We start from the raw sequence: 576,716 nt of genomic DNA on the forward strand, positions 1-576,716 counted from the left end.
TGCTCATTGTTCCACGGCTGGGCTCCATAGCCATCTGTGGGAACATACATGTATATTTGTCCCCACAACGTCCATGTGAAAGGGACCAAGAGCTGTGTTTATGTGGACAATAAGGGGCATGACTGACACTATTGCATGTTCTCTAATAGGTTTGCAAATTAACAAACAGATCTTTAGTTGTATGATGTTTGCAAAAAAAATTTCTGATATTTAAATATATTAATATATTTATAATTTATACATTTCCATAAATACGCAAGTAAAACCCGGTCAAAATATAACCCGAGTCATCTAATTTTACCACAAAACAAGGTTAACTTATTGGGGGTTATTTAAGATTGTTTTTTTCTTGTTTTTTGTGTAAAAAGTCTCAGAAAAAGGTGCATTAAAACTAACACTAGTGCAATATCCTGCTTGACTTGCAACTTTTTTGAAAAAATTACACAACAGCAAGAAAAGCAGAAGAACATTTATTAAAGGACCAAAGCCACTTTAATGAATCAGACCAGAATTTTACTATTTGAATGGTGAAAATATGTTTCTTTTATTCCAGAACTCAAACACAGCAAATGCAACAGGCCAAGGTAACAGTTCAGTCTGTCCATATCCAACTTAGATGGTTGCATTTGTCTGTGGCAAAGTACCGGTATGCTCACAGCTGGTTTCTGTAGCTTTAGGCTGTACGTTCATGGACATAAGTTTTGAGAATGACACAAATATTATATTTTCACATGATCTGTTGCCCTCTGGTTTGTCAGATATATTTATCACATACAGAAATACAGGTGCAATCATATTATGAGTAACAAAAGCTTTTATTGACAGAATGAGTTAATGCAGCAAGTCAATATTAGCAGTTTTGACCCTTCTTCTTCAGGACCTCTGCAATTCTCCCTGGCATCCTCACAATCAACTTCTGGACCTGACGGATAGCAGTCCATTCTTGCACAATCAATTCTTGCATTTTGTCACAATTTGTTGGTTTTTGTTTGTCCACCCGTCTCTTGATGATTGACCACGAGTTCTCATTGGGATTAAGATCTGGGGAGTTTCCAGGCCATGGACCCAAAATCTCTATGTTTTGTTCCCTGAGCCATTTGGAAAGGTGCTCCATCATACTGGAAAAGGGATTGTTGATCATCAAACTGCTTTTGGACGATTGGGAGAAGTTGCTCTTGGAGGACATTCTGGTACCATCTTTATTCATGGATGTGTTTTTAGGCAAGACTGTGAGAGAGCCGATTCCCTTGGCTGAGAAGCAACCCCACACAAGAATGGTTGCAGGATGCTTTACTGGTGGCATGAAACAAGACTGGTGGCATTGCTCACCTTGTCTTCTCTGAACAAGCTGTTTTCCAGATGTTCCAAGCAATCGGAAAGAGGATTCATCAGAGAAAATGACTTTACCCCAGTCCTCAGCAGTCCACTCCCTGTACCTTTTGCAGAATATCAGTCTGTCCCTGATGTTTTTTTCTGGAGAGAAGTGGCTTCTTTGCTGCTCTCCTTGACACCAGGCCTTGCTCCAAGAGTCTCCGCCTCACAGCGCGTGCAGATGCACTCACACCTGCCTGCTCCCATTCCTGAGCAAGCTCTGCACTGCTGGTAGCCCGATCCCCAAGCTGAAACACTTTTAAGAGGCAGCCCTGGCACTTTTTTGCAACAATGGAACCTATCTCCTTGAATTGCTTGATGATGTGATAGATTGTTGACTGAGGTGCAATCTTTCTAGCTGCGATACTGTTCCCTGTTAGGCCAGTTTTGTGCAGTACAATGATGACCGCACATGTTTCTTTAGAGATAACCATGGTTAACAGAAGAGAAACAATGATGCCAAGCACCAGCCTCCTTTTAAAGTGCCCAGTGGTTTAATTGTTCCTTAATCATGACAGATTGATCTCCAGCCCTGTCCTCATCAACACCCACACCTGTGTTACTGGAGCAATCACTGAAACGATGTTAGCTGCTCCTTTTAAGGAAGGCCTGCAATGAAGTTGAAATGTGTTTTGGGGTAAATAGTTCATTTTCTAGGCAAATATTCACTTTGCAATTAAGCTGATCACTTTTTATAACATTCAGGAGTATATTTTATTTATAATTGCCATTATAAAACCTGATGCAGTAGACTTTGTAAAAATTAACATTGGCCGACGCTTCCACTCTAAAAAACCACAGAATAAACCTGCTATTGATCCCCAGGCTTGTGATTCTCAATCTACAGACCTGAGTGAATCTGACTACTCTCAGGAGGACTCGGGGTTCAACCAACGCAACATCAAAAAGCGCGGACCAAGACACCGAGACTGGTCTCCCAACTATAAACGAGACAAATCAACGAGAAACAAGAAACCCACAAATGAAGGTAATATTGATGATCTTCAAATTATTAACCTGTCTACATACCAGCTTAATGAAATTGAGTTGTCTGTACTTAAGAGGGGTCTTTCCTTCTCCCCTATGAACCACTTGGATAAATTTGTTTTGACAAAAGATTTATACTTATTTTGCAGGCAGTTAGCTTTTAAACTATTGTATCACCAGCCGTCACTCTTGGACTCCTTCCCAGTTGAAGATAGACAGGTCCTTAGGGATCTCCTGGACCTGCTCGACGAGACTCCCGGTGAACAAGGTAGGAGGAAATTCACCCTTCGTGCACCATCGCACAACACACCTAGCTTTAGGCTATTTCCTACTCTACAAATTTTTTATGAAACTACCTTACGGGACATTAGGGCATTGAGGCCGGACAATAACAAGATGGAGAATTTGTCCAAACTTGAACGCAAGGCCCTCAACAACCTTAAACAACAAAAATCCTTCCTGATAAAGGAGGCAGATAAAGGGGGCAATATTGTTATCTGGCCCCTAGAACTTTATCTTGAGGAGGCAAGAAGACAACTTAATAATCCTCGATTTTATGTAACTTTACCTGCAGATCCTACTCATATTTTCAAAGCAAAAATTGACCGACTACTAACAGCAGCCCTTCAAGCCGGTATCATCAACAAAAGTGAAATGCATTTCCTGACTAAGATAAACCTGTAATACCGACCTTCTACATGTTACCCAAGGTACACAAGTCTCTCATGAAGCCCCCAGGGCGTCCAATTGTCTCGGGGATCGGGGGCCTGAATGAAAAATTATGCACTTATCTCGATTTCTTCCTTCAGCCCCTGGTTGCCGTTTTGCCATCCTACATCCGGGATACCACACACCTCATACAGAGAATTGAAGCCTTTGAGACGACAACTTCCGTTTTACTGGTCACGCTTGATGTGGAAGCCCTGTACACAATCATCGATCACCAGGTAGGCATCAATGCTGTCACCTTTTTTCTTGACAAACAGTGGTCAACGGATAGGAGGCATGACTCCTTTCTTTTGGACCTTCTGTATCTGGTGCTACACCAGAATTATTTTCTTTTTGATCGGGTGTTCCACAAACAAGTCTCGGGCACTGCTATGGGGGCAAAATGCGCCCCATCCTATGCGAACTTATTGTATGGGGTGGTGGGAGGAGAATGTGGTCTACCATCTCGATGCCTATAAGATCTGGGTAGCGGGGTGGTATCGTTATATTGACGACATTCTCTTTCTATGGACAGGCAACCTTGAAGACTGTAACAATTTCATCAGCCAACTCAACACAAATCCATGGAATATTAGACTGACTGCACACATCTCGGATGCAGTAGTGGATTTTCTGGACCTCAAAATCAGATATGAGCACCCTAAACTCACTACCTCTCTTTACCGCAAATCAACAGCTTCCAACAGCCTGTTACATTTCTCCAGTTTTCACCCGAACCATTTAAAAAATGGGATACCTACGGGCCAATTTTTCCGTGTGAAACGGAACTGTAGCCACGAGGTGGATTTCAAGCAACATGCACATGAATTGACTTCCCGCTTTCAGAGTAGAGGCTATCCCCGCAAAGTCATTTCCAAAGGGTTTCTTCGGGCCAAGAACAGTGATCGCCGACATTTACTGCAGCCCAAGACACGAGTCACGGATTCCAAACCTAGGATGATTACGACGTACAACAATCAGTGGACCGAAATGTACAAGATCTTTGAAAAAAACTGGGACGTCCTGAAGAGTGACAACAGACTTTTGCCTTTTCTCACTGATAAGCCACAAATTATAGCTAGACGCTCAAGAAATCTAAAGGATGCCCTGTCCAACAGTCATTTCCAACGCCCGTCGGCCTCTCTCGGACGGGGAATACGCCTTCATGGCTCATATCCATGTGGGGACTGCTCCATCTGCCCCTTTATTTCACGCACCACTTTCTTTGAGGATCCTACTTGCAACAAAAGATACAGGATCCGGGACTACATTAATTGTAAAACACGGGGAGTCATCTACATACTCATGTGTCCATGTCACAAACTATATGTTGGTCAGACCACACAAGAGCTTCGAAAAAGATGCCAGCAGCATTTGTCCAACATCCGCACAGCCTACTCTGACCGACAAAAAGGTAAGAAATTAACCTCGGTTGCCCTACACTTTTTACAACATCATGGGGGCCACCCGAGAGGCCTTCGGGTCTTTGGATTGAAAAAAGGTCATACTTAACAACAGGGGTGGGGACATTGTTCCCCTACTACTACGTAACGAATCTAGGTGGATTTACACACTGGATACAGTCGCACCTAAAGGACTTAACGAGGAGCTGCTTTTTACAGGCCACTATAAATCTTAGGCCCACCGACACTACCAACTCACACCTAACTTAATCCAACTTCTGGTCTCTCCTGAATTCATCATTCTGCATGCACATCACCTTCTTTTTACAACTTCATACAACTGACATGCACTTATCCCTCAATTATTAAATATAACTTCATTGTATTTGTTTCACCTTACATGTGTATTATTGTGCATACTCTTTTTTGGCTTTTTCACGTACACATTCTGGACCCCTTATTGTATATATATTTTTTACAGGGCCCCTTAACCAATTGCACTAATGTAGTTTTGTTTAGTTTGATATCTCACCTTTGCTTGTCTTTTCTCAAGTCTTAGATTCCTTTCTTGTTTGGTGGAAGAAGCCTTCGATCCCATTCCTGCTACATCCACTTGGACTCGAAAAAACTGGCCTAGACACAACATCTCGTTACGATTTGTCTACAAACAGTTCCGACCCCCTCTTTTTGAACCTACCTCCATGAAGTCATGCTGTTTGCCTGGGTGATTTTCAGCCCCCCGACCGCTACCTCTGTCGCTTATTTGAATATAGTTTATGTATCTGCCATCCTGGTATTGACCTTTTTGATATTTGATCTTTGACTTGCCGATCTCATAATTTATTAATATATAATTTTTTTTTTTTTTTTTTTTTTCCATGGTTTTTGTCCGACCCCCTTTGGTTTTTGGATTCTATTTATGTCAATATGATGTGATCCTCCATTTATTATCGACTAATACATTGTTTCTATTCATTATTTAAATTGTTTATTTGAATATCTTTGATAACGGACCTTTCAGAGTGCTCTGGCCGCCCTGTTGTGGTTCAGCCCTCCTGCCGCTTTTTTTGCTGACTACCATGCCTATAAACTTAGAGGCCCTATATTATGGTTATTATCCACATGGACAGCACACCTTGTGTCTGCTCGTTCGTGTAAAATAGACAAAACACCGGGCTATGTACTCTAGGGTTAATGTATGCACTATTGAGCATCACGCTCTTTAGACATACCTTTTTTTAATATTTCTAACATTATCTACCATCTTGATTATGTCACATTATTCGACAAATAAACTTCCTTTAAGGACATACCTTATGCGCCGATATTTTGACACTCTATTCTTGTTTGTGTAACACCCACTAGTCTGATTGCTTTTATTGGGTAAACTACCTCGTGTATATGACAATCTTGGTTCTATATGTATTTTCGTCATAACGATACTTACTATTTCGACGTACTTGCAGTATTTTCTCACTTTCTTAGGAATCTGTGTACTGTAGACCATACTTTTGTGTTGCCACTAAATGCTGCTATTTTCAAAAAAATATATGGAGTACCCTCGTTTGAGAAAAATATACAACACCTTTGGTGTATGCATTTTAGAGTTATCATGTATACTATTCAGCACTATGCACTTTAGGTATATCTTGATCTTTAACACTTCTAATACACTGCACTACTTTGATTATGTCACGTTATTCTATAAACAAACCTTTTTTAAGGACATATCCTATGCGCCAATATTTTGATAATCTATTTCTTGTCTTCTCAAACCCATCAGTTTGATTGACTTGGTTGGGTAGACCAACTTTTGTATACTATTACCTTGGTTCTATATATATCTTCGTCACAACTATACTTCGTTTGTTTGGTTCCAGTATGTGTTGGTTTAAGTATCTTGTTGTCAAGGCGCCAATCTTACCAAAAAATATGTGTTTTTCAGATCAAACTCCTGTGTTATCGCCACTAATTCTGTCATCTCTAACAGATATACAGATTTTAAATCTATATATTCCACTTCACCACTCGTCACTGCTTATTGATATACTGATATACTTTGTCGACAAAGTAATACTATGGATATATAAGGATACAATTTATAGTTTGGATTTAGGCACCGCCGTTACCTTTATTAAATACGCATCCTGGACTTTATATATCACTTATACTCGACATACTAACATCATCTTGATTTTATATCCATTCATACTATGTTACCGACATTGATAAATGTAATAGTATTCATTCTTTCTGTCTGATGCCCCTTTATTTAACAGATCTTGTTGTCAAAACCTTTTTTTGGCATCCTTATCTTCTTTTGTGTTATTAGTTATTGGACACCACAAAGTGGGATATTGCGCCGCTACAGGAATATTGTGACAATTGTCCTTCCCTATTTTGCACTTGAGTATTTTAGTCACTATCTATACATGGTTCTAATTAAATTATTTCTTTATGGGGTTTATTTTTCAGGTTTGGCGATGAGTTTTTGTCTATACATACCACATACCTCTTTTAATAGATATAATCATGATCTAGAATCTATTTTTCTATTTTCCAGCCGGTGGAACGCATATTACTTTACCTTGTGCGACACTTCCGGCCATTTGGAACGCACGGCCGCTTTGTCGGTCTGCGTTGCGCATGACCGGATGTCACTCTTTCTCAGAGCGGAAGTAGGTGGGCTGGGCCACGGCGGGACGGCCGGGGTATTTAAACATATCACGCATCATATGCCGATATCCCCTGACGAAGCGCGCAAGTCGGGCGATACGCGTGGGGCATTCATTCCTCCCTGGGCTGCACTTCTATACACGGTAATGTAGACTTCAACTTTACTCATTTGCACTTTATCTGGACCTACAACTTTTACTAGAGTACCTGCTAATTTTGTTATTGGGTTGTGCTATCTGGTCCAAAAAATACTCGTGTTATTTTATTTTTTATTGTTTGATTCCTACTTACCTTATATATTGACTTTGGTGATTTTTTTCTATTATACATTGATTTTGGTTATTCTATTCTATTATCCATTGTATCTTCTTCCAGGGAGTTTTTTGTGATATGTATTCCCATTTGGGTTTTTAAGTGTGTTTTAAAAATGTACCATTAATAAAGTTTTTCATTAGTGAATTATGCACATCTCTTTGCTTATTTACTATAGATTGGTTTCCCTTTAGATGTGCGACATATTATTATTTTTCTATCCTTACCTGCCCCTTTCCTCAAAGTAGAAAAAATTAACATTTGTATCAATCTCAAAACTTTTGGCCATGACTGTAGAGGTTATGGCTGCTTTGGCATCAGGGTTTAGGCAGGCCCTGTTAGGAATCAGGGCTGCTTCAGGCCTCATCTGCAAGCTATTTGTCTGGATAGCACTCACAGACACATCTGCCCATCACTCCAACTGTAAATTGTCTGGAACTTTTAAGCCACCAGGGAGTTTTATGAACTTCCTCTGGGAAGCTCAGTCGGAGAGCTTAGCCATCTAACCAGTGACCTTGTTACAGATGGAATTAACAATTACCAAACAACATATAAATTGTCAGTATGTAAACATCTGCTTCCCAGGCAGATATGGAACAGCTGCAATACTGATTATAGCCAGTAGGTGCTAAGTGATGAATAGTTATCATTAAAGGTAAAAGACCTGTTCCTTAAGGCCACATCCTATAGAAACTACACAGATTGTAGGATTAGTTGGGCAAAATTTACCTACATCTGGAGGACATGGCTGGGCAAAATTTACCTACATCTGGAGGACATTGAAAGCACACCATGTTCTTAATGTAACCTGTCTGGTGGGCCGTTAAGTATACCATAAGTATATGTTGAATACACAACTGATCTGTAACAGTCTACCCCACCAGACTTCCTGAGCAACCAATTAGGGGCTGGGTGACACTCATTAAGCTATGCTCCTTACAAGCCATAGCCTTTCCAAATAAACTAGGGTCCATTGATCGACTTACTAGTCTAATTAAAAGACCCCCACTCTGATTGCTGAACTGGACCAGTTCGGGAAATGGTCAAATTTTAAGGTCAACATGACCAAATTAGAAGCGCTCAATATCTCACTCCCCCCCTGCCGACCTTCCTCCGCTAATGTCGAGAGTCCCTTTCGTTTGGCCACCAGGTGGCATTAAATTCTTAGGGATCAGTATTAGAAAGGATCTTTCTAAATTATTCACAGACAACTTTGTTCCTCTACTTTTTAAATTTGAACAAGATTTTTTCTCTGAATTCGAACAGGCATGCTTGAACTCTAACCCTACACCTCATCTCTCCCCCCCTTCTGTGCTGCCTGGGAGACCAAACTGGGAAAACATTTCTACTAACCACAATGGTCAAAATGCTTCTGCCTCACTCAGAGGTCCGCGATTGCCACCAAACACCAGGAGACCAGCTACAAGATTTTATCTAGATGGTACAGGGTGCCCGCTCAATTGCACCTATGGTATCCCGAGATTCCTGATGTCTGCTGGCGATGCGAAACTAGTGATGGCACCATGACCCACATATGGTGGTCTTGTCCCAAGCTCAATAATTCTGGCCCACGATTCTCTCCTGTATCAAAAACATTACTGGCAACACGATCCCAAGCACTCCTGAAGCGACTCTTTTATTTATGTTTGATATGCCGCCACACAAATACAAGAAATCTCTCACACACCACCTACTTCAAGCGGACAGTTATTTTCCGAGAAAATGGCATTCTGAACACCATCCCACCATCTCTGACTGGTTAGTGGAAGTTTCTTCAACGCACAGAATGGAGGAACTCATGGCACAATATCCCTCAGATCGCGCCCGATTTTCCAACACCTGGTTACACTGGCAAACGTTCCTGTCCTCCCCAGATTACAGAACACTTCAGGACTGAAAACTTGACACTCGGCTCATACCCTTACCCCACTCTCTGGCTGCCTCCGTTCCCCCTGATGCACCCCTACCCCCCTCGCCCTCACCTTCACCCCCATATCCCAATCAACCTCCCTCTCTCTTCCTTTTTCTTTCCCCAGATACCCTGAGTTATGCATATGACTGTGAAACTTATTGTCATGTTCTATTTTGTTCTTGTTACATGACTCTCTCAATTTGATTGTTTGGCTTTATATCCTCAATGCCCTACAAGGCGCTAAGCTGTAATCATTTTTCTGTCATGCCAATATTGTTGTACCTCTACCTGAGACTTAATAAAGTTTTTCTTGAATGGAAAAAACTAGGGTTGACAATACCAAAAAATTCTCTAAAAGCCAAGCTTTCTTGGCATGACTTAATCCAGGGTCCGCTGCATTCATCTAAATCTTATCAATTTTAATAATACAGCAACATTTTTTTAAAGCAAAAACCTGAAAGTTTATGTTATCCATTTATCTTGCTCTCTGTATGATAAAGAAAAGCTGGAAACGTTTATTCCCAGCAGTGATTGAGGTCAGACAGGACCCTTTGGCAATTTTAATGTTTCCCCTCCCTCCAGTAGCCTACTCCTTAACTGAAATATTGACTCACTGAATTTATAAACAAGTCTTTAAAGGTACCAACACCCTTTTAGAAAATACTGACAAGATTTCCAATAACTGAAACTATCTATGCTAAGAGATGTCATGTGCACAAGCATTAGTGGCATCTAGCACCTTACAGGGGACAATCTGCTCCATCAGCAAGAGGATTTCATCAAAAGTAAATTAAACCCTTAACTATAAACCCCTTCTGAACATCATTCTCGACATCGTTAAAAATTGGAAGATCCCCTTCATCTCATGGATGGGCAGAGTCATTCTCTACAATATGATGTTGGTTCCCAAAATGACTTCTCCCCATGGTTCTCCCCATAACAATACCCAACCACTTCTTTGATTCACTGAGGAAAGCTGCCCTCTCACTGCCCTCTATGGGACAAAAAAGGGTATAGATTGGCCTACTCAATCATTACACAACCACGCCTGAAAGGAGGACTTGGCCTTACCAATCTTAAACAATTCTACAAAGCTGTCCAACTAACCAGGCTCATGGACCAAAATAAACATTATAACTCCAAAACTTACGTACATATAGAAGAGGAAATTCTAGGCAGATCCCTGACTTAAAGTATAATCAGCAGAGACCATCCAGCGACCCCCTCACACAAGCAGTGATCCTCACTTGGACGACATCCTCAAAATTCCCCTAGATAGGAGAAACACCATATCCTACAACAAAAGTTGGAGATCTTCTATGCCTGGAAGATGCTCTCCCCACACAGGGCCGCCTTCTCAGGCAATATTCGGTGATTAAACAGTGTGTGACATCTTAATGGAAGGATCCTTCCTTCTCTTTAATGATTTCCAACAATGATTCCCAAGGTCTAACTTTATCTGGCACTCCCAAATCAAAGCTAACTTTACAAAATTGCGAAAATTAGGCCCCTTAGACAAGAAATTAACATGGCTCAAAAAACTTCTGAACACAATCTCACCAATACCCAAACTCACATCCAACATATACAAAAAACTACTAGATCTGGATAGTACCTCTACGCTTCCGTACATAGCGGCGTGGGAAAAGGAATTACAGATACAACTTTAACCTGAGGAAATCCAAATATCCTAAAGACTAGTTGTGGCCGCTCAAAGGGCATCACCATGCAAGAAAAAAACTTCAAACTTACGTTGAGATGGTACAAAACCCCCTATAAAAATTTGATGACATTCTAGACACTTGCTGGAGATGCGACTCTGATATTGGCTCCTACACGCATATTTGGTGGGAATGCATTAAAATCAAACCATTCTTGTCAAAAGTGGACTCCATAATCCGTAAAATCTGTCTGAAAGCCCCACACATTACTCCCAAACTCTTCTTCCTGAATATCAACCCGGACTCAACCACCAAACACCAACCAGGCAAGCTTTTCCACTTCCGTTTACTAATGGCCAAATCTCTTATCCCACTTCTTAGAAAACAATCTAAACCCCCATCTATAAGACACTGGATTGACAAAATTGCTCAGCCTGCTAGATTAGAAGAATTTAACGCTTACGATCGCAGAAAACGAGAAACTCTGGAAGCCCTGGTTCTTATTCTTCGAAACCAGTCTATGCAAAACACTTCGACAAGAGGAAGAGGGAAATGACTCTCCGAACTCCCCTGTTCCCTAAGCACAATTGATATCCTCCATATCCTCCTCTCATGTAGTATGTTCCCCTGTGGTAAGGTAACACAAACAGCAAGGAATTTCTAAGGGAGTCCTGTCCCCCCCCACCAGCCACACCACCCTATACTTCATCCACTCCTCCTCATTCCCCCATTTCCACACCCTATATGATATAACCAATGAGTCTGGCCATTTAGGCCTTCCTTGGGCCCATACCCTCCCATCCCCATTAATAGGTAGTCTAGTTCCACAAACAATGTTACTGTTCATGTTAACAATATAAGTACCAAAGTTTTTTCACTATGTATGTTTTATTGGAAGCATATTTGCCAAGCTAATGGTAAATTGCTTCGTATATTGAACACTATCACTGTTACCCACAAATATTTGATGTATTTTATGATGATACTGTTTACTGCTATATAAAATTAAAAAAAAAAACATAAATAGATTTTAAAAACAAAACAGAAAGAGGACTTCTTCATGACTTCATTCAGACTTCACTGCTACCGTAAATGTCTTCAGCTCCCTGAAACATCTCCACACAAAAACCCTAAATATTGCACAGTCACTTTCTGTATTTATATGCAGCCCCTTATACACTCACCAGCCACTTTATTACAGCTCAACAGCCACTGTCCAACTGCTCATTAACACTTAATTTCTAATCAGCCAATCACATGGCGGCAACTCAGTGCATTTAGGCATGTAGACATGGTCAAGACAATCTCCTGCAGTTCAAACCGAGCATCAGTATGGGGAAGAAAGGTGATTTGAGTGCCTTTGAACGTGGCATGGTTGTTGGGGGCAGAAGGGCTGGTCTGAGTATTTCAGAAACTGCTGATCTACTGGGATTTTCACGCACAACCATCTCTAGGGTTTACAGAGAATGGTCCGAAAAAGAAAAAACAACAGGAAACTGAGGCTACAATTTGCTCAAGCTCATCGAAATTCGACAGTAGAAGATGGAAAAACGTTACTAGCATGGTGTACCTAATAAAGTGGCCGGTGAGTGTAGTTTATTCAGTAACAGTGAAAGAGATATAACATTTCAGCCCTTTCATGGAGCCATTTCCAGTCCCCCTAGTAAATTAAATTAAAGGTTGTGGCTAGTAATTCCTCCCTGTGCTCCTACACTGCTGCCCTCTCCTCTATTTATGGCTCTTCTTCTGAGTCTTAGCAGAAGGGAGAAAGGGGTAGATGCAGGCGGCACTGTTGTGATGTCATCACGTTGGCCAGAGTGGCAGACTGGTACAGACTGCTTCGCAACTCTGCCTCACAATTGCATCTGTGTCTTAAAGATGCATAAATGAAATAGTTTTTTTTATGATACAACAGACTTGCCAATGTTTTGCAAATCCATACTTTTAGTAATCTGCCACATCCCTCAGATCTATGCCATCTAACATCTGAGCCAAGATGCTCATCTTGCCTCTTAAAAGATGCCCTCCTAAATATTTGAGGGGCCATAAAGAATCAGTGAGGGTTCTCAAAGAATAACCTCTTATGAAATTAACCTGCATATTAAATCTACTCCAGAAAAGATATTTTGACTGTGTACAGAATCTATTTCTTCTCAAAACAAATCAATTGTTTACTTGGGGTCTGGCTACAGAAACATATGGTACGAGAATTTATGGACAATTTACATAATAGGAAGGAAAGCAGGGCAGGCAGGTGAATCTGTCTCCTTAGCAAATGTAATAAAGCAAAAAGAAAATGATTGCAGATCCTGTATTGGGAAAAGAACATTGTCCATTTCCCCTGATTATATACTGCAAGCACTGCTCTCACTGACACTTTAGATATATTAAATTATGCTAATTGTAAAATGGCCTTTGCGCTTACAGTGGATCTTAAAATGGCTGTCACAGAAGTTAATTCGGAAGCTCGGGCTTATCGCTCCTGTCAAGGCTTTTAAACAAAATATACAGTTCATCTAGTAAACAGATGGACAGTGATGACTTAGAATGAGCACGGCTCATACATTAACATAATTCTTGCAGCTTTTTGTTTTCAAAGGACATAGCAGAGGTCACTACGTGCCTGATACACCAGCCAATATGGGCAAAAAATAAAAATATATATGTATGTGGCTTCAAGATGGAAGCCTGTTTACCACTCATGCAAGCGTCTGAAAATCCTGCTATCAGACGTATGTAAATTAGCGGCACAATGTGTTATCATATTGATCACTTCCCATGAATAAACACAAGCTGCACACGTTATGTAAAGCTTTACATTCTCCACCTTATAGAGGAATATTCCGTCTCCACCATGAAATCTCCACATAACCTTTCTGGAGAACAGAAAACAGGAACAGATGAAGCTTTATCCTCCTATTTTTTGTAAATAAACTTCAGTATGTCAGTTCTTGGATTGAGCTATGTAAAGTGTGTGCAGACAGCGCCTGACGGCTGTAAAAACAACACGTTTTTAGAAAGAGGAGATAAAGCAGTCTATCCAGGAGAACTGCAAAAGGGTCTGGTTTTTGTAATCTGTGCCATCTGCTTCTCAAACTTTCCTGGGACTAATTGTAACCCTGGCAGGCCCCACATGCTGACCTTGCACAGTCTATTCATGTTACGAGCCAGAGCCAGAAAAGGATTTTGTTTTATTTCCCAGGCTTGCAGTACTCTGGAAGGACATTGCCGTCTCCTTATAAACAAAACAGAACAGGTGCATCTTGGCTTTTTTTTTATCTTCCAATATGTTAATCCCTTGTGGTTCATAATAATATAAAGGTTTCATTTCTCTTAAGGAGAAGAAACTGAAATAAAAGCCTGCAGGCATCCTGTTGTATTGCTGAAGTTAACACTAAGCTGTGTCTTTTCTTCTTTTAGGAAAAGTGATTTTCAAAGTTGTACTTATTCGCATACAAGGTTTCTGAAGTGTGAAAGGCTATGGCAGCATACTGCATCACCAGGAAATTTCTGGCAGTGTTGCTTTTATGAGTTCCAGCTACATTTTAGCAAACATTTTCTTGGAGGCTACTGTAACGAACAGTGGGTTATAGACTGGTGTAGCTAGGAACAAGTCCCAAAGGGCATAATACAAGTGACCGTGCTGGAATTTACCCTTTAGCTTCCTATGGGGATCTGAAATTTGCTGTGACAGGATCACAGGGTCATCCTTGATGTTAAAGGGACTGCCTTACAAGGTAGCAAAAAAGGTGTGGTTTTCCTTATTGCATCCGTGTAATTACATATTTTTCAGAATCACCTATTGGAGCGCCAATGGTGGTAAGACTCCACACACCTGCCAGGCAGCCTTAATTGGCAAAGTCTCCATAAGGACCCAAGACTGCTATCACAAATTCTAGTCCAGGTACTGATGCCAACTGGTCCATAGGGATTAGGAATTGCCAGTGCAATTGTAAGACAAGGAATGGTTGGGGTTGAAACAGGCAAGATCAAGTAAAGCCTAGTTACAGGTCAAAGGTGAGGGATGTAGCTACTACACCAATAATCAGAATAATTAAATTTGAGGGCGTAAACATAGTTGAACAGGGGAGCTGAGGAATATGGAAATCAGGCAACAGAACAGCAAACCTTCAGGAAAATAGTGGACTAAAAGATACAATGCTCAGGGACCCTCCTGTACAAGGCCAATGGGTGCCCTATAAAATTGATAATGATATGTTTGTGCTGCAAAATAGGTAAGATATACAGTGGGTATGAAAAGTATTCAGACCCCGGAAGAAGCTGTGTAGGCGAAACCCAAAATAAAATTTTAAACTATAAAGAATATACTACACTATCCATACGCATATTTCTTCTAGTGAAATTGTCTTAAAGAGAGATGGTAATGAAGGAGGATTAGAAAACACAATGGAGTTGTTCTGAATGGTGACCTATTCTTGTCAGAAATCTGTGGAGACGTGCAATACTCATTGAAAAGGATCGATGCTTCAAGCAATATACTTTGTTGGATTCATAAAGAATTTAGATTGTTGAAGCTCCAGTCAGAGTAATTTCTCTCTTTCTTTTGTTTACATACAAATGCAACTTAAGAACAATCCTATGGACTCTATCTTGTAGTTAACCGGGGACTGCCGGTATCTATCTTGCCCTGCCTCTCACTCACTCTCCCTGTCTGTTTGTCACTCACTCTCCCTGCCTATCTCTCTGTTACTCACTCACTCTCTGTCTCTCACTCTCTCTGCCTGTCTCTCTCACTCTCCCTGCCTGTCCTTCTGTATCTCACTCTCCCTGCCTGTCTCTCACTCACTCACTCACTCACTCACTCACTCTCCCTGCCTGTCCTTCTGTCACTCACTCTCCCTGCCTGTCTTTCTGTCACTCACTCTCCCTGCCTGTCCTTTTGTCACTCACTCTCCCTGCCTGTCCTTATGTCACTCACTCTCCCTGCCTGTCTCTCTTACTCAATCTCACTGCCTGTCTATCACTCACAGTCAATGATGGTCTCTCTGTCCCTCACTTTCCCTATCTCTCACTCACTCTCCCTATATACATCACTCCCCCTGTCTGTTTCCCTGTCACTCACTCTCCCTGCCTATGTCTCTGTCACTTACTCTCCCTGCCTGTCTCTCTGTAACTCACTCACCCTGCCTGTTTCTCTGTTACTCTCTCTGCCTGTCTCACTTACTCTCTCTGCCTGTCTCTGTCACTCACACTCCCTGTCTGTCTCTCTGTCACTCACTCACTCTCCCTGCCTGTTTGTCTGTTAATCTCTCTGCCTGTCTCACTTACTCTCTATGCTGGTCTCTCTCTCTTACTCACACTACCTGCATGTCTCTCTGTAACTCACTCTCCCTGCCTGTTTCTCTGTTACTCTCTCTGCCTGTCTCACTTACTCTCTCTGCCTGTCTCTATCACTCACACTACCTGGCTGTCTTTCTGTCACTCACTCTACCTGCCTGTCTCACTTACTTTCTCTGCCTGTCTCTCTCACTCACACTACCTGCCTGTCTCTCTGTCAATTGTTCTCCCTGCCTGTTTCTCACTTACTCTTCCTGACTGTCTCTCTGTCATTCATACTTCCTACCTGTCTTTCTGTCACTTAATCTTCCTGACAGTCTCTGTGTCCCTCACTTTCTCTGAATGTCTCTAACTCTCCCTGACTGCCTCTCTGTCCCCCACTCTCCCTGACTGTCTCTGATCTGTCACTTTCTCTGCCTATCACTCACTCTCCCTGACTGTATATCTGTCTCTCACTCACTCTCCCTGACTGTCCCTCTGTCACTCACTCTCCCTGACTTTCTCTCTGTCTCTCATCACTCTCCCTGACTGTCTCTCTGTATTTCACTCACTCTCCCTGAATGTCTCTCTGTCAATCACTTTTCCTGCCAGTCTGTCACTCACACTTCCTGACTATTTCTCTGTCATTCACTCTCCCTGACTGTCTCTCTGTCACTCACTCTCCTTGCCTGTCCCACTGTCACTCACCCTCTCTGACTGTCTCTCACTCAATTTTACTGACTGTCTCTCTGTCACTTACTTTACCTGGCTGTCTGTCACTCACACTCACTATTTCTCTGTCTTTCACTCACTCTCCCTGGCTGTCTCTCTCCCTGACTGTATCTTTAGTCTATGATGTTCCCTAAGTCACAGAGAGTGTCTGTGCAAAATTTGGTGATTTTAAATGCGACCTTACCCTTATGCTTGCATTGTCCTGCCTACTTGTTCCTGGGGGAGATGGGAAGAGTAGAAGTACATGGAAGCATGCTGTGGTCATGCCATGATACTGCCACGCCACGTGATCATATAAATGCATGAGGTAGAAGTTGCAAATGTAATTGGGTAAAAGACCTTGGATGACATCACCCTGGTCACATGACATGCTGAGAAGAGATGCCATGATACTGTCACGCCACGTGATCATATAAATGCATGAGGTAGAAGTTGCAAATGTAATTTGGTAAAAGACCTTGGATGACATCACCCTGGTCACATGACATGCTAAGAAGAGACGTGGGGAGTTGAAGATAGGAGGGACACTGACCCCCTGCACCATCACATTGGATATAGCCTTTACCGATTCCAAAAGCATGTTATAGAAAATTTCTATGCCATGAAATGGACATAAACATTTTCCTTTTTAAAACTGTGTTTATTTTCTGATTTTATTTTTTATATTTTCTGTGTGGCTATGCGGACAGCCTTATTGCCAGAGCTGCCAATGTACCATAGACAAAATCATCTAGATATGTTCAAGAGGACTTTTCTAGGCATGCTCTGTGACATGCAGATTGCAGAGGGCAATATGGAGGGAGGGGAAGTAGACATATAACTTGCCTTCTCATGCAAAATAAGTTACCCTGGACTGAACTATCAGGTGCTATTTAAAGTTTGTATACTAGGTTGTAGCTTTGTCTCCCAATTCTTTCACACATTGATATTTTATTAAATTGTAGACTTGATTTTCTTGTAGAAAAGACTACAATGGAACTACCACTTTAAAATAATAATGATAATAGCAGAATTATATGTTCGATTTCATACGCTTGCTAGCACAAGAAGAATAGCTTTGCAATTTTATAACCTTTCTAAGACTTGTATAGTGTTTAACAAGTAGTAACTTTGTAAAAGTTGTGCATTATGTAATTTGATAAGTGCCCTTACCTTTCAACTCTCCATGAGATTTTTAGGAGATATAGGCGGTTGGGAACATCTGAAGGTGAAAAAATAGAAATTCTAGCTGCTAATAAGGCTTTTATTTTTGTCAATGCGGCAGAAAAGTTAGCGCAATGCAAGTAAACAAGACTACAAGACATACACTATGTAATTAAGTTGTTCTTTGTACAGACAAATATAATACAAAGGTGTAAATTGCTAGATCAAAGTAAGAAGGTGCTAGGTTTGGCGAATTCCACAAAGCAGAAAGAACCATTCATGTTATTATTATTATTATTGCCATCATTATTTATGCAAGCCTTGAACTCTTTCATGGGAATTTACTTTCTTTAAGCTGTAAAATTCTGACAGTTGCCATGTTTTCTTACCCACATTAAACAACATTGTAAATTTCATACATATAATTGGATATAATGCGGGCAAGGTACAGCCAGTAGAAACATTGTCTCACTATCAGGCTAGTCTGAGGATTCTGAAATGACCAAAATATGATTTTTAATCTATAGATGACATTTTATTGAATATAAATCACATAATATATAAAAACATGATATTTTACTTGTTTGATGAAGTAAGATTATATATATATATATATATATATATATATATATATATATAGTGCAGTGCAATGGATTTCTATAGTAATTAATGTCTTTCATTTGCTCGTCTCTAATGGTATCATTTTGAAATAACTTTCCTAGTCCAACAACTTTCCTAGTCCTCCTCTAAAATTGTATTCAAGCCAATCATAGACTCTTAGTTTAATCCCAACCCTCATTACATTGATTAACCTCATTGTAAACATTCTTAAAGCACAATGACATTTTCTACAGAATTGGATAAATAAATAGTCCAGGCAATGGGAAGCTTTGTAATTTTTTTGTAATATACTTTAATCAAAAATTCTGTTCATGTGTCTATCTAGTATTCCTCCCTGTCTTATTGCTTTTAGCAGTATATATTAACCATTTCATTACCAGACAATTTAGCAGTTTTTCATTTCCGTTTTTTACTTCCCTTTTCCACAAGCCATATTTTTTTGTATTTTCCATGTACAGAGACATTAGAGGACATGTTATCTGCGGGAAAAATTTTATAGTGACATCGTTTTTTAATTTGTTCATTGTACGGGGAAGCTGGAAAAAAATTCCAAATGTGGTAGAAACACAAGTGCACCATATTTCTATGGCCTTTTTTTTTTTTTTTTTACATATTTTCCTATGCAGGCCAAGTGACACCTCGCCTTTATTTGTTGGGTTGGCATGATCACAGTGATACCAAATTTATATAGGTTTTATTATGTTAAAAAAAAATTAAAATCTTCTGTGAAAATTAAATTCTTAGTTGTGCCAGATTTCAATATTGCACGAAGAAGGAATATTGCCCAAATATTCCACAATGTGTTTCATAAGGCCAGAATAGTATAAATGGTAAATCTTTACTCAAACAAAAGAAAGTTATATCTCCAGCAAAGAGATGGTAGACACATTAAAAACAATTAAAAAATGTACAAAGTACATAGGACAAAAAAATTGTTGGCTCAGGCAGGTTAGGGTTAACCAACAATAGACCTACTCTAGCAGTGAATAATTCCTGAACCACCCCTAATAATAAATAAATGAAAATAAATCAAATACAGAGTACCAACCAATATCAAATAAATATGTGAGCTACATCAATCTGTACAAAAGTAATGCTCAGCCAAACTGTTGGACATATAAGATGCCAGTCCACGCGCTTTCATACATTACAGGTCAGTAGGATAATGGAAGGTGCACAGGTCAGCGTCAGGGTAGTAGATCAGTGTGGTGGCTAGTGTTTATAGAGGAGGTGGAGGGCTCCCCATATGTTCCTTCTCCTGCTGGAGACTTCCTCAGGGGTAAAAGTCATTTGACCTGTGTACCTTCCATTATCCAACTGACCTGTAATCTCTTTGTTGGAGATGTTGGAATAAAGACTTACCATATATTTACTATTCTTGCCTTATGACACACTCCTTCCTTCTTTGTGCAATATTGATTCATGGCTTGTGTGTCGGAATATGTAGATTGGGATTTCTTGGCTGTGCAAGGTCCGATATTGAGTTGTCATAGTTTTGCCATATTCTGACAGCAATAACTTTTTAATGTTATGTTGTATGGGGCAAGGTGTCATTTTTTGTGGAACAAGCTGACATTTTCATCCATGCCATTTTGGTGAGGGTACAACCTTTTGATCACTTTTTATAAAAAATTTTATGTATTACAAAATGGCAAAAGTGTGGTGATTTAGGCATTTGGGCATCATTTTTTGTTAAGAGGTTCACCATCGGGAATAATAGTTTGTGATAGTTGGACATTTAAGTAAAGGAAAGGACTAAAGGATACTAGGGTCTGTTGTACTAAATTTGGGCCCCACCCTAGTGAAAAGATTGCTGCCAGTAAAACGAAATAGCAATCCCAGCATGCACACAAAAGCACAACCGAGGGAAGGAGGGCAACAGAAAGGGCAGGAATAACAGGTAGTAACCAGAGCAGGTCCACAAGGCATGTACAATTACATAAACACAGACAAATGGGAACAGAAGTGTTGAGTGCATCAAGACAACAGACAAACTACAGAATCTCTAACCACAGACAAAGTAGCAAGCCAATAGAGAGTATAGATATTCCTACAGAACAGAATCAGGGATAAGCTGCAGATAGAACAATACCTAACAAAGCCTGAAAGAGAAAGCCAGCCTTAAATGGAGCCCGACCACTCCTGACAGCATAACACAAATTAACAAGGCTGGGACCTAATAACTCCAGCAGGTAATGCAGAAACACCTTAACAAAATGACAGGTTAAAAGTGGTTAATCATCTTTCTCTCATATTCACATAGTTGACAGGTAAGGAACCTGATAATGTTTGTAACGTCTTAACTCTTTGCAAATATTCCTGGATAGTCTTATCCCATTATAGAGCTGAATCCTCAAATAAAATATTCCTTATATAAGAATGGATAAAAGCTAATATCCTCCTGTCTCTTTTCTCTGTAGTAGGACTTCACATACACTGCTCACTACAGGAGAAAGAAGAAGCAGAAAAAGTCACAATAAGTCTGTTTTCCATATTATAAAGTCCTCTATTATAATCTGCACTATTCATTCATGAAAACAAAATTGCTTCATGGGTTTAGTTACACTTTAAAGAGAGTAAAGGCAGTCCCTGATTAAAGGACACCAGACTTACCGACGACCGCTAGTTACAGACTCCACCTACTTTGACCTCTGGTGAAGCTCTCTGGGTGCTTTACTTTAGTCCTGAGCTGCAATGATGAGCTGTTTCTGTAATTAAGTTTTATTGATAATCTTTGTTCCCATGACAGAAAAAAATTTTGTCTGGTGTTACAATAATAAAATATACAGGTTCGACTTGCATAAAAATTCAACTTAAAGGGATGTTCCCATTTCAACAAGTAATTGGTTTTGTTTTATTAATGAAAAGTTATACAAATTTACAATATACTTTCTGTATCAATTCTTTACCATTTTCTAGATCTCTGCTTGCTTCTATAGAAACCTTCATTGTTTACTTCCAGTGGACAGAAATCTGACCATGGTCACACATGGCTTGTTATAATCCACAGCTCTGGTTCCTCTCAGTAATAGAATAGAGCTGCATACCTGTGTGACCATGTTCAGATTTCTGTCCACTAGAAGTAAACTTTCTATGGAAGTACAGCAAGCGGAGATCTTGAAAACTGTGAGGAATTGAGATAGAAAATATATATCAGAAAATTGAATAATTTTTCATCATACAATCAATAACATTAATTTGCCGAAGTGGGAATAACCCTTTAAGAGCAAACCTAAAGAACCTATCTTTGTATACCACCTTCACCAAGAATCGTATTCCACTGGCAGCATGGAGTAGAGAAATGCATGGCGATTTACAACATACCTTTATTATTTCTGTCCATTTTCATGACTTTCCCATATACATAGTTATATATATTCTATATATATATATATATATATATATATATATATATCCTAAAAAGGCAGTTGGTGTATTAATTTGGTGTCCTCTCATAAGACAAAAAGCTTATTTGATAGAGATGATAGGTGTACAATCGGGAATAACAGTTCTCTTGGTGCTGAGGATATGACCTTATTCCACCAACGACCTTAATGGAATACAGATTAAAATAGAAAATAGCTAGCAATAATAAAGATATTTTTTAAATCACAGCACTTTACTCTACAACATGCTGCCAACAGATTATAATGCTTGACAGAGGTGAATGACTCCCTTTAAAAGAAAATCTACCGCCAGGATGAAGGATTTTAAACCAAGTACACTGACATACTGGTGTATGCCTCCTCTGGCGGGATCAGCTCTTCTTTAAGTTTCCTATGCTCTTGTTTTTAAGAAAAGAAGGCTTTACAATTATGCAAATGAGCCTGAATGGCTCCAGGCTCCATTAACATCTATGAAGCCCAGAGTCCTTTAGTCTTATTTGCATAATTTTAAAAGCCCTTTTTTGTAAAGAACAGGGTATAAGGAGCTAAAAGAAGAGGAGATCCAGCCATGGAGGTGCACACCAGTATGTAAATGTTCTTGGTTTTCACTCCTTGATCCTGGTGTAGATGTCCTTTTAAGAACATCTACCATCAAAATCAAGCATGATAAACCAGGGACACTTGCTCATTGATCCAGCAGCTGTGACTGTAGTAATTTACTTATATTTGTTATCCGTGGCCTCCTTCCTTTTAAAATCTCAATTTTAAAATTACTGTATATACTTGAGTATAACCCGAGTTTTTCAGCACAAAAAATGTGCTGAAAAACACTAACTCGGCTTATACTCGAGTCAAAAAGCTAAAAAAAAAGACTAAAAAAAAAAAATCTAAACTCACCTTTCCAGCGGCCGCGCAAGTCTTCTCGCGATCCCTCTGGCTGCGGCACCAGGTCAGTGCAATGTCAGAGTCACTGACTTCAGCCGCCTCCACGATAGTATTGTGTGTGCCGGCAGCCGGCACACACTGTGATGTCAGCGCCGCGGCTGACGTCAGAGCTGCGCACCGCACGGACCTGTTGCCGCAGCCAGAGGGATCGCATAGAAGACTTGCACGGCCGCCGAAAAGGTGAGTTTAGATTTTTTATTTTTTTAAATTAACTGTACGGCTCCATAACGGGCCGGGGATCCGGCTCCATAACGGGCCGGGGATCCGGCTCCATAACGGGCCGGGGATCCGGCTCTTTAAGAGGGCACAGGGGCTGGTGGCTAAATACTTGGGCAGGGGCTAACAGGCTACATATTGTGGCAGGGGCTGACAGGCTACATATTGGGGGCAGGGGCTGACAGGCTACATATTGGGGGCAGGGGCTGACAGGCTATATTTTGGGGCAGGGGCTGGCAGACTATACTGGGGCAGCGGCTGGCAGGCTATGTACTACTGGGAGCTGGCTGGCAGCTATATACTACAGGGGGCTGCTGTCTATATACTACTGGGGGCTTGGTGGCTATATACTGGGGGGGGGGGCTGTGACCAATGCATTTCCCACCCTCGGCTTATACTCGAGTCAATAGGTTTTCCCAGTTTTTTGTGGTAAAATTAGGGGCCTCTGCTTATACTCGGGTCGGCTTATACTCGAGTATATATGGTATGTTAATGGAGGGGTATTACTAGAGCCCTTCCATGCGGCAGCTTCACAGGCTGTTGTTACACTGTGCTCTATGCTACACTATCCAACACAAACACAGCCTGGTTCAACCCAATTGACAGTAGCGAGCCAATATTATTGACATTGATTGCTTGGGAATTTTAACTTCTGCAGAAACAGTGGAGCATCTTCTTTTAAATGCGCAAAAGAGTTGGGGTTGATGGAGGTGGTGAGCAGTCTTCAGCTCGGATAAGAACATATTTGTGAATGTCTTTGAATTTGAAATGGTTTGATAAGAAACATAATGCCTACACAGCAGGCTAGAAGAGCCAGGGGGACTATTGTCTGTATATATAACTGTGTATAGAGATATGTATTAGAGATATTTTGCATGATCTGTGAGATATTCTAAAGAACGTGTTGTTATAGACACTGCTCAAGGATAATGCAGTAAATGGACTCAGAGTCTGAATGGATCTATGGAAACTAGAAGGTATTCATATGTTAACATTCCATAGGTAGATTCATATTAAAATCAGGTTGTTTAGATGTTCGTATGGATTGTGCGTCATAATTTCATATGTCAATGACCCGTCTTGTTTATTCAAACAAAGTATAAATCAGATTGAAAGAATCTATAGTAAGGTAGAGCAGCAGCAGCCTGCTTGTCTGTGGTTTCCAGGTAGCCTCATGCGTTGTATTTAGCACTTATGAGTATATATACCCTATATACAATTTTTATATTGTTTGGAGGAGTTGCCTTTGTTTCTTTACATTGTTGACATTAGAAATGTGGCTCCCACTTTGGATGTACACTCCTCCCATCTGTCCAAGGCTGGTTATGCTAAGCTGTAGCCTGCTTGTCTTTGGTTTGCAGGTAGCCTCATGCATTGTATTAAGCAGTTATGAGTATATATACTGTATATATAATTTTTATTTTGTTTGAAGGAGTCGCCTTTGTTTCTTTCATTGTTCACATTGGAAATGTGGATGCACACTCCTCCCACCTGTCCAAGGCTGGTTATACTAAGCTGGAGCCCACTACCCTGGAAGTAGGCGTAAGCCAAAGAGTCAGTATACAGTGCACAGAGGAATACCAGCAGAGAAAATAAATGGCAAGAAGAAGCTGATTCACTTTTGGGGGACAAATCTTTTGGAATAGGTGGATAAAAATAACAACCAAAACATGTTTTTAAAATTATTACAGTATTTTACACTATACTTGGTGACTGGTCTTCTTTATAGCTGCTTCATGTCAATTTATTTCACCCATTATTTCATCCATATTATAAAATCTTTTCAAGGGCGGCCATTTATTTCAACCTGTCTCTCAGAGACTTGACTGATGTGATTATCCTCATTACATTCCTTGTTATAAATATTAGGTATTACAGATGACAAGGTTAGATAGATACACCTTTAAAACAAAACATTTCTCCTCCGGTTATTGCTCCTGTTTTCGGAGTGTCCTTTATATAACAATGATTTTTGTCACTGGTTTACTTTATGGCTTCATTGTGTGTCTGGATTGCGAATGTTATGAGCTGAAATAATCAAGTCCAAATTAATGATCCATGAGAGGTAAGCAGCCCTGCGAGGAGGCTACTAATTATACACCAGCTCTGACCCAGACTTCCGTCTATCATGCAATGCAGAGTCATAGGAGAGTTCATATAATTAGGCAAATAACAAAAAAATGGAAATGAAATGCCAGAATATAAAACACAGGGCTGTGTCTGGAATGGTGGCTGCTTTATATGAAATATATAAAGGAAATACTGCAGCATTAACTTCTAAGAGGAGGAAACGTGACTTTGCTCAGCACACAAGGTGTTACTAATAAGATGCCTGTTCTATTGTTCCCAATTTCAGGCTTGGTTGTTCATTATAAGAAGTGTTCTAAAATTCAGAACAGCTATTTGCAATGTGTCTCTAGTCTGCAGGACCGTCTGTATAGCTGCTCATGTTATAGCAAGCTCCAGCCACATCCAATCTAATCAGTTCTGGATGGCACAATAACTTTTCACTATACTCATGAGAGGGTATTTGGCACCTTTGACTACTTGTGTTCTCTCGTATTCTGGCGCAAAATTATCTGTCTAACGGTAAATTCACACGAACATGTGCCATGTCTGGCACACATGTCAGCACACTGGAGAGGAAGAGGGATGTGAGCTGCTCACCCCTTCCCTCTCCACAGAGCAGCAAAGGGCCGGCACTGCAACACGTCCAAATATAATACATGTGCTATATTTTACTGTGGACGGTCACGGTGTGATAAGACGCGGCAAGACAACGTGTGCTCACCTCACAGTGACCAGGCGCCAGTCCAATGTGGACTGATATGCAGCGCAAAAGGTGCGGCCGTTCGTGTGATTGTACTGTAACATCTGTTATCTATCTAGTTTCAAGGAAGAGGCAGAACTGAAAATGTAATCGAACAAGGGTGGATCTTTTATTCCATAACAACGTTGTCTATGTGTACTGTACTTTCACTGAATGTGCTACTCTGTCCAATAAGTATATTATGCAATGGGTTTGCTTCTTTACTTAAAATGGACTTAAATTTGGAGAGCATGTGTGAGCACAAAACTGATTCCCAGTCATCGATCTTGGATCCAGCAATTGAGCACGTCTTCCTAATCAATTTCTTAAATTTGCTAGAGTCTGCCAAACTCACATTGTTTCCCCAGTCTCCCAGATGCCTTCTTATACCATTTCTCCGAATTTATGTGCCACGCCAGCTTATCGTCCAAATATACACCCAGATACTTGTAACTTAAAACCTGCTCCACCTGCGCACCCCTGATCTGTGTCAACTCTTGATCAGTATTCTGTTCCCTTCAGAAACTAATTACCATTTCCTTTATTTTAGATACCGTAAGTTTAATTCCAGTCTGTTCACATCACACCACTCCATAAAGGAGTTGATGGTTGACCTATACTCTGCTAAATCACCCTGCTTCATACACCCTATTATTGCAGTATCATCCGAGTATTTCTGCATAAAACATTGACTTAAATTTTTTTGAAAGTCGGCAACGTAAAAAGTGAATAAAAATGGAGCTAGAATGGTCTCCTGCAGGGCCCTGATATTACTCACAACCCCATCAGACACAATGGGGCAGATTTACTTACCCGGTCCATTCGTGATTCAGCGGCGCGTTCTCTGCGGTGTATTCGGGTCCAGCCGGGATTTATTAAGGTAGTTCCTCTGACATCCACCAGGTGGCGCTGCTGCGCTGCAGAGCATCGGAGCGCTCTGGAATACACCGAGCCGGGCTGAGTGAAGGTAAGTGCAATTTTTGAGACACATTTTTTAAAAAAAATGCGGCGGTTTTTCCAAAGCCGTCGGGTTTTCTTCGGCCACACCCCCGATTTCCGTCGTGTGCATGCCGGCGCCGATGCGCCATAATCCGATCGCGTGTGCCAAAATCCCAGGCCAATTCAGGGAAAATCGGCGCAAATCGGAAATATTCGGGTAACACGTCGGGAAAACGCGAATCGGGCCCTTAGTAAATGACCCCCATAATTCCCAATCTGCACCTTCTGTGGTCTTAATATCAAGTACTTAAAAATCCACTGAATCAGGGTGGTGCCAACCCCCATTTAACTTAGTTTTTGGCGTAGACGCACCGAGATTATTATATTGAACGCACTTCCAAAATCAGAAAAAAAAGTGTCCTAATCTCAGACCCCAGATCATCCAAATGCAAATATACCCTGTGAAGCAGGTGAAGAAGCGCGTCTTTCACACCCAGACGAAGTTGATATGCAAATTGTAGAGGGTGAAGATACGATTTTACTACTCCAGCCAAGTGTCTCAACATAAAGCATTCGAACACCTTCATAATGATCGGAGTTAGAGCTATCGGGCGATAGTCATTAGGTTCTCTCGGAGCCTTCACCTTCTGCACTGGTACAATACTTGACGTCTTCTAGAGGTTCGGAACCACACGTGATGAGGTGCTGCTTATATTATTATTATGATTATTGCCTGGTCTACAGGAGACTTAGCACCCACCAAAACAGTTGCATTTCCAACCATAGTGGGCACAACTGGATGGAAGGGTGACTGTCTCAGCAGACCTGGCTTAAAAAAAAACAATAAAGCAAAAGTAAAAAATATGAAGCTCTCCAAAATGAAAGTGAACTATTTATTCTTCTATGTAAAGAGAAAAAAACAGCATACAACCTCCAAAATAATGTGAATATCTCTTGATTTTAGTCCATGTGATGTTTCGGCTCTAACTGAGCCTTTCTCAATCACAATGTCAGTGAGTGAAGAAGGATATATATATGTAAGGAGGGGGTCACAACAACCTCTTGTGAATAGCCCCCTCATACATTTGCATATAAATGAAAATTAATACAAAGTACATAAAAATGTGCACACAATGGGGTTCATTTACTAAGGGTCTGAACGCTGCACTTTTGTAGCATATAGCATATAGAATAAACACTGTCACTTTTTTGCTACCTTTTTGCCTTTGAGAGCTGCTTATCATCTCTTGATATCTATCTATCTGTCTATTTTTCCCATTATCTCATTCCTATTATCTATCTATCTATACATCTATCCAGTTATCTATCTCATTATCTCATTCCTAGCAATAATTTTACAATCTATCTATCTATCTAAAAAGTAGAGGATGCAGAGCAGCACAGCTAGCGGTGGGTGCAGAAGCCGGTGATCCCTTGGCCAGGGTCTCCAATATAGGTTCAGTGAAGAGGCAGCACTCCTTGTAGTAGTGAAAGGGGTGAAGCTTTATTCCATAAAAAGCTTTTTATGGAATAAAGCTTCACCCCTTTCACTACTACAAGGAGTGCTGCCTCTTCACTGAACCTATCTATCTATCTATCTATCTAAAAAAGAAAAAAAAAAAGCAGCACAGTCCTTGAGAAAAAAAGTTGATGGGTGCTATCCTCACTCTCACCAGTAAGAGTGTAGTAGATATCCAAAGAAATGAAAACAGGCAGCACTCCAAAATAGTGAAAAAACAAGGGTGTTTATTCCACATCTATCTATCTATCTATCATCTATCTCATTATCTCATTCCTAAACATCTATCTAGATGTTAGGAAAGTCCAAGGCAACAAAGAATGGGTTAAGGCAGCACCTCTAGTAGCTACGTAGTAGAAAAGCAGGCAGCACTCCTGAATAAATCCAATCAAGTTAAGGGTTATTCAAGTGGCGACGTTTCAGTGCGTGCTATACCTAGTAACTAATAACTAGTGTTGTATACTACCCATTATTAATTTATTTAGTTCTCTAATTCTTTATTATCCCTTTCTCTGAGAATGGTTGGTCTCATAGTTTTACTGTTGTACTTTTCTTTTTGTTAGCATATTAGATAGATCAATCCATCATACTACACCTACAATTTTGCAATGAATAAATGAAGTACTGTAGCTTAAGAATAAAATGCTGGTACATTCTGAAAGCCCTTTCCTTAATGGCTTCTGTCTGTAGCAGCGTAAGCACCAGACTGGAGAGAGCCATGACAGAATACAAACTAGGAACTTGCCAAGGCAGGCTGATGCCAGGAAGCTTTCTGCGTAGGATAGAAGAAAGACCCAGAAAGCTTAGCTGAACAGGGCCCTTTGTAAGCCTTGTGAGAGAAGAGCAGAGTGCTCGCCTCCAATATAAATGATGTGAGCTGGGAAGGATAAAGAGAACATCCTTTAAATATCCTTTTAGAGGTATATCAGATGTGTACTTTCCTGTCATTCATTGTAGCAATTCCTTTTTTTCTCTCGCTTAGAAATAAGAGAAAATAATGTTATCACCAATGCCTTATTTTCTACAACATAAACTGTTCATTTATAATCATTCATAATCAAGTTATATTTTTTATGTATAATGACTGCATTCACATTAGTGCTGTTGTTGCTACAGGTTTACTTAAAGAATATATAAAAAAGTGCATACCGTATATACTCGAGTATAAGCCGACCCGAGTATAAGCCTAGACCTCTAATTTTACCACCAAAAACTGACTCGAGTATAAGTCACGGGTGGGAAATGCATTGATCACAGACCCCCCAGTATATAGCCAGCAAACCCATAGTAGTATATAGCCAGCAAGCCCCCAGTAGTATATAGCCAGCAAGTCCCCAGTAGTATATAGCCAGCCTGCCCCCAGTAGTATACAGCCAACCAGCCCCTGTATTATACAGCAAGCCCAGCCTGCCCCCAGTAGTATACAGCCAGCCCAGCCTGCCCCATGTAGTATACAGCCAGCCTATCCTTTCCCCACTACTATACAGCCAGCCCAGCCCGCCCCCAGTAGTATACAGCCAGCCCAGGATGCCTCCAGTAGTATACAGCCAGCCCAGCCTGCCCTGTGTAGTATACAGCCAGCCTGCCCCAGTAGTATATAGCCAGCCTGCCCCCAGTAGTATACAGCCAGCCCAGCCTGCCCCCATTAGTATACAGCCAGCCAAGCCTGCCCCCGTGTAGTATACAGCCAGCCCAGCCTGCCCCCAGTAGTATACAGCCAGCCCAGCCTGCCCCCAGTAGTATGCAGCCAGCCCAGCCTGCGCCCAGTAGTATACAGCCAGCCCAGCTTGCCCCCAGTAGTATACAGCCAGCCCAGCCTGCTCCCAGTAGTATACAGCACTGCCCAGCCTGCCCCCACTAGTATACAGCCAGCCCAGCCTGCCCCCTGTAGTATACAGCCAGCCCAGCCTGCCCCCAATAGTATGCAGCCAGCCCAGCCTGCCCCCAGTAGTATACAGCCAGCCCAGCCTGACCCCAGTAGTATACAGCCAGTCCAGCCTGCCCCGTGTAGTATACAGCCAGCCCAGCCTGTCCCCAGTAGTATACAGCCAGCCGAGGACTAAAAAAAGCAGGATGTTACCGAAGACAGAAGAAGACAGAAGAAGACATAAGATATAAGGTTTTTTTTAAAGTATTTTTTTGCTGTATATACATGAGTATATACGGTATATAGGACGCTCTGACAATTTGAGCCAGATTTATCCATAGTGAAGCATACTGGGGCACATTTACTTACCCAGTCCAGTCGCGATCCCGCGGCGCATTGTCCGACGCTGATTCGGGTCTGCCGGGATTCACTAAGGTCGGTGCGCCCGATATCCAGCAAGTGTCGCTGCTGCGCCGAGGTCCGCCCGAATTCACCTTCTTCGTCACAGTGCATGTAAGGGCTTTTTTTAATTCTTCGTTTTTTCCAAATCTGTGGGGTTGTCCGACGGCCACGCCCCGATTTGCAATCGTGTGCGCCAAAATCATGGGGCAATTCAGGGCAAATCGCAAATATTTGGGAAACCTGACTAAAGTGCGGCATTCGGATCCTTAGTAAATGAGCCCCTCTGTACTGCAGTTTGCCTCACTAATGCACAGAGTGAGGCTGATTATTGAATACTGGTGCAGGATCTTCAATAATCTGCCGCACCCTGCAAGTTTTTCTTTGGTGAACTCAGTTTCTAAGGCACCCAGGCCTTCACCCCAATTTACAGTTTGCCGGATAGGACTCAAGGCTTTCCCCAGCATGTGCCAAGCTCAGTGCTATTTTATCCTTGGCTGCCAGGACTACAGGAGGAGCAAGAAGGTGTGGATAGAGATTGATTGTCATTGGAGCTCCTGCTCTGTTACCTGATTCTTCCTCTTCAGGGGAGCTACTATCTAAATTTCTCCATCATCTTTCAATTGTATTGGTGAACTCAGGACAGCAATACAATTAAAACCTGTGATACAGCAGGGTCCTATAAGTTACTGCCTAAATTGTCATGTTGGCACTTTGCAACATATAAGGGGGTTTTGGTTGTAGCTTGGGCACTCTGTCTCCAAAAGGTTCGCCATCACTGTCCTAGAGCATGCAGAGTGGATTACCTTTTCATTGATAGAGCCTGTACTTCATTGATCTCCTAAGGTTGAGCTATGCAGACATTTAGTAAACTAGCTGGAAACATTTCACAGGTTTGCAGAAATGACCACCAAAAGTTCTTTACTGCATCGTAACCTTTTTCTTAAGTATAATTATGTTAGTACAACACATTCCCAACTAAATGTAAAAGTTAGTTTTGGCTACTTTTTATGCATGAATTATAATAAAAGCCTCCTCTCTATTAATATGTGTAGCCCTACAAACAAAATGAATTCTAATAGCTATGCAAGGACAAACCGGCCAAGGTTAGTCTGGTTATTTAACCGGCATTTTTATGATTTATTTCCATTAAAATTTCCATTTCTCTGTGTACATCATCATTTATATTTACTGTAGTTTGCACAGTAAAACCATACAGTGCATTATAAAAATAAGGTAATTATACTAAAAACCAAGATGTGAATGCTGAGTTAATGTACAAGTTGCTCAAGGTCTATTATATACTTCACTATATTAGGAATATAGTTACGTTGGGAATAAACACATCATGCAATTTCATGGTCATCATTCTTGTCAAACCTGCATATTACAGATTCTGTATATTTCCATGTAAAAGGTTAACTATCTCACAATCTATTGATGCTTCTCTAAACATTACTCTTTTATTAGCATATCAAGGTAAAATCTATATGATGGCTCTACTTAAAAACTGTATGATTGTTTAATGATGTGCTACTCTGTGAATGATGGAGACCACAACAGTGGCATGTTATTATTGTTTTATACAGTAGACCTGTCTTTAACCTCTGTGGGTATGCCGCCTTCTTTAAAGGGGTGATGTTTACACAATAAAGCAAATTGTTAACCTTTGCTTTACTCAGTTTTATTGCTGTTTTAGCTGCTATCTTTCAATGATGGTCAGCGTAAAATCCTAGGGTGTGCACAGGGACTCTCCCAGCAGAAACTTCATGATCTCTCTGTGCTGTGAGATACAATGTGCTTAGATTATCAAGGTCCATGGTTTATCTACACTTTCATTTAGCTTCTATACATGCTACTAGTATCTGACACATAGAAAAAAAGAGGCGAGACAGCTCAGTGTGGATATGTGAGAGACCTATGAGATGGAGATAACACACAATGACAAACTTCAGCCCTACTACATCTCAGCTATAACACACAATGTCAGCTCTGCTACATCTCAGCTAAAACACACACAGAGTGCCTCCCTCCTCTGGATAAATACCTTCTTATCTGTTTGTAGCTTGTACAGTATGTCTCTGCACACTGCTGCTTATTGGCAGGAAGTGTCTGTATGGGAGCTCTGCTTGTAATGCGGGGGGAGGGTCTGGATGCAGAGAGCACTGCAGTGTGCCGAGAGGTAAAGCATCTCATGAAAAAAATTTGCCCTGCCAGACCATAGTCAGAAGATTTACTGTCGGATCCTGGGGCAACCAAAATTGTATACACCAGGGCTGATAGAGACAGGTTGAAATTATATCTGTAAAATGCTTTATTTTTGTTAATAATTTTAAGTTACAGAATGCGTTATTTTGTTGTCCTGATTATATTATGATCTTTATTAAGAATTTGTGTGAATTCTCCTTTAACACACTATTTGACCACCTATAGTTCTAAGTGTGAAATATACCCACCGCACTGTTTTATTTACACGCTGCATTATGTTTCTTCAGCCTCATTTCGCTCAAAAAGGCTCAAAATGTAAATGGTAGGTATGAATGTGAGTTGCAGTGGTCCCTTTTGACACACAAGGAAACACATGAAAAGACAGGAAAGACATGGGTCTAGAGGACGCATTAATTCATATGCTTCACAGGGTTTATGCTAACTTGGAGGAGACCAATTATTTGGTACAGATTATGTTCTTCGACCTAAGTAACACATTCAACACCATTTCTCCAAGCACATTAGGTCACAAGTTAGCATCAATGAACATGGATGCTAGAATTGACAGATGGATCATGGACTATTTAACCATGAGGACGCAAAAAGTAAGAATGGGGGAATTACATTGGATGAGCTAATTAATTCCCCCTAAGCACGGGTGTCCCACAAGGCATGGTGTAACCCCCGTTTCTTTTTAGCCTGTACATGGATGACATTTTACATAATAGCCCTTCATGTTTTATACAAAAGTTTTCGTACTACACGGTTGTGGTTGGAGGTGTCTGCAAGAATGAGTAGTGTGAATACCTGGAAACTATAGATCGTTATGTTAAATGGTGTGAGGTAACCAGGCTAGTGTTAAACACAGGTAAAACTAAAGAGTTGGTGGTGGATTTTAGGCCGGGCTAGTAGCAGAGTCCACGAACCTGTGAGAATAAATGGCATAGAAATTGAAATGGTATCTGAATACAGGTATTTGGGGATCCATGTGGATAAGAAATTAAATTGGCATTATCATGTAGACGAGCAGTTGAAAAAGGGTTAAAGAAGATTAAATTTTTTAATGGAATAAATGTCTTTTAATGTCTTCAGTAGACAAATTCAGTAGATAAATTCATTAGAAATGCAGGTTCGACTTTGGGATGTGATCTGGGTAACTGGGACGTCACGTTGGCAGACAATTGGTTCGGCAGGTTGGCAGGTAATTGTTCGATTCAGGAAAATAGTAGGAAATGTTGACCACTCTTTGCATAGTTTGGTGAAAAGAGTCAGTTCTTTCAGTGGCAGATTTATTCAACTGAAATACAAAAAAACAATAGGTTCCGAGGAATCTTTATTCCAATGGCTATAAAATCTGAAAATATGTTGTCACAGTCGTAGGGTGGGTGTTATTGTATTGTGTATGGTGATGTATTAATGTATTGATGTAATTTAATGTAAAGTCTTTTCATGTTTTGATATTGTTTGTTTTTGAGCTGATCAAGACATTTAAATGTCCCTTTTGGAACAAATAAAGTCTTCTTATTATTATTACAATGCACCCCTTTCCCACCACTGTTATCCTATCCCTGCTGTTTTACACATTGCAACCACAGCATCTGAGGTCACTGCCTCTAAAGTGAGTAAATAGCATCTTCCTCCCCATAGTAATATTGTTTGGTTTTTATGACAATAAGAGGCCTTGTGATGGTAGCCTTTCACCTTTTTAACATTTGCAAACGGTAATAATTATTTCTCAAATCCAAAATATCTTTCAGAATCTGCTATCTCTAAAGATCCTTATAAATCAGAAATATATTTCATACATGTGTACTCATATTTGCTGTTTTTGTCTTCTGAGAATCAACCTGAATGTGTTTTGAATTTAAAGAGTGCTAGTCATCATTTATGATGTTGTATCCTTGGACAAGAGGGACAAGAATTTTAAGAAAAGTTTGTTTATACCCCGGGTACATGGGCTACGTGACTGGGGGTGGGCTACAGGTGTGGGTGGTATCTAGGGGTGGGCAAAAGTGATAAAGCAGGCTGCAAGCCTGAGCTCACCCTCTTTCCTGCGGATCTTCGAACCCTCCCTTCACTATTTGTAATTACATCCAATGTTACAGCTGGCGGTTGTTATATCGGGTATGTGACCTACATGCACTCTAAAAGGCGGGCTCACAGGTGCCCGGGTTTATTTGTTATATTTTACAATGCTACTCTACGAGTAGGAGTTACTTGTTATAAGTTAAATAAAGCTGTGGCCGACTCTCTAGTCGTCATACCACAAAGTTTAAGGTTAAAACGTGTCTGTGGTCTTTTTTGGCTGAGTAAAAGGGGATATTTGGGTGGGCCTATCTGGGTTTTGGGGAAAGGATATGCAGGCAGTCTTCTTTTGTGGATTTGCACAAACGGCTGGTGTATTGTGTTGTGAATACTTTCAACCATTTTATAATAAAAAGTAAACAAAGGAAGCCATCAGTGGTATTGTTGCATTTAAAGAGGCATTCCCACGGCTGTCTGTTCGTCCGGACTGGATCCCGGCTGACCATAGGGTCGGGAGGAGGAGTTGGGAGGGGCGTGCGCTCATCACTCCATCTCCTTCCATAGGCAAAGGAATGACTGTGTGCTCAGTGCGTTGTGACCTGGAGCCAAAGAAATCTATGGGGGCCATGATCTGATCACAAATCATGAAACCAGATCACGGACCCCATTGCGGCTGTGTAAATGCACCCTAAAAATGTCAAAGAAACACCATTACTCCCAAATCTGAACAGCCACTTCTGTGACATATGACATCAGTAGAAAAAGAAAAAGAATTTGAGCATGATGGCTGAGAGCATCTCACTTTTTGAGCTGTCCATTGTGATACTTTCCAGTTAATGTTTGTTTTTTAGGTGAAATTGTGTCCTTGACTAGAATCCGTATTCAGGCATCCATATACAATACAGCCTGGTTGCTGTAAACATATGCAAACTACTGCTGCTCGCTAGGCTTTACAGAAACTATTCCAGCTGCGGTTTAAATTTCAGGCACACCACTTCAATGAGCAGGGATCGGGTCATGACTAATGTGATTTGGACATGCTGCACAGTACCCTTAGGAAAAAGATGAAAGACCCATGGCTCCTTCAATATAGTTTTGCATTGGTTGAAAGACACTTTAGTCATTGTTAGCATTCTATTCCAATTCAGCTCTTCTTACACAGAGGCTACTTGTAGCTATCTATTTTGGATGCGTCTGGGAGGAATGGTGAGAGGTGAGGTGATAGCAATGGCAGAATTAGTGTTATAGGCCTTGGGCTGTTCACAGCTTAAGCCCCCACATAAAACAGATGTTTTGGATTGAACACTAAAACCTGTGTGCCACTCTGAATGTGTTGATCTCTCTCTATATATAATGCATGTACGTGAAAGTAAATATATTCCCGGTATCCCAGTAAAAATTGTCAGATTTTTTGGATTGGGGAACACTTAAGTTGGTGCCTTAAAAGTTGGAACTGTTTTTAAGTATTTTTGGGGCACTGGTACTGGAAAAGACTGGTAAAGAAATTTTGAAAATGAATCTTATGTTTCTTGTGTGGGTGTAGATTATAGAGAGTTTTCATCATGTCACTGAGACATTGTTTCTGTGATTTCCTGTGAGAAAATGTGCTTAGACAATTGCTCTGAATGGTCCAACAGTAATCAACCATCAGATGTGTATCCGAGGACTCACGGTACTTTTTTCCATTGTACTAGACATCTTATAAACTACAGCTGCTATAGAGAAATGGAAGGTATTTTCGGAATCAGCAGCTCAAAAATACTCCGGTCCACGTGAAAAACTTGAGGCACCACATTTTTTTAATTTGCTACCCAGTGTTACTGAACTATAGAGTATTTATCCAGGTTAGGAGGCAGTACTTCATTTGGCTGTGATTGACTTATCTTAGTTTGGTCATGCTTCTGAAACTGCGCTGTGGCATATAGGCATAAAGAATAAATAACATATCATGTGAAAGGCATATTTGGTGGTATAGGCATCATGGTGGTAGACAGAGAAGGCACAGGACGTGCCCTTCTGGGTCATTGAACACAAGTTGTCTCTCCAATGTCATTAGAAAGTTTTGGATAATTTCACTAGAAAATAAAGTTGTATCCATGGAACATAAACGGTTATGGACAAACTGAAGGAAAAGTGCACACTGAATAATACTGCTGTTATATCTAGTATATAAACTATGGTGATAGACATTAATCAAACATAATAAAAAATGCAATCTAAAGAAATACAAATCCACAAAATCCACAAAACAGAAATAGTATCTAAAAACAATGATAAAACAATGATAATTAACAATTCACATGAGAAAACATTCCCCACAGTTTCCCCAATGATAGTATAAATTTACACATTCATAAGCAGTATAAATTATTCAGTATCTACCAATATGTGATGATGTGAGTGTACCCCTCACACTTTTCATGAGACAAAAATGAAGAAATGAATTTATCTCCTAGTGTGACCCCAACCTTCCTGTCACTCTTGTGTTGGTTTTTGTGCACTAGTGTGAACACTGACCTATATCTGTATTCCGGTTACCTGTCCGCTCCACCATCCAGCAGCTGCCAGAGAAAGTAAGCCTTCCCTGTCATCTTGTAGGGTCACTCAGGGACCGTCATTTAGGTTTCTGATATTGGGTTCACCCTTGCCAGGGCAGTTAATCTGCTTTAGACAGGGCAGATGTCACAGGGATGTCACAGGGTGAATTCGCCACCGCTTACCTAGTTTTGTAGTTTACTAGAGCTTCACAGGTCAACAATGGCATTATTCTCCACTCCTTCATGATACCATCACATCACAGAGATACCTTGCTTCTCCATTTTTCACTTGAGGATGACCCACAGATGCTCAATAGGGTTTAGGTCCAGAGACATGTTTGGTCAGTCCAGCATCTTTACCCTCAATTTCTTTAACACGGCAGTGGTTATCTTGCAGGCATGTTTCAGATCATTATTAAGTTGGAATACTGTCCTGTGGTCCAGTTTCTGAAGGGAGGAGATCACGCTCTGCCTCAGTATGCTACTATATGTATTTATGGTTCCTTCAATGAACTATGGATCCACAACCGGCATCACTCATGCAGCCCTCAACCATGACAGTCCCAACACCATGTCTGACACTTGCCTGACCTGTGTCGGATCTTTTTCCCCGTGCCCTGAATGTCCTGGGTCAGCAGGACACTCCTCCCGCTGCCCAGGCAGATTTCCCCACTTAGTACTCTGTGATTACCATTGTCTCTGTTCCCCACTACAAAGAGCAGGAGACGCAATAACACAGCGTCTTCTGCTTCAAGCAGCTCCCTACAGCTGCCGGGAGCAGGAGACGCCAGGTGATGACGTCATCACCCCTAAGTGCTGCAGAGAACAGTGAGAAGCCGGAGGATACGTGAGTATCAGTGTTTTTTTTTTAAATTTTTGCAGTGGAGGAGGGGAGAGAGGAACTATGAGGGGACTTGGCCCTGGGGGGACATTGCTGATGGCTCTGGGGGACAATACAGGGGGCTCTGGGGACAATACAGGGGGCTATGGGGACAATACAGGGGGCTGTGGGGACAATACAGGGGGCTGTGGGGACATTACAGGGGGTTCTGGCGGACATTACAGAGGGTTTTGGGGGACATTACAGAGGGTTATGTGGGACATTACAGGGGCCTGTGAAAAAATAAGAGGGGATGTGAGGGGACATTACTGTGAACTCTGGGGGGTCTTCTTAGTGGAGACTGTGTGGGACATTAAAGGGGGTTCTGTGGACACTACAGGGGGGGGCTGTGTGGGCCATTAGAGGGGGCTGTGTACATTACAGGGGGGCTTTGAGGGACTTTACAGGGAGCTATGGGGACATACCTGGGGCCGGCCTGTGAGGAAATTAGAGGAAGTGGGGGGACATTGCTGGGCACTGTGGGGGGGGGGCTCTTCTTAGGGGAGGCTTTGATGGACATTACAGGGGAGCAGTGAGGGACCTTACAGGGGGGCTCTGGGGACACTACAAGGGGCTGTGTGGGACATTAGAGGGGGTCCTGTGAACATTAGAGGGGGCTGTGGGGAAAATTACAGGGGGCTCTTTAGACATTACAAGGGGAGCTGTGGGGGACATTAGAGGAGATTTTTAGACATTACATGGGGGCTGAGGGGGACATTGGAGGGGGCTCTGTGGATATTACAGGGTGGTTGTAGAAGACATAACGGAGGGCTCTTTAGACATTGCAGGTGGGGCTGTGGGGAACATAGCAGTGGGCTCTTTAGACATTGGATGTGGGGCTGTGGGGAACATAACAGTGGGCTCTTCACAAGGGGTCTGTGGGGGGCATTAGAGGGGGTTCGTGAGAACTTCTTAATATATATATATATATATATATATATATATATATATATGTTTTATGGCTTTTACAATATGTTATATTAGGAAGCATTTATTATTTCTGTATTAACGGTATTTTCTGGAGGACTTGCTGTGTTTCTGTAGGCCCCTTTCACATGATCTTCTATGGTGGCCATATGCTAGCTATATGAACAGCAGCTAATATACGGCCACCATAGGAGAGCTTTGTTCACGGCACGCTGAGCACACTTGTGTGTCACCAGAAAAAAAGATCTTCCATAACAATAAGATGAACGCTCAACCTTCCCCAGCCAAGCAGTCCTGGCCTGGGCTTAGCAAACATGTATGTGAAAGGGGCCTTTCAATAAAGGAGGTAGAGTGTTAGGGGTAGCAGCAGAATAACACTGTTGGGGGGCCAAGATGTAGGGACAATGAAGAACATAAGATGTCTGTGTGGTGAACTCCACAGGGAGGACATGTAGCTGAGGAGGAGACATGGTGATGCCGGGACCTAATGGCGATGGAGAACATATCACCTGCAGTAACTGGATGGAACAGGTAGGGATTCCTCCTGTGGTTTCTGTAGATGTATATGTTAGGACAGTAGTTATAGGCCCGACCATACTTGAATGGAGTTGGGTACAGGAGTGGGCATTACCGAAAGAAAATACATGTGCATTGGGGCCCGTGCCTCGGATCTTTTACCACCCTTGCAATGCCTCTGGTCTGAGCACTGAAAAAATGATATATCTGGCCAAGGCTGTAGAAACAAAATAAAAAGGTATGCTTACCTTCTCCGTCGCTCCCATTGTCCTGCACTGGACATCCTGTTTAACCTCTGCAGCAATAGTAGCAGCAGTCATACATCTATTTTCATAAGATAACCTTTGGATATAACCCTGGGTAGCAGCACTCAACTTTGGTTGATCATTGTAAGGCCTGTTAAGGTAGCTGTAACCCAAGATACAGGGGTAACTAGCACATGCACTCTCAGGATCAGTAAAAGCTCTTAGCAGCTGCAGGACCTGCTGTGATGTCATAAGTATGTGATTGATCACATGAGGGGGAGTATTAAGACTGGCGTTCAAAACCCCAATCTTAGTAATTTTGTCCATTGTGGCCATGCAGTAGTAGAGATCCATGGCATTTCACAATTAATTGATTTTCCAGGGAATAGTAAAGCATTTCTTAAAGAAGACCTGTCACCTGAATTTTACTACTCTGACTAACAATGCCTGCTGATAAAGGGTTACAAGTCCTCCCCATAACACCTAAAATAAGGTCACAGGGAGGCACTGTACCTACAGCTGTTTTTCTTACATGCAAATTATCTTTCATGACTCATGACTGCTGGCATTGACTCTTCTCCTCTCCCATGCTATCAGTAAACCATGCCCCCTTGCTTTGACTGACAGCTCTGTATCACTTTAAATCACTGCTCTGCCTCCTTATACTGTCTGTCAATATTCAACTACAGGTATATGAAGCTCTATTTGCTTATAGGAAATATTGTGTCAATTTTTTTTTACAGAGTGTCTTGTGTTACATTCATGTCATGTAACTAAAGTGAAGTTATCTAAGGTCCTTTAGCCTTTTAACATTATCAAACTGTACCCCATGTATGTATTTGATCACATAAAATCACAGCATGCCTTCATGGAGGATGGAGAAGAGTGGAAGACCATGGAGACATGGTGTGATTACATATGATCAGATACATGCATGGGGTACATTTTGCACCCTGGTCCCATGACATGAACTGGTGAATAGTAAGGTTAGCATAAGGCATGGGGAGGAGTTGATGGAAGGGGCCAGCTGAACAGGTAAAATAAGATAAAGTTGATTTATGTGGATATAATGGAAACTATTTTTAGCTAAAAGAAGGGAAGCAGTAAGTTATTAGGGTTCTACGGGAACCTGTTACTAGCTATATTTGTAAACATGTGGTGACAGGTTAAAGAACAGGCTAAAGAAACTTTCAGGGTTATTTTTTCTAGGCTATGATACAACACCTTGGATAGAGACAGTATTGCTGCGTTTATGGAGTAAGAAATGCGGTATACTTTTGAATCAAATTGAAGGATTCTGAAAGCAGAAATTGGGTCTGGAAACGGAAGACCACTATAACTCACAATGATGTGCATGAGGCCAAAAGGTTAATCCTTTTTTCAACTTTATTTCCAAACTTTGTCAGAGAAACTTCAAAGTAAACTGTGATTTGTTCCCCTGATGTGCTGTAGGTGGCAGCAGAGTATCACGTACACAGCAAAATGAACACACCCAATGCAAAGACCCAAACAAGAGGAAAGATTAATGGTGCTGTACACTGCTGATTATGACTCTCTAACTAAATGCACCTACCATGTCTATTTCCAAATGACAGTGCAGGTAAGAAGAGGGATGTTTTATTTTTCTGCTGCATTTATAATGAAATTAGAAAACTGCATGAATAAAAACCGCTATCTTTTTTCATTGTGTGCCTTTCGTGGTGTATAATGTCCTCTTAGTTACATCAGTGACAGTATTTTTAACAAGATAGATGAAAAGCAATCGCTGTGACGACTCTCATGAGAGAGAAAGAAAAGATACACTCTGTATATGCGTGCTGCTTTCATTTGATTCATTTCAGGTTCTTCCTGTATCCCTGCAATAAACTGCATTTCATTCCCAAGTTGTCATGTGTTCGGAATCAGTAATGACATGATTACCAGACAAGCTTCAGGATAACAAATGGCAAAAGCCTGTGCTATAATATCCTTTCTAGGGACACACTTTATTCGGAGGGTCCATTCGCTGGTGATGATGCAGCAGCACACATGCATTAGCCTCTCAATAACATCTAGCATGTTCCCATCGTGAATGTGTCCCTATGGCATTATCATAATACAAAGACAAAATGTCCCAGGATTAAATTATTTTTAGTTGTTGTTTTCAGCAAGTAAAATGCTGTTCTGGAAATCAAAGAGCTGCAAGCGTTACCAATTCTGATAATAGCCGGACTTGCAGCTGGAAGGAGTTCTGGCCTATTTGAGACTCACAATAAACTAGGACATTCCACCAAAATAGCACTTAGGGTCAGTAATGGCAAATTGGTACAGGGAATTTGACTATTAAGGGAATACAGTTTCACTAAACCAAGTGCAATAATGGCTGTTTGCATAAATAGCATGTTTCCTGCTATCCATAATTTTGTTATAATTCGACTTTGGGGTTTATGATTATTGCTATTTACTAAAGTTCTAAAAATGTAATTTATTTCACTGTGGCTTCCATTGGTAGGTTATATAGCTACATATATTACCACTGTACTAATTTTAAGACAAACACAACATATTTCACAGTGTCACACATATTGAAGGGGTTTTCTGCCTGATAGATGTTTACTGACCATCTACTGGATGGAACATTAATATTAGATCATGGAGCACTGAATTCAACTGGATGGAAAATATCTCCATTCTCTGTGCAGTGGCTGGGTTATTGTGACTCAGTGAATGTAGTAGCACAGCTAATACACAGAGAATGGAGCTGTTCTTGCAGATTTGTTCTCTATGTTCATTCTGGTATCAGGGACAGCAGGAATCAGAAAATTTGTAGGGGTCAAGTTTAAGAACAACACCTTATGACCGTGCTCAGTCTTTGAAAAACTCACTGTGCAATAGACTGACTACATTGTAGGGACAGGTCTCCTTGCATCTTATTGATATGTGATGCAAGGAGTCCTTGCTTGCTGAGGGAATATCTGCACCGAACTAGTTGCTCCGTGAAAACTGGCAAGCACACTGTCTGTTGACTAAACATACAATTTGGATAGTTTATCAATAACAATAAGCAAGAAACCTCTTTTAAGGGAACCTGTCATTAGAAATTGTCCCAATAAACCAAACCCGGTATGTTGCCAAGCAGCCATACACCTTCTAGATGATGTTTCTTTCATGACCAAGTGTGGTAGTATCATCCTGAAAATCAACTTTTAAGTGAGATGTAAATGGTTGTGTAAAGTCAGGGAGGCGAAGAGTTTAACACTATAGTCAAGCTCTCCCTGCCTCTGAACGCCTCCTCCCATGTAATTGACATCATGCGCTAGACTTCAGGAGATCTGATCAGTAATGTCACTGGACAAAGGGCAGTAATTACAGTGAAAGGGGCATTCTTAGGCAGGGAAAGCTTGACTTCAGTGCTAAATTCTCCGCATCCTTGACTTCATAAAGCCAAACTACATCTAACTTCAAAGTTGATTTTCTGGATGATGCCACCACACAAAGCCATGTGGAAACTGACCCATATGTTGGACTGTTTCTAGGGGAGTCTTTGCATCACACAGAAGTTTGATGCTAGGACTCCCTGTCTGCTGACCAAACTACAGTGCTGCTAATGTGAGCCCTATGTTGAAACTAAAATTGAAAATCTGGAGAAGTAGGAATTGGCTTGTCTTATATTTGGGACTATTCCCTAACAGCTTAAAGGCATTCTTATTATCATGGTTGACATCTGATTATCATTTTTTATCAAATGCTCCTTTGACGGATTTCTCTGTAGAAAGACAATCCTGCAGGGACTTTAAGAAAAAGCATGTAGAGGAAGAGCAGCATGTTAATGCATCATTTTTACTCCATAGATGCAAAACAACAATAATAAATAACAATAAAAGCTTCTCCAACTTCTCCTTATCTAATGTCTGTATGTGTAAACATTGGCATAACTACCACTGTAACTAGTGACGAAGCAACCCAGGCCACACAATAGCTATGAGTGAAGAATACGCAAAACTAATGCCCATTTTACTGGAGGAACTTTTACGACACAGTTTTGTGCATCCAACCTTAGACTGCAGACATGCAATGATGTTCCATTTCAGCATGTGATGTTCATACTTTAGTGGAGGGACTTTTGTTATGAGGCTATATTCAGACAACTAACCTACTTCCTGGCTGTAAAAAACAGACCTCCCTTTTTATGAACTAAATTGCCAACATAGTAACAATTCTCCCACAGTAGTCAACATAGGATTAGATCCCCTAGAGTAGCCAATATTGTAACAATACTCCCACAGTAGTCAATATAGAAACAGTGCTCCCAAAGTAGTCAATAAAGTAACAGTTCCCCCACAGTAGTCCATATAGTAACAGTGCTCCCACAGTAGTCCATAAAGTAACAGTGGTTCCACAGTAGTCAATTTAGTAACAATTCCCCCCACAGTAGTCTATATAGCAACAGTGCTCCCACAGTAGTCCATATAGTAACAGTGCTCCCACGGTAGTCAATATAGTAATAATCTGCACTGGAACGTCCCTTTAGGTGCAAAGTTTTGTGTCACGGCGGACACAGTGCAGCCGTGACACAAAACTGGTTCAAACACTACAGAAATAAAAGGTTACACATGTATTTATGTGCAAATGTACTCCACAAAACTGGCACTGCCAGTTTGATAGATCTGGGCCAAAGAGTTTGAGTTCATGATGGCAGTTACCTTTCCTCTTTCTAGGAAAACTTAAACTACAAAAAATGTAAATGGATGACTAAAAAAATTATCATGAAAACCATGCTCTTCCAAAAACTAAGGCAGGTCAACGACCTAAGTAAGAGCATTCTGAACAGTAGAGGTTAATGATTGTATGCGTCCTAATCCTCATAAGGAATCAAATATTCTATGAGGGAAGTGTCTATATTATTTCATGGGCTACATACAGTATAAGTCACTGTAAGAGATTTCTTCAGAAGGATCTTCACAGATAAAAGGTGCACACAGAGTAACTATTTCCAGGAACAATATTCCCTTTCCTTGCTGCTGAGGTGCATGTACTGTATGAAATGAATATCAACATGAAATGTAACTGCACCTTTTGTACCTGATTACAATTCTGTAATGTATGAGGAACATCTTGCGGCCATTTCCTGTGGTTTCAAAGTGATCCTCTCTAACTACAAAGCAGACAACTGACAACCTGTGCAGTCATTTGTCAAAGCAATCGGAAAGTCTGAAGTGAGGCGGCCATTACTCACTACTATCCATTAGAACCTATTATGTCCAATTCAATATAACAGATAATTAGTTTCAAGATCTCCTCATCTTAAATATCAGCCTGAGCTCCATTGTTAGAGCATATTTAAGAACTAGTGAACCAAAATGGACCATGTGATATGTAAGCCTGTCTGAATAGCAGCTATTATCATGTAAGTGACAATGTAAAGTGTGCATACTGTGCAAGCTGCTATGTCCCACATATGCCATAAATTCACATCTTAGGAACATACAGTAATTCATTGTTAACACTATTTCTGTTGAATACTTAAAAGACTTAATAAAGAAGTTGTATGAGGTTAGGAAAATGTGGCTGAAGTAGTGCCATTGCTGTCTATAGACTAAATGCAGGATTGCAGCTCAGCTCCATTTACTTACATAAAACTTTGGCCCCAATGCACATGGATGGAGCATTTCTCAGCAATGAAAATGTTGGTTTTATAATTTTTATTCCCAAGTTGCTTCCATGTGGCATCAGATTTTAATTGATCCTTAAGAACTAGAGTCCAGTGGTAAAATTAGGGGGCACATGCCCCTTTGAGTTGATGTACAACTCCTGGGGCTTCAGCACTGCTTATGGGCAGATTTATAATTTTGCAGAGGGCTTTTCTTGTGTGCAAGGAAGGTCCTGTAAGCCTGAATTTAAAGAGGACCAGTCACCAGAATTTTACCATCCAAACTAATAATGCCTGCTGGTAAATGGTTATATGTCCTCCATGTATCACCTAAAAGTAGCTTCCGGTGAGGTGCTGTACCTTAATTACAGGGATTTTCTGATATGCAAATTAGCATACTTTAATCTTGGATATGACGTCTAATCTCTCCCAGAATTCCAGTGAACCATGCTCTGTGTCTCGTCAAATTTCAGGCATTTCCCTGCCTCCTTATTCCTGATTGACAGGTGCTAGGTTTTTGCCTCTATATGGAACTAGTACTAAGAGACCTTCTGCAAATATTCAACTGTTTACTTCACTCTAAAATTTGCCATATCGACAACACGTCTCTGTTCACATGAATCACAGCATGCCTCCATGGACTTCTAGTTCACCCCATCCACCATGGAGCCCTGCTGGGATTTCACATGATCGGATATGTGAGGGATATGAGGGGAAACATTATTAGCTAGAAGGGTGTCAGATAGTTAATAGGGCTCTATGGGAAATATTACTAGCTGTATTTGTACAAATACGGTTTAAGAACTACAGCTTTTTAAAAAGCTGAACAAAAAGTCATGAGTTATGACTCATCCACCCCTCTCACCACTCCACTCTCCACTCCTCTCCAGACAGGTACTGAGTGACACAATGCCTTCTCTTTTAGTCCCAGACAGCCCAGGATGTGCAATGTTTAGCACTATATATTCTTCTTTTATTGCAATTTTTTGGTATTAAATGTACAAAAGAACATTGATAACAGTTCAATGAGGCACAATTGTTTGTAATGGGGGAATATTAAAAAAACACAATGACCATCAAAAAAAAGAAAAGGAAATAATAAAGATCAAAAATAAAACAATTACAATTAAGTCCTCACCAATCCTACCTGAGCTAGTTGGGGGATCTGTGGTGAAGGTATCATTGAAAACTCTGCTAAAATGATGAGGTATCAGTTGTTTTTTCTAAACTAAAACTTTATTTTTCAAGATAAATTACCTTGGTGATAAATAAGTTTATTTTGGGTTAAGACTTGGGCATTCTGGGGGTTATTTATCACACGCTGACGCTCCTGATACATCAAGAGGCTCTGAATCAAATGGCTGGTGTATAAATAAATGCAGCCGGCGAATTTTCACATGTGAAATTTCGCCGTCTGCAGCGAGTGTGCAGGTAGGGGGACAGTAATGCCCTGTGCTGGCTCACTCCCGGCTGTGCCCTCCGCTGTCTGGCCGTGCCCCCCCTTCATGCCCCACTGTTATGAAGTTGGTGGATGGGGGGAAATAATCTCAAGTGTTAGCATTTTCAATCGTTTCAGGCTTCTATGCCACTGACGTAGCATAGAAGCACGTAGCATATTTATCAGGGCGCAGAGACCCTGATAAGTATCCCCCTCTGTATCTAAAAGGTGCTCCTTCAATACTACAGTCTATGTGTGCACAATGATAAAGGGACCAGACAAGGACTTGCTCTACCCCTTAACAATCTTTAAAAATAAGGGTTGTGTGAGAGAATCAATTAAAAACTATTGCATTTAGTGTGATTACGAACAGCATATTCCCATTTCTCACTGTTGTGTGAATAAGCCATAAGCTTGTTTCACATGACTGTGTTCAAACAATACAGTAACTCAGGGACAGGTCTCTCAGTTATGTATAGTTATGTATGAGGATAGGAGTCCATACATACTTATGGGATAACAGCACTGTAAGGTGATCATGTTTTCTGGCACTCCTTACATCATACACGTAGCTCCAAAGGGTTCAGTTGTAGCTCCAGTTACACAAAACCTTAGGTTTATTCCTGGGAGAAATGAGCCCTTTATCTTTACTAGCTTATCTTTACTTATCTTTATGGTGGAGCACATATTTTTTTCTGGTTGCTACACATTTTTGCCATCAAAGTAAATTTTTATGCATTTTTTATAAAATGTTGCACCTTGAAACAAAATTGCATCAAGGTACCTACTTCAAAAGACTTCTAAATGGGTGTCTTCTTTCTTTTTAGAAAAAGGGATTTTGTTTGATAATTTTGTTTTTCTTTTGTACATGTCAAATTTGTAAAATTTGTTTCTGCACCTCGCCCCACACACCTTGGCCCAAGCAGCTACTACAGTTGTAGTTAAGCCTTTGGCTTTTAACCTTTATTTACAGTATATTAATGCAGTATTACACATGAACACAATCACCCTGCTACATAGAAAAACCTAGCCAAGATACTTCTGTATGCAGAATTCATAGGATAAAAAAGGCATGGAAATGCACTGTGTCTGTAACAATCCATTATGTTGCTATAATAAAAAAAAGCTGTTGCAAATAGGAGGAAAACATCATCATCAGACTGACTCGTGTAGAAACTAAGAAAGAAATTCATAAATGGCAATGGGAATTGCTTATCATTAAGGAACATTATAAAGAGCATACATAATACATGTAGCCAATAAAGGTTAATAGAAACCTGTCTGCTTCTTGATAAAAACTGTGATTCATAGTGGCATCCTAAGAATGTTCGCATCTCTTCTAAATATATGAATGCCATAAATGTTCTTGTATGTTTCTCAGAACAAAAGTGTATTAAGTGATTATTCTTCTGCTGCAAGTTTACATCTAGCGTGTTATATAGAGCTAACAACACCAGAATATTTACTATACATGTAAAGCTGTAACATGTATAGAGCAGGAGGATCTGATATATTGATATATTGCCTGTCTTCGCCCCCCCCCCCTCCCCATGCACTGGTGTGGGGGCTGCTTTTCAAGGTAGCAAAAGGAGGAATTGTTTTCCATTTAACACCTTGGAAAACGTATTTGCATACTTCACAGAATGCCCTAGTGGAGCATCTATGGCTTTAAGTCTCCACATGCCTTTAAGGTGGCCTTAATTGGCAATCTCTCCATAAGGAGAACACCTACTGTCTGACCCCACTGCTGGCTTAAACTGAGACTTCAACTCCATCTGCATCCTTTGGATACAGATAGAGTTGAATAAGGTGATGGCTTCTTCATTTTTCTCTTGTGGACTTTGTTTTTCTTGTTTTACCTGACCATGGACTTTACTTAGGGAGTTATGGGACTTTGCCTCTTTCTACATAGATGGAGGCATCCAGGAAGAAGAAGACTTACCATCCTCTCCTTCCCCCCAACCTCCCTCATGTGTCTGTTATTTTTTAATAAAGCTTCGGGCCTGTGACAACTTACCCCCTTCCCCTCTTCCCTCACCCCTCCCAACCCCCTGTTGCAGGTTAGTTATTTTTTTGAGAAATGTGTGTTTTTTTGTTTGCCGGAGCTAGTATGCTAGAGTAGCACTTATTCTGCCATAGTGTTAGGATAGTGCTAGGAGTGTATCTTAATTTATTGTGTGCTTTGTACAAAGCCCGTGCTGCGTCATGGCACACACTGTCTGTAAGTTTTACTGTGTATCTGTGAATAAAGGCTCTTTCAATCAAAAAAAGGTGATGACTTCTCGGCCTTTTGGCTAAGATCAAGTGCAGTCTCTGAACTACCTTGGATCCGACTACGAACTCTGGAAGACTGAAGATCTGAAGATGGAACCCTGGATTTTTGAAAAGATTTGGAAGAGTTGCTGCTTTTTCTTGCTGCTTCTTGGAAAAACCTTGGATTATCTCTGGGATTACTTTTCTTCTTCAAGACTTCTTCTTTGTTTCTTCTGGAAGAAATTTCTGCCGGTGGAACCTTGCTCCTAGCGATCGGCTAGGAACCTCCGGCGGACCAAGCAGGAAAATCTTCATTGCTTTCTCCCCCTGGGGAAAACTCTGCTGAGGACTCTGCTCAAGGATTTCTGCACCTTTACTTCTTTAACCCCCCAAGCAAGCCGAAGCCATGGCTCCAGCAAGCAAGGAGGAAGAAGAAGCAGAAGACCCCCAAGGAAGCCCCAAGACTGGAGGAGGAAACCCCAAGACCTCAGGCTGAAACCCCAAGACTGGAGGCCAAAGACCCAGGACCCGAGGTACAGACCCCAGGACCTGCAGTTGTCCCCAACCCCGAAGCCCCCACCACTTCTCGGGTTCAGAAGCCGCCCAGGAAGACCCTACATGAGGGATACAGTGGCCCTGAAACTGAAGGAGGTGGACGGAAGGGTGCCGGACATGTCCAAGGACGTCTTCTGTAAGAAGATGCTGCTGGACCAGGGGATCCTGAGCCACGAGACCTTTGGGATCCATGTTAGAAGCATTAGAGATAAGTTTCGTTGTTCGACTGTACTAACCTTTCTTGCCTCCCAACCAGGTGATGTTTTTATGTTGCAGGAATGTGCTCTCCCCTCCTCTAGGTCCTACCAACATCTGGCCAGGCAGTGGAGTCACGGCCCGTCCTACTGGTCCGGGGGGGGGGCGTTGGGCGACTGTAAGTCTGCAGGCTCCGCCATCCTTCTCAGGGGAAGCGCTTTTACGCTTGATTCCATCCAGGACCTAGTCTGCAGCCGACTTCTGGTCGTAGATGGGTCCTGGACGGGTGAGCCCGTGCGGCTAATCAGCGTGTACGCATCCCCTGACAATGGTGAGCATCTAGAACTTTTCCAGAACCTCAGACGGCAGCTCACCACCACCGGGGCCGTAGTGATGGCCGGAGACTTCAACTGCCCCATAGCGGAAGATGGGCGCAGCTTTGGCACCTCGAGCAAGCTTGATGTCACGTCCAAACTGGTCATAGAGATGGTAACTGAAGCATCCTTAAAGGACACAGTGGGTTCCATGGGGTGCGACTCCATGAATTACACGTGGAGCCGCCCTGATGGCTCACTGCGTTCCCGGATAGACTTCGTGTTCACCTCTAGAGCAATCAAGCCGTGTGGGTTCTCTATGGTCCTCTGCTTCTTCTCTGACCACAGGGCATTCTGGGTTCGGGGTGCCCTGGGCCATGGTTTTCCAACTGGCCCAGGGTCCTGGAAACTGAACTGTGCCTTGCTGGAACAGGAGGGAGTGCAGGAGGAGCTTACAGAGGCCTACATGGTTTTGAGGAATGACAAATGGTTGTTTTCTACTGTCAGTGAATGGTGGGAGTATGTTAAAGTGGAATTGCGTAGTTTTTTTCAGGACAAAGGCAAGCGGCCAAATTGAAAAGGGACTTCAGAGAGCTCCAGCGTCAGCTGAGATCACTGCAAGACCTCCATCACTGCGGCTGGGATGTCAGAGCGGAGCTGGAGGACACCAAGAAGCGTCTGAAAAGTCACTTTGAGAAGGAATCCAAGCGATCCAAGGAATCCATCTTTCGTGCCAAAATGGACAACCTGGAGAAGGGTGAGAAGTGCAACTCTTTATTTTTCAGAAAAGTCCACGCCGGCCACACACCCCTGACTGAGCAGATGGGAAAAAGGCAGTGATAGGAGTCATCGCCAACTTCTACAGCAGCCTCTACGCCCCGACACAAAAGCCGCCGAGAGGTTCCTAGCAGGCATCACTAACCCCCTTGATCCTGCAGGTGCCATAGCAATGGATGCCCCTTTGATGGTGGACGAGCTGCTCTCTGCCGCTAAATCCTTTTGACCCGGCAGGACTCCGGGCAGTGACGGTCTCCCAGCAGAGCTCTATGTAGTGCTGGGGGACCTCATCTGCCCGTACTTGCTGGAGCTCTTTGAGGAGATGGTGGTGGAGGGCAGTAGGCAAGGAATGATCACGATCCTGTACAAGCGGAAGGGAGAGAGGTGTGACCTGAAGAATTGGCGTCCCATCTCGCTCCTCAAGATCCTTGCAAAGGTCCTAGCAAACAGACTGAAGGGCGTCATAGGGAAGATCATCCACCCGGACCAGACCTGCGGCATCCCAGGCCGCAGAATTGCAGACAGTCTAGCCCTCATGAGAGACACGGTGCATTACATCAGAAGCCGCCGCATCCGCGCAGTCCTGGTCAGCCTTGATCAGGAGAAGGCCTTCGACCGAGTCTCGCATGAATTCATGGGTAAAGTACTGCGCAAGCTTGGTCTGGGGAAAATGTTTTGTACCTATGTTAACCTGATGTATTCTGATATTTGCAGCACGGTGTTGGTGAACGGCTGGAAGACTAACCCCTTTCCTATCCTTTCAGGGGTTAGACAAAGCTGTTCTCTTTCACCTCTTCTCTTTGTTTGTGTTATAGAGCTGTTCGCAGAATCTATCCGGCAGAGAGGAGAGATTAGAGGGATCACCGCACCGGGACCAGGACACGCCGAGGTCAAGTGCTCATTCTACATGGACGACGTGACCGTCTTCTGTGCAGACCAGCGTTCGGTGATGGAACTCGCCCAGACATGTGAGCTGTTCGGACAAGCTTCGGGGGCAAAGGTCAACTGCAAGAAGTCGGAGGTCATGCTCTTATGGGACTGGCATCCTGCTTCTTCTGCACCTCTTCCCTTCACCATCCAGCAAGACTTTATCAAGGTTTTGGGGGTTTGGTTTGGGAAAGACGGAGCAGCCACGAAGTCTTGGCAAGAATGCTTGCAGGGCCATTACCAGGACCGTGTTTACGTTTGTTTGGGGTTCAAAGATGGACAGAGTCAAAAGGTCTGTCATGTACAAGGAGCCTCGCAAGGGGGGTAAGGGCATGGACCATGTGTGTGACATGGTCCGAAGAACTCTGCGAACACCAAGGGACTCTACCAGAAAGTCCATGTCCCGCTTTTTCCTTCTTCCTCTGTGGCGGGGGCTTGGTTGAGACAAGTGGAACAGCTCCTTCCCTTACAACTGGGATCCTCCCTGGTATTATGCCAGGGCGGTGAAATTTGTGAGGGATCAACATCTGGAGGGACTCAAGCTGGATTTGTGGAAGCCTAAAACTAACCACAAACTCATCAGAGCCAAGGATGTTGTGGAGTGTGTTCCGGGGCCGACCACCAGACATCTTATGTACTTTATTGTCTAAATCTCGGTCCTCTAACAGTGTCATCCTGCTGCACATAGCTGCTACATTGTGCCTATTGTGGCCCCCACAGTTATTGCCCCTCCAATACATTGGCTCCATGCTTTACTTTTCCAACCCCCTCATTGTGCCACCCAGCTAATAATTCTCTAAATGTGGCCTAACATATAATAATACTCCAAATATCTGTGGCCTCAGCTAATTCCCCTTCAATGGATTATGCCTATGGACAATGCCTACGCCCCTACACAAGGTCTTTTGAAAATGTAGTATGCTCCCTTTGGTTTCCGTAAGGGAATTAAAAATCTTATAAAATAAGCACGTTAAAAAATAATATAAACACACAATAAAAACACTGGTAAAAATATTGGTTTTTATTGCCTTGGTTTTTACAAGGCAATAAAAAGACTATAATTAAGTATGTGTGAAGGAAAGCTTATTTTTGGTCTTTATGAGTGCTTTTTGTCTTCAGATTTAAGAGTTTACTTCATGGACTGTTGGACTGAGCTTTGCCTCTAGAATGTAACAGAGAAACTTGTCATTTTATTATACACAGTTTTTCAGTTGATGTATAAAATGGCCACATTTTATTTCATCATATTTTTTAATGAACTATGTGCTCAGTAACAACTTTGCTTGAGATATGGAACATTTTACATGTTTTTGTGTAAAGTCAAAGTACTATTTATATGTGTTATTTGGCTTTCCACAGCCAATAACTTCAATGTGATGTATGGTAATAATGACTGGCGGTCAATACGATTCTTTTACTGAGATGTGCTGAATGAGATTGACCAAATTTATTCTGCATGTCAATTAGTGAGGCTGATTTACCAAAAGTAACGGTGACATGGTAGACTAGACAGCCTGGTGCTGCACCAGATTTATCGCTGTGTCTGATGCTGGATGATAATTCTGATGTAGTAAATCCATTAGTCGGCTTAGTTTAGTTTCAAAAAAGTTTTATTCAATGAGAAAACAAGATTGAATATGGTAAGGACAATAAATTGAATGAGGCAATGTGCCTTATTCTTAGCCTTCCCAGGCTTGTCTCCCAAAAGGAGTACCGCTGATGTTACGGGTTTGTGTTACCCAGTATGGAGCGGGTGAGGGATTTGACCTCAGGGCGACCACAGGGCAATACCAGCAGATATGGGCCATGTCTCCTAGGGCATTAAAGCAGCTATTGGGGAGATGGGGGTACATATTGACGAGACGGGAGGAGACATAATAAGTCCTGTGCAGTAGCCTAAGTGAGGTCAGTGAGACCTGTTGGCTTCCTTTTGCTAGGGTGGTGCAACAGTGGGCCTGATGTAGCACTCGTTTTTTCTGTGGTTTTTGCACCTTTTCTTATTGCCGTACTGTTTTTGCGCCAGTTTTGCGACTAAACACCAAACTAGCCATGCAGCAAAAATAACCTGGTTTTCCTCATATATCCTTCCAATTCAGATGTTTTACTGCGCCTAATAATATTCATCATTTGCGACTTTTTGTTTAGGTGAAAAAATGGGTGCAATAACACTACAGCCCGAAGGTGGCATAAACTGAAAAGCAAGCACTGAGCTCTTGTGAAGAGCAGCTTATCCCCAACAGCAGAGCTCAGCAGACACTACAGACACTATATGTAGCCTCTGTTTACAGTTCATGACCTTCTATTTACAAAACAATCTGCAAAAGCCTCAGCTCAGAGCAGGAGAGAATAGAAGTTTGTAGGATTTTGAAAATACTACAGAAAAATGTGCTTTGTAACAGGATGACCACATTGGTGTCTGAGGAGGATACTGGCCAGATTTACAGGGGCAGTGGAAGATCAGCACTGGGGAATCCCCTCCAGGAGAAGCCACTGCTGAGCAGATCCCTGGGTGCAGGGTGTCACACACCTGGGTGCTGCGGTAAGGGTTATTCTCATGTTAGGGGATGGGAGAGAAGCAGGGAGGAGTTTGTAGGAGGATCACATGTAAGAGCCCAAATCTAACATTGCGCCTATACTGCGCCTAAACTGCGCCTAATTGCACCTAAAGTAGTGATTAATAAGAGGCAGGAAATCAATTCATCACAGATGGTTGTAACTTGTGATAATTCAGGCGCAACAATGCACCAGAATATAGTTGCAGCAAATACACTTAAGTGCAGAAAAGTGATACATCTGGCCCAGTGTCTCCACCTCTGCAAGGAGATTCGGCAGCCTAAATCTGTCTCCCATTGCTCCATGAAGCGTGATTTGATGTACGGTGTTAGAGCATTGAAGATAGAATGTAAAATGTCTTGTGCGTTTAATTTAAGCCAGAAAACGGTGCGAAAATTCTTTTGCATTAGCATAATTTTGTGGCACACAGACTTTTTCAAGCAGAGCCATGCCACACCCTTTTTCATACTAGTTGTAAAATGCTTGTAAAATGTATCAAATAGGTTTTTTTGTTGCAAGAAAATTATACAATTCAAAGAGGGGAATTTATGGGATTTCATGGGATTCATGGGATTTGTATCTTGTGCTCGCTGTTATTGGTCATATGTCAATTTTGAAAGTGTCAAATACACAATGTTATCCAGTGTGGTGTGACACTTTAGTTTGTCTGCTGGCTTTAATTCAGAATTATTTGTCTTTGTCACATGTGCGCCTGCTTCCTCCTCTGTATGGGCTGGCAGGTTTAGGAGACGTCGAGTTTTGTCTCATCTGGCAGTTTGAACTGGGCTCTAGTGGCTGATTGACCTGATGTCTACCACACCCATCACTCTGCACTCTGCTTCTAATAAGTTTGTGGACCTGTAACTGCTTGATCCTTCCACTTGTGGCAGGGCCTAGTTTTCCTCTCTCACATTGGCATTGTTTTTCACTTCAGTGGTTCAGTGATTTCTATGGATGCCTCACAAAGCTATTGATTTCTGTGGGTGTTTTGACATTGGCTTGTATTTTTACTGATCTGTTGTCCCTGTAAAATAATATGAAACATCTCCTATTTTTTTCATTGATGAAGCTGAAAAACCAGGTGTGATGTTTTCAAAGCAATGTTAAACCTTCAATTTATTTTGCTGACACAGAGACAAAACCAAAGAAAACACAACGGAGACAACATGTAATGAACGTGCAACTGAAGCTGAACTTCAACGTCAATGTGAAAGAGCCCTAAGTGTCCATCTAGTCTTCACGACTTGCTGGTCAAACTGCTATTTAGCCGTGTTCACATTAGCTTTTCTCTTGTTTTGTCTATCTATTGGTTTCTGATCTGCTTGCGTATTTGTCTTCTCTATTTGGATTGTGATTTGGTTGTTGTTTATTCCCACTGTTGCCAACTCGTCTAGTCTGCCTTATTATGTTATGTCTGTCTTGTTACGTGTTCACACTTAACCCAAGGAGGGACCGCCGACCAGTTATTGGCCTCCGTATAGGTGGGACCCACTAAGCAGGCAGATTGGTTGGCTCAGTGCAGTCTTGCTATCTCTACGCCATCAGGGCAATGGATTCGTTTTGAGAGTAATTGTGTGGCTAAATAGAAAGTTGTAAATCATAAATCTCGCATAAAGCAGTAGATAAATTGGAAAGGCACTAGTAAATTTGTTGCGGTCTATGTGCAAATGACATTAAAGAAGTCTATGTCAATTGGGCACATAAGAAAAATGCATCAAAATAATACCATTCCTTTTAATAAAATCAATGCATCTTTCTTGGTGTGAGACTGTCATAAACTTCAGACATTCTTTACAAAATTACAATGCATTTGTCAAAGTGTAAAACATTAGTTTCACTCTACCCATGCCTCTTCCACTCTTTTGTGGAACAGGTAGAGGGAAACTTGCAACTGTTGGTACAAATACACATATGCACCAAAAAAACTTTTTCCATCCTAAAATATGCTAGAATATTGGCATATAATGAATGATTCTGCCTCCCCTTGTGGTCATCATGGAGGGATGTGCCCTGCTTTGCACCTTTTGTGTGTAGTAGAATTGAGATCCATTATTTATTTTCAAATCTCTATTTTTTAATATACATTAAGAAAAAAACAAATAGCAAAGATCAGAAAGACACACAATTTTGCCACTTAAATTTTGTGGATCCAGGGTGTGTTAAACAGTGAAAAGCAGAGAAAGCATCAGAAATACAATCATATATGACTCGGTTGTAGAGTTACATCTCTGAATGGAACAAAAAATATAGATAATAATCTAGAGATAGAGTAAGAGTTAAGAAATAGAGGAAAATCCTATATTAGAGTCAAATAGTGAGGCACAGGATGTGTGAACAGTGTCCCACCACAGCTCTCCGTGTGGGGTAAACAGGCCAGAGACTTCATCTCGCTTGAACTTGCAATAATCTGACATTAAAACTGAAGGAAACATTTCCCAGTGGCTGTGGCAGCAGAAAGGTACAACACTATGGAAGATTTGCAGATTACGGTTTTAGCAGGATATTTCAAAACACAAAGGGAAAGAAAAGAATGAGAGCATACACTCACCAGCCACTTTATTAGGTACACCATGCTAGTAACGGGTTGGACCTCCTTTTGCCTTCAGAACTGCCTCAATTCTTCGTGGCATAGATTCAACAAGGTGCTGGACGCATTCCTCAGAGATTTTGGTCCATATTGACATGATGGCATCACACAGTTGCCGCAGATTTGTCGGCTGCACATCCATGATGCGAATCTCCCGTTCCACCACATCTCAAAGATGCTCTATTGGATTGAGATCTGGTGATTGTGGAGGCCATTTGAGTACAGTGAACTCATTGTCATGTTCAAGAAACCAGTCTGAGATGATTCCAGCTTTATGACATGGCGCATTATCCTGCTGAAAGTAGCCATCAGATGTTGGGTACATTGTGGTCATAAAGGGATGGACATGGTCAGCAACAATACTCAGGTAGGCTGTGGCGTTGCAACGATGCTCAATTGGTACCAAGGGGCCCAAAGAGTGCCAAGAAAATATTCCCCACACCATGACACCACCACCAACAGCCTGAACCGTTGATACAAGGCAGGATGGATCCATGCTTTCATGTTGTTGACGCCAAATTCTGACCCTACCATCCGAATGTCGCAGCATAAATCGAGACTCATCAGACCAGCCAACGTTTTTCCAATCTTCTACTGTCCAATTTCGATGAGCTTGTGCAAATTGTAGCCTCAGTTTCCTGTTCTTAGCTGAAAGGAGTGGCACCCGGTGTGGTCTTCTGCTGCTGTAGCCCATCTGCCTCAAAGTTTGATGTACTGTGCGTTCAGAGATGCTCTTCTGCCTACCTTGGTTGTAACGGCTGGCGATTTGAGTCACTGTTGCCTTTCTATCAGCTCGAACCAGTCTGCCCATTCTCCTCTGACCTCTGGCATCAACAAGGCATTTCCGCCCACAGAACTGGATGTTTTTTTTTTTCGGACCATTCTCTGTAAACCCTAGAGATGGTTGTGCATGAAAATCCCAGTAGATCAGCAGTTTCTGAAATACAACCATGCCACGTTCAGACCAGCCCTTCTGGCACCAACAACCATGCCACGTTCAAAGGCACTCAAATCACCTTTCTTCCCCATACTGATGCTCGGTTTGAACTGCAGGAGATTGTCTTGACCATGTCTACATGCCTAAATGCACTGAGTTGCCGCCATGTGATTGGCTTATTAGAAATTAAGTGTTAACGACTAGTTGGACAGGTGTACCTAATAAAGTGGCCGGTGATAGTACATTAATGCAGGGATTCAACATCTTGCCAAGTGGTCTTCATATCCATGCATCTTCATGACCCCCTATCTCTGATCTGGAGGCCACAAGGAGATAGACCCAGAGCTCTCTTGTCGCGCCTCACAGGTTTTTAGTCTGTTTATTGCCATCCTGTTGTAAATAATGGGGCACGTTTACTAGTCGGGCTGTTCACGTTCTTCACTGCTAAAACAGCAGTGCACACCCTATGTTAAAGATGCACCACAAATAAGATGGTGAACTCTGTTGGACCAGTGTGGGGAAGCGACACATTCTTAGTGGATAGCCACAACCTGCATTATAGATGGACAATGCACTTTCAGTGAACTCCAGTGACCTGGTAAGTAAGTGTGCAAAACAAATTGTGCCAGAAGGTGTTGTTGTACTACAAAGTGTCGGTGAATAAAAACTGCAAGCAAATGGAGAAACTAATTTATTAAAAGTCCCGAGCTTAAAAAATAGGAGCAAACTTCATAATAGATGTGCCCCAGTGTGTAGAGACAGACTAAACAAGCAAGTGAAATGGTAACACCCTGTTGACAATCTATTGATGCATTTCCAGGATGGATATCAAAGATTTTTTAGGAAAATATACTTTCATTTTTTTTGGCCTCTGAATCCACATTTGTTTATCCATAATTAGCATAAACCAATAATTTTCTTTACTGGGCTACAAGCATATAGAATTAAATTATCAGGTTTATTGTCTTCGTCTGTGCTCATTCATGAAATCATAAGTTCTGAGGGAAAAGCAATCCCACAATGATGTATAAAAAGAGAAAACAAATTACTGTTAAAGTAGATGAATAAAAGACAAGTTGCTATCTGTGTTAACATGCCTGACAAAGAGAGAATATACTTGATTACCGCTCATCAAGCACAGAAAATGACTTGAAATATTACATGCAAGGTGCCAGCCTTCTGTATGCGATAATGACTTCTAAAAAAACAGGGGGGTGTTTGCAGTCTTCAACTTTGCCTACAGTTACATGCAGATTTTTGTAAATGAAAATCTGATATGTGTAGGCTTGATTCTTGCTTGCCTCTGCCTTCTGTCTGAAGTAATTGCATTCTGATCCGTTGCCCACACAGTAAGAAACCATTCTCGCCCATTCTTTTACTGGCGCACTGATAAGAACGGGATTGGATGAGTTTAAATAAAACACTTGATTGGCAAACACTTCACTATTTAGAGTTTTCTAAGAAATGAAACCTGAAATCAATTGCCAAGTTAACGCGAGCAGCCAAGCTTCTCAGGTTAGCACTTTTAGATCTTAATAAGGCAGGCAGATTTACTGTTACATTTCTTCCACGGATATGTGTTTTCTGTTGCTCTGTTAAAGAATATCTCTTACTGATTCAACATATTGTTTGGATCTTTTATGTGACAATTTGCTTTTATGGTTGTACCACTACAATTTATCATTCAATAATTTCATTTACTTAAAGGGGTTATCCCAAGTATTTAACCCCTTCGGGACTCTAGGACGCCTATTTTAGCCTCTAGTACGCGGCCCCATTTTTCGAATCTGCCCTGTGTCACTATAAGTGCCTTTAGCTTTGCAACGCTATAAGATATCCAGGAGATTTTGAGAAATTTTTTTTTCATGTGACTCATTGTGGGGGATTTACTAATTCTGGCGCAAGCACGACTGTCGGCATCGGAGATCAGTCTCTAGAAAGCACTGGCAATGTTTTAAAGTGGCGCATGGCTGTAAGTAAATAATGGGTAGACGGTAACAATCAGTTGTGCGCCATAAAAATGCCAACATCAATTAGATTTGTGCCAAAATCTTACATGGACTGCGCCTTAATTTTGCTCTCTGACCATTTTTTTCCTGGTCTATTGTGCGCCAAAAATTTGCACCCAAAAATGGCAACAAAATACACATAAATGTGACAGATAATGTGGAAACATTAGGCCACGCCCACTTGAGCCAAAAAAAGACGGAGGAGTCGGGATAGTCGGAAACATGTGTTCTTTCTGGCGCAAACTAATTATAAATGATTTGCAACAATCCTGCGCCCAAAAAAAGAAAGATCCCGACATTAGGCGCAGATACGATAGTACATGTCCCCCATTGTGCTTCAAATTAGTTTACAAATTTGGATGAAATCTTTATTTTCAAAGTTCTGAATTCTCTACTTTTGATGCAGATAATCATAGCACCCAAATAAATTCATAAGTTACGTTTACTAAATGTCTGCTTTATGTTGGCATATTTTTTTTAAATTTCCACATATTTTACTAGAATGTTATGAGGCTCAGAATATAGGTCCCATTTTAAAAATTTTTGGAATATCACCAAAACACGTATTTAGAGGGACCTGCTCAACTTTTAATTTACTGTGAGAGGCCTAAATAATAGCTAGACTTGTAAATTACCCCGTTCTGGAAACTACACCCCTCAAAAAAGCACTTTTAAGAAGTTTGTTAACCCTTTAGGTGTTAGGTATTTTTTGACAATACTTTCATTTTGGGTGCAAAATCAAACATTTGCAGTGGATTAAATTAAAAAGGCTCCATAAAGTTTGATACCCAATTTCTCCCGAGTACACTGATACCCCATCTGTGGTGGTATCCTGCAGTATGGGCGCACGGCCAAGCATAGAATAGAAGGAGGCGCCATCCAGAGCAGATTAGCATTGTCAAATTGTACAGGCTATAGTCTTTGAGCTGTTTATCATACCATAAAAATGGTAAAATATTTTAATTCTATCGGTTGCCACGATTACAAAAAAAACTCATTTATATAGATTTTTTATTTTTACCCCATTTTTATTGAATAAAAACTAATTTGGAGAAAATCTTGTACATTTTAGCATCACCATCTTTTCATATGCATAATTTTTTTATTTTTCAGCTGAGAAAAAGTTTTTTGTGTTTTCTTTTTGCCACAGCAATTACAGTGAAGTTCCAGTAACAATTCTGGTTTATTATACAGTTTACTTTTATTTATTTACCTATTGTAATGTTTAACCTTTAGTGTTTTAAACTTTTTTTTCTACAAACTTCTACAATGCTCTGATTGCTGGTTCAAGTCTAATACACTGCTCTACAATACTAATTCATTGTACAGCAGTGTAAACTGTCTGAGCATGCAGATGCATGCGCAGACAGTTTACAGTCAGACCCGCATGGACAATATAACGCCCTGGTGCTTAAGTTACCCCCTATCCACAGGACACAGGATAGCAAGTTGATCAGTGAGGGTCTGACTGCTGGAACCCCCACCAGTCTCATTAATGGGACACCCCTCTGAAGTAAAAATACCAGTACACATCACTCCACACAGCCTGTTGCTGCTGTCTCCATCTTATGGCAATATCCCTCCATCAGGCCTGCAGGACTCTAATTATACAGAGCCTGCCCTAACCTTGCTGCATAACCGGTCACTTCTATCTTCTCCAGCCCCAAGTTGCAAATCTGAGCTGTGAGCATCCTTTATCCGACTGTATCCAACCAGCTATCTCAGATATTGGCAAATAGGACCTCTGTCTCTGCCTTTAACTTTTGCTGTGTTGTAGTGTTGTAATAAACATCTACATCTTGTCTCCATGAGGGATCCCTGACTGCAGCTATACTTACACTGGGAGTCCCCCAGGGGGAATCCTCCATCATACTACTGCCTCCCCCTCTTCATGCATCCCCTCGCTGGACTTGCCCAGCTTGGACTAGGACCAAGCGGCCGTGACAAGTCTAGCGCTAGGCCGCACCAAAACCAGCCACTCAGATACCAGGGGAATGTAGCTGCCCCCAAGCCTTTATGCTAGGTCCTGGCAGGAGAACGTTGCAGCTGTGCCCTTTAGTGTGCACGTATCTACTGTAGGTGCAGCAGGTTTATTCTGCACCAAATTGTTTTTGATGGATGGTAAATGTGGCATAGTGCAAGACGGCGGAGTTGTACTTTAGAACAATTATTATTTTATCTAGGTTACTCTTAAAACTGCACCAGAATGTTGACACCGTTGCATACTTTTTGGGACACTGACTTGCTGTGAGGCCACTCAACCTTTTCCCCTATGTACCTTTTTAGTTGGAAATACCCTTAAACATGCGGGGCAATGCATTTCAGACACAAATTACCAATGTGTTCGAAAGAATGGTCAAAATTTTACTCCTAGACAGTAGCTAAATTCTGCTATGTTTGCTTTGAATAGTGAAACATTCATTTTCTCGGCAAGTGACTAAAAATATCTATATTCAGTGAGTTATTCAGTCTCTATTGACTCAAGCTCCTCATAAGGCAGTTTGAAGCTTTTTCTCGGGTAATTTCATCTGCTGCATGTGGAGGAAAAATATTCTGTACCATGCGTAAAAACGAATGCCTACTTTTCTCTGTCCTCCCACCCATGTAATATGAATTTGTGAAAAACAAAAATTGGAATGGTGAGTTGTGTCTTTAAATTCTTATGATATTTGTTATTAAATTGAGTGTCTGAATCTTGGAACGTAGATTGATTGTCCCCAGGTTTTTGTATTGAAAGTGGCACGCAACTCTCTGTCAAAGAGTATCTCCCTGTGTAAGGGGCTATTCACACAACAGTAAAATTGGCCATGTCTCGTCAGTATTTTTATTGCACAGCGCAAGGCTATGCTAAATCCTCTTTAATGCATCATCTCACATCCATTGTTATCATGGATTGTGTGTATATTCTGTTAACCCTTTAGTTACCAAGTTCTTTTTTGCTCTTCTTCAAATGACAATGGGGCTCATTTACTTACCCGGTCCGCGGAGTTCACTGAACGTGCATTTTCCTATGAAATTGCACTATGCTGCAATTCACTATGATTGTCCGCCTGATATCATGCATGTGTCGCTTCCCCGCTCAGGTCTGCCGGAGTTCAGCATCCTTTTCGTGGTGCATCTAAGTGCATTACCTTGCGACACAATTTGAAAGTTAAATCCTGCACTCAGTCTGAATCCGTCGGATCATCCGATGGCACGCCCCCCAATTACTGACGCATGAAAGCCAGCACAGCTGCGCCAAAATCCGATTGTGTGCAAAACAATCTCAGCACAGACACCTGTTAAATACAAGTCCAAGCTGTGCAATGCTCAAAAACGGCGAACAGTCCGATGAATGTGCGATCTGAGACCCTTAGTTAATGAGCCCCAATATATTTGGAACAGCTTTACATATAATAACACGATGCTTAAGACTTTAAGTGGATAGGGTAGTTTTATTAATTAAAGGTCATCTACAACCAGGATGAAGGACTGTATGCAAATGAGCCTAAGGGGCGCCATTATCTATAGACATTAATGGAACCTGAAGCCCCTCAGATTAATTTGCATACAGTCTTTCATCCTGGTGGTAGATATCCTTTAAATGTTTTTCTTAATGGATTAATTGAATTGCTTTTTTGTCATTAAAGTAATAAAATTGAACTTTTATCAAAATATGTTAAAAACATGTTCATCATCAATCCATCGCTCTTCCCCAGGTTTAGCTACAGATAAATAGTGTGCATGAACTTCTGAAACTGTAAGCTTTGTCTCCCTGCTCCTGCTTCTACATTCTGTCTTCAGCTAACAGATTGGAGGGGGGGCAGACGTCAAAGGGTTGTGTATTTTGGGCCCCTAGAAACACAGGAGAATTTCCTCTATAATAATACATTAGAAGTGGAGAATTTCCACTGTTAAAGTTAAGGTCAGGAATGAAGAGCTAATAGATATAATAAAAAACAAATTTTTACTGCAAACTTAACAGTATCTGTGACATCTAGAAACTAGAGATGGGCGAATTGATTCTAACTTCGGTAAGAATTTCAGGAAAAATTCGATTCGCCACGAAGCCGAAGTTTATGCTGATTCGCGGGAACAAAGTTGTTTTTTTTCCCCTCAGGTTTCTGCTAAATGGGTGCCAGAACAACGTGTTACATGGAGCAGAGAACTCTGGGAAGTAGAAAGGAACACCCCCGATGACATCTGCAGACCTGTAAGCCAATCAGCGACCGGCAGGCTTATGTGATGTCACACAGCCCTGTAAAATCCAGCCATTTTCTATCTCAGCACTTCACACTTCATGTTGTAGCGTCCAGCTGCTGCTATTGTGCTGTGCGATTCTTGCTGCAATCCCTCGCTGTTCTATAAGGGGGATCTGTATACCCCAAATAGCAGTTCTATTTAGTGACAAAATCGAATAGGAAGAAATCTGTTTGACTTTCATGCATCTGCAGTAGCGATTGGTGGACTAATCCCTGGCTGTTCTCTAAGGGGGATCTGTATACCCCAAATAGCAGTTCTATTTAGTGGCAAAATCGAATAGGAAGAAATCTGTTAGACTTTCATGCATCTGCAGTAGCGATTGGTGGACTAATCCCTGGCTGTTCTCTAAGGGGGATCTGTATACCCCAAATAGCAGTTCTATTTAGTGACAAAATCGAATAGGAAGAAATCTGTTTGACATTCATGCATCTGCAGTAGTGAGCTGTCAGTTGTGGGGTATCTGTATAACGCACATTGCAATACCTTTTGGGGCTCTAGTTTACAGCCAGATTTACGTGTGAAATCCACATAGTTTATACAGTGATTTTCGCTGAAATTACACTGTCAGTTGTGGGGTATCTGTATAACGCACATTGCAATACCTTTTGTGGGCTCTAGTTTACAGCCAGATTTAAGTGTGAAATCCACATAGTTTATACCAGTGATGGCGAACCTTTTAGCGGCCGAGTGCCCAAACTGCAACCCAAAACCCCCCTTATTTATCGTGAGGTGCCATCCAAAAGTTAAAGCAGTAACTTGTTGCTCCCTGTTCAACAACTTTCAATCATATTGGCCTCCTGAGGACAGCAATTGTGGGACCAGCAGAAGGTCCTCCATAGATAATTCGGCCCTGTCTACACATTCTCCCTCTTCCTATAGTCCAAGTTGCGAAGCAAGTATCAAAATAAGACTGAAAGCCGCATCTTTTAGGTTGCTTGGAACTGCAGGAAGAATCTTTGAGTCTTGTCTGGTGTGCTGGGGCAATGGCTCGGGTGCCAACAGAAAGGGCTCCGAGTGCCACCTCTGGCACCCGTGCCATAGGTTCGCCACCACTGGTTTATACAGTGATTTTCGCTGAAATTACACTGTCAGTTGTGGGGTATCTGTATATCACACATTGCAATACCTTTTGGGGGCTCTAGTTTACAGCCAGATTTACATGTCAAATCCACGTGTTGGCACCACGGCCCTGCGCCAACACATGCAGCGTCACCATCCAATGGCCTGGGAGAGACGGGTGTCACATGCGGTCCATCCTGCTGGCGCAGCAACAGCAGCAGCACCTAGTGGCACACATGCTGTTTCAGCAAGTCAAGGCTCCAGCACCTCTGCCGAATGGAGCTGTTGCTGTTTGTCTTTGACATCATCTCCCGGTCCAGATGCTCCTGCTCCTTGCTACGCATGGTGCCAGCAGTCGTTGAGCGAGGCGATTACAAAAAGACAACTCTATGCGTCCAGCCATCCTAAGGTGCAGAAGCTGACCATGCTCTTGTCGAAGTTGTGGGTACTACAGTCTCTCCCTTTCCAAGTCGTGGACTCTGCACCCTTCAGAGAACTAATGGCTTGTGCCGAACCGAGGTGGAGAGTTCCAAGCCGCAATTTTTTTTCCAAAAAGGCTGTGCCAGCCCTTCACCAATATGTACAACAGAAGGTGGGCCAGTCCTTGAGCTTATCAGTATCTTCCAAGGTGCACGGCAGCGCAGACGTGTGGAGCTGTAATTATGGTCAGGGCCAGTATGTGTCCTTTACGGCCCACTGGGTGAATGTGCTTCCCGCCCAGCCACACCAACAACTTCAACAAGAGATGACGCTTTCTCCTCCACGTTGTCAAACTCCTGCTCCTGCGCCAGTGTCCGCCTCCTCCTTCTCCACCACCTCAGCCTCCACAAGTGCTGCTCCATCATACCACATGTGCAGCACAGCGGTGTCACGCAGTTCTACACATGGTTTGCCTGGGCGAACAAAGTCACACAGGGTAGGAACTGCTCTGCGTCATGCAAGAAGAAATCAATGTGTGGCTTTCTCCGCAACAACTAAAAATCGGAACCATGGTGACAGACAATGGGAGGAACATGGGATCCGCGCTGCACAGAGGAGGGATGGTCCATGCGCCCTGCATGGCGCACGTGTTCAATCTGGTAGTCAACAAGTTCCTGAAGTCTTACACCCATCTGCAAGACATTCTAAAATGGCCAGGACACTGTGCACGCACTTCAGCCATTCTTACAAAGCCAAGCACACCCTCCTCGAGTTGCAGCGCCAGAACGGCCTACTCCAACATAGTCTGATATGCAATGTTTCCACCCGTTGGAATTCCATCCTCCATATGTTAGACCGCCTGTATGAACAGAGAAAAGCCATTAATGATTTTTTGATGATGCAAGCGGACCGCAGTACTCCTCTGTGAAACTTTGATGTCAGCCACTGGCAGCTCATGCGTGACACCTGCCGTTTGCTAAGGCCTTTTGAAGAGGCCACATTATTTGTCAGTCGCCAGGACTGCGGGATGAATAACGTCATTCCACTGCTTCATGTCCTGGAACTCATGCTGCAAAATCTGTCTGGTCAGGGCAATGGAAAAGTGGAGACTACATCTCATGGCCACATGAGTCCGCTGGGGGCTGAACTGGAGGAGGAGGAGGACATTGGAGAACAAGCAGAGTCTGGTGCAATTTGTGGTTTTTCTACTCAGGTGACAGGAGAGGAGGAGCAGGAGCATCCGGAGGAGGTAGAAGACAAGGCAGATGACCCAGAAGCACCGTGGCAGTATACTGTGGATATGGAGACCGGGAGTCCCTCAGAGTCACTTGCGCAGATGGCCCGCAGCATGCTGCTTTGGCTAACTAGTGACAGTCGAATAGTCAACATCCAGCATAGGGATGACTTTTGGCTCTCCACCCTCTTGGACCCTCGCTACCGGTCCAAAATGGGTGACTTTTTTCCTGCTGCTGAGAGGAAGTAACAACTGGCATACTATAGAGAAATACTGAGCACACAGTTGGCTGCTGCCTATGTGTGCCATTGTCCATCCTCTGTCAGGTCTGATCGGGGGATTCCTGGCTGTCATTGCTCACGTACTACTACCACGGCTGCTGTGGGGAGCTGGGGGGATAGGAGCAGTAGCAGTTCCATCAACAGTCGCTTAAGTCTGGATTCCTTAATGAGCAATTTCCTTCACCCGCCTAGTGAGGAGGGTAGCCGCCACCAGCAGCAGTAGCAGGACATGAAGCAGACCCTGCACCAGCAGGTGGTGGCCTACTTGGACAGCACTTTACCACCTGAGGTAGAGGATGCCATGGACTACTGGGCAGCCAAACTTGATGCGTGCCCGCAACTTGCGGAGTTTGCAGTAGAGAAGCTGTCCTGCCCGGCCAGTAGTGTGGCATCAGAGCAGGTGTTCAGTGCAGCGGGGGTCATCATTACCCCCAGGAGAAACCGCTTGTCCACCCGTAATGTGGAGAGACTGACCTTTGTCAAGATGAATCAGGCTTGGATCGGCCAGGATTTCAACTCACCAATACCTAATGCATCAGATTAGATCAGCCTCCTCCAAACGTTGAGAAATGAGTCGGGGTTCTAACTACCTGCCTCAGGTACTATTCTGATGCTGCCACCCGCCTGATGCCACACATCTGCTGCTAGTTGCACCATCTGCCTCCTACCATCTTTACCAGGGACTGGAATTGTCCACCACCTCCAGACTATATCATGATGCCACACTGCAGGCTCCTGCTGCTGCTGCTGCTACTGATGCCACCAACGCACTATATCATTGTGCCACTCTGCAGGCTCCTGCTGCTTCTGATGCCACCTTCACACTATATCATTGTGCCACACTGCAGGCTCCTGCTGCTACTGATGCCACCTTCACACTATATCATTGTGCCACTCTGCGGGCTCCTGCTGCTGCTTCTGATGCCGCCTTCACACTATATCATTGTGCCACTCTGCGGGCTCCTGCTGCTTCTAATGCCACCAACACACTATATCATTGTGCCACTCTGTGGGCCCCTCCTGCTGCTGCTGCTACTGATGCCACCATCACACTATATCATTGTGCCACTCTGCGGGCTCCTGCTGCTACTGATGCCACCTTCACACTATATCATTGTGCCACTCTGCGGGCTCCTGCTGTTTCTGATGCCACCTTCACACTATATCATTGTGCCACTCTGCAGGCTCCTGCTGCTACTGATGACGCCTTCACACTATATCATTGTGCCACTCTGTAGGCTCCTGCTGCTGCTGCTGCTATTGATACCACCAACGCACTATATCAGTGTGCCACTCTGCAGGTTCCTGCTGCTTCTGATGCCACCTGCACACTATATCATTGTGCCACTCTGCGGGCTCCTGCTGCTGCTTTTGATTCCACCAACACACTATATCATTGTGCCACTCTGCTGCTCTTGCTGCTTCTGATGCCACCTTCACACTATATCATTGTGCCACTCTGCGGGCTCCTGCTGCTACTGATGCCACATTCACACTATATCATTGTACCACTCTGCGGGCTCCTGCTGCTGCTGCTACTGATGCCACCAACGCACTATATCATTGTGCCACTCTGCAGGCTCCTGCTGCTTCTGATGCCACCTTCACACTATATCATTGTGCCACTCTGCGGGCTCCTGCTGCTACTGATGCCACCTTCACACTATATCATTGTGCCACTCTGCGGGCTCCTGATGCTACTGATGCCACCTTCACACTATATCATTATGCCACTCTGCGGGCTCCTGCTGCTACTTTTGATGCCACCAACACACTATATCATTGTGCCACTCTGCTGCTCTTGCTGCTTCTGATGCCACCTTCACACTATATCATTGTGCCACTCAGTGTAAAAAGAGTGCACTCTTTGATGTTATAGAGGGATCTTGGCCCTTAGCTCAGTCCTTTCGAGCTGGCACAGACGTTACCTTGTCAGGCTGCGTTCCCGCTTCGCTTATTTGGGGAAGTTGGCCTATGTAAGTGCACATGGAAGTGAAGAGTGAAGCGATTCTAAGAGCCGCGGCTGTCATGTGCGTGTCATACTAAAACACAGCATTGTTTGAAGACCAAACCACGCTCCCTATACATAAATGCCTGTTTTTTTAACGTGATTCGTTTTGATTCGATTCGGGTCGAATCAAATTTTTTGAAAAATTCGGGAATCGGGACGAAACGAATTTTAACAAATTCGCCCATCTCTACTAGAAACACAATCTAATGTGCTGTGACTTGAGAGGGGTTTTTGATCCCTTTTTCATGGAACACTCGTGCACTAAAATCTATAAAGGATTGTTGCGGTTCTTCTTTCAGAACTCACTGACCATAAATTGGTGCTATTTCCTAGCCATATGCATGCACTTTTGTTTTGTTAACAAGGTATTCCTATTATGTTCCTTCACACTATATCATTGTGCCACTCTGCAGGCTCCTGCTGCTACTGATGACGCCTTCACACTATATCATTGTGCCACTCTGTGGGCTCCTGCTGCTGCTGCTGCTATTGATAGCACTATATCAGTGTGCCACTCTGCAGGTTCCTGCTGCTTCTGATGCCACCTGCACACTATATCATTGTGCCACTCTGCGGGCTCCTGCTGCTGCTTTTGATTCCACCAACACACTATATCATTGTGCCACTCTGCTGCTCTTGCTGCTTCTGATGCCACCTTCACACTATATCATTGTGCCACTCTGCGGGCTCCTGCTGCTACTGATGCCACATTCACACTATATCATTGTGCCACTCTGCGGGCTCCTGCTGCTGCTGCTGCTACTGATGCCACCAACGCACTATATCATTGTGCCACTCTGCAGGCTCCTGCTGCTTCTGATGCCACCTTCACACTATATCATTGTGCCACTCTGCGGGCTCCTGCTGCTACTGATGCCACCTTCACACTATATCATTGTGCCACTCTGCGGGCTCCTGCTGCTACTGATGCCACCTTCACACTATATCATTATGCCACTCTGCGGGCTCCTGCTGCTACTTTTGATGCCACCAACACACTATATCATTGTGCCACTCTGCTGCTCTTGCTGCTTCTGATGCCACCTTCACACTATATCATTGTGCCACTCAGTGTAAAAAGAGTGCACTCTTTGATGTTATAGAGGGATCTTGGCCCTTAGCTCAGTCCTTTCGAGCTGGCACAGACGTTACCTTGTCAGGCTGCGTTCCCGCTTCGCTTATTTGGGGAAGTTGGCCTATGTAAGTGCACATGGAAGTGAAGAGTGAAGCGATTCTAAGAGCCGCGGCTGTCATGTGCGTGTCATACTAAAACACAGCATTGTTTGAAGACCAAACCACGCTCCCTATACATAAATGCCTGTTTTTTAACGTGATTCGTTTTGATTCGATTCGGGTCGAATCAAATTTTTTGAAAAATTCGGGAATCGGGACGAAACGAATTTTAACAAATTCGCCCATCTCTACTAGAAACACAATCTAATGTGCTGTGACTTGAGAGGGGTTTCTGATCCCTTTTTCATGGAACACTCGTGCACTAAAATCTATAAAGGATTGTTGCGGTTCTTCTTTCAGAACTCACTGACCATAAATTGGTGCTATTTCCTAGCCATATGCATGCACTTTTGTTTTGTAAACAAGGTATTCCTATTATGTTAGACGTGTTAGTACATGCCCCTAAATGTAGTATCTCTGCTTTAATTTAGTTCTATTTAATTAATTAATTTATGGTTTGTAAAATAAGCATGCTTTCTTTCAAAACTAGCACCACTCCATTCTAGATTCTGTTCAGTACTGCAATTCAATCTTGATCTCTTGAATAAAGCCTAGTTTCAAATCCAGACATAGTCCATGAAGTGTGGTTCTGTTACTTACGGCAGTGGTCCCCAACCATGTTTTGCCCAGTGATGGTCTGTGAGCATAAATTTTCTCAGGCAGGGGGATGGGGTCTGTTGTCTAGCCAAAAATGTATATTTGCATGTCCCACCGTAACTCAAAGTGCACTTAGTTTATATTCCCTAAAGAAAAGCCCCCCCCCACTTATATTGTTCCCTTACCTGTTCTAGGCCTCCCCTGCTTCCATTGTCCCCTTTCCTGCCCCCTCCGATATCCCCTTTCCTATAGTATGCTACCATCCTTCATTGCCCCTTTTTCTGTAGAATGCCCCCCTCTCATGTCCTCTTTCCTGTAGCATGCCCCTTCTCATGTCCTCTTTCCTGTAGCATGCCCCTTATGTCCCCTTTCTTGCAGTTGCCCCCTTCCATGTCCCCTTTCCTGTAGCATGCCCCCTCCTCCCATGTTCCCTTTCCTATAGCATGCCTCCACCCCTTGCTTCTAAAGTCCTGTTTCCGGGCCAAAATCTGTCAAAAAAAAAAAAAAAGAAAAATCCAATACTCACCCTATCCGTTCCCCCACAGCTGTTTTCTCTTCCTTCACTTCTCTTCCATCTTAATGCATGGCTCTTTTGTTTACAGATGCGATGGGATCATCACATGCTCCAGCAATAGAGCGGTGCATTAATACGGAAGATAAGTGAATAAAGAGAAGAGAGCTGCGGGGGGAAGGAAAAGGTGAGTATTTGAAAAATTTTTTTTTCAGAGTTCGACCGCCACATGGACCAGGTGCTTCCACTGCCTGGTGGATGACGTAAGGAGAACATCTGTGTTTTTATGTTTTCAAAATTATTTAAATCCCTTTAATTTTTACTGCTTTGGTCAGTTAAATTGTAAAAGAATGGCGTGGTGAGATTTGGAAGAGCTTCTATTACTAATAGAAAGCTTTCATGAGGAAGCAGCTTGGTGACACTTTGTTGAACCTTAATGTATATTTGGACTGTGCGGTTTTATTCTTGTTTTCATTATTTTGTAGTCTTGTCTGATTGGGCAGAATTATCATCCTTGTGCACCTGTTTTATTGTTTCTGTGTGTAAATGACTTGGCTATATTTTCAGAGTAAAACCAGCGAGGAGGCTATGGGACTCTCCACTGAAGCTTTACAATTGCTCTGTTTCTCAGTAAACAGCTGAAATAAAACCTTCCTGTTACAAGCTATTGTTCCATTTGTATGTGTTATGCCTCCTTGTATATTTTGAGTACATTTAATATAGTTTGATAACATTCTGTCTGTGTACTGTATGTCTTTTGTGGATAAAAACAATTTCAGGAATGATAGATGCAGATACCCTGCTTTGCATAGAAACATTTGGACGGTAGGCAAGTTAAATACCGACATTTGGACAATTGCCCGGAGTGCTAAGTAAGTTTTGGAAAATAGCTTTTATTCAGCATTCAGCTGAAACAATTCATGTGGAACTAACCGACATTTCTGTATAGTTACATAGTGCATTTGCTAAAATGTGACTTGTAATTGCTCATTTTCACATCACTCCTCAATTAAACATCAATAAAGCATGATCGCATATGGCAGGCTATGATGTCATCACACGGTAGCGCGTTCCAAGGATATCTGGGTCAATAAAATAATAAAGAGCCATAAAACGGATGACTAACTGATAGTTTAAAACTGTCATCATCGAGAAATTGTCACCTGTCAAAATGTTTCTCAGCCGCGGAACTGCTTTGCTGACAGTTCTATGAGACAAAACTACATTACGGAGAAAAGTGAATGTACAGCAGAGGACAATGACCTGACTAGAAAACGCATTAGCTGCATATTTCCTGTCCTGTGATGCTGACCAGGCCAGTTATTTTTTTGTAACCTTACTAATTACATATAGAATTTTTTTTATATAAATGAGAGCATTTTTTAGTTTGATAGACCTCATGGGTTTATTCTATCTTTCAGTTAAAAAAGAAAAACTGGTTTCTCAAGTTGTGTAATGGTTTTACTTTTTCTTTACTTATTGGGGCACATTTATTTACTTGTCCCGTCGTGATCCCCAAGGTGCGTTGTCCGACGAGGATACGGAGCTGCTGTGATTTGCTAAGATCGGGCGTCCAATTTCCTGCATGTGTCGCTTCCCCGCTCAGGTCTGACGGAGTTCACCATCTTCTTCCCGGTGCATGTAAGTGCTTGGCTTGCAACAGAGTTTTGAATGTTAAATCCCGCGCGTTGTCCGAATCCGTGGATCGTCTGTCGGCCCGCCCCCCAATTTCTGTTGCATGAAAGGCACACATCGGAAATTGACATCTGGCTCCTTACTGAGTAGGCACTTGTATCATTTGGTATTAACTGTGTTTTAAATTGTTTTTATTGTCTTTATTTTCTAGCATCTTGTTTGTTATGCCACTTGGTGGCTTACATTATGCGATATCCTTTTCTTTTGGAGGTGTGCCAAATGCAGCAGTAACAGGAAAGAATTGGAACATAATGAATAGGTGGAGGAATACACAATTTTTTTGGCAGTTTTCAAATGTGAATTTGCAAAAGTATAATTTGTACTGATGTCAAAAATAATTCTGCAGCTTTATCTAATTGTAGACTCCATATCTACTGAACAATAAATCGACACAACACGTCCATCTTTGGGTTTTATTATATCAGTTCTATCAGCAGTAAATGATTGTTCTCCTCAGTTTCATCAGCATGATGGCCAAATTTCCAATTCTTATCTGGTAGTTGATGAAGATAATAACTAGAAGCTTAGAGTATGTTTAAATCACTGTTATTTTTACATTATTTACACACACTTAATTGCTGTTAATATTAGAGAAATCTTATTTTATGTGATTGTCAGGTACAATAGAGGCAAAAACATTGAGGTCCTATTCACATGGAGAACTTTGCACTAGATTTTGCACATTTTTTCTCTCATTAAAAGTGACATGTCCTATGTTCCATGCTGAAAACCGTTGGACGATTGGGAAGTTCAGTGGAAAATAGAAGTGGTCTGACAAGGACGCTCATTGGCTGAAGCAGGTCCTGAATAATAGAGGTACTGGAGGAACTGGGAGCCAAAGTATGGTAAGTATACTTTGTTTTTTCCTTATCCTAGCACCTTGGGAATTTTCCACTTTCCTGGAAAACCCCTTTAAGTAGTTTTCCACAAAGCAACATGATATTATAATCCAAAGGAGTATGTTAAAGAGATTGGCCACTATACCTCGTGCTTTTGTAATGTGAATGTAAGTGGTTGTGGGGGGACAGGATATTAGGTAATTTACCAATATATATCTATTAATAGTTTTGCTCCGCTTTATAAATATGTAAAGTGAAACCTCCTGTCTTTTACCTCATGGGCCAAATGGCTGCAGATGGAGGGTCATGTGATCTCTAACTGTCCATCAGCCATTGCTAGTTAGAGATCACATGACCCTCCATCAGTGGCAATTTTATGTACAGGAATGTCTGGCTGATGAGGTAAACGACAGAAGGCTTCCCTTAACATATCAAAAAAGTGGAGCAGAACTATTAATAGATGCATATTGGTTAATTACCTAATATCCTGCCCCCCACACTTACACTTTACAAATACATGAGATAAAGTGGCCAACACCTTTAAAGAAAACCTACCATTTGATTTGATGCATTATGAAGCAAACATACCATGAGAATGCTAAAGCTACACTGATGCAGAATCTTATCTTGTTTAATCCCTGAGCTGACTGGTTTTGCTGAAAAAACAATTATAGAATTTGGGATAATGAGTCTCTGTCGCTCCTGTGTCTGGCTTCTCTTCTTAGACTGATCAGGAGAATGATGTAATCCACGAAAGGCAGAAGTAATCAATCTCTGCACCATACCTAAGACTGGAAAGGTCAGGAAGCTCAGTGTAATGTGATTATGTATAGCAAGGAATATGCAATCCAGTGTTCCCAAGGTCCTGAATGTCATAATAGTTTTTTTCAGCAAAACCATTCACCTCAGGGATTAAACAAGATATGATCCTCCATCAGTGTAGCTACCGCATTCTCAAGGTATGTTTGCTTCATAATGTGTGAAATCAAATGGTAGATTTCCTTTAAGTATCCTATTTTTGCCTGTGCATAACCTTCTTATAGTGGTGACAGAAAAGGTGTGCATTACGGTCTTTCCAGGCTGTTGATAGAGTGTTGTGTGAATCTCACATCACACATTCTGTGCTGGCTGGAACGTCTGGCCCAAAGACTTATACACTGGAACAGAACTCAGCATGTCAGTTCAGTTTCAGTTTATGGGCCGGAGGTTCCAGGCAGCACACAGTGCAAGTGGTACCCATCAAACTCACTCATGGGCAATAGGTCTATGTTTAATGAACAATTGCAGTAGAGAATGTGTAAATGTAGACATATTTTTGAAGTTTAAGGGATACTATCACCAGATTTTAACCCATTAAAATTCTAGTATCATCAGGTAAGGTATGAAATGTCCTCTCTAGAATTTCTATGATAAATATCATTCATTTACCCATATAAAATCTCTAGCAAAAACTGCCAGTAGGTTCCACTATATGGGAGACAAGCTGCTTACTAGATGACACCATGTTCTGTTAAACCCCTACCTCATGCCCCTAAATCAGTGATGTTGAACCTTTTAGAGACCGAGTGCCCAAACTACAACCAAGACCCACTTTATTTATCGCAAAGTGCCAACACAGAAATGTAATTAGTGATTTACACTCCCTGCTCTGTCACAGATTTCATTTATTTCAGCACCCTGAGGACATCAATAAAGCAGAAAATAAAAGAAATTTGGATGATCATTGTAGCTTCCCTCTAGGGCAGTGATGGCTAACCTATGGCACTGGTGCCAGAGGTGGCACTCGGAGCCCTTTCTGTGGGCACTCAGGCCATCACCAGAGATGACTCCAGGTATCTTCCTGCAGTGCCAGACAGCCCAAGACTTGCTGTGCAAAGAGGTATTTTAAAGTGACAGCTCTACCAGGGACTATTTTCTGCTATATTGGTGCCTCAGGGGCTGTTATCAATGAAAACTGTGACATAGAAGGGAGTATAAATCACAAATTAAATTTCTGTGTTGGCACTTTGCGATAAATACGCGGGTCTTTGTTGAGGTTTGGGCACTCGGTCTCTAAAAGGTTCGCCATCACTGCTCTAGGGTCCCATAAACAGGAAGAATTGTCAGGGCTGGAGCAGGAGCTACAATGGTAATCCAGATCTGTCAACACCTTCCTACTCCTCCAGTAGTCCCACGTAGATCTGTCACTTTAAAATACAGTAGCTCTGTGCACAGCAAGTCCTGGGCTGTCTGGGACTGTAGGAAGACATCTCTGGTCATCTCTGGTAATGGCCGAGTGCCCACAGAAAGGGCTCTGAGTGCCACCTCTGGCACCCGTGCCATAGCTTAGCCACCACTGCCCTAAATCAATCCTGCAGCACCTTGTGAGTGCTCTAAGGCATGCGTTCCAGCTGACCAAATCCATGGTAACAGCAAAGATTGGACTTTATTATGGGTTCTGTCGCAGGGCATCCTGGAGTACGTACAACTCTCTCCAAGCAATCCCTTAAGTGCTCCTGCCCTATGCATGGTATGTCTGTTAAATAAAGAATGGAAAAAAATTCTCCACTAAAGTGATGTGAAATTGAGGAGTCAGATTTTGCCTGAAATGTATTTAGGTTTAGTGGCTTTATCACTTCAGATGCACCTATCTGTGATTCTGTAACCTAGAAACATAGTTTAAAAATATCATCTTTCAGGTCAAGCCTTTGGATTTGTGAGCTATAGAACTGGAGATGAAGTCAGCTAAAGCCATAGTTGGAAATGCCAGATACAGATAAAGATCCAGTTAAAAGATGCAATAGCAGAACAATTATATTGGGTACAGATCAGAGGAGTTGGAAGTATTTTCCTTAAAAGGTTTCTCCAGTAACAACAAGTTAGCCTTTATCTCCTTCAGTGCCATAGAGATGAATAGAGCAGCATGCATGACCGTCTGCTCTCTTCATCTTGGGGTATGATAGGGGTACTGAGGAAGTTATTAAGGTAAAGAGTGGGCAAAGGTGTTTTTTTAGGGATTTGGTTGTGGCATCAAAAAACTGGTTTGTATGTAAATTGTTTTCTTTTTCACTGCAGTAATTGTGTACAGTTTGGTAAACTTGGGAAGTAAATACTTGTATTTTGGGATCAGTTCATGTTGAGTACAAATAATTGCTTACACGTAATAGTTAAAGAAAACCTGTCACCACCCACAGACCACATAAGTACCTTTTAGATGGTAAATATATGCTTCCATAATGTCTCTATTTTTAGGATTAGAGCCAGCATTCTTCTCAAAAATACTTTTATTGACTTGTACCAGTCATGGAGGTGGAAGCTGCAGCATACAGTCACTGCCTCACTGAGGCTGACTATGCTAACACAGATGGAGAGAATTCCTGAGGATGAGGAGGTGAGAGAGACAGTGGCTTTGGCTCTGCTCACAATTAACCACACCCTCAGGAAGGAGGAGGTTGAGAGTGATGTTGGTTATGTAAAGAGAAATTACTTTTGTTCCACATCCCACCCTCAGAAAGTCTCTTTAGCGGGTTAGCAGAGTCATCCTCTGTGAGGAGGCGGACTTGCTTGACTGTATACTGCAGCTCCCTGTCTCCATGAATAAAAGTCTTTTTTAGAAGAATGGTGGCTCTAATCCCATGGATAGAAAGTATAAGTATATAGAGAGTTTGAAATATATAAACTGCTTGTCTCTACTGTGGAAAGCATATACTATATCTGTGATAATATTGCACATTTTATTTTACACATTGTACATTTTTGTTTTCTTTTGTTTCCTTTTTCTTTATTGACTAGGGGCCCAGATGCCCATTGATTTCCCCACTAAATTAGATTCAGGCATGAGACTGTTCTTATCTTTTTAGGAGCCATTTCTCCACAGGTGGTAATCAGGGGAAAAGACAGACTTTTAAAGAGCATGGACAGCCAATATGGCACCAAAGCTCACACCTTAAAGTGTTACCATCATTCTGAGCAAAAAAAACTAAAATACTTAATTCTGCTCCCGGTGTCCCTGGGAATCATTCCTCAAAGTATTTTGCCTCTTGGTTCTCATTTAGTATCTCTTTTGGCCCATAGCAACCATCCAGCTCTTAAAAAACTACAATCAGCAAGATGGAGGGACGGGACCTGCCTCCTGTCACCTCATTACAAGCACACGCTGCTGACCAATGAGACCATATCTATATATTTATCTAAAGTCAAGTCCGCACAGCTTTATGAAGCCCCTAAGGAGGTGGGTGCAAAGCCCGCAAAGGTCCTTGCTTGGTCATTATGCAGATACAAATTGGAAGAAACGAGCAGCACTCCAGAGATAGAATTCAAAAGTTGGTGACCTTTATTGCGGCAAGTGGCAACGTTTCAGTGTTAGATACCTTTTTCAAGCATAAAAAAGGTGTCCAACACCGAAAAGTTGCCACTTGCCTCAATAAAGATCACCAACTTGTGAATTCTACCTCTGGAGTGCTGCCTGTTTTTTACAATTTATCTATCTATCTATCTATCTATCTTCTATCTATCTTTATTATATCTATCTATCTATCTATCTATCTATCTATCTATCTATCTATCTATCTACCTATCCAAGTAAAACTTCAGCACAGCACAGATTATTTGTTTATATACAAGTGTCGGGAAACCTATGGGAGAGATAAGAGCCTAGGTGTTTTGTTACTACATTAGCCAGTCCTCCTGGCAGCACATGACTGAGTGATGAAACACTGAACCATGAGGTAATCAGCTGTGAACAGGGAAAGGGGGGTGTCTCTACCTCCGTAGTCAGCTGCTCAGTGAAGACGGAATGTGCCTAGCAACAGCTATCTGAGAAGTCACTAACAACAGGAGGAAGTCTGCAGAATACAAGAGGAAGGAGCAAGATTCGGGTAACTAATCCAATTGCAAAAGGACTTAAAATTACCTGCCCTACAACATATCAAAAGTTTTTTGAAATGACGGTTACACTTTAAGGCCCACACATCCTTTCGCAACAACAAAGGAGGCTTCATTATTTTACCTGCAGTGTGTGTGGCGGATGAATTTCTTGCCTAAACAGACAAAGGGAGATCATATTTGTCCCATAACTTGGACATAGATTATGATCATGAGTCCTCAGTTACAGGAAAGCGTTAAAGGGTTGGCATGTTCACATATCCCGAGTTTCAATAGCCTAGTCGGGTGGGAACCAATTGTGAAAACCCCCTGATTTTAAGCCTATCCAATCCAATTTTGGCACGGGGTGAGGTAGCGAGGTACCCTGATGATTGGAAGCTGTCTTCCAAGGTGCTATCTTCCAAAAGTAACTGGATAATGATACTGGTTGACATTCGACATGCAGTGACTGCACATGAGATGGTATGAGATTAGGCAAACAGTGATGGCAGTTTGAGACCATATGAGACATGCATTGACAGCAGTACAAGATTGTTTGAAATTAGACAGGAAGTGCAATAGCAAGGTTTTAAATTAGATATTTTCCCTTGAGAATGGACATACAGTCACTGGCACTATAGTTCAGTATAGTTAGCTCAGTATAGTTCACTATAGAATCAGTATACAGATGCAGTTTTTCACACTGCCCTGAAAAGGGCAACCTAGCTGCCCTGAAGAGGTAATTATTAAATCTTTCTAAGTTCCTTTCCATCCCTATCTCCAGCAGCAGCCTTTCCCTCTCCGTCATGGTGTGAGGACATGTATAGAGAAGGGTCACATGCCCTGCTTGGTCAATCACAGCAATGTCCAGTATGAAAATGCCTGTATTTGCTATGGGGCTAAAAGTTGTCTGTTCAGAAAAAAACACCTTTACCACGCTACTCTGAAGTTTCTGTTCATATCAGGGAACCCGAACCTGCCAGGTTCAGTACATCACTAACCCCTGTAGTAAATGAAAGGGAGTGTGTAAACATAACAAAGGCAACACCTAAGTCATGCACATAATAAGCTAAATTGTTCATTCACATACATAATCCATGAGGTCTCAGCATGTATTCACAACCTGTGTGCAGTGAAAGAATTCCTGAAAAAATTCAGAATATGAAGGGTGGGGAAGAAACAACCAGACACCAAAGAGGAATCAAGCCTGACGCACATGTAGAAACTATTGATATTCATTGTTGCTTATTATCGATGGATTTTATTGATTTCATCCTGTGCCAAATAAAGAGATGAAAACTCTGTTGTCAAATAGCAGGAAGTTTGCTTATTCAGTAAACATATGTTTTTGCTTCAGTAGAACTCGGCTAATCTGCACAATCCATATGTTAATCTCCATATTATCCATTCCAGCCAATTTTTGGATTATTGCGCTCAGCAAATCACACCATATACTTATTGCATTTTTAATTTTTAATTCATCTTGCCTTCTAGTTATCTGGGTTCTCTATGTGAGACGTCAGATCTACTTCATTCTGGCTAAAAGGTGTGAAGACATTCAGTGTCTGTTTGGACCTTTAAATCTTTTCATAGAGCTACAAGGTCATTTCTGTGCGAGAAGAATGGCACTTACAGTGGATGTGTTTATGCTCATACTTGAAAATTAATGTTTAAATATGCCTGTCGTGTCTGCATGTTGTAAAAATACAAACCATCATTTTTCTTCTTTATGAATCTATTTTATTCCGTTGCATGGAGAAAAAATGAGAAAACAATATAACCAGATGGATAATGGATTTATTCATGAGAGCTGCTTTCATAGATGCTTGTGCAATCACACTATGATGTTAAACAAAAGCAGAGGATCAAGGCGAGTGTTTCTTCTCTTTTATTTTACTAGCAGCTTCACTATATTTTATCAATGATTTTCTACTTAAGAGCATTCTCTGCCAATTCACTCTGAGGAGGACCTTGACAATTATTTTGCTGATGAAAGTAGCTAATAATTATTAGTAAATTTATGAAACAAGGTTGGCGATCATCTCTACATATTTTGTTTTTTTGTATCACTTAATTTTAAAAACTAGAGCTTTATTACCCCTTGTGCAATGTTGTTTTTATCTAATTTTCTGACTAATAGCTATATAATTTTCTTGTTATTTTGAAGACTGAGTTGAAGTTCAGACCAGGGGTTAAAGCCATTGGCACACTATTATGCTATTATATGGCCACATTAAGCAGCTATTTGCATCCTTTTAATCTATTTATCTTAGTGTTTCTACATGAAACATTTCTTCCTTCTGTAACATTTTTTTTTATAAATGCTTCTACATATAGAGGATGAGGTAAGCATCAGAAATTAAGCGGATTATTTATCAGGGCTTCTACGCTAGAAAACTGGGCAGTAGTTGCAATTATTTCCCTTTTACGACATCTCCCAGTCAAGGGGGCTTGAAGGTGGTGGGGGGAAGGCAAGCCCGGGAGCTGAATGGTCCAACATACCGGTAGGACATGGTGTAGAAATAAATGCTGAGCAGCCAGCCACCCGATACATCAAGAATCTGCACAAGTGATGTGTATGATAAATAACCACCTAACAACCCAATCATGTCTTTTGCGTGACTAACCCTGAGATGCAATGTGTAGAGGCACTCTACTTTATGGTCCAAATATATTACAGTAAAAGACTGCCAGTAATGTTGGGAAGGTTGGAAACTGATTTAATTAAAAATAATAATAATAATTCCTTTATTTATATAGCGCACACAGATTACGCAGTGCTGCACAGAGTTTGCCAAATCAGTCCCTATCCCCAATGGGGCTCATAATCTAATCAACCTACCCGTATGGTTTGGAGTGTGGGAAGAAACTACATCTACATTCTCCGATCATAGGGAAAGGTTTAAGTCCATATCCTTCAACCTTAGGGCATAATTGCAATGCGCAGGGACAGATCTGGGACCGCCCTTGTAAGGGCTGGGAGCTACTACATGGGGCTAGGAAAAAGCTACAATAGGGAAATATAGGTGGTCTCTGACCTGGATCCCGTTATTCCTGGAACTCCCGTTTGAAGACTGGTGATTTAAAGGGGTATTCTCGTCTCGGCATTCACATTCAGTTTCATTGATTTGCCATATATAAACATTTCTTCAATTGGATGTTATTATAAAAAATGATCCTGTGTGAAGATAATTTCTCATAAATGTAGTCATGTTGTCCCTTAGAAACCAGATAGCTTCTTCGGATACGACCACGTCACACTCTGGCAGCGGTGGCCAGACTTGCGCTAGGATTCAGCATTCATTACCACAGGGTGCCTGTGCGACATTTAGTAACTCCTGGACATTTTATATACAATAACCTTTTGTTTCTTTGTGCACTCACTCCAGCAGAGGTGGCCGTATCCGAGGAAGCTGATCTCGTTTCTAAGGGACCACATGACTACATTTATGGCAAATTATCTTCACACAGGAACATTTTTTTAATAACATCTAATTGAAGAAATGTTTATTAATGGCAGATTAATGAAACTGAATGTTAATGCCCAGACGAGAATACCCCTTTAAGGTTAATATATGACTCAGTGTTTAAATGTGATCAAATGATCAAACACTCACGGTGTGCACCACCTAATAGCATAATCTAGCTTGTTAGGTTATGAATATTGAATAAGAGTATAGACTCTAGATTTTAATATAACAATAAAAGTTAATTTTTATTACACTCACAACTTTTTCTTTCTCCTTCTGTATAAATGCCATCTAACGAATTCAAAGATGCCATGGTACTATTCTGGATTGGCATTTATGCTCAAATATGTACATGGACAGACCAATCACTCACTAAGGTTCTTTCAGAAGTGCCATTCTAAATGTGGAGTTATTGGAAGGCAAACTAAAGGAAGCTATTATAAAAAAAAGAGGAATGAGGGGTTTATTTCACATCTTGGTGCTGTCGTAGAATTCCCTAAAGAGATCAATATATTCAGATCATACTGTAGGAAGCTTTGTACATGGATGCATAATCCTATGAAATGGAGGAGATCAATTAAGGGTGGGAGGGAGTTATCAATAACGAAGAAAGGAGTCCGGGCTTTAGCAACTAAAATTTGTGTTTTGCAGCCTTAATTTCCTTCATGACAAAGCTTATATTGTTTTTGACTCCTTGCCTTCCAAAAGCTGTAAGATTTTATTATTTTTCCAATGCACAATTTTTTTTAACCCCTTACCGACATGTGACGTAATAGTACGTCACATGTCGGGTCCCGGTACATGGAGAGGGCTCGCGGGCCGAGCCCTCTCCATAGCAGGTAAGTCTTTGCTGCATATTGCAGCAAAGGCTTACAAGTAACACCCGAGATCGGTGCCGGCACCGATCGCGGGTGCTTTACCGCTGATCGCCTCCGGCAAAGGTGCCGCCGGCTTCAAAAAGACGGCGGCGCGGGCGGCGCCATCTTTACGTTGTTCGTCGCTCCCCGTGACGTCATCGGGGAGCAGTGATCCGTCGCCATGGTAGCTTCGGGTTAACCCATTCATTACAATGTGTTGTCAGCACATTGTAATGTATGAGTAGTAAAATCCCCATATACTGCCATACTGTAGTATGGCAGTATATGATAGGATCGTACAGACACCCTAGGGTTAAAGTACCCTAGGGAGTCTGAAAAATAGTAAAAATAAAAAAAAAGTGCACAGTGAAATCCGTAAAATCCAAGCCCACAAGAATACGGCACAAATGCGTTTTTTGTTGCCAATTTCACTGTATTTGGAATTTTTTTCCCGCTTCCCAGTACACGGCATGGAATATTAAATACCACCATTTTGAAGTGTAATTTGTTATGCAGAAAATAAGCGATCACACAGCTCTGTACATGGAAAAATAAAAAAAGTTACAGATTTTTGAATGTGGGGAGTAAAAAATGAAAACGCAAAATCGAAAAAGAGCCGCGGTTAAAGTACTGTAACAAAAGTAGAAGAATTGGAAAAAAACAAAGTACGAGGGTACTGTAATGTCATTTATTAGGTGGTACAAATAACACAATAGATTATTCCTAATATTTACATATTTTTTGTCATGTTTTAATGTATTTAAAAACTGTAAAAAAAATCATTCTTTGCATATCTCTGTTAACAAAGCTTTGCAAGTTTGATGAGTTCTATTGATATCATTTTGGGAAACGTACAAGCTTTTGATTATTTTTTGTTCAAATTTTTATGGGTGGCAAATCGTAGGCAATTCTGATAGTAATCTATGGTTATGGGTATCATAAGAATCTTGGATGTCAATAGATAGTGGGGCATATTTATCAGGACCTCTGCTCCACATCACCTATTGCTAGCACTTGCGACTATTAAGCTCTCTCCGCACCTTCACGTCAGTGGGGTGTGAAGGGGCGTGATGTAGGGGCGCGGCAGGCCGAGTGAATTTTAAGTTGCTGGCTGAGTTAATTTCTATGCCAAGCCCTGCCTGGCATAGAATAAACGCGGTGCAGCATTCTGCCCTGACACATCAAGAGGCTTCCGCACGAGCGCCAGTGTATGATGAATGTCCCCCAGTGTGTGCCTCATGCAGGATTTATTCCTAATAGGCAATCAGAATAGCATGGGGACTTTAGAAGGTTCCAATCTGTTTAGACCAAGTAACGGTTCCTATGATCTCTGTATGGGTGAGCCGTTCCTTTACTTACACTTTCAAATAACGTGAAAGTAAGCCTTCAGATGAATTGATCTAACTTGATTAGAATAGGGTTGTCTTTGACCATGGACCATGCTGCTGGGTCTCTGGTAGTTTATTTAAACTCCCAACAGCCACCATAAATATATGGGGCTAATTGTTACATAGTTATCTTACAGACTGTTAGATCTGGCTTTAATGTCTCATGAAACCAATTCAATATAATCCTGAAATATGCTAACAGAAGCCTTTAAACACTTTTATTCACAACACAACAAATGGGTAAATCACACATATGCACATTGGGGCAGATTTATCAAGCTGCCCTAGAGTTAGAGCGTGCTTAGTTGCCCATGGCAACCAATTACAACTCAGCTTTCATTTTACCAGTGCTCATGAATATTTTAAAGGGGACATGTAATTGGTTGCCATGGGCAACTAAGCCCATTCTTACTCTTAGGCAGCTTGATAAATCTGCCCCATATGCATTTATGGTAATTTTGTGATAAAATATCATGAACTAGAATTGGCTTGAAAACCTAGCGCATGACACACATAGTTGGACATATTCAGCCAAGTGGATGAGTAAGAAAGGAAATATCTCTATGTAGTAAAATACATAATTAATTCCCCAAACATTTTTTCCTACGGCTTACAGCAATTATTACTATATATAGAGATAACAAGCATAATGTACTGTACACAGTCACTTACTGGTAAGTGGTATGTGTTATATTACTTGGCCTCGCCTAAAATACGTATTTATGTCATCCATATTATAAAAATAACTGTATTTATAATACTTCTCCCTGTTTAATATGTCAACAAATATGTGTTCCCAGAGCGGAACATAGTAGGAGCTCGCTGACATAAAACACTGTTCCCAGGCAACTACAGTCAGTCTGGTAATCAGTTGACGAAAGAACTTTGTAAAGGACTAAGGTTAAAATCATACAGTGTTTTACTGCTGACTCCTCTGCTGCTGTGCATAATCTGCCAGAGAAAATAAACCTTATTATAACGCTGAACCCCCCCACACACACACACACGTGCCTGTCTCCATAAACTGACAACAGTCAGTCTGCTATTGAATCCACAAAAGAACTTTGCAAAGGACTAAGGTTAAAATCACACAGTGTTTTACTGCTGACTCCCCTGCTGCAGTGCATAATCTGCCAGAGAAAATAAACCTTATTATGATTCAGGGAAAAATTCTCACAAGTCTATCTCTATATACTGCAGCGGCTTTTAAACATTTCCTCGGGCTCTACTAGCAGCTCATGTTTTAACAATGCTCCTGCTGAAGCACAGGTGGAGGCGTTTGTTGTCTCTCTCCTTTTCACGCGCTCTCAAGGTGCTCAGTCAGCAAATGAGGCCTGTTAGTGGGTCCTCAGGATAGGTTTTAGCACTACAGCTAGACATTGTTGAAAGAAATCACAATGGTACATTAGGTCCATGGGTAGAGAGAAGAAGGAGTCACACAGAGTTCATAAAATTCGATAATGGGGATAACTGTGCAGTATTTGGATTCACAGATGCTAACCGGCAAACTAAGCGGCGTTCTACACTACAGATATTATAAAATTGCGATTGTATTGAAGACCAGGCCAACATACCTATATACACTGTTATACACTGTATTACTGTTTTGAATTCTCATGTCAAATTAAAAATTAAAAAAAAATTAACTGTGTTGTAGGTAGCTCATATGTTATGAGTAATAAAATATCTAGTAAGTGTTACAAAGTCTTGAACTATTTCAGCACGTTATTATGTTGAACTAATTTATAGGATTTTTTTATATATTTTTTTTAAAATTGTAATTGGTTCTTTTCATTATTAACCATTCTATTGGCATCTATATTTAGTCCCTTGACAGCACAGCCCATCACTTATTGCATTAACATTTTTTACAAGTTGTATTCCGAAAGCTAGAACTTAATTTTCAATTACGGAGACATACGAAGGCTTTTTTTTATTCTGAGGGACAATATAGTACTTACCAGTAGCACGATTTAGTATTTCATGCAATGTCTTGGAAAGCAAGCAGAAAATGCTGATGACATAGACTGTAATGAAGAATTAAAATGCTACTGGCCCTTTAATCAGTCCGTTAATTTCTTCCGCACGGTCCATCGCAGAACAGAAGATGGCCGCTGGTCACATGTCCTGCAGCTGGCTCTGCAGGTCATGTGATCACCATTAAGTTTGGCCGTAGTCAGTTGGTTGCAGTGCATCCAGTATGGCCAGTTTTTTGGTGATGGCAGTTACACATTATTACTATGGTAACAGAGCAAGAAAACCTGTTAGATCATCACTGAGAGCAGAGCATAAGAGGGAGGAGGAGGAGTTACTGAGAACTAAAGGATCATGGGACTTGTATTTTCCAGTGGTGGCCATCTTGGTGATAACTCCACCTACTTTAGAGAGGCCATAAATTTGGTAAATCATAAAATCAAACTATTTAAGCTCCGTTTTTTGACTAATGACACTGAGTATTGTTGTATTCATTTATTTATATCATCATGGGTTTTTGTGTCAGACATTCATATTCCCGGAATACACCTTTAACTGTGTAATCCAAATGACACATAGAGGGACATTTACCAGGGCTTGTATGGCAGTTTTCTGGTGTGCAAGTCCTGAAATACTGCCAGGAATTGGTATTATTTTCCCCCTTAATACTGCCACTTTGACATGGAGGGGCACTATGCACCATTTAGGTTAAACTCATTTATCAGGCGTACCAATGGGGCATGCGTGGAGCTGGGGGGAAGGGGTTATTTCATATTTCATACACTAACAAATCATTATCCTTTGCTAAATGGTGCTGTGTAGAAGGGACAATTTGGAAAGATGTTACCTTTTGTTTACTTTTTCTTTTTCAAATTTGTAGGGGTGGGGAGAGGGGCAGCAATTCAAACATTTGGAGTTTTTTTTTACAGTGACACTGTTTGTGATAGGTATTTTATTTTTCAATATATTAGGCATTTAAGGTTGTGGAGATACCTAATGTTTTTATGAATTGTTTGTTTATTTTCATACACATTTTTGGAAAGAAAGATTATTTAAACCTTCATGTTTTTTTTTTATTTTTCTTTATAAAAAACCTCTGTTTACTGCAGCATCATAACAATCTTAAACATACAGTCAATTTTTATGGGACCAATTTTCATTGCAAAGTAAAAGGGGATGTAAGAGTAATGATATGGTCTCCACCAAACCTATTGAACTCAACATTTTCCGAGTCTGTCAGAGATAACATAAAGAAGGAAATGAAAACAATGAATGTAATAAAACAAAGCTTTATAAAGTCTATGGTTCGTAAATTTGACTTTATATTGAATTGTTCTCAACCCACAATGTCATGTGAAGAATTCAAAGATATCGATTATAAGGATATTGTTAGAAATGACCACAGTGAACTTACGCTATATGTAAATTGTATACTTACCATGTGTAAGAATTTATCGTCTTTATTTTTATAGGCATAACATTTTGTCCCTGTTTGACTTTTTTGAGTTGCTGTTGGTATAGCTTCACTGCTGTATTTTTTAACTTTACCTGTAACCTTAATAGACACCTCTAGATTTAGAAATCATTGTCCCTGCACATCCCAGATTGAACCCAGTCTATATAGAACTTGTACAAGTTCCTTATTTATCTTCACCTGTCCTTACAGATCCAGTGTCTTAATATATTTCATAAACCTAAAACATCCAAATGCAATACATTTTTTACTTCTGGGACATTTGGAGGTTTTTTACTACCATAATTCTTATAATACAAAAAAAGCCTTCAAACTCCTTCAGGGTAACTGCGGGCAGACAATGCCAAATGTTGTATGTTTTATTCTCTCTCTATTGTTCTGTGTCATTTACCCCCAAGTTAAATCTGCTATGACCTCAAACTTTTCCATAAAAGTTCTATTAGTTCCTTTGCCCCTGCTTTTTTTTAACTATTTCCAGATTTGACAGTTTTGCTTCTATGGCCTCCTGTTCCATGTAAACTCTGTATGAATCTAATCTTATTTATCTATATATCATAATTCCCAGCAAACTTCCTAAAAATACTAAGATAAATTACATTTAACTTAGGTATTTTATTACTTTTTTTTCGGTCCTTTTTTAAAGTTAGTATATTATTTAAAGATCATATAACAGTAAAGGTTGTTGGAGACAATGAAGCAAAAGGTGTTATTCCAAGAAATATATATTTTTGATATGAATTGATATAGAATTCATATATCAAATAACACAGTTGCAAAGCATGAGCTCAGATTGAATCATTTATGTTCTATTTTGTTACCTTTATGTTGCTTATATGGCACCGACATTTGTAGCATTGTACAGAGATTGTCAACATTTACATCAGTCTTTTACATGTCATTCCATTATCTCTAACATACACACTAGTGCCATTTTCCAACAGATGACACTTAATCATCATGTTTTTGAGTATGTTAGGTATCCACACAGTACATAGTATATTAAAATAAAATTAACCAAACTTGGCATAAAAACTTTGTCTTTCATTAGATTTTAACTCCAGTGCTGCAGAGTTATTACTACTAAACTCCTGTTGTGATCCACTCATTGCTTCATGCTCATTTGGAATAATAATAATAATATAATATATATATAATTTATGCAAACCTTCCTCTAGTAGGTGCTTATCCAGTGTATATATTATAAACTGTATATCCCAGTGAGGAATATCCTTGACATCTTCTTTTATATGTAATTCTCATTTAGGATTTTTAATTTGATAATTAGGTCTCCTTTATATTAGTAATTCTTGTAAGCCCTTTTTAGTATTTAACAACTTAATACTATGTTAAAATGTATAAGTAACCATTCATCCTTCCCTAATGTATGTTTTCTGGTTTTTAACTTATTAAAATATATTCTAATTTTAGTGTGGCCGGTTCTTCTTTTAGGTCCTAGGGCAGTGGTGGTGAACCTATGGCATGGGTGGCACTAGGAGGCACCCAAGCCTCCTCCTGCAGTCCTGTGTAGCCCAGAATGTGCTGTGTTCAGCATTATTTTAAAGTAACTCTTCAGGGACTTCCTTAGACTGCAGGAGGAGCAAAAAGGTGTGGACAGAGCTGTGTTATCATTGGAGCTGCTGCCACATGATTCTTCTTGTTCAAAGGGACCCTGTAGGGAAATTATAATAACAATCCAGGTTTTCCATTCTTTTTTCAATGTCCTCAGGATGCCAATATAATCGAAAGCTGTTGCAGAGCAGGAAGCAATAAATTGTTGAGTCAGAACTTTGTGATAAAAAAGTAGTTTTTTTGCTGTAGTTCAGGCACTTGGCCTTAAAAAGATTCACCATCTCTATATTATTCCACTTGTTTGTACACATGGAGGTTTCCTTTAAGATTTAGCCTGCCAGTATGGGTACTTGGGGACTAATGAGTCTTTGTCCATGCTGGTGCTGTGTTTCAGTGACTCTGTCCGGCGCGTCTCTGCGCAAACTAAACCTCTCGTCCGCCACCAGTGGTCTCTGGTGCGCGCTCTGGTGCGCGCTCTGGGCAGCGGCTGATAAGACCTTGCGCTGTTTAGGGGTTGTGTTCTGGACAGCTGGGACTTGTGGCACCTCTGCATGGTGCCTGCGATTGTGCTTGGTTGTTCTGCACTATGAGGGGTTAATCCCCAGAAGTTGTCCAGCTCCAATTAGGTTCTGAAGGTGGGGTTTGACATCCCTTTCATCAAGTTCATTGTCTGATGTGTAGGTATTCTGTCCAAATCTTTCTCTCCACTAATGTTGGTATATTTTGAATTTTGTGCCCTCATTTATTTAATTTCTTCTTGGTACCAGCACTTTGCCCCAATAGGCAAAACTGTTTTTAATTTGTTAGAGACTGCATAAAGTGGCCGCCTACTTCCTCGCAGTCAGTTACCAAGACGACCTGGAACGGTGAACATTCAGGACCATTTGACACAGTGCAGTATAGCATGGTGCCCACTGTTTCTGTGGTGCGGTGCTGGTGGGGACCTAGGGCCAAGAGCTATGGGGGGTTAGCCTGCTCCATACTGCCGGGGGGAGGGGGGTGCTTTGTCTTTGTTGCTGCAAAGCTGAAAACCATGTCACTGTGAAATGGTTTGTGGGCTTATGCATTTTGATAAAATATAACCAAGAACCTTCAGTTTAATTTGTTAATGTAGCCTAGCGGCAAAAGATCATTTTGTAATTAGTAACTCTTTGTCTTTCTCTCTCCAAACTATTTTAAAGACAGAGTATCAGCCGTGTCACTTGAAAAATAAAAAATGATGGTTTTGGGTCTGTGATAGTAAGATTCTTCATCCTTATGTAGCAAACTAGGCCTTAGGGGGTTAAAATTCATTAAAAAGAATATGAGTGGAATAAAGCCCCTGTGAAATTGAGACCCTATTGTGAAATGATAGGTAGTTATTGATGTAACCTTTCTTCAAAGAAAGCATGAATAGGAATGACTGCTTTATATAATACCCATCACGTACCGCAAAGATACAAGACAGCCGATATCGAGCAGGTGAAAGGTTATAATTGTCCTGTTTTCCTACAACAATAATAACACACTTTCCATGCAGCTCTCTGAACCCATTATCCTCTAAACTCCTGAGTCTACATTACCAGAAGAGTGTGTTCCCATCTTTACAAGAAGTGTCCTAGACATTGCTTGCAGTCATTGTGAATAAATTCTAAATGCAGCCAGGGCTGCCACATATTTTCATTTCAGTGACACATTAAAGCACTTCCATTTATTTCAGCGCAGTTACAGTGCAGCCTTTAAAGTATTTTTATGTGTTCTTAAAATTAACCCATTGTCTTCACCTACGACCTCATTAGAAAAGTTACAGTAAAATATCTGCTAATATAAAAGTTAGCTGACATTCTGCTTAGTGCAGGGGTGAGAATCAAGTTAACTTTTTTGCTTTTTTATACTTACTAGAATAATAATTAGCTTTTTAATGGATTTTCTATACAAGGTTTCTTCTATTAGTTTGGATAAAGGGATTGTAAATAGCTGACACATTGGCTATAGGACCTGAAGGGCTTTGTGCCACATAGTTTTTATGCACTGTAGCCAGCCATGACCATTTACTGGTTAATGGTAAAGTCTTTAATGTGGTAATTATTCTTGTTACAAGCTCTTTCATTTGTCCTGTGCAGTGACATCAATTATTTTGGATATACTGACATTATCATGGGCAGAAACGTCACAGATCCCAGCCTTATGCCTTGACTTAGGATCAATGCTCAAAGAATAACAGACTTCTGGCTTAACAACTTGTCTGACAACAGTGGCAAGGCTTAAAGGGGTATTCCAGAAATAAGCATAATTCATATTCAAGTGGGTCATTAAAATATAAGCTAATATGTAATTGGTTGTTATTTAAAATTTTGTTTCCCTTAGCAGAAAAATGTTGTGAATGTACAATACATCATAATAAAGAATTAAAATTCTACTGTCCTTTAACCCCTTAATGACCAGACACTATTTTGTTTTTGTGTTCCCATTTTTCACAACTCACTTTAAAAATCTAGAACTTTTTTATTTTCCATGTAAAGTGATGTGTGTAGGCATTTCAAAGGGACAGTATTTAAGTGGGAAAAAAATTCCAAATCCTGTGAAATTAATGAAAAAACGCATTTGAACCATTTTCTTGTGGGCTTGATTTTCACCGCTTTCACAGTATGCCCCAAATGACACTCCTATATATGTCTGTACGATCACAAGGATATGGGTTTTATTGTGTTTTAATACATTTAAAAAATGTATACCTTCTGTACAAAAAAATGTATGTTTTGCCACCTTCTGGCGCTAATAATCCTTTCATATTTCGGTGTACCAAGCTGTGTGAGGTGTCGTTTTTTGCGGGATATGCTGACATCTTCTTTGCTTTGGGAACTGTACAACCTTTTAATAATTTTTTATAAAATTTTTGATATGTAGTAAAATGGCAAAAAAGTAGTGTTTCGGACATTTGGGCGCTACATTCCATTACGGGTTCAACATGGAATAACTGTTATAATTTCATAAATATCTAACATGTTGATTTTTTTATTTTTATATGAGTTTGCTTTTAATTTTGCTTATTGGTGGATTAAAAGGGGTTGTCTCAGATTTGAAAAACATGTCTGCTTCCTTCCATAAACAGGTAACATATGATATTGCATTAAGTTTTCTACAGCACAAACTGTAGTCAGGTTTGGTGCTATTTGTAGAAGAAAGCTGCCATGCGAAATAAATACCAGGCATGGAGGAGAGTGTGTTTTACACGGGACTGTATGTTTGGGGGAGGTTAAATTGATAGGATGATAATACACATTATTATCAGCAGTCATCCCCGGACACCCTGCACATCTACCCATCAATACGGTAAGGACTGGTACCTATATGCCCTACTTGGCGAGACTTTACTAGGCATGAGCTTTGCTATGCCACCACTAATGTGCATGTGTCCATGCCATTAATAGACCTGCATCCTTTGCATACCAGCCCATTTAAATTGTTCAACCTTTTGTGCAACGTGCTGTGTCCGGGTATGACTGCCTTTTTTTTTTTTTTTTCTCTGCTGTATGGTCACCCTGTAACCTTGTCATACAATTCTTTTTAATAAATGTCTAATTATGGTTTTGTGTTTTTACCATATATACAATAAAATTTTATTACTTTTACCAATTTCTGAATTTTTTCTTGCCTCATATCTTTTCCCCTCCCTCTGAGGGGTACCATAGGTTATGTAGATTTCATTAGTATATGGGGCACCTACTTTTTGGTGCAACTACCTGTACAGCTTCTATAATCAAGTGTATAGTCATCCCTGTACAATCTCTGTTTTCAACTTTTTGTTATGATAATACACATGGCAGATCATACTGATATAGGAGGGATGTAATACTTGCTGGTGCATGGGACACCAGTACCTTAATGAGATGCATCTTCTACAGCCAGTGTTGTGGTGAGGCAATGTTCTGTGATGGCAATTACACAGGCAGACAGGACAGACTGTTAGATCACAACTGGAAGCAGAGCATGAGAGGGAGGAACAGTTACTGAGGGCTCATAGGAGTTGTAGTATCCTATGGTGGCCATCGTTGAGGTAACCTTGCCTATTTAAGAAAGCCCATAAAATTTTGTGAATCATAAGAAAAAAAAAATCCCTGCTTTGGGCTAATTGGCATCAGCCTTTCTGGGTTTTTTGCCTTCTACTGGATCAAAGTGGTATAATATTTAGGTTGGACTGATATCTTTTTATAAATGACAGGTATCTTTTTTGTGTTGTCCTTATCTTTGGATTAGTTGCAATGTAACAGAATCATGTGACGCTCCAAAGGTTTGGGACAAGCTACTGACATTATGTGCCTTCCGTTTTTTTGTAAATCCGCAGAATTAGATGATATATGGGTGAAGCGTGGGTTGTTTTTGTGGGCATACGGCGCAGAAATTTAAAAAATGCAGAAAACACACTGATCGTAAAGATGGACTAGAGATCCGTAGTTTGTGTCCAGAGGTAAAAATGTTTGTGTGTAAGAAGCATAAGTTTTAGCTTAAATAAATCTTCCTTATTATGTTCTTTACTTTCATTTTCTGACACTTTCCTATCATCAAACTGTAATTTTAATTACTCTGATGGTTCACATCACTGCGTTTTTCCATCCTGCCTTTTTTGGCAGATCCGACATATAGTGGTCAGATGGAGGCAAAATCCATCAATCCCTAATTAGAAGTTCTCTATGGTTTAGAATTGTTATGACATACTGAATAAAAATAAAACTACAATGACTATTTTGTCAAAAAGACAACACTGACCACAAAAATAGTTATTCAAGGACTATTGCAGCAAATTCTTTTGTGAATGATGTGCTCATAATTTAAGGAATACAACTAACACAGGTGCTGACGAGTCCAATGTTTTATACATTTTATATAAATGTATAAAACCAACTTAGTTGATTGTAAAGCTGAGTGACACTACTAAAACAGATCAGAGCCAGAGTGTTAAGAGGTGCCAGTGATGTAGAGAAATATTTTCTCTACTTTTAAAGCCAAAGTCTGTGTGGTATAGAATAGGTGCCTCTGGATTAATATGGCTGAATTAATGTAAAAATGTTGTCATACTAATGCAACACCCCTGCCAATGCTTAGGCAGGAGGGTAGTTGCAAATAGCCCCCTCTCCATGTCAGGATCCATCTGGTGAGCCTGATCAACTCAACCAGAAGATAATGCTAGGAGAACTTAGTGTAATTGCATCTGTAGATACTGCCTGGAAAAGCAACATTTAACTAGTGTGTGTAATTAGCCAATAATCTGTGTGCTATGTTAGCTAAAGTGTGATTGGAGAGGTGCTACCACCTAACCAAGGGGAGTAAGCACATGGTTCAGTCTCAGATCTCAGGTCTGTCTCAGGACTCAGAGCAGAGAGTCAGGTCTGTTCTTCAGTGAGAATGAGGAGCACAGCTTCAGTGCTGCCTCAGCCTTCAATCCCAGGATCTTCTTGTGCCTCAGGCCTACTGCCAGACACTTAGGGCGAGTCTGGAGACTCTAGCCCAAAGCGGCAGCTTCCACAACTTGGACACAGCTCCACCTCAACTATCCCACCCTGGATGTACTATCTGGCTGTGGGCACCATTCCTCCATGACCACTCCAGTAATCGAAACCTGCTGTTAACCGCTTTTGGGCTATTGCAAGCTGTTCAATAAAGAAATGTGAGTTTATTTGCACAATGCGGCCTCAGTATGATCCCTGGATATGTCTGCTTATCACCACAGGTTTCCCCATCCATTACCCAGGGACTCATCCTACAGACACTCAAAGGTTGCCCCAAGGAGAAACCAGTACATCAGCCTCTCCCTGCTTATTTCTTGAACAAGAAATAGGCTGTATGTCAGCCCTCCGGTCCCCATACCAAGCACCATGCTCAAGGCCGCACTAGCCAGCCACTCCAGTATTCTGGCCCCCGGCTGCCTCCAGGCCCACAAAAAAAGGATAGGCCCCGGTGGGATATGTTGCTCTTATGAAGACTGGAATGTTGTGAAACACTTTGGGAGGGAAGTTATCATGTAAACCCCACACCAGATATATAGATGCTCTGGCCTTCTTATATATGTGGCCAAGCAATTTGACGCCAGGCTATAGCTAAAGCACAGGGCATGAATGATGGGGAAGCCACCATTCATGGCTCTCAAAACCCACTTGCTGGCCATGCACCAGGAATTCCAACAATTTTAAGGCTTGTCTAAAAACTCATCCCCAATGTAGACACTTTGGGTCAGATTTACCGAACTGTGTACAACAAAATTCTGTTGTAATTTGTACCAAATTTATCAAGGGCTTTACATAGCTCTTAGGGGAACAGTGGGTCTGGCTTCACTGGAAAATTGTATGCCCAAAAATATGCAAATATTCCAAAATGTTGTCCTAGTTTTCTGGTGTTTTAACTTCAAAAACATTGATCAGTTTGGTGCAGCATAATCCTGAATAGTCAGAGTGTCTAACTTTGTGAGCCTGATAAATCTGGTCCATTGGGTCATGACAATTTGTACTGGTTACTTTAATTTTAATTAGCTTTTGCTGTAACCATGGTTTCTATTATATTTGAAAACAGTAGAAAGTGTGAAAACTAGTTGTAGCCTAATTCAATTGCCTTGTGCTGAGAGATTCATAATTCTGTAAATTATGCAGTGTAAAAACTGGCTGGTAGTACAAGAAAATCACTGGTCCTTGTTATCTGTGCAGATGGCAGCACATGGTTTCAATTGGTCCATTTCCCTGCCAGAGGAAATGTAACAAAAAGAACGGAGAAAGTTAAAGGGTCACAAAGAATGGTGATGTATGGCAAGCAGATGAGGTGTATCATTAAACCTGCCAGATAAGCCGAGTCTTAGTTTGCCAAGCTTTTCTTGGAATCGGTGGAAATGCAAATCAACCACTTCTCTCCATATCTATAAGATTACTGCTGCTGCCTCCTCAGTATTTCATTCCAAACAAGACTTTTCAAATAGTCTTTTTTTAATCTTGTAACATATTTGTGTTCATAAAATTAAGCCCCAACACATATCCCATACATCAATTATGACATCTAAGGAATGTAAGAGCATAAAAATACCATTCTAACATATGGCACAGCGCAATAATTAGGTGAGCGTAATCGCTTTTTGAGGCATTGAACAATACTTGCATTTCCAAGATGGAAGCATTCTTCTGTCTACGCTCAACATCTGCAAAGTGTCTTGTTTGTTAATCCTGTCAGAGTAAAACATTTACGGTGTAACATTTTGTGTGGATTGGAATTTTTATATCCAGAATAATGTGCTTAGCAAAACTCTTTTTCTTTGGTTCAGACACCAGCGATATAGAAGAGAATTCTGTGCTCAGGTTATTGCACAGAAAAAAAATGTACAACGCGATGAAAGCAATCTAAAACAAAGGGATAAGATGAGGACAAAGAAGGAAATGTGCGATACAAATCAATGTCATAGGAAAAGATTACACTCTGATTTTTAATGTTCTGACTTCTGTGCACTTGACATTAAGAAAAAAATGGTTGCAGGTAATTTTCACTGTGTTGTTTCTGCCAAGTTATTGCATTTTGTGTCTTTTATCGGAGGCGTCCATTTTCATCTCTTTCACTGTGACTGCGGCGAGTAAGCAGAAGTTCTGGCTCATTGCTGAGCAAAGATCTCAGCATTTCTGAAAAGCTGACATATTGTTCATAATCAAAGTGATTGGAATATTACATCTGCTGCCATACTAATTCTCCATACTGGAGAAGAGGTGGGAACAGTATTTGATGATGGGGAAAATGTATTTTAAAGAAATAAATACACACTGCATTCGGAACTATGTTTGGGGAATTTGTGTACCCAGAATTCTATTGGCCAGCCATACAGATATCCTGGGGGGATATTTATCAGAAAACTGGCATATGAGCCCTGAAAGAATTGCAATACCTTGTGAACTGACCGGCTTTGCAATTATTATTCCCTTTAAGCCAACTCTGTGCCAAGGGGGCATAGAGGAGGAAGGAAGGGTTGCAGCCAGCAGCTGGTGGCAGAGTGGGGAATGTTTGCATGTTTTTTTGTGCAAAACTATACCAACAAGCAGTTGGCATAGCTTTGACCACCAATGCAGCCATCTGCCAGGCCTCCTGATGTGTCTGGTGGTGCTGAAGGGGCAGGGTTTCCATCAAACTCCATATTAGTTATCTCTAATATGGTTAAACCAATACAATTTCTCACAAAGAAATTTCAACACAATATGACAACATGAGAACAATATTTGTGAACGGCTTCAATTTATAGGATAGGGAGCGTCCAATGTGGATATACATAGACTCAAATAGGATAATTAGGATAGTGACTTCATATGGAGTCAACACAAGATGAAACGCAGGATAACTTGTGATACTTACATACTCACATAATAGAAAGGAGACTTTGCCAGCATATTCAAGAATTATACATTGATCTATGCCCCCTAGCAATCTATAAAAATTGACACATGGTTTTTTGCAGCCAATGTATAGTAGGTTCTTACTCCAATGGGAATGGCAGCACACTGTGGCCATCACCACTTGCAGCACAATCTCCACAGAGGGAGCAACCCAGCAGCCCAGCACTTCAGCCATTTGGTTCAGGGGGTGTATTTTGATTGATTAGCAGAAGACTATTGGGGGAATTTAGCATTATGCAAGCTTTTTGCTCCTGTTTAGATTATCCTAAGACCTTGTGTATGTCAGTTTTATTATAGTTGCTTAGACTGCTTAATAAATGTGGCATATGAGATGTTAATGTTTGCATTTGATGAGCAAATTTTTGACAAAAACTCCCTAGAAAAGGTGCAAATTTTTGTTTTACCAATTCATAAACATTGCCTATGCCTACGGGAGTGGTTTTGCACAAAAATTTGCAACTTTTTGAAAAGTAATACATCAAAATGTCTATTCCATCTATCTATCTATCCATCCTATACTTCAGAACAGCACACGGGCCACTGTTTAGTGCACCTTTTACATGGCTTCAGTGACACATTTCTGTCTGACTATGCATGTTAGATCTGGTGCACGGTCTGCAGAAATTTGTGTCAAGTGAAGAATAGTACAGCCGGTCCACAAAACGGTCACATGTGACATAATGTGGCGCAGGCACTTCTTAAAAACCTGTGCAAGCAGTTTGCACCTAAAAGAATGTGCAGATAACTGGCATGAGCATCTTAGTAAATGTGCCCCCGTTATCTATTATAACCATTCATTACATAATTACAATTCCTTTAGGAAAAGCACATAACTTAAGACCTATCCATAATATTTTTTATACTTTTTTTATTTGAAAGATAAAAATAGGTTTTGCAAGTTCTATTTACCCAGCTCTGAGAAAATCTATGAGACATTTACTTTCAATATTAGTTCAGCTCCAATTTCATTCCCTTCACCTTAAAGAAGCATTGATCAAAAACTCTGATGCTTGTCAAAGAATAGGATTCTTTGAATAACTTACACATTTTCACTGCACCAGTGGAGCGTCATAGAAAGTGTACTTTCCATTCAATGCCCTTAAGCCATTTATTTAATTGACCATATACCCATTTCATTTTCCATTCAATAACAATATCGTGTCTGAGAGACTTGAGTTAATTGAGAAGAATTCTAAGGAATAACCATTCTGATCCAAGTAATGGAATGAAGAGGATATTAAGAGTATAGGAAAGCTATTGTTCATTTTCAGCTGAGTTCTCCAGGCCATGCTCTGAGCTGCTGATCTATTGACCATATTATATATACTTTCATAGTACATGTCTATGTGCGATCCATGCAGTGAACCATGTAAATGGAACAGCACTATAAATAGGTGAAAAGTGTTGTGACTTATTATGGCATTACAGAAAGTGCTCCTATAAACCTACAACATCTATAAATTATCATCTGTAAAGCTTAGCTGCATCAGGCTTCATAAAAGCTCAATGTATTCAATGCAATAAAATCTGAGGTATGGAGAATAAAGAAATGAGTCATGGGGAATGATCCACCATGAATGCATTGGGCCAGATGTATCACTTGTTTTTTCTGTTGTTTTTTAGCACATTTTCATATTGTTGCACTGTTTTTGTGTTAGTTTTGTGACTAAACACTAAACTTGCCTAAAAATCATTCATCATTAGTGACTTGTTCATTTAGGCGCAAATTAGGTACAAAATACTCCAGCCTTAAGGTGGCGTAGACTGAGAAGCAACACTGATCTTTTGTGCAGAGCAGCTTATTCCTAGCAAAAGAGCTGAGCAGACACTACAGACACTACATGCAGCCTCTGTTTATGGTTCATGACCTTTTATTTACAAACAATCTGCAAAAGCAGCAGCAGGATAGAAGAGAAGTTTGTAGGATTTTGCAGACAGTACAGAGAAGTGTACCGTGTAGCAGGATGACCACACTGTTGTCTGAGGAAGAATACTGGCCAAAATTACAGGGGGACATCAGAAGATTAGCACTGGAGGATTGCCTTCAGGAGGAGGTACTGCAAAGGAGATCACTGGGTGCAGCTTGTCACACACCTGGGCTTTGCTGTGAGGGTTATTCTCAAGCTGGGGTGTGGGAGAGAAGCAGAAGGAAGCTTGTATTAGGATCACATGTAAGAGCCCGAATCTAACATTGCACCTAAAGTAAAGGGATTAATATGAGGCAGGAACTCAACTCATTATAGATAGATGTAGCTTGTGTTAATAGATGTGCAACAATGTGCCAGAATTAAGGCGCAGCTACTATACTCTTGCGCAGAACAGTGATACATCTGGACCGTTGTCTCTTCAGTTGTGTTCTTTCACAAAGTAAGTATTTACCCAATAGTCATCCTGTTTTAAAAGAACTTGTCCTGGTTCAAAAATTCTTAATTGTTGTCAGGATAAGTGGTAGTGTATCTTCTGTACCACAAGCCGACACCTTGGTCTAAGTCTAAGTGGTACCCAGTTTTCACCAGAGCCCACCGCAAAGCAGTTTTGACATTTTTATTAACTTTTACAGGTTAGCTTGAACAAGTGATCCACTGATCACTTGTTCAAGCTCTTCTTCACATTACACAGTGTAATACAGATGTATTACACTGTGTAATGTAACACACTGAGCATGCTGCGCATGCTCAGTGTGTTACAGCCGGGTCCTGTCAGAAGGCAGGACCCGGCTCCCGGCAGGAGGATCGCGCAGCCCCGGGCACCGGCAGTCCCGGGGCTGCGATCGGAGCAGCGGACCCCCCCCGTAAGCGCCGCGGGGGGGTCCGATTCTTCTGAAATGCCGATCGCGGGTGTTAGAGGCAGGTGTCGGCTATAATATATAGCTGACACCTGCAGCTTCTGGCGCCGGCTCCGTTCAGGAGCCGGTGCCAGAAGCATGACGTAATAGTACTGCATTTTGCGGGAACGCACCTCCCGCGATGCAGTACTATTACGTCAAATGTCGGGAAGGGGTTAAATAATAATAATAATCTTTATTTATATAAACTTCTCAAATGATTAAGAATACTGACAAAGGCATTTTTAAAATCAGCACATACCAGTACATTCCAGTGGTATTGCTGTGCATAGTTTTGAACAAATAATGAAAAAAAGAAAAGATACAGTACACAACACCTTTCATTTTGCTAAATGGATGTGTGTTTTTATTCCCCTGAAAGAGTTCATTAAATTTAGTCAATTAACTGAAAATGGTCTCACTTAAAAAGCATCTCATCAAGAAAAAAAATTAAGCTCTTAAATGTTCATATTAATGGAAATCAAACAAAAAAATCCACAACATTCATACATTTTGTAGCCAAAAGATATCCAAGGCATAGAGGGGAATATATGAAGAATGTATATGCTGTACAGACCTATTCAGGGTGCTCCAAATTGGATGCCTATAGGGGTAGATTTACTTACCTGGTCCAGTCGCTATACAGCGGCATGTTCTCTGACGCTGATTTGGGTCTGCCGGAATTCACTAAGGTTGTGCACCCGATGTCCACTATGTGTCCACTATGTGTCCACTGCTGCGCTGAAGTCTGCCGGAATTCACCTCCTCCGTCTCGGTGTATGGGAGTGCTATTTTTGCAACACAAATTTTTTTTCAGTGCAAATCGGAAAAATTCGGGAAACCCAGCGGAAAAACGATTCGGACCCTTACTAAATGTGCCCCATAATGTTCTGATAATGCACTCAGTATACTCTATATCTTGTCCTACAATATTTGAGCTGTAATATGGCTATATTTGCCATACAATAAAAGCTTTATGGCCATTAGAAAGTAGCAACAACAACAAAAAAAATCTGATTTTAAAAAGCGATAGAACTAAAAAAATACCCATATGGTATCACCATAATCATACGGCCATGTAGAATTAACCCAAAATGTTATTTAGACTGCATGAAATTGCTGGAATTGTGTTTTTCCCAATGCACAGAAATAATAATTAAAGGGAATCTATTAGCATAAAGTCACCTAATAAACCACTACCAGTATGTCTTCAAGCAGCTAAACACCTTCTAAATCATGTCTAGAGGTGTGAAGAAGGTGGAGATTTTAACACTGAAGTCAAACTTTCCTCCCTTCAGAATGCCTTCTTCACTCTAATTAATGGTCCTACATCCAGACACATCACAAACCAAATCTCCATCATTCTGAGGTCAGGAGAGCTTGAGTTCAATGTTGATCTCTCTGCCTCTATGACTTTATACAACCAATATACAACTCCACTTCAAAGTTGATTTTCTGAATGATGCCATCACACTAAGCCATGAAATCTGATCTGGAAGGTGTTAAGTTTCATGTACCCCATGTATGATGTTGTTAAAAAACTTAGAAGCTACCATCAAAATCTATTATGATAAATCAGACACTTACTCATAAATCCAAGCACTGTGATTGTGGTAATCTTCTAATATTTGTTATCTATGGCCTCCTTCCTTCTAAAATCAACATTTAAGATTATGCTAATGCACCTAAGGGGCTATCCTAGTTCCTCTGTATTCTGGCTTAACAGACTGTTACACTGTCTCACCCTCTACCCTGCTCCCTCAGCACAGAGAATAAAGAAGGAAGTGCTTACTGCACAATCGTTGAGAAAGAGGGGTAAGCAATGGCCACTGTAATAATAGCTGAATAGCTGAACCAAATTTCTCCAAAGAATTAGCAGCACAGGTAGAGAGCTGTGGCTCGGCAGGGTTCTATTTTGCTGGACCAATTTTCCATTGGTCTACTCTCTGCCCCTTTCCAGCACCCAAAAAATTGAAAAAGACACATATTAATAGTGTTAAAGTTTCCACACTTGACTATACCCCTTTTCGAAACAGGGATGGAAGAGACGGAAAATTGCTTTTTTTTCTGGCAATGACTACTGATAAATGGGTTGGAAAGGAGAACAGGCAAAGGGATCGCCAAAAAAAAGGCAGAAACCCCATAGTAAATGGACCCTGAATGTGTATTTGAAAAATATCTAACTTTTTATAATAAAATAACATTTATTTATAACATATAATCCCTACTTGTATAAATGTTATATTTCCCTAGACTGTCTCCTTTGCATAGATGCACCTGCCTCTAGTTTCCAAAAACGACATTTAGCATTTCTAACAAATGCTTGATCATTTCAAGATTTTCCACTCATTCCTTTTTATGATTAATTCTGTCTTCTTTTATCTCTGCCTTCATTTTTTTTTACGTACACATGACTGCCTCTGTTTTTCATTAAATCTAATTAGAAAGACAGGACTAACATGCTTCATAGTATATGGGATCCTTGTGCCAGCGCCTGACTGTGTGAGTCACCGGTTGCTTCTTTCAGTAATTTACAAGGCTTCCTGTATGATAAAGCACAGGTGCTTTGCCTGTCATCAGCAGAAGTGATTTATTAGCTCTGGTGGCACTACAGACCTCATCTACAAAACACTACATCAAAAGGATGTATACTGAAATAATATGTTTTTTGCTGATGACCTCCGGAGACTCTTTAGCTGTTCTTGCCCTTTTAATGCTGCTGTTGGTTTAGCCATTCCTTCTCATTATTTCAAAGCCCACAGGATTCACTTCCTGTCTTAATCTCTCAGCAACCAAGGCTACCGTTGAGTTCGTTTTATTACTATGAATTTCTATTTGATCTGTCACACACTGCAAAAGGCTTCTAACTATATAAAAGATGCTGTATGACCACGGGGAAATATGATCACACAAGAATCCCTACTTCGGCAGTAAATCTCTCTCTTTCTTTTTGTACTCCATAAATAAGAAACATTCCTTTAAATAAAATTGATATGTTGTAAATTACGCTTTGTACACCACAGAAACTCTTTATCTCCAGGATTTCTTTTTCCAGGGAAAATGTGTTGCAACATTTTGTCTTCCAGTTTTCTTGACAGTGACTATCAATCAAAGTGACTGTCTTTTGATTATCTGAGTAGCCTTTGAAAAGATTAGAGAAATCTTTAATTACTATTAAATGCCTGCCAAGCATGGACATAGTTGAGAAAATCAGTCAGTCAATCAAAGTTCAGGCCTGTGGGAGCTGAATCATAATGAGCCCGATGATTAGAAAAGTAACTAGAAGAAAGGAATCAGGCTGGCTCAGGAAAATTAGTTTAAACACAAGACATGCAAGTGAAATGGGATAGGGGATAAAAGTATACTGTAATTAAGGTGAAATAGGCGGTATGAGAAATCTACTTTATGAACCTACGTGCAGAAAATATCATACAGTCCACTAAGACCAATCAGTAATTGAACAAACCTACAAGATGCCATTTAAAGGATCTCTGGCTTCTGTGCTTTAGGAGTGCATACACATTATAGCAAGATGGTTACTCAATATCAGGGACATAACAACAATGGGTAGCAGCCAGAGCAGCTGCTATGTGGCCCAAAGTTCCCAACGGGGCCTAGCCTTTTTCATGGCTTGGGGAGATTCCTGAGCCCTGGGTACTTGAGTGTGGCCTAGCGATCGTCTTCGATCATGGTTCTGGGTTCTAGGGAGCAGAGGCCTTGTACATAGCCTGACAGGTCTCTGGCAGCATACACTACACTGTGAGTGTATACTTTATGGTTTGTATTTGTGTGTATGATGTCTATTTACAGTTTGTGCCATTTGTATGGTGTTTTGATACTGTACGTATGCACATGTGTATATGGTGTATTTATACTGCATGTCTAAGTATATAATGTATATTAGGTGTGTGTATATAATGAGGGACGTTTACTAAGAACAATGCAAACTGCACTATTTGTGGTGTGCAAAGTGAGCCAGATTTAGGATTTCTCTCACTCCCTGCACTGCCCCGACAGAGTTCATCATTTTTTTTGGTGCACTATTAATATAGGGTTTGCGACACATTTCTGTCAGACTTTTCATGATAAATCTCGCACATGGTCCTACTGAGTACCACAACACCCCCTTCAGTGCAGAAATTTGTTTCACAAAAAGAATAGTGCAGCCGCACCACAAAATGATCATGTGCGACACAAATGTGGCAGTTCTTAAAGGGGTTATCCGGGTTTAAAAAATTTTTATGGCCGGGCTGGGGAGGGCTATTTAAACATAATAAACATGTACTTACCTCCTCCGGTGCTGCCGATGTCCCGCGCCGCGGCCCGTCTTCTCCATGCGCCGGTTTCAGTACAAGGGCGCACAGGGAGCTTCCGGCCGGCCGGATGCTCCCATGCGCACCATCTCCCAGCGCTTACAACGCTGAGAGATAGGGACGGATTGGAGGAGCCGTCCACAACGCGGTCCGGAAGCTCCCTGTGCGCGGCATCCGTGCCCCTGTTTGTTTACAGGGGCACGGATCGAAGTGACCGCGGCGCGGGACATCGGCGGCGCCGGAGGAGGTAAGTACATGTTTATTATGTTTAACTATCCCTCCCCAGCCCGGCCATAAAAAGATTTTTAAACCCGGATAACCCCTTTAAATACCTGTGCAAGCAGTTTGCACCTAAACGAGTGTGCAAAGTCGGACAAAAAACGGCCCCATGGCTCTAATTAAATGTGCCTAAATGTATATATACTATACAGTATGTATGGAATTTAATGTATATACAGTACAGACCAAAAGTTTGGACACAAAGAGTTTTCTATATTATAAAATTTGTAGATTCACATTGATGGGCATCAAAACTATGAATTAACACATGTGGAATTATATACTTAACAAAAAAGTGTGAAACAACAGAATATAAGTCTTATATTCTAGGTTCTTCTTTGATTACTGCTTTGCACTCTCTTGATGAGCTTCAAGAGGTAGTCACCTGAAATGGTCTTCCAACAGTGTTGAAGGAGTTTCCAGAGACGCTTAGCACTTGTTGGCACTTTTGCCTTCACTCTGCGGTCCAGCTCACCCCAAACCTTCTCGATTATGTTCAGGTCTGGTGACTGTGGAGACCAAGTCATCTGGCGTAGCAACCCATCACTCTCCTTCAACAGGTCATTGTCCTGTTGAAAAAGAAATCATGGTCCAACTAAACACAAACCAGATAGAATAGCATGCCGCTGCAAGATGCTCTGGTAACCATGCTGGTTCAGTATACTTTAAAGTTTGAATAAATCCCCAACAGTTTGTAGTGCTTGATGGTTTTTGCAACTACACTTGGGGACACTGTCAAAGTTTTCCCACTTTTTTGGACTAACTGACATTCATTTCTAAAAGTAATGATGGGCACTCATTTTTTCTCTACTTAGCTGTTTTTTGCTGGTTATAATACAAATTCTAACCGTCTATTCAGAAGGATATCCACCTGACTTCTGCACAACACCACTGATGGTCCCAACCCCATTTATAAGGCATGAAACCCCACTTATTAAACCTGACAGGGCACCTGTGATGTAAAAACCTTTTCTGGTGACTACCTCTTGAAGCTCATCAAGAGAATGCCAAGAGTTTGCAAAGCAGTAATTAAAACAAAAGGAACCTAGAGTATAAGACATATTTTCAGTTGTTCACACTTTTTTGTTAAGTATATAATTCCATATGTGTTTTTATTCATAGTTTTGATGCCTTCAAAGTGAATCTACTTTTGCAATCAGGCACCATGCATACAGACATACACATTGGTATGTGTTTTAAATGTTTTTAATTGTTTGTGAAGGAGTCTTCAGTCTAATTAAATGTGCCTAAATGTATATATACTATACAGTATGTATGGAATTTAATGTATATACAGTACAGACCAAAAGTTTGGACACAAAGAGTTTTCTATATTATAAAATTTGTAGATTCACATTGATGGGCATCAAAACTATGAATTAACACATGTGGAATTATATACTTAACAAAAAAGTGTGAAACAACAGAATATAAGTCTTATATTCTAGGTTCTTCTTTGATTACTGCTTTGCACTCTCTTGATGAGCTTCAAGAGGTAGTCACCTGAAATGGTCTTCCAACAGTGTTGAAGGAGTTTCCAGAGACGCTTAGCACTTGTTGGCACTTTTGCCTTCACTCTGCGGTCCAGCTCACCACAAACCTTCTCGATTATGTTCAGGTCTGGTGACTGTGGAGACCAAGTCATCTGGCGTAGCAACCCATCACTCTCCTTCAACAGGTCATTGTCCTGTTGAAAAAGAAATCATGGTCCAACTAAACACAAACCAGATAGAATAGCATGCCGCTGCAAGATGCTCTGGTAACCATGCTGGTTCAGTATACTTTAAAGTTTGAATAAATCCCCAACAGTTTGTAGTGCTTGATGGTTTTTGCAACTACACTTGGGGACACTGTCAAAGTTTTCCCACTTTTTTGGACTAACTGACATTCATTTCTAAAAGTAATGATGGGCACTCATTTTTTCTCTACTTAGCTGTTTTTTGCTGGTTATAATACAAATTCTAACCGTCTATTCAGAAGGATATCCACCTGACTTCTGCACAACACCACTGATGGTCCCAACCCCATTTATAAGGCAAGAAACCCCACTTAAACCTGACAGGGCACCTGTGATGTAAAAACCTTTTCTGGTGACTACCTCTTGAAGCTCATCAAGAGAATGCCAAGAGTTTGCATAGCAGTAATTAAAACAAAAGGAACCTAGAGTATAAGACATATTTTCAGTTGTTCACACTTTTTTGTTAAGTATATAATTCCATATGTGTTTTTATTCATAGTTTTGATGCCTTCAAAGTGAATCTACTTTTGCAATCAGGCACCATGCATACAGACATACACATTGGTATGTGTTTTAAATGTTTTTAATTGTTTGTGAAGGAGTCTTCAGTATGTAATGTATAATTTTCAGTGTCATTCATGATAACCTATCCACACACCTCTGTCCTTTTTACATATCTATATCCAGAAAAAGACCCACTACATTTTTGTGGTGATAGTTAGGATTCTGGAAAATGTGCAAAACAGCAAAAATTGCTGTGTTGCAATTCCCTATGTCCCCTGGAGGAATTTTTTAAAGTTTGGATACCATGGCCCTCATGTAAACATCCTCAGGTGTGTCTTCACGCCACTGATGAAGTTGATATAGGATTTCCACCAATATTTTCAACCAATATTTGCAGTATTTTCAACAAAAAAGATGGCTGCTACTGTTTTCCTCCCCTTCCTTGCAGAGGTGTAGGCAGTGGTGGCAGTGGTGTTGCTGATGACGAGTGTTGATATCTGGCCCTAGATTTTCTGAAGCACCCTGTTCTGCTGGATGCTCCTCCGGAGAACACACAGGTTCTTCTGTCGGTGGATCATCAAGGTTATCAGCTGTTCTGTAGGAAGCAGAATTAAAATTTAAAATCTTTGTACATATGCAAGGCATTCCCATCCACCAGGCAGAATGCATGTTCTCTGCAGAGGTATATCATTCTGCATGTTGGAACTGCAGATATCTAGTATAAATGTAAGTTTTTTTTAGTCAGAAGACTGCTGCCACTTATTCCTCTCTGTGTCTTCTCACGTTTATAATGGTCTTGGGCTGAGATCCATATTTTGCCCCATTTGCACTATTTAAATTTAAAAAAGGGGGTCACATCTATAATGCACGTTTCTGCAGGGGTCACATCTATAATGGACATGGCTGGAGGGGAAACCTCCACATGGCTGGAGGGGACACATACACACAGCTGGAAGGAACACATGCTCATGGCTGGAAGGGAAACATGCACATGGATGAAGGGAACATTTGCACATGGCTGGAGGTGATACATGCACATGGCTGGAGGGGACATATGCACATGGTTTGAAGGGACACATTCACATGGCTTGAGGGGATATACGCATATGGCTGGAGAGGACACATGCACATGGCTGGAGGGGACACATGAACATGGCTGGAGGGAAACATGCACATGGCTAGAGGGGGCACATGCACATGGCTAGAGGGGACACATGCACATGGCTAGAGGGGACACATGCATATGGCTAGAGGGGACACATGCACATGACTGGAGTGGATACATGAACATGGCTGGAGGTGATACATGCACATGGCTGGAGGGGACATATGCACATGGCTGGAGTGGATACATGAACATGGCTGGAGGTGATACATGCACATGGCTGGAGGGGACATATGCACATGGCTAGAAGGGACACATGAACATGGCTGGAGGGGATACATGCACATGGCTGGAGTGGATACATGAACATGGCTGGAGGTGATACATGCACATGGCTGGAGGGGACATATGCACATGGCTAGAAGGGACACATGCACATGGCTGGAGGGGACATATGCACATGGCTGGAGTGGATACATGAACATGGCTGGGGGTGCTACATGCACATGGTTGGAGTGGATACATGGACATGGCTGGAGGTGATACATGCACATGGCTGGAGGGGACATATGCACATGGCTGGAGGGGACACATGCACATGGCTAGAGGGGACACATGCACATGTCTAGAGGGGACATATGCACATGACTGGAGGGGATACATGCACATGGCTGGAGTGGATACATGAACATGGCTGGAGGTGATACATGCACATGGCTGGAGGGGACATATGCACATGTCTGGAGGGGACATATGCACATGGCTGGAGGGGACACATGTACATGGCTGGAAGGCAAACATGCACGTGGTTAGAGGGGACACATGCACATGGCTTGAGGGGATACATGCACATGGATGGAGAGGACACATGCACATGGCTGGAGGGGACACATGAACATGGCTGGAGGGAAACATGCACATGGCTAGAGGGGGCACATGCACATGGCTAGAGGGGACACATGCACATGGCTAGAGGGGACACATGCATATGGCTAGAGGGGACACATGCAAATGACTGGAGTGGATACATGAACATGGCTGGAGGTGATACATGCACATGGCTGGAGGGGACATATGCACATGGCTGGAGGGGACATATGCACATGTCTAGAAGGGACACATGCACATGGCTGGAGGGGATACATGCACATGGCTGGAGTGGATACATGAACATGGCTGGGGGTGCTACATGCACATGGTTGGAGTGGATACATGGACATGGCTCGAGGTGATACATGCACATGGCTAGAGGGGACACATGCACATGTCTAGAGGGGACATATGCACATGACTGGAGGGGATACATGCACATGGCTGGAGTGGATACATGAACATGGCTGGAGGTGATACGTGCACATGGCTGGAGGGGACATATGCATTTATACATCCCTATAGTCTTTTATAGAGCGTACAGAACCGAATTACAGGACATGCTCTCTTTTTTTAAATGTATAGAGTACGGACAGTGTAAACAATGGCAATGTAAATGGTTGGACTTATTGTCCATTGAAAAGAATGTGGGCATATGTAAACCGTAAAAAATAAACACAGGTGTGTACAGAGTAGGACAGGACAGAGTACAGAGTTTTTTTTTTCCATAGACTTCAGTATAAGTTGAGTTAGGCTACATTCACATGAACATATGGGGGACGTACATATGGCCCACTTATATATGGCGTATATACTTCCCCCATACACGTGGTATGATGCAGCACATGTGCGACACCGTACCTTTTCGTAGCCCATAGAAAGATAGGACATGTCCTATCTTTCTACAGAATACAGCGCTGTGCGCTGTGTATTCCTATGGAGAGGGGCGGGGGTCAGCAGCGCTCTCCCTCTCCTCCTCTCCCCGGTGCCGATTTATGCCTGCCCTACTACTGTATGGCAGGCATACATCGTGTGCATGTAGCCTTAGGGTTTTTCAGCACTATTTTTGTGCAGGAAAACTCAGCTTACAGTATACTCAAGTATGGTAACAGCTGTATTCTATCATGATTCACTTTAATATTACTCAAAAATATTCCTGTCTAGCGATTATTTTAATGATGTATAATATTTCTATGTTTACTTAAATAATAATTTAATTTCTGTAAATAATTAATATGCTATTTTTCACCATAAATCCATATACAGTAGGTCAAAGTTCATATTTCAGATATATTTGACCTGCCAATTATTAGGATATTACAAGATAAGTCTTAAGTTTGCTTCATAAATTGGTCTATCATTTTATGGAGTATAATAGTGCTGCTATTACTAAGTGGGAGAAAAGGGCACTTTAAGCAAACGGCACATAATTAGTTTAAAACTTTACTTCCATTTGTCATATGCAATTTGCTAATAGTATCACTGTCATTTTTCAAACGACACACTCTTTTGTAGCAATGTGCTAGAACCTGATTTAATCTGTTCATTTGTAGACATCACTTGTAGTTTATGCAAATCTGAAATTCTTCCATCCATGCAAGTAATTGGATAAAGTGGTATGAAGCTCATCTTGGCCTAATTTTGTGGATAGAAATTGTAAAGGTTTTCCAATCACATAGAGAACCAGACCGAAATATACTAAGAAGCATGCATCAAAATTAAAATTTTACTTATACTACACGGGGCAAACATTGCCTTTTCAGGCAGCAAAAGCACAAGCTGTATAATGTGAACTCCTTTCATCTGACACTAATATCCTGAATAAAAAGCCTAATTTAATCATTCAATTTCAAAAATTAGAACAGGTTTAGCACAAATTATCATATACCGTATAGACTTCATAATTTAGTGAAGAGCTGATGTGTGAAAATTTGCTTGTTACTACAACCACTGTTACATTTTCTATTATGGAGCCATATTCCTAGAAATAAACCAACAGCAGTTAAATAATCTACTACAAATATCAATAGGAATAATGGGGCATATTTATCAGGACCTCTGCGCACCGCCAGTGGCGTGTAGGCCCTGAAATAATCGCAAATGCTAGCTTATTGCTAGCTTTTGCGATTATTTTCCCCAATCCGCCACCTTGATGCCAGTGGGGCGTGAAGGGCGTGAAGGGGGGGGGGGGCACGGCCGGACGGGAGTGGGTCGGCGCGGGGCGTTACTGTCCCCGCGCCTGCGCACTCGCTGCTGCCGGCGACTTTTCATACGCGAAAAGTCGCCGGCTGCGGCTTTTTCTACGCCCAGGCGTAGATTAAGTGCTGCGCTGCTGGCAGCCCGATACATCAAGAGGCAGAAGCCTCTTGATGTATCGGGCTGCGAATTTGCAGCGCCGGGGCGATCATGCGCTGGCACACGAGTGCCAGCGTATGATAAATAACCCCCAATGGCTCCATAACTGGTATTTTTAACAGATTCACTAATATCCAGTATATAAAACCAAATCATAGAAAGGTAGTAGAAGTTGATTTCAGAAGTAAGCAGGCCATGGGTATCACAGTCACCATGCCTGGATCTATGAATAAGTGTCCTTACTTTATTGTGCAAGACTTTGATGGTATATTTCCTTCAAAGCATAACTGTGAAGTCAGAATGATTTTCACAAAATATTATATGTGATTCCTCCTTTCAAAACAAGAACAATGCCTACTTTTTGCTGCTCACCCTTTTCTTTCCAAAGTTTTGGCATGTTCTGTACTGAAAGTGTTCGACAAAAATCTTTCTCACCAGAGGTGAAGTGAGCAGAGACTGATGCCTTGTGTTCTCTCTCAAAGTAATTTTGCATTGAATACATTAAGTTTCACAAAAGTAAATCAACTGAACACTGTACAGTATACATACAGGATGTATATGGTGACTAGCCTGGCACACATGGAGGAGCAAGGGACATGTAAAAAGTAGAAGATATCATGAGACGTCTGTATCCACAGTACTGAACACATCCAGCTCTGCTTCATACACAGAGAGAGCTCTGTCACGTGATCTCCTCCTCTGTGAGCAGGGAGCAGCAGCCCCTCCCCTCCTATGAAACCGGCAGATATAATGTAACTATAATATATATCAGCAAAAGGAATGCTTCTTTATCCACTTATTTTCCTCATCTTATATTCATTCCTGTCCTGATAAAAGGATGTTACTTTCAAATGTCTTGTAAATTCCTTCTTCTTAGCAAGATGGGGAGTAATGCACAGAAGCCAAAATACATCACTAGAAATTACACACAGAGCTTAAAGAGTACAAAAATGGGCATATTTCATAATAAGTCATATAATGGCCACAAACGTTTTACTCCTTATATACAAATGCCGCATTTGATATTTATTAATTTCTTCAAAGGTTAGTTATGCTTTAACAGTTTTTGTTTAGAGAACAGCATGGTGGTTATTATTTTTTACTAATTGCCCATATTCAATAGAAAGGACTCTACTGGCCTTTGCTATTATAGAATGCTGTTTTCAGTTTATTACATCCATAGAATTTTTTTTTTGTTACCAAAATCAAACATGACTTTTCTTCTGTTTTCACAAGAAGAATTATTCAAATGAGAAGCCCCACAGTGTATTTTCCAAGCCAAGGTTTTATTCTCATATATTTGACTGTTAATTCCTTAGAGAATGCAAACTGCTAAATACATCTTACTGCATATTATTGAGGCTGTAAAATGCTAAATTTGACATAAAACATGTAAAATGAATGTTGACAATGCAACACAGTGCAAACCTTTCCAAATGTGGCTACACAGGCACATTTCCAAATGTTTCTGCTATACATACTTCATGCCTGCTTTTTAATGACACATTTCTGGCAGCTACAGTAGTTATCATTTGGTGAACATTACTGAAAGATATAGTATATTCTGCTTTATATTGTCTTAGTTACACAGAGAAAAGAGGAAAAAGCAACCTGTACCATATGTGCCTGCATCATTCTCTGTAAATTATGGCTTAAGGAGGTGTCCTTTTGCTCCATTCTGTCCTTGCAAGACTTAACACAGGTTTACTTCTATCAGCGTTGATCAATTTCCATCACACCCATCGGTCTCCTGTGAACTCTGCTTTGTTTTACTAACAATTAATTTGCTGTGATTAAAACTGAAATATCACATGTTTATAAGTATGGTCATCAGACCATTTGCTTAGTATTGAGTAGAAGACCCTTTGAGCTAATACAGCTATGAGTCTTCTTGGGATTTGGAGATCTCCTGCCATTTTTCCTTGTAGATCCTCTCCAGTTCCCTCAGACTGGATGCTGATTCTCTCCAGAGATGCTCAATTAGGTTCAGGTCAGGGCACTGGCTGGGCGAGTCAAGAATGGTAACAGAGTTGTTCTGAAGCCTCTGCTTTGTTATTTAAGCCTTGTGCTTCGGGTCATTGTCTTGTTGGAAGGTGAACCTTTGGCCCTGTCTGAGGTCCAGAGCATTCTGCAAAAGGTCCTTCATTGTAAAATAAACTTTTAAAGGAAACCTACCATCTTGCATCTACCAAAATAGGGATATCCGGTGGTAAGTTCAGCTAATAAATGCCTTTGTACCATTTTTGGGCTACGGAACCGAGTATGTGCAGCCGCTGGCTCTGCATAGGGAGTCTACACTCACCGGCCACTTTATTAGGTACACCTGTCCAACTGCTCGTTAACACTTAATTTTTAATCAGCCAATCACATGGCGGCAACTCAGTGCATGTAGGCATGTAGACATGGTCAAGACAATCTCCTGCAGTTCATACCGAGCATCTGTATGGGGAAGAAAGGTGATTTGAGTGCCTTTGAACGTGGCATGGTTGTTGGTGCCAGAAGGGCTGGTCTGAGTATTTCAGAAACTGCTGATCTACTGGGATTTTCACGCACAACCATCTCTAGGGTCTGAAAAAGAAAAAACATCCAGTGAGCGCCAGTTCTGTGGGCGGAAATGCCTTGTTGATGCCAGAGGTCAGAGGAGAATGAGCAGACTGGTTCGAGCTGATAGAAAGGCAACAGTGACTCAAATCGCCACCCGTTACAACCAAGCTAGGCAGAAGAGCATCTCTGAATGCACAGTACGTCGAACTTTGAGGCAGATGGGCTACAGCAGCATAAGACCACACCGGGTGCCACTCCTTTCAGCTAAGAACAGGAAACTTAGGCTACAATTTGCACAAGCTCATCGAAATTGGACAGTAGAAGATTGGAAAAACGTTGCCTGGTCTGATGAGTCTCGATTTCTGCTGCGACATTTGGATTGTAGGGTCAGAATTTGGGGCCAACAACATAAAAGCATGGATCCATCCTGCCTTGTATCAACGGTTCAGGCTGGTGGTGGTGTCATGGTGTTGGGAATATTTTCTTGGCACTCTTTGGGCCCCTTGGTACCAATTGAGCATCGTTGCAATGCCACAGCCTACCTGAGTATTGTTGCTGACCATGTCCCTCCCTTTATGACCACAATGTACCCAACATCTGATGGCTACTTTCAGCATGATATTGTGCCATGTCATAAAGTTGGAATCATCTCAGACTGGTTTCTTGAACATGACAATGAGTTCACTGTACTCAAATGGCCTCCACAGTCACCAGTCACCATTAAGTGAATAAGATCTGCATTGGCCACATCACATCTGGGACACCCATCATCTCTGCTACACCCCATCTTGAGCAGCCTTGTCGGAGTGAAATATACCCTATGGAATAGGTAATGGTTAGAAAGGCAGTGTGCCTCACTGACCGAGACCTTAGAGAGAGAATGTGACATATAATGCCACTGATCATCTCTTACCTCCCCAACATCTCTTAGCCTTTTAGCACGGACCCCCAATGGATATTTAATAAGATATCTCTCTCAAAGGTGGGAGTAGTGTCATGAGATGATCCCCCAGTGTCTCCAACTGTGCTTACCATGTGTAACACTTTGTTATTATCAGCCTGTTTAACTGGGATTGTATTTTCCTGCTGTGTAATCGCATAATGAAGTTGGAGAAATTGATAAAAACAAGACTGGCAAATGTAATTCTCCCTCTAGTTCTTCAATACTGTCCCATCAAATAGATTGCCCATGTATTTGACTCCTCTACTAATCCATTGTGGAAATGGTTCAAAGTTATGGATACAGTGGGGCTCATTTACTAAGAGTCCGCGGACCGCACTATAATTGGATATTCTGTAGATTTCCGATTTGCGCCGCATTTAGCAGGGGATTTTGGTGCATGTGATCAGATTTTGGGACGTCAGTCGATCTGACTAATTCAGACTAATGCCGGGATTTAACATTTAAATTGTTTCACAAGACATGCACTTACATACACCGGGAAGAAGATGGTGAACTCCGGCAGACCTGAGCGGGGAAGCGACACATTGAGGATATCGGGAGTACAATGTAAGTGAAACGCGGCAGCTGTGAATTCTCGTCGGACAACGCACCTCGGGGAACGCACAGGGACAGGTAAACAAATGTGCCCCAGTATGTTTGGCCAAATAGGGGTACAAAAATATATCCTTCCATACCTATTAGCTCCATTACCCTCAACCACAACTTATCAGTGCACACTGTAACTAACTCTTTTTTCATGAGCCTGCTTCCAACCCACTTAGAAGATCCACAAATCCCGCCAACCTTCTCATCAATGTCCTGAAGGATCTCCGCATCCACACAGGTGTTGCAGTTGGAATGGCAAAAAGTACAGCCAAGGATTTGGCAAAGCTAAGCCCGTGTCCTCCTTAGCTCTCTGTAATGTCTTCAACCTAATGCATTCTTTAACCAAACTAAGTCTCTGAAGATGCCGATAAACTTGTGAAATAGCTCAATAGGTATCCAGATTGGGTAATTGTGAAGTAGATAAACTAGTTGGGGCATCATGATCATTTTAAATTAACTCTTCCAACACCAAAAGAGGGGAATTTGCACCAATCCCTCGCCTTCTGCTGAAAAAGGCTTAGCAGGGAGTTGATGTTTAATACTAAATAATCCACAATTGCAGCTTAGACCTGAATCCCCAATTATTTTAATAAAAAGACTATAGGTAACTCTCTATCATATACCTCTCGGGAACTTCCCTGTGGGGACAAAGTGAGTATTACCGACTTTGACCAGTTCATGGTCAGCTCTGATAAAAGCCCAAACCAACCTAAAGGGGGATATTTATCAGGACCTCTGCGCAACGGCAGTGGCACAGAGGCCCTGAAATAATCACAAATGCTAGCTTATTGCGTGAAGGGGCATAAAAGGGGGCATGGCCAGCCGAGAGGAGGGGGCGGCCAGACGGGAGTGGGCCGGCGCGGGGCGTTACTGTCCCCGCGCCTGCCCACTTGATGCTGCCGGCGACTTTTCATACGTAAAAAGTCGCCGGCTGCGTTCTTTTCTACACCAGGCCCTGCCTGACGTAGGGTAAACTCTGCGCTGCAATCAGCCCCAATACATCAAGAGGCAGAAGCCTCTTGATGTATCGGGCTGCGAATTTGCAGCGGTGGGGCTATCATACACTGGCGCACGAGCACCAGCATATAATAAATATCCCCCATAATCTCTATGGCTGCTGCTAGGGAGGATGGCCATTCATCTAATAGATCAGCAGGTCGTCCGCATATAGCATAACCTTTCAATGGAGGTTGTCATTCTGGGAGCCTTTCACTGATGATGAAGCTTTGAGAGAAGCCGCCAGGGGCTCCACTGACAATGCAAACAGTAGCAGCCACAGCAGGCAGCCCTGACGTGCCCCCAAATATAGACACAATTGCAGCATTACACAGGCGATTCTGTGATGCCTGTATATTCAAGAAGAGACAGAGTATATTGACTGCTGTGGATATGTTGGGCATAAACCCACCTGATCAAGGTATATGACAGTGGAAATACAGGTTACAAGTCTATTTGCTAACATTTTAGCAAGTAGCTTTGCATCTACCACGAGCATAGATATCGGATGATAAGAGTCTGGCAATAGCGGATTCTTACCCGGCTTCAGGAGAACAATGATAACAGCTTCTCTCATCGTGGGAGACAGCTTCCCAGCATGCAGAGCGGAGTTATACACCAGCAGACAGGGAAGTATAATATTAAAGGACTTATAGACTTCCACCGGAAGACCATCTATCTATCTATCTATCTATCTATCTATCTATCTATCTATCTATCTATCTATCTATCTATCTATCTATCTATCTATCTATCTATCTATTTGACATCTGGCTGCATCCAGTTCTTCCAGTGTCAGAGGGGCAGCTAATGCTGCCCTGTCTACCTCATTCAACTTTGGCAAACTAAGAGAAGCTAGAAAAAGGTCTAATTGCTCCCGAGTGGAAAAACACTCTAGATTTGTATAAAAGGAAGTATAAAACTCCTTAAAGTATCCAGGACATCTTGTGATTGTGTAACTAGAGCACCACTCTCCGACTGCAAAGCTTACACATGAGCAACCCCTCTCTGAGATGAAGCCATAATAGCTAAGATATGACTTGCCTTCTCCCCTTCTTCAAAATCTGGTTTATCACGCTTAATTTTGAAACATTTTTGATAATTTTTAATACATGCATTTTATCCTGATTATAATATTAAATTGAGTCACGATTGAGCATTACGTATAGCCGTGATTCCTTGGGCTGCGCCAGAAGAAGTCCCTATTTTTTATCTGGTATCCATTGAGGAAATTACACTCCACATCTTTTGGATCCACCTATTCATTTTCTACAACCCGAGGAGAGCAAATCACCCACGGGCAAGGACGGGGCAGCACCCAAAAACGTGATCTGATAGTGTTGTGCCTGATTGCACAACCACTAAAGGTGAGTGGAATACACGTATGAATTCATATACACTCAAAAGAAATCAGTTTTATTTGCACTAGGCAGCACCTGTTGTTTTTTCTTTCTCCTAATTTTGATAGTAAATTTCCTTTTGCTCCTTCTTTTTCCTGTACTAAGTAATATTTCTGAAAACATTCTCCAGGCCCATTTCACAGTAGATAGATTAGCTGTGAAGACTAAAGTTGAAGTACTTGTGTCACGGGCACCCCCGCGATCCATACCACGGATCACGGGTGCACCCGTGCCCCTGTCACGGGCACCCCCGCGATCCATATCGCGGATCGCGGGTGCACCCGTGCCTCTCTCCACTGCCCCGGTCCTGCTCCTGTGCACTTACCCCTCCTGGCTCCCGCTCCCGTCCGGACTAGGTCTTGCGCGCGGCCCCGCTCCCTAGGGCGCGCACGCGGCACTCTTTCAAGATTTAAAGGGCCAGCGCGTAGGTGATTGGCGCTAGTCATTTCCTGTCTTGTATTTAACCTTTTGTCTCCCATCATTCCCTGCCGGATCTTTGTGCCTCATAGCCTTAGAGAAAGCTTCCTAGCGAGTATTCCTGTGTTCCTGCGTATTCCTGTATTCCTGTGTTCCTGTGTATTCCTGTGTGTTCCCGTTCCTGAGTCCTGTGTTGCCGTGTTACCTGAGTTCCTCCATGTTGCTGTGTGCCTGTGTTCCCGTTCCCACCTGCCTGGACCCCCTGTTGCTGACCCCGGACTTGGACCTGACGTTGCATCTCTGCCGCCTGCCCTGACCCTGTGCCTGGACCTGTCTACGAGATTGTCATCCGCTAAGGTACCTCGGCTGCCACCATGGGCTGGTCACACCTGGGAACGTCCTAGTGGTATCCTGCCGCAGCAAGTCCAACCCGCTTTGCGGCAGGCTCTGGTGAATACCAGGTGCCGCTAGGCTCCGGTTCCGGGTGTTGGCTAGTTCCATCTCCCGTGGTGGTCCAGAGGATCCACTAATCCTAACAGTAAGATCCGGCCATGGATCCCGCCGAGGTTCCGCTTCCTACTCGTCCCAACTTTGCCGCCATTGTGGTCCAGCAATCCCGGGAGATTGCCGCTCAGCGTGAACAGCTGGATCAAGCAACAGCTGCTAGCCGCTCAGCAACAGCAACAGGCTCCTGTGTCCGCTCCCGCGACCCCACCCGGTCCAGTCTGCCCTCCTGCTGCTGAACCCCGACTACGGCTCTCTATGCCCCGCAAGTTTGACGGAGACCCCAAGGACTGCCGGGGATTTATAACTCAATGCTCTTTGCAAATTGAGCTGATGCCTTCACAATTTGTCTTGGAGCGGTCTAAGGTGGCATTCTTCGTCAGTCTCCTCTCCGGGAAAGCCCTGGCCTGGGCTACCCCTCTTTGGGATAGAGGCGACCCAGTCACGTCTACTCTCACGGCTTTTTTGGCAGAGTTCCGGGCTGTATTTGAGGAACCTGCACGGGCCTCTTCTGCCGAGACTGCTTTACTGAACCTGCGCCAAGGTAACTCGTCTGTGGGAGAGTATGCGGTTCAGTTCCGCACCCTGGCCTCTGAACTTGCCTGGAATGATGCAGCCCTCATCGCTACCTTTAAAAAGGGACTCTCTGCGCAGGTTAAGGACGCTCTGGCTGCTCGGGATCTGCCGTCAACTCTGAGTGGTCTTATCACACTGGCCACTCGGATTGATGTTCGGTTCAAGGAACGCGCCGAGGAATTCCGCACCGAGCACCCTCAAGCCCGGGTAAGATGTTTTCCTCGCCTGGCTCCTGCCTTTCAAAGACCTCTCCAGCCTTCGCCTGAATTGTCTGCTGAGGAACCCATACAGGTGGACAGAATCCAGCTCTCCCTGCAGGAGCGTTCAAGACGCCGACAGGAGAACCTCTGTCTGTACTGTGCCAGCCCAGAGCACTTCATCGGTTCCTGTCCTGTCCGTCCTCAACGTCCGGGAAACGCCAGCACCTAGGCTTCTTGGGAGAAGCATCCCTAGGTGTAAGTACAGCTTCTCCACGTCTGACTCTTCCCGTGCTCCTCAGCGTTGGCACCGGTACCCAGATCCAGGTTTCTGCCTTCCTGGACTCCGGCTCTACAGCAAACTTCCTGGATGCAGCCTTGGTCTCTCAGCATCACTTCCCGGTGGTTCGTCTCGAGAAGCCATTGTCTATTGCCTCGGTCAATGGTCAGATTCTCTCCGTGCCCATCTGGTTTCGCACGGAACCCCTGCTTCTGCAAGTTGGTGCCCTACATCAAGAGAGACTTTCTTTTTTTGTGCTGCCCCAAAGCACATCCGCTCTACTGCTGGGTCTCCCCTGGTTGCAGCTTCATGCCCCTGTACTGGACTGGTCCTCCGGGCAAATCTTCCGTTGGGGACCGAACTGTGCTTCACGTTGTATGCAGGTTCCCCGTCCGCTACCCGTGAGGCCTTCGACTCTGGCTCCCAAGTCTCTGGAGGGGCTGCCAGCTTGTTATCTGGACTTTTCGGATGTTTTCTCCAAGAAGCAGGCGGAGATTCTACCACCACATCGTCCCTATGATTGCCCTGTGGATCTTCTTCCTGGCGCCACTCCTCCCAGAGGTCGTGTCTATCCTCTTTCTGTACCTGAGTCTATAGCCATGTCCGACTACATCAAGGAGAATCTGCAGAGGGGTTTCATACGCAAGTCCTCCTCTCCGGCTGGCGCAGGTTTCTTCTTCGTTACCAAGAAGGACGGCTCCCTATGTCCCTGTATAGACTATCGTGGGCTGAATAAGATCACGGTAAAAAAACGTTACCCCCTGCCGTTGATTACAGAACTCTTTGATCATCTACGTGGTTCCAAAGTGTTCTCCAAGCTGGACCTCCGTGGTGCTTACAATCTCATCCGGATCCGCAAAGGTGACGAGTGGAAGACGGCGTTTAACACCCGTGACGGGCACTTTGAGTATCTAGTAATGCCCTTTGGACTGTGTAATGCCCCTGCTGTTTTTCAGGAGTTTGTGAACGACATTTTTTGGGACCTTCTTTATACTTGTGTCGTGGTCTACCTCGATGACATCTTGGTGTACTCTCCAGACCTTGAGTCCCACCAGGCACACGTACGACAAGTTCTAGGTGGACTTCGTGCCAATCACCTCTATGCCAAGTTAGAAAAATGCCTGTTTCACCAGCACTGCCTTCCTTTCCTCGGTTACATAATTTCCGACAGAGGCCTCCAGATGGACCCCGCGAAGCTGTCTGCAGTTCTTCAGTGGCCACGTCCAGATGGCCTCCGAGCCATACAGAGATTCCTGGGGTTTGCGAACTATTACCGGCAGTTTATTCCCCATTTCTCCACTCTGGTGTCTCCTATCGTGGCGCTCGCCAAGAAGGGTGCCTATCCACGTGCCTGGTCTCCAGCGGCTGAAATGGCCTTCTCCAAGTTAAAGTCTGCTTTTTCCTCGGCTCCCGTGCTCTCTAGGCCCGATATGGACAAACCCTTTCTTCTGAAGGTGGACGCATCCTCCATAGGAGCTGGAGCGGTGCTCACTCAGAAAGGGCCCAAGGGCCGAACTTTGACTTGCGGTTTCTTTTCCAAGACTTTTTCCCCAGCTGAGAGAAATTATTCCATTGGAGACAGAGAACTATTGGCCATCAAACTTGCTCTTGAAGAATGGCGGTATCTTCTGGAGGGAGCCCCTTCATCCCGTGAGTGTGTACACTGACCACAAGAATCTTCTGTACCTCCAGACAGCCCAGCGCCTGAATCCCAGGCAAGCCCGGTGGTCTTTGTTCTTCTCCCGCTTTGACCTGCTGATTAATTTTCGTCCGGCAGACAAGAATGTCAAGGCTGATGCTTTGTCCCGTTCTTCAGATGTTGTTGGAGATGAACCAGTTCCTCGGCACATAATTTCTCCTGATCAGCTTGTTGTTGCAGCTCCGGTGGACCTTCGGGAGCTACCTCCTGGCAAGACGTATGTTAGACCTGCTCTCAGGAAGAGGATTCTGTCTTGGGGACATTCTTCTCGTCTGGCTGGGCACCCTGGGGTGCAATGCTCCGTGGCCCTCATTTCCTGCTATTACTGGTGGCCAGACCTGGTCAAAGATGTTCGGGAGTTTGTGGGATCCTGCTCCTCCTGTCCCCGCAATAAAGCCTCTCGTCTCAAACCGGCTGGACTGTTACTCCCGTTGCCGATACCCAGTCGCCCGTGGTCTCACGTGGCTATGGACTTTGTTACCGATCTGCCTGTCTCCTCGGGCAATACTGTCATCTGGGTGGTGACGGACCGGTTTTCCAAAATGTCCCATTATGTTCCCCTTCCAGGTCTTCCGTCTTCACCACAGCTTGCCAGTTTGTTCTTCAAACATATCTTCCGGCTGCATGGCCTTCCGCTTCACATTGTGTCCGATCGAGGAGTCCAGTTTGTGTCAAGATTCTGGCGTTCTTTATGCAACCAGCTGCAGGTCATCCTTAACTTTTCTTCTGCTTACCACCCTCAGTCGAATGGTCAAGTAGAGAGGGTGATCCAGACTTGGGCTGCTACTTGCGCCACTTCGTCTCAGCCCATCAAGACAATTGGACTGACCTTCTACCTTGGGCTGAGTTCTCTTAAAATTCACTGGACTTGGGATCTACTGGTTCGGCTCCGTTCTTTGTGGTCTATGGACGTATTCCTCGCCCACCTCTCCCGCTGTCTACTCAGCGTTTGGGACCAGACCCGCCAGTCCCTTCTACGAGCTACAGACCGTACCAAGACCCAGGCTGATAAAAGACGTTGAGCTCCTCCTGTCTTCTCTCCTGGTGACAAAGTATGGCTATCCTCCAGATACGTCCGGCTTAAGATAACCAGCTATAAACTTGGGCCCCGGTTCATTGGCCCCTTTGAGGTAATCAAGCGCATTAATCAAGTGGCATACAAGCTCCGCCTCCCTCCATCTATGCGCATCCCGAACTCCTTCCATGTATCCCTCCTGAAGCCAGTCGTCTTGAACCACTTCACCCAGCAATCCCCTCCTCCGGCTCCTGAGGCTGATTCTCCAGATGTATATGAAGTCAAGGAGGTTCTGGACATGAAGTTCGTAAGGGGTAAGCGGTTCTTCCTTGTAGATTGGAAGGGGTTCGGGCCTGAGGAGAGATCCTGGGAGCCTGAAGAGAATATTCTTGATCGGACTCTCCTCCAGAGGTTTCTTGGGACCAAGAAGAAGAGGGGGAGACCAAAGGGGGGGGTACTGTCACGGGCACCCCCGCGATCCATACCACGGATCGCGGGTGCACCCGTGCCTCTCTCAGCTGCCCCGGTCCCGCTCCTGTGCACTTACCCCTCCTGGCTCCCGCTCCCGTCCGGACTAGGTCTCGCGCGCAGCCCCGCTCCCTAGGGCACGCGCGCGGCACTGTTTCAAGATTTAAAGGGCCAGTGCGTAGGTGATTGGCGCTGGTCATTTCCTGTCTTGTATTTAACCTTTTGTCTCCCATCATTCCCTGCCGGATCTTTGTGCCTCATAGCCTTAGAGAAAGCTTCCTAGCGAGTATTCCTGTGTTCCTGTGTATTCCTGTATTCCTGTGTTCCTGTGTATTCCTGTGTGTTCCCGTTCCTGAGTCCTGTGTTGCCGTGTTACCTGAGTTCCACCGTGTTGCTGTGTGCCTGTGGTCCCGTTCCCACCTGCCTGGACCCCCTGTTGCTGACCCCGGACTTGGACCTGACGTTGCATCTCTGCCGCCTGCCCTGACCCTGTGCCTGGACCTGTCTACGAGATTGTCATCCGCTAAGGTACCTCGGCTGCCACCATGGGCTGGTCACACCTGGGAACGTCCTAGTGGTATCCTGCCTAGTGGCTCCGGTTCCGGGTGTTGGCTAGTTCCATCTCTCGTGGTGGTCCAGAGGATCCACTTATTCTAACAACTTGCACAAAAAAAAAAAAAATTCACTTGATGTTGATTTGAAGAGAAAAAAAAAACAATGGCAACTGATATAGCTGAATCGGTCATAGTAATTCTGAAAAACAGCAGTTTTCTAAGTAATCAAACCATTTTCACTGAGGCAGTTGTTAAAGGGTCACCTTTTTTGTTTCACCATGATTATAGCAAGGCTGCCACATGATAACCTATTCTAAAGATAATTGTTTTAAAAGAGAGCCTGTGAATAGATATCATCGGGGAGATTTCTCAATCTGAACAGAAATGGTCTACATAATATTCATCAAATGTTTAATACAGGTGGCCTCATTGGGAAAAGTCTGTGTGCCAAAAATTATGCTAAAACACCATAATTTTGGTGCAGCTTTTTGGCATAGACTAAACAAACTAATAGGAGATGCAAGGTACAACTAGACAGAAAGCCCAAATACAAAGAGAAAGTCACATAGACATGTTAATATGATAAAGCATATACATATTTGTTCATCCAAATGACACAATGATAAAAACATTTTAAAGATAAACACACACTATGATGTTGCAGTACACATCGGGTTAGTATTTACCAACATAAGAACAAAAATGTGGAATAAAGATTGTAGATAAATACTAAATGGGCTGGCAGCCACCTACACATTTCGCCCCTCAAGGCTTCATCAGGGGAGTCTACAGAGATGCCCAATGAAGTATATTAATTAAGTGCTCTTGAGCACTTTCCCTAGTTCTTATCAAAAAAGTGTGAAACTTGGGTTTACACTTTAACAACAAAAGTTCCAGCTGCAGACATAGTGGAATGGCTGTGGAATATACCCCTGTGGAATTGTAACCAATTCCTCACAGATTTCTAGATCTCTGCTTGCTGTCATTCTATGGAAAGCTTCTATGTTTACTACTAATGGACATAAATCTGACCATGGTCACACAGATGCACAGTTTGTTATATCAAAGACAGTAATTAGTGCTGGCTTCTGAATATGGCACCTCTTTTCACTTAAGGAGAACCTGTCGCCAGGAGATCCATTTTTAGCACTCCCTCAGAGCAAAGTACATACACTGCCAAAGAGATTTTGTATAAAAAATAGGTTTTACAGAAAAAAAGATATGTTGTATCGTACCTTTCAATGCCATGTGCTCTGTCACTAGGCACTTGTCCCCTGGAAGTGTCTATATAGGAGCAGCACCCCCCCCACCCTTAGGAAACTGCTCCTCCATGTATTCTTTTCAAATATATGAATAACTCCCATAACTCAGGAGTAGCTATAGAGGAGCAGGAGGCGTTGCTAGGCCGAGTGAAGGACGTTTTCATATATTTTAAAAGGACACACAGAGGGACTGTTTCTCAAGGGTGGGGAGGGAGAACTGCCCCTCTATAGCCACTCCCAGGGGATAAGTGCCTAGTCACAGGGCACATGGCTTTGAAAGGTAATATAAAACAAATCTTTTTTTCTTTAAAAACTATTTTTTATACAAAAACTATGTACTATGCTCTTTGGGGACTGGGTGAGTGTTAAAAATGGGTCTCCTGGTGACAGGTTCTCTTTAAAAATATACATATTACACTCATATATACACACACACTTATATACATACACATACAGTTCTTAACTCAACAAGCACATTTATACACTCTTAAACACATTTATACACTTACACAAACACATATAGAGCATATTCACATCACATATACACACATACAGGGCCATATACAGATGTACAGCACATATACACACATACTGTATATACACACCATACAGCATGTACACATCACAGATACACACACATGCATAACATAGAAATTATATGCATATTATGCAGAACAATGTGCAGCCTCCATTCTTTAGTGTCAGGCAGGATGATGGGGCCCCCAGACACTGCGTGCCCCATAGCAGCTACTATGGCTGCTACCACTGTAGTTACGCCCATGTCCCAAGGCAAATTGAAAATACAGTGCTTTATTGAGGTAGTTCCTAGGGGGCATTAGAAAGACAATTTTCTTCCACATGGAGGGGAACTATTTTGCATTCATTTCTGAGGAAGCATTGCCTCTTATATTCACTTTAGCAGATGGATCTCAGCAAGGAGAATCAGTACTTTCCGAAAACTGTATTTAAACAGAAAGAATTGCTCAAATGTTATGAAATGTTAATCTGCTACAGATTTATTATGACTCAACAATGATGCGCGGCTACATTAGGAAAATAAATTAGAAAATCTGAATATTTCTGCTTGTTCTGTGTTTTCTTTTTCTTACTTGTAGTTTTCCAGCAGTATTAAGTCAATGAAACAGACAGATCAATTATCATTATTATTACCTAAGAAAACAGGAAACAAAAAAGTCCAAGGTTTTTAGACATGACTTGAAAATTACTGGGAACAAAGATCAGAAAATAACCCTTGTCAAGAGTTAAAGCGGCGCAGATATGTAATAATTCTGTAATTTACTGTATATTTGCTTCTGTGTTTTCCTTAGAAGAGAAGATTGTCCTTGATGACACACTGACATTATCCATCTACACGGTAAATGTAAAATCCCATAATGCTTTGTATAATGCCGCCTAACAATAGATTTAAATACCGTACGTATCCAGTTGATTAAATCATCAGTAAAGAAAAGTCACTTGAAATGTTTTTGTGAAATGACTGTATCATCTTGTATTGTACATGAAGTGATCCTGTAATACACTGCTTTCAGGAACAAGGCAATCACAGATTGTTAAAAAGATGATCTCCACAATAAGCAGGGGACTTGAAGAGCACAAGTGGGACAGTTTTGCCAAATTACTATGTAAATACTTTGTCCTTTAAAAGTAGACAGACTCTTGATAAAACCAAAGAAATCAGAAGTTTTTAATACTTATTTATACAGGCGGTCCCCTACTTAAGGACACCCGACTTACAGACAACCCATATTTACAGACAGACCCCTCTGACTTCTGGGGAAGCTTTCTGAATTCTTTAGTATAGTCCCAGACTGCAATGATCAGCTGTAAGGTGTCTGTAATGAAGCTTTATTGATAATCCTTGGTCCCATTGGAGCAAAAAATGTTTAAACTCCAATTGTCACTGGGCCCAAAAACTTTTTAGTCTGGATCTACAATTATAAAGTATACAGTTTCGGCTTACATACAAATTCAACTTAAGAACAAACCTCCAGACCCTATCTTGTATGTAACCCAGGGACTGCCTGTAATAAATCCTCTTAAATGTAATTTCTTATCCCCTCAAAAGCACCTAGCTGCTATTCTGTCATTTACTTGATTTTTTATCCGTTGGAAGCATTTGTGACCTTTTTCTCTTGTTTCTTACAATGTATCATTTGTTTTTTACTGTAAAACTCATAATGCATTAAATAAAGTAAACATTTGAACTTTGGAAAGATAATTTTTCCATGGTTTTCATGCATGCATTATTACAGGGATTTCTGGTGCATTTGGTTCTATCTATCTATCTATCTATCTATCTAACTATCTACAATAAATAGGCAGCACTATAAACTAAAAAGGCGCTGTGACAGTGAAACGTTGCATCATGGAATAAAGATTGTTCTCACCTCAAGTTTAGAATGCTGCCTATTTCTTGGAGTAAATACTGAAGACCTTATTGCTTTAACAGATTTGCACCTTCCATTTGCTGTGGTGCAGTGCACCTTCCATTTGCAGTGAGACAGCTTCATTATCATAATTTTATAATTGTTGCATCAGCAAAGCCACTCAGCACAGGAATTAAACAAGATATGTTTCTGCATCAGTGTAGCTACAGCATTCTCAAGGTATGTTTGCTTCATAATGCATCAAATCAAATGGCAGGTTTCCTTTAAAGTAATTGCATGTCAAGATATTTACACTGTGCTGAGTAGTGGGGAATATGCAAATAAGTTTTCATAGAAGGGAAAAGGAAAACACGTCTCTTTGGTTACCTTGTAAGTCAGACCCCCTTACCATCAAGCATGACTTTCAGGAAGCCTAATAATATGATGTGAGATTTAAGCAAAAAACGGTTTATCTGCTCCAGAAGGAACAGATTCCCAACTGTAGACAGCACTGTTTTAACCTGGTTGGGTCTCTTCAGTACAGTGTAGAAATGAGATAAGTACAGATTATCTAAGACGGAGGCTTTTGAATAGGGTCAGAGAGTTCTCCATTAGAGACGTTGCCGATTAAGGCCGCCGAAACAGTGCTGTCTACAGTTGGGAATCTGTTCCTTCTGGAATAGATATACTGCTTTGGCTTGACTCCAGTAGGAGCTGGAGGTAAGGGGGTATGAAGGCAGTGATAAATGCCAGACATTGCCTCGTAAGCAGGTTCAAGTGAGCATTAGTACATATTGTTTATCCTTGAAGTGGACACTTGTCTACAAAGGTTTAGAAATCTAAGCAGCAGTTTGAATTGACAAGTATGATATAGTCTTTTACTTATTTGAACTACCATTAGTGCTGAGCATTTCTTATCTACTGATCTTAACTTGTGTACTGAATCTATTCACCCACAACTGGTCGTAGCCCTGTCGACATCTTGAAATAAAGGAACAGATAGAATAGTTATAGAGCTATCCCTTCTATTATTTTATTATTTCTTTTCTGGCATATTTTAATTATGTGTGCTCAGTTCAATAACTCAATCTGGGCACAATTTCAAAGCTGATGTGCATAAAATTGTTTATTGCAATATAAATGTCAAAATAACACAATTTAAAACCATTAAAATATTTTTTTTTATATATTAAGTATGAAATGTTGACCTTTCTAAAGACTGGATAACAGTTCTTATAAGAGTCAACATTTCTGCATCTGTCTTTGAATAAATATTTGCACAGTGTTACGCTTCGGAGTGCTTCCAGGCATTCCATATACAGGCGGTCCCCTACTTAAGGACACCCGACTTACAGACAACCCATAGTTACAGACGGACCCCTCTGCCCACTGTGACCTCTAGTGAAGCTCTCTGGATGCTTTACTATAGTCCCAGACTGCAATGATCAGCTGTAAGATGTCTGTAATGAAGCTTTATTGATAATTCTTGGTCCAATTACACCAAAAATTTTGAAACTCCAATTGTCACTGGGGCAAAAGAAAAAAAATTGTCTAGAACTTCCATTATAAAATATACAGTTTCGACTTGCATACAAATTCAACTTAAGAACAAACCTCCAGACCCTATCTTGTATGTAACCCGGGGACTGCCTGTATTTGATAACCCGAATGACAAGATAAATATGGCTTGTATTAGTCATGACATTTCATGGCGACTTTCCTTATTTTTTTTATTTCTGAAAGAAAAAAGGAAAAATAAATACAAAAATGAAATGCAAATGAAAAGAAAGCCTTGATTGATATACTCTATACAGCACATCTGCATGTAGGCTATATAATATATAACAATATTGCTTAATTTCTGATGACATTCCATTTTCCTTGAAGTAGGTGAGATGATCACTTTAAGTAAAGTTACTGTGACCTTTGGATTTTTTTTCACCTAATATCAAAGATGTCTATTTTTCACATATGCCTTTTCAGCCTACAGAATCTTGCCCACTGTGAATGGCTTAGTAAAGAATCAGAGCTGCTATTTAAACACATCATTTACCAAAGGGCATTTCCTTTTTCAACAATAACCTATATTATGGATGTACCAAAGCCGCAGCCTCTCTACATTTACAGCCTGCAAAGTATTATTTGATGGGTTATCTTCAGGTGAGATGCGGGGTATTTGAATGCCTTGGGTGTGTAAGTACTCAGACGTGTGCCCTTTGAAAATGCATCTTTTAACAAAAGCAGAAATAAACATGTACGGCAGAAATCTTTAATGGTGAAAGCAGTTTTTTCATCATTTTAGAAATCTAAATAACATTTTTTGATTATTTTAAATACTTTAACATAACACAGACTTTTAATTAAACTTTCTTGTGGGGAAAGCAAATTAAATTTAGGCTTTTTTATTACCATATATACTCGAGTATAAGCCGACCCGAGTATAAGCCGAGACCCCTAATTTTACCACCGAAAACTGGGAAAACCTATTGACTCGAGTATAAGCCGAGGGTGTAGTATACAGCCAGCCCCCATGTAGTATACAGCCAACCAGCCCCCATGTAGTATACAGCCAGCCCCCAGTAGTATACAGCTTGCCCCCAGTAGTATACAGCCTGCCCCCAAGTAGTATACAGCCTGCCCCCAGTAGTATACAGCTTGTCCCCTTGCAGTATACAGCTTGCCCCCAGTAGTATACAGCTTGCCCCAAGTAGTATACAGCCTGCCCCCAGTAGTATACAGCTTGCCCCCAGTAGTATACAGCTTGCCCCCAGTAGTATACAGCCTGCACCCAGTAGTATACAGCCTGCCCCCAGTAGTATACAGCTTGCCCCCAGTAGTATACAGCTTGCCCCCGGTAGTATACAGCCTGCCCCCAGTAGTATACAGCCTGCCCCCAGTAGTATACAGCCTGCCCCCAGTAGTATACAGCTTGTCCCCAGTAGTATACAGCCTGCCCCCATCAGTATACAGTCTGCCCTCAGTAGTATACAGCAGCCCCTATACAGATAAAGAAATAAACTTAATACTCACCCTCCGTTGTCCCGATGTTCGTCGCGGCTCCCGGCGGCTTCCGATCCCCATCGCGGCTCCCGGCGGCTTCTTCACTCTTCTCTGGCCGGGAGATCGCGCTGACCGTCGCACACTGTGATGCCGCGCTGTCGCTGCTGATGACGTCATCCGCGGCGACAGCGTCGCATCACAGTGTGCGACGGCCAGCGCGATCTCCTGGCCAGTGAAGAGTGAAGAAGCCGCCGGAGCCACGATAGGGATCGGGAGCTGCCGGGAGCCGCGAGGAACATCGGGGACACCGGAGGGTGAGTATTAATGTATTTATTTTTATCATTGACTCGTGTATAAGCCGAGGCGAGGTTTTTCAGCACATTTTTTGTGCTGAAAATCTCGGCTTATACACGAGTATATACGGTATATCATATCAGCTCCTGCTGCCTAAAAAAATAATTATCCTAAAGAGATGAAAGCTTCTTGAAGGGAACTTGTCAGTATCTTCAACCCCTAATCTCTATACCTATACAAATAAAAACCATTTCGCATAATACATTAAATCCACAATTGTCCCTATAGCTGTATTTATTTTTTTTTTATTTTTGGGAGCAACATACTTTTTAATAGCACAATTTGGGGTTCCATATATCCTACTCATGAACTAACCAAGATGATAATAACCCTTTCTGGGTAATGACATTATATTAACATTATGTTATATATTTTGAAGAATATAAGGGACATTTTTATGTACAATTTTATATGTTTCATGTTGTATGTTTTGTATAGTTTTGTTGCTTTTTGTATAATATATGTGAAAATAAGTAAGAAAAGTTATTTTAAAAAATTAACCCTTTCTGGGCCGTACATTTAAAAAAGATCTCCAAACCGGAAGTAGTTTTTTCCAATAAAATTTTTCTGCATTTACTGTGTAACCTAAATAACATAAAAACATTTTTCTATCTGTTAATATGCATAAAGAAATATAGATTTTTTTTAAAAAATTTTTTTTAGTTTTTTTCTTTCACATTGTATAACATAAGCATTATGATACAGAGTTATACATTAATCTCTGCCAATTACAGTCACGTTGGAATTTCACGAGTATTTTTCACTTTTCCATTTCTTGTTGGTTACAGTTACATTGTGCATTACTTACACTCAATGAACACCTACGTTCCTTGCGTACAGAGATCATGCAGTTCCATACCCATATTTATCAGTAACACTTATGGTACTTAAGAACTTGTACCTAGTAGCTTAATATAACAACAATATAAAACAGTATGAAACAGACAGGCATGTCATTCTGTATTTTCAATCATTGATCTACTATCCTGGAGTTTATTGACCTTAACTAATCATGACAGTTAGTGACTGTTCTAAATCAAGGTGTTTAGATAAGTACTTGACCTGTCTTCCTGACCCATATCTCCTTTCCCTTTTTAATCACATGCTCAGACCTCTAACTAGTGGAGACAGATTTATGGATTTTTTTAAGACTCTTACCACCTTGTGATGTATCTGCTACTGGTGTATAGAGAGGGCTCATGGGCTGAGCCTGCTCTATACAAGGTGGGTGTTTGTTGCATGTTGCAGCAAACACCCACCAGTAACAACCACAATTGTTGCTGGTAAATATCATAGGAGTTAACGTCATATGACGTCATCGGGGAGCGACAATCTGTCTACATCCGCCTTACAATGTGCTAGTAAAATCCCCATATGCTGCCATACTGTAGTATGGCAATATATGTTAGCATCAATCATACAATCTACGATTAAAGTATCCTAGTAAAAGTCATCAACATGTTGAGTATCTCCGCATCTCAAAATGTCTGATCTATCAAAATATAATAACAGTTATTCCCAGCGTTGAACCCCGTAATGTAAAATAGAGCCCACATGTCTGAAACACCACTTTTTCCCCATTTTGCAACATGTATGAAATGTAATAAGTGATCAAAAGGTGGTACAATCCTCAAAATGGTAACAATGAAAACATCATCTCATCTTGCAAAAATGACAACACCCACAGCTCCATACACTGAAGTATAAAAAGTTATTAGCACCAGAAGATGGCAAAATAAATATTTTTTTTGCACAGCAGTTAAGAATTTTTTAAAATGTATTAAAATACATTTAGTACATAAATTTAGTATTCCTGTGATTGTACCGACCCAAAAACAAAAGAAGACATGTCATTTGGGCTGCACTGTGAAAGCTGTAAAAACCAAGTTCACAAGAAAATGGTGCAAATGTATTTTTCTTCACCAATTTCACTGCATTTGGAATGTTTTTCCTGCTTCCCAGTACACAAAATAAAATATTAAATACTGTCACTAGGAAGTGCAATTTGTTATGCATAACACATGACCTCATTCACCTCTTTACATGGTAAAATAAAAAAGTTATACATTTTTGAATGTGGGGAGTGAAAAATGAAAAACAAAAAAGGACCTCTTGGGAAGGGGTTAAAGAAATGAATTTGCATTATGAAATCCTTTTGGGAAAAAAGCTTTAGCATTATCACTTTCCAAGTGTCATAACATTTGATTTTTTGTCAACATGGCTGTGTGAGGGCTTATTTTTTGCAGGACCTGAGAAAAATGGAAAAACTTATTTTTGAATTTCATTATTACTTTGACCCACAGGTAATACTGATCAGACATGTAGTGATGGTACGTACTATTAAATAATATCACTGCCATGGCCTAATAGAAAGATACTGCAGATAGCCCATGGGTTTGTGAGAGGACCTTTGGCTGCTTGTGACATCATCAGCACCCGGCTATTGCTGTGGGGAGCAAAGGATGTCAGAGGGAGCCTTGTGTGCAGACTCTCTGTGAACTCTGTAGGATGTTTGTCTACATGTCTATACACTGATACATAGGAGGGACCTGCAGCAGGAGATAATGACTTCTCCTGCTGCCCTCCTCCCCTCCTCATGTGTTTGTCAGTGAGATGGACTGAAAGAAAAAAGATACACTGGAGGCTGCCATTACAGACAGACTGAAGGGGTGGGAAGCAGGAAGTTGGTTAGAAATACAGAGGGCAGCATGGGGAGAACAGGGAAAGGCTGAAGCTCTTAGAGGAGGCAAAGGTTCAGGTACATATTCATGCAGAAAAATGTCTAATGCAATGTAGATTTATTGAAAAGTGGCCAACTCCTTTAATATTTATCATTGCAAAGCTTGTTCCACAAATCATACAGAGAGGACTTGGAAAATAATAATAATAATTCTTTATTTATATAGTGACTACAGATTACGCATCGCTGCACAAAGCATGTCAAATAGGTCCCTGTCCCCATGGGGCTCACAATCTAAACAACCTAACAGTATGTTTTGATGTGTGGGAGGAAACCGGAGTACCCGGAGAGAACATACAAACTCTTTGCATATGTTGACCTGGGTGGGATTCAAACCCAGGACTCCAGTGCTGCAAGGCAGAAGTGCTACTCACTCAGCCACCGTAAAGAATGGTACATTAAATATTTGGTTTATGTTAATGATGTTCATAGGACCTATTCTCTGTAACTTTGCGGCGTCTGGTCCTTCTCCATCCCTCCCTACACCGATGGTGCCTAATTATTATTATATTGTATTATTGGGGGAATATTGGACATTTCTGGAGAGGCAGTATCATGGAAAATAGCATATATAGGTGTATCTAGCATAGAACACCACATAACACCATGTCTAGCTTTTGAAACTACATTGGTAAAGAATAGAACTTGTTGTACTTTGTAAGTATTTAAAGAACATTTGTCACAGAGTTCTCATAATTGTAAAGATAATTATCAGATATACTACTCACAAAACATTAAGGATATTTTATCATGAAAGTTGGAAATCACGTAATAGGCAACAAGAAAAGACCTCAGCGGGTCACTACCTCAAAAAGACTTCAATATAATGCCAGCAACGATGAGTTGCTGTTTAAAACATAGTATTAATAATTAATAGTAAATTATTAATTATAGAGACATGGCAATAGACAGTCCCCAATTACATCAAAAATGTTCTCTTCCGAGAAATATACACCTATGAGGTTACCAGTAAAATCTCTGGTGTCCTCCACTCTTATTTGGAGATGATTTGTAGGTGATCTACAAATGATTGTGGAGGATGCCAAAGATTATACTGGTAACCCCACAGGTGTATATTTCTCGGATGAGCACACCTTTTATGTAAATTGGGGGCTGTCTATTCTCATGCTTCTATCCGCAGTGTGTATCTTAGATAATATATTAGATAATATTTTAGATAATAAATAATAAATAGTATGTTTTAAACTGCACTTATTGTTGCTGACATTATGGGGCACATTTCCTAAGGGCTTTGCGGCGCTTGCAACACGCAATTTTTTTGGACTGTGCTCGTTCTTCAATGGTAAAATGGCTTGCACAGGTATTTAAGTAGTGGGGAGCTGCGATTTTGTTGCACACAACCCTTTTTGTGGCGCAGGTGCACTGGCTTCCATGCAACACAATTTAGTGGACGTGCTAACGGACAGTCCGACTGATTCAGACTGAGCGCAGGATTTAACTTTCAAATTTCTGTTGCAAGCCCTACCACTTACATGCACTACTAAAAAAATTATGAACTCTGTCGGAGCTGAGCCGGGAAGCGTCACATTCATGATTTCTGGTGCACAATCTTAGGGAATCGCCACACGGTGCATTATAGTCAGAAAATATACTTTCTGTGAACTTCAATGACTGGTTAAATGTGCCCCTATATAGAAGCATACAATGGTGATTTCCTCATCTCAAACAATTTAAAAGCCAACAACAGTGGTGGGTATACCCCCACAAAAAGTTAATGTTTCCATAACTCATAATGTGGACTTGAGCATCAAATACAGCTTTAAAACCATATCTGTTCTGTTTTTAAGACTAATTACTATTTTGAAGTGCTCAAATGTGGTACAGAGTTACAAACCTCTACTGGCACTGAGCTGATTACGTTTTCAATGGGATTCAGGTCTGGAAATAACGCAGGCTACTCAATCTGAGGTAGCCCTGTCTCCAGCAGTTGTTACGTAATGATGTAAACTTGTGCTGGTGGACTGTCATCCATGAAGATGAAATTAAGTTTGTGTCATTCATGCTGAGGCATAATGACTGAATTAATGAGCTTATTCAAGTAATATGGACTTGTCAATGCACCAGTCACAAAGTTTAGGGCAGTTCTGTATAGATTAGACACATCTGTCCACACCATCACCACCAAAGTCTTGATGATAAAAGTAGCTGAGCAGCACTCTCCTTAATACCTCCTGCTTTCATCAGCAGTATTGAGGCCCACTAGTTACTTGTCCAGTGTAGATGCTCCAAGGCCCATTAAATATGATAATGTTTGTGCCTGATGGCGTCATCAGGGTACCGTTGTAGGTTATGCATTGTAGGAATGCAGTTCTGATGTAAATTGTTTCAAATGTTTTGATCATCTCCATTAAATGTGCCTGGATGATAGTATCATAGTATATAAGGCTGGAAAAAGACACATGCCCATCAAATCCAACCTTTAACAATTAAACGTTGGGATTCATCATTTAGCTCTTCAGTGTATTGTTCATAATGAAGAGGTTATCAGTGTAAGATACAACCAAATAACATGCACTTCTATGCCTTCTTGCCTCTCTTCTAGTCTCTCTATATCTCTGTTGTAGCCTGCTTATGATTATCTGTGACATACTATGCTCAATTCTGTCTAAGAACATCGTTCGTAAAGCCTTGGAATGGTGAGGTACTGTTGATCAGTTGTTTTGAGGATTTGTCTTGGTCTCATAATGTCAAAATGTGAACAGCATGATGAGGAGGCCTGTTTGAATTCCAATTCTAATTGAATCTATTGAAATCTATTGGACAATTCAATGATCAAACACCTATTGTGAATTTGGCCTAAAAGCTCCATGTGAGAGAATAGCAAGTCATGTGAAAAGGAAAGGAAAAATTGACCTGTTGGACATGTGCTTTCAAAAGTTTAAAGTGCATTTTACATTTATCTGAACTTTCACCCACAAGCCACATATCCTTTACTACTTGTGTAGTTGGCAAGGAGAAGAATTCTTTGTTGCCTAAAAGGTAATGGCATTATTGTGTTCTTGACCTTATTGAACAGATATTAAAAGACTTTCCTGCAGTATTAGAAAACAATGAAGGCATAGAAAAATAGCCTCTATGTTGCAGCTTTGGTAGCTCATACTTGTACGGGTAAACTTTGAAGAGCAGAATTAAAAATGAATCAATAAATGGCTCAGTTGCTATAGTGAGTATACAATCTGGCTGCCCACATGGCAACTATATAAAGAAAACTGAATTTGGACTGTTTTCTCTTTGACTCTTTTCTTTTGATTAATCACTGTCTTTATGACACAGAGTTTGTCTATTTAGATATTATGTTGACAAAATTCCTATCGCATGTAATTAAATAATATGTTAGGACTTTTATACTTCTGTGATGATGTCAATGGGACTATTGCTGTATCTATTGCACAAGTTAGATTATTAAGTTGTTTTGCAAACCAGCTATTCCTGGTCACAACCAATTTATGGTCATAGATATACAGAATTAAAATATAGCAAATTTATTAAATGACATTCTCTATTTATAACTGTCCAGAAAGTGCTAGTATACAATTCAGATCCTAAAATTATCTCTGTATCTCTGCAAAGTCCAAATAAATCTTTGAATCCATTTTTATAATTCAGAAATTAATACTGTAGGTAAGAATAGTACATTTTACAATATGATTTAAGGAAAAAGCTTCTCTGTCCTATTTGTTTAGCTTTCTTTAAGGAGGTAAGTAAAATGAAGGAATGCTAGATATGATGTATTATATCCTACCTGATAATGTTGTGGGTTGTATAAAAGTGACACTTACTTGCAGGGCCGAATTATAGGGAGGGCTCCAGGGGAGCTTACCCCGGGGGCGCTCACACTTTACTCATAAGAGGGCCCCCTCCAGCAATGTCCAACAGTCAGTTCAGAGCTGTGAGTTGAGTATCTATGGAAGTATGATGCCACTGTGCCTCACGTGCACCCACCTCCCTGCCTCCAAACTGTGACAGTGACTCACTGGCTCTATCAGTGAAAGATTTTAGAAATGACCAGTTCTCTGAAAATTTTGAAATTATTGATAAATTCCTCCTCCATTTTATTTAATTAACTAACAAGGTTCCCTACTTATGAAGGATGTAGAGGTGCAAAGATAAGAACACCTAAGGGGAACATCTAAGTAATGTTTTTGGTTTATGGCAAAATGTGAATCCTAAATGTATCCCTATGTATCTTTGTTTTAGATTAGTTATGGGCAAACCTTAACTTATTAAAGGAAATATTTGGAGGCTTTACTTCCTCTTCCTATGAGCTGCCTTAAAGCAGTGTTTTAGCAAGAGAAGGTCATATTTGTTTACCAAGCCTGTTTAGAACACAAGTCCAGTGTGTCACATAGATGATTTTTTAGTTATTTATACTGCGTTTTGCTCAACATTTGCCCTTAAATAAAAGTCCAAACTGTAAACCATGCAACCTGAGAGGTCAGACAGAAACAACGTGCGGCTAATAGAACTATAGACAAAACATGAACAAGTTCAGGTTCTGGCTCTAGCAAATTGTTAAAATATAAAGAAGCAAATTATGAATAGTTCTCCTTTTAGATGGGATTAATGTGTGGTATCTAACCTGTATCTAGCATTGGTGAACATAACATATACACCAATGGAGTAGCTTTACTGTAGTCTAGTAGGTACTATAAGGATACTCACTCGCACCTAAAATTAGCCTCCTACCATACAAAGGCTAAACATATTTTATAGCTCACAGCTATGTTTATATTGCTAAACACAATGGTTTTTTTATGAGATCAAGTGCTTCCTTTGTTTTTTTTTAATTCATAAAAATTCTCAATTTTCAAAATTCTAAGCCTTCTGCTTTTCAGGTATACCACAAAAATATCTGATAACCAACATTTACAGAATGTCTATTTGATGTCAGCATTATTTTTTATGCATCCTCTCATTCTTGTACGATTTAAGGAGGCTTTACATTGGGCTTTACTTTAGGTGCAAAATTTCGCAATTTCATGTGGGCTTGAAAGTCCTAAATAATAGTAAAATCCCATTAAATGATATATTATAGAAATTACAAACGACTGTAAAACAACTTTTAGGATGTTTAAGTGTTTCACTTAGGTGAAAACAAAATAGAGGTGTCATCTTTTTGGGTAAATAGCTGTATTTTTCAAAAAAATTTATACATCCACAATGGATAAATGCCAAAATCCAATGCTGAGTATGCCCATAACTCATATGTTGTTAACTGCTGTATGGGCACACAGCAGGGCATTGAAGGAAAGGAGCACCTGCACACTTTTGCAGTTAATACATTTCTCCATGGGAAGAGTATTTTGGTAAAGTATTTACCAAAATACTTTATCCCTCTATTACAATAGTATAGACTAGACCGGCAAGATGGCCAATTCCTGTTGATTACACTTTTTAGTGACTAGATAGAATTTTAATGGTGCATTTGTTAGTAGCGTGGAATATGATTAAAATTGGTGCTCCATATGAGCCATACTTATCAGGCAATTTAAAGAATTTGCTTTTGTGAAATTTACAACAGATGTTAAGGTGAGCTATTTTGTCTAATATAGTAGTAAATGTGTGTACAGTGGTAGGTTTTTACCATAGATTTGAATGTAAGTGTTTTTACACATTCAATGTTCTACTTTTGAAAATGATTCCATTCTCCTCTCTCCTCAGTATTTTAACTGAACTTGCAATGACGAGACTATGTTAAAATAAGACAATACTCAACAAGTTTGTTGTACGCCGATAATGGATTTTAGAGCAGTATCTTTTTGTAACATCACTTTGAATGTAATAATCGTCTCCATTATTAGATTTATGTTCCATGCATATGATAGTGACACCAAGCAGGGTATGTTTCCATCTGTGAACACTGTTGTTCTGCTTTTGATAAAAGATCTCATCATCTAGCTAATGACTTTTGTGCATCTGTTACAGAATTGCAAACCAGTTTCTGTTACCGAAAGTGTCTGACATGCAAAATGTAGACTGAATTCTTTATGCACTGCCTTCCTTAAAGAATCAAGCTGACGTCCTTGTGCCACATCATGTACTAAATCTGCCAATCTCTGCCTACTTCTAAGGTAGCAATGGGAATAAGTAAGCGTGAAAGGGAAGGCTCTGGTCCTCATCTGCGAAGCCCATTTCAGACGTATCAATGTAAACCAACGTAACTTCTGCTGTAGTATTGCCAGAGGCAAAAAGAGATATCAGTCATATGGCTTACATGTGATCTAGATAACTAGTCATAGGAGATTACATTATCTCGGCTATGGCTGATTTTATTGATACTAATAAGTAGAAAATAAATGAGGGTCCTAGACAATATAATATGCATGCTTTTAGCATTTCAGTGAAAGGAAAGCATGGCACAGATATATCACATCACATTAGACATTGTGCACTCAGAGAGATATTCAGTATAGGGAACAGCCTGCTCTTGTGTATATGGTAACATGTAATCATTGACAATATTTATTCGCCTTGACATTTCTCATTAACAGCCTTTAGACAGTTTTTTATCACATAGATGCTATTTATTGAGAAACATTTGCTATAGTTGTGGCTTTTAGCATAGAAATAGGTAGTAATATTTTTTACGGAACAAAATTAAAATGTTACATCAGGACATTAAAACATTTCAGCCGTAATGAACAGGAGATGTTGATGGATCAGGGTCTTTGGTGAATACATTTTTATAAAAATGATACATTTCTACATATTTACACGTGGTATATTCACTGCAGATTTCAGTTTGTCTAGATCTAGTAATTGAAATAAACTGTGCCACATTATTTACTATACTAGTAGTGCTGTGCTATGCCCAGATATACAGGTTAAGTGCTGTACACACACATATATATATATATATATATATATATATATATATATATATATACAAGACAATAATAATATTACTGTGTTATGCCTATATCTACAGGATAGGAGTAGTAGGTCCGTCCAGTGGCCATATTTACTGGTTAAGTATAGTTGTACTGTGCGGTGCTTATATCCTGTACAGGATAAGAGTAGTAAGTCTGTGCAGTGCCAATTTATACAGGATAAAAGTAGTATTTCCGTGCCCATATATATATATATATATATATATATACATATATATATATATATATATATATATATATATATATATATGATTGGAAATTACTGTGCTCTGTAGGATACAAGGGTTGTGATGTTAAGTACCAATATATACAGCATACGGATTATGGTGCTATTATAGAGTAGTGCTGTGGGGTAGAATTACCATATTTACAGGATAAGAGTAATGGGCATTTCGACATATACAGCATAAGAGTAGTAGTTCTGTGTCTTGCCCATATGTACAAGATAGGATTATTAGTACTCTGCTGTGTTCATATATCAGGATGTGAATAGTGGTACTGTGCTGTCCCCATTTAGACTGGATGAGAATTGTAGTATTCTGCAGTGTCACATATGCAGGTTGATAGTAGCAATACTTTTCAGTGCCCATATATGCCAGATAAAAGCAATAGTACTTTGCATGGCCCATGTATTTAGAATAAGAGTTGTAGTACGGTAATGAGCTTATATATGCAGGATAAGAAGTACATTGTGTGCTCATATGCAAAGTGAGAGTATCAATACTGAGTAGTGTAGGCCTGGAAACTCTTCTCCTTAGTATCTACATGGGGTATTTACCTGACCAGGGTTGTTCTTCCTACATTTACTCTACCCATGAAGTCTTTACATTGGTAGAGTAGTAACCGACGAAGTTACATCACATCATAACTCCATAGAACGGCTAGGACAGCTCCTCACAAGATCCATAGCTACTCTGGTACAATCAGAGGGTAAGGACCAGGTAGAAGTATTGTCCTTTAAATAGACTTTAAAGGGAACCTTTCACCATTGTTCAAAAAAAATGGGCTAAGGACAGCTTCCAATAGAGTCCTCAAGTCCCACACTCACCCCTAGTTCAACTAGCAAGATCGATCCTCACAAAAGCAGAAAAACACTTTTTATCCGGTACCTGGTAACTATGGATGGAATCAAGGTAGTCCAGCGGGGCGTATCTTATCCGCCCGAGTCCAAATTCCTCCCTCCTCCACGTCCGTTTGTGCACGCCTCTCTAGTCACTCGGCTACTCGGCCGAGTTCTTGCGCATGCGCACTTCCGTCATGCGCAGCGAACATCGTAGTACCCGCCAAAGCCGCCGGCCTACTGCGCACGCGCGGCGATGCGCCCTTTGTTGCTAAGCACTGAGGTATACGCAACTCCCTGCGGAGTTTGCGTATCTCTCGTCCGGCGCCTCTCAGTCTAGACACTGTACTCGCAATGAGTGTAAAACTTTGTTTGACACTCATTGCGGACTTGTCTTGCCGAGAGGTAAGATGTCTCATAAATGGGCAGTGTATAATGTATTTTCTGAAGCCTCTGCCGAGTTTATTTTACAATCGTGGGGGGGGGGGGCAGAATTGTATATTGGCTGATATAATAATGTTTTGCTGTGGTGGGGGGGGGCGCAAATTTGCTGGGATTACAGGGGGGGGGGGCATTGGTGCTCATATGGGCTGGCATAGTAATGTGATGTTATGTTTGGGGGCATATTAGCTGGGATTACAGGGAGTGTGGACTTTGGGGGCATATGGGCTGGCATACATAGTAATGTGATGGTAAGTTTGGGGGCTTATTAGCTGGGATTACAGGGAGTGTGGACTTTGGGGGCATATGGGCTGGCATACATAGTAATGTGATGGTAAGTTTGGGGGCTTATTAGCTGGGATTACAGGGAGTGTGGACTTTGGGGGCATATGGGCTGGCATACATAGTAATGTGATGGTAAGTTTGGGGGCTTATTAGCTGGGATTACAGGGAGTGTGGACTTTGGGGGCATATGGGCTGGCATACTTAGTAATGTGATGGTAAGTTTGGGGGCTTATTAGCTGGGATTACAGGGAGTGTGGACTTTGGGGGCATATGGGCTGGCATACATAGTAATGTGATGGTAAGTTTGGGGGCTTATTAGCTGGGATTACAGGGAGTGTGGACTTTGGGGGCATATGGGCTGGCATACATAGTAATGTGATGGTAAATTTGGGGGCTTATTAGCTGGGATTACAGGGAGTGTGGACTTTGGGGGCATATGGGCTGGCATACATAGTAATGTGATGGTAAATTTGGGGGCTTATTAGCTGGGATTACAGGGAGTGTGGACTTTGGGGGCATATGGGCTGGCATACATAGTAATGTTACGGTAAATTTGGGGGTTTATTAGCTGGGATTACAGGGTGGGGGGTCTTTGGGGGCATATGGGCTGGCATACATAGTAATGTGATGGTAAGTTTGGGGGCTTATTAGCTGGGATTACAGGGAGTGTGGACTTTGGGGGCATATGGGCTGGCATACATAGTAATGTGATGGTAAGTTTGGGGGCTTATTAGCTGGGATTTCAGGGAGTGTGGACTTTGGGGGCATATGGGCTGGCATTCATAGTAATGTGATGGTAAATTTGGGGGCTTATTAGCTGGGATTACAGGGAGTGTGGACTTTGGGGGCATATGGGCTGGCATACATAGTAATGTGATGGCATGTTTGGGGGCATATTAGCAACGAATGTTGTGGGAACTTTGGGGGTTCATAGTGGCTGATATCGCAATTAGTGTGGTTGGAAATTTATCAGGATTGACATTGTTTGTGTGGTAGTGGTAAATGTTGCTGGTCTATAATGACCAACTTGTCTCTCATATGTGTTTTTAAATTTATTTTTCATAAAAGATTAATAAAGTATCAGAAACAAACATTCATATCAATAAAATGGAGAATGAACAAGACAGCAACCTTTTTGCAGATCAAGATTATGTAAGTCTCATAATTATGTTTTGTTTAATTGTATTATTTAACACTAATTTTTGGATTAATATTCTACATTGCTACATCCCATATAGATACCAATGGTGGTAGATAATCTTGTCGAAGAATCCTTGGTGATAAATCTTACCTGTATGCCTGATTCTAGCATTATGGTGGAATCCAATTACAACATTCTGTCTTGTATAGTTGAATCGGATGATGGAGAATCTTACAACATTCAAGTAAGTAACTTTATGCATGACAAAAATTCTGTTACTACACGTCTTCTCTAATTGTTGTAGATGGATACCCACAACCTAAATATATGTATTCCCCCAGGGTACAGTAATGTAACAATACAACCCCACAGCAAATACCTTCCCAAATTTGAGACTTTGAGCCCGTATTATAAAAAAAATGTAATTAATCGTATTTTTTTGATAAAGGCACTATTTGAAAACGAGGACAACAATGAGGAGGCCATCTCTTTAGCTGCTACTGGCAACATTCAGATACCAGGGTGTAGCCACTCTCAAATAAACACTGTGGATAATACAACAAGCACTGAAGATGAAGAGGATGTAAGCACATTGGGGGAGATTTGTTCTGCTGGTCTTCTGTAGCAGTCTGTCACAAGGGGCTGTTAGACTAAAGAAATGCATTGTGTCTCTCTACTCAAGTGTGGTCATCCAATTGCTGTCATGCACTACACATTAGTTGATGACTAAACAACCATACCACATAAAGGATACAGTCCCCTTACAACAATTACCAATTTTCAAGGGACTGTAATAATGCCCTATTAATTAAAAATTACATAATATTAAACTGATTAAAAATTAAACTGAAAAATGTGATTGTTGTTAACATTAACCCCATTTTTTTAACAACTTTTTTCTTTTTTTAAGATTTCCGATTTGCTGGTCGAATTAAGATCCAAGTTTGGAGGGAACCAAACAAATGAGCCATGCTTTCCTTCAAATCCTCTGCGAGTCGATTTTTCCCAATATATTGATTTGGAAATAGAAGAAAACAATGAGAGAATCGGAAATGTTAATAGGTGTAATTGCAATAATTGTGTTCCCATGTCAACAAGCATTGAGTCAATTTGCTGCCTTGAAGTTGAGAATGCAATCCCTTACGTCACTAATCATACATGTATTATAGATCATGAATACTTTAGAATATTTTGTCAGAGAGCTGACACAGTTAATATTATATTAAGAGTTATCGGACAAGTAATGAATCCCCCACTGGAGAAAGCGAAAAATAGGTGAGCTTTTCATCATATAACTTGGAGAATATACCGTGATTCATATATAAAAGAGCTGCTAATGAACTTTTTAGAACAGTAATTTTGCCCTCAAAGTGATTCATTGAAATCTGTAAATAAAGTTAGGTTACTATTGTTATAAATAATAGTCAAACAAGCCTATCTGAAAGTTTCTATCTCTAGTTTTGGCTTTTCCCATTGTGCTGGTTTTAATCATATGTGAGCTTGTAAAGCACAGACTGTAAGTGGAATGATTGAGATGCCTTGAGACATATGTGTAGTTACATAATTTATACATAACTAGTTTATGAAACCTGTGTGAGCCAGCCATCTTGTCTATTACTTCTTGCAAAATGTTCAGTATAATGTAATCTTCATAATTTTTTCATAATAGAAATGTACAGCAACGGTCATTATATTTTGGAGTTTAGTATTAAACTAATTTAATATATAAAAACATGTTGTTTAGTAAACTAAAATGTATAAAAAAAATTAGATAAATATTATGAATATAATATTTTATAATGTCTTTCTTTCAGGTTACATCGAAAAACAGCCTACCGTGCATTTACTGCATGGGTACACGGGTACCTAGGAATGGGAAACAGACGACCCATTCCTTCATGTGTAGTACATTTGGTACGTTCCGCATTTCCAGACCCAAACAATGAATACATGGGTTACAAAGCAAGCAACGACGGGGTGGCCGAGTTCATGGCTTTTGAATGAAGCACTGCTATTGATATGTTTGTCTCAGCCAGTACTGTCCTCTGTGTTATAGTTTATCCAAAAAAAAAAGCTTGATAACTTACATCAAACCATCTGTTTACAAGATACAACACTAATGTATGGGAGTAGCTAATGATAATGTTGAAATTGAGTGTTGCTCAACAAAAAGATGATAATTAACCCAATTAGTGACTGTACTGGCTGAAACAAAAATTTTAGTAATAGACATAGATTTGTTACAATTATTTGTTTACTTGAAGGTTTTTCAAAAATCCAACGTCACTTTAATATTTAATAATTTATACTGTAAAATTATTCTACATGTTTATTTTTTCTTATTGCATTTATTTAAAAAGTTCATATTAAATTTATTGAATGAAACAAGCATACCACTGGATGAAACATTTATTTTTTTTAAAATTCAACACATTTTAATCAATCATCACAAATCCAATGAACCATTTTGGCTTTACATTACTTGTTCAGATAATTTTTTATAAAACACTTTGATAGGAAAAAAACTTTGATAGGAATGACTATAAACACAACAGTGAATAACAAAACCTGCAATCCCACAATAATAAGATAACACCATAACTTCCTCTTAGGTACAGCTGTGAATACAACAGTTTCTATTCAAAAAGATTAGTGTCAGTCAAATCTACCTCGAAATCAAAACTATTGACAAGTTTGTTTTTCCGAAAACGGGCGATTCGCATTTCTTTTATAAGCTCTTTATTTGGTCTCTCCAAATTAGCCAAATTTGATGGAAGTGAAGGAGCCCTGGATTGCCAGTTGTGTGAAATTTCCCCCTTGCACAACCTTAGAACATCAGTCATGATTGCTTCTAGATAGTCTACGGACAATTTCTCATACACATTACGAACTATCCATTTTTTTTTACCCTTTGGGATAATCAACTTTGTTCTTTCGGTGCCAATAAGTTCAGTGTTTTTCCGCTGGACTTTGACTGTTGCTTGCTCTCGTCCAGTATTAAAATTGTGTGTAAGTACTGCCAGCTTAGTTCTTGCTTCCATGGCGTCGACTCCAAAGTGGATTCTTTTAGTACGGTACTTCAATGCCATACTATGAAAGCATTCAAGGGCACCAGTGTGGCAATTGTGTACCAAGTTTGGCAAATCATCTAAAAGTTGTTGATTTGTCACAACTTTAGCAATATTTTTGTATGGCGGGGTATCAGGATTTAACCACAACACCTTTTTATCATCTGCATCAGGAGTTTCCAAGGGACCATGCGCACATGCAGTGTAGAGATTTCCTTCCCAAGAATGGACATTTGAAATATGGTATAACAAAGACAGCCATTTTTCTCTGAGAAGCTCAACATTGTCGTCACATGTTTGTAGACACCACCAAAAATGCAAGTTAATTTTTTCGATCCAAGGGAAAATTTGCTTGTTAAATTTTCCTTTACTGGCCTGGGTCAGCTTTTTTCGAATAGACTTTGCATAGTGCCAGACATCAAACTGATGTATAATTTTTGGGTAATTTTGCTTCATTAATTTGCGAATGCTGACATGACGGTCGGACGCAAAAAGTTTTATCCTATATCCCTGATCAATAATCCGTTCCATGCAAACACCAAATCCATACTTCTCCATAGCTACTGATGATGAACACTGGGTGCGTTGAACCACTTCAAAGTCCACTATGTTTTCTGTAACACAGTCCATCAATGTATAAATGCAGTATTTTGCACTGTGACCAGGGCTGTCACACTGGCCGTCTCCTGAAATACATACATTTTTTCCTTGAAGGTTGTTGAATAATTGACTTTGCTCCTTTTTCCATGAAATATCGATCGCTGGGAACAGGAAAAGTGATTGGTATCTGTAATAGGTAGTCTCCGATATGTTGACAACACCGAGTAAAGTCAGGAACTCTTTTATTTTCTGAAAATTCAATCCGCTGAACAGAATGGCTGAGGCTAATAACAGATTACCTGAAGCATATTGTCCAATTTTGGGTTGTGTTTCCATAATGTTGAAAGCATGCCCCTTCGAACACTTTGCCCTAATTAAACAGTAGCTCCCATCAAATTTTTTGGTCACATGTTCAACAAGGCTTGCACAATTGATATATTTTTGACATTTGACTTTATATAACAATTGGTCCAGACATGATTCAAAAATTAAAAGTTTCCGTTCTGTAACTTGTTCTGCTTCAATCAGATTAGATCCAAATTGTGATGTTGGCATTTGTTGGTTGTCTCCAATGATGGAATCCATTAGATTCAATTCTGACTCATTTAATGTCTGTTCCAGAGGGCAAAAATATTTGTCCTTCATATCATCTTGAATTTTGCTTTGTGCAAAAAATGATGAGCTTGTATCATTTACAGACATTTCACAAGTATAGTCGCAATTTGCAAAGTCAATATCTGTATCCTTCTCTTGAATAGGAGAGAGTGGTTCTATGCCTTCCAAAAAAAAGGTATTCAAAGTTTGTGAATCTTCTATATCGCCACTACTTCGGTTTGCCTTTTTTTTTTGGGGTGAATCTGTAGTTTTTGGATCTGGAGTAGATAACAACAGAATTCTATCTAAACTACCTCTTTGAGAATGATGGATAAGAGGAGCAATGGCGGACATGGCTTCTGGTGTAGGTACCTGACAAGAAGTCTCCACAATTCTCTTTCTTTTGACAGCTTTTTTCAATGACTCCTCAATAAGACATTCCCCCTCTTCCACAGTTGTAAAAATTGTTGGTACAGCTTCCGGGCGGAGGGTTCTTTGTGAAGCATTAAAAATATATGCATCAAGAGCAAAGTGTTTAGAGCACAAACGAAATTTATTGGTCTTGTTTTCGTCTTTAATCCGTTGTGCTAGCTTATCAATATCAGAAAACTGTTGTCCAGTGCTGACAAGCCATCTTCTGATTCGTGATAAATCATGCGGAAAAGAATGTAAAATTACGCCTGGTTGCTGTCCCTTTGTACCAGTCTTACTATTGCATTGGTTTATAAGACAACTAGGCATGATGAATAGGCTAACAAAAAAAAAAAGATATATAGTGGTTACTTTAAAATAAAACATATTTCTTTTATTACAATTTATAAATGAACATGAAAACTGCTTGTCCCACTCCCCCAAAGAGCAAAGTTTCAACCCCCCACACACATACAATGGACGTGTATTAACTTATCACCATGTTCAACAAATTTACACACAATATGCAATGATGGCCAATATGCCCCCAAACATAACATCCCATGCCAGCCCATTAGCCCCCAAAGACCCCCCACCCTGTAATCCCAGCTAATAAGCCCCCAAATTTACCATCACATTACTATGTATGCCAGCCCATTAGCCCCCAAAGACCCCCCACCCTGTAATCCCAGCTAATAAGCCCCCAAATTTAACATCACATTACTATGTATGCCAGCCCATATGCCCCCAAAGACCCCCCACCCTGTAATCCCAGCTAATAAGCCCCCAAATTTACCATCACATTACTATGTATGCCAGCCCATATGCCCCCAAAGTCCACACTCCCTGTAATCCCAGCTAATAAGCCCCCAAATTTACCATCACATTACTATGTATGCCAGCCCATATGCCCCCAAAGTCCACACTCCCTGTAATCCCAGCTAATAAGCCCCCAAATTTACCATCACATTACTATGTATGCCAGCCCATATGCCCCCAAAGTCCACACTCCCTGTAATCCCAGCTAATAAGCCCCCAAACTTACCATCACATTACTATGTATGCCAGCCCATATGCCCCCAAAGTCCACACTCCCTGTAATCCCAGCTAATAAGCCCCCAAACTTACCATCACATTACTATGTATGCCAGCCCATATGCCCCCAAAGTCCACACTCCCTGTAATCCCAGCTAATAAGCCCCCAAACTTACCATCACATTACTATGTATGCCAGCCCATATGCCCCCAAAGTCCACACTCCCTGTAATCCCAGCTAATAAGCCCCCAAACTTACCATCACATTACTATGTATGCCAGCCCATATGCCCCCAAAGTCCACACTCCCTGTAATCCCAGCTAATAAGCCCCCAAACTTACCATCACATTACTATGTATGCCAGCCCATATGCCCCCAAAGTCCACACTCCCTGTAATCCCAGCTAATATGCCCCCAAACATAACATCACATTACTATGCCAGCCCATATGAGCACCAATGCCCCCCCCCTGTAATCCCAGCTAATTTGCGCCCCCCCCCCACCACAGCAAAACATTATTATATCAGCCAATATACAATTCTGCCCCCCCCCCCACGATTGTAAAATAAACTCGGCAGAGGCTTCAGAAAATACATTATACACTGCCCATTTATGAGACATCTTACCTCTCGGCAAGACAAGTCCGCAATGAGTGTCAAACAAAGTTTTACACTCATTGCGAGTACAGTGTCTAGACTGAGAGGCGCCGGACGAGAGATACGCAAACTCCGCAGGGAGTTGCGTATACCTCAGTGCTTAGCAACAAAGGGCGCATCGCCGCGCGTGCGCAGTAGGCCGGCGGCTTTGGCGGGTACTACGATGTTCGCTGCGCATGACGGAAGTGCGCATGCGCAAGAACTCGGCCGAGTAGCCGAGTGACTAGAGAGGCGTGCACAAACGGACGTGGAGGAGGGAGGAATTTGGACTCGGGCGGATAAGATACGCCCCGCTGGACTACCTTGATTCCATCCATAGTTACCAGGTACCGGATAAAAAGTGTTTTTCTGCTTTTGTGAGGATCGATCTTGCTAGTTGAACTAGGGGTGAGTGTGGGACTTGAGGACTCTATTGGAAGCTGTCCTTAGCCCATTTTTTTTGAACAACGGTGAAAGGTTCCCTTTAACCTGGACAGGCTCCATAGACACATTGTAAAGGCGAGGATTGTCATTCCAATCAATGCTTACTTGTTCACATAAACATTTTGGCCATTTTAAAATTCATGTCTTGCTATTTTTTAAATATGAAACCATGCAGAAAGTTTTCTGCCCATTTCTTCTTTGGTATTTTATTGAAATTAATCATCTTGGAACAGATATAACCTTTAAGACAAACCTTGATGGGTCTATGTGGTTTCTTACTCTCTCGGGTAGATTAATCTATGTGCTTGTTGTGATATCACAAGGTCAGAGGTTGTTTAGAGCAAGGATGCTGACATTTTCTGTAAAGCATCAGATTATGTTAAGTGAGTTATAGCTTTAGAGTGTATTGTAATAGAAAATATCTGAATTCAGGGAAAAAATAGTAATTTCAATAACTAATTTTAAAAAGACAATCTTTTTCTTAAAGCAAATTTTACTTTCAACTGTAGGAGACAGATATGAAAAGATACTTTGAATATTCACGTATTGATGAGTCATATCACTTCCTTCTATTATTATAATCCTACTACTAGTTCCCTGACTTCTGTGAGTAGAAATAAAGATAATTTCTCACTAACATATCAGAAGCAAGGTGCAGTTCTCATACAACAAGTTATATTTTTTGCTTATATTCATTACTTCTAACAATTTGTGTGGAGTAAAATGGGGACCAACAGGCACACAAATTTGCCCTTTGCCAACACAGTTTTTTGGCTCTGCAAGACAATACTTTATGGGTGCATTCACATGCCCCTTATAAGGGCAGTGATCTGGTCGCATGATTTGTGACCAGATCATGTCCCCCATAGATTTCTATGGCTTCCAGTTGCGGTTCGGTGAGCACACAGTGAGCTGTGCCCTAAAGTATAGTACATTTGGTTTGGCCACCATCTGCCTATGAAGGAAGAAGGGATGAAGCACTCTCATCCCTCCTCTCTTCTGGACCCGGCCCTTTGCTCATCCGGGATCCAGTCTAAATGAGCCCTAAAGCTGACAGATCATCCATTCTTGAGGGCATAGGATAGAAGGAGGATTGCTTTTAGAAAAAAGTACATGTACAGCATTCTGACCTCATGTATTGAGAAGGATGTCTATAATGGGATGGTGACTGCTGTATTAAACACTGGCGATTGATGCTGGCACTGAGCACAGTTTAGAACCTTTTAAATGCAGCAATTAATGGTGCCATGTGGTGTGGTTTCATTTAGTATGACAATCAGTTTCTATGACTGCCTGGTGTCTTTAAGTGGCAGCAAGCATGCACTGATTTATATGGTTTCAGAGGTTCAGAGATTCAGGACAGTGGAATGTTGGGAGAAAAAACAGGAAAAAATTACCACCAGCACAGGCCAAAAATAGAACATGCACATAAAAAACACAAAGGCGTTTCAGCCTGTCCTGGTGGTACTTTTCTTTTCCCTGAATGACAAACACTGTGGGATCGCACTACGTATTTGGATCCACTGAGCTTGAACTAAAACCTGGTAATCAAGTATGAGCCGAGGGTGGGAAATGCAGTAGTCTCCCCTCATAAATAAAATGTCCAATAGTCTCCCCTCTTTAATAAAATGTCCAGCAGAGTGCCCCCATTAATAAAATGTCCAGCAGAGTGCCCCCATTAATAAAATGTCCAGTAGAGTGCCCCCATTAATTAAATGCCCATAACAGAGCCCCTATTAATATAAAGTCCAGCGCAGAGCCCCCCCCCCATTACTAAAATGTCCATGATAGAGCCCCCTTTACAAAATAAATGTAGCACTCTCCCTCCGGTGCTCAACACCAGGCTTCCTCTTCTCCCCGCAGCACCTCTTCAGGTTCCCAGCCCTGCCAGCAGATAATAGATGATCTAAGTGATCTGCTGGCAGACAAACTATGACATTAGCAGGTGGCGATAATGTTGTGTCATAGTTTGTTTGCTGGCAGATCACATAAACATGCATCTGCGGGCGTGGTTGGGAACCGACAAGGGGCTGTGGGGAGAAGTAGAAACCAGGACTGAGCGATGGAAGGTGAGTACTATGCTTATTTTTTTATATACTTCAGAAAAATTGTGCTGAAAAACTCCGCTTATGCTTGAGTATATATATACAGTAAGTCATCCTGCATTTAGTAAATGGAATAATAAATTAGTGGTTTGAGTATGTTATAGTGTCAGTCACCTCCCTCACTTAACCCCAAAGCAGCAATGTCATGGCATTAATGTAGAAACTCTATATCACTGACTTAAAGAACTTTTGCATGTAAAATAATATTTTAGAACATATTGCTTTGTGTGGAAACGTGGAACAGAATGATGAGACAGTTGGATGTAGGCTAGATGACACAGAAATGTCAAGAACGGGAGAGACCGGTCTTTCTGTACGTATTCTAAATAATTAGAAAGAATACATTTTGTTCCAAGGAAATTGGTTATAATTATATATAAAGACATCATCATGACAAGGCAAAAGGAATCAAGTTATCTTCCTCCGTTAAAACATATTTTAATGTAAAGTATAATTAGATCTGAACTCTCTGCTTTGTACAATAGGTCAGCCCCCACAGCGCTATCTTGCAACTATTAACAAACAACTTTATTCATTCCATCCCCAAGCCAATCTGACATTAAAAGCAAAAATGTATTAGTTTTTTTCTAAGTTGGAAAAGATTATAGAGAAAGTCCGACATTCACAGTGCAAATATATCCTTAACTGTCTTCCCAATTATCAGCAAAAAGATCTACTGCTCACCAAAAGGAAGATAAACAGGATTATTATGCCTAAATCCCATACTAATACTTTTCCAGACAGAGTTATTACACGATTCTTCCATTTCAATCAAACGAGAAGCCATTTCATAGTTGTTCTTGTCAGCGTTTACTGATGCTAGTGGCCTAACTCACTAAAATTAAACATCATAAAGGCTTCGAGCACTGCACCATGGGTATAATAATAAGCAGGTACTAAAGTCAGGTCACATAGGGATGCACAAAAAGAGGAAAAAGGATTATAAAAAATGATCGAACCACCTATAAATATGTGTTGTCTGAAAGAAAGTAAAAGCATGCTCAACAGCCAGCATGTTTCAATTTAAGCAATTCCTTACAGGTCTTTCATTTCGTTTCATTTCCCTAAAGCTTTTTCCCTGTAAAAAGCATTAAAGTGGCTGAATGATGTATTTTGAGCTTTTATCATGGAATAACATTAAGCAGCAATTCGTTTACTATATCAAATGTAAAAATCTACTTATGTTACATACATGTCAAGCTGAATGTCACTTACACTGATTCCTTGTACATATAATTCTAGGCACATTTTGCTTTGTAATATAATCAATTAAAAAAACAAACAAAAAAAAACAGTTAAAACTGTAGTAGACAGTTCAGAAAGAACTGCACCATGGCCACAACGGGGAATGCAAAGTGAAGACTTCTGTTCAACCTCTACCACCATCGGAAGGGGCTCATAGTACCAGGATGCAGAATCTGACTCACATGGTAGTGGATTATCTGTCCAAACATCTCCTGGTACTATATATATATATATATATATATATATATATATATATATATATTTACACTCACCGGCCACTTTATTAGGTACACCTGTCCAACTGCTCGTTAACACTTAATTTCTGGTCAGCCAATCACATGGCGGCAACTCAGTGCATTTAGGCATGTAGACATGGTCAAGACAATCTCCTGCAGTTCAAACCGAGCATCAGTATGGGGAAGAAAGGTGATTTGAGTGCCTTTGAACGTGGCATGGTTGTTGGTGCCTGAAGGGCTGGTCTGAGTATTTCAGAAACTGCTGATCTACTGGGATTTTCACGCACAACCATCTCTAGGGTTTACAGAGAATGGTCCGAAAAAGAAAAAACAGCCCGTGAGCGGCAGTTCTCTGGGCGGAAATGCCTTGTTGATGCCAGAGGCCAGAGGAGAATGGGCAGACTGGTTCGAGCTGATAGAAAGGCAACAGTGACTCAAATTGCCACCCGTTACAACCAAGGTAGGCAGAAGAGCATCTCTAAATGCACAGTACGTCGAACTTTGAGGCAGATGGGCTACAGCAGCAGAAGACCACACCGGGTGCCACTCCTTTCAGCTAAGAACAGGAAACTGAGGCTACAATTTGCACAAGCTCATCGAAATTGGACAGTAGAAGATTGGAAAAACCTTGCCTGGTCTGATGAGTCTCGATTTCTGCTGCGACATTCGGATGGTAGGGTCAGTATTTGGCGTCAACAACATGAAAGCATGGATCCATCCTGCCTTGTATCAACGATTCAGGCTGGTGGTGGTGGTGTCATGGTGTGGGGAATTTTTTCTTGGCACTCTTTGGGCCCCTTGGTACCAATTGAGCATCGTTGCAATGCCACAGCCTACCTGAGTATTGTTGCTGACCATGTCCATCCCTTTATGACCACAATGTACCCAACATCTGATGGCTACTTTCAGCAGGATAATCGCCATATCATAAAGCTGGAATCATCTCAGACTGGTTTCTTGAACATGACAATGAGTTCACTGTACTCAAATGGCCTCCACAGTCACCAGATCTCAATCCAATAGAGTATCTTTGGGATATGGTGGAACAGGAGATTCGCATCATGGCTGTGCAGCTGACAAATCTGCGGCAACTGTGTGATGCCATCATGTCAATATGGACCAAAATCTCTGAGGAACTTCCAGCACCTTGTTGAATCTATGCCACGAAGAATTGAGGCAGTTCTGAAGGCAAAAGGGGGTCCAACCCGTTACTAGCATGGTGTACCTAATAAAGTGGCCGGTGTGTGTACATAGGTGGGAAAATTAGAGACTTGGCCAGTTCTTGCCCTCAATGCCTTGTCGGTGATGATCTACCCTTCAGCTCGTGTGCTGTCAGGGCATGTACAACCGTTGATGACATCACAAGAGGACAGCCTACTACGGCAATGTGGACATCCTAACAATAATTAATATAAAAAAGCATAAATTCCAGAATAAGTTCTGTAAAACCGAAACTCCAATTTCAAACCTTTCAATTATGCATTGCCAGAATTTGAAATTTTATTCTCAGTATCAAGGATTGTACACCACGCACGCTTTTGCTAATGAGCCTGAGGGGCTTTAGGCTCAATTAACAACTATGGAGCCCAGAGCCCCTCAGACAAATTTTAAAGCCTTTTTATGAAGAAACAAGGACATGCAAAACTTAAAGAAGAAGGGATCCTGCCAGAGGGGGCACACACCTGCATGTAACTTTGCTTGGTTTACAATCCTTGATTCTGGTGGTAGATTTTCTTAACATCATTAATCCATGATAATAAGTAATACTCACCACATATTATTACCCCATGATACATTAGAGGTTCTTTCTTGTAACTTTACTGAATCAGGTTAAACTTTATATCAATCACATGAAAGAAATGTGCTTTCAAGCCTCCTTCCTTACTGCTAAAAAGAAGATATTTTAGAGATATCAGAATACAGTAAGCTTATTAGTTTCAAAGGATATAAATACTGAGGAAAATGTGCCATTTGGGAATTATCACTGACTTCATAAACTGATATTTTAGAGTTTGCAGGAGTTGTTCCTTCTCTAAATGTAACAACCTTATTAACCTAGCACAGCAACGCCAGCAAATTTCTAACACTTCTATGAGGAAAGTAAAATTAGATGCCTCTACAGCAATGGGGTTGAGCCAACTGGGGCACTGCAGAAAATAAAACTGTCTCTATCCCAGCGCTCTCCCTCAAATTGGTAAAGAATTAGACCCGAATCAGTCAGCAAAAAAAATAAAGAATCTAAATCCTGGCAGTCTACATCGAAGCACAGATGGCTAATTCTGGCAATGTTAAATCGTTTTCGAAATGTTTATCTGCAAAAATAGAAACACCTCGACAATATTGTGAGGTTGGGGCGATTGATTAATCTGTAGATGATACTCTCTAAGCTAGTTACTTTAGAGCCCTGGGCAAGTGTCTAATTTGTTCCCAGTAGAGTTAAACTGTAGCACCATAACTACTACATTTATGAAGCAAAATTAAACTCGGTCATCTCATCATCACCAATACAATACTAAATTGCTGGTTTTAAGAATACTTGTAACACAAGCTTACTTTTATAAAAATTTAGAAGGGCAAAACATAGAAGCCACTCTAGCTCCACGACGTAACTGAGATGTCTCACAATGTCTCAGTAGCCCATATAGCATAAGTTATAAGTAACAGCTGACATTTCACAGCAATGGACATCATCTAAGATACCACTGTTCCCATCAGTTTATTGCTGAAATACTGTGGTAGATAGTGTCTGTGGTGCTAAAAGTCATTTACCATTAGCTAATAATTGTACTTAAAGGGAGTTTTAGGGATGCTGTAGCATAATAAAACAGTACTTACGGCCTTCCAATATCCCACCTCTCCAGTGGTACTGTTCTGGGTGCTACCTCACCTGCATTTCCTGGGTATCTCCCTACACCACAGAAGGAGTAAAAGCACTTGGCTAATCCCTGGAAGGAACAATGATTTATTTGCCAGTAAATGGCTGAGTGCCTCTCCTTTTGTTTTCTATGGTGTCGAGAGACACCCAGGAAGTGCATATTAGTGGGGACTGGAAGTGGCAGTACTGGACCTGCAGGAATCCTGGTTTGCTTAAGAGACCTTTTAAATATGAATTATACTTACAGTGGTTACAAATCACTCTTTTTGGTATAGGCATGACTTAACAAAGGCACAGGGCCATTGAGAATATATATTTTTTTGTACATATTTCTCCAAAACTTTGTGATATTTAGCACAACATTTTTAATTGTTGCAAAATTAATTTTGCAAGCTGCTGACGTCACAATCTGTGCAATGCCAGCGCTCACAGAGCTGTCACCACCGGCCGGACTGGATCAGGGGAGCTTCGTTGGAGCATCGGAAAGGTGAGTTCATTGTTTATTTATTTTATGTGCTGGGCAGGAGACTGGCTGTATACAGGGAGGAGGGGGGGCAGGCTGTCTGTATACAGGGGGAGGGGGAGGCAGGCTGTTTGTACACAGTGGGGCAGGCTGGCTATATACTTTTGGAGATGGGGGCCGCCTGGCTATATACTGGGGGCCGCCTGGCTATATACTGTGGGCGGCTGGCTGTATGCTGTGGTGGTGGGGGTCGTCTGGCTATAAACTGTGACCTTATACTGACCATATACTGGGGGGAGGCAGGCTGTCTGTCTGTATACTGGGGGCAGGCTGGCTGTATACTGGGGGCAGGCTGGCTGTATATTGTGGGTCAGGCTAGCTGTATAAAGTGGGGGGAGATGGCTGGCTATATACTGGGGGGGTGGATGGCTATATACTGGGGGGGCAGGCTGACTATATACTGGGGGGCAGGCTGCTATGTACTGTGGGGGCAGGCTGGCTATATACTGTGGGGGGGGCTGGTTGTATACTTTAGTGAGCTGGCTGGCGGAATACCGTGGGGACTGGCTGGCTATATACAGCACTGGGGTAGGCTTCAATATACTGTCGGGGGCTGGCTGGCTATATACTGGGGGTCAAACTGACTATATACTGGGGGGCAGGCTGCTATGTACTGTGGGTGGGCTGGTTATATACTCTGACGGGGGGGGGGGCTGGCTGGTGGAATACCAAGGTGGCTGGCTGGCTATATATTGGAGGCTGGCTGGCTATATACTCACGGGGGGGCGGACTGGCTGGCGTGTTATATGGCATAGTAGCATTAGTAATAGTAGTTATATTCTTGTACATAGGGGGCAGTATTATAGTAGTTATATTCTTGTACATAGGGGGCAGTATTATAGTAGTTATATTCTTGTACATAGGGGAAGTATTTTAGTAGCTATATTCTTGTACATAGGGGCAGTATTATAGTAGTTATATTCTTGTACATAGGGGGCAGTATTATAGTAGTTATATTCTTGTACATAGGGGGCAGTATTATAGTAGTTATATTCTTGTACATAGGGGCAGTATTTTAGTAGCTATCTTCCTGTACATAGGGGGCAGTATTATAGTAACTATATCCCTGTACCTAAGGGGCAGTATTATAGTAGCTATATTCTTATTTAGAGGAGAAGGTATTGTAGTACTTGTTTTGACCCCACCCACAAAATGGGGCCACTTTTACAGTTTTTTCGAGGGCCACTTTAAATTCCCAGTCCACCCCTGACTGTATGTATGTATAAATGTATGAATGTGTACATATTGTATGCATGAGTGTATAGGTGTATATATGAGTGCATAAATGTTTGCATATGAGTGTATACATGTACTGAATGCATGTGTGTAAAAGTGTATAAATGTGTGATTGTATAAACATGTGTGTATGTATATATATATATATATATATATATATAATTTTATTTTTTTCTCTAAGGGAAAGGGAGAAGAAGTCTCGTTGCGCCTGGCAAAACCATAGCCTGCAGGGACATCACAGGGACTAGTTCGCCACTGCTTAACCAGTTTGGCTGTGTTTGCGCTGTTGCTAAATAGGTTTAAGTAGTATATATTGGTGTCAAAATATGGAAGAACACAGACATTATTAATATAAAACAAGTATTTAAACATAAAAATTACATCACCGTGACTCTATCGACTCAAAGAATAAAGATAATGGGGGTATTTATCAGGGTTACATTTATTTCTATGATAGGTAGGGCCTGCACAGGCCCCCCGCTTAATACATCAAGAGCCACTCAATGTGTGCTAAGCTTGGCTATCATAAATAAATAATGGGGAAGATTTAGTTACCTTTCCAACAGAGTTCAACAAAAGTGCATTGTCTGACGATAATGCACTGTGCCGCGATATCCTGAATGTGTCGCTTCTCTGCTCAAGTCCAACAGAGTTCACCTTCTCTTAAGTGGTACATGTAAGTGCATTGGATGGAGACACAATTTGTAAGTTAAATCCCACGCTAAGCCCGAATCAGTCAGATTGTCCGACAGCACGGCACCAATTTGTGCAGTATGGAAGCCAGCACAGCTGCGCAAAAAAAAAATGGTTGTCTGTGAAACAATGCCAGCGCAGATATCTGTTAAATACCTGTCAAAGCCAAGCAATCCTTGAAAACGGCGCACAGCACGATAAAAGTGCGATCCACGACCCTTAGTAAATGAGCCCCAATGTGTTGTATGGAGTGCACAGCAAAAGCCAAAAAACTAATTGATAAAGCCCCCTGTCTTGTACTGGCAAAAGGCATTCTTATCTGTAAGCTTTTTTTAAATGCGTTGATCATTTTTAGTATTTAGTTTAATGCCAGATAACTCTATATCAGTAGGGCGTATGACAATATTGGACTTCTGTATAAGTTGCGGAAGAGAAATTGTCTACAGTAATGTCTAGACAAATTATGTGGTTCTACGCTAGATGGATTGCTTTCAATACAGACTCTTGAGATAAGGTTTCATTGCAGACTGAATGCATTCACATTTAATTTAATTCATCTGCCATATTATAAATATCTGCAATTCAATGGTTTTAAAAATAATGTACCTTTCTGAAGATAATTTCCCATAAATGTAGCCATGTTGTTCTGTAGAAACAAGATAGCTGTCCTTGAATATGACCACCACAGCACCCTGGCAGCGCTGACCAGACATGCGCTATTGACCACATTGACACAGTGTTCCTTACCATAGGATGGATCTGGGACATGCAGTAACTCCCAGCCATATCATATGGAAAAACTATTTCTTTCTTTGCACAATCACTCCAGAAGAGGTGGGTGCATCTGAGGACAGCTGCCCTCCATTTCAAAGGAACCATTTGACTACAATTCTGGGAAATTATCTTCACACAGATACATTTACTATTTAATAACATCCATTTGAAGAAATGTATGTACAGGCAGTCCCCGGGTTACATACAAGATAGGGTCTGTAGGTTTGTTCTTAAGTTGAATTTGTATGTAAGTCGGAACTGTATGTTTTATCAATGTAATCCCAGACAGAACTTTTTTGGTCTCTGTGACAATTGGATTTTAAAAATGTTGGATTGTCATAAGAATCAGGATTAACACTAAAGCTTCATTACAGACACATGTGATAACTGTTACAGCTGTTTATTGTAGCCTAGGACTAAAGTACAATAAATTACCAATATCCAGTGGTCCGTTTGTAACTAGGGGTCGTATGTAAGTCGAGTGTTCTTAAGTAGGGGACCGCCTGTATATGGCAGATTGATGAAATCAAGTGTGACTGTCCATTTGTTAATACCCCTTTACGCTTCTGGGTCATTTCAGTAGTAACTGACCATCAGCATTTCACCTTGTGAGGTGTGTATATTGTATTTTAACTGGTTCCTGAAAACAGGTTAAAGATTAAGATCACAATTAGAGATGAGCGAGCACTAAAATGCTCGGGTACTCGTTATTCAAGACGAACTTTTCCCGATGCTCGAGTGCTCGTCTCGAATAACGAGCCCCATTGAAGTCAATGGGAGACTCGAGCATTTTTCAAGGGGACCAAGGCTCTGCACAGGGAAGCTTGGCCAAACACCTGGAAACCTCAGAAAATGATGGAAACACCACGGAAATGGACAGGAAACAGCAGGGGCAGCATGCATGGATGCCTCTGAGGCTGCTTAATCGCACCATTATGCCAAAATTATGGGCAACAGCATGGCCATGACAGAGTGACAGAATGAAGCTAGATAGCATCTAAAACATCCAATAATTGACCCTGACACTATAGGGGACGGCATGCAGAGGCAGCGGCAGCAGCGGCAGGCTAGAGAGTGGCATGGCGACATACCCTAAATGGACTCAGGCTTCAAACCAATGGGTGGCAGAGAGGAACCAAAGGAGGTGAGCAAGAAGCGCTCAAATAATATCGGTAAATTATAAAAGTTTGCCAGTATATTTTGTGGATTACACAGCAGGGTGGCGACAAAGTTAACAAGTTTGATGTGGAAGCCATGAAAACAACCCAAAATTCTGCCTGACACAGCTCGTTTGATAAGGGGACCATGTATGGAGGCAGTGAACTAGTAGTAGATTAAAGGTGCTGCAGTTAAAACTATGTTAGTTAGATCTTGGGATGGAGCTGGCGCTCCGCTGCCAGGCGAGCTTTCGCCAATCCAAGCCCCTGTCTCTAGGCTACTCCCCAAACAGCACTTCTAAGAACCTTTTGTATAAGATCAAGTGTAGTAGCGTTCTTATAAGTTTAGGATATGGCGGGTGAGGGGAATGTAAACAGATGCGCAAGAAGCGCTGAAATAATATCGGTAAATGATAAAAGTTTGCCAGTATATTTTGTGGATTACACAGCAGGGTGGCGACAAAGTTAACAAGTTTGTTGTGGAAGCCATGAAAACAACCCAAAATTCTGCCTGACACAGCTCGTTTGATAAGGGGACCATGTATGCCTACAGTTCATGCCAGTCGCTGCACTGGCTGCCAGTCTCCTTTCGAATACAGTTTAAAATAATAACCCTCATCCATAAAGCTCTGTATAATGCTGCACCCCCCTACCTCTCCTCTCTTATCTCAGTCTATCGCCCATGCCGTGCTCTTAGATCTGCCAGTGATCTTAGATTAACCTCTGCCCTAGTGCGGACCTCCCACTCGCGTCTCCAAGACTTCTCTAGAGCTGCACCAATTCTATGGAATGCTCTGCCCCGGACTATCAGACTAATACCTAACCTCCAAAGTTTCAAACGTGCTCTTAAAACCCATTTCTTTAGGCAAGCCTATAACACTCATTAACTGCATGAAGTTTTAACTCTTCTACTAACCCATCCTGTGTCGTCCTCCCATCTGTTATCCAGCAACCAACAGGCACCAGACTTCTCTGCAGTCCCATTCACCCTGGACCTGGTATATAAGATGACGGCTGAGTGGTTCAAGCGACAGCAATTCCATTTATTATATTTTGTTGTATTCCCTAAGAAGAATGGCTTGACCATTAAATATTCTTTTACCTCGTGTTACCCCATCATCTTCATAAACCGTAAGCTCTGGCGAGCAGGGACCTCACTCCTGTTGTTCCATACAAATGTTGTGCTCTGTTATATTACATTTGTATTTGTTTCCTATGATTTGTAAAGCGCTACGGAATATGATGGCGCTATATAAATAAAGATTATTATTATTTTTATTATTATGGAGGCAGTGAACTAGTAGTAGATTAAAGGTGCTGCAGTTAAAACTATGTTAGTTGGATCTTGGGATGGAGCTGGCGCTCCGCTTCCAGGCGAGCTTTCGCCAATCCAAGCCCCTGTCTCTAGGCTACTCCCCAAACAGCACTTCTAAGAACCTTTTGTATAAGATCAAGTGTAGTGGCGTCCTTATAAGTTTGGGATATGGCGGGTGAGTGGAATGTAAACAGATGCGCAAGAAGCGCTGAAATAATATCGGTAAATGATAAAAGTTTGCCAGTATATTTTGTGGATTACACAGCAGGGTGGCGACAAAGTTAACAAGTTTGATGTGGAATGCCCTGTAATAGCTCTTGGGCGGTGTGCCTTTTATCGCCTAGGCTCAGCAGTTTGAGCACCGCCTGCTGTCGCTTAGCGACGGCACTGCTGCTGTGCCTAGAGCTACCGACTGATGGCGCCATGCCCACGGATGGTAATTCGGAGGAGGAGGAGGTGGAGGAGGGGTGGGAGGAGGAGGAGGTATAGTAGGCCTTTGAGACCTGGACCGAGGTAGGCCCCGCAATCCTCGGCGTCGGCAGTATATGACCAGCCCCATGGTCAGACTCGGTCCCAGCCTCCACCAAGTTAAGTGTAGTAGCATTCTTATAAGTTTGGGATATGGCGGGTGAGGGGAATGTAAACAGATGCGCTAGAAGCGCTGAAATAATATCCGTAAATGGTAAAAGTTTGCCAGTATATTTTGTGGATTACACAGCAGGGTGGCTACAAAGTTAACAACTTTGATGTGGAATCCATGAAAACAACCCAAATTTCTGCCTGACACACCTCGTTTGATAAGGGGACGATGTGTGGAGGCAGCTATATGGACGACTTTTGGAGGTAGCAATGGAGACAACGTGTGGAGGCTGCTATAGAGACAATTTAATTTGGATAGTGCCTGTATGTGGCAGTCCAAAAAAGTTTTCAAACCAGAGGAGCAGGTAGGTGGCCCTCCCGAAAAATGAAATAGATTGAGTGTCTGTATGTGGCAGTCCAAAAAAGTTTTCAAACCAGAGGAGCAGGTAGGTGGCCCTCCAGAAAAATGAAATAGATTGAGTGCCTGTATGTGGCAGTCCAAAAAAGTTTTCAAACCAGAGGAACAGGTAGGTGGCCCTCCAGAAAAATGAAATAGATTGAGTGCCTGTATGTGGCAGTCCAAAAAAGTTTTCAAACCAGAGGAGCAGGTAGGTGGCCCTCCAGAAAAATGAAATAGATTGAGTGCCTGTATGTGGCAGTCCATAAAAGTTTTCAAACCAGAGGAGCAGGTAGGTGGCCCTCCAGAAAAATTGAATAGATTGAGTGCCTGTATGTGGCACTCCCAAAAATTGTTTAAAACAGAGGACCGGGTGGTGGCCCTCCAGAAAAATTAAATGCATAAAGTACTATAGCTAGAGCCAGTGGGCCCTGTCAAAAAATAGCCAGTTTCCTCTGCTTTAGTGTACAAAGAGGAGGAGAAGGAGGAAAATGAGGAGGAGGAGTGCATACATTATTCAGGTTGAGCTTCCTTCACCTGGTGGAGATTGGAAATTATGAGAAATCCAGGCTTTATTCATCTTAATAAGCGTCAGCCTGTCAGCGCTGTCAGTTGACAGGCGTGTACGCTTATCGGTGATGATGCCACCAGCTGCACTGAAAACCCGCTCGGACAACACGCTAGCGGCAGGGCAGGCAAGAACCTCCAAGGCGTACAGCGCCAGTTCGTGCCACTTGTCCAGCTTTGAAACCCAGTAGTTGTAGGGAGCTGTGTGATCATTTAGGACGATGGTATGGTCAGCTACGTACTCCCTCACCATCTTTCTGTAAAGATCAGCCCTACTCTGCCGAGACTGGGGACAGGTGACAGTGTCTTGCTGGGGTGACATAAAGCTGGCAAAAGCCTTGTAAAGCGTACCCTTGCCAGTGCTGGACAAGCTGCCTGCTCGCCTACTCTCCCTCGCTACTTGTCCCGCAGAACTACGTACTCTGCCGCTAGCGCTGTCAGAAGGGAAATACTGTTTCAGCTTGTGCACCAGGGCCTGCTGGTATTCATGCATTCTCACACTACTTTCCTCTCCAGGGATGAGAGTGGAAAGATTTTGCTTGTACCGTGGGTCCAGGAGAGTGAATACCCAGTAATCGGTGCTGGAATAAATTCTTTGAACCCGAGGGTCACGGGATAGGCAGCCTAGCATGAAATCTGCCATATGCGCCAGAGTACCAACGCGCAAGAATTCACTCCCCTCACTGGCCTGACTGTCCATTTCCTCCTCCTCCAACTCCTCCAACTCCTCTTCTTCTGCCCATACACGCTGAACAGTGAAGGACTGAACAATGGTCCCCTCTTGTGTCTCGCCAACATTCTCCTCCTCTTCCTCCTCATCCTCCTCCACCTCCACCTCCTCCGATATGCGCTGAGAAACAGACCTAAGGGTGCTTTGGCTATCAACAAGGGAATCTTCTTCCCCCATCTCTTGTGACGAGCGCAAAGCTTCCGACTTCATGCTGATCAGAGAGTTTTTCAACAGGCCAAGCAGCGGGATGGTGAGGCTGATGATGGCGGCATCGCCACTGACCATCTGTGTTGGCTCCTCAAAGTTACTCAGCACCTGACAGATATCAGACATCCACGTCCACTCCTCATTGTAGACTTGAGGAAGCTGACTGACCTGACTACCAGTTCTGGTGGAAGTTGACATCTGGCAGTCTACAATCGCTCTGCGCTGCTGGTAAACTCTGGATAACATGGTTAATGTTGAATTCCACCTCGTGGGCACGTCGCACAACAGTCGGTGAGCGGGCAGTTGGAGGCGGCGCTGCGCTGCCCTGAGAGTGGCAGCATCTGTGCTGGACTTCCTGAAATGCGCACAGATGGGGCGCACCTTCGTGAGCAAATCAGACAGATTGGGGTATGTCTTGAGGAAACGCTGAACTATCAGATTTAACACATGGGCCAGGCATGGCACATGTGTCAGTCTGCCGAGTTGCAGAGCCGCCACCAGGTTACGGCCGTTGTCACACACAACCATGCCTGGCTTCAGGTTCAGCGGTGCCAGCCACAGATCAGTCTGCGCCGTGATGCCCTGTAATAGTTCTTGGGCGGTGTGCCTTTTATCGCCTAGGCTCAGCAGTTTGAGCACCGCCTGCTGTCGCTTAGCGACGGCACTGTTGCTGTGCCTAGAGCTAGCGACTGATGGCGCCATGCCCACGGATGGTAGTTCGGAGGAGGAGGTGGAGGAGGGGTGGGAGGAGGAGGAGGCATAGTAGGCCTGAAAGACCTGGACCGAGGTAGGCCCCGCAATCCTCGGCGTCGGCAGTATATGACCAGCCGCAGGGTCAGACTCGGTCCCAGCCTCCACCAAGTTAACCCAATGTGCCGTCAGCGATATATAGTGGCCCTGCCAGGCAGCACTCGTCCACGTGTCCGTGGTCAGGTGGACCTTGTCAGAAACGGCGTTGGTCAGGGCACGGATGATGTTGTCTGACACGTGCTGGTGCAGGGCTGGGACGGCACATTGGGAAAAGTAGTGGCGGCTGGGGACCGAATACCGAGGGGCGGCCGCCGCCATAAGGTTGCGAAAGGCCTCGGTCTCTACTAGCCTATAGGGCAGCATCTCCAGGCTAAGCAATCTGGAGATGTGGACATTAAGGGCTTGGGCGTGCGGGTGGGTTGCACTATATTTCCGTTTCCGCTCCAGCGTCTGGGGTATGGAGAGCTGAACGCTGGTGGATGCTGTGGAGGATCGTGGAGGCGACGATGGGGTTTTTGTGCCAGGGTCCTGGGCAGGGGGCTGACTATCAGCTGACACAGGGGAAGGAGCAGTGGTGTGCACGGCCGGAGGTGAACGGGCTTGGTGCCACTGAGTGGGGTGTTTAGCATTCATATGCCTGCGCATACTGGTGGTAGTTAAGCTAGTAGTGGTGGAACCCCTGCTGATCCTGGTTTGGCAAAGGTTGCACACCACAGTCCGTCAGTCATCCGGTGTTTCCTTAAAGAACCTCCAGACTTCTGAAAATCTAGCCCTCGCCGCGGGAGCCCTCGCCACGGGAGCTTCACTACGTGACACATTTGGCGCTGATGCACCTGCTCTGGCCCTGCCTCTCCGTCTGGCCCCACCACTGCCTCTTCCAACCTGTTCTGGTCGAGGACTCTCCTCCGTCTCAGACGCACTGTGTTCACCCGGCCTCTCAACCCAGCTTGGGTCTGTCACCTCATCATCCTCCGATCCCTCAGTCTGCTCCCCCCTCGGACTTCCTGCCCTGACAACAACTTCACCACTGTCTGACAACCGTGTCTCCTCATCGTCGGACACCTCTTTACACACTTCTTCCACTACGTCAAGAAGGTCATCATCACCCACAGACTGCGACTGGTAGAAAACCTGGGCATCGGAAAATTGCTCAGCAGCAACCGGACAAGTGGTTTGTGACTGTGGGAAGGGTCCAGAAAACAGTTCCTCAGAGTATGCCGGTTCAAATACCAAATTTTCCTGGGAGGGGGCAGACTGGGGGGGAGGAGGCTGAGGTGCAGGAGCTGGAGGAGTGCCGATTTCGGTGACATGGGTGGACTGCGTGGAAGACTGACTGGTGGACAAATTGCTCGAAGCATTGTCGGCAATCCACGACATCACCTGTTTGCACTGTTCTGGCCTTAACAGTGCTCTACCACGAGTCCCAGTAACTTCAGACATGAACCTAGGGAGTGTAGCTCTGCGGCGTTCCCCTGCTCCCTCATCAGCAGGTGGTGTCTCACCCCGCCCAGGACCACGGCCTCTGACCCCTGTAGTAGTTGGACGCCCACGTCCCCGCCCTCGTCCTCTACCCCTAGCCCTCGGGTTAAACATTTTGAAAATGAAAGTTATAACTTTAATTTTTTTTTAACTTTTTTTTGTGTTTTTTTGTGTTTTTTTTTTCTTTGTGTTTTTTAGTTTTTAAAACCAAACAATGCTATCCTATTGCTATGGCTATTTTCTAGCCAAGTATGAAAGCACACTGCTATGCCAGATGAGATGATGCTGAGTTACGAAAAAATAAACGTAAAATAAAAAGTAAATGGCAGACTGTGCCTAATTGAAATCAAACCCCTAATAAATTTTCCCACTTCGGTCTTTGCGATGGATATGTGCGTCACTAAGCGCTAAACACAACGGTAGCAAGTCCCCCTGCAAATTCCTCACAATATGGTACTAGCTGCAAATAAAAAAAAAAAAAATGTATAACGTTATTGTAGCCCTAAGAAGGGCTGTTGGGTTCTTGTAGAATCACTCCTGCCTAACACTATTCTAATAGAACAGCCTAACGCTTTCCCTGACCAGCAGCAGCTCTCTCCCCAGCGGCATCCAGACACAGAATGATCCGAGCAGCGCAGGCAGGGGCTAGTCTATTCCAGGGTCACCTGATCTGGCCAGCCAACCACTGCTATCAACGTGTAAGGGTACCACGTCATGCTGGGTGGAGTGCAGAGTCTCCTGGCTTGTGATTGGCTCTGTTTCTGGCCGCCAAAAAGCAAAACGGCGGGAGATGCCATTTTCTCGAGCGGGCGAAGTATTCGTCCGAGCAACGAGCAGTTTCGAGTACGCTAATGCTCGAACGAGCATCAAGCTCGGACGAGTATGTTCGCTCATCTCTAATCACAATATATGTATTGGGTGAAATTTGTTTTATGTACTTGTGCAGAGTGAGTAACCTGAGTGACATAAGTCACTGGGGCAGATTTACTTACCCGGTCCATTTGGGATCCAGCGGCAAGTTCTCTGCGGTGGATTCGGGTCCGGCCGGGATTCATTAAGGCAGTTCCTCCGACGTTGAAGAGCATCGGAACGCACTCATCTTCACCGGCCTATTCCTAGTGAAGGTAAGTGCAAGCTCCGCGACACATTTTTTAAAAAAAATACGGCGTTTTTTTCCGAATCCGTCGGGTTTTCGTTCGGCCACGGCCCCCGATTTCCGTCTTGTGCATGCCAGCGCCGATGCGCCACCATCCGATCGCGTGCGCCAAAATCCCGGGGAAATCGGCGCAAATCGGAAATATTCGGGTAACACGTTGGGAAAACGCGAATCGGGCCCTTAGTAAATGATCCCCATTGTGTGCAGAGTACACAGTGCTTGTCAAAAATGTGCTTTCCTTGTATTTTGTATGTGTGTCGGGTATCACATAGAAATAATTATGAAAGACATATGACATAAAGAAAAGTAAACATACATATATCAAGCAGATCTCCAAATCACCCAAAAACATACACAGAGGTTACGAATAACACATCTGAGCCCCACACCTATTGCTGTTACAACAAGTCATTAGGGAAATAAACTGAAGGGCTATGTATTTGGTTTTATATAAACTACAGGTGGTCCCCTATCTATCTATCTATCTATCTATCTATCTATCTATCTATCTAGAAAAATGCAAAGTCCAAAGCAGCACAAGCCAGTAAAAGATAATTGGTGCAATAGCCGTTGATCCCTTGGCACGGGTCCTAAATATACGTAGTGAAGAGGCAGCACTCAGTAAGTTGTGGAAAGATGGTGAACTTTTATTCCATCACACGGCGACGTTTCGGTGCTAAAGCTGCACCTTTTTCAAGCATGATAACAGTGAAACAGCTCCAACTATTTAAGGACCAACAGCCATGCTGATTGGTCAGTAATTGTGTGAAACAATAGTTGATATAACATACAAAATTGATACAATAGTGCAATATCACAATGTACATTTGATTATTAAAGTGCGATAGTGTTTGTACAACGTAATAAATAATATAAGTGGTACAAAAGTGACATAGTGCATGATTAAAACCTGTGGTTCCGCCCATCGGCATTCAGACCTGCCCCACGTCTCCTGAGTTTTCATTCATAAAATGTGTTTTGTTTATGAAACTGCCAGCGACCATGTGACTTGGGTCCACGTGATACCGGAAGTGGGTGTGTGGAAGCACCGGAAGTTGTGTGCATCACCGCGCGGGCAGGCGTGTGAGACATATGCCAATAGCGGTGGCCATCTTGGAATCTGGCAGCCCATTTACACCCATAATACATATGATGGAAGGAGGTAAGTATAAAGAATACTATAATTGAGGCGCACGCTAACAAGGTGGACAAAATCTGGGGGTCCTAGACTGTATAAGACCCTCAGTATGTCTAGTATCGCCCAATCGTCACCGGTCCATCATTCGACAGACCTATGTACGTATGGGACCAGGTACTATACACCTAAGACGTGTTATTGCCCCGAGGGATAATAATCCCACCTCCAAATGACATCTAATGTGTATATTAGGGTGACAATAGTAGAACATAGGACTCGTGTAGGAGACGTGAATAAAGTTGGTCCGTCCGATGGGGGTTATTAGTATACAGTAGTCTTGATATCTAAAAAGATAGAAATATATGAATTAGTTGGATACATAGAGAAGGGGGATTCTCCCCATATATACTATACATCATATGAAGAAACAGAAGGAATATCAGGACAAGCAAAACGACTAGCAGTGCCCAGCGCTCCACCATAACATGAAGAAAGATATGATCTAAATGATACTTGTGAGATTATATTCAATATTAAGACCATATGGTTGTAATGTATTTAAACGATGTATCCATTGGAGTTCACGTTTCCTAAGTAATAATGTCCTGTCTCCCCCTCGTCTCAAGGGGGGGATGTGATCAATGAGGACAAACCTCAGTTGGGATTCCGTGTGGCCCTTTTCAAAGAAATGTCGACTGACAGGTAAATCCTGTCTTTTCTTTCTGATGGTATATTTGTGATGTGTGATTCTCGTTTTGAAATCATTCGTTGTTTCGCCAATGTATTTAAGATCACATGGACATGATAACATGTAGATTACATAATCACTGTTGCATGTAAGATAGTGACGTATCCTGTATGTAGTGCCATTATGTGAGAACGTTTCACCCTTGTGCATTAATGCACAGTTGATACAGGCTCTGCATGGGAAACTACCCGTACGGGTATTGCCCAACATTCCTCTTTGTCGGGACATTTTTAAAGGACCTACATCGGATTTGACCACTCTGTCCCCAATGTTCTTAGCCCGTCTGTACGAAAAAAGAGGAGGGTTTTTAAATTCTGGGACTCCCGTGGTTTCCTTGGTTAGCACTTTCCAATGTTTTTTTATTATGTTGGATATTGCATTGCTTTTGTCAGAGAAGGAAGACACAAAGGGGATTCTGTCTATTTTACGTGCTTTGTTTTTAGGTTGGAGTAAAACACTTCTGTCGTGTGTATCTGTCACATTGATGTTCCTCTCAATGATTTTTTTGGGGTAACCTCGATCCAAAAATTTTTGTGTCATTATGGTCTTATTGGTTTCATAGGCCTGTTCATTACTGGAAATTCTTTTCACTCTGAGAAACTGGCTCAGTGGGAGTGATTCAAGCATATGTCTTGGATGTGCGCTGTCGTACCTCAATAAGGTGTTTCTGTCTGTAGGTTTTGTGAATAAATCCGTGTGTATTGCGTGATTTTCAAGTTGCACAGTAACATCGAGAAACTGTAGAGAATGAGAAGAATGCACAACAGTAAACTTTATATCCTCGTCAATGGTATTAAGGAATATATGGAACAGTTCAAGTTCCTGGATAGTACCCGACCATAGTAGGAAGACATCGTCTATGTATCGCCACCACTCCCTGGCATGTTGGAAGTGGTGGGACACATAGACGAAATCCTCCTCAAGCATTGCCATCATAATGTTAGCATAATTGGGGGCCATATTTGCCCCCATTGCTACACCCTTTAGTTGAGTATAAAACTCGTTGCCAAACAAAAAATAATTGTTGAATAACACCACCTTTAACAAATCAATGATCAATGAAATGGTTTGTGGAGAATACTCCGTGAATTGTAAACATCTCTCCACAGCTTTTATACCCCGAGAGTGATCTATCGAGGTGTATAGAGATACGACGTCGAATGACACCAGTAACAATTGATCCTCTTGTGTGATTTTAATATTTTGTAATTTGCTCAAAAAGTCCGATGTGTCACGGACATAAAAGATCCCGGCGGGGCGGACAACATTGGCACAGAAGGAGGAAAAGTAAGAACCATGAAAAACCGCAATCAACCGCAAAGGACTGTCAACAAGAGCCAAAGACAATAGTGGTAAATATTTCTTCTCGTACCCTTACTGTACATGAAATGTCTGTTTTACAAAAAGGTCTATCATTTTCACCATGTGCACAAACCGATTGGTTCGAGGTCGAACAGGATTTATGTAGGTTTTTCCGTAACATCAGACTTAAGTATTGGTTTCATAATAACCCTATACTTAAACCCAGTACTGAGAGAGCACTAGATCCCAAACAATTTGGGTTGTACAACAAAAGTCAGTTTACCCCAAACATTGATGCACCTGCCATCACCACCTTTTGTGAAGCAGTACAACATGATGTCAAATCCTTAACCACTGACACCAGGTTAACATATGCCAACATGACATCCGCCGAAATAGATGCTTTAAAAACATTGGTCCATGATGGCGACATCACTATTAAGCAAGCCGACAAAGGCGGAGCTGTCGTCATCATGGACACCTCAGCATATCTCACAGAGATCCGCAGACAACTTAGCGACACATCAGTGTACAGATACATATCAGGCGATCCTAAATTTACTATTGCTCGTAAAATCAAAAACATTTTGGATACTGCATTATCGGCAGGACTTATTACCGAAAACATGCACAAATACTTGATTGTTCCACATCCCATCACACCCGTGATATATATCCTCCCAAAAATACATAAAAGCTTACAAAATCCACCTGGTAGACCTATAGTCTCTGGACGCAATTCCATATTTTCACATATAGCCATTCTTTTGGATGCTATCTTGGGGGAGTCAGTACAGATAATCAAGTCTTATGTCCGTGACACATCGGACTTTTTGAGCAAATTACAAAATATTAAAATCACACAAGAGGATCAATTGTTACTGGTGTCATTCGACGTCGTATCTCTATACACCTCGATAGATCACTCTCGGGGTATAAAAGCTGTGGAGAGATGTTTACAATTCACGGAGTATTCTCCACAAACCATTTCATTGATCATTGATTTGTTAAAGGTGGTGTTATTCAACAATTATTTTTTGTTTGGCAACGAGTTTTATACTCAACTAAAGGGTGTAGCAATGGGGGCAAATATGGCCCCCAATTATGCTAACATTATGATGGCAATGCTTGAGGAGGATTTCGTCTATGTGTCCCACCACTTCCAACATGCCAGGGAGTGGTGGCGATATATAGACGATGTCTTCCTACTATGGTCGGGTACTATCCAGGAACTTGAACTGTTCCATATATTCCTTAATACCATTGACGAGGATATAAAGTTTACTGTTGTGCATTCTTCTCATTCTCTACAGTTTCTCGATGTTACTGTGCAACTTGAAAATCACGCAATACACACGGATTTATTCACAAAACCTACAGACAGAAACACCTTATTGAGGTACGACAGCGCACATCCAAGACATATGCTTGAATCACTCCCACTGAGCCAGTTTCTCAGAGTGAAAAGAATTTCCAGTAATGAACAGGCCTATGAAACCAATAAGACCATAATGACACAAAAATTTTTGGATCGAGGTTACCCCAAAAAAATCATTGAGAGGAACATCAATGTGACAGATACACACGACAGAAGTGTTTTACTCCAACCTAAAAACAAAGCACGTAAAATAGACAGAATCCCCTTTGTGTCTTCCTTCTCTGACAAAAGCAATGCAATATCCAACATAATAAAAAAACATTGGAAAGTGCTAACCAAGGAAACCACGGGAGTCCCAGAATTTAAAAACCCTCCTCTTTTTTCGTACAGACGGGCTAAGAACATTGGGGACAGAGTGGTCAAATCCGATGTAGGTCCTTTAAAAATGTCCCGACAAAGAGGAATGTTGGGCAATACCCGTACGGGTAGTTTCCCATGCAGAGCCTGTATCAACTGTGCATTAATGCACAAGGGTGAAACGTTCTCACATAATGGCACTACATACAGGATATGTCACTATCTTACATGCAACAGTGATTATGTAATCTACATGTTATCATGTCCATGTGATCTTAAATACATTGGCGAAACAACGAATGATTTCAAAACGAGAATCACACATCACAAATATACCATCAGAAAGAAAAGACAGGATTTACCTGTCAGTCGACATTTCTTTGAAAAGGGCCACACGGAATCCCAACTGAGGTTTGTCCTCATTGATCACATCCCCCCCTTGAGACGAGGGGGAGACAGGACATTATTACTTAGGAAACGTGAACTCCAATGGATACATCGTTTAAATACATTACAACCATATGGTCTTAATATTGAATATAATCTCACAAGTATCATTTAGATCATATCTTTCTTCATGTTATGGTGGAGCGCTGGGCACTGCTAGTCGTTTTGCTTGTCCTGATATTCCTTCTGTTTCTTCATATGATGTATAGTATATATGGGGAGAATCCCCCTTCTCTATGTATCCAACTAATTCATATATTTCTATCTTTTTAGATATCAAGACTACTGTATACTAATAACCCCCATCGGACGGACCAACTTTATTCACGTCTCCTACACGAGTCCTATGTTCTACTATTGTCACCCTAATATACACATTAGATGTAATTTGGAGGTGGGATTATTATCCCTCGGGGCAATAACACGTCTTAGGTGTATAGTACCTGGTCCCATACGTACATAGGTCTGTCGAATGATGGACCGGTGACGATTGGGCGATACTAGACATACTGAGGGTCTTATACAGTCTAGGACCCCCAGATTTTGTCCACCTTGTTAGCGTGCGCCTCAATTATAGTATTCTTTATACTTACCTCCTTCCATCATATGTATTATGGGTGTAAATGGGCTGCCAGATTCCAAGATGGCCACCGCTATTGGCATATGTCTCATACGCCTGCGCGCGCGGTGATGCACACAACTTCCGGTGCTTCCACACACCCACTTCCGGTATCACGTGGACCCAAGTCACATGGTCGCTGGCAGTTTCATAAACAAAACACATTTTATGAATGAAAACTCAGGAGACGTGGGGCAGGTCTGAATGCCGATGGGCGGAACCACAGGTTTTAATCATGCACTATGTCACTTTTGTACCACTTATATTATTTATTACGTTGTACAAACACTATCGCACTTTAATAATCAAATGTACATTGTGATATTGCACTATTGTATCAATTTTGTATGTTATATCAACTATTGTTTCACACAATTACTGACCAATCAGCATGGCTGTTGGTCCTTAAATAGTTGGAGCTGTTTCACTGTTATCATGCTTGAAAAAGGTGCAGCTTTAGCACCGAAACGTCGCCGTGTGATGGAATAAAAGTTCACCATCTTTCCACAACTTACTGAGTGCTGCCTCTTCACTACGTATATCTATCTATCTATCTATCTATCTATCTATCTATCTATCTATCTGTACCTCTGCCTATTTTCAATCTATTATCTTTCTACCTCGGCTAGTTTTAGACAAGTAAATTTTACTATATTCCATGACAGATGGATGCGCAGAGGCCTCTTTTTAACCAGCAAAATATTAATATAAAGAAGCAGGGCAAATAAATACTTTATCTTTCTCTCTCTCTCAATCACTCAGTTAAATGCCAACCAGGAATATAAGATTGGCGATTCTTTAAATCATTTAAATAATGCCATTAAAATTTCAGAACTGGCTATATTTAGACAAAAAAGGAAAACACTTTTGTATTTTGGATATTGATAGCAAATTAACAAATGATATTCAATGTAACAGAATCTAAACATATAACTAGCACTGATTTCCTAAATTCACAATTAGACATTCTACCTGCACAAATTAGTAAAGCGCAGATCTGCTTTAAATTTGATGTTTGCTCAGATTTCAGCTATCACTAGTCCTCATAGACTATGAATAAAAAATACAACACATATATGAAATGAAGTTTGACAGCCATCCAAGTAACTTAAATTATTTATCTAGAAAAGATGCTTACTCAAACCAGCCAAGCAGCGGTAACCAAACAAGCTCATTGAAGACAAAGTCAGTGTCAAGAAAATGGATGTCATGAGAGCATGGCAGCATCGGAGAACAGACACTTTATTAGGAGCCTGACATGTTACCCAGTGAATGTTTAAATCTTTAGTATGGGCATGTATATTCACATGCACACACTCCAAATAAATAACAGGAATATTTCCTTCTCTGTCTGCTGAAGTTCTCAACATTTTTGCATGTAAAAATGAGATTGAAATATAACAGATGGTGTTAAACCACAGATATTTAAGAAACATTGTAAAACACTTTACAGGAATTATCTAAATAAAATAGTTCCCTAACTGTGTTCCACATGGCAGCTGAAATCCTGGATTCTGGTTACAGAGGAAAAGATTTTTCTTTTAACAATATGGTACAAAAATAAGGGTGCAATTGAGTCCTAGATTCTCAGGAGCCTGAAAAGATCGGTATTAAAAGTTTCCTTGAATTTTGGACAGAGGTAGAAAAAAATGTAAACAAGTTAACCAATGGGCGCATACAGGGGCGGACTGGGAATATAAAATGGCCCTGGAAAAAACTATAAAAGTGGCCCCATGTTATGGGCGGAGTCAAAACAAGTGGGTGTGGTCAGATAATGTGGATGGGGTTATAACAGACAAATTGTTGGTAGATGGCATTACTGGAAAAGATGTTCTTGTTTTGCATTAAGTGAATTTAATGTGGCAATAATGTGACCTGTCGATCAGTAAATGATGCAAACACAAGACCCGATAAGCCTTAAATACCTTTCCCCTGTGCCATACATGTACAATTCAGAGAAAGAATATTTTGATACTGCCTCCTATGTACAGTAATAATGTTACAATAACACATTTCGAATAACACATTCAATCCTGCCTTCTATATACAAAATAAAACTACTACCATACCTTCTCCCATATACATGCCAACTACTATAATACTGCCCCTATGTACAAGAATATAACTACTATAATACTGCCCCTATGTACAAGAATATAACTACTATAATACTGCCCCTATGTACAAGAATATAACTACTGTAACACTGCCCCCTATGTACAAGAATATAACTACTATAATACTGCCTCCTATGTACAAGAATATAACTACTGTAACACTGCCCCCTATGTACAAGAATATAACTACTATAATACTGCCCCTATGTACAAGAATATAACTACTATAATACTGCCCCTATGTACAAGAATATAACTACTATAATACTGCCCCCTATGTACAAGAATATAACTACTATAATACTGCCTCCTATGTACAAGAATATAACTACTGTAACACTGCCCCCTATGTACAAGAATATAACTACTATAATACTGCCCCCTATGTACAAGAATATAACTACTATAATACTGCCCCCTATGTACAAGAATATAACTACTATAATACTGCCTCCTATGTACAAGAATAAAACTACTGTAACACTGCCCCCTATGTACAAGAATATAACTACTATAATACTGCCCCCTATGTACAAGAATATAACTACTGTAACACTGCCCCCTATGTACAAGAATATAACTACTATAATACTGCCCCTATGTACAAGAATATAACTACTATAATACTGCCCCTATGTACAAGAATATAACTACTATAATACTGCCCCTATGTACAAGAATATAACTACTGTAACACTGCCCCCTATGTACAAGAATATAACTACTATAATACTGCCTCCTATGTACAAGAATATAACTACTGTAACACTGCCCCCTATGTACAAGAATATAACTACTATAATACTGCCCCCTATGTACAAGAATATAACTACTATAATACTGCCCCCTATGTACAAGAATATAACTCCTATAATACCGCCCCCTATGTACAAAAATATAACTACTATAATACTGCCCCCTATGTACAACAATATAACTACTATAATACTGCCCCCTATGTACAAGAATATAACTACCATAATACTACCCCCTATGCACAAGAATATAACTACTATAATACTGCCCCCTATGTACAAGAATATAACTACTATAATACTGCCCCCTATGTACAGGAATATAACTACTATAATACTGCCCCCTATGTACAAGAATATAACTACTATAATACTGCCCCCTATGTACAAGAATATAACTACTATAATACTGCCCCCTATGTACAAGAATATAACTACTATAATACTGCTCCCTATGTACAAGAATATAACTACTATAATACTGCCCCCTATGTACAAGAATATAACTACTATAATACTGCCCCCTATGTACAGGAATATAACTACTATAATACTGCCCACTATGTACAGGAATATAACTACTATAATACTGCCCCTATGTACAAGAATATAACTACTATAATACTGCCCCCTATGTACAAGAATATAACTACTATAATACTGCCCCCTATGTACAAGACTATACCTACTATAATACTGCCCCCTATGTACAAGAATATAACTACTATAATACTGCCCCCTATGTACAAGAATATAACTCCTATAATACCGCCCCCTATGTACAAAAATATAACTACTATAATACTGCCCCCTATGTACAACAATATAACTACTATAATACTGCCCCCTATGTACAAGAATATAACTACCATAATACTACCCCCTATGCACAAGAATATAACTACTATAATACTGCCCCCTATGTACAAGAATATAACTACTATAATACTGCCCCCTATGTACAGGAATATAACTACTATAATACTGCCCCCTATGTACAAGAATATAACTACTATAATATTGCCCCCTATGTACAAGAATATAACTACTATAATACTGCCCCCTATGTACAAGAATATAACTACTATAATACTGCTCCCTATGTACAAGAATATAACTACTATAATACTGCCCCCTATGTACAAGAATATAACTACTATAATACTGCCCCCTATGTACAGGAATATAACTACTATAATACTGCCCACTATGTACAGGAATATAACTACTATAATACTGCCCCTATGTACAAGAATATAACTACTATAATACTGCCCCCTATGTACAAGAATATAACTACTATAATACTGCCCCCTATGTACAAGACTATACCTACTATAATACTGCCCCCTATGTACAAGAATATAACTACTATAATACTGCCCCCTATGTACAAGAATATAACTCCTATAATACCGCCCCCTATGTACAAAAATATAACTACTATAATACTGCCCCCTATGTACAACAATATAACTACTATAATACTACCCCCTATGCACAAGAATATAACTACTATAATACTGCCCCCTATGTACAAGAATATAACTACTATAATACTGCCCCCTATGTACAGGAATATAACTACTATAATACTGCCCCCTATGTACAAGAATATAACTACTATAATATTGCCCCCTATGTACAAGAATATAACTACTATAATACTGCCCCCTATGTACAAGAATATAACTACTATAATACTGCTCCCTATGTACAAGAATATAACTACTATAATACTGCCCCCTATGTACAAGAATATAACTACTATAATACTGCCCCCTATGTACAGGAATATAACTACTATAATACTGCCCACTATGTACAGGAATATAACTACTATAATACTGCCCCTATGTACAAGAATATAACTACTATAATACTGCCCCCTATGTACAAGAATATAACTACTATAATACTGCCCCCTATGTACAAGACTATACCTACTATAATACTGCCCCCTATGTACAAGTATATAACTACTATAATACTGCCCCCTATGTACAAGAATAGAACTACTATAATACTGCCCCCTATGTACAGGAATATAACTACTATAATACTGCCCCCTATGTACAGGAATATAACTACTATAATACTGCCCCTATGTACAAGAATATAACTACTATAATACTGCCCCCTATGTACAGGAATATAACTACTATAATACTGCCCCCTATGTACAGGAATATTACTACTATAATACTGCCCCCTATGTACAAGAATATAACTACTATAATACTACATATATAAACAGAAGCGAACATGAAAAAAAATCAGTATGTATCATATACAGCTACAAAAAACACATGAGATCCTCACCTATTGCATCCAGTGACATCAGGTGACGTATCCCCGGATTGTTCTCGTTCCTCATCTTTTCCAATAGTTCCACCATCACCTTGTCTCTTCCTCCAGGTACACAGCTTTCCTGCAGAGTTTACCACACAGACGTCTTATGTTCTGCACTTTCTCATTGTCCCTTCTTCTGCTACCACTAATAATGTTCCCCAAATACTGTAATAGAGCCCCCTACAATATTAGTACCACACAAATAGTGCCCCATAATGTAACATACTGTAATAGTGTAGGATATTTTATTTCTTCTTTCTCTCCTTTAACCCCCTTAACCTCCCCCCACCCCCACCCCAGTATTGATAGAGCTCCGACTATGACCCAGGCGTAATAATAATGGCCCCAGCCTTCCCCAGTCATAAAATGAATGCCCCCAGCCTACCCCAGTCATACAATTAATGGCCCCAGCCTACCCCAGACATAGAATATATGCCCCCAACCTACCCCAGACATAGAATATATGCCTCCAACCTACCCCAGACATAGAATTAATGGCCCCAGCCTTCCCCAGACATAGAATATATGCCCCCAACCTACCCCAGACATAGAATATATGCCCCCAACCTACCCCAGACATAGAATTAATGGCCCCAGCCTACCCCAGACATAGAATTAATGGCCCCAGCCTACCCCAGACATAGAATATATGCCCCCAACCTACCCCAGACATAGAATATATGCCCCCAACCTACCCCAGACATAGAATTAATGGCCCCAGCCTACCCCAGACATAGAATTAATGGCCCCAGCCTACCCCAGAAATAGAATTAATGGCCCCAGAAAAAGAATTAATGGACCCAGCCTACCCCAGACATAGAATTAATGGCCCCAGCCTACCCCAGAAATAGAATTAATGGCCCCAGTCGGCCCCAGAAAAAGAATTAATGGACCCAGCCTGCTCCAGACATAGAATTAATGCCTCCTGACAGCCCCAGATATTGAATAATGCCACCCCCCGCACGCCCCGACATATAATTAATGTCCCCTGCCAGCACCAAATATAGAATAATGCCCCCCGCCAGACATATAATCAATGCCCCTTGCTAGCCCCAGATATATAATCAATGCCCCCTGCCAGCCCCAGAAATAGAATAACGTCCCCCCCCCCGCCCCAGACATATAATTTATGCCCCCGCCAGCCCCAGATAAAGAATAATGCCCCCCCCCCCCCCCCGGATAAAGATTTAATGTCCCAATTCTATCATTTAAACAAAAAAACACCATAATACTCACCTCTATGGCGCAGGTTCGTCTCGTCCCCGGTCTTCAGCAGCTTGGTGTAGAGGCGCGGGATAGTGACGTCACTGCTCCGCGCCTCTCACATCAAGCCACGGAGCTACATGGAGGCAGGCTGACATCTGGTAGGTGTCAGCGCTCCTCCACTGAGTGTACACACAGACGCAGAAGCAGCAGTGCTGCGCTGCGTCTGTGTACTAATCTATAGTACCTGCATCGTAGGATGCAGGTACTATAGATTAGATGAAAAGTTGAAGGGAGGGAGTGCGGACCGGCCCCGGACGAGCTCCGCACCGGCCCAGGACCGACCGGCCCACCGGGAAAATTCCCGGTGGGTACTATGGCCAGTCCGCCCCTGGGCGCATATCATTAACTCCTTACTGACATGGCCTAAAAAGGCTCTAGTGGCACACCGGCTTGGGCAAACGGGCCGACTATGGCGATGCTTTTTGTAGTGTAGTGGGGGATTTTTTTATTATATGGGGAAATGTCATTGTAATTTTATGAATATTTATGAATATTTTTTTATGTTTGTGTTTTTACTTTAAATGTCCCCCATGAGGTCATAAAAGACCCCTGGGGAACATTTTAACTTTTTTTTAAAATTTTACTTAATTATTTTTCTTTTACAAGATTTCCCCTGTAACTGAGGCATGTATAAGAGCCTCAGTTACAAGGGCAAACGAACACCTGTGACTGGGGATTGTGATCAGAACTGTACTGGGTCTAACTAGACCCAGAAGCTCTGATTAACCCCTTTAGATCCGGTGATCACTGTGAGGAGCGGAGAAGGGAGATGCAGTTCATTACCGCTTCTCCCTTCTCCGCTCCTCACAGTGATCACCGGATCCCTAGTGTCTAGAGACCGGGTCCTGCTCTTGCGGCTAGTGCAGGAGCAGTAGAAAACTTCAGCGATGTCTAAAGATGCAGATTCTGGACCTGCTCCCAGTGACTTAAGACGGTCCATGTTAACTCCAGAATCAGTATTAGTTTGGATGCCTAATGCATCCTGGCAACCATGAAAACACCATTTTCCTCCCCTGCTTATTTACACCGCGTAACTGACTATCCTTCCTAGATTACTTCAATCGGACCCTACAAGAGTGGATTTTCTATGGTGACATGGTGGAATTGGTGCATTAGGAGTCAAGAACCCACCACAAGTTTTCCAGAATTCCCGAAAGAGAAAAATTAAGCAGTTTGTCACACACATACACAGCGCTGTAGGATACTTATGAAAATTATAGTACTGCCTACCATTTTTAGACCTCCGATCATTGAGGTTAACTTAGTAATACTTCACACAACACAGAGGCTAGTGATTTCATGAAACATGCAGCGTAGTCTCCCAATGGCGAAGATTTTTGTTATCTTTTGTTATCTTATGTGTTATATTAGTTTACCTAATGCTCTGGTAATATACCTGTATAACTCCTATCCTTTGCCTCCAACAGCCCCCTCATTTTACCCAGAGACCCTCCCTACTTCCCACTTTTCCTGACCTTACCTTATCATCCTCCTTTTTAAGTAGCTTCTAGAGCTCAATGTGTGTATTCTCCTTGTATTTAAACATTACTTCATGTATGCGCATCACACTACTATGTGTGTGAATTGTAACATTGTTACATTTAAAAATAAATTGAATTTGTACTGAAATGTTTATAAAACAATTCAATACAATATTACCACAAAGTTGCAAAACCTCTGGCAAGTTGTAGCTCACAATGCAACCACAGAGTGGTTTCTCATTGACACAGATGGGATAGTGTGTCTGTGATAGATTCTCACAAAAGCAGATTGTCTTGAAAAGATAGATATAGGTGGAGATTAATCACACGTGCCTGCCCACTCAGCCACTGGGCGCACCCCCATTCACACCCCTCCCCTCTACATCCCTTGGCATACCGTACAAACCTCCTCTGTCTGCAGAATGTGTCTTAGAATGCATTGATTTTCTCATTTTGGTTTTACTTGCCATTTCTATTGAGATGCGCTTAATGTTGCTGCCTGTGTTTGAGACTGCTAGCACCACACCCAGTTCCTCTGCTGCTATACTCTGTTCCAGGAATAGTTAAGCTTCTGTTATGGATAGCCCTTCGCTCCAGTCATCTGGACCTTAGGCTCTCTGACTATCTATATATATCCAGCTCATAGTTAATACATTTATTGTAATATTTCCTGGTTAACACCATATTGTCTACTTTTGGTTTTTTTAGGGTCTCTGATTATCCAATCTTGGCTTACATATTTTGACCACCCCTTTGTATTTTGATTTTGTGCCATATTTGTGTATTTTGACTATGCTTTTGTATTGTGATTTTGTGCCATCTCTGCTCAATTTTTGTTTTGTGTCTTTAGTTTTCTGTAAGAAGGGAATGTAGTCCAGTTACTGGCTACAGGTAAGAGTGGACCCAGTAAATAGGGAGTAAAAGTTTGAGGGGCTATTTTTAGGGCTCATTCTTTTTGTCTTATTTGTCCTCTTTGAATCCAGTCCCTTTGTTACAAAATGTTTCTGCCATCAGGGAAAGAGTTGTAAGGCCACCATAAAGATGGTTATGGTAATTGATGGGTTAGGACTATACACATTAATGACACTGTTAATAGCCAGATCTTTGACCTCATACCATTTGCCTCTGTGATTTACATCTTCCATTTTTTCATGGAGAAATCAGTTACACTACTCAAAGGCTCAAAAGCTTCTGTTTGACTTGAAATGGCATTGTTCCTTGTTGACTACTTTAGATGTATTAAAAATGTTGCCAGAATATCCTAAAGGGGCACATCCCCATGCTCCAGCCAGTGCATTCCTTTTTCAACATCTTGGTCACCGGCCAGTCATGATAAAAGGAAGTTCACAAACAGATGCATTTACCCTTCAGGAGCATAAGGAGGGGAATCGGACTGTGGTACAAAAAGAGGGGGGTAGAGCAGCATGAATCCATGTGGAGATAGCTAGAAGTAGAACAAAGTGATAAGAGCAAAGACAGTTAGATTATAAAGGAAAATAAACAATTTATGAAAGGAGAAGAAAGGAGATATGGAAGATCTGGAGGAGCAGTAGAAGACATAAATGACCTCATACAGCCAGATAAAGAACATAGACAGCAACTGCTGCTGATATAGTGGATACTTGACAGTTAAAAACCTTTCTCAAGCTTATTACATGTAGTGAACATACGCCTTAAATCTCAATCGAACTGGTGGTGCTCTATTCACAGAGTTCAGTTTTTTATTGGAGTACTATAACTTCAGAATAGAGAGACAAAGAATAGCACTCACCCTTCCTGGTGATTCAATCTTTGTTCCAGCGTGTTAAACCAACAGGGCTTAGGGATAGGGATTGATACAGAGGTATTGTATAGACAAGCAACGGATGTTTAACGTGTACCACGCTTCTTACAGCTTGGTTTTTTTAATTTTTTTAATTTATTATTTTTTTTTTTTTATAACTTGCAAAGCATGACAAGAAAAAACAAAAACAAAGCAGCAGTACCATGTCAAAATACAACATATATAAATTTAAAACAATTCTATATCCTATTTCCGAACATACATGTACGTCAATAATACAGTCTCCATGGTAGCATTTCACTATCAATGTCTACCTCTATAAGCCAAAAAAGGAATATTCCCTCAAAGGGATAGGTAAGAAGAAAAAAAAAATAAAGGAAGAAAAGAAAAAAAAGAGAAAGCTTACAGCTTGTTGACCTCACACAGCAATGGTTATCAACCTTTAAAATGCTGCAACCCTTTAATAGTTCCTCATGTTGTGGTCACCCCCAAGCATAAGATAATTTTGCTTGCTAATTTATAACTGTAATTTTGCTACTATTATGAATTGTAATCGTAATCAAAGTGACCCCCCCCCCAGTAGTCACAGAGGCTGCCCCCAGTAGCCAGTATTCATAGTTATGACCCTAGAAGTCACAGCGGCTTCCCCAGAAGCCAGTATTCACAGTGATGCCCATGGTAGTCACAGGGATACCCCCAGCACATAGTAGTCACAGCGATGCCCCTAGCATCTAGTAGTTATAGAAATGCCCCCAGTAGCCAGTACAATAGGAAGGAAAGATGTAACACTGACTAGAGCTGTGAACTTGAAGCCACACAAACAGACAAAGCAGGTCTTGTAAATAGAGGAACCAAGGAACAGATACATAAATAAATAAATAAAATAGAATATTTTTACAATTGCAAACCTACATGTACCAGAAGTCTTAAAGAGTAACACCAGAGTTATAATGATTTAACCAAATTGTCAATTGTGATCTCTCCTTTAAAACAAACAGAATGATGCCCGTATTGCACTTGCCTTTTTCTTTCCAAAGTTATGGCATTTTTTTTAAGTGTTTGACAAAAATCTTTAATACCATTGGTGAAGTGGCCAGAGACTCAGCTTTTGCATAGTGTACATACAGGGTTTATATAGTGACTATATACATCTTCCATCACACAAGAGAGCATGGTGCATGTAATAAGCAGTAGGAATCAGAAGTGCGTGGTCTGTGTGAGCACTAAGGGTTGATAGCTTCTCTGCACTGATAAAAAATTGGCAAGTACAACATAGAGGAGGGGCTGCAGAACTAGGTGAAGATAGAGACAGAGAAAGTTCTGGAATGGTGGGACTGATAGGGAACAGGTGAGATCTTGTTCCTAACTATTTTGTGTAGAAAACATCTTTATCCACAGCACTGAACACATTCAGCTCTGCTACCTGTATACACACTAAGAGTATTGCACCATGACCTCCCACTCCTTCCAGGAATAGTCAGAAGTGGACCAAGTACAGGCGGTCCCCTACTTAAGAATACTCGACTTACATACGACCCCTAGTTACAAACGGACCTCTGGATATTGGTAATTTATTGTACTTTAGTCCCAGGCTACAATAAACAGCTGTAACAGTTATCAAATGTGTCTGTAATGAAGATTTATTGTTACTCTTGGTTCTTATAACAACCCAACATTTTTAAAATCCAATTGTCATTGAGACCAAAAAAGTTCTGGCTGGGATTACAATGATAAAATATACAGTTCCGACTTACATACAAATTCAACTTAAGAACAAACCTACAGACTCTATCTTGCATGTAACCTGGGGACTGCTTGTAATTAAATTCTTGTCTTTACAACCTTTGGTTCATCTTTTCAAAAGGAGACAAACCAATGGTTGGTTAAATTGTAGTTTTCTACCAAGGCATTTCAGCATCTCTTGAAATTCATTTTACTGGATATGAGCATAGGAGCGGTTCAGAGAAGTTGGATGAACAATTATTCTGTAAATGGGCCTTAATTTAATCTTAGCTTGAATGTGTAACACTATCCTAAGCTGTGCTGCACAGGTAAGTGATTAAGTAAGATGACCTCTAAAAGTAAGCAGACATTTCCTCCCTCCACCTCTCATTATTGGTCTCTCAGCTTATTTCCAGTGCATTTTCATTCTTTAGCGGAATCTCTCGACAATAATAAATAATTTTCTAAGTGAAATTTTATATCATAAAATGAGCATGGATAAGTTTACTTTTTATGTTCACAGCATCTATTGTACAGAAGGAGATTTATGGGAAAAATGAACCATTTCACCTTTATAACTAAATGATCTGCAAAACAAAATAAATTCATTTTCTCTCAGCTGGAAGTTTTCATTCTAACCCTGCATTTTGTTGTATGGCAACAAATGGAGATATAAGCAATACTTGCATTTTATTCATACAAATGTAATTGAATGGGTGATAAAAGGTGAATAAATCCAAATAATGAAGTCTGTTTTTTTATTGTTTTATCCGTGTTCAGCCTCTGCAGCCATACATGAGCAGGTATGCATCCAACATCACCTTTAGAATAATGGTGAAGGCATTTTTCTAAAAGTTGGCGTAGGAGGCTATTCAATAAAGGTAATAAAGAGAACGAGCAATGATTTTTATGACAGGTGTGTTATGAGAGAAAAAAATCTTTTGGTGTCTTGTATTTTGAAGGGGGATCTGTCACAAGTTCTGATGTTGTTGGTAGCAACAGGACTGTGAAATCTGGATTTATGTTCCAGGATTGTAGCTAGAGTTTATACACTGTGGGGGTGTTTCTTTCTGTACTGTGTTTTTAGATCTCTTCATTCAAATATCTCCACAGCCCCTCCCCTTTGCTATATTTAAGAGCTGTAAATCTGGTTGTATACTACTGTAGTCACTCAAAGCAAAAGACTAAATTTCATTTAATTTCTTTTTTTTTAGGGAGAGGGGAATAATCAAAATTTGAGGAAAAGTTTTAGATGGGGAAAATACTTTTAGATTTAATATTACTAATTTCATAAAACCCTTTAAGTCATAACATTAAAGATATATATATATATATATATATATATATATATATATATATATATATATATATACTGGATTTAAAGGGATATTCCCGTCTGGGCATTCACATTCAGTTTCATTAATCTGTCACATATAAACATTTCTTCAATTAGATGCTATACAAAGAAAAATTACCTGTGTGAACACAATTTCTCATAAATGTAGTCATATGGTCCCTTAGGAACAAGACTGTGTCCTTGGATATGACCACCTCTGCTGGAGTGATTGCACAAAGAAACAAAAGTTTTTGTATATGAAATGTCTGGGAGTTACTGTATGTCCCACATCCGTCCTGTGGTAATGATTGCTGAATCCAGGTGGTCAGACAGGACTCAATAGTGCATGTCTGGCCTCGTATCTGAGGAAGCTATTTAGTTTTTAAAGGACAACATGACTACAATTATGAGAAATTATCTTCACACAGGAACATTTTTTTAAAATAACATCTAGTTGACGAAATGTTTATATGTGGCAAATGAATTAAATGAATTGTGAATGTCCAGATGGGAATACTCCTTTAAGTTAGAAACAAAACATGTTTAGGTAGTTTTTACTGGATTTGCTAATGAACTGCAGTAAATGGATGGTATAAGGATGATGAGGCAATGTCATTGGGGCATTTACTTAGGCTTTGCGCCAGCTTTGCAACACCCTTTTTTTGGACTGTGCCATATTTTTAATGGGAAAATGGCTTGCAACGGTATTTCAGTAGCGGGTGTGCTGCGCTGGCTTCCGAGAAACGCAATTTAGGGGACGTGCCGTCCGACCATCCCACTGATTCGGACTGAGCACAGGATTCAAATTTCAAATTGTGATGCAATCCCTAGCCATAACATGCACCACTAAAAAGATGGTGAAGCGACACATTCATGATATTGGGTGCACAATCTTAGTGAATCGTGGCACAGTGCATTCTAGTTAGGCAATGCACTTTCTGTGAACACCAGTGGCCAGGTAAGTAAATGTGCCCCACTGTGTCTGGTTTTCAGCATGCAGTGAAACACCTTACGGCAGCCAAATGACCATGGGCAACAAATTATTAGCCTTCTTATTGAGGTCTATGGAGAGTTTATTAGGCAAGCTCTATGCTGGACCAGAACCGCAAAGTTCATTAGAAGTTCGGGGTCATGTTTGACCCAACTTTGTCCCTGCAGTTGATTTCTGTGATCAGGACTGGTAATGATTGTGGGTGCTAACACAATTGCATTTAAATGGCTGTGGTAGTCGCATTTAAACAGTATACACCCGTGATCGGTGCAGCACTGATTGCGGATGTTACTTGTTGGGTACCATACAGTATTTTAAAATTCTATTAGTCCACTCATCACTAGTTAAGACATCATAACTCGATCATCACTAGCTATGACATCATCCACTGTGAGTAGATAAGAGGTGTCATCTGTAATGCAAATGAGATAAGTGCTGTAAAAAAAAACCCTACAGAATAGATAAGTGTCTGCTTATTATTAATTTTGAAGGCACACCACAAAGATGGTCACCAGGGTATTACCAGGCAGTGATGTTACAGAAGACCAGCTACTAGTTATTGTTGTTCCATTCAATCTATTAGATACTGCAATATATACAGCAACAGCAAATAACGAGATTATCAGTAAAACTGAAAGAAGATACTAATAGCTTTTTGGAAAAATTAAATTCTATGATTCTTTGACAATGGTAATACAAGGCAAATGACAATTTGAGGTAGCCCAAAAAAGTGGCCCAAAAGAGCCTATTAGTGCCCCACGTTGGGAACTAACCTCCAATTATGTATGTTGTAATATAATATGTAATGGGCATGAAACAATTTCAACAAGTGAATAAGGGGTGGGTAACGTTCCTGGTATCGGCAGACTATGGTTGGGATTTGACAATAAAAAACAGATCATATATTTTTATTATTATGTTTATAAAGGCATATGTAACAAAAATATTAACAAGCAAATATATATATATAATGCATATACATACATACATACCAGCTAGTATGTATATATAGCTAGTGCGTTTACTACATTACATATGCACACATATGTACACAGTTGCTCACAAGTGGCTATGGGTTTGGTGAACCCATGCAACAGTTAACTCTTTATATTCATATGGTGATAGCAGTATTCAAGTCTGTAGTTTGCACTGACTTGCTATAGGTATAGTCCAATGAAGTTGAAGTATTGGATTGCATGGTGTGATTTTAATACCCCTTTGCTGGGGACTGCTTTTAGGAGTAAGGGATGCGTTCCTGCCACAGTACACAACATGTTCTACATATTGGTATTGCTATGAGACATTTAAAATGTGTATAAGCAAAATGTGTCAGAAAAGGTTAAAGACCCCACCCCATAATCCACCCTACACTAACTGTTGCACCAACAAACTCTGTCTTGGACAAGGGGAGGGGGAATATGGGGTGTTACAAGGGTCATAAAAGATATGAGGCATGGGCCCTAATGCATGTATCGGCCCCAGCCACATAGCTTCTCTATGTAGTTTAAAACACATCCTGTTACTACCTTAACAATGTTCACCCAAATACTGCTATACAAAGTACCCCAGAAAACTCATGTTTACCAGGGGAGGATTAGACTGCCATGTAAAACTGGAATGAATGAATATTGTAGCCCCTATAAGTCTTCAATTCACTTTCTACATATGGTACTAGAGTCAAGCTTCTTGGGGAATGGAGGATGTGTCCCCTTTGCCTGTTTTCAATCTGTGGTTTCAGGACCTTTACTGGACTTTTAAATGTCCTGAGATGGCTTTTGTGTACATGTGTACTGAGAGCATAAAGAGATGTCTGAGGATTCCATGAGTGAAGGTCCTTCTGAGTATAAAATTTGGTTGGTGGGTTGGATGGCCAAGGGCCCCCATAATTCTTGGTCCCTGGGCTACCGCCCAAACCACCTATATTATAGTCCAGTAGTGGTTGCTACCCCCACTCATTTTAGGCCCTACACTTTAAAATGTGTTGTAGCCTGCCCTAATAAGTGCCAGCACTTTATAATGCCTGTCCCTACACAATATACTGTTCTGCTTTTGCTCTTTAACTTTGTGATGACCCCCCAATTATAGTCCACACAGCATAGCCTCTACATAATAGTTTACGAAAAGTACTATGTCCCAATTGTGGTTCCTCCATTTTATAATGGACACGCAAATTACTGTCCGAACACAGTCAATGGCTCCGAGCTTTACATTAAGCCCCTTTCTTGGACCCTCCCTCACACCTAATAATGCCCCCTCAGTGTAGCCTTACATTTAATACTGTCACTCACACTTAATGCCTGAAGCCCCCAATATGACACCCAGTAATTCTCCATCGCTGTGGCCACCACTCTGAAAATTGCCCAATTTCACCTACATATAAAGGGGTTGTCCACTTTCAGCCAATAATTGATATTTGTGTAATAAAAAGTTATACAATTTTCCAATAAACTTTCTGTATCACTTCCTTGCAGTTTTCTAGATCTCCGCTTGCTGTCCTTCTGTTTGCTTCCAGTAGATGGTCATGTGATGGACATGCAGTTGCATTAGCAGAGATCAAGAAAAACCCCTGACACTACAAAAGGAAATGAAAAAGGATAACATAATGTGTAAAATGTGGGGTAAAAACCATCCTGTGTACATATACCTAGCTGATGGCTCTGTACCTCTATGCAGTTTCAGAGTATTAACCTCTGACCCATAAAGTTCATCTGCAAGTAACAAGGATCCACTGCACTGATGCCCAGCAGCTGACTCTGTCCTTCTGTCAGCTGCACAGTAACAGCCTCTGACCAGCGAAGTTCTGCAGTTTACCTGAAGCATTTATTTATCGTACCCACTTTGGTTATGACCCGGCCACACCACTACACCCACCATACACCAGAGCGAGTACCTTGGAAAATCTTTCCTCAACACCGACCATCTAGGTGCATTTCCCCTCCACTGTCTGTGTTGAACCTGGCGGAGAGTGCTCAGAGATGCGTGCATGTATGCACTTTCAGAAGTCTCTTCACCTACAAGCTGAAGCACCCACTACAAGGAGTCCTGATTGTGCTTTGTTTCTGAATATGTTTTTATAATATCATTAGATAAAGTTTCAGAAAGTTTCCAGCTTTGGAAAAATATTTCCTTCTTTATAAAACCTTGAAACCTCCTATGCTTGCGTTTTACATTATTTTTATGATAGCTATAGGGCATTGATGTTAGTATATAAAAACGCTGTCCTGTAGACTATCATTTAAAATTCAACTTTATAATGTTTCAACTCCTCAAAATACATATGGATTATTTTTCTCATCTTTTCTACTTTATTTGTTTGACATGTATTTCTAAAAGGCTATTTTCTGCTAGAAAATGGAAATTTTAGAAGTCAATCTGAAAACATGTCTGTAGCCTCTTTTTGACAGATATAATACAGTTCTGGTTTTGACGTTGACTGGAATTGTTGGACAATATCTCTAAAATGGAAAGTATTGACTACTAGAAAATATAAAATACTCCTAGCAAGTGTTTAATGCCACCTGAAAGTAAAAACAAAAAACAAGATTATTTTAAAGTAGTTCACATTTTATGAGGGTTATATTTCTTTTTTTTACCCAAGTGGCCAGGACTTTTAGCATTTACAATTCTGCATTTTTTGTATTTGCTAAGACTTCTGTAGGGAAATGTTTTCCTGGAATTAGTTTGATTCCATGTTTGGATTCAGGAAGGAATTTTTCCCCTATTACAGGGTATTTGGGGTCTGTTTATTGAGGGTTTTGCCTTCCTCTGGATTTTTTTGTATTTGCTAAGATAGGTGCTTGCACCGATCACGGGTGTTAAGAGCCGGCGGCGCGAGGGCGCTGGCATTTTGGCTCCGAATGTCGCTCCCTGTGACGTCATCGGGGAGCAGCGATCTGTTGCCATGATAGCCTCGGGTCACACAAAGATCCAAGGCTATCATGATCTATCTATTACATTGTGCGATTCCTTAATAGATGGTGTGCAAAATCCCCATATACTGCCAAACTGTAGTATGGCACTATATGATAGGATCAATCAGACAACCTAGGGTTAAAGTACCATAGGGAGTCTGGAAAATAGTAAAAACAATAAATAAAAAAAAGTTAAAAAAAAATTATATTAAAAAAGCCTAAAAATTCAAATGACCCCCATTTCCCTAGAAGTCATATAAATATAAATAAACAGTAAAAATCATAAACACATTAGGTATCACCGCGTCTGAAAATGCCAGATCTATCAAAATATAATAACGGTTTTTCACTTCGTATCGGAAAATAACGCCTAAAGTCGCAAATGGCATTTTTTGCCATTTTGAAAAATATAAAAAATTCTATAAAAAGTGATCCAGAGATCGTACCGTCCTAAAAATAGAAGCATTGAAAATGTAATTAAAAGTTGCAAAAAATTACACCACCCACAGCTCTGTAAAACTTATTAGAAGATGGCAAAATGAAGAATTTTTTTTTTGTACAGGAGGTTTTAATTTTTGTAAATCTATGAAAACATTATAAAACCTATACAAATTTGGTATCCCACGTGATCGTATTGACCCAATGAATGAAGTAGACATGTCATTTGGGGTGCACAGTGAAAGCTGTAAAATCCAAGCCAAGAAATGGTGCAAATGTGTTTTCTCATCATTTCCACTGCATTTAGAATTTTTTTTACCGCTTCCTAGTATATGGTATAGAATATTGTATAGTACCACTATGAAGTGCAAACAAGCCCATACAGAGCTCTTTACATGGAAATATTTAAAGTTATAGATTTTTGAAGGTGGGGAGTGAAAAATAAAGATGAAAAAACGAAAAAGGGATTGGTCCTTAAGGGATTAAAAAAGATTTGTAACACCGGTATGTCAATTGATCACATAAATTCAGATCAAAAGAAAATGCTATGACACTAATCCATATTCTGTTAACTTCAATAATAATATCTAATATTTATTTATGTAGCAAAAACATTTTCAACATTTTTGAAAGTTACATGCAGAGAATTGGTGCAGTCCTGAAGACGCTGGCAATGATGGCGGCTAGGTCACAGGTAACATGGAATACTCCTTCATATTGAGTCCAGCAGGGCTGTAGATTGGCTGGCTGTGGCAATAATGAATGCTGTTGGCTTGCCGAAATGTCAGTGGTCAGTATCCCTGGAAGTATCTCCTATGGAGCCAGATTAGTTCTGCTGCATTAGTGAGACAAATTGCAATATCAAAAGAGAGACAAATCCAGAAGGGCAGTGTCCAGACTTATTTCCAGAATTTATAGGTTTGGTCTGTCTAGACACCCTGCCAGCCAATGACAGCCAACAAAATCCTCAGGAAGAGACATAATGTAACAATATTGTAAATACAATATTAACCCTTGTAGTTTATGTACATATCAGTCCCACTTTGAGGTAATACTATCAACAGTTGATGAACCAACTACAGGATATTACAGAGACTTGATCAGAGTTAACTGCACAGGACGTGTCATAGGAGGGTTTTCTTAATAATGGAGTATGTTCAAAAATGGAGGGATAGACACTAGAGGAAAGAGAGAGGTTGAAAACTTTAGAGAGGTGAGTTGCTGGGAGTAGACTGTATGAGAGGGTCAGTGGATGCTGGTAGTAGGGAAAGCTGAGGAAAGTAGCCCAAACATTTCTTCCCCTGCTCTGTGAGTAGTGGGGGGGGGGGAGCTTGCAGAAGTTTGTGGATTGTACAATATTTTTCTCTGTAATATGGTCAATTTAATATTTAAAGTAAGTAGCCACCTACTATGGAAGTTAGTAAGAAGGGAAGAGTATCAAAGAGTCTTTTAGGATTAATATACAGAGCGTACAGTTTGATGAATTATAACTATTTAACATGAAAAACAGTTGTATGTCTACACATAAATCTGCAATTTATCTGCAAGGATATGCCAACCTGTAAAAAAGGAAGGTTTTGAAACAATTAATAACAGTATTTTATAATAAAAATAAATAATTAAATGATGTGAAAGTCTAAACACTACCATTTCCATACATATGTAATAAAGTACAAAAAACTAAAAATCATAAAAAACTCCACATACCTAATCTTAGCACAAAAAAATTGTAAAACCTATTGATTCAAGTATAAGACTAGTGTGGGGAATGCATTGGTCACAGCCTCCAGCCAGTATAAAGCTGACCAGCCCTTATCCCCCAGTATATAGCCTGCCAGCACCTGCCCACCAGTATATAGCCTGCCAGCCCCTCCAGTATATAGCCAGCCATCCCCCAGTACATAGCCTTCAAGCCCCTGCCCCCCAGTATATAGCCTGCCAGCCACTGCAGTATATAGCCAGCCAGCCCCCCAGTATGTAGCCAGCTCCTGCTCCCCCAGCATATAGCCTGCCAGCACCCCTAGTATTTAATCTGCCAGCCCCCCAGTATATAGCCAGTCCATACCCCCAGTATTTAACCAGCCAGCCCCCTGCCCGAGTATGCCAAGCCTTTAATTAAAAAAAATTATCACTTTACTCACCTTTCTGATGCCCCTGCAGGTCCTCTTCTTGCTTCCAATGCGCTGGTGTCCCTTTGCATCCTCTTCTGGTTGTTTGGCTCCTCTTCCCCTCATTCGGTTCTACTTTGGGGCATTCCCTGCGCATGGCTGGTACACACAATGACATCAGTTGCTTGATGACATCATTGTTTGTGAGCTTTCAGCATTATGGAGAACCCGAAGAGGGGTCGAATAACCTGAATATGAGGCGTACGACCGGAAGAGGAACCAAAGGACCCGAAGAGGCACCGAAGCACTGGAAGCAAGAAGAGGACCTGTGGTGGGTTCCTCCAATAAATGTCATTGGAGCCCTTTTTAGGGCTAATCCTTTAGTGCCCGATAAGTTTGTAAATCTTTTATTGTCCTAGTATGCAAATTAGTGAAAAAGGCTACTGTGGTGTGGAGTAGCCTGAGCTGAAGCTACACGGTGCGGCCTCTTTCGATCCCCCAATCTTCAGCATGCAGCTCTTGGCTGCACAGAGTATGTATGCAGAGCTGGCAGCTCAAGCGCAGCAGAACCCAGCACAAGCAGCTACCAGCTCAAGCGCGGACGAGTGCACACAGCTACCAGGAACTGCGTGCAGAAGGTATACTGTAGTAGGAGGATCGAAAGAGGCTACTGGGCTTGGAGTAGCCATGCTGTGTACTGTAGCTTCAGCTCTGGCTACTCCACCCCCAGTAGCCTCTTTCACTAATTTGCATATTAGGGCAATAAAAGATTTACAAACTTATCTGGCACTGAAAGATTAGCCCTAAAAAGGGCTCCAATGGAATTTATTAGAGGAACCTGCCACCGGATCTACCTTAATAGGTAGATCCGAGATAGTAGGTTTCCTTTAAACCCTTACTGCAAACTGCCGTAATAGTATGTCTGTGGGCGTAAAAGAGCCATTAACAAAAGTTTTTCACAAAGCTACGGCTGTTTGATGATTAAAGAAATGTGGTGGAATTCCTCACTTTTTCCATTATTTATCATTACAATCTCTTCACATTTTAAATTAAAGCAGTAAACTAGGAATTTTCTAAAAATGCAATGCACTCCTACAGTTACATTTTCTCCATTCTAGGCAATTACTTTATAACAGGAAGATGCCCTTGTTCAGAGCTATAAAGTATATACAGAATTTTCCCACCATCTCTGAGTATATATTCTTATGACATTATGTTTACCAATTAATAGTTGATAATATGGTGTCTTAATTCTTTTTTATGAAAACAGAAAATTCTTCAGATTGACATCTTACTAAGCAGTCCCATAAAGGGCAACTCAGGCTGTAAGGATAATCAATCACATCTAGATGCTCATCTTTTGCAACATCTGCTATACTTTGCTCATAACTCACATTAACCTTCCGACACTGAGCCATAGCTTGCAGTGAATTCTATCAAATCAGCATGGGTTTTCAGACTAAGATACTTGTTTTAAACGGCTCAAGCAGTGTTTTTGCTTTCTAGAGGTTGTCATTATGTGAGCCTATGGTCAAGATGAGTTCATGCTGAAGTGAGAATACAATCCCAGTCCCTAATGGTGAAACTGTCTTGACAAGGTATGATGAATGTTCTTTGAATACTACAACTAAAAATCACTTGCCGATCACTTTCCATTAATTCCGTGGAAAAAGTGTTTGCGATATCTGAAAACGAATGTGGAGGTTTACAGTAATAATGAGCATTGGAGGTATATGTAAGATAGGTTGTGTGCCATGAAATGTTCATGTATTATGTTTATCTCCTATAGTGTAAATGTTGCTTTGATTCTGAGAAACAAAAATTTTCTGGGCATTCATTATCAACTTTACGCCAGTTTCTTGGTGGTGTTGGGTCCTACGCCATATTTATGAACTGTAGGCGACACAAAAAAAAAGCTTTTTTTCCAGACACTCACCCTTTTTTGTTTTTGGTCACACATGTTGGTTACAGCGTGGAAACCTGACACTTTCCAGACACATTTTTTGGTGAAATTTTTCATGCTCCATTCACGCTCCAAAGTTCTATTTTACTTTCATGAATGTGGAATTAGTTCAGACCATTTTTGGTTTTGCGCCAATTAATCCTTTGCACCACAATCTAACATCCCAGTGTAAATTACTACAAGATTTGTGAACAAAAAACATGGACATGGGGGCGGAGCCTGACTGAGCTGCATGGTGGACGCTCGCTGCTGAGCTCCCGAGACACAAGTCCTGCTACAAAGAAATTTCGCAGCTAAACTCACCCACGATGGGTAAAAACAGTAAGGAGAAACCCACTGAGAACTGGGGCACACCGAGATCGAGGAGAGGGCAAGGAGATATAGATAAATATCTGAGGAAAAGGCTGCAATCTCCGCAAGACCGAAGCTCCAAGATGGCGCCGAGCATACAGCCGGAGTCAGACGTGCCCGATGACTCTGATCTGGAGAGTTTAGCGGAGCAAGAAGAGCTAACGGAATCATCAGACCCAGCCCCTCTATCAAGATCCTTCATGAAGAAGGTACTTTCACAGGCATTAGCCCCTATAATGAAGGAACTTACCGCGATCCATGCAGAGGTTCGCGCCACGAGGCAGAGAGTGGAGGCGCTTGAATCTTCACAAGCCGCCATTATAGAGCACAGTTCAGCGATGTCCCACTATATGACTACACAAGCCGATGGTCTGAATAACGCGCTCCTACAAATTGAAGACCAAGAAAATAGGAGCCGGAGGAAGAACGTAAGAATAAAAGGTCTCGACGAATCGGTCACACATGACAAGCTGGAGGAGAAGGTCAGATCATTATTTGCCAAATTACTCTCAGAGGAAAAAGCGCAAACAATTATCATTGAACGAGTACATAGAGCACTGCGACCGCTGCCATCACAAGAAGATCCACCAAGAGATGTCATATGTGGTTTGCTAAGTTACAGAGACACAGCAGACATACTTAAAGCTGCAAGGGAAAAAAGAGAAATAGAGGAGGATGACCGCAGAATTTCCTTTTTTCAAGATCTGGCACCTTCCACACTATATAAGAGAAAGCTCCTGCGGCCATTAACAGCCACCCTGAGAGAGCAGGGGATCCTTTTTAGATGGCTGTTCCCATTTGGTCTATCCTTTACAAAGAATGGAAGAAGATGCACTATCAAATCACCAGGAGACCTCAAAAAGGCTTGGGATATCCTTGAAATCGCTCCAATCGATATATCTTCATGGATGCCGGTAACGGAGCAACATCTGGAACTACCAGCCTTACCAGCAATCGAAAAGTGGGAGATGCCACGTAAATTCAAATCTCCAAAGATGAAGAAGAAAGCTTAAAGAAAATATAAGAAGCTCCTTACATAGCTTTCAGTATTGAAGAAAATGCTTTGGCATAAGTATTTTGTTTTTTCCACTTATGTACACCTTAGAACTCAACCAAAGTCATTTACACCACAATACCCATCAAGAGAGTTTACTAACTTCTAGAATGCAGGACACACCACGTGTAGCAAACTTGTGTCACTCCAGTCAGGAACACAACTCTTCCTACACCCCCCCATAGATCTCCACAAGTGGAGACGCAATGGTTAATAATAACCAAACAGTTACACCACTGAACAACCTTCCACAATCACAAGAGCAACCAGAACCCTGGTTTATGGTCTGGAAGCTTAGCTGCAGGAAAGAGAGGATGATAATTTTTGAATGTTATTTGTTGAATTGTTCATTTTTATCTATTCTTTTCAGATCCAACCAATCCATGAGTCTGAGGGTCGACACAGCAACACAACCATACCTACACCTATACCCTAATGGCTGATATCAAGGTAACCACATACAACGTGAGAGGCCTAAACTCACAAAAAAAGAGGTCACAACTTTTACAATTACTGTATAAAGAAAAATCCGACATTTGTTTTCTTCAGGAGACTCATTTGAGAAACAACTGCACACCACCATTCGCACGAAGCAGATATACACACAGATACTATAACAGTTTCCATAAAACAAAAAGAGGAGTGGGAATTTTAATTTCACGCTCAGTCCCTTTTAAACACAGCTTCACATGGACAGATTCAGAAGGAAGAATAATCCTAGTTAAAGGGAAAATAGGACACACAACAGTGACTCTGGTATGTATGTACGCCCCGAACACAGGCCAAGCTGCCTGGCTTAGGAAAGCATTAAGAGAAATTGACACTTTGACAGAAGGGTATAAAATATACGGGGGAGATATTAACATTGCCCTAAACCCTCTCATAGACTGCTCAGCAGGTTGCTCCTCACAATCACAAAAATCGCTGAGAATTATACAAAAAACCATATATGAAGCAGGGCTACTTGATTCATGGAGGTTAATTCACCCAACAGGGAAAGACTTCTCTCATTACTCAGCAGTGCATAAAACTTTCCAGCGCTTAGACTACATATTTACACCATTTAGCCACCCTGACATTATTAAAACTGCTGAAATTGGCCCAAGCACAATTTCGGATCACTCACCGGTCTCAATAACAATTTCGCTAATAGATCTAGCAAACAAGCCCCCACTGTGGCGCCTCAATGAGACGCTTCTAGACGACCCCAAACAAGTTACAAGAATAGAGGAAAAACTTAATTTCTATTTTGCAAAGAATAAGCCGGACGGCACTTCTCAAACCATAAGGTGGGAATCCCATAAAGTAGCAATAAGGGGGGAGTTGATGGCATTAGGAGCATGGCATAAGAAGAAAAGAGAATCAAAGATGCAAAACTTACTATCACGCATCTTAGCTATAGAGTCAGCAGCCAAACGCTCTAGAGTTAGCAGAAACATGGAAGATTTAGTAAAACTTAGAAAGGAACTATTAGACCTCCTTAATCAACGAACAGCAAGAAGATATCAGTATGCCAAATTCACTCAGTACGCACACGGGGACAAAGGGAACAAACTAATGTCATTCTTAATTAAAAAAGAAAGAGAACAGGCCTTTGTAGACTCATTAACGTTGCAAAACGGTAAAAAGTGTACCCAAACTACTGAAATTGCAGAAGCGTTTCGGGAGTTCTACCAAGAACTATACAATCTAGACAAGGAAAATGACACAAATACACCTAACAGACAAAAACTAACAGATAGTTTCCTGGGGAAGATAAAGCTACCAACACTAAGCGATGAAGGGCAATCAAACCTTACAAAGCCCATAACAGTACAAGAAGTAAAAGAAATCATAGCCTCCCTACCCCTAAAAAAAAGTCCAGGCCCGGATGGATTCCCTCCGGGATATTATAAAAAATTTGCATCAATATTAGCACCCTACTTAACTGATTGGTGTAATGCAATGATGGAAGGAGTACCGCTACCGAAACACGCTCTTTCAGCAACCATCACGGTTCTCCCTAAGCCAGGCAAGAGTCCGGAAAATTGCGGTAGCTACCGCCCTATATCTCTATTAAATTCGGACATTAAGATATGGGCGAAGCTTCTTTCAAACAGACTGAGTCCTTATCTTCCTGAGTTGATAAATAGAGAACAAACCGGATTCGTCCCTGGTAGAGAGGGAAACCACAATTCTACGAGAGTCATACATGCTATCCATTATGCCTCAGCTAAGAAGCTTCCTCTAGTCCTTCTCGGCACTGATGCCGAGAAGGCATTTGATAGGGTTTCATGGCAATATATGATAGCAACATGCAAAAAATTTGGTATCCCACAGAAATTGATCCAGGCCGTGATGTCGCTGTACTCCAATCCTTCGGCATGCATTAAAGTAAATGGGACCCTGTCAAGATCCTTCAACATTAGAAATGGGACCAGGCAAGGCTGCCCATTATCTCCAACACTATTCATAATGGTGATGGAAACATTACTACAAACACTGAGAGAACAACCGCATATCCATGGGTTAAAAGTAGGGAAAACAACTCACCTAAATGCAGCATTTGCTGACGATTTATTACTGATGCTCACCAATCCGACCCAATCAATACCAAATGTAATGGAAACTTTCCAGGAATTTGGCAATATATCAAACTTTAAAATAAACTTTGGAAAGTCAGAGGCACTGAACATTTCCGCACCCGAAGCAATAGTTAAAAACTACAGGAAACTACCCCGTTCCACTGGCAAACATCAAAGATTACTTACTTGGGGATACAAATAACTAAAAACATAAACTCACTTTATAAAGAAAACTACACACCATTACTAAACCAGATACAATCCACCATAGATACATACGCCCTCCCATTCGTGTCCTGGATGGGCAGGAAGAATCTGCTTAAAGCCTTCACAATGCCTAAAGTATTATACCTGCTGCAAATGATACCAATAGCAACACCAAGCGTATTCTTCTCAAAAATACGAACAATCTTCTCCAAATTCCTATGGAGGGGCTCAAAGGCGAGAGTGGCATATGATAGATTAACACTTAAAAAACAAGATGGAGGCTTTGGTCTACCTGACGCTAAAGTGTACCAAAAAGCGGTCCACCTTAAAAGATGGACGCAACTACATAATCCTAACTTTTCTAATTTAAGCACAGATATTGAATTAGCCTCAATAGAACCAAAGCACAGGGCAAAATTATGGAACATTAACTCAAAATCACAATGCACAAACCCCATCACCTTAGGCACGATCAAAACGGTGAACTCTCTAGGAAAACAAAAGAATCTTATTAACTCCCCATCCCCACTAATGCCCAGCAATCTGATTCCATATTGGATCAATCCTAAAAAGGAAGACACCTCAAGCATGTGGGACACGTGGGCTGAGACCTCCCTCAAACAATTCCACACAACACCATACGAAAGATTAAAAGAAAAAGTGGTAGAGCAGAGAATAGGCATCACTTTTTTACACCTAGCTGAACTCAAATCTACACATGAAAACCTGACAAAAAAGAACCCCCTTCTAAAAGACCCCACATGGCTTGAATCATGGTTGAAGAAAGATAAATTACCTAAAAGCACTATCTCAATATTCTATGAATATATTCTAAACAAAACTTCGAATCCCAAACCAGCACACATTCTAGCCTGGGAAAACGACCTCAAAACAACCTTTACAGACACACAAATCAAGAACATACATAGACACTCACATGGATTCTCTAAATGTGTGAGGGTACAGGAGAACTCCTATAAGACTGTTACTAGATGGTACAATACGCCAGACAAACTGAAACAAAAAGGACTAACTGATTCAGAAAACTGCTGGAGATGCAAGAAGGAGAAAGGGACATTAGGTCACATACTTTGGAGCTGCCCTCTAATTAGATCTTATTGGTCAGACATAGAAAGGCAAATCATACAAATAATGGGGAAAAAAGTAATCCTAACACCTGAGTCAGTCCTACTATGGCTACCACATAAAACATGGACGCCAAACAAAAAGAATCTTACCACACACCTAATCCAGGCCGCAAAACTAGTAATACCATCAAAATGGTTACAAACAGACCCACCTACCATCACGGAATGGAAGGAGAAGGTTGATAGCATTTTTAGAATGGAGGAATTAGTTAGCTGGGAAATTAGATCACATCACAGTTTCTCACTCTTATGGGAACCCTGGAAAAAATTCAGACACAAAGTAAATACAATCACAACAACCGCTTCAGTATCACCTATATAACAAATAACAAACAACACCGTTGCCTCAAAGAATATGAAGCCTATACATAGGCCACACTTGACACTGAATATAAGACTGAACTTGCCTTGAACATCAACTTATAGATAAGACAAAAACATTGCAAATCAAACCACGGAATGACCGAAGACTCATGGATGGATCTCAAGTTACTCATTGTAAACAAACCGTTATAAGTTACTTCACAACTGTAAAAGTTAAATTGGTTATAAATCTAATATTACTGGTACAGTAAGAATTCTTAAGATGTATCACCCCTAACCACATTTCTCCACCCTGCCCCACATCGCTCACCCAAACCCTACCCGACCCTTAATAGATATCTGTTACATATTAAGAGGACATTCAGGAGATATAAAAGAACTCTAGTATCTTCAAAAGAAGAGTCAGCACAACCGCGAGCAGAACTAATCCCCACCTCATTCCTCACCCCTCCCCCTTCCCTACCACCCCCCCCAACCCACCCCAACTGATAAGGTTTTCTCTGTATATTATGCAGATTGTTATTATCGCTCCTGCGAGAGCAAATGCAAATGTAAAATGTCTTCTACTATCAGAGAACTAATAGCAAAATGTTATTTCTGTTGTTCCTATATACAAAAAACAATAAAAAGATTAAAACAAAAAAAAAAAAAAACATGGACATGTGACATTATTAATGAATGTAATGTAGTAATGTAATGTACAATAAATATAAGATGCCCAATGGATCCACATAGATCTTTGCGGTATAGTGGGGTCTTTAAGATGACTCCCACTAGAAATCTACAGTTCCTGAAATTCCTTTCCCTGGTGGACAATTTATTGCTTGTGTTTCAACCCCCTACATTCCATCAAGAATAATTCATAACAGTTTTGACACCCCAAATTGACATCCCTGTGTCCCCAATTAGTATATCTCCCTGACAATCCTTTAACAACTCATCAACACCACAACCATTACTTCCTTGATTAGCATATTTCCCTGCATCTCCTCCCAATTACCCTACCCTTTGCCCCCATTAGTTCATAAACATGACACTATCACCATGATAAACACATACTCACCATAAACCCTCAGGACCCTATTAGAACATCTACACCTCCAAACATCTGTTTCATCAATAAATTGCCTAAATTGCCAAGGTCTTACTTTAATGCTTTGTGAATAAACCTAAAGTGAATCTTCCTTCTGATCTCATTTATGACTAGTTGCTTACTTTGGGTAGGCCTTCTCTGATTTTATTTAGGGCGTCCGCTTTTCCCAGCAAAATCTCCCAGTTTTAGATTCTTTTTACTTTACTTCTCTTCTGTTAACTGTTATAATCCCCTATATAGTTCTGATATAGGGTATTTAAGAGGAGGTTTACTACTTCATGTGCATACCCCAAAATCCATATTAAGACATGCAGTAGTTGATTTGTCATATGGGGTAGGAAAGCTTTGAGAATATTTATTTTTATAAAGGTAGACATGGCACAATATAATGAGAGGCAGGTTTTCCTATTACTTTAGTTCTGGCTTATATCTTGTTAAATTGAGGAGGATAATTTAACACAAAAAAACAAACCTTGTTTTTCTGGCAATCCGGCACTGCAGCCCTTACAAGCCTCTGGTCCCTGTAGTCTTGTATATAAAGTAAAAATTTTAATTAGATAAAATGTATAAATCTCAGTTGTAAGCAAAAATATTTTGGATAATAACAGGTTAGATGGACACAAAAAGATATATGTTAAATAATGTCAAAACGCCTCCAAAATGAAAAAAGAAAAAAACAAAAGAAGCCAGAAATAACATTAGGATTACATTGAACGTTCATCAGCCTCATCTACAGGGAATTTCCTGGAATGCACCACTCAGATCCTGGATTTTAGCTGATATTCTCTTGCCACACGCCTGTGTTGTTTTGAATCCTTTAGAGAACTCCATATGTTGTCCTTATTAAGCAACAGCATTTTGTGTGTTTACAGAAGGTCTTCAAAATTGTGTTACAAATAAAAGAAGTCATGAACCGATGCTGATTTTAAAAGTCAGAACATCTATCTCTTGAGCTTTATCTTCATGGCAAAATGAAAGGTGTCCCTGGGGCCCTTTGTAGTTACAAAAACAAATACAGAATGGGAGTGTGATATACTGGTTTTAGGACTTCATTTACATAGTTACAGTAGAGAACCATTCGTGTTGGGTTCTTTGTAATGATTTACTGACTAGTTCTTTCAAGACATTAAACAGTGGATGAAATGTTAAATGGGTAATATATTGTAGATGCAATATGTCACTGATAAATGTGAAAGTTGTTTTAAAAAATAGAGATTGCAAAGTTTTACACTCATAGAAAGGTTAAAGGGGATATAATTACAATACAGAAAACATTGGGGCACATTTACTAAGAGCAGTACAAACTGCACTATGTACAGTTTGCTGGTGCAATGTGCAGAGGTTTCTGGTGGCTGTTCTTCATGATTCTGGTGCTCCCTGCACTGCCCCGATAGAGTGCAGCAGTTTGTGTCACAACACAATAGGGTTGCATGCGAAAGCAATGTGGTGCAAGCACTTATTAAATACCAGTGTAAGCAGTTTGCACTAGAAAAAACGTGCAAAGTCTGACAGAAAACTGGTGCACGGAGCTTAGTAAATGTGCCCCATTATTTCTAAAATAATATACATAGCTAGTAATTAAAGAGAAATAACTCTTTATGTCAAAGAGACCTTATAGTTTTAAGAAGCCACATACTAAACTATGTTGTATTTTACATAAACAGCCTGTCACAGGTATTTGTAGGGAGTGACATACATTGAAAGCACAAATTGAGTACATTGAAGAACAAATCCACAAAGAATCTGAAACATGAAGAGTTGGACGCTGTCGATCCCATGGAGTTATGGAACTATCCACATACCTTTTAGAAATAAAAAAAAATTTGTAAATATTAGTCAATATTTTAGTCTAAATGATCTGCAATATGTCAAAGTCCAGGCACAGTATAAGCTCTTATTAGGGTTCTTTTAAGTAGCTGATCATTTCTAAGCCTCCTCAATAATATAGACTATAAGCCATGTATCAGTGAAAAGTGGTCTTTTCACTAAATTTCACTAAAATTCTCTACTTCTTTGGAAAATATAACTGCAGAAAACTTTCCTCAAATGGAAATCTTACTTTTTGTAAGTAACTGACTTCTAAAGCGTAGCATCCAGCTATAGAAATTATGTGAAAGTTATGAGTGATGTACCTTTACTGTAGCCCAAGCAGCTTATGTTGGGAGATACAATTTAATATTTCCTCCACAATACTATTGTGAGCAAAATCATTTGCAACCTCTTCATCACAGTGGGAATCACCTTTAGGCTAGATGCACACAACAGTGAAAAATGGCCACGCACCATCTGTTGGAGTGGACGGCACAAAATGTAAATGGTTCAATGCACAAGTCCATTTTTTTTATAGACCACAAGCCCATTCCGTTTCAGAGTAGAGCATGTCTAGGTCATGATTAACTCATACAGTATTAAGGGTCCTTGAAATAAAAAAACATCTGTTTTTCACAGCACAGTGCCAACTTGTTTGTGTGCATCTAGTCTTACACAGACTAAATGCACTAGTCTGAACACAGACTAAATTACACGTACAACTAAGGTTCAAATACTTGACCGTGTTAAAACATTTTTAAAATGTTCTGGTGCTCTACAAAGGTTTGTTGGGAATCATTTGCCAGCCGTAGTAGAAAGGACTTAGAATAACAATGTTAACTAGTGTGCTAACTTTTTTGTAGCTCACCAAGACCAGAATCTCCTGATGAGCTGTATTGATATAGCGAAACATGGCCTGTTGGGAGGTCTCTATTTCATTCTGACTATTGCTGCTTTTTAAGGTGAGGGTTTAGTATCTATTCATAAGAGGATCTGTTACGGACATTTGGAGTCACTCTATAGTCAACCCTAGTGTCTATACCCCATTTTTTTTATGTCCTCTCATGAAGTGGTAGCACGGACCTGATTAATGAAGATAATATCTGGAGTCCACTTGAAAGAATATTTCACTAGACCATTAAAGGTAAAGGTAAATGTGTTACCAGATTTTACCCAAGTAAAGTTCTAGCCCCCCCCCCCCCTTGTAAAATGTCCTTTCTAGAAATCTTTATTTTATGTAAAATCTCATGCGTTTAACTTTAGAAAAAAATTCCCCCAAAGTCAGACAGAGGGGCACTAAGGGATTTGCACCGCACTTTTGTTGGACTGTGCATGTTCTTCTAGGCTAAAACAGCTTGCAAAGGTATTTAACCCCTTAGCGCTCCGCGCCGTAGCTGTACTGCGCAGCTTCCCACTATTGGCGCTCAGCGCAGTACAGCTACTGCGCGAGCGCATACTATTTTAGAATTGTCACCACGTCGCGAGACGTGGTGACATCGGGCTGAAATTTGGGTGACAGAGGCAGGAGGAGTTCCTGTCTCTGTCACCCGACCAATCAAATTGGTCCCGCCCGCCGATCGCCGTGATTGGCCAGTCAAACCTGACTGGCCAATTACAGCGATTTTAGGCTAAAAAACGTGCTTTTAGCACTTTCCTCTTCCTCCAGCGGCACCATTTTGGTTTGGTATCGCTGGAGAGAGGAAAGAGCGTTACTGTGTGCACCAAAATACACTTTTACACTATAAATAGTGTTCTGATCCTTATCTGATCCCTATTGTTCCCTACAAATTCCCATCCCTATCTGTTTTTTCCTGTGTCCTGTGTGTTACCTGTGTGATCGCCTTGTGTGATCCCACGTGTCTTCCGTTTTTCCCTGTCTGTCCCTTCTGAACCCAAACGCACTTTTCAGTGCGCTGTGTTAGCGTTGTTCTGCACTGGACGCACTTTTCAGTGCGCCGTGTGAATAGCGCTGCACAGAATCTTTAGCAATCTTAGCGGTAGTTAGTTAGGTGCATAGGTGCATTTGTAGCGCCTTTTTGCGCGGTGCACATAGGTTTTTTTTCGGTGCCTGGTAATATTTTTTTCCAGAACGCCGTAGGTGTACCCGTACATAACTACTTTTTGTGTGTGCCATCTGTGCGGCTGGTCCGTGTGGCTTGGTGTGCATTATCTTTTTTTTTTGTGTGCTATCTGTGCGGCTTGTCCGTGTAGTTTAGTGCGCATTATTTTTTTTGTGTGCTATCTGTGCGGCTTGTCCGTGTAGTTTAGTGCGCATTATTTTTTGTGTGTGCCATCTGTGCGGCTTGTCCGTGTAGTTTGGTGTGCATTACCTTTTTTTTTGTGTGCTATCTGTGCGGCTTGTCCGTGTAGTTTAGTGCGCATTATTTTTTTTGTGTGCTATCTGTGCGGCTTGTCCGTGTAGTTTAGTGCGCATTATTTTTTGTGTGCCATCTGTGCGGCTGGTCCGTGTGGCTTGGTGTGCATTATCTTTTTTTTTTGTGTGCTATCTGTGCGGCTTGTCCGTGTAGTTTAGTGCACATTATTTTTTGTGTGTGCCATCTGTGCGGCTTGTCCGTGTAGTTTGGTGCGCATTATCTTTTTTTTTTTGTGTGCTATCTGTGCGGCTTGTCCGTGTAGTTTAGTGCACATTATTTTTTGTGTGTGCCATCTGTGCGGCTTGTCCGTGTAGTTTGGTGCGCATTATCTTTTTTTTTTTGTGTGCTATCTGTGCGGCTTGTCCGTGTAGTTTAGTGCACATTATTTTTTGTGTGTGCCATCTGTGCGGCTTGTCCGTGTAGTTTGGTGTGCATTATATTTTTTTTTTTGTGTGCCTGCTAGACGGTTTATCCGTGTAGTTTGGTGCACATTATCTAATTTTTCTTGTTCTCTATTTTTTTTTGTGTGCAATGTCTCAGAAGACGTACACCGTGTTGGAGGCATATAACATGCTTGCCTCTGACACCGAGTCAGCTAGTGGGGATGATGGTCCCTTTTACCTATCATCATCCTCCTGCTCATCTTCCAGTGACCTGGAAGGACCCCCAAGAAGGCGCCGTAGGGTTCCAGGGACTTCTGCAATTGAAGTGCCTGGGACTTCTGCAGGAGAAGTGCCTGGGACTTCTGCAGGAGAAGTGCCTGGGACTTCTGCAGGAGAAGTGCCTGGGACTTCTGCAGGAGAAGTTTCTGGGACTTCTGCAGGAGAAGCGTCTGGGGCTTCCACTGACCCCACATGGGTAGCCCCAGATAATTATACCCCTCAGGTCCCTGACTTTTTGGGCCATCCTGGCATTAACTTTGACACGACAGGGCTCAGAGCTGTAGACTTTTTTAAGTTTTTTTTTGATGAGGAGCTGCTAAATATTATTATATTTCAGACAAATCTCTACGCTGCACAACATATTGCCCAAAACCCCACGTCCTTTTATGCACAACCCTACAGGTGGACCCCTGTCACTGCAGCAGAGATGTACAAGTATTGGGGCATAATACTCCTTATGGGTATAGTAAAGAAGCCTTCAATCAGGGACTACTGGAGCACAGATATACTGTACCACACCCCCATGTTCCGCATGGCAATGAGCAGGATGCGCTTTGAAGCCATCCATAAGTTTTTGCACTACACTGACAACACACAGTGCCCACCCAGAGGTGACCCCAGTTATGATCGGTTATTTAAGGTCAGGCCCATATTAGATCATTTTAGTGCCAAGTTTGCCCAGGCATATACTCCCGCCAAACATGTGAGCATAGACGAGTCCCTGGTACAATTCAAAGGGAGACTTCAATTCCGCCAGTACCTGCCCAATAAGAGGGCAAGATATGGTGTGAAAATGTATAAGCTGTGCGAAAGTTCATCAGGGTACACATACAAGTTCAGGGTATATGAAGGGAAGGACTCCTCTATAGTGCCCCCAGAATGCCCCCCCTTCCTGGGTGTTACAGGGAAGATAGTGTGGGATTTAGTGCACCCACTGCTGGACCAGGGCTACCACCTCTACCTGGACAATTTCTACACCAGCACCACCCTGTTCAAGTGCCTCACTTCCAGAAATACTGCGGCATGCGGCACTGTACGCAGAAATCAGAGAGGTCTCCCTAAGTCGCTGCTTGGGCAAAAACTTAAAAGGCACGAAAGCAGGGCACTATGCAGCGACTCTGTATTGTGTGTTAAGTACAAGGACAAGAGAGAGGTCCTTGTATTAACCACAATACATGAGCACACCACCACCCCTGTCCCAGTACGAGGTGCCAGTACAGAAACCCCCAAGCCAGACTGTATTTTAGATTATAACAAATACATGGGAGGGGTGGACTTGTCTGACCAGGTGCTTCAGCCGTACAATGCCATGCGGAAGTCGAGGGTGTGGTACAAGAAGCTGGCCGTGCACATCATGCAGATGGCATTGTATAATGCTTATGTGCTGCATCGATATGCCGGCCAGAGGGGAACTTTCCTGGAATTTCAAGAGATGGTAATAAAGTACTTTCTTTTTGGAGACCAGGAAGGGGGGAGTGCTAGCACATCTGGAAGTGAGGCCACATCACGTATTGTACCAGGGCAGCACTTTCCAGGAGTAGTTCCCCAAACAGCCAGCAAGGGAAGGTCACAAAAGAGGTGCAGGGTGTGCTCCAAAAATGGCATTCGGAAGGACACCATTCATCACTGTGAGACATGCCCAGAAAAACCAGGGTTATGTATGAAAGATTGCTTCCGAATTTATCATACATCCCTGGATTTTTAGAGTACCCTGTTGTTACCCTGACGCACAGCTTATACATCATGCCGCACCTTCCCTTCTAAGCCCTGCCATGTGCCCAGCCTGTAGATTACTGTCCCGTATGCTTTACCCGGGAAAACATGCATCATGATTTTTAGGGTGTTTGTCTCCCATGGCAGCAGCTGGGCACAAAATGACATAATAGATATTTTTTACTATGCACTATCCATTTTGCACTTTTTCAGGGGTCCACCTGTGGGGTTAAAATGCTAACTATACCCCTATATTAATTCATGGAGGGGTGTAGTTTCCAAAATAGGGTCAGTTCTTAGGGGTTTCTACTGTACTGGCCCCTATTGGCATCTACAAATCTTTCATGATGCCAAAAAGAAAAAAAAAAGTACAATGTCTGTGCTCCAACAAGTTATTCCCTTTTGAGCCCTGCCGTGTCACCATCCTACAGATTATTGCCTCCTATGGGGTATTGCCCTAACCGGGGTAACCCGCAGAATGATTTTTGATGTGTTTTTCCCCAGTGGCATGAGTTGGGCAAAATACTTTTGTCACTTCAATGGCATATTTGATAAATTGCAATACAACTGTTTCTCTGCACTACTCACTTTGTATTACATTTGAGCCAGCACCTTAGGGGTTAAAATACTCATACAAGCCTACATACATTCTTTGAGGGGTGCCCTTTCCAAAATGGGTTCACTACTTGGGCTTTCTATTGTACTGGTACCTCGGGGGTACCCCCCATTACCAATCTAGTGAAAACGAAGCTTGAAAACCTAAATTGTGCTTCTTTCTTCCTGACCCCTGCCGTGTGCCCAGCCTGTAAATTATTGGCACATGTGTGGTATTGCCGTACTCAGGACAACCCCCAGAATGATTTTTGGGGTGTTTGTCTAAAGTGGCATGGGTTGGGCACAGTATATGAGGCACAAAAATGACTTTTTTGAGATAAAAACACAATTTTTACTCTGCACCATTTACTTTGCATTCAATTTTGACCAGCGTGTTGGGGGTTAAAATGATCATACAAGCCTACATACATTCTTTGAGGGGTGCCCTTTCCAAAATGGGTTCACTACTTGGGAGTTTCTATTGTACTGGTACCTCGGGGGTACCCCCCATTACCAATCTAGTGAAAACGAAGCTTGAAAACCTAAATTGTGCTTCTTTCTTCCTGACCCCTGCCGTGTGCCCAGCCTGTAAATTATTGGCACATGTGTGGTATTGCCGTACTCAGGACAACCCCCAGAATGATTTTTGGGGTGTTTGTCTAAAGTGGCATGGGTTGGGCACAGTATATGAGGCACTAAAATGACTTTTTTGAGATAAAAACACAATTTTTACTCTGCACCATTTACTTTGCATTCAATTTTGACCAGCGTGTCGGGGGTTAAAATGCTCACCACAACAACCTATAAATTCTTTGAGGGGTCTAGTTTCCGTAATGGTATCATTTATTGGGGGTTTCTATTGCACTGGCACCTCACGGGCCCTGCCAACATGACATGGCACTCCAAATCCAAACGTGTGAAAACGGAGCTGGAAAATCAAAATTTCACTCCTTCCGTTCTCATCCCTTCTGTGTGCCCAGCCTGTAAATTATTGGCACATGTGTGGTATTGCCGTACTCGGGACAACCCGCAGAATGATTTTTGGGGTGTTTGTCTGAAGTGGCATGGGTTGGGCACAGTATATGAGGCACTAAAATGACATTTTTGAGATAAAAACGCAATTTTCACTCTGCACCATTTACTTTGCATTCAATTTTGACCAGCGTGTCGGGGGTTAAAATGCTCACCACAACCACCGATAAATTCTTTGAGGGGTCTAGTTTCCGTAATGGTATCATTTATTGGGGGTTTCTATTGCACTGGCACCTCAAGGGCCCTGCCAACATGACATGGCACTCCAAATCCAAACGTGTGAAAACGGAGCTGGAAAATCAAAATTTCACTCCTTCCGTTCTCATCCCTTCTGTGTGCCCAGCCTGTAAATTATTGGCACATGTGTGGTATTGCCGTACTCGGGACAACCCGCAGAATGATTTTTGGGGTGTTTGTCTGAAGTGGCATGGGTTGGGCACAGTATATGAGGCACTAAAATGACATTTTTGAGATAAAAACTCAATTTTTACTCTGCACCATTTACATTGCATTCAATTTTGACCAGCGTGTCGGGGGTTAAAATGCTCACCACAACCACCGATAAATTCTTTGAGGGGTCTAGTTTCCGTAATGGTATCATTTATTGGGGGTTTCTATTGCACTGGCACCTCACGGGCCCTGCCAACATGACATGGCACTCCAAATCCAAACGTGTGAAAACGGAGCTGGAAAATCAAAATTTCACTCCTTCCGTTCTCATCCCTTCTGTGTGCCCAGCCTGTAAATTATTGGCACATGTGTGGTATTGCCGTACTCAAGACAACCCGCAGAATGATTTTTGGGGTGTTTGTCTGAAGTGGCATGGGTTGGGCACAGTATATGAGGCACTAAAATGACATTTTTGAGATAAAAACTCAATTTTTACTCTGCACCATTTACATTGCATTCAATTTTGACCAGCGTGTCGGGGGTTAAAATGCTCACCACAACCACCGATAAATTCTTTGAGGGGTCTAGTTTCCGTAATGGTATCATTTATTGGGGGTTTCTATTGCACTGGCACCTCACGGGCCCTGCCAACATGACATGGCACTCCAAATCCAAACGTGTGAAAACGGAGCTGGAAAATCAAAATTTCACTCCTTCCATTCTCATCCCTTCTGTGTGCCCAGCCTGTAAATTATTGGCACATGTGTGGTATTGCCGTACTCGGGACAACCCGCAGAATGATTTTTGGGGTGTTTGTCTGAAGTGGCATGGGTTGGGCACAGTATATGAGGCACTAAAATGACATTTTTGAGATAAAAACTCAATTTTTACTCTGCACCATTTACTTTGCATTCAATTTTGACCAGCGTGTCGGGGGTTAAAATGCTCACCACAACCACCGATAAATTCTTTGAGGGGTCTAGTTTCCGTAATGGTATCATTTATTGGGGGTTTCTATTGCACTGGCACCTCACGGGCCCTGCCAACATGACATGGCACTCCAAAACCAAACGTGTGAAAACGGAGATGGAAAATCAAAATTTCACTCCTTCTGTTCTCATCCCTTCTGTGTGCCCAGTCTGTAAATTATTGGCACATGTGTGGTATTGCTGTACTCGGGACAACCCGCAGAATGATTTTTGGGGTGTTTGTCTAAAGTGGCATGGGTTGGGCACAGTATATGAGGCACTAAAATGACATTTTTGAGATAAAAACACAATTTTTACTCTGCACCATTTACTTTGCATAAAATTTTGACCAGCGTGTCGTGGGTTAAAATGCTCACCACAACCACCGATAAATTCTTTGAGGGGTCTAGTTTCCGAAATGGTGACATTTTGGGGGGTTTTCTATTGTACTTTTACTTCAGGGGCTCTTCAATTACACTGTGGCACCACAAAATATTTGCAGCCAAATTGGCCTTCCAAATTTCCAGTATCGCTAATTCTGTTCTGGACATCGCTGTGCGGGGAAACAGCAGCTGACATCCACATGTCTGGTATCGCCGTACTCGGAAGAAGCAGGGCAAGAAATTAGGAATATATATTTACCTCAAATTCCTTCTGAATGTATCCATTTTAGGGCTAAATTGGAAAGATTGAAATCCAAAATTGAAATTTCAAAATTTCCACTCCATTTTCATATGCTTCCAGAAAAATAATTAAAGGGTTAACAGACTTCTTAAATGCTGATTTGAATAGGTTGAGATGTTAGGTTCATAAAATGGTGTTACTTGTGGGGGTATATAGTGCATAAGCCTTTATAGGGCACTTCCAAACTGAATTGATCACCAAAAAGTTCGCATTTTTCAAATTTCAAGAAAATCTGAGAAGTTGCTACTAAAACTTCAAACCTTCTCACATCCATAAAAAAAATGGAAACTTAAAACAAATAATGGATATAAAAAGAAGACCAATGGCAAAAGGTTTCTATCAAAAAAAATTTGTGGTATCACTTTTTGTCTAAAAAGTCTAACATTTGAAACTTTGAAAATAGTCATTTTTTTCAAATTTTTCCTAAATTTTTGAATTTTTACCCCCCAAAAAAGGAACGGATCACCGAAATGACACTACTAACATAAACTACAATGTCTCACGAGAAAACAATCTCAAAATCACAGAGATATCTTAAAGCGTTGAAAAGTTATTACCACAAGAAGAGACACTGGTCAAATTTCAAAAAAAAGTTGCGAGCCTTAACCTGCAAACAGGCTGCGTCCTTAAGGGGTTAAGAGCTATCTGCGCTGCTATTGTGTCTTTGATACTATTTGGTGTATATATCTTTAGCATTTGTGCAAATACTGCTTAAAAGATTGGAAACCTGAAGCTTGAACAGCATGTTTATTAGATCCATAAAACAGAGGATAATGTGTGAATGCCTAGGGACCAAGTGCTAAGACCCCCATGGACCACATACAAAGAGGCCTTCAAAGGCAAGGATTTCCAGTATGATAATGGTGCAGATTGGACATGTGCACCAGTGATCAATTAACATCGAACTTTCATGGCACCTGTTCCCGCCAATTACATAAGTATCATAAGTGCCACAACCTTTATTACCTCTTAGTAAATATTTTGGGTGCAATGTTTCTGAAGCAACTTCACATTCCAAATATTTTTTTTTATATTTCCAAACACCTACATAACAGTTGATGACAAATTTCTTCACCAAATTCACATCCAACAAGTAAATAAGAGATCCAGATAATGTATTGTTTATGAGTAGAAATTCTTTACATTCACAGCCTAAATTTACATTTCTTGGCAAAATTATTGTCCTTCAAACTTATATTTTCAGTTTGAAGCAAGGAGTGAAATATTTTTCTTTTTTAACTTAGGGAAGAGATTGTAGTCTATTTTACTTTTGTGCTTATTTTGTTCCATGTAATTAAAATCATTCCCTTTTGATATTGGGTTAGATTTTCATAGGGAGTCTCAGAATTTACAAATTAGATTAATCACTAGGAACACCTGTCCTCAAATGGGATTGAACAAATATGGACTGCAGATAGGTTAACCTATGGATTGCAATGATTTATTAAGATACTTTAAATGTCATAAATGTCCAGAGAATGAATCCTCACTTTTCCACAAAAATCACTTTTTTTGTCACTCTATATATCTGACAATTTAGTCACATTGAACATAAATACTACCCCATCTTCAACAGAATAAAGCTTTAGGTTATGTCTGAAGTAGCTAGAAAGGTCACAAACTTAGGTAGGACTTTTTATTAAGCTTGTACTTGGAAAAAAAATAAAGCGTACTGTACAATAAGACCTTCAGGTCTTTTATGTGCAGTCACAGTGAATGTAAAGCTTATCATTTTGTTTGCTCCAATGTCACCAAACATTTGTACTTAAATTAATTGTAATTCAAGTTTATTATATTTATCCTCCTGTGTCATTGGGTACACACTGTGCTACCACCAGTACAGGACAATTGAAGTTCTGAATCAGTAGGCATCTATCTAACTGATCTCCAGGACTGTGAATGTATCCGTGCTGTCATGTTATTTCAGAGACCTGGAGTATACATGTATGTCTTTGAGAGGAGGGGACACAGCATCTATTGGATGTTTACTTCAGGATCAAGGCATCACAATATACCTTTATTGTTGAAGCTAAACAGATTCCTCAATTAGAAAGAAAAGCTAAGCCTGACTACTGGAGGACGGACTTGTAATACATATAGGGATCAAACAAGTCCCTTAAATTTTCCCATACAAAAGGAGCGCTAGAGCGAATAGTCAACCAGTGCTCCATTTACTTTTGGTATAGCTATGTCCTGTGGTGAATAGGGTAAATGTGACTTCATTGGGAAAAATCCTTTAAATAAGTGATAAGCGTACCTGTTAGGGATTTTAAAAACCTGTTCGGGTCCTCTGAACATTAACTGTTTAAATGCCGCTAAGAAATTTTTCATACTTCGGCGTACGTTGCTGTGCATGGTGTCTTTTTTTGCTTTTGATGATATTTTCAATGCTACCATTTTAAGAACCATACAGACTTTTAATCACTTTTAAACCCAGAGAAAAACCGTTATTATATTTTGATAGATCGATCATTTTGAGATGTGGTGATATTAACATGTTTATGATTTACTGTTTATTTATATTTATATTAGTTCTAGGGAAAGGGGCTGTGATTTTAATTTTTAGGTTTTTTAATTACATTTTTTACTTTTTAAACATTTTTTTTAATTTTTTTACCCCCTGTGGTACTTTAACCCTAAGTTGTCTAATTGATCCTGTCACATAGTGCCATACTACAGTATGACAGTATATGGGGATTTTACACATCCTCATACAATGTGCAAATCGGTTACCTTGGTTAAAATCAGACAGCCTTGGATCTTTCTTTGACCTGAAGCTGTCAAAGAAACTGATGGCCACCACCGATGACTCAACAGGGGGTGGCGGTGAAACACAATATGGCGGATTTAAATGCCTCCACCAGCTTTGCTGGGGGTATTTACAGGGTTAACACCCATGATCGGTGACAGCACCAACTGCAGATGTTACCTGTGGGTGTTTGCTGCAGTATGTTTATCAAAATAAACAAATAAAATCATGTTAGGTATCCTCACATTCCAAAATGCCGATCTACCAAAATAAAAAAAATCATCCCATGAATGGTGTGACAGAAAATAGCATCCAAATGTTGAAATTGCCACTTATTCGCAATTTATTTATTTTTATTAATAAAATTGGATCAAAAAGGTACTGTAGCTAAAAAAGAAGGATCCAGCACTCAAGGGGTTCAACAATGCACTCTTTATTAATAAAAGACTCATCATTATGCTAAATAAGGTCACACTATACATGACTGATGTATGATGTAAAGTATTTTATTAATAAAGAGTGGATTGTTGTAATGGTTAAATATGCCACTAGGAAGTACCATTTGTCCCACAGATTACAGAGCTTATAGACATGGCTTTTAGCATGCGGGAATGAAAAATGGAAAAACTAAAAGGTTCTGGCCCTTGAAGGGTTACCCTACTATTTAACTTAATTTCAAAAACTACTACTGAAAACTAGTGTACACGTAATCTACACTGCAAATGAAAATATATTTTTAGCAGTTCTTAAAAAAAAATCTAATAATAATATAATAACACTGGCAAATATCTAGTGAAATGTATCTTGGGACATTACCAGAGAGTATACAATATACAGCATATTGCTCTGTATCTCATAGTAAATCCTGTATTATGAAGGAATATAGTAATATACCCAGAACCTTTCAAGCATCAAAGCACATGTAACGTGTATAAGCAAACTATTATTTTCTTCCACACCATTTCTTTTTTTCCTATTCTCACACCTTTGCAATAAAATTTAATGAAAAATAAATTGTAAATAGACTGTTTTATTGACAGAGAAACTAGATTTTTTTTTATCTACCATAACTTTGAACATTATGTTTATGAGTTTGAAGTTTTCCTCGTCTTGTCTTCTTTGAAGGTGAAGTTATTTTTTAGCAACTTTCCATGAAAGACTTCTGAGATTACTGAAGACCAATGGCTTATAGAACTAATATTAAATTCATTATTTATCATCTGGACAGCAGCTGTTCATCCCCTTTTCTAAAACACACACAAAATATGTAGGCAGTTGCCCTGGCCACAGTGGGCTAGAGAAAATACATAAAATAATAATATAATATAAAAAAAATAGACAAAATAATAAAAATATTTATAAAATAATAAAAACAGTAATAATGACAAAAATAATAAAAATACTGGAATGTCACTACACGGTATAGATGGGATCGTAGATAAGTGGATCTGCACCGTTTGTGGGAGAGAAGGCAGCTAGAATTACAGTGAGAGGCAGCTAGAAATATTAAATAATTGGGCTTTTCATGGTAGTTTTAAGTACTGCGTTTGTATTCCCAGAAAGGAGAGTCCAGACAGAGTTATGGTATTGCTCAAACACAATACATAATTATTTAAGTTCCACCAGATTGTCTTCAACCTGCTCTACCTCTCTGGTGAAAAAGCCCTCCACCTCACCCTTATTCAAAACAGCAAGGTTGTCTCCACTTCTCATGGAGCAGGCACTAAGGGGTTATTTATCATACGCTAGTGCTCGTTCACCGTATATGATAGCTCCGCCACTGCTCCGGCGCAGCCTGATACTTCCAGAGGCTCACCTCTTGACGTAATTCAGAGGGGGCTTGCCCAGTGTTTATTACCTGGTGTTGAAATAAATGAAGCCAGACTAATTTTTATGCATAAAAATTCACCGGCTTCAGCAAATGGAAAGGCGAGGAACAGAAGCAACCTGCACCACCCCACCCCCTGTAGCCCTTCCTTCTCCACCCACTGGCATTGCCCAGATGACCTGATAAATATCCACCTAAGGCTCTATGAAAACTCCAAGCTGAGACTTTGTGGGCCATCCACCTGTCCCTGTCCCAGTTGGAAACATAGACTTCCAACTTCTGTTGGAAGATGAGGATGTCGATAGGGGACCATTGCAAGACATCTACCGTGATAATGATGATGATGAAACCAAAGTGCTGGGTTTCTGCAATATGGAGACTGACAAGGAGGGCAGAAGTGAGAGTTTGGCAAATAAGAGATGAGGGTTCATAGACCCAACATTGCTCTAAGGCGATGATAGTTATGAAGATGAAGCTGTGATCACAAAGCAAGAAGTAACCAGCAGAATATGCAGAAAAGTGCATTGAAAGCCCATATCCATGATGTGACCTGCAACCACCCACCATGCCTCTTAATGAGCACACAAAGGCCGGCGAAGTCGATCTCCCTCGTGTGTCATTTTTTTGCAAGCGATGTTCAGAAGACTAAACATGTGTTTTTTTCACACTGTGCCATCAGTACCTGAAGTGAGCAATGATCTCAGCACCACATGTATGACCAGACCATGGGAAACAAAATATGCCCTACAGTGGATGACACTCTAAGAAAAAATTATAGAACTCTTTCTGTGGCTCTCTCTGCTACTACAGTCGTTCAAGCCCCTACCTCTGCCTTCCGAGTGACAAGAACACGTCTCCTCACAAGGAGAGGATGTGACACCACCCCCACCACTAATACTATCCACACCATTTAGGGAAGGGTTCAGCTCTCTATCCCCAAAACAAGGGAGAGAAAGCAAAAGCCTTGGTCCTGACTGAGACAGTTAAAAAATTATTGGCATTTGAAAAAGCTACCATTCTAGACAGCTTTAAAAATGTTATGTCATTGGCTGTCCCACAAAACATCATTCCCAGACGTCACTACTTTTCTGGGAAGGCGTGGAGGCTATGCAATGCAAGGTGTGCACTGTGCAATGCCATTGGTCACAAGTTGCATGTAACAACAGACATATAGAGAAGTAAGCATGGAAAGGGATGAAGCATCTCTTTAACCCCTGAACGCTGAAGCCACTTTTCACCTTCCTGACACGGCCCATTTTTTCAAATCTGCCCTGTGTCACTATAAGTGGTTATAACTTTGGAACGCTTTAACATATCCAAGTGATTTTAAAATAGTTTTCTCGTGACACTTTGTATTTCATGATAGTTGAAAAAATTTTGGTGGTATGTTTTGCATTTATTTATGAGAAAATCAGATATTTGGTGAAAATTTGGAAAAATTCTTGATTTTCGAAATTCAAAATGTTCTACTTTTTCCATACATAGTCATAACTGCAAAAATACTTAATAACTAACATTCACCGAATGTCTTCTTTATGTGGACATGGTTTTTTGTGCATACTCTTATTTTTGTAGGATGTTATGGGGCTTTGAACGTTAGGTGTGATTTTTCACATTTTCATAAAAAAACGCAAAATCCTGCTATTGAGGGACCTGCTCTGGTTTCAAATCCCTTTGAGAGGCCTAAATAAAAGTAAAACCCCATAAATTACCCTATTATAGAAACTACACCCCTCAACGTACGTAAAACAACTTTTATGAAGTTTGTTAACCCTTTAATTGTTTTACAGGGGTTAAAACAAAATCGGATGCAATTTTGAAAGTGAAATTTTTTGGGCTAAATGAATGTGTTTTTCAAAAAATGTACAAACTTTCAGTGGATAAAATATCAAAACACTCCACAAAATTTGATACCCAATCCCTCCCGTGTATAACAATACCCCATATGTGGTGGTAACCTGCTCTATGTGCACACGCCAGGGCATCAAAGAGAAGCTGCACCATTCAGAGCAGATTATGCATTGTCACTTTTTATTGGCTATACAATCTTTATTTTTTGGGAAATTTGGACATATAAGGGCTTATTTTTTGCGACATGAGATGCACTTTACAAATACTTCATTTTAGTGGGTCATTAGCTTATTGATGAGATTTTATTAACTCTTGAATGTATGGGTGAAAAGAAAATTGTCGATTTTGGTTTACTGTCCTTTTGTAATTTTTGGGGGTCGTACACCGTACACTAAAAATACTATATTACCTTTATTCTACAGATCACTACGATTACGGTGATACCTCATTTATATAGTTTTTCATTTATTTTTACAATTTTACTGGATAAAAACTAATATAGAGGAAATCACCTTTGTTTTTGCATCGCCATCTTTTCGGAGACTTAACTTTAATATTTATTGGTTGACAGAGCTAGTTTATGGCTTATTTATTACATGTTGAGTTGTTATTTTCAGTGGTACCATTTTGGCACACACAACTTTTTTTGATCACTTTTTTAAACATTTTTGTGCAGAGATTTTATGAAAAATGTACATTTTTGGCGTGTTTTTCGGGTTTTGTTCTTACGGCGTCCACCGAGCAGGTCCAATAATGTTTTGGAGTTATTGTACGGATTATTACGGATGCGACGATACCAAATATGTGGGGGGTTTTGGCGATTTTGATCGCTTGTTCAAGCTCTTCTTCACATTACACAGTGTAATACAGATGTATTACACTGTGTAATGTAACACACTGAGCACACTTTGCATGCTCAGTGTGTTACAGCCGGGTCCTGCCAGATGGCACGGATCCGGCACCCGGAAGGAGGATTGCGCAGCCCTGGGCACTGGCAGTCCCGGGGCTGCTATCGGAACAGCGGACCCCCCCGGTTAGCACCGCAGGGGGTCCGATTCACTTTACATGCCCCTAACACGCCTCGGTCACTTTAACTTTAAATGTCACTTTTAATGCCCGTGGAGCCGGGGCCAGAAGTTTGACGTAATAGTACTGCATTTTGCGGGAATGCACCCCCTGCGATGCAGTACTATTACGTCAAATGTCGGGAAGGAGTTAATGGCCCATTGAATTAATGTAGTTGTGGCTGGGCCTGATGGAGCAATCACTGTGGAGCATATACTTCCACCACCGAGGATTGCAGTACACCACACCTTGTCTCTGCCTCCATCAACTCTGTTTCCTCTTTCCTTCCCCCACCTCATCCAGTCAGCGTCGAATAGCACCACCAGTTTCAGCAAAGCCTTAGGGGAAACGCAGCAGGCCGTGCTGAGACTTACAGTATCTCTCTGGGCAAAAGACCACATACCACCCAAAGTAGGGAAAGATTCCCTCCCTATCCTCAGAGTAACTCCATGGATCAACTGAAACCGTTTGAAAAAATTTGTGGAAAAATAAACTTTTTGGAATAAGTCTGCATACCCATTGTATGTTTTATGGCAGTGAGAGAGAGGGCCAGGTTTTTCATATTACATCTTTTATGGTAGTGAAAGGAAGAGACAGGTTTTTCCCATTGTGTCTTTTATAGTAGTGAGAGGAAGGGCCAGGTTTTTCCAATGTGGGTGACACATGATTTTTTTCTGATTTTTCTTTAGCTGAAAATATACAGAAACAGGACCTTCAAGATCTTTTTGGATGATGCAGTAAATGCTAATGGTTCTGTCTAGTCTTTCCAAGTACTGCTGTATAATCCTCAATAAGCAGTATATCCCTACATTATAGCAGCCTATGAGTAGCCTAACGCAGTTCTTCATAAAAAGTGCAATTATTTTAGATTTCTGCCTTTCTATATTAACAGCAGCCTTTTCAATACACCTAAGTGCCCTAAAAAAGGCAATTGCTGTTTTTTGAGAAGTGTCTTGCTATCTGCATAACCTTATGATAATCAGCAAACTCTCCCTAGCCCCCCCTAGTTTCCTATGTGTAATGGCATCTGGACATGTGACACTGCTCTCTGATGTCACATATCCGGCCAATCAAAGACATGCTTCTAGAGGAAATGCCTGTGTTTTTTCTAAGTAACTTCAAGCAGCTTGGCACTTTTTCTCGAACTTTGACAAGCTGCTATAAGTAAAAATGACTTAATGTGCCTGTTGCTTACATTACCTAAGCAGTGATTTATGTTACGAGATGCTTAAAGCAAAATGATTTCAGAATTTTCTCAGTGCTAGAATAGGATAACTGCTTCTTAGAAACTCCATGATGGAGCTCTACTACAGAGCTTATGTACAGCTGCTTTCTTGTCCCAGGAGATTGACTGCTAAGGTATTATGTATTATATATGCCACCGTTGCATTCAATTTTCGGTATATATGGAGATTGGAGAAGAGAATGCTAAGCCATGATGTAGTGATAAACATGATACCATGGTAATAGTAAACTTAATTATTTATTGACAACTTTTACCTTCTTCAGTCCACGTGGGAAAGCATTTTATTAATTCATTAATGTAGAATTGCAAAATTTATGAATCCATTTCCACATTTTATTTCTTGATATCCTTTCTTTTTAAAGGTATACAATCAAATTCCTGAACAATTAAGAAATCTAGTACATTTATGTTACATAGAAGTGTTAATATTATTTACATGTGTTGTATGGGGCTTAAATGCTATTACAAAGAATATTATTTATTTAATGCACTTCGTTAAACTGTGATTATTGCAAATTACTAAATCCAAAGTAACAGGGATTCAACAAGTCAGTCTGAACTGACAGGCTTATGTATTTAACTAGTTAGAACTGTCAAAAAAAACACTGAAACTGTGTTGATGTTCTGTATCCTAAACAATATGTTACAATAGAAACAGATTGCTATGTTCTAAAATTGTCTAAAAGAACAGATAATCGCCCACGTACTTCCATTATCACAATTTTCATCTGGTATTCTCATTTACTTCAATGCATTTATTACACAAAGGAGACTATGATCATCACAATATGCATACATATGCCATTTGATTATTTGGATTTACTGAATACAGCCTTTCCTTACTTTTGGTATGTGTGAAGTATTTATTTAAAGATATATTGCACATATAATAGTAGACTATAACACTTTATTTTGCAGAGCATCATGTCCCTGCAAAAGCTGTCTTCCTTGGCTGTGCTTTGTACAAGAAACTAGACAGCTTGTAACTGCTACATGGTAGAGGCTGCTACTACCTGCTCTGGCGGGAGGGGGAGGTCATGTGATGCTCTCTGTGTGTAGTTAGAAGAAGCAGTGTGCAGAAGCCTACTGTATAGAATGGTAAGGTATATGATCTCCGCTGTTCCCTATCAGTATCTTCAACCCACTTTCTTATTTAACAGAACTTTATCTGTCTTTCTCTGCACCTTAAGATGTGTCATAAAATCCTCTTCAGTTGTGACCCCCTGAATGCTCACATAGCACAGACTTTAGACTTCATATGACTATTTCAATGCTGGTTTTCCACTACTCCATGCTTTTGCATTTGATAAAAAAATGGCAGGTTAGTCGCTATATAGAACTGTACACTATTGCAGGGTTGATCTGTATTTGCCTTATACACTCACCGACCACTTTATTAGGTACACCATGCTAGTAACGGGTTGGACCCCCTTTTGTCTTCAGAACTTCCTCAATTCCTCGTGGCATAGATTCAACAAGGTGCAGGAAGCATTCCTCAGAGATTTTGGTCCATATTGACATGATGGCATCACACAGTTGCCGCATATTTGTCGGTTGCACATCCATGATGCGAATCTCCGTTCCACCAAATCCCAAAGATGCTCTATTGGATTGAGATCTGGTGACTGTGGAGGCCATTTGAGTACCGTGAACTCATTGTCATGTTCAAGAAACCAGTCTGAGATGATTCCAGCTTTATGACATGGCGCATTATCCTGCTGAAAGTAGCCATCAGATGTTGGGTACATTGTGGTCATAAAGTGATGGACATGGTTAGCAACAATACTCAGATAGGCTGTGGCGTTGCAACTATGCTCAATTGGTACCAAGGGGCCCAAAGAGTGCCAAGAAAATATTCCCCACACCATGACACCACCACCACCAGCCTGAACCGTTGATACAAGGCAGGATGGATCCATGCTTTCATGTTGTTGACGCCAAATTCTACCATCCGAATGTCGCAGCAGAAATCGAGACTCATCAGACCAGACAACGTTTTTCCAATGTTCTACTGTCTAATTTCGATGAGCTTGTGCAAATTGTAGCCTCAGTTTCCTGTTCTTAGCTGAAAGGAGTAGCACCTGGTGTGGTCTTCTGCTGCTGTAGCCCATCTGCCTCAAAGTTCAACGTACTGTGCATTCAGAGATGCTCTTCTGCCTACCTTGGTTGTAACGGGTGGTGATTTGAGTCACTGTTGCCTTTCTATCAGCTCGAACCAGTCTGCCCATTCTCCTCTGACCTCTGGCATCAACAAGGCATTTCCGCCCACAGAACTGCCGCTCACTGGATGTTTTTTCTTTTTCGGACCATTCTCTGTAAACCCTAGAGATGGTTGTGCGTGAAAATCCCAGTAGATCAGCAGTTTCTGAAACACTCAGACCAGCCCTTCTGGCACCAACAACCATGCCACGTTCAAAGGCACTCAAATTACCTTTCTTCCCCATACTGATGCTCGGTTTGAACTGCAGGAGATTGTCTTGACCACGTCTACATGCCTAAATGCACTGAGTTGCCGCCATGTGATTGGCTGATTAGAAATTAAGTGTTAACGAGTAGTTGGACAGGTGTACCTAATAAAGTGGCCGGTGAGTGTAGATGTGATATGCATGAATAACAATTTGCTAATTCTAATGCTGTACTTAGTGGATTTACTTGTTGGTATCAAATGGATTCATAACTGACTCAGGTCAGGGCAAAAACTGGAAGAGGCTAGTCTCCATCCAAATCTCTGCTGCCAAGGAAGATTTTTGACAAATAGCTATAGGAAAGAAAAGTGTCATCACTCTGGAAGGCAACACCACATGGGCATTGTTCTGTTTGTTTTCAGGGGGAAGTCACATGTGACATTTTAGTAAAAATCATTATGAAATTGAAGTAACACTTTAAAATTTGCTTGCTTTCCTATTTAGAAAAATCACCTCCAAGGATGTATGTAAATCATCTGAAAACAGTCACTCTTCTCTTTTCCTTAGGTGAGTCATGTTTTTGGTCTTGTTTTAAAGTTGAGAGACTGTTTTTTACCAAGCACGTCATGGATGTATGTGGTATAGAACCATAAATATAGGCAGTTAAAACCTAGTTGGGAGCAAGCTGCAGATAAAACTTCACTTCTTTACTATGTCTTAAACTACCTGGTGCAGTAACACATAGAACCACAAGCCTGATGTAAATTGAAACATGAGATCAGAGGTCATCTCATCAAGTGAAACGAGAAGCATTAATGATTTTATAACCTTCCTGTGGTTGTGTAAAAGACAGGGACTGGTATCATTTAAAGTACACTGGGAGAAGGGAGTTCGACATCCTGTTCCTCCTCAATTCCCCCAAACAAGTTTTTTTTCAACATCTCACTACATCCCACTGCAGTGTAAAGCCTCCCTGATCTTTTGGGCAATCAGTAATTACATTGGTTGTGTTATGGATAACACCACCCCTAAACAAGGTGACTCTGTTGTTCCTCTATAGCCCTGGGGTATTGGTTTTAATCTCAACCAAGAGCAGAATCTGCACCCAAAAGCATACTTAAGGTTTTTAGCGCCCAATTAAAAATAGAGAATACATTTGAAAATAAACCAATAATGCAAGTGATCATACAAGACACTATTAACATATGATTAAAAAATAAAGGGCTCCCTTCTGTTGGACAGAAGCTCACTGTGGGAATAAAATAAACTTTGTACTCACCTTTCCAAGATACAGGGGGCTGGCTATATACTGGAGGCTGGCTGGCTATGTACTGGGGTCTGGTGATACACAGGTGCTGACTGGCAATATACTAAAGGCTGGCTATATACTGGAGGCTGACTGGCTACATACTATGGGGCAAACAGGCTATATACTCGTACTGGCTATATACTATGGTTTTTCAGGCTATATACTATGGGGCTGGTAGGCTATGTATTGGGGCTGACTGTCTATATTCTGGAGGCTGGCTAGATATATACTAGGGCAGGGGCTGGCTATGTAGGGGGCTGGCTGACTATATACTGGGGCAGGGGCTGGCTATATACTGGAGGCTAGCAGGTTATATAATGGAACGGGCTGGCTATATATATAGTGTATTCATAAATTTAAATTTCAGCAGATTTTTGCTGCACAGTGCAATCTGGAAGGTACATTCACTTTCACTCATGGCAGGAAAAGTCTTTAATTTTATAACTATGGTTCTAATCAATATCAGAAAACCCCAGCAGTGTCTGTCCTTTCATCACTGAACTAGGCAGATTCACATAATCATTACTTGATCTCCAGAAGCTTCTTCAATTGATGTAGCATTTGCTCCACATACAGTGGTTTTCTTAACAGCTTTCCACTGCTACATACATTTCATGGATTTTCTATTTTTAGACAGCTCAGAAATATAATTGTGATATTAGCCACCTGCTGCTTACCAAACCTTACTGTTAAGCATCTCTATTAGAACATAACTATATAATCAGAAATGTATCCAAAAATATTAGTCTTTTCTTCACATTTGGTATATCATATGCAACGCTGTCACATACTGAACACACAACTTACCTGAAAATGGTGTGTAATAACTATCACAGATAATGTTCAAAAATGGCTTAATTATGTAATGCCTGTGGTACCCCTGTGCACTAAAAGCATAGAAAAAGTCAATTATTTGTACACTGTGTGAGTTGTATACAGTAGTTATATTGATGGGTAGATGTACACTCTTGTTTCTCAATGACCTTGTAATAAGAGATGAGCGTGATTCCTTTTTAAGTTTGGGTGTGTCCCACAGTGGCTACTCCTGGCCAATCACAGCTATGCCTAGTTGCATCAATTAGCCGGATTGGCTGCACGGCCACCAATCTGGTAATATCTCCAGATGTACTCAAACTTAAAATTCGGGTCCACTCATCTCTACTTGTAATGTCTCCCAGCAAATATGGCAAAAGTCAGTGGTGTATGTATAATACACCACTGACTTTTGCCATATTTGCTGGGAGACATTACAAGTAGAGATGAGTGGATCACTTTTATACAATCACCTCCCATCTTACTTTTATTACAAAAAACCTCTGTGTTTTTTAGTAAACAAACGGTAGGGAGCTACTATACTGCTTAGATACAAGTTTCAGCAATCCAAGTCATTACAATTATATAGTATTTAGTCATAATATCTGGTAATTTTCTGAAATGCAACACATATGTTATCCTGAGCGACTTTAAGATCATAAAGACTGACACAGGAGGCAAGCTTCTTAAATTTATTTGTAAAATAAATGTAGGATTGCGTAGACATTCTCATTATGTTTTTAATCATGTTATAAATGGTGTGATTTTACTATTCTTTCTATGGATTTGGCCAAGGACTGTTTTTTTTCTTTTACACTTTAGGGGTCATTTATCTTAGTTATTCTTTTTCTCTTTCATTGCTCATTGTATTGTGTTTTGTGCCTAATCAATAGATTATTTAAAATTAGAGATTTTTTTTGCTGCCTCGGGTTTAGCTAAGCAGAGCAGATGTGCTTGTTTAATTTGCCTGAAAGGCTCTGTGAGGTTTTACCTGTGCTCTGACTGCACAGGCTGTTACACTGCGTGACCCTCCACCCTGCTCTCTTGGGTCTTCCCTCTCCCTCTTGGGTCTTTCCTCTCCCTCTGCTCACTGCAGCAGAGGAAGTTTTAGCACACTGTCAACCGGGGGGTACTTCACAAAGTAACAGCCTGTGAAGCAAAAGAACTGCAGGGACAACACCCCAGAGCCCTTATGGCTCATTAGTATAATTTTAAACATAGATTTTTAGAAGGAAATGGTCCATAGATAACAAATATTTGGGTCCTAAACTGGGATAGGGAAAAGGGATGCTATAGTCGTGATTAAAAACGCCAAATCAAAACCAGGAGAATCTGTATCTCAAGAAGAAGTGATTAGACAACAACTCGTTCCTCTCACTTTTTGGACTCCTGTGGTCATACCTCTTCCTGTGTAACATGCATGTTTTTAAACAATGTGAAATAAAGAAAAGATGTTTTAAGAAATCGATGGTGAGTGTCAACACTTTTTTCTACTCTACATGTTCACTTGTGAATCTGTAACTCTGCATTTAGGGTTCAAACACAATAATAGTGCAGTAAGGGGTAAGAATTCATGGAATAGACAGAGTTCAGAGCAGAAATCAGGATACCAGATAAGAATTTTACACACAAAAGTAGGAACTAAGAATAACAGGCAGTTAGTCACAGATAAGAGGTAGTATTAAGGCTAACTAAATGAGCTCACTGAACTAAGCTGAACAAAACCACTCTGAGCTTTAAAGTGCAATAATATTTTTTTCATAAACAAATAGCTCTTGTAATGTATATAACTTGCAGTGCAGTAGATTTATTTTCTATCCTCCTCAGTGTAGCCTATCCCTGCAGTAGTGTCTCCTCTGTTTGTACTGCTTATCTCTGTGAGACTGTAGAATATTTACACAAGAAGCTGGATGGATTCTAACTGCTGGAGAGGAGAGGCTAATGTTCCCTCCTCAACCTGGTGGAAGGGGGAGATAATGTGATGATCTCTGTCATCAGCTATGAACGCCTTGTATCTTCAGCTGTGTGAGTGCCAAAGTCTCCTGCAAGGAATAGCAAGGTAGAAGGTCTCCCTTGTTCCTCAATCCCAATGATTCTGCAGAATTTCTCTGTCTCTGTACTTCAAGCTTTTTCCTAAACTATTCACTCCTTTCCCTAGACTTCGCCTAGGCTCACAAGACACTATTTACACAGCAGGGTAGCTGCTAATACTTAGTGCTGACACAGCATAGACTGGAACTATTTCAGTGCTGCTTTCTACTACTTATTCCATGCATCTCCATGTGATGTATGCTGTCAGTCTAGTCACTGTATATATCCTGCATTTAAACACTATGCTGAGCTCATGAGATTTCTGACAAGTAGCTTCATTACAAAAAAATACCATAAATTTAGGAAGAAAAGGGCAAGCAACACAATGGGGAAGATTTATCAAGTGTCTGAAAGTCAGAATATTTCCTGTTGCTCATGGCAACCAATCACAACTCCCCTTTAAAATATTCATGAGCACTGGTAAAATGAAAGCTGAGCTGTGATTGGTTGCCATGGGCAACTGGAAATATTCTGACTTTCAGACACTTGATAAATCTGCCCCACTATGCTCAGGTCTGCTTAGGCAAAGCAAGTTGAACTGAAAATGAACTGAATTTGGTCTTTTCTGCCACAGTATGCAGGTGGAGATTGAAAAATTGTAAAAATTTTAATCTTTAAATAAGATTGGGCTCCCTATAAAGGATATTTAAGAGTATTCCCATTTTGGCTTTTGGTTTCAAAACAGGTTATTTTTAAATGTAATTTTGTGCTAAGCTACGACACTCCCCTCTGTTTGTATTCTTACCTTCCTCAATCAATTGTGGCAGTTAATGGGTTGAGCAGCCCAGCATGGAGAGATCTTCATGTAGAGCAAGCAACGCAGAGACCAGGCCATGTAAAATTGATGGTCTGCTGATCACACTGGCATACTGCCAGTGCCAGAGCAAGAGCAAAGCAGGACAAGTAATGGAAGTATCTCTTACGATGAGCATACTCATCCTGAAGCAGTTAAAGTGTTCAGATATACCATTCACCCACAACATTATTTTTGAACATTATTATTTGGCTACCCTCCAATATTGATCCCTTTAGGACCACCCGAAAAGACATTGCATTGTAATTGCAAAAAGTAATTTTCTTATTTAATGCTCAAATCTAATTCTACAGTATATGGAGATACAAAATCAAAATGATGGAAGCCACACATTAATAAACAAATCAAATGGAAAAGTAGGTTAGACTCCTTCAAGAAACATCATCTTCTTCAGAATCTTAATCTTATTGAGCCCATAATCCCATTACTGCTATTCTTAGTGGATATTCCTGCATAGTTAAACTATCAGCAATATCTATCCTCTAATAAGAAAGAGGATTTACATGGCAGTAAGATTTCATAATAAAACTGTAGTAAATTGTTCCAAATGTCCTGTGGCACTAGCTGTCATTGAAGAGACCCACAGAAAGACTTTCTCAGGCAATTCTCCTGAAACAGACTCCCTTCATATGCTAGAAGATCCATAACAGAAGCCAGTTCAGTATATTCAGGCTCAACCACTGTGGGTGTACTTGAATATATCTTAACTTAGATATGGGCACTACACAGCACTATGTTGTCTAGACTGGTTTCATACTGAACTTTAGATCTAATGTTCTTATCTGTCAGAATAATATATCATGCAAAGGAAATCCATTCACTATGGACTGAGCTGCTGGAATTTTATATTCATATTGTGTGTGATGTAACATATTGGTGGTTATTTATCACAGGTTTTGTCAGGCTTTTGGTACTTTTCACTGCTAAAAAAATTCCACCTCTTCATTAATCTGGTGTAAACATAGAACCACTGCTAGTGCAACACCGTCCAACACAGAGCAAATCCAGACACATGACCCAAGTCATTCACAAACATTCACAAACAGTCACATATAAAGTCCCATAGTCTCCAGTCCCCTGCTGGTGTTTGTGCTGGGACATTTTATGCATTTTGAGACTTTTTTGGGACGTTTTGAAAAAAAACTATTCCACACAGCAACAGAGCAAAAGAACATTTATTAAAGGGCAAAAGCCACTTAAATGAATCTGATGGGCAGCAAAGCTCCAAAAACAGATGTAGAACTGTCCCAAGAAGCCACCTAATGATAAATACACCCCTCTTCTGTCAGTTTAACATTATGTAATGTTTGAATTTATAAGTGCCTTTACCATAACTTAGTCTTGACTCTTAGAGCCCTGCTCCCCTTGCAAAATAAGAGGGGACACCAGAACTTGTAGCAACTGCCATGGCACACGAAAATAATTTGCATATAAATAAAATAAATATTTCTCTGAATTCAGACTACAGGTATTCTCAAGACTGATTATGATTATGATACAGAAGATGAAATAAAGAACTGAACATTATGCCAGATCTAAGGGAACATATGACATATATGTATGTATGATCTGCCACATTGTAATCTGGTTCTGTAACCAAATATAATTTGCAATAAATTGAAAAATACATAAAATCACAATTTATCAACATAACATACTGTTACATCTTATATGCCAGGGTCTAATTCTCAGAACGTACTGCTACTAATACTAATCTGCACGCACATTGAGATATGTATTAACACACAAAAAAGAAAGTAGTCACATGAGAAACATAAACATGAGCAACGCCTATTATACATGAGAGCGGGTTGGCCTCAGAAGTGGTGTCGGATAAACGGAATTGGACTATTGGATTGACAACCAGAGAATTGATGAAATTTCCTTTAAGGTGAAATTCTTTTTTCCCAATTGGATAAGAGTACAGGGACTGGTCGCTTCAAAAAAGGAGCCCTAGACCAGTAGGAGGGATCACTGATATTGATTTTATACATCTGTAAAACTGCTGATCCTGCTTTCCACTGCACATGTGTAGGACAGCAGACTCCGAGATCCATGCAGGTGCACAACGTCAGCCAGTGACAGATCTAAATATTGAATGAAATCCAAATATTAAATGCATCCAAATATTAAAGCAAGGAACTTTGAACATCAAAACACATAACTGAATATGTTTTGTTACCAATATACACTGGGCCATGTCATTTGTGTAACTTTCTTGAAAAAGAGTGAACTGCTCAACATGCTGGACTGGCAAAAAGGATCCGTCCGGTGACGTCAGAGGGCCTGGGGCGGAGAGAGCAGGTCTGTGGTCTCTCCTAGTTCCCTGGCAGGCAACAGGAGGAGACTTGCAGCCAGGGGGTAGGGGCATAATTTAAAGTCCTTTAAGAATGTTGGTCATGTGAGCCTTTTATAATGAACCATGTTTTGGATTAATAAAACCTAGATGTCTATGGTTAATTCATCCATATTTTTCTTTACTGTGAGGCTTATTCCCATATAGCTGGTGGTCTGCAGATTTTTGGAGACTGGTGAGAAATGATTAGTCTACCACCAGAATCCACAGATGCACCATTGGGAGGATAAATTACAAGCTAGAAAGGTAGATCCAAACCCACTTTGCAGATTTTAGGGTTACTAAAAAGAAGTCATTTGTGAAGAACCATATGCACATGCAACATCCCCCACCGGGGCCTAGCCTTTTTTTGGGGCCTGGAGGTAGCTGGGGCCCAGAATATCAGAGTGGATGGCGGTTGCGGCCTAGGCACGCTTATGTCACGGTGCTTGGTGTGGGGCTGGAGGGCTGGCCTGCAGCCTGGCAGGTCTCCAGCAGGTGGTGCCTGTAAGACATATGGAGGGAGACACTGATGTACTGGTTCTCCCTGGGGCAACCCCTAAATGTCTGTAAGATAGGTCCCTGGGTAATGGATGGGGAGCCCGAGGTGGTGGACAGCTGTACCCAGGGAGCAAACGGAGGCAATGTTGTGCAAATTAACTCATGGTTCTTTATTGAACAGGTAGCAGACAATGGGCTTACTGGTACTGGAGCGGTCGTGGCGAGGGTCCTCAGGAATAGTGCACCAGCATGGTGGTAGATGCAGGCTGGGATGGAGCTGTGTCCAAACTGTTGAAGCTGCAGCTCTGCATTTGAGTCTCCTGACTCTGGTCCAGGGATTAGGTTAAGTGTTAGTACTGAAGGTATACTAAACACTGTCTCTCTGTGTTCACTCTCTGAACCCCTCCATCAGCTCCTAACTTGGAGAGGGTGCTGTTCGCAACTACCAGCCTGCCGATGTATTGGCAGGGGTGTTGCACACACAACATACATAATGACAACAATAGAAAATAAATATACATATACACTCACCAGCCACTTTATTAGGTACACCTGTCCAACAGCTCGTTAACACTTAATTTCTAATCAGCCAATCATATGGCGGCAACTCAGTGCATTTAGGCATGTAGACATGGTCAAGACAATCTCCTGCAGTTCAAACCGAGCATCTGTATGGGGAAGAAAGGTGATTTGAGTGCCTTTGAACGTGGCATGGTTGTTGGTGCCAGAAGGGCTGGTCTGAGTATTTCAGAAACTGCTGATCTACTGGGATTTTAACGCACAACCATCTGTAGGGTTTACAGAGAATGGTCTGAAAAAGAAAAAACATCCAGTGAGCAGCAGTTCTGTGGGCGGAAATGCCTTGTTGATGCCAGAGGTCAGAGGAGAATGGGCAGACCTCAAATCGCCACCTGTTACAACCAAGGTAGGCAGAAGAGCATCTCTGAATGCACAGTACGTCAAACTTTGAGGCAGATGGGCTACAGCAGCAGAAGACCACACCGGCTGCCACTCCTTTCAGCTAAGAACAGGAAACTGAGGCTACAATTTGCACAAGCTCATCGAAATTGGACAGTAGAAGATTGGAAAAACGTTGCCTGGTCTGATGAGTCTCGATTTCTGCTGCGGCATTCGGATGGTAGGGTCAAAATTTGGCATCAACAACATGAAAGCATGGATCCATCCTGCCTTGTATCAACGGTTCAGGCTGGTGGTGGTGGTGGTGTCATGGTGTGGGGAATATTTTCTTGGCACTCTTTGGGCCCCTTGGTACCAATTGAGCATCGTTGCAACACCACAGCCTACCTGAGTATTGTTGCTGACCATGTCCATCCCTTTATGACCCGATGTACCCAACTTCTGATGGCTACTTTCAGCAGGATAATGCGCCATGTCATAAAGCTGGAATCATCTCAGACTGGTTTCTTGAACATGACAATGAGTTCACTGTACTCAAATGGCCTCCACAGTCACCAGATCTCGATCCAATAGAGTATCTTTGGGATGTGGTGGAACAGGAGATTCGCATCATGGATGTGCAGCCAACAAATCTGCGGCAACTGTGTGATGCCATCATGTCAATATGGACCAAAATCTCTGAGGAATGCTTCCAGCACCTTGTTGAATCTATGCCACGAAGAATTGAGGCAGTTCTGAAGGCAAAAGGGGGTCCAACCCATTAATAGCATGGTGTACCTAATAAAGTGGCCGGTGAGTGTATGTTCTGCTGTAATACCATAGAATTCCTTATAAAGAGTTTAAAAAAATAAACTGTCCTTTCTTGAACTGTGGCTCAATAAAGGTTCAAATATTGCTGCAAGGTGCTAGATGTGTGGTTGGGATTGAATGTGACATTTCTCAGTTGGGCATCAAAATGTCAGCAATAGAAGGGAATAAGTGGAAGGATGAGAGCCCAAGTGCCACTAATAACTAACCATATAGATTGTGTTTTCAGTCACAAATAAACAAAGAGAGCAGAATTGGTCCTTGCAGTAATCCCCCGTGTACTCTAACTCATAGAAGATGTATGTTACAAACCAAGTCTGCAAATACTTTTTCTAATAAAACTGTAGCTGGAGGGGTAGGGTCACAATGAGGATACAACCTGTCATTTTCTGTCAAGGTGTAGCAGCTCTTGTGTGAATGGAAAAAGCTCCTCAACACTGAATAGAATAAACTGATCGCATAGAATTATTACAAAAATGATGCAAACCGAACATATTCATCACAAATTGAACATTAACATTTTTTTTAATAGAATCTGCCATTTTTCACTCTTTCCAAAATAAAAATGGAGGAATCTAGCACTGCTTAAAAATTCTTGTATTTTATCTCTTCATAATAAATACATAAATGTAGGTTGTCAGCTGTAATATACACATGTAGTACTATTAACTCCTGCATAGGGTAGGGGTTAGAAACACTATTTTAAGGCATTGGGAGTATGAATGTGCTTTTTCATCACTAGATTGGGGCAACATGCACATGCTAGACGTTGTTGGTAGTGAAACAGTTGTGGTTCCTCTTGTGGCCATAGATAAGAACTATGATATTTCTAACAATTCAGCTTTAGTTTGAGAAGAGCTAACACAGGTTAAAGGAAAACTAATTTAACCGTAGCTGTAAAGTTACTTGACAAAAACTAGTGTTAGCACAGCTGGAGAGAGCCTCTGACAACAATTCTACGGATACCTGTATCATGCTGCTGGCTTATTTCTATCCTGAGATATAGTGCTAATAGACATATGAGGCTATCTATAATATCCTCTCAGTGGGCGGAACTTCCTGGTTGTGACATCAGCTATCGGCAATGATGCCAATAGCACTCAGAGCATCCAAATGAACGTGCACAAACCACTCAGACAATCAGGATACAGAATTAGTGCAACTGCTTGTACAGAGATCTAGTGAAGAGCAAGACAGAGCACTGGAGCTCTGAATCACACAGCTATCTACTACATCAAAGAAAAATTTTAAGGATGTATTCACACGTGGCAGTAATGCGTGTGTTTTCAAACACACCGGAACAGCTGAGAAGAGGAACTTTGCGTGCTTACAAGCTGTTAACATTGTGTTTGTAAAATGCTGATGTTAACACATGTGTTACCATGGTGTTAATATAATGTTAACACACATGTTTTTTTAACACAATGGCAACGTATGTGTTAACATTGTGTGAATTCATGTTAACATAGTATTAACATGGCGTCAACATAGCATTAGTGCATAAATTTGTTAAATCTCCGCTTCTCAGCTGTTTGGATAATTTTGAGAATGCATATGTTACTACCGCACACCCTAAAATATGTTTACCTACATTATAAAACACCTACATAGGAAAAAAAGATCAACACATGGCAGCATCACACTATATGTACACTTATATATACAATACACACAGTGAAAACACTTCAGAAGAGGATCCCTTCTCTAAAAGACTTTTTAAGATTTTTATTCACTGATTTTTTTTCTTTTTTTTGCCATTTTACCCTATGGAAGCTGCCCCCTATCTGCTGACCACACCTTCCCATGTAAAGAGATCTGCTAATAAATATTTCTTTGACTATACACTGTGATGTGTGTGCAGGATCTGATGCCAGTCATTAGAACTGATGGGGAGCCTTGGCTCTGGCTTTATTTGTCCATTGACAGTTTAAAATCGATTCCTACAATATCCAAACTTTCAAACACAAACTGCTCTGCATCATGGTATGTACTGCAGCTGCAGAGAGCTTTTCCTGATGTTGAGAGAGTACATGTGCTAATGATCCCTCTCCACACCCTCGTCTCTTCTGCTCTGTCTAGCTATGGAATCACATGGCAACCAAATACACAAAGACAGCCATAGAGATAGCGTCCTGCTATCTTCCTGCCTGCTAGCTGACAAATGGCTGCAGATTGGTAATTAATGTAAATTAGAGAATTGCTTATTTTAGCTGAGCTAGGCAAAGGTTTTTATAATTCGCAGTTACTCTTTAAGCTACATATACTTACCTGGCAGTGTCTTTTTTTCACAATGCCTGCACATATCTTCATGAAGCCTGGCACACGGTATTTCCTGTAAAAAATAAACTTTTAAATATATGCTTACAAGCCTAGGGTACTTTGTGATCAGGCCCAGTGCCAGCACCTGGCCAACCCGGGCAAGTGCCGAGGCCCCGGGGAGCTGGAGGGGCCCATTTGAACCCCCGGATCAATTGTACCAGTGTCGCTATAAAACACTGGTACAATTGATCATGATCCGGATCGATTACTTTTCTGCTTGTATGCTGCGCTCATAGAGCACGGTATGCGATGACTCTGAATCCGGCGTACATGATGACATTATCAGATCATGTGTGCCGGCTTCAGGGCTACCGCGTACGGGAGGCCCAGGCTGAAGAAAGATGGAGGCTGTGTATTCCACAGGGGGAGGGGGGGTCAGTGTATTCCACAGGGGGAGGGGGGTCAGTGTATTCCACAGGGGGAGGGGGGGTCAGTGTATTCCACAGGGGGAGGGGGGGTCAGTGTATTCCACAGGGGGAGGTGGGTCAGTGTATTCCACAGGGGGAGGTGGGTCAGTGTATTCCACAGGGGGAGGTGGGTCAGTGTTTTCCACAGGGGGAGGGGGGGTCAGTGTATGCCACAGGGGAGGGGGGGGTCAGTGTATTCCGCAAGGAGGGGGGCGGGGTCAGTGTATTCCGCAGGGGGAGGGGGGGTCAGTGTATTCCACAGGGGGAGGGGGGATCAATGTATTCCGCAGGGGGAGGGGGGGTCAGTGTATTCCGAAGGGGGAGAGGGGGTCAGTGTATTACACAGGGGGATGGGGGGGGGGGGTCAGTGTATTCCACAACATGTTTTGTTGTCAAAAACATAATGGTAAGGGGTTTTTAGCTTTTAAAGTATTTAAAAAATATATTCTTTATTGTTCCATTAAAAGTTGTACAAAGACATATTCAGTATGATGACCTACACATTTCTAACTGTTTTAGAAGCTACAAGTTCTTAGTTGTGATCAACATGGTTCCCATCCTGAGTTGTCAAGTAGACAGTTTTAAAGTTGACAGTTTTATTTGTGAAGCAGGCAGAGCAGGTCCTCCCAGTCGTGACTGCTTTTCCCCCTGCTTTTAGGCAAAGTGGAGTCAAATATTTAAATACTGCACCAACAACAAATTTACATCCAGCAGTTCGGCTGATTTTTTGCAAGTGTTGTGGTTTAGCTATAAGCAAAGAAGATTAGGTACACAAGCCATGGTAAAAGATTTGGTAAAATGCTGCAGAAGCCACGGCACTTCTATAAAACATCAAACTTTATTTTTATAGTAGATTAAAAAGATTCACAAAGTCATGGTCACATTGGACTAGACCTATTTGTTTCAAACCGGATGGTTCTTATTCATGGCATAAAAAAACATCAGACAGCTTCAGCATTTAAATGATTCAGGAGACCAATAAGAGAAAGCTACATCATACAGCAATAACAGATACAAAACATATGTGAAAACTCAAATGAGAAAAAGAGAGAAAAGGTAACCCTATTGTTGGATACATAAAGGCAAATTAACTCACCTGGCCGTCGGAGTTCCCGCAGTACGGAGTGTCCGGCGATCATGGACTCCGGCGCGATTCACTAAGATCATGCACCCGATTTCCTGCATGTGTTTCTTCTCCGATCCGCCAGAGTTCAACTTCTTTTTCCTGGTGCATGTAAGTGCATTGTCTTACAACACAATTTTAAAGTTCAATCTCATGCTCATTCCGAATCCATTGGATTATCTGACGGGCAGCCCCCCGATTTCTGCCGCATGAAAGCTGCCGCCAAAATCCGATCGCGTGCAACCCAATCTCCTCCTAAATGCCTGTCCCAGCGGAGCGATACCCGGAAACGTTGGAAAACCCAATGGAAATGCGGTCGTGGGACCCTTAGTAAATAAGCCCCTATAGTGTGAATATCTCCCAACACAGTGTGCTGGTAAATCCTTAAAGGGGTTATGCCACGAAACAATTGACTGCAAAAAGCTGTCAAAGAGGTTAAAATATTTCAAAAATCTATTTGTAATGGTTACCTGGAAGTAAAGATACCTCTCTATTTGTTATTATGATGCGTGTTCAGCCTCTATTCTGCTCCACACAGAAGCAGATGTGGGAGGGGCCTAGCCAGGCACATGCACAGCACTGACAGAGGCAACTCACTGGCCTCACCTCAGCGCTACAGAGCGCTCAGCCTTCAGAGTCTCCTTCCACCTGCTGTGCTCAAATAGTCCCTGCATTTACTGATCCAATAGAAGTCCAATTGAAATGTGTTATACGCCCCATGTTAAAAGTGCACCAAAAAAAAGTTGGTGCAGTCTGTCAAAGCAGTGCAGGGGGCACCAGATTCATGAAGAACGTGCACCAGAAATCCTGAATCTGGCACACCCTGCACTATACACAGGACACTGCACATAGTACACATGTACTATGTATTCTCACAGCATCATGGTCGGTCAGGCTGACATGCATGGATGCATAGATAAATAGGTGACAGCTTCTCACATGTTACTAATCTTTAGCTACTTCCCTGCTAGTCAGGCACAGGACAGCAGTGTAACATGGAGGGACAGTGAATGGTGTAGAGTACAGGGGGAGGACAGCAGTGTAACATGGAGGGACAGTGAATGGAGAAGAGTACAGGAGGAGGACTGCAGGACAGCAGTGTAACATGGAGGGACAGTGAATGGAGGAGAGTACAGGAGGAGGACTGCAGGAGAGCAGTGTAACATGGAGGGACAGTGAATGGTGGAGAGTACAGGAGATGCATCAGGAGAGGTCAGAGCTCAGCCTGTTACTGGTGTTATCTCTGCAGCCTCCTGTGTGACCTGACTAATGGTGGAGGGAGGAGAGGGCTGCTGCATTGCTATGATCCATGTTATGGGGGACTCCTCTGGGCAGCAGATAGTCATGTATGTCTGCAGTTACCTTGTATCTGCTGCTGGAAGCAACGGTGGAGCAGTGGAAATCACTTCATTCACTGGTGTAGACGGCTGAGCTCTCTGCCCCCATGTCTCACTTCCTATTGGCTGCAGTGTGTCAGGTGATCTCTCAGTGTGGGAGGAGCTGTGAGCCCATGGAGTGATCTGTAGTGCAGAGCAGCTGGTGGAATGTTTGTGCGCAGACTCGGCCAGATCAGCTTTTGCTCAGAACGGGACACAGCTACCAGCAGGGGGCGCCAGCAACCAGAACAAAAGGAGTTATCTCAGTAAGCCTGCATATTTTGTAATAAGTGTAAATGGTGAAAGTACTTGTCACAATGCATTGGACCCAATTACAGCCATTTGCTATGGTGACACAACCCCTTTAACTAAACACAAAATACATAATGTAAATACTTCCCAACTCAGTATGTTAATGTATTTTAGGCTAAATACATTACTAAATTCATAGTATAACTACTGGCCCACATAAAGTGTTAGTAAATGGCAGGTACCAAACATGTAATAAGGTGCACAAGCTCCAAGATATGTCCCCCACACCATGACCACTACTATTACCACATAACAATCTGAATTTTACATACTTGCCCCCCCTTATTAATTTCATACATTACCACTGCATGAACATGAACATAAACCGCCCCCTTCATGAATTATACACACTGCTCCACCCCCATTAATTTTATATGCTTGGCCCTATCTCTCTGTTGCATAAGCCAAAAAATCAAAAATCATGTGCTTACCTGCCTGCCTCGTCCTGTCTTCTTGAATCGGCACATGGGTAGAGATGCACGCAACCAGGGTCAGAGTACGACATAGGCCGGGAAGGCTCCCAGCCGTGTCTCACTCGTAAACAGTAGCCTGTAGTGATAGTACGCGAGTGGCTGGTTCTCTCCGCATCAAGTACTATTACAACCACTGGCAGGGACCTCCTATGGATACGGATGGAGGCCCTTGCAACAGCGCCTCCACCATAGTAAACCCAGTCCGACCCTGCATACTTCAGACGCACAGGAGCCCTCTTGAGGTTGGCGCCCCTGGGCATTTGCCCACTTTGTCATGGCGTAATTATGGCCCTGCACCTTGTGACACAAATTAATGGTATGCCAGAGGACCACCACCCAATGGTGCCTACAATGGATGCTTATAACGGTGGAGGACAAGAAAGCAGTGGAGTACATGGATGGTGGAATCAATAACCTTTCTGAGTTGCCCTGTTCACAACCAAATATACACAGTGGGCACAAAAAGACATATATTGTTCTGTGCCATAATTACAGCTCCAGACATTGGCACTGGCATGAAATGTGGTAGTAAAGACAGGCTCAAGGATTGTACTACTTTCTACTGCTCAACATGCTCATGATGGGTTGGTACAGTTTTGAAGGAGAAATAAGACCAGCTTGGGCCCTGGAACCCTGTATCTAGCCTGTTCTAGAACCCTGAACCTGTATCTGAGCCTGTTCCCTGCTGTACGCACTGCAGTGCAATTGATTGATAAACCTTTATTCTCCACCACCTTCTGGTGCTACTATCTACATTCATTAGTTTTATAACCATACATTTGTTAAAAATGAATTTACAATTAAATTAAATATATTCCCCCTGTTGACCTTTTATAAATGTTGCCAGCCATTATCAGATGTGTACAGAAAGGGCTTTTTCAGATTTCTTGTATGTATTGTTTTCGACATGAATGTTTCCTGACCTAATTATTTACACTGTTAACACCATCTCCATAGCTGCAAGACAGTCTTCACTCCAAATGTCACACAGGTTTAGCTTTTCCTTCTTTGTGAACACTTAAGAAAGGGTTCATGTGCAGTCAAGCTCTGAATAATGTGAGAATCCCTAAGTGCGCTATAATCTTTATATTATTGATATCAAAGTGATACATTTATTCCAGCTTTGATTCCGGCTAAGCAGTCCAGTTGAAGTCCAGGTACCCCATGGCTTTATCTGGGGTCCTAGAGAGCTCATTAAGATCAAGAAAAGATAAAATTCCACAAGGAAATATTTCTTTTGATATATCATATGCAGAATAACAGGAACGCTAAGTAACAATCACTATTGCAAATTCTAGATACACAGTACTTTACTAAAGTGCCAAACAATAGAAGCATCAGACAGAATTTTGATATCAACTACTACATTGATTATACCCGTATACCAGCAATTTAAGCACATAACATCTCAGTGATTGTTGAACCAACTTGTGATAACATCAATGTCTTCAAACCCGTAAGAGTTGTCTTCAGAGACTGATTGCTGAAAAGGAAATGGGGACTCTCGCTGTTTATTCTGCAGCATCTGTGGGTGGAAGATGAACTGTACCTGGAAGGTTTTTATGAAGTTTTACAGTGTCATGAGAGTTTCTTTTCTGGTTTACAAAAAAAACTAATTATTCACTGGAAGAAAGAAAATAATGACTAGACAATGAAATCAACACCAAACCAAAATTATTTGGGTTTTACAACTCATTCCTCAATATATCCAGCAAGGATCATGCAATGGAGACAAAAGGGGTGCATTTACTTAGCCGGTCCTGTCGAAATCCAGCGGCGCGTTCTTTGTGGAGGATTCGGGTCTTCCAGCGATTCACTAAGGTAGTGCGCCTGATGTCCACCAGGTGTCGCTGCTGCGCTGAAGTCCGTCGGAGTTCACAATCTTGGGTGCAGGTAAGCGCGTGTCAAGCAACACTTATTTTTTTTTTAAATACGGCGGTTTTTCCGAATCCGTCGGTTTTTCTGACGGCCACGCCCCCCATTTCCGTCGCGTGCATGTTGGCGCCAATGCGGCACAATCCGGGGCAATTCAAGGAAATTCGGCGCAAAACAGTAATATTCGGGTAGCCCAACGGAAAAACGCGATTCCGGCCTTTAGTTAATGACCCCCAAAGAGTCTATTAGTATATCTGGTGGGTTGTGCACTAATGTTGGGAATAATACAATGTTAATATTTCCTCATTATGAGACTTTGACACTTTATATGGCAAAAAAGACTAGATATTTTGCTTTGTTATGCATTTTTCAGAAATGTTTTTATCTTTTACTCTGATCACATTTTCAATTTTTTTAATGTATGGAATAATAAACCTAGGCATAGCAAGGAAGAAGCCTCACAAGGATTTGCATTGTGTCTCTTTATGAATGTACCTCTGATGTCAATCTATCTATGCTCATGACCATTTGATCTATGTGTCACCTATTACATGCACAAAAACTTCTTGTATGACGGACTGCACTATACAGACTCTGTAAATTCTATCATAGTTATTTATTATAATGAAACATTATTAGACACATGAAAGTCACAGCTTAACCTTTCAGCAAATAAATGTTATTGTTTGCATCATGAAAACGTATAGAATTTTCCAATATACTGTATCAATTCCTTGTGGGTTTTTTTTTACATCTATGCTTGTTTTCTTTTGTTTACTCCATTGAATAAAAGTCCAGTCCCTGGTCATGTGATGTCACTCAGATGCAGTAGTGCGGTATAACACACAGTGTTATAGGAAGATTTCTGACTTGATAGATGTCCAGAAGGCAGTCATTGACACACTCCAAAAGGAGGGTAAGCGACAAGATGTAATCGGTAAAGAAGCTGGCTGTTCACAGAGTGCTACATGAAAGTATTTTAATGGAAAGTTGAGTTTAAGGAAATAGTGTGGTAGAAAAAGGTGCACAAGCAACTGCCATAACTGCAGCATTGATGGGGTTGTTAAGAAAAAGGCATTAAAAATTTTGGGGGATATTCCCTAGGAGCGGAGTTCTGCTGGAGTCAGTGCTTCAAAAGCCACCACACACAGATGTATCCAGGACATAGGCTACAACTCTCGCATTCCATTTGTCAAGCCACTCCTGACCAATAGACAACGCCAGAACCGTTTTGCCTTGCCAAAGAGAAAAAGAACCGGATTGTTGCTTAATGGTCCAAGGTTTTCAGATGAAAGTAAATTTTGTATATCATTTGGAAATCAAGGTCCCAGAGTCTGTAGCATCAATAAAGAATCAGAATCCAAGTGGCTTGGGGTCTAGTGTGACGTTTCCACAATCAGTGATGGTTTGGTGAGCCATGTCATCTGCTAGTGTAGGTTCACTGGGTTTTATCAAAACCAGTCAGCTCTGCTGTCTACCAGGAAATTTTAGAGCACTTCATGCTTCCCTCTGCCTATAAGCTTTTTGGAGATGGAATTTTTATTTTCCAGCATGACTTGGCACCTGTCAAAACTGCAAAAAGTACCAATACCTGGTTAAATAACCACAGTATAACTGTGCTTGATTGTCGAGCTAATCCGCCTAAATCCCATAGTCATTCAAAGGGGTATTGTCAAGAGAACATGGGAAACACCAGACCATGCAGATGAGTAGAAGGCTGTTTTCAAAGCAACCTGAGCTTCCATAATACCTCTGCAGTGCCTTCAGTTCATTGCCTCCATGCCACAGTGATACAGTAATTCATTCAAAAGGAGCCCCGACCAAGAAATGAGTGCATTAACTGTACATACCTTTCATTTTCCTTGGCTGTAAGACAAATATTATTATTATTATACAGTAAATAAACACTTGAAAAAGTTCACTCTTTTTGTAATGACTCAATATAATAGTTCCACTTTTTGAATTGAATTATTAAAAAAAATACGTTTTTGCTGATAATCTAATTTATTTAAAAACAGTTGTATAGGGAGCACTCTATTTAACAAATCTGATGCATTCATATATTGTAATTAAATGGTCAGACAAGAGTTGGTTTAACAAAAGAGAAACTTTAAATGACACAGTCTGCGAACATGCTCAATCACTTATGCTCCATCTTTCCACTGTCTTTTTGATAATATTTTTCTAAAAAAACGCAGTTCTTAAATATGACCTTTTGCTGACCAACATAATTATCAATTTGTTGGTTAGAGTTTAACTTTTTGTTAAAGTTACAAAATCTGTGATACAACATTTTTTTAAACATTTTGATGCCAAAAAGTCAAGGAAATCCAATGATAAATTTCCCCACAAATGAGTTTCAGTATAGAAGCACTTAAAATGTTTAGGTGCTCAAAGCATTATAACTTTCTATAATGCAGTGAATTGGATGTACACAGCCATGGAAGGTCCAGGAACTGCAGCCCGCAACAAGACTATGGATCTCTCATGCATCTCTGCATCTCCGATGCATAAGTGCCGGAAACCAGCCTACCGTATTTTTCGGCCTATAAGGCGCACCGGACTATAAGGCGCACCTCTAATAAATGCCTGCTAAGACATCTAGGTTCATAAATAAGGCGCACTTGAGTATAAGGCGCAGGATCAAATGCAGTACATAAAAATGACCAGCAGGTGGCAGACTTGTGCACAGTTCAAGCCAGCTACTCTTCCCGGGAAATTTGTCTTCAGCATGTCAGAGAGCTCCGATCTCAGAGGTATGACTGCTGGGGGTTAATGCAGGGTGATGCAGCAGGGGTTAAGCGCTCTCCCTCTGCCCCTTCTCCTTCCCTCCTCAGCCAGGGTGTTATTCCTGTGGGGTTCCCTGTGGCTCCTTCTCTTTCCCCTGTTACAGGCTGTCAGGTATGGGGGATTTCTTACTAGTGATGATGATGATTGCCTCGTGGTCGGCACTATGGCAGCTCCGATCTCTCCGTGCTAGGGGAGGGCAGGATGGGCACAATGTTAGTTGTGGTGCCAGGGCACTTCAGGAGCCAGGGACCCTGTATACTGTGTGGGAAGGTGCAGGAAATTTCTGGGGTTGGAGCTATTAAACACTGGTAAATGTACAGTACATCTTGTCTGTAGTACATTTCTTTATAAGTTCATATATAAGGCGCACCGGCCTATAAGGCGCACCTTTGACTTCTGAGAAAATTAAAGGAGTTTTGGTGCGCCTTATAGGCCAAAAAATACGGTAAGTGGAAAAAGATGCTCCATACTCTCTGGTAATTTTACCACAACAATATTATTCATCAGTTTGTTTCTATATTGCTTTACATTTGTCTGTTAAATGTTCAACAGAATTTTTTATTCAATCACAATAGATGATTTCCTGGAATATTATATTATTTTGTTGAACAAAACCTACCTGGTTATTACCTAGCTTGTTGACATTACCTTTAAGTTGTCCATCTTGTGTCTGTTTGTTTGTATTTCACTTCTTATTGCTCTGCACTTAACAGTTGTATGGGCCACCACCCAGTTGCCATCTGAGATTTAGCACTGGGCTTGGCAAGTAGGCAGGTCAGAAGTTGTGGGGAAACACAGGGCTCACACCTTTTCACACCCATTTTAAAACCATACTCCCTTAATGCTCTTGCTTTCAAAACACTGTCAACTAATGGCTGATAGTGAGCTTAATTCTAAATTAGTACAAAGGATATGCACACCAAACAGAATAAATACTGAAACAAAACTTACATTTCTGAATGAAAACACTGCTTATGTAGTCTATAACCAATATCAAAGCAGATTTATATTTTACATCTATGTTTTAAAATGACAGCTGTGGAGTGATTGGTTGTTAAATGTAACAAAAACTGTTTTTCTATTAGACACTTGTCATATATCACACTGTTCTTGATTAAATCAATTAAATACAATGTATTCTATGTAATAAATATTACATTTAACATTTACTCATATGCAGCTACACATATTTCTTTGTATGTTTACTGTAATGTATAGACAACTATCTGGTGTTATCTTAAAATTCCACCAAAAAGCAAACTTGTAGGACACTTAACCAGAACTCCTACATTCAGCTGTTTACATATCTTCTAACACCTTAATTGTGGATGCATATCTATTCTCATCTCAGATGCAAAAAAATATCCGCATGTCAAACAATTCCGACAAACTCAGTCTAGATGACCCCAACAGGTCTGCTGTTCTCAGCAGCAACTGAACTGTCATTGCAGGACTTACTTTGAAACCCAGTATCCTGCTGCCCTCAACAGAAATCACTTTATGCACATCACTACCATTAAAACCTCTCCCATAAAAGTGGTTGGAGGGGTGTACCAAGGACGTCAGCACATCGGAAGGAAGCAGGACTCGATACTTCATCTGACGTCTCAGCGGCTTTACACAAACTTTACCAGGGTAAGCACTGTGGGGGTTACCCAAATAGGGTCTTGTACTTACCCTGGCAAAATTTTCCAATAATGGCCAAACCCTTTAAAAGGCGTGGAATCAATGTAAGGGAAAACAGAAGTCCATATTATCCCACTAATCTGATGTTTAGTGTCTATTCTATGGAACTCTTTCCCTGTAACAACTATAAAAATTTGGTACCAAAAAAGAAAATCTCTATTTAATGTCATGTAAAATCGATTCTAAAGGTGAAATTAACCAAATAGTTGGTTATGTCCTTGGTTTTTACCAGATTCAGATGATATTATTTACATATTATTATATTTACATGGATGCAATGAGTATGAAAAATTATTGTAATAACAATGCTAAAGAACTTTAGAACAAACTACAAAGTGAAGTTCCGATAGAATGGAGCAAAATGTAAACACAGAAGATACATCAATAAATGGTACGACTCCTTTAATCATTAGTTCTTAAGGATAACACTTTATAGGCACAGAGGAAAATGCTGGAGCTGTTCTACATTCATGTAGCAAGAACTGTAATGGTCGATTTTTTGCTCCTTTTTTTGCAGCTTCAACTTTGAGATTAAAGGTTAACATAATAAGATGTAATAATTCCAACTTCAAAGTCAGACCTCACAAATGACAAAAAGTCAGCGCATAGATTTTTAGAGAGAGACAGAGAGAAGACGTGTAACTTATTAATTTCAAATGTTAACACCATTGTTTTCTTAAGTATCTTCTCATTGCCCTTATCTTTTCTTTTATCAATAACATTCCTTATTCTCTGTCTGCTAAAGACAGACTTGCATGCACTCATATACAAGTTACATTGACAGCATAATGAAGGCATTGCAGAGCTGTCAAAGAAAATCTTTTATCATTTGTAAAATTATAGGCTGCTAGAAAATTACTTAACTGTGCCATTAACTCCAGGCGCATTTGGAACAAATAAGGAGTCATCCCTTTTGATATTATCTGATATATGAGAATAATAATACAGCTGCAGATTGAAACAAGCTTATAAAGATTGTGGACATTACCAGCTTCTGGGTTAGCACAGAATTCAATGCGACAAAGAAATCACAAGAAACACGATAATAATGCACAAAAGATTGAATTTTCCAAAAGGTTTCACAAAATAAGAGGATATGTTTTGCAGATATAATATTAAAATTACAATGTCAGAAAAACCTGTTCTTTTCTGGCCAAAACCTACACACTTTTGTACCATAGGCCAAGTATTGCAGTTATATATAAATAAAAAAGATTAGCAAAATTCTAGAAGTTTTTTTCTGAAAATCTGTGAAATCATTTGGTACAGTTACTTCAAACCTTCAGCAAAGTAATGTATTACCTCTTACTACTGCAGCTGCATTGGGCATTAATGACTAATCTTTGTCTCCCCTAATTTATAATGTTTAAAAAATTTGTATAATTGTATTTCTTTGGGGGTCTTGTATTTTTCGCTACAAATTGTCACTTTTAATAGAGCAATTTTAATTTCACACGTCCGTCGATTTAACTTTTTATGACTCTTTCTGTGTGATTGATATGTAGTCTAGCAGCACCATAGCAATAGCAAAAATTATTGTGGGTGCAGCTCATAACACACCAGGCAATAAATTCCAAAAAAACAAGACTGCACTCCCAAAAATTAGTGTAAAAAAACGAGTGGGTGCTTTATTTACCCAAGTATAACATTTCAGAAAGTGGCGCCTGTCCACATGAAGGAGGGAGGTGGTTTCATACTATGGGGTGTATATGATAGGTGGATGGTTTCCTGATGTCATACGGACCTGTGGGCATTCGCACATTGTATTGTGGAACGCTGAGGGAGATCAGGATACATTGTTACAAAGTGATGTAATTTTGATGTGACTTCATCACGTGATTATTGATGTTGTCCATATATATAGAATGTTCATTTATCACATTGCTTGAGAAAGGATCCTGAATAGGATATGAAATGTTCCACTTGGGTAAATAAAGCACCCACTCGTTTTTTAAACTAATATTTGGGGTGCACTCTCGTTTTTTTGGGAACATATTCCCTGGTGTATATATACACACACAGGAGAACAACATTAGAGAACAATCTATTAGCACTTGATTTTTTTCAGAAATAATGTAATCTATACATTTTCCCCACCTCACAATTTACAAAAATTGAAGTGGTTTTCCAACAAATGACTCATATACCCTATCCATATGATGCCGGATAAGTATTTGTTTCCTGGGGAACAATTGGTGGGGTCCAGAAAACTACATAATAGGGATATGAAAGTGCCACAGAGTGTGCTCTCTATAACTTGAGTACTGCTGCTCAACAAGCACTCCAGTCCATGTAGTATGTCTAATAATTCTATAGAAGTGAGTGGAATGCTACCCTTGTAAGCCTGTACAGTATCTTTCTGATAACTGGGGATCTCTCCAGTAAGATACTAGAGATCAGACACCCAAATTGAGGTGATAAGAAGACATCATGGATACAACTTATACAACAGACAGCTTGTTTTAATGTAATTTCTTATCGTCATGTATATGAAAAAAAAGCCAAAAAAGGATTTTTAAATACTACTCCCTCTCTTAACAGCTAACATAGCAGATCAGAATTAATTCTGTAATTACATGCTAATTACAAATTCTTTTGAAGAAGCGGGAAACAATTATTCAAATGTTCTAACTCTAATAGAAAAGGCACAAAGAAACATGTTCTGTAAGCTGTTCGGGGTGTGACTTATGCCTAAATAATTCAGAATATTTAAATTCAAGTAAATTTAGCTAATTTACTTGAATTTAAAGAAATGAATTTATAGAAATGAAAAGTTGCAGGACTCAGCCCTTTTTTGGAATTCTATTTTCTACTCCACAAATTCAAAATTTAAAGAGATGTGTGAGGGCTTGTTATCTGCGGGACAAATTTTACTTTTTATTAGCACCGATTAATATTCTATGCAAAATAATTTCAAATGCATTGAAATTGACATAAAAACACACTTTTGCCATTGCTCTACCACTTTGTTTATTCAGCTTTTACTGTGTGGTCTAACTGACATGTGCCTTTTACTTTTAAAGAAATAAAGAAAAAATGAAGAACCAGAAATTTGAATGCTCACATCATGAGATAATCTCTGGGCATTTAAGGAAGTGTGTATAACTAACACTTTTGGATTTTATTTGTGTTCCAGGGAAAGGGTGAGTCTTACACTTGTCAAACAGTTCTTTTTCACTATAATTTCAGACTCCCTAAAAATATTTGGTTATATGATATACTGGAACAATACTGGAGACCTCTTGCAGACTGTTACAGACAAGGTTAAATGACAGATGTGATAGAAGTGACTTTTGGTCAGGTATAAGGGTTTCCTGTATTCCTAAATCAGAAGAAAAGTGACCACTTGTGTGCAGGGATTTTATGGCATCTTGATGAATATGCAAATATTGCAAAGAAAATGGCATAATCTCCTTTCAGACTGATGTATATAATGTGCGAGTTCTCCATACATAGACTGCCAATTAAGGCCACCATGTAGGCGTGTGCAGTCCTATAGCCATGGATTCTCCACTAGAGGGATTCTGGGAAAATATGCAAAGTTTTCCAAGATGGGATAAGGAACACGCCTCCTTTAGCTAGCTTGTAAGGCAGCTCTCTTGACATCAAGCATGACCTACAGAGGCCTTAAGACATGATGCGGGATTAAAACCAAACCAGTTTATCTATTCCAGAAAAAACAGACTCCCAACTGTAGACAGCACTGTTTCAACCTGATTGGGTCTCCTCTACTGAATCTGGCCTGCTGTCTAAATCAGGTTCTAAAGTGTCCTGTGACCTGCAACTGTGGGCTATACAAAAACCAAAAAGTTAAGAGTGGAGAAGGGCAGGAGGAAGCCACACCACAAATCTGTCCAAAGATAAAACTTGCTCTATCTTTTGCAGCTGCAAACTCTGCAATTATGCGGTAAAACACTGTGTCCCACATTTACTAAAAACTGTGCAAACTGCACAATATGTAGTGTGTAGGTTGCTCCAGTTTCGTGATTTGTGGTGCCCATTCCTCATGAATCTGGTGCTCCCTGCAATGCTCCGACTGAGTGGTCCATATTTTTTGTGTGGGACATGCAAAACATTATTGTCGGACTTTGCAGGTTAAATGTGTCACACTACCCACCTGTGACACAGTACACCCCCTTCGGTGCAGAAATTTGTGTTGCATCAGTTATAATTCAACCACAAAGTGTTGCATGCGTCACAAATGTGTCTCAGACACTTCTTAAATACCCATGCAAGAATTTTGCACATAAAAAAAACATGCAAAGTCTCTAATTAATCTAGGCCTGTATGCTCACAACATTGTGACCAGTTATGAAAGGCCTCTATGGGGGTTGTGATCTGGACATAATATGTACTGCTTGATCACAGCCACCAATACGGTTGAGTGCACATATCCTTACCATTAGTCCCATAAATCCATTAGTCCCATAAGTCTCATTACACTTCCTGGTCAATCGTCTTTTTTCATTCTGTCTTGTATGTTTAAGGCTACATTCACACGAACGTATGGAGGACGTATATACGGCCGACGTATATACGGCCGATATATGTCCCCCATACACTCCTATGGGCGCACGGCACCCTACGGGAGCGGTACGGTGCAGCACACGTGCGGCACCGTACCGTTCCGTACCCGGGAAAAAGATAGGACATGTCCTATCCTTTCCCGTAATACGGCGCCGTGCGCCATAGGTTGCTATGGAGAGGGGCGGGGGTGAGCTGCGCTCACCTCCTCCTCCTCTCCCCGTACACTGCCGTTGCCCGCTACGGTACGGTGTGAATATAGCCTAATTCTGTCGATAAAAATCTGTTGAAAATGCATATAGCAAAGCAACAACAGAAACTTACTATCTTGTGTATTTATCGTCTGTCTTTTCTAGTTAGTCCTCACTTCAAACACCATATAGAGCACCAGATCATCTGCATATTGATCCCTATAGAAATTTCTTTCATCTTGAATCAATTGGTTCCTAGGGGCAGGATCCCTGCGTGTCAGTCACTATTATTCTGCATCTTTTCCTATTATTTTGAAAAATTCTCTCTATAGAAAATTGTTAATTTCCTAAGTATTTTTGGTATATGTACAGTTAAAACATTTTTTTAAGACTTTCTTGATGACAAAATGCTCCCATAAAATAGATTATAAAAGATTACTTTTAATGATGAAGCTCATTGACATTTGTGAGATTTTTGTGTTAATTGCCTCGTTTTAAAAGCTCATGCCACTCTTTAGCCTCTTCAGATCTAAATCTTAAATGCACGATAAAATTAAGTGAAGGATTTTCCATTGAGGGAATTCAAATGAAAATACGTTGTTGGAATTCAGGGCACAGATGTGATGAAGTAAAGTCAACAAAGTTATGAGTAGCAAACTAGAACTCTCTAAAGGAAAGAAGGTACACTGTATTGATGTGAAGCAATAAGGATCATCGTGAATATCTGAACAGTTTCCATATTTCTGCATACTGTATATACCTGTGTATAAGCCTCTGGCGGCCCTAATGCTTAGCGGGGCTCCGCAATGTCGGCACCGCTCTCCCATGTAGATGCGGCTCCTCTTCTTTCTTCAGTCTTCTGTAACGACCGGGATAGACGCGGCCATGTTATCTGCTGACAAATACGATGAGGTCATCAGCGGGCGCATCATAGCATAGCATGGCTGCTTCTCTGCCAGCTGTTACAGAAGACCGAAGAAAGAAGAGGAGCCACGCCGACTTCAGGGGGCGCCAAAATCGGGGAGCTCTGAGCGCTGCACTGAGCGTCTGGCCCACTCAGTGCTGGGTGGACTGGCTACTGGAGGCTTGCTGGCTATATACTGGGGTGGGGGGGCTGTGACCAATGCATTTCCCACCCTCGGCTTATACTCTAGTCAATATTTACCAGTTTTTGGCAGTAAAATTAGGAGCCTCGGCTTATACTCGGGTCGGCTTATACTCGAGTATATACAGAACTGCTGCGTGAAAAAAGACTTCAAATTGTCTGTCCTTCACTGATACCTCCTCTATCCTTATAAAGAACTAACCTCATACTTCTCCTTTGGCCAAGAATACATTCTTTTAGCAAGAGTAAGCTGGTGAAGGACGGTTTTGTCTGAGCCTGGCCATTGGTGATGACCAAAAAATGCCTGTGGTTTCTCTTTGGTATTACAGCTCAGCTGCATTGAAAAAAATTGCAGTGCCAAAGAGGGGTAAACTGTACGATAGAAGATTATTGTTCAGTGGTCTTGATTTGATCTTTTACATAGTTGTATCACACATTAAAAGTATATTTTGACTCTATATCTGATACTTTTAAGGGAACCTTTCTGTTCCATTTAACTCTAAGATCTGACATCGGTAGCACACAGGAAGGGCCATGTGTTGTCTCACTCTGTTCTTACAATTGCTCTATTGTCACTGCTGAAAAAGGTTATTTTTCAGAATATGGCAGCATTCTATGGACAAGATTCAGGTTTCCTTCAATGTTCCAGTAATCTCATACCAGGGGTTTGTTTTTTTAAACATTTTTTGACACTAAAAATGTGATGTGTTACTTGGCCAGACACTCATCAAAAAATGGCCTATGCTCCACTTCTTGTAGATAATGCAATTCTTTATTAAGGCTAACAGTGTACAATGAAGGTTTCCACCCAATACAAGCCTTTTTCAAACTAACTGAATAACATATGTAGAGATATGGAAACACTCCACGTATAATTGCTGCTGCACGTGTGTGTAGTATAAAACTGAACAGAATGATACTCATATTGGGGCAGATTTACTTACCCGGTCCATTCGCGATCCAGCGGTGCGTTCTCTGTGGAGGATTTGGGTCTTCTGGCGATTCACTAAGGTAGTGCGCCTGATGTCCACCAGGTGTCGCTGCTGCGCTGAAGTTTGTCGGAGTTCACTGAAGTTCACCAAGCTACGCTGGGTGCAGACAAGTGCACGTCAAGCGAAATTCGGGTAACCCGACGGAAAAACGCAATTTGGGCCCTTAGTAAATGACCCCCATTCTGTTGTTCACAGATCTCTACATATGTTATTTGGTCTGTTTGACAAAGGCCCGTATTTGGCTAAAACATCCTTTGTACAGCTCCAACAGCAGTACAGGAGCACAAAGGTGGGGGCCAGAAGCTGAGGAGTCTACAGCACAGATAAGTCACATGTTGTTTTTGAAATGTATCCAAACCAAAGCCCAACCCCTGAGACTATACAGAGGATTTTGTCAGGATGCAAGGTAAATTATAACACACAATTATACTGTAATGCAAATGCCTAGAGAAAGTAGAAAGGCATATGTACAATGCAGCTGTAATGGGCTTTTGCAACCTGTCTTTAGTGAAAATGAGGTCCCTGAGGACAGGTTCCCTTTAACAAGGAATTTCATTATCTACAAGAAGTGGTGCATAGCCCTTTTTTTGATTATTTTACATGGGGTTGGATCCTTGTCTATATGCACATAGCAACAAAACCAAAGCAAGTGCGAAACGTCTATATAACAATAGGAACATTATGCTCTTCTTATATTCCTTGTTAGGTATATATTTTATTTTGCAATAAAATAAAAGTTCTGGAACATGTTTTCTCATAGTTCTGCATAGTACTACTTCTCTGTTCTGTCACCTAAACTTTTAAGTATATATTAACTACTTCATTCATAAAAAAAACACATGCCATGTACTAGCAACAATACTGTGTACTAATATTTTTTTTTGTATATTGTTCTTTTACTTTATTCTTTTCTTCTAAGTGTCTATAGTTTTAATTCAACTGTCATCTTCTTGTCAATGTTACAGTTTTAAAGGCATAATTTATCTTTTATAAGCTTCATCGAGCAAGAACTATATATCCTTAAAGAAGTCAACTTAGAGTGCCTCTGTACTTAGCAAAGACAATACAAATTGTGTTGTTACACTTGATCTAATCTCCAATTTTTCATATAAATAGTACAAAATATATCTAGTTTGCTGTACTACATTAAACAAAGGCATCTTAGCAACTTGATTACACATCACTTGATTCGATCTCATTCCAAATCCAGTAAAATAAAGGTATAATTACAGGAACATTAGTATGATCTTAAAGTGTGCCACTGATTTATTAGTTATTTTAAACCCTAAATGACCAGGTCCTTTGTTGTTGTTGAGTATTAATTTTTCGCTCCCCACATTCAAAAATCTACAACTTTTTTTTATTTTTCCATGTAAAAAGCTGTGTGAGGGGTTGTTTTCTGCACAAGAAAATTGCAATTTATAGAGACAGCATTTAATATTTCATGCCGTATACTGGGAAGTGGGAAAAAAATCCAGAAGCAGTGAAATAGGTGAAAAAATGTATTTGTGCCATTTTCTTACAGGCCTGGATTTCACTGTGTACCCCAAATGACATGTCTCCTTTATTATTTGGGATGGTACGATCACGGGGATACGAAACTTATATACGTTTTATAATATTTCCATACATTTACAAAAATTAAAGCCTCCTGTCCAAAAAAAAAATTCTTAATTTTTCATGTTCTGGCTCTAATAACTTGTTCACACTTCGATGTATGGAGCTGTGGGTGGTGTCATTTTTTCAGAGATGAGATGCCATTTTCAATGCTACCATTTTAAGGGCTGTATGGCCTTTTAATCACTTTTTATAAAGTATTTTATATTTAAAAAATATAAAATAAAAAAGTAGCATTTTCAACATTGCAGGGGTTCACCTTAATAACGAGGTTAAACGCTGGTAATAACTGTTATTATATTTTTATAGATCGGACATTTTGGGATGTGGCAATGGCCAACATGTTTAGTATGGCAGTGTATGGGGATTTTACCAATCATGCATTACAATTTGCTACTGGCACATGGTGAAAAATGTTCAGATGCTATACAGCCTCAGGTCTTTCAAAGACCCAAGGCAACAGATCTGACATAATCGGGGAGTAATAATTGAAGTCTTGATGGAGGCGCCCATGCACCGGTTGTGGCTGTAGAAATATGCAGCAAACACTCTCCATCCTCTCCTGCATCCTCTCCTGTATATAACCCCCTCACATGGCTTGTATCCTCTCCTGTATATAACCCCTCTCATGGCTTGTGTCCTCTCCTGTATATAACACCCTTAAAAGGCTTGTGTCCATTCCTGCATATAACACCCTCACATGGCTTGTATCCTCTTCTGTATTGACCCCCTCACATGGCTTGTATCCTCTCCTGTATATAACCCCTCACATGGCTTGTATCCACTCCAGTATATGACTCCCTCACATGGCTTGTGTCCCCTACTGTATATAACCCCTCACATGACTTGTATCCTCTCCTGTATATAACCCCCTCACATGGCTTGTATCCTCTCCTGTATATAAACCCCTCAGATGCCTTGTATCCTCTCCTGTATATAACCCCCTCACATGGCTTGTGTCCTCTCCTGTATATAACCCCCTCACATGGCTTGTGTAATCTCCTGTATATAACCCCCTCACATGGCTTGTTTCCTCTCCTGTATATAACCACCTCACATGGCTTGTATCCTCTCCTGTATATAACCCCCTCACATGGCTTGTGTCCTCTCCTGTATATAATCCCCTCACATGGCTTGTGTCCTCTTCTGTATATACCCCCCTAACATGGCTTGTATCCTCTCCTTCATATAACCCCTGAAATGGCTTGTGTCCACTCCTGTATATAACCCCTCACATGTCTTGTATCCTCTCCTGTATATAACCCCCTCACATGGCTTGTATCCTCTCCTGTATATAACCCCTCACATGGCTTGTGTCCCCTCCTGTATATAACCCCCTCACATGGCTTGTATCCTCTCCTGTATATAACCCCTCTCATGGCTTGTGTCCTCGTCTGTATATAACACCCTTACATGGCTTGTGTCCATTCCTGCATATAACACCCTCACATGGCTTGTATCCCCTCCTTTATTGACCCCCTCACATGGCTTGTATCCTCTCCTGTATATAACCCTTCACATGGCTTGTATCCACTCTGGTATATGACCCACTCACATGGCTTGCCTCCTTTACTCTATATAACCCCCTTAAATGCCTTGTATCCTCTCCTGTATATAACCCCCTCACATGGCTTTTGTCCCCTCCTGTATATAACCCCTCACATGACTTGTATCCTCTCCTGTATATAACCCCCTCACATGGCTTGTATCCTCTCCTGTATATAACCCCTCTCATGGCTTGTGTCCTCGTCTGTATATAACACCCTTACATGGCTTGTGTCCATTCCTGCATATAACACCCTCACATGGCTTGTATCCCCTCCTTTATTGACCCCCTCACATGGCTTGTATCCTCTCCTGTATATAACCCTTCACATGGCTTGTATCCACTCTGGTATATGACCCACTCACATGGCTTGCCTCCTTTACTCTATATAACCCCCTTAAATGCCTTGTATCCTCTCCTGTATATAACCCCCTCACATGGCTTTTGTCCCCTCCTGTATATAACCCCTCACATGACTTGTATCCTCTCCTGTATATAACCCCCTCACATGGCTTGTATACTCTCCTGTATATAACCCCCTCACATGGCTTGTATCCTCTCCAGTATATAACCCCCTCACATGGCTTGTGTCCTCTTCTGTATATACCCCCCTAACATGGCTTTTATCCTCTCCTTCATATAACCCCTCACATGGCTTGTATCCTCTCCTGCATATAACTCCCTCACATGGCTTGTATCCTCTCCTGTATATAACCCTTAACATGGCATGTGTCCTCTTCTGTATATAACACCCTCACATGGCTTGTGTTCATTCCTGCATATAACACCCACACATGGCTTGTATCCTCTCCTGTATTGACCCCCTCACATGGCTTGTGTCCTCTCCTGTATGTAACCCCTCAAATGGCTTGTGTCCTCTTCTGTATATAACCCCTTCATGTGGCTTTTGTCCATTCCTGCATATAACCCCTCACATGGCTTGTGTCCTCTCTTGTATATAACCCCTCACATGGCTTGTATCCTCTCCTGTAGATAACCCCCTCACATGGCTTGTATCCTCTCCTGTAGATAACCCCCTCACAAGGCTTGTGTCCACTCCTGCATATAACCCCCTCACATGGCTTGTGTCCTCTCCTATATATAACCCCCTCACATGGCTTGTATTCCCTCCCGTATATATATAACCCCCTCACATGACATGTATCCTCTCCTGTATATAACCCCCTCACTTGGCTTGTATCCTCTCCTGCATATAACCCCTCACATGGCTTGTATCCTCTCCTTTGTACAACCCCTCACATGGCTTGTGTTTTCTCCTGTATATAACCCCTCACATGGCTTGTGTCCTTTCCTGTATATAACCCCTCACATGCTTGTATCCTCTCCTGTATATAACCCCCTTACATGGCATGTATCCTCTCCTGTATATAACCCCCTCACTTGGCTTGTGTACACTCCTGTATATAACCCCTCACATGGCTTTTGTCCATGTGGATTTTATAAATTAGCAACAAAAAGTCTCAAAATAAGCCAAATGTTGCAGGAAAAACTAAACATGTATCACAAATAAAAGAAGATCATTCATAAGGTAGAAAAAAGACCTTCCAAATGTCTCAATTATAAACCAATGAAAAAAAAACTAAGATACATGTCCCCCAATGTCTGGAGAGCATGGCTGGCAGTAGGGAGCTGAAGAGGGTGGAGTGTGGTACAGCTTTGAGTGCAGAGAGACACAGAAAGTTGTGCAGGATCACAGCCTGGGGTTGAGGGACTGATTGGGGAAAGGGATGACAACCTGCCTCCATTTTGCAACAAACAACCATGTGGGGCTCATTTCAGATCACAAGTGTTTCAGTGTAAACTAATATGTATTTGAGGAGGAGTTACTCCTGAAAAAAGGCAACTGTGAACCTAGCCTAAATGTAGGCCTTTGTGTCTAATCTGCATAAAATAGTACAATTTTTTTTTCTTCTGGTTCATTGTCCATACGTCACCAAAAATACTGCATGTAACCTAAGGCATGGATAAAATAGTACCTTTTCTTGCTTCTGTGGGATTCCTTACATAATATGATGTTCAGTGCCCTGTCTTGGGCATTGTGCTTGGTTTCTGTATATGGAGGAGGGAGATAATCAAAGCCTCTGATGTGCTGCCATTCCACTTCTTAGAGCAGCTTAAGTCCCTTTAAGTGTTTAGCACAGGCTACACTCATTGCTGGTCAAACTTACTTCAAGCCTTGGTTACAATTGCTCTGTTCGTATATTTGCTAACATTCTGGTATCTCATCTCCTGCCTGTATTTCTTACTTCTCTATTGGATTCCAAGTGTTGTCATTGTTTGCTCCCACTGTTGCTGACCCAGTTTGTCCACTTCACCTTATTATGTTTTTAGGAGGCATCATCTTCTAGTTGTCTTCCCCCTACCTAGGGGCCAGGCAACTAGGAACTAGGGGCCAGATAATAGAAAGGGACACCTGGTAACTGGGTTTAGCATCAGGGCCCAATGTCTTTGTATTCTGTCTGTCTCCTGGGTCTGTCTTACTGAAGATCTGAAAATAATGCAAATGTTGCTGGCCATCATATATGAGATATTAGAAAGTTTTCAGCCTTTCAGTTATTCTAGTCCTGGAAATCTTACAAACCCATGGAGCAAGTTTCTGGGAGAGTACTAACTTCAGATCCAATTCACAGTTGTTATTTCATCATTTTTTGCATTAGTTATTATGAACAAAAGAACAACAGAATAGGTGCTGATCGTACTCACATTTGGATCTCTCAGTGTAGATGTCATAACACCTGTCATAACAACTCAACTTCATTCCGCTGGTCCATAGTGCATGCACAGTGGAGCCAGGGTGTATGATGTAGGCAGGGGCGTTGCTAAGGTGGTAAAAGATCCGGGGCACGGGCCCCAATGCATGTGTATCGCACTTTCGGTAATGCCCGCTACTGTACATACCCTCCCTAACATTTGGTTCTGCCAATAACAACGTTATTGTGGGTATATACAGCTACAGAAACACAGGAGAAATACCTACCTGTTACTGACAGTGACGGCTGGTGACATGTCCTTTATTGTCCCAATATCTTGGTTCTCTGAGGGTGCATTCACACGTTGCAGTTAAAAATGCATCGCAATCAGTTTTGAGGTGGTTTTAGGTGCAGTTTTGTTATTTTAAGAGAACAACATTGGTGGAGTAGGTTTACCCTTCACACTCAAATTCACCCATTCAGTTCATGTCTTTCACTAGTTAAATTGGCAAAACTGCACCTCAAAGCAGATTGTAACTGCAACGTGTGACTGCACCCTGACAGTGTTATCCTGCTGCTGCCCTAACACTCTCCCAAAATACTGTAAGGGCTTATTCACATGGCCATCTGCGGGGGCGTACATGCGGCCACATGTACATCCCCAAAGATGGCAATAGCGGCACGGTGGGGATATGGTGCCACACGTGTGGCACCAATCCGGGCCACACACGCTTTTGGCGTGTGTGCGGCCGTGCGCCTCTATTCTCTATGGAGGGAGGAGGGGTCACCTCCTCCTCCTCTCCAGCACATGGCGGTATGCCTGCACGGTGGGCATACCGCGTGTGAATGTACCCTAAGGCTGAGCTCACACGTCTGCATCTAAACACATACAAGAGACCAGGCGCTCGTTATCCATCACATAACCATCACTGGAAACTCATGTATGAGCAAACTGAGGCCCCCATCCTACTGCCATGTATGAACATGCCCCAAGAAATGTACCCACAGCCTCCAGTAATGTCCCCACACACAGCCCTCCTATAATGTCCCCCAGTAATGTCCCCATACACAGCACCCCTGTAATGTCCCCCAGTAATGTCCCCACACACAGCCCTCTTGTAATGTCCCCAGATAATGTCCCCACACACAGCCCTCTTGTAATGTCCCCAGATAATGTCCCCACACACAGCCCTACTGTAATGTCCCCCGATAATGTCCCCACACACAGCACCCCTGTAATGTCCCCATTAATGTCCCCACACACAGCAACCCTGTAATGTCCCCCAGTAATGTCCCCACACACAGCACCCCTGTATTGTCCCCATTAATGTCCCCACACACAGCAACCCTGTAATGTCCCCCAGTAATGTCCCCACACACAGCACCCCTGTATTGTCCCCATTAATGTCCCCACACACAGCCCCCACCTGTAATGTTCTCAGTAATGACCCCACACACAGCCCAGCTGTAATGTCCCCACACACGGCACCCCTTTAACGTCCCCATTAATGTCCCCATACACAGCCCCCCTGTAATGTTCCCAGTAATGTCCCCATACACAAGCCCCGGATCTTTTGACCTAGTGACGCCCCTGGATGTAGGCTTCAAGTTCAACATCAACAGGTGCTAAGTGAGGTGCGAATAAACGTTTGCTTTTTTTAATGCAGTCACTGACTGAGCTCATAAAGGGAAATTTGGGACACAAATTTATAGTATCTGTGGGTGTTCCAAATCCACCTGACAGGCTCCCTTTAAACATACATTTACATATGTGTTCTTTAGGTCATTTCCTGGCTGACTACCTGGGGATTGGGGGTTTGGAATGGTAATTGCATCCTATTTCAGGACTTAGGACAAGAACATATAAAAGACCAAAGTGTTCCTGGACTAGCTGTCTATGCTGTAAAGATGCTGGCAACAAGGCTTTGCCACACATGCTGAACCTTGTTTCCCGGTAACAATACCTTGTATGTACCTTACATTAATACTGTGTGCCCTTTCTTTATGGAAAATTATTTCTCCATGCAAATGTTTCTTGGACATGGGATCAGACTGTCCACAGTAGTCAGTCTATATTGGAAGATCTTTAATAAAAGAGTGGATGTAAATCGAGATGGTGCAAGAACTCTGGCCTGGACTCCAGACTATGGTTACAAACTATAAATATCAAATTTTGGTCAACTATAAGTTAGGCCTAGTTCACACTTGCATTTGGTCTTCTCTTCAATACACCTTCCTTTCCCAATAGATTTCAACTTCCATTACTCTTCCATAAGTAGTCTGCCAATAATGGAATAACGGAAAGGTGAACAGAACCTGCAGTACACAGATGTGAAGCTCTTACGTACCATGTCAGAAACTACTAAAAATTTTGTCTGTAATATGGATTATTTTTATTTTCTTCAGGATCCTTTCAAGATATGTCAAATTTAAGATTCCAGAAAACCCTTTCAATAAATTTTACGGCACATTTATTGGATTTGTCTATTAATAACTACCAATCAATGAAACATACTTTCCATTTTATGTCTTTACTAAGCCTAAACTTTTATAGACTGCAGATAGATTTTTTTCTTAAAAAGTATTACACAAGTAGAGATGACTGTAGTGCGCAATCTATAAAGGACTTTTCCCTGTTTCTTACATATACTGCTGCTACGAAAGTTCTAAGTATATACTATTACATCTAGCTTAAGACACAGGTGCTACATAAAGAAAAAGTTAAATTTGCCCATAAAGCTCTTATTGCCTAACAAAATAAAATTGCATTGATTTCTCCATGGAAAAGTGTTGACTGCTGTATCATTTTTCAGTGGGCAAATAATGAGGAGCTATAATATACAGAGAGATCAAACTTTGTTTATCATCTGTAGTATTCCTTCTATAAAATTCTCCACTGGTTTACAGGTTTGTAATGCTTTTAGCAGCTTTTTAAAAAATGCAATGAAGCATTTTAAGATTTCTTGTCTTCCTTTGTGGCTTATGTGTCTTTTGTGCAAATCCAGGCCAAACTTCATCTTCTGAAAACATAATATTGCAAATTAACATTCTTCTACTGCATTAACTTTTGGTTGCAGCTTTGATCTTGACTTAGAAAGAAACTTTTGATAATCTTATTTGTGAGTTACCCTTAGTTATTTGCTCTATGCAAAAGGAGAGAATACTAATGTGTTTAATGGTATCACGTACAGATCTCTGAAAACATCAGAAGTACCATACTCATTAAAGTACTGTCAAGTTATTATTAGTACCAATACATCTTACATTCTAAGAAGGATCTCACAAACAAGTCCTTCATTTTACATGGGGAAAGAACATGTAGTACAACACAAAATTTGCTACGATTTAAAATACTAACAAAAACAAGAAATTTTGGGCAAATTTATGAAAAAATACCTTTTCATATCAGCTCAGCTTTCATTTCTTAAGATTATACATAAGCTTCCATTTTTCAGGAAGAATAAGGGGAGACCGGCACTGCTCACTGTAATAGACTATGAAGCTACAGCACGATGGGGCTATGGCAACGCACCCCCTATAGCCCTGGATCTATGAGTGAGAGACCCTGGTCGGTCATGCTTGATTTTGATGGTAGATTTAATTTTACTGATCCTTTCAATCAGTCATCAAGCCAATGAATCAAACAATAATTGACTGGCAGTGAGGGAATTGTCATCCACCCCATATCCTAGGATGAGATTTAGTATGATGATGACATGAATAGATTAGGGTGCTCTCCATTCCATGACTAGGGTTATTGTACAAATGCTGATATTATAACCTGACTCAGTGATGTGCACCATAGGCACTGCATCGCTTGCGTCAGTATAAGGTGGAAAGCTACATGTTACGTCCGTGCCAAAATGTCCCTCTATCCGCAGATGGAAGAATAGGTGGCGTGAACTGTGAACTGCGGCTTAGTGTTTGGATTAACTGAGCCACACCCTGCTCCATGCATTTCAGCCTGCCCAGCAAGGGTTACTAGCCTGATGGAGAGTTCCCCCAGTGTTCTGCTGGAAGCGTCTCCCGGAACTGCCTTATATACCTGCCTTCTCCCATCAGACCTTGCTGGTTATTCAGTCTGATGTCTGCATCTAGTGCTATTGCTATTTTGATTGGGATTCTGTGTATTGACTTCTGCTTTGCCTTCCGACCATTCTATTTGCTATACGATTCTGTACCTTTGCCGCCATCTTTGTTTTGGCATGGTTCTGTCCAACTCAGTTTGTCTGACTTTATCTGTTGTTTGTCCCTCAGTGTTGTTGTCTCATCCTGGTTTCCCTGTCTCAGACCTCTGACAGATTTCTGTTCCCCAGTGTGAACACTGGTCTATCTCAGTATTACTGTTACCTGTAAGCTCCACGACCCAGCATCTGCCATACGAAGTAAGTGTACCCTGTCATCTTGTAGGGTCACTCAAGGACTGTCAGTTAGGTCCCTGATAGTGGGTTCGCCCTTATCAGGACGGTGTATCTGCTGTAGGCAGGGCCTTAGCCGCATGGACGTCACAGGGTGAGTTCACCACCACTTGTCTAGTCTGACAGCTAGCGCCAAGCCTGGTTGTGCTTGCGCAGTTGCTGGACAGGTTCTGACACTACATTTGTGTTTTATGAATTGTAGTTCATAAATGCCGTTGACTGTATTTTACCAACTTGTGGATACTGTTTTCATGCAAGTTTTGCTTATTAAAACAAATTCTAAAGAACAAATTCTTGACATATTATTCTTAAATATATATAAGAAAGTAATTCAATTTTGGAAAGGCAATATGTTTTAAATCTGTTGTCTGTTTCTCACCAGCTTTTGTACTATGAATATGTTATACTGTTATTTTCTGCTTCTGGTAATACATATTGCACAGTTTAAAATGTAGAATGATTTTGAAAGATTACCATATTTTATATGCAGGTTTCTACTTTTCTATAAAGAACCCTTTCCGCATAAGAATGTGCTGATGAATATATATTGTAGGGGTTCAGCTCAAATGTGGGGGTCGGCAATGACAAAGCTCTCATGGACAGCAGGATTAAAGTTGAAACTGTGCATTTATTCCAGCAAAAACACCAGTATCAAACAAAACATCAAACAAAATCCTTGCCTGTCCGGCTCTAACTATACACTTGGCGGCCCTCACTAGCCACTGGAGGGCATACGAAACATACGTTCAGTCACTCACGTGTGGCTCTCACACAGTCCAGCTTCTGTGTCTCCAGGTAGAGAGCAACTTCTGACTGCTCCACACCCTTCTTTAAGGGACTGCACACCTGGTGCATTTTTAGACCCTCCAGCAATTAGAGTCCTCTACCAGGACTTCCAAGAGCCCAACACATGAAAAACAGCTTCCAGTTTGACCCAATTCACATTCTGGTTGCTGTAATACACATGAACACTCATTTTCTCTCCAATTCAATAGTGACTTTGTCACATATCCCCCCCCTTTGATCACAACCGTAGGTGGGATCACTTTACTACAACCCCCAGGGTCAAATTTTCCAAATTTTAAATGGACATCTTTCTTTTGTAACATGCTCACCCCCTTGTGATAAGGTTTCTTTTATAATGTTGCCTGGATAAAGCAGGTCTCAGGCTCCACATCTTGCACACGCATATATTTTATGGGCAAACAGTTTTTAGAATCAGTCACACCACACTTCAAGCTTCTAAAAGCTTCCAAACCTTGGACACGTCATCTTGCAATATGGACTGTGCAGTTGGTGCCACATTAAACGCACAGGATACATGCGCACACTCCATATGTTCATCATGTATCTTATATCCACCACCTGAGGACAATACAATCAGCCCAACATCTTCTGAAGTATTTGTTTCAAACTGCAGGCAAGTGTTCTGATAATCCCTCACACTCATCAGTTGTGTATGAGAACAGCCAGTGTCCATGGCAGACATACATGCATCACCACTATCCTGTGTACTGTCCTTATGATTCCCAGCATTTATAGACATCTGAAAATCAAGGGAAGTCATAGTAGACATCAGATTCACAGGAATGTAACCACTTCCATTCACAACACTTCCCTCCACATTGGAAACCAATGAATCTACCTCTGTTTTATCACTTCAATGTTCCACCAGGTCAGCAAAGATCACTTTCACATTACAATTCTCAGGGCGCGTTCACACGTTGCGTTTTGGTTGCGTTTTCATTGTGTTTGAAACGCATATACAACAGCTGAGGAGAGGTGATTTGCCTAATTTCATCACTGTTAACGCATGCGTAAACGCGATGTTAACGCATGCATTAACAAAGCGTTAATGCATGCGTTTTGTTAACATTGCGTTTACAAACGTAAACGGTAATGTAATTAGGCAAATTACCTCACATCAGCTGTTGTATATGCGTTCCAAACGCAAAGAAAACGCAACCAAAACGCAACGTGTGAACGCGCCCTGAGGCTTACTCAGCTTGTGTATCTCACTCAAGGTAGAGGTCCTTTCTACACAGCTGTCAGGACCCTCATCCTGCTCTGCAGCATTATTCACAGAACCAGGGCTGAAATCCAAATCCATGGCTCCCTTCATCCCTTTCACATGATCAAGTGCTACACAGCAGTCACTTTCATTATAACATCCTGCAGGGGGCACAATTTCTAGGGGTGAGATCTTCTCCTCTAGCACACTATTTTTATTTTCACCACAATCACACCTGCCTGTGTCATACTCAATAACTTCAGTACCAATGGTGACTTCTAGGGAATATTTTTCATACTTATATAGTACAGTACTGGGCTTTTCAGCACTGACAGGTGCCATATCCACCACAAGTGCTCCCACCTCACTGGAAATGCACCTGCATCACTTATGGCTTCATTCACACCATGGCGCTCCTCTGAATGCTATGACAGATCTCTGCTGCTTGATTTACTCAGTTCAGTCAAACCTTAGTCCGCAGCACAATCAGTCATCTCCGCACAGCACTCAGCGTCACCTCCATCACCTGCACGCGTGTTATGTGAGTGGAGGGTTGAACTGTCAGTATAAATCTCCCCACCATCCTGTACCTCTCTGTCTTGTGTGGTCACATTGGAAAACACATTTACCACCACATTTTCTTCCCCCACAGAAATGTCCATCGTATCATCGTTCCCTGTCAGTGTAGGAGAGAGTTGGTCGCTATTAGCAAACACATTATTAGTGCTTAATACTGCCATAGTAATAACATTTTCTGTGTTAGCATTGGTAACAACATTGACATCATGTAATGGTACATTTTCCTCACACAGCCACAACCTCTAGGGGCACCTTTTTGCACTTAGACACCTCTGTTTTCACAATCTCTGGAGCACCTACCACCAAGGCTACAGACTCTGCACTGTCAGGTTGCAGGTGTATACCAGAGGAATACTGGGTGACATTGTTATCACATAGCATGTCATTACACACATTTTTATCATCAGGTAATGGATCTATGGATGCACGTTCTTTCTGAGCTATCACAGCACTTTCTGGGGAATTTGTCTCCTGCGTATAAACATAATTTTCCCCCAGAATTTCCCCACAGAACTTGAAATCTTGGCCTAACACAATCTCCACATCAATATCATCAGATTTATTAAGTTCATGTTTCACTGTTCCAAACTCAGTCTCAAAGTTTAAAGTCACAGTCTTGTGGGTCTCATGAACAACATCCAGAAACAGTATTAGTTCTGGCCTGATTTTGGATATATTTTGGTGTGGAACCAAACAAACCCTTAATGGGATTCCACCCACAGTACATTCAAATGTCTTCCTTGGCAGTTGCACCTGTTGTGTCATCACAGGTCCAGGAGTTTGGTTCCCTCTGACCATATCATACTTCCGATAAGAACCAACAGATGGTTTAGCAATTAACCCCTAGGCGCACCAGAACGTTATAGTACGTCCCCGGGGCTAGATGCTTAGAGCACGGGGATGTTCTATAACGTCCTGCTTCTGGCACCGGCTCACGAACGGAGCCGGTACCAGAAGCAGCGGCTGTCAGCTGTCTAGTACAGCTGACAGCCTGCGCTAACACCCCTTACACCCCCAAACATGACCGCGGCGTGTAAGGGTGTTTGCGCTGTGGATCGGATCCCCCGCTTACCGGGGGATCCGATCCACTTCTGGGCAGCTCCGAGGACTGGCATGTGCCCCGGAGCTGCCCGGTCTCCATGGCAGTCAGACCCCTTCCGGGTCTGACTGTAAACTGTCTGAGCATGCGCAAGCTTGCTCAGACAGTTTACACTGCTCTACAATAAAATAGTATTGTAGAGCAGTGTATTGAACTTAAACCAGTGATCAGAGCATCACTGGTTCAAGTTCAAGTATGTATAAGTAAAAATATGCAAAACACTTAACACTACACATTATAATAAATAAAAAATAAATACATAAAAATATAAGCCCCTAAAATGTCACTTTCCCATAAAAACACTTAATAAAGTATAAAAAACACAAAAACACAAAAAACCCTGCATATTTGGTATTGCCGCGTCTGTAACAATCTGTATAATAAAACAGAATCATTACTGGACCCGCATGGTACACGCCGTAGAAAAAAAAACGCAAAAACGTCCCGAAAAAAGATAATTTTTAATTAATACCCTATAAAAAAATGCTCTAAAAAGTAATTTAAAAAATGTTATGCACTCCAAAATAAGCCCACTAAAAAGAACAACTCTTCTCGCAAAAAAACAGATTTGTCAGCTGAAAAATAAAAAAAGTTATGCATATGAAAAGATGGTGATGCTAAAATGAACAGGATTTTCTCCAAATTGGTTTTTATTCAGTACAATTGAATAAAATACACAAAACCCCCACATATTTGGTATCCCTGCGTCCGTAACAATCTGCATAATAAAACAGAATCGTTATTAGATCTGCAAAGTGAACCCCGTAAAAAACAAAACAAAAAAAAGCTCCAGAAAAAAGATCATTTTCAATTAATACCCTATAAAAATGCTCTAAAAAGGGATTTAAAAAATGTTATGCACTCTAAAATAAGACCACTAAAAATAACAATCCTTCTCGCAAAAAATAAGCCCTTAAACAGATTTGTGAGGCGAAAAATAAAAATGTTATGCATATGAAAGACGTTGATGCTAAAATTAACAACATTTTTGCCAAATGACCTCATTTTTATATAAATGAGGTCTTTTTGTAATCGTTGCGACCCATAGAATAAAAATAATATACTATTTTTATGGTATGGTAAACAGCCAAAAAAAAAACCCCATAAAAATCTTCCTGAAAAGTGATGATTTTCATTTCCTCCACCAACAAAGAGTTAATAAAATCTCACCAATTAGCCTGTAGATTCCCCCAAATTACGTACCAGAAAAGTGCATCTCATGTGGCAAAAGAAATAAGCCCCTATAGGTCCACATTAAAAAAAAAGAAAAAAATTATAGCCTGTACAATGTGACAGCAAATCTGCTCTGGATGGCGCCTCCTTCCCTTCTATGCCCGGCCGTGCGCCCATACAGCAGGTTACCACCACATATGGGGTATCCGTGTACTCGGGAGAAATTGGGTATCAAACTTTGTGGAGCCTTTATTCATTTAATCCATTGTAAATGTTTAATTTTCCACCCAAAATGGGTGTATTGTGAAAAAATATTACAATTTGCAGACTGCACCTCCATTTTGTTTTAACCCCTATAAAACACGTAAAGCGTTAACAAACTTCTTAAAAGTGGTTTTTCATACGTTAAGGGGTGTAGTTTCCACAATGGGGTAATTTACGAGTCTCACTATTATTAAGGCCTCTCAGTGTCAATTAGAAGTTGAGCAGGTCCATCTAAATACAGGTTTTGGTGATTTTACAAAAAATGTGAAAAATGATAGCTAAATTCTGAGCCTCATAACATTCTAGTAAAATATGTGGAATCTTAAAAAACCATGGCAACATAAAGCAGACATTTGGGAAATGTAAGTTATGAATTTATTTGGGAGCCATGACTATCTGCATCAAAAGTAGAGAATTTAGAACGTTGAAAATAAAGAATTTTGCCAAATTTTGTTTTTTTTTCATAACTAAACACAAAAGATATCATCCAAATTTTTAAACTAATTTGAAGTACAATGTGTCACGAGAAAACAATCTCAAAATCCCCTGGATATCTCATAGTGTTCCCACGCTATAACCACTTATAGTGACACAGGTCAGATTTGAAGAATGGGGCCGCGTCCTTAAGGCCAAAAGAGGCCGAGTCCCGTAGGGGTTAAGGGACAGTCAATGGAAACGTACACAAGCCCCTGGAAACACGCACACTTCACCAGCACTTTGGTTAGTCCATAACTATGTACCTCTGGCATTTCCAAGCCCACTGCAACTTTATTTTTCACAGTATTTACACTCCTTCCAGCTCCCTTAAAGCCCCAAACAGTCTTACCAGGAACTCCTGGATATTTCACTTTACATGGGGTACGGGATCGGTGCTGGGTTGTATGTAGCAATTCCTCTGTTGCAGAAAATCGATCCCATGTGTCCATGCATTTTTGAGGTTGGTTGCTTGTAGCAACAGTATTACTCCTCCTATATGGCATCTCCAACAAAACACTGGGCCTATTAGCAACAGGACATCCTTTCATGCAGTGATCCACCTGTAGACATCCCCAACATGGTTCCTGTAGGTTGCCCATAGCAACAGAACTCATACTCCCAGCACCTGGACCTTTAGACGTCACAGCCATTTTTATTGCAGCCGGACAACCGGGTACCCTTGCAAACCAGTATGGGACCCCTCAGTAGTCATCACTTGCGGTGCTGCCACAATGCCACTAAACTTTTCCATCTTCAGCTGGAACATGGCTTGGGACTCTTCCTGCTGCTGGCGGGACCTCTCCTCCTGCTGCTGAAACATGGCCTGCTGCAGCTGCTGATTAGCTCTGGACTCCTCTTGCAGGTATTTAATAAAGTCCTCCATCTTGGCTTTATCCTGCAATTTGCCGGTTGCTTTCACATAGGATATAAGCTTTTGGCTCTTTAAATTTCCACAATGTTAAAGTTCATCCGCAGCTTTTGTCATGCAGTTGCCGCTAGCAACCTGCCCATTGCATCCTCCACCAATTGTAGGGGTTCAGCTCAAATGTGGAGGTCGGCAATGACAAAGCTCTCATGGACAGCAGGATTAAAGTTGAAACTGTGCATTTATTTCAGCAAAAACACCAGTATCAAAAAAAACATCAAACAAAATCCTTGCCTGTCCGGCTCTAACTAAACACTTGGCTGCCCTCACTAGCCACTGGTGGGTTTCTCCCTGCCAGCATGAAACATACGTTCAGTAACCCCGTGTCACTCACCTGTGGCTCTCACACAGTCCAGCTTCTGTGTCTCCAGGTAGAGAGCAACTTCTGACTGCCCCACACCCTTCTTTAAGGGATTGCCCACCTGGTGCATTGTTAGACCCTTTGCAATGTGGAAGCTTTGGTCTGGAGCAGTGATCACACTTCTGTCTCCACTCCAGCAATTAGAGTCCTCTACCAGGACTTCCAAGAGCCCAACACATGGAAAACAACTTCCAGTTTGACCCAATTCACATTCTGGTTGCTGTAATACACATGAACACTCATTTTCTCTACAATTCAATAGTGACTTTGTCACAATATATATATATATATAATATATATATATATGTGTGTGTGTATTTAAAGGGATATTCACATTACAGTCAATTAATGTTATTGTCTCTTCGATGAAAAATTATACAATTTTCCAATATATTTTCTGTTTCAATTCCTCCTGGTTTTCTAGATCACTGCTTGCTGTCTTTCAATAGAAAGCTTTATTGTTTATTTCCAGTGGACAGAGATCTAACCATGGTCACACAGGTGTACACTTGTCACAGAGTGTAATCAGAGCTTTGCACCTGTGTGACCATGGTCAGATTTCTGTCCACTGGAAGTAAACATTTTTTTGATACAAAAAGTATATTGAAAAAGTGTATAACTTTTCTCTATACAAACAGCCCTTATTTGCTGATTGGGAATACCCCCTTAAGTATAAATGACCAGTGAGGTACATACCACATAGGTGACCACACAGCTACTATCAGGCAAAGATTTTTCTGCATCCATTGAGCTAAATAGATATTGTTTCTGAGTACTGAGCAGATGCTAATGGTGGCTGTATGATCACCTGTGAGGTCCCATAATCAAATCTCAACATGGTACCTAAATAGTGGCCCTACTGTCACATGAGCCGATGACATCACCAATCGTCCTGCCTTCTTATAAGTCAGGACGACAGATAGAGAGAGCAGATTGGGTGAAATGCTTTGTCAATACTTCACCTGATCTACAGATTTTGGAAGGAAAAGATGTACAAATGTGGTTTTCAAAATAAGCACACTAATAAATCATGTGGATGAGGTGGAGTGTGAGTTGTTTTGCAACATTTTGCATTGCATTCTCTGTGAGCACAAAAGTGATTTGTTAAAACGTCACATATTTCTGTACCATGCCGCAATAAAAAGGATGTTCTCCATTCAATTTACATAGTCTGAAGTTCTTAGATTTATTACATATACATTAAGGGGTAGGATCCCTTTCAAGATACACATCTACCTTCTGGGGTGCGAGAGACACATTGCAATATTTTGCAAAGTTAAAATTTATTGGGTGTTGGTAGCTACCACATCTGTGGGGCCTCATGCCATATGGGTATACCCCTGTTCATGCCCCTTTGTGAAGCATACCGGCTTTCTCATTTTTCCTTGTATAATATTTGGCATTAGTTTCTGCTATGATCTATAAAGTTAATACAATACAATACAATACTTTTTTTAAGATTTCCATTGCAATTAGAAACCACGTTTTCTAAAACATTTTATTTGCCCATTTCGATACATTCTGACTTGTATTCACCATATCGATCTTTCTTCTCTACAGCATCTTATTTGCAATTAGAGCAGAACAGGTGCATAGAGACCTAGCTGCTGTGACTCACAATGCATTGAGCTTTTATGTTACCAAATGGCTAAACAATCTTCCCTCTGTCTTGCTACAACTGTCTGCATACATTTCTGTCATGCGCAGAAGTCATTATTTTATATGTGATCAAAGTCTATAGTTTGTATTGTACTTCATAGCAAGCTATGTCTCCATAAGTTAGAATCATAAATTATACTGTAATTTGAAGCTACTGCACAATTTATACTAAATTACAGGAAATGCCGTGGGTAAAAAGAGGCAGGTTTATTGTCTTTCTTCAGTACTAGAGTGCTATGAACCACATGAACCAAATAAGTAACTCACTCTCCACCCTGGTGACAGATTTATCTGAAGAAATGACTGTGAGCAGCATATTACAAAGGCATAAAACCTTCATTTTACAAAATTATCTTGCTTTGAGATTTTTAATGATTTTTTAGATGATTGTATTGAAGTAGTTTATATTAAATTTACTATTTGTTTTCACTCATAACTGTAAATGACTAAATTGAGCACTGCATGTATTGAAGTCCCCATTGGTAATATTTCTAACAGGGCACACACATAATTTCTATGTATAAAATTTAAATATAATGACTGTAACTATGAATATTACTCATGTACATAAATAACTACACATACATACTACTTTAAACTCATTCACCGCTTACTTTTATACTTTATAGCAGTAATGTATAGGCATGTACAGCCCAAATCCAGTGTCTCTTTTTAACATACCTTTTACTAGTATAGTGTTTACTGAATAGATTCATAGATGCAGCACCAGAACCCAGCATATAACATACAGCAGCGTCAGAATGCCTGCTCAGTACATAAAAACAGCATCAAAATCTATGTTCAGTACAAAAATACAACACCAGAACTAAGCTTAGTACATATGCAAAAATACAGAACCAAGCTCTGCACATATACAAAGCACCAGAACCAAATTGAAAACACAAATACAGGTCCAGAACTAGGCTGCTTCTGGCCTAGGTTCTGAGCCGCCTAGCACCCACTGCAGGCATTTGCAATGCCTCAACGCAGGCAATTTACACATTTTACTTTCCTGCATTTGTCACTGTTGAGGGCTTGCTTTTTTTGGTGGTATCCATCATCATGGAGTGGATGAAAATTCAAATTTTGAATTTTAATTTAAATTTTTAAAATAAGGTAATGTTTTATTATTTTTTTTTAAATGTGCTATCAGCTCCTGAACAAGTACAGGTACCAAAACGTAATTGTATATTGTGATTCAGTAACATACTAGCCAAAGACCAATTTTTTTACAAATGATTTTCAGGGCATATAAATCATTACAGTATAATTATATCTGATGCCTTAGGTTTGAAAGCTTCCATTCACTTTTAACTGTATTTTTTTATTTGTTCCACAGAATATTCTTATGATGCAAGCTGCCCCATAAGGCTACAATTTTCAACAACTCTCCTGGCTGTGATCAATGCAGAATTTTCAGCCCAGATGCACTTTTTTTCAGCATATCTCAACATTGCTCCCCTAAAAATAAAATAACACAAACACCTACAGTATATATGGCCAACACTGTGCTCCTATATAATGGGTATGCCCCTCACAACTATCCATGCTGTGCCCCTGGCACACACACAGTGAACCCCTAATGTATTATTATATTATTTCTATTGTAATTATACCGTAAATAGTTTTCTAATGTATTAATTTACTTTTTATGGTTTCACCTCCGGTGAGAATAGATATATGACCTAGTAATAAATTACGGTATTCTTCCTTTTCTGCAATGAATAATCAGAAAAGAAACCCTTCTATCACAAAGATAAATCAGCTCTGTAGTATTACTCGATACCTTCCCTGTATCCAGAATAACATTTAAACTACAGTACAAGAAGTGAGGGAACCTTCTATCATTGCAGGTTTCTATTGTATCACATGGTTATCCACTGTGACTGGCCATGAACATTCTGTACTTAATAATAGGTTAACAAAATAGTATTAGTGACACAATATAATAAAGTCTATTTTACCAGCTTGTAAGTATCTCCTAGTAGTATCTCTAGCATCTCCTTTCATGAATTTTTCATGTGCATAATTTCAATTACAATTTCAATGCAACTAAAATGCTGTGTTGTGGCCTCAAGGTTACCTGTATGCAATGCACATTGTCAAGTGGCTGCAGATCATTGGATGATTGTCATATGGATATTTTTGGTGCTCCATATGTAAGTACCCATATAGTAAGCCAACATTGTTAAGAATCAGGGCACTATAGCTTCTACTGGCTGCTGTCACAAGCGAAGAAGATTCTAAAACCCTACTCCTTTGTTCCCCTCCTCCTGATACTGACATGACTGGACTGGAGAGGAGACAGAACTGCACAGTAGCAGAAGTAGGCTGAAGGAGTGTAAGCATGCATGGAGTAGATTTAGCACATTCTACATTCCAAACAAAATTTTGGTGCCCACTGGCCATAATATAAGACATGAAAGCTTTGTTGATTATTGGGAGGTTGGTAGGTGGAATGCCAGTCAACTTTAATACACAGCAATAGCTTAACAATAAAAATAAAATAAAATACTTCTATTTCTTTCACAGGAAAAAGCGGAGCCAGAAGAATTGCGGATGTGCGATAAAACCATCACTCTTACTCAAGGATGACCCTGACGTTCCTCCCTCCCTTCATGCACTGGATTGAAGGAAAAAGAAAATGGTTGAGTGCCATTCTCTCTCTTGTAACTATATTATGAATATAATATCAAATGAATAGATCACCACCAGATCTTCAAAAGGTCTGGAAATATGGAGGAATAGCACCATGTAGAGTTCTATAAGATTTTCCAGAACTGCTATTTTATATGTGTTTGAGAAGACAAGTATTTATTAAAAAGACACTGACTGGTGACAAGCTTTATTTTAAGAATCTCAAATAATGCAAAAGAAAGCTTTAAAGAATATAAAATGAGATTGGCAGACGACTGCCATTACATTGACTTACCAGATTTCAATTGACAAATTCGAGAGACAGCAACCACCCGAAAAATTGATAAAATTAACCAGCTATTATTTGTTTTGACATAATAAATGCTTGTATTAGTGACATATCAAACTTGTCAAATGTATGGGAGTGATGGGAATTTCTACCTTCTAGCTATTTTTTCTTGGTGAAGACAGTTGTAACTGAGCATTTTTTTTCCTACAAACTTGCTTTTGTGCCTGATGGATTTATAGGCCCAGACCCAGAACTGCAGAACTCAGCGGGTGGAATTTATCATGCCTTGTTTGTCAGTGTTCAAATTTTCAGCATCTTTCTGAAAGGGGTCATTAGGGGGCAGATAGGGGGGCAGGTGGTATCATAAACGCCTAAGATTACTACAGCTGCAGCAGGGAAACCAGCAGAGGCTTTATCTTATGTGTCCATCAGGTTTAACCTGGCAGAGTTTGCCTTAGTACAGTAGGCAGGCGGGTGGAATAAATAAGTGATATAACTAATATATTCTCCTCAGCATGTCAATTCAGTTCAACTGCTGTGTGTTTTGGCATGTACATCTGGCAAGGAACAAATTTGCTTGTTCGCAACTGCCCTGAGATTAGAACTCTTAGAACTATGTCCAGCGATACTGTTGTCATATTACATTGCAATTTCATTGTTTTTCTAACTCTGAGCTTGTAGCTTTTCCAGCAGAACATCCTGCTACTATATTGAATTAGCTTATGTCCACAAACTTTTTCAATGTCTCCAATCCACAGGAGGACTTACCAGAAAACTTTATACACTTGTAACAAGGAAAACAATTAACCAAGTGTAATAAACTCTAAGGAATACATTGCAATGAGTTGGTGCTTGTTGTTTATCCCTTAATAGCAAGAAATTATTTCAGCTAAACAACGAAATAAATGAAAAACAATGGAATACGTAAATTAGAATTAAACTCCTCAGCTATCATTACTAGACAATAAAGACTCACTAGAAAATGTTCAGTAATCGCTCGTGATCATGGGGAAAAACCGCCTGTAATAGGTTTCATTGTGTAGATGAGTTTTTGTAGCATTAGGAAAGAGAAACTGCTGAATGGATATTTTATTGCATAATGAAATTTGCAAGTAATGAAATAATTGGGTTACTTAATTTTTTTCCAAACAAATGAGTTGGTGTGAAAAAAAACACACAAGGGATCATTGGTTCAGAAAAAAAAAACCCTGATGTCGAAAGCCGTGGTATAAGGCTTTCTCATTAAAATACTTTTTAATATAAACTTTCATTTCTTCAAATGCCATTCGAGAAACCACTGAATATTACTGGTTGCTTTACAATCTTATTTAACCACAGATCCAATCTGTTTAAACATGAATCCAATCTAAAACGCATTTAACACAAAATTGAAATGACAATACATCCTTGTTATTATTATTTTTCCCCAGGGATCAGAGATATATTTACATTTGTGAGATAGTGGATAATACCTTTTCCATTGCAATCTCTAGTGGCCACCATTATTCATTTCTCTCATCTTATTTACACCACTAGAACTGCACAGTAAAATATCTAAGATCTCTTTTTGCTCAGGATTAGTCTTTCAGTAGTTGTGCAGTTATTGTCTTGATAAACCATATCACAGAAATAACCTTTCTGGGGTAAATTGCAGCATTATTAGTAGGTTATATGGCACTAAATGGCTTTTGACTTGTTGCTTGTTAGCCTCAGTCTACACTGAACCTAATAAGTCCCTGTAAACCTAAGCTTGTTAAAATGATATATTTAACTCCTTGATCTCCTAGGGGCTTTTTCTTTAATTCGCCTGTGGCTGTTTATTGTTCAATAGTATAGCCCTTAGACAGATTACATGGAACTACATGACATGTGGTTGTTTCTTCTTGAAAACAACATATTTATAAGCCCGATAAAGATACAGCCAGTGAAAGTGTCATTAAGGGCAAATTAAGGTAGTTTTATAAAAGTCTGTTTTGTGGGTTTTTTTAATGCGTAAAATTGCAATTAAAGTCGTATTATTAGCAACTGATAGAAACTAAATAAATGTGAGAAAGACTCCACCACATTTGTTCCAATAGAAATGTATTATGTCCTGTGCTCTATCACTTAAAGGGATATGTGTGTACATTAAGTCTCCTCGAAAATAATTTGGATTCTTTTTGGATTTTATGATGTTCAGTGTGCCCATCATGTTACTACATTTCAATGGCCAAACAGAAAGTGTTTAAGATCATAACAGAAAAGCTCAAAGAGGTTTTCCACATTCAGCAAAATAATTACTGTATATTGTTCGTCTAGCGAAAAGTTTCCAAATCTCCAAAATACTTCCTATATCAATTTCTAACTGTTTCCTGTATATCAACATGAAGAATCATTACTTACTTTATGTGGCTAAAAAGCGATCCATAGTCATGTGTCACAATGGCACAGATCATTCGAATCACGGTACAGTAACCATAGCTGTGTGTTATATCGAGCCATGCGCCTATGTGACATCACATGACTAGGGACTGTTTTCTATCCACAGGAAGTAAACAAAGAAGCTTCTTGATGAATGACTGCAAGCAGAGATCTAGAAAACTTTAAGGAATTGATACAGAAAGCATATTATAAAATTGTCTTACTTTTCATCAAACAAACAATATCAAATAATTCCTGAAACCAGACAACCCAGTTAACCACCTGATGGTCTGAGCTTTTAAAGCTTATCTCTATCATTCATTTAGTTCTGCCATGCAGGTCAGATAGTTGTTACAAGTTGACATTGTTCTTTATTAAAGGGAACCTGTCACCAGGGACCTCATTTTCATTAAAGATATGTTGCAGAAGCCCATTACAGCTGCATTGCAAATATGCCTTTCTGCTTTCTGTAAGCATTTACATTTCAATATAATTGTGTATCTTAACTTATCTAGCCTCCTGACAGAATCCTCTGTTCAGTCCCAGGGGTTGGGCTTTGATTCGGATGCATTTAAAAAAAACATGTGACTTGTCTGTGCTGCTCACTCCTCAGCTCTTAGCCCCAACCATTGTGTCCTGTACAGCTCCTCCCTCCCCCACTGATGTCAGCTCACTATCCTGTGAGCTCTTTTTCTGTAAAGGAGGGGTCTGGGAGCTGAGTAGTGAGCAGCACAGACAAGTCATGTGGTGTTTTTAAAAAAGACATGCAAACCAAGCCAACCCCTGGGACTAAACAGAGGATTCTGTCAGGAGGCCAGGTAAGTTAACACACAGACTTATATTGTAATGCAAATGCTTAGAAAAAGCAAAAAGACATATTTGCGATGTAGGTGTGATGGGCTTTTCAACCTGTCTTTAGTGAAAATGAGATCCCTATTGACAGGTTCCCTTAGAGTCAAGGTGATTAAGCAGGCACTGACACTGTGTCAACAGAATCAGTAGTAGAAATACAAATGTAATATACAGCCGAAGTTGCACTACATTTGTCAATATTATAATACTTACATCTTCTGTTCTTTGATCAACATTGTTCACAACATTCTACAAGGTATTGGCCTTGCATTCTTATATAATTGTGTTCCAGATATCTCACTACTCCACCCGATATACCTGGTCTTCATCTCCCCTGCAATGGAAAGCTCCTTACTAGAGATGAGCGAACACTAAAATGCTCGGGTACTCGTTATTCGAGACGAACTTTTCCCGATGCTCGAGTGCTCGTCTCGAATAACGAACCCCATTGAAGTCAATGGGAGACTCGAGCATTTTTCAAGGGGACCAAGGCTCTGCACAGGGAAGCTTGGCCAAACACCTGGGAACCTCAGAAAAGGATGGAAACACCACGGAAATGGACAGGAAACAGCAGGGGCAGCATGCATGGATGCCTCTGAGGCTGCATAATCGCACCATTATGCCAAAATTATGGGCAACAGCATGGCCATGACAGAGTGACAGAATGAAGCTAGATAGCATCTAAAACATCCAATAATTGACCTTGACACTATAGGGGACGGCATGCAGAGGCAGCGGCAGCAGGCTAGAGAGTGTCATGGCGACATACCCTAAATGGACTCAGGCTTCAAACCAATGGGTGGCAGAGAGGAACCAAAGGAGGTGAGCAAGAAGCGCTCAAATAATATCGGTACATGATAAAAGTTTGCCAGTATATTTTGTGGATTACACAGCAGGGTGGCGACAAAGTTAACATGGAAGCCATGAAAACAACCCAAAATTCTGCCTGACACAGCTCGTTTGATAAGGGGACCATGTATGGAGGCAGTGAACTAGTAGTAGATTAAAGGTGCTGCAGTTAAAACTATGTTAGTTGGATCTTGGCATGGAGCTGGCGCTCCGCTGCCAGGCGAGCTTTCGCCAATCCAAGCCCCTGTCTCTAGGCTACTCCCCAAACAGCACTTCTAAGAACCTTTTGTATAAGATCAAGTGTAGTAGCGTTCTTATAAGTTTAGGATATGGCGGGTGAGGGGAATGTAAACAGATGCGCAAGAAGCGCTGAAATAATATCCCTAAATGGTAAAAGTTTGCAAGTATATTTTGGGGATTACACAGCAGGGTGGCGACAAAGTTAACAACTTTGATGTGGAATGCCCTGTAATAGCTCTTGGGCGGTGTGCCTTTTATCGCCTAGGCTCAGCAGTTTCAGCACCGCCTGCTGTCGCTTAACGACGGCACTGCTGCTGTGCCTAGAGCTACCGACTGATGGCGCCATGCCCACGGATGGTAATTCGGAGGAGGAGGAGGTGGAGGAGGGGTGGGAGGAGGTATAGTAGGCCTTTGAGACCTGGACCGAGGTAGGCCCCGCAATTCTCTGCGTCGGCAGTATATGACCAGCCCCAGGGTCAGACTCGGTCCCAGCCTGCACCAAGTTAAGTGTAGTAGCGTTCTTATAAGTTTGGGATATGGCGGGTGAGGGGAATGTAAACAGATGCGCAAGAAGCGCATGATGCGCATGGAGCTGGCGTTCCGCTGCCAGGCGAGCTTTCGCCAATCCAAGCCCCTGTCTCTAGGCTACTCCCCAAACAGCACTTCTAAGAACCTTTTGTATAAGATCAAGTGTAGTAGCGTTCTTATAAGTTTAGGATATGCCGGGTGAGGGGAATGTAAACAGATGCGCAAGAAGCGCTGAAATAATATCCCTAAATGGTAAAAGTTTGCCAGTATATTTTGTGGATAACACAGCAGGGTGGCGACAAAGTTAACAACTTTGATGTGGAATCCATGAAAACAACCCAAATTTCTGCCTGACACACCTCGTTTGATAAAGGGACGATGTATGGAGGCAGCTATATGGACGACTTTTGGAGGTAGCAATGGAGACAACGTGTGGAGGCTGCTATGGAGACAATTTAATTTGGATAGTGCCTGTATGTGGCAGTCCCAAACATTTTTCAAACCAGAGGAGCAGGTAGGTGGCCCTCCAGTAAAATGGGATAGATTGAGTGCCTGTATGTGGCAGTCCCAAAAATGTTTCAAACCAGAGGAGCAGGTAGGTGGCCCTCCAGTAAAATGGAATAGATTGAGTGCCTGTATGTGGCAGTCCCAAAAATTGTTCAAACCAGAGGAGCAGGTAGGTGGCCCTGCAGTAAAATGGAATAGATTGAGTGCCTGTATGTGGCAGTCCCAAAAATTGTTCAAACCAGAGGAGCAGGTAGGTGGCCCTGCAGTAAAATGGAATAGATTGAGTGCCTGTATGTGGCAGTCCCAAAAATGTTTCAAACCAGAGGAGCAGGTAGGTGGCCCTCCAGTAAAATGGAATAGATTGAGTGCCTGTATGTGGCAGTCCCAAAAATTGTTCAAACCAGAGGAGCAGGTAGGTGGCCCTGCAGTAAAATGGAATAGATTGAGTGCCTGTATGTGGCAGTCCCAAAAATTGTTCAAACCAGAGGAGCAGGTAGGTGGCCCTGCAGTAAAATGGAATAGATTGAGTGCCTGTATGTGGCAGTCCCAAAAATGTTTCAAACCAGAGGAGCAGGTAGGTGGCCCTCCAGTAAAATGGAATAGATTGAGTGCCTGTATGTGGCAGTCCCAAAAATTGTTCAAACCAGAGGAGCAGGTAGGTGGCCCTGCAGTAAAATGGAATAGATTGAGTGCCTGTATGTGGCAGTCCCAAAATTTTTTTAAAACAGAGGACCGGGTAGGTGGCCCTCCAGAAAAATGGAATAGATTGAGTGCCTGTATGTGGCACTCACAAAAATTGTTTCAAACAGAGGACCGGGTAGGTGGCCCTCCAGAAAAATTAAATGCATGAAGTACTATAGCAAGAGCCAGTGGGCCCTGTCAAAAAATAGCCATTTTCCTCTGCTTTACTGTACAAAGAGGAGGAGAAGGAGGAAAATGAGGAGGAGGAGGAGGAGTGGATCAATTATTCAGGTTGAGCTTCCTTCACCTGGTGGAGATTGGAAATTCTGAGAAATCCAGCCTTTATTCATTTTAATAAGCGTCAGCCTGTCAGCGCTGTCAGTCGACAGGCGTGTACGCTTATCGGTGATGATGCCACCAGCTGCACTGAAAACCCGCTCGGACAAGACGCTAGCGGCAGGGCAGGCAAGAACCTCCAAGGCGTACAGCGCCAGTTCGTGCCACATGTCCAGCTTTGAAACCCAGTAGTTGTAGGGAGCTGTGTGATCATTTAGGACGATGGTATGGTCAGCTACGTACTCCCTCACCATCTTTCTGTAAAGATCAGCCCTACTCTGCCGAGACTGGGGACAGGTGACAGTGTCTTGCTGGGGTGACATAAAGCTGGCAAAAGCCTTGTAAAGCGTACCCTTGCCAGTGCTGGACAAGCTGCCTGCTCGCCTACTCTCCCTCGCTACTTGTCCCGCAGAACTACGCACTCTGCCGCTAGCGCTGTCAGAAGGGAAATACTGTTTCAGCTTGTGCACCAGGGCCTGCTGGTATTCATGCATTCTCACACTCCTTTCCTCTCCAGGGATGAGAGTGGGAAGATTTTGCTTGTACCGTGGGTCCAGGAGAGTGAACACCCAGTAATCGGTGCTGGAATAAATTCTTTGAACGCGAGGGTCACGGGATAGGCAGCCTAGCATGAAATCTGCCATATGCGCCAGAGTACCAACGCGTAAAAATTCACTCCCCTCACTGGCCTGACTGTCCATTTCCTCCTCCTCCAACTCCTCCAACTCCTCTTCTTCTGCCCATACACGCTGAACAGTGAAGGACTCAACAATGGTCCCCTCTTGTGTCTCGCCAACATTCTCCTCCTCTTCCTCCTCATCCTCCTCCACCTCCTCCGATATGCGCTGAGAAACAGACCTCAGGGTGCTTTGGCTATCAACAAGGGAATATTCTTCCCCCGTCTCTTGTGACGAGCGCAAAGCTTCCGACTTCATGCTGACCAGAGAGTTTTTCAACAGGCCAAGCAGCGGGATGGTGAGGCTGATGATGGCGGCATCGCCACTGACCATCTGTGTTGACTCCTCAAAGTTACTCAGCACCTGACAGATATCAGACATCCACGTCCACTCCTCATTGTAGACTTGAGGAAGCTGACTGACCTGACTACCAGTTCTGGTGGAAGTTGACATCTGGCAGTCTACAATCGCTCTGCGCTGCTGGTAAACTCTGGATAACATGGTCAGTGTTGAATTCCACCTCGTGGGCACGTCGCACAACAGTCGGTGAGCGGGCAGTTGGAGGTGGCGCTGCGCTGCCCTGAGAGTGGCAGCATCTGGGCTGGACTTCCTGAAATGCGCACAGATGCGGCGCACCTTCGTGAGCAAATCAGACAGATTGGGGTATGTCTTGAGGAAACGCTGCACTATCAGATTTAACACATGGGCCAGGCATGGCACATGTGTCAGTCTGCCGAGTTGCAGAGCCGCCACCAGGTTACGGCCGTTGTCACACACAACCATTCCCGGCTTGAGGTTCAGCGGTGCCAGCCACAGATCAGTCTGCGCCGTGATGCCCTGTAATAGCTCTTGGGCGGTGTGCCTTTTGTCGCCTAGGCTCAGCAGTTTGAGCACCGCCTGCTGTCGCTTAGCGACGGCACTGCTGCTGTGCCTAGAGCTACCGACTGATGGCGCCGTGCCCACGGATGGTAGTTCGGAGGAGGAGGTGGAGGAGGGGTGGGAGGAGGAGGAGGCATAGTAGGCCTGAAACACCTGGACCGAGGTAGGCCCCGCAATCCTCGGCGTCGGCAGTATATGAGCAGCCCCAGGGTCAGACTCGGTCCCAGCCTCCACCAAGTTAACCCAATGTGCCGTCAGCGATATATAGTGGCCCTGCCCGGCAGCACTCGTCCACGTGTCCGTGGTCAGGTGGACCTTGTCAGAAACGGCGTTGGTCAGGGCACGGATGATGTTGTCTGACACGTGCTGGTGCAGGGCTGGGACGGCACATCGGGAAAAGTAGTGGCGGCTGGGGACCGAATACCGAGGGGCGGCCGCCGCCATGAGGTTGCGAAAGGCCTCGGTCTCTACTAGCCTATAGGGCAGCATCTCCAGGCTAAGCAATCTGGAGATGTGCACATTAAGGGCTTGGGCGTGCGGGTGGGTTGCACTATATTTGCGTTTCCGCTCCAGCGTCTGGGGTATGGAGAGCTGAACGCTGGTGGATGCTGTGGAGGATCGTGGAGGCGACGATGGGGTTTTTGTGCCAGGGTCCTGGGCAGGGGGCTGACTAGCAGCTGACACAGGGGAAGGAGCAGTGGTGTGCACGGCCGGAGGTGAACGGGCTTGTTGCCACTGAGTGGGGTGCTTAGCATTCATATGCCTGCGCATACTGGTGGTAGTTAAGCTAGTAGTGGTGGAACCCCTGCTGAGCCTGGTTTGGCAAATGTTGCACACCACAGTCCGTCGGTCATCCGGTGTTTCCTTAAAGAACCTCCACACTTCTGAAGATCTAGCCCTCGCCGCAAGAGCCCTCACCACGGGAGCTTCACTAGTTGACAGTGGCGCTGATGCACCAGCTCTGGCCCTGCCTCTCCGTCTGGCCCCACCACTGCCTCTTCCAACCTGTTCAGGTCGAGGACTCTCCTCCGTCTCAGAAGCACTGTGTTCACCCGGCCTCTCAACCCAGCTTGGGTCTGTCACCTCATCATCCTCCGATCCCTCAGTCTGCTCCCCCCTCGGACTTCCTGCCCTGACAACAACTTCCCCACTGTCTGACAACCGTGTCTCCTCATCGTCGGACACCTCTTTACACACTTCCACTACGTCAAGAAGGTCATCATCACCCACAGACTGTGACTGGTGGAAAACCTGGGCATCGGAAAATTGCTCAGCAGCAACCGGACAAGTGGTTTGTGACTGTGGGAAGGGTCCAGAAAACAGTTCCTCAGAGTATGCCGGTTCAAATGCCAAATTTTCCTGGGAGGGGGCAGACTGGGGGGGAGGAGGCTGAGGTGCAGGAGCTGGAGGAGTGGGGATTTCGGTGACATGGGTGGACTGCGTGGAAGACTGACTGGTGGTGGACAAATTGCTCGAAGCATTGTCAGCAATCCACGACATCACCTGTTCGCACTGTTCTGGCCTCAACAGTGCTCTACCACGAGTCCCAGTAACTTCAGACATGAACCTAGGGAGTGTAGCTCTGCGGCGTTCCCCTGCTCCCTCATCAGCAGGTGGTGTCTCACCCCGCCCAGGACCACGGCCTCTGACCCCTGCAGTAGTTGGACGCCCACGTCCCCGCCCTCGTCCTCTACCCCTAGCCCTCGGGTTAAACATTTTTAAAATGAGAGTTATAACTTTTTTTTTTTTTTTACTTCTTTTTGTTTTTTTTGGTGTTTTTTTGTGTGTTTTTTTTTTTTTTGTGTTTTTTGTTTTTTTTTGAGTTTTTAAAACCAAACAATCCTATCCTATTGCTATGGCTATTTTCTAGCCAAGTATCAAAGGAAGCACACTACTATGCCAGATGAGATGACACTGAGTTATTGCCTAATAGAAATCCAACCCCTACTGAATTTTGCCACTTCGGCCTTTGCTATGGATATGTGCGCCACTAAGCGCAGAACACAGCGGTCGCAAGTCTCACTACAAATTGCTCAGAATTGGCAAGTACATGCACTGCAGAAACTACAGCCACCAGCAGATCAACCAGAAATCAAATATATAGAACGCTACTGTAGGCTTCAAGAAGCTGTTTGTATTCTCCTATGGCTATTTTCTAGCCAAGTATCAAAGGAAGCACACTACTATGCCAGATGAGATGACACTGAGTTATTGCCTAATAGAAATCCAACCCCTACTGAATTTTGCCACTTCGGCCTTTGCTATGGATATGTGCGCCACTAAGCGCAGAACACAGCGGTCGCAAGTCTCACTACAAATTGCTCAGAATTGGCAAGTACATGCACTGCAGAAACTACAGCCACCAGCAGATCAACCAGAAATCAAATATATAGAACGCTACTGTAGGCTTCAAGAAGCTGTTTGTATTCTCCTATGGCTATTTTCTAGCCAAGTATCAAAGGAAGCACACTACTATGCCAGATGAGATGACACTGAGTTATTGCCTAATAGAAATCCAACCCCTACTGAATTTTGCCACTTCGGCCTTTGCTATGGATATGTGCGCCACTAAGCGCAGAACACAGCGGTCGCAAGTCTCACTACAAATTGCTCAGAATTGGCAAGTACATGCACTGCAGAAACTACAGCCACCAGCAGATCAACCAGAAATCAAATATATAGAACGCTACTGTAGGCTTCAAGAAGCTGTTTGTATTCTCCTATGGCTATTTTCTAGCCAAGTATCAAAGGAAGCACACTACTATGCCAGATGAGATGACACTGAGTTATTGCCTAATAGAAATCCAACCCCTACTGAATTTTGCCACTTCGGCCTTTGCTATGGATATGTGCGCCACTAAGCGCAGAACACAGCGGTCGCAAGTCTCACTACAAATTGCTCAGAATTGGCAAGTACATGCACTGCAGAAACTACAGCCACCAGCAGATCAACCAGAAATCAAATATATAGAACGCTACTGTAGGCTTCAAGAAGCTGTTTGTATTCTCCTATGGCTATTTTCTAGCCAAGTATCAAAGGAAGCACACTACTATGCCAGATGAGATGACACTGAGTTATTGCCTAATAGAAATCCAACCCCTACTGAATTTTGCCACTTCGGCCTTTGCTATGGATATGTGCGCCACTAAGCGCAGAACACAGCGGTCGCAAGTCTCACTACAAATTGCTCAGAATTGGCAAGTACATGCACTGCAGAAACTACAGCCACCAGCAGATCAACCAGAAATCAAACATATAGAACGCTACTGTAGGCTTCAAGAAGCTGTTTGTATTCTCCTATGGCTATTTTCTAGCCAAGTATCAAAGGAAGCACACTACTATGCCAGATGAGATGACACTGAGTTATTGCCTAATAGAAATCCAACCCCTACTGAATTTTGCCACTTCGGCCTTTGCTATGGATATGTGCGCCACTAAGCGCAGAACACAGCGGTCGCAAGTCTCACTACAAATTGCTCAGAATTGGCAAGTACATGCACTGCAGAAACTACAGCCACCAGCAGATCAACCAGAAATCAAATATATAGAACGCTACTGTAGGCTTCAAGAAGCTGTTTGTATTCTCCTATGGCTATTTTCTAGCCAAGTATCAAAGGAAGCACAGTACTATGCCAGATGAGATGACACTGAGTTATTGCCTAATAGAAATCCAACCCCTACTGAATTTTGCCACTTCGGCCTTTGCTATGGATATGTGCGCCACTAAGCGCAGAACACAGCGGTCGCAAGTCTCACTACAAATTGCTCAGAATTGGCAAGTACATGCACTGCAGAAACTACAGCCACCAGCAGATCAACCAGAAATCAAATATATAGAACGCTACTGTAGGCTTCAAGAAGCTGTTTGTATTCTCCTATGGCTATTTTCTAGCCAAGTATCAAAGGAAGCACACTACTATGCCATATGAGATGACACTGAGTTATTGCCTAATAGAAATCCAACCCCTACTGAATTTTGCCACTTCGGCCTTTGCTATGGATATGTGCGCCACTAAGCGCAGAACACAGCGGTCGCAAGTCTCACTACAAATTGCTCAGAATTGGCAAGTACATGCACTGCAGAAACTACAGCCACCAGCAGATCAACCAGAAATCAAATATATAGAACGCTACTGTAGGCTTCAAGAAGCTGTTTGTATTCTCCTATGGCTATTTTCTAGCCAAGTATCAAAGGAAGCACACTACTATGCCAGATGAGATGACACTGAGTTATTGCCTAATAGAAATCCAACCCCTACTGAATTTTGCCACTTCGGCCTTTGCTATGGATATGTGCGCCACTAAGCGCAGAACACAGCGGTCGCAAGTCTCACTACAAATTGCTCAGAATTGGCAAGTACATGCACTGCAGAAACTACAGCCACCAGCAGATCAACCAGAAATCAAATATATAGAACGCTACTGTAGGCTTCAAGAAGCTGTTTGTATTCTCCTATGGCTATTTTCTAGCCAAGTATCAAAGGAAGCACACTACTATGCCAGATGAGATGACACTGAGTTATTGCCTAATAGAAATCCAACCCCTACTGAATTTTGCCACTTCGGCCTTTGCTATGGATATGTGCGCCACTAAGCGCAGAACACAGCGGTCGCAAGTCTCACTACAAATTGCTCAGAATTGGCAAGTACATGCACTGCAGAAACTACAGCCACCAGCAGATCAACCAGAAATCAAATATATAGAACGCTACTGTAGGCTTCAAGAAGCTGTTTGTATTCTCCTATGGCTATTTTCTAGCCAAGTATCAAAGGAAGCACACTACTATGCCAGATGAGATGACACTGAGTTATTGCCTAATAGAAATCCAACCCCTACTGAATTTTGCCACTTCGGTCTTTGCTATGGATATGTGTGCCACTAAGAGCTAAACACAACGGTAGCAAGTCCCCCTGCTAATTCCTCACAAAATGGTAAAAGATGCAAATTAAAATAAAAAAAGTAGAACGTTATTGTAGCCCTAAGAAGGGCTGTTGGGTTCTTTGAGAATCACTCCTGCCTAACAGTAAGCTAATAGAACACCCTAACGCTTTCCCTGACCAGCAGCAGCTCTCTCCCTAGCGGCATCCAGAGACAGAATGATCCGAGCAGCGCGGCCAGCGGCTAGTCTATCCCAGGGTCACCTGATCTGGCCAGCCAACCACTGCTATCGACGTGTAAGGGTACCACGTCATGCTGGGTGGAGTGCAGAGTCTCCTGGCTTGTGATTGGCTCTGTTTCTGGCCGCCAAAAAGCAAAACGGCGGGAGCTGCCATTTTCTCGAGCGGGCGAAGTATTCGTCCGAGTAACGAGCAGTTTCGAGTACCCTAATGCTCGACCGAGCATCAAGCTCGGACGAGCATGTTCGCTCATCTCTACTCCTTACCTAATTCAAGTGGTATATTTCTGGAGCTGGAATACATTAGACTTGTGAAAAATGCCACTTTCTGTCGTATACTAAAATAAATAATACAGATTTACATTTTTAGGTTTATTTATATATATTTTAAATTGTAGTTTTTAACGTCTATTTTTTTTTTAGACGTACGAAGCTAGTTAAACATGCCAGTATCTCTTTCTCTCTTCAAGAAAAATCATCAACTGTACAATTATCAACAAACAGAAAGGAAATGCATGGAATCATAAATCACAAAACCTATTAACCTCCTTGGTTACCGCGACTTAGAGTATTGCATCACCATGACCCTAGTGTGAAGAGAGTATCATAAGGATTTATTCAGATTACCAGGAGTCCCAAGACCATTGTCTACGTGTCACATTTCAGAGTGACAATCCTGTTTTTTCTTCTAGTAATCTCTAATCAGGATTACTATTATGTAAGTGTTTAGATCTTTAGTCTTTTGGGAGTTGCTATTTTCAAATCTTTTCTTATTGCTTGTTAAGTTAGAAATTGAAGTAAGTCGTATAAGCCTAGTGAGCCAGATTTTCAATCTTGAATATTATAGTTGACGTTCAGCATGTATAAATGTTTTATTATAGTAGTTTTACTCTGTAAGAGAATACTTATATTTTGCTGAGTACAGCTAAGGGGCAGTACATGCTAGAATATACAAAATATATGAGTGATTGGGAAAGATTTATCATACAATGAAATACCAGCCTGTCCTGCACTGCCGGATACATCAAGAGGTTCTGGAAAGGGGGCACAGAATATATTTATATGCCAAGTCCTAAACAATCTATACATATTTATGTATAAAAATTCAATATGTCACAGGTTTCTCTGGTTCAATATCAAGCAGGGGTCTGAAGTATCATATTTTGCAAAAGAGGATATAGTCCAGTTATATAACAGGTTAGGGTACATTGCGTAAAGGTATCTCATGCATTTATCGTTAGCTAGAGACCAGTGGCATGCTGAATTTGTCTTAGGCTATATTCACAAACACACGTATGGGCAGGGCCGGTTCTAGATAAAGTGGGGCCCTGGGCAAAACTAAAAGTGGGGCCCCAAAATAAAACTATTTTATGACAAGTCACAGTCAGCAAGAGGCTCCTTTAGTATGGTAAAACAAACTGTAATATGGGAGAATTTTATAGGAGATAGATAAATGATAGGAAGATTTATGGGCAGCATGGTGGCTCCGTGATTAGCACTACAGCCTTGCAGCGCTGGTCAACATCTGCAAAGATTTTGTATGTTCTCTTTGTGTGGGTTTCCTCCGGGTCCTCCGGTTTCCTCCCACACTCCAAAAAATTACTGGTAGGTTGATTAGACTGTGAGGCCCATTGGGGAGAGGGACCGATATTTTCTGAAAACAGACACTTGCCTCATTTTCAAAATTGCATCAAAGATTTTATAGACATAGGCGCCTTCATGCAATTTTGATTCAAATTGAAACATTTTATTAAAAATACTTAAAATTTGACTTTGATGGCAAAAAATTTGATCCAAACAGAAAATATTTACCTTCACATCTCCTAAATGTAATACATGGACATTTGTAGAGTTCACAAATGTGCCCTATTGATATGTTCACATAATATCACTAAAATTGTAATAACTAGATATCTGCTTTTCAGCTAGACATTTTTAGACAGTTATTGATTTTTATCAATAAAACAGAATAAAAAGTAAAGGTACCATAAAACCTATAGAATTTTGAAAGCAGACAACCAGGCGATGCATTTGGCAATTAACATTCAAAATTTCCTCTAAAATATGTACAAATCCAGATACAGGCGGTCCCCTACTTAAGGACACCCAACTTACAGACAACCCATAGTTACAGACGGACCCCTCTGCCCACTGTGACCTCTGGTGAAGCTCTCTGGATGCTTTACTATAGTTCCAGACTGCAATGATCAGCTGTAAGATGTCTGTAATGAAGCTTTATTGATAATTCTTGGTCCAATTACACCAAAAATTTTGTAACTCCAATTGTCACTGGGGCAACAGAAAAAAAATTGTCTAGAACTTCCATTATAAAATATATAGTTCCGACTTACATACAAATTCAACTTAAGAACAAACCTCCAGACCCAATCTTGTATGTAACCCGGGGACTGCCTGTACTTATATAAAGAAAATCTACTTTCCTAAAAGAGTAAGATGTGAGAAGATCATACAGACCCTACATGTGTATATCCACCAAAATATGCAGCAAATGGAACTGCAGAAAATTCACACAGATCTATCATTGTCTGTTCCTTAGATAATGGTCACCCAAATAAATAACTATATATCCATAAACCTCTCTAATGAGATAATAAAAGTCACATTTTATTAGCTGCACAATAACAGAACCAGGGGCGTAACTACAGGGATAGCAGCCATAGCAGCTGCTATGGGGCCCACAGCGTCTTGGGGGCCCTGGCATCTGGGTTATTGGATGTGAATATGCTGTATGTGTGTATATGTGATGTGTATAAGCTGTATGTCTGTGTATATGATGCATGAGTGTACGTGGTATTGTATGTATGTGTGTATATACTGTATGTATATTTTTTAGGGGTAAGTGGGGCCCCATTCAAAAGTTTGCTATGGGGCCCTGCCTCTCCTAGTTACGCCACTGAACAGAACCCTCCGCGCTTCATAAGAATGAGAGTGAGAACCTCATAACATAGGTGTAAATAATGGAGGATGGTGGGAAATAAAAACTTTATTCCAGGACATGTGTGTGTTTTTGGTGTTACATATAACTTTATGGACATGTTCTGGTCGCGGTGTAGTCACATTAGGCCAAGAGGATCGAATGTTCATCGTATCAGTCAATTTTCCCAACAAAAAATAACTATCACAAAATAAAAGGGAATAAGAGAGAAAGGGCCACATTTATCACTTTTGTGCGCCTAAGAGTAGTAGTTGCGCCTAAATTCAGGCGCACTGTTTTCCAGAATTATCACAAGCTACAACCATCTGTGATAAGGTAATTTTCTGCCTCTTATTAATCACTTTACTTTAACACAGTTTAGGCGCAGTTTAGGCGCAATGTTAGATTCGGACACTTACATGTGATCCTGCTACAAGCTCCTCTCTGCTTCTCCCACAGCCCAGAATGAAGATAACACTCACAGCAGCACCCAGGTGTGTGACACCCAGCACCCAGTGACCTCCTCAGCAGGGGCTTCTCCTGGAGGGGATCCCCCAGTGCTGATCTCCTGCTGCACCCCTGTAATTCTGCACAGTATCCTTCTCAGACACACTGGTGATACTGTGCAGAATTACATGGGGGACACTTGTCTGTAGTATCTGCAACATTCTGTAACGTTCTCCTCTCTCTTGCTTTGAGCTCAGGATTCTGCAGAATATTTAGTAAATAGAAGGTGATGAACTGTAAATAGAGTCTGCAGCTCCTGTCTGCAGAGCATCTCATGTCTGTATGATCTGTTCTAGTGGCTGCAGTGTCTGGATGAGCTTTGCTGCTAGAAATGAGCTCTTCTGCACAGGAGCTCAGTGCTTTCTTCTCAGATAACGCCACCTTCGGGCTGGAGTGTTTTTGCGCCTAAATTAAAAAAGTCGCAAGTGATGAATATCATTAGGCGCAACAAAACATCTGGATTGGTAAGATAAATGAGGGAAACTGGTTATTTTTGCTGCGCAGCTAGTTTGGCGTTTAGTCGCAAAAATGGCACAAAAACAGGGCGCCTGAATGAAAAGGCGCAAAAACAACAGAAAAAAACGATTGATACATGTGGCCCAAAGTGTGTTCTTAGATAGTTCTGCATAGAGAAGGGTTAAAAACATGAATATTAGTTGATATTATTCCTTCTCAAAATGTAGTAACATATAAAGTGAATATTTCCATTATCTGTGAGGTGCAGCAGCTCCTGTGTGCAGCAAATGCTCCCTGTAGCCTGATGGCTAAGAATCTGGATTGGGGGGGGGGTAATTTCAGGGGTCTGTATCTCTGGCTCTGTGACACCTAGAACCTTACTTCTTTTTTCCTATGAAAGAAGAGACTCTTCTCTTTTATATGAATCTAAATTTGTGTTACTAAAATGTAGAAAAACGGAGATATTAACTGTTAAACTGCCGTTGGGAGTGATTTTTATATATAAAAATGGCACCTGATATTCTCTCTTTAAACCTGAATATCTCTGGATCCATAGCACCTAGAAACAAAATTCAAGATTCATTTGAAAGAAGAGATTCTCCCCTTTCTCCCAGGGGCCCTGGGCAATTGCCACCTTTGCCTACCCATAGCGCCGGCCCTGCGTATGGGGGACGTATATACGGCTAATGGGCGCAAGGCGCACCGTACAGGGGCACCGTACCATTCTGTAGCCGGGAAAAAGATAGGACATGTCCTATCTTTCTCACATAATACGGCGCCACGGGCATATATACCTATGGAGAGGGCCAGGGGTGAGCGGCGCTCACTATACTACAGTATGGCGGGCAACATCTGTGTGAATGCGGCCTTACATGTACATACATATGCATAGATTGTTTATTCACTGTATACAACTTTGAGATTTTATATTATATAGTACACATGTCATACACTTGGTTTATGCTTCTTATTGTAGCATTTGACAATGACTTAAAGCAAATCAAAAGTTTAAATGTTTTTGGGTCACAATAAAAGTTTCACCTGGCAATTTACTCAATTGGCGTGCTTGGATTTCCACTGGACACAATTCTGTTAAAGCCAGCAGAGCTGAGATGCCATGGCGCAGGCATATCATTGCACAGTTTTTAGAACGTAATCATTCTTTTTAAAGCTGTACAACCTCTTCAAAGATAATTTGGCCCACACTTTTAATCATTTATTTACTGCATTCTGTAAGCCAAAAAAAAAAAAAGTCAACAATAGCATGTAATTTGCAAATAATGGCCCCCTGAAATCTGCCGATTAGTTGTACGTATAATTTAGATTTATAGAGGGTTTTCCATTTGTGCTAAGACAATAGCAGAGGCTCACTTTATTGACTCCACAATTAGCATCCATATCTATGGCACAAATTACATATATTTAGTGGCAAAGGAAAGCCATGTCCTGTTCACGATCCTATATTACAGTGTTCTGTGTGTAAGCCATCTATGATGTTCCTTGAATAAATATTCTTAATCAGAAAGGATAACATTCAGGGTAGTAACACACTGCTTTCTGCAAAATATGACCATAACTTACCGACAGTAACTGTCAATGACTGCACTGCTGAAATATTTCCCCAGTCAGTAAGTTAAAAAATAGCTCTAGGAAATGGGAAATGTACAGAGATCCTCTCTGTATTAGGTCAGCTCTACTACACATATATGTAATTGAAAAAGAAAAATGATAGCCCAGGGGATGCACAAGATGGTGTCTGTGAAATACTATATTTAATTAGGAAATGGTTTGTAATGCTGCTCTCCAGTTCATTGGATATTATTAGGTTCTGGGAAATACTTTAGTCCAATTACTTATCATACCGCACTATACGTGTTTCTTCTAAGGAAATAGCCCATGCTTGGTCTACATTCTCTTACGTTAAGTATGTCTAAATATTAGAAGATAAAATTAGCTAGATATTTAGTTAATAGGATTTTATCTATTAGAGCATTTTCATTTTTAACCTTATTTCTATATTTTTATGCAGAGAATTGCCTCCCAGTAGACAACATAGAAAAGGATTTATGGCAAATGTCAAAGGTATTTTCTGGGCTGAGAGCTGTTTTTTATACTGATGACCTATCAAGTGGAGTTCTACTATTTACCTACCATTTTTCGACGATCCACCTGCCTGTCTTTCTATCTATATAACTTAATTTGGAGCTATATTTAAGTAAAGAAAAACACTTATATTCAACAACTTATGAGAACTTATTTTTGCGTTTGGCTATATCTTGATTAAAAGCTTGATTAAATTAAGTATTTGTGGCAGCTGGTTAGGGCTGCAGTCCCGAGTTGAGGCCTTAGGGCCTACTAGTATATACCCCCATACGGGCTAGGGTGTACCAGAGTCAGTCGGCCTAGGCCCCAATCGTTTCAGGTTTTGGCCATTTTTGATCATCATGTGTCCCTTGCATGTCTGTATGTCTGCACTACCTCCGCAAACTGTGTCAGATTTGTCTGTCGATGACTCAGCGGGGGAAACCTAATTTCATATTGACTTACCAAGCCTTTGAGAGGGTGAGAGGAAATCCTTATTCATCACGCATGTAGTAGTCATTGGGGGACATATACCATAGTTTTGTCTCTCTGTAGTGAAGTTTTGAGACATTTGGCGGCTCTTTTTTGCACCGTATATATGATCCTGTCTTTTTACATGTTCAGTTTTTCCTTTCCTGGCAGGTGCAAATTGTGGCTTCTTTTTCTTTTTGTTGCAAATGTCTCAAATCCACATGGACACAATCCATGTAAGGGGGTTATATACAGGAGTGGACACAAGCCATGTGAGGGGCTATATACAGGAGATGATACAAAGCATGTGAGGGGATTATATACAGGAGAGGACACAAGCCATGTGAGGGGGTTACATACAGGAGAGGACACAAGCCATGTGAGGGGTTATATACAGGAGAGGACACAAGCCATGTAAGGGGGTTATATACAGGAGTGGACACAAGCCATGTGAGGGGTTATATACAGGAGAGGATACAAGCCATGTGAGGGGGTCAATACAGGAGAGGATAAAAGCCATGTGAGGGGTTATATACAGGAGAGGACACAAGCCATGTGAGGGGTTATATACAGGAGAGGATACAAGCCATGTGAGGGAATTATATACAGGAGAGGACACAAGACATGTGAGGGGGTTATATGCAGGAGTGGGCAGAAGCCATGTGAGGGGGTTATATACAGGAGAGGATACAAGCCATGTGAGGGGGTTATATACAGGAGAGGACACAAGCCATGTGAAGGGGGTATATACAGGAGAGGATACAAGCCATGTGAGGGGGTTATATACAGGAATGGACACAAGACATGTGAAGGGGGTATATACAGGAGTGGACATAAGCCATGTGAGCGATTATATACAGGAGGGGATACAAGCCATGTGAAGGGGTTATATACAGGAGAGGACACAAGCCATGTGAGGGGTTATATATAGGAGTGGACACAAGCCATGTAAGGGGGTTATATACAGGAGAGGACACAAGCCATGTGAGGGGGTTATATAGGAGAGGATACAAGCCATGTAAAGGGGTTATATACAGGAGTGGACACAAGTCATGTGAGGGGGTTATATATAGGAGTGGACACAAGCCATGTAAAGGGGTTATATACATGAGTGGATACAATGGAAATGTTAACAGTAATGTAATTAGTCAAATCACCTCTCCTCAGCTATTGGAATAGCTTTCAAAATGCAATTAAAGCGCAATTAAAATGCTACGTGTGACCTCACCCTTAGAAGTAACCAATACATTTTTAAAAAAGTGTAAATGCAAAAATTTAAAAAAAACAGGCTACTGTGCAAAATTTTAAACATTTAAAGCATGTGGAATAATTCCAATTTACATGTTAAAATAGGGTCCATGAAAAAAATCCTTCCTTTGCACCTGTAGGTGCAGATTTGCACCTAAAAAGTCAAAAATTTAAGCAAAAAAAGGTGATACATAAGTGAAAAGTTGCACAGAACATCTTGGAAACTAAGATACATAAGGTGCACTACACAAGGTGCAGACCAAGGCGTACTTGAAAAACAACAAGTGAAAAGTCTCAAAAAAGCCACAAATACGACAAAAGTGAGACAAAAAAATGAGTAGTATCTACCTATTATCAGGGCACATCGTGTGCTTCATCTACACATTGCACTTTGCTTTACAGATTTTACTCGAGATTATACAATTAAAAGTTATTTTTTTATAAGCCCCGTTAATAATTTATGCTGATAATCATACTTATTGGTGACGTATTGGATAGTTCACCTGTACTTGTTGAGTGTGTGTGAACTTAGCCTTACTGACTTGTGACATTAGCTGAGTTACTCTACATTACTCTACATTAATAGAGTTCCAACAGTCAGGACCCGCAGCTCAGCTCTGACTGTTATTGTTGTCATGCCAGGAAGAAGATGAGCGGACTAAATGTGGCACATTTACTTATCCGGTCCTGCGCAATCCCTGATCCGAAATGTCCGCTGGAATGCACATCTGCCACGATTCAAGAAGATCGTGCGCCCGGTTTTCTGCTTGTGCCGCTTCCCCGATCAGGTCCGCCGGAGTGCACTTCCCGGTGCATGTAAGTGCTTGATTTGCGATACAAATTTAAATGTTAAATCCTGCGCTTTGTCCGGATTCGTCAGATCATCCAACAGCCCGGCCCCCAATTTGTGTCACTTGAAAGCCGGTGAGATTGTGACACAATCCCTGGCGTGATCCCCGAAAAGCCAGGAAACCCAACGAAAATGCGACCTTGGGACCCTTAGTAAATAAGCCCCAATGCTTAAGCTTGGTTCGGCGTATGGGTTTGACCACCTGACCCGGACATATTACTGGATTGGTGGGGTGAACAGCCAATCCGGCAAATGGATGCTTCTAACAACTAGCCATGGCTATGATTGGTCAGGGGAACATTGCAAAAGTTTTAAATTATTGCAGTGTTATCCCATTCTGCATACTAAGTGATGAGCCCTTGCAATGAAGTTTTAGATCTGAAGGGGCTGCAACTTTTAGCTTCCGCATTGTTTACAGTTTTAAAACATGTGAAATAATCCTTTTTGACTTTTTCATTTCACCTAGAAGTCTTCGCTGGCACCATTCCTGGACAAAAGTGACCTTAACCATTGAGAAAAAAGTTCTGCAACTTCACATGAGATACAAATACTTTTTGTGACAGGTAAAAGCATTCTGAGCATTAACACGTCTTAGATTCTGTTCTTACTTGTATTCTCTGCTTAAAAGCCTTTATATTTCATTCCAAAGTTAAGCTAGATGCGCTCAAATTACCATATCCAATTAAAATAAAATGGATTAATAGACAGTCTCCTTTATGCTCTGCATTTGTTAATTCACACAATATAAAACTCCCACTGTATGCAAATTGATAAAAGTTAGGTCTCTGGGGATTCAGGTGACATAATGAAAAAGCACGCTTCCAAACAATTATTGCATTTAATACAGAAGAATTTCGCCATGGAGGCGGCACATCGACTAACCTCTCGCTAAGCTTGTATCTTTGAAATTGCTGCTCTTGCAGGACAATTCTGGGGAAAACAACAAGCCTGAATAAAGCAATTTCAAAACTGGCTGCTGTGATCATTCTACAAAGTCTAGCAGTCAGGCCAGTGTGAAAATGTTGCAGTATTTATAGATACCGGGGCTGTAATGAATTAACTGTGCCTCACACAAGGAGCTGGAAAATCAAACAGCGCTCAAGTGATTGTTCCTCTCTTTGGAAATGTGAGCTTTTATGTTTCACTTCTACCAGGTTCTTTATGCAGATAACATGTTGCTAGGCATATTCTTAATTGTGGCTGCTAAATAATTACACGTAAAGGTAGCTATCCTCATATTGTGGCTACTCTGGATGCAATATTATGATTTGTATTCCAATCTTTACACATCATTGCACTTTTTTTGTTTCCATATTTTGGAAAATAAAATATATTTTGTGTTTGAAAAATTTGAAACATTTTTGCAGATTTAATAAGCTGTCAGAAGATGGCAGTGCAACACTTAAAAATTCGTCCTTATCCATCTATTAATAAAGTGACATTAGATCCAAAAAAATGACTATCATGTTAAAAGCATGTATTATTCCTGGTAAAGATGCACAGAATCTCAAGTAAATGTAAGCATTACCAGAAAGTTGTCATATGGAAATCAATCTTCCAGGGAGTCGCTTGCGTCTCAGTTTTTATGCTAAACCTCGGAAATAGAAAGATTGAAGTGTGAATTATTGTTATCTGCATTCATCTTCCAGGGAAAATGCTGTACTAAATTCTACAAAAGTCATACATAAGTCATCAGAGCTTTATCAGAAAATAAAATGTGTTTTTGGAGGAAAAAAAATGCAAGTGCTTTTAAAGTTTTGTACATTTTTCATGGGGTTAATGATAAAATCCTTGAAACACATATAAATGGCACCCCAGTGGCACTTTTAGAGGGAAAAACTGCTGGTTCATTTCATAATTTTTACAGTGAGGTCCAATTAAAGTCCAAGGGCATTTGTGTGCAGGTTTTTAGAAAGTATGCAAACATGTGGCAGGCAGCTGTGTCCCTCCACATGCAGAGGTGGAGTGGGTGCAAAAATTATTTCAGTCCTTGTATACTAAAAAAACTGGTGTAGAAGCACTAATAAATCTCCCCTAATGTGGCATTTTAAGCAAGTAATTTGCAGAAGTAGTTCTTATAGGGCCATAATTTTATTTTTTGGTGCACTACCTTTGGGGTGTCTTTTCATGACACATAGGGATAGTACAATATTAACAATTATTATAGAAATTTAGACCTTTAGAATTTATTGCTTTAATTGAGGTTTAAGATAGCAAAAATGAAAAAAGGCCTTGTTTGAAAATTTTTAACATATCCCAAAAATGAACACCGGAAAACTGGACGATTATTGCAATATTTTGTATATGAGCTGTTTTTTTTCACTAATTGTAATTTTTAGTATGTTTTTGTATACCCATATATAATGTGTGTTTTTCACTGGGCATCTATTGTGGTGGCAAATGTTTGGAGCAGAGCTGTAATGGGTCAGAGCACAGAACATTTCGACAGAATCTTATATCATGTGTGAGTGTAGAAATGCAGTTACTGTCACTGCATAATAGGAGATTGCCCCTGAAAAGGGCAATTATTTCATAATTCTGGATGTTACACAGACCATGGTCAGATTTCAGTCCACTGGAAATAAACAATAAAGCTTTCTATAGGACAGCAAGCAGCAATAACATTAATTTGCCAAAGTGGGAATACCCCTTTAAAGCCAGCACTCACTTATAGCTCCTACCACACCGCAACATACTATACTAGTGTGATGCACGTAGAAATGAACTCTGGCACATTACAGTAGTGCTGGTTGCGGTCTATGTAATAAATATTCTGCTTGGCAGCACCAAAAATATTTTTACTACCCTGAAAGAAGGGTTTGGGAAAGGGATTACATTGCCTACAGTTCAACAGACATGGAAGGAAGCGGTGGGTTTCTTGTTTTATTAGCAGAAGCCCACGAATCACTGGGCAGGCTGTCATAATTGTGCTACCTTATTCCTCTCAGCTATGCTCTGCCTCCACAAATTTTACACTCATCAGCACCCCAGGGAACTTTTCAGTAATTTCGGAGGCAGCACGCAGAGCAGAGGTCGCCCAGAAACTTTTTTCAGCTAGCACTGACTGCCGAGTGAGGAGAATTCCTGCTTATTGCTGCAGCGCTGCTAGTGCTCCTGCTCCTCCTTCCTAAGCCTCTTTTTATACTCTTTACAGCAGTCAGAATAGGACAGGGAAACATGGCGCTGGTTCCACTTTGGCACTAGCAGCATTTATCTCCTGTGATGAGTCTACCATCTCACAGGCTGCACACCAGTGACCTGTGAGATGTATTCAGAGAAGGAAAGCAGTGCCCCTACTGTAGCCAAGTTGAAGTCCCTCACAGTAACAAATAGTCCCCTGACCCACACAGTAATAAAATCACAGTACTCTTTATGTTATCCAAGTCGCAGTCTACACATAGTAACCTTCAGCAGCTAAGTCAGCCTAGTCAAAGAACCCCCATTGTAGCCCATGCCCTGCTTCAAATTAATACAATTGGGCAAAACTGAGGGGGAATGGTGGGATGCCAGGGCCCTGGCACAATCTCCGTGCAGGGCCTATGACTGGAGTCCCACTATTTTCTCATGATGGCAGCCCCCATGTGATCATCAGAGGCATTTCTTGGGTAACAAAATATCCATTGTAAGTATCCCAATGCAAATATACAGAATTCTAAGTAGTGAAAACCCTTAATACCTGTGTCGAACTGGCCCATCAGTGTATCATTGAAACCACAGGTGGGCCCCAACATCCACCGAATGTGCCCCTGATTGCAACTGACTCTACCCCCATTTGTAGTGACTCCTCCCCCTGACAACACTGTCCGTGATTTCAACTCTATCTGCATCTTCCAGAAATCAATGATATCAATGATGTTGCAGAGAGCTGCCAGATCTCACAACATCATTGTGCTTCTCTGCTGCTATATGCAGAAAGTTCAATATGATGTCACCACCTGCCAGGTGAGTATATAGTGTTTATTATTTTGTTATAATGTTCTGCCACTGTGGTTACTGAAGCCCCATAGGTAAAACATCAACATCAAGATAACTCCCCGCTTCACCATTGTATTCTACTTTTGTCTGCATCCACAGAACGCTGATCTGGGGCTCATGCCTTGGCCTTGTGATCATCATGATGTAACTGTACATTGAGGTGACCTAATTTGCATACAGTATCTCTACAAAACTATACAGAGTTTATTAAAAAGAATTTAGAGGTGACCTGGGAGAAGGTAGCACTGTAAAAAAACAAAACTTGTACTTACCTTTTCTGGCTCTCCTGATGCCCCACACTGCCGTCTGTTGGTGCCGTGCCACTGTTTACAGGGCAGGCAAGTTGGTCTCCGTCTGGCACCCCAACCCGTTGAAACTAATTCTGTATCATGTGCTGGGACAGGGGGCTGGAGGGTGTGCCAGGTGGGAGGAAGTTGTTGTATATGAACGTGCATGCCCGTGCATGGCATCAACAGATGGCAGTGCGGGACACCAGAAGTGCAAGAAAAAGTAAGTACAAGTCTACTCATTTGCATAATTTTAAAACTTTTTTTTTAAACCAGGACATGAGAAGCTAAAAAAAGAGCGGATCCTGCCAGAGGAGACAGACAGGGGACAGAGGGACACTAGTATGTCAGTGTGCTTGGTTAACAATCCTTGATCCTGGTGGTAGATGTCATTTAAACAATAGGTAATTTTCTGAAAATATGTTCCTGCTCACTGACATTAGAGCTGGACAGCAATTGATAAAATCACATTCCACTCTGCTTTCCAAGAGTAGCCTTCAGCAACGTGCAAGTGCTGTTTATGTTGCCAGAGAATATAAATGATGATGATAGAATAAGTTGACAGGTAGCGCAGTAGTAGGCACAATACTCCCTAGATGACACTATAGAATATGTTGTACCCATATACAAGAATACTGAAAAAAGCTTTCTCAGCTTCATAGTCTGCCTTATTACAGAAATGCCCCTCATTATATGCAAAGTTTAGCTACTGTCAGTGACCGAGAAAAAGTCAAGGAAATCTGCCAGATTCTGAAAGGTGGGAAAGATATAAAAGGGTACACATCTTCCTCGTTGGCATATTGTAAGGGTAACAGGAATGCATTATTCAATCAAGAAATGCTAATGCAAGATTTTGTGCTGAATATACAGTGTCCTAATACTTCTTTATTGTGAAAAATGTAACCTTCCAAAACTACTCAGAGTTTATATTCATTGCACACTCTATATGTGTCTAGTGACTTTCATCTTTTGGTCTATGACTTCCATGTTTGGTTTTCTGATAGCAATACTGAGCCATAGCTTCAACAACACTACAAACCAGGGAACCAAGGGATTTCTTTAGCTTCCCATAGATCGATTCCAGTATCAAAATTTTTTTTTTACATGTTTGTAAATTCACAGTTGTAAGTAACTTTCTCAATATCCATGCATAAATGCAGTCTTATTTTGCCATACAAAAAAAGCAAAGTTGGCAACCTGTATGGCAGCTATAGTTTGTCATATCCAAGAGAAACTATCAGTTCTGCATCCCTTCACCTATTGAGTCAGGACTAAAGTTTTAATAGAACTTTTGTTTAACACAACTTATGAGAGTGACAGCAGAATCAGTTACACCACATAGTACATTCTTCCATATCAAGTGAACTGCAGCCACAACTAAACAAAAGCAGGCCCCAAAATTGTACCATATATCAAGTACACCTCTCCAACTGCCACAACAAAAATACACAGAAAACAGAGAGCTGCAGCAGGGCATGTGCTGCTTATAAACCCTATCCGAAGTGGTAGGTTTCCTTTAAATTAAAATGTAGTCAGTGAAAATTAGTATTCCATCAGAAAACATAACTCTCCAAAGCCACCAGGCTTTTATGGGCCACTGGCCCTTAAAATAGAGACAAAGAATAATCAGATTAAAATGATTAAGTGTTAACTAGAGATGAGCGAGCACTAAAATGCTCGGGTACTCGTAATTCGAGACGAACTTTTCCCGATGCTCGAGTGCTCGTCTCGAATAACGAGCCCCATTGAAGTCAATGGGAGACTCAAGCATTTTTCAAGGGGACCAAGGCTCTGCACAGGGAAGCTTGGCCAAACACCTGGGAACCTCAGAAAAGGATGGAAACACCACGGAAATGGACAGGAAACAGCAGGGGCAGCATGCATGGATGCCTCTGAGGCTGCTTAATCGCACCATTATGCCAAAATTATGGGCAACAGCATGGCCATGACAGAGTGACAGAATGAAGCTAGATAGCATCTAAAACATCCAATAATTGACCCTGACACTAAAGGGGACTTCATGCAGAGGCAGCGGCAGCAGTGGCAGGCTAGAGAGTGGCATGGCGACATACCCTAAATGGACTCAGGCTTCAAACCAATGGGTGGCAGAGAGGAACCAAAGGAGGTGAGCAAGAAGCGCTCAAATAATATCGGTACATGATAAAAGTTTGCCAGTATATTTTGTGGATTACACAGCAGGGTGGCGACAAAGTTAACATGGAAGCCATGAAAACAACCCAAAATTCTGCCTGACACAGCTCGTTTGATAAGGGGACCATGTATGGAGGCAGTGAACTAGTAGTAGATTAAAGGTGCTGCAGTTAAAACTATGTTAGTTGGATCTTGGCATGGAGCTGGCGCTCCGCTGCCAGGCGAGCTTTCGCCAATCCAAGCCCCTGTCTCTAGGCTACTCCCCAAACAGCACTTCTAAGAACCTTTTGTATAAGATCAAGTGTAGTAGCGTTCTTATAAGTTTGGGATATGGCGGGTGAGGGGAATGTAAACAGATGCGCAAGAAGCGCATGATGCGCATGGAGCTGGCGCTCCGCTGCCAGGTGAGCTTTCGCCAATCCAAGCCCCTGTCTCTAGGCTACTCCCCAAACAGCACTTCTAAGAACCTTTTGTATAAGATCAAGTGTAGTAGCCTTCTTATAAGTTTGGGATATGGCGGGTGAGGGGAATGTAAACAGATGCGCAAGAAGCGCTGAAATAATATTGGTAAATGATAAAAGTTTGCCAGTATATTTTGTGGATTACACAGCAGGGTGGCAACAAAGTTAACAAGTTTGATGTGGAATGCCCTGTAATAGCTCTTGGGCGGTGTGCCTTTTATCGCCTAGGCTCAGCAGTTTGAGCACCGCCTGCTGTCGCTTAGCGACGGCACTGCTGCTGTGCCTAGAGCTACCGACTGATGGCGCCATGGCCACGGATGGTAATTCGGAGGAGGAGGAGGTATACTAGGCCTTTGAGACCTGGACCGAGGTAGGCCCCGCAATTCTCTGCGTTGGCAGTATATGACTAGCCCCCGGGTCAGACTAGGTCCCAGCCTGCACCAAGTTAAGTGTAGTAGCGTTCTTATAAGTTTGGGATATGGCGGGTGAGGGGAATGTAAACAGATGCGCAAGAAGCGCACGATGCGCATGGAGCTGGCGCTCCGCTGCCAGGCGAGCTTTCGCCAATCCAAGCCCCTGTCTCTAGGCTACTCCCCAAACAGCACTTCTAAGAACCTTTTGTATAAGATCAAGTGTAGTAGCGTTCTTATAAGTTTAGGATATGGCGGGTGAGGGGAATGTAAACAGATGCGCAAGAAGCGCTGAAATAATATTGGTAAATGATAAAAGTTTGCCAGTATATTTTGTGGATAACACAGCAGGGTGGCGACAAAGTCAACAACTTTGATGTGGAATCCATGAAAACAACCCAAATTTCTGCCTGACACACCTCGTTTGATAAGGGGACGATGTATGGAGGCAGCTATATGGACGACTTTAGGAGGTAGCAATGGAGACAACGTGTGGAGGCTGCTATGGAGACAATTTAATTTGGATAGTGCCTGTATGTGGCAGTCCAAAAAAGTTTTCAAACCAGAGGAGCAGGTAGGTGGCCCTCCAGAAAAATTGAATAGATTGAGTGCCTGTATGTGGCAGTCCAAAAAAGTTTTCAAACCAGAGGAGCAGGTAGGTGGCCCTCCAGAAAAATTGAATAGATTGAGTGCCTGTATGTGGCAGTCCAAAAAAGTTTTCAAACCAGAGGAGCAGGTAGGTGGCCCTCCAGAAAAATTGAATAGATTGAGTGCCTGTATGTGGCAGTCCAAAAAACTTTTCAAACCAGAGGAGCAGGTAGGTGGCCCTCCAGTAAAATGGAATAGATTGAGTGCCTGTATGTGGCAGTCCAAAAAAGTTTTCAAACCAGAGGAGCAGGTAGGTGGCCCTCCAGAAAAATTGAATAGATTGAGTGCCTGTATGTGGCACTCCCAAAAATTGTTTAAAACAGAGGACCGGGTCGGTGGCCCTCCAGAAAAATTAAATGCATAAAGTACTATAGCTAGAGCCAGTGGGCCCTGTCAAAAAATAGCCAGTTTCCTCTGCTTTACTCTACAAAGAGGAGGAGAAGGAGGAAAATGAGGAGGAGGAGGAGTGGATAAATTATTCAGGTTGAGCTTTCTTCACCTGGTGGAGATTGGAAATTATGAGAAATCCAGGCTTTATTCATCTTAATAAACGTCAGCCTGTCAGCGCTGTCAGTCGACAGGCGTGTACGCTTATCGGTGATGATGCCACCAGCTGCACTGAAAACCCGCTCGGACAAGACGCTAGCGGCAGGGCAGGCAAGAACCTCCAAGGCGTACAGCTCCAGTTCGTGCCACGTGTCCAGCTTTGAAACCCAGTAGTTGTAGGGAGCTGTGTGATCATATAGGACGATGGTATGGTCAGCTACGTACTCCCTCACCATCTTTCTGTAAAGATCAGCCCTACTCTGCCGAGACTGGGGACAGGTGACAGTGTCTTGCTGGGGTGACATAAAGCTGGCAAAAGCCTTGTAAAGCGTACCCTTGCCAGTGCTGGACAAGCTGCCTGCTCGCCTACTCTCCCTCGCTACTTGTCCCGCAGAACTACGCACTCTGCCGCTAGCGCTGTCAGAAGGGAAATACTGTTTCAGCTTGTGCACCAGGGCCTGCTGGTATTCATGCATTCTCACACTCCTTCCCTCTCCAGGGATGAGAGTGGAAAGATTTTGCTTGTACCGTGGGTCCAGGAGAGTGAACACCCAGTAATCGGTGCTGGAATAAATTCTTTGAACGCGAGGGTCACGGGATAGGCAGCCTAGCATGAAATCTGCCATATGCGCCAGAGTACCAACGCGTAAGAATTCACTCCCCTCACTGGCCTGACTGTCCATTTCCTCCTCCTCCATCTCCTCCAACTCCTCTTCTTCTGCCCATACACGCTGAACAGTGAAGGACTCAACAATGGTCCCCTCTTGTGTCTCGCCAACATTCTCCTCCTCTTCCTCCTCATCCTCCTCCACCTCCACCTCCTCCGATATGCGCTGAGAAACAGACCTAAGGGTGCTTTGGCTATCAACAAGGGAATCTTCTTCCCCCGTCTCTTGTGACGAGCGCAAAGCTTCCGACTTCATGCTGATCAGAGAGTTTTTCAACAGGCCAAGCAGCGGGATGGTGAGGCTGATGATGGCGGCATCGCCACTGACCATCTGTGTTGACTCCTCAAAGTTACTGAGCACCTGACAGATATCAGACATCCACGTCCACTCCTCATTGTAGACTTGAGGAAGCTGACTGACCTGACTACCAGTTCTGGTGGAAGTTGACATCTGGCAGTCTACAATCGCTCGGCGCTGCTGGTAAACTCTGGATAACACGGTCAGTGTTGAATTCCACCTCGTGGGCACGTCGCACAACAGTCGGTGAGCGGGCAGTTGGAGGCGGCGCTGCGCTGCCCTGAGAGTGGCAGCATCTGTGCTGGACTTCCTGAAATGCGCACAGATGCGGCGCACCTTCGTGAGCAAATCAGACAGATTGGGGTATGTCTTGAGGAAACGCTGAACTATGAGATTTAACACATGGGCCAGGCATGGCACATGTGTCAGTCTGCCGAGTTGCAGAGCCGCCACCAGGTTACGGCCGTTGTCACACACAACCATGCCTGGCTTCAGGTTCAGCGGTGCCAGCCACAGATCAGTCTGCGCCGTGATGCCCTGTAATAGTTCTTGGGCGGTGTGCCTTTTATCGCCTAGGCTCAGCAGTTTGAGCACCGCCTGCTGTCGCTTAGCGACGGCACTGCTGCTGTGCCTAGAGCTACCGACTGATGGCGCCATGCCCACGGATGGTAGTTCGGAGGAGGAGGTGGAGGAGGGGTGGGAGGAGGAGGAGGCATAGTAGGCCTCAAACACCTGGACCGAGGTAGGCCCCGCAATCCTTGGCGTCGGCAGTATATGACCAGCCGCAGGGTCAGACTCGGTCCCAGCCTCCACCAAGTTAACCCAATGTGCCGTCAGCGATATATAGTGGCCCTGCCCGGCAGCACTCGTCCACGTGTCCGTGGTCAGGTGGACCTTGTCAGAAACGGCGTTGATCAGGGCACGGATGATGTTGTCTGACACGTGCTGGTGCAGGGCTGGGACGGCACATCGGGAAAAGTAGTGGCGGCTGGGGACCGAATACCGAGGGGCGGCCGCCGCCATGAGGTTGCGAAAGGCCTCGGTCTCTACTAGCCTATAGGGCAGCATCTCCAGGCTGAGAAATCTGGAGATGTGGACATTAAGGGCTTGGGCGTGCGGGTGGGTTGCACTATATTTGCGTTTCCGCTCCAGCGTCTGGGGTATGGAGAGCTGAACGCTGGTGGATGCTGTGGAGGATCGTGGAGGCGACGATGGGGTTTTTGTGCCAAGGTCCTGGGCAGGGGGCTGACTATCAGCTGAAACAGGGGAAGGAGCAGTGGTGTGCACGGCCGGAGGTGAACGGGCTTGGTGCCACTGAGTGGGGTGTTTAGCATTCATATGCCTGCGCATACTGGTGGTAGTTAAGCTAGTAGTGGTGGAACCCCTGCTGATCCTGGTTTGACAAAGGTTGCACACCACAGTCCGTCGGTCATCCGGTGTTTCCTTAAAGAACCTCCAGACTTCTGAAAATCTAGCCCTCGCCGCGGGAGCCCTCGCCACGGGAGCTTCACTACGTGACTCATTTGGCGCTGATGCACCTGCTCTGGCCCTGCCTCTCCGTCTGGCCCCACCACTGCCTCTTCCAACCTGTTCTGGTCGAGGACTCTCCTCCGTCTCAGAAGCACTGTGTTCACCCGGCCTATCAACCCAGCTTGGGTCTGTCACCTCATCATCCTCCGATCCCTCAGTCTGCTCCCCCCTCGGACTTCCTGCCCTGACAACAACTTCCCCACTGTCTGACAACCGTGTCTCCTCATCGTCGGACACCTCTTTACACACTTCTTCCACTACGTCAAGAAGGTCATCATCACCCACAGACTGCGACTGGTGGAAAACCTGGGCATCGGAAAATTGCTCAGCAGCAACCGGACAAGTGGTTTGTGACTGTGGGAAGGGTCCAGAAAACAGTTCCTCAGAGTATGCCGGTTCAAATGCCAAATTTTCCTGGGAGGGAGCAGACTGGGGGGGAGGAGGCTGAGGTGCAGGAGCTGGAGGAGTGCCGATTTCGGTGACATGGGTGGACTGCGTGGAAGACTGACTGGTGGACAAATTGCTCGAAGCATTGTCGGCAATCCACGACATCACCTGTTCGCACTGTTCTGGCCTCAACAGTGCTCTACCACGAGTCCCAGTAACTTCAGACATGAACCTAGGGAGTGTAGCTCTGCGGCGTTCCCCTGCTCCCTCATAAGCAGGTGGTGTCTCACCCCGCCCAGGACCACGGCCGCTGACCCCTGCAGTAGTTGGACGCCCACGTCCCCGCCCTCGTCCTCTACCCCTAACCCTCGGGTTAAACATTTTGAAAATGAGAGTTATAACTTGAATTTTTTTTTTAACTTTTTTTTTTTTTTGTGTTTTTTAGTTTTTAAAACCAAACGATGCTATCCTATTGCTATGGCTATTTTCTAGCCAAGTATGAAAGCACACTGCTATGCCAGATGAGATGACGCTGAGTTATGAAAAAAATAAACGTAAAATAAAAAAGGAAATGGCAGACTGTGCCTAATTGAAATACAACCCCGGGCCCTAATAAATTTTCCCACTTCGGTCTTTGCGATGGATATGTGCGTCACTAAGCGCAAAACACAGCGGTCGCAAGTCTCACTACAAATTGCTCACAATTTGCTAGTAGATGCACTGCAGCAAGGACAGCCACCAGCAGATCAACCAGAAATCAAATATATATAACGCTACTGTAGGCGTAAGTAAGCCGTTTGGATTCTCCTATGGCTATTTTCTAGCCAAGTATGAAAGCACACTACTATGCCAGATGAGATGACGCTGAGTTATGAAAAAAATAAACGTAAAATAAAAAAGGAAATGGCAGACTGTGCCTAATTGAAATACAACCCCGGGCCCTAATAAATTTTCCCACTTCGGTCTTTGCGATGGATATGTGCGTCACTAAGCGCAAAACACAGCGGTCGCAAGTCTCACTCCAAATTGCTTACAATTTGCTAGTAGATGCACTGCAGCAAGTACAGCCACCAGCAGATCAACCAGAAATCAAATATATATAACGCTACTGTAGGCGTAAGTAAGCCGTTTGGATTCTCCTATGGCTATTTTCTAGCCAAGTATGAAAGCACACTACTATGCCAGATGAGATGACGCTGAGTTATGAAAAAAATAAACGTAAAATAAAAAAGGAAATGGCAGACTGTGCCTAATTGAAATACAACCCCGGGCCCTAATAAATTTTCCCACTTCGGTCTTTGCGATGGATATGTGCGTCACTAAGCGCAAAACACAGCGGTCGCAAGTCTCACTACAAATTGCTCACAATTTGCTAGTAGATGCACTGCAGCAAGTACAGCCACCAGCAGATCAACCAGAAATCAAATATATATAACGCTACTGTAGGCGTAAGTAAGCCGTTTGGATTCTCCTATGGCTATTTTCTAGCCAAGTATGAAAGCACACTGCTATGCCAGATGAGATGACGCTGAGTTATGAAAAAAATAAACGTAAAATAAAAAAGGAAATGGCAGACTGTGCCTAATTGAAATACAACCCCGGGCCCTAATAAATTTTCCCACTTCGGTCTTTGCGATGGATATGTGCGTCACTAAGCGCAAAACACAGCGGTCGCAAGTCTCACTACAAATTGCTCACAATTTGCTAGTAGATGCACTGCAGCAAGTACAGCCACCAGCAGATCAACCAAAAATCAAATATATATAACGCTACTGTAGGCGTAAGTAAGCCGTTTGGATTCTCCTATGGCTATTTTCTAGCCAAGTATGAAAGCACACTACTATGCAAGATGAGATGACACTGAGTTATTAAAAAATAAACGTAAAATAAAAAGAAACTGGCAGACTGTGCCTAATTGAAATCAAACCCCTAATAAATTTTCCCACTTTGGTGTTTGAGGTGGATATGTGTGTCACTAAGAGCTAAACACAACGGTAGCAAGTCCCCCTGCAAATTCCTCACAATATGGTACTAGCTGCACTACTAGTGCCAGCAAGCCCAGCCACAAGCAAATAAAAAAAAAAGTATAACGTTATTGTAGCCCTAAGAAGGGCTGTTGGGTTCTTGTTGAATCACTCCTGCCTAACACTATTCTAATAGAACACCCTATCGCTTTCCCTAACCAGCAGCAGCTCTCTCCCTAGCGGCATCCAGACACACAATGATCCGAGCAGCGCGGGCAGCGGCTAGTCTATCCCAGGGTCACCTGATCTGGCCAGCCAACCACTGCTATCGACGTGTAAGGGTACCACGTCATGCTGGGTGGAGTGCAGAGTCTCCTGGCTTGTGATTGGCTCTGTTTCTGGCCGCCAAAAAGCAAAACGGCGGGAGCTGCCATTTTCTCGAGCGGGCGAAGTATTCGTCCGAGCAACGAGCAGTTACGAGTACGCTAATGCTCGATCGAGCATCAAGCTCGGACGAGTATGTTCGCTCATCTCTAGTGTTAACTCAATGAATAATTAAAAATTAGCCCTGTTTAATAATAATAATGATTCCCATTTAATCCATGTGTCCCTCTAATATCAATCTTCTTAATTGATGTGTTCTATAAATAGGTAGCATGGAATCCTTTAAAAACTGCAGCTAAGAGTCCGCACACAGAAACAATAACTTAGTTTGAGTCTACTAGTGATATGGTTAATCAACCCATATACCCGTGTGTACATACGGGACAAAGAGGCTCCCTGAATTAGATGATGGTTAGAGTTCTGATAGAATTTAGACCAAAAGAAAAAGCCCACAGGCATGATTTGTGACATCAGTGGCATCCCCAGGAGTGCCACAAAAAGCCTTGCAACATGACTAGGGTCACCTTCTCTAAAATAAAGAGTAGATCACCATATTTACATAATATATAATAGGTAATACAATAGAGTACATGCGTCTTAGTATTTTTTCTTTGGTGTATAGACATTTGGCAGATCTTTTTTGCGCCTTATATATGATCATGTCTTTTTCTTGTAATACGTGTTTAGTTTTTCCCTTCCTGGCATGTGCAACTTCTGGCTTTTTTTAGATGCAGATGCAAACTTTTGGCTTTTTTTGTTGCAAATGTCTCAAATCCACATGGGCAAAAGCCATGTGAGGGGGTTATATACAGGAGATAACACAAGCCATGTGAGGGGGTTATACAAAGGAGATAACACAAGCCATGTGAGGGGGTTATATGCAGGAGAGGATACAAGCCATGTGAGGGGGTTATATACAGGAGAGGATACAAGCCATGTGAGGGGGTTATATGAAGGAGAGGATACAAGCCATGTGAGGGGGTTATATGCAGGAGAGGATACAAGCCATGTGAGGGGTTATATACAGGAGATAACACCAGCCAGGTGAAGGGGTTATATAAAGGAGATAACACAAGCCATGTGAGGGGGTTATTTGCAGGAGAGGATACAAGCCATGTGAGGGGGTTATATACAGGAGAGGATACAAGCCATGTGAGGGGGTTATATGCAGGAGAGGATACAAGCCATGTGAGGGGGTTATATGCAGGAGAGGATTCATGCCATGTGAGGGGTTATATACAGGAGAGGACACAAGCCATGTGAGGGGGATATATGCAGGAGTGGATACAAGCCATGTGAGGGGGTTATATACAGGAGAGGATACAAGCCATGTGAGAGGTTATATACAGGAGTGGACACAAGCCATGAGATGGGGTTATATACAGGAGAGTATACAAGTCATGTGAGGGAGTTATATACAGGAGTGGACACAAGCTGTGTGAGGGGTTATATACAGGAGTGGACACAAGCAATGTGAGGGGTTATATACAGGAGAGGACACAAGCCATGTGAGGGGGTTCTATACAGGAGGGGATGCAAGCCATGTGAGAGGTTATATACAGGAGTGGACACAAGCCATGTGAGGGGTTATATACAGGAGGGGATGCAAGCCATGTGAGGGGGTTATATACAGGAGAGGACACAAGCCATGTGGGGGGTTATAAACAGAAGTGGACACAAGACATGTGAGGGGGTTATATACAGAAGAGGATACAAGCCATGTAAGAGGGTTATAAACAGGAGAAGGCACAAGCCATGTGAGGGGGTTATATACAAGAGAGGACACAAGCCATGTGATGGGGTTATATACAGGAGTAGACACAAGCCATGTGAGGGGGTTATATACAGGCAAGGATACAAGCCATGTGAGTCGGTTATATACAGGAGAGGATACAAGCCATATGAGGGGGTTATATACAGGAGTGGATACAAGCCTTGTGAGGGGTTATATACAGGAGAGGATACAAGCCATGCGAGGGGGTTATAAACAGGAGTGGACACAAGACATGTGGAAGGGTTATATGCAGGAGTGTACACAAGGCATGTGAAGGGGTTATATACAAGAGTGGACATAAGAGGGGGTTATATGCAGGAGTGGACATAAGCCATGTGAGGGGAGTAATATACAGGAGAGGATACAAGCCATGTGAGGGGGTTCTATACAGTAGTGGACACAAGCCATGTAAGGGTGTTATATGCAGGAGAGGATACAAGCAATTTGAGGGGTTATATACAGGAGTGGGCACAAGCCATGTGATGGGTTATGTACAGGAGAGGACACAAGCCATCTGAGGGGTTATATACAGGAGTGGACATAAGCCATGTGAGAAGGTTATATACAGGAGAGGACACAAGCCATGTGAGGCGGTTATATACAGGAGTTGACATAAGCCATCTGAGGGGTTATATGCAGGAGAAGACACAAGCCATGTGAGGGGTTATATACGGCAGAGGACACAAGCCATGTGAGGGGAGTAATATACAGGAGAGGATACAAGCCATGTGAGGGGTTATATGCAGGAGAGGATACAAGCCATGTGAGGGGTTATATACAGGAGTGGACACAAGCCATGTGAGGGGGTTATATACAGGAGAAGACACAAGCCCTGCGAGGGGTTATATACGGGAGAGGACACAAGCCATGTGAGGGGAGTAATATACAGGAGAGGATACAAGCCTTGTGAGGGGTTATATGCAGGAGAGGATACAAGCCATGTGAGGGGTTATATACAGGAGTGGGCACAAGCCATGTGATGGATTGTATACAGGTGAGGACACAAAACATGTGAGGGGTTATATACAGGAGAAGACACAAGCCCTGCGAGGGGTTATATACAGGAGAGGACACAAGCCATCTGAGGGGTTATATACAGGAGAGGATACAAGCCATGTGAGGGGTTATATGCAGGAGAGGATACAAGCCATGTGAGGGGTTATATACAGGAGTGGGCACAAGCCATGTGTTGGATTATATACAGGTGAGGACACAAAACATGTGAGGGGTTATATACAGGAGTGAACATAAGCCATGTGAAGGGGTTATATACAGGAGAGGATACAAGCCATGTGAGGGGGTTATATACAGGAGTGGACATAAGCCATGTGAGGGGATTATATACAGGAGAGGACACAAGCCATGTGAGGGGGTTATATACAGGAGAGGATACAAGCCATGTGAGGGGGTTATATATAGGAGTGGACACAGGCCATGTGAGGGGGTTATATACAGGAGAGGATACAAGCCATCTGAGGGGTTATATACAGGAGAGGATACAAGCCATGTGAGGGGTTATATGCAGGAGAGGATACAAGCCATGTGAGGGGTTATATACAGGAGTGGGCACAAAACATGTGAGGGGTTATATACAGGAGTGAACATAAGCCATGTGAGGGGTTATATACAGGAGAGGATACAAGCCATGTGATGGATTATATACAGGTGAGGACACAAAACATGTGAGGGGGTTATATACAGGAGTGAACATAAGCCATGTGAGGGGTTATATACAGGAGAGGATTCAAGCCATGTGAGGGGGTTATATACAGGAGTGGACATAAGCTATGTGAGGGGGTTATATACAGGAGAGGATACAAGCCTTGTGAGGGGTTATGTACCGGAGTGGACACAAGCCATGTGAGGGGGTTATATACAGGAGAGGACACTACTGGGAATTTTGAATTTGAGGCAGTGGCTTGTATTTTTGAGCACTCTAGTCACACACCAGGGAGATGACGATGTACGAGGGTCCGGTCACACATGGCGTTTGTGATATGTTTTTAAAAGCATTGCATATATACATGCTATTTACATGTTACCATTCATTTGGTCGGTTTGAAATCTTTTCTCTTCATTGTTGGAAGTGTAAGCAACTGTGTTTCATAATTGCTTACACTTCCAGCAATGAAGATAAAACAGTTTCTAAGCAGCCATACAGATGGTAAAATGTAAAACAAATGCATTTAAAAACACATCTCAAATACCATGGGGTAGATTTATCAAGCTGTCTGAACGTCAGAATATCCTTAGTTGCCCATGGCAACCAATTACTACCATGCTTTCGTTTTACCAGTGCTCATGAATATTTTAAAGGGGAGCTGTGATTGTTTGCCGTGGGCAACTAAGAATATTCTGACTTTCAGACAGCTTGATAAATCTGTCCCCATGTGTGACCACACCCTTAGAGGTAACCAATAAATTTCAATACAATTTGAATGCAAAAAATTATCACCTATTATTTATATAACACCAAGATATTCCATCGAACTTTACAGATCATGGGGTAGATATTCAGACAAATAAGAGAGAACAATAACATGGACAGATGAAAGAATAGGAATGAGGAATGAATAGGAACATTAGCTCACACAAGAATCATCAACTTTATCTGCACTTATGCTCTTATCAATGTACATTCTGTAAATATAAAAAATTGAACACAAAAACAATACAATGTATCTAAAGTATTAAGAAATAACCCAATAGCTACGGTATCTAAAATGGTAAAAATCAATCAAGAGAAGCCAGTGATTTCATTGACACTCATCAAACAAGCTTTATCAACGTAATAGAAATCCTTTCATGTGTTATAATCCAGGGCCAAAGGGACAAGAGGGCTGATAATTGCATGTTTTGTTCCAGGGTGTACTTGGGAAGCCCCTGGCAGACATTTAAATATAATGGAACTATATCCTAAAGATTTCAAATGCTTATCCTAAAATCCTCTTAGAGGCAACATTCTCAAATACACTTAGAGTAGCACTGAAGTGACTTCCCATGTGAATTCTCTCTACAATAACCTACATTATCACCATTTCCTCAGGACATGGAGTGCATTGCGGAGGGTTGCTTTTTATGTTTAATGGGCTTCTGCCCTACATATTAGATTGTGTTTCTAAGGTGATGTGTAGCATAAACCTAGACAAATCAAGTGTTCCACATAGCAATGTGAAGAGTCTTGGCATAAGAAATAGTATGGAAAGTAATGTTTCTTATTCATTCTATGCAGTATGGATATAGTTTCAAAAGCTATTGTTTGAAGGGAAATACCTGTAGCCACTGTAAAGCATAAAAACACTGAATGCTAATGGAAATCTGTTGTCTCATTGTACTTTACCCTACAAATAGATTATTGCTTAGAATGACTCTTTCCCTTCTATTTTTTCCATCATACAGTAGTTCCTCAATTTCCCTGAAGACACCACCATATAGAATACATAATTTTAAATATATCTGTTTATACAGTCGCATACATAGTTTGAACTTGTGACACATTGCTATATTTTATGTAACGTATTGTATTTCATGTGATGTATGTCATGGGTGCTTCTGCAACCTACATTTCGGGGAAAGGGCTTACCCGTGTCCAAGCGCTTCATCACCTTGACTCACCTGTCCACGTTCCTACTTCTGCTCTGGTGGTCAGGTGTGTGTGTCCCCACCTCCTAGGGCGACCGCATCCTAGGGCGCCCTCATCAGCCTGCAATGGCTCTGGCCATTCCCAGAATCCTTCATAAGCCAGCCTCTCCCTGCATACCCCACCAGATCTTTGTGCCTCATAGCCATTGTGAAAGCTTGTTACCAATGCCCTGTGTTTATTTTGTGATTTACTGTTGTAATCTCGGTTCCGTTATTGACTTTGCTCCTGTGCTGCCCGTCCAGACCTACCACTACGTCCTCAACTCTGGTCCTGTCCTGACCTCCTGGCTGTCCCTGACCACGATCTTGCCTTACAACTTTGTACTACACCTCGTCCGCCACTGCGGCAAAAGTTGCACCTGTGGAGAGACCTGGTAGTACCACGCTGCAGAAAGTCCAACCTGCTTTGTGGGGGGTCTCTGGTGAAAACATGGTCCCACTTAGACTCCACTCCCAGGTGTCGGCTTACATCATTGTCCGTGGTGGTCCAGTGGGTCCACCACCCCTGGTGTCTGACAATGTACTGTATTTGTAGTTCTAAGTACAAGGATAAGAATTTAACTATAGTGGTAAGAATCTATGCAAGAAATCTTCTATACCATATATCACATTTTAAGTTATCTTATTAATAAATGTATTTTTTAAGTATTTCATAGTTCCATTTATTGCAGTGCAATTATTGCATGTTCTATTACTCATCCTTAGTTGGTGATACCCCAACATTTAAAACTTGTGAACGCTGTTTGTGTGTCCATAGCGGAAGTGCATCCCCAAGTTTTTAATAATTTTAGTTCCTCAATTTGTTTTTACCGACATTTTAAACCTTTCAAACTCTGATTACATGAACTGTGACCAGTAAGGAGGCTTAAGGCATGGGAGGGATTAGATAAGAGGGGCCGGCCAAGAAGGACACACCCCCCTGTGATGCCAGGAAATATAAGATAAAATGTGATTTATGTGGATGTAAGCAAAACAATTTTTAGCTAAAAGAAGGGTGTCAGTTAATAGAGCTCTATAGGAACCTGTCACCGTCTGTATATGTGCAAATGTGGTGACAGGTTCCCTTTCAGAGATGAGCAGTCAGTTCTTAAAGGAAACCTACCACTTGTAGTGGCAGGTTTCCGATAGCAATACCGGGCACCAGCTCAGGGTGAGCTGGTGCCGGAGCTTATTTTAGTTAGTGTTTTAAACCGCGGTATCGCGGTTTAAAACACTTTTTAAACGTTATAGCCGGCGCAGGCAGGTACGCGCTTGGCGCTTACCGTGCACGCGGCTACATAGGAAGTGAATGAGAGCCGCGTGCACGGTAAGCGCCGAGCGAGTACCTGCCTGCGCCGGCTATAACGTTTAAAAAGTGTTTTAAACCCTGAGCTGGTGCCCGGTATTTCCATCGGAAACCTGCCACTACAAGTGGTAGGTTTCCTTTAAAGCAAGTTGAAATACAGACAAGCAGTATTAACAATCATAAGGATCTGGGTATAGGATCTTTGCTAAAGGTTACATTGTCACAGTTATTACAATCGGAGAATTGCTCCAAAAGGTGGGTCTTATCAGGGGATCGTGGAAGACACTTGTTAATACAACACCAAGCGATTGTGGTCTAAGAAGGGCAATGATGGTTCATGGATGCCTTTGGCCTTTAATACTCATTAGCATGCTTCATTTGGTAACATACTTTTCTTTTTTGGAGATAATATTGAATCATTTCAAGAATTTTCCATATTAGAATGTAATAATATCTAGAGGGCCCAGGAACAAAGTTACAGGGGTTACAGAAGTAACAAGTTCATGTTCCTAATGGAGCACAAAGATCCCCGGTGTCATAAAAAACACTACTACTGAACAGTTAATTGGACATCGCCTAAAGTTACATGTCTGAAAATATTCACATGGTGATGGGGGTTGGTAGCTGTACAATAGGGCTATGATTTTACTGGTTGTAGACGCCCGCACTTTTATTTAGTGTGAGTCGATACAAAAATGATATAGGCTGCAGATTTTCTTCCACTTCAGCTAAAATAAGCAGAAAGCTCCTCACTTCCTACAAAGCTGGGGTTAGCAGGGAACACCGTGGGATGCTCATGTTGCTATACAACTATGGTACATCACACGGGAATGTCATTTTTGTAATTCATGTTCTTTACGTGAAATTGCAGGTCTGCTTTCCTAAGCTGCAGTTGTTTAAAAGATCTACATGAACCTGATGTCATACACCTTGTGGCTAATGCATACATCTATTCAGTTCTTATGTGATGGGTGTAATGCCTCAGAAAAGCTTACATTAAATGTAAAAAAAATGTATTTTTTCAGTTTTTTTGAGCTTGCAGTGGAAAAAAAATCTCTGGTTGTTGGCCGTTTTTATTTATATAGCAGGAAAAAAAGTGTTAAGTAAAAAAATGTATTAACTCAATAGCACAATTTATTAAAATAAATTTTATCACAAAGGAATGTCTGAGATAAATCATATAGGAGGGGGATAGAAAGTAGGCAATGAGATGCTGCTGGTGAAATGAAGTGCTTTACTACCTCACTTGCTGGTGTCATGGTAGACTTGCTTGCTACTGCTCTATAATGTCCTCTATGCTGCTTTTGGATTTGTGTGAAAATGGGCAGAGATAATACAGGCTCTAAAAATGCTTGCTACCCCAAATAAATGTGAATAAGGCCTGAAAATTTTGGAAAACATACCTAATATTTCTAAATGTGAATTTAATTTTAAGTTTTGGATCATACTAAGAATGTTCAATTTTATCATCATTAACACTATCATATCATACTAAGAATGTACAATTTTATCATCATTAACACTATCATATCATAGATAACATTGCACATATTTGTATAATTTGGCATATCTTAGTGAGTTAAAACTATCAGAGCCATAAGACATAAATTGCATATTGATGTAGCACTTTAAAGGGTCTTCCAAGATAAAGATATCGATGACCTACTAGCTTACAAATGATTTGCTTCTTTCAGTTTCTGGTGGTGGCAAACAATAGGGGACATTCGTCATTGACTTTCTGACAGTTTTGTGGCATTTATTCCCTTTTCCCTTTTTTCCTTATGCGTCAGATTTATGAAGTGTTGGTGCCTCAATATTGGCTCTTTTCAGACACTTACATTGTTTTTAATATTCACTCTTATCAATTTGGGCACAACTTGGTATTCCCAACACTTTTTTGGTGCAATTTTTAGCGCACAGACAAATAAGATAAAAGCTGGTCTACCAAGCTCTATTTCACCTTCATGATTGTTCTGAAGATTTGCGTGTGTGCAACAATTCACTAAGTCTTTGTGCCCCAATCTAGCAACACAGTGTAAATTACTGTCCAATTTGTGTGCCAAAAAGAAGGACCCTGCACTACAATTGGTGAATGCCCCCCCAATGTCTTTACCCAGAGAAGCCCCTTTATGCTTCTCTTTGTATAACAGATTTCAGTTTCTGTATTAAAGTTTTTTGATTTCTTAAAAAGTGGTATCAGTATATTTGTGGTGAGTTATTTCAAGGTTTTGCTAAAAGAACACCTGCCAGTAGAAACAGGTCAGATTTTGCTTCTATTCTCCTTTATTGTCTAATCAGTGGATCTCAAACCCACTTTAGGGTATGATTTCTGTTTGTCACCCCTTGACCTTTCAAGTCCATATATATAGCAACATTTAATAAAATAAATATCTGTTTAAAATCTAAAACAATGAAAATTCTAATAAAAACCAGTGGATACAATCCATTGATCAAAGTAAACAATAAAACAAAATATTCAATATAATCTTGATTGATGGCTTTCATTAAGCACTCATCTGAAAGTTTGTTGTCACTAGTATTATGGCGGCTCATGCACACTGTGGCCATTAATCCATCAACATAATCCATTTTATAATATACTAGGGCGCATTTACTTACCCGGCCCATTCGCGATCCAGCGGCGCGTTCTCTGTGCTGGATTCAGGTCCGGCCGGGATTCACTAAGGCAGTTCCTCCGCCGTCCAACAGGTGGCGCTGCTGCGCTGAAGAGCATCGGAACGCACTGGAGTTCACCGAGGCCAGCTGAGTGAAGGTAAATGCAAGCTCCGTGACACATTTTCCATTTTTAAATGCGGCGTTTTTTCCGAATCCGTCGGGTTTTCGTTCGGCCACGCCCCCCGATTTCCGTCGCGCGCATGCCAGCGCCGATGTGCCACAATCCGATCGCGTGCGCCAAAATCCCGGGGCAATACAGGGAAAATCGGAGCAAATCGGAAATATTCGGGTAACACGTCGGGAAAACGCGAATCGGGCCCTTAGTAAATGACCCCCACTGTGTCACACAGAACGGAAAAGTTATGCACAAGCAGTGTCATATCAGTATTATTCAGCAGAAGGACTAAAAGACTGGTCAGGTCCGATGATGCCTAAAATCCCAGTGCTGCCCAACCAAAATACCCCTGCACCATAACCCCCACCTCCCCTAGTTCTTTAAAGGGAACCTGTCACCAGGAGACCCATTTTTAGCACTACCATAGTTCCCACAGAGCATAGTACATACACTGCCAAAGTGTTTTTGTATTAAAAATTGGTTTTACAGAAAAAAAGATATGTTATATTGTACCTTTCATTAGCATCTGCTGTGTGACTAGGCAGTTGCCCAAAGGGAGGGGCTGGAAAGGAGCAGTTCCCCCCACCTTTGGGAAATTGCTTCTCCGTGTGACCTTTTCAAATATATGAAAACACCCATCACTTGGCTTAGCGACGCCCCCTGCTCCTCTTCAGTCAATCCCAAGTGTTGGGAGTTATTCATATATTTGAAAAGGTCACATGTTTCCCAAGGGTGGGGACTGGGGGAGTGCTAAAAATGGGTCTTCTGGTGACAGGTTCCCTTTAACATGATCCAAATAATGGGTCTCCTGGTGACAGGTTCCCTTTAACATGATCCAAATAAACAATCTTTAAGGAAGCTTAAAGAGAACCCGTCAGGTAAATTAACCCCCTAAAGCTGTATGCAAATGACCTGTGAGATGTCCAATGAGTCATTATTATATTCAAGCTGTCATTATCATATTCAAGCTGTCCAGCTTATTCATGAGTGGGAGGCACAGTCACATCCCCAGTGCTTGACTGACAGCCTGTATAACGGTGTGAGGTATAATGGTGTAATGGCTCCTCCATGTGCTTACTGGTGCTGGCCTCTACAGCCTGTGTGTATGTATGATGAGAGATACAACTCCTCCGGGCAGCCATGTGTATAGCAGAACATGTCAGGTACTTGTATAGCTGATGTCTGTGTCTCACACACGTGTTTTAGGAGGTTGCAGCATGTCAGCAGATAAAGCACAGGCACTAGCAATGCTTTACTATACATTACACACAGACATGAGCAGAGGGAGGGGAAACAGGGGTGACATCACTGCCTCTGACCATGTGACTGGCCTCATTCACATAATAAAGAAAATATGATTTTACAATGCTTAATGTATGAATTAACTAGATAATTGCTGGGATGGAATCCTTGTAAGCTGCTCCAACAGGTAGTAGTGACAGGACTACTGACGAAGACCTGATGACAGGTGTGTGAGGAACCTGCAGGTATTGTCTTGGTCATCAAGCCCCCCCCCCCCCATCCCCCAGCCTCAGTAAATGAACCTAATTGAGCCAGTTTGTTGACAAAACCAGCATGTGGCTGGGTTTCAAAGACCTATACAGACAAACCGACTCCAGGCATCACCCCCCCTCGCCTCCCAAGTCTCAAACAAAGAGCCATTAAAACTCTCAAATCACCAAGTTAGATAGAGACAGTTATGAAGTTATGGTCCATCTCACCAGAACACCAAATACATTTTTGGATTGAGTATTTGTTGCTGATAAAGAAGATGTGATCTGCAGGGCTCTAGGATACTCAGATCCAGAGATATCAATATCTCTGGATAGGACCATAGCAAATGGGTCAGGTTTGGTATCAATGCGATCCTGGGATTCACCCAGATCCAATGATACCAGAACCATGACCCTAGGACCTTCCCATAGGGTAGCTGTGGCTTCTCCAGGGCTCTGGATGTAATATCAGGTAGGAGGGACCATTGACCCCTCCTTAGGGTGGACAGAGGTGTGTCTGGGGAAAACTAACATCAACCAAGCGCAGGGAGGATCTAAAAGTGTGGACTATCCATCCCCATTAGGCCACACACACACAAAGGTAACTAACTAACCAAACTGCTTAGACTTGTAGTGCTACCCGTGTAATTTGTACTCTGTTTACTGTATATATCTATTGTGTGTACTGTATTGTCTAGTGTGCCCTTAAGGCAATTAAATATAAAATCTAATCTGTGTTCCTCTTTTATCTCGATCACGAATCTTACCTCCGGGTTTCTCGCTTATATACATGCTACCGGGTTGGTTCCTCACCCTATTTAATCCCGTTACGGACCGGGCTTATATTAAAGGAGAACTGGTGGCAGCATAAGGCTGATAATATTCTGTCTCACTGCGGCTAGTGAGAGGGATCTTATAGCAATTCAGGGATTTGCTTTAGGGTTGTGCCATGTCCGGAAGTTGAGTGGACAACTTTAAATCACTTTCTGTGCCTCTCAGAACCCGTGCGTTCTGGGAGTGTCTGTAAAAGGATATCTGAGTGACCTTACGTAGCCTTCAGGGGTCAGGAACGTTGCGGTTTCCTTCACAAGGTGTAATTTAAATTTTTTTACATTTCTTTTCTTCTGATGTTTTTATTGTTCTCTTAGCATATAAAGAAGAATAGCTTTCTATTCATATATTTATATTTGTGTTCTTGCAAGTTGCAATGACCCCGACAAGCTGTGAGAGAGATGTAAGGTTTCATCTAATGTAAAGAGAAACAACATGAAAAGAGAGCAGAAACCAAATAGGAATTGCTCAGGTTCTGTGAGATGATTTGCATTATTATTACATCTGGGGACACAAGCCAAATGACACCAGTACATTGGCACTGAAAGCACCACTTGTCCCTTATTAATTCATTGCCACTAGTTCTTACTGAATGGACACCTCCATTTTCCCCCAGCCACCATTCCACATCAGAAAAGTGTTATTTAGACAAGTGTCGTTTTTCCGCTTTACAATAATATTATTTGTTACGCCTATATTTGTTATATTTAACAATTTTTGGATTTTGGGAATATAATGTTGTTAATGGGGGCACAGTATAATGGATTACAGGCCTCACCATTTAGTACAGATGCATCATTTATTTTCTCTTTGAAATAATCTATTTATCTCCTGACAGAGCTCTCCAGTCAGTGGAAATGAGATGTGATAATCCTTTCATCACTCAATAGTTTAGAGGCATGAGTTTACAGTATGCCATCATTGATAGAAACATATGATATTACTAAAACCGAGAGATCCAGAAAATTCCTTAAAGAGCACATTGAATAGGCAGAAAATAGCATGTACCTCTTCAGTGCATTGTTTGTTAAGATACTTACACTATAGAAAGTTTCTCCCCTCGGAAATGTAAATTTTTAAAATCTAATTTTAATCAAAGTGATTTCCTTTAAGGTTAGTCGGTGCAGATGGATAGGAAACATGTTTACCTATGCTAATATGTTTTATTATGATTTATTTAGTTGGTATGTAAAACGCTTTGTAATGAAACTGATACCTTTTCATCTCTAATTCAATAACCCACCTACATTATTGCGGCAATACTCCTTCAAATAAGCATAGTATTCAAAGCACTAAACTCCAAACAATGATAAAGAGTACACAGTAATTAAAGTAAATTATAGAGCCCCAGGAAATAAGTTTAAATAGTCTATAATTTTATATGGTTAAAGTTATATATTTTATAAGTTTATGTGTTTATGTTGGCCATAAATAGCTGCTATTAATTAGTTCAAATCTATACAAAATCAAAGCCCAGGAGAAAAACTGCTGCAGACTGCTATTTTTCATACTTCTTCTTATTCTTGGGCCACTTATTTGCACCTCACCAACACAATAATGTTCTGATGTCCTATTTAACCAGTCAACATTCTCCAGGCCATTTCCCCAAACATCTCTTGTCTTACCTAGGCGACAGACTGTAGTCTTTCTTACTGGCTATGTCTGACAACAATTTTGTGTTAGTATATTTCCCTTGGATGTGTTTTCTGTTTGCCTCCTGTTTTTTCCCTCCGGCTTGTTTCCATTTCTACAGCTAGATTTCTTATCCTTTTCTGGCCAACCATTTGAAGACATAGGTTCCTCTTGACCCCTATTGCCTGTACTGGATCATGATCTGGGGTGCCAACAAGTAAATCCAAACCTTTTTGTAGATGTCCCTGTAGAAGAGCAGCAAGATCTCTTAGACTCTGTCCTTCACTGTAGTCAGAGCAGGAGTACTATCTTTCATATGATGGCTTTCTATCCAAACCACATGGTAGTTAAAACACATTGGCCCAGATATATCATAGTGTCTGCGCTAGTTTATTGTCTAAGTTTGCACCAGAAAAAGTGTTTTGGGTCTGTGTGTATTCCCTGAAAACAAACCAAATTTACTAAGAGGATGTGGCACTTTAGGATTATCTGAACATTAGTCGGGCAAACTGCACTAAGGCAGATTGCATCCATTTTATATATTTGGGCCAAGGTATTAAATGAATAATATTGGCCAACATCAGAGCTTGTGGCTAGACCAGATGATCATTATTGGGCAACTTGGAAGAACTTAAACTGTCCTCCATATAGCATTCAGGGTGTATTTCCTTCCTCAGCTGTGCTTCCTTAAAAATTACCTCAAAAGTGCTAATCACTTTTGTATTGCATTACTTTTGCAGATCCTGATCAGCCCAATTACAGGTAATCTACAGTGCAACATTAATATTCTGCCAAGAAGTAGATTTGTTTGATGAGGTGGAATTTTGGATCAACAAACTTAATTTACCATCACATAGGCAAAGGTAACATGTACTGAATGTCTACAGTAAAGTCTTCTGACATGTGTGTGGCCTGTTATAAGTGTCAGGAACCAGTGGTAATGGACCCACTGGACTACTGCGGATGATGACATAAGCCAACAACTGGGAGCAGAGTCAAGGTGGCACCTGGTTTTCACCAGAGCCTGCCACAAAGTGGGCTGGACTTGCTGCGGTGTGGTACTATAGGCATGACTTTTTCTGCTGTGGAGGACAAGGATTAATACAGAGTCGCTAGGCAAGATCGTGGTCTTGGAAAGGCAGAAAGTTGAGACAGGCAGCATAGGATTAGAGACAGGGACATAGGGGTAGGTCAGGACAGGCAGCTCGGGATCGGAGTCAATAACATAACCGGGGTCACAACAGGAAATCGCAGAGTAAACACAGGGCATCAGGAGCAAGCTTTCTCAATGGCTATAAGACACAAAGATCTGGGGGGGGGGTGCAGGGAGAGGCTGGCTTATGAAGAATTCTTGGAATTGCCAGCGCCGATCAACAGTACGCTGGTCCTTTAAATTTACCGTAGGAGGAGGGGACGCACACGACTGACCGCCAGAGGTGAAACGGGAACACGGACAGGTAGGTCGGGGTTCTGGGACACATAGAGGGGCACTGGAAAATCACATATTCAGGATAAGACCTCTAGCAATTTGGAATATGTTTATATTGTGCAGTGCCCCTATATACAGGATAGGAGAAGAATTGTTCTATAAATACAATACATATATATGTGGTAAAATAAATAACTGTGCTGTGCCCAAATATTGCTGGGCAGGAGGAGTACTGTGTCCATAGTGACAGGATATTAGTAATACTGTACAGTGTGTGTAAAGGGTTAAAGTATCACAGTGGTGTGAATGAAACCAAGCACATAATATACTATCCAGCTCATCAACAGTTAATCTTTTAGCTGCAACATAAACAAATACAAAATGACCATAGTGAGCTATAAAATATATTTCAAGTGACTATATGTTAATCCATCAATGCTTGTGACTACAAATTCTGCATCTTCTACGTCTTCTGTGTCTAGATGTTAGTTCACGGCAAAAAGCTAAAATGCTATTAGAACATCTGTGCTTTGTTCAAAGTGAAGAATCATTAACAGGCGAATAAGCAAGCTTCTTATTAGCAATTTAGGGAGATCTAACTTTGCTCATCCAGAATAAATTTATCGTGCAACAAATTTGCCTGCGCCTAATAGAAAGTGATCTTTTTGCCATTGACATTTGACTGTGGCGGTGTAAGGCTTTGTTACTATGGCAACATCAAAGATGTCTTACAATTTCAAACAGAGCATCAGCTTGTCAAAGACGGCAATGTTATCAGAGCTTCAGAGAGTGGAAACTGGATGTCTGTCCTCAATTTGAACTAACATAAAGCATTTTACTGAGACCTTACACAAAAAAAAATTCGGAAAAGGACACGTGCCTGTCTGCCTTCAAATATATATAGATATTAACCCCAGGACAACACCAGGACAGGACATTTTTGTTACATAAAGTGCAGAATGTGACAAATCTTAATGCGGCTAAAAGTCACAAACCCTTAGGTATATGCTCGATTAATACTGTACTGCTGGTGCCTGAACCTATATGTAGCGGATCCTGCAGGCAATTTACACTACATGCTGACCACTTTTAATTGTCAACTTCTCTTTGGTTAAAGGTAACTACCATCAAAATCAAGCAGGACAAACCAGGGACACTTACTCATGGATCCAGGCACCGTGACTGTGGTAATCTTCTTATATTTGTTATCCATGGTCTCCTCCCCTCTAAAATTAACTTTTCAAATTTGCTAACAAGCCTAAAGGGCTATGAGGGGGGGGGGCGCATTATAAGAGCCCCTCCGTGCTGAAGTTTCACAGAATGTTACACTGTCTAGAGGCACTTCCTCCCTCTCACTTTGTGCTAAAACTACCTCTGCCACAGTGAAATCAGGCTGAGAGGTAGGGGTGAAGTGCAGAGGGAGCAGGGAGGGTGAGACGGGCAACAGCCTGTGATGGAACTCCGGTAAAACTCCCAAGGGTCCTTCAGGTTCATTGGCATTAAAGGGTAATCCACTTTCTGCAAATAATTTATATGGCTTGTGTAAGAAAAAGTTATATACTTTAGCAATATACTTTCTGTATCAATTCTTCACTTTTTATGAGATCTCTGCTTGCTTTCCTGCTATAGGAAGCTTCTGTTTACTTCCAGTCGACAGAAATCTGTCCATGGTCACACAGGTGCACGGCTCATTATATATCACAGCTCTACCAAGTAAAAAAGAGATAAGAGTGGAGGCAACAATCAATCACGTCTTCACTTATTGCACTTTCTATCTTTAATGTCAGCACATATGGGCTTAGTTTAGAGGAAGAGAATTATTCTAAACGGTGGTGCTCTAACTATTATTTTGATCGAGGAAAGACCTCCATAGTTATACACAAAGTAGTTGAAAGAAGAAAGTTGGCACTCACCGCCTTTTCTTTAAAACTTCATATCTTTATATCCATCTTAAAAACAAGAGGTAACGTCAGAAAAAGGAGGATATAAGGGACGAGTAGTTTCGTGCCACTCAGCGCTTCATCCTGCCATCACAGCTCTTATTACTCTCTGTTATAATAACGAGCTGTGCACCTGTGTGACCATGGACAGGTTTCTATCCACTGGAAGAAAACATAGAAGCTTTCTATCGCAGGAAAGCAAGCAAAGATCTCAAAACCAGCGAGCAATTGATACAGAAAGTATATTGGAAAATTGTTGAAAGTGGACAACCCCTTTAAAAGTTGATTTTAGTAGGAAGGAGGCCATTGATAACATAATATAGTGCCCCCGGTTTATTATGCTTGATTTTGATTATTGATTTCCTTTAATATCAGTGCATAACTTCTTCCTCCTGGACTATTGTCAATCTGCACAGGAATTGGGAAGCCATATTTTTTGTTTAGGACAGAGAGATTTTTTAGACAATAATGGCAAATTCTCATTGCATGTAATGGATGTAAGAAAATACACATTAGATAGTTTACCAATCCTGTGACATATCCCACTCTCATTCTCTTCACCATTTTAAAAGTGTCTGCTTTATCAGCTGTAGTTGAAAGAAGAAAGGATTTGGAATGTGTCTAATTCATTATTGGGTTTCAGATTGGTAAAGCATTCCCAGCTCTCCAGAGAAGAGGGATCCTATTGCCACTAATGGGTGGAACAGTAGGAAAACTGTGCATCCTGATGCTACATTCAGATGTATGGGAGCGCCGAAGATACTCAGACACAACACTCTGCAATATCTCACCAGTTCCATTGAATTGAATGGAGCAACAGAATGAGCATGCATCCTGCCATTCCACCCATTAGTAAAATTGGGTTCTGAGGAGCTGGGGGTCCCGATCCCTTTATCAGTAAGGGTCTCAACAGTTGAACCATCACTCATCACTTTGTTACCCCCTATCTTCTCTCTGTATAGGGGTCAACTTTATACAATGTGATAACTCATGCAAGGATGAACAGGGACAAAAGGAAGTCTCCTGCCACTCCATCCATTAGTGGGAGCTGGTTTTCATTTTTCTGGAGAAATTGGAGTCCTCCTCTTATGATCGTGGGGGTCCCAGAAGTCGGACCTCATTATATCCTATCCTGTGGATAGGGGTTAACTTCAGAAAATGTTTATTTTGCGATCATCTTGAGTTCTTATTGTAGCTGATTATTTGAACTTGTGGCTCCTACAAATGCCCCACCCCGGCTTTTCATCTGTTAAAAGTTATTCTTTGCAATGTGTATTATTTTTTACAGAAATTTGTGTTTTCTTTGGAATGGCATCATGATAGGTTGTCTGTGATACCTGAGGCCAGAAGGGGAGGGGGGTGGATATGATAGGGGTTAGGGATGTTTATGTGTATTTATTTATTCTGTTTAAAAAAATTGAAAAAAAAACTAATGCAAAAAACTACTTCATAAAATGAGATAACTACTTCCAGGGTGTATTACCAAAGAACTCCATTATTGTTGGGATAGTGTACAACTGATACAAAAAGCAAGTATACAAAGGAATTATTCTGCTCAAACAGCAAGAAAATAGACAATATCTTAAAAATGTAAACAGACAGAATTGTTATGAATCCATGACTTGTTCTGTAACCTCTGCGTAAGGTCAGAGGTCAGATAAATGCTACCGTGAAAAGAAATGGCTGGCAGGTATTGGATGAGCAGCTTGACCTGTTTAGTTTGTACATTTTGTCATGCATTCTAATATCCCCTATATTATTAGGTTTGTTTCCTTCAGAATGTTTTGAAACAGTCTTTTGAGTACTAAAATCAGTTTTATATTTCCCTATAGTAGTAACCTTCCCAACCTCAGCTCAGCAGACTTTTAATGAATCAACCACAATTTTTCTAGAAGACGCACATCATGACTTTAACCCAACGCTTCCTACTTTCTTGCGTGACCTTTTTGTTCCTACATCAATCTCGGAATGAAATACACACCTATTCAGTTGATACTCTGAGGTATAGATACACTTCTATCATTTTCTCTACTTTTCCTCTTCAAAGCTATTCAGCCTTTAATAATTTATTATGTATTGTAGCCTGTGCATGATTTTACTAGCATTAAATTTCACAGCTGCTATATTCACTTGTTCAGTTTTAGAAATATGTTTCAAAAAATAATTTAAAATTTTGAAAATAAGTTGTTTAATAAATAGCTGTTGTTTAATAAATAGCTATGCAGGATAGGTAATTAGAGTACTTTATGTCACCAATGAGTCTCAACATAGCTATAACTCACCGACAACTAAAGACACAAACATTAAACCAGACACGTAAGTTCCTTCTCCATGTGTACTGCAGATAAAAAATCATCAGCAAATGGGGGAATAAGAAGATGAGTTGAGATATTAAATGAATATACGTAGGTCATTTTTTGCCTCTAACAGCTATATGAAACATGCACACTGACTTATGCCCACATGGCTATGCCCGGGTGGGCATACGCCAGTCGCCATGGAGAGGAGGATGGGTTAACCCTCCTCTCTCCAAAGCAATCCACGGCGTATACGGATCGATATGGTACCACATGTTTGCACCACCTTATCGCTCCATGTGGCCAATGTTGGTCTTTGGGGGTTATATGTACGGCTGCAAGCCAGAAGCCGTACATGCGTCCCCCAACGGTCGTGTAAATGCAGACTACCAGTGGCAAGCATAGAAGCTATAGGCCAAAAAATATTATATTTTCTGCAGTGTATGTTCAGAATTAAAATAGACAAAGACAGAAGTGTTGCAGTATAAAGTTTCGCTATTTTGGAATATTTTTTTTTTAAGTAAAAATATATCATTGTGTTGGGTTTACCTTGCCTCCACAAAAAAAAGAATATTAAGTGATCAAAAAGTCACATGAACCCCCAATAGTACCATTAACATTCACCACTCATCACACAGAATGCAGAAATATTGCATGTTCACATCAACTCAAGGAACTAAAGAAAAGGTTTTAATCTAATTTAGACAATACAAATAGTGGGGGTAGATTATCATTTGGATTTTTGATTATGTTTGGCGTAGTCATGTTACAAATGCTGTTTTGCAACATTGCAAAGTCACTTTGACATAGACCCTGCTTGCATCAAATTCATTATCTGCACCGACTAGTTTTAATAAAACAACTGAATTCATGATTTGTGATTTGGCAAAAATTTCCACTTAGGCGCTAGTTTTGGCACAAATTTACTGAAGTCTCCACCCTGGTTTATGCTGCAACTTTTGATGGTTTTATTACGACATTTAATACAACTGTCGCAAACTACCCACACAGTAAAAAACACTGCCAGGCCATTTATCAAGGGCTAAAGTCCCTTTAATGAATCTGACTGTAGAAAATAAAGACAATGGGGCATATTTCAGAGGCCCTGAAATAATCGCAAATGCTAGCTTATTGCTAGAACTTGCGATTATTTGCCCCGATCCGCCACCTTCATGCCAGTGGGGCATGAAGGGGGGGGGCGCGGCCGGCCGAGCAGGGAACGTGGCGTAGGATAAATGGTGCGCAGCCGGCTACCCCAATACATCAAGAGGCAGAAGCCTCTTGATGTATGCCGCTGCGAACATGCATCGGCAGGGCTATCATACGCTGGCGCCTCTAATGATAAATTACCTCCACTGTATTAATATCAGGACTATCAGACAATGAAAATGTGAATGATTTTTTCGTACCAATGAACCATGGGATGTACCATGGGGATAACAATAACAAAATTAAATACTAAAAAATGAATGGAAAGTTTAAATAATAAAATTAAAAGTTTTAAATACTAAAATTAAGCAGCCAATCTGCAGTGTTTTTTTAAAATCACCAGACACATGACACAGAATATGTCTTTCAATGCCTTTCAGTACTATAAGAGGTTGTACCATCCTTAGGAAAACAATCTGATCATTTGGGGACCTTCACTGACCTTCACTTAGACCTTTACTGATCATTTAGGTTTTAAAAACATGAAAAAGGACGTGTAGCAGGTTTCAAGCACATTTTCACCTACAGTAATATGTGGTTTGTTGCATGTAAGCATTTTCAGATTAACCCCTTACAGACCTATGAGACCATATTATTAGATCTCTTTCAAGAGAGTCATCCCAGCCTCAAGTCCAACAGAGGATGTAGTAGAACCAATGCTTTCAGGTACATATGGCAGCAAAGTAAAATTGACCAAATCAGTTGACCAATTTTTGGGGATGTCATCAAAATATGTATAAATATATGAGGGTCAACAAGACTGATGCAATAAAACATACTTGCTCTGCCACAGCTTTAAACTGAAGCCTCTTGTCCATTACAAGGTTATTATGGGTAAAACAAGCTTTGTTGCAGGTTTCCTGGCTCTGTAACTTGCAGGAAATTAAATAATATTTCTGTAAATTTTTGGAGCATTTCCAATCGATCCCTGAAATATGGATGTATACAGGCGGTGGATGACCATACAAGACATAGAAAATACACAGGCACCAGATATATTTGAGGGAATTAGGCTCAAAACTTGTTCCTACGTGATATTCAGGAATATATAACATCTTATGGTGCATTCATTCTCCTGAAAAGTTCTTAGATTTTGTATAAAATGTCGTAAATAAGATCCTGCAAACAGTTCTGTTTGTGATAAAAAACCGGCTCTTTTCATAAAAGGTTTTGTGAGAATAAACACATTTATTTTTTCCCTCAAAGTTCTTAAATGATTGCTTTAGGGAATCCTGTGGCATAGTGCATTCACATCAGTATTCACTGAAGATTACCATTTATGCCTACAGACAGAAAACTATATCTGGGGTGATTGTCTCTTAGAACAGTTTTTGGAAGGATTTGTTTAAAAGCCGGTTGATGGTTTACTGATAAACTGTTAATATAGACTTCTTTTGCTAATTTTCTCTGGGGACAAATAGGACAAGACAAGAACAACCTGCTTTTTAAGCTGAGAAGGCATTGTAACCTAAGGCAAGAGAGGCAGTGAGGAAAACAAAGAGTCTGGAAAATATGAAAGTACTATTCGGAATGACTGTAATTTATTATTTTTTTATGAAAACATGCTGAAGTATATAAAATGTATGGAAGTAGCTAAGTAATTTGTGTGACACGGTTAAAGTTTGACGATTCACCATATTTGGTTATTATTTGTATGAGCAGGATTTATAGGAATATATAGATTACTCCTACACTGAGTTAACATACATGGAAGCATTTCTGGTTTCTACCACTCACCAATTATTAGCATTGTATAAAAAGTAAGGCATCATGATGCCCGGCTGTGCAGAGGGAACCATCACTGCAACATTCACATTTCATTTATATAGTTGGACCCATAATGCATTTTGAGGGTCCACTGTTTTAAACTGGGACCCCATTCTTAATATGTTTACTTTTATTAAAATTATCAGCAGCTCAGCCATCTGACTGTGTCGGTAATGCACAAACCACAAGGCCATTTTCTCCACCCTTACTGACGTCCAAGTTTTAGACAATAAGTCTTTCATGTTGAATATGAAAATAGTGACTCCAAAACTAAAACAGGGAGGTGGAAGATATTATGTATGCATTACAGACAGGCTGCCAGCATATTTTAACCCAATATAATAAGATAGTCACCCCCCCTCCAGTAAATATTATTTATGGATAGCAGACAGGCCAAATAAGCCATCAGAATGTAGCAAACAGGATGTATTGAACCCTAAAAGAATAGATGGAATCATTCTGCTGCAGTTTTTTCCAAAATAATATCCCCAAGACATTTGGCCAGGTCTTCCCGTAACAGTTCCAAGCTCGTATCCCTGAACTCTCTGCACCCTGAACTCTGTAGCCCTTCCTTTTCCCTGCTCACAGGGCTGACTCATTCAGATGACATACAGATAACCAATCAGAACATAGCAAATGGTGGAAATTGGCCTACATTTACGGGGACTTTGACATCATGGGGGCTAGCTGCTGATTGGTTATCTGTATGTCATCAAATTTGTGATAAATCAAACTTTAAAAAGTTTGGATCAAATCTAAATTTGTCTACTTTGAAATGTTATTCTCTACTTTATGTCAAATGTTATATTTTATTCACACCTAAGGGCCATCATCATTGAAGACACTGAAGTTTAATCTGAGATATAATGCGGATTTAAGGTGGAATCACGCGCTGATTATATATAAGCTACAAAAAAACAGACCTCAGATATTCCACCAGATATTGCGCATGTGTTTTAGAAATCCTAGAGTTTTGATACAAGTCAGAATCTTTAGAGCATCCATCCATTGGTAAGGGGTAAATGTCAATATGGTTCATTGTCATGTGAAAACTGGTCTTAATGGAATTATTTACTTAATAATGCTTTTTAATCCTAAGGTTGCAAGCAGTTCTCAGCATATTATAGATTTCATTATAGATGATTTGTCTAATTTTATTTGGAACATTAACATGGGATTTATTTATGAAAGAATCAGAGAGAAAAATACAGCTAAAAAGTCATAAAGGATACAAAAGATGTGGTAAACAGTAGAAGACAAAAGTTGCTTGCTATGAATCCCATCATCATTTCTTGAAGCCACTTTTCTTTGAGAACTCTGAAGAACTGCATTAGGCTACTCATAGGTTGCTATAGTGCAGGAAAATAAGACATTGGGGCAAACTTACCTGTCCCGTTGAAGCCGCCGATCCGGAATGTCCGACGAGGATTCAGAGCTGCCGCGATTCACTAAGATCCCTGTGTCCATGTGTCATTTCCCATGCTGAGGTCCGCCGGACTTCACCTTCTTCTTCCTTATGCATGCGAGTGCTGATCTTGTGATATAATTTGGTTTTTAAATTCCGTGGTTTGTCCGAATCAGTCGGATTGTCCGACGTCCATGCCCATGGATGGTGTCTCATGCAACCTGGCGCCGATGCACCACAATCCGTTCGTGTTTTCAAGGGAAACATTGAAACGCAGTAGGTCTTATTTTCAGGGGATGTCCTATTTTTCAAAGAACAAGAATTTACATTTATCATTGAATAAAAATAATCAACTTCTCTAACATTCTTATGACTCTCCAAACTCTGAATTTCATGCTGTATTTCTTGTAACTCCATTTCTGATAGAATCATTGGCCTCAATCTCTTATGTTTAGTAAAAGCACTTTCCATAAATGACCCCTTCTTATCCTGGTAGCTGCCAGTATCACATTTGCAGCACAACAGCCGGGGATTTCATTCCATGAATTCTTCCCCATGTCACAACCTTCTGCAGCATCTAAAAGATTTACTAATGCTAATGTATGGCATGGGGGGAGCTGCTGCAATGACTGCTGCTAGGTCTTATTTTCGGGGGATGTCTTATTTTAGGGGAAACATTGAAAGTAATTTGAGCTAAGTATATATTACTGGTAGTGTCAATGAATACTTTCCAGTAGTATATATTAAAGGTACTATTAGTGAATCCTTCACAATACTCCATATATCATAAGGGTCCTGTCAGTGAATACTTTGCAGTTCCACCTATATCTTAAAGGTACTGCTAATGTATAGTTTGTTCCTGTAAGATGTTTGTAAATGAGGAAATAATTTAAGCATATAGAGGCACAGGGACATTGCCATGTTGCTGCTGCTGGTGATAACACAGCTGGAAGAGGACACATTACATCTCTGTCTGCTCTAAATTCCTCTGGTGCAAGTAGGCGCCAGGGTCTGCAACGTGTACTGGAGTGTATGAAGTTGAGGGATTGGTTAATAACATGGCAGACAATGCCTCAACTTCTATGGGATTACCAAGATCATCCTTAGTTGGAAGTGCATAAACTCCCCTTCAAAGTAGCAAAACTATTTCAGCCACAAGTCATGGAGCAGTCAGTCATGTGTACGATGACTCTCCTAGATGGGATTACATAGCCAAGCTACCTGAACCTGCCCAAGCTGCAGACACAGTGTTGGATGGTGGAATGTCAAAAGAGACATGTGATAATGATGAAACACAACTGCCAATGGCTGTGGCTTTCTGTGATCTGCACACTGTGAAGGTAGGTAGGAAACAATGGCCATCCCTCAGGATGTCTGCAGCATGGTATTTTTTCTCACAGAATCCAGAACATGTGTCATAAGGTGGGACCAAAACCTTAACAAACCTTAACATCAGAGTACCTCATGTATAACCAGGTAATTGCAGAATAAACATGAGCTGCAGGTCCTCATCAAAAAAGCCTGGAATTACTAAGACTCCACTTGCTTTTTCAGTTGGCGGGTTTGTTTCACCTTCTCCTCACAAGGCCACCTGTCTGCCTACAAATGGAGGATCTGACACCACCACCAGTAGCACCATTGTCACCATCACCAAGCCTGTCCACACCATCTGTGCAGTTATCATCCCCAAAAGAACTCTGAACAGAAGCATTTCTAATTTGCTGGTATTTGAAATTCTCCCATTCAGGCTGGTGTAGACAACTTGTTGTCAAAATCAGTTGTGCAATGCATAATGCTTTTAATCCCAAGGTGCACCTCACAGCTGACACGTGGACCAGTAAACACAGGCAGGGATGATAAATCTCCTTAACTGCCCACTGAGTTACTGTAGTGATGGCTGGTCCCAAGACAGGAGCAACTCTTGCTCACTTTCTGCCTCCACCTAGGATTGCCTCCTGCGGTTACTCCAGGGGTAGACAGCAGCAGTGCTAAAACTCATGTGTCTGGGCGAAAGACCACACAGTGCCCAGGTGCTGTGGGCTGGGATACAGGAGTATATAAATGAGTGGTTGCTGCCCATAAACCTCAAGGCTTACAAGGTGGTGTGATACAATGGCTGAAACCTTGAAGCAGCTTTGTGGCAGCTGAGCCAAGTTGATGTATGTCCAACGTATTGCAAATGTGCTCAGCTTGGTGGTGTAAAGGTTCCTGGCCAACTATGCAAACCTCCTGAAGCTGCTGTCCAACGTGATTGCCGTGTATTCAGATTTTCTCCTGCTGCTGCTCGTCTATCTGCACTGCAGCAGAACATTTGCCTGCCCACCCCCTAACTCATATGTGAAGTAACAACTAGTAGGAATTTCACATTACATATACTGAAAAGGGTGTTTGAGCAGCATCAGGCAATTGTGGAATTCCAGCCATACAGCACCCTGCTTCCAATATCTCACCTATACGGTCAGTGCTAATGATTCGAATCATCAGCTCTACCATTCTAATATCTTGCCTGGTTGAAAAAGCACTTTAGGCCATGATGGAGGATGTAATGTTGGTAGACAAGGAAGAAGAGGAAAAACAGGTGCCAGTCCATACAAGGTTAGCTGGGTGGGTTCCTGGACCTGTAGTCTATGTTGGCACTGCTCAGCCAAGGAACAGTTTTGAATAAGGAGGGGGAGGAGTTGGGTAACACCCAGAGCAGATGATAGGCATCACTGTGCTGGCAGTAAAAAAGGAGGAAGAGGTAGAGTCCTCCAAGAATTGCTGGCCTTGTGTATGTGCATCTATATGCTCCAGCGCCTGGTACTGTGAAATTTTAAAAAGCGCAGAATTTCTTCCAAGAGCAGGTTGAGGAGTTAGGGCATAATGGAATCGCCTCATTAATCTCTGCAGGTCCATGAGTATCACAGAGTATCACCTAAATTGCAACATTTCTCTTGCCGTGAGCATGGACTTGTGGGAAGTTTGGGGTTCCATTTTTTATCTGACCTCTTGGATCCCTTTCTGGTATGGTCTGGCACTTCATATGTTCTCTGCAGATTTTCTGCCAAGTCCTGGAGTCTATCAAAATGTGACCCTGAACACAGAGTAAGCCAATAAAGAACTGGGGTAGAGATCTTAATATACAGATTTCAGACATAGAGTGGAGGAATGCCCTAAGAGATATCTACAAAATATTCCAATGCACACAATTCCATGAGGCCGCTATTAAGACCAGCCTCAGGTGGTATTACACCCCGTCCCGACTACATCTTATATACCCTATTGCATCGCCTAAATTCTGGAGGGAATCTGGACACTTAGGGTCGCTTCTTCCCATACTGTGGAAATGCAAAAATGTCTCCTCCCTGTGGGCTCAAACAAACTCACTGATATCCTCCCTGCTTCACAGGCCCTTTGTTCTTACCAGTGAAAAAATTCCGAGATCCAGCCTTGTCAGGAATCACTTGTAATATTTATTTAGGCATATATTAAAATTCCACAGCAAGTAGTCTTGGCCAAGTAGTCTGGTTCTTACACCCAAAACAGCTTAATGTTGGACCTGAGCTCATTTAAACTAACTAAATAGCAGTGATTTGTCACATACTAATCATTACAAAGCTGGTAATCACTCGTTATTGGAAACAGGCCCGATGCCCACCCTTTTCTGAGGTTATAGAAATCATGAACACTACCTATGCATATGAACCCACGGGAACGGCTCATTCCAGAAGAAATGGGTGTATGGTCTTCCTCCCCCTACTTTACACACTAAAAGCAGTATGTGTGCTACACTAAGGCCCCCTTAAACAGGTTTATTAAAAGTTGCAAGATAGGATGTGTGATGTATCCACGATAAAAACTTGCTATCTATGCCAGACAAAATTTGATAATGTTGCATTACTTATATACGTTGAATTACCTATATGCGTTCAATTACTTATGTGTGTTGATAACACTTGTTGAATTACTGTATAACACATGAGACTCACGATACGAGATGAGAGGAGAAGCAAAAAATTTCTCTACATATAGCACAGTTGATCTGACTAGTGAGCAATAGTAACCTTAGTATGAAAATATTAAGTGTATATTTTGAATGAGACACTACCTACTGTTATACTCTAATTATAATTGTTTATGAAAAATGCAAACAATACTCTATCTACTATGTAATGGATATCATGTCCCCGACTCTGTTCGGATCAGTTGTAAGCCAAAACGCCGACCCTTGTATAATTATGTGAAAAACTAATAAAAATAAATTAAAAAAATAAAAAATGTGACCCTGAATTGAACTTAGGAGGACTGGGCCCTCCTGGTCCCAGACTTAAAGTGGTTTTCCCACGAAGGAAAGTTAGACCCTGTCCATGAGATAGGGCCTAACTTGCTGATCAGTGAGGGTCTCAGTGCTGAGACCCCCGCAGATAGTGAAAACGTGGGGTCCAATTGATTAATGGAGCAGACGGCCGTGCATGTCCTGCTCCATTAATCTCTAGGGAGCTGACTGAGATCGGCGAGTGCAGCACCCCCACTGATCAGCAAGTTTGGCCATATCCCGTGGAAAGGGCCTAATTTTCCTTTGTGGATAAACCCCTTTAAATGAATGGTCCATTGGGACCTTCAGCTCTGGATACCAATGGGAGGACCCACTTCTTCAGGCCTAGTAAGGTTTGTTCGTCAGGGCTACTTTATGTACTGTGTATAAAAAGGGTCAGCAGTCAGCCTCTTCTCACCTGTTGCCTTGTCCTAAGCTTATTCATTTATATTGTATTCATTTTCTTTTAAAACTCTTCAAAAGCATCGTAAATCATCTAGGGCACTTTTTGGCTTTAACAAAAAAGAGATTTAAAAAGGTGTGGTAACATTAAAAAATGGAACTCTCTTCACTTTTCCCCTTTTTACTTTCCAAGCAAAAAGTAAGAGTTCTCCTTATGGTGTGTTTGCCAATTAAAGGGAACCTACCACCACAAATCTACCTATAAAGGTAGATTGGGTGGTAGGTGGACCAATGGGACATGAGGATAGCCCTTTTAAGGGCTAATCCTCACGTCCCCACACTTTCTTGTTAACTTTTATTAGACATATATTCAAATTTACTTATGCGGCTACTGGGGCGTGGAGTAGCCGCATCTGAGGTTACACGAGGCGGCTACTCCACGCCCCGGTAGCCTCTTTTCCCCTCCTACTTACCCATCTTCGGCGATCCTGCCGTCTGCGCATGCGCAGAACAGCAGGCCCGTGCCTGTTTCGGAGCAGTGACCGCGCAGGCACGGGCCTGCTACGCGGAGCTGCGCGCCGAAGATGGGTGAGTAGGAGGGGAAAAGAGGCTACCGGGGCGTGGAGTAGCCGCCTCGTGTAACCTCAGATGCGGCTACTCCACGCCCCAGTAGCCGCATAAGTAAATTTGAATATATGTCTAATAAAAGTTAACAAAAAAATGTGGGGACGTGAGGATTAGCCCTTAAAAGGGCTATCCTCACTTCCCATTGATCAACCTACCACTCAATCTACCTTTATAGGTAGATTTGTAGTGGTAGGTTCCCTTTAAGGCTGCCTTATATGAGTATAACGACTTATATTCATTGATGCTTTACTAGGGAAATATGAAAATATGTTTCCAAGGTTGGAAATGGTAAACAATCCCTCCTTTTGCTACCTTATAAAGAAGCCCCTTTAACACTAAGCATGACTTACAAGAAACCTAATAACATGATGTTGGATTAAGCTAAACCAGTATATCTATTCCAGAAGGAACAGATTCCCAACTGTAGACAGCACTGTTTTGACCTGATTGGGTCTCCTCAGTGTAGTGTAGGGAACTCGTTTGTTTTTGAGTGAGAGGCTATTGATTAGGGTCATAAAGTAAGAGTTCTCCTTATGGAGAGTTTCACAATTAAGGCTAAACTTTAACTGCAAAGTCAGTTAAGAACTGGAGACTTGGTTTCTATGTCTTCCTTGTCTGATTGTCTTTCATGGTTGACTTGCTGCTTCTTGGCCTCATGCTGCCCTCAATATCAGAGGGGAACTTCGCCACTAGTGCATTCCCTCATTTTTCTCTCATGAGCACTAGTAGTGGAATCAAGGATATGATTCCATCTTTATAGGATGGATCCAGCAGGGTAGCAATCTGGTAATTGTCATTGGAGGCTATGGGAAAAACCAGGCCATTCATCTTATTTCCTTAAAGGGATCCTGTCATCCGGGATGTCACTTTTACCTGAAGACAGTTACCAATAGCCTATCACATGTTTATTTAAAAAATCCAAAGAAAAAACAATAATTTTTCACTGCATCAACGTCCTTGCCAGCTACACTTTATATTCAAAGCAGAGATAATGCACAAATATTAGTCCAGGTCACACAGTACCTTTCACACTCTGTCTCCAAAAAGGAGTTGAATAAGAGTCCTCTCGTCTGCTCGTCTTCCCGGGTTGGAGTTTTGCCGGCTATAGTTGTAGGTGAAACAATCGGATAGCAGCTAGTTCCGGATGCACGAGTCCGGTCTTCCGACTGGAAACCTGCCCCTCCTTAGTGCTGGATCCGCAAGTCTCAGAGTGACCCCGGCTCCGTTCCCATGGAAGAAATTAGACGCAATAGTGCAACAGGTTTTATACTTACAAAACATAAAGTTAAAAAGGCCTTCAATATTATAAAATCGCACGTTCGGTCGTCCTTGCCAAGTGTATCCAAGTGTTTCACCTACAACTATAGCCGGCGAAATGCCAACCCAGGAAGACGAGCAGACGAGAGGGCGCTTATTTAACTCCTTTTTGGAGACAGAGTGTGAAAGGTACTGTGTGACCTGGACTAATATTTCTGCATTATCTCTGCTTTGAATATAAAGTGAAGCTGGCTTCTTTGGACTTTTGGTGCTTTTGGAGTTTTTTCTCTATTTTATCCTGCACCGTTTTTTCAGCTTGGTTTGATATATCTTGTATATTTATTGGTTTACTTGGCTATTTGCAGTTGGTAGGCTCTTATTGAATATAGTCATCTATATTTAAAAAATGCCTTTGGGGTGTGCATGAGGTGGGTGTGGTGACTTCAAAAGCACAAGTCATCTCCTAAATTATTATTTCTGAAATACCTTTTAAATTGAGATAGAAAATTGGAATAACCCATCTGTGACATTTTCATACACAATTAGTGAAAAGTCTAGCCAGTTCATGTAAATTAAGATATATTTTGCATACAATGTTTGACTATAAAGAAAACGCTAGAAAATTTATGTGGCATAATCTCTGGCTGTTTTCTACTGCTAATACATCATTTTATTTGATAAATCAATCAGACCATCTTTTAGTCAGGTAGAAGTGTTAATTCAAGGACTATTAACATTTCCTTTTACATTCACATGTCAACGCTTTTTATATATTTAAGATGTACATTATGTAGACCATCCAGAAGACAGGTTGGAATTACATTCTTATCAAAAGAAGTATGCTAGAGGAATAAACCAAGCAGAATTGAGTCAACAGGGAGAATATTTCACTTTCATGGCATGTAAAAATCTTTATTCCCTCTTGATGGCTGCAATTTATCTTCCTTTGTCCAGATTTTTATAAGTGACCACAGTTACCCTGCACTTACTAAAGTTATAAACATTGCAAATGTAATTCACTGAGCAGACTTTAATTAATGACCTTTTCACAATCTCTCTACGGTGCTAGCTTTTTATTTACTATTGTCTTTCAACATAATAATAGCAAATGAGTCTTCTCATAGAATGCACGAGTAATGCTTCCACATAACAATGACAATATAAAACAGCTGAAAAAAATTAGAATAAAAAGCATTTTACTGCACACTATATAGAAATAACCTTTTTGTGCCAGGTAGACTTGGCTATCCGCCTGTTCCACAGTAAAATGTTAGTAATAAGGATGTTTTATAGAAAATATGTGCTCAGTTTGTATTCTGTAACATATATAATAAATATATGTACAGTATGTTCTTATAAAGAGAGATGCATATAAAAGCAGTATCATAATGGAAAAAAACATTATTAGCTACATGACCTTGTCCTTGACGGGAATCATTATCAGAAACATATCATTGGTATGTTAACAAAACTATAAGAAATGGAGATGCTCACAAGACATATTTCATGGTCACTGTTCAGGGTTATCCTTTAGATAATATACTTTAGCTAGAAGGACTGTAGGACTATATTAATGTACTGTATATTGTTTGTCTCACTTGCATGTCAGGGACTTGGTAAAAAAATATGCTTTATGAAGAAAAGATACCACATGGAACTTGTGAAATGGCACATTCATTTGAAATGCAACTTTATCCCTGTACAAAGTAACCAGCCAGTAACAGGAGGACTGGGTGAGCAGGCATAGCCCCATAGCTGTTGAAGAATTAGGACTTCTGCCTCTTTATTTAGTGGAAGGACTGCAACTACAAACAGTTGGGCAATTTTTTTAAAGTTTTGTCCATTTTCTGAGATAATGTTCAGTCTTTCTGTACCTACAAGTCTCGATTACTCCAAACGCTGGGTATCCTGTTTTCTTAAGCACACCATATAACAACTACAGTTACAACTAAAGCTCCTCTAAACTGGATTTGTGGATTCCTAAATTTGTTTGAGACAGGATCCTGTCTTATAGGGAACCTGTTATGATGATTTGTGACACTAAACCACTAACAGGTCCTTTTGGACACGCAGTTAAGTGCAGCAAATCGCCCTGTATGACTTATAAAAGAGAATTTTATTTTTTGCATAATGAAAAGCAATAAAATTTTCCAATATACTGTATATACTCGAGTATAAACCATAAAAAAAATTGCTGAAAAAACCTAACTTGGCTTTGACTCACTAACTTGGACACGCTATAAAAGTCTATAAAAAAATAACTCTGAAGTCTAGTACTCTTCTTTGAATCCGGTGCTTCGGCTCCCTGCACGCTGTTGGAACCCACATTATGAAGTCAGCTGCTTGTGTCAGCAAGCTTGGCACCACTGGTGTGCACACAATGTTGTAGGCTAGCACCTAATGTCATAGTGTGTTTGACGGCATTTCTCGGTGACCTGAAGATGGAGCCGTAGCACCTTATAGAAGAGGACCTGCAGGGGGCATCAGAAAGGTGAGCATAAAGATATTTTTTTTGTTGGCTTGGTATGCTCGGGGCAGTGGCTACTGGCTATATATTAGTGGACATGAGCTGGCTATATACTAGGGGCAGGGACTGCTGGCTATATACTATAGGCAGGGACTTCCTATAGTAGACTCAATAGCGGTAATGAGACAAGTAAATAGAGAGGAGCTGACCCGATGCTTGCATTTGAGTTCAGGTCTTTGGGTTCTGCCCATGCAACCCAGACACATTGCCGGATTGGCAACTGAATAGCCAATCCAACATTGATGCCCCTAGATACTAGCCATGGCTATAATTGGCCAGGGGCATATATCCAGGTCATCCGGGTCGAACACAAACATTACTACAAGTATTAAAATCCTACAAAAAAACTGGAAACAAACAGAGCAACATGAACTATAATAAAACATTAAAATTCAACGTCAAACTGAAATGCTGAATAGACAGGAACAGAAAATTTAAATTATACAGAGAAATTCTAAATTAAACACTCAAATTATATGCTTTGTTTACCATTTTTATAACACTCTTTCCCTATACATGAGCAACCACACTGTTCATTTCTTTAGGATTTATGGAGATTGGACCCCAGCAAAACTGATGGTCCCAATCCTGTGGGTAGTGAATTAAAGAGGTATTCTAAGGGCATCCACCTCAGCACTCTATCCACATTGGCCAGGCAAGCACAATTGCGTCCTTTTTTGTGCAATCATTACAGCAGTGGTGGTTGTATCCAAGGACAACAATCTAATTTCTAAGGGACTATATAGTAATATTTACGGGAAATTATCCTCATATAGGTACATTTTTAATATAATCCAATTGCAGAAATGTATCTTTATGGCAGATGATTAAATTAAATGCCAATGCCCATATGGGAATACCTCTCTAATGTTAACTGTAAAATAGTAAAAAGTGTAAAAAAAACTTAGTAAAATAAAATGTATTTTTATTTGTCTTTCAAAGGGAAAGTTTAGGCAAATTTGGAGTATGCATTAATTTGCTTACCTTGCATTACCTTGCAATATTCACTGTTAATAACAATAACATTGCTAAATCTTCCCCAGCAGATGCATAATATTAAATGGCTTCCCGACTAAAATGATCGTTAGCATTGTGCAAGCATTTACTATACATCACTGCTATCCCAGCTGAATTTTACCTTCCTCGTATCCATTGTATTCTCTACCACATCTAGTATCACAGTTCATCTGGAGGATAACCATCAGGGATAGACTGATGAATGAGATTGTTAGTAGTAACAGAGCGGCGTGATCATAAAATGCCTTCTTTTCCAATTTCTGTTACAACAATTAGTTTAAAAAGTGAAATGCTTCAGAGATGGTAAAAATATACTGACTTTTACAATGAGTCTCAGTATTTCTGCTATGATGGTGTAAAATGAGAAACGTTGTAGTCACAGTCGTGTCTATCTTTTATTGTATTGTTCATTCTTTTAAATGCCTATTATCATTGTAATTAAAGAGAAGAATTATCTGCTACTATTACATTCAGTAACACTGCTTACTGTGAATCTCTGAAAGGTCTCACCACAGTGACAAGTGGGTCTCTGTAAAACAGCCAATCCCACCCTTAAATTACACTGAGTGATAAATTATTTCATTATATAGTGTGAAGAGCCTTTGTTTCTGTGTTTTCAGCATTGTCTACAGTAAGAGAAATTGATCTGATATTGACTCTTTGAGTGATAGTTCATTTGAAGCTTTCTCATTTAGATATTGAATAGTATTAATGATGATGATGTGGTCATGGCCATGTACTGTAAAGCATTTGTATTTATTTAATGGCATCATCTGTTCACATATATTTGTCATTAGAAGCTCAATTAGATCTGTGTGTGTTCCAGTAATTTTGACATCACACTCACCCATGTTCCTATAAATAACTGTCCATCAAAAAAAATACAAAAATACAAGGGAACAGGCTATATGACTGGCTGTTGAAAAACTTTTCCTCATGTAGTGCCAGCAGAATCTTATTCATTTAGAAAATTAAAATACCCAACGTACTTAGATTTTCAAACAAATAAGCTATGATCTCCATGTACAGTATTACCCCAGATATTCTCCATATTAAACCTGACAGCCCCTTGACTATTAAGGGGTCTTTATTTCAAAAGAACTGTGTTGTTAACAAACATGGTGTAAGGCAGTGGTGGCGAACCTATGGCACGGGCGGCAGTGCCAGAGGCGGCACTCAGAGCCCTTCCTGTGGGCACTTGGGCCATCGCCCCAGCACACTAGTCAGAACCCAAAGAATCTTCCTGGGGTTGCAAGCCACCTAAGAGATGCTGCTTTCAGACATATTTTGATACTTGCTTCTGTACTTAGAACTGTAGGAAGAAGGAGAATGAGTAGACAGGGCCGAATTATCTTTGTAGGACCTCCTTCTAACCCCACAATTTTCTGTGTACAGAAGGACACTGGAAAGAAGCTAAAATTATGCAAATTTTCCATCTTTCTACAGTGTTTCTGTCCTCAGGAGGCCAATCTGATTGAAAGTTGTTGAAGAACAGGGAGCAATGACCTACTGCTTTAATAATGGGGGGTTTGGGTTGCAGTTTGGGCACTCGGCTGCTAAAAGGTTCGCCATCACTGGTGTTAGGGAACTCGCCAAAGTGCCATAGATTGACAAATAGCATGTTTTGTTCCCTGAAGAAGACTCTTGGATTAGCTGTTACTATTGTTTACTACCTAAACATTTTCTTCTATACTATTTTTTAATGGTGGTATAAGTTGGGCACATATCCACGTTCTTATTAGCCCATACATCCTTTTGCATCTTTCACAAGGGACAAGGAGATTAGAAAAAAAAGAAAGTATTTGGAGTGCCCCACTTATGAATGTAAAATATATAGTCATAACCATGTTATTTTACAGATGTGTTTTTGGTCTCTAATAATCTGGATTGCTATGAGAGACATCTAGTGTTCGTAAATTTGCCTTGACTACTTTCTTGGTAAAATATATAGGGGCTCATTTACTAAGGGCCCCGCGGACCACACTTTCATCAGACATTTCCATTTTGCGCCGCTGGGACAGGGATACAAAAGGGGTTTTTGGCTCACGCGATCGGATTTTGGCACAATTGCACTTGCTTTCATGCAACAGAAACGGGGGGGGGGGATGGCAATTGGACGATCCGACGGATTTGGACAAACCGCAGAATTTAACTTCAAAATTGTGTTGCAAGGCAAGCACTTACATGCACTGGGAGGAAGATGGTGAACTCCGGCCAACATGAGCTGGGAAGCAAAACATGCAGGAAATCGGGCGCACAATCTAAGTGAATCCGGATGGACAATGCACTTTCGGGAACTCCGAGGGACCGGGTAAGTAAATGTGCCCCTTAGTCTTAACTATATCTTTGCTATCACTTATAACCGCCATATCAGTGTGTCGTGCACCCAGTGTAAAGGTTAGGAATGTGTACAAATTACTGTGGTAGTACTGTGCTGTGACCATATATTCGGGATGAGAGCAGTAGTACTGTGCAGTGGCCATATATACAGTATAGTAGGAGAGGTACTGTGCTGCTAACTGTAAAAGTTTTTAGCCTTTGTGAAATTTTTGTGCATAACTGTGCATGCCTAAACACTCTTTTCTCTTCTGTTGTGTTACTTAATATTGAAATCATGCAGCATCATAGAAGGTGGTACCTTACATTACATTTAGATGATTCATACAGAAACTTATTATCTCTGAAGGTATCAGTGATCAGACCCAACTATTAATCTTTCAACCCCTTTATGGAAAGTGGCCAACATTCTGGTTGACAGACCATTATTGGTGAAGTGTTTTCAAAAAAGTTAACATTTTTGGTCACCGATCTTTAGGAAGGAGAACGTGAGTGATTGTGTGTGGGATGCTGATTTCCCTCTCTGCCTTGACAGCGACTGAAAACATGCTCTGCCTAACCCAGCCCACTAAAACCGCTGGAGTCCCCGGAATACTATCCTGTCTGAGCGTTACCTGATCTGACCCCTTGGATGGACAGGAGAGGTTTGGTGTTGGTGTAAGAAAGGGAGGCTTGGGAGCAGTTATCTGGCAGGTCGCTGATCTGCTGGAAGTGGGAGATTGTAAAAAAGTGCAGGGATTGCCAGTCAGATCTGCAAGTGGTGGAATGTGGAGTTACAACTTCACTCAGCATGGCCCTGGCCATAACAGGTACTACATATGTATTTAGCTCTTGCTGCTATATCCACAATGCACTGCAGCCTCGGAATCCATATGGAAAACAGTTATAACAGTTCAGATAAGTAACTGCATGATTTCCCCTTTAGGGAGAGGGGGGTTCTCTTGGGAATTGACTCTTGACACTTAAATTTGTAGCATATAGTTGCTTCTATTGTTATAATTACCAGTGTTAAGAGAAAAAAAATCAGATAAACCTGATAAATACACTTTTCCCTCAAAGAATTACATAATTTTATATCTAAAAAACTTGTTTGCCAAATGAGGTGGTGTGTCCGCATGATCACACATCAGACTTATTGAGCTTGCTGGTTTACATTTGGCTTATGTTTCTCTGATTCATCTGGAAACAACCGCAGACCAATATTCTGGAAGTGGTGTTGTACTAGGACAATTCTATGGCCTTCTCTAAATTAACTATTGGTTGTTTAAACTACCACCTAAGGACCATAGAGACGGAACAGTAAACTGTGGGTTGATTAATATACTGTCTAATAAACTAATTTACAGAGACTTATATACCAAAGTATTTTTTTCTTTAACCCCTTATCACCGACACTAGTTTTCAGCTCAATGACCAGACTCGATTTTTCAAATCTGACATGTCTCACGATAATTGGTTATAACTTCGGAACGCTTTAACATATCCGGGTGATTTTGAGAATGTTTTCTCGTGACACATTGTACTTCATGTTAGTTATAAAATTTAAGTGATAAGTTTTGCGTTTCGTTCTGAAAAAAAGTGAAAATTTGGCAAAAGTTTGTAAAAATTCTTCATTTTCCAAGTTTGAAATGTTCTGGTTTCCAGACAGGAAGTAAAGCTACCCAAAAAGTTTGATAATTAACATTTACAGAATATCTGCTTTATGTTGGGATGATATTTTATGCTTCCGGTCATTTTTCTAGGATGTTATGAGGCGCAGAACTTTAGGTGCGATTTTTCTTATTTTCATGAAAATTGCCATAACTCACATTTTGAGGGACAACTCAGCTTTAAAGTGACTTTGAGAGGCCTAAATAATAGTAAAACCCCATAAATTACCCCACTATAGAAAGTTCACCCCTCAACATATGTAAAACAACTTCTATTAAGTCCATTAACCCTTTAAGTGTTTCACATGGGTTAAAAAATATGGACCTGCGATTTAGAAACTATGGAATTTTTTTGGAAAATACATTCATTTAGGCCAAAACTGACATTTTCAGAATAAATTAAATGATGAAACGCACTGCAACGCTTGATGCCCAATTCCTCCCGAGTTTACTGATACCCCATATGTGGTGGTAAACTTCTGTACGGGCGCACTGCCAAGTATAGAATGAATGGAGGCGCCATTCACAGCAGATTTGTATTGTCACATTGTACGACCTATAAATTTTTATTTTTTTTGGTAATGCGATCATATGAGGGCTTATTTTTTATGGGATGAGATACAATGTATAAATAATTTATTTTGGGAGTCTAAAGCTTATTCATGAGATTTTATTAACTATTTCAAGGGGGACACAAACACAATCATCAATTTTTATTTTGGATTGTTAGCATTCCCCCCCCCCCCCGCTCACCGTAATTTAAAAATAACATTTTATCTTTATTCTCTGGTTCACTACAATTGCGGTGATACCTCATTTATATAGTTTTTCTTATTTTTGCTCAATTTTCCTGAGCAAAACCAATATTGGAGAAAATCGCATTGTTTTTACTATTGACAACTTTTCAGGGCCATAACTTCTGTATTTTTCTGTTGTCAGATCTGGTTGAGGGCTGCGCATGCTCAGTTACTTACAGCCGGGTCCTGCCAGGAAGGCAGGACCCGGTGAGAAGAGGAGCCGACAGCCCCGGGTCACTCGTCGGGACCCGGGGCAGCGGCAGGAGGGATCGGATCCCCCGGTAAGCACACCGGGGGGGTCCGATCCACGGGGGACACACTTGCACGCCGCGGTCATGCTTGACCGCGGCGTGCAAGGGGTTAAACACCCGGGATCGGAGTTTTTCCGATCCCGGGTGTTAGTGCCGGGTCTGGGCTGTGATATCACAGCCCGACACCGGCACCAGCGAGACCCGGTGTCCCGAAAACTTCTTCTGATGCGCCGCCGTAGAAAGGCGTCGCATCAGAAGAAGTACCCTTAATGACCGCCGTAAAAACCCGATAGGGCGGTCATTAAGGGGTTAATACACACAAGTATATCTTATCGATAATGGTAATTTCTGTGGCCCATATATTATCAGTACTATTATCTTTGTTGTATTTACACTATTTTAGTTTCATACTACACCTTATTATTATAGTAGGGTCTACAGCCTATATAGCATATGTGGCATTACTACTAAAGGAGGGTCTATTTTCTCATTGTTGCTGAAACCAGTGAAGAGAGCCAACTAATAGTTTTTTTTCTCTAGTAGAGTAATTAGCCCTAAGAGTAAGTATCTTGCTATTCTTGCCTTTGTGAGCATCTACTATTTTTGATGTTAAAGTATTGACATCATGGTATTTGCCTAACTGGGACACATGTAGTGCATAATTTACCTGGTATTAATACTACAGTTGCACCTACCTTTTTGTTCTCTTTTCAATGCATTGATGAAAGTAGTCCATTAATTGTAGAATCCTTGAGGCACCAGTATGACAACCAAATCAGGTGCAAGGAGAACGAAAGGGTCCCCAATAACACACAAAATTCAACCCCCTCCAGATTAGCCCAAAATACAAATAAGTATGACAAGCTTAGGTAAAATATTACCACCAAGCTTGATAAATATGTTCTTTCCCCTAAAACGGGTTGCGGAATATCAGCTATATTTAAGCGTATGGGAGTAACTACTAATACAGGGGGTGCTCATGAAGTACTGGGGGCCCAAAAGACTCATGATCTCCTGATATCCCACATTGAATCAGTTCAGAGCTTGGAGGATAGGAGGGATTATCCTAATGATGCGGCAGAAAGTCAGAATACGAATTGCAGGGAAGGACTAAAGAAAGATAGACGCACGGCTTTCCAATGTTACAAAAGATTTGGGCTGCTTTTCAGCAAGGGAACAGAACGGTTATAGAGTTAACTAAACAAATAGAATATTTCAAAGATGAAACCACATTAATCAGGACAGATATGTCTAAACAATTTGATAGGATTGAACAAACATAGATCAGAAAATCGGCAGTAGAAGATCAAATAGTTGGACTTCAAAAATAGGTCAATGATATGAAAGCGGATGTACAAGGTAAAGTAGGAAAGCGGAAGTAGGGAAAAATATGTATTGAAAATAGGTTTTGATGATATAATTTAAGATTTATAGGTTTTCCGAAGGGTACAGAGAAAAATATAACTTAAATGAATAATAGGTTCTCTAGACATTCGGTCAATAACTGTTTGAACTTGCCACCTTTGTGGAAAGGGCTCCTAGAGTTTTCCCTAATCCTCTGACTGTCTGAAGTAATTCCTGGTCAAAAGGAAACTTTCAAGGGACAGGGACATAATTTTAAGCATGGCTTGGCAGAAAGAGAAAACAGAATATATGTTCATTTGAAAAATATGGTTGATCAATTATTAGGGGTCTGGATGAGTCACTTCAATTACAGTAGGTATGGTTCTTGCATCAATATGTAAAGCTTTAATAATCTTAATAACTAAGCTAGATAAAGATGCCGATATCCAATATCCCTAATAAACACTGACAATAAAGTACTGGCTGAAAGTTATAAGAACTTTGGTGTGCTCTGACTAAAATAGTTTTCTGCCAAGGATATCCACGATGACAACTTTTGGCATTTATACCTAGATCTGCAACTAAAGTCTTCCAATTTGGGAGAGAGAAGCATCCTAATGTTGGATGGCTTAAAGGCCTGTGACAAAGGTCTTGGAAGTGAGGTTTTATGGAATACTTTGTTTACCATGGACTTTGATAATTTTATATCATGGATCAAATTGTTGTATAATTTTTCTACAGTGAAAGTGTTATCCGTCAATTATAAGACCTCATGATCATTCTACCTTTATAGATGTACAATACAGGGATGCCCTCTCTCTCCCCTCTTGTTTGCCCTGGAGTGTAATCTTTGGATACCAGGATGGACAGGATTGTTGAATTCCTCCAAAGAGGAATTGAGGAAAAAATTTCCCTATATGCAGATGAAACATTGTTATATTTGGGGAGCCATTGATCTGGGTGCAGGGTGTTGGAGATCTTTGGTCAATTTGGCCGAGGGTTCGGCGTATATATATTTTGTAAGAAGTCTGCATGTATCCAGCTAGATTTAGAAGGAAATAGTAAACCCTTGAGACATGGAAATAATCAAAGTTCGAAATATAGTAACGTTTTTAGGTTTCCGCATTTTAGCAAAAATTTCTGACTTTATTAAATTAAATTTTGTGGTTTCCCCCCCAAAAAAGTTAGGCCCTATGCACAGGATAGGGCCCAACTTGCTGGTCAGTGGGGGGGTCTCAGTACTGAGACCCTCACAGATCACAAAAACAAGGGGCCCGATGCTGTGCTCGACAATCTCTGTCAGCTCCAAAGAGATTAATGGAGCAGAACGGTCTTGCACGGCCATCTGCTCCATTACTCTGAGGGAGCGACGACGGGTCAAGGGGTCATCACTGAGACCCCCACAGATCAGCAAGTTAGGCCCTGTTCCATGGACAGGGCCTAACATTTCTTCGTGGTAAAACCCCATTAAACATTATTTCTCTCATTGGAAACATAAGGGTAAAGATAAATATTGGAAAAAACTTTCCCTTAATAGCTTGGGCAGAATATATATATATCAATTAAGCGATCAAAGATTTTTTAAAAAGGTGTCAGAGAAAGACCAATATTCTGTCATCAACACTTCATAATTATGGTACACAAGCCACAGCATTGTAAAAAAAAATATCCACCAAAAAACTCCGGAACTCTGGAAACAACCGCAGACCAATATTCTGGAAGTGGTGTTGTACTAGGACAATTCTATGGCCTTCTCTAAATTAACTATTGGTTGTTTAAACTACCACCTAAGGACCATAGAGACGGAACAGTAAACTGTGGGTTGATTAATATACTGTCTAATAAACTATTGTACAGAGACTTATATACCAAAGTATTTTTTCCTGTAATACACACAAGTATATCTTATCGATAATGGTAATTTCTGTGGCCCATATATTATCAGTACTATTACCTTTGTTGTATTTACACTATTTTAGTTTCATGCTACATCTTATTATTATAGTAGGGGCTACAGCCTATATAGCATATGTGGCATTACTACTAAAGGAGGGTCTATTTTCACATTGTTGCTGAAACCAGTGAAGAGAGCCAACTAATAGTTTTTTTTCTCTAGTAGAGTAATTAGCCCTAAGAATAAGTATCTTGCTATTCTTGCCTTTGTGCGCATCTACTATTTTTGATGTTAAAGTATTGACACCATGGTATTTGCCTAACTGGGACACATGTAGTGCATAATTTACCTGGTATTAATACTACAGTTGCACCTACCTTTTTGTTCTCTTTTCAGAACGGTCTTGCACGGCCATCTGCTCCATTACTCTGAGGGAGCGACGACGGGTCAAGGGGTCATCACTGAGACCCCCACAGATTAGCAAGTTAGGCCCTATTCCGTGGACAGGGCCTAACTTTTCTTCGTGGTAAAACCCCATTAAACATTATTTCTCTCATTGGAAACATAAGGGTAAAGATAAATATTGGAAAAAACTTTCCCTTAATAGCTTGTCAGAATATATATATATATCAATTAAGCGATCAAAGATTTTTTAAAAAGGTGTCAGAGAAAGACCAATATTCTGTCATCAACACTTCATAATTATGGTACACAAGCCACAGCATTGTAAAAAAAATATCCACCAAAAAACTGGCAGAAACTCAAGATCTTGGAATGTGGTCACAATGGATGATACATTTTCATATTTTTTCCATTTTTGGGGGGGAATGGGGATTGAAGATTCAATGGGGGATATGGGGGTGGAAAAAGAGTAAAATTAGATATCATCACAGGATAAACATAATGCAAAATGAAGGAAGAGTAGAAGATTTTAGGGAAGGATTCAGGAAAGAGAAAGCGAGAAAGAAAGGAAGAATAAAGTTAATGGGACAGAAGGTGTTCAGGGTGAAAAGATAGGGAAGTGATTAAAAAAATAAAGAATTCATCTTGAAGGGACAACCAAGATAGCAACCAGTGATAATAATATATATTGTATTGAAAATGTACTGCAAAGGGAAATGCTTCTCCCTAAATATTTTAAAGAATGTGTAATGCTTATTATTAGATAACTAAAGACTGTGGAAAAAAATTTTGGTCACTAAATACTTCATATTAATTGTAGAGCTGTACACAAAGTTCTTCTATAAATGATGAATTGCTGTAACAAATTATTGAGAGTTCTGAATAATGAGAATCAAGCTGGTGAAGAAAATACCACAAGCATCTTCGTAAATTTGCATTGCTGCATGCATGTATAGCTCAGATCTACAAGCATATTAATGGTACAGATGCCATCACTTACCAGATTACAGAACATTAGAGCACTTGTCAGCTCAATAAAAGCCAATACTAAGCTATTATATATTAGGCAGTTTACTGTAAATAATGAGACCATGTTGAATATTATATAAATGATTATATTATATTGATCGTAATAAGCAAAGTCTGGAATCGGCTTACTCCTTTGTAATCATCCAGAATATATGCTTGATTGACCATTGCCAAAGTCAAAATGTATTTTTGGCACGTGGTACCCTGTTTCCCCATAAATAAGACAGTGTCTTATATACATTTTTGCTCCTAAAGATGCACTAGGTCTTATTTTCAGGGGATGTCTTATTTTTCCATGAACAAGAATTTACATTTATCGTTAAACAAAAAATCAACTTCTCTAACCTCCTTACGACTCTACAAATTCTGAATTTCATGCTGTATTTCTTGTGACTCCATTTCTAATAGAATCATTGGCCACAATCTCTCATGTTTAGTAAAAACACTTCCCATAAATGACCCCTTCTTATCCTGCTAGGTCTTATTTTCCGGGGAGGCCTTATATTTCTAAGCCTGAACAAACTTGTACTAGGTATTATTTTTGGGGGATGTCCTTTTTTAGGGGAAACAGGGTAGAAGAGAAAGTCCAGACCATGATTGGCAACTTTTCAAATTATATAAAATTTTAATGGTGCGACTTGTAGTAGTGCAAAGCCACAGGTCCCACTGATCTAAAGAATCAACTGGCAGGATTTTATATAGCTGGAAGAGTTGAATAGATTAATTCCTGTCCTGAGGAGCCAAAATTTACTGTTGACCTATTTTACAGGACAATGTCAGGATTACAATGATTTGAAATCTAAATTCAGATGACCAGTACAACGAGGGTAGAGAAGATTTGTGCTAATATGTCTGACTGGGCTCAAAGGAGTTTGCCACTTTACTTCAAGTATTCTATAATGTGTGGATGGCAGGTTATAAGTTGATCTACCAATATACATCTATTCCAAGTTCTGCACTGGTTTTGTGCAGCTTAAAATATAGTCCCTTGGTTCAAAAAAGTCTTTGACCTTATCAGTCAGACATTCCTGTCCATAAAATGGCTGAAGATGGAGAAGATGATCTTGAATGTCCATGGGCAATCACCCTGCCAGGACCTTATGATAGTATTCATGAATACAAGCTTGAGGTCCTGGAAGGGAGTTAAGGACAATAAATAACCCATGACCCTCCTTCTATAGCAGCTGTAGAACAAGTAAAGGGGCTGGCTGGTCACTTTACTTTATGCTTTTTGTAATATGTATGTAAAGGGGGAAGAGGGGGTGTTACCAATATACATCTATTAAACATTGTGCACCACTTTCTTGAAATGTGAAGTTTTGGGTTTTAATAATCGTTTAAATATTTTGATGGATCACCATTTTTGGATGTGGCGATACCTAACATATTTTATTTTTTGTTTATTTTCATATCAGTTCTAAGTAAATGGTGTTATCTAAACTTTTAGATTTTTTTTGTATTTTAAAATAATTTTAACTGCATTTTTAGAGCACCTAGGATACTTAGGATGTCTGATTACTTCTGTCTGATCTGATCACTTCTTACCAATACTACTGTATTGAATTATATGGGGATTTTTGCAGTACAGGCGGTCCCCTACTTAGGAACACCCAACTTACAGATGACCCCTGGTTACAGACAGACCTCTGGATGTTGGTAATTATCTCTACTTTAGCTCTAGGTTACAATAAACATCTATAACAGTTATTAAAGGTGTCTGTAATAAAGCTTTATTGTTAATCCTGGTTCTTATGACAATCCAACATTTTTAAAATCCAATTGAAATCCAAAAAAAGTTACAATTATAAAATATACAGTTCCGTCTTACTGCATTATGTAGCAAACACCAGATGAGTATTAAGCCTCTCACATTCAGAAATGTCCAAAAGTAAAAAGGGGTTTATAGTTGTTCCATAACTCAGGTATATCATCAATGTATGTTATGATGATGTTCTACCAAGAGTAACATGTGGTTTTGGATACAGCTTTTAAAGTTTTTTTTCCAAGGAATTGTGGATCTGGATCAGGACTGGCTGGCTATATACCGTGACTGGCTTTATACTGGGGTAGGCGGACTATGTACCGAGGGCTTGCTATATACTGGAGGCAACAGTCTGAATAGCTATATAGTGTGGGGAGACACACGTGACAAATGAATTCCCAAACCTAGGATTATACTTGAGTCAATAGGTTTTTCCAGTTTTTTTATGGTAAAATTAGGAGCTTCTGCTTATATTTGGGTCGGCTTATACTTGAGTATATACATTACTTAGCACTCCTTCCCTTGCTCTCTTTTCAGTGCCCAGAAAATCAAGACATACTTTTTTCTACCACAAATCCTCCCGAGGGACATATCTGCATAAAGATTTATAACAATTTTGATAATTTCATTATCCTGATTCATTTATTAAGAAAACCCCTCAAGAGAATGATCAATAAAATGTTGTTTGCTGAATACTTTAATTCACTGCTAAACTGCAGTAATCACTTTGTACCATTTACAGCTTCAGGGTCTTATCCAGAGGTTAGCATTCTATATTATAAAATAACTGTAAGCTTCAGTGTATGAAAACACATTTCCAGTCGTTGCTTCAAGGCAGAAAAAAAGACGATGCGTTTCTTAACAGGTACTGATTTACCCTCTACAAAAAAATTATGTTGTAGACTTAAATACATTGTGAAAAGTCTGCAAAGCATCTCCAGTGTGAGAAAGATTCTCCGATTCTCATTCAAGTGAATTGTGCCAAATGTTTCTCTTTCTCTTTTCCCCATTTTCGCGCTGCTTTGAAGCACCATCACCGTCTGAGCCAGCCTGACAGTCTCTGGCCCGCAAGGCAGATTCTTAGATCAGAATCTTTTCTTTGCTTCTGGCTAATTATCTGCTGATTTGAATAGTTGAATATACTGTATTTCATATTTGTCATGGATTCAGCATTAAATTATCATTAAACTTGTTATACATTAAGTATATATATATATATATATATATATATATATATATACAGTTCATTGCATGGCTCCAGCTTGTAGTGTTTCTCTCGACTGTAGATGGCAATACATGCCTTCTTTTAATCTCCTCTGCCGCGATTGTATTTTTGAAGCTGTGTAGTCTTGGCGTGCTCCACTTTTTTTTTTTTTTTTTAAAGAATAATATACGGCTTTTTTTCAAAGTCAATTAACACTTAGGGCAAATGAGATGTGGAGAGGTAAAGGTCAATTACTTTAGGTCTGCTTCTAAACCTTTACGATTTGCTCTGAATCCAGCTAGGAATTGGAGATCTTTAGTAAAAGAGTCTGAACAATAATTAGCTCATTCCTTGTCACAGTGACTAGAAAAAAGGAATTCAAGCCGTTTGTGTAGTTACTGGGCAGCCATTCTTATCTTGATTCATTCACAACATTGATATATTCACTTACTGCTTGATGAGATATTCATCATTTATTATGGAATTTGCTACCTGCTGACACAACATTGTCTTTTTTCCCAAAGCATGCCAAGAATTGACCATATTTCACTAAAAGATGGATTTATTATACAGTGTTAGTTGACCTTCCAGCTTGTAAAGGAATATAATAAGAAAAGGCTTTTTATTCTAAGTAGTTAATATTATAGTGAATAATAATCTGTTACATCCCTCACGCCAGTCAAAGTCGTGATAAATCTCTCACATAGTTAGATACCTGTAACTCTGTTCAGTATTTAATTATTTAGTATTTTCATTTATGAACTGTGAAAGATTCATAAAAATATGAATGAACATGTTTAGTTCATGTACTAAAAGCAGCATGGTGGCTCAGTGGTTAGCAATACAGCCTTGCAGCACTGGGGTCCTGGGTTCAAGTCCCATTCAGGTCAATATCTGCAAAGAGTTTGTATGTTCTGTCTGTGTTTGCGTGGCTTTACTCTGGGTCCTACCACACTCCAAAAATATACTTGTAAGTTGAGCAGATTTTGAGCCCCAGGCGGACAGGGACTGATTTGGCAAACTCTGTGTATAAATAAAGGAATTATTTATTAATAGAATATAAAGGGGTTTTCCAGCTCAATAAAACATTTTTAAAACTACGCACAATTGACATTCTAACATAAAATAATGATATTCTTATTCCTGGTACCCGTCTGGCTATGGCAATGGCCTCCTCATTACTGGACTTTACTTACTGGATTCTATTGACATAAAGGAACTTACACAACCTTCTATAAAACAGATTTTTGACACCTGTAAAGAAATGAATTCGCTGTTGAGAGCAGGCAAAGTTTAATTACAATGTTTTACTATTTGGGTTTTAAATGTTGGAAGGTACAATATGACACAACTTAGTTAGACATTGAAAAAATGTATTTAGGATGTCAGATCCCCTGTAGTTGTGCACTCAAATCGCTGGTATCCTGAAGGTTATTGTACAATCTCTGATGTTGTGTTCACCAGCAAATTGCTTGCCATTTTGTCTTCACTCAAGTGTTAACAAGTAAGACCATTGTAAGAGATACAAAGGAACAAGGTAGTTTTCACTTAAGAAAAATGGTCCTCACTTAACTGATTTGTTCTGCAAGCTGAGAGAGAAGTTCTGAGGGTTTTCAATTTGGAAAACTGCTCAGATCCCCAACATTCTATAAAAATGCATTCAAATAAGATCTCCAGCATCAACCAAACTTTACCACCGACCCTTTTACTATTATGACAGAACAATAAGGACATGCGCTAACGACTGGCAGGGTACTATTTCTTCAAAATTGATCCTGGTCAAGAGACATGTGTGAAACATGCTGTAAATTGGATTACTGGATGGAGCACTGTTACATTTGGTATATTTGAGTATTTGTGAATGTGTTTCTTTCAAAACTTGTTCCTATATGTGTTTGGCACTAATGTACATGACTGATAAGAAATAAAGTGAACCTGTAATGTTTTATAAGAAAAAAACATAGTAAAGTACATGTCACAGGTGGTCCCACGACCCATATCGCAGGTCACAGGCTCACTCGTGCCCCTCTGCCCCCACCAGCGCGTCACTCGCTCACCTTACCTGTCCCGGCTCCTGTTACCTATTCATCTGCTGTGCGCGCACGCTGACTTCTCTAGATTTAAAGGGCAAGCTTGCCTTTAATTGGCGCTGTCCATTTTCGGAAAACACATATAAGCCTGCCTCTTCCTGTACACCCTGCCGGATCATTGAGTCTATGCTATAGAGAAAGCTCCCCTGCGATATCCCAGAGTATTCCTGGTTGTTCCTGTTCCTATGTTCCTGTGTGTTCCTGCTCCTGAGTTCCCATGTTCCTGAGTTCCCATGTACCTACATTCCTGTGTTCCTGAGTTCCTGTTCCCGTGCTCCTGTATGTTCCTGCATTCCTGTTCCTATGTTCTTGCGTTCCTGAGCACCTCATTGGGTATTGTTTTGACCATCCCCAACATCTGGGAAACACCAGCACCTAGGGTTCTTGGGAGAAGCATCCCTAGGTGTAAGCAAAGCTTTTCCACACCTGACTATTGCTGTGCTTCTCGGCATTGGCACCAGCACCCAGATCCAGGTCTCTGCTTTCTTGGAATCCTGTTCTGCAGGGAACTTTGTGGATGCCGCTTTGGTCTTCCGGGATCACATCCCCATGGTTCGCCATGAGAAGCCTTTGATCATCTCCTCTGTCAGTGGCCAAATCCTCTCTGACGCAGTCCAGTACTGCACCAAGCTTTTGTCCTTGCAGGTCGATGTGCTGCACAAAGAAAGACTATCTTTTTATGTACTATCACGGTCCACGTCCTCCATCCTGTTGGGTCTACCATGGTTGCAGCTCCATGCACCCATCCTTAATTGGAAGACGGGGAGATCCTTCAGTGGGGTCCTGATTGCCAGTCTCGCTGTGTGGAGATTCCTCATCCAGTGCCAGTCTTGGTTTCTTCTGTGGCTCCCAAGCCCCTGAGGGTCTTCCAGCTTGCTATCAGGACTTTTTTGATGTCTTCTCGAAGAAGCAGGTCAAGACTTTGCGACCTCACTGCCCATATGACTGTCTTGTGGATCTGCTGCAGGGTCCGTCCCCTCCTCAGGCCATGTGTACCCACTCTCAGTACCAGAAACCGCAGCAATGTCGGACTACATCAAAGAGAACCTGTAGAGGGGATTCATACCTAAGTCCTCTTCTCCAGCTGGTGCAGGCATTTTCCTTGTGACCCAAAAGGACAAGTCACTCCGTCCATGCATTGACTACAGCGGTCTTAACAAGGTCACAGTTAAGAACCGCTATCGTTGCCGTTGATCATGGAGCATATCTCCAAATTGGATCTTCGAGGGGCCTACAACCTTATTCGAATCCGCCAGAGAGATGAGTGGAATACCACTTTTAATACCGGTGATGGACACTTCGAGTACCTGGTGATGCCGTTTGGACTCTGTAAAGCACCAGCCGTCTTCCAGGAATTCGTTAATGACATCTTTAGAGACTTGCTTTATGTCTGTGTTGTGGTCTATCTGGACGATATTCTGGTGTTCTCTCCAGACCTTGCGTCCCACCAAGTCCACGTATGGCAAGTCCTCAGTAGTTTAAGGGCCAATCGCCTTTACACCAAACTTGAGAAGTGCCAATTCCACCAGCGGAGTGTTCCATTTCTCGGGTATATCATATCTGACAGAGGTTTCCAGATGGATCCTGCTAAGTTCTCCAGTGGCCTCGATAGGGAGGACTATGTGCAATACAGCGGTTTATGGGCTTTGCAAACTACTACTGCCAGTTTATTCCGCATTTCTCCTTCCTGGTATCTCCCATCGTGGCACTCACCAAGAAGGACACCAATCCACCACTTTGGCCACAGGCCGATAAAGAGGCCTTCTCTAAATTAAAGACTGCTTTGCCTCAGCACCAGTACTCACTCAGCCAGATACAGGGATAGCTTTCCATCTAGAGGTTGAAGCCTCTTCTGTAGGAGCAGGAGGGGTGCTAAACCCAGAAAGGTCCAAAAGGTCGCATTCTCCTCTGCAGAAAGGAATTACTCTATTGGAGATCGGGAACTTTGGCAATAAAACGTGCCTTAGAAGAGTGGCATTACCTTCTGGAAAGAGCTCATTTTCTGGTCTGCACCTACACAGATCATAAGAGCCTCCTCTATATCCAGACTGCACAGCGACTCAATCCACATCAAGGCCGTTGGTCACTTTTCTTTTCCCATTTTAATTTCCTTATCCATTTTCATCTGGCTGAGAAGAACATCAAGGCTGGTGCCCTCTCTCTTGCCTCACATGTCATTGGGGAAGAACCAGCTCCTCTGCATGTCATACCTCCTGAGCGATTGGTACCGGCTGCGCCTGTGGGTTTTCAACAACTACCTCCTGGCAAGACCTACGTACGACCTGTTCTACCGAGGAAGATTCTGACTTGGGGACATTGCTCACATGTGGCTGGGCACCCTGGGGTGCAGCCCTCTGTCACCCTCATTTTCCGATTCTACTAGTGGGCAGATATGGTCAAGGATGTCGGGATTTTGTGGGTTCCTGTGCTTCCTGTGCCCAGAATAAGCCATCATGTCTGAAGCCTGCTGGTCTTCTTCTGCAGTTGCGGATACCCAGCTGTCTGTGGCCATGGACTTCATCACGGACCTGCCGCCTTCATCATGCAATACCATCATCTGGGTGGTAAAAATGTCCCATTTTGTTCCTCTGCCAGGTCTGCCATCTGCTCCACATCTTGCCAGCGGGTTCTTCTGTCTCATCTTCCAACTCCATGGATTTCCCCAGCACATCGTTCTGACCAAGGAGTTCAATTTGTCTCTAAATTCTGGCATTCCCTCTGCAACCAACTAAAAGTGAAATTGGGCTTTTCTTCCCTGGGTGGCTATCTGTGCCATTTTGTTTCTGCCCATCAGGACGATTGGTCCACTCTGTTGCCATCGGCAGAGTTTTCTTACAACTCTTTGGACATCTGCAGACTCCACTCCATTCTTTATCAATTATGGACTGCATCCACGCCCTCCTTTTCCTCTGTCAGTGTCATCGGATGTTCCTGCTATTGAGGATATGGTGCGGGACCTGAAGACCATCTGGGAGCAGACTTGCCTTTCTTTGTTACAGGCTTCTCCCCGAACCAAGGTCCAGGCAGATAAAAAAAATAGACCTCCTCCTGTCTTTGCTCCTGGTGACAAAGTCTGGTTGTCCTCAAGGTATGTCCGGCTAAAGATCCCTGGCTACAAGCTTGGTCCTCATTTCCTGGGTCCCTTTGAGATGTTGAGTTGCATCAATCCGGTGTCCTACAAGCTATGCCTTCCTCCCACCATGCGCATCCGAAACTCCTCTATGTCTCCCTGCTCAAGCCTGTCATCCTGAACCGCTTCACCCGGCAAGTACCCCCTCCTGCTCCTGTGGCCGACTCCTCCGACATCTATGTGGTAAAAGAGATCCTTGATATAAAGACGGTAAGGGTAAGCAGTTTTTCTTGGTTGACTGGAAGGGGTTCAGGCTGGAGGAGAGATCTTGGGAGCCCGAGGACAATATCCTTGACCATGATCTCCTGCAGAAGAGTGGGTGGCTGAAGGGGGGGTACTGCCCTCTGTCCCCGCCAGCATGACGCATGCGCACCTTACCTGTCCCGGCTCCTGTCTCCTCTTCATTTGCCGCATGCATTCCCAAATCCTAGGGCACGCACGCCGGCTTCTGTAGATTTAAAGAGCCAGCGCGCTGTTAATTGGCGCTGGCCAGATTTGGAAAACACGTATAAACCTGCCTCTTCCTGTACACCCTGCCGGATCTTTGAGCCTATGTCATAGAGAAAGCTCTCCTGCGATATCCTTGAGTATTTCTGCGTTCCTGGTTGTTCCTGTTCCTACATTCCTGTGTGCTCCTGCTCCTGAGTTCCCGTGTTCTTGAGTTCCCGCATTCTTGAGTTCCTGTGTTCCTATTCCCGTGCTCCTGTGTGTTCCTGCATTCATGTTCCCATGTTCATGCTCCTGTGCTCCTGTGTGTTATAGTCCGTTCCTGTGTTTTCGTTTCCCTTCTTCCTGGACCTCCTGTTGCTGACCTCAGTTTGGACTCGACCTTGCATCTCTGCTGGCTGCCCTGATCCTGTGCTTGAACCTGACCATGAGACTCTCTCCTGCAAAGGTACCTCGACCTTGGCTGCCACCGCGGGCTAGTCACGCCTGTGTAATGACCTGGTGCTACCCTGCCACAGCAAGACCATCCTGCTTTAGGGCGGGCTCTGGTGAAGACCTGTCGCCACTTAGATTCCGGTCCCAAGTGTCGGCTAGTACCACCTTCCATGGTGGTCCAGAGGATCCACAGATCCTGCATTCTGTACATTACGATGGAGACTGGCAGGGTGCTGCTCCTAGGGCAATCGTGGCAAGATTCAGGGTTCCAAGACAGGAACGGCAAGATATAGGGTTCCAAGGCAGATATGATAAAAATCAGAAGTCCGAACCAGGCATGCAATGCACAGGAGTCCAAGCAGGCAAGCTTGGAATGATGCACAGGAGTCCAAGCAAGGAAAGTTTGCAGGATACATGAGAGTCCAAACTAGGCAAGCCTGGCAGGATAAATAGGACTCCATTCAAGGCAGGCTTGCCAGGATACACAGGACTCCAAGCAAGGCAGGATTGGCATGATACACATTGGTCAAAGCAAGGCAGGCTTGCCAGGATGCATAGTGGTCCAAGCAAGGCAGGCCTGACAGGATACACAGGACTCCAATCAAGGCAGGATTTGCAGGATATACAGGAGCCCAAGCAAGGATGTTTGTCAGGATACACAGGGGTCCAAGGCAGCCTTGACAAGATACACAGTGGTCCAAGCAAGGCAGGCCTGACAGGATACACAGGACTCCAAGCAAGGCTGGATTAGCAGGATTCACAGGAGTCCAAGCAAGGCAGGCTTGACAGAATACACAGTAGTCCAGGCAAGGCAGGTTTGGCAGGATATACAGAAGTTCAAGCAAGGCAGGATTGGCAGTATACACAGGAGTCCAAGCAAGGCAGGTTTGGCAGGATACCCAGCTGTCCAAGGCACCCTCAACAGGATACACAGTGGTCTAAAGCAGGCTTGGCAGGGTATACAGTGGTCCAAGGCAGGCTTTGCAGGATATGTGGTGGTCCAAGGCAGACTTGGAAGGTTACAGAGGAGTCCAAGCAAGGCAGGTTTAGATCCCCAGTTACAAAAATATAAAAGTTTGTTATCCATCTCACCTTCTATGGTGCTCTGTGTTCATTGTCTGCATAGGCTATGCTTATGTAGCTCAGCTGGTCTGGCTCCAGAGATGCTAATCTGCAGACAGAAAAGCAGGAGGGGCTCCGGTACTGGGGTGATGAATCTGTGGCTACAATTTCATATAAAATCCATCTTCTTTATTCAAACATGTTAAAAAACATATATTCTAAAAAGCAATCCATCTAGTTGGCAAAATGCACATGAAAAGGTAACACGTTTTGAGAGGTATTAGGAGGAACGATTAAGAGCGATACTGTTAGAAACAAGTCACTTTTTCATGTGCATTTTGACATCTAGATGGATTACTTTTTAGAATATATGTTTTTAACATGTTTGAATAAAGAAGATGGATTTTATATTAAATTGAACTCTTACAGGCAGGGTTTATATGCAGCCTAGGGAAACAGCCCTGAGCCTGATTACCAGCAATCCAGCTTTCCAGAGATGAAGGAAAGCTGGATGTGGTTCACAAGCCTGCCAGCAGAGGGTCATAACAGAACCAAAGGCTATCCTTTAACAAGACAAGCTAATGTGTGTCGAACCACATGATCACAACAGGTTTTATCCATGATGATTCTTATGTTTACCATTTAGCCTGTATATTAGAAAATGATAAAAAAACTTTTCATTATTAAAAAAAAAAAAATAATAATAATAATAATAATAACTGAACCAGCAAACACTTTGGAATATGGTCAAGTAAATGAACAATTTATTACATCTGTAGTTTGTTTTGGTGGTGTGATTTACAGGTTGCAGATTTTCTTAAATGAATTTCCTCATTTACAGTTTTTAATTTTTAATTTTGCCTCATGGATGGAATGTTTTAAAACGTATACCCATGACCATTGTACTTCTTCATTTAACTTGAAAAAAATCAATCCATTATCCCCCAGACTCCATTATAACACTGTTATTAGGGTTGTGAAAAAATCTGTGATAAATGGGCAAGGTTAGTAGCAGGAATTACTGCTGGAGATGGTGCAGGTAGAGCCAGCAATAAAGATCCTGCCTGTTTTTGTGAGGCCTATATTGTCTTTTGTGAGGCCTATATTGTCTTTTGTGAGGCCTATTGCTTTTTACTGTTTTGTACCAGTACTACAGGAGTGCAAGCCAGGGACTTCCTTTTTTGTAGAAACTTTCAAATTTGTTGAAAACAGTTAAAAAAGATAAGCGGTTAAGAGGAAGTTGAAGAAGCTCTTTATAGAATGAGAGGTTTGGATGGCAGGAGGAAGAGGACTTACTGTACACTTTTTTGTGCAAATGGGAATTGTCTGCAGATTTTATACTGTCAGGATCAGGGGTAGTGGCGCAAGCCAACACATGGGGAGGAGTCTACGAAACCAAAAGAGAAGGCAGCCGCACTCCGTTGTCCTAATCCAAAAAGTGTTTATTCACATGTGGATACAAAGCTACGTTTCGGCTAGCTCAATGTAGCCATTTTCAAGCAGTGAAGTCAGGTGTTACATGGCGGGTTTAAATCCCCCGCAGGATGTGACGTCATCAGTGACGTTAACAGAGTGAAAATGTACAAATATTTACAATGGTTGTGTCAAATTCATTAATAAACATGATTAAACAAACATATACCAAGACCATAGTGACATGATGTGAAACAAGTGAAGAAACACTCATTATAGCCAGCCGGTACCTCCGTGATAATAATTGCGGTCTGCGCATGTCAGAAAGGTTGCGTGGCAACATCCAAACAGAACGTGTAGATACAGGGTTAGGGGTCCCACAACTCAGTTATGCTGTCAAGAGGAGGCCATAATTACCGACCAGATGAGGGATAGCTCCGGGAGTGTCCACCGCCGCTCCGCGATCGCTCGCATACGGCAGCACAACACCGTGTCCCGTCTGAGTCTCACCTCTCGCGATAGTCACGCGCCTGGTTTTCCGGCGGCCATCTTGGAAGAGGGCAAGAGTGGTCGGGGACCCGTACATACTGCATGTCGACGGCTTAGCAGATCGGCTGTCAGCACAGGGCTCAAGGAGAGGACCATTGTCATGTAAGGCACACATCGTGGGGCTATTCGGTAATTCTGAGCCCCTGTATCCGCTGGGGTCAGGCGTCCCTAGCGGCACAAGTTAGACGGTCCACACTGTGCCCCTCGGGCGGATCAAGCCAATCTCAGCATCAGCCTCTGGTCGTGCAGGGTACCATTGTCACGTCTGTGGGAGGCCATATGGGAAATAAATTGTGGAGGTTAGCGGAGAAAAGAACCGGCTGGATGATGAGGGTTTCTAATCGACGTCATTGTCGTAATCTGTGTGACAAAAATTGCCATTGTTATTCTTTATGAAGAATGTATCATATAACAACTAAAACATCCTGACAATGAAAGATAAAGATGGCGCATAAACGTACAGAACTAGGGAGTTCATTCCTGCAGAATGCTAACATTAAATTCCATATTAAGTCCAACTGGATGTAGGGAATTTAGTCTATGGATCCATCCTAACTCGCACTGTTTTAAGATTTTTTGTCTGTCACCTCCTCTCCTGAGAGGGGGGACATGATCAATAATAGAAAACTTTAATTGGTGTATATTATGGCCAGTGTCTGAAAAGTGACGGGGAACAGGTAAGTCAAGTTTTAGTGTGTTGATCGTTGATCTGTGGTTGTTGATTCGTAACCGACACTCAGTGGTGGTTTCACCCACATAGATTTTGGGACACGGACATGTAAGGACATAAATGACGTGGTCCGTTCTGCAAGTCAAATGGTAAGGGATGTTGTATTTTTTACCTGTGCCCGGGTGTGTAAATGTATCCCCTTTCGCCATGTACTGGCAATTCTCACAATTCATGCATGGGTAACATCCTGGTTTAAATAAGGATGGAAGATGAGATGTTGTTGGTCTGGGTCCAATGTCGCTCTTTACTAACTGGTCCCTGAGATTTCTAGATCTCTTGTATGAGAACAGTGGAGGTGACTGTAGTTCACTTATGTCATGGTGGAATGATGACAGTGTAGGCCAGTGTTTACGTATCGTCTCGGTGACAAATCTGCTGTGTGAACCATGAGTGGTCACACAGGGGATACGGCTAGCAGCGTTCCCCCGTTGTGCCGTCTGTAGTAATTCTATCTTATCAAGTCTTTTAGCTCTTTCCCTATGTTTGGATACTAATTTATTAGGATAGCCCCTGGCAGTAAATTTAGCAGACATCTCATTGAGCCTCACATCAACTTTTACTGGGTCATCCACTATCCGACGTACTCTCACCATCTGACTATAGGGAAGAGATTGCATAATTCGTTTGGGATGAGCGCTGTCATACCTTAATAAATTATTGCGGTCCGTGGGTTTTACAAATAAATCTGTCTTAAGTTTGTCACCATCGATGTAGACACTGGTGTCCAAAAATTGTATTGTTGTGCATGAGTAGGTTTTCGTGAATTTGATGTCGGGGTCCATCTGATTAAGAAAATCAAAGAAACATAAGAAATGTTCAACATCACCAGTCCAAATAAGGAAGATGTCGTCGATGTAACGCCACCATCTGAGTACGTTGACAAAGAATGGGGACGAATACACCGACGATTCCTCCAATTGCGCCATGAAAATGTTGGCGTATGTAGGGGCCATATTGGCCCCCATTGCCGTTCCACGTAGCTGTAAATAATAATCGTTACCAAACAAAAAATAATTGCAGGTAAGTACGATGTCAAGTAGACCCAAAATAAACGATTGACATTCATCAGAAAATTCAGTTGTAAGTAGTATCCGTTGGATACATGCTAGTCCCCTTTCATGGTTGATACTAGTGTAGAGGCTAGAGACATCAAGTGATGCTAGAATAGCATTTGGTGGAACCACAACCTCAGCTAACTTTTTTAGAAAATCAGAAGTGTCGCGAATGTAGGATTTCGATGTCGTGGCAAAGTCACGCAAAATTTTGTCTAGAAAAATGGCTGAAGGGGACAAGATAGAATCTCTCCCTGAGACTATAGGTCTACCCGGAGGGGAGACTAATCTTTTATGTATTTTCGGGAGACAGTATATAACCGGGGTGACCGGTTTGTCTGGGAGTAGGAAGGTTTGTGTGGCTTTGTCCACAATGTCACTGGCAAAAGCATTATCGACTAGGATACGTAAACGTTTACGTATCCAAGGGAGTGGATTCTCAGAGAGTTTTTTATACACCTCAACATCATCCAGCTGCCTCTGGATTTCCAAAATATACTCATTTTTGTCCATGATGACAATCGCTCCGCCTTTGTCGGCTGGTTTTATCACTAGAATGTCATCATGGATCAGTTCAGTAAGGGCCAGCCTGGCTTTATGGGGGAGGTTGTTACGTACGTTAGGTAGATGTGTGGGGACCCATTGAGTTTGTAGGTGTGTAATATCCCTCTTAACCAGTGTAATGAATGTCTCTACTGCATTAGAGCTTACAAATGGCATAAAGTTACTCTTATTGTACAGGCACAAATTTTTTAAACACAGTTCTGGGCATGGACGACTTAAATTAGAACAAACATCTGCTTTCTGTTGTGAAAACCACACTTTCAGTCTGATGGCTCTAAAAAACCTTGCTAATTCTGCCTCTAACCTCAGCCAATTAACTCTTTCGGTAGGGCAGAAAGATAAACCTCTACTTAATAAGTCCATATGTGTAGGAGAAAGCGGGTGAGATGATATATTTACCACAAGATCTGCGTTTTGAGGGTTCACTTCTTCTGTACGGGTTTCAGGGCTTTGCCACTTCTCGTTATGGGGCTGTTTCCTATGTCTCCTGCCGCCACGGCGGGTCTTCCGCCTCCTCCCCCTTTCGGCTGTGTATCGTCCAATCCTAAAAAAGAAGCAGAGTCTTGTTGGGGATCCATTCTTGACTTGTGGAGAGTCCTTGGTTTGGAGTTTCTCTTTGAGTTTCTCTGGCCCAGCGGTCTCGTCTCCCGGATGTCGTCTAGCTGCCAGTTATAGATTTTTCCGGACTTATAGTCTTCGGAATCTCTATGCCATTTATGGCGTTTTGTTTCTTCTTGTTCCTGTCTGAATTTGGAGAATATCGTTGTGGCCTTCTCCTTATATGCCACAAATTCAGTTGGACCCAGAATTTGCTGTAGCTGTGTCTCATATTCTGCCACCCTTTTATTAGTAATATGGACTTCCTTTTGAAGAAAGTCAATATTTAAAAGGATAATGTCCAATGCGTATTTGTTGGATAATCCTTCAAACATCTGACAAAAATCCTTGTTGTTTGGAAACAGGTTAGGTCTCAAGTGGGGTCTCAGTCCTCGTGGGATCATCTTCTGGCGATAATATTCACCCAGTAGTGATAAATGCAAATTAAGCGAGATTAGTTTCCGGGATTCTGTTTCAAAATGTTTCTTAATATCAATTTTGGAGGGAATACTCAAAAAAGTCGTGTCTCCCATTAATCCCCCGAGGATGCTAAGCAGCTAGCACCCACACGGATTGAATCCCTTGCTATATCTCACAGTGCTGACCTTTTCTGCCAAATTCGTGGGGAGGAGTCTAAGTGCCACCCAGAATTCACCAGAGCCCACCGCAAAGCGGGTTGGACTTATTGTGGCGGATAACACTTGGTAGCTCCACAGGCGTGACTCACTTGCGGTAGTGGCCAAGGTGAGGTACAAAAACGCCAGGCAGAGTCGTAGTCAGGCAGGAGGTCAGGACAGGAGACACAGGATTGGAGACGGGGACATAGCAGAAGATCAATACAGGCAGCAGAGAATCAAGGGCAGGAAACGAAGCAGAAGTCACAATGGATAATCACAACAGTCACAATAACACACTTTCTCAAAGGCAACAAGGCACAAAGATCCGGCAGGGGGCACAATGGCCCTTTAAATTTCACAGAGCTGGGTTGCGCATTTACCAGCCACCTAGGGCCATAGGAGCCATCGCTGGAGTGCAGACAGGTAAAAGTGTCTGACACCCTGAGTTTCCACTACGTGGGGGCACCGTAAGTTGAGGATGAGAAGAATTATGTACTAGAAAAATAATACAGAAGATGAGCATAATAAAAGTGCATAGCAAAAAATGACTTGGACTTTACAGTAGGTTGCATTTAATGCATATCAAACATCAAATCATACTTACCCACCTTTAATACATTTAAGAAAGCAGTAAGCTTTGAAAGATTAAAGTTAGCATGTTATTAACCCCTTGATGCCCCCTCACCCAATGTAAATTAATGGGCTGTAAGGCTGGTCATTATGTCTTCAGCATGTTAATTCCGGTGGAGTGATTACAGCGATGACAGCAATTCTCCGTGCTACTTCATCGATCAGCACTGGCTACTATCACCAGCTCAAGAACTGAGAAGACATCTTTGAACACCATGATGAACTAATCATGCTGTTCACATGAAAGTTTGTTATTTTTGCAAACATTCTCTGCTGCCTGCAAGTACTTCTTCCTCACTGACTGTAAGTTCTCTATCTGTCAGGGAGGAAGAAGGCAGTTTAGCAACATATACTGTATATATATATATTGCAGTGCAGTAAATTAAACAAGCAGTCAATTAAAGTAAGAAGTGAAAAATAAATGTGAAAGCATTTTTATAACAATAAAAAAAGAACTGTAACTGTGTCCAATAACATAACATCAATCTAACAATGTAACAATCTGTGCAATATATCTAAAGCATTACTGGTCCTGGGGAGCTCTGTAAAAAAAAAAAAAAAAAAAAACCTTGATTCTTCATTAATTGATTAAAGGAATTGATTTTCTTTTCCTCCACCCAGAAAGAGTTAATAAAATCTCAACAATAAGCTATAAATGTCCCAAAATTAAGTATCTTGCAAAAAAATTAAGCCGTTATATGTCCATAATGTCCAAAAAATTAAAACTTGTGTGGTGTAGACAACGTGATGATGCAGATCTACTCTGAATGGCGCTCCTTCCCTTCTATTACGTGTCTTCCCATACAACACTTTACCAAAACATATGGGGAATCGGCATATTTAATTGGCATTTAGTCTATTGTGCAAATTCTTGTCCAAAATTAATGGAGTTTCCAAAATAATTGCTATTTCTAGTTTCTTAATCTTCTAAACTTACTAAAGTTAACAAACTTTCTAAAAGTTCTTGTACACACTTTGAGAGGTATGGTTTATATAATGGGGTAATTGATGGGTCTACACTATTATTTACAGTAGGCGTCTCAAAGTCACTTGAAAGATGAACTGGTCCCTCAGAACTTTGACCTTTTTCATGAAAACGTAAAAGATTGCACCAAAAGCTTTATAATATCCTATAAAAATGCAGCATGCATACATGAAGCAGACATTCTGTAAATGATTTCTATCATGTTATTTGGGTGGTATAACTAACTGTCTGGAAAGCAGAAAAGTTTGAGCATTGCACATTTTTTCAAAATTTTATTTTTTTCATTATTAGATGCAAAACATGTCACCGAGTTAAATAATCAAATAACATTAAGTTACAACATGGGGCTTATTTACTAAGGGTCCGCGGAACACACTATCGACGGATTTTGGAAATTTTTGGGATATCGCCACTGTGACAGGTATTTAGAAGGAGATTGTGTCGCATGTGATCGGATTTTGGCGCAGCAGCGCTGATTTTAATGCTACAGAAATCGTGGGGGGGCGTTGGACGATCCAACTGATTCGGACTGAGCGCAGGATTTAATATTCAAATTGGTTCGCAAGAAAATGAACTTACATGCACCAGGAAGAAGAAGGTGAACTCCGCTGGACTTGCCTGAGCGGGGAAGCGACACATGCAGGATATAGGGCGCACGATCTTAGTGAATTGCGGCACAGTGCATGATCGTCGGACAATGCACTTTGGGCGAACTCCGTCGGCCGGGTAAGTAATTGTGCCCCCATGTGTTATAACAAAACAAACTCAAAATCACTTGGATAGGTTAAAGCGTTCCAAATGTAGTGACACATGTCGGAATCTGATAACAGGCGTCGGAGGTAAGGGGTTAAGACAAGGAAATAAATTGCAGCACAGTGAGTATAAGCTGCATGCATTATGGAGACATGTTTCATTAGGCTTTATCATTGAGCGTCAAAGCCTATATTGAATAAAAAAACATGGTTCTTCATACAAAAACAATAAAAACATGTTTCTTTCTTCCAAATGAGCCCCATTGCTCCTTTTCTATGACTAGGGTCCAAAGGCTCATGTAGTATTGACACATTTTCCTAAGAGTTTAAAATGATGACCCTGCATAGCACAATGTTGGAATAACATCATTTTGCTTCAATGCCATGAATCTGTAAATTGTTTTCATTCTAGGCACATGCTTCCACATTGATATTTGAGGATCAATCTATTAGTTCAAGAGGTAGTTTTATAGAGAGCGGTATTATGCTTGTCATTGGCAGAATGTGGTTAAGTTATTGAAGGAATGTTATCATTTTTTTTTTTTTAGTGTCAGTGGAATAAAGGACATGAACATGATGTTTATGGTTCAAGAACGATAAAAGGAAAATAAATGTATGAACACATTTACTTTATAAAGCTCCACTTGGTCCAACAGAGAATGCGAACTTCACATTCACTCACATGTCTGTCTATTTTATGTACAAAAAACTTGTAAGCTTTGCTTGTAGGTTAAAAGATATTGCAAGCAGGGTCCTCATGCCTATTGTATAATGGAACCATGTTATTCCTCTATAATGTCTTATTTTATTTGTATATGTCCCCTTGATCTGTAAAACACTGCAGGAAATTATGCCCCTATATAAACAAAGATTTATTATTGTTATTTTTAACAATTTTATATTATATTATATTTTGAGAATAGGAGGTTTGTTATTTTTATTGTATACCCAGCCATATATTATTTTTTTTTATTCCCAGACAACCCCTTTAATATTATTATGTATAATATTATTAACGTTTCTGAGTTAAGAGATTCAAGTAAAATGGCAAATGGCATTAAAAGTTATCAACATCTTTTGAGATTTTCTTTCTATAGCTGAGCATAAACAATATAGCAAAAAAATGTTTTTTTGAATTGGGTTGATTAAAAAATATTTTTTCTATTTGGGTTCTGCAGTTTCTATGAATTAGAGAGCACCTTGCCGAGTGGCTTTCAATGTATGCCAAAAATATCAGACAGGCTATCCATTGGGTTTGTATGTTGCATTTTTACTTATTTTGAATGATCATTTAACTTCAATTATGAAAGTGGATCAAGTTTAATTTTATTGAAAGTTAGACTTAGCAAACATTAAGGAGAAGGCACAAAAGCTTGAAGAACAACAACCCAAAACGCCTGCCTCATTTATGACAAAATTTATTGGTACTATCCAAAAATTTATAGATTGTGCTAATTCATAGGTTGTGCTCTGTTAATAAAATAGAAGAAAGAGAATATTTAATGTTATGTTCTGTGCTAACCCTATGCTGAGTCAAAGAAGCAGGACTTTCAGTTATTGAAAGCTATGTTTAAATGTACACTAATGCAAGGAAGGTTACCAATTAATTATAAGATTGGCCCCATGACTTTATAGCCGTGAGAAAGCAAAGAATTAGGTGTGTAACATAAATGTTATGCTAAATCTATTGATGTGAATAAACTGGCTCCTTCCACTCTACAACAAGGTGCCTTCCAATTCAGTAAACTTAGTAATATAATTTAACCTTTTCACGACCCATGACGTAATAGCATTTCACAGGTCGGCTGCGGGTGCACGGGCTGAGCCCTCCCCATAGCCGGCAAGTCTTTGCTGCATATCGCAGCAAAGACTTACCGCTAACACTCGCACATCACTGCCAACACCACTCCCTGTGACATCATCAGGGAGCAGCGATCAATTGCCATGACAACTTTTGGTCTTTGAAAATTGTACATTGTAATGAATGAGGTGGTAATGTAGTATGGCAGTATATGGTAAGAACAATCGGATCTGAAAAATAGTAAAAGTAAAAATTAATTAATTGTATACCATATATACTCAAGTATAAGCCTAATTTTTCAGCACAAGTAAATGTGCTGAAAACCCAAACTCGGCTTATACTCACCTTTCCGACTTCCCCCACTGCTGGCTATATACTGGGGCAGGGGGCTGGCTATATACTGTGGGATACGGGGTGGCAGGCTATATAGTGGGGGGCAGGTGCTGGCTATATACCTTGTGACAGGGTCCGGCAGGCTATATACTGGGGAGGCTGTGACCAATCCATTTCCCACCCTCGGCTTATACTCGAGTCAATAGGTTCTCCCAGGTTTTTGTGGTAAAATTAGGGGCCTCAGCTTATACTTGGGTCGGCTTATACTCGAGTATATACATAATTTAAAAAAAACCTAAAAATTCAAATCACCCCCCTTTCCCTAGAACTGATATAAATATAAATAAACAGTAAAAATCACAAACAATTTAGGTTTTGCCGCATCTGAAAATGCACATTCTATCAAAATATATGAAAAAATTTTGAAAAAAAAAAAATCTATAAAAAGTTATCAAAAGATTGTACAGTTCTAAAAATTTGCAACAAAAGATACCACCCACAGCTCCGTACATTGAATTATAAAAAAGTTATATGTAAATATCTTTGTAACTGTATGAAAACATCATAAAATCTATACAAATTTGATATCCCCATGATCGCACCGACCCAAAGAATTAAGTAGACCTGTCATTTGTGAACAGTGAAAGCCGTAAATTCTAAGCCCACAAGAAAACGCAGTAAATGCATTTTTTTCACAAATTTCACTGCAATTTGAATTTTTTTCCTGCTTCCCAGTATATGGCATGGAAGAATAAATACCATCACTATGAAATGCAATTTTCTATGCAGAAAACAAGGTGTCACAGAGTTATAGTTATAGATCTTTGATCGTAAAGAGTGAAAAATAAAGGTCTTTTAAGGGTTAAAAAGAACTTCCCCTTGCCTTATTTCCACTTCTTTCTCCTGTAGTGAGTAGTGCATCTGGAAGCCTTCTGAGATTCATACACTACAGACAGATAAGGATAGGAACTTTAATTCTTTGTATACCTACTGTATGACTGTAGATCATCAGGCGGCCCTTAGCATTTCTCAAGGAAGTGTACTGTCTCGCTGTGGCTGCTCAATTGTCTACAAGTATGTATATATATATATATATATACATACCGTATATACTCGCACAAAAAATGTGCTGAAAAACGTCCCATCGGCTTATACACGAGTCACAAAATAAGTAAAAAATACTTTAAAAATAATATACTCATATACTCACCCTCCGTTGGCCACGATGTGCAGCTCTGCTCCCCCGATGTCCGTGTGGGTACTCTTCTGGCTTCCGCGCCCGTCTTCTGCCATCTGTACATCGCGCTGGGCGCCGCCATTGCTGGGGGCAGGCTGGGCAGTGCTGTATACAACTGGGGGCAGGCTGGGCAGTGCTGTATACAACTGGGGGCAGGCTGTATACAACTGGGGGCAGGCTGGGGTTGCTGTATGCTACTGGGGGCAGGCTGTATTTTATAGGGGGCTGGCTGGCTATATACTGGGGGGGGGGTCTGTGACCAATCCATTTCCCACCCTCGGTTTATACTCGAGTCAATAGGTTTTCCCAGTTTTTGGTGGTAAAATTAGGGGTCTCGGCTTATACTCGGTCGGCTTATACTCGAATATATACGGTATATATATATATGGTATTTTTCGGACTATAAGACACTTCTTTCTATAGGACGCACCCCAGAGTTAGGCTTCCAAAAAAGGAAAAATATGTTTTACACCAAATAAAATATCCCTGTTGGTCGCACTAAAGTGCAGCACACACAGATATGTTACATCCATACAGTTACAGGCACAGCTCTGCATCATCCATACAGTTACACACAGCTCTGCATCATTCATACAGTTACACACACAGCACTGCATCATCCATAGTTACACACACAGCACTGCATCATCCACACAGTTAGTTTATTTAGAAAACTGTCCTAAGACAGAATGGTGCCTTGTAGGTCAGGCTTAAAACTTAACTTTTATTTGATTAGTAAAAAACTTAACCAGTTATTTATCACACATTGCTTCTTAAAATTCGCAAGTTGAGGCTGCTCAACCTATTGCACGATTTTAAATGATAAATGTCATTTGCAACATTTAGCACATCTAGAATAGAAGTTTCAAAATGTCCCCAAAAAGGCACAAAAATTGCAATGCATGAAAAAATGTCTCAAAAAAGACAGAAAAAACTGGAAGACAAATAAAGATCAATGACTTTAATGAAAGACTGAGGGTATTTTTTATTTTATTCTGCTTCATTAATATGAAACAAAGCAACAGAACCGAAGACATTATATTGTTAATTATAAAAATACAACAATTTTTGGGGTTTTTGTTTATGAACATGCTTAAATATAAATCTAAATATTTCAGATAACTTATAATGCCAAGGCTGATGAAATCATGTAAGTAATCAACAAAACTGCAATCTAAAAGAAACACTTTGCCAGTAAAATATAACTTTTTCCTTCAATGACCCATTCAAACACTTCTCATTCCCAGCTCTGCATCCATATTTTCACTGACTATTACTTTTCCTATGTATTTATGCAGTGAGCGATGACCATGTGTAAACTGTTCTTGCATCATAGATTTTAGTGACATTTTAACAGCAGTGTATTACTTTGCTACATTTTTATTAGACAGATGAAATCATTGCAAACATATCAATTCTGCACGTGGCTTTTATTTATCACATATTTCCGAAGTGCAATATCAATTGCATATAGCAGAGTGACTTTTTCATGTTTCTAAAATATTTACTTGCATGAATGTGAACTATTTCTCAAGACCAAGATGATATTTCACCTGCCTCTACATTCCCTTTACACTGTGCTCAATCCAAAAACGGTTATAATGGAGATAGCCATGGAGATACTACTAAGATAAAAATGAAAGCTTATGGCCAGCATTGTTAGAGAGAGCCATAAGGAAATTAAGTATATGAGAGAAATGTTGTTAGGGAAATAGTGATCTTGTCCAGGATCGGTCCTACAATATTGTTGACTATACTTTAAATTAATAATAGTCCCATATGCACGGGACGTCCCAGTTGGGGAATACTGGGACTTCTGTCACATGCACAGCCAGAAAACGGGTCTGGGCCCAGAGTCACAGTTTATTCCCTTCATCAGTTCTACCTGTGTCTTTAAGACATGCTGAAGGGGCACTGCTATCCTTTCTTTGCATCCATCTCATGTGGTTTATTATATGGATGCATGATTGTGGGATGGCAGGAGGAAGCTTATGAAGAGAGAGCATGAAGTGATTTCCAATTTAAATTACCAGTGCCGCCAGGAGAGAATTCTGTAACTCTGCATGACTTTTCCTAGCCAACCCGTACCTGTAGTCCCAGTATTCCTCCAATGATGGTAGCCCTAAGTAAATAACACAGGATAAACTTATGCATGGAGAGGGGGAATACTTTTATACTTAGTCTCAGAAAATAAAATTCAGTGTTCAAGGATGATAGAAGGTTAAAAATGGCATGGCATAGTAATCTGGGTTACTTTGTGGTGATTAGTCTGTTGAATTTGGCAGTGCACGTGGAGCTAAGGCTGGTCTGGTCCCAGGAATGTTTGATGCAGATGAGAGAAAAGGATTTTGGCATCGGCTTCAAGGAGTAAGATAGTTTAAGCTAAAAATATTGAATTAAAGTTCAAAAATTGTATCCAACATTATGGTAAAAATAGCATGAAGGTGACACATTTTAAGTCATGCTATTATTACCAACACGATGGATACAATTTTAAACTTTTAATACTTTAAAATGTTTGGAGCTTGGAAAATGAGTGTTGTTCCATGGGTATAGTATTTTAAAATTCAAGTCAAAGTGATTTGTCTATGCTAAGCTTATCATGGTTGGGGGGTTGTGGATGGGAATGATAGACCCAGTTCTCTTTCTGACTTCCGAACAGGAGAAAAGAGATTAAATTGGGTAATAATTGCATAAAATGTACATATTCCTTTTAAAGGATATTTACCATCTGATTTAACCTTTAAAAGTACCACTAGTGCTTTCTAGAGGTTAAAAAACACAGCCTGACATACCTTTATTAGCAATAATTACTGGCTGGTTCCTTTTGAAAAAGACTTTTATCTGTATGTTAATTTGACTAAAGGGCTCTGGGGAAAGTTACTGAAGCCCCTTCTAACCAGCTTGCTCCCCTTTCCCCTGCCCTACTCCTGATGACGTCAGCCATCTATTGAAGCAGTGGAGAGGGAGGCAATGGACCTTATAAGGGTTATGGAGGGGAAGTGTACCCAGAGCCCTTCAGCCTAATTTAGCCATATTTAGTCACTGGTGGTGATTTGTAAATGTTTCATTCGTTGGTAGATTTTATTGAATTTTTTACAGTACAGTTGCATCCTACAGTTCTGCACATGGTTTTTTTTCCCACAAAATACAGTTAATTTGTAAAACTTTTAAAAATATCTCTTTGGAAGGTTATGTTCCAAGCATAATTCTGAGATATATTTAGGTGAGCCATCCAAAACTTTATTCCAAACCACAGAAGTTGCAATTATAAATGTGTATTTTGCATAAATTAGAGTGGTGCAGTTCATGCAAGACTTGGTGTCCTGGATGTATTGAAGATACACAAATTAATACAATGGCTCCTTGCTCTTCATCCTATGTATGCGAGAAGTGATGGAATGACATCATTGTGCCTCCTGCCGGTGTAGCACATGGTAGCTGCTTGGATGATCCGGACACAATGTAATAAAACATAAGAGAAGGGGAGCGGAGAAAATATAAATTATTGTCAGGTACATTTTGGGGGGATTATGGAGCCTCACAATGGAGTAGTAAAGGAAGTATATCACTGCCAGAAAAACTAGGGAAGCAGACAGAAGGCCCATGTAACCATTATTCCGAGCATGCTGTCATGTCAGTTTATGCTGTAGGTTTTTACCACAGCTTTCTTACTTAGCAATGCTATCAGTAAAAGCAGTGGCTGAACAAACAAAAAATGCCCCACATTGGGAATTTATTGTGATTGCAGAATTCAGGATAATCCACTGCCTGACTTTGGACAGAAAGAATTCAAAAGTAATTATGTTCCATGTGAACCCAGCAAAAAACAAAACAATATAATGCTTACATACTCAAAGTAAATCTGTCAGATACTGGTTGTTCTCACTGTCATTGTTTACATCCCCCTGCATGGCCTACATTCAAATCATAGCAACAGCCAATCACTCAAGCACTCAGCAGACCAAAAGTGGCTATAGGTGACCCATGACCGCACAGCTAATTAATCCACATAAAGGTAGACTTACTGGAACTTTGTGGATTTACCAGATTCCCTTCTTTAAATCTGATCTGTTTCATTTCAGTTTTGGTTCGTTTTTGCTATATACAGTACATATTTTGAATTATTTCAAATTTGCTATAAATACTTGAGTATAAGCTGACCCGAGTATAAGCTGAGGCACATTATTTTACACTCAAAACAGGGAAAACTTATTAACTCAAGTATAAACCTATGGTGTGAAATGCATTGGTCACAACCTCCCCCAGTAATGATATGCCCCATGCAGCCTCCCCAAGTAATGAAATGCCCAGAAGCCCCCAACTAATGTAATGTTCAGCAGTCTCCCCTAACTAATGAAATGCCTCTTGCAGCCTCCCTGCACTAGTGATTAGTCCATGTCATGCAGCCTCCCCTCACTCATGAAATGCTCCATGCAGCCTCCCCTCACTAATGAAATGCCCCACACAGCCTCCCCTCACTTATGAAGTGCTCCATGTAGCCCTCCCTTCACTAATGAAATGCCCCATGCAGCCTCCCCTCACTAATGAAATGTTCCATGCAGCCCTCCCCTTACTAATGAAATGCTCCACGCAGCCCTCCCCTTACTTATGAAATGACAAAAGCAGCAGTCCCTCCGCTAGAAAATAAAATGTATATACTTACTTTTCAACGCATCTCTTTCCTCTTGTCTTTATGTGTGACAGCATGGCATTCATAAGGGTTTATTTATAAGTGCATCCAAACATGATGAGCGCGACGTTTCGATTCACAATGAATCTTTATCAAGCATAAAAATGGCCAATGCCAGTACATATATATACACAATATACTCAGTGACGTCATTTCCTTAAGGGCGTGGTGTGAAATTGATTAAAAGTACAATTCATATATAATACATGAAGATAAGGGAGTATTATACTCCGTATGTGAGTATTAACAACATTAAATATTGTGATTGATAAAAAACAGCAATAAACAACAATCCTTAATATTCATCAGTGATTAAATACAGGTGCAGGTCCCCGTCATGTGTGCGTTGATGGGATGCGTCTCCATGGGATTAGTCCGGGCGCGCTGCGACTGCGCATGCGTAGTTGGTATGGTTGTCATGGTGATATTAGTCACCTGATCAGTGCCGATATCACAGTAGGTATTCCGATCACGTGATGTATCCTATTCATGGAGCGTACCAAAGGTAAATATGATAAACGAGAGACTTATAGTAGTCTGTGCTGTATCGGTATCACATAATCTTTGTTTTAAGTACTGAATGGCACAACAAGTGCCATAATTATGCAGTAGCAGTATACTCAAGAGATATCTAGGAGGACACCCTGTAGTAAAAAGTTAGATTAAATACAAGTAATATTCGAGGGTCATGCATTCATCTAAAACATCCATAATCAGCCTCTAGAGGTACATAGGGTTAGCTAGGACGAGTCATCAAGTGTCCGTAGCGGACCAAGTCACGGCCAGCATAAAAGAACCCCAATTTTTGTACCTATACCTGGGCCATAGGGGACTGAACGTAAAGGGTTATATCTGGTGGCATTCGTCTGTGACCACAGACTGACTCTGCATACCAGTAGGTTTACCCACGTATTTGTCCCATTAGTGTTTATAGACATAGCCAGTTAATACAGGATCCCGAAAACGGGAAACTTCATGTGGCGTATTAATAACCAATCATGCAGCTACATACATACACCCCCAAGCTACAGAGAAGAAGGGGGGGTATCCAGATAGATATATCAAAACCATACCTGCCACAACGGGGAGGGAGTGAATCCTCATGATCGAGAAGGAGACGTGCATCCATGGGGAATAAAGCTTATACATAGTGAAGTGACATAATCAATCTGTGAACAAGTAAAGAAAGTTATTGAATAAGACTCAGTAATGAGTACAGTATGGAATTATCCCCAAAGCATAGGGGATCACAGTAAACCTAAGTCACTGGGCACAAAACTTAAAAATCAAAGTACAATACAGACAGTGAATGTAGTCATACCAATTGGGGACCTAGATGACACCACCCATCTTGAATTCTCTGTTTAGCCCATATGGTTCCAGAGTATTAAGTTCATATATCCATTGGAGTTCAAGGCGTTTTAATGCCCTTTCCCTATCGCCTCCCCTACGATGTTTTTGGACACCATCTATAATACGAAAACGGAGTTGTGAAATATGGTGTTGATTTCTCGTGAAGTGGTCTGGAAGGGGTAAGTCAGTTTTGCATGTTCTGATAGTCGATTTATGTTGATTAATCCGTAAACGGCATTCTTGTGTAGTCTCACCCACGTATAGTAGACCACATGGGCACTGAATCACATAAATGATAAATGAGGATATGAATATTAAGGATTGTTGTTTATTGCTGTTTTTTATCAATCACAATATTTAATGTTGTTAATACTCACATACGGAGTATAATACTCCCTTATCTTCATGTATTATATATGAATTGTACTTTTAATCAATTTCACACCACGCCCTTAAGGAAATGACGTCACTGAGTATATTGTGTATATATATGTACTGGCATTGGCCATTTTTATGCTTGATAAAGATTCATTGTGTATCGAAACGTCGCGCTCATCATGTTTGGATGCACTTATAAATAAACCCTTTTGAATTTTGACCTTTGGTGCTGTGGCTCCCTCCTTCAAGATTGTTAACCCCTGGTTTCCGGCATCAGAAACTTGGGCCGCGGGCACCACCACAAATTGATCCACTTCACAAGAAGGATTGCTGTCCTACCTCTCCATTGTTTGGACTTTTGATGCGCCGGGCGTGCAATCGGTTTTCTACCTCATTCTAATATTTTGAACTTTTTTAACATGGAACAAGGTATGTGCAATATTGAAATTCCAAGCATGTTTACTTACTCAGACAGTGATGCGGAACGTATCATGGCGGGAAACTTGGGTGATAGTACCTTTTTGAACAAACCCACTACAGATATCATTAGAAAACAATGGGATTCGGAAAGAAGACACTTGATATCTATGGAGTTACATTTGTCTACACTCGCTGAATATTATAAAGTTAAGAGGATACCAAGGGGCTTGCGTTCTCATCTACGCCCAAACTTATTCCCCCAAGACTCAACTTTTGGCTCCAAATTGGAGCAAATAGCAAATAAATTTTCATTTGATGTTATGCTTCTAAACATTGAATTTCTCCAATATAACATAAAGGACAGTAAAATCTTATGTACTAAATACGATAACCAACTTAAGGAACTTCTCTCTACCCAGGAATACAATGACTTTCTTGAAAAGCACAACAAAAATTTGGACCAATTTAAAACGGAGCAAGAAACCATTAAGCGACAGAAGTGGCATCGGGACCTCGAGGACTATAGAAAGGGGACTGTATACAAATGGCAAGCCCCGGAAAATACATTCCCTAGATCTCAGCCTAAGAAGAAGAGAAGACCACGAGGCCAGGGAAGATTTGAAACTGACTCCTCTGATGAATCCTCAAGTATTGCATCCTCATCGGCTTTTTTAGGACAGAGAGACAAACCCACAAAAGATACAGGCGGGGCGGTAGGAAGCATGAAAGAACCCGCAAAAGGATACCCTACTCGCTCCAAATTACCCCCGTCCGGGAAGAAACCTCCGAAAGAATAGATCTGGACAATAACTTGGTCATCAACATCTCCTCTGTACAACTATCCGATACTGAATTGAAAGTTCTCAACAAGGGACTGTCGTTTGCACCTCAAAGCAAGGTAGACTGGTTTAAATATGAATGCGATTTATTTTCTTTTTTTAGACGCATTAGACTAAAGGCTTTTTTTGCTAATAATATCAGTGTGACCAATACCGATATTACGGATCATCCCCAGAATACACATAGACCTGATTGTATGTTTAAATCGGGGGAGGTTGGCTTGTCCAACCCGAGTAGGTTTCAACCCCCACAGGTATCTAATGCTGTTGAAACCTATATACAAATTGTGAAGAATAAATTTAATGATTTAAAGTGTAATACGACACAGCACTTGACCCAACCGAATATGACCTCAGAAGAAATTGATGCCCTGAACACACTGGCTGGTGCCAGTCACCTGACGATCAAACCAGCCGACAAAGGCGGGACGATCGTGGTGATGGACACCACCCAGTATGTAGAGGAGGCTTTTCGCCAACTAAATGATACAGAAGTTTACACCAAATGCTCACATGACCCTAAATTTGATATCTCCAAAAAAATCAAATTGGTAGTAGATAATGCATATGCTATAGATTTGATAGATAGCAAGCTCCACGCATTCCTCTTGACACAACATCCTATCACACCGGTCTTGTATTTACTCCCAAAAGTTCATAAAAACCTTAGAAATCCCCCCGGCCGACCCATCGTAGCCGGTATGGGTTCGATCCTCTCACCACTATCCATGTTCTTGGACAGAGTTTTAAGAAAAGCAGCCACTTTAACCCGCTCATATGTTAGAGACACCACAGACTTTATTAATAGGCTCAGTACACTGTCAATAGGAGAGAATGACATCTTGGTTTCCTTTGACGTTGTAAGCCTATATACGAGCATAGACCATGAAAAAGGAGTAATGGCAGTGGCAGACGCCATAAAAGATTGGCAATTGGATGCCCATGGCAAGGAGTTTATCATTTCCCTTTTGGAAATAGTACTCCATTACAACTACTTCCTCTTCCAAAATGAATTTTTTGTACAAAAACGTGGCGTCGCCATGGGGTCCAATGTGGCACCCACATACGCCAATATCTACATGGCATGGTTTGAGGAAAAGTTTGTGTACCCATCCAGCCGCTTCCACCATGTGGTAGGCTGGATGAGGTACATAGACAATATATTCTTCATATGGAAGGGAAGTGAGGAAGAATTGTCATTGTTTGCACAAGAGATTAATTTACACATCCCTGAGCTACAATTCACCATGGTAAACTCAAAGACATCCTTACAATTTTTGGACACAGTAGTTAATATTAATAACAATCAACTTCTTACTGACATTTATACCAAAACTACTGACAAAAACAGCCTACTATTACATAGTAGCAATCATCCAAAGAATATGTTAGACTCACTACCATTTAGTCAACTGCTTAGGGTTCGTAGAATTGTGGCCGAGGAGGAAAAAGTGGACCTAAGACTAGGCTCTATGTGCACTAAATTCGAAAAGAGGGGGTATCCTCGCCCCTTACTGACCCGCACTAAAACTAGGGTCAGGGAACAACAAAGAAGCACGTTGTTACAACAAAACCCAAACCAGTGGAGGGCACTAAACGTATTCCGTTTGTGTCCACCTTCTGCACAGCAAGCAAAAAAGTAGCAAATATTTTAAGAGACAGCTGGTCTGTCATTCGGGACTCTTTTCCTAACATACCTGAATTCCAAAATCTCCCCATGATGGCATATAGAAGACCTAAAAATCTAGGAGACCGCCTGGTACATGCTGACATGCAGACAACAGTGAAGACTGAGACTGGTAGAAAGGGTTGCTTCCCCTGTCTAAATTGCTGCAACTGCAACAATATGTTAAAAGGTGACACATTTAGCCATCCCAGCACTGGGAAAAGATATCACATCAGACAGCATTACACGTGCTTATCCTCATTTATCATTTATGTGATTCAGTGCCCATGTGGTCTACTATACGTGGGTGAGACTACACAAGAATGCCGTTTACGGATTATTCAACATAAATCGACTATCAGAACATGCAAAACTGACTTACCCCTTTCAGACCACTTCACGAGAAATCAACACCATATTTCACAACTCCGTTTTCGTATTATAGATGGTGTCCAAAAACATCGTAGGGGAGGCGATAGGGAAAGGGCATTAAAACGCCTTGAACTCCAATGGATATATGAACTTAATACTCTGGAACCATATGGGCTAAACAGAGAATTCAAGATGGGTGGTGTCATCTAGGTCCCCAATTGGTATGACTACATTCACTGTCTGTATTGTACTTTGATTTTTAAGTTTTGTGCCCAGTGACTTAGGTTTACTGTGATCCCCTATGCTTTGGGGATAATTCCATACTGTACTCATTACTGAGTCTTATTCAATAACTTTCTTTACTTGTTCACAGATTGATTATGTCACTTCACTATGTATAAGCTTTATTCCCCATGGATGCACGTCTCCTTCTCGATCATGAGGATTCACTCCCTCCCCGTTGTGGCAGGTATGGTTTTGATATATCTATCTGGATACCCCCCCTTCTTCTCTGTAGCTTGGGGGTGTATGTATGTAGCTGCATGATTGGTTATTAATACGCCACATGAAGTTTCCCGTTTTCGGGATCCTGTATTAACTGGCTATGTCTATAAACACTAATGGGACAAATACGTGGGTAAACCTACTGGTATGCAGAGTCAGTCTGTGGTCACAGACGAATGCCACCAGATATAACCCTTTACGTTCAGTCCCCTATGGCCCAGGTATAGGTACAAAAATTGGGGTTCTTTTATGCTGGCCGTGACTTGGTCCGCTACGGACACTTGATGACTCGTCCTAGCTAACCCTATGTACCTCTAGAGGCTGATTATGGATGTTTTAGATGAATGCATGACCCTCGAATATTACTTGTATTTAATCTAACTTTTTACTACAGGGTGTCCTCCTAGATATCTCTTGAGTATACTGCTACTGCATAATTATGGCACTTGTTGTGTCATTCAGTACTTAAAACAAAGATTATGTGATACCGATACAGCACAGACTACTATAAGTCTCTCGTTTATCATATTTACCTTTGGTACGCTCCATGAATAGGATACATCACGTGATCGGAATACCTACTGTGATATCGGCACTGATCAGGTGACTAATATCACCATGACAACCATACCAACTACGCATGCACAGTCGCAGCGCGCCCGGACTAATCCCATGGAGACGCATCCCATCAACGCACACATGACGTGGACCTGCACCTGTATTTAATCACTGATGAATATTAAGGATTGTTGTTTATTGCTGTTTTTTATCAATCACAATATTTAATGTTGTTAATACTCACATACGGAGTATAATACTCCCTTATCTTCATGTATTATATATGAATTGTACTTTTAATCAATTTCACACCACGCCCTTAAGGAAATGACGTCACTGAGTATATTGTGTATATATATATGTACTGGCATTGGCCATTTTTATGCTTGATAAAGATTCATTGTGAATCGAAACGTCGCGCTCATCATGTTTGGATGCACTTATAAATAAACCCTTTTGAATTTTGACCTTTGGTGCTGTGGCTCCCTCCTTCAAGATTGTTAACCCCTGGTTTCCGGCATCAGAAACTTGGGCCGCGGGCACCACCACAAATTGATCCACTTCACAAGAAGGATTGCTGTCCTACCTCTCCATAGCATGGCATTCATGCCATTCATGTCACAGACCTGGCTGTACCCGTGCTGCACAGAGGAACTTTGTGTGCATGAACAGGAAGCCACCGGGAGAAAAGATTCTGTGAGGAGCACTGACCGGTGCTCATGATGCGCTGGTGCGCTGAAAATACTAGGAGTCACTGCATTTCTATTAAAAGTTTCTTGCCACATACGGAAATTAGCCCTCTCAGTGACCAAGAGTGGGAAGAGTGAGAAATATGAATCATTATATAATTACATATTCATATTTGAGAAGTAAAAATGCCATTATAAAATGCCATTATTATATTAATAATTGAAAACAATAACTAGGTGGCACAACCCCTGAAATAGATTGTTTCAGAGATTGTTGGCTTATCCATCTGGTCGGTTCCTTTTTGTTAATGACTGCCATAGATGCTGTGGCACAGTCCGTTGCTGTCATCATTACCAATTATTCTAAGTGATTAGAAAAGGTGTAATAAATCCATAACTGGCCTAAAATGAGCCACAAAGGCTAAAATAGTCAAATATAGATGTATGGAAGTCATAGCAGGTGAGTAATTGTAATTGAACTGTTATCTATTGAGTGAGTGAGGACGAAAAGAGGACAGCAGCCTCAGGTGAATTTTACATCTGAGTTTTAACTGCTAAGCGACAATTGTCATTGAGAAGTCTGTTTTCTATTGTCTAGCCACTATCAGGCTCTGGAATCAAGCAGACAATAGAGAGAAATGACAAGAAGATGATCCGTTCCGCATACATTGAAAAGTGTTTGGAGATGTTACAATGTAAAATGAGCCTTTCGTTTTTTGTTTTTTTTCTTATCCTTCCACCTTTTCATACTTTTTAATTACTGAAAACTTAAATCTTCAGGGAAAATTGTTTATCACTTACAATTCATTTAGCTCTCCTGAATATTCTGCCATTAATTATTTAGTTCTGTTAATTTGCATGATAGCAAGTTTCCTGCCATTGTGACTTGCGGTAGCATCCTCACACCCAGGTGTCTTAGGTGTACTTGCTCAGGAACACAATCAGCACTTTTTATCGTACAAAGAGAAGAAAAGAAATATACTTAGGTGAGAAAGGCACAGCTGTATGCTTTCTATGACCTTCAATTTCTTGCAGTGAGGAATATTTGATTTCTCATAATCTGAATAGTTTAATTCATTTCAGTTTATGTAGGAGTGTTTCATGCTGCAGGGGTTGTTAAAAGATCAGTGTCTAGAAGAAGAACAAAATATCATTCTAAAACAAACTATTGGGAGAATATATTTACCTTCTTATCATTTTTGTGTTGTAGTGTTTATTCAGTTTGATATGGTGGTTAGCAGAGTTGTAACAATTATGTTCTCAGGGGTTGTGACCGTGACCTGGCCTGAGGTTATAAGGGGCCTGCATCAGCTGCCATCAAGCGAAAAAATAGATAAATAGTTATTTGTGTGTCTTAAAGACACACATAGAATTGATTACCAGGGTGGTGAAGGTAGAGACACATCACTGCCTGCACACGCTCTATTATGCAGAATTAGAGTGATGACATCATCATGCCACTGCCGTGTCATAGAGTGTGTGCAGGAGTGTAAAGATGTGTCACTGGAAACCAAGGGAAAAAAATAAGTAATAAGTTTATTGCTTTTTATTCTTGTTTTATTGGCTGCTGTTGGCCACACTGGAACTGATGGCTACTTGGCTACTGGTAATAATTGGAGACCGCTGGAGGACATTGTAAATCATAAATGGGGGACTTCTGAAGAGTGTATTAATTACTGGACAGTATAATAAATACTGGGAGCTGCTGAATGACAGTGTATTAATAACTGGGGGCTGTTTGTGGACAGTATATAAATAATTGGGGGCTGCTACTGAAGAATATATTCATAAATGGGAGTTGCAGGAGAACATTTTATTGATAACTAGAGCTTCTTCTGGATATTTTATAAATGACTGATGTCTGCTAAAGGATAGTAAATAAATAACTTGAGGCAGCTATACTACATTTTAATTGTTTTAATTAATATGGATTGGTGAGGGGGTGCTGCTCTGTTACTTTAACGAAAGCGGTGGTGCAGTGTTGTATATGTATTAGTGAGGGTAATGCTTTGCTAAATATTAATGAGTGGGATTAATGAGGGGCTTTCAATGTTATATAACTTAGGACATAGTTTATATCCAGGTGACATTATACTCTGGCTGTATAAGTGACTGTGGTGCTTTTAGGGCCACCTTTTCAAGATGTGCTGACAAGAGTTGTTTCTGCCAGTATTGGAACTCTGAATCTGTTCAGAACGAGTATCCTTTTTCCCGTTCTGTTTACATCCTGCCAGTGTCTGGAGCCCTGCAACCCACCAGCGGCTTGATCTCTGCATCCCTCTAGAGCCTGTAACCCTGTTTCTTGGTGTGAACTGTGCCCTGATGCTAGCTCTGCTTAACCCCAGCTAGAGCCAGAGTCCAGTGCACCCTTAGCCCAGGGTGCATGTGTGTAGTGTATATATGGTTCATGTATGTATTTGCATGTGTATCATATATACATGTGCTTGTGTTTCGTGTATGGTGTTTATATGCTGAATTTATATATGTGTGTAATTCATATTTACTGTATACAGTATGTGCATCATGTATGTGGAGAGTATATATGGTCTGTGTGTATTCTGAAGTAAAATGTACAGATAGGACGACAATCCTATGTTAGCAACATTGCCCACTGGGGTATTGTTGCGCCACTGGTGATTTTTTTCTTCTTTTAAACATAATCTTAAAGGGGTATTCCGGGAATAAAAACAGCTGACACAAAAACCCATGATGATATAAATAAATGAGTACAACAAAACTCAATGTCATTAGTCACAAAATGAAGCTTAAATAGTTTGATTTTATGATTTACAAAATATATGGCCTCTCAAAAGAAGGTGGAGTTATCACTAAGATGGCCGCCACTGGAAACTACAAGTTCCATGATTCTTTAGTTCTTAGTAACTCCTCCTACCTCTTATGCTCGGCTCCCAGTGATGATCTAGCAGACTGTGCTACTCTGTTACCATAGTAATGATGTGTAACTGCCATCCCTGCACATCACCACAACACTGGCCATACTGGATGCACTTCAACCAACCGACTACAGCTAAAAGTGGTGGTGATCACATGACTTACCTAGGCAAGTGCAGGACATGTGATGTGGACATGTGACCAGCGACCATCTTGTGTCCTGTGTCTGCTCCACAACGGACCGTGTGGAGGAAATTAACGGACTGTTTAAAGGGCCAGTAGCATTTTAATTCTCCATCACAGTGTATGTTACCAGCATTTTCCGCTAAGGGGAGCTAGTTACACATTAGCTTATATTTTGAGTACCCATTTGTATATGAATTATGCTTGTTCCTGGAATACCCCTTTAACTTATTTCTATCCTGTAACACATATCTATTATTGTGTAAAGGGGCAGTGCTGAGGTTGTGCTATCAGGTACTGTGCAGCATAGAAAAAGAAAATAGGTGGAACAGGAGGTATGACCCTTACTTTAATTTCCATAAAGATAAAAAACAAAAACTCTCTTACATAAAATATACCTGTTCCAACTTTCATACAAATTTAACTTTAAAGGGGTTTGCCCATGTTCTCAAACTTTAATCCCCTAGTTATGTTTACAAGATAAAGATTTTTTTAAACCCCCTTTACAAATTTGCTAGTTTTTTTTGCTGCTCCTATCACCCTATGATGGTCATTGTAAAATGCCAGAGTGTGGACAGAAAACTTCATGATCCCTCTAGATGCTGTGTGCTGACAAAATGGATAGATTATCTGGGTCCAGGTTTATCTAAACTTTTATTTCTGAACCTTCTACTGACACATAGACAATGGCAGCTCCATGAGATGGATATAACACACAATGACACTCTTAGCTCTGCTAACTCAACTAATCAATGAAACACAATCAGCTCTTGTATAAAGACCTTATATCTGTCTGTAGCTTGCAGAGTAAGCCTCTGTACACTGCTTGTGTCTGAGCTGGTCTTGTAATGCAGGGGGAAGGGCAGGAGGCTGACAAGAGAAAGTATTCATAAGCAGAATCCGACCATAGTCAAAAGATTTACAGTCGGATCCAGGGACATCCAAAATTGTGTACACCAGGGATGATAGAGACAAGTTGGAATTATATCAGTGAAATGCTGTATTTTTATTAATAACAGTGAATTAAAAAATGTGTTATTTTGTTATCCCGAATATATTTATATTTATATAGAATCTTGTCCTCATAGGAATACCGCTTTAAGTACAATTTTATGTAAGTAATTTGTAATATCCTAGACTTTTATGGTCCATGTGTCTTGGATACATGGTTTCAAGTTTCGCAATCTGTGATTCATATGTTTTATAAATGCTGTAGGAGTTGCATGAGTTGCAACAAAGACAAAACATGTAGTGTGGATATTAAAGCTTCTTTGAATTTTCAACATTGTCTGAATATGTGAATATCCTTTTGGGGAAATCGGCAGTGCTACCTGAAAAAGATTTCTTTAGGGTGCCCTAAGGGTAGAGTCTTACAAAGTATTCTTATTTGATGTGCTCATTGCAGTATAATGGATTTTACTTACTGTATGTGGGTTAACATGTTTTTTACATTCAAGGGACTGAAAATCTTTGATGCAGAAAAATAATGCATTATCCTAATTTTACATGATTTCCATACCGAGAATAGTACTGAAACTGCTTGGGTAGGCCACATGGAGATAAACAGGCTTTCATCTACTTGCATATTTTCTGCCTGAACCCATGGATTTAAGCTGCACAGGGCACCATAGTTAAAAAAAGAATCAGGGACATACAGAAGTATTTTCAATAGTGGCTTCAGGTTCATTCCAAACAATTTTCTTTCCAAATAGTCGTTTCATATAGAGAAGGATAACAAAATATGTGTACAGTGAATAAAATTCCCTCTTAACTGATGTACCACTATGACGATCACCAGCTTGTCAATAGTTGGAAATAGTTATCACCTTCATTTTTTTTGAGTTTGCATTGTGTTATATAATTAAAATGTTTTTTTCATGAGTTGGTCTTACTGCAAGGCAAAAATCATAAAATCTTTGTTTTGTAACCCTGAACAAGGTTGTCAAGTTCTGAGAACTGATTTATTATATACCTGCTATTAGGACAATGAGAAAAGGCGTGAGTAAAGGGCCTATTTAGGCCTCCTGTGCCACAGCATAGCATCAGTTACTTCCAGGAGCATCCGTGTGTGACATACGGTTACTCTAACTCCAATGAGTTTTTCTGCAAGTAAAAAACTCAGAGCAGAGACTTTCCTTTTTTGGTGAATAAAGGAGTACTCATATTTTGCATTGGAGCTTCTGATGTGCTGCAGTGTGGGAGTGTGGATCCTACTACCACAGGTCAACAAACTGAGCAATCTCCCCATGTGTATGTTTGCTCAAGGATGTTGGGTATCCCTCTTATGGTTACTGTCACACCTTATAGATGTTTTTATTACTGCTAACAGTAGCATTTAAGGAGTTATATGACCCAATTACATCAACCCTGCTTAGTACCTGATATTCTACCCAAACTATTTTGTGCAGTAGACATCTTTTAAATGAAATCTTTCAGTAGTTTATACAGAGCTGGCCATACAAAGTATCATCATGATTGATATTCCAAAATTTTAGTTGGACTTGGAGCATTACTTTGTGAGATCTCTTCACTGTCATGGCTCCTCTTCGCTGCCCCGGTTCCTCAGAGAGTCACTCACCTTGCCTCGATCCAACGCCGACTCCGACAGCGTGGAGCACGCGTACCCGCATGCTAGGCCGCACTCGCCGCCTTCAGTATATTTAAAGGGCCAATGCACCATTAAATGGCGCTGGCAATTTTCTGGAAATCACTTTAAACTGACTCTTCCTACACTCCCTGCCGGATCTTTGTGCCTCACAGACTTAGAAAAAGCTCCCTAGCGATTATCCTGCGTTCCTGTGTCTCCTGCATTCCTGTGCCTCCAGTGTTCCTGTGTGTTCCTGTGTATCCTGCGTTCCTGCTCCCATGTGTTCCAGCTCCTGAGTCCTGTGTTGTCGTGTTCCTGTGTTGCCGTGTTACCAGAGTCCCTCTGTGTTCCTGTGTTACCAGAGTTCCTCTGTGTTGCTGTGTTCCTGTGTCCCGTGTGCCTGTGTTCCTGTTCCCATCTGCCTGGACCTCCCATTGCTGACCCCGGATTGGACTTGACATTGCATCTCTGCCACGTGCCTGGACCTAACCATGAGACTGTCTCCCGCTAAGGTACCTCGACCTGTTCTGCCACCGTGTGCTGCCACCGTGTGCTGCCACCGCACCTGTGGAACGACCTGGTGGTACCCTGCTGCAGCAAGTCCATCCCGCTCTGCGGCGGGCTCTGGTAAAGACTGGGTGCCACTTTGACTCTGATCCCAGGTGTCGGCTAGTACCATCTCCCCTTGTGGTCTAGAGTGCTCCACTGATCCTGACATTTACTAAACATATCACAACCCCCCTTCCCTAAGTAACTCCTATAGTATTCTAACACATACCTGCTACAGCAGTAACTCATAGCAGGGGGAAAAGTTGTGCTGTGTTAGGTTAGATCTCACACATCAGTGTATCTACAGTGCAGTGTACAGTGTAGCTAAATTGCTACAAGTCCAGCTACAGTCCGGGAATAGAAAACCATTATGCGTATGACTCCTACCTAATTTGTATAGTCAAAACTGTTGACAGATTCCCTTATATGGAAAGTTCAATATTTGTCAGTATATGAAATTGCCTGACAGTGACAATAAGCAGTTATGTGAATAGTCTGTCAGAAGGTATTGATAATTATCTCAGGGATTTAGGATGCAGGAAGTTTATAGGGCAATGACTGATTGAAAAAAGTGGTTTGAATGGTAACACAAAATACAAGTTAAAGTTTCTAGTTTGAACTTTAAATGCTCTTTATAGACATAATGAAGGATGGAAAGCATTTTCTGTGTTCTACTAGGAGCTCTGACATACCTATGTTATATCACAGCGAGCTGCTAATTATCCTTTGAAATGAAAGATGCTGCAATCAGAGGCAGTATTTTCTCTGAATAATGTTGCTTTAGTGACATGACGCACTTACTGCTTTTCTTATTTGTTGATGCCACAAAGTTAAAATAAATAACCGTTTCAGAGAAGGCTCATAGGTACATAACATCAATGCACATTAGAATAATGCCTGTATTTTATTTAAAAAATAAATAAAAAAGGCTACACAAATGTTTATAATGCATTATAATGCAGTTGACAGCTTCTTGTCTCATTTTTTATGCATATAAAATAAAAAAAAATAAAAAACTTAAAGAGAACCTGTGACTGGGTTTTACCCCACTAAACAACTATTTCTTAACCTATTTAAGATTTATTTACTAAGCAATTGAATTATACATTTCAGGCTAAAGGAGAAAAATAAATACAGTGTTTCTTAATAGTTGTTCATTAGGGAATTACCAAAGCATAGAGGATGCTATGGGGTCAATCCCCCCAAAAATAAAGGCCCTTTAGCACAGAAGGACCATGCAGTTAATGACTCAGGAAAGGAGCCTCTATTTCCAATCTTTTTACCCACTGTTCAAATTGTTCAACTCCCCACAATTTGCATTTACCAGCAGTATGTCTGTCCATGCATTGTGATCTGCTACCAACAGTCTTCTTTTTTATGTTGACAAATATGTGATTACCAAAGCTAAAGATTTTCATATCATTTTCATATTTACACAAAGGCTCTTATTTACTAAGGGTCCGGGGATTGCATTTCCGTCAGGCTCCCCGCTGGGAAAGGTATTTAGTAGGGGATTTTGGCACACACATTCGGATTTTGGCGCAGTGGCACCGACTTCCATGCGACACAAATCGGGGGGGGGGGGAGGGGGGTGAGGAGTCAGACAATCTGACTGATTCGGACAAAGTGCAGGATTTAACTTTAAAATTGTGTTGCAAGACATGTACTTACATACACTGGGAGGAAAGTGGTGAACTCTGGCGAACCTGATCCGGGAAGCGACACATTCAGGAAATTGGGCGCACAATCTTATTGAAACGTGGCACAGTGGCACTTTTGGGAACTTTGAGGGATCGGGTAAGTAAATGTGCCCCAATGTGTATTAGGCCAGTGTATTCACCCCCCCCCCTCAGCCCAGGATGTACCTCCATCCGTAACAGTGTGATATACAAAAGAATTACTTAATTTTTCTACATTTTATTGGGGATTCAACTCTGATAAGTTAAGTAAGAAATTTAAGTTTGAAATCTTTGGAATTCTATGTTTCCAAACATATAACTATCATTGTCAGGCTTCATTCACACATTGAGGTTTTCTGGTGCAATTTTGTAGCAGTTGTGGATCCTAATGGATGAGATCACATTATAGAAATGCTGCTGCTCCTCTTATTTTTTCCTCGACTCCTGGTTTAAACATCAAATCAAAAAATGGATTCTTTCAAAAACTTATTATAGCCCAGAGTATACCCTCCCAGGCCTGAATATATCCCTTGGTCCGGGCATAGTCTGGCTCTGGGCACATTATACCCCTGGGGACATACTCTATACCAGGAAGTATAAAATAACCTAGGCCCGATCCATCCAGACCTTAATGTTATCACTTCACAGGTTTTCTCACCATTATAAGATAAAGTTTCTGGTTAAAGTGATACCAGTGTTTTGTACTAGGGGGTGTAAAATATTCTAGGCCAGAATAAATCCCTCTAGGAAATAATGTTATAACTTCACTGGTTTTCTCAACTCATGTCCATGAACTGGCCACACAAACTGCTCACGGCCGCCATTGACTAGTTGTTAGGGTTGGGTAACACAGAAGACAGGGGATAGTGTGCCCTGAGCTTGTCCCAACCTCTGTCCCTTCCTATAGCCCCCCCACGCTAAACCGTGGGGCGACTATTTGAAGACTCGAAATACACTGGATAAGTGTGGGAAGGGAAACACAAACAGACTGACAAATATAAAACACAAAAGAATGGTAAAATAGCCGGAGTCACAACGAGAGAGTACGTCAAGAGCGAAATCAGTAAGCAAAGTCAATGTCAAAAACTAGCCGAGGTCACAACGATACAGATACAGAGCAATACAACCTAATGCAGCAAGTGAGTGATGAAGGGATTTCAAACACTGGCACAGGTGACTAGTGAAGCTGCAATTTATGCAGCCAGAACTCCACCTCCAGAACCTGATAGGAGCTGGACAGCTTCTGGGAATTAACCCCTCATGGTGCAGAACAACCAGGCACCATGCAGAGGTTTCAATAAAAAGAAATCTTTTTCCAGCTCACCTCCAGCCTCTATGTACTTCGGAAATTGCACGGGCTCACCTCGTTTGCTGAGGTCACAATTGCTTACAGAAAAAACTCTCGACAGTCCAGCCAAATTCCGGAAAAAACTTTGAGACTTTTATTTGGTCAGAATACAGACATCCACAGCATTGTTTTTCGATATTCCCTTTCTCAATCCCAATCCCAATGGATTGAGAAAGGGAATATCGAAAAACAATGCTGTGGTGTCTGTATTCTGACCAAATAAAAGTCTCAAAGTTTTTTCCGGAATTTGGCTGGACTGTCGAGAGTTTTTTCTGTAAACCATGCAGAGGTACCACAAGTCCCAGCAGTTCCGAACACAACAGTGCGAGATCCTAGCAGCCGCTGCCCAGGACGAGAGGTGGAGTTTGCACGGATACACGCCGGCGTTCGGAGAATGCTGCTGGCACCAGCAGAAGAACCAGAAGTCCCAGCATTCTCCCTAGCGACCCTGACACTAGCATTATGCATGGCTGCCGGGTATACTGTGGCCTCCACTTAAAGTGGGCCTTGGGTGATCCCTCATTTATGTTACTTTCCTTTTAAAGAGAAATCCAGAATATTGGCAGCAGAAAATTGTTGGCTGCTGACAATGTTCACTCCTCCTCCCCCTTTCATAGAAAAGGTGCTAAACTGGATGATTTATCCCACCGTATGAGTATACAGCTTACAGTGTGATATGTTACTTACCTCCGTCATAAGGATAGGTTAGGTATCCTCCCAATGAATACTTCCTGCTGAGGAATAAATCCAAGTGTGAAAGGTTGTCGAGTTTCATAAAATTAATGCTTCATTTTTACATGTTACAAAGTTTTATACATTATACATTATGCTTTATACATTTTTGCAATATCCTTTCTGCTTCTAAGTTTTTCTAGAACTCTGCTTGCTATGTATTTTCTTTGCCTATTTCCAGTGGATAAAAATCTGTCACACTAGTTATATCACACAGCTCTGATTATAATAAGAAATTGATCCAGAAAATATATATCAAATATTTAACAAATAAATAGAAACAATACAATCTGCTGAAGGGGGCATTATATTGTGTGGGAACCACTATGTGGGTGGGGTTAATGAATAAATTCATTTTATTTGAGATGTAACTGGACATCGTGGTGACTGGCATAGTTGCACACCACAATTCACCGTTCGGGTGACAGAGAGTAGTGGGGGGTGGTTCAGCGCCCTGGCCTAACTGTTCTTGTTGCCCCCTGACCTTATGTCACAACATTTCTGTAACATATTGTATTTGTATTACAGCAGTAATCTGTAACACAGCCTCTTGTTGCATCATTTAGTTTCTACTGATGTTACATTACACTATTTATATTGTAGCTCTAAGTCACATTATGAGGCTGGTAAGTGTTAGAATAAACGGGTCACTAATGTATATGGCAACCATCAGGCAGCAACAACTACCTAAATGTAGCTCCGAGCCAAGAATAAACATACAGCAGATGCATGAACATATACAGTATAAACAAACACATTAAATGCACAGTAACTATCATATTCACAACATGAAAAAAAACACAAGTGAAGACTTATAATTATGTATGTTCAATTTGCCCTGTTTCTTGACAGGAGTGCAACATGTGATATTGTATATTCATAATATCCTGTTTATTAAAAACCATGAGATCACAGGGCAGATTTAATAGGAAATGAGGAACAGAAACAGACAAATGAGAATCAGGCGTTATTTAATACCATAATAAAATCATGTGAAGCCCAACAATCTTGTTGCCATCTGCTATGGTAATTCATTTATTGCACAGACATCTGGATACTCAACACTTAATGTACAGTACACTGGCATTCTTTGTGAATCACTGCATCAGTTTCATTCATCTGCTAGATATTACTTTGTTTTTATAAGAGAACTCCTTTATAAAAAATATTATACTTGTTGCTGTTTTAAGAAATTTAGAATTTGAAAAGATATAATTTTATTTAATGTTACTGATTTTTAGTTTTCCCTTTTATTTAGCTAGATCTAAGATTCTGTACAAAGTCTCCAGCGGCATTTATATCATCATGGCCGCGTGCGCCATCACCAACATCCCAGATGTTCTGTGTGGGCCGTCATTAAGGAGAGGGTCGTCGCTCCCGATGACGTCATCTGGGATTGGCGATCGCTCCCAAACTGGTGACGCCCTGAGCCACTGGAATGTAAGTGCCAGGGTACGTGTGCTCCATTGACTTAAATGTCGCTAGTGGCTTTGCCAGCAACATTTAAAGAATTAATGCCCATGATCAGTGCTAGCAGCAGCAGAGTTCCCTTATCAAGCTTCTTTTAAAGTTTGGGTTTGGGTCCAGAGAACCCCATCTGGCAGAGTTTGGTACAAAACCAAACCTTGTAGTTCAGTTCTGCTTAACACTAATTTTTATAATTTTGTGGCAGCATGACATTTTGATCACTTTTAATAAATTTTTTATGTGTTGTGAAATGTGGAAAAAGTGGTGTTTTGGCCCATGATCTCTCATCATACATCCTTAAAGGAATCATGACACACATTTACTTCATATGAGATGAAGGGGATAATATACATTATTTAATGGGGTTGGCCACTATCTCAAAACTTTAAGATGTTAAGAAAAAAGCCCTCATAGGGTCCTCCATATAATACTTACCCTGGTATAGTATGAAAGTGTGTGTGCAGCCGCTGGGACCTCAGGACTTCCTGTGATGTCCCATGACCTGCTGCCTTCTGGCAGATAGAGGGGGGGATGCAGCAATGATATCCCGGCATCCCCTCAGTCAAAACCACTCAGATAGAAGTGGTTGGATTGGTGTGACAGAGACATCCAGGTGCCTTTCAACCACTGCTATGGGAGTGTTTATGACAGAGGGGGCGTACAGACAGTGAAGAGTCCATCTGCCATAAAGCAGAAAGATGTCACAGTCCCAGCGGCTTTACACAAACTTTACTAGGTTAAGGGTGATCCTATTATGGCCTTAGTAAAAAAAAAATCTATTTGTTAAATGAAACTAGATAAACCTTGGAATAAAATTACAAAATTCAAAAAATTACATGAAAACAAAATAATACAAAAATAAATGTTAATATCATGAATATCGGCAGCACCTGGGATATACAACGTCAGCTTTGATTAGAAAGTACTACATTCTGGAATCTTGCAATACAATTTCAAATGCAGCTTAAAAATGATGAAAATTTATAATTTTGTACTGTGGAAGACTTAATTAGACCTTTGCATCCTCAAAAGACCACTATACGTCATTTGGAGTCAAGCGGTGCACATAGATGATATGCAATGTGATCAAACTAATGAAATAGTCTGTCAACTTTTACAACTGCCTAAGGCTACATGAGGCTTTTTGAAAAGGAAATATATGTTTTACTCTGCCAATTACAAATTTCACTTTCAAAAGGGGGTTTTATTTTAATCATCTCTCTGTGTTTCCTTTTTTAACTAAACAGGTGTTGAGTATGCTGTGCACTCTTTTAGATATGGGCATCATCTGTTATCCGAAATATTTAACAGATATCGTGCCAGTATCTAAACTGCTGGGAAGCAGCGACTATGTACCATGAATGTATTCTAGGTCCAGATCCAACAATTAATATGAACAGTATTTTATGCTTGATAGATTTCAGATCAAATGTGCTGTCTTTTGCAATGCATAGTGCCGAAAATAATAATTAGGTTTCAACTCGCCTATATAAGCTGATCTGTTATAATCTGCTGCTAAATATGATATTAACAAGATACAAAGTCACATCTTTAATAACTTGTCAATCATTTTCTTTTCTAACATTTACTCAGTAAAATGTTTTTTTATTTGAATATTTAAGCCCTTAAAGACTTATTTATTGCATTGGCATCAAATATGAATAACAGGAGAGTAAAAGGATATTCATTCTCTGATTATTCGTCTACTGAGTGCACTTGTATGCAATATGCGACCAGAACTATTAAGTTTAATTGATTTTGTTTTACAAATAAAATTTGAATTGGATTCAAAACTTGACGGAGCATATAAAACAATTGGTTATTGAAAGGTCATATTCAGGTGGATTCCATCACTGTTAAACCTATTTGTACTGTAAATGGTTTACTGGAATGGTTAAATAGTTCTGCAATAAGGTCCATGCAGCAGGATGTATCATCCCTACTTAGTGATCCAGATAAACTTGGCTACCTCACAGAAATACAGTAATGTTGATAAGATTAAAGAGAAGGGTGCGATTTGGGACACTTAACCACTAACAGGTCCTTATGGACCTGTGGTCCAATATCCCAAATCTTCCTGACAGGTTCCCTTTAATTCTTATCAGTAATATGTTTTTACCTCATTCTGGTCCTCCTTGTGTCTGCGCAGTAATGCCGGCATACTACACCCCAGCTTCACTGCGCATGAACCGTGTTTTCTGCCTTGGCGCAATGCAGTCATGGTTTACATGGCTCCAGCTTCATTGAAGTACTGCTCAGGCACAGAGAGCACAAGAGATGGGTCCAATGCATCTCATCAGACCCCTCTCTAGGTTATAGAGCCCACAGAGGGACTTGCTAGAGGGGAATTTGGGACAGTAAGGGCCTGTGGGTGGTTTAGTGTCCCAATTTTCTCTGACAGGTCCGCTCTAGGGTAACAGATTTTGGAACAAGAAATGAACATACCTGTCATGTCACGATCACTGATACACCCTATTTGTTAAAGGTGAGCACAGTTATATTGCATCACATGGTATGAGCATACTGAACCTAGGGCTCCAACAACACAAGGGGCTGTTTCCACGAGAACCCACATATAAAAAAATATAAATATACAAAAAATTGTAAACATGTCAGCTATACATTGTCCAAAAATGCCCAATCCAAAATAAAATGGCAATCCTTTTTCCATGCAATTAACTTTTTTTGTCAGTAACTAAAAGTAACAAAGAGAGATCCAAACTGTGTAAATTTCCCCAATGGGAATGAAAAAATGACACTTTTTTTAGAGTGCTTTTTTTCTCTATTGTTATTTTGAAGGGCCCCATAGCCCGGGCTCATCTAGCATGCACCCACATGCAGATCATATTACCTTATGCTGCTGGGACTTTCATATCGTAAAAACAGTGATCCAAAGGTTGTAAATTTCCCCAAAGGGTATCAATAAAAGTGACAGTTTACAATACACAGTTTACTCTTGACAATAAAGAGTGAAAAGGTCATGTATATCACAATATACAATACAAAGGACTTAGCCAAAACAAACTATATACATTTTATATCTCTGTGATCATATTTTTTTCTCGCTTCCTAGTACATTGCACACATTATTAAATGTTTGCCCCAAAAAAGTACACTTTGTACCACAAATGACAATCCTATGTCTTTGTGACCTGGAATTCCCTGTTCTGTAGCATGTAATGCATGATACATCAAAAGAAATAGAGTATTTTAAAATGTGTTAGTTAACTAGAGACTAAGATCCAATTACTGACTATGACTTGAAGTCTCAGTATCTGTAGCATACAACCGTAATGGCTGGTGTGATTTGAAAGATAAAATGCTTAGCTTTAACTTAAGGACATGTGAAGCGACGCACCCCTCCAGCCTCAGAGAGTGACTCATATCAGACAAAAAGTGACTGTACACATAAAAGAGGGAATAATATAAATTATATTTCATACCTTAACCCAGGGGGCTGGTAATTTTGTTTTTGCTAGACAGGTACCTTTTAAAGGGAGCCTGATAGTTTCCAAAATATACAGATATAAAGAGCATTTTGTATATATGTATTGATTTCACATATAAAGTACAGGTACATTTTGGCATCTGTAATAAAGCCCCAAATATTTGAACATTGATACTTTGACTTAACCTAACTTAGATTACTGTTGTACCCATAAGGAGATAGATAAGGGGAAAAACTAAACTGAATACTAATAGAATGGCTCTAACCACATTTAAACATGCATAATACAATGGGGAGACTTATCTTTTCTTTTTTTTAGCTTTATTGTGATGGCTTGTTTTCTGCATAATGCTACCATTTTGATCACTTTTTCTTAATTTTTTATGTATTGCAAAATGGCAAAAAAGTGGAATTTCCATTACGGGTCAAATGGCAGGAATAATCATTATTATATTTTTATGGATAATACATTTTGGGAAGCAATGATACCTAACATGTTTATGGTTTTTAAGTATTTTTCAGACCCCCCTAGGGTACTTTAAGTCTAGGTTGTCTGATTGGTCCTACCATATACTGCCATACTCCAGTATGGCAGTACGAAGGGATTTTACTACTTATTTATTACAATGTGCCACTGGCACATTATTACAATTTAAACATAAAATTATATTCAATTTTTGACTTTTATTTAAAAAAATCCCCCTAAAAATACTATTAGTCTGAAGAAGTTTCCTAAATGTTAAATGATGTTGCCAGCAGAATGTTATCAGTTGAAGCTTATTTAGTGGATTTTTTCTCATTGAATTTTTTTTTTTTACAAAAAGTTCCAAAAACAAGCCACAGAGAATGAACATATATATCAAACAAAATTTTGACATTTAGATATATATGGTGCAAAACAGAGACAATTTAAGTGCAAAAAAAACAAATAGAAAAAATTAAGATAAGTCACTCACTAACATTGCTGCCTGATTTGGAGGAAGCAACTTTTTTTTCAAAAACAGTCACTAATTTTTGCACAAAAAAAGGTGCAAAGTTGGTTTCCCTGCTTCTTTCTGCCACATTTTCCACCCACGACCAGGCAAGCTTTTGCACAAGTTTCACTTATGGCCAATACAACTAACTTTAATCTAAACAGCTGGATCCGTTAAATAAATATAGCGAATCCATTAAAAAAACAGTGCACCATGAAATATTTTATTTGCACTAAAATTTAAATAAATAAATCTCCCCCAAAGTACTGCAGCTTATGATACTTATCAAGCAATCTACATATTTTAAAGCCCCCTGTGAAAACATAGAAAAATATGACAAAATACATTAAAATTTCAAACAATTCCCCTTTTCTTAAATTATAAAACATATATTTTTTTTTCATACATTTTCAGGCTAGTTTCTTATCTGGCTTGTTTTAGTATAAATTTGTCATAGTTGTTTTTTCCTTGTGTTAAATTGGAATGTTCTTCTAACATATCTGGCTCATATCTGGCAAATTTTAGCTTAATAAAGTCATGAAGGGTTGTTCTGTTTCCTTCAGCCAGTCGAGGTGAGCTTTTGCACATTTTTTTGTGTACTTTGTATGAGAGAAATTTAATGCAACTAATCTGCTCCAAAACATCTGGATAAAAAAAAAACGAATAGAATGAGTCCTAGTTGCACAATGGGGCAGACTTACTTACCCGGTTCTGTTGCGATCCAGGGGCACGTTCTTTGTGGAGGATTCGGGTCTTCTGGCGATTCACTAAGGTAGTGTCGATAGGACACTAGTCCACTAGGTGTCGCTGCTGCGCTGAAGTCTGTCAGAGTTCACTGGAGTTCACCAAGCTAGCCTGGGTGTAGGTAAGCGTTTGTCAAGCAACACTTTTTTTTTGAATAAGGCAGTTTTTCAGAATCCGTCGGGTTCTCTTGCGGCCACGCCCCCCGATTTCCGTTGCGTGCATGCCGGCACCGATGTGTCACAATCCGATCGCTTGTGCCAAAAACCCGGGGCAATTCAGGGAAAATCAGCGCAAAACCGTAATATTCGGGTTCCCCGACGGAAAAACGCGATTCGGGCCCTTAGTAAATGACCCCCACTGAGTTGAACTAATGAGCAAATACTGAAAATTCAGCAAAAAAGCCCAAATTTTCAATTGCTCAAAATTTTTTAATCTAACATACTAGGTAAATAATAAGGTCCTTTTGTGTTAAAGAAAGAAAAAACATATTTGGGTTTACCAAAGTTTCACGAAGTTAAAAAAAACCCATATACTTGATGGTAAACAGCACAAAATGCTTAATACAAAATTTATAGCAGAATTGCGATATTTTCCATTCTCTGAAAATAAAAGCTAAGCATTAAATTAGTTGTAACCTTTCAACTAAAATACACAACTAATACTGCAAAAAAACAGAAGCTATGGGTCTTGAAATTTGGCAAAAATGGAAAAATAATGCTGGTTCTTTAACCCCTTAAGGACCAGGCCCTTTTTCGTTTTTGCGTCTTTATTTTTCACACCCCACCTTCAAAAATCTATAACTTTTTTATTTTTCCATGTAGAGAGCTGTGTGATGGCTTGTTTTCTGTGTAACAAATTGCACTTCATAGTAATTGCATTTAATTGTCTATGCCATATACTGGGAAGCGGGAAAAAAATTCTGAATGCAGTGAAAATAGTGAAAAAACGCATTTGCGCCGTTTTCTTGTGGGCGTGGATTTTACGTCTTTCACTGTGTGCTCCAAATGACATGTCTAATTTATTCATTCTGTCAATACGATCACATGGATACCAAATTTGTATAGGTTTTATAATGTTTTCATACATTTACAAAAATTAAAACCTCCTGTACAAAAAAAAATTCTTCATTTTGCCGTCTTCTTGCGCTAATAACTTTTTTATACTTTGGTGTATGGAGCTGTGGGTGGTGTCATTTTTTGCGACTTTTGATGACGTTTTCAATGTTTTTATTTTTAGAATTGTACGACCTTTTGATCACTTTTTATTGAATTTTTTATATTTTTCAAAATGGCAAAAAAATGCCATTTGCGTCTTTGGACACTATTTTCCGTTACGGGGTTAAACGCAGTAAAAAAACATTATTATATTTTGATAGATCGGGCATTTTCAGATGCGGCGATACCTAATGTGTTTATGATTTTTACTGTTTATTTATATTAATATCAGTTCTAGGGAAAGGGGGGTGATTTGAATTTTTAGGTTTTTTTAATATAATTTTTTATATTTTATTTTTTTTTATTAAAATTTTTTACTATTTTTCAGACTCCCTAGGGTTCTTTAACCCTAGGTTGTCTGATTGATCCTACCATATACTACCATACTACAGTATGGCAGTATATGGGGATTTTGCACACCATTGCAATAGATGGCCTAAAACATGATAGCCTCGGATCATTGTGTGATCCGAGGCTGTCATGGCAACGGATCGCCGCTCCCCGATGACGTCACGGGCGTGGCGATCGGAGCCAAGATGGCGGCGCCCACGCGCCGCCGGCTAGTTAATGCCGCCGGCTAAAACGGCATTAACTAGCTTTGCCGGCGGCGATGAAAGGGTTAACACCCGCGATCGGTACAAGCACCGATCGCGGGTGTTAGCGACGGGTGCTTGCTTCATTGTGAAGCAAGCACCCGGCGTGTATGAAGAGGGCTCAGCCCGTGAACCCTCTTCATACTACCCCATGCGCAATAAAACGTACAGGTACGTCTTATTGCGCTATGGAGTTAAAGCCCAATACAAGAATACACGGCACGCAGTCATCCCCAAACACTGGAGCCTTTTTACTAGTGCCACTTGGTAAGGACCAGCTTCATATCGCTAATTTGTATCTTTGACATTTGAATTGCTCTTCCCGCGGCACAAGCACTCTGCTGTTCCAATATATGTCATAGATGCAAAATTTTATTTATACATGTTTGCACATAGCTTGGTCTTGTTTATAACATATGTAACTCTGGTTTATATGTGTGTTTTGGGTGTGACTCCACTGTAATGCTTCATTAACTCAATTTTTTAAGTTTGTCTTTGTGTCATTATTTATCTCAATAAAATATGTATGTTATCTTATCACTATCTTATGTCCTTGTTATGCCCTCTTTCCCAGGTCTCATCCGGGGAAAACAATAGGTGCTATAGTTAGTAGTTTGGGGCATTGGACCGTCAATTAGATGCGACAATACATAGAGGGGCATACATTTAGATACAAGTAGGCTTTGCCTCCTAGGAGTCCCCCATGTCCTTGGTTTCTATATTTCTGTCCCAATACAAGAATGCTCAGTAAGGGTTAAGAAAGTATTTACACGTGATAGTGGTGTACAGAGAGATAAAAAAAACTGTCCTCAAAGACACAGCATCCAGATGTCCCCTACAGTCTTTCATGGATTATAAAATGTACAACATACAATACAAAACATATTGGTTTGGGGCAATTTTCTAGCATTCTCTCTAAGATATAAAAACACCAGAATAAAGCACTTTTTCGATGTACTGTACACGCTGCAGGAGCAGGCCAGCAATAAAGCAGAGCAGGTGGAGCGTGTATATTTTCAACTTCAGTTACCTTGGTAGTTCTTGTGTGTCAGATAAGTGGGATGCTTCCAGCACAAGGGTTTTCAGGCAGTTTATAGCACGTGTAAAAGAAAAGATTAAGCTTTCTGTGCTTTTAGTGACAATGCACGACAGGAGTTTTGCTAATCTGTTCCACTTTTTAGCAATCTGCTGCAAAGGCAAAAAAAAGTCCAATATTGCTTCATAAATCTATATTTGTAAGGTCTCATGCAAAACAGCATATGGATTTTGATTCATAATACAGGGCCTAATACAAAATTGTATTTCATCATTTAATTCGGTCTGTATGGTTTCATAACAGATACAATAAAAAACCTCACGCTGTTAATGGTGTTGGCTATTCTTTTACATAAGTTGTCCATGTGACCTTACTGCCATAATAATCCCTGAATATCAAGTGATTTAGCATTCCTGCTACTTACTTAGTGCTGTGTGCAAACTCTCCATGGATCTTTCTTAACATGCTTGTGCACTGATGAGTAGGAGGGCCTGCAGCAGGAGATTATGACTCATCCTGTTTTCTCTTTTCCCCTCTCTCTGTCAGTGAGATGGACTGTGAGAGAAAGAGGCACAGTGGGTGAGACTATTAGGACAAAATGAAGGAGTCGGAAACAGGAAGTTGTGTGTATATACAGAGCATGTTAAGAACAGGGAAAGGCTGAAGCTCTCAAAGGAGTCAAAGGTACAGGTACATACACCTGCAGAGATATGTCTAATAGAAGAGATTTAGTAAAAAGTAGCCAACCCCTTTAATATGCCTTATCTGATAAAGACATGTAACGAGCTCCATACCCACCAGTTTTTTAGCTTTCCACCCCTACATGCCACTTTAAGTATGAAAAGATGGAGAGCAGGGCAGGAGTGGGGTGGGGGGGCAGAGACTATAGCTCAAATCTCCTCCAAGTCAGACTTGGTCTAAACATACCTAACCTGGCTTTCAGATAAGCACGGGGGAGAATATTAAGACTGATGTGCACTAAGTAGTTGTATATTTCCCCAACATGGTCTTCTAGAAAATGTCCACAGCCTAATATGACATTTAATCAACCATGCTTATGTGATGCCTTCTCCTATTATCCCTATGAATCACATGGATCTTGAATTTGCTAGGGTTTTCAGGTCTGTCTGTGTTTTTTTTTTCTGCTTTGACTGCATTTTCTTTCACTTTACCTTAATAGCTTACTAAATCCTTGACGCCCACATTGATGCAATTTAACACCTTTAAATAGAAAAACTTTGTGCAGAACCTATAGATAAAGGTGCAGAGCGGTAAAGTCCCAGAGGTATTTTTCTTTAAACTTGACAGACAGAACACGTTGATCTATTTTGGGTATGTTAATTTTTGAGGTGAGGTGATAGCTTCTGTATCTTTTCATTGACTTTTTTTTCCAGTTTTGTCAAAATAGAATAAGGTGTCTTCTTTGTAAGTATTTAATATTAAGAAATGTTAATTTTTAGCTAAGGTCACAGTTAACATAATTTTGGCTTATGTTTGGTGCTCCATCCTTCCATAAATATTCCCAACAATGCACAAGGCAGAGCTCAAGAAGAAAAAAAACATTTACAACCTAGTTTAATTAAGGTTTGCATGTGTAAAATGTAAGTAGATGCAAATAAAAAGAGAATGCAAGTATATCTAAATCTTATAGACCCATGTTTTATTCACAATACATCATAGAACACATAGCAGAAGTTGAAAGCCAACGTAGTGAAATCAAAAAAGTAGTATTAAAAAATGGCTGAAGCAGCACTAAGCAGAAACAACGATTAGCTATGGCTTCATATTACTATTCTAAATTATCATTAATATTCTACACCTTTTGTTAATTACAGGTTAGTGGCTGGCACAGTGGGGGTGGTGTTAGCCTGGTTGGCACAGTGGCAGTGGTGTCAGCCTAGATTCTGGCCTAGCTGACATACTGAGAGTGGTGTTAGCCTAGCGGCTGGCCTATCTGATACAGTTGGTGTGGTGTTAACCTAGCTGCTGGCCTAGCTGACACAGTTGGAGTGGTGTTAACCTAGCTGCTAGCTTAGCTGACACAGTTGGAGTGGTGTTAGCCTAGCTGCTAGCCTACCTGACACAGTTGGAGTGGTGTTAACCTAGCTGCTAGCCTAGCTGACACAGTTGGAGTGGTGTTAACCTAGCTGCTGCTGCTTAGCTGGCATAGTGAGAGTGGTGTTAACCTAGCTGCTAGCCTAGCTGACACAGTTGGAGTGGTTTTAGTCTAGCTGCTAGCCTACCTGACAGTGTTGGAGTGGTGTTAACCTAGCTGCTAGCCTAGCTGACACAGTTGGAGTGGTGTTAACCTAGCTGCTGCTGCTTAGCTGGCATAGTGAGAGTAGTTTTAGCCTAGCTGCTGGCCTAGCTGACAGAGTTGGAGTGGTGTTAGCTTAGCTGCTGGCCTGGCTGACACAGTTGGAGTGGTATTAGCCTAGCTGCTGGCACAGTGGGAGTGGTGTTAGCCTAGCTGCTGGCCAAGCTGGCGCAGTGGGAGTAATGTTAGCCTAGCTACTGGCCCAGCTGGCACAGTGGGAGTGGTGTTAGCCTAGCTGCTGGCCTAGCTGACACAGTTGGAGTGGTTTTAGCCTAGCTGCTAGCCTAGTTGACATAGTTGGAGTGGTGTTAACCTAGCTGCTGCTGCTTAGCTAACATAGTGAGAGTGGTTTTAGTCTAGCTGCTGGCCTAGCTGACAGAGTTGGAGTGGTGTTGGCTTAGCTGCTGGCCTAGCTGACACAGTTGGAGTGGTATTAGCCTAGCTGCTGGCCTAGCTGGCACAGTGGGAGTGGTGTTAGCCTAGCTGCTGGCCTAGCTGACAGAGTTGGAGTAGTTTTAGCCTAGCTGCTAGCCTAGTTGACATAGTTGGAGTGGTGCTAACTTAGCTGCTGCTGCTTAGCTAGCATAGTGAGAATGGTTTTAGCCTAGCTGCTGGCCTAGCTGACACAGTTGGAGTGGTGTTGGCTTAACTGCTGACCTGGCTGACACAGTTGGAGTGGTATTAGCTTAGCTGCATGACAAGCTGGCACAGTGGAAGTAATATTAGCCTGGCTACTGGCCTAGCTGGCACAGTGGGAGTGGTGCTAGCCTAGCTGGCACAGTTGGAGTGGTGTTAGCCTAGCTGGCACAGTGGGAGTGGTGTTAGCATAATTGCTGGCCTAGCTGGCACAGTGGGAGTGGTGTGAACCTAGCTGCTGGCCTAGCTGGCACAGGTGGAGTGGTGCTAGCCTAGTTGCTGGACTAGCTGACACAGTGGCAGGGGTCGTAGCCTAGCTGCTGTCCTAGTTGACAGAGTTAGAGTGGTGTTTACCTAGCTGCTGGCCTAGCTGACACAGTTGGAGTTATGCTAGTCTAGCTGCTGGCCTAGCTGGCACAGTGGGGATGGTGATAGCCTAGCTGCTGGCCTATCTGGTACAGTGAGAGTGGTATTAACCTAGCTGCTGGCCTAGCTGGCATAGTGAGAGTGGTTTTAGCCTAGCTGTTAGCCTAGCTGACAGAGTTGGAGTGGTGTTAGCTTAGCTGCTGGCCTGGCTGACACAGTTGGAGTGATATTAGCCTAGCTGCTGGTCAAGCTGGCACAGTGGGAGTGGTGTTAGCCTAGCTACTGGCCTAGCTGGAACTGTGGGAGTGGGGATAGCCTAGCTGGCACAGTGGGAGTGGTGTTAGCTTGGCTGGAACAGTGGGAGTGGTGTGAACCTAGCTGGCACAGTGGGAGTGGTGTTAGCCTAGCTGCTGGTCTAGCTGGAAAAGTGGGAGTGGTGTGAACCTAGCTGCTGGCCTAGCTGGCACAGTTGGAGTGGTGCTAACCTAGTTGCTGGGCTAGCTGACACAGTGGCAGGGGTTGTAGCCTAGCTGCTGTCCTAGCTGGCACAGTGCGAGTGGTGTTAGCCTAGCTTCTGGCCTAGTTGGCATACTAAGAGTGATTTTAGCCTAGCTGCTGGTCTAGCTGGCACAGTGGCAGGGGTGTCACACCAGCTGCTGGTCTAGCTGACACAGTTGGAGTGGTGTTAGCCTAGCTGATGGTCTAGATGACACAGTGGGAGTGGTTTTAGCCTAGCTGTTAGCCTAGCTGACAGAGTTGGAGTGGTGTTAGCTTGTTAGCTTAGCTGCTGGCCTGGCTGACACAGTTGGAGTGATATTAGCCTAGCTGCTGGTCAAGCTGGAAAAGTGGGAGTGGTGTGAACCTAGCTGCTGGCCTAGCTGGCACAGTTGGAGTGGTGCTAACCTAGTTGCTGGGCTAGCTGACACAGTGGCAGGGGTTGTAGCCTAGCTGCTGTCCTAGCTGGCACAGTGCGAGTGGTGTTAGCCTAGCTTCTGGCCTAGTTGGCATACTGAGAGTGATTTTAGCCTAGCTGCTGGTCTAGCTGGCACAGTGGCAGGGGTGTCACACCAGCTGCTGGTCTAGCTTACACAGTTGGAGTTGTGTTAGCCTAGCTGATGGCCTAGATGACACAGTGGGAGTGGTGTTAGACTAGCTGCTGGCCTAGCTGACACAGTGGCAGTTGTGTTAGCCTAGCTGCTGGCCTAGCTGACACAGTAGCAGTGGTGTTAGCCTAGCTGCTGGCCTAGCTGACACAGTGGCAGTGGTGTTAGCCCAGCTGTTGGCCTAGCTGGCACAGTTGTAGGGGTGTCAATCTAGCTGCTGGTTTAGCTGACACAGTATGAGTGGTGTTAGCCTTGCTGCTGGCCTGGTTGACACACTGACAGTAGTACTGATTACTAGTCTCAGTCATTACACCAGTCCCACTGTTTCTCTGAGAGTTCTCTTTTCTCCTTTCACTGATTACTTGGTGGATGCAGGAAAAATTGGTCGAGTGATCTGTGAGAAAGTAAACCTAACACCAATTGGCTAGGACTTGTCAAGCAACCACTTCAGGCAACCAGGGCTAGGTTTGTAATTACTGTACAAATTTCTGATAGTATGCTGATGCCTTATTGCAGTGGTGGCGAACCTATGGCATGGGTGCCAGAGGTGGAACTCAGAGCCCTTTCTGTGGGCACCCAGGCTTTCACCCCAACACACCAGACAGGACTCAAAGAATCGTCCTGCAGTTCCAAGCAACTTAAAAGAGGCAGATTTCAGTCATATTTTGATACTTACTTTGCTACTTGGGACTTTAGGAAGAGGGAGAATGAGTAGACAGGGCCAAATTATCTTTGGAGGACCTCCTGCCGGCCCCACGATTTTCTGTGCACAGAAGCTAAAGAAGCTAAAATTATGAAAATTTTTCATGTTTCTACTGTTTCCATGTCCTCAGGAGGCGAATATGAAGCAGGGAGCAAAAAGTTTGGCACCTCACGATAAATAAGCAGGGTTTTAGGTTCAATTTGGGCACTTGGCCGCTAAAAGGTTCGCCATCACTGCCTTATTGCATGAGGTTTGGAAAACTTACAGATTTGGAAAGACACCAACAATGCATACACATGTATAAAAGTGTAAGAACAAGAAATGTTCCCAATCAGGCCCAAACTGGATTCCCTAACCGTTCACAAATAGAAAACAGTTTATACATCAATAAAGGAAAAGAGGATCCCGAATGAAAAGCTAGAATCCAAAAAAATGGGGCAACATTCCTCTCCAACAGCTCCATCAATTGGTCTCTTTATTTCCCAGATGCTTTACAGAGTGTTACTTAAAGGAAATCTATCACCAGGATCAAGGATTGAAAAAATATGCAAATTAGCAGGAGGCTTTTAAAAAACAGGACATATTAAGCTAAAAGAAGAACATATTTTGTCAGTGCTGGCACACACCAGTCAGAGTGTTTGGTTTACAATCCTTGATTCTGGTAGTTGATGTCCTTTAAAGAAGAAGGAATACTGCACAATGGAATACATGACCCTTTGCCAGCAGAAGTTATGCTTCCCTCAAGTTCTAAAGAAAATGGCAAAGTGTCTAACTGTAAACATCTGATATGAGTTTATTATTTATTTTTTTGCATTTGGTGCACAAAAATAAATAGAAATAATGGGGGATAATTTATCATAGGCCGTGCCCCCCCTCCTTCACACACCTTCACAAAAAGCCCTATATAAATACCACACAATGAACATAAATATGTACACAATAAATAGTTAAATATAAATTTGGAAAATTATGAAAAATGTTTCATAAAGAAAGGAAACTTTAGATTTGCGATGCCTTATTTTAATTGGCGTTTAATATAAATGAAAACCTTGTTTGCTATGTATAGCCAGGTGTAATAAAGATTGGTGTTTAAAAGCATTACATAGATGGAAAGATTAACAATTCTGCTATCTTACCTTTATGCAGTTTGTCCCACATTTTTTCATACTGTGCAGAAAACTCCCACATTATCTCTCAGTATTTTCTAGGCTATATTCATAAATCACATAAACTGCATTATTTACCAATGCCATTAGTTAACTGCTACATTAGCAAGACAATGTTCTTGTTCTGCGGCCATTGTGTCCTAACATTGACCTTTGAAAACGTCATATTGTGTCCTTATTATGCTGAACGTTTATTAGACATTGACAGTAGAGTCGCACTATTAGAAAATGTTGACTAATTATCTGATATGCTTGGAGGAATTTTCTGCATCGCACCAAGTGTTACATGTTGGCAAGAAGTGCAAACTGTCAAATGTTTTGGCAGTGCAGAAATTAGACTTATTCTTACAGTTTTTAATGTAGAAAGCGGATTTATTGTCAAGCAGCATAGAAACCCTTATGTATTAGAGGAGCAAGCTATTTTTCTTCTATGCAGATTTACACTCATACCTTCAATGCAGCAGTCAGATGGGAGGCTTCTTTCACATAATATATGTGTATATTGGTGTAATATGTTTTTGTGAACTATGTGTTTGATACAAGATTCATCTGTCTATCCTGCTGTATGTTACCTACATGGAACTATGAGTATAATATACTGTATTGTAAGTTTAATTGTGAGAACATAAACAAGAACAGTACAGTCTATTCTATCGACCTATTTTTCATAAGCCTTCCCAGAAAATTGCCTCTTGTGCAGATGTCTTTCATCATCGCATCCGGATATAGCAAGTGTCAATCTGTCATGCGACATGCTACTCTAACATGCCATAAAGTGCTACACTATTTGCATTGTATTCTGTTCTAATATGATTACTATTATAATGTTGTTCTATGCAAATCCGTATACTGTGCAGTAGCATGATACTTATTTGAGGAACACTGAATGGTTTAGGATATTTAAATAAAATATGATATTAACATAATTTCCATGCTTAGGACAATATCTGTACTAGGTATAATGCAGTACTGTGAACTGTGTATCATGCAGAGGAGGTATAAAGTCCAGATAGTATTATAATCCAGAATCTACCTATCTACAGTACATATCTGTCAGTCCACCTGATGTTATTTCCCTTAAGTCTATTCCATTTTGATGGATATGTCAAAACTTCAGCCGTAAATCCTTAATTTTGGATCTGTTGATTTTGACTGTATTGTCGTAAACTGTTGAGACCATTGGATTTCTACACCAGCAGCATCTGCTATGAGGCGCTCCAGCCACTTGAAGCTCATTAAGATATACTTGTGTTTGACAATGTGATGAGAACATCTGTCAGGGTTGGCCAAGATTTCAATCATTTCTGTCACTTTGCTAAAACAGCTTAATAAATGAACTTGCTGTCAAAGTGTAAAAAAGTCGGTTCTAATTGTTGTGCTGTGACTGAAATCTCACTGTAAATATTCGTTAAACAAATATGTTGTTTTTGCATGCATTTGGAATCTTGGATTGATAAATATGTACTATGAATTTAATTGTGTTGTATATGCAATAGGAAGCAAACAAAGTATATTACTATGTAAACATACAGATTGTACTGTATATGCCCAATGCTATACAGAGTTTTCTGAAATGAAAACAAAGTTGTAGAATTAAACAAATCTAATGGCATAATGAAATCAGAATGTAATATTATTGGCCATCAAGGAAGTAAACGGGACATTTTAGATTCAAATTCTTCTGATGTATTAAGAAAAAATAATACTTTCCTATTTTTGGTTTGGAATCTAGCTTCTCTATTTATCCCTATGGGGGACAAGGATAGGCATGGAGTACTCTATGCCAGGTAATGGAGTGGGAGCGAGGACTAACATAGAATTAATCCATCCACATGGTTGTGTGCTGGATATACTAAGAGACCAGAGCCTTTTAGTTTATCCAACACAATACGCATGGAAGGATCAACTTTTAGAGTTGGCACACAATTCTAACGAGTTCTAAATAACACAAGGAGCATTGGTGCAAATTTATGAATCGGTTTTCTAGTAAAATCATTAAAAAAATTAAAAAATTGTAATTTGCACTTAAAAAATGTCTAAAATGTCTTATACCACATTTATCAAGTGTTTAGATTATATGTCATACAAAATCACCTGTCTAGTGACGTCACAAGGTGGGTATTTGAAATAAGTTTGTTAGCATGTTAAACATAGATAATGATTAAGACATTCTTTGTCGAAATGTGTTGATTGTTTGTACCTACACCTCTGTCAGTATGCATTTTTATTGAATAAAGAAGATTTCATATATGTCCAAGTTCCAGTGTGGTTAAGAGTGCTGGATTCCCTTTAGCTTTATACTATTGTTGGTCTGAGGACTATGAACGATTTCCCTGGGCACCTGTCTTTACCTGGCCTGAGGACATTCTGATAACAAAAGGAAAAGGGGTGAGCTGTGAGCTGGCGTATTCCTTCTATTTTGGCTGTTTATTCCAAAGAATTTGTGCAGCTCTGGAAAAGTCCTGGAGATAAGCATGAGAATATTGAGGTATTAGGTAGGGATTAATCTAATATCTAATTTTCAGATCGAAAAACACGGGTTGGGAGATATACTGAAATGAGACAAAAGAGATAGGTAGGAGCAGCATTATTCAGAGTATTTGGATGAGTGTTTTATTTTAAACTGTATTTGGAAGGAGACAGGAAACTAGTACAGTGATTGGCACAAACTGGAGGCATCAGTATAGCGTTTGGATGGAATGACATGCCTGGTTGCTGCATTAAGAATAGATTGTAGAGGATAGAGTTTAGTGTGTGGAAGACTGGTTAGCAGGGAGTTACAGTAGTCTAGTCAAGAGTGAATCAGAGCAACAATTGCCATTTTAGAGGTTTCAGTTGTCAGAAATGGGTGGATTATGGAAATATTTCTGAGATGCATGCAGCAAAAAAGAGCAAGAGATTTACTATGTGGTGCTAAAGAGAGGTCAGAGTGCAGCACAACACCAATACAGCTGCTGCTGCCTCAGGGTTATAGTGATCCCACAGACCAATAGGGAGAGGTCATGGTTGGGTCTGTTAGTAGATGGTATAAAGACAATAAGTTAATTCTCCCATCTAAGTACTAACCAGGCCCGACCCTGCTTAGCTTCCAAGATCAGACGAGATCAGACGTGTTCAGGGTGGTGTAATGTGCTATGAATACATATATCTTTATGCGCCTTGTATGATCTATGTACAATTGTACCTAAATTTGTAAAAACTCAGTGAAAAATTTGTTAAATTAAAAAAAAAGACAATAAGTTCAGCATTAGAAAGAATAAGTTTCAAGAACAGAGAGGACATGATGTTAGAGAAAGTAGAAAGACAGTCACTAGTGCTTTGGAGTAAGGTATCTGCTGTTGGTATGTCCAACGGGGGCAGTATAGAAAGAAAAGAGAAGCGGACTGAGCTCTGAGGAACCCTGACAGTGAGATAAAGATGAGAAGAGAAGGATACAGAAATGGATACACTGAAAATGCGGTCAGAAAGATAGGAAGAAAACCAAGAGATTGCAGGCCAATGGAGCGCAGCATCCTAAGGAGGAGCTTGTGGGCCACGATAATAAAGACTGCCGAAAGATCCAGAAGAATGAGGAGGGAATAGTCACCTTTGGATTTAGCAGTAAGGAGATCACTGGAGACTTAAGTAAAAGCAGTTTCAGTGGAGTGCATAGTACGAAAACCAGATTGGAGGGGTTCAAGGAGAGAGTTAGCTGAGAATTAGCAGGTTAGACGAGAATAGACCAGGCAACGAGTTTGGTGATGAAAAAGAGATTAGAAACTGGTTGGTAGTAGCACTGGATGGGTCCAAGGAAGGTTTCTTTAGTGGCTGCACCTTTGGTGTTAGTAAGGAGTGAAGAGTATCAAAAAGCTTTTGGGGTTGTTACAGAGAGAGGATATTAGATTGAAAGAAGAGGAAACAACACCAGAAGAGAGAGAGAGAATGAAGGTTTTAGTGAGGTGGGAAGTGACTGCTGGGGGAAGAGACTGTACGAGATGTGAGGGGATGGATTCACTGATACTGGGGTACTGATACCAGGTACTGGTGAGAGCAGAGGAAAGGAGCCTGGACACTTCTTCCTCTCTGACTGGCTCAAAGGAATATAGAGAACTGGGTAAGGTACCAGAGGGAAGGAAATTAGTGGAAGTAGTGGATTGAGAAAGTATTTCATGGCGAATGCAATTAATTTTATTTTTAAAGAAGGTGGCCAGATCTTCATCCCCAAGGTCTGTGACAGGTGGCTGCACCTTTTGAAAATTTGGGATGGAGAGTGGTGCCATCTCATCAAAGGTGCTTCTGACAGTATGATCATAATGATTAGTAGCCAGGTTTGGACAAATGAAAGAGAAGATAGGTAAAGTGAAGACTGCAAAGTTTCTGTAAGTTGGTAAGTATCAATGGCAAGTATGTTTTTCATTGGGTTAAGGAATACATTGCCTATAGCTACCTAGCTACCTTGGAATACCAAAGTGGCACATTAATTAACATGCTTGCAGAGGTATCCTTAATTGGCAAAGTCTATGTAAGAAGAGTTCTTACTTCCCGGAAATAGAGATTGTGTCTGATGTTGCAATCTCTACTTTTATAATATTGCAATATATTATTGGAGTCAAGGTGGCAAAAAATAATCTTTTATGTATTTAAAATATTTTATTTATTTATTTTTTAGTTTTTTTGCACTTGATAATATTGTCAAAAAAGGAATAAGGCAGGGGGTTCTATTTTAATTTTGTTATCCTTTAATGTTTTTAACAGACAGTTATGTGTCAGGGTCCTGAACCACCGCGGGAGATGTTACTAGTAGAGATGAGCGAACATACTCGTCCGAGCTTGATGCTCGTTCGAGCATTAGCTTACTCGAAACTGCTCGTTGCTCGGACGAATACTTCGCCCGCTCGAGAAAATGGCATCTCCCGCCATTTTGCTTTTTGGCGGCCAGAAACAGAGCCAATCACAAGCCAGGAGACTCTGCACTCCCCCCAGCATGACGTGGTACCCTTACACGTCGATAGCAGTGGTTGGCTGGCCAGATCAGGTGACCCTGTAATAGACTAGCCCCTGCCCGCGCTGCTCGCGTCATTCTCTGTCTGGATGCCGCTAGGGAGAGAGCTGCTGCTGGTCAGGGAAAGCGTTAGGGTGTTCTATTAGAATAGTGTTAGGCAGGAGTGATTCTACAAGAACCCAACAGTCCTTCTTAGGGCTACAATAACGTTTTATTTTCCTTTTTTTTGGTTTGCTTGTGGCTGGGCTTGCTGCTATTAGTAGTGCAGCTGGTACCATATTGTGAGTAATTTGCAGGGAGACTTGTGTTTAGCTCTTAGTGACACACATATCCACCTCAATACAATACAATAGCGTTATATTTTCCTTTTTTTTGGTTTGCTTGTGGCTGGGCTTGCTGGCATTAGTAGTGCAGCTAGTACCATATTGTGAGGAATTTGCAGGGGGACTTGCAACCGTTGTGTTTAGCTCTTAGTGACACACATATCCACCTCAAACACCGAAGTGGGACAATTTATTAGGGGTTTGATTTGAATTACGCCGAGTCTGCTGATTTATTTTTTTTTACGTTTATTTCTTTTTAGAACTCACATTAATCTGCCAAAGCAGTGTGCTTTGAGTGTGGGCTAGAAAATAGCCATAGGAGAACCCCAACGGCTTATTTAGGCCTACAATAGCGTTATATTTTCCTTTTTTTTTGGTTTGCTTGTGGCTGGGCTTGCTGGCATTAGTAGTGCAGCTAGTACCATACTGTGAGGAATTTGCTGGGAGACCTGCGACCGTTGTGTTTAGCTCTTAGTGACACACATATCCACCTCAAACACCGAAGTGGGACCATTTATTAGGGGTTTGATTTGAATTACGCCGAGTCTGCTGATATATTTTTTTTTTACGTTTATTTCTTTTTAGAACTCACAGTAATCTGCCAAAGCAGTTTGCTTTGAGTGTGGGCTAGAAAATAGCCATAGGAGAACCCCAACGGCTTATTTAGGCCTACAATAGCGTTATATTTTCCTTTTTTTTTAGTTTGCTTGTGGCTGGGCTTGCTGGCATTAGTAGTGCAGCTAGTACCATATTGTGAGGAATTTGCAGGGAGACTTGCGACCGTTGTGTTTAGCTCTTATTGACACACATATCCACCTCAAACACCGAAGTGGGACAATTTATTAGGGGTTTGATTTGAATTACGCCGAGTCTGCTGATATATTTTTTTTTTACGTTTATTTCTTTTTAGAACTCACAGTAATCTGCCAAAGCAGTTTGCTTTGAGTGTGGGCTAGAAAATAGCCATAGGAGAACCCCAACGGCTTATTTAGGCCTACAATAGCGTTATATTTTCCTTTTTTTTTAGTTTGCTTGTGGCTGGGCTTGCTGGCATTAGTAGTGCAGCTAGTACCATATTGTGAGGAATTTGCAGGGAGACTTGCGACCGTTGTGTTTAGCTCTTATTGACACACATATCCACCTCAAACACCGAAGTGGGACAATTTATTAGGGGTTTGATTTGAATTACGCCGAGTCTGCTGATTTATTTTTTTTTACGTTTATTTCTTTTTAGAACTCACATTAATCTGCCAAAGCAGTGTGCTTTGAGTGTGGGCTAGAAAATAGCCATAGGAGAACCCCAACGGCTTATTTAGGCCTACAATAGCGTTATATTTTCCTTTTTTTTTTGGTTTGCTTGTGGCTGGGCTTGCTGGCATTAGTAGTGCAGCTAGTACCATACTGTGAGGAATTTGCTGGGAGACCTGCGACCGTTGTGTTTAGCTCTTAGTGACACACATATCCACCTCAAACACCGAAGTGGGACCATTTATTAGGGGTTTGATTTGAATTACGCCGAGTCTGCTGATATATTTTTTTTTTACGTTTATTTCTTTTTAGAACTCACAGTAATCTGCCAAAGCAGTTTGCTTTGAGTGTGGGCTAGAAAATAGCCATAGGAGAACCCCAACGGCTTATTTAGGCCTACAATAGCGTTATATTTTCCTTTTTTTTTAGTTTGCTTGTGGCTGGGCTTGCTGGCATTAGTAGTGCAGCTAGTACCATATTGTGAGGAATTTGCAGGGAGACTTGCGACCGTTGTGTTTAGCTCTTATTGACACACATATCCACCTCAAACACCGAAGTGGGACAATTTATTAGGGGTTTGATTTGAATTACGCCGAGTCTGCTGTTTTTTTTTACGTTTATTTCTTTTTAGAACTCACAGTAATCTGCCAAAGCAGTTTGCTTTGAGTGTGGGCTAGAAAATAGCCATAGGAGAACCCCAACGGCTTATTTAGGCCTACAATAGCGTTATATTTTCCTTTTTTTTTAGTTTGCTTGTGGCTGGGCTTGCTGGCATTAGTAGTGCAGCTAGTACCATATTGTGAGGAATTTGCAGGGAGACTTGCGACCGTTGTGTTTAGCTCTTGTTGACACACATATCCACCTCAAACACCGAAGTGGGACAATTTATTAGGGGTTTGATTTGAATTACGCCGAGTCTGCTGATTTTTTTTTTTTTACGTTTATTTCTCTTATAACTCAAAGTCATCTGGCACAGCACAAAATCCAGTTGTGTGCTGTCAGTGTAGGTTAGAAACTAGCCATAGCAATAGGATAGCATCGTTTTGTTTAAAAAAAAAACACAAAAAAAAAAAATTTTAAGTTTACACTTTAATTTTGAAAATGTGCTAGGGGTAGAGGACGAGGGCGTGGACGTGGGCGTCCAACTACTGCAGGGGTCAGAGGCCGTGGTCCTGGGCGGGGTGAGACACCACCTGCTGATGAGGGAGCAGGGGAACGCCGCAGAGCTACACTCCCTAGGTTCATCATGTCTCAAGTTACTGGGACTCGTGGTAGAGCACTGTTGAGGCCAGAACAGTGCGAAGAGGTGATGTCGTGGATTGCGGACAATGCTTCTAGCCATTTGTCCACCAGTCAGTCTTCCACGCAGTCCACCCATGTCATCGAAATCAGCACTCCTCCAGCTCCTCCACCTCAGCCTCCTTCCCCCCAGTCTGCCCCCTCCCAGCAAAATTTGGCATTTGAACCGGCATACTCTGAGGAACTGTTTTCTGGACCCTTCCCACAGTCACAAACCACTTGTCCGGTTGCTGCTGAGCAATTTTCCGATGCCCAGGTTTTCCACCAGTCGCAGTCTGTGGGTGATAATGACATTATTGACGTAGTGGAAGAAGTGTGTGAAGAGGTGTCGGATGATGAGGAGACACGGTTGTCAGACAGTGGTGAAGTTGTTGTCAGTTCAGTAAGTCCGAGGGGGGAGCAGACTGAGGGATCGGAGGATGATGAGGTGACAGACCCAAGCTGGGTTGATAGGCCGGGTGAACACAGTGCTTCTGAGACGGAGGCGAGTCCTATAGCAGAACAGGTTGGAAGAGGCAGTGGTGGGGCCAGACGGAGAGGCAGGGCCAGAGCTGGTGCATCAGCGCCAAATGTTGCCCGTAGTCAAGCTCCCGTGGCGAGGGCTAGATTTTCAGAAGTCTGGAGGTTCTTTAAAGAAACACCGGATGACCGACGGACTGTGGTGTGCAACCTTTGCCAAACCAGGATCAGCAGAGGTTCCACCACTACTAGCTTAACTACCACCAGTATGCGCAGGCATATGAATGCTAAACACCCCACGCAATGGCACCAAGCCCGTTCACCTCCGGCCGGGCACACCACTGCTCCTTCCCCTGTGTCATCTGCTAGTCAGCCCCCTGCCCAGGACCACGACCCAAAAACCTCCCGTGCAAAAACCCCATCTTCGCATCCACGATCCTCCACAGCATCCACCAGCGTTCAGCTCTCCATACCCCAGACGCTGGAGCACAAAAAGAAGTATAGCGCAACCCACCCACGCCCTCAACGTCCACATCTCCAAGTTGCTTAGCCTGGAGATGCTGCCCTATAGGCTGGTAGAGACCGAGGCCTTTCGAAACCTCATGGCGGCGGACGCCCCTCGGTATTCGGTCCCCAGCCGCCACTGCTCATATACTGCCGACGCCGAGGATTGCGGGGCCTACCTCGGTCCAGAACTCAAAAGCGTACTATGCCTCCTCCTCCTCCCACCCCTCCTCCACCTCCTCCTCCTCCGAATTACCATCCGTGGGCATGGCGCCATCAGTCGGTAGCTCTAGGCACAGCAGCAGTGCCATCGCTAAGCGACAGCAGGCGGTGCTCAAACTGCTCAGCCAAGGCGATAAAAGGCACACCACCCAAGAGCTATTACAGGGCATCACGGCGCAGACTGATCTGTGGCTGGCACCGCTGAACCTGAAGCCAGGCATGGTTGTGTGTGACAACGGCCGTAACCTGGTGGCGGCTCTGCAACTCGGCAGACTGACACATGTGCCATGCCTGGCCCATGTGTTAAATCTCATAGTTCAGCGTTTCCTCAAGACATACCCCAATCTGTCTGATTTGCTCACGAAGGTGCGCCGCATCTGTGCGCATTTCAGGAAGTCCAGCACAGATGCTGCCACTCTCAGGGCAGCGCAGCGCCGCCTCCAACTGCCCGCTCACCGACTGTTGTGCGACGTGCCCACGAGGTGGAATTCAACATTAACCATGTTATCCAGAGTTTACCAGCAGCGCAGAGCGATTGTAGACTGCCAGATGTCAACTTTCACCAGAACTGGTAGTCAGGTCAGTCAGCTTCCTCAAGTCTACAATGAGGAGTGGACGTGGATGTCTGATATCTGTCAGGTGCTGAGTAACTTTGAGGAGTCAACACAGATGGTCAGTGGCGATGCCGCCATCATCAGCCTCACCATCCCGCTGCTTGGCCTGTTGAAAAACTCTCTGGTCAGCATGAAGTCGGAAGCTTTGCGCTCGTCACAAGAGACGGGGGAAGAAGATTCCCTTGTTGACAGCCAAAGCACCCTTAGGTCTGTTTCTCAGCGCATATCGGAGGAGGAGGATGAGGAGGAAGAGGAGGAGAATGTTGGCGAGACAGAAGAGGGGACCATTGTTCAGTCCTTCACTGTTCAGCGTGTATGGGCAGAAGAAGAGGAGTTGGAGGAGTTGGAGGAGGAGGAAATGGGCAGTCAGGCCAGTGAGGGGAGTGAATTCTTGCGCGTTGGGACTCTGGCACATATGGCAGATTTCATGCTAGGCTGCCTATCCCGTGACCCTCGCGTTCAAAGAATTTATTCCAGCACCGATTACTGGGTATTCACTCTCCTGGACCCACGGTACAAGCAAAATCTTTCCACTCTCATCCCTGGAGAGGAAAGGAGTGTGAGAATGCATGAATACCAGCAGGCCCTGGTGCACAAGCTGAAACAGTATTTCCCTTCTGACAGCGCTAGAGGCAGAGGGCGTACTTCTGCGGGACAAGTAGCGAGGGAGAGTAGGCGAGCAGGCAGCTTTTCTAGCACTGGCAGGGGTACGCTTTACAAGGCCTTTGCCAGTTTTATGTCACTGTCACCTGTCCCCAGTCTCGGCAGAGTAGGGCTGATCTTTACAGAAAGATGGTGAGGGAGTACGTAGCTGACCATACCATCGTCCTAAATGATCACACAGCTCCCTACAACTACTGGGTTTCAAAGCTGGACATGTGGCACGAACTGGCGCTGTACGCCTTGGAGGTTCTTGCCTGCCCTGCCGCTAGCGTGTTGTCCGAGCGGGTTTTCAGTGCAGCTGGTGGCATCATCACCGATAAGCGTACACGCCTGTCGACTGACAGCACTGACAGGCTGACGCTTATCAAGATGAACAAAGCCTGGATTTATCCGGATTTTCATTCTCCACCAGGTGAAAGAATCTCCACCTGAATAATGTATGCACTCCTCCTCCTCATTGTCCTCCTTCTCCTCCTCTTTGTACACTAAAGCATAGGAAACTGGCTATTTTTTGCCGGGGCCAACTGGCTCTAGCTATAGCACTCTATGTATTTAATTTTTCTGGAGGGCCACCTACCCGGTCCTCTGTTTTAAGCAATTTTTTGGACTGCCACATACAGGCACTCAATTTATTTAATTTTTCTGGAGGACCACCTACCTGCTCCTCTGGTTTGAAAACTTTTTTGGACTGCCACATACAGGCACTATCCAAATTAAATTGTCTCCATAGCAGCCTCCACATGTCGTCTTTTTAGCTGGCTCCACACGTTGTCTCCATTGCTACCTCCACACGTCATCGCCATAGCTGCCTCCAAAAGTCGTCCATATAGCTGCCTCCATACATGGTCTCCATATCAAACGAACTGTGTCAGGCAGAATTTTGGGTTGTTTTCATGGATTTCACATCAAACTTGTTAACTTTGTCGCCACCCTGCTGTGTAATCCACAAAATATACTGGCAAACTTTTATCATTTACCGATATTATTTCAGATCTTCTTGCGCATCTGTTTACATTTCCCTCACCCGCCATATCCCAAACTTATAAGAACGCTACTACACTTGATTTTATACAAAAGGTTCTTAGAAGTGCTGTTTGGGGAGTAGCCTAGAGACAGGGGCTTGGATTGGCGAAAGCTCGTCTGGCAGCAGAGCGCCAGCTCCATCTCAAGATCCAACTAACATAGTTTTAACTGCAGCACCTTTAATCTACTACTAGTTCACTGCCTCCATACATCGTCCCCTTATCAAACGAGCTGTTTCAGGCAGAATTTTCAGGTGTTTCACCAGATACATAGTGGAACTCGGCCCATCTGTCGCCGCCATGCTGGAGACCTGAAGTTGCAATGATAGCAGCGCAATATGAATGCCCCTTACTGTCGCTCTTAATCATGGAAGTCGTCTCCATGGCTGCCTCCACTTGTCGTCCCCTTATCAAAAGAGCTGTGTCAGGCTCATTTTTCGGGTGTTTCACCAGATACGTTATGGAACTTGGTCACTATGTCGCCACCATGCTGTGTTATCGACTAAATATACCGTCAACCTTTTGTTCACATAGGAAATCATTTTACCTCCTTTGGTGAAACCTGAGTCCATTTAGGGTATGTCGCCATGAAACTCTCTAGCCTGCCACTGCTGCCGCTGCCTCTGCATGCCATCCCCTATAGTGTCAGGGTCAATTATTGGATGTTTTAGATGCTATCTAGCCTCATTTGGTCACTCTGTCATGGCCATGCTATTGCCCATAATTTTGGCATAATGGTGCGATTAAGCAGCCTCAGAGGCATCCATGCATGCTGCCCCTGCTGTTTCCTGTCCATTTCCGTGGTGTTTCCATCCTTTTCTGAGGTTCCCAGGTGTTTGGCCAAGCTTCCCTGTGCAGAGCCTTGGTCCCCTTGAAAAATGCTCGAGTCTCCCATTGACTTCAATGGGGCTCGTTATTCGAGACGAGCACTCGAGCATCGGGAAAAGTTTGTCTCGAATAACGCGTACCCGAGCATTTTAGTGCTCGCTCATCTCTAGTTACTAGCTGACACCTGGGACCGGAGTCTAAGTGGCCACAGAGCCACAGAGCACGCGCAGGGCCTAGGCCAAACTGGAGCGGGAGCGTGGAGATGTAAGTACGGAGCCCGGGAAGCACCTCAGAGCCAGGGCACAGGTGTGCCCATGATCCGTGACATGGATCGCGTGGCACCCGTGACATTCTGTACATTTACATTATATTATGGGTGATTCAAATGTTGGCCCTGGGCTTAAGGGTCCCATGGGGCCCTTTGCTGCTCAAATTATTAATTACTGGAGGGCTGAGGATATTCATTATTATATAACAAGGATCTGTTTATTTTCAAACAGTAGTTGTGGTAGAAGGCTCCAATGGGTGTCACATAAATTTGAATATACTCAATTATAGAAAGCATGGAAGGCAGATCAACACTGCTTGTAAGCAACTATCCAAATGATGTGTAGCCATAGTGCCAGCATGTAAAAGAACAAGTAAAAGGCTATAAAAGCAAAATCATATCAGAAAACTTGTGAAACTTTAATTTTAGTTGTATGAGAGCAAGAATTGCAAGAAAAGTATTCTGCAGAAAGTCTAATGTTAAATGTGTCAAATATAGAGAAACAATGTAATACTATAGATGTGTGAAAGTAGAACACCTTTGTAATTAAAAACTACAAAACTACAGTAACAAGACAGATTTACTGATTTGCTTAAGGCAAAAGTATTAATAACATGACAAGAGACCAGTATAGGTGACTTACTTTTTTCACTAGGTGCAAACCCTCTACATTCAAAATAGTAAGATTGTCACATCAGGATTTGCCACCAGCCACATGTCAACACATGTTGCAGCACTAATTAGCAATTACAGAATATTGGAGCAATATTCAGATGTGCCTAGAAGTTTTCTTTTTCAACTTAAAAATAAATTCAGAATGGGTGTTTATATAATCCCTGTTCCACTGTAATGTTGGTATTTTTTGTGTACATTATTTCTCACATTCCTCATTATTCTTTGAGTCCTGGCTGTTTTGTTTCATGATGTGACATTAAGAAGTTTGTGCTTTGTAAGCTACATTTTTGAAGTGAAAAAGGATGAATAACTTTTTTGGACATTTATTAGCCATTAACATGATTCAGTAGCAAACATTAGGCCGCATTTCAATTTGCATCACGCCGGAGTACACAACATTGAACGCTGTCCAGAACTGTTTGTGTCAAGAACAGAGTTAAAGACTTTGCTTGGCAATGGCTGTTGTAATCATCCTGCATACACTTATACATGAGTAGCCCTAAGTTTATTTTTATCTCACAAGATTTGTTATCAAAGGGAATGTGCCATGTTATTAATTTATGCTTTTTTAAGCAATGGTAAATCTGTACAAAAGAATTAATGGGGCCAATATATTATTACATTATTGAATTTTCTTCTCTGTCGGCGCCAGACGTGCTAAAATTCTTCATAAGTTATGAACTCTTGTGCATCGCTCACACTGGACTTGGCTGGTGTAGAGTTCAGCTATTACCATGCCAGTTTTCTGGTGCAGGATATACTAAATGTGGCAGGCCAAAGCTTCCCCATTACCCTTATTAACCTAAACTCTGTCCCTTGTCTACAGCAGGTTGCCAAAATACAAAGTAATTGTGAACAAGTGTCAGTCTTGCAAAAATAGAACTGGGTTCCTATGGACCATACAGGCTTACACAATTTTGGCCAGCACCTTGGAAACTTGACAAGCATGTAACCGGTCTATCGGCATAGATAGATGCTGCTTGGTAAAGTTGGTAGAGGTTTATATTTAAAGCACTATATTTTAACCCTAGGAACCCCTATGAAAATCTATGAAACTAGACAAAAGAATGTACTAAATACAGCTCTCTTCTCTGGTATCAAAAAATATATCACAATCTTTATAGTAGACAAATGAAAGACATATACATTTAAAAATGCAATATACACCATATACATAAAGGGGAGCCTGCTGACGGTCACATAATGAGCCACCCACTGTCCTAACAGGCTACCTCCCACCTTTGTCCATGTCTGTCCACCTGCTAATATGCAAGTCTACCATTTTGGGTTTAGTCACCTCTATTGTACATACATTTGTGCAGCATTTATCTGTTTTTGGATTCATATGTGGTGTTCCCTTAATTCTGTAGATTGACGACTTAACCATATATCACAGATTGACTGATATTATATTTATCTACAGTTCACTATATCCACTTGGCAATAAATTTGTATAATTGACTTTATTTCTAAGATTATACAGGGAGGGCGTGTAACTACAATTGTTTGTTAGGACAGTGGGTGGTTTGTTAGGTGACCATCACCAGGCTCACCTTTTTGTATATGGTGTATATTGCATTTTTTTAACATGTGCATACCTCTTTCATTTGTCTAAAGTTTGTGATGTATTTTTTGATACTAAAGAGCCATATTTAGCACATTCTTTTGTCTAGTTTCTAGTTGATTTGCATATGTTTATGCGCTGGCTCATTTTTTATTAGGCTGTGCATGCTGTTCTAAAACAAACTTCTACTAGGAATCCGTGCTGCATGAATGAGGGACAATTTGACACATCATCTTCCTACTAAATATGTTTATTCTCTCATTAAGGAATGTGCTGTAGACTCTACAGCAGTGGTGGCGAACCTATGGCACTGTCTGTGGGCACACTGGCCATCACCCCAGTATGAAGTTCACCAGACAGGACTCAAAGAATCTTCCTATAGAATCTTCCTACAATGATGTTCCTTTCAACGGCGTTGGTGTCTTTAGGAGTCTGAATGATTGAAAGTTGTCAAAGAACAAGGAGAAATAAATTACTGCTTAAATTGATGTGTTGGCACTTTGCTATAAATAAGTGGCTTTTGGTTGAAGTTTTGGCACTCAGGCTCTAAAAGGTTCGCGATCACTGCTCTATAGCATCCTTTATAACTGCTTCATCTGTGCCATCCCTTCGTATTCCCATGGAAATACTACCTCTGACATAGTATGACACTCTAGAACATGCTGAAGAAGGTCTAATAAAACTGTTGTTTTTTTGTTCATGTTCTCCCTGTTCTAGCGATTGATCTTTTGATTTAATTTCTATATTTGCTTATTTAGGTGCACATTCTTATTTTCATGTGGTGGTTTATGCCCTAGTCTGCATTAATGTTTTGTATTTTTAATGTCCCTGCTGTTTAGTTTAGTTTTAGAACTACTTAATTCCCTGCTTGGCTCATGTAGTGAGGGACGTATGATTATATGTGCTAGGTTTTTTTGTATACCAAAACAGCAAATGTAAAAAAATATTTATACTAAACTAAAATGTGTAAAAATTGATAAAAGGGAAATTAGCATCTTTTGAAGTGTCGAGGCACTTCATATGACTTCTTGGTATGATACAGCTAGATAATCTCTGAACTGAAGGCTGTCTCAACAACTTCTAAAGGACACAAGGACTCTGGAGACAAAGACATTTTTAAATATTCTGGATTCTCCCTCTTCATTTACACCGTGTCCAATCATGAAAAATATTTCTGAAATTAATCAATGGGTGGTTCCGAAACCTGAACCAACTAGAAGTAGTATAAAATAATGTAATATACAGGAAAATAAGCATTAAAGTACATTAAAGTAAATGCTTTAATACAAAAAGGGGTTCAGAGCATACAAAGGGTAAAAAGACACAAAACAGCAAAACAGTTACGAAATTAAAATAGAGAAAAATAAAAGAAACTTCTGGTTTGCTTGGAGGTAGTAGAAACATGGAACACTTTAAGACTAGGCTGAAATGGGAATACAGCCAATGCTGGCACGAACACATTATATGCCACTTGTATCAAGCTGTCTGAGTCACTATTATAAATGTGACATACAAAAGAACTCCCAAGATAGTCTAAAAAATTGGTGCAAGAAGCCTTCTTAATGATGAATTCCCCCCAAGTATGTATAAATATGTCAACTGCATAACCTCTATAGATAATTCCTGCAAAGTTGAAAGGTTTGGTACACTTTAATAAATGATTCAAGTTTTATTCTATGTGGTTGTCAGATACCTTAAAGAGGACCTGTCACCCTCAAAAATGACACCAAGGAGCTGCTTATTAAAGTAAGCAGCTCCTAGTGCTAAAACAAATGCACCGGTGTTACACTGCTAGCATTATCAGAAACCTCCGATAACGCTAACAAACACTTCTGTGCTGTACACTACAAACGTTCTCCAAGCGGTCCAATGTATTCATGAGGGGGCGGTCCGAGGCGCTGCCTCTTCCCCGGATCGCCCCGCTCACTCCATAGGCCAGCGGTGACTGCCGTGCATCATGCGGCAGTCACTGCCCCTAAACTCGCTCCTAAACCTGCCTCATGTACAACGCAGCAGTGTCTGCTAGCGATATTGGAGTTTCCGATAATGCTAGCAGTGTTTTGCACTAGGAGCTGCTTACCTAGTGAAGTTTGTGAGGGTGACAGGTCCTCTTTAAGAGTTAGTAGTTGAATTATCTGTATACATATTTATTATCCTAACTATTTCTACTAAAAGCCAGGTCTCTTTAAGGAGCTGTATAAAAACCTTTTAATCTCTTAAAATCAATCATCTAAAACAAATTAACGTCTTCCATGTAAAATCCACACATTTGTATAAATTTTGCCACATTGTGTGGATTTTTCTGGATAAACAACTGCTATCATATGGCTATTCGGGACATCTGTTAGGAAGACAAAAAGTCGTATATTATTGTATTGTACAAGAAAAAATTCCGGCTGCTCCTGAAAGTGAATAGGACACAGATGAAGAGCATAGTTTTATTTTTACTAAAGCTCCTTAAGTAAACTGGATAGCAGGATGCTATAAAACAAGGGTGCCCTTAAGCCAGAGACCGGTGTGTTCAAGATGAGACCAAATGAGTGTCTGAATTATGAGTTTATAAAGAGAATATTGAATTGTTGCAAAATCATACTTAAAGTGGCAATTTAGCAGAGGTAAGTAGAAAGTAGACTTTGTGGTGACTAAACAAAGAAATAGAAAATGGCTTGTGAAATCAGAAAGTGACTGCAATAGGGAAACTTTCTGTACCTGAAAAGCATTTCAACTGCAGTTTACATATATGAAGTGATTTGCTCTGGACTGGCCTAAAATATGTCAGAAAATTGATTATAAATAACCACCCACAAAGCTTTTTGCATTTTGAGTTAGAATACACAAAGCTCTTTTTGGGAGCAATTGTGTTGAACAAACCTGTTTTAAAGAACTAATGAGCATTTTCCATTAGGAGGTATAAAACTGCTGCAGCGCTGGGAATTATAGAACAAATATCAGTCGATGTCAATATATAAAAAAGCAGCATGGGGACTTTTGGGTCTTTTAATGCCTTAACACTAAGCATTCTTTCTTCTGTGTTTTCTGTTTTTTATTTTACAACCTTAAGTAATTTCCATTTTGTTTTTTTCCTAGATTTTTTTTTATTATTCTTGTCACTTATCTGGAAACTATTCTACTCTATATATTTTCTAAAAGTTCTTAAAATGCTTTGTTCACTTTCGATTAATGTATCCATGCCAACAGATCCCACAGGGGGGGACTGCCAAACATTGTTCATTTTGTTAATAACTCTTTGAGCATTTTTTTGGACTTTGGCCACTGAAAAGAAACAACTTAATGGACATCTACTATTAGTTTTACTGATGGTAGATGTGTCCTCCTAAGAAGTTCCTGGGGAACGATGGTCCTCATGACTTCTTTTATTATAACACTATACACTGCAATTGTTGCAATACAAAGTTATAAAAAATATTCTTATTAGCCTGGGTCGCTCTGGCTACATCAGCAGAGCACCTCAGAGAGGCTTGTGTTATAATTTATTCACTCCTTTCATTGCGCTACCAGGCAGGACTGCCAGCGCGACATGGGGGAGTGAACAAATTGAAATACGAGGTGGTCTGAGGCACTCTGGTGATGTAGCCTTAGAGAAGTCACATTAACAACATATGGGATGATCACATCATCTTGACAAATGTGAATAGTGCTTAAGGTTGGAAGTACTCAATATGCTATCTTTCCTCCTTTATGATCTAAGGTCTCAACAATTTGATATGCAAGGTAAGTTTGCCAGTCTCTCTCAATTGGGTCTGATGTGCTTAGGTTTGTCAGTTAAAAGGGGGCATTATGTAGAATCACAGTTAAGAAATATTTTTTTTGAAGAGACAGTATACTGTAATTGTGTTATTTTCAGGTGTATATGAAATGTGATCAAGAACCCAAAAAATTTGGGTGGAATATACTGCAACAAAAAGTCATTGCTAGGATAAGTTGCCATGAAGGTCTTGACCCAATGGAAGAGAATGATCACCTGTGAACTGTTAGATACCTCTTCTCTCTCTGTTTGATAAGTACTGTATTAACTAAAAAGCTTGTTTAGTGTCAGTGAGCCAAGTCTGCCTTATGAATCTGGGCTGGTGACAAATTACATAAGGGGAGTGTCATAAGTTAATGTTGTTAGTATTTTTTGATTGGGGTGTGAATGCTCTTTGAAATTCATATGGCAGATATATTGGATAGTTTAGCATTAGTGATAGAGGTGAATGCAAACCTCTTACATTAGGGAGCCTGAGCCTTGAGCTTGAACTTACAGCAGCCAAATGTAGACAAAACAGAGTGATTTGTGCATACACACAATAGGGGTCATTTATTTTTGACTTCTCTTTTTTTCTCTTATTTTTGTGATTTCTTTTGGCACATTTGATATATTTGATATATTTTCCACTGGGCTAGCAAAGATAGCTGCACTAGAATTTTTCAGTGTTGCGCCTGATTTATCTTTACAATCCAGAAGTGAACATTTGAAAAGTTGCAAAGGTAAAAATCTGCTTGAAGGAACAAAGCATATATGGCATCATATAAATGGCAAGTGGCACAAAGTAGGTGACACATAAAACACAATGGCTAATCACAAAGACACACATTAAATATGCCTTATGATTTCTATTATTGTATGATTACTAAAGAAATGAGTTTAAATTGTTGTATTTCTTGTCCACAAAATAAAATGACTCAATTAAAATCTATCCATAAGCCATTGGGTTATTTTATACACCACACATACTGGATAGTGTATTTGATACTCATTATCTGCATTGGCAGCAGGCTTTCATTTATATCTTCACCACCCTTAGGCTTATTTTTATGTGGCATCCCACAACATAATCTCACTACTGCACTTCTGCTCCAATCTTCACTTCCTAACATGTTCATATAAAATAAATGAATAAATAATTTCAGCCATAATTTTATCCATGGTTAAATGTTTGTAATGCACCAGTTAATGGTAAATTAACATCACCATTAGCCTTGGGCAATGTTCAGGCCATGGAGCTTCACTCCATGTCTGTTTTTTATGACACTGCACCTACTGTGACAGTGACACTTAAATACCTACAACAGATTAGTTAAAATATGCACAAAGCACCTTAGAGGAATATTTGCAATTCGGAGAACACATTTGCAGTATTATATCTGCATAATTCCTGGTAGTAGAGATCAGTGGGAATCGTTACTATGTATCTGTATCTGGTATCAATTGGAACAGTATTTTTTATATATCGTTGATCAACCTTTTTATATTTGGTATTTATGTAAATTATGCACTTCTTAAAATATCCAATACGGGCCATCCTCATGTGCAAAAACTCACTCTCTCTTGAGCCCCTCCTCTCTTGAGACTGTAGATTTATTAATCAGATCCAATAAGTTGTTCTACATCCCAGGAGCTGTTGATTTGTGGATGAACATTTTTTTTAGTTGTTCTTGAAAACTATCTGGAAAGCAGGAATGGACAGCTTGAATTACCGATGATGTTAATCTATCTTACATCAGTGATTGTTATATGCGGGGCAGTTTTATTTTCTACTGTCAGTATTTAAAATTCTATGCAATATGCAACTAATCCATGGGTTACGAAGAAGATTTTTTGTCCCTTGGACAATTGGGTTGCTGTGGAAACAGGGACTAAATTATCAGGATCACAGTGGACAGAAAGGTTGGGTGTTTCTGAGTTGGGGGCAGCCTGAATTGGGGCAAACTGGGACAAGAAAATCCAATAAAAATGCAACATAGTTTTTGTGACAATCCTGTGTGCTTCCTGTTCTTTCTCTGTTTATCAGCTGCTGTCAGTAGGGGGGGGGGGGTGCTGGTCATGGGACCCCTATGAATCTGTTGATAATTTTAGCATTGAAAACCCCTTTGAACTTCTACTCTATAGATTATTATGTTTGTCAGGTTTCTACATGAACTGTAGTTTTTTACCTACCAGAAACATATCATTTTGTGATGAATGAATTAAACATACTCAAATGATATCATGCACTGATACCAATGTTAAAATGTACTGTATATTGAAATTATCCACACTTATTACATCAAGTGATTACATTATAATGTATAATACACACTATGCATATGTACAAGGCGTTGCTGCAGAAAAATGCTAAATTATATAAAATCAATCAAGATTTTCCCATGGACACACAGACAGGCTGCTCTTCACAGTCCATTTCATAATGATGCCTTGTGGAGAAAAATCTTGCGCTGTTAAATAATGATCCAGTGGAGATGAGGTACCACTGTGCGTACATCTAGCAGCGGGTCATTCCATGTACTAATTTCATAGCACATTTCTGCAGCATTCATATGATACCATAAGATGTGGCAATGTCAACCTTAATTATCCAATCGTGTTCTTCAATGTGTGTGGAATCATTACATGCTGTAAATCAGAAAGACGCTATAATTATTTTCTGAGAAATAAAGTTGGCAGTGTTTACTGATAAAACTCCTGATGGATTATGCATTTTTCAAAATATCAAAAGGTCAAAGCAACAAACATTTTCCATTTTCCTTTATTAGGAATAATGTGATGCTTTATTGGTAGAGAATGCTGGGAAATGATATGCACCTGATCTCATGTCATGTCACTTACGTTTTACTGCAATAGGCCCGCAACAGGATAAAATAACAGTAAATGCATCTAATGTGCATCTTCGGCTGAAAGGTTTGGAACATCATAACAACCAGAAGTAGCCGTCTCACGTTCCTGAGATTTAAAGTTGAAAAATTAATGATATTTCATAAGCAGAGTGGAAAGAAGCCTCGATCCATAACTCTGAAAACCCCGGTTTGATGTTGGAAACTAGAGCAACTAAAGTAATTTTTTTTTCTCTGTAAAATGCTACAGGCTTCATCCTCTGGCTTTTATGAAGAGAGAGAAGATGAAAGACAGCCGAATTTTGGTAGCTGTGGAAATTACAAATCAGCTTCCTATAAACAGATCTTTATGGTAAACACAATGTGCTAGTTACTGAAGATGCAGGACTCAGATTAAGGAAGCTTCAGTACTACTGCATAATTAATAGCTAAATATTGAAATACGCAGGATAAATAGGGATTCTGCATAAGAACATAGGCTCTGTACTCTACATGGATATCCACTGCGTACAGAATATCCATTCTCTGACTAAGGAGTATGGTCTACTGCATCTGCGTCCAATTTTACATTTCTATAATAAGGTCATCTAATGAAGTAAGTCTAAAACTAGGACAGAGCTAGAATGAGGACAGGTAACACATGAAAAGTCCCAATTCTGAAACAAGATTGATACAAAAAAGGAACAAGTACAAAGACAATTCCCAGCAGACTACATCCAGAATGTTTCAATAGTAATAATATAATTGATAGAAGGAGTCTCCTTCACATTTTTATGTAGATTTAGTATGAAAATTCACAAGAGGAGATGTGTATAGAAAGTAGATAAATTTTATTGGAAACAATATAAAAACACTTAAAAACCCAAGCATTGGGTACATATCACAAATACTCCCCAAGTATATACATGTTAAATGACAAAAACAGACATATGATGCACAAGTTGAGACAAAGGTAAGTAGTAATCAAAAAAGTAAATACTATATACACATGCCCAGGACCAATGACTAAATAATATGCAAGGTGCAATGTAAATGAGAGGTCCAGTACAGATAAAGTGCGATGGTGTAAAAGTGCAAAGACTACATTACCATAATATAAAGTAAAGCCTCGGGGAGGAGAAGGTGCCCCACGCGTATCGCCCGGCTCGCGGGCTTCGTCAGGGGACAATTCCCAGCAGACTACATCCAGAATGTTTCAATAGTAATAATATAATTGATAGAAGGAGTCTCCTTCACATTTTTATGTAGATTTAGTTCATAAAGATCAAGTTATATGGGAGGGCAACAGTTAAAGAGCAGTGCAAAAAAGTGAGAGGTAACATCTGAATAATGAAAATGACAAGTCGTGCCAAATTGTTAAAAAGTGAGGGAGATTGGAACTGAGAGAACACTGCTGATAAAATTCTTTAACTATGTATTATAACAGGTGAATTCTCCAATTGTATGTGAATGCATAATCTAGTTCTAGTTGTGGCAGCTGTAAGCCTGCTGAATAGGGAATTAGTGAAGCAGGAGGTAGACATATAATCGAGATGATAATTATCTATGAGTTTGTATATTTTATGTTTTCATACAAAAATACATTTGGAAAATTGTATGTACAGTCCTCATTGACCAAAGGAGAGACTGTTAAATAGAATTTATTGAGGGATATTAACCTTTAAAGATTTTACTTTCAACTCTACTGTGGACAGGACTTGCTTGTACAACCTTACTGTCCTAAGAGGTCATTGGCTTTTAGAGATAGATAAACTGTATTTACTGTATATGCAAATCAGTCAAACTTGCATGTAGCCCAAAATGTAGAAATCAGATCTATGTATATCATCTACATGTGTATGCAAGAGTCATTTACAGTAAATTGGGAAACTTAAAATACATCTACCATCAGTTTAGTGATGGTAGATGTGTTCCTCAGGACTTCTTTTATTATAACTCTATATCCCGCTATCATGGAAACAGAAGTTATGCAAATTAGCCTGGGGCGCTCAGACTATGTCACACCTCAGGAAGCCTAGTATTTTAATGTATGTACAACCCCTGTAGCGCTAGCGGCCCTGCCTGGTTCTGCCCCCTGAGCACATAGTTAGGTGATGGGTAGGACCACTAGTGCTACAGGGGTGTGTATGCATTAAAATACTAGGCTCCCGGAGGCACTCGGGTGACATAGTCTGAGTGTCCCAGGCAAATTTGCATAACTTTTAGAACTCTATTTTTCTATAATTGCAGGATATAGAGTTATAATAAAAGACGTTCTGAGGAACGATATTCTTCAGGAACTTCTTACTAGGACACATCTACCATCACTAAACTGATGGTACATGTTCTTTAATTTTTATCTGCTTTAATCAACTTTGAGATTGTATTTAGAGTTTCCAAAACATACATAGTTTGTCTACAGTTTATATGAGACTAAACATTTTTGGCAGCATGTATCAGCATTATTTTTTATTTGTTGAGTAAACAGATCCTGCTGATACAGCGATGGGAAGAGGGTTGGGCGGGCAGCCACCTGTGCTTATGGAAAGCTGACCTCAGCTGCCATGTCCCAGTAAATAAACACGGGCACAGATGGCCACCCGGGACAGCGGGAGCGACAGAGCAGGTGAGCACAGGTTTATTTTTTTTAAAAATCCCTCCCAAGCCCACCTCCAATATTTTATAAACATTCAGACAACCCTTTTAAACAACGGAGTCCAGAACTACTGTACAGTAAGCTACACAGTTGCAACCAGGGCTGGATATACATGTATAAATGGGGGATGGAGGATGTTGTATATAGATGTATTACTTGCATACAAGGCATGACAAATGCCGTCCCATGTTACTTATAATTTACTTGGATCTACATCATAAGCCGTTAGTGTATTCTTCACGCATAGTCCCATATAGAGGCATGGCCTCCACATAAAAATAGTCTCAGGGTTGCTGTCCTGCTGTCCTCTATTAGCAACAGCTGCCAAACAGATGAGAAATAGTACCTAAATCATGGCACCAACACAGTAAATATGAGGAAAAGAAGCTGTATTACAATAACCATAAGCAGTGATAAAGCCGACTGGAACTGAATGACTTTTACTGCCCAAGAGCATCCTATTATCAGATGGACTCTTAAAACCCTGAGGCCTTTAAGGGGTATCCCCATTACAGCAAATTAATGTAATTCTTTTTATGATAAAAAGTTATACAATTTTCCATGATACTTTTTGTACCATGGTCACAAAGGTGCACCTGTGTAGTAACTAGTAGTTAACACTAGTAGTAAACATATAAGCTTTTCATAGAATCACAGCAAGCAGAGATCTAGAAAACCATAATGGATTGATATAGAAAGTACATTGGAAAATTGTATAACTTTTTATCATAAAAACAATAACCATTTTCTGAAATGGGAATACCCTTTAAGAGACACTTATCAGGAACTTCTTACTAGGACACATCTACCATCACTAAACTGATGGTAGATGTTCTTTAATTTTTCTGTAAAACTTTCTACTTCTAAATTAATATGCTTTAATCAACTTTGAGATTGTATTTAGAGTATTTAGAGTATTTGGTTTGTTAGTGCCTTGATTTTACCTGTAGTTACTTCAAATGTGCACAATGGATGTTGTAAGAATACAATTTAAACTACTTCAGGGTGCATTCCCACGACCTATTGAGGCAAATTTGTGGCTGGATATGTCACCCTTAGAAGGCTATTTGCACCGGATGGAGGATAGATGGAGGATGTTCTATCTTCGGCTGTGAGAATGGCCATGGGGCGTTATTTTCTATGAAGAGGGGAGGGTTCACCCTTCCTCTTCTCCAGTATGCCCGCCAGGCTACAGAGGGGCAGGCATCAGTCCATATGAATTTAGCCTTAAAGGGAATTATCAAAGCCCTGACATGTAAAAAGCTTTGATTATGCTTCCCTTGTGATGAAATTAAATCAAATATGTCAATTTGATACTCATGTTGCACATTAACCCGTAAACAAAGTGTGCAATGCCCCTTTAAAGGTCCATAGGGAGGCTATTTAACATATCTGAATGCATAGTGGCAGCCAGTGACCAATAACAATTTGGAATTTCTCTTTTAAAATGTATTGTGACCCAGCAAACATAACATTCATTGTCCAGAATTTCGTAAATGTGTATTCACTCTGGAATACAGAGTTATCTTGAAATGCAAAGCAGTCATTATAAAGGACGAGAAAATATAATGTGAGTGTCTTTTAATGTTCTTCTCTGCATGCAGTGTGCACTTTAATCAATGATGAATGCAGTTATTTGGAGTGTTCCGGGAGACAGAGTTTATAAAATTTTAGGTTCATTGATCTTTAATGAACTTACAAACTGACTCACAGGTTGCATTAGTATAAAACAACATAGAGAAAGTAGAGTTATATGCACACACATCATGATAACTGAACTGCTCACTGACCACCAGCTTATGCAAGCACTTTAAGATGACTTTTCTGGGGTCCTTGACAGTAGATGAATTTTTACTTGTATTTGTTATGCATGTCCTCCTTCTTCCATGGCCTCCCTTTTAAAATATTGTTAATGCGCTGTAGGGAAGTGGGGGCCATCTGTGTCTCCCCCTTTTCTCCCTCAGCACTTCCCACCTCACTCTGCGTGATGCAGAGTGGAAGTTAAGGAAGTGTCAGCACACAGTGGCAGAGAGATTTGCTCCTACACATGTGTCACATGTCCCTGCACTGCATTTCTTCTGGCAGCTTCCTTTGGACCTCACCTGTTCACATTTTCTCCATAGTTACCTTTTACTTATAAGCAGTTTCCTGGCCCCCCTGCATGCTCCTAAGCTGGTTGTCTCGCTGAGACACATCCTTGATCACTGAAACCTTATCTTTCTGCAAGTTTGGTGCCAGCATAATAACCAACTTTGTAGAATGCCGATTAGAGATGAGCGAGCACTAAAATGCTCGAGTGCTCATTACTCGGGTCAAACTTTTCCTGATGCTTGAGCGCTCATATCGAATTATGAACCCCATTGAAGTCAATGGGAGACTCGAGCATTTTTCACTGAAAGAACACATTGAAAGAACACTGAAGAACACATTGCAGATGTTTGCAGATCTTTGTCTTGTCTTCCGATAAGTTAGCAGATGTACGGAACATCTGCAATGTGTTCTTCACTGTGTTCTTTCAATGTGTTTTTCCCTTAAATGACCCTGTGTTCACTGTGTTCATTGTTTTCAGTGTATTCTTCACTGTTCTTCACTGTGTTTCTATAGTAAATGCTCGATCTCGAGCCAGTGAGATACTCATCCGAGCACAGGCCGTTTCGAGTATGCTACTACTCGAACGAGCATCAAGCTCGGACGAGTATACTCGCTCATCTCTAATGCCAATATACCACTAAAACATGTATGGTTGTCCATTTGGTCTCATAACCCCATCCACTTTTTAGAACCTGGCAAATTCTACTGTGATAGTTTCTGAAAATTTGTACAGTACAGACCATTCAGTACAGACCAAAATTTTGGACACACCTTCTCATTCCAGTTTTCTGTATTTTCATGACTATAAAAACTGTAGATTCACACTGAAGGCATCACAATTATGAATTAACATATGTGGAATTATATACTTAACAAAAAAGTGTGAAACAAATGAAAATATGTCTTATATTCTAGGTTCTTCAAATTAGCCACCTTTTGCTTTCATTACTGCTTTGCACACTCTTGGCATTCTCTTGATGAGCTTCAAGAGGTAGTCACCTGAAAAGGTTTTCATATCACAGGTGTCCTGTCAGGTTTAATAAGTAGGATTTGCCTTATAAATGGGGTTGGGATCATCAGTTATGTTGTGCAAAAGTCAGGTGGATACACAACTAATAGTTCTACTGAATAGACTGTTAGAATTTGTATTATGGCCAGAAAAAAAAACAGCTAAGTAAAGAAAAATGAGTGGCCATCATTACTTTAAGAAATGTAGGTCAGTCAGTCCAAAAATTGGGAAAACTTTGAAAGTGTCCCCCAGTGCAGTTGCGAACCATCAAGCGCTACAAAGAAACTGGCTCACATGAGGACTGCCCCAGGAAAAGGAAGACACCCCAGGAAAGTCACCTCTGCTGCGGAGGATAAGTTCATTAGAGTCACTAACCTCAGAAATCGCAGAATAACAGCAGCTCAGATTAGAAACCACGTCAATGCCACACAGAGTTCTAGCAGCAGATATATCTCTACAACAACTGTTAGGAGGAAACTGTGAGCAGCACTCCGGACATGAAACAAGCAGGAGAGACTTGTTTTGGCACAAGAACACAAGGAATGGACTTTAGACCAGTGGAAATCTATGCTTTGGTCTGATGAGTCCAAATAGCGGTAAGCATCTAGTTTGCGTTTAGTTGGACCATCATTTATTTTTCAACAGGATAATGACTCCAAACACACCTCCAGGCTGTATAAGGGCTATTTGACCAAGAAGGAGAGTGATGGGGTGCTGTGTCAGATGACCTGGCCTCCACAGGTACCAGACCTGAACCCAACCAAGATGGTTTGGGGTGAGCTGGACAGTAGAGTGAAGGCAAAAGGGTCAATAAGTGCTAGGCATCTCTGGGAACTCCTTCAAGACTGTTGGATCACCATTTCTGGTGACTACCTCATGAAGCTCATTAAGAGAATGCCAAGAGTGTGCAAATCAGTAAGCAAAGCAAAAGGTGGCTACTTTGAAGAACCTAGAATATAAGACATATTTTCAGTTGTTTCACAGTTTCTTGTTATGTATATAATTCCACATATAATTCCACGATAATTCATAGTTTTGATGCCTTCAGTGTGAGCTGTTTAAATGAGAAGGTGTGTCCACATTTTTGGTCTGTACTAATATATATATATATATTGAGGTACCCTCTGAAATTTTTTGTTAACTAGACTCACTTTATGGATTAAGGAAGTGCATGCAAAAGGTGCTACCAAAAATGGAATCTTTGCCTCTGAGAAAGGAAGTCCAATGTAATGACCCCACACTATATTACTTACCATATACAATAAATTATTGACTTATGGCTAGTAATTATATTGTATAGATAAAAAGGAAATATAAGAAATGATTTACTGAAAATGTGTTAATGTTAAAAACTATTCCCAATATCTGCATTTACACCATAGGTTTTAATAAATGCTTTAAAACTTAAACTACTACCCGGAATTGGAAAAAAAAAATCTTCATTCAGAAGAGAAGACACCCTCAGCTCTAACTATGAGCATGAATATTCCAAAAGAAAAATATTATACTTAAAGAAGAAAGCGTCTCTAATGCTTACACAGTGGAAATCTGACAAAACCAGTTCCATTCAATCACATGTTGAAAAACTTCAAAGGCTTGGACAAGAGAGAGGATAAAAAGATCAAATTCTCAAACACATCTGTCTTAATCACATGTATTTAGGATTGACAAAGAGTGGGAAAAGGTCATGTTAAAGAACAGAACTTGACTTTGACAAGATTAAAAACAGATACTATTTTTGCCGTTAAGCCTTCACCTCTTGGTAGCATGAGTGTAAAAAAAAAGTCCTAAAATGAAAAGTAATGATCAACTCAAAAAGAATATAAGTAGCCACTGATATATACTGCAAAATGCATTACTTTGTTCTTAGCTTTCAATGGAAATGTGATTAAGCTGAGCTTTATTCTGAAGACTATTAAATAGTCATTGTCCTTTGTTATTTTAGAGCCATATGACCATGAGGAATCCAACTTGGTTCTCTCCCATGTTAGAGAGGGATGTGATGTCATGTGAGAGGTGTAAATAATTAAATGAAACCTATCATCAAGGATCTACCTATTAAGTATAAGTATAACCCCTGAGCACTTTTTAGGGCTAATCCTTTAGTCCCCTATAATGTTTCTAATCTTATCTCCCTAATATGCAAATTTCCTGAACAAGCTACTGTGGCGTGGTATAGACATGCTTTGTAGCATGAGCGGTGTCTTCTCCATGCCCCAGTAGCCTATTTGATCTTCCTACCAAGAAATCTTCAACACGCGGATACGGCTAGACCGTGCAGCCGCCAGCCTGCACTCTGCATAGAGGTTGGTCCGAGGTGGTAGGTTTCCTTTACCAGCCCAGGCCTGCTTTTTATAATTTTGCCAAGATGAGGGGATTTTTGCATACCAGATCATTTATATTTGTTGGTCCATGATGTTAATGGGACCCTGAAGAGATTCTTGTCCTACACATAGAAAGTAATTTACAACTTTAAGCAGCTGTTTTTGACTTATATGACAGGGTATAATTTCAAGTATAACATGAACAATGTAAGGAGTCCCATAACCGAAGTCAAATTACATGACATTATACACAAGGATTGAATGACTCATGGCTGAGGTTTTCTCTAATTGGATCATGGTCATACAATTTCTTACTCCTCTGATTCATACTGACAAGATGACTCATACTGTTATAATACACAAATACTTCTTAGTGCCACAAGATAGTGTGCCACACTGTGCTCCTAAATATAACATTGACTCACATTGCTATTAATGCTCCTGTACATAGCATCCTTACATAATGACCCCATGCAATTGAATTGACAATGTCCCACAGATTGTGATGGTCTATTGAAAATATAGTGACACACAAGTGCATGTTATTCAAAAATGAAGGACAGAAAACATACATGATACATAATAAAAAAACAGCATTTTACTCCACTTAGATAAAATGTTAAGGTGCTCATGTAGTATAACCAATTCTTAAATATTCAAAAAAAGTCAAACTTAGCACTCATATAAGTAATTCACATGATGAAGTCTTTAATCAGAAGCTGAAAAGCAATCCATTATACGTGTAATGTTTCATTCTGGATTAGTGGTGCCCACTGTTGATGAGAGTAAAGGCTTTACTCTCATCAGCCGTGGATAACGCTAATCCACTCGTCCTACAGTGGTTAATACCACTTATTTCTTCCATTTCCTTCTTTTTACAATCCGTGTCTGCTGAAGGTGTATGTTTAGACCAAAACATTACACATATTATAGATTGCTTTTCAACTTCTGATTCAAGACTTCAGCATTTGCATTACTTATATGAGCGCCAAGTTTGACTTTTTAGAAAACATACATGACACAGACAAAAGTAGCACTGTACAAAAAACAACAAATAATGTCCTCTAACTGCACACCTCCTAGCTGCCCATTCTATAGTCGTGCAGCTCCTGCCAACAGAATAAAATACTTACTCTCATGCAGCATGATGCCTGATGGGGTGAAGAGAGCATTCTCTGCATGCCTGTGAACCTCTATGTCTGACACCTCTCCCAGGTGTGTGCGTGGGTCGATGGAAGTGGTTTCTTAAGGCCTTTCAGACACAAATGCTCAAAGACATGGATCTCCTCTAAGAATGTTCCAGTTTTTTGATAAGATCTTCTGTACATCACTCCACTGGTTTTTAAAAGTGGTCAAAACTTGGGTACCCTATGTTCCTAAATCTTTGGGATAGACATGTGGCATTTCTATAGAAAGCCTCTTGTTGGTTATACCTAACCCATTTAAATTGAATAACTGTTGAAATGAAGTAAGCTAATGATTGAAGTGCTTTTCCGTTGTAGATCACTAATCAACTTGTTGTCCAGTAATGAGATTTTGAATAATGACACCTCTCAATAATTCAAAGCTCCCTGAAATCGCTAACCCACATATAACCCCCTCCCTAATACAGAATGTCAATTGTTCTCTATTTCTTGCCTATTTAGATGCCTGAATGTGACTTTAGAAACTGTCAGCTAATAGATTTCTAACATGGGCAGTTTTGGGTGAAATAGTACTGCTCACTACCCCATAACATCAGCCACAGGACAAGTAGAGTAGAGTCTCATTATGTTTACACAATTCTTTTGCCAACTCAATGGTCAGCTAAACATATAGATGTTGTAAATAGGCACTGTACAACTCACATCAATGATCAGTTTGAGAAATTGCTTCTCCTCTTGCTGATTTTCATCAAAACAGCCATCATTTCCATGTCTGGTGAGAATCATATTCTGATTAATAGGATTTTACCAAAATTATTTGAAAATAATTAACAAATTTGTTAAAATTACTAGCACATATAAACGGGGTCAAGTTTTGACCTTTGTGTGAAGAGGTAAAGGCAAGAAGTTGAGATAATAATCTAGCACTCATGATTCAATATGAAGGCAGACATTCTCAAACAGGAAGATACAGTAAAACATACAGAATTAGTAGATAGTAAAACAAATAAATGGAACATGTGAGAATTTTAAAATGTTTTGTCCTATGGTTATGGCTTTTCAGTTTAACCAGCTAAAATAGAAGAATGTTATTTGAACTTAGACACATCCATAAGTAGAGCTAACATTAAGCCAAACTATAGCCCCAAAAAGAAAAAAAACACAGATTGTCCCATTTTATCATATTCTCATAACATCTAAAATATAACTTATTACTTGTCTACTAAAATATTTTTTATGATGTGCCATTTAAAACAACATTGTGACTGTGTGCAGCCCAACATATCACTATCACTTAAGTATGTATTGAATCCTCTTTGCTACAAACCACATACAACACTACTACAACAACACTGTTGGACAGATAGTATATCAGTAGTACTTTTCTTATATTCGTATGACAACACAATATAAATGTGAGCCATTATATAATGATACAAAACATCTTATATAAGTGTGTTTTTGGAAAATGGGTGGAAATCATATAAAAGTTGTAATGGACTTCAATAAAAGCAGTAAAAGTGATTCTCCAAATTCTGTTGAAATCTGGCAGGACAAAGTCCACAAACATAAATTGCTACTCACCCTCTGGAGAGAAGTACACAAGGTGTTAGATAAATTGGTTATTTTTTCTATTCAGTAAGTGCTTTAGCCATTAAAGCTTTATTTTAATTAGCATGCCCAGCTAAAAACAGAATAATAACGTAATGATTAAATTTATGTTGTTGATTCTCCAAGACTTGGAAGGTAAGACATTAATCTTTTGCAGACATTATATTACTGCCCAAAACATACAGTAAACTTCCAATTAAGTTTACATGTTTTAAATTTCTGAAAATCATGTAAAATAAAAGAAAAGAAAACATTTGCCTTCTACATAAAAAATTCTCAAACTCCCTCCTACAAAAATTTAAATATACCTTATATGCTCGAGTATAAGTTGATCCGAGTACATTCTGAGGCCTCTCATTTTGCCACAAATACCTGCCAAAACTTATTGACCTGAGTAAAAGCCTAGTGTGGGAAACACATTGGTCACAGCTTTCCGAAGTAATTAAATTTCAAGCAGCCTCCCCCACTAATGTAATTCTAAGCAGCCTCATCCAGTTATGAAATGCCCCATGCAGCCCCCCATAACAAAATGCCCTGCAGAAGACCCCCCAGTAATGAAATGCCCAAAGCAGCCCCACCTAGTAATAAAATGCCTGAAGCCTTTCTAATGATGAAATACTCTGCAGCCTAACAGCACATACCATGGATATGTTTCTGCCCGCACTGTTAGACGCAAAGAGAAGAAGATAGAGGAGCCATGCAGAGCACAAGGGAGCACCAGAAGAGGAGTATATACGTTTATTTTTCCATACACCCGTGTATAAGCCACGTTGGAGTTTTTCAGCACATTTTTTGCTGAAAAACTCGGCTTCTACATGAGTATATAAGGTACTTTAATTTGAACCATTTTACGTTGTCAACAATCATACAGTGGTCAAATCAATGGTGATCCATCCCTTCTACTATAAATATGCATAAACCTCATCCACCATGCCACTATTGTACATCACAGGGTGTTTATCAATGACGAGATCCCATTGACCAACCATTTGTGAATATTGAATTATCCCAGATTTAAAGTCCCTAGTGTAGTGTATAAGCACGCTGGAAGATGATCGGAGACTAGAAAATGAAGGCGCTGCATCCGCTTCAGGTAATTCTTAAAACAATGTATTTTTTATTTGTATAATGCTACGCGTTTCGATTTCGAACCGAGATCTTCATCAGGCATAAAAACATACATAGTGTTTGCATGAAGGTTTGAAATGTCCAATCATCTCAGAAAAGACATGCATTGCTTGTGAAAATCTAAGAAAAAAAATGCCTAGTCAGCATGTTTGTTTGCAGTGCTTACAGAAATGACCAATTTGTTTTTTAAGGCAAATGAATGTTATAACATTTGTGTAGAACAAATTGTAGCAAGATCTACAATATGGCCAATAAAAAAGGACCCACACCAAAAAATTTATATAGTAACAGCAAGCCAGTATGGTGTGTAAAATATGATCCCCAAACAGGTAAAAACATTTAGAAAAACAAATATGCGTTTATTGATGCACTAATTAAAACATTTTAAAATGCATAATTACAATACATACATTAACAGGGAAAGGTTGTGATGCAACCAGTAGTGCCACTCTCTTTTAGTTAACTTATACCTTTACTAAAAGCTGTGTCTATAAATCAGATTTCACTCCCGTACTTACACAGGAAGCTGATAAAAAATGAAAACTCCATAGAGTTTCTAATGACTCACTGGGTATTGTTATCTCATTACAGAGCTGTATTATTGTGAAATAGGTAATTTAATCTTCAACCTGATCTATCTGCTGTCTATAACCTTGAGGAGGCTTTCAAAAACACTGCTCACTGGAGGAGAAGAAAGAATAAAAAAGAGAAGCTGTTCCTAAATAAAGTAAATGGCACAGTATATAACTGTTCACTTCTGATTAAAATATAGCTTCAAAGGTTTAGTTACGCTTTAAATTTGTTAGATGTTTATATTTTCTTTTTTCTACACTGGTAAATAATTCACAATACATCTCATTAGCATGCATGTGTTAAAAATATACTGGATTGTTATTTATCATGTTTAACTTTGAAACATTGCCACTAAAATATCTCATGTTTTACTCCTGTCTGGGGGATAAGATGGCATTGTTTTTAAGAAAGGTTCTGAATTTGGAAATAGTTCACTATTGTTCCTTCACTGAAAGCACCATTAAAACTATTGAATACAAGTTGATTATAATTTATGGTCTTTATTCATGTGTGCTGTAATGTGCGATGATCAATTTCATCACAGGTGACAGCAGTAACTATCAATAGATACTTCCTCTTTCGAAAGTTGAATAGAGCCTGATTTTATAGTTAAGCACCTGGAATAATATTTCAGAGATTTCTGTACCACAAATTTATTGAAGAACGAGATGAAAATTGGCAGCTAAGGAATTCAGTTTCTGAGATAGATAAAAGATATACAGTACTTATAAGTTAGAATAATGAGCTCTAACTTTATATGTCGCTTTGTCATCTTAACCAGTCTGCTGAAGAGCAGAAAATAATTTAGATGAATTTAACCCTAACATACAGTAGTATTACAGTATTGAAGTTCTCATTGCAGTCGACACAGAGTGGGATTTAAAGTTTCTACAGATTCTCTGCTAAGCATTGAAACACCTGCCAACTTAACCAATGCCTTGACCCCTTACCAACATGTGACGTAATAGTACATCACATGCCGAGTCCCGATGCATGGAGAGGGCTCGCGGGCCGCCGCCATCTTTCTGAGGATCGTCGCTCCCCGTGACAACATCGGGGAGCGGCGATCCATCGCCATGGTAGCTTCAGGTCTCACGAAGACCCGAAGCTACTTCGGGTTAACCCATTCATTACAATGTGCTATCAGCACATTGTAATGTAGAGTAGTAAAATACACATATACTGCCATACAGTAGTAAGGCAGTATATGATGGGATCGTACAGACAACCAAGGGTTAAAGTACCCTAGGGAGTCTGAAAAATAGTAAAAATAAAAATAAAAAAAAAGTTTAAAAAAAATTATAATTAAAAAAACCTAAAAATTAAAATCACCCCCTTTCCCTAGAACTGATATAAATATAAATAAACAGTAAAAATCATAAACACATTAGGTATCTCTGCGTCTAATTATGCCCGATCTATCAAAATATGATAACGTTTTTTCACTGCGTTTAACCCCGTAATGGAAAATCGAGTCCAAAGTCGAAAATGGCACTTTTTTGCCATTTAAAAAAAAATTAAAAATTCTATAAAAAGTGATCAAAAGGTCTCACAGTCCTAAAAATAACATTGTAAATTTTATCAAAATCCACAAAAAACGGCACCACCCAAAGCTCCGTACACCAAAGTATGAAAAAGTTATTAGCACCAGAAGATGGCAAAATCCCCCCCAAAATTTTTGTACAGGAGGTTTTATTTTTTTTAAATGTATGAAAACATTATAAAACCTATATAAATTTGTTATCCCCGTAATCATACCAACCCAAAGAATAAAGTAGACATGTCATTTGGGGCGCACAGTGAAATCCGTAAAATCCAAGCCCACAAGAATATGGCACAAATGCATAATTTCACTGCATTTGGAATTTTTTTCCCGATTCCCAGTAATATTAAATATCACCATTTGAAGTGTAATTTGTTACAGCTCTGTACATGGAAAAATAGATTTTTGAATGTGGGGAGTGAAAAATGAAAACGCAAAAATGAAAAAGGGCTCAGCGGGAAGGGGTTAATGTTGTAATTTGCTTTAATTAGCAAATTATACAAGAGTAGATATAAAGTGCAAGGTTATCCTTTTATTTCCGAAATAAAAGTAATAAACCAGCAAGTAATGCAGTCAGTACATCTTATCTTTGAGGATATGTCTGGAACATGGCCCTCATCTTGAAAGCTGCCAAATTGGATCTAGGGCAAGTTTTTAGTTGGGAATGTGGTCACAAAGTGTATCAATGAAAACCAGAATTGTTTCATAAATCAATTGCTGCAATCAGATTTGCAACAACTTTTGTGTTTCAAAAGTTATCAACTCCAGTGATTCTAATGGGGAATCATAAAATTGGATCCAGAGTCTTCAGCTCTGTGTTCAGCACCAAGGACAGCGGATTAAACATATCAGATACCTTTGCATCACATGGAACATTACTATTTGTAGTTTTTTTGAATTGCAAATTCTAATTGCAAATCTTATTGAATCCCTTTTCTGTTCTGCTTTGATTTTTAAACATTTACCCTTGGTCAATATGGCAGTTTTAAAGATAACTGCCAGGTTCTGGACAGTAAACACCTTCTGCACAAATTATACATCTTGAACAACATTTACAAAGAGTTTCAGGCAGTATTCAGATACTTTTAAGACTTCTGTATCAAAGAGGCATAGTAGTGGTAAAAGACACTGCACTAGAAATCTGTCCCATAGTTAACAAAATATTGATATTCATATGAAATCCTCAGAATATGTCCAGTGAAAATTTTCCATAAGTCACCTACTTAATTCAGATCAATTTTTCCAATCAACTTGAATATAGCATACTGGCCATTTTTTTGCAAACATGTCTAACATTTTTGGAATTTAGGGTGATTTTATACATATGCTATATCAAATATTAAAAAATCAAACATGAAAACTTGTGTAACTGGTTGGAGGGGCATGTGGGTTATCTTAGTCATGACCCTCCAATCAGCATTTTTTAATAGGCAGACTGTCCCCTGACATGCCAAATGTCCAGAAAGTGTCACCAGGTTAAGTATCATATTGACAACCCTGTTAGGGTAAATTAGATACCTTGGTAAACTTTGCTATACTGTATATCTCGAACTCTATTAAGACATCTTCATTACTGCTCACAGTAAAACATATGTATATTCTCTCTTTAAATTAAAAAAAATAGTAAAATAAATGCCCTTCAAGTGCTTAATGTGATAATGGCTTATTCTGTTACCACCCTGGCACTATAAAATCATCCCAGAGGACTTTGGGATACTGTATTTAGTTCACTATATTTAGTCCCTCTGTTCAGGGCTGGGATGGGGCATGTTGGTGGCCATGGAGACAAACAAAATTGTTCTCTTCCCCCAACTGTTTGTAAAACTGTTGAAAAAAACGCAGCAGAATCAGGGTCCACCCTGAGAGAAAAAGTGAATTTTCTCCTACCCCTCCCATTAAAAATCATAAAAATGAAATCTAAGAGGCCAACTGCTATGGGATCATCTGCAGTAAGCATATAGCCAGCCGATGTTCCCAATAAATAATCACCCATGTGCCCCCATGATAGCACATGACAGCATATGCCCCCAGTATCAAGAAAATGCAAACCCATGCCTTAAGAATATAACTAGTCAATGCCAGCCCATGCCCTCAGTATATTGTCAGACAATGCCAGCCCATGCCCTCAGTATATAGCCAGCCCATTCCCCTAGAATATCGCCAGCCATGCCCCCAGTATATAGCCAGTCCATGCCAGCCCATGCCCCAAGTACATAGCCAACCCACAACCCCAGTATACATCCAGTCCATGCCCCCAGAACATAGCCAGCCCATGACCACTGTATACAGCCAACCCATGCCCACTGTATATAGCCAGCCTATGCTATATATATATATATATATATAGGCAGCTGTAACAACTCCAGTAACCAGTGGTCCTAGAGATGCACATATCACTGAGATGGTGGGTCCAGATGGCAGCCCCCAGGGTGGAAGGTGAGGGTTGTGTCCTGGGCAATCGCCTACCCCTCATCCCGACCCTTACTCTGTCTGAAGTCTAACATAATTTCATTAGTGTATAAGTGTACACTAATGAGTGTTAGGGATATTTATCAGTCAGAGAATGTAATTTTTTTAGGGACTATGATATTAACATTCTTTAAAGCATTCATATAGGTCTACAAAAAGAAAGATGTAATGATCAAGGGTTCAAAATATTCCCAGTGATATCTTGTGTAACGCTTAAAGTACTACTCAAAGTAGAAGTTTTGTTTAACATTTTGGCTCATTTATTAAAGGAAATTTACCATCAAAATCAGGAATGGGTAAATCAATAACTCATATATCCAGGCACCAGGACTGTGACAATCTTCTTATATATGTTATTCATGGCCTTCCTTCTAAAATCAACTTTTAAAATTGTGCTCATGAGTCAGAATGGCTCTGGGGGGTGTTAACAGAACCCATAAGTGCTGCATGTTCACCGTCTGTTACAGTGTGCAAGGATCTCTTCCTTCTTCCACTGAAATGCCCACTGCTGCAGTGAGATTACATCAGGCAGAGGGAGAGAGAAGGGCTGATAGAGCAGGGTGGGAGTGAGACAATTCAACAGCATATGAAGCCAGAGCACAGAGGGGCTCTAGTAACAATCTAGTAATCAAGAGCATTTTAACTAATGCAACTATTCCCTATGGAAAAGAGAGATGGTAAAGCATGCATAGCAATCTAGTGTGAACAAATTCTAACAAATTAACACAATGTAAGTTTGTCATTATGGTATGGAGAATACAGAAGTTTCTCGATTTTTGCCCAAAAAATCTTACTCAAGATTTATTGGAATATTAAGATTTTACTGTGAAATGGTTTACTGTATGCTTCAAGATTTTTTCTTTTTTTGTGTAACAATAGCATTGCCTTATGACCCATATGGTCTACCTTACCTACTTTTTCTTGGAGAGCCCATGTACATATTCTGTAAATCAATGGTTCAGGTTCAGGGTAGAGATGGGGGTTTTTGAAAGATGCCAATCAAGTATGTAGATCGTATTTCAACATCTAGCACAGGTATTGTTTGAGGCTAGATTTGAACTTTGGTTGTCCCATTCAGATGACCATAAAATCCACCTACCATGATACTACACCTCAGTACCTGAGAATTGTTTTCTGTATCCATGGCATATGGAAACCGGAGTTCAAAATTTTAGTGAGTTCTCAAACTATAATAGCCATCTGCCCTCACTTAACTCATGTTCTGCAGCTAGTGACAAAAAGTCTTATCCATGCCTCATCACTCTCCTATTCATTTTTCAACACCTTAGATCATTGGTTGACATCTAATTTCCTCTGCTGGCTAACTCTGACAGCTCAGTTTCACCTGCAGTCACTTTCTTTCTGACACCTCATATCTTCTGCTGTCTGTCTCTCTCTCTCTGACACTTTGATTTCATTGATATCTCTCTCTGACGCTTTAGTTGCAATACTATCAACATCTGACATCTTCTTCCTCTTTCTATGACTTTTTGTTGTCCTGCTTTCTTTGCCACCTGTCTTCACTCTGTTTTTTTCATACCCACATCAGTGGTATCATTGGGCTGGGGACCAATGGTCTTCATGATCTGTAGGCCTTGTATTAGAGTTTTAGTTATCTACTGATGAAGCTATTGTGCACAATATTGTGTCTCCTTAAAATTCTGACCCATCATCTTGTCTAAGGATATATGCGGATCATGTAGTTATGATGTAAGTGATGTAAACACAATCTAAATGCAATGTAAACAAATAAGCAATGTAAATGCAATATAAACATAATGTAAACGTAAAAAATGTTAAAAACTCAAATATAATGTCAATGTAAAGTAACTAACATAACATGACGTAAGTGTAAAGGCATTGTAAATGCAAGCGCAAAATTACTATAATGTAACTGCAATGTGAACGCAATGTTAGCTTGATGTTAACACCATGTTAGCGCTAATGCAATTCAAAGTGAATGCATGCGCGATTTAAACCTAAGCTTAATGCAATTTCCATGTCAGCACAAATGCGATGTAAACGTGATAAGAATGCAAACGCAATGTAAGCACAAATGTGATATGATTTAAAAATGCGCTGTAAACACAATTACAATGTACACGCAATGTTAGTGTAAATGTAATGTAAATGCGAGGTGAAAGATGCGTAAACACAAACACAAAGTAACAGCAAATGCAATGTGAACACAAACGATGTCTAAACACAAAGAAACAGCAAATGCAATGTAAACACAAACGCTGTGTGAACACAACGTAAATGCAGGCACCATGTAAACACTCAATGTAAAAGCAAATTTCATGTCAACGACATGCTTGCACAACACAAATGCAATATAAATGTGTTTACATCACATTAAATTTACATAGCTGTTGCCATAACATTATGCTTGCATTTTATATCAAATCTGTGTTTACATCGCATTTACATCACAACAATATTGAATTTTAGTCACAACAATTTAACATTGCCTTTGCATTTACATATTATTTTCATTCATACTGCATTTGAATTGCATTTGTGTTCACAAATATTTGTTGTAACGTTGCATTTTCTTTTACATGGTGTTTGTGTTCACATTTTGCAAATGTTCTGATTGTGTATACATTCCACTAATATCACAATTTCATAACACTGTGGGTCTCATTTGCTAAGGGTCCAAATCGCGCCTTTTCGTAGGGTTTTGGCACACACGATCGTATTTTGGCACATCGGCGCTGGCTTTCACGCAACAGAAATCGGGGGGCGTGCCCGTCGGACAAGCCGACGGATTCGGAAAAGCTGCAGAATTTAAAAAGTAATTTTTTCTCAAGATCAGCACTTACATGCACCGAGGAGAAGAAGGTGAACTCCGGCGGACCTCGGCGCAGCAGCGACACCTGGTGGGCATCAGGCACACGGACCTCAGTGAATCCCAGCAGACCCGAATCAGCATCGGAGAATGCGCCGCTGGATCGCGACTGGACCAGGTAAGTAAATGTGCCCCTGTGTTTTTGTTAATACGGTGTAAACACAACTTAAATAAAATATTAGCAGAATTTAAATGCAATTTGTAAACATAGCCACTAGATAAGCATAGAGAGATCACAATGTGTACTCCGTAGTAGCTTATCTGTCATTGGCTCCCACTGATTGGACAACCACAGAGAGAACATTTGCATAACATACACCTCCTCTTCTGCTCCAGCACTTCCTCTCTGACAGCGGAGAAGATTATAATGGTCTAATATTAGAACTGATATCTTCACAGCCATCGGAGCTTCAAATAAAGTACCAAATGCCCCTGAATCTCTAGCAGTCACTACATTGCTGTATGTTAATCTCCATATGTGTGAGGTGGTGAAAGGTCCTCTTTAAATTGGTTGTTTAATCAGGCATACATTTTCTTTAATGCATTTCAAATGGAAATTGATTAAACCTGCTAATATACTAACTAGAAAAACTGATATAATGTATAGATTGGTGTAATGGGAGGTCAGGTCTAGGAATGACAGGACAGTGATTACTAAACTGAGCCCCCAAATTGTCACCATCCTACTTACTGAGCACCTACCTAAACAGTGACCAGTAACTGTTCGACAATCCCTCTCTATGCTAAACAGAGGATACTAAATACAGGCGGTCTCCTACTTAAGAACACCCGACTTACAGATGACCCCTAGTTGCAATCAGCCCTCTGGTAATTGGTCATTTACTGTACTTTAGTCCCAGGCTACAATAAACAGCTATAACAGTTAAGATAAGATAAGATAAGATAATCCTTTATTAGTCCCACAGTGGGGAAATTTACAGCGTTACAGCAGCAGAGAGGGTACAGAGAGTGAAGTACAAACTATGACAACAATAATATTAGGGATAAATGAACAAAAAGAAAAGGGGGATAAAAAGACAAAAAAGAGACAAGCAATGATCGGCAGTTTGATGTTTAGTCTGTGGATGGGACTTGCAGGGACTGGTTAGGTGGGGGGCGCAGGTTACTTCTGTTTGGGCCTTGTTTGTTGAACAGCCTGATGGCAGCGGGGAGGAATGACTTCCGATAATGCTCCCTCTCGCACTTGGGGTGAAGCAGTCGGTCACTGAAGGTGCTCCCCAATGCCACCACAGTCTCATGCAAGGGATCGGAGCCATTCTCCAGAATAGACTTCAACTTACACAGTGTCCTCCTCTCAGCTACCACCTGCACTGTGTCAAGAGGATCCCCCAGGACAGAGCTGGCTTTCCTTATCAGTGTGTCCAGTCTGCTCCTCTCCCTCGCTGAGATGCTGCTTCCCCAACAGACTATGCCAAAGAAGATGGCTGGTGCCACTACAGAGTTGAAGAAGGTCTTAAGAAGAGCCCCCCGCACTCCGAATGCCCTCAGCCTCCTCAGCAGGTGTAGCCGGCTCTGACCCCTCCTGTGAAGTGCGTTTATGTTCTCTGCCCACTCCAGTTTATTGTTGAGGAGGACACCCAAGTACTTATAGAACTTCACTGCCTCAATGTCTGTGCCCTGGATAACCACTGGTTGAGAAGGAGGACTGTGCTTACGAAAGTCCACCACCATCTCCTTGGTCTTCCCAGCATTAATCCTAAGGTGGTTGAAATTAATTATTAAAGGTGTTTGAAATCAAGCTTTATTGTTAATTGTCTCGAGCTACAATTATCTTGTACACAACGCGGGGACTGTCTGTAAAGAAGATTCACAAATAAATATTACAATAAAACAGAATCGCAGATACAAAAAGGAAGGTCACATTTTGAAAACCTAGATGAGAAAAGCATGATACAGCATAGCATAGCAATAGCTAAAACTGGCGAATGTAAACTGAATGAATGTAAACCAAACACTTATAGAAAACTGCTCCAAGTGGTTGGACCTGAAGTCTGTCAATCAACACTCTGGCCCACATTTATTAAAGATTCATGAAGAACGTGTGACACATTTGATGAAGCTGTTACACAGATTCCACGTGCACTTTTGCACAGTCTACAGGCAAACTGCACATAGTGCATTTTGCACTATTTTTGATAAATGTGGGTCACTGACTGCTGCTGGACACAGTAGGCTGCAGGTAGATAAGGGTGTTTTCCAAACAACTTTAGATCAACCAACATGTTAAGTGTGTGTTCACACAGGAAACTGACAAGTGAGACGCAGAGACAAATATCAACGCCACCTAAGTCATACCCTGTGGACAGAGGAGGAGTTTTGCATGGTTGTTACAATTGGATTGCCAAACCTTGGACTGCATTGGTGCTGACACAGGCAGGACTCTTTCTCTGCATTCTTTGTTAATGTGTTAGCTTTTATGGACAATGGAATTCTTTTAGAAAAAGAGCTAATTCGAAACAGTCAGTACCCTGATTCACTTAACTGACATAGAAGAAGGATGGAGGATGTTTTGGTCAAATTTGGAATGAAGTTTATCTAGTTATGGCATTAATAAATTCATAGATTTTTAATTTAAAACAAATGTAAATGCATTTTTTATATGTGGCTGGACAACTGCCTCAAGTCAATAGGGGATATTTATCATACGCCGGGGCTTGTGCGCATGCTAAGTGTATTACAGCCAGGTCCTCTCAGAAGAGAGCATGCAGACAGGGCATGCCAGCGGAGTATCAGACCCCCCTGTAAACGCTGCGGGGGGGGGGGGGAAGGGGGGCTCCGATCCACATAAAAAGCTTGTTATACATGACAGTGGCATGTAAGGGGTTAACACTCTGGATCGCAGGAAACTCTGGTTGCAGGTGTTAAAGGAGGGTGCAACTGACACCTGTTCACATTCAGAGCCGGCACCTACTGCGCACAGTCATAGTACGGCGCATCGGGAAGGGGTTAATTAAAGGGAATTCTAATCATAGCCACTCTGTATTATAATAACCATATAAACACCACTCTGAGGCTGTCTGAGTTTTAAAAATTGTTTCAAATATCCTTTCATAGAGAAGAATAGAAAGTAGAGAAAGCTCATTTTACTGTTTTGGATACTTATTGGGGTATTCCCACAAACACAAGATTCTTAAAAATACTCAGGATAACAAAATAATTGTATGTTATTAACAGCATTTCACAGATATAATTCCAACCTGTCTCTATCAGTCACTATTGGCTGTGTGCATGAGCCAATTTAAGGTAATAAGGCTGTGTTCTGGTTGCCGAATAAACATCTAGCACATGGACCTAAAACATGAGTGCATGAGGCCTTACAAATCCATTAAACAAGTAATCCTTTAAGAAATCTATGAGACTAAACATGAGAGGATGATGCTGGTAGTATTAGCATAAGTCTCTCCATAGTGTTTATAGCACTGAGCTCTGGATAAAGGGGATGCGACAAAACATTGAAAGTGGTACTGTCATCTTTGGGATGGCTGGGCCCTGTGGTGCTCCATAGCCCCAGTTTATCACTATGAGTGGGAGGCTAGTCAGCCCCGTAATAAAGTAATCCTGGCTTTCCAATGGTGCTTGAGTCTTTTCCCTCCCTTTAAGATAGGGAGCTTTCTGCTTAAATATCTACGCCTAGCAAAAAGCTACTACGTCCAATTCCTATAATAATCCAAAGGTCCTTTTACAACTTCATCTTTTAACCCCTAACTTTACTCTGCCGCCCTATATACTCAAGTCCACTTGGGTTGAAGATTTACCAGTAACAGCAGAGGTACTTTCTGTTTCGGTGGAAATATGACCTCCATATTTCCTCAGCAGCAGACAGGCATGTCTGGCCAATGCCAGTTTGAAAAGACCTCCCCACTGCAGAGTCACTCCTTCCACTCCTGTTACTGGTAGGCTTTGTGGGTGTGGCCAACATTAGAAAGTCCTACCTACCTTCCAGCAGGTTCTAGGAAAAACTGAAAAGTACTACTACCTAAAGCAGTTCCCACCACAGACTGCAGGCGTCACTGTTGCCAGTTTGTATGTAGTGCAGTCTCAACATAACTCATTCTCTGCCCACCAATTACATTGGTACAAGGAATGTATAGCACATTTTATATAAGAACATGTTACCTCATGAAACATAGAATATGAGCTTTTTGCTCTATGGGAAGTATATTACAAAATAATATATTAATCGCATTATAGCTACATGCTTACAGGAAATGGATGCAGAAGGTGATGATATCCTAGTGACTTCAGGATGCGAGCAGACTTTCACTGTCACTTAATTCCTTCTTAATTAGACCTTAATTTGTGAACAATTACATATCTGTGAATTTAGCTGATACTAATAACATGCTGATTAACAATTGTAATATAACCTTTTTTATCAAAAGTCAGTAACTTAAAACACTTATAAAGTCTGTCCTAGATTTTGCTTCATTGTTAACTTTCTCTATGGCATAAAACCATATGCTATTGCATTACTTTAAATTGTAAACCGTTCTTTGATTTTTTGCTTTTATTACTACAAATACTACAACTACTAATATTAATATTACTACATTTTAATCATAAAACAGAAACATACACCATACAAGCTTGTCAAAGGCCAATATCTGTGTATGTATGAATGTAAACTGTAACTACATGAAGTGAAAATAATTATGTGGGATACCACAATCTTGAAATGAGAAAATATGTCTATTATTTTTAAAGTGTAACTTTTAAGTTATGATAATTTTACCTAATTCTCCTATTTGATTTCCCCTATAAAAACAACAGAACAATGCCCATATTGAGCAGCTCATCCCTTTCTTTCCAAAGATACGGAATTTTGTCTTCTGAAAGTGTTTGACAAAAATATTTCTCATGTATCCAATTAGTTTCCTACAAGTAAATCCACTGAACACTGCACAGTGCACATACAGGATATATGGGGTGACTAGCCTGGCAACTTCAATCACACGGAGAAGCAGAGAACAGAGAACAGAGAACAGTGGTAGAAATCATAAGTAAACCAGTTACATGAAGTCTATAGAGTTAATAGCTAATCTGCACAGAGCTGATAGTGCTGATGAGTTAAGAGAAAAGTGAAGAGAAAGACAGAAAAAGTTCTTTAGAATCACATACTGTGATGGAGGGATTGATAGGGAACAGGGGGATCTTGTACCTCACTATTCTGTGCAGGATACATCTGTATCTACAATCCTGTACACTCTCACCTCTGCTACATACACAGAGAGCTCTGTCACATGACCTCCTTCTCTGGGATTAGGGATCAGCAGCCCCTCGCCTCCCATGAATCCACAGTTTGTGAGCACAGAGTAGGAAGGAGCTACTGCAGCACTGAGATAATCTGAGGGGTTTAGCAAAGAAAGAGAGCTATTGATTATTTGAAAAAAAGGCCTTTACAGTTACTCTTTAAGGGTTCTGTGAGGCAATGAAGAATATTTGAATTTGCTAAAGTTCAAACTTTCAAATAAGTGTTAGGTCATAACCTTATTCAGTTTTTATAGTCGAAATATAGTAAAAATCATATCCCCGTTCCCCAAAATACTGTACCTTCATACCATGTGTTGTTCTTTTCTTAAAACTATTTGATTAAATGTACCAAGAATTTCCATTTATATGGGTATCACTGCAGTGCGATTTAGCAACAAAATATATGCTACCCTTAAATGTGAAAAAAATAAATAAACATGTAGTCACACATTTTCTAGAAATTGTATCCATCTTTATTACACTAAATAAAAATGGTAAAAAATTATGTAAATTGACCAACAAAGTACAGAAAACTCCACCACATTGATATGAAATACCCTTACACAAAGTTATACAGTTATTTATTTTTGGCTCTCTAAGTAAACTTTTTGTGGAAGTATTAAATTAATTTAAACCGGCACTGTTTTCAAACAACATTTAATGTGCATTTACTGTATAGCTATGATTCTAAAAAAAAACAAGATAAATTCAGCAAATAATGTACAAAAATAAATTTTGTCTCTATCAGACCTGGCGTATCCAATTTTGGTCGGCCCGGGGTCTGACCGTTAATTATATTAAATTCTGATTATGATCGAGCAGGGCAGATTCTTCTCATGAATTGCTTCTCCTATATGCAGGATGCAGTGTGAGCTCTGCCCCTACCTCCTGCATTACAAAACAAGCTCACACACAGACACGCACAGACATTTCCCTGCCAGCAAGCAGCGTGCACAGACTTACTCTACAAGCTACAGGCAAGATAAGATCTTTATAGCACGCATATAGCAGAGCTGACTCTGTGTCTGTGTTATAACTGAGATGTAGTATAGCTGACAGTGTTGCGTTATAGGTGAGTTAGGAGGGTGTCATCTTGTTAAATCCATCTCATGGATTTCATCACCTCACGTCTCTGATATGACTGATCTTTCTATGTGGCAGATACAAGTAAAATGTAAAAAGCTAAATAAAGGTGTAGATAAACCCTGGACCCTGATGGTCTAAGCACATTGTCAGCACACAGGGATCCTAATGTATCTGTTTAGAGAGTCCCCACCCACTCTCTGAATTTTACACTGACGATCACTGAGTTATAGGAGCGAAAACATCAATAAAACTGAGTTTTATTATAAAGTAAGAGGGTTAAAAATTAGCCATATTGTGTAAGCATCACTAGAGGTTCAACATTTGAGAAGTTTCTTTAATGGGCAAACTTTTTAGAGTTTATACATTAATATTCCATATGAAGAAGGAACAGCAGTGGTTTGTAAAGTCCTATGTGAAGACTCTAGTACAGATAACTGAATTGTACAATTTATAATGATACTGTTGAGTCCTATACTCACAAAAACTTATTTTGTGGTTGTACCTTATACCCATTCAATGAATGCCTTTGTGCTTGGTAGAAATGAAACAAACCACAGTGCCCCTTTAAGTTTTGCCTGCAGAATTTGTGTTACCTTATTTCTAGTTGAATTACACATTTGCTGTATTTGGAAAGGAAGTGCTTATAATTTTGCAGAAGACTTTGCATGCATATATTAACAGTTACAAGTTACATTAAGATTTCATTACTTTTCACCACTTTTTAGTGTTGGATTGGTATGTACATGACAAACAATATTGCACAACTTTTTATTATCTCTATGAAGTTATAAGGAAACAAAGTTAAGCTTTCTTCCTGTACAAATTAATATTTAAAGCAGATTTAGTAATATATTTGGGCTAGTCGTAGCATTTTTGCAGCAAAAGTAATGAAGTACAATACTTGAGAATGTAATCACAAAGAAGAAGTACTCAGTTTGCAAGTAAATTGAAAAACAAGATCCAAGAGTGCCATCTAATTGTACTTATAACCTCTGCTTAATGAGAGATGGTGGAATGAATGCTTCTGGCATCTCATTATTTAAAAATCTAATAATGCAATGGACTAATAATGCTGAGCATAATCATTAGTTTTCTCTTCCAGATTAAAGATCCATTTTAGTTGAAAGGTTATGATCTCGGGTGCAATTCCTCAGAAAGAAAAAGTAAAATAACAAAAGAACACTTGTATTCCTGTCGATTAAGAGAAAGATGCACGTTTCTACTAGTTCCATTTGCTTAGATACATTTTATCATGGAATTCCTGTAACATTTGCAGCCAGTGTCATTCCATGATCATTCTCAATAACAAACACCAATTGGAATATTGTTCTTTGTGCCTCTGCAATATGTAAATGAAGGTACTTTGTACAAGGCCATCAAAAGTACACATTTTTCAAAGACAGTTTTTAATTAAAAACAAGTTTGCAGTCAAACACATACATTTTTTAAAAAGACTTATGTCTGAACACAGGCTTGAGATATGGCATGGAATTATGAAAGGACTGCAATGCAGAAAGTTTCTGCCAAGAATAGCTGGAAACTCCAAGTGCTTTAGGTATCTGGTTTGACAAATGCACCCAAGCAATGCTATAGAAGGCCAAGTACAAATATGAAAATAGATGGATATATACATAAAAATCAGTGTTGCCCTAAGCAAATAATTAATACTATTAAACCTTAATTAGTTCCTAAGGGAATAATGTAATATAGTGAGTGTATATTTTAAAGGATACTTACACACCTAATACCTAATAAGACCTACAATTATAAATCATAAAAACATTTCATAATTCTAATGAAAAACAATTTACCCATAATATACTTCATTAACAAATTGTTTGTTTAATTTGTAAAAATCATGAGACTCCCTGCCATAGAGATGTGTATTGCATGCTGTACAGTGTGCATGAGCTCACATCTAATCTTCCTGTGGGTAAGAGATGGGTTAATTTTTCAAAAATTTGATTCGCCGAGTTGAATTTTATTCAACCTCAATCAAATCATGGTGAATCACATTAAAAACAGGCATTTCCTGGCTGCAGAGAGCCTGTAGGGTGTTGTAGAACGTTGTGCCATGCTTAAATATGCATAGGGAGCTTGGTTTGGTCTTCAAACAATGCTGTGTTTTAGTACTACACGCACATGATAGCTGCGGCTCTTAGAATTGCTTCTGTCCATGAACAATCGCCCTGCCAGGGTAATTTTTCATGGACAGATAGACATCACATGACTATTTTATGGTCAGGAATGCCTGTATGATGAGGTAAAAGACAAAGTGGTATTTGGGAATGTCAAAGCTGCTGAGAACATAGGATCGCCAGATATTGGCCGGTGAAGAAGTATAGTAGAAAATGTTATATTTTTCAAACTAAAAATATATATATACAGGCGGTCCCCTACTTAAGAACACTCGACTTACATACGACCCCTAGTCACAAACGGACCACTGGATATTGGTAATTTATTGTACTTTATTCCTAGGCTATAATAAACAACTGTAACAGTTACCACAGGTGTCTGTAATGAAGCTTTAGTGTTAATATTGATTCTTATGACAACCCAACATTTTTAAAATCCAATTGTCACAGAGGCCAGAACTTTTTTGGTATTTTGGGATTACAATGATAAAATATACAGTTCCGACTCACATACAAATTCAACTTAAGAACAAACCTAGAGACCCTAATTTATTTTCTGTGATACAACAATAGTTGATAACTCTATAAGTGCAAACTCTATAAAAATGACATATAGGAGAAAGCTTTCCCATGAACAGTTCCCAGTAAAGTGTCAACCTGCTTGTTTTAACTTTGCTGTCAGGGGGACATTGTTTATTGCACAATTTACTATGTTGCTTCCCTCAGATGATTCATTAGCAGCAATTATATTATCACACATTTTCTACTTAAACCAGTAGTTATAAACAATAGCGTATGCAATACACAATATGAATCAACTTTGAATTTATTTTAATAGCATTTAAAGACTTCTATTGAACTGCTAACTTCATAATGTGGCCTGTAGAGCTGTAGGTGAAATCATTTGAGGGAATTGATGTAAATTTCTGTGAAAAAAAGATTTAGGATACATCAGGGGATGACTAGGCCAGTCCTCTGCCTTGCCAGTTTTCACTGTGTCTGATGCTGGATGATTAATCTGGTGCAGTATAAAACTATCCAGTCATATTTTGCACCAGTTGGACTAGTTTGCTGACCCAACGGATTTGGACAACGCGCAAGATTTAACATTTAGAATTGTGTCGCTACACACGCACTTATAAGCACCGGAAAGAAGCAGGTGAACTCCGGCGGACCTCAGCACGGAAGCGACAGATGCAGGAACTCGGACGCACGATCTTAGTGAATAGCGGCAGACCCGAATCCTCGTCTGACAATGCTCAGCGGGATCGCAACAGGACCAGGTAAGTAAATCTGCCCCATTATGAAAAGTACAGTTTTGCACTATAAAGGCGAATTGGTTACATAAAGGGTTACAATGGGGAGATATGACAAGTATTTGCACCAAAGTGATGTTTAAACAAAATACAAAAAACTGTTGGAATTGAGGATAATTTAAGCCGACACAAATGTAAATCATAAACAACAGCACAGCTCAGCAAGAGAGGTAATGATTACAAAGTAGATCTCTGCTCAAAAACAAACTCATTGAATCTCATTAATGAAATCATGAGTTCAAGCCTTGATTATTATGTTCAGTAATTCTATCGCACACACTGCAAAAACCATCATCACCATCCTTAAATGACACTAATTTAGTCCCCAGTACTCCTGAAATGACTGCATGATTGAAAGTGGAGATTTTAATGAGCCTTTGATAACACAGCATCTCAAAATAAATGTAAAATCTGCTTCTTAAGTTGAACAGTTACTGCTCTTTACTATAAAAAAAATCATGTATTCTTTAGTAAAACTAAAATATTAATCATGGAACATTGTCAAATGTTGTGTCATTTTCCGTTTTTCTTATTGATTTTCCTTTAAACAAAACAATGCTGGAGAGTTCTGCGGTTCAGCAATTAGAAAGTGGTTGTAAGAAGGAATTCAAGTGATGAATGACAATAAACTTTTCAGTTATTTCTCAATTATATAAAACACCATGTGTATTTCATGTGCCAGATTTTGGATTTCCAGATTTATAAAGTAGTAATAGTAATAACAATAATGACAATATACTGTAGGTAACACAGGTTGTAATAGGAAATACAGAGTTAAACTAATGATAATTAGTTATCAATGATCACTTCAGGTTGTATTCATGCCACTTCTGTTACATTGGGGATTGGGTTGTCTTATTTACAAAGCCAAATTATATCCCTTCACTCAGCCTAACCAGTTCTTTATGCTGTACTGAAGAGAACCAACCAGGTTGAAACAGTGCTGTCTACAGTTGGGAATTCCTTCCTTCTGGCTTGGTTTTATCCCGCATGTTGTCATTAGGCTTCCTGAAGGTCATGCTTGATGTCAAGGGAACTGCCTTACAAGGTAGCTAAAAAAGGCACCATTTTCCTTAATTGGCAGTCTCCGTAAGGAGGATCTCTTACTTTTCAACCCAAATTCCCTATCAATGCTTTTTGAACAAGAGTGGTTCCTGACAAATATATTGTTTTAAAGTTCACTGCTTTTCACCAAACAGATAAATGTTGTGTGGTTCGTTCGACTAAGAAAAATTCAACCCATTGCGAAATATATTCCACAAGACATCTTACAATACCCTGTGTTATTTTCTACCAGAAAATTTGTAGTAGAATCTTAAAGTGTAACCGTCATTCTGAGCAAAAAAAACCTACAATACATAATTCTGTTCCAGGTGTTCCTGGGAATCATTCCTCAAAGTATTTTGCCTCTCTGTCCTCATTTAGTACCTCTTTTGTCTCATAGTAACCATGGTTTGCAGCACTCAAAAAACTACAATCAGCAAGATGGAGGGGCGGGACCTGCCTCCTGCTGCTGACCAATGACACCATATCTATCTCCAATCTATCTATCTAATATCTTTATATCTCATACCTATCTATGTATCTATCTATCTTATATCTATCTATCTCATATTTATCTATCTGTCCATGTAACACTCCTGCACAGCACATGAGGGCACAGCACATGAGGGCACAGCTTGCAGACTCTCCTACAGCTCTCCTGCCACTTCCTTGTGTGAGGTGATGGGTGGAGGGGCGGCTGCAGTTTCTGTCTGTGTGGATTATTTGTTTATACACAATTGTAGGGAAAGCTGAGGGAGAGATAAGTGTTAGGTTCTGGGTTATTACATTAGTTAGGGCTTCTCCCTGCACATGACTGAGTGCTGGAGCAGTGAGACATGAGGTGAACAGCTGTGAACAGGGAGGGTCTCTCCCTCCGTAGCCTCTGCTCCTTTATGAAGATGGAATGTCCATAGTAACAGCTATCTGAGCAGTTACTGACATCTAGGGGAAGTCAGCTGAATACAAGAGGAAGGAGCAAGATTCGGGTAACTAATCCAATTGCAAAAGAGCTTAAAATTACCTGCCCTACAACATATCAAAAGTTTTTTGAAATGACGGTTACACTTTAAAGGGTTTCAAACTAAAATACTTATGAAAATATTCCAAGCTGTCTTTATGAAAGTTAAAAGAGATGGTTGCCCAGCTGCCAACCATTGACTCTAAAGAATCACCAATATTATATTCGGAGATATCCTTCTTTTAATCTGCTCTGGGTCTCTATTCATAAACTATTCCACCAGTGCCTGCATGTTCATACACAGGGTTAGCCTGGCCCACAGGTATGCCGGTGAAAATATTGGTGGGCCCTGGTGCCTATTAGCTCTATCCCCTGCAGCTGACTCTGCCCTCCAATGGCACAAATGTCACAATATGAGAGGGAGATGTGGGGGAGGTGAGAGGTCACAATTTGAGAGGGAGCTGAGGGACCACAATTTGAGGTGGAGATTAGGAGGAGATGAGAGGTCACAATATGAGGGAGAGATGATTGGCAACAATGTGTGGAGGAGATGAAGGGCCACAATATGAGGGGAAGATGAGAGGTGACAATATGAGGGGAAGGTGAGAGGTGACAATATGAGGGGGAAATGAGAGACTACAATATGATGAGATCAGGGGCCACAATATGAGGGGGAGGTGAGGGGCCACAAAAGGAGCTAGACATTACATGCATATTCACAACAAGATTGAATTACATTTTAGGTTCATCTGGGGAATCTCCTCCCTGACATCTGAATGCAGATGTTCCTTAAGGAGATTCTCCAGATGCACCTAAAATACATTTTAAGAAACAATTCAATCAGATTTTGTGCACATGGTCTTAAGCTGCGTTCACATTATGTATTTGAATTGCATTTTAAAATACATTCCAAAACATCTCAAAATACACCTGTGTTTTTACTATCATTAATACTGATGTGTTTTGGGTGCATTTTATCTGATGCATTTGCTGTGCAATGCAATGAAAAGGCATTCTGTAAATGGGGCCTTAGAATATGCAGGTAATATCTCCATGTGGCAGTAGGTGGGCTCCCAGAATCAATTTCACTGACCCTGTTCATAAACCTGATATACTAAGAGGCCAGAGTATATCTGTTATAACTCTGGCCTCGATAACTCTGATAGTGATACATCGGGGAAAGGAGCATCAAGAGGCAGAGGAAGACGAGGAAGGGGAGACAGAGGTGGACCCCAGAGAACCAGAGGGGGTTTTTTATCCCAGGATCCACCACCTCTGGAATACCAACTCAGGGGTTGGAAAGACAATTGAGAAGGATGACGATATGCAAATAATAAATCTATCGCATAGACCGTTGACAGAAAATGAAAAAACAGTCCTTTCAAAGGGTTTGTCATTTGTTCCAACTCCATCCTTTGACCTCTTTTCTTGGATTAAGGACCTTAATTTATTCTGCAGAAAATTAAAATGGAAAAAAAAATTTCTGCAGCATGATAGACGACAGTGTCAAGAATTAGGCCTAGAGATAACAGACCTGGAATGTCTGAGAACACTAGGTAGTCTCTTTGAGGATGGTAACAAACAACCAGGAGAAGGTCCATTTACTAACTTAAAGCTCAAATCCAAAAAGTTCCCACCAATTAATGACAACACCCTCATAGACACGTTTCTAAAAATGGTAACCGACCATTTACAAAAACAGCAAAACGTGATTGAATTGAACCATAATTTGTCCAGAGATGAATGGTGGGCATTGAAAGATCTAGAAAGGGATGATTCTATTATAATAAAGCCTTCAGATAAAGGCGGTAATTTGGTTATTTTCAGCAGAGAACAATACACCAGTATGTGCAAAAAAATTCTGAATGATAAAGCTTGTTATAAAATGGTTTCTACAAACCCCAAATTACATCTTCGTAACAAACTTGAGGGGATACTCAACACCGCTCTCAGGGACAGATTGATAAGCAAAACAGAACACCAATTTTTTGCTTCCTCAACATCCAACAACTGCAACATTTTATAGCATTCCCAAGATCCATAAAGGCATTAGTCCTCTAAAAGGCCGACCAATTGTGAGTGGCATAAATAGTGTCACTCAAAATATCAGCATATACGTTGACCAGATCTTACGCCCATTCGTAACTACATTACCGTCCTATATCAAGGACACGATGGACCTATTGAGACGTGTGGACGGCCTGCAAATGGATCCTGATGTACAATTGGCCAGTCTGGATGTTGAGGCTTTATATAGCTCCATCCCGCATGAAATAGGTTATCGAGCTGTTCGATCGATCCTAAGCACAAGAGACATACAATGTGAAAAGCATAACAAATTCACTATGGATCTCCTAAAATTTGTTCTTGAGAACAACACATTAGTATTTGACGGCAAGTTCTTCCACCAGCTCAGGGGGGTCGCTATGGGGACCTCTTCCTGGGCTGGTGGGAGAAGGAGATAGTCTTCAGTGAAAATATGGAGAGATGGGGACAAAACATAGCGTTATGGATTCGCTTTATAGACGATGTACTGACCCTTTGGAGAGGTACTGAGGATGAATACAGGGAATTTGTGTCATCCCTCAATGTGAACGAAATAGGGCTCTATTTCACCTCAGAATTCCATAGTGATCAAATCGTCTTTTTGGATCTAGTGATCAGAAGATCCAATACAGGTATGATAACCACTCACACGTATAGAAAGCCAACAGCAACCAACAACCTATTGCGTTGGCAAAGCCATCATCCGAAACCTTTACTCAAAGGCATTCCCAAAGGACAATTCCTAAGGGCAAGAAGAAACAACTCATCACTTCACGACTTTATATCATCTTCAACGGAGCTACATGATAGATTCCGTCAACGTGGCTACCCAGATGGGGTTTTAAAAAACGCATATCAACATGCTTTATGCTCCAATCGAAATGAGTTATTACATCCAAGGGTACGGGAAGATGAAGATCCTCAAATTCGGATTATAGGATCTTTTGATGTGGGACATCATCTGATCCGTGAAACCCTACAAACATTTTGGGGTATCTTGAAACGTGACCCTGACATTGGGAGTTTGGTAGGGGATCGACCCTCAATTACATTTTGGAGGGGAAGAAACTTGAATGATAGCCTGGTGCATAGTCACCTAACCCCCATCCAACAATCCACTTGGCTCCCCAAGCCCCCAAAGGGCACATATAAATGCAGAAGATGTCAAAACTGCAAATACATACAAGAGGGAGAGAATATCCGGAGCTCAAGGACAAATAAAACATTTCCAATTAAGAAATTTATATCATGTAGAAGTACCGGAGTAATCTACTTGCTTACCTGCTGCTGTTCCATCCAGTATGTGGGGAAAACGATCCAGGAGCTGCGATCGAGAATTGGAGAACATATTAGGGACATTATCAACAAGCAAGATACCCTCGATTGCCAGACACATATGGGAACATCACCAAGGGCACCCTGAGGTTATTAAATTTCAGGGTATTGAAGTAGTGAACCCCCTGTCTAGGGAAGGTGACTACGATAAAGCAGTCTGCCAGAGAGAATCAAGGTGGATATTCTCTCTGGATACTGTTAAACCCAGAGGTCTTAATGACTTTGTGCCATATGCCTGCTTTATTTAATGTTCAATAGGCAACATCTGCATTACCCGTCACTATATGAACATTTATGGTCATATATAGCAAATGATTATAAGTGGACAACAATCTCACAATTTCATCCTGTTGAACATGTCTATATCTCCCTTACAGCCAGGATTGTCATTTAACACATTGGTGTTGTCTCCTTGATGCATCTGCCTTACCGGATAATCCTGCGATATGAGATCTCCATGGAAACACATTATGACTATCCAGTCACATGATACGTCCATGTGACGATGACGTCACGCTGAGGTGGGCGGTCAGCAGTTCACTGCCCTGCGCCTTGAGAGGCGGCCTCCCCCGCCATTGTGCCGTCCGGGGCACGCCCCCTGATGACGTGAAAGAGGGCCGGCACCTACTGTGGGCAGAACATTGACTACCTTGTAGCAAACACACTGATTTCGTCCAATCAGCTTCGGGCGAGGCTTACCGCCCACCCCACACCTCCAATCTGGTGGGTGGAGCCTTTAAACCCGGCATTTTACAGATCGGCTGATGGCCGCTACAATGCCGTGGGGGGGAAATGCTATCGGTGCATGACTAAACAATGCCACACCGAAAACAATGTACCTTAGCACCTCTGAGGACGCATCTAATCTAACAAGTGATGCAGAAACACGTTAGGTGTTAGGAAGGGCATACTGCTCAAATCCTTTAGGGTGCACCAAAGATTTAGCACCCACAAAAGTGTATTTAAGGGCACCTTGCTCATTCCCTTGGGGCTGACAGAATACATCTGCACTAGAGATGAGCGAGCACTAAAATGCTCGGGTACTCGTTATTCGAGATGAACTTTTCCCGATGCTCGAGTGCTCGTTTCGAGTAACGAGCCCCATTGAAGTCAATGGGAGACTCGAGCATTTTTCAAGGGGACCAAGGCTCTGCACAGGGAAGCTTGGCCAAACTCCTGGGAACCTCAGAAAAGGATGGAAACACCACGGAAATGGACAGGAAACAGCAGGGGCAGCATGCATGGATGTCTCTGAGGCTGCTTAATCGCACCATTATGCCAAAATTATGGGCAACAGCATGGCCATGACAGAGTGACCGAATGAGGCTAGATAGCATCTAAAACATCCAATAATTGACCCTGACACTATAGGGGATGGCATGCAGAGGCAGCGGCAGCGGCAGCAGCGGCAGGCAAGAGAGTGTCATGGCAACATACCCTAAATGGACTCAGGCTTCAAACCAATGGGAACCAAAGGAACCAAAGGAACCAAAGGAGGTGAGCAAGAAGCGCTCAAATAATATCGGTACATGATAAAAGTTTGCCAGTATATTTTGTGGATTACACAGCAGGGTGGCGACAAAGTTAACATGGAAGCCATGAAAACAATCCAAAATTCTGCCTGACACAGCTCGTTTGATAAGGGGACCATGTATGGAGGCAGTGAACTAGTAGTAGATTAAAGGTTCTGCAGTTAAAACTATGTTAGTTGGACCTTGGCATGGAGCTGGCGCTCCGCTGCCAGGCAAGCTTTCGCCAATCCAAGCCCCTGTCTCTAGGCTACTCCCCAAACAGCACTTCTAAGAACCTTTTGTATAAGATCAAGTGTAGTAGCGTTCTTATAAGTTTGGGATATGGCGGGTGAGGGGAATGTAAACAGATGCGCAAGAAGCGCTGAAATAATATCCGTAAATGATAAAAGTTTGCCAGTATATTTTGTGGATTACACAGCAGGGTGGCGACAAAGTTAACAAGTTTGATGTGGAATGCCCTGTAATAGCTCTTGGGCGGTGTGCCTTTTATCGCCTAGGCTCAGCAGTTTGAGCACCGCCTGCTGTCGCTTAGCGACGGCACTGCTGCTGTGCCTAGAGCTACCGACTGATGGCGCCATGCCCACGGATGGTAATTCGGAGGAGGAGGAGGAGGTGGAGGAGGGGTGGGAGGAGGAAGAGGTATAGTAGGCCTTTTTTAGACCTGGACCGAGGTAGGCCCCGCAATCCTCTGCGTCGGCAGTATATGACCAGCCCCAGGGTCAGACTCGGTCCCAGCCTGCACCAAGTTAAGTGTAGTAGCGTTCTTATAAGTTTGGGATATGGCGGGTGAAGGGAATGTAAACAGATGCGCAAGAAGCGCATGATGCGCATGGAGCTGGCGCTCCGCTGCCAGGCGAGCTTTCGCCAATCCAAGCCCCTGTCTCTAGGCTACTCCCCAAACAGCACTTCTAAGAACCTTTTGTATAAGATCAAGTGTAGTAGCGTTCTTATAAGTTTAGGATATGGCGGGTGAGGGGAATGTAAACAGATGCGCAAGAAGCGCTGAAATAATATCCGTAAATGGTAAAAGTTTGCCAGTGTATTTTGTGGATAACACAGCAGGGTGGCGACAAGGTTAACAACTTTGATGTGGAATCCATGAAAACAACCCAAATTTCGGCCTGACACACCTCGTTTGATAAAGGGACGATGTATGGAGGCAGCTATATAAACGACTTTTGGAGGTAGCAATGGAGACAACGTGTGGAGGCTGCTATGGAGACAATTCAATTTGGATAGTGCCTGTATGTGGCAGTCCAAAAAAGTTTTCAAACCAGAGGAGCAGGTAGGTGGCCCTCCAGAAAAATGGAATAGATTGAGTGCCTGTATGTGGCAGTCCAAAAAAGTTTTCAAACCAGAGGAGCAGGTAGGTGGCCCTCCAGAAAAATGGAATAGATTGAGTGCCTGTATGTGGCAGTCCAAAAAAGTTTTCAAACCAGAGGAGCAGGTAGGTGGCCCTCCAGAAAAATGGAATAGATTGAGTGCCTGTATGTGGCAGTCCAAAAAAGTTTTCAAACCAGAGGAGCAGGTAGGTGGCCCTCCAGAAAAATGGAATAGATTGAGTGCCTGTATGTGGCAGTCCAAAAAAGTTTTCAAACCAGAGGAGCAGGTAGGTGGCCCTCCAGAAAAATGGAATAGATTGAGTGCCTGTATGTGGCAGTCCAAAAAAGTTTTCAAACCAGAGGAGCAGGTAGGTGGCCCTCCAGAAAAATGGAATAGATTGAGTGCCTGTATGTGGCAGTCCAAAAAAGTTTTCAAACCAGAGGAGCAGGTAGGTGGCCCTCCAGAAAAATGGAATAGATTGAGTGCCTGTATGTGGCAGTCCAAAAAAGTTTTCAAACCAGAGGAGCAGGTAGGTGGTCCTCCAGAAAAATTGAATAGATTGAGTGCCTGTATGTGGCACTCCCAAAAATTGTTGAAAACAGAGGACCGGGTCGGTGGCCCTCCAGAAAAATTACATGCATAAAGTACTATAGCTAGAGCCAGTGGGCCCTGTCAAAAAATAGCCAGTTTCCTCTGCTTTACTGTACAAAGAGGAGGAGAAGGAGGAAAATGAGGAGGAGGAGGAGTGGATAAATTATTCAGGTTGAGCTTCCTTCACCTGGTGGAGATTGGAAATTATGAGAAATCCAGGCTTTATTCATTTTGATAAGCGTCAGCCTGTCAGCGCTGTCAGTCGACAGGCGTGTACGCTTATCGGTGATGATGCCACCAGCTGCATTGAAAACCCGCTCGGACAAGACGCTAGCGGCAGGGCAGGCAAGAACCTCCAAGGCGTACAGCGCCAGTTCGTGCCACATGTCCAGCTTTGAAACCCAGTAGTTGTAGGGAGCTGTGTGATCATTTAGGACGATGGTATGGTCAGCTACGTACTCCCTCACCATCTTTCTGTAAAGATCAGCCCTACTCTGCCGAGACTGGGGACAGGTGACAGTGTCTTGCTGGGGTGACATAAAGCTGGCAAAAGCCTTGTAAAGCGTACCCTTGCCAGTGCTGGACAAGCTGCCTGCTCGCCTACTCTCCCTCGCTACTTGTCCCGCAGAACTACGCACTCTGCCGCTAGCGCTGTCAGAAGGGAAATACTGTTTCAGCTTGTGCACCAGGGCCTGCTGGTATTCATGCATTCTCACACTCCTTTCCTCTCCAGGGATGAGAGTGGAAAGATTTTGCTTGTACCGTGGGTCCAGGAGAGTGAACACCCAGTAATCGGTGCTGGAATAAATTCTTTGAACGCGAGGGTCACGGGATAGGCAGCCTAGCATGAAATCTGCCATATGCGCCAGAGTCCCAACTCTCAAGAATTCACTCCCCTCACTGGCCTGACTGTCCATCTCCTCCTCCTCCAACTCCTCCAACTCCTCTTCTTCTGCCCATACACGCTGAACAGTGAAGGTCTGAGCAATGGTCCCCTCTTGTGTCTCGCCAACATTCTCCTCCTCTTCCTCCTCATCCTCCTCCACCTCCTCCGATATGCGCTGAGAAACAGACCTAAGGGTGCTTTGGCTATCAACAAGGGAATCTTCTTCCCCCGTCTCTTGTGAGGAGCGCAAAGCTTCCGACTTCATGCTGACCAGAGAGTTTTTCAACAGGCCAAGCAGCGGGATGGTGAGGCTGATGATGGCGGCATCGCCACTGACCATCTGTGTTGACTCCTCAAAGTTACTCAGCACCTGACAGATATCAGACATCCACGTCCACTCCTCATTGTAGACTTGAGGAAGCTGACTGACCTGACTACCAGTTCTGGTGGAAGTTGACATCTGGCAGTCTACAATCGCTCGGCGCTGCTGGTAAACTCTGGATAACATGGTCAGTGTTGAATTCCACCTCGTGGGCACGTCGCACAACAGTCGGTGAGCGGGCAGTTGGAGGCGGCGCTGCGCTGCCCTGAGAGTGGCAGCATCTGTGCTGGACTTCCTGAAATGCGCACAGATGCGGCGCACCTTCGTGAGCAAATCAGACAGATTGGGGTATGTCTTGAGGAAACGCTGAACTATCAGATTTAACACATGGGCCAGGCATGGCACATGTGTCAGTCTGCCGAGTTGCAGAGCCGCCACCAGGTTACGGCCGTTGTCACACACAACCATGCCTGGCTTCAGGTTCAGCGGTGCCAGCCACAGATCAGTCTGCGCCGTGATGCCCTGTAATAGTTCTTGGGCGGTGTGCCTTTTATCGCCTAGGCTCAGCAGTTTCAGCACCGCCTGCTGTCGCTTAGCGACGGCACTGCTGCTGTGCCTAGAGCTAGCGACTGATGGCGCCATGCCCACGGATGGTCGTTCGGAGGAGGAGGTGGAGGAGGGGTGGGAGGAGGAGGAGGCATAGTAGGCCTGAAACACCTGGACCGAGGTAGGCCCCGCAATCCTCGGCGTCGGCAGTATATGACCAGCCGCAGGGTCAGACTCGGTCCCAGCCTCCACCAAGTTAACCCAATGTGCCGTCAGCGATATATAGTGGCCCTGCCCGGCAGCACTCGTCCACGTGTCTGTGGTCAGGTGGACCTTGTCAGAAACGGCGTTGGTCAGGGCACGGATTATGTTGTCTGACACGTGCTGGTGCAGGGCTGGGACGGCACATCGGGAAAAGTAGTGGCGGCTGGGGACCGAATACCGAGGGGCGGCCGCCGCCATGAGGCTGCGAAAGGCCTCGGTCTCTACTAGCCTATAGGGCAGCATCTCCAGGCTTAGCAATCTTGAGATGTGCACATTAAGGGCTTGGGCGTGCGGGTGGGTTGCACTATATTTGCGTTTCCGCTCCAGCGTCTGGGGTATGGAGAGCTGAACGCTGGTGGATGCTGTGGAGGATCGTGGAGGCGACGATGGGGTTTTTGTGGCAGGGTCCTGGGCAGGGGGCTGACTATCAGCTGACACAGGGGAAGGAGCAGTGGTGTGCACGGCCGGAGGTGAACGCGCTTGTTGCCACTGAGTGGGGTGTTTAGCATTCATATGCCTGCGCATACTGGTGGTAGTTAAGCTATTAGTGGTGGAACCCCTGCTGATCCTGGTTTGGCAAATTTGGCACACCACAGTCCGTCGGTCATCCGGTGTTTCCTTAAAGAACCTCCAGACTTCTGAAAATCTAGCCCTCGCCGCAGGAGCCCTCGCCACGGGAGCTTCACTAGTTGACACATTTGGCGCTGATGCACCAGCTCTGGCCCTGCCTCTCCGTCTGGCCCCACCACTGCCTCTTCCAACCTGTTCTGGTCGAGGACTCTCCTCCGTCTCAGAAGCACTGTGTTCACCCGGCCTCTCAACCCAGCTTGGGTCTGTCACCTCATCATCCTCCGATCCCTCAGTCTGCTCCCCCCTCGGACTTCCTGCCCTGACAACAACTTCCCCACTGTCTGACAACCGTGTCTCATCATCGTCGGACACCTCTTTACACACTTCTTCCACTACGTCAAGAAGGTCATCATCACCCACAGACTGCGACTGGTGGAAAACCTGGGCATCGAAAAATTGCTCAGCAGCAGCAGGACAAGTGGTTTGTGACTGTGGGAAGGGTCCAGAAAACAGTTCCTCAGAGTATGCCGGTTCAAATGGCAAATTTTGCTGGGAGGGGGCAGACTGGGGGGGAGGAGGCTGAGGTGCAGGAGCTGGAGGAGTGCCGATTTCGGTGACATGGGTGGACTGCGTGGAAGACTGACTGGTGGACAAATTGCTCGAAGCATTGTCGGCAATCCACGACATCACCTGTTCGCACTGTTCTGGCCTCAACAGTGCTCTACCACGAGTCCCAGTAACTTCAGACATGAACCTAGGGAGTGTAGCTCTGCGGCGTTCCCCTGCTCCTTCATCATCAGCAGGTGGTGTCTCACCCCGCCCAGGACCACGGCCTCTGACCGCTGCAGTAGTTGGACGCCCACGTCCCCGCCCTCGTCCTCTACCCCTAGCCCTCGGGTTAAACATTTTGAAAATGAGAGTTATAACTTTAATTTTTTTTTTAACGTTTTTTTGTTTTTGTTTTTTTTTATTTGTGTGTTTTTTAGTTTTTAAAACCAAACGATGCTATCCTATTGCTATGGCTATTTTCTAGCCAAGTATAAAAGCACACTGCTATGCCAGATGAGATGACGCTGAGTTATGAAAAAAATAAACGTAAAATAAAAAAGGAAATGGCAGACTGTGCCTAATTGAAATACAACCCCGGGCCCTAATAAATTTTCCCACTTCGGTCTTTGCGATGGATATGGGCGTCACTAAGCGCAAAACACAGTGGTCGCAAGTCTCACTCCAAATTGCTCACAATTTGCTAGTAGATGCACTGCAACAACTACAGCCACCAGCAGATCAACCAGAAATCAAATATATGTAACGCTATTGTAGACGTAAGTAAGCCTTTTGGATTCTCCTATGGCTATTTTCTAGCCAAGTATGAAAGCACACTACTATGCCAGATGAGATGACGCTGAGTTATGAAAAAAATAAACGTAAAATAAAAAAGGAAATGGCAGACTGTGCCTAATTGAAATACAACCCCGGGCCCTAATAAATTTTCCCACTTCGGTCTTTGCGATGGATATGTGCGTCACTAAGCGCAAAACACAGTGGTCGCAAGTCTCACTCCAAATTGCTCACAATTTGCTAGTAGATGCACTGCAACAACTACAGCCACCAGCAGATCAACCAGAAATCAAATATATGTAACGCTATTGTAGACGTAAGTAAGCCTTTTGGATTCTCCTATGGCTATTTTCTAGCCAAGTATGAAAGCACACTACTATGCCAGATGAGATGACGCTGAGTTATGAAAAAAATAAACGTAAAATAAAAAAGGAAATGGCAGACTGTGCCTAATTGAAATCCAACCCCGGGCCCTAATAAATTTTCCCACTTCAGTCTTTGCGATGGATATGTGCGTCACTAAGCGCAAAACACAGTGGTCGCAAGTCTCACTCCAAATTGCTCACAATTTGCTAGTAGATGCACTGCAACAACTACAGCCACCAGCAGATCAACCAGAAATCAAATATATGTAACGCTATTGTAGACGTAAGTAAGCCTTTTGGATTCTCCTATGGCTATTTTCTAGCCAAGTATGAAAGCACACTACTATGCCAGATGAGATGACGCTGAGTTATGAAAAAAATAAACGTAAAATAAAAAAGGAAATGGCAGACTGTGCCTAATTGAAATCCAACCCCGGGCCCTAATAAATTTTCCCACTTCGGTCTTTGCGATGGATATGTGCGTCACTAAGCGCAAAACACAGTGGTCGCAAGTCTCACTCCAAATTGCTCACAATTTGCTAGTAGATGCACTGCAACAACTACAGCCACCAGCAGATCAACCAGAAATCAAATATATGTAACGCTATTGTAGACGTAAGTAAGCCTTTTGGATTCTCCTATGGCTATTTTCTAGCCAAGTATGAAAGCACACTACTATGCCAGATGAGATGACGCTGAGTTATGAAAAAAATAAACGTAAAATAAAAAAGGAAATGGCAGACTGTGCCTAATTGAAATCCAACCCCGGGCCCTAATAAATTTTCCCACTTCGGTCTTTGCGATGGATATGTGCGTCACTAAGCGCAAAACACAGTGGTCGCAAGTCTCACTCCAAATTGCTCACAATTTGCTAGTAGATGCACTGCAGCAAGGACAGCCACCAGCAGATCAACCAGAAATCAAATATATGTAACGCTATTGTAGACGTAAGTAAGCCTTTTGGATTCTCCTATGGCTATTTTCTAGCCAAGTATGAAAGCACACTACTATGCCAGATGAGATGACGCTGAGTTATGAAAAAAATAAACGTAAAATAAAAAAGGAAATGGCAGACTGTGCCTAATTGAAATACAACCCCGGGCCCTAATAAATTTTCCCACTTCGGTCTTTGCGATGGATATGTGCGTCACTAAGCGCAAAACACAGTGGTCGCAAGTCTCACTCCAAATTGCTCACAATTTGCTAGTAGATGCACTGCAACAACTACAGCCACCAGCAGATCAACCAGAAATCAAATATATATAACGCTATTGTAGACGTAAGTAAGCCTTTTGGATTCTCCTATGGCTATTTTCTAGCCAAGTATGAAAGCACACTACTATGCCAGATGAGATGACGCTGAGTTATGAAAAAATAAATGTAAAATAAAAAGAAACTGCCAGACTGTGCCTAATTGAAATCAAACCCCTAATAAATTTTCCCACTTTGGTGTTTGAGGTGGATATGTGTGTCACTAAGAGCTAAACACAACGGTAGCAAGTCCCCCTGCTAATTCCTCACAATATGGTACTAGCTGCACTACTAGTGCCAGCAAGCCCAGCCACAAGCAAATAAAAAAAAAAGGATAACGTTATTGTAGCCCTAAGAAGGGCTGTTGGGTTGTTGTAGAATCACTCCTGCCTAACAGTAAGCTAATAGAACACCCTAACGCTTTCCCTGACCAGCAGCAGCTCTCTCCCTAGCGGCATCCAGACAGAGAATGATCCGAGCAGCGCGGGCAGCGGCTAGTCTATCCCAGGGTCACCTGATCTGGCCAGCCAACCACTGCTATCGACGTGTGAGGGTACCACGTCATGCTGGGTGGAGTGCAGAGTCTCCTGGCTTGTGATTGGCTCTGTTTCTGGCCGCCAAAAAGCAAAACGGCGGGAGCTGCCATTTTCTCGAGCAGGCGAAATACTCGTCCGAGCAACGAGCAGTTTCGAGTACGCTAATGCTCGAACGAGCATCAAGCTCGGACGAGTATGTTCGCTCATCTCTAATCTGCACCCTTAATTCAGTTGTGTGGGACCTTACCTAATCAGTCTCGCTTCGACTTGATCCCCAATACAATAGCCCGATAGTCGGGGAATACTTCAATTCTGATTACCCCGTCTATGGACCATCTACACAAGTCCTCTTTATTGGCCAATGCCTGAAGAATCTGGATCCTATATCCAGAAGGGACTAGATTGCGAATGCATATACTTTTAGACATATAATTAATAAAATTTTGCTATTTTAACGTTTCTAATCAGGCAGGCTATTAGTTACTATCTGTTATAACTTGGAAGTCAGGCACAATGATCTAGTTGTTGATAAATCCCCCCTCCCCCATTTAGTCTATTTGTCTTTTGTGAGACTTACTGCAGCAAAAAAAAAAGTTGTAGTCCCCCATTTTCATTGATGATTATCTGATGGGTATGATTTTTATAACCAGAAGCATCTGAACTTTTTTTGTGGTAATTTCATTTATCCTGGTAATGTGGGATTTCCTGGCAGTAATCTGGTTTAGCGATTCTTGTTTATCTGGATTTTAGTTTCCTACTTTCTGCTTTGCTTTTTGACAGTCCCTTGCCTTTTGATTTTGTTCAACGCTGCCAGCTGATTCTACCCTTTGTACTCTAAATATTCTCTGAACTACAATATTGTCTAGTATGCATTCTCTCAGTTTGATGCAGTTTGCTGACCCTGGCTTTCATTTTCCTTTTTACTCACTGAGTAAAAGGAATGTCAACAAGTTGAGTGTTCTTAACCCCTAGGCGCACCACGACGTTATACTACATCCCCGGGGCTAGATGCTTAGCGCACGGGACGTAGTATAACGTCCAGCTTCTGGGACCGGCTCACGAACGGAGCCGGTACCAGAAGCAGCGGCTGTCAGCTGTCTATCACAGCTGACACCGCGCTGTAACACCCGCGATCGGAGCCGACTCCGATCGCGGGTCTTAACCCCTTACACGCCGCGGTCAAGCACTGAATTTTTATTCAGTAAAAATGGTAAAAAATAAAAAATATATATAAATGAAGTATTTTCATAATCGTGGCGACCCATAGAATAAAAATAATATACTATTTTTATGGTTATGGCCAAAAAAAAAACACATAAAATTTTTCCTAAAAATTGATGATTTTCATTTCCTCCACCAACAAAGAGTTAATTAAATCTCACCAATTAGCTGTAGATGCCCCAAAATTATGTACCAGAAAAGTGCATCTCATGTGGCAAAAGAAATAAGCCCCTATAGGTCCTCATTAAAAAAAAGAAAAAAATTATAGCCTGTACAATATGACATAGCAAATCTGATTTGGATGGCGCCTCCTTCCCTTCTATGCCCGGCCGTGCGCCCATACAGCAGGTTACCAGCACATATGGGGTATCCATGTACTCGGGAGAAATTGGGTATCAAACTTTGAGGAGCCATTTTTAATTTAATCCATTTTAAATGTTTCATTTTCCACCCAAAATGAGTGCATTGTGAAAAAATATTACAATTTGCAGACTCCACCTCCGTTTTGTTTTAACCCCTATAAAACACGTAAAGGGTTAACAAACTTCTTAAAAGTAGTTTTTCATACGTTGAGGGGTGTAGTTTCCACAATGGGGTAATTTATGAGTCTCGCTATTATTTAGGCCTCTCAGTGTCAATTAGAAGTTGAGCAGGTCCATCTAAGTACGGGTTTTGGCGATTTTACAAAAAATGTGAAAAATGGCACCCAAATTCTGAGCCTCATAACATTCTAGTAAAATATGTAGAATCTTAAAAAACCATGCCAACATAAAGCAGACATTTGGGAAATGTAAGTTATGAATTTATTTGGGTGCTTTGACTATCTGCATCAAAAGTAGAGAATTTAGAACGTTGAAAATAAAGAATTTTTCTAAATTTTTGCTTTGACTATCTGCATCAAAAGTAGAGAATTTAGAACGTTGAAAATAAAGAATTTTTCAAAATTTTTGCCAAATTTATTTTTTTTTCATAACTAAACGCAAAAGATTTCATCCAAATTTTTAAACTAATTTGAAGTACAATGTGTCACGAGAAAACAATTTCAAAATCCCCTGGATATCTCATAGCGTTCCCACGCTATAACCACTTATAGTGACACAGGCCAGATTTGAAAAATGGGGCCGCATCCTTTAGGCCAAAAGATGCTGAGTCCCCTAGGGGTTAACATGCTGGACAGTGGGGGCTTCATATAAGAGCTCACTCTTCCTCTCCCCCTCTAAACCTGCATAAGAGTACATTTGCATAGCTGTATGCCCGCCAGGCCGCAGCCTGGTGGGCATATCACCGTGTGCTGGAGAGGAGGAGGTGACCGCTCCCTCCTCCGTAGTGAAAAGTGGCGCATGGCCGCATACCAGGGGAAAGATAGAGTATGCTCTATCTTTTTGCACTGTGCGTCGCAGAACGGTGGCACACATGTATAGCACCGTACCACCGCTGGACCGCTAATGCTGTCTATGGGCGCGTATACGCGGCTGCAAATTTGCAGCCCCATTCACATCCCCATAGACAAACGTCTGAATGTACCCTTAGACTCCTTAACCATTTAATATTGAGATGGGATACTGCTTATATTGTACAGGTGCAATTAAAAATAGAACTAGAAAGTAAATGGAACCTTAATGGAATTAGTTTTATTGAAGTATTAATTTTAGGCATAATAGCTTCATAACATAAAACGAATAGATTTAAAATAAGAAAAAGCAAAAATGCATAACAATATTTGTTACAAATGGTATCAATCATTTATTTTTAGATAATTAATACACATGATTACTTTGATTACAGCAATTTAATTCTTTGTGAGAAATGTTGTTTTACATTGATTGCTTGAAAGTTAATTATTAGGGTCAAATCCATTTACATTACTTATTAATGAACCACTTTTATTTTAACAGATGACATTAAATGATAAAAGGTCATGGAGTGAGTATGCAAACTGATGATTTGGAGAGGTACAGGCACTCCAGTATATTTGTAATGGCAAAGATATCAGGCACATAAAATGTCAATTGCAATCTAATATGTACTAATTTATGCTTCAAATAAAATATTGGATATGTATTTCTTTGACATCTTAAAGGAAGCATATAAGCGAGATCACAGTGTCCTAACTGTGGAAATAATGATTTAGTCCCAAGTGTCTCAACTATATTGACCTATGTTTTACTCCGTGTTTTATGCTGCAGTATTTCTCAGGGATCAAAAAAAGAAGAGTCTCCTGGTAAGCTTATAATATACCTATACATATTTTGTTGCTCTTCCATTTAATTGAGTATAGAAAGAGACAAGCGTCCACATTTATTTAAGCATTTGCTCCAGTTTTTGTCTCACTTTGCACTGAAAAGAATATGTAAACTGTCAAGATGGGATGTAAAGTCTACATTAATGTGAAAAAACAAGATAGTTTTTGATCTTACTAATTGGCTGCAATGAGACAAAGAGTGAAAAATGTAGAGGGGTCTAAATAATTTCCTTATCCACTGTATATAGATCCGTGTCATCTGCATAGGAGTGATATTGAAAGCTGTGGGACTTAAACTGGTATTCTCATCTGGGCATTCACATTCAGTTTCATTAATCTGCCATATATAAACATTTCTTCAATTAGATGTTATTAAAAAAAATGTACCTGTGTGAAGATGATTTCTCATAAATTTAGCGATATGGTCCTTTAGAAACAAGACTGCGTACTTGGATGCGGCCACCTCTGCTGGAGGGATTGTACAAAGGAACAAAAAGTTAAAAACTTTTTCTATATTAAATGCCCAGGAGTTACTGCATATCTCACAGCCGTCCTATGGTAATGATTGCTGAAGCCAGGAGGTCAGGCAGGACTCAATAGCGCATTTGTGGCAACCACTGCCAGAGTGCGGGGTGGTCATAACCGAGGAAGCCATCTCGTTTCTAAGGGACAACATGGCCAAATTTAGGATAAATTATTTTCACACAGGAACATTTTTTTTTTATAATATCCAATTGAAGAAATGTTTACATATGGCAAATTAATTTAATTAAATGTGACTGCCCAGATGGGAATACCCCTTTAATGAGCTGTTTTAGGCTAGAGGTGTTGATCGATAAGAGCAGGGGTCCTGGGAAATTGTTTTTTAGGGGCGAAAAGAGATTGGCGAGGAAAACAAGTCCTTTGGCATTGAAAGTCCAGTTGGAGAGTATGAGGAGATCCAGGAAAAGGCTAGATTAGTAATGCCAAGTGAACATAGCATCTTCAGTAGGCAAAAGTGGTCACTTTCTGACGTTGACTTGTATACCTCCAGTATTGTACTTCAGTGTAAAGTGTGACAGCTCTTTGTGTACCTTTAATGTCTCATTTTGTCTCATGACAATTCTTTGTAGTTCAGTGATCTGTACTCCATATGTTCAACGGCTTTGGTTGTATATTACTTGTGTACAGTTTGTAGCAGTCTGCATATGTAAGTTATACTGGATGGTAACTTGGATATGAATTGTTTTCATTGACTTATCATTAGGGGTGGTTAAGGATTTATCCATTACTAGAGGAGGTGTTTGTTGGTAAACCATACCAGATTCATCCAACTATCTGTTAATTATATGTATGTGTGTATATTTTTAATTGTTTTTATGTGCTCACTATTTCTCTGTTGGACAAATTGATTAAATAATGATTTATTATATATTTGCTACTTAGGCCTCATGACACACACTTATTTTAGTATTGTTTCATATACTGTGTTTTAGGCATACACGGTTTATGATTTTGTGGTTGTGAAGGGTCCACTATAGAATTGTTATGGTGGGAGATAAAGCACATATGGGACTGAGACCTTTATCATTTTATTCCGGTTTCAGCCCCCCACTGCATCTGGAGATAACATTACCTTTCTGCCAAGTCCTACTATTGAGCTGTCATTGCATTGAATGTTGCAGGTCATTCTCTTCGATTGCTTCTGACTCAGAATGAGTGGCATGAACAGCTGAAGTGTGATTTAGGCACTCATCTTGGCTCACCAGTCCCTCTAGATTCCAAAAGTCCTTCTTTAGGCTAGGTTTTAGGAAAGGTTAGTGGAAGCAAAAGCATTTTTGTTCAGACAGAAAAGATAATCTATTCTAAAACCCTTGAAATTATGAGACATTTGCACTCAGCCTCATTACTATGTAATTGACCAATCAAACATGAAGATGTTTGCTGATTGTCTTCAAACACCACAGAACCCTCTGCAGCTGGCATTGCCTTCATTGTGGTAGAAATACATCAGCTTTGTTGATGAGCATTCAATGCCAAGAGCACTTAAAATTAAAAATGTAAATAAACTAGTGCAATCTGCTTGCCCTAAAAGATATTTCTCTCCTAGTAAATTGCATTGGAATCTCTTATTAAAATAATACAATGTTCTTGTCAACTTCTGAGAACTCAAGTGTTTTGCTAATTTCCAGATTCTTATGTCAGCTTCTGAGAAGTATTTTTTTTTACTCTGATGAGAAGTTTCGGCTATAAGAAATGATTCACTTATGTATTAGTTATTGAACAAGAATGAGACAACAATTTATTATCATTCAGATGCCAATGTATATTCAAGTCTCAAACTCCTTACAATCCGTTTTTACTCTTTAACTTACATAAAAGAATTATTAAAAGAACAAGTTGAAATGTATGCATGCACTTTGAAACATCAAATTACATATAAGGGATATTAAGGGCATTTTTGTTTTGCTTTGGTAAGTCAGCAGGTACAGTTAGGATTGACTAAGAACGTGTAACTTTGTCTGAAAATTGTTAATAACTGTTCTTTTTGGTAGGTGTGGCTGTTTGTTCTAATAAAACTAAGTTTTTTTTGCCAGAAATGTTTCCCTATTTTGGTTAAGCAGGAGATTTTCTTTTTTTATTTACAAATAGTAGAGATTTGCCAATGTGACATTGTCCATGTTTTAATTTTTTTGTGCTACACAAATGAGTTACAGTGCTAAATTACTTGCCTATTTTTTGACTTTTAGTATCCTAGAATTTTAGTGTGACTTTGAAATGAGAATGTAGGTTGTGCAAATGTTTAAGTAAAATGAGGCTTTCTCAAAGAACTGAAATTTAAAAAGATAATTTGACTTTGCTAAATGTCACTTAAATTGTAGCCATTTTAATACTTTACTCCTTAGTTATTCAGATCATGACTCAGGCCAGTCTGGAGAAAAAACCTGCAGAAAGACCTTTTCAAACTTCAGATTACGCAAAACATGATATAACTTTCCTGTACAAGATGCCATTTAGATCCATATTGTAGCAATAAAGCCAACAACAGACAGTGTAGCTCTCTATGGTTCTAAAGGATTATTCTAAAAATGTTAAAATAAATGAAGCAACATTTTTCTGCACAGGAAGGGAATAGGGTCTTATTTGCTGCAGAATACTGTTAAAAATAATCTGCCATGCAAATTAACCCACGCAAAATTAATACTTAATTGAAAACTATGTATTGCAATTATTGCCCTTATCCATAAATGGTTCCTTTCCATGGCTGCAATGTTACAAAATCAGAGTCCAATTACACTGAGTAAGTCCAATGTAACCAAGTTGACATCATCTAAGGTCCTGTTATATCTGTAACATCTACCTCATGTATGGGGGATGGGGAGGAGTAGAAGTTTATGGAGGCATGTTCTGATTTCATGTGATTATATACACTCACCGGCCATTTTATTAGGTACACCATGCTAGTAACGGGTTGGACCCCCTTTTGCCTTCAGAACTGCCTCAATTCTTCGTGGCATAGATTCAACAAGGTGCTGGAAGCATTCCTCTGAGATTTTGGTCCATATTGACATGATGGCATCACACAGTTGCAGCAGATTTGTCAGCTGCACATCCATGATATGACTCTCCCGTTCCACCACATCCCAAAGATGCTCTATTGGATTGAGATCTGGTGACTGTGGAGGCAATTTGAGTACAGTGAACTCATTGTCATGTTCAAGAAACCAGTCTGAGATGATTCCAGCTTTATGACATGGCGCATTATCCTGCTGAAAGTAGCCATCAGATGTTGGGCACATTGTGGTCATAAAGGGATAGACATGGTCAGCAACAATACTCAGTTGGTTGTGGCGTTGCAACGATGCTCAATTGGTACCAAGGGGCCCAAAGAGTGCCAAGAAAATATTCCCCACACCATGACACCACCACCACCAGCCTGAACCGTTGATACAAGGTAGGATGGATCCATGCTTTCATGTTGTTGACGCCAAATTCTGACTCTACCATCCGAATGTCGCAGCAGAAATTGAGACTCATCAGACCAGGCAACGTTTTTCCGATCTTCTACTGTCCAATTTCGATGAGCTTGTGCAAATTGTAGCCTCAGTTTCCTGTTCTTAGCTGAAAGGAGTGGCACCCGGTGTGGTCCTCTGCTGCTGTAGCCTATCTGCCTCAAAGTTCGACGTACTGTGCGTTCAGAGATGCTCTTCTGCCTACCTTGGTTGTAACGGGTGGCGATTTGAGTCACTGTTGCCTTTCTATCAGCTCGAACCAGTCTGCCCATTCTCCTCTGACCTCTGGCATCAACAAGGCATTTTCCACCCACAGAACTGCCGCTCACTGGATGTTTTTTCTTTTTCGGACCATTCTCTGTAAACCCTAGAGATGGTTGTGCGTGAAAATCCCAGTAGATCAGCAGTTTCTGAAATGCTCAGACCAGCCCTTCTGGCAACAACAACCATGCCACGTTCAAAGGCACTCAAATCACATTTCTTCCCCATACTGATGCTCGGTTTGAACTGCAGGAGATTGTCTTGACCATGTCTACATGCCTAAATGCACTGAGTTGCCGCCATGTGATTGGCTGATTAGAAATTAAGTGTTAACGAGCAGTTGGACAGGTGTACCTAATAAAGTGGCCGGTGAGTGTATATGTATGGTGTACAGTTTTAGTTTTAGGAGGCTAAAGGAACTTTGATGATGTCACCCTGGTCATATGACATGCTGAGAAGAGGCATGGAACATGGGAAGGAGTAGATAGGAGGGGCTGGTCTTCTCTGAATATAACATAAAGTTGATTTATGTGGATTTAAGGGAAACCATTTTAGCTAAAATAAGAGTGTCAGTTAGTTAATAGATCTTTAAAGGAACCTGTCACTAGCTGTATATGTGAAAATGTGGTGACAGGTTCTCTTGAAATCTTTATTTTGGCTAAAGTGGAGATCCCCTTTCCATGAAATGTGCCCAAATCTGTAGTTTAGTGTGTTTACAGTATTTCTAGTAACTCTGTGACTTACAGCTCTTGATAGTTTTTGTCAGCAAATTTACAATTCTAGCTAGTTGGTGTAAATCTAGCTGCCCCTGCTCATTCCTCTTACTCAAATAGCATTAGAGTGATCTGACTGTAACTGTGATGGTTCATGCCCATAACATTGTTACCTTATCGGATGAGCATGGCAGTCTTTGTTCTACAGTTTCTGCTGTTGTTTTCTTTCCTGGTTTCTGAGTCCCTCAGTGTTCCCTAGTGTCCTATGTAAATATCTGCATTCCGGCAACTATCCATTTTACAGTTTGTTTTTACCATAACTGTGTTCTTTCAGTTAAATCCTGTTTAACGATTCTACTCCACAATATTTGTGTATTGATTCTGGTGACAACCTTGGCTTGCATCTTAAATTATCTTTGTTTTCTGCCTTGCCAACCGTAGGTTGTCTTCAACCATTCTCCTGATGCTTTTCACTGGTGGTCTCTAACCTGCCAGTGCCAGCTGTAACCTTCACTAGGACTAATCTGACATGTAGCTACTTTCTGTTCTTATTGTGTCTTTGGTGGAAAGTACCTATGTGGGCTTGAAGAGCGAAATCCAATGGGGACACTTGAATATGGGCTTTGGTTTTGACACAAACCAAACCATAGTGCCATAGTGGTCAACAAAACCGCTCTTTACACTTCATTGAGCTTCCATCTAGCTTGCTAGCAAGCAAGCCAGTATTATTATTTAAAGAGGTATTCATATTATTGTTTTTATTATTATTATTATCATACCTTGAACAGGAGTGGATTCTTCTCCAGGGGCACCTCCATAATGCAATAACTCACCTTTAATGTCTTCACTGCAAGCTTAGATGTTCCTTTCTTCTACACAATCCAGTAAGACCTCTTCACTGTATATAGTAGGACCTTTCTATTCATATACCACTTTTTCCTGTCTTGTGCTCTATTTCTATACCTTATACTCAAACTAGTCTACTATTGTTTCCTCTACTATACTATACCTACTATATGATGAGAAGTCAAGTTGCATATATATTTCCTTCAAAGAAGGACAAGCCTTCCTGATTTTCATATATGTTTTCTGACATACAAATATTTTGTTACAACATACCATGTCCTATACATACAAGATAGGTTCTGTAGGTTTGTTCTTAAGTTGAATTTGTATGTAAGTCGGAACTGTAAATTTTATAATTGTGACCCCAGACAGAATTTTTTCGGTCTCTATAGCACATGGATTTTAAAAAAGTTGGATTGTCATAAGAACCAGGAGAAACAATACAACTCAATTGCAGACACCTTTGATAACTGTTACAGCTGATCTTTGTAGCCTACAGCTAATGTACAGTAAATTACCAACATCCAGAGTCCATTTGTAACTAGGGGTTGTCTGTAATTCGGGTGTTCTTAAGTAGGGGACCGCCTGTATATGGTTGCTGTATGCCTTGAAGGATACTGTACTAGCATAAATTATACTTTATATACTATTTGGACTTTATATTGTTGTGCCTAACATCATTATTATATCATGCTATATTAGGACAACTCTATGGATTTTTACTCACTTTTATATACTTTATTTTGGTTTTTTTTGTAGTATCTGATGAAGGTCCATTCCGGACCAGACGTCATATTTGCAAATTGGATTGTTAATACAAAAATTAAAATACACAAGCAATGACAAATATTGAGTTCCAAAAAAATCTCATTCTTTGGAGTACAGGGCTGGGACCCTTTTTTTGGCACCCATTACTAATCTATATATCAAGTGCTTATTCATTTTTTCTTATTGTCAATATAACAGTGACAGACACAATTTATTAAATTTAATGTCAACTGTAACCAGAGGTAAAACAGTGAAAAATCAGATTAAGAAGAAATGCTTACCGCCCCCTCCTTCTTGCACATCTTAGGAGTTCTTTAGGATGTTGGTGCCTTGGGGGTGGAGTATAGCAATAGCAAACCATTTTCTATCATACTCTGTTTACATCACAGCACAACAGTCTGACATGAAAATAAATGTTATATGTTAATGTAAAATGTTATATCAGAGTGTAAACTGTGGCAGTGGGTTAATGGTAAAATAACATGAAGTTTTATTTTACTTTCTAAAAGAAATTAACTATTTAAGCTATGGTTTGTTCACGGTTAAACAAACTGCTCTTTACACGTACTGAAGTCTAGTTACTTAAACTAATGGTTGTATCAAACCTATTGTATGTTTTTCAATTACATAAATCAATTCTCTATAGTCAGTTTTGTAAGGTGTTTTTCTTACCAGTGCAATAGCTGGTAATGTGCTCCACTGATTGGAGAAATGGGTGAAATGCTAGGTCAACACACATTACCTTATTATAAAGAGGGACGTATGTATTCCTAGAGACTAGAAGGGTTATGTTTAAGAGGAGAAATATGTTTTATTATTTTTGTTATAACTGTGTTCTGCCATGTTTGTTTGATTACTGGTGAATTACCGGCCCTCTAAATAGTGGGGTTAGTTCTTCTTTTTGTGATAGTGTCTATCCTTCTTAACCCCTTAACGCTGAAGCCACTTTTCACCTTCCTGACACGGCCCATTTTTTCAAATCTGCCCTGTGTCACTATAAGTGGTTATAACTTTGGAACACTTTAACATATGATTTTGAAAGTGATTTTGAAATAGTTTTCTCGTGACACATTGTACTTCATGTTAGTTACAAAATTGTGGTGGTATGTTTTGCATTTATTTATGAGAAAATCAGATATTTGGTGAAAATTTGAAAAATTCTCAATTTTCGAAATTCAAAATGTTCTACTTTTTCCACAGTCATAACACCAGAAAACGTAATAACTAACATTCACCAAATGTCTACTTTATACCTCCGTGGTTTTTTATACATGCTATCATTTTTGTAAGCTTTCAACGTTAGGTACGATTTTTCACATTTTCATAAAAAAAGCTAAATCCTGCTATTGAGGGACCCTCTCAGGTTTGAAGTCACTTTGAGAGGCCTAAATAAAAGTAAAACCCCATAAATTACCCCATTGTAGAAACTACACCCTCAATGTACGTAAAACAACTTTTATGAAGTTTGTTAACCCTTTAATTGGTTTACAGGGGTTAAAACAAAATCAGATGCAATTTTGAAATTAATTTTTTTTTTTTTACTAAATTAATGTGTTTTTCATAAAATGTACAAATTCTCAGTGGATAAAATACCAAAACGCTTCACAAAATTTGATACCCAATCTCTCTTGTGTATAATAATACCCCATATGTGGTGGTAACCTGCTGTATGGGCACACGCAAGGGCATTGAGGGGGAGCTGCGCCGTTCAGAGCAGATTATGCATTGTCACTTTATAATGGCTATACAATCTTTATTTTGTTGGCAATTTTTACATATTAGGGCTTATTTTTTGCGACATGAGATGCAATTTACAAATAGTTCATTTTAGTGGGTCTGTAGCTTTTTGATGAGATTTTATTAACTCTTTAATGTATGGAGGAAAAGAAAATTGTCAATTTTGGGGTTTTCTTTGTATATTTTGGGGGTCGTACACCGTACATTAAAATACTATAATATTTTTATACTATAGATCACTGCGATTACGGTGATACCTCATTTATATAGTTTTTTTATATATTTTACAATTTTACGGGAAAAAAATGAATATAAAGAAAATCTCATTTGTTTTTGCATCTTTTCGGAGATATAAATTTAATATTTTTTGGTGGACAGTGCTTGTTTTGGAACATTTTTGTGAAGGGATTTTATGAAAATTTACATTTTTGGCGAGTTTTTCGCGTTTTGTTTTTACAGAGTTCACTGTACAGGTCCAATAATGTTTCTGACTTATTGTACAGATTGTTACAGACGCGGCGATACCAAATATGTGGGGTATTTTGGTGATTTTCAGGTTTTTTCACTTTATTAGATGTGTATAGGGAATGTTTGTGTTTAGGAGACTTTAACTTTATTTAATTAATTCTTTTTATTCAAAAGTGTGTTGAATTAGTGTTTTTTACTTTTTTTCTTTACTTTTACAGGTTAGCTTGAAGAAGCGATCCGCTGATCACTTGTTCAAGCTATTCTTCACCTAATACAGTGTAATACAGATGTATTACACTGTATTATGTGACACACTGAGCATGCTGCGCATGCTCAGTGTGTCACAGCCAGGTTCTGTCAGAAGGCATGACCCCGCTCCCCGGAAGCAGATCGCGCAGCCCCGGGCACTGGCAGTCCCGGGGCTGCGATCTGAGCAGCGTCCCCCCCCCCCCCCCGGTAAGTGTCCGATTCCAGCTAAATGCCCCTGAAACGCCGCGGTCAGCGCGACCAGGCGTGTCAGGGGTTAACCGATGACAGGTGTTAGAGGCGGGTGTGGGCTATAATATATAGCCGACAACTGCAGCTTCTGGAGCCGGCTCGGTTCAGGAGCTGGCGCCAGAAGCTTGACGTACTATTACTGCATTTTTTCGGGAACGCACCTCCCGCCATGCAGTAATAGTACGTCAAATGTCGGGAAGGGGTTAATTGTTCTGAATCTTCCATTTCTAAGGGACCAAAGGACTACTTTTTTGGGAAATAATCTTCACAGAAGTAAATTTTTTAATAACATCCAATTGAAAAAAATTATAAATATGGCCGATGAAGTAAAATAAATGTGAATGTTAATACCCCATTAATGTTGATTTTACTACTTAGATATATAAAAAAAAAGTTATTGGTGATCCAGAACCATTTCATCATATCTTTTGTGTGTAGTTAAAGGGCCTTGCCTAGGAAAGAAAGGTTTCAAATTTCAATCCCCTAGTGATGTTTACACAAAAAAGATTTTTAACCCCTTTACTTCACAATATTACTCCATTTATTGATGTTTTAACTCCTCATATCTCAGTGATGGTCAGTGTAAAATTCCAAAGTGTGGGCAGGGGCTCTCTAATTATACACATTATGATCCCTTTAGTGCCTACACTTTAATTTAGCTTCAGAACATTCACTAGTATCTGCCATATAGAAAAAGAGAGACAGATTAGAGATGAGAGATGATATGATTTATGAGATGGGTACAACACACAATGACACCCTGCTAACTCACCTATAACACACACTGTCAGCTATACTACATCTAAGCTATTACACACACTGTCAGCTCTGCTATATGCCTCCTTTCCCTACTATAAAGGCCTTATCTTGCCTGTAGCTTGTAGAGTAGGTCTGTGGACAATGGTTCTTGCCGGCAGGAAGTGTCTGTGTATGCCTGTGTGTGAGCTGGTCATGTAATGCAGGTGGAGGGGCAGAGCTCACACTGCATCATGCAGACATGAGAAGCTATTCATGAGAAGAATCTGCCATGCCCAACCCTAGAAGATAGAATATTTACAGTCGTATCCCGGAGCAAACAAAATTGTATACACTAGCACTGACAGAGGCACGTTGGACTTATATCTGTGAAATTCCGTATTTTTGTTAATAACTGTGAATTAGAGAATTTTGTTAACCTGAGTATATTTCTCTTCTTGTCTTTGTGAGAATACCCTGTTAATCGCAGTCGGGTTAATAAAAATGAACTAGGCCTGCAAATCTGCCAAGGGCTCTGCATGCAGATGTTCTCCCTTAAGTGCTCTCTGCGATGAGCTGCCGCAAAGTTCCTTCCTTGTGCTAGAAATATTTCAACTTCAGATTATAAGAGGAAAATATATTTTTTTCTTGGAAGAGAAACTTCCTTTAACGACTTGGCCCTTTTTGCTTTTGTATTTCCATTTTTCATTCCCCCCTTTCAAAACATTTTCGTCTACAGAACCATATGGGCTTGTTTTCTGTGTATTATTATTATACTTCATAGCTAGGGTATTTATTGTTCCATGCCGTGAAAGAGTAAAGAAATTCCAAATCTTTGTAATAGGTGAAAAGACACATTTGTCCCATTATCACTGTGAGCTCCAAATTGTATATTTCATTTATTCTAATGGTTAGTATGATCACAGGAATACCAAATTTCATTGTGTTTTAAAATATTGTGTACGAAAAACTATTTTTAATGTTGCCATCTTCTGATGGCAAAAACTTTTTCATAATTATGGATACGGAGCTGTGTAATGTGTATTTTTTTTTTTTTACAAAAGGAGTTAATGTTTTCGTTGCTACCATCTTGAGGACTACATGACCTTTTGTCACTTTTTCCAAAAAATGGCATATTCCATTACGGGATTCAGTTCCAGGAATAACCTAATATGTTTATGATTTTATTTATTTTTATATCAATTTTGGGGAAAGGGGGGTACTTTTAACATTTTTGTATTTATTTTATTCTTTTGAAATTTTCTTTTGCCTATTTTTTAGACCCCTTATGGAACCTTAATCCTAGGGAGTATGATAGCTCCTTTTATATACTGCAATACTACTGTATTCCATAATATGGATAATTTGCTTTAGATCTATAAAAGGATGCCACTGGCACTCTATTACAGAACTGCAGCAATGATAGGTCCTAAGGACTCCAGACTGTCATGGAAGCGATGACATTACAGGGAGCGACAATCAAAGCCAATACTAAGGGCCATACAAGCCTGTAAAAGAAACCCATCTCGGGCAATACATGATTATTAGCTACTAAAGTTCACATGTCTTTGGAAATGTTTTCTGTTTTAGCTTATTCGGTGAGATTTGATGTGAAACAGGAAACTGTAGAAAAAACCTTTTAGACCCTTCCATTAACATCAAGACTGGTGAAAGCAGCAATGTATTATGTACTGTATTCAAGAATTTTAGAAAACAAAAATTAATCTTTTTAAAAACACATCCTGTGACTTTTCACAGTTCCTTTAATGACATTTCCTATACATGATAATTGCACAAGTACACGGGAGTCATTGCTTTTGCGCTGCACATTCAAGCTGTTAAATGTAAATGCTGAGAATGACAGGCATTCTGCTAGCGCAGAGCAAAATTAAATTAAGATGTGGGGCAGGTTTCTCCAAATTGTGTTTACTAATTATGGATAATCTGTTTAGCTAACAACTTCAATAATGACAACGCATAATTATAGATGAATCCCTTTAAAAAGTGCGATGAACCATAACGCTTATGGTAACATTGTTGTCTGCTTTAAAATAGATGAGTCAACTCAAAATGCATCTGTAGTTTTTACAACAGTTCAAACACTTCATTACTGCTCATTACAGAATGTCATGTAACAGAAAACCAGTGTTTCTAGTGATCTAAGCAAAATAAGAGATGAAAGATAAATCTTAAAATTGAACTCAAGCATAGATCTTTTTAGAAAAAAATCTAGTTGCCCATAAAATATAAATGAGTCGCTTTTTTTGAGAATCAAACACATTTTAAGTAAGAGATATCTAAATGAATTAACATCATTTGGAGCAGATAATAAACATGATGTCTGGTTGCCTTTGTTATAGATGAACTGGGTTTTAGTTAAAAGTATGCAATGACAGATCTTACATTTACTAGACATCTTACATTCAGACTTAAAGTGGAACTATAAAGTTACTGACAAAACATAGTTTTTTAGAGAGCCTTTAACAACAATTCCAACAATACATGTATCATGCTGCTGGCTTTTTTCTATTCTGATATATTGCCTGGTATATCTATCATTCCTTCGTATAAATTATATTCAGCTACTGAAGTGGGCGGGACTTCCTGGTTATGACATCAGCATGTTATGACCTGAAACATGAGATGAGTCACATGCTTGTGCTTGTGACCTCCCAACAAGCCTCCTCTCATCCCATAAGATGGTTAACAGGATGCATGGCAAATAGAGAGCAGCCTGGGGGGGGGGGGCATGGTAAAGCTTCTGCTAGCAGCTAAACACCTACATATAGCTTATTAGAGTAAATTAGAGAATTGCTTATTTATGCTTAGTGCAGAGCTAGGCAAAAGTTTTTATAATTTATTTTATAACTTATAGTTCTTTAATATATCCCCCACTTTACATAGATTATAAGCATTTGGAGACCTTCAATATTTCAAAAATGCAAAAATTATCAGATGTTGAGATTTGGGGTACAATGGAGTTTCAGTGCTTCTAATCCACAAAGATTTACTAAACCACATTTTCCCATTCCTTTTCTACAGACTTTTCTGCAACAGGCTACTCTTCATTTTGCCCATTTTATACAGTTCAATGGAAGCCAATTGCAGCTGAATAGAGGTTATAAAACTATTACACAAATCTAAGCATCAGGCCTAGAGGTGAATGAATAATCCAAGAATCGCTTTGCAGAAGCCTGCCAAGATTCATTTCAGGGTTTATGTTTACTCAGTCACAATAATAATTTTCAAAATTGATACATAACTCCTTCTAGCCCTCAAAATTTCACATTTACCATGAAAAGGCCCTATCTCGTTTGCAGTTGAATAAAGGTGAAATCTGAACTTCAGGATTAGAGAAGAACTGGTCAACCAAGATTAACTTTGCAGAAGCTTCACAAAATTTTTCACAAGATTTGGTTTAGATTGAACAAATTTCCCTGGCAATTTTTACATAATCTCCTCTAGTCCTCTGAATTACAGATTTTTAGGAAAAGGGTCCTATCTTGTTTTGTTTAATTTTTGAAAACATTTCCATCACCTGTCCCCCTTTCTGAAACCCTGGAATGTAGCTCAAAATATGGGAAGGAGCCTAGATCTCTCCTGACTCAATAGAAGACAATCAATAAGATCGGAGTGATGGATGAAGACTGGAGGGAATAAAGTGCAAACCCTAGTGCAATATGTAAAGTGTGATAGATCATAGGGGGACTGGTATGTTTTTTACTCTATCCTTCTGTCACCAGTGCCGGTTACCCCCATCCAATCCACCCACTGGGTCTGCTATCCTTTAAACCCTGGGATGAATGACTGCAGTTCAAAGCACTTAATCCAAAGTGAAGCAGAAATGAGTAGGATTTGTATCATTCATTCATGAATCTGTGAACCAACTAATCTCTTATGGGGACATTAAATCTACAGATTGCACATAGTTTACCAACATATATCCAATGACTAATGCCAACAAACAGGAAGTTGATTGATGCAAACTGAGTTTTATAATATTCAGGTATTATGGACTCAATAGCGAGCAATAGTTCAATTGCAAGGACACAAAACCTGCTTGTAGTCAGTAACTAGACAGCAGATCACATAGAAAACATTTTAATAGACATGAACAATAAGAAAAGAAATGATTTTTGGAAGCTTTATGATATCATTGGCCTGCTCATAAAAAAACGAACTGCCTGTGCTCAACTAGGACAGTTTATGACAGCACAAAGCTAATAACTTGTCGTTCCTGTAGTAATTTTCAGCAATTTTAGAACCACACAAAAATAGTTACCTTATTATCGGCACAAATACAAAGAACAATTGGTTCATGGCAGGAATATAATAAGACAGTTGTTGTTTCATTTATAAAGAATCATCTTAAGGCAGTTAATTAGCTTTGTCAGTCAGTTGTCACATACTACAGTATTGAACTTCATATTTGGGATTCTTTAAACTAACATCTTGACTTTGCCGGCAGGTGTGCTAATATTCTGATGACATGAGAAGAATGAATTATCTTTGATGTCGCTTTGTGAAATCTAGTAGGAATGACTGTATCTTTAGATTATGGACTCAATGTTTGAGTGTCTATGTGAGCAGGCAAAACTGCTTCCAGCTCTTCCATGTGAGGATGCACTGTAATAGCATTGCCACGAAATGCGCACAACATGTACGGTAGTTACCAAACAGAAGTGAGAAAGATTTCAACAAAATGGTTTGGAATTAAAACATAACAAAAGATAAAGCAGAGGTCTGCCGTGGAACTGTTTAGAAACAAACCAGAAAAATGAAATCAACTAAAATTAATTTCTTTTTTTCTTAAAATGTTATTTATTTTAAACATACATACTAATCTGTCATCAGTAAAGTAAAATTTTGTGAATATCATCCAAATTTTCCAATATAAGGTCAATACTGCCACTGGACCACTGGAAACTGGTGGCTTTTTTAAGCAGACAGACTGCTGTTCTGCTACTGTATGGACTTTGATCCTCCTTCAAGCCACATTTACAGTGTCTGAAGGGGTTGCAGTTTTCCTGTGAAGTTTACAGGGTGTGCCAAATTCATGAATTGTGGTGCACAAACTTTTTTTGGTGCTCATTTAGCATGGAGCATGCAACACAGCATTCTGGTGCATTTTTCAAGAGCTTGACTTGCAAAATTAGAGCATGCTGAGATTTTAACACTCTTAAAAAAAATGCAAGTGTGACAAAACCCATTGAATACAAAGGGACAGAGTGCAATGCAAGTTCTGCACGTCAAATACATGCGCAGAACGCGCACATGAAAAACACAAATTTGAAAAGGGCCTAAGTAAAGACTTAAGGGCACATTTACTAAAAACAGTGCAAACTACACTATGTGCAGTTTGCCTGTGTATAGTCCAAGGGGCACCAGATTCAGGATTTGTGGCGGCTGTTCTTCATTAGGGATTGCGACACATTTCTGTCGAACTGTGCATGATAAATCTGGTGCACAGCCCGACTGAGCATCGGACTGGCGCATGGACTTTAGTAAATGTAGGCCTTTGTCTATGATGAGAGTAGGAAGGAACTTTACAACAGTAATGTGGACCGTAGGAAACTATATTTTGACTTATCGGTAAAGTGTTTTTTGCAAGTTCTCTGACCTCGTACAATAGAGGATAATGTGCAGGGAAGACACAGAAATTCTGCTATAGTGATAACTTATTCTGACTGATGGAACTTGTTATAGCTACATGAAAAAAAATTGTTACATTAAAAAGTAATTAAAAATTTAAAAAAAATCATAAAACTATATATATAACTTAGAAATCAGTTTAAATTGGTCCAATCTTAAGATGTTTTTTTTTTACATTTTCATCAAGGTTCATCATTATCAGCTCTTCCTCTAAATCAGTATTTATGGCATGTATAACACATGCTATCAGTGCCCTTGGAATACCATGAGTGACAATATTAGTGACATTTAAATTGCAATTATAATGAACTCATTTTGGAGTGACACTCCATTAGATTCAGTGAGGACAATATTGGCATTATGAGTGACACTTTTTCAAAATGAGTTAATGTCACCTGAGACGAGAAACAAATTTGCAGATATGATACTTACAGGGAGAAAAACATGCAAAAATACTGTATTATTTAACTTTCTATTTACAGTGTATGAAAGCAATTACTTCATTTAAGCATTGTAAATCAAAGGTAATAGGTGAGATTAAATAGGGTATTTCTTTTAAGTTTGTATCTGCTATAGATTTCATAAAACTATTGAATCTATAAACTGTGTCATAAAGTAAAGTGTCATATTTGGCTAGCTCCTTAACTGGGTAGCTGCGCACTGCAAAATATAAGACTTGTCCTATACTTCGGCAGAATTGTGGTACTACAACTGGTATGCCTATGGGGGTAGGAAAAGTGAAAAGTAAAGATGAGCGAGCATACTCGTCCGAGCTTGATGCTCGTTCGTATTGGAAATGGCTCGTTGCTCCTACGAGTATTTCGCCTGCTTGAGATCAAGCTTTTACTTAAGGAAACACAGTGAAGAACAGTGAAGAACACAGTGAAAACAGGATCATTTAAGTGAAGAACACAGTGAAGAACACATTGCAGATGTTTCCGTACATCTGCTAACTTATCAGAAGACATTAGTGCAGAAAGGTGTTCTTCACAATAGTATGTGAAGAACAATATGTGTGAAGAATACATTGCAGATGTTTAACATGGGTCATTCTCCTTCATGAATATTTCATTGAATAAAAAAAACTAAGAAACAGGACTGACTTCCTTATTTCTCAATAAAATGACACATTTTATTGCAGAGCCTTGGATCCCTTCACTTCAATGGGGTTCGTTATTCGATACAAGCACTCGAGCACCGGGAAAAGTAACGAGCACTCGAGCATTTTAGAGCTCGCTCCTCTCTAGTGAAGAGTCCTCACCCCTCCTATATCCTTCTCTCGGCAATGCACTTGCTCCGGATCTGGTCCGGTCGAGCACCTGGCCATGTGAATGAGTTCTTTGTCTGGATTTATACTCACAAAATATACCTGTTCCGACTAACATACACATTCAACTTTATATATATATATGTAGGTATAAATTGAAGTTTGTTCTTTTTGTTTATCGAATAAAGAAAACTGTGTATAAAAAATGTATCCATTTCAATTCATAGTAAATTGTTATACATGGCACTAAAAAGATTTTATACAGCATGGGAGATTAATACACACAAGGTATATAAAATGATAGATGACAACCGCACACATGTGGACATTAAACCATTTATCAATAGTAGAACCATTGTTAAATTACCTATGGACTTTAAAAAGCAAACATTGTCCCTTGCTTTATATTAAATCACTTAAGAATTTGGACATTTTTTTATTGGTAGTCACCTGCATAATGCTATTTACACTGCCTGACATACCTTGTTCAGTAAAATTGGTTTATTATTAGAACCTATAAATCTTTTCTTGAAATTTTATTACACTTGGCCTCTAGTGGGAAGGCATATTTTGTAGCTTCAAGACCTTTTTGATGTCTTTATGCAAGTACAGTATTAGAAAGACAGAATGTTAGTTTACTTTTTCATTGTCACACAGTTGCTGTGATTTGTAACTATTACTATTATATACTGTATATAAATGTATATATTTGTAAAAGCTTAGCCTTTTTTAGATTTTACTTACCTGCCACAAGATTGCAGCAAAAAAAATCCAAATTAATTTCCCAAAAAATTAAAACTGTCACTAGCTTGAATGTTTTAGCAAACCTCAAACTTAGAAACAAAGAATACAATTTATTATGAACAGTGAAATATGGATCCCCTGTGCTACTAGACAGGGTTGACTCAGGACTAATCCCTATTTACAGTTAGTTTGAACCCTTTATCTTTTGTATGGAGGAACATCTGAACTTTGCTGCCACACAGCATTATAGAGTAGCCCTGGTATTGATAACAACTGGCTCCATGCCAATAGGTCTGGCTGAGAAAAGTCCTGGTTTGGGGAAGGCAGTAGTTAGATAGAGTCCAAATTACAAACTGGAGGTTAGGGCAGGCAGTTGAGAACCAGGATTAGATCCAGCAGAGGTTAACATCACAAACAAAATACTCAATGTACAACAGTGCTGGGGAAAGTATGTTGGGAGTCACAGTAAATCACATATACCTACTGTTTGTATATACATAGATGAACAAATCCAGCTTCCAACGAAACCCACGTAAGTATATAAAGTTCAGTTTTATTGAAAAAAAAATCATTAAAAATATCAATGGAACATGCAACATCAAGACACAAAAAAGACACTGTTTGTATAGGACAAGTAATCTAAGGACCATAATCCTCAAACACTTTCATGTAGTGGAAGGTAGCTCTTACAACCCTGGGTGTAAAGGATTGGAGAGGGGCAATATTGGTATTGGCATACTAGCACTTAAAATCTAAGAACTTAGGTAAACATTCGGAGCATGACGAGACAGGTATTCAAATGTGTGAGAAATCTTGGATTTCTATTTAGAACAGAATCTTTTTCTTTGATGTTCCTTGTGTACAGTTTTCTTCAATAAACAATATTTTATTGAAGCACTTTGCTCATGAATGCAGCTCGACAGCCACTATGAAACCTAATTATTTTATATTGGTTTGGTGGACTAATAAACTTTTCACAGTAAAAAGGCTTTCCTTAAATTGTGTAATATCTATGCCTGTTCGGGCTTCAGCGCCATTCTCTACCCTTACTGTATGGTAAATGTGATTTTATACTTAGTTTCCTGTCTGTCTTCACTTAAGGGTATCATCATTGATTTCCACCACAACATTCCGTCTCCTGTAGACTGTGTTGTGGACTGTAGTTAACCCTTTCAGGACCTGGCCCTTTTTTGTTTTTTCATTTTCATTTTTTACTCCCCATGATCAAAAATCCATAACTTTTTTATTTTTCCATGTACAGAGCTGTGTGACGGCTTATTTTCTGCGTAACAAATTGCACTTCATAGAGATGGTATTGAATATTCCATGCCGTGTACTAGGAAGCGGGAAAAAAATTCCAAATGCAGTGAAATTGGTAAAAAAACGCATTTGTGCCGCCTTCTTGTGGTCTTGGATCTTACGGATTTCACTGTGCGCCCCAAATGACATGTCTACTTTATTCTTTGGGTCGGTACGATTACGGGGATACCAAATTTGTATAGGTTTTATAATGTTTTCATACATTTAAAAAAATTAAAACCTCCTGTACAAAAAATTTTTTTGGGATTTTGCCATCTTCTGGCGCTAATAACTTTTTTATACTTTGGTGTACGGAGCTGTGGGTGGTGTCGTTTTTTGCGGATTTGCGTTTACAATGTTATCAATTTTAGGACTGTACGACCTTGTGATCACTTTTTATAGAATTTTTTAATTTTTTTAAATGACAAAAAAAGTGCCATTTTCGAATTTGGGCGCGATTTTCCGTTACGGGATTAAACACAGTGAAAAACCGTTATCATATTTTGATAGATCGGGCATTTTCGGACGCGGCGATACCTAATGTGTTTATGATTTTTACTGTTTATTTATATTTATATCAGTTCTAGGGAAAGGGGGGTGATTTGAGTTTTTAGGGTTTTTTATTATAATTTTTTTTTTTTTAACTTTTTTTTATTTTTATTTTTAGTACTTTTCAGACTCCCTAGGGTACTTTAACCCTAGGTTGTCTGATCGATCCTACCATATACTGCCATACTACAGTATGGCAGTATATGGGGATTTTACTCCTCATACATTACAATGTGCTGATAGCACATTGTAATGCATGGGTTAATCAGAAGTAGCCTCGGGTCTTCGCGAGACCCGAGGTTACCATGGCAACGGATCGCCGCTCCCCGATGACGTCACGGGGAGCGGCGATCCTCGAAAAGATGGCGGCGCCCACGCGCCGCCATGCTTTTGAAGCCGCCGGCAGCATTCCCGGCGGCGATCGAAGTGAAAACACCCGCGATCGGTGCTAGCACCGATCGCGGGTGTTACCGGTAAGCCTTTGCTGCAATATGCAGCAAAGACTTACCGGCTATGGAGAGGGCTCAGCGCGTGAGCCCTCTCCATGCACCCGCGGCCGACCCGTGACGTGCTATTACGTCACGGGTCGTGAAAGGGTTAAGCTAGTTGTGATGGACAGATGCCTTCTCCACTCAAATCTGCTAGTCTGGATGTCATGGGGGCAATCCAATCACTCTCTGGACCTGGACTCTGATTTCTGAGGATTGTTTGCCCTCTTCCCAGTGCTTGCTAAAAGTGTTCTTTGGAGCTTGCTAGCATTTCCTGGATTTTGGGTTATCTTTTAATTTTGTGTTTGTTTGTCCTGTTTTTGTTTGTTTTGTGTTTTTAAAATTGGCCCAGGAAGGGAACTTCAATCAGTTGTCACCTATAATTGAGGCTAACATCAGATAAGAGGTAGGGACAGCTAAGTGGGTCTAGCTTCAAAGCTTACTGTCTGTGTTTGTCCCTACTTTTTCATCTTATTGTACTTTCCCGAATATCAGCATTACAGTCTGTTAATAGAATATCACTGATTTCCTTATGAGCTTATCCTGGACTTGAGTATCTTCAGCTAACAGAAGAAATAGTGCTATAGTAGAAAAGATAAAACCACAGCACAAACCAATAAAATGGCAAGCAGCATGTCTCAAGTGAATTCAGCTTAGTTGGCACAGGTCACAACTATTCATTAATGATAGCCAAGGCAATGAGCAGCCATGCAGCAAAAAACAAAAAATAGCAAAGTAGGACTACGATTTTTTTGGCCATGCATTCATAAATCATTGTTTCCTTATTGCAATTTATATCAGTCTTCAGGTTGTGGGGTGTGCCCCAGCCATGGTCACATGTTGTCTACTCTGTTTCCCCAATGCATGAGCGGACTCTACTCTTCTTCTTTTCTCCTGGCAATAGACCATCCACAAGATTCTTTCCCCTCTCCTCTGTGATACACTGATGTGCAGAAAATGAGAGAAAAGATTTTATAAGGTTTTTCTTTTTTATTGATTGACACTGCTAGACATGGGAGAGGAAAGACTGAGCAGGGGGTGTATGTTACAAACAGAGGTAGGTGTGACTGAGGATGTAATTATAATGTCCAATTATGGTCATGTCTAACTACCTAACTAACTACCTAACTACTTAAGGCCATGCTGTGTTTGGTGCCTGACTACATCTTCTGATATATTTCTGAATGCTAAAATGTAACTTATTCTATTTTGAGATGTCTACCATACAGAGCAGAGCTCTTTTTTTTTTTTTTTGAGTACATGGAAATGAAAGGAAACAAAAGCGGTTGACGAGAAATAATTAGAAATTATGTGAACCCTAAATGGAGTGGCCTGTCAATACTTGTTCTGTTATTATAATTATTGTTATTGAAGTCTGCACACATTGCATTTTATTATGCCAGATGTAAGCAATTAATCAAACTTTGGCTAGCAATCTTTCAATTATGGATATTGTGGACTTTATGAATATATGGTGAATGCATTTTGGAAAGTAGTTTATTTGCCAGATTATAAAACTGCAGCATGAACAAAGGACTGAAAATGTGAAATATGCCAGTGATTTCTAATTTTCTTTCTCCTCATTTTTAATTTAAATGACAATATTTTCAGATTAACTGTAACTGTAAATTGCACTTTTAGACAATCTATTTAAGTTTATTTTTGTGAGATGTACAGTCTATAACCAAAAGCGTATGGTGCAAGCTGTATTGTCCTACTCCTCTACCTGTACCATCAATACTACAGCAAGATGAAGCCACCGGCCAGGGCTACACTGCATTGTCCTTCTTTCATTAACTAATTGGATGAGATACTGGGCACATTTTAAAGTATTGTAGTATCTTTACTCACCCAACAAGAAGTTCATTCAACCATTGGGGATCGTCTAATGATCCACTAGAGCCGCAGTTTAGTTATAAATGTTTCCCAATGTACTATATATCCAATACTATCTATGAAGTTTGATATAAAGAAGGCAGCGCATGTATTACCTTATATTGTACGGAGTTTAATACAATTTAAATCATTTTTAGTCATTGTATAACAGTACAATGGGTTTGAAACAACTACCCTAAAAGTTGAGCAAAAGTTGACCCAATAAACCACTACCAGTATGTTATAAAGCCAATTAACACATTCCATATAAAGTTTTTCTCATGGTTCAGTGTGAGGGCATCATCTAGAAAATCATCTTTGAAGTGAGATGTAATTTGGTTGTATAAAGTCACAGGGACTCAGATTTTACCACTGAAGTCCATCTCTATCTGCCCAGAACCTCCCTTCTGTTGTCATTCACATCTTGCACCAGACTTCGGGTTAGGCTGGAGTCACACAGCCGTTGCCAGCCGTGCCATAGCACGGTGGACACATGGTAGTGTGTGGGTAGAGGAGGTGAGCACTGCTCACCCTGCCCCTCTCCATAGGGATACATGGTGGGGTACGAAGCGGAATGGTGCCGCACGTGTGCAGCACCATAGCGCTCCCGTAGGGCGCCGTGCACCCATTGCTGTCTATGGGGGCCATATATCGGCCATATATGTCGGCCGCATATATGTCCCCCATGCGGCAGTGTGAATGTAGCCTTAGACAGAGAACCCTTTACAGACCTGACCCTTTTTTGTTTTTGTGTTTCCATTTTTTTGCTCCTCACCTTCAAAAAGCTGTAACTTTTGTATTTTTCCATGTACACAACTGCATGAGGGCTTGTTTCCTGCATAACAAACTGTATGTCATTTTTCTATATTCCATGCCATGTATAGGAATAGGGTAAAAATTCCAAATTTGTGAAATTGACGTGTTTGCATCTTTTTTTTTTGGGCTCTGTTTTTATGACTTTGAATACCCCCTTTTCAATATGATCAGAGGGATATTAAACTTATAAAGGTAACTAATCGCAAGCGTTACCGGTGGGTGTTTTCAGCAACAACTGGAAAGTGAACTTTATCTGTTTTCATCTTTATTTAGTAAAGTTACTAAGGGAGAAAACCAACAGTAATAGTTCTTTTTCATTATGAATCATTCGGGACAATTGAAGGGGCTTATAAATAGATATACATTTTGCACATTTCTGCTCCAGTGCACTTAGATGCAACATTTCAAATATTGATTTTCCAACCTTAAGAGAATTTTGCCCTTTCAATAATAAATAAAATATCATCTTATTGCTTTCTATATACAGTATATATTTCTTTATAATTAAATATCTCTTGATTTATTACAATGGAGAGTATCATGCTCCATGGCATTCTGAGCTCTCTGATTAGATTTTTTTTTAGATCTAAAGCCGTCTAATATTTTCAAATATTGTGACTACTTTCATGTTCACTCTGGTTTTCTTTACTCTGAAGACAAAAATATGTTACTCACGTAGAGCAAACCACATGGGTGGAGAAGTACACAGATTACGTATTCAGAATTGTTCTTAATACATTGCTTGGAGGTTTTTGATTCTCCCGTTAGGAATACACAATGCATCTCTTGTAATTAAATATTTTCATATGGAACAGTTACCTCAAATAAAAGTAACCACAGGCATAGATGCCTGCCATGCTGCAATGCCTGGCTTTATCATGGAAATAAAAGAAAGTCTACGTTTTGAATTTCAAAAATAAATACTGAGACAAAAGCATGAAAATGACAAGAGCTTGAACACGGTTTAACTCTTTTATATGCAGCCTATCCATATTTACACGGTAAATGGTAAAACAGACAAATATCAACATACTGTATGTTGTGTATGATGTGTGCACGTACTATTTTTTAATATCAAATTGCTTCATTACTCCTCATAGCTTTCCCCTGAAGCTACCAAATGTAAGGAATAAGCAGACAAGATTTACTCAAAGAGCGAGCATTAAGAAACAATTAATTGCTGCAGTCTTTCTAGTTTGTAGCATCAACCATAAACTCTTCTGACTTTAGTCATCAGGAGGCGCAGGTGTGGAGTCTGCACCGGTGTCTTTAGACATTGCTGCAGTTTTATACTAGTGACGGAGCAGGACCTGGTCTCTGGGCGTCTCTCACCCTAAGTAGAAGGGAGATGCGGTTCTTTACTGCTTCTCCCTTCTCAGCTCCTCACAGCATTGCAATGAATGAGTCACGTGACCGTCGAGTCTAAAAGGGTTAACTAGAGCTGCTGGGTTTAATTAGACCAGTCATAGTCTCAGTTACAGAGAAAAACTTGCAAAAGAAAAAAAAGTAAAGTAAAATTAAAAAATTAAAAAAAAATTTATGATCTCATGGGGGGACGTATAAAGTTAAAACACACACAAAAAATATTTATAAATATTCAGAAAAATACAATGACATTTCCCCAATAAAATAAAATTCCCTGCTACACTACAAAAAACACAGCCATGGTCGCCCAAAATTACACATATTAATAATAATAATCTTTATTTATATAACGCCATCAAATTCCGTAGCGCTTTACAAATCATAGAGGGCATATACAAATATAATATTACATTACCGAGTAAATTCATATGGAACAGTAGGAGTGAGGACCCTGCTTGCAAGAGCTTACAGTCTGAGGATGAAGGGTGTGACACAAGAGATAAAAGAGCTTGTATAATAGTCCAGCCATTATTTATAAGGGAACAATATAAAATAATTTAATAAATAACTTAATAAATAAAAATTCTGCTGCTTGAACCAGCCATCAACCGCTATCTTATTTACAGGGTCCAAGGTGAAAGTGACTGCAGAGAAGGTCAAGGTGTGATCAGGGTTTGGTCAGTGAAAAGCTGACATTTTGCATCAGAGTTCAATCAGTTTTCAGCCACAGTTTGTTCAGTGTCTCAGTTTTTCACACGCATTTTCAATGCATTTTTAAATGCAATTTCAATACGTTTTTCACATGTAGATAACGCACGTGAAAAGGACTGAGGACTATCTTTTCTATGGCACTTGATGCGTGAAAAACATGGTGCATCTTTCATGCTGAGATTTAAACAGGCTTTAAAAAAAACGCGCTTGTGTGGTTGAAAAAAAATTCAAGTCTGAAAAAGCCCATTGATTACAATGGGTCAGAGTGCAATGCAAGTTCTGCTTGTCTGCTTGCACGAAGTTAGTGAAGACAGAAGACGGGCGCCGAAGCCAGAAGACGACCCGCGCGGACATCGAGGGACCAGCGCTGCAGGTCGGGCCCACCGGAGGGTGAGTATATAAGTTTATTATTTTTTAAAGATTTTTTTATGACTGTATGACTCGTGTATAAGCCGAGGGGACATTTTTCAGCACATTTTTTGTGCTGAAAAACTCGGCTTATACACGAGTATATACGGTATATTATATATCAAACTGACCAAAACAAAATAGGGAATTAATTAATAATGTTCATTTTGAGTTAATTTGAAAATTTCATAAAAACATGTAATTTAAATTACAAAATAAAGACTTTTTTCCACTTTTAACCAAAAATAAAAATAAAAATGAAAAAAAAGTTGAAACATTTTTTTTACCTCTTTAACTAGCTCTATCCAGAGAGGTCACAGTGGGATGAGAGGTCAGTCTATAACTAGGGGTTGTCTGTTAGTCGAGTTTCCTTAAGTCGAGGACTGCCTGTAATTAAAATGTAAAAGATCACTGTGACCAGAGTTTACCCCATCAAACTACTAGCCCTTATGTTAGCAAATGAGATGTGGTCATCTGGCTGGTTCAATGTGTGTGGTCAATGTACATTACTCCAACACGACTGAGAAAAAATCTGGCAACAGATGTGCAGCATTTTGATAAAAAATCATGCCAGAAAAGTGCTTTGGAACTGTCCACTGGTGATCAGCCCAGCGGATTGAATATAAGTGGGTTTTTTTGTTGCATCAGGCAATTTGTGTGCTTAAATGCCAAACTTTAGTTTGCCATTTCTTTAACTCCTCTGATCCAATTCTCAGTAAATGAGCTGAGTACAAATAAGCACAGGACAATTAAACTTTGGCATGTACACATAGAACCATAAAAACTGTGAAAGACATTGGGGCACATTTATCAAGCAGTCTGAAAGTCAGAATATTTCCAGTTGCCCATGACAACCAATCACAGCTCAGCTTTCATTTCACCAGTGCTCATGAATATTTTAAAGGGGAGCTGTGATTGGTTGCCATGGGCAATTGGAAATATTCTGACTTTCAGAATGCTTGATAAATCTGCCCCATTATCTTCTGGCGATTAGCTAACAACATTGCCACTGTGTATGCAAGAAGCCAATGGGTTAACATTACATTTCTTACATGTACTGCAAGTTTACTTAAACCTGAATCTTAGTTTTCTGGTTGTCGCTACATGACCAGTGCACAAGCAGCCTGGTGTAAAACAGTAAAGAGAAAAAACACTAAATCATAGATCCCAACAGTCAAGCTACGCCATGGCCAAACACAATTTATTTACTAATAATATACTCAATGACAATGTAGAATGGTTACCACCATTGCCTAATACAATTTCACAGTTTGATATTTTCCTATTTTCCTTGGGAAGGAGTGAGATTTTGCATTTCAGAAGGTAAATGTAGAACAGTTTACAGTTTGGAAAACTAATCATAGAAGTAATTCTTTTTCATGATGAATTTGAATGAAATTCAAAGAGATACACAGTACAAAGAAATGGATTATCTTTCTTCCTTCATCTGAAATATATGGGTTTCAATTATTTATAGCCTTACACTGTAACTGAAGTTAATTGGGGAAAATTAATAATTTAAATTTGTCAAAAATGGTGTATTGTCACTGCAAGAGATTTCATAGAAATAGATCATAGTTAAAAAACTTAAAATGTCTCTCTTGATAATATCAGCAAATTATCTTGAAAGGGTCATAAGGTAATGGAGAAATACAAAACAATGCACCATTTGCTTTGTGCTCCAAAGTAATTGCAGGATAGGTTTTATTAAGACCAAAGAGAAGTTTAGACTTTATGCACACAACTGTGCCAATTTCTGGGTCACAAGCAAAGTCTATATGCCGAAACGCGTTGATCGCTAACATCATGATGTATCTGAATTTATGAGCGCTATAAAGGATTTTTTCACCTAAATAGAATAGAATATTTTATTGTCCCCACAGAGGCAATTGATTGTGTCACAGCAATAACACCTCCATCCGCATAATCACAAATATACAGATACAAACAATAAAAACATAATGGCATACAGACAAAACACACACATAAAAATAGTAAAAAACAAATTAAAAATCCCAAGAATTACATGCCTTGGGAATATATAGCCTCAATTACTTACCCAGGTTAACTAACCCAATTACCCTGGGTAAAAATTAGTTTTTAAATCTATTTGTTCTACATGTGAGTTGCAGAAGCCTTTCACTGAATGTACTATGCTGTCTGATTAGTATACTATGCAATGGATTTGCTTCATTGCTCAAAATTGACCTGTATTCTCGAGAGCATACGTAAACCCAAAATAGACTCCCAGTCCTCCATCTTGGAACCAACAAGCAAGCTCGCCTTCCTGACCACTTTCTTAAATTAGTTGGAGCCCGCCACATTCACATTGTTTTCCCAGCATACATCTGCATAAAATAGGACACCCCCAATTACAGATTAATAGAAGGACGTCAACATCCTACAGTCCACGTTGAAGGACCTAAGGGATCTTAAGAAGAAGAGTCTCTTCTCTGAATTTATTTGCCACAACAACATCTAGATATACGCTCAGATACTTATAGTTTGAAACTGATCTGATCTGACCTGATCTGCATCGGCTCTCGATCAGTGTTCCGTTCCCTTCGGGAAACTAATCACCACTTCCTTTGTTTTCAGTAAATTCAGTTCCGATCCGTTCAACTCACACCACTCCGAGAACGCGTCAATGGTCAACCAGTTTTATGCATTTTATGCATTTTTTGTTTTAAATCATGAGTGCCAGATCATTTTTCCATTTGAAGTTGCTGTAGCAGCCCGTAGCAGCCTTGAGCTTTCCCTGTGCACCAGGTGAAGATAATGATTATCCTCTGTGAGCTGGATCAACCAAGGATGTTAAGATTTGAATCACTTGCTTTGTGCTCCAAAGTAATCACAGGATATGTTTCATTAAGACCAAAGAGAAGTCTAGGCTTCATGCACATGACTGGGACAATTTCTGGGCCACAAGCAATGGGCAGTAAGCTGTTGCTTGCAGCCCAATGGATATCAGTGGGTGGGCGCCGCAAATCTGGGCTGGAGTAGAATCTGCTCTATAATCATGTATTATAAACCAAATACACTTACATGCTGTATTGGGATCTGCTCTTCTTTTAACTTCTTATGCCCTTGATTTTTAAGAAAATATGCTTTAAAAACTATGCAATTGAGCCTGACTCGAGGCTCGAGGCTCCATTAACTTGTATGGAGCGTGTAGCCCCTCAGGCTCATTTTAAAAGCCTTTTTATGTAAAAACAAAGACATAAAAAGCTTAAAGAAGAGCAGATCCTGACAAAGGGGGCACACACCGGCATGTAAGTGTACTTGGTTTATAATCCATCATCCTGAAGGTAGATGTCCTTTTACAGGATTTGTTATAACTTGTGCATCTTTTGTCTTTGTTTTGAACTTGTTGGTATAATTTGGACCCAAATTAGATATTTAGACATATATATTTTTCCAACTGAAGTTTTAATTGATCTGTATTTGTATATGGATGAAGGAATAGATCAGAACCTTTTTAGGGTTCTGGGTCTATTACATTAGCTACAGCTCAACCATGTCATTCTCAACAACTGTAAAATGAGCATGATATAATTTATCCAAGAGTATTTATTTTACTTTATGAATTATACTATTTGTAGTATTTTATGGATTACTTTTTTGTTATTTTTAGACATACATTGAATAGCAGAAAGGATGAAATGCCCTTTTTCATTAAATGATCATTAAAAGGGTTTCATAGGATTCATTCAGTGAAGAAACTATAATCCTTACAATTCTCTTGAATGGGACTGAATGGTAGGGCTAATAAATATGGTAGTCTTATTAGAGCTTTAAAAAGTTGAAAAAAACCTGGTATCGGCTAATGAACTTGGCTGAAAATAACTAACTTTGCAACCCTTTTGCCTCTACTCCAGAAAAACTAATTAAAATAACAAGCACAGGTTCAATTTAACACAAGGAAAAACAAAGATGGAACAATCCAAAAAAGAAACTAGACTGACAGAAAAACTAGAAACAGAAAAAATAAATCTCCCACATTATTTCACAGAACATCAGTGCTGCTAACATATAAACAAAGATCAATTGCATAACTGGAAAGCAAGGGATTCCAAGGATGAGCTAATGAACCAATGAGTAACTTATTTGCAAGGCTTTCTTACAACATATACATAAGCATTTTATTGTGTACATTTTTGTTAATACGGGTGAACATTAACAATTCATGAATGTACAAACTACTACCTCTTTTGTTTGCAGTCATTACAAACAGGAATGACTAATAGTTCTGACCTATTAGTAACTGTGGCACACCACAATTGCAATTGTAATATAATAGATTTTAGCTATAACCTGCACCAGTTAAATTTAGCATGCTAGAGTACCCCACCACTGACCCACTTTATTCCCCACCTCATCCACTATTTTAAGAAAATCTACCATCAAAATCAAAGATGGTAAACCAGGAAAACTTACTAATAGATTCAAGCATCATGACTGTGGTAATCTTCTTATAATTGATATCTACACTCACCGGCCACTTTATTAGGTACACCTGTCCAACTGCTCCTTAACACTTAATTTCTAATCAGCCAATCACATGGCGGCAACTCAGTGCATTTAGGCATGTAGACATGGTCAAGACAATCTCCTGCAGTTCAAACTAAGCATCAGTATGGGGAAGAAAGGTGATTTGAGTGCCTTTGAACGTGGCATGGTTGTTGGTGCCAGAAGGGCTGGTCTGAGTATTTCAGAAACTGCTGATCTACTGGGATTTTCACGCACAACCATCTCTAGGGTTTACAGAGAATGGTCCGAAAAAGAAAAAACATCCAATGAGCGGCAGTTCTGTGGGCGTAAATGCCTTGTTGATGCCAGAGGTCATAGGAGAATGGGCAGACTAGTTCGAGCTGATAGAAAGGCAACAGTGACTCAAATCGCCACCCGTTACAACCAAGGTAGGCAGAAGAGCATCTCTGAACGCACAGTACGTCGAACTTTGAGGCAGATGGGCTACAGCAGCAGAAGACCACAGCGGGTGCCACTCCTTTCAGCTAAGAACAGGAAACTGAGGCTACAATTTGCACAAGCTCATCGAAATTGGACAGTAGAAGATTGGAAAAACGTTGCCTGGTCTGATGAGTCTCGATTTCTGCTGCGACATTCGGATGGTAGGGTCAGAATTTGGCGTCAACAACATGAAAGCATGGATCCATCCTGCCTTGTATCAACGGTTCAGGCTGGTGGTGGTGGTGTCATGGTATGGGGAATATTTTCTTGGCACTCTTTGGGCTCCTTGGTACCAATTGAGCATCGTTGCAACGCCACAGCCTACCTGAGTATTGTTGCTGACCATGTCCATCCCTTTATGACCACAATGTACCCAACATCTGATGGCTACTTTCAGCAGGATAATGCGCCATGTCATAAAGCTGGAATCATCTCAGACTGGTTTCTTGAACATGACAATGAGTTCACTGTACTCAAATGCTCAAATGGCCTCTACAGTCACCAGACCTCAATCCAATAGAGCATCTTTGGGATGTGGTGGAACGGGAGATTCGCATCATGGATGTGCAGCCGACAAATCTGCGGCAACTATGTGATGCCATCATGTCAATATGGACCAAAATCTCTGAGGAATGCTTCCAGCACCTTGTTGAATCTATGCCACGAAGAATTGAGGCAGTTCTGAAGGCAAAAGGGGGTCCAACCCGTTACTAGCATGGTGTACCTAATAAAGTGGCCAGTGAATGTATGGCCTCCATCATTATAAAATCGACTTAAAAATTATACTAATGAGGCCCTAATGTAGCCAGATCAGTGTTGTGCTATAGCTTCACGGGCTGTTATACTGTTTAAGGAGCATGTCTCCCTCTCCCCCTCCCTCTGTCTTCTGTAGTTTTAGAGGCAGTGGGTTTTAGCACACAGTGAGAGGGGAAGGGTACTCCTGCACAGTGTAACCTGTTAAACTGCAGCATGGAGGGTCTCTGGTAACCACCCAGAGCCATTCAAGCTCATTATCATAATTTGAAAGTCAATTTTAAAAGGAAGAAGGCCATGGATTACAAATATAATAAGATTGCCCCAGTCACGGTGACTTTTTCTATGAGTAATTGTCCCTGGTTTATCATGATGGATTTTGAAGGTAGATTGTGGACTGTGTTTAGAGCAAGCAAAAATAATTTCCTAAAAAAGAAAGATATCATAATTTCTATACTTATTAAATAAAAAATTAGTTTCAACTTTCTTAAATACAAATATATTTTTGTGTGCTTTAAATACACTTTTTCCTTTTTATCTGGAATTTTTTTGGAATGTATATTCTTATGTATTTATATATTTCATTTTATGTATTTTTTGCCACATTAATTTATGAGACCTGTAGAAGTGAATAGTGCGCTCTCAAAAGGTGTAATTCTCCCGAAAAATAAAAGAACATTAATTTTATCTGACACACCTTGGTAGCGCGCCAACAAACAACCTATTTTTTTCAATATATTTATCTACTGTTACCATCCCAATCCCCATTTGGGACCCTGGTAGATACAGCAACCTTAAAATATATTAGCTATACCATACATCATCATCTGAGCTTAATACGGAGTGCTGTGCACCTCCATTGAATGAAATCATTTTAAAAGTGGCACACGTGAGCAAAAAGGGACAAAAAGGCACAAATTCCTTACCAGCAGTTGCCCCTTTTTATGCCTTGTATGCAACAAACTGGCTTAACATATTTATCCCATTGTTTTTTTTCCCTTGATGTGCCCTCAGCAATTCACAAATAGTGACTACTAAAGTGCACTTTAAAAAATATCTGTTTAAAGTGTGTCATAAAAATAAATAATAAATGACATACTCTCAGAGTAATTCATTTGTATTAAAGGAACTCTTATCTTAAGTTAATGTTATACCAGTTTCCTTTATGTCATAAGAATAAAAAGAAAAAAAGTTGTTATATCCAATTAAAACCTTTGTGTACTTTGTGTGTAGTGTTCCTTTTATCATGTTGAAAATTTCAGCTGAAGTCTTTTTAATCACAAGATTAGTCTTCTCAGCTTTTGGAATATTAGGTTATATTTCAGTGATATGTCTGTGATCCTCAGAATCCTTCATTTTTTAATTATATGTGCTATTACAAATGCTCTTAGGATATGTAAATACATGCTAGCACAGTCCAAGGGCAGGAAAACCTTGTAAAGTTAATGTATAATACCTGGCTCATATAATACTGCAGTTTAACACTCTCTTATAAGAGAAGCAATGTGTTAACAGAAAACGCATGCTAAGGATTCCCATTATTATGTTATTGATTTAGTTGGCCTAAAATGAAAGCATACTTACTGTAATACCTTTCTGTATATCTACAGTAGGGGAAATACGTATTTGATTCCAGGGCAATTTTGCAAGTTTTCCCACCTACAAAAAATTGAGAGGTCTCTAATTTTTAATATAGGTGCACTCCATCTGTGATAGACAGAATCTAATTTTTTTTTATTATTTATAAATAATTTAATAGAAATTTATTGCATCAGATAAGTATTTGACAGTCTACCAATGACCAAGAATTTTGGCTCTCACAATGCTGTTTGTTTTTATTTAAGAAGCTCCTCCTACTCTGCACTCATTACCTGCATTAATTGCACCTGTTTAAACTTGTTTACTGTATAAAAGACACCTGTCCACAAACTCAATCACTCACACTCCAACCCCTCAACCATGGCCAAGACTATAGAGCTTTCTAAGAACACCACAATTGTAAATCTGCACAAGGCTTGGATGGGCTACAGGACAATAGGCTGGCAGCTTGTTGAGAAGACAACTGTTGACACAATTATTATAAAAATTTGAAGAAACACTAGATGACCATCGATCTTCCTCGTTCTGAGGCACCATTAAAGATCTCACCTTGTGGGCTTGATTGATTATGGGATGATTCTGAGAAAGAACCAGAATCAGCCTAGAACTACACAAGAGGAATTACCTGATGCCAAAATAGAAGATTTTAGTATCATAACCCATTGCTGGAATTGGAGGAAGAAGAGGGATTAGTACAACACTAAGAACACCATCCAAACATAAAGTATGAGGGTGGGAACATCATACTTTGGGGGTGATTTTCTGCCAAGGGTACAGGAGGAGTGCAATATATTGAAGGGAGAAAGGAGGGGGCAATCTATTGCAAGACAAAAAAACTTCTCTCTGCAAGAGCACTGAACATGGGTTGTGGTTGGGTCCTCCAGTATGACAATGACCCAAAACACATAACCAGGGCAACTAATGTGCATCTCCATAAGAAGCATTTAAGGTACTGGAGAGGTCTACCCAGTCTTAAGACAATAACCCAATCAAAAATATTTGGAGGGAGCTGTAACTCTTGGTTGTCTGGCGACAGCATCGAAGCCTTAAAGGATATCAACCACCATGAGGAAAGATTATAAACCAAGCACACTGCCATATTGGTGTATGCCCCCTCTGGCAGGACCCACTTTTCTTTAAGTTTCTTATTCTCAGGCTTATTTGCATCATTTTTAAAGCCTATATTTCTATATTCATTGTGCCGTTATTGCAGTACAGCCCTTTCTATTAATCTGCTTCAAAGCATGTGATTGGCTATAGTAGAACATACACCTAAAACACTTAGCCAAATTTTACACAAAATACACATCTCTTTTATTAAATACACAATTTAGACAGAAAAAAAATATTTATCACAGGTGGATCACTCTAAATATAGGAATGTAAAAATCATTGGGCGGCAATGTAAGGTACCATTGGGTGATTCTAAATATATGATCACATTAAAGGTTAATACACTTCAAGACTATGCAAAAACAGTGACTATTATATACCAGGTATTAGGCTATTGTGCAAATTAATCCAATAGAAAGAAAAGGGCTTAGTGCTTATCTTATAATAGCCGCATACTTAGTAAACATGCAATGTTGTTTAGGTCAGGGCCTGGCAGGCTATATATATTGGGGTGCATGCAGGCACTATAATACAGGGGCTGGCAGGCTATATACAGGAGGGGGTGACCAATGCATTGAACATGGGTTGTGGTTAATGCACATTAGTTGCCCTGGCTATTTGTTTTGGGTCGCTGTCATACTGGATGACCCAACCACAACCCATGTTCAATGCATTGGTCACAGCCCCCCCCCCCGTATATAGCCTGCCAGCCCTGTAGTATAGTGCCTGCCTGCACCCCAGTATATAGCCTGCCAGACCCTGACCTAAGCAACATTGCATGTTTGCTAAATAAGCGGCTATTATAAGATAAGCACTAAGCTCTTTTGTTTCTATTGCATTTCCTTCCCAAAGCTTATACTCAAGTCAATAGGTTTTCACAGTTTTTTGTTTTAAAAATAGGTACCTTGGCTTATATTCGGGTCGGCTTACACTGGAGTATATACAGTACATATATGCTCTGCTAATATTTCTGAAAGTTAATATTTTACCTGAAAAGTTTCTCAAAGCTAAATAGAAATTTACATAGAAATAGGCAGCAACATTCCTACAATAGGTAGATCCATTTCAGTTAAGCCTTCACTAACACCTAAACCACCAACGCTGCGCTATACAATCAGAGAATAGTATTATAAGGGAAGTTGCTAGGTCAAAATTCGGGACATTCCCTGAATTCCAGTCATCAGCTATCTGTTCTAACATACAGCTACATTGAATACAAGGCACAATTACATTACTACCTTGTGCACCAAGGCCTTCAAGACAGAGACCTGCCACAGGGAACAGAGGTATGTGTTAAGTTATATTTTTGTTGTACAGTGTCGGGGTCACAAATGGAAGCAGTAATATGTGGCCATAAGAAGGATATTATTAAGTTGATGGCCACCGGAGGGGGAATCTTTTCAAAAGAGAAGGCATTAATACCTGGGAAAACATGCAGAAGACCATATATAGATAACAAAGATATCCCGTTTGAAAACTTTTTCCAGAGTGCTCTGGACCTGAGACTGGGCTGAAGGTTAACTTTCCAACAAAAAAATGACCCTAAGCACACAGCTAAAATAACAAAGCAGTGTCTTCAGAACAACTCTGTGACCATTCTTGACTGGCCCAGTCAGAGCCCTATCCTAAACCCAATAGATCATGTCTGTAGAGACTTGAAAATGGCTTCCACCAATGTTCATCATTCAATCTGAGTGAACTGGAGAGGATCTGCAAGGAAGAATGGCAGAGGATCCCCGAATCCAGGCGAGGAAAAATTGTTGTGCCATTCCCAAGAAGACTCATGGCTGTACTAGCTCAAAAGGTGCTTCAACTCAATACTGAGTGAAGGGGCTGAATATTTATGATGATGTGATATTTCAGTTACTTTTTTTTTTCTCTGTCAAGATTAGCAGATTAATGTGAAAAAAAAACAACACTTTTTTGATCTTACCAATTGGCTGCAATGAAACAAAGGGGGAAAAATTTAAAGGGGTGTGATACTTTCTGTACCCACAGCATCTTTCACCATATTACTTTGCCATATTTGGACATATTTTTCTCTGCTCTTTACTTTTCGAAAAAGTGTGGTGGAGTAGAACAGAAATAAAAAAAGCATGGGTTCCTCAACATGACAGATTTTATATCAGAAAACTGGTGCAGATTCTAGCTGAAATTTATCTGGCACTAGAGTGGAAGATTATAACCTGTGCATGACATACTGGTCCCACTATATTGTCACTTGTATGCCAGTTTACAGTTTACACATAAGTATCCATTAGGAGTGCTTGGCCCCTTTTTGTGCCACACATGGCACTTTTAAGAACGGTGAGTGGGGCACAAGGCAGGGCAGGGCAAGGACAGTCTCGACAGCCAAATTTACTAGAACCCATGCTTAAAATAGGTTTTAGGTTATAGCAGAAATCTATGCTAAGATTCAATTTGACTGTACACGTGCTAATTAGACATCGCAACCTCTTAGTAATTCCTTTCACTTGCTGTGTCTACTAATGATTGAAGCTGGCATACAACACACTAGTCTTAATACATTAGCCCCACTGGTCTTAATAAATCAGCCACAATCGTCCAGATATATTAAAGCTTCTGTGCCAGTTTTCTCTCTGAATTTGCACATTCTTTTTAGTCCAAGATGCACTTTCAGTGCACACAATCCATTTGCGTTGCGGTTGCACTATGCCAGAGGCGACACAGAATTTTGCTCTTAAAGTGGTGTTCAGGTGTTCAGTGGTACTGTCCACCACACCATAATGCAGAGTATGAAATGTTTTGCTCGAAAGGTGCACCAAAAAAGTGTTGCTGCATTCTGCAAGAGACGTGCAGGGGGCGCCAGATTCATGAAGAACTTGTGACACATTTCATGAATCTGTCGCACACTGCAACCTCTACAGGCAAACTGCACATAGTGGGTATATTCTTTGTTGCATCTTTACACTTATTTCAGAAACGTCTTATTTATTTTTTATGTTTTTTTTTTTCCTAAATAAAAAGGTATATCTGGTCAAAAAATGGTGATTGGGTGGGATCGGGGACAATACATCAATTTCTGAAACACAATAAATGATGCTTGTATATAAAACCCTTGCTGGATATGACTGCATTCTAAAATCTTGAGTTAACTTTTAATTATTTTAATGATTTATAAGTATGTAATCCGTAGAACAATAAGGAGATTAAAGAAAACATCTTTATAGGCTACGTATTCTAAGGTAGTTATTATGGTGGATTTCATAAGTGAATCCAATGGCGAGTTTACATAAATGCATTTTCTATTTTTGTATCCACTTAACTAAACCAGGGAAAAGCCAAAGAGGTGAACATCATTAGTATGCCTAAAAATATGACAATTACTTTTCATATTGGAACAGAATTCATTTTTATCACCACTTTAGAGAAAACATCATTATTGAGAGTAATATCCATGCGTGTGACCCAGTTACTGCAAACTTTTCCACTGGGTAAAATATTAAGAAATGTAGATGTTTAAGTGCATCGACAAACACTGATAATGGCTTTATTGGAAAAAAAACTTTAAGTTAGGAAAGTGGATGTATATCAATATTTGCAGGAATTAGCATGTAGTGGATCAGCATTATTCTGGGCCAATATTTACTTTAGAAATTGGTCTTCTTTGCAATGTCTTTGTACTGTCTTGATTGGCAAAACTACTAATATTTTGCATGTTAATTAGTATTTCAGGAGTTATGGCCAGCTTCAGAGGGTTTATGTTATAAAGGTCAATAGTTTCCCTTCAATACAATCTACATTAAATATATACATGAATTTATTTATATTTCTGTTCTGTTGGCTTACTCTATTGAGCCTGCACCTGAAAGAAATCTATAAAATAATGCTTGACTTGCTTTTGGGAATCTTATATATACTACTAATCACAGTTTCCGGAACTCTGGTCAGCATTTACATTTCTACGATTTGAAGCCAAGGTCTTAGATTAATGTAATTGTGTCACAAAACTAGGAACTGTTTGCTGATCTAAAGTACAATAAGCGGTTTAATATAGTAGAGTGCAATGGGAGAAGGTCAGTGTCTTCATCTCAAATCTCCCATACATCATATTTCTAAATGTATAACAAAAACCAATAGAAGAAAAAGAGCCTCATAGAGTGTCACTACAGCTCTCAACAAACAACACAATCAATGACCCAAAAAGGAGAGCCACAAGAATCGTCAAAAGTAAAATAAATAATGAATTTTATTCTGAAAATAATGCACAATATACAAAAAGAAATTCTATCACATAATAGGGAAAGGAGGTGACGAAGCATCAGCGAAACGCGCGTCGGGGTGTAGTTCATTGGCCTCCTGTGGACCCCCATTACACCTGTCATCATGCTTACGGGTAAGGACTCTATTTGATTGTGTGCAAAGTGGGAGCCGGAAGGTACCTCCGGCCCCGATCGTACATAGGATCCAATTAAGGGGATATTTCTTTACCCATATTCCCGTTTGCATCATTTACCATTACTTATTAGACATTTCTGTCTTCATACCACTAATTACTTATAGGTTTTGGGGTGTCTGCAGGGGCTTATGTTTTCCGTGGCTGCCCCATTTTCCAACAGGGGCCACTTGTTTCCCCTTATTGTCTTTCCCTATTATGTGATAGAATTTCTTTTTGTATATTGTGCATTATTTTCAGAATAAAATTCATTATTTATTTTACTTTTGACGATTCTTGTGGCTCTCCTTTTTGGGTCACATATTCTAAATGTATAAGGCTGACAAATTCATATAGTGCTGCAGTCTTTGCTTTGATGATAATCAGCCTCACACATCTATATACAGGTATATTTGGTTTTATCCTGTATAATGGGGCATAACAAAATCCCCTGTCATACATAATTAGTTTGGCTTTGATGCTTGAGAAGCTACTTGTTTGCAATTACAAAGTAAATATAGTCAGACTGAGTTTCTATGAATCCACCAGATAAAATTATTTTTGGGACTCGCCCTTCATCATCTACTAGCCTCCACATATGCTTGTGTTCTGCTGTATCTCTGCGGCTCAGTAATATGTTACAGAGAAGGTCCACCGCAGAATTCTCAGGTACTTTGGTGGGCCAGTCACACACTGTAGCTGTTGGAGCAAACCAAAAATGCTATTACGAGCAAGCATCTGCAAAGATCTTGACCAAGGAGACCCCTACTGTTTAAGCTTTTTAAGATCAGGTATTCTGCTCCTTCCACAAGCCATATCTTTTTGATTTGCCCTTTTATATGAGGACTTGATATCTGAAATAAAATTGCACTATTTCAGTGTCACCATTTAATATTCTGAGCCATGTACAGGGAAGCAGGAAAAAAATTCCAAATGTAGCAGCATTGGCAATAAAATGAAGGAGATCCGGCAGCCTCGGGGTAATCGCCGGACCCCAGGGCTGTGGCAGGAGGGATCGGGTCCCCTGGTAAGCACACCGGGGAGGGTGGGGGTTTCCGAGTGGAGTTTTTCTGATCCCGGGTGTTAGTGCCGGGTCTGGGCTGTGATATAACAGCCCAAGACCGGCACCAGATTGACCCAATGTCCCTAAATCTTCTTCTGACATGCCGCCGTAGAAAGACGTTGCGTCAGAAGAAGTACCCTTAATGACCGATGTAGATTCCCGATAGGGCAGTCATTAAGGGGTTAAGGCCTTTTAATTGTCTGCGGCATGAGAGAACATTTTCATTGTTACCATTTTGACAACTGTGTGACCTGTTGTTCACTTTTATTCAGATTTTTATTGGATACTTAATGTTGAATGTCAGTCTGGACATTTGACTATCAGGTTATTAACATTTTTTGTGTTCTAGGGAATGGGCAGTGATTGGAATTTTTATTTTTTATTCATATTTATTACTTTTTTATTTTGTTACTGAGTTTCAGATTTAACTAATATTTCAGGTTCTCAGGTACTTAAACCCTAGGGGGTTTGATCATTCATACAATATACTGCAGTACATGGTCATGAAAGTGTAAAACAACTGCATAAGAAAACAATGTGATTGTTTATTGTAATATTTACTTACAGAAACGTAATTAATAAAGTAGCGTTCAAGTGAATGTGATTCTCCTAAAGTGATCAAAATTAATAATAATAATAATAGTAACAATAATAACAACAATAATTTTAAATTTGTGTTCACAAAATCTGTATTAAATAGGCACATGAAATGTGCATCTACTTTAAATGCAGATTAAAATGTAGATTTTTTGCATGTAGTTATACTTAAAGTGACAAAAGTGACAACAATATAGCCCACAGGATAGGGTTCTAACTTGCTGATCGGTGAAGGATGAATAGAACAACCAATGCATTTGTGGCTGGCTGCTCTATTCATCTGGGGTAAAACAGTGGTACAATGGACCCTCATTCTTATGATTCTGGGGATCTTCAAGTCTTCCCAACTGAAGTGTCTTGTGTGTATTCCCAGGTCCCATTTCTGTGTGTATCCCCGGGTCCCGTTCCTGTGTGTATCATGTGGTCCGTGTCCGGTGGTCCATATCCTGTGGCCTGTGTCCGGTGGTCCGTATCCTGTGGTCCATATCCTGTGGTCCGTGTCCGGTGGTCCGTGTCCGGTGGTCTGTGTCCAGTGGTCCATAACCTGTGGTCCATGTCTGGTGGTCCATCTCCTGTGGTCCATATCCTGTGGTCAGTGTCCTGTAGTCTGTGTCGGGTGAACCGTATCTTGTGGACCGTGTCTTGTGGTTCGTATCCTGTGGTTCGTGTCCGGTAGTCTGCATCCTGTGGTCCATGTCCGGTGGTCCGTATCTTGTGGTCCATGTCCCGTGGTCCGTATCCGGTGGTCCGTCTCCTGTGGTCCGTATCCTGCAGTCCATATCCTGTGGTCCATTCCTGTACGACTGTGCTCCTGCTGTGCCATCTAGGGTTCCAGCCCAGTGGTGACCTCCTGTCTTCCTCTGCTTCTCACGTGTCTACCAGGGTTCCAACCCTGTGGTGTCTTCACTTCATACCAGCGTTACCAGTGCTCCTCTGCGTTTCTGCTGTTATTTCAGGTTGTGACTGTTTCCTGCATTTATTGCCTTGCCTCCTGCCGCTTAAAAATGTAAAGTCCTCTTTATTGCATATCCCAAAACAGCAGCAACGTTTCGGCTCGGTGTAAGCCTTTCTCAAGCCAAGTGACAAGTGCATGCAGTGCAAATATATACAGATACAGCTGAATTACATGATCTCAGTCAATTAGGTCACATGATCGTGTAGTAACATCCCACTTTTGTAAACAATTCATATTATGTATACATCAGTGAATAAATACATAATTACAGGTTTATTAATCCATGGTTATATCTAATATGCAAGAGTGTTGAAAGTGCTTGTGCATTTTGTTCCAATGTATACTGTGCAACATATCCACATAAAGTGTCAGTGTTGATTAAAAGCATAAAATGGTCCAAACGGACCATTGGCAACTCACCACCTCAAACGCTATAAGCAGGCTGCTGAAAAAAGTTTAAAAACAGCATACTGTGTATGAGACAGATGCGTGGCATGCATAGTTGGAACGCACACGTCATACTCATGCGTGTGCATGCGCCCCAGCAGCCGCGGCACCACTGGTTGTCAGAGCCATCCATGACGTTATCCCCAAACATAAATACAGAGACAGATATATGCACATACTTGATTTTTAGGACCACACTCTTCAGCTGTCTTACATTCAGGAGGATACGGCACTGCCAGATGGAGATCTAATTAAGTGCTGATAAAGTGTTTCACCAAAACCCTTTATATTACGCTCTCTCTCTCTGACATGAGTGCAGGACCTAGAGTGATGATCATCACATGCTTTCTGCATCACAGCAAGGTCCTTAAACCCTATTATGCTGCCTGGGGATTGGACCAGTGAAGTAGTTACAGCTGGGGCCAAGTAAGAAGAAGAGGTGTGTGTGAAAAGCAGTGATGAATGTGTTCCTGTGTATATAGCAGTTCTTAGTGAATTCATCTGTGTATGTATAGCATCGCTGACTGCATTCATGTTTGTGTATAGCAATAAGCGTGTCCATAAAGCGTGAATAAATGTATATAGAAGACGTTATTGAGTTAATCGATGTAGCCGAGCTGTGTGTGTGAATGAATGGATGCAGAGCTGAATGTGAGTGTGTGGATGTAGCAGGGCTGTGTTTACTTTGCTTGTGTGTGACCAGCACAAGCAGAGAATTTTTAATTGGTGTAAAATATATTTTTCCATTTTTTTGGATGACTTATTCTGGGGTGCATCTTATAGTCCAAAAAACATTGTGGGTGTGTGTCAGGGCTGGAAGTCTGTGGACCCTCTGCACCACCGTGGGAGATAGTACTAGCCGACACCTGGACCGGAGTCTAAGTGGCACCTGGTCTTCACCAGAGCCCCGGTGGGGTACCACCAGGTCATTCCACAGGTGCGATTAGCCCACGGGGGCTGTCAAGGTAGTGATGCAAGAGACAGTCTGTATCCAGGGTGATAGCGGGAGAACAGCACAAGAAGGCACACTAGGACTCACTTCAGGAATCACAGGAGCTGGCACGCAGATCAGGAACGCAGCAATGGACTGGCACACGGATTAGGAACACAGGAATGGATTGGCTCACAGATCAGGAACACAGGATACACAGGAACGCAGGATACACTGGAGAGCTTTCTCTTCAGGGGATGGCTTGAAGATCCGGCAAGTTCACAGGAATAGGCAGGCACTTATGATAGGCCAATGCCAATTATCGGCCACGGGAGCATGAGAGGCTTCCGCTCGATCCTGGGGAGTTAGGATGGCGGGAGCACCCATGACAGTGTGTACATATCTTTCCATATTATCTTTATCAGTCTGGACAGGATCTTGAAACCAGCAGTGTGGACACAGAGTAAAACGGTAAATCTATTTCTTCTGTTCATTGGGAACAACACTGCAGAATTCTGGTATAACAGTAAAATACAAAAAAAGTATTTTTTCACTTTAGGAAATATTTGATATTTGTTGGATTTTTGTTCCTTTATTAGGAAAATTACAGGAAAAATGTTGGCGCCATGGCATCCATAACATTAAGTGTTTTTTTCCTCTAACTAATCAGACATTTATACCTGAATAAGCAGGAGTTATTATGAACATTGTCAAAATATAATAGAATTTTCTTCCATGGGACAATAAAACAAAACAACTGCTACTTAGAATAATGTTTTTATGTAGAGATGAATATAAACAAGAATATTATTAATATGCTATAAGGATTTCTTCCTGTAGAATATGGCAGTAAATATGCGCTTTCAGCAACACTCATTTCTCTGGTGGTGATGGTGTAAATGGACAAAATGCAGGAAAATATTTCACTGTCTATAACTGCTTCAATGTATTCATGTGCTTAAAAAAATCATTACTTTTGTGTCTATTGCAATTACGGCATTATGGACATATCACTTTTTCTCAGTTGGAACATATCCCCGTACAGAATACAAGGTCATTACATTAGTTACGCATATGCCTTAGAATGAATTGTTCGAATTGAATTATAGATCTGAAACAATGGGCAAGAAACCATTATCTCAACAGTAGAAATATTGACAGAAGATCCAAATGGCCCTGAAAGTTTTAGATTCTCTCCATTTTAAAACATCCCCTCCATAATGCAATTGATCTAACTTTGTTTCCCAATTGTTATTGTTATTAAAAGCATTTTACAAAAGATATTCAGAATAAAATGGAAAAGTCTATTTTTCTGCCCACTTATGCTAGCAATTTCTCTTAAGAATTTGTATTGCTTATTTACATGGGAATATACTGTATATTATATTTGTATCTATGTTTAATGCTTACCAGAAAAACAAATTTTGAATGAGATAAGGGATAGTGATGGAATGGGATAAGATATGGAGCAAAACCTAAAAAGAGCTTAATAATTTTGTATACTTGGATATATACTATTTATATTATTTCTATACTCATGCACGCTTGAAAAGATGTTTTATTGTTGAAAAGGGTTTTGAGATTATCCATTATTCTCATAATCGTAGTAGAATGTCCTCCGAGCTAGTAACCTGATACAACACCTTCTTTTCTGCTGCAGTTATTCAGAAGTCCATTTACAAGTCCAGTCCAGTATTGGATTGCTGAGGTAATTGCTACTCCCAGATTATGTCATTATTTGTGGCCTATTTCAGTGGGTCTGCAGCCGTAACACCTATTTTAAAGATTAAGGTCAATCTTTGCATGTTAATCTTTTTACTTGTGTTAATGACTATGTCCCTAGCTCTTGATCACTACCTTGACATTGGCCTTGGTCTTGTTGTGGATTGTGTTGTTGTCCCTTTTTGCATTGGTCACAAAGTTATTGTGTTCTTGGGATATGATCTGTCTTCTGACTTTGGATTTGTCTTTTACTTTCTTCTTCTTATGAATATTGCTTATCCATTTTTGAATCAGCCAATGTTCACTATATTTCTTTGCTGCAGAACACCATTTCGGCTACTGTAATTTTTACAATCAAAATAAAAAGTCCATACCTTACTGAAGAACAAAGAGACCACTTAGACTCCCTACATCCTAACCAATTACATATTGGACTATCCACCTCTCTTTTTGCTGCAATGTCTACAACTCTCCATAAACTGAGTTGCTAGACAAGGAACTTACATGCAAGAATTTGTCCTTCAGTAGATGGACTTAGGTGAACACACCACAACTTCTGCAATTTCCCCAGTACAGGCAGTCCCGTGTTATGTACAAGGTAGGTTCTTTAGGTTTTTCTTAAGTTGAATTTTATGTAAGTCAGAACTTCATATTTTAAGATTTTAACCCCTGCCAAATGTTTTTGGTGATAGTTGGATTTAAAAAATGTTGGATTTTCATCAGAACCAGGATCAACAATAATGGTAAATTGCAGACAGCTTTGCCATGTTATAGCTGTTTATTGTAGATTAGGGCCAAAGTACAAAAGTCCAGTATATGACCAATTTTCAGAGGTCTGTTTGTAACAAGGGGTTGTCTGTAAGTTCGGTGTTCTTAAGTAGGGTTTCTCCCAGCTCCATTTCATCACTTTCTAGGAAACATATTGCCTATGCTATTGGAATGGTATGATCCAATAGTGTCTTTCCTTTGAGGGACCTGTTGTAGAGTCTTTAAAGACTTTTGGTATACTTCTTCTGTCTCCTTAGCACAAGCGATGTACCTGGCTGCTGCTTTATCATATATGTTAAATAAATAATACTTAATTATTTATTTATAGAGATGAGGAGACCTGAAGGTTCTGTAGGTTTGGAACCCGGAGATATTGCCGGATTGGTGGTCATACATCCAATCAAGCAAATGATAACAACTAGTCATGAATGTGGGCTGAGATTACTGGGATGGAGGAGCCCTCAGTTTTGATTAGTAATGAAGTTTATTTTACGTTGCACCATCATAATTCATTGCGCTTGACAAATAATTTTTGGTTCTCTAACAGCACAGTGATACCACCCTGCGGCCAAACCAGTTTCTGACCATGTATAGATTGATGGACTTCCACCGGCTTTTGCTAGCATCCCTGGTGAAGGTTTCTTTCAGAGTATTGCTTAGTAGATAGAAAGTTAATTAAACCTTTTAACTGGCTAACATTAAAGGGAACCTGTCACCAGTAGGCCGAATTTCACTGATGAGAGGTCCCTATAGGCACTGCATAGTGCATTTCAAAACTGTTAGATTCACAACTGCTAGATTCAAGCTCTCCTCCATTCATGTAATATCCGCGGATAAAGCTTACCTGGCTCCATGCCAACAAGTCCTGGTCAAGTCCGGGGTGCTGCCACTTTTTAAATTTAACGTTTGCATGGCAATTAGCCTAAAGCTATGCTCGGCCCCCGCTTGTTAATATTCCATTTCTTCCCCTCCCACATCCCTCCTGCTCCTAACCCTCCCTCATTGAAATCGACTTACTGCGCAGTAAACCTTGCGCGTGCGTGGTGAGTCTTACACCCTTCCGTCTGCGCATGTGCACCCTCTGTGTGCTTTCCGAATTAGCAGAGCTAACAGCAGTACACGCGTGAGAGTGTTGGCATCATCGTGCATGCGTGTGGTTTGCTGCATGATGAGCCGACCTCAGAGAGGGTTAGAAGCAAGAAGGATGTGGGAAGGGAAGAAATAGAATAGTAACGAATGGGGGCCGAGCGTATGGTTATGCTAATTGATAAGCAAACATTAGATTTGAAAAGAAGCATCAGCCCAGGACTTGACTAGGACTTGTTGGCAGGGATTCAGGTAAGCTTTATCAAAAGATATTACGCAAACGGAGGGGAGCAAAGTTGTGAATCTAACAGTTATGTAATCTGTTATACAGTGCATGTTTGGACCTGTCATCAGTAAAATTCGGCCTTCTGGTGACAGGTTCCCTTTAAGCCCTGTATTTAGTAATGCATTCACCTTTTCCCAAAATGTAAATTAAAAAAAAACTGTCATAATATTATATAAATTAAATATTAATATATATGAAATATATGATAAAACTCAGGGATACATATTTCAAAGCATACTGTCAAAAAGTAGTCCTGCATACATTGATAAGAAAAAAGACATGAGTAATTATTTTTATTGATTTGAAATGCTGTAAAGATCCTGCAATTCAGGAGCCAGAGAATTGTCCAAAAGAATTAAAAGCTTTTAAAAAAACTAAAATATTACTAAAAATATTATCTAAAAATATGTACTGCACATCATAAAACGCTAAAATCCTATCAAAATATTTTTTCAGGATGCAAATCATACCATGTATAAAATCCAACCTTACAATTAATGCACACAACAAAAAGACTCCTAAGTGTAACAAAGTGTCACAAAGAGCAATAGATGTATAGCGTATGTTTATTATCAGACTATGAAAGCCCTTTCTCTTTGTCCTCCTCAATGCTACATTAGGGGATAGGCCAGATGAGTGGGGCACAAATGAGAGCATTTAAACATAAATTTAATTTAAAACACAGTTGGTTATCAGAGCTTCACATGTAACTACCATTCTTGACTGCAGATTTAACAACCAATAACTTTGGTTCTGGGACACCTAGAAACTTGATCCTGCTGTGATTTTAAAGATTGCTTTTTTAAAAAAATACTCAGTCTAGGTGCCTTGGAAACAAAATTAGCCGGGAAATATTACATATATTCTTCATTATGTTTCATCCTGCTAGGCATTTGTCCTGCCAAGGAAAGAGTGAAAGTACAACCGAAGAGGAGGAGAAACAGAGCTTATTCCAGCTGGTGAAACCTAGGCCCTATGCCCCTATAAAACAGCTACAAATTGTGACACAAGACAATGCATTCACATACACCGGGAAGAAGTAGGTGAACTCCGGCGGACCTCAGCGGGGAGACGACACATGCAGGATATTTGGTACACAATCTTACTGAATCGTGCCAGACTTCATCCTCCTAGGACAACGCACCTCAGGGATCGCGACAGGACCGTGTAAGTAAATGTGCCCCATTGCGGTGCCTTTTACAAGTAGAAGCTCTGCACAACTGGCATGCAATTTTATATTGCAAAAGTCTATGTAGTCACAATTGATCATGCATGAAACATAGTCAAATTACAGTATTTCCACAGCATTAATAGCTCTAATTGGTTAGAGGATCACATGCACCTAATTGGCCATTACACCAACATGCAAAGCCTAAAGTCTACTTTGATACTGTATGCAAAAGTGAAAAGTTAGTAGGGCACTCACCATAGAATCTTCATGCAGTTTCTTCAGACACATTACTTTATTTGTACAAAGTTAATACATACCAGGGGAAAGGGGATGACGCTGTCAGCGCTAAATACAAGCGGCAGCCGTTTTGCGCTCTGGGTGCTTCTTCCTGCTTGTGTGCCTACTTTGATACTGTATATGTTTGGAAATGTATTCATTTTAGCGTTCCAGTGTACATTCCATCATTTACTGTATAAGAATGTATCCTGAGTTTTTGCAGGTTTTAATGTAATGTATTAGAAGATTGTTTTGCTCCAATTGAATTAACATGATGATAAGACATATTGATTGTGATTAAAGTATGATACTATAAATGCATTATTTTTCAAAATAACCATCATCTTTCTATAAATAATTAATGCAGAGGCTGCGCCACAGGATGTAGTCGTTCAGTGATTGCAATGTAGTTTGAGCCATTATTACATTGTATTGCATACTTAAGCTGATTGAATGATTTTTATTATTTTGTATTTTGGGGGCTGGATCATATTTTTTCATCTTTATGCATTATGGAATAATTGCAATCAGCACTGAGTTTCCTGATTTATAAAATGAAAAGATTTGATCATTTCCCAGATAACCTTCCTCAAATAAATGTTTGTGTCTAGACCTGTTGGGAATTGATATTACATATATTAGTCAAAATCCCCAGGCAACTTAATTGACCAGATGAAAATATGATCTGCATTATGTGATAGCAACTGTTTTAAGATATTCAAGAGAACTACAGACTACATTTTTCCTACCATGTTGTTTAATGAGCCATTCAATTAAAACAGCAAGCACAACTAAGCATGTGAAGTTATAGCAGTTGGATGGATGGCAAGAAAATGGAATCTACTTCTCCCTTGAATCACTAATTGTCTTTTTATGCAGTATTGTGTTAATAGAGTGCAGGAGTGTATCTATTGCTTGAATTAGATCATTGAAAAGATTTACGTGATAACAAACACCAAATCTCTATAATTATTAAGCCCTCTACAATGTGTTGCAACATTTTCAATAGGACTCATACGCACAAGCCTATTATGTCTTCTCAAAATCTCCTAGATGTACATTACCAAAATTTGGCACCTTTAGAATTCCAAAAAGAATTAATGTAGATCATTTGATTTCATGCATTGGCACACTTAGTTTTTCTATTAGATTGCATATTATGTATGTCAGCAGAAAACGCATCTGCGTTACGAAAAAAGTTGGGACTACCACATATGTAAACTTTTCAGCAGCCTATATACCTGAAGGCAACAGGAAAGATCAAACAGAATACACAGTGGTGCTCCACTATCCCAATAAGGATCACAAAAAAAGTGCAAAAAATGAAGACAGTAAGAAGTGGCACTCACCAACGATTCTTCTTTATTGAAAGTTAGCTGTATGACAGGGAGGAAAACCCGACAAAAAGTGACACCGATGGGCAGTTTTGTGCACTCCTGCACTTATGCACTTATAGCTGTGCATAAGATGCCAGGAGGTGTGATAGATTATATATCCATCCTGCACATAATCCAGTCATCTGAGAAGGTAAAAAGGCATGGAAAATACTCACTGAACCTGCCCTTCTGACCTATTTGTGTTGTTACCACCTTCTCATTAGATTAAAGCAATAATTAAAGATATACAGAATATTAAACACAAAAAACATAAATTGCATTCTCTTTTTCTACATAGCTTTCCGAGATCCATATTTTGCTACACATTGTGAAATCACTGTGACTTTTTCTAATTTAGGATCTCTTTCCAGAATACGTCATTTATTTTTGATGGCAGATCCCTTTCATTTGGTCTATAGTCTAAAGCAAAAGTGAATTTGTCATCCTTCTTTTTTTCTTATCTTTCTTTCTGGAAATTAGTGGGGCAAGTAGGATTTTGAATCCGGACAGGTTTTTAATTGGTCCAATAAGAGACAAATGAAATATAATAAATATTAGAAACGAAAAGCTTTAAGGAAATTAGCTCTAAGTAATATGTTTGATTACAGACAACTACCATCTTATTCTGAAAAGAGATCCTGAATTATAAAAAGTCACAGTGAATAGACTAGTGATAGCCTTTAGTGGGAACCGTACAATAAAGGACTTCTTGGCCGGAAGTCATTTTCATGATAAAAAACTAATGTGGTTAGAGAGATATGTACCAAAGGGTAACTTTCCCTGGCATCAATATAACTTCTATACATTGTATTTCCAATATGGGAGATGTTATGACCACAGTAAATCAGTTAATCAGTTTGTAAGCTGTACAACAGATTATGTGGTATATGTAATTTTTGCTCTTTCAAGCATTTGTATATCGGCAAGACAATAGATTAGATTCAGAGAACATTACAAATTTTTTTGCCTCAGGAAAAGGTTCCCCCCATCTCATACACCATATACGCCCTGAACATGCAAGTAATCCGGAAGTAAGAACTAAGCCTATTTTGACCTTATGGACACAGCCAGATTTTTCAATCAGATCCGACACAGTTTGCCATCTTTTTAGTGTTGCATCTTAGGGCTAGGGCTTGCAACACAATTCTAAAGTTAAATACTTCGCTCAGTCTGAATTAGTTGGACAGTCTGATGGCACGCCCCCTAAATCGTGTCGCATGAAAGCCAGCACAGCTGCACCACAAAAGAGTTGCATGTGCCACAATCCCAGTGCACACAATTCTTAAACACCTGTGCACACTATTTTAGCCCCAAAAAAGATGAACAGTCCGACAAAAGTGCTAGGTGCGACCCTTAGTTAATGACCCCCATTGTATTTTATGTTAGTTGAAACATTTGAGTGATATGTTTTAAATTTATTTATGAAAAAACTGAAAAATATCAAACATTTGTAAAAAATTGCTCTGTTTTAAACTTTGAACTCTTATAATTTTTGAACAAAACAGTTATACCACAAAAATGAATTAATAAATAACATTCACCCTATGTCTGCTACATCTTAGCATGTCCCATGTTATTTTGTATCTGTAGGAAGGTAAAAGGCTTTTATGTTTAGTAGCTGTTTTCAAGAAACTTTCCAAATTCATTTTTATTAAAGGCAATTTTATTTGCCAAGTGGTTTTAATGGACCTAAACAAAAGAAAGCACACAAATTACCCCATTTAAGAAACTACACCCATTAAATTATTAAAAATGTCTTTTAGGAGATTTTTCAATGTTAAATCAAAATGGAGAGGAGAGCATAGAGGGAAGAGTTATGCAGCTGAGCAGTGAAGGGGTTAGTTGTATATGGTGTGGTGTGATTTATGATGTGGAGGTTCACTGTAGGAATCTGATCTCCTTTCTCTGTTGAGGAGAGTTAGGAGATCAGATACTGTTACTGGAAGTTCAGAGGGGGAAAACCTGCTTTTTGTTGTGATTTGTCCGTCTGCACTAAATGACCAATCACAGCAATCGCTTGAGGGGAGGACTTCTATACCTCCCCTGACATGCTGCTTAGAGCCTTGGTTCTCAGAAACCACAGAACCTTTGATCCTGTTATACTGTGTTTTGTCAGGGTGATAGACAGACACGATCAAAGAAAAAAGTTTGTTCAGCTCACCCACTTCTTGTAGCCACGTATTATGAGCCAGTGCACGGACAAGCTGAGCTGAAACAGTACACTGGAGACAAGAATATGATGAATCCAGCAACCAGGCAGGTATACAAGCCAGTAGTTATAATAAAACTTGAGTTTATTTCATTTCACTTTAAAAAGTGATTAAAACAGCTACCATCATGGAAAAAACTGATGCGTTTATAACTATATGCAGTTCTTAATCATAGTCTAGACTATGATTAAGAACTGCATACAGTCTAGACTATGATTAAGAACTGCATACAGTCTAGACTATGATTAAGAACTGCATACAGTCTAGACTATGATTAAGATCTGCATACAGTCTAGACTATGATTAAGAACTGCATACAGTCTAGACTATGATTAAGATCTGCATACAGTCTAGACTATGATTAAGATCTGCATGTAGTCTAGACTATGATTAAGAACTGCATACAGTCTAGACTATGATTAAGATCTGCATACAGTCTAGACTATGATTAAGAACTGCATGTAGTCTAGACTATGATTAAGAACTGCATACAGTCTAGACTATGATTAAGATCTGCATACAGTCTAGACTATGATTAAGAACTGCATGTAGTCTAGACTATGATTAAGAACTGTATACAGTCTAGACTATGATTAAGAACTACATACAGTCTAGACTATGATTAAGAACTACATACAGTCTAGACTATGATAAAGAACTGCATACAGTCTAGACTATGATTAAGAACTGCATACAGTCTAGACTATGATTAAGAACTGCATACAGTCTAGGCTATGATTAAGAACTGCATACAGTCTAGACTATGATTAAGAACTGCATACAGACTAGACTATGATTAAGAACTGCATACAGTCTAGGCTATGATTAAGAACTGCATACAGTCTAGACTATGATTAAGAACTGCATACAGACTAGACTATGATTAAGAACTGCATACAGTCTAGACTATGATTCAGAACTGCATACAGTCTAGACTATGATTAAGAACTGCATACAGTCTAGACTATGATAAAGAACTGCATACAGTCTAGACTATGATTCAGAACTGCATACAGTCTAGACTATGATTCAGAACTGCATATAGTCTAGACTAAGATTAAGGTAGATGAAGTAAACTCAAGTTTTATTATAATTACTGGCCTTTATACCTGTCTGTTGCGGGATTCATCATTTTTTGGTCTCCATTGTACTAAGACAGACAACGTCATGGTGTCTTTATGCATTGCTGCCCATGACATTGGGGAACATCTTGGCGTCTTAAGGGCTTAACATTTTCCGGTATAGAAAGGGTTCCTCTAAAGAGTGAAGGTGATACGCATAGAGAGTTGCTACATAGAGAGGCAAGATGGATTTTGAAGACAGAGGCCGAGGGATCAGTAGGCTTTGTTGTGGAAAATAAACTTCTCAGCCTTCCATTGATCACAGCACATTGTTCCTTTAAGTATGAAAATTGCATATGCAAGGATTCTGTCCAATAGGTCAGAACTCCCTTTACACTTCTACCCAACCGGAAAATAAAGATATAACTTAACATACAAAACATAAACTAATCCTAGAATGTTCTAGTTCTAAACCCACTATGGAATAAGGTATCAAGTAGGCATACAATACTCTAGAGAAAATTACTGATTATACAATTAAAATTAAAACTTGAATCGTTTTACTGTCCAAACTCTCTGGGCTATAAGACACAAAAGGGACAATGTAAGTTTAAAACAAGATAAAAGGTGATCAATATATAAAAACAAAATACCTGGATCTATATTCGACTCTTTGAGAGCATAACTATTGTATGATGTTTTCCAAGCATATTACTTCCCCTAATGTGTGAAAACAAATAAAAACCCAATAATGTGAATGCAAGAATAAAAAGGTACAACACTTAGATCAGCAAGTTTGTGCTGTGGACACTCGCTACAACGGCCTGTTCTAAACTGTGAGCATAAAATCCTGAATACTTTAAATAATTTGTTCAAAAGTGTTACCACCTAATATTGTGCCTCCTTCAAAAAAGATAACTTTCAGGTATAGTGCGTCTGCCAAAACATGTTACCTTGCAACTAGAATTTTTGTCTGAGAGAGACTTTGAACTGCCTCTATGTAAAACTGTTTTTCACTAGTGTTAATCAGACCCCTTAAAATTTGATTCTAAAAAACCTATTGGGTTTGGATTTAAATGCGGTCATCGGGTAGTAATGATCCTCCCCAAAAACGCTCTGTATTTACTATGACCCACTAAGATTTGAATCTCACTGGCATTGAGTCGGGTCCACTCAACACTATACGTAACCATCAATACATATACTAAGGAAGGCTATGAGTTCAATACACTATAAAAGGGAGCTGGAACCTGGTTTGACTCCACTTAACATGACAAGAGAGCAAATCTAATTACATTTCTCTAAGCATAAAGCTTTGCCCTAGTGAGACACATAAGATGTGTTAAATAGGCACATTTACTATATAAATAACATACTGTACAATGAATATTCCCTGATTCTTTTATTATCTTTCATTTTCATTTTAATGGTGCTTCAGCATCTGCTGTTCCAGGTTTTTAAGATGTGTCCTTGTACTGAAAAGGCTTACTCATCAATGTTAACTTTCCAATATTAGAACATGCACAACCATAACAATGTAAATTGACTCTGTACCTTACATTACTGTACATTGTAAATGTCCTTAAAGAGATCAAGCTTCAGCTAAATTAATAGTATACAAAACCATAACCATAATACGGCCGCTTGTGACTTTGTTTTAAAGCAACCTTATTAATATTTTACAGTTTTTATTGGTTGATATCTGTTGCATTACAAATTTATAATGGGATATTTTCTAAAGAAAAAGAAAAAGTTCCTCTATGAAATGTGTAATGCAACAAATATCAATAAAAACTGTAAAATATTAATAAGGTTTCTTCTACTTTTCTTTGCTAATTATGAATAATATTATACATTTTGAGTGTTATGGATTCTACACATTTTTTAGTTTTGTTGTTTTTAAGTAGCAAACCACTCTAAATTAGTGAAATGTCAGATTTTTTTCTATCCAACTCCTATTCTGATGAAGTCATGCATACACTTATGCATTCTTTGTTTTATTTACCGTAAAAATATCTAGATTAGGTCATTTAAGAAAGTGGATTAAACTTAAGTCACATCTTCACATTGTCCTTAAATTAGGTATGCAACTAAAGCTTAAATAGCTTCAAGATCACTGGTGCAATAATAATGTCTTAAAACAGAAGGCTTTCATAATATTAAAGTCAGCTTGTAATAATCAGCATGATTACATAGAACCAAGGGGTGTTACCATGAATTTGGGTTACAAATATGGCAATTTTATACTTTCAACAAACTCTAGATATCTAGTACATTGAATAGAAATAGAAGAGCAGTAAAACAAATATATATATATATATATCATAGTATCATACTTTTTACAGTTGAAAAAAGACACATGTCCATCAAGTTCAACCAAGGAAGGGAAAGGATTGGATGAGGAAGGGACTTAGGGGGAAATATTTATATTTCCAGCATGATTTTTTGTCCATTTTAAAAAATTTTTATACAAAGAGTGTCACCTGCAGATAACTTTTAAATGCCCAAGAACAAAACATAGGAGCAGATTTATGAAAGTACCAGTGAATAGACCAGTGGAGAGTTAACATGCTGGATGATTTATATGGAGTAGTAATGAATGGACCTGACCCCAAACTTCATTAGATCCGTTGTGGGTTAAACCCCCCTACCCCCACTGTTAATGCACACTGTTGCTATTATTTGGTTGAGTTTCCAACTGAGGTTTCCGTGCAACCATTGAATTTACTGGTGCACCTATTGAATTTTCTGGCGCAGATAACCCCACACCCGCTTTCCCCAATGTTACCCCCATTCTCCAGAAAAGTAAAAAAAAACAGAAAATGATCTAAAATCCGTTTCAGGTACAAATTATTCTTTAATTCTGGCAAAAATAGACTTTGTTTCTCATAAAATGAAACGACACTTCTGTATTGCATTATGTTGTAGTTCTCTTGGCCTTCTAAGCATATAATGGAAAGACAGGCCTGAAAGACTTTTTTAGGTTCCCTGCTGTCAAAAAAACCTAACAGCATAACCTATGAACTAGCAGGAGTACAAAATAGTAAGAGAAGTGGCTATATGCACCAATTAAATCTACTTAAATACCATCACTTAGGCGGAGCCTGACCATTGAGCGAGACGGCCGCATGTGAGTGAGCTCCCGCTGTGGAGTTGTTGGACCCAACATATAGCAGTCTTCTTCCAGCCGAGATGGGCAAATCGAACAAGGAGAGATCCGGGGATAAGCTGGAAACCCCTAGAGCAGGAAAAAGCCACAGGGACCTGGACAAATTTCTCAGAAAGAAACTTGCAACTCCGCCAGCCCTGGGGTGCAAGATGGCACCGGAGGAAGTGCCCGAATCAGACGCTCCAGACGAATCAGACCTGGAAAGGGTGACAGGCAACAGCGACATAGCTGCAACATCAGTGGTACCCCTCTCCAGAGCTTTTCTAAAGAAAACCTTATTTCAGGCTCTTACCCCTGTTGCTAAAGAGCTAGCAGAGCTCAAAACCGAGATCAAACAAATAGGGAGAAGGGTAGAAGCCCTGGAAGAGACCCAGGAAGTCATTATCACTCACAGTGATAGGAGGAGGGCTATAGAGCTCAATTGAGAGCAATCAATTCTGCGTTCTCCTTACTAGAGGACCAAGAAAATCGCAGTAGGCAAAAAAATATAAGGATTAAGGGGATTCCTGAATCTGTCCTCAATGAAGACCTGCAGAAATTTGCATTAGAGATCTTTCCTGAACTCTTATTTCCTGAAAGAGCTAATCTTATTTAATAGAACGTATCCACAGAGCCTTGAGACCTACTCCTAAACAAGAGGATCCCCCGAGGGATGTTATCTGTGGGTTGTTGAGTTATGTAGATACGGCGGCCATCTTGAAAGCAGCATGAGAAAGAGGAGATTTTGTCTTTAAAGGTGACAAGATGATCTTTTTTCAAGACCTATCCTCCTCCACACTGAATAAGAGGAGAATAATGAAACCGCTAACGGACTATCTCAAGCACCACAAAATCCTATTCCGCTGGCTTTACCCATTCTGACTTACCTTTCAATTTAGAGGAAAAAGAGGAACCAAAAGGACCCCGGAGGATCTTCCACAAGCCTGGGACATTCTTGACATCAACCCCCTGGAGATCCAATCCTGGCAGGCAGTACCGGAACACTTAATGGATCTTCCTGACCTTCCGCAACTCCAACAGTGGTCAGTAGCAGGATTCAAGAAGTTACCGCGGGCGAAAGAATGTTCACAGATGCGCCATGATTATTCTCCTCAAGTTCACTAAGGGTGATGTACTGTTTGACATGAAAGTGTTTTTTGGATTTATTATATTGCCCTCAACACATGTGGTTAATGTGTATTATAGGCTGGTTTAGTTTAGTAATAGTTACAATAGTACCTGCTGTCTTGAATTATAGTAACAGCAGAATATTGGATGTACAACGCATCCAGACATTAAGATGTACTCTCCTATAAAACCGGGTAGTAAACCCTAAGAAAATCAGACCAAATTCCCCCTCTCAGCTGTAACCTCCTGATGGGTCATACAAACCCCACCTTGATCAGGACACTAGATCCCCCCCCCCTCCCCTGCCTCTCTCCGCACCTGTGGAGTGAGTGAGTGGAATCACCTATTCTTTCAGTATTAAAAGTTACAAAATTTTTTATTTTGCATCTACAAGATATGTATGAACATAAGGTCACCTTGGTGATGACTTATGTAAAACTTGTTAATTGTTACCCAATGGGTTGTTATTAGAGATGAGCGAGTATACTCGTCCGAGCTTGATGCTCGAGATCGAGCATTTAATTTAAAAAACACAGTGAAGAACAGTGAAGAATAGAATAAAAACAGTGAACACAGTGAACACAGTGAACACAGGATCATTTAAGTGAAGAACACAGTGAAAAACACAGTGAAGAATAGATTACAGATGTTCGGCACATCTGCTTACTTGTCAGAAGATACGCGCGAAACGGTGCGAACAAAATAGTATGTGAAGAAAAATATATATGTGTGAAGAACACATTGAAGAACACGGGGAGCAGAATAGAGACACCGGGGGCACAGCAGCACGGAGACACCGGGGGCACAGCAGCACGGAGACACCGGGGGCACAGCAGCACGGAGACATCGGGGGCACAGCAGCACGGAGACACCGGGGGCACAGCAGCAAGGAGACACCGGGGGCACAGCAGCACGGAGACATCGGGGGCCCAGCAGCACGGAGACATCGGGGGTACAGCAGCACGGAGACACCGGGGGCACAGCAGCAAGGAGACACCGGGGGCACAGCAGCAAGGAGACATCGGGGGAACAGCAGCAAGGAGACATCGGGGGCACAGCAGCACGGAGACATCGGGGGCACAGCAGCATGGAGACAACGGGGGCACAGCAGCACAGAGACACCGGGGCCACAGCAGCACGGAGACATCGGGGGAACAGAAGCACAGAGACATTGGGGGAACAGCAGCACGGAGACATCGGGGCAGCCGCACGGAGACATCGGGGAGGGCAGAGAGAGACATCGGGGAGGGCAGATAGATCGGGGAGACTTCAGTGGAAGAAGAGGAGCGGATCTGGGGACAGCGTAAGCAGATGTGCCGAACATCTGCAATCTATTCTTCACTGTATTTTTCACTGAGTTTTTCACTTAAATGATCCTGTGTTCACTGTTTTTATTCTATTCTTCACTGTTCTTCACATCTGCTAACTTGTCGGGAGATAATATACTCGTGAACAGTGAAGAATAGATTGCAGATGTTTGCATACATCTGCTAACTTATCAGAAGACATTTTTTTTCAATTAAATAACACATTTTATTCCCGAACCATGGTCCCTTTGAAAAATGCTCGAGTCTCCCATTGACTTTAATGGGGCTCGTTATTCGAGACGGGCACTCGAGCATCAGGAAAAGTTTGTCTCGAATTACGAGCACTCTCATCTTTAGTTGTTATGTGTTCAGATGTTTCACACTTACACCCCCAAACCCGACAGATGTCACTGGAAAGAGAATTTTAAGTAACTATACATATCACAGTAATCTCGCACACAGTAGGAGCAATGGTGGTGTTTAAAATATCTTCATTCAATGTCAAGGGTTTAAACGTACCCCAAAAAGATCATAAATTTTCAAGCTATTTAGGAAAATGGATTCTTCAAAATGTTTTTTTCAAGAATCGCACTTTAAGTTTAGTAAGCTACCAAATTTACCCTTACGCTATTTCAACCAGTGGTTTCACAGCTGTCACACACAGGTAAAAAGAGGTGTCACTATTGCTATCTGTAAAAAAGTCCCATTTAAGCACATATCAACTCATCAAGATCTGTATTTGTATTGGGCAAAGTGGGCTCAACTAAAATTACACTGGTTAATCTACATGCCCCCAATGTAAACCAAGTGAGCTGGATTAGAGACACACTAGAGAATCTACATACCTTCGCAGAAGGACTTTGGATTGTGGGAGGTGACCTCATTTGGACACCACTCATTTCAACGACTGGACTATTTATTTGTCACTGACAACTACATTGGTTCTATCAGTAAGACGAAAATAGGCTCTATTACGGTCTCTGACCAAGCACCCATATCATTTTCCATTTGTATACAGTCACTACCTCCCCCAGCAGGTACTTGGAGACTAAACGAGTGATAAACTTAATTCATATTTTGAAAGAAACGCAGAAAAGGACACGTCCATCCAGATCAACTGGCAAGCACATAAAGTGTTTATTAGTGGAGAATTTAGGGCACTGGGAGCATACTTTAAGAAAGAGAGGGCCAGAGTATTGGATGAAACCTTGGCCAAAATGTATAAGTTGGAATCCACTTTTAAAAGATTCAAATTGGAAGTTGTATACTCTGTTCTGAAAGGGGTAAATTAGTGGATATTTTAAACGCTAAAGCAGCCAAGAGCTATTTATATGCCAAATTCAGACATTATGCCCTTGGCGACAAGGGTAACAAATTGATGACGCTTCTGATAAAAAAGCAAAAAGCTACCTCCTTAATCTCTAGTATAGCCCAATAACCCACCAAAAGTACTGACAAAACTCATGAAATTGCCGAGGAGTTCCGACGTTTCTATGAAAAACTGTACAACCTGACCCCTCATTGCCCACCAAATAGTACCCAGACTAAAGAGGTTATCCACTCATTCTTGAGTAAGCTTAAACTACCCACAATAGCACAGTCTAAATTAGATGATCTAATTAGGCCAGTAACACAAGTGGAGGTGGAAAAAATACTAAACTCCTTACCACTACACAAAATGCCTGGGCCAGATGGTCTTCCGACCTCCTACTATCGCAAGTTGGCACATGTCTTGCTACCACACTTAAAAGAATGGTGCAAAGCGCTGAGGAACGGGGCCCCCTTACCTGCACAAGCCCTAGAGGCAATTATTACGGTGATTCCCAAGGAAGGGAAAGACCCTGAACAATGTAGTAGTTATCGCCCGATCTCTCTTATTAACGTAGATGCGAAAATATGGGCAAAAATCCTATCCACATCCCATCCAAGTGTTACCATACTTAATTAATGCAGAACAGGCGGGATTTGTTCCAGGGAGAGAGGGTAACCAGAACTCCACTAGAATTATACATGCTATCTCTCATACTAGGAAACATAGCACAGATGCCGAGAAGGGACTATATGACTACCACACTGGGGAGGTTTGGGTTTCCCCAGCAATTCATAGACTCAGTGATGGCATTATACTCCCGTCCTAATGCGCAGGTAAGAGTGAATAACTACTTCTCGGCTCCCTTTTTAATCAAAAATGGAACGAGACAAGGCTGCCCCCTTTCCCCGGCATTATTTGTCCTAATAATGGAAACTTTACTTCAACTTTACTTCAACTTTACTTCAACTTTACTTTACTGAGAGAACACCCAAATATAAAGGGATTGAAAGTGGGAAATACAACCCACCTAAATGCGGCTTTCACCGATGATCTTTTATTACTCAACACCAATCCCAATTAAGCCTTCCCACATGTAATGAATCTCTTCAACGAATTTGGCACGCTATCTAACTTTAAAATAATTTTCACTAAATCGGAGGCACTGAACATCACAGCCCACAACACCTTAATTTCAGAACTTGAAAAGAAATTCCCATTTAAATGGCAATCCGACCATATAAAATACCTCGGGGTAAATATTACTAGAGACCCGACAAACCTGTTTGACGCTAACTATAAAGCTCTTCTGAGATCAATTGATCAACATTTGACCTCACTGAAAATTCCTTTTGTTTCATGGGTTGGTAGAAAAAAAACCTCCTAAAAACATATATTATGCAGAGGCTACTTTATTTACTCCAAATGTTACCCCTATACGTCCCGAAACACTTCTTCCAACTAGTGCAAGCATCCTTCCGCAGGTTCTTATAGAAGGGCAAAAGGGCTAGAGTGAATTACACACGGCTCACTTAACAAAGAAGGGGGGTATAGGGCTCGCAGACCCACTACTGTACTACACGGCAGTTCATATTAAGAGGTGGTGTCAAATTAATTCTTCTTTGGGCAGACAACTGGGGGTGGACATAGAAATTAAGAATATCACAGACTCCCAATTAGCTTGGGCCTGGGGAATTACTCAGAACCAGGGAGGAGTGACAGATAATCTACTGACTAAGGGCACTCCAACTGTGATGAGAAACAACACCTCTCTCTTCTCTTCCCCTTCACCTGCAATGCCAGCTCGCCTGCTCCATATATGACCACTCTCTAACAATTTATCGGGAATTTGGACTAGACTGGAATCTATCCCAACAGGAAAGATCCTGGAAAAATCAGGGAATCAAGAGGAACTACTGACTTATTTAAATAATCTTTTACCCGACTTACATTTCTTACATAAGCTAGAAGTAAACAATTTTGTGAGGCAAATAGTAGCCAAATCAATTAACTCCAACAGCTTAACATGGATTGAGGAAATGATGAGCAAGCCAATTAAACCTAAGGGTTTGATCTCCTTTATCTATAATAAACTACTTGAAGATACTTTAGGTGAAGCAAAGCCTGATTATATTGCCAACTGGGAGAAAGACTTAAGAGTCACATTTAGTGATGCTGAGATGTCTAAAATACACAAAAATTCACATGGATTTTCTAAATGTGTAAGAGTTCAGGAGAACTCATACAAACTAATGACAAGGTGATACAGAACCCCTAAAGCACTCAAACAGATGGGTCTAACCTCTAATGATGACTGCTGGAGATGCAGACATGAAAATGGGTCACATCTTTTGGTCCTGTCCAAGTATTCAGAAGTTCTGGAATGATGTTTCTAAAATTACCAATCAAATTTGCTCCCAAGCTTTGCACCTCACTCCGACTAGTGTACTCTTATGGTTACCCAATAAAACCTGGACTCCAGGTAAACACAACCTGGCTACAGCCTTAGTCCAAGCAGCTAAACTGCTTATCCCTATTCATTGGCTTAGTAAATCCCCCCCTACAATCCCAGAATGGCTAAATAAAGTAGATCAGATGTGCAGATTAGAAGAACTAACGAGTTAGTGGGACAGAAAACACAACACATTTATAAAAATGTGGGCCCCATGGCACAAATTTAGGAAACAAGTATAAAGTTATATACACAGACGCACATATCTAATACTTTATCTAGAACTCCTTGTCTTCTACAACATTTTTCCACAATATTTGCACTTCAACTTAATAGAACTCTACTAAGACCACTACAATGCTTTTAGCATAACCCTTGTAGCATAATCGCAATCAGGTTTTTGGAAATAAGTTCCTATCGTGAATTAACTTAACCCCTAGGCGCACCAGGACGTTATAGTACGTCCCCGGGGCTAGATGCTTAGCGGACAGGGAAAGTTCTATAACGTCCTGCTTCTGGCACCGGCTCACGAACGGAGCCGGTACCAGAAGCAGCGGCTGTCAGCAGTCTAGTACAGCTGACAGCCTGCGCTAACACCCGCGATCGGAGCCGGCTCAAGCATGACCGCGGCGTGTAAGGGTGTTTGCGCTGTGGATCGGATCCCCCGTGCCGCTTACCGGGGGATCCGATCCACTTCTGGGCAGCTCCGAGGACTGGCATGTGCCCCGGAGCTGGCCGGTCTCCATGGCAGTCAGACCCCTTCCGGGTCTGACTGTAAACTGTCTGAGCATGCGCAAGCTTGCTCAGACAGTTTACACTGCTCTACAATAAAATAGTATTGTAGAGCAGTGTATTGAACTTAAACCAGTGATCAGAGCATCACTGGTTTAAGTTCAAGTATGTATAATTAAAAAAAAGTCAAAAACACTAAAGTTAATACATTAGAATAAATAAAAAATAAATGCATTAAAATATTAGCCCCTAAAATGTCATTTTCCTAAAAAACACTTAATAAAGTATAAAAAACACAAACCCCCCCCCCGCATATTTGGTATTGCCGCGTCCGTAACAATCTGTAAAATAAAACAGAATCATTACTGGACCCGCACAGTACACGCCGTAGAAAAAAAAACGCAAAAACGTTCCGAAAAAAGATCATTTTTAATTAATACCCTATAAAAAAAATGCTCTAAAAAGTAATTTAAAAAATGTTATGCACTCCAAAATAAGCCCACTAAAAAGAACAACTCTTTTCACAAAAAATAAGCCCCTAACCAGATTTGTCAGCCGAAAAATAAAAAAGTTATGCATATGAAAAGATGGTGATTCTAAAATGAACAAGATTTTCTCCAAATTGGTTTTTATTCAGTACAATTGAATAAAATACACAAAACCCCCACATATTTGGTATACCTGCATCCGTAACAATCTGCATAATAAAACAGAATTGTTATTAGGTCCGCAAAGTGAACCCCGTAAAAAACAAAACAAAAAAAAGCTCCAGAAAAAAGAACATTTTCAATTAATACCCTATAAAAATGCTCTAAAAAGGGATTTAAAAAATGTTATGCACTCTAAAATAAGACCACTAAAAAGAACAATCCTTCTCGCAAAAAATAAGCCCTTAAACAGATTTGTGAGGCGAAAAATAAAAAGTTATGCATATGAAAGACGGTGATGCTAAAATTAACAACATTTTTGCCAAATTACTTTTTATTCAGTAAAAATGGGAAAAAAATAAAAAATCTATATAAATGAGGTCTTTTTGTAATCGTGGCGACTCATAGAATAAAAATAATATACTATTTTTATGGTATGGTAAACAGCCAAAAAAAACCCCATAAAAATCTTCCTGAAAAGTGCTGATTTTCATTTCCTCCACCAACAAAGAGTTAATAAAATCTCACCAATTAGCCTATAGATTCCCCCAAATTACATACCAGAAAAGTGCATCTCATGTGGCAAAAGAAATAAGCCCCTATAGGTCCACATTAAAAAAAAGAAAAAAATTATAGCCTGTACAATGTGACATAGCAAATCTGATCTGGATGGCGCCTCCTTCCCTTCTATGCCCGGCCGTGCGCCCATACAGCAGGTTACCACCACATGTAGAGTATCCGTGTACTCGGGAGAGATTGCGTAACAAACTTTGTGGAGCCTTTATTCATTTAATCCATTGTAAATGTTTAATTTTCCACCCAAAATGGGTGTATTGTGAAAAAATATTACAATTTGCAGACTGCACCTCCATTTTGTTTTAACCCCTATAAAACACGTAAAGCGTTAACAAACTTCTTAAAAGTGGTTTTTCATACGTTGAGGTGTGTAGTTTCCACAATGGGGTAATTTACGAGTCTCACTATTATTTAGGCCTCTCAGTGTCAATTAGAAGTTGAGCAGGTTCATCTAATACAGGTTTTGGTGATTTTACAAAAAATGTGAAAAATGATACCTAAATTCTGAGCCTCATAACATTCTAGTAAAATATGTGGAATCTTAAAAAACCATGCCAACATAAAGCAGACATTTGGGAAATGTAAGTTATGAATTTATTTGGGAGCTATGGCTATCTGCATCAAAATTAGAGAATTTAGAATGTTGAAAATAAAGAATTTTTCCAAATTTTTGCCAAATTTTGTTTATTTTTCATAACTAAACGCAAAAGATTTCATCCAAATTTTTAAACTAATTTGAAGTACAATGTGTCACGAGAAAACAATCTCAAAATCCCCTGGATATCTCATAGCGTTCCAAAATTATAACCACTTATAGTGACACAGGCCAGATTTGAAGAATGGGGCCGCTTCCTTAAGGCCAAAAGAGGCTGAGTCCCGTAGGGGTTAAATATCTAGTTCCTTACGCATATGATGTGCCATACTATGTCTGACATCTGTATCCCCTCCCACCTCCCCTTCCCCTCTCACCCCCCCTTCCCCAAATCCCTCCCTACCCTCCCTTTCCCCCTCTTATGGTATAAACTCACCTTTATGCATATCAAAATGGTACTATGAAACATTCTGTCTAATATGTGCTTTAAATGTAGCAAATACTGTATGTATGTACCTTACTGTCGGGATAAGAGGGGGTACCTGCGTGTACGCCTACCTTCACCCCCTGTTTTTGGACATGTTATGTTGAATTTTCTCAATAAAAACCTTTTAAAACTTTAAAAAAAATAAAAAAAATACCACCACTTAAAGCCAGATTTTTGCTATATAACACTGCCAACACCTGCTGAATATGATGCTTCCTATCTACAGAGCCAATACAATTTTCCTACAAGCATTGAAAGAAAAATTCAAGAAGCAACATTTGAAAAAAATGTGGGTTTCCCTTAAATACAGTCTTGTGGCTTCTGCATGTCTACTTTTTAGTCCACTACAAAGTATGCCAAAATAATTAGCAATTATGAAACAAAATTGAACAGATGTAAACACAATGGGGCAGATTTACTTACCCGGTCCATTCGCGATCCAGTGGCGCGTTCTCTGTGGTGGATTCGGCTCCGACCGGGAATCACTAAGGTAGTTCCTCCGACTTCCACCAGGTGTCGCTGCTGCGCTGAAGAGCATCGGAATGCACTGGAGTTCACCGAGCCATCCTGGATGAACACTTTTTTTTTTTAATGCGGCGGTTTTTCCGAATCCGACGTTTTTTTTTACGGCCACGCCCCTCGATTTCCGTTGCTTGCGTGCCGGTGCCGATGCGCCACAATCCGATCCCGTGCTCCGAAATCCCGGGGCAATACAGGGAAAATTGGCGCAAAACTTAAAAATTTGGGTAACCAGTCGCAAAAAAGCGAATCGGGCCCTTAGTAAATGACTCCCAATGTTGTAAGAATAATTGAAGCGTTACCCTAAAGTTCTAATTAGAGATCGGTGAATCAATTCTAAAGATTCTAAATTTATTTAGAACTTCAGGAACACTTCAGTTCGTCACGAATCCGAAGTTTACGATGATTCATGGGAATGAGTTTCAAAATGTAAAAAAAAAATATTTTCCCTTTATTATCAAAATGGCCATGAGCACAACGTGTTACATGGGGTAGAGAACTCTAGAAAGAAGAAAGGAACATGGCAGTATTTACCCCTCACTGTATGGGGTAGTGTTCCTCACTGTATGGGGGTAGTGTTCCTCACTGTGTGGCAGAAGTGTCCCTCACTATATGGTGGTAGTGTCCCTCACTGTATGGCGGAAGTGTCCCTCACTATATGGTGGTAGTGTCCCTCACTGTATGGCGGTAGTGTTCCTCACTGTATGGCGGTAGTGTTCCTCAATGTATGGGGGTAGTGTTCATTACTTTATCGTGTAGTGTTCCTCACTGTATGGCTGTATTCTTCACTGTATGGAGGTAGTGTTCCTCATTGTATGGCGGTAGTGTTCCTCACTGTACGGCGGTAGTATTCCTCACTCTATAGCCGTAATGTTCCTCACTGTATAGGGGTAGTGTTCCTTCAATGTATGGGGGTAGTGTTCCTCACTGTATGGCGGTAGTGTCCCTCATTCTATTGCCGTAGTGTTCCTCAGAGTATGGCGGTGGTGTAGCTCGCTATATGGCGGTAGTGTTCCTCACTGTATGGGGGGAATATTCCTCACTGTATGGGGGTAGTATTCCTCACTGTTTGGGGGTAGTTTTCCTCACTGTATGGCGGTAGTATTCCTTACTGTATGGGGGCAGTGTTCCTCACTGTATGGCAGTAGTGTTCCTCCCAGTATGGCGGTAGTATTCCTCACTGTATGGCGGTAGTGTTCCTTCAATATATGGGAGTAGTGTTCCTCACTGTATGGCGGTAGTGTCCCTCATTCTATGGCCGTAATGTTCCTCAGAGTATGGCGGTGGTGTTCCTCGTTTTATGGGGGCAGTGTTCCTCACTATATTGGGGTACTGTTCTTCACTGTGTGGCGGTAGTGTTCCTCACTCTATGCCGGTAGTGTTCCTCACTCTAAGACGGAAGTATTCCTCACTCTATGGGGGTAGTATTCCTCACTCTATGGGGGTAGCATTCCTCACTGTATTGGGGTAGTTTTCGTCACTGTATGGCGGTAGTATTCCTTACTGTAAGGGGGCAGTGTTCCTCACTGTATGGCGGTAGTGTTCCTCCCAGTATGGCGGTAGTATTCCTCACTGTATGGCGGTAGTGTTCCTCACTGTATGGCGGTAGTGTTCCTCACTGTATGGCGGTAGTGTTCCTCACTGTATGGCTGTATTCTTCAGTGTGTGGTGGTAATGTTCCTCACTGTATGGCAGTAGTATTCCTCACTGTAAGGCGGTAGTGTTTCTCACTATATGGCGGTAGTGTTTCTCACTATATGGCAGTAGTGTTCCTCATTGTATGGCGGTAAGGAGGTGAACTGGGTTGAATTTAATTTACATAAATTCGCCCAATTCTAGTTATAATGATTTTACCAAATTATAGTATATGAATCCCCCTTTAAAAACAAATTGAACGATGCCTACTTTGTGCTGCTCACACTTTTCTTTCCAAAATCTTTCCCTTCAGAGGTTAAGTGGGCGGCTGGGGCCAGTTAGCTTGCCCACAGATTCCATGTTGCCTTGTGTTCTCTCTGAAAGTAAATTAGCATTAAATCCATTTATTTTGTACACACTGCACATACAGAATGTATATGGTGACTAGCCTTGCAGCTTCCATCACATGTAATAAGTGGGAGAAATCATAAGTAAACAAGTTACATACAGTCTATAGCCTGTGCTGCCTGCTCACTAAGGGTTATCTGCACAGTGCACAAAGTGCTGAGACTGGGACGAAGGGACTGAAAGGAAAAAAGGAGATCTTGTACCTCACTGTAACGTGCAGGAGACATCTGTATCCACAGCTCTAAACACCGACAGCTCTGCTTCATATTCAGAGAGAGCTTAATCACATGACCTCCTCCACTGTGAGCAGGGAGCAGCAGTCCCTCTCTTCCAATGAAACCATACAGTATGTACAGTTTGTTAACCCTAATGATAAACCTATCCAGTTGTCTGTACCTACTTGCCAATGCTACCGTAGGTGGATGTTCCCTTCCTGCACCAAAGTAAAAAGAAGAGAAAAAAACAGTTAAAAAAAACACAGGAGGAAGGTCATACAAGTATGTATGAACAAATATGATTATTCAGAACAGCAATAGAGTCAAATAGAAAGTAAGGAGGTAAGCAAAAATCAGATAAATCAAGACTAAGCAATACTGAATATGATAACAACCTCCAGAGAAGACATAACTTTGCATTCCAGACCAATAGGGGCAGAAATGTGAATGGAGAAAGCATCAATCCATCTCAACTAGCTTAACCACCTGGATTCCAGTACAAAATCAGCAGTAGATGAAAAGGAGTGGTGGAATCCAGTTAAAGGGGTTTTCCCACAAACAAAAGTTAGGCCCTAACTCATACCTCCCAACTTTTGTGGAGGAGAAAGAGGGACAAAATGCGATTTTTTTACCCACAGAAGCCACACCCTAGCCACGCCCCCTAACCACACCCCCTGGTCACGCCACTGCTCATACCTCCAACCTCCAACGCATCCACTGGCACCAATGTATATTTATGTATATAATTGGGGGGCATATTCCACTCCCCCTAGACAACGAGCATGTCCCCCCCCTAGACAACAAGCATGTCCCCCCCCTAGACAACAAACATGCCCCCCCCTAGACAACGAGCATGTCTCCCCTAGACAACGAGCATACCCCCCCCAGACAACGAGCATGTCCCCCCCTAGACAACAAGCATGTCTCCCCTAGACAACAAGCATACCCCCCCCAGACAACGAGCATGCCCTCCTAGACAACGAGCATGTCCCCCCCTAGACAACGAGCATGTCCCCCCCAGACAACGAGCATGTCCCCCCCCAGACAACGAGCATGCCCTCCTAGACAACGAGCATGCCCCCCCCTAGACAACGAGCATGTCCCCCCCAGACAATGAGCATGTCCCCCCCAGACAACGGGCATGTCCGCTCCCAGACAACGAGCATGCCCCCCCTAGACAACGAGCATGTCCCCCCCAAACAACGAGCATGCCTCCCCCCCCTAGACAACGAGCATGTCCTCCCCTGTGGCTGCGTGCCCTTTTTTGTGTGTTTGTGTTATTTTTGTCTGCTGTGGACTGCTTCAGATTCGAAGGATTACATCGATGACCGACATTTCGAACAAATAAAATGGTCAATGAGGGTGTGTCTGCGTTTTTTGTCCAATAAAATTTTCTGAAAACGGTGTGATTATTTATTTTTTTGCGACACTCTTCATAGTTTGCCGTAGTAGTGGTGCCGGCTAGGTGACGGTGCTCATTACTAAGGGCTGGCCTTAGTGTTTGCCTTAATTTTTTTGGCAAACTAACGCCCATACCATTACCCCGGTACCCACCGCCACCAGGGGTGCCGGGAAGAGCTGGGTACAAACCAGTACCTGACCGTCTATAGATGGTCAGGTAGTGGGGCGGCTGCAGGCTGTTATTGTTGCGCTGGAATAGCCCCCTAACAGTGGCCTATCCCAGCTCAGTAATGGCAGGCTACTGCTGCTTTTTTGTATCTGGCTGATTTGAAAAATAGGGGGAGCCCCATGCCGTTTTTTCTTCAAATTTGTGACAAAAATATGCGTGGGGTTCCCCCTTTAAAGGAAAAACGGCATGGGGTGCCCCCTATTGTTCAAATCAGCCTGATACAAAAAAGCAGCAGCCTGCCATTAATGAGCTGGGATAGGCCACTGTTAGGGGGCTATTCCAGCGCAACAATAACAGCCTGCAGCCGCCCCACTGCCTGACCATCTATAGACGGTCAGGTACTGGTTTGTACCCGGCTCTTCCCGGCACCCCTGGTGGCGGTGGGTACCGGGGTAATGGTATGGGCGTTAGTGTGAATTTGCCAAAAAAAATTAAAGCAAACACTAAGGCCAGCCCTTAGTAATAGCACCGTCACCTAGCCGGCACCACTACTATGGCAAATTATGAAGAGTGTCGCAAAAAAATAAATAATCACACCGTTTTCAGAAAATTTTATTGAACAAAAAACGCAGACACACCCTCGTTGACCATTTTATTTGTTAGAAATGTCGGTCATCGATGTAATCCTTCGAATCCGAAGCAGTCCACAGCAGGCACGGTCCTGGAAGACAAAAATCAAAAAACCTACACACAAAAAAGGGCACGCAGCCACAGGGGAGGACATGCTCGTTGTCTAGGGGTCAGGGGTAGACATGCTCGTTGTCTAGGGGGGGGGGAAATGCTCGTTGTCTAGGGGTCAGGGGTAGACATGCTCGTTGTCTAGGGGGGGGGGGAATGCTCGTTGTCTAGGGGGGGGACATGCTCGTTGTCTAGGAGTCGGGGGGAGACATGCTCGTTGTCTAGGGGGGGGGAATGCTCGTTGTCTGGGGGGGGGAATGCTCGTTGTCTAGGGGTGGACATGCTCGTTGTCTTGGGGGGGACATGCTCGTTGTCTAGGGGTCAGGGGGAGACATGCTCGTTGTCTAGGGGGGGGAAATGCTCGTTGTCTAGGGGGGGGAAATGCTCGTTGTCTAGGGGGGGGAAATGCTCGTTGTCTAGGGGGGGGACATGCTCGTTGTCTAGGGGGGGAGACATGCTCGTTGTCGCAGTAAAGGGGAGGGGTCCTATGGAGCGCAGTAAAGGGGAGGGGTCCTATGGAGCGCAGTAAAGGGGAGGTGTCCTATGGAGCGCAGTCCATAAAAACCACATTTGATATTTTCCTTCCCGCTTCACGGTACAGGGCCTGGAACATTTAATACTGTCACTAGGAAGTATAATTTGTTACGCAGAAACAGGCCGCACACAGCTCTGTACGTGGAAAAATAAAAAAGTTATTGATTTTTGAAAGTGGGGATTGAAATATGGAAAAGCAAAAATTAAAAAGGGCCAAGTCCTTATAGGGGTTTTCCTGCAAATACAAATTAGTTCCTATCCACAGGATTGGGCCTAAGTTGCTGATCAGTGGGGGTCTCAGTGATGAGATCCCCACAGATCATGAAAACGAGGGATCCTACATACCTCCAACAGACCCCTCGTCGCTCCGTCAGAGTAATGGAGCAGGCGGCCGTGTATGACCATTCTGCTCCATTACTGTCATAGAGCGATGACATGTACCTTATGTGGACCACAACAGACCCCTCGTTTTCATGATCTGTGGGGGTCACATCACTGAAACCCCCACACATCAGCAGGTTAAGCCCTGTCCTATGGATAGGGCCTAACTTGTATTTGTGGGAAAACCCCTTTAACCCCTTAACGCTCTGCGCCGTAGCTCTACGACGCAGAGGTATAAGGAGTGTATGAAGAGGGCTCAGGGGCTGAGTCCTCTTCATACAGAGGTGGGGGTTGTTGCATATTGCAGCAAACCCCCACCGCTAATAACCGCGGTCCGTCATTGTCGCCGGCAAAGTCTTTTTTACGATCGCCGTGCCCCCGAACGTCATCGGGGGGGGGCGATCGTTTTCCGTGGTAGCCTCGGGTCTTCGTTTAACACGAGGCTACATGGCTTCTGCAGATTCGTTACAATGAGCCAGAAGTATTGCAGTATATGGTAGAAGCGATCTGACCATCTAGGGTTAATGTACCCTAGAGGGTCTAAGAAATAGTGGGAAAAAAAAAGAAAAAAAAAAGTTTTAAAAATAAAAAAAAATGTATAAAATATTAAAAATTCTAATCACCCCCCCTTTCCCTAGAACTGATATAAAACATAATAAACAGTAAAAATCACAGACACATTAGGTATCTCCGCGTCCCAAAATGCCCGATCTATCAAAATATAAAAACAGTTACGGCCGGCGGTGACCTCCGAGGCGGGAAATGGCGCCCAAATGTCCGAAATGCGACTTTTACACCTTTTTACATCACATAAAAAATGAAATTAAAAATTATCAAAATGTCGCACAGTCCTCAAAATGGTAGCAATGAAAATGTCGGCTCATTTCGCAAAAAATGACACCTCATAAAGCTCCGTGCACCAAAGTATGAAAACGTTATTAGCGTCAAAAGATGGCAAAATTTTTAAATTTTTTTTTTGCACACATTCGTTTAATTTTGAAAATGTATTAAAACACAATAAAATCTATAAATCCGGTACCACCGCGATCGCACCGAGCTGAGGTGTTATTTTGAGTGCACAGTCAAAGTCGAAAAAACTGAGCCCACAAGAACGTGACACGTGCGGTTTTTTTTAAAAATTTTTCCACATTTGGAATTTTTTGCAGCTTCGCAGTACACGGCATGTTAAAATAAATAACATTACGGGAAAGTAAAATTTGTTACGCACAAAATAAGCCCTCACACCGGTCTGTACACGGAAAAATGAAAAAGTTATGGATTTTTGAAGTTGGAGAGCGAGAAATGAGAGGAAAAACCCTCCGTCCTTAAGGGGTTAAGGGATTAAGTATATGGTACAATAAAAACAGAATAGAAGGGCACTGGGGGGATTAGGGATGGGGGCAGGGGGTCTATGGAGGAAAGTGAAGTGTTTAACCCTTTAGCTGCTGCCTGCAGTCACTGTAGAGTACCTGTTATCACACTGCAGCAGCTGCACACACTCGGCTCTGCTTCATCAGACGAACTTCAATGAGGAGCAGGAGGAGGTGGGGGCAGGGAGCTATTGATGTAGCAGAGCTGGAGAGCTCCTGCCTGCACGGAGGCTGATCCCCTGGGGCTGCTGTGCAGAGGCAGTGCAGATGATTATGACACTCTGCACTGCTCCATCCATCCATCCATGTGCCTGCATCCTGTGCCGAGTGGCAGCCTGAGAACAGGGAGGGCTCTGCCTCCGAGGGGAGGGGATGGGGGAGGTGCCGGCTCTGCAGCAGACAGCCCGGGAGCTGGAGAGGAGGAGGACGCTGCACCCCGCCCCCTGGCTTCTCTGTATCCTGAGCAGGACGGAGGCGGGACTTGGGTGCGGGACTTGGGTGCGGGACTAGACGGAAAAATCAGTGAAAACGCAGAAATAACCGGGACTTTCACTTAACGGTCCGTGCAGGCGGGACAAGGGTTAGAAACGGGACTGTCCCGCCCAAAACGGGACGGTTGGGAGGTATGCCTAACTTGCTGATCAGTGGGGGTCTCAGTGCTGAGACCCCCAAAGATTGTGAAAATGACAGGTCTGTCGCCCATTAGACCAATGGAGCAGACTGACGAACATGACCATTCTGCTCCATTAATCTCTATAGAGCTGACGGAAATTGCCGAGCGCCATGCCGCGCTCCATTGGACCCCTTTAAGAAAGAATCATAATCATAGCCATCAGCGCATTCTCTGTTATACTCTTTGGACAGAGGATGGCGCTGAAGCCAAAAAAAGCAGGTGTTACAAGTCCCTTGTGCATGAACTACATTGACCTCTTTTTTTGGGATTGATAATTAGAGTTAGTGTAAAAACTTTTTTTAACATTTAATATAAACATTATACTTTAAAATATAGCAAAATAGTGTGATAGTACTTAATGCTTTACTAAAAAGGTATATGAATGTTAAACATTGACTAGAGAACAAGGGTCTTGTGCACTGTGCAAGTAGTTGGTGTGCTGTGTAACTTACTCTGTCCATTTCTTTGACAGAAGAGGAATTAATAGGAAGGTCTGATAGAGAAATAATCATGTACTGTGTGCTGTCTTTAGATCACTATAATTAGGATGTTTTACTTTTGAAACAATAGATGGCTAATGTGTTCATCTTAGCTGGAAACATGCAGGTGTTAAACATTAACATTAGCCCCTTGACTTTTAAATTACTTCTTGGGTACCTATTATTGAACATGATATTAGAGTTGTCATTTTAAAATAGAATCTGAATAGTGTCAGCACATAAACAATTTTATTTCTGAAAAGGCACAATTACTTTAATTAACACAACACACTAAGCTCTATTTACTCCACATTTATAATAAATATTCTAGCAAGCAATCACAGAGTACTTCAAGATACCCAATCCTTTGTTCTTCTCATTGTGGAAGAAAAGCCATTATCTACAATGTAAGGGAGAAGTTTACTTCCATCTTTAATTTCAACAAAGAAATAACACTGGGCTTATTAAAATAATAAATGCTTGCATTTATATGGTGACCTTGAATTACACTTTATTTCAAGACTTTATTTTTAACTTTCAAAAAGGCATAAGAACATACAAGAAATCCATTAACTGCCACAGGAAGGAACATTGAAACAAATCTGCATTGTTGTCTTTTAAGAGAGAAATGGCATTTTCCATTGAGCCAGGTAATTTTTTTTTGCATACTACCCATAATTCCCTAGTGGAGCATCTATGGCTTTAAGTCTCCACATGCCTTTAAGGTGTCCTTAATTGGCAAGTATCCTACTCTCTGACCCTGGACAAGATGGAATGACATAGAAACAGTGCTTTTTTTCCGGTGTGAGTCTATTTATTTGGATTTTATCTCCAGTCATGTCATAAGGCTTTCATAGTTTTACCTTTTCTGATGCCTGAAGTTGTTTTACATATTCCTTAACCTCAATTCTCATGGGAACATTCATGGAATCCTTATATCTGTAAAGGTGACCTACAAATGTAATCTTCATAACCCTTCTTCCACTATTCTGCACCCACATTTGTTGTGTCGGTACTCCATAACATATAGTTTTAGGATATTATTAAAGAAATCGGTTCCTGTGTCCATCTTTATTCTCTGTCTTTCTTCCTTATTTTAGCAGTTTTCCTTTCTCTGTACAACAATTAAACAGGTCAGAAAAGGAACCAGACAATATACCTAATGACACCACACTTTACAGTCTATAGATAATTTTATCTCCACAAAGAACTGTGGAAATATTACGACTTTCACTGAGCACCCCAAATGACATGTCTACTTCATTCTTTGGGTCAGTACAATCATGGAGATACAATATTTGTATAGGTTTTATAATGTTTTATACATGTAGAAAAATTAATACCTCCTCTTCTGGCGCTAGTTACCTTTTCATGCCCCGTTGTATGGAGCTGTGTGTGATGTCATGTTTTGAGAATTTTGATGACGTTTTCAATGCTACCATTCTTAGGACTATACAGTCATGGGCAAAAGTTTTGAGAAGAATTGAGAATGTTAATTTCTACAAAGTATACTACATCAGGTTTTTAAATGGCAATTTGCATATACTCCAGAATGTTATAAAGAGTGATCAGCTGAACAGCAATCAATTGCAAAGTCAATATCTGCCTAGGAAATGAATTTTTTCCCCCAAAACACATTTTAACCTCATTGCTGGCCTGCCTTAAAAGGAGTAGCTAACATCGTATCAGTAATTGCTCCATTAACACAGGTGTGGGTGTTGACTAGGACAGGGCTGGAGATCAATCTGTCATGATAAAGTAAGAATCACACCACTGAACACTTTAAAGGGAGGCTGGTGCTTGGCATCATTGTTTCTCTTCTGTTAACCATGGTTAACTCTAAAGAAACATGTGTAGTCATCATTGCACTGCACAAAACTGGCCTAACAGGGAAGAATATTGCAGCTAGAACGATTGCACCTCAGTCAACAATCTATCGCATCATCAAGGAATTCAAGAAGAGAGGCTCCATTGTTGCCAAAAAGGTTCCAGGGCACCCAAGAAGGACCAGCAAGTGCCAGGACCGTCTCTTAAAAGTTTTTCAGCTTCGGGAATCGGGCTACCAGCAGTGCAAAGCTTGCTTAGTATTGGCAGCAGGCAGGTGTGAGCGCATCTGCACTCACTGTGAGGCGGAGACTCTTGGAGCAAGGCCTGATGTCAAGGAGGGCAGCAAAGAAGCCAGTTCTCTCCGGAGAAAACATCAGGGACACTCTGATATTCTGCAAAAGGTACAGGGAGTGGACTGCTGAGGACTGGGGTTAAGTCATTTTCTCTGATGAATCCCCTTTCCGATTGTTTGGAACATCTGGAAAACAGCTTGTTCAAAGAAGACAAAGTGAGCAATACCACCAGTCTTGTCTCATGCCAACTGTACAGCATCCTGCAACCATTCATATGTGGGGTTGCTTCTCAGCGAAGGGAATCGGCTCTCTCACAGTCTTGCTTAAAAACACATCCATGAATAAAGAATGGTACCAGAATATCCTCCAAGAGCAACTTCTCCCATATTACTCATAATATTATTGCACTTGTATTTCTGTATGTGACAAGAACATCTGACAAACACACATAAAAAGCAGAGGGCAACAGATCATGTGAAAATATAATATTTGTGTCATTCTCAAAACTTTTGGCTGTACAACCTTTTGATCACTTTTTATAGAATTTTTTATATTTTAAAAAATGGCCAAAAAGTGTCATTTTGACGTGGGCGCTATTTTCTGTTATGGGATTAAATGCAGGGAAAACCATTATTATATTTTGATAGATCAGGGATTTTCAGATGCTGTATTTATGATTTTTACAGTTTATTTATATTTATATGACTTCTAGGGAAAGGGGGTGATTTGAATTTTTCGGTTTTATTTTATATACATTTTTCAACTTTTTTATTTTTATTTGTAGTCTTTTTCAGACCCCCTAGGGTGCTCTAACCCAATGTTGTCTGATCTATCCTAACAAACATGACAGCTTCGGATCTTTGTGTGGCTGTCAAGACAACGGAGCGTCGCTCCCTGATGATGTCATGACAGCTTTCTCTGTGGCAATCAAAGGGTCAACGACCGCGATACGTGCTAGCACTGAACTTGGGTGTTAGTGACAGGTGTTTGCTCCATTGAAGAGTGCACATACTCCCCCCTATGCAACAGGACATTCAGGAACATCTTTTTACGTTAAGTGGTTAAACCCAAATCTAGACAGCTTTGCTGGTGGCATATAAAAGGTAGTGACAAAACCAATCATGGGTGTTACCAGTGGGGTTGAAGGTTTGAATTTGGTACTCAAACCCAAACAGAAGTTTTGTTTATTTTATCAGTAATAAAATATGTTGGGAAGCAGTAAATCGTTAAATTTGTTTTCCTAGATCAACAACAACAACCTTATGTGAAAGGTAAAAGGAAGTATTGTTCATCAGATTTGGATGAAACTAACAAATATTACACATTTTACACATTATGTGTAAATTGTTTGAATGATAAAACATTGTATTATTTTGTGTTTTATCCTTAGTTTCTTTTTAATTGTAGTTACTTCTACAATTTCTGATTTGTCATATAACATGTCACTTGGTAATTAGTGATGTAGCTGTTTTCGATAAACCTGGAATCCAGAAAGGACATACGTTAAAACATATGTTCTACTAAAAAAGATCTTCTTCTAGAGTTACATTATATACCAATGTTTTTTATTTGCTTTGTGTGCCGTCATTTGGCACAAAGCAAGTTTTATGTTTAAGCCTGATATCTTACCTTATTTCTTAGTTTATATTCTCTATTCAACTATATTATACCTTTTATTTTCTTGAACATCATTTACATTTCAGTTAAAAACTGATATTTTTGACGAGTTACAAATTTTTTTCTTTATCATATGAATCTAGTGGTATCTGATCTTTGATCCCAAGGTGGATTGCAGACAAAAGCTACTTTTTAAAATTTTTAATTAATACCTAGAGAAGATGAGATTTTATAACATCTTGGCTTACATCCCTTTACCGTAATGATTAGCATCATTAAAATTTAATTACCAAGAGCCAAGTGCCACAATATATACATTATGATAATTAGTGTCAAGTATACATCAATGAACTGTATGATGCACAATAATGTTAACTATAAAATCAGCAGAACAACATATTTTTCATATAAAGATACAATGTGATTAAGGGAACTACAATGTATCTTCACGTTCAAGCATTCACAGAAAATATCTACATAAATAATAATCTCTTATAAAAGGATTCATTTCACTGATTAATATTGCAAGAGATAATCAATTTAGCATCTTTCTTACATTATTTTTTTAAATTGAAGGGCGGGAGTCTGGCATCTAAAGAAAAGATTGGGCCTATTATTTTCTCATATTATATTAAAACTTAGAAATGTCCCAGGAGATTAGCCATGTCACAGTAATATCACTGCCCGTTAGGCTCTTATTGCATACAGCTTTCTATCTCCAGCAGAAAAAATTATTGTTAACTCCACTTTCTTTCAATACATTATAACTCATGGTATGAACCGAGCCTAACGTCTTCCTCACCCCAGATGCTTCAATTAACAGCACGTAAATTGCAGTGCATTTTGATAACTCTTTCCTATTTAAAAGTGATAAAACAATTATTTCAAATGAGAAATGATTTCATCTAAAAAGTGAGGACACAAAAAAGTATAAATCATCATTAATTACGCTGAAAATATAATAACAGTGATATCAGAAGTGATCAGAAATATCGCTATTACAGCTTTGTTACAGCTGCCAATGTTTTTCATGGTGTTAAAACAAGTATTTCTGTACTCTATATTCATATGCATATTGTTCTATTTACAACAAGATGTGAGTTACTTTTAATCCCTTCATATTATGAACAGTGCCAATAAATGAATACGCGTTGGAAGGTGAGTAGCCGTTAAATATGAAGTAAACTATAAATGAAGAGAAATAATCTGAAACACTTTTTTTCATGAACTCATGGAAGTAGCAATAAATGAATTCATGCAGTCCTAACTGTTACCAAGAATCCTAATATTCATGCTCCGCAGTGTGAGACTTCTGACTATGTTTTTTCGATTCTATTAATGGCTATTAATTTTAATGGCTGGTGCACTACATTTATACTTTATTAGACTGCAGCAGTTCATAAAAATATTGAACTGCTCAACCGTTGATAGTTAGGACATATACTGTGAATTCATGAATGCTAACACACAAAAATGAGAATAAATATGTTTTTCTGTACTCTGTTCTCTCATCATGAAGAAATATTGTCGTTCTTGAAACTTTAGTAAATGTATTTGATCAATGATTTTCATTTTATGCGTGAAGTCACAATTTCACTAGACAAAATATAATTCAGTATTTGGTCTTCTTCACAAACTATAGGTGTAAATTTTTACCTAGGTGCATGTGAGTGCTTGATCTTGCGACACAATTCCTTTTTTAAATTCTGCGGTTTGTCTGAATCCGTCAGGTTGTCCAATGGCAACCACCCCCTCCCCCCCGATTTCTGTCACATGCATGCCGGCCCCGATGCCCCACAATCCGATCACGTGCGTCAAAAGCCCGGGGCAATTCGGCGCAAAACTTAAATAATTGCAAAACCGGACGAAAGTGCGGCATTTGGACCCTTAGTAAATGAGCCCCATAATGTCAAATTCCCATCTGTGATTAATCCAGTAAATCAATGATGTCACTTCCTGGGTGTATATATAATCCTTTGTAACTATTGTGTGTCATGCTTGAAAATAGGTCCATTGAGGGGCTGAAACGTCACACCTGTTCCTTGGGTGAATAAACACCTCTTTTTTTCAAATGGATGTCAAACAGTTTGGGTATCCATACTGATTTCATGGTGGTCAGTTGAATGCTAGGTGGAATGCTACCTGTTCCATGCTTGGTTAAAGAGAACCCGTCATGCAAAATAACCCCCCTAAACTAAATATATTTTCATAAACTGCCATTAGAGAGCATTGCCTCTATCCCTTCATTGTCCCTCTACATGCCTGTAAACCTAAGCAATGAGGTCCTAAAGCTGTATGTAAATGACCTGTGAAATGTCCAATGAAGCATTAGCATATTCAAGCTGTCCACTCTATTCATGAGTGGGAGGCACAGCCACACCCCCAGTGCTTGACTGACATGATGTGAGGCTGTATAATGATGTGAGGCTGTATAATGATGTACTTCCTGGCGCTGGCGCCCCCTGCAGTCTGTGTGTGTTTAGGAGAGATACAACAGCTCCATGCAGCCATGTTACAGCAGAACATGTCAGATTCATGTGTAGCTGATGTCTGTGTCTCTCACCTGTATATTAGGAGGATGCAGCATGTCAGCAGATGACATACACACTAGCAATGCTTTACTATACATTACACACAGACATGAGCAGGGGGAGGAGAGGGGAGGGGGAACAGGAGTGACATCACTGCCTCTGACCATGTGACCAGCCTCATTTACAAGATAAAAAATAGATGATTTTACAATGAATAATGTATGAAATAACTAGATAAAGGCTGGGATGGGATCCTTGTGAGCTGCTCCAACAGGTAGAGGTGACAGGACTAGTGACACAGACCTGATGACAGGTGTCCTTTAAGGTCTGGACGATGCAACAATTACTATATGCAGAGCTCCTGTGTGCAGTCCACATGGAAAGGAACTTGCAGATGGAACCGCAATTTTGCATGTTTGACTACTCAACTTATACTTTTCCACAAAAGGTGAGGATGAACTAAACCCCTTACAAATTACTCAAAATAAAAGGCATTCTAAATGCATAATAGGCACTGTCAAATGCAAATTCCGTGGGGGCCATGTTGTCTGGTTTCTTGTACTACTTTTTATGACTTTTTCGCAGAAAAAGTAGTCTCAACTTGACAGATGAAAAAAAAAATCAACCTCAATGAAAAAGTGTTTAAAAGTAGTCGAAGAATTCAGGCAAAATGGTTATACCAATCTCCCCTGCCCTTGTATTCTTTACAGCGAGTCTGCGGTCACACATGCACAAAACTACAGATGACATGTAATGTGTGAATGCAGTCTTAGGGCTCTTTCAAATTTTTCAAATCTGTGGTTCAGTGATTTTCACAAATGCCTTACTGAGCTGTCAGTCACAATGGGTGTTTTCCACATAGTTTTTTTTTTTTTTCACTGATCCGTGAATTTTTTTTTAAACCTGTCCATTGTTTCTCTGTGATGCGGTTTCACGGAAAGCTATAAAAGTACATGGGTCCACAATAAAAACTGATGAGAAGTCAGTTTTATTTTCACTGACGAAGCTGAGAAAACAGGTTATATTTTCAAACCAATGTTAAACATTCAGCTAAACGGAGATACAACGGTGACAAAATGCAGCAGTTGTACAATGGACACGCAGAACACACGCCAAGTTCTCTGGAAAGAATTTATCTTCAGAAGTCTGTCTGTCCTCTTAAAGATGCAGACAGCTGAAGAACTCCTCCAATTGCTGGAGGAAGAATGCAATTCCCGATGCAATTTCATAGTTTATACGGTTGAAAAAAGGACACATGTCCATCAAGTTCAACCAAGGAAGGGTAGGGATTCAACGAGGAAGGGATTTAGGTAAAACAATTCTAAATTCTGCATTGCAATTAAAAGTGGTGCACAGAAATCTAGGAACATTAAAGGTGCTTCTAATGGCAAATGACAGATAAAATATGCACCGCAATTGTTTGCATATGGAAATATTACATTTAATTACAATGCCAGCGTTATTTTTCCAAAAGAAGAGAAAGTGACGACCAGCTACCATATAATCAGCATGTGAAATAGCTGTTTGTATCCAGCACTAAATGTTTATTTTGTTTTAATGACATCTTTAAGGAATTCATTTAAAATGAACAAGTATCCTTCCCCTGATTGACGGGCATTTTGGTAGCAATCATGCATATCTGCCTCTTCTTATTTATGATTAAAACATCGGAATCAATTTTGCTTATTTTATCTTCATAATGAGTCCAGCGAAGCATGGAAAAATGTGTTCTTCTCTCTCTTTATTCAGAACAAATTTGTGTGTTTATTAAGTCCTGCACCTATAGTGACATTCGGCAGTTTTAAACTTATTGTTAATTAACTTTTCTGCTCAAATTCCTGCAAGCTTGACTCCAATGATGAGTTATCAGGCTAAACCAATAAATCTTGAAGCAATTTCATAAACATTGTTATTTAATCTAAATTGAATTCTCCATCAGCAAAGTCAAATCAATTCTTTAATGCCACACTATTGTACACTAGAATAGTAAACTTTTGTATCAAAAAATATATTTTATGGAACAGCACTCTACCTGCATTGAAGAACAAATAGATAAATGTGGCAGTAAACAGATCAGCAACAAATCCTGAAGCAAATTACCATAGGATCCCAGCTCCAACCAAATGTTACAGAATGTCAAATTGTGGTACTTTCACATGCAAGTCACATATATGTTTGTGAGGGGGGATTTGCTCACTTAGACACAATCGCATGGGTATAGGTGTTAGAGCTACAGTATGTGCCTAAAGCAGATCAATATAGTGTTCATTTTAGCATTAACCCTTCATAGTATGCCACAGCTCGGCTGCGGTTATATGGAGACGGCTCACAGGTTGGTTTGACAGATTGCTACACTCCTACCCTTCCCCCTACCTTCTCACTTAACAGTTAGCACTTCCTACTGACACTTTCACAGTGCCAGAAGTACTGAACGGGTCAGCAAGTCTGCTCCTGCAGTACTATTATGTTCCACATCAGTAAGGGTTTAAAGGTTCTTGAGATTAGTCCCTCAGTTATACATTTGACTGTTGTACTGCATCTTACTCTGGGCTGCATCTGCCATGAGGTGAGATGAGAATTTCTCCTCAGGCAGCAGATGTCTGAGCCCTGAGGGGAGCGGCAAACAGGTGAATCACTATTCACCTTGCCATTCCACTGTAAATGCTACTGCTGGGGACTAGGAGGTGCTTTCAGTGGTCCAATTGCTGCACTGCTGTCACTGATGGCGTTAGCCTATGCATGATTCACCACTCCCGCAAGCATCATCTGCACCCATCCATACTTCCTGTCAGCTGCAGAAGGAAATGTGTGGACCGGCACAGGGCACACAGATAGTTTGAAAGTAGCATGATGAGGCAGTAAGAAAGAGCGCTGCCCCATCAAGTGAGCAGTAAATCCCTGCTGCTCTAAGGGTTTCACTGTTTAATTGTTAGATTAGGGATTGGTCTGGCAGTATATTTAGTATATGCCCTATCCACTAGAATTATGTGATAAGAAGAAGAGCTTCTGGCAGTGGCTGCTGCAAGTGATTTGGTTTAATTTGTGGTTAAGATCCAAAAAATCTTTATTAGGGTATCAAAGAGATAAAATATCAAATTCACCATGATGATATTGCTTATATTTCATCATGATGGAATTGATCTTTTAACTTTTTGATACCCTAATAAAGAATTTTTGGAATGGATTAAACCAAATCACTTGCCACAGCTAGTGCCAGAGGCTTCTAATCAAGTTACCCACAAGTCTGGGACCGGATCAGCCATAGCTCCCTGTGCATGGCACTAAAAATCAAGCACTCTTTATCAGGTGAACTGTACTACAACATGTATCTTGTCCTATATGAGCTATCTACTAGGGGTGTGTGACTGTATATACTATCTATGGAGGGTTCTGGCTGTATATATCTTCAAGTTGAAGATACTTTTTAAAGGTTTTCCTGTAATTTTGGGGGGGAGAAATAGATCAGGGGTGGGCTTTTCAGGGGGAGGAGGTGGCATTTAAATTTTCTACACAGGCAGAAAAAAGGGCAGATTCGGCCTTGATCTTGCTATATTTATGTACAGTAAGACCAATGGTTTAAAGATTTTTTTGAGAAGGGAAAAATAGGCACAAGTTCCATTTAAATGTTTGCAGCATATAGCATTAAGGTTTGATGTACAAATGGAAAACTTTCTCCAATCCATGAACAAATGTAGCATTTGTTACAAATCTAACATTTGTAGCAATGGAGATTCTACATTAAATTGCTTACAAACTATTAAAAATGAATATGCTTTGTGTTAAACTAAATAATTCTGTTTTTCTTTGAACTTTAATAATGATGTTTTGTGTTGGCATGAGAGGTTATATAAACAGACATGTCTTACATTCTATTCACTAGGTTAAGTATTTCATTGAACAAGGAGATCTAACCTCCAAGAAAAAATAAAGACATGTTTTTTTCTTTGAAGATTTAAAATATTCATTGAATGATTTGGATAGTGTCACCGAACAAAGCACTGTTCTTTATAAACCGGAAAATTCTTCAAATATCACAATTAAACTTCAACCTCACATTATAATTATTTCTCCAGCATTATACAACTGTTAAATTTGTAACAATATTGTCAGTAAATAACATAATTTTTTATTATGAATAGCCAGTTTTGAAAAACTACATATCAATGATTTATTTTAGAACACAATGGGGCACATTAACTTATCCGTCCCGTCGCAATCCCCGAGGTACGTTGTCCGACGAGGATTTGGAGCTGCCGCGATTCACTAAGATTGTGCTTCCAATTTCCTGCATGTGTCGCCAGAGTTCACCATCTTATTCCCGGTGTATGTGAGTGTGTGTCTTGCGACACAAATTGATTCGTTAAATTCCACGGTTTGTCCGAACCAGTTGGGTTGTCCGACATGAAAGCCAGCGCCAATGCGCCAAAATCCGATTGCGTACAACAAAAACCCCAGTGCAATTCAGGAAAATATTCAGGGAACCTGACGAAATGCGTTCCACAGACCCGTTCTCTTTTCCATGAATACATACATATCATAGCCCAAAAGCTGTTCCTCCACAGGATTAGATTAACACATTGGTGGGATTGGTTAAGAGGTATGCACATAACATCCTATAGGGCAATGCCAGTGACTGTAAATGAATATGTATATGCATAGCATCCCATAGTTCAGTGAAAGTAACTGCATTACTCTATACTTAAATCATCTAATACTGAAGTAACTGCATTTCTTATCTCCAAACATCTAATAAAGTAGTAACTGCTTTCTAATATCAAACCTTCTAATACCACAGTGACTGTAACTGCATCTGTTTACACCTATGGTCCTATAGGGCAGGGTGCAAAATAATAATAATCTTTATTTAAATAACACCATCATATTAAGTAGCACCATACAAATCATGGGGAACATATACAAATGCAATACTACATTACAGAGTACAAACAGTCATATGGAACAATAAGAGTGAGGGCCCTGCTCGCAAGAGCTTACATGAGGGCCCTGCTGACAAGAGCTTAGAGTCGAACAAAATAAAAAAAATGTGCTGCTGTTTGAACCAGCCATTAGACATAATCTAATATACAAATTACAGGGTCAACGAGACTGCAGAGAAGCCTGTAGCCTGGTGTCTGGTGTTTGCTCAATAACAGTCAGAAGGAGGACACAGGAGGGATTAGTACAGAGGGATTTGAAGTTTCATGCAGCTAGGAAATGTTATAGGCTTGCCTAAAGCACAGCAGGTGTCTTAAAATAAAAAAGGCAAACTTTGTGGAGACTGACAAGAATGATGATGAGGTCCTAGAGCCAACTTGGATTGAAGGGAGTTAGATTTCAGAGAAAGTAGTGGTGGTCAGGAAAACCCAGGCAGCCACCATAAGTTGCAGAAGAGTGCAAAGGTATAGTGGTCAGCCCATAGTCCCAACATGCCCTGGGACATGTTCACAAAGTCTGGCCCAGAGGTACTCCAGAGCATGGCACTTTTCGCAGTGCAAAAGACAGAACACATGTAGTTTGCAACAGTCTCTAAAGCAAAGGAAAAGGGTCAATAATCTGAGCACCTTGCAAGTATTTTCCAGGTACAAACCATGAGCAGTGGTCAATGATACATACAAAAATCATGGAAACACCTGAAGCTTCCTCTGCTTCTTTGGTTGTCTCACCCTTTATCTGTCTCTCCAAATAATGGAGAGAAAGCATAAGTTTGGCCCATCTCACCCACGCGATCTGATCCTGAATACAGACAGTGTAATAGTGCAGTGACTACTTTTCCATATTAGCATGGTGCAGTAACTGCATTTATATATTTAACTGCTGTTATAGCGCAGAAACTGTACAATTTCAATACTAGAAAGGGGACCTTTAATGTAATATTATTCAACAAACAATCATACCCAGGCAGATAATTGAGAGTAATTCACTAACTAAAGAGGAGGGTTACCCCAATATAATATTTTTCAATTAGCAATTGCACCAAGGCAGATAAGGCCATGCAGTTCACACTAAGGGGAAAGGTGACCCCCCATAAATATTTAGCAACAGCCAAAAAATGTGGTTAGGTCCCAGATGACAGAAATGGACTAGACACAGGCCAGACTACTCTAAACTATTTACTGCAGTGTTGAGCCTGGAGAATATAAAAACCCCATAATGTGAATGCCAATTAGCCCATAGTGGGGACAATGTTCCTTCCTGACTCCAAAGATGGCAGTCAGAATAAATACTTTGATGAGTAGACTCCACTCTGTTACTGTTCATTCCGAGATAGCAGTTACCACCTCTTTGACTTCTCAATAATTTGAATGTATGACAAGTTGTACTAAATAGTTTGAAACACAACTCTATTTATCAATATGCTTAAGTCCTCCTGCTCTAGAGCATACTGCGGATTGCGCCTTATTTTTGTCGTAACACTTTTGTTTTTACTATCCTGTGATCCATGCACAAAAGACCCGGAGAATAAATAGAAAATATAACACAAAAAAATCTGTTGTAGATAAAGTTTATAAGATTGTCCTTTAAGGATTTTCACTTCATAAATATGCAATCGGTTTGCATGATGAAATCGACTTGCAACATTGAAAAATATGCTTTAAAAATAGTCAATGCTCCAGTTTAGATGATGTGTTCAAGTGTTATTTCTGTCTTAAGTACATCAGTTTGTACAGTTTTTTATATCTCTGCGAAGAACAGCAATGATTATTTGTGATGCTGTTCCTTTATTTTTCCTTATTTTGTGATAAAGTTGTCTCCTAAACTTTCTTCTCAAGAACTGTTTGGTTTAGTTACTTACATCATTATCCTATTTCGTTTTTGGCCAGAGAGAAATGTGTAGACTGGCAAAGCGGGAGGAGATTAAACGAGTCTACCAGATGCTAAACATTGTAAATATGATTACTGATGTGTAGGTCTGTTGTCCTCTTGATTTCTGGCAAGATCTAATTCCCAGGATGTCAGCAGTTGCCATACCAGATACTGCAGACCACAGTTCAAATGTCACATGGGTCTACAAACCACTGGAGCATAGTGTGAGGAATTAAGATAGAAAAGACTACGGAAGTATTGTTTGTTTATAGAACTGTTCTGTGATTTAAGATTTGCATGCCATTATTTCTGTTGGCCTTATCAAACCGTCCTCAAGCCAGAAAACTTGTTTACTTGCTTTTAGATTTGTGCAAACACTTAAACTTCAATTGCAAATGTGTTACATATATCATAAAACATCTGGTAACACAGTTTATGTTTTAACAGATTTTGATAGCTTTGTTGTCAAGTATTTCATTACTATGAATACAGTTGAGCCAAGTTTATAAATATAGTACAGTGGCAGTCATTTGAAATAACTCTGTGGGTATCAAATTGTGCCATATACATGGAGAAAGTTATTGATCATGTTAGATAAAAAAAAAGTTTATTTAAAACCTACTATTTTAGAAAATGCCAATACATTAATGTACTGTGATGCATATGTATATTTCTGTGTCTTATTTTGTTATATGGTATACATGAAAATAGAAATTACATAAATGTGCTGACCTTCAGAGCATTGAGTCCAAAGGTTTCCCTTACTATGAGATAGAACATGTATGTAAATAGAAAAGTAAAAATTAAGACCTCCTACTATATACAATCACTCATAAAAAATGATCGTGGGAGTTCAACACACAGAGGTTCAATCTAAATATTAGATTCAAATGATCCAACGCTCATATGTTTTTCTTAATTGAAAAAGGAACTGTTCACAAAATATATAAATATGACTCCTGATTCTTCTTGTCCTGCAGGGTCACTTAAAGGGGTATTCTCGTCTGGGCATTCACATTCAGTTTTCACTAATCTTCCATATATAAACATTTCTTCAATTGGAATTATTTTAAAAAAATGTTCCTGTGTGAAGATAATTTCCCATAAACATAGCCATGTTGTCCCTTAGAAACGAGATAGCTTCCTCGGTTACGACCACCTCACACTCTGGCACCAGTGGCCAGACTAGCGCTATTGAGCCCTGCCTGACCTCCTGGATTTAGCGATCATTACCACAGGACGGCTGTGGGACTTGCAGTAACTCCGGGACATTTCATATACAAAAACTTTTTGTTTATTTGTGCAATCCATCCAGCAGAGGTGGTCGTATCTGAGGAAGCCATCTCGTTTTTAAGGGACCATATGACTATATTTATGAGAAATTATCTTCACACAGGAAAATTTTTTAAAATAACATCTAATTGAAGAAATGTTTATATATGGCAGACGAAAATACCCCTTTAAGTTCAATATGCGCACTGTATGGCAGAGAGTTAACACTCTATTGGACCAGATCTTCCAAGCTCCATAATGTTTTGGCGCCAGCCTGCTGTACAAGCATAGTAATGTTAACATTTTCAGCATGTGTCTTGTTCTCAATAGGATCCATTAGGCTCTGAAGTTCTATCTGACATGAATTGAATCTGCTAACTTCTGGAATATCTGCTACATTCTGTGATTTCTTTTAATGTGTTCCAGGACAATTCAACAAGTTCACTAGTCTCAAATTTAATTAGACTTTAGGGATCCTTAGTAGATAGCAATAATTGTAGTTATTAGCGTCTTTGACCACTTCCAGGTAGTCAGTTCCCCAACTATCCTCAAGTAAACACGTTTCAGACGTCAATTAATAACTGACTTCTCTAATAACTACCGTATATTCCGGCGTATAAGACGACCTGGTGTATAAGACGACCCCCCTACTTTCCTGTTTAAAATATAGAGTTTAAGATATATTCGCCGTATAAGACTACCCCTTTTCCAACGCATACAAAACACCGGTAAAAATTTTAAAAAAAACTGATTTGAATTTAACATGGTCCTTTTTTAAATGTAAATTCTTATGACATGCAGGTATATAGCAGGAAAACTGTCGCTCATAAAGGCATACAACAACATTACCATTACAGCACAGCCCCCAGTAGTATACAGCACAGCCCCCAGTAGTATACAGCACTGCCCCCAGTAGTATACAGCACTGCCCCAGTAGTATACAGCACAGCCCCCAGTAGTATACAGCACTGCCCCCAGTAGTATACAGCACTGCCCCCAGTAGCATACAGCACTGCCCCCAGTAGTATACAGCACTGCCCCCAGTAGTATACAGCACAGCCCCCAGTAGCATACAGCACAGCCCCCAGTAGTATACAGCACTGCCCCCAGTAGTATACAGCACAGCCCCCAGTAGTATACAGCACTGCCCCCAGTAGTATACAGCCCTGCCCCCAGTAGTATACAGCCCAGCATTAAAAAAAAATAAACATATACTCACCCCGATGCTCCCCCGATGTCCGCGCCGTCTTCTTTCTTCTGCCGGGCGCCGCCATTGATCTTCCCCGGCAGGCGCCTAGTATGACGCACCACTGCTGACGTCATACTAGGCGCCGACCCGGGGAAAGACATGGCGGCGCCCAGCAGAAGAAAGAAGACGGCGCGGAAGACTGAAGACAGCACAGACAGACATCGGGGCCAACGGAGGGTGAGTATTTTCCCCCCGATGTCTTTTTGAGGCTGCCGGCAGCTTTTTGAGGCTGCCGGCAGCCATCGCTGTGCAAAAACCCACGATCGGTGCTAGCACCGATCGCGGGTGTTACCGGTAAGCCTTTGCTGCAATATGCAGCAAAGACTTACCGGCTATGGAGAGGGCTCAGCCCGTGAGCCCTCTCCATGCACCGGGACCGCCGCCGTATAAGACGATTACCGGCGTATAAGACGACCCCAGAAGATTTTTCTGTCTTCAAAAGTCGTCTTATACGCCGGTATATACGGTACTATCAATACAATATACTGAGGACCCCAAAATGTAATGTAAATGTGAGGCTTTTGAACTTGCTGAATTGTCCTGGAATACACTCGGCGATATTACGGAACTTAGCAGATACTTAGCACATCCAATTTATGTCAGGTTAAACTGCATTGGCCAGCGGATCTGACTGAGTACAAAACACATGTGACACTTACGGACAGCCGACTTAAAGGCAACCCCTAGTTACAGACGAACATCTCTGCCCTCTGTAACCTCTGGTGAAGCTTTCTCAATGTTTTACTTTAGTCCCAGGCTGCAACAATCAACTGAAGGTTTATTGATAAGTCTTGTTCCCATGACAGCAGAAAATGTTGAAAATCCAACAGTCACTGGGGCATTTGTACAGAGCTGCAATTATAAAATATACCAGTTCTGACTTACATATAACTTCAACTTAATAACAAACATGTACGCTCTTCCGATGCCAGCCCTGACCTTCTGATCTGCAGCTGACCCTGAAACTTTGAAGCCTGTCTTGACCTCCTGCCTGTCCCCGACCACGAACTTGCCGTTGGACTCTGTACCTCGCATTGGCTGTCACCGTGGACAAAGTCACACCTGTGGAACGCCCTGGTGGTACCGCACCGCAGCAAGTCCAACCCACTTTGCAGTGAGCTCTGGTGAAAACTGGGTAGCACTTAGATTCCAGTCCCAGGTGTCGGCTTACATCATCAAAAAACATAAAAATCGGGGCTCAAATATTGGGCGCTGGACGGCCTAAGATGGTGGAGTGTCTACACCAACAAAGAATTTTAGCTGATTCAACCCACACCAATTGTTTAGGCAATGGACGTTTTTATTGAGGATAAACTAAAAGTAAAAAAGTGACTATACAAATTACAGCAATAAAATCTTAAAATCTATAAATAAATTTGTCTTTATTTATAGATTTATTTATTTATAGATTTTATTTATTTATAGATTTTCCGATTTTATTGCTGTAATTTGTATAGTCACTTTTTTTACTTTTAGTTTATCCTCAATAAAAACGTCCATTGCCTAAACAATTGGTGTGGGTTGAATCAGTTAAAATTCTTTGCTGGTGTAGACACTCCACCATCTTAGGCCGTCCAGTGCCCAATATTTGAGCCCCGATTTTTAAGTTTTTTGAGCACATTTTCACTACTGGTCCATCTGTTGATGGTACCTGTTACCACGGGAGCTGCGGAGCTGCAGGAACGTGTTGGACCCTGAGGACCATTTCCTTTGTATTGTACACTGCATACCACCAAGTGGCAACCAGGTGAGCAATATTGCTTACTCCTTACACCGCTTCTGTGATGGTATTACACGAGGCGCCGTCCTCCCGTTGTTCTTTTTTTCTCTTCATTGTACGGCTTACATCATCGTCCGCAGTGGTCCAGTAGGTCCACTACCCCTGAAGCTTGACAGTAAGATCTGGACATGGACCCCGCCAAGGTCCGCTGTCTAAACTGGCAGATCTTACCACTGTTGTGGTCCTGCATTCCCAGCAGATTGCCACGCAGGGTGAATAGCTTGGTCAAGTCACCACCATGTTGCAGCAACTGATGGCTACTCAGCAACAGCATCAAGCTACTTCTGCTCCTCCTGCTCCTCTGGTTAGCCCGCCTGTCGCTGAGCCTATACTGAGACTCTCCATGCTGGCAAAGTATGATGGGCACCCCAAGTTGTGCAGGGGCTTTATCACCCATGCTTTCTGCATATTTAGCATATGCCTACTCAATTCACCATGAAACCGGTAGCATTCATCATCAGCTTCCTCTTTGGAAAGGCCCTGGCATGGGCTACTCTTCTCTGGGACAAAAAAGTCTGTTTTTGAGGAACCTGAAAGGGCGTCATCAGCTGAGCCAAAGAAGAGTCTTCCTTTATCTCTGACAGGGGTCTACAGATGGATCCTGCCAAGTTGTCTGCAGCTCTCCAATGGCCACACCCAGTAGGACTACATGCAACACAGAGATTCCTGGGCTTTTCAAACTATTGCCAGCAGTTTATCCCACACCTCTCCTCTATTGTGTCTCCTAATGTGGTGCTCACCAAGAAGGATGCCAATCGCGGTCTCTGGTCACCTGCGGCTGAAGAAGCCTTCTGAAAAATAAAGTCTGCCTTTGCCTCAGCACCAGTTCTCACAACGCCTAATACAGAGAAGCCTTTTCATCTGAAAATTGATGCCTCCTTAGTAGGAGCTGGGGCGGTGTTCATCCAGAAAGGGCCCAAAGGCCGAACTCTTTTCTCTAAGACTTTCTCCTCCCGAAGAGGAATTACTCAATAGGAGAAAGAGAACTACTGGGCATTAAACTTACTCTGGAAGAGAGGAATTATCTTCTGGAGGCAGCTCAACATCCAGTCTGCGTGTATACAGATCATAAGAATCTCCTTTATCTCCAGACTGCTCAACGCTTCAACCCAGGGAAAGCCTGCTGGTCACTTTTATTTTCACATTTTAAACTCTTAATTCACTTCCATCCTGCTTGTCAAGGCTCATGCCCTCTTTCGTGCCTCTAATGTCATTGAGGAAGAACCAGCTCTTCGGCATATTCTTCTAATATGAAGTGCTCCTGCACTTCAAAAGAGGATATTGACTTAGGAACATTGCTCTCATGTGGCTGGAAACCCTGGAGTGCAACGCTCAGAAGCCCTCATTTCCCATTTCTATTCGTGGCCTGATCTGGTAAAAGATGTACAGTATTTTTTGGGTTCCTGCACTTCCTGTGATCATAATAAGCCATCTCGCCATATAAAAAACAAGCTGGTATACTACTGCCGTTACCAATACCCAGCCATCCGTGGTCTCATGTTGCAATGGATTTCAATAGAGATCTTCCATCCTCCTCTGGGAATACCATCATCTGGGTGATAACTGACCGGTTCTCCAAGATCTCCCATTTTGTGCCTACCCTCTGCAACTAACCTTACCAGCCCTGTTCTTCACCCACATCTTCCGGCTACATGGACTTCCTGAGCACTCTGGCGGGGGGTCCAGTTTGTTTGCCGCTTCTGGCATACTCTCTGCAGTCAACTTCAAGTAAAACTGGATTTCTCCTCTGCATACCACCCTTAGTCCAATGGACAAGTAGAGAGGGTTAACCCGACTCTTGGTTGCTATCTCCGCCATTTTGTTTAACCTGGTCTAACCTATTGCCATGTGCAGAGTTTTCTAATAACTCAGGATCTGCCAGCTCTGCTCTATTTTTCATCAAATATGGACTGCATCCATGCCCTCCTCTTCTTCTGCCTATGTCCTCAGGTGTCCCTGCTGTTGAGGAGTTGATACGGTATCTGAAGTCCATTTGGGAATAGACTCACCTTTCCTTGTTACAGGCTTCTGCCTGAACCAAGCTGCAGGCTGACAAGAAACGTAGGCCTAGCTTCTCTCCAGGTGACAAAGTCTGGTTGTCCTCCATGTCCGGCTAAAGATCCCTGGCTACAAACTTGGTTCACGGTTCCCTGGTCCTTTCTAGGAGCTCAGTCGCATCAATCCTGTGGCCTACAAGTTGCGCCTTCCTCCCATCATGCGCATCCTGAACTCCTTCCACATATCGCTTCTCAAGCCAGTCATCCTGAACTGCTTCTCCCAGCATGTTCCTCCACCTCCTCCTGTGGCCGACTCCACCGATGTCTTTGAGGTAAAGGAGACCTTAGACATGAAGATGGTGAGAGGTAAGTGGTTCTTCTCAGTAGACTGGAATGGGTTCGGGTCTGAAAAGAGATCTTGGGAGCCCGAGGACAATATCCCGGACCATGATCTCCTGTAGAGATTTCTCCTGCTAGAGAAGAGGGTGAGAAGAGGCTGTGGAACAACCTGGTGGTACCATGCTGCAGCAAATCCAACCTGCGTTGTGGCGGGCTCTGGTGAAAACCCGGGTACCACTTAGATTCTGGTTCTCAGGTGTGCTTAATTCATCGTCCGGGGTGTTCCAGTGGGTCCTATATTCCTGAAGCCAGACAACACTCAAACTATTTTTATGACAGTGATTGTGTAGCAGATCTATTCTTACTTTTTCAATAAAAGTAAAATATATCATAATTTTGAACATAAAAAATGTGCATTTAAAGAAAAAAAGGCATTTTATAACTCCTAAAACCTTCTTGCTTAGTTTTAATTTATTAGAATAATGCAGATGTTGAGTATCCATTTATAAAGTCATTTATATACAACATAGAATGAGGATTTATATATGTGTTTTAAATTCAGACCAGATCTTAAATTAAGCTAGGAGTCACTAGCTTTAATGATCATAAACCACATTAACCTCTCCATGCCCCCAAAAATGACAAAAATGTGCTTATTTGATAATTAGTGTGAGTTAATAATGAAAAAGTTCTGCTCTTGGACTGCCATGTGGAAACTCTAGATGGTTAATTATGTAACCCTTGTCTAATGAACCCCTAGATCACAGCAGCAAGCCTTGTTCTTTGGCTTTTTTTTTACTATGGTAGATACCATGAGAAATTTCCATCCTGCTATGAAGTAAAGAACAGTGTTAAATATTTTAAGAAGTCCATCAGAAGTGACTGATTATTGGTAGCCCCTTTGCAAAATATGTCATATATTACTTAAGCAAATATTTTTTTTCTATTTCCACACACAAGATTAAGTTTGAGTTTAAATATGAAAGAAATATAACTAAATTGACTGCTGAATCTAGCTTGGTGAATGCCAGGATATAATACTGTATATGGCAGCAATAGAGAACAATAAATACACCTTGAAGAGTTGCTTTACTTATGCCCCTGTATAATTCCACAGAAATTATGCATGGTCCCTAAGGTGCATATTTATCAGGGCCTCCGCGCCACGTCAGTATAGCATAGCATAGAAACCCTGAAAGAATCACAAATGGTAGCTTATTGAATTCATTGCGATAATCCACCACCTTCATGCCAGTGGGGCATGAAAGTGGGGGGGGGGGGCATGACTGCTCAGCGGAGGGCACGGAAAGCCAGGAGTGGGCCAGTGTGGGGCGTTGCTGTCCCCCCAACTGTGCACTCACTGCAGCAAGCGACTTTTCACATGTGAAAATTCACCAAATGCATGTATTTCTACACCAGCCAGGGCCTGGCGTAGAAATAATTCTCTACAAGACCCCGTTGGATAAATCGAGAGGCTTCAGCCTCTTGCTGTATCGCACTGCACAAGAGCAGCGGCGTTGCTATCATAAGCCAACGCACAAGTGCCGGCATATAACAAATATGCCCCTATATCTCTTTGCAAAGCAAACATGTGTTGCTATGCAGTTTTTCAACACTTCCTCTAACGTGCAACATGACATGTGAGCTATGTTGGTTCTATAAAAGAAGATGAATTCACTTAGCATAGCATGAAGAGTAAGTCGGCAAAAGTTTCAACCCCTTCCTACATCACGTGTCGGCTGCAGGTGAATGGAGAGGGCTCACGAGCCAAGACACCAAATCAAAATATTCATAGAAACAAGCCAAGAGGATGTGTATAAGCCCAAAATTACAAACAGCTTTATTCAACATTCAATCCATATACGACACAAACGGCTAGAAGTTAAAAACATTTAAAACTTACAAAAGCTATATCAATAGGCAACCTGTGTACATGACCCTGATAAGTCAGTGTACCAAGGCCTCACAATACTCAAAGCAGTGCAAGCAGGAAAATTGCACCACAGTTGATATCAATAAATAATCATATACTGGTAACCTAATGTCCTTAAGTCTCAACAATGGTTAAGTAAACATGATTACAGATAGAAACTATAGGCACATCTAAGGAAATAATAAATGACCATAAGTTG

General features: G+C 40.7%; 2 long non-coding RNA genes and 1 pseudogene across 2 annotated transcripts; 2 read left to right on the forward strand and 1 right to left on the reverse strand.

Annotated features, from left to right (window-relative positions):
- The first annotated feature begins 41,537 nt into the window (after positions 1-41,537).
- Positions 41,538-72,171, forward strand: LOC140104741 (uncharacterized). The gene is made up of 3 exons (XR_011850404.1): positions 41,538-41,588; positions 41,674-41,821; positions 72,075-72,171. It is a non-coding gene; the product is annotated as an uncharacterized lncRNA (long non-coding RNA).
- On the forward strand, positions 49,563-49,764 carry LOC140087483 (U2 spliceosomal RNA; annotated as a pseudogene).
- A 57,805-nt stretch (positions 72,172-129,976) lies between the features above and the next one.
- On the reverse strand, positions 129,977-397,392 carry LOC140104788 (uncharacterized). Its single transcript, XR_011850417.1, has 3 exons — positions 397,346-397,392; positions 237,242-237,305; positions 129,977-130,053 (listed from the first exon to the last, which is right to left on the reverse strand). It is a non-coding gene; the product is annotated as an uncharacterized lncRNA (long non-coding RNA).
- Between the last annotated feature and the right edge of the window lie 179,324 nt (positions 397,393-576,716).

This window comes from Engystomops pustulosus, chromosome 1, assembly GCF_040894005.1.
Source record: "Engystomops pustulosus chromosome 1, aEngPut4.maternal, whole genome shotgun sequence".
Classification (NCBI taxonomy): Eukaryota; Metazoa; Chordata; class Amphibia; order Anura; family Leptodactylidae; genus Engystomops; species Engystomops pustulosus.